The sequence below is a fragment of the Ambystoma mexicanum genome, chromosome 13 (assembly GCF_040938575.1).
Source record: "Ambystoma mexicanum isolate Mex_15411 chromosome 13, UKY_AmexF1_1, whole genome shotgun sequence".
NCBI classification, from domain to species: Eukaryota; Metazoa; Chordata; class Amphibia; order Caudata; family Ambystomatidae; genus Ambystoma; species Ambystoma mexicanum.
This window is the reverse complement of record NC_090938.1, coordinates 765,768,944-766,345,659: the sequence shown is the minus strand read 5'-3', so window position 1 is coordinate 766,345,659 and position 576,716 is coordinate 765,768,944. Positions and strand designations below refer to the sequence as shown.

The 576,716-nt window shown below is 47.7% G+C and overlaps 2 protein-coding genes and 1 long non-coding RNA gene across 4 annotated transcripts; 2 read left to right on the top strand and 1 right to left on the bottom strand.

Moving 5' to 3' along the window:
* The first annotated feature begins 71,251 nt into the window (after positions 1-71,251).
* On the top strand, positions 71,252-91,455 carry LOC138521924 (serine/arginine-rich splicing factor 2-like). 2 transcript variants are annotated; one of them, XR_011283175.1, is made up of 4 exons: positions 71,322-71,944; positions 75,859-76,142; positions 76,329-76,457; positions 91,066-91,455. XR_011283175.1 is itself a non-coding variant. In XM_069635101.1 (3 exons), the coding sequence occupies exons 1-2, from the start codon at positions 71,577-71,579 to the stop codon at positions 76,133-76,135; spliced, it is 645 nt and encodes a 214-aa protein (XP_069491202.1). In that variant the 5' UTR covers positions 71,252-71,576; the 3' UTR covers positions 76,136-76,142; positions 91,066-91,455. The 2 variants fall into 2 exon arrangements, 1 of the variants encoding a protein (XP_069491202.1); XM_069635101.1 differs by lacking the exon at positions 76,329-76,457 and having other exon boundaries at positions 71,252-71,944.
* Positions 91,456-138,497: 47,042 nt separating this feature from the next.
* On the bottom strand, positions 138,498-396,805 carry LOC138520541 (E3 ubiquitin-protein ligase TRIM39-like). Its single transcript, XM_069632885.1, has 10 exons — positions 396,635-396,805; positions 396,409-396,573; positions 388,004-388,099; positions 328,415-328,969; positions 273,849-273,871; positions 269,647-269,759; positions 267,043-267,063; positions 266,914-266,940; positions 250,217-250,847; positions 138,498-138,949 (listed from the first exon to the last, which is right to left on the bottom strand). Exons 1-10 carry the CDS (start codon positions 396,803-396,805, stop codon positions 138,925-138,927), a joined length of 1,827 nt encoding a protein of 608 aa, XP_069488986.1. The 3' UTR covers positions 138,498-138,924.
* Positions 396,806-461,252: 64,447 nt separating this feature from the next.
* Positions 461,253-462,992, top strand: LOC138520686 (uncharacterized). The gene is made up of 4 exons (XR_011282858.1): positions 461,253-461,386; positions 461,536-461,700; positions 461,804-461,962; positions 462,357-462,992. It is a non-coding gene; the product is annotated as an uncharacterized lncRNA (long non-coding RNA).
* The last annotated feature ends 113,724 nt before the right edge of the window (positions 462,993-576,716 follow it).

Sequence of the window (576,716 nt, the reverse complement as noted above, 5' to 3'; positions counted from 1 at the left end):
CGGCAGAGCGTCTGAAATTCCGGTCTGAAAACAGACTTGGGGTTACTTGTGTTTTAGGCTTTCCCCTTGGCGGCCAGGTAGGTGCACCCACACATGTGAGGTACTGTTTTCATTGGGACACCTGTGGGAACGTGGGACGGTAGGCCATGTGTTGTTGGGGGCATGTTTCGATGGGTGAGCCGAGCAAACTGTGTGAGGAATGTGTTTTTCCCCCACATTTCGGAATTTGCGGGGGTGTCTGGGTAATACATTCTGGGGCGATTTGCCCAAATCATACCTCTGCAGATTCCCACGGGTGTCCTCTTTTCGGAAATGCATGGGGTTCCCTGTTTTCCTTGGTGGCTTGGACACCCGACGCCCATATCTGTATGGTGTGCCGGTCGGCAGAGCGTCTGAAATTCCGGTCTGAAAACAGACTTGGGGTTACTTGTGTTTTAGGCTTTCCCCTTGGTGTCCAGGTAGGTCCACACATGTGAGGTACCATTTTCATCAGGACACCTGTGGGAACGCGGGACGGTAGGCCATGTGTTGTTGGGGGCGTGTTTCGATGGGTGAGCCGAGCGAAATGTGCGGAAAATGCGGGTTTTTTTCCACATTTCGGACTTTGCGGGGGTGTCTGGGTAATAAATTCTGGGGCGATTTGCCCAAATCATACCTCTGCTGATTCCCACAGGTGTCCTCTTTTTGGAAATGTATGGGGTTCCCTGTTTTCCTTGGTGGCTTGGACACCCGAGGCCCATATCTGTATGTTGTGCCGGTCGGCAGAGCGTCTGAAATTCCGGTGTGAAAACAGACTTGGGGTTACTTGTGTTTTAGGCTTTCCCCTTGACGGCCAGGTAGGTGCACCCACACATGTGAGGTACCGTTTTCATCGGGACACCTGTGGGAACGCGGGACGGTAGTCCATGTGTTTTGGGGGCGTGTTTCGATGGGTGAGCCAAGCAAAATGTGCGAAAAATGCATTTTTTTCCCCACATTTCGTACTTTGCGGGGGTGTATGGGTAATAAATTCTGGGGCGATTTGCCCAAATCATACCTCTGAGGATTCCCACGAGTGTCCTCTTTTCGGAAATGCGTGGGGTTCCCTGTTTTCTTTGGTGGCTTGGACACCTGAGGCCCATATCTGTATGTTGTGCCGGTCGGCAGAGCGTCTGAAATTCTGGTCTGAAAACAGACTTGGGGCTACGTGTGTTTTAGGCTTTCCCCTTGGCGACCAGGTAGGTGCACCCACACATGCAAGGTACTGTTTTCATCGGGACACCTGTAGGAACGCGGGATGGTAGGCCATGTGTTGTTGGGGGCGTGTTTCGATGGGTGAGCCGAGCGAAATGTGCGGAAAATGCGTTTATTTCCCACATTTCGGACTTTGCGGGGGTGTCTGGGTAATCAATTCTGGGGCGATTTGGCCAAATCATACCTCTGTGGGTTCCCACGGGTGTCCTCTTTTCTGAAATGCATGGGGTTCCCTGTTTTCCTTGGTGGCTTGGACACCCGAGGCCCATATCTGTATGTTGTGCCAGTCGGCAGAGCGTCTGAAATTCCGGTCTGAAAACAGACTTGGGGTTACTTGTGTTTTAGGCTTTCCCTTTGGCGGCCAGGTAGGTGCACCCACACATGTGAGGTACTGTTTTCATTGGGACACCTGTGGGAATGCGGGACGGTAGGCCATGTGTTGTTGGGGGCGGCTTTCGATGGGTGAGCCGAGCGAAATGTGCGGAAAATGCGTTTTTTTCCCCACATTTCGGACTTTGCGGGAGTGTCTGGGTAATACATTCTGGGGCGATTTGCCCAAATCATACCTCTGCAGATTCCCACGGGTGTCCTCTTTTCGGAAATGCATGGGGTTCCCTGTTTTCCTTGGTGGCTTGGACACCCGATGCCCATATCTGTATGGTGTGCCGGTCGGCAGAGCGTCTGAAATTCCGGTCTGAAAACAGACTTGGGGTTACTTGTGTTTTAGGCTTTTCCCTTGGTGTCCAGGTAGGTCCACACATGTGAGGTACCATTTTCATCAGGACACCTGTGGGAACGCGGGACGGTAGGCCATGTGTTGTTGGGGGCGTGTTTCGATGGGTGAGCCGAGCAAAATGTGCGGAAAATGTGTTTTTTTTCCACATTTCGTACTTTGCGGGGGTGTCTGGATAATAAATTCTGGGGCGATTTGCCCAAATCATACCTCTGTGGGTTCCCACGGGTGTCCTCTTTTTGGAAATGTATGGGGTTCCCTGTTTTCCTTGGTGACTTGGACACCCGAGGCCCATATCTGTATGTTGTGCCGGTCGGCAGAGCGTCTGAAATTCCGGTCTGAAAACAGACTTGGGGTTACTTGTGTTTTAGGCTTTCCCCTTGGCGGCCAGGTAGGTGAACCCACACATGTGAGGTACCGTTTTCATTGGGACACCTGTGGGAACGCGGGACGGTAGGCCATGTGTTGTTGGGGGTATGTTTCAATGGGTGAGCCGAGCAAACTGTGTGAAGAATGTGTTTTTTTCCCCCACATTTCGGTATTTGCCGGGGTGTCTGGGTAATAAATTCTGGGGCGATTTGCCCAAATCATATCTCTGCGGATTCCCACGGGTGTCCTCTTTTTGGAAATGCATGGGGTTCCCTGTTTTCCATGGTGGCTTGGACACCCGAGGACCATATCTGTATGGTGTGCCGGTCGGCAGAGAGTGTGAAATTCCGGTCTGAAAACAGACTTGGGGTTACTTGTATTTTAGGCTTTCCCCTTGGCGGCCAGGTAGGTGCACCCACACATGTGAGGTACCGTTTTCATCAGGACACCTGTGGGAACGTGGGACGGTAGGCCATGTGTTGTTGGGGGCGTGTTTCGATGGGTGAGCCGAGCGAAATGTGCGGAAAATGCGTTTTTTTCCCACATTTCGGACTTTGCGGGGGTGTCTGGGTAATAAATTCTGGGGCGATTTGCCCAAATCATACTTCTGTGCGTTCCCACGGGTGTCCTCTTTTCGGAAATGCATGGGGTTCCCCGTTTTCCTTGGTGGCTTGGACACCCGAGGCCCATATCTGTATGTTGTGCCAGTCGGCAGAGCGTCTGAAATTCCGGTCTGAAAACAGACTTGGGGTTACTTGTGTTTTAGGCTTTCCCCTTGGCGGCCAGGTAGGTGCACCCACACATGTGAGGTACCGTTTTCATTGGGACACCTGTGGGAACGTGGGACGGTAGGCCATGTGTTGTTGGGGGCATGTTTCGATGGGTGAGCCGAGCAAACTGTGTGAGGAATGTGTTTTTCCCCCACATTTCGGAATTTGCGGGGGTGTCTGGGTAATACATTCTGGGGCGATTTGCCCAAATCATACCTCTGCAGATTCCCACGGGTGTCCTCTTTTCGGAAATGCATGGGGTTCCCTGTTTTCCTTGGTGGCTTGGACACCCGACGCCCATATCTGTATGGTGTGCCGGTCGGCAGAGCGTCTGAAATTCCGGTCTGAAAACAGACTTGGGGTTACTTGTGTTTTAGGCTTTCCCCTTGGTGTCCAGGTAGGTCCACACATGTGAGGTACCATTTTCATCAGGACACCTGTGGGAACGCGGGACGGTAGGCCATGTGTTGTTGGGGGTGTGTTTCGATGGGTGAGCCGAGCGAAATGTGCGGAAAATGCGGTTTTTTTTCCACATTTCGGACTTTGCGGGGGTGTCTGGGTAGTAAATTCTGGGGCGATTTGCCCAAATCATACCTCTGCTGATTCCCACAGGTGTCCTCTTTTTGGAAATGTATGGGGTTCCCTGTTTTCCTTGGTGGCTTGGACACCCGAGGCCCATATCTGTATGTTGTGCCGGTCGGCAGAGCGTCTGAAATTCCGGTGTGAAAACAGACTTGGGGTTACTTGTGTTTTAGGCTTTCCCCTTGACGGCCAGGTAGGTGCACCCACACATGTGAGGTACCGTTTTCATTGGGACACCTGTGGGAACGCGGGACGGTAGTCCATGTGTTTTGGGGGCGTGTTTCGATGGGTGAGCCAAGCAAAATGTGCGAAAAATGCATTTTTTTCCCCACATTTCGTACTTTGCGGGGGTGTATGGGTAATAAATTCTGGGGCGATTTGCCCAAATCATACCTCTGAGGATTCCCACGAGTGTCCTCCTTTCGGAAATGCGTGGGGTTCCCTGTTTTCTTTGGTGGCTTGGACACCTGAGGCCCATATCTGTATGTTGTGCCGGTCGGCAGAGCGTCTGAAATTCTGGTCTGAAAACAGACTTGGGGCTACGTGTGTTTTAGGCTTTCCCCTTGGCGACCAGGTAGGTGCACCCACACATGCAAGGTACTGTTTTCATCGGGACACCTGTAGGAACGCGGGATGGTAGGCCATGTGTTGTTGGGGGCGTGTTTCGATGGGTGAGCCGAGCGAAATGTGCGGAAAATGCGTTTATTTCCCACATTTCGGACTTTGCGGGGGTGTCTGGGTAATCAATTCTGGGGCGATTTGGCCAAATCATACCTCTGTGGGTTCCCACGGGTGTCCTCTTTTCGGAAATGCATGGGGTTCCCTGTTTTCCTTGGTGGCTTGGACACCCGAGGCCCATATCTGTATGTTGTGCCAGTCGGCAGAGCGTCTGAAATTCCGGTCTGAAAACAGACTTGGGGTTACTTGTGTTTTAGGCTTTCCCTTTGGCGGCCAGGTAGGTGCACCCACACATGTGAGGTACTGTTTTCATTGGGACACCTGTGGGAATGCGGGACGGTAGGCCATGTGTTGTTGGGGGCGGCTTTCGATGGGTGAGCCGAGCGAAATGTGCGGAAAATGCGTTTTTTTCCCCACATTTCGGACTTTGCGGGAGTGTCTGGGTAATACATTCTGGGGCGATTTGCCCAAATCATACCTCTGCAGATTCCCACGGGTGTCCTCTTTTCGGAAATGCATGGGGTTCCCTGTTTTCCTTGGTGGCTTGGACACCCGATGCCCATATCTGTATGGTGTGTCGGTCGGCAGAGCGTCTGAAATTCCGGTCTGAAAACAGACTTTGGGTTACTTGTGTTTTAGGCTTTTCCCTTGGTGTCCAGGTAGGTCCACACATGTGAGGTACCATTTTCATCAGGACACCTGTGGGAACGCGGGACGGTAGGCCATGTGTTGTTGGGGGCGTGTTTCGATGGGTGAGCCGAGCGAAATGTGCGGAAAGTGCGTTTTTTTCCCACATTTCGGACTTTGCGGGGGTGTCTGGGTAATCAATTCTGGAGCGATTTGGCCAAATCATACCTCTGTGGGTTCCCACGGGTGTCCTCTTTTTGGAAATGCATGGGGTTCCCTGTTTTCCTTGGTGGCTTGGACACCCGAGGCCCATATCTGTATGTTGTGCCAGTCGGCAGAGCGTCTGAAATTCCGGTCTGAAAACAGACTTGGGGTTACTTGTGTTTTAGGCTTTCCCCTTGGCGGCCAGGTAGGTGCACCCACACATGTGAGGTACCGTTTTCATTGGGACACCTGTGGGAACGCGGGACGGTAGGCCATGTGTTGTTGGGGGCATGTTTCGATGGGTGAGCCGAGCAAACTGTGTGAAGAATGTGTTTTTTCCCCCACATTTCGGAATTTGCGGGGGTGTCTGGGTAAGAAATTCTGGGGCGATTTGCCCAAATCATACCTCTGAGGATTCCCACGGGTGTTCTCTTTTCGGAAATGCATGGGGTTCCCTGTTTTCCTTGGGGGCTTGGACACCCGAGGCCTATATCTTTATGTTGTGCCGGTCGGCAGAGCGTCTGAAATTCCGGTCTGAAAACAGACTTGGGGTTACTTGTGTTTTAGACTTTTCCCTTGGCGGCCAGGTAGGTGCACCCACACATGCTAGGTACCGTTTTCATCGGGATACCTGTGGGAATGCGGGACGGTAGGCCATGTGTTGTTGGGGGCGTGTTTCAATGGGTGAGCCGAGCGAAATGTGCGGAAAGTGCGTTTTTTTTCCCACATTTCGGACTTTGCGGGGGTGTCTGGGTAATCAATTCTGGGGCGATTTGGCCAAATCATACCTCTGTGGGTTCCCACGGGTGTCCTCTTTTCGGAAATGCATGGGGTTCCCTGTTTTCCTTGGTGGCTTGGACACCCGAGGCCCATATCTGTATGTTGTGCCAGTCGGCAGAGCGTCTGAAATTCCGGTCTGAAAACAGACTTGGGGTTACTTGTGTTTTAGGCTTTCCCCTTGGCGGCCAGGTAGGTGCACCCACACATGTGAGGTACCGTTTTCACTGGGACACCTGTGGGAACGTGGGACGGTAGGCCATGTGTTGTTGGGGGCATGTTTCGATGGGTGAGCCGAGCAAACTGTGTGAAGAATGTGTTTTTTCCCCCACATTTCGGAATTTGCGGGGGTGTCTGGGTAATACATTCTGGGGCGATTTGCCCAAATCATACCTCTGCAGATTCCCACGGGTGTCCTCTTTTCGGAAATGCATGGGGTTCCCTGTTTTCCTTGGTGGCTTGGACACCCGACGCCCATATCTGTATGGTGTGCCGGTCGGCAGAGCGTCTGAAATTCCGGTCTGAAAACAGACTTGGGGTTACTTGTGTTTTAGGCTTTCCCCTTGGTGTCCAGGTAGGTCCACACATGTGAGGTACCATTTTCATCAGGACACCTGTGGGAACGCGGGACGGTAGGCCATGTGTTGTTGGGGGCGTGTTTCGATGGGTGAGCCGAGCGAAATGTGCGGAAAATGCGTTTTTTTTCCCACATTTCGGACTTTGCGGGGGTGTCTGGGTAATCAATTCTGGGGCGATTTGGCCAAATCATACCTCTGTGGGTTCCCACGGGTGTCCTCTTTTCGGAAATGCATGGGGTTCCCTGTTTTCCTTGGTGGCTTGGACACCCGAGGCCCATATCTGTATGTTGTGCCAGTCGGCAGAGCGTCTGAAATTCCGGTCTGAAAACAGACTTGGGGTTACTTGTGTTTTAGGCTTTCCCCTTGGCGGCCAGGTAGGTGCACCCACACATGTGAGGTACCGTTTTCATTGGGACACCTGTGGGAACGCGGGACGGTAGGCCATGTGTTGTTGGGGGCATGTTTCGATGGGTGAGCCGAGCAAACTGTGTGAAGAATGTGTTTTTTCCCCCACATTTCGGAATTTGCGGGGACGTCTGGGTAAGAAATTCTGGGGCGATTTGCCCAAATCATACCTCTGAGGATTCCCACGGGTGTTCTCTTTTCGGAAATGCATGGGGTTCCCTGTTTTCCTTGGGGGCTTGGACACCCGAGGCCCATATCTTTATGTTGTGCCGGTCGGCAGAGCGTCTGAAATTCCGGTCTGAAAACAGACTTGGGGTTACTTGTGTTTTAGACTTTTCCCTTGGCGGCCAGGTAGGTGCACCCACACATGCTAGGTACCGTTTTCATCGGGACACCTGTGGGAATGCGGGACGGTAGGCCATGTGTTGTTGGGGGCGTGTTTCGATGGGTGAGCCGAGCGAAATGTGCGGAAAATGCATTTTTTTTCCCACATTTCGGACTTTGCGGGGGTGTCTGGGTAATACATTCTGGGGCGATTTGCCCAAATCATACCTCTGCAGATTCCCACGGGTGTCCTCTTTTCGGAAATGCATGGGGTTCCCTGTTTTCCTTGGTGGCTTGGACACCCGACGCCCATATCTGTATGGTGTGCCGGTCGGCAGAGCGTCTGAAATTCCGGTCTGAAAACAGACTTGGGGTTACTTGTGTTTTAGGCTTTCCCCTTGGTGTCCAGGTAGGTCCACACATGTGAGGTACCATTTTCATCAGGACACCTGTGGGAACGCGGGACGGTAGGCCATGTGTTGTTGGGGGCGTGTTTCGATGGGTGAGCCGAGCAAAATGTGCGGAAAATGTGTTTTTTTTCCACATTTCGGACTTTGCGGGGGTGTCTGGATAATAAATTCTGGGGCGATTTGCCCAAATCATACCTCTGTGGGTTCCCACGGGTGTCCTCTTTTTGGAAATGTATGGGGTTCCCTGTTTTCCTTGGTGACTTGGACACCCGAGGCCCATATCTGTATGTTGTGCCGGTCGGCAGAGCGTCTGAAATTCCGGTCTGAAAACAGACTTGGGGTTACTTGTGTTTTAGGCTTTCCCCTTGGCGGCCAGGTAGGTGAACCCACACATGTGAGGTACCGTTTTCATTGGGACACCTGTGGGAACGCGGGACGGTAGGCCATGTGTTGTTGGGGGTATGTTTCAATGGGTGAGCCGAGCAAACTGTGTGAAGAATGTGTTTTTTTCCCCCACATTTCGGTATTTGCGGGGGTGTCTGGGTAATAAATTCTGGGGCGATTTGCCCAAATCATATCTCTGCGGATTCCCACGGGTGTCCTCTTTTTGGAAATGCATGGGGTTCCCTGTTTTCCATGGTGGCTTGGACACCCGAGGACCATATCTGTATGGTGTGCCGGTCGGCAGAGAGTGTGAAATTCCGGTCTGAAAACAGACTTGGGGTTACTTGTATTTTAGGCTTTCCCCTTGGCGGCCAGGTAGGTGCACCCACACATGTGAGGTACCGTTTTCATCAGGACACCTGTGGGAACGTGGGACGGTAGGCCATGTGTTGTTGGGGGATTGTGTTTCGATGGGTGAGCCGAGCGAAATGTGCGGATAATGCGTTTATTTCCCACATTTCGGACTTTGCGGGGGTGTCTGGGTAATCAATTCTGGGGTGATTTGGCCAAATCATACTTCTGTGCGTTCCCACGGGTGTCCTCTTTTCGGAAATGCATGGGGTTCCCCGTTTTCCTTGGTGGCTTGGACACCCGAGGCCCATATCTGTATGTTGTGCCAGTCGGCAGAGCGTCTGAAATTCCGGTCTGAAAACAGACTTGGGGTTACTTGTGTTTTAGGCTTTCCCCTTGGCGGCCAGGTAGGTGCACCCACACATGTGAGGTACCGTTTTCATTGGGACACCTGTGGGAACGTGGGACGGTAGGCCATGTGTTGTTGGGGGCATGTTTCGATGGGTGAGCCGAGCAAACTGTGTGAGGAATGTGTTTTTCCCCCACATTTCGGAATTTGCGGGGGTGTCTGGGTAATACATTCTGGGGCGATTTGCCCAAATCATACCTCTGCAGATTCCCACGGGTGTCCTCTTTTCGGAAATGCATGGGGTTCCCTGTTTTCCTTGGTGGCTTGGACACCCGACGCCCATATCTGTATGGTGTGCCGGTCGGCAGAGCGTCTGAAATTCCGGTCTGAAAACAGACTTGGGGTTACTTGTGTTTTAGGCTTTCCCCTTGGTGTCCAGGTAGGTCCACACATGTGAGGTACCATTTTCATCAGGACACCTGTGGGAACGCGGGACGGTAGGCCATGTGTTGTTGGGGGCGTGTTTAGATGGGTGAGCCGAGCGAAATGTGCGGAAAATGCGGGTTTTTTTCCACATTTCGGACTTTGCGGGGGTGTCTGGGTAATAAATTCTGGGGCGATTTGCCCAAATCATACCTCTGCTGATTCCCACAGGTGTCCTCTTTTTGGAAATGTATGGGGTTCCCTGTTTTCCTTGGTGGCTTGGACACCCGAGGCCCATATCTGTATGTTGTGCCGGTCGGCAGAGCGTCTGAAATTCCGGTGTGAAAACAGACTTGGGGTTACTTGTGTTTTAGGCTTTCCCCTTGACGGCCAGGTAGGTGCACCCACACATGTGAGGTACCGTTTTCATCGGGACACCTGTGGGAACGCGGGACGGTAGTCCATGTGTTTTGGGGGCGTGTTTCGATGGGTGAGCCAAGCAAAATGTGCGAAAAATGCATTTTTTTCCCCACATTTCGTACTTTGCGGGGGTGTATGGGTAATAAATTCTGGGGCGATTTGCCCAAATCATACCTCTGAGGATTCCCACGAGTGTCCTCTTTTCGGAAATGCGTGGGGTTCCCTGTTTTCTTTGGTGGCTTGGACACCTGAGGCCCATATCTGTATGTTGTGCCGGTCGGCAGAGCGTCTGAAATTCTGGTCTGAAAACAGACTTGGGGCTACGTGTGTTTTAGGCTTTCCCCTTGGCGACCAGGTAGGTGCACCCACACATGCAAGGTACTGTTTTCATCGGGACACCTGTAGGAACGCGGGATGGTAGGCCATGTGTTGTTGGGGGTGTGTTTCGATGGGTGAGCCGAGCGAAATGTGCGGAAAATGCGTTTATTTCCCACATTTCGGACTTTGCGGGGGTGTCTGGGTAATCAATTCTGGGGCGATTTGGCCAAATCATACCTCTGTGGGTTCCCACGGGTGTCCTCTTTTCGGAAATGCATGGGGTTCCCTGTTTTCCTTGGTGGCTTGGACACCCGAGGCCCATATCTGTATGTTGTGCCAGTCGGCAGAGCGTCTGAAATTCCGGTCTGAAAACAGACTTGGGGTTACTTGTGTTTTAGGCTTTCCCTTTGGCGGCCAGGTAGGTGCACCCACACATGTGAGGTACTGTTTTCATTGGGACACCTGTGGGAATGCGGGACGGTAGGCCATGTGTTGTTGGGGGCGGCTTTCGATGGGTGAGCCGAGCGAAATGTGCGGAAAATGCGTTTTTTTCCCCACATTTCGGACTTTGCGGGAGTGTCTGGGTAATACATTCTGGGGCGATTTGCCCAAATCATACCTCTGCAGATTCCCACGGGTGTCCTCTTTTCGGAAATGCATGGGGTTCCCTGTTTTCCTTGGTGGCTTGGACACCCGATGCCCATAACTGTATGGTGTGCTGGTCGGCAGAGCGTCTGAAATTCCGGTCTGAAAACAGACTTGGGGTTACTTGTGTTTTAGGCTTTTCCCTTGGTGTCCAGGTAGGTCCACACATGTGAGGTACCATTTTCATCAGGACACCTGTGGGAACGCGGGACGGTAGGCCATGTGTTGTTGGGGGCGTGTTTCGATGGGTGAGCCGAGCAAAATGTGCGGAAAATGTGGTTTTTTTCCACATTTCGTACTTTGCGGGGGTGTCTGGATAATAAATTCTGGGGCGATTTGCCCAAATCATACCTCTGTGGGTTCCCACGGGTGTCCTCTTTTTGGAAATGTATGGGGTTCCCTGTTTTCCTTGGTGACTTGGACACCCGAGGCCCATATCTGTATGTTGTGCCGGTCGGCAAAGCGTCTGAAATTCCGGTCTGAAAACAGACTTGGGGTTACTTGTGTTTTAGGCTTTCCCCTTGGCGGCCAGGTAGGTGAACCCACACATGTGAGGTACCGTTTTCATTGGGACACCTGTGGGAACGCGGGTCGGTAGGCCATGTGTTGTTGGGGGTATGTTTCAATGGGTGAGCCGAGCAAACTGTGTGAAGAATGTGTTTTTTTCCCCCACATTTCGGTATTTGCCGGGGTGTCTGGGTAATAAATTCTGGGGCGATTTGCCCAAATCATATCTCTGCGGATTCCCACGGGTGTCCTCTTTTTGGAAATGCATGGGGTTCCCTGTTTTCCATGGTGGCTTGGACACCCGAGGACCATATCTGTATGGTGTGCCGGTCGGCAGAGAGTGTGAAATTCCGGTCTGAAAACAGACTTGGGGTTACTTGTATTTTAGGCTTTCCCCTTGGCGGCCAGGTAGGTGCACCCACACATGTGAGGTACCGTTTTCATCAGGACACCGGTGGGAACGTGGGACGCTAGGCCATGTGTTGTTGGGGGCGTGTTTCGATGGGTGAGCCGAGCGAAATGTGCGGAAAATGCGTTTTTTTCCCACATTTCGGACTTTGCGGGGGTGTCTGGGTAATAAATTCTGGGGCGATTTGCCCAAATCATACTTCTGTGCGTTCCCACGGGTGTCCTCTTTTCGGAAATGCATGGGGTTCCCCGTTTTCCTTGGTGGCTTGGACACCCGAGGCCCATATCTGTATGTTGTGCCAGTCGGCAGAGCGTCTGAAATTCCGGTCTGAAAACAGACTTGGGGTTACTTGTGTTTTAGGCTTTCCCCTTGGCGGCCAGGTAGGTGCACCCACACATGTGAGGTACCGTTTTCATTGGGACACCTGTGGGAACGTGGGACGGTAGGCCATGTGTTGTTGGGGGCATGTTTCGATGGGTGAGCCGAGCAAACTGTGTGAGGAATGTGTTTTTCCCCCACATTTCGGAATTTGCGGGGGTGTCTGGGTAATACATTCTGGGGCGATTTGCCCAAATCATACCTCTGCAGATTCCCACGGGTGTCCTCTTTTCGGAAATGCATGGGGTTCCCTGTTTTCCTTGGTGGCTTGGACACCCGACGCCCATATCTGTATGGTGTGCCGGTCGGCAGAGCGTCTGAAATTCCGGTCTGAAAACAGACTTGGGGTTACTTGTGTTTTAGGCTTTCCCCTTGGTGTCCAGGTAGGTCCACACATGTGAGGTACCATTTTCATCAGGACACCTGTGGGAACGCGGGACGGTAGGCCATGTGTTGTTGGGGGCGTGTTTCGATGGGTGAGCCGAGCGAAATGTGCGGAAAATGCGGTTTTTTTTCCACATTTCGGACTTTGCGGGGGTGTCTGGGTAGTAAATTCTGGGGCGATTTGCCCAAATCATACCTCTGCTGATTCCCACAGGTGTCCTCTTTTTGGAAATGTATGGGGTTCCCTGTTTTCCTTGGTGGCTTGGACACCCGAGGCCCATATCTGTATGTTGTGCCGGTCGGCAGAGCGTCTGAAATTCCGGTGTGAAAACAGACTTGGGGTTACTTGTGTTTTAGGCTTTCCCCTTGACGGCCAGGTAGGTGCACCCACACATGTGAGGTACCGTTTTCATCGGGACACCTGTGGGAACGCGGGACGGTAGTCCATGTGTTTTGGGGGCGTGTTTCGATGGGTGAGCCAAGCAAAATGTGCGAAAAATGCATTTTTTTCCCCACATTTCGTACTTTGCGGGGGTGTATGGGTAATAAATTCTGGGGCGATTTGCCCAAATCATACCTCTGAGGATTCCCACGAGTGTCCTCCTTTCGGAAATGCGTGGGGTTCCCTGTTTTCTTTGGTGGCTTGGACACCTGAGGCCCATATCTGTATGTTGTGCCGGTCGGCAGAGCGTCTGAAATTCTGGTCTGAAAACAGACTTGGGGCTACGTGTGTTTTAGGCTTTCCCCTTGGCGACCAGGTAGGTGCACCCACACATGCAAGGTACTGTTTTCATCGGGACACCTGTAGGAACGCGGGATGGTAGGCCATGTGTTGTTGGGGGCGTGTTTCGATGGGTGAGCCGAGCGAAATGTGCGGAAAATGCGTTTATTTCCCACATTTCGGACTTTGCGGGGGTGTCTGGGTAATCAATTCTGGGGCGATTTGGCCAAATCATACCTCTGTGGGTTCCCACGGGTGTCCTCTTTTCGGAAATGCATGGGGTTCCCTGTTTTCCTTGGTGGCTTGGACACCCGAGGCCCATATCTGTATGTTGTGCCAGTCGGCAGAGCGTCTGAAATTCCGGTCTGAAAACAGACTTGGGGTTACTTGTGTTTTAGGCTTTCCCTTTGGCGGCCAGGTAGGTGCACCCACACATGTGAGGTACTGTTTTCATTGGGACACCTGTGGGAATGCGGGACGGTAGGCCATGTGTTGTTGGGGGCGGCTTTCGATGGGTGAGCCGAGCGAAATGTGCGGAAAATGCGTTTTTTTCCCCACATTTCGGACTTTGCGGGAGTGTCTGGGTAATACATTCTGGGGCGATTTGCCCAAATCATACCTCTGCAGATTCCCACGGGTGTCCTCTTTTCGGAAATGCATGGGGTTCCCTGTTTTCCTTGGTGGCTTGGACACCCGATGCCCATATCTGTATGGTGTGTCGGTCGGCAGAGCGTCTGAAATTCCGGTCTGAAAACAGACTTTGGGTTACTTGTGTTTTAGGCTTTTCCCTTGGTGTCCAGGTAGGTCCACACATGTGAGGTACCATTTTCATCAGGACACCTGTGGGAACGCGGGACGGTAGGCCATGTGTTGTTGGGGGCGTGTTTCGATGGGTGAGCCGAGCGAAATGTGCGGAAAGTGCGTTTTTTTCCCACATTTCGGACTTTGCGGGGGTGTCTGGGTAATCAATTCTGGAGCGATTTGGCCAAATCATACCTCTGTGGGTTCCCACGGGTGTCCTCTTTTTGGAAATGCATGGGGTTCCCTGTTTTCCTTGGTGGCTTGGACACCCGAGGCCCATATCTGTATGTTGTGCCAGTCGGCAGAGCGTCTGAAATTCCGGTCTGAAAACAGACTTGGGGTTACTTGTGTTTTAGGCTTTCCCCTTGGCGGCCAGGTAGGTGCACCCACACATGTGAGGTACCGTTTTCATTGGGACACCTGTGGGAACGCGGGACGGTAGGCCATGTGTTGTTGGGGGCATGTTTCGATGGGTGAGCCGAGCAAACTGTGTGAAGAATGTGTTTTTTCCCCCACATTTCGGAATTTGCGGGGGTGTCTGGGTAAGAAATTCTGGGGCGATTTGCCCAAATCATACCTCTGAGGATTCCCACGGGTGTTCTCTTTTCGGAAATGCATGGGGTTCCCTGTTTTCCTTGGGGGCTTGGACACCCGAGGCCTATATCTTTATGTTGTGCCGGTCGGCAGAGCGTCTGAAATTCCGGTCTGAAAACAGACTTGGGGTTACTTGTGTTTTAGACTTTTCCCTTGGCGGCCAGGTAGGTGCACCCACACATGCTAGGTACCGTTTTCATCGGGATACCTGTGGGAATGCGGGACGGTAGGCCATGTGTTGTTGGGGGCGTGTTTCAATGGGTGAGCCGAGCGAAATGTGCGGAAAGTGCGTTTTTTTTCCCACATTTCGGACTTTGCGGGGGTGTCTGGGTAATCAATTCTGGGGCGATTTGGCCAAATCATACCTCTGTGGGTTCCCACGGGTGTCCTCTTTTCGGAAATGCATGGGGTTCCCTGTTTTCCTTGGTGGCTTGGACATCCGAGGCCCATATCTGTATGTTGTGCCAGTCGGCAGAGCGTCTGAAATTCCGGTCTGAAAACAGACTTGGGGTTACTTGTGTTTTAGGCTTTCCCCTTGGCGGCCAGGTAGGTGCACCCACACATGTGAGGTACCGTTTTCACTGGGACACCTGTGGGAACGTGGGACGGTAGGCCATGTGTTGTTGGGGGCATGTTTCGATGGGTGAGCCGAGCAAACTGTGTGAAGAATGTGTTTTTTCCCCCACATTTCGGAATTTGCGGGGGTGTCTGGGTAATACATTCTGGGGCGATTTGCCCAAATCATACCTCTGCAGATTCCCACGGGTGTCCTCTTTTCGGAAATGCATGGGGTTCCCTGTTTTCCTTGGTGGCTTGGACACCCGACGCCCATATCTGTATGGTGTGCCGGTCGGCAGAGCGTCTGAAATTCCGGTCTGAAAACAGACTTGGGGTTACTTGTGTTTTAGGCTTTCCCCTTGGTGTCCAGGTAGGTCCACACATGTGAGGTACCATTTTCATCAGGACACCTGTGGGAACGCGGGACGGTAGGCCATGTGTTGTTGGGGGCGTGTTTCGATGGGTGAGCCGAGCGAAATGTGCGGAAAATGCGTTTTTTTTCCCACATTTCGGACTTTGCGGGGGTGTCTGGGTAATCAATTCTGGGGCGATTTGGCCAAATCATACCTCTGTGGGTTCCCACGGGTGTCCTCTTTTCGGAAATGCATGGGGTTCCCTGTTTTCCTTGGTGGCTTAGACACCCGAGGCCCATATCTGTATGTTGTGCCAGTCGGCAGAGCGTCTGAAATTCCGGTCTGAAAACAGACTTGGGGTTACTTGTGTTTTAGGCTTTCCCCTTGGCGGCCAGGTAGGTGCACCCACACATGTGAGGTACCGTTTTCATTGGGACACCTGTGGGAACGCGGGACGGTAGGCCATGTGTTGTTGGGGGCATGTTTCGATGGGTGAGCCGAGCAAACTGTGTGAAGAATGTGTTTTTTCCCCCACATTTCGGAATTTGCGGGGACGTCTGGGTAAGAAATTCTGGGGCGATTTGCCCAAATCATACCTCTGAGGATTCCCACGGGTGTTCTCTTTTCGGAAATGCATGGGGTTCCCTGTTTTCCTTGGGGGCTTGGACACCCGAGGCCCATATCTTTATGTTGTGCCGGTCGGCAGAGCGTCTGAAATTCCGGTCTGAAAACAGACTTGGGGTTACTTGTGTTTTAGACTTTTCCCTTGGCGGCCAGGTAGGTGCACCCACACATGCTAGGTACCGTTTTCATCGGGACACCTGTGGGAATGCGGGACGGTAGGCCATGTGTTGTTGGGGGCGTGTTTCGATGGGTGAGCCGAGCGAAATGTGCGGAAAATGCATTTTTTTTCCCACATTTCGGACTTTGCGGGGGTGTCTGGGTAATACATTCTGGGGCGATTTGCCCAAATCATACCTCTGCAGATTCCCACGGGTGTCCTCTTTTCGGAAATGCATGGGGTTCCCTGTTTTCCTTGGTGGCTTGGACACCCGACGCCCATATCTGTATGGTGTGCCGGTCGGCAGAGCGTCTGAAATTCCGGTCTGAAAACAGACTTGGGGTTACTTGTGTTTTAGGCTTTCCCCTTGGTGTCCAGGTAGGTCCACACATGTGAGGTACCATTTTCATCAGGACACCTGTGGGAACGCGGGACGGTAGGCCATGTGTTGTTGGGGGCGTGTTTCGATGGGTGAGCCGAGCAAAATGTGCGGAAAATGTGTTTTTTTTCCACATTTCGGACTTTGCGGGGGTGTCTGGATAATAAATTCTGGGGCGATTTGCCCAAATCATACCTCTGTGGGTTCCCACGGGTGTCCTCTTTTTGGAAATGTATGGGGTTCCCTGTTTTCCTTGGTGACTTGGACACCCGAGGCCCATATCTGTATGTTGTGCCGGTCGGCAGAGCGTCTGAAATTCCGGTCTGAAAACAGACTTGGGGTTACTTGTGTTTTAGGCTTTCCCCTTGGCGGCCAGGTAGGTGAACCCACACATGTGAGGTACCGTTTTCATTGGGACACCTGTGGGAACGCGGGACGGTAGGCCATGTGTTGTTGGGGGTATGTTTCAATGGGTGAGCCGAGCAAACTGTGTGAAGAATGTGTTTTTTTCCCCCACATTTCGGTATTTGCGGGGGTGTCTGGGTAATAAATTCTGGGGCGATTTGCCCAAATCATATCTCTGCGGATTCCCACGGGTGTCCTCTTTTTGGAAATGCATGGGGTTCCCTGTTTTCCATGGTGGCTTGGACACCCGAGGACCATATCTGTATGGTGTGCCGGTCGGCAGAGAGTGTGAAATTCCGGTCTGAAAACAGACTTGGGGTTACTTGTATTTTAGGCTTTCCCCTTGGCGGCCAGGTAGGTGCACCCACACATGTGAGGTACCGTTTTCATCAGGACACCTGTGGGAACGTGGGACGGTAGGCCATGTGTTGTTGGGGGATTGTGTTTCGATGGGTGAGCCGAGCGAAATGTGCGGATAATGCGTTTATTTCCCACATTTCGGACTTTGCGGGGGTGTCTGGGTAATCAATTCTGGGGTGATTTGGCCAAATCATACTTCTGTGCGTTCCCACGGGTGTCCTCTTTTCGGAAATGCATGGGGTTCCCCGTTTTCCTTGGTGGCTTGGACACCCGAGGCCCATATCTGTATGTTGTGCCAGTCGGCAGAGCGTCTGAAATTCCGGTCTGAAAACAGACTTGGGGTTACTTGTGTTTTAGGCTTTCCCCTTGGCGGCCAGGTAGGGGCACCCACACATGTGAGGTACCGTTTTCATTGGGACACCTGTGGGAACGTGGGACGGTAGGCCATGTGTTGTTGGGGGCATGTTTCGATGGGTGAGCCGAGCAAACTGTGTGAGGAATGTGTTTTTCCCCCACATTTCGGAATTTGCGGGGGTGTCTGGGTAATACATTCTGGGGCGATTTGCCCAAATCATACCTCTGCAGATTCCCACGGGTGTCCTCTTTTCGGAAATGCATGGGGTTCCCTGTTTTCCTTGGTGGCTTGGACACCCGACGCCCATATCTGTATGGTGTGCCGGTCGGCAGAGCGTCTGAAATTCCGGTCTGAAAACAGACTTGGGGTTACTTGTGTTTTAGGCTTTCCCCTTGGTGTCCAGGTAGGTCCACACATGTGAGGTACCATTTTCATCAGGACACCTGTGGGAACGCGGGACGGTAGGCCATGTGTTGTTGGGGGCGTGTTTCGATGGGTGAGCCGAGCGAAATGTGCGGAAAATGCGGGTTTTTTTCCACATTTCGGACTTTGCGGGGGTGTCTGGGTAATAAATTCTGGGGCGATTTGCCCAAATCATACCTCTGCTGATTCCCACAGGTGTCCTCTTTTTGGAAATGTATGGGGTTCCCTGTTTTCCTTGGTGGCTTGGACACCCGAGGCCCATATCTGTATGTTGTGCCGGTCGGCAGAGCGTCTGAAATTCCGGTGTGAAAACAGACTTGGGGTTACTTGTGTTTTAGGCTTTCCCCTTGACGGCCAGGTAGGTGCACCCACACATGTGAGGTACCGTTTTCATCGGGACACCTGTGGGAACGCGGGACGGTAGTCCATGTGTTTTGGGGGCGTGTTTCGATGGGTGAGCCAAGCAAAATGTGCGAAAAATGCATTTTTTTCCCCACATTTCGTACTTTGCGGGGGTGTATGGGTAATAAATTCTGGGGCGATTTGCCCAAATCATACCTCTGAGGATTCCCACGAGTGTCCTCTTTTCGGAAATGCGTGGGGTTCCCTGTTTTCTTTGGTGGCTTGGACACCTGAGGCCCATATCTGTATGTTGTGCCGGTCGGCAGAGCGTCTGAAATTCTGGTCTGAAAACAGACTTGGGGCTACGTGTGTTTTAGGCTTTCCCCTTGGCGACCAGGTAGGTGCACCCACACATGCAAGGTACTGTTTTCATCGGGACACCTGTAGGAACGCGGGATGGTAGGCCATGTGTTGTTGGGGGCGTGTTTCGATGGGTGAGCCGAGCGAAATGTGCGGAAAATGCGTTTATTTCCCACATTTCGGACTTTGCGGGGGTGTCTGGGTAATCAATTCTGGGGCGATTTGGCCAAATCATACCTCTGTGGGTTCCCACGGGTGTCCTCTTTTCGGAAATGCATGGGGTTCCCTGTTTTCCTTGGTGGCTTGGACACCCGAGGCCCATATCTGTATGTTGTGCCAGTCGGCAGAGCGTCTGAAATTCCGGTCTGAAAACAGACTTGGGGTTACTTGTGTTTTAGGCTTTCCCTTTGGCGGCCAGGTAGGTGCACCCACACATGTGAGGTACTGTTTTCATTGGGACACCTGTGGGAATGCGGGACGGTAGGCCATGTGTTGTTGGGGGCGGCTTTCGATGGGTGAGCCGAGCGAAATGTGCGGAAAATGCGTTTTTTTCCCCACATTTCGGACTTTGCGGGAGTGTCTGGGTAATACATTCTGGGGCGATTTGCCCAAATCATACCTCTGCAGATTCCCACGGGTGTCCTCTTTTCGGAAATGCATGGGGTTCCCTGTTTTCCTTGGTGGCTTGGACACCCGATGCCCATATCTGTATGGTGTGCCGGTCGGCAGAGCGTCTGAAATTCCGGTCTGAAAACAGACTTGGGGTTACTTGTGTTTTAGGCTTTTCCCTTGGTGTCCAGGTAGGTCCACACATGTGAGGTACCATTTTCATCAGGACACCTGTGGGAACACGGGACGGTAGGCCATGTGTTGTTGGGGGCGTGTTTCGATGGGTGAGCCGAGCAAAATGTGCGGAAAATGTGTTTTTTTTCCACATTTCGTACTTTGCGGGGGTGTCTGGATAATAAATTCTGGGGCGATTTGCCCAAATCATACCTCTGTGGGTTCCCACGGGTGTCCTCTTTTTGGAAATGTATGGGGTTCCCTGTTTTCCTTGGTGACTTGGACACCCGAGGCCCATATCTGTATGTTGTGCCGGTCGGCAGAGCGTCTGAAATTCCGGTCTGAAAACAGACTTGGGGTTACTTGTGTTTTAGGCTTTCCCCTTGGCGGCCAGGTAGGTGAACCCACACATGTGAGGTACCGTTTTCATTGGGACACCTGTGGGAACGCGGGACGGTAGGCCATGTGTTGTTGGGGGTATGTTTCAATGGGTGAGCCGAGCAAACTGTGTGAAGAATGTGTTTTTTTCCCCCACATTTCGGTATTTGCGGGGGTGTCTGGGTAATAAATTCTGGGGCGATTTGCCCAAATCATATCTCTGCGGATTCCCACGGGTGTCCTCTTTTTGGAAATGCATGGGGTTCCCTGTTTTCCATGGTGGCTTGGACACCCGAGGACCATATCTGTATGGTGTGCCGGTCGGCAGAGAGTGTGAAATTCCGGTCTGAAAACAGACTTGGGGTTACTTGTATTTTAGGCTTTCCCCTTGGCGGCCAGGTAGGTGCACCCACACATGTGAGGTACCGTTTTCATCAGGACACCTGTGGGAACGTGGGACGGTAGGCCATGTGTTGTTGGGGGCGTGTTTCGATGGGTGAGCCGAGCGAAATGTGCGGAAAATGCGTTTTTTTCCCACATTTCGGACTTTGCGGGGGTGTCTGGGTAATAAATTCTGGGGCGATTTGCCCAAATCATACTTCTGTGCGTTCCCACGGGTGTCCTCTTTTCGGAAATGCATGGGGTTCCCCGTTTTCCTTGGTGGCTTGGACACCCGAGGCCCATATCTGTATGTTGTGCCAGTCGGCAGAGCGTCTGAAATTCCGGTCTGAAAACAGACTTGGGGTTACTTGTGTTTTAGGCTTTCCCCTTGGCGGCCAGGTAGGTGCACCCACACATGTGAGGTACCGTTTTCATTGGGACACCTGTGGGAACGTGGGACGGTAGGCCATGTGTTGTTGGGGGCATGTTTCGATGGGTGAGCCGAGCAAACTGTGTGAGGAATGTGTTTTTCCCCCACATTTCGGAATTTGCGGGGGTGTCTGGGTAATACATTCTGGGGCGATTTGCCCAAATCATACCTCTGCAGATTCCCACGGGTGTCCTCTTTTCGGAAATGCATGGGGTTCCCTGTTTTCCTTGGTGGCTTGGACACCCGACGCCCATATCTGTATGGTGTGCCGGTCGGCAGAGCGTCTGAAATTCCGGTCTGAAAACAGACTTGGGGTTACTTGTGTTTTAGGCTTTCCCCTTGGTGTCCAGGTAGGTCCACACATGTGAGGTACCATTTTCATCAGGACACCTGTGGGAACGCGGGACGGTAGGCCATGTGTTGTTGGGGGCGTGTTTCGATGGGTGAGCCGAGCGAAATGTGCGGAAAATGCGGTTTTTTTTCCACATTTCGGACTTTGCGGGGGTGTCTGGGTAATAAATTCTGGGGCGATTTGCCCAAATCATACCTCTGCTGATTCCCACAGGTGTCCTCTTTTTGGAAATGTATGGGGTTCCCTGTTTTCCTTGGTGGCTTGGACACCCGAGGCCCATATCTGTATGTTGTGCCGGTCGGCAGAGCGTCTGAAATTCCGGTGTGAAAACAGACTTGGGGTTACTTGTGTTTTAGGCTTTCCCCTTGACGGCCAGGTAGGTGCACCCACACATGTGAGGTACCGTTTTCATCGGGACACCTGTGGGAACGCGGGACGGTAGTCCATGTGTTTTGGGGGCGTGTTTCGATGGGTGAGCCAAGCAAAATGTGCGAAAAATGCATTTTTTTCCCCACATTTCGTACTTTGCGGGGGTGTATGGGTAATAAATTCTGGGGCGATTTGCCCAAATCATACCTCTGAGGATTCCCACGAGTGTCCTCCTTTCGGAAATGCGTGGGGTTCCCTGTTTTCTTTGGTGGCTTGGACACCTGAGGCCCATATCTGTATGTTGTGCCGGTCGGCAGAGCGTCTGAAATTCTGGTCTGAAAACAGACTTGGGGCTACGTGTGTTTTAGGCTTTCCCCTTGGCGACCAGGTAGGTGCACCCACACATGCAAGGTACGGTTTCATCGGGACACCTGTAGGAACGCAGGATGGTAGGCCATGTGTTGTTGGGGGCGTGTTTCGATGGGTGAGCCGAGCGAAATGTGCGGAAAATGCGTTTATTTCCCACATTTCGGACTTTGCGGGGGTGTCTGGGTAATCAATTCTGGGGCGATTTGGCCAAATCATACCTCTGTGGGTTCCCACGGGTGTCCTCTTTTCGGAAATGCATGGGGTTCCCTGTTTTCCTTGGTGGCTTGGACACCCGAGGCCCATATCTGTATGTTGTGCCAGTCGGCAGAGCGTCTGAAATTCCGGTCTGAAAACAGACTTGGGGTTACTTGTGTTTTAGGCTTTCCCTTTGGCGGCCAGGTAGGTGCACCCACACATGTGAGGTACTGTTTTCATTGGGACACCTGTGGGAATGCGGGACGGTAGGCCATGTGTTGTTGGGGGCGGCTTTCGATGGGTGAGCCGAGCGAAATGTGCGGAAAATGCGTTTTTTTCCCCACATTTCGGACTTTGCGGGAGTGTCTGGGTAATACATTCTGGGGCGATTTGCCCAAATCATACCTCTGCAGATTCCCACGGGTGTCCTCTTTTCGGAAATGCATGGGGTTCCCTGTTTTCCTTGGTGGCTTGGACACCCGATGCCCATATCTGTATGGTGTGCCGGTCGGCAGAGCGTCTGAAATTCCGGTCTGAAAACAGACTTGGGGTTACTTGTGTTTTAGGCTTTTCCCTTGGTGTCCAGGTAGGTCCACACATGTGAGGTACCATTTTCATCAGGACACCTGTGGGAACGCGGGACGGTAGGCCATGTGTTGTTGGGGGCGTGTTTCGATGGGTGAGCCGAGCAAAATGTGCGGAAAATGTGTTTTTTTTCCACATTTCGTACTTTGCGGGGGTGTCTGGATAATAAATTCTGGGGCGATTTGCCCAAATCATACCTCTGTGGGTTCCCACGGGTGTCCTCTTTTTGGAAATGTATGGGGTTCCCTGTTTTCCTTGGTGACTTGGACACCCGAGGCCCATATCTGTATGTTGTGCCGGTCGGCAGAGCGTCTGAAATTCCGGTCTGAAAACAGACTTGGGGTTACTTGTGTTTTAGGCTTTCCCCTTGGCGGCCAGGTAGGTGAACCCACACATGTGAGGTACCGTTTTCATTGGGACACCTGTGGGAACGCGGGACGGTAGGCCATGTGTTGTTGGGGGTATGTTTCAATGGGTGAGCCGAGCAAACTGTGTGAAGAATGTGTTTTTTTCCCCCACATTTCGGTATTTGCCGGGGTGTCTGGGTAATAAATTCTGGGGCGATTTGCCCAAATCATATCTCTGCGGATTCCCACGGGTGTCCTCTTTTTGGAAATGCATGGGGTTCCCTGTTTTCCATGGTGGCTTGGACACCCGAGGACCATATCTGTATGGTGTGCCGGTCGGCAGAGAGTGTGAAATTCCGGTCTGAAAACAGACTTGGGGTTACTTGTATTTTAGGCTTTCCCCTTGGCGGCCAGGTAGGTGCACCCACACATGTGAGGTACCGTTTTCATCAGGACACCTGTGGGAACGTGGGACGGTAGGCCATGTGTTGTTGGGGGCGTGTTTCGATGGGTGAGCCGAGCGAAATGTGCGGAAAATGCGTTTTTTTCCCACATTTCGGACTTTGCGGGGGTGTCTGGGTAATAAATTCTGGGGCGATTTGCCCAAATCATACTTCTGTGCGTTCCCACGGGTGTCCTCTTTTCGGAAATGCATGGGGTTCCCCGTTTTCCTTGGTGGCTTGGACACCCGAGGCCCATATCTGTATGTTGTGCCAGTCGGCAGAGCGTCTGAAATTCCGGTCTGAAAACAGACTTGGGGTTACTTGTGTTTTAGGCTTTCCCCTTGGCGGCCAGGTAGGTGCACCCACACATGTGAGGTACCGTTTTCATTGGGACACCTGTGGGAACGTGGGACGGTAGGCCATGTGTTGTTGGGGGCATGTTTCGATGGGTGAGCCGAGCAAACTGTGTGAGGAATGTGTTTTTCCCCCACATTTCGGAATTTGCGGGGGTGTCTGGGTAATACATTCTGGGGCGATTTGCCCAAATCATACCTCTGCAGATTCCCACGGGTGTCCTCTTTTCGGAAATGCATGGGGTTCCCTGTTTTCCTTGGTGGCTTGGACACCCGACGCCCATATCTGTATGGTGTGCCGGTCGGCAGAGCGTCTGAAATTCCGGTCTGAAAACAGACTTGGGGTTACTTGTGTTTTAGGCTTTCCCCTTGGTGTCCAGGTAGGTCCACACATGTGAGGTACCATTTTCATCAGGACACCTGTGGGAACGCGGGACGGTAGGCCATGTGTTGTTGGGGGCGTGTTTCGATGGGTGAGCCGAGCGAAATGTGCGGAAAATGCGGTTTTTTTTCCACATTTCGGACTTTGCGGGGGTGTCTGGGTAGTAAATTCTGGGGCGATTTGCCCAAATCATACCTCTGCTGATTCCCACAGGTGTCCTCTTTTTGGAAATGTATGGGGTTCCCTGTTTTCCTTGGTGGCTTGGACACCCGAGGCCCATATCTGTATGTTGTGCCGGTCGGCAGAGCGTCTGAAATTCCGGTGTGAAAACAGACTTGGGGTTACTTGTGTTTTAGGCTTTCCCCTTGACGGCCAGGTAGGTGCACCCACACATGTGAGGTACCGTTTTCATCGGGACACCTGTGGGAACGCGGGACGGTAGTCCATGTGTTTTGGGGGCGTGTTTCGATGGGTGAGCCAAGCAAAATGTGCGAAAAATGCATTTTTTTCCCCACATTTCGTACTTTGCGGGGGTGTATGGGTAATAAATTCTGGGGCGATTTGCCCAAATCATACCTCTGAGGATTCCCACGAGTGTCCTCCTTTCGGAAATGCGTGGGGTTCCCTGTTTTCTTTGGTGGCTTGGACACCTGAGGCCCATATCTGTATGTTGTGCCGGTCGGCAGAGCGTCTGAAATTCTGGTCTGAAAACAGACTTGGGGCTACGTGTGTTTTAGGCTTTCCCCTTGGCGACCAGGTAGGTGCACCCACACATGCAAGGTACTGTTTTCATCGGGACACCTGTAGGAACGCGGGATGGTAGGCCATGTGTTGTTGGGGGCGTGTTTCGATGGGTGAGCCGAGCGAAATGTGCGGAAAATGCGTTTATTTCCCACATTTCGGACTTTGCGGGGGTGTCTGGGTAATCAATTCTGGGGCGATTTGGCCAAATCATACCTCTGTGGGTTCCCACGGGTGTCCTCTTTTCGGAAATGCATGGGGTTCCCTGTTTTCCTTGGTGGCTTGGACACCCGAGGCCCATATCTGTATGTTGTGCCAGTCGGCAGAGCGTCTGAAATTCCGGTCTGAAAACAGACTTGGGGTTACTTGTGTTTTAGGCTTTCCCTTTGGCGGCCAGGTAGGTGCACCCACACATGTGAGGTACTGTTTTCATTGGGACACCTGTGGGAATGCGGGACGGTAGGCCATGTGTTGTTGGGGGCGGCTTTCGATGGGTGAGCCGAGCGAAATGTGCGGAAAATGCGTTTTTTTCCCCACATTTCGGACTTTGCGGGAGTGTCTGGGTAATACATTCTGGGGCGATTTGCCCAAATCATACCTCTGCAGATTCCCACGGGTGTCCTCTTTTCGGAAATGCATGGGGTTCCCTGTTTTCCTTGGTGGCTTGGACACCCGATGCCCATATCTGTATGGTGTGTCGGTCGGCAGAGCGTCTGAAATTCCGGTCTGAAAACAGACTTTGGGTTACTTGTGTTTTAGGCTTTTCCCTTGGTGTCCAGGTAGGTCCACACATGTGAGGTACCATTTTCATCAGGACACCTGTGGGAACGCGGGACGGTAGGCCATGTGTTGTTGGGGGCGTGTTTCGATGGGTGAGCCGAGCGAAATGTGCGGAAAGTGCGTTTTTTTCCCACATTTCGGACTTTGCGGGGGTGTCTGGGTAATCAATTCTGGAGCGATTTGGCCAAATCATACCTCTGTGGGTTCCCACGGGTGTCCTCTTTTTGGAAATGCATGGGGTTCCCTGTTTTCCTTGGTGGCTTGGACACCCGAGGCCCATATCTGTATGTTGTGCCAGTCGGCAGAGCGTCTGAAATTCCGGTCTGAAAACAGACTTGGGGTTACTTGTGTTTTAGGCTTTCCCCTTGGCGGCCAGGTAGGTGCACCCACACATGTGAGGTACCGTTTTCATTGGGACACCTGTGGGAACGCGGGACGGTAGGCCATGTGTTGTTGGGGGCATGTTTCGATGGGTGAGCCGAGCAAACTGTGTGAAGAATGTGTTTTTTCCCCCACATTTCGGAATTTGCGGGGGTGTCTGGGTAAGAAATTCTGGGGCGATTTGCCCAAATCATACCTCTGAGGATTCCCACGGGTGTTCTCTTTTCGGAAATGCATGGGGTTCCCTGTTTTCCTTGGGGGCTTGGACACCCGAGGCCTATATCTTTATGTTGTGCCGGTCGGCAGAGCGTCTGAAATTCCGGTCTGAAAACAGACTTGGGGTTACTTGTGTTTTAGACTTTTCCCTTGGCGGCCAGGTAGGTGCACCCACACATGCTAGGTACCGTTTTCATCGGGATACCTGTGGGAATGCGGGACGGTAGGCCATGTGTTGTTGGGGGCGTGTTTCAATGGGTGAGCCGAGCGAAATGTGCGGAAAGTGCGTTTTTTTTCCCACATTTCGGACTTTGCGGGGGTGTCTGGGTAATCAATTCTGGGGCGATTTGGCCAAATCATACCTCTGTGGGTTCCCACGGGTGTCCTCTTTTCGGAAATGCATGGGGTTCCCTGTTTTCCTTGGTGGCTTGGACACCCGAGGCCCATATCTGTATGTTGTGCCAGTCGGCAGAGCGTCTGAAATTCCGGTCTGAAAACAGACTTGGGGTTACTTGTGTTTTAGGCTTTCCCCTTGGCGGCCAGGTAGGTGCACCCACACATGTGAGGTACCGTTTTCACTGGGACACCTGTGGGAACGTGGGACGGTAGGCCATGTGTTGTTGGGGGCATGTTTCGATGGGTGAGCCGAGCAAACTGTGTGAAGAATGTGTTTTTTCCCCCACATTTCGGAATTTGCGGGGGTGTCTGGGTAATACATTCTGGGGCGATTTGCCCAAATCATACCTCTGCAGATTCCCACGGGTGTCCTCTTTTCGGAAATGCATGGGGTTCCCTGTTTTCCTTGGTGGCTTGGACACCCGACGCCCATATCTGTATGGTGTGCCGGTCGGCAGAGCGTCTGAAATTCCGGTCTGAAAACAGACTTGGGGTTACTTGTGTTTTAGGCTTTCCCCTTGGTGTCCAGGTAGGTCCACACATGTGAGGTACCATTTTCATCAGGACACCTGTGGGAACGCGGGACGGTAGGCCATGTGTTGTTGGGGGCGTGTTTCGATGGGTGAGCCGAGCGAAATGTGCGGAAAATGCGTTTTTTTTCCCACATTTCGGACTTTGCGGGGGTGTCTGGGTAATCAATTCTGGGGCGATTTGGCCAAATCATACCTCTGTGGGTTCCCACGGGTGTCCTCTTTTCGGAAATGCATGGGGTTCCCTGTTTTCCTTGGTGGCTTGGACACCCGAGGCCCATATCTGTATGTTGTGCCAGTCGGCAGAGCGTCTGAAATTCCGGTCTGAAAACAGACTTGGGGTTACTTGTGTTTTAGGCTTTCCCCTTGGCGGCCAGGTAGGTGCACCCACACATGTGAGGTACCGTTTTCATTGGGACACCTGTGGGAACGCGGGACGGTAGGCCATGTGTTGTTGGGGGCATGTTTCGATGGGTGAGCCGAGCAAACTGTGTGAAGAATGTGTTTTTTCCCCCACATTTCGGAATTTGCGGGGACGTCTGGGTAAGAAATTCTGGGGCGATTTGCCCAAATCATACCTCTGAGGATTCCCACGGGTGTTCTCTTTTCGGAAATGCATGGGGTTCCCTGTTTTCCTTGGGGGCTTGGACACCCGAGGCCCATATCTTTATGTTGTGCCGGTCGGCAGAGCGTCTGAAATTCCGGTCTGAAAACAGACTTGGGGTTACTTGTGTTTTAGACTTTTCCCTTGGCGGCCAGGTAGGTGCACCCACACATGCTAGGTACCGTTTTCATCGGGACACCTGTGGGAATGCGGGACGGTAGGCCATGTGTTGTTGGGGGCGTGTTTCGATGGGTGAGCCGAGCGAAATGTGCGGAAAATGCATTTTTTTTCCCACATTTCGGACTTTGCGGGGGTGTCTGGGTAATACATTCTGGGGCGATTTGCCCAAATCATACCTCTGCAGATTCCCACGGGTGTCCTCTTTTCGGAAATGCATGGGGTTCCCTGTTTTCCTTGGTGGCTTGGACACCCGACGCCCATATCTGTATGGTGTGCCGGTCGGCAGAGCGTCTGAAATTCCGGTCTGAAAACAGACTTGGGGTTACTTGTGTTTTAGGCTTTCCCCTTGGTGTCCAGGTAGGTCCACACATGTGAGGTACCATTTTCATCAGGACACCTGTGGGAACGCGGGACGGTAGGCCATGTGTTGTTGTGGGCGTGTTTCGATGGGTGAGCCGAGCAAAATGTGCGGAAAATGTGTTTTTTTTCCACATTTCGGACTTTGCGGGGGTGTCTGGATAATAAATTCTGGGGCGATTTGCCCAAATCATACCTCTGTGGGTTCCCACGGGTGTCCTCTTTTTGGAAATGTATGGGGTTCCCTGTTTTCCTTGGTGACTTGGACACCCGAGGCCCATATCTGTATGTTGTGCCGGTCGGCAGAGCGTCTGAAATTCGGGTCTGAAAACAGACTTGGGGTTACTTGTGTTTTAGGCTTTCCCCTTGGCGGCCAGGTAGGTGAACCCACACATGTGAGGTACCGTTTTCATTGGGACACCTGTGGGAACGCGGGACGGTAGGCCATGTGTTGTTGGGGGTATGTTTCAATGGGTGAGCCGAGCAAACTGTGTGAAGAATGTGTTTTTTTCCCCCACATTTCGGTATTTGCGGGGGTGTCTGGGTAATAAATTCTGGGGCGATTTGCCCAAATCATATCTCTGCGGATTCCCACGGGTGTCCTCTTTTTGGAAATGCATGGGGTTCCCTGTTTTCCATGGTGGCTTGGACACCCGAGGACCATATCTGTATGGTGTGCCGGTCGGCAGAGAGTGTGAAATTCCGGTCTGAAAACAGACTTGGGGTTACTTGTATTTTAGGCTTTCCCCTTGGCGGCCAGGTAGGTGCACCCACACATGTGAGGTACCGTTTTCATCAGGACACCTGTGGGAACGTGGGACGGTAGGCCATGTGTTGTTGGGGGATTGTGTTTCGATGGGTGAGCCGAGCGAAATGTGCGGATAATGCGTTTATTTCCCACATTTCGGACTTTGCGGGGGTGTCTGGGTAATCAATTCTGGGGTGATTTGGCCAAATCATACTTCTGTGCGTTCCCACGGGTGTCCTCTTTTCGGAAATGCATGGGGTTCCCCGTTTTCCTTGGTGGCTTGGACACCCGAGGCCCATATCTGTATGTTGTGCCAGTCGGCAGAGCGTCTGAAATTCCGGTCTGAAAACAGACTTGGGGTTACTTGTGTTTTAGGCTTTCCCCTTGGCGGCCAGGTAGGTGCACCCACACATGTGAGGTACCGTTTTCATTGGGACACCTGTGGGAACGTGGGACGGTAGGCCATGTGTTGTTGGGGGCATGTTTCGATGGGTGAGCCGAGCAAACTGTGTGAGGAATGTGTTTTTCCCCCACATTTCGGAATTTGCGGGGGTGTCTGGGTAATACATTCTGGGGCGATTTGCCCAAATCATACCTCTGCAGATTCCCACGGGTGTCCTCTTTTCGGAAATGCATGGGGTTCCCTGTTTTCCTTGGTGGCTTGGACACCCGACGCCCATATCTGTATGGTGTGCCTGTCGGCAGAGCGTCTGAAATTCCGGTCTGAAAACAGACTTGGGGTTACTTGTGTTTTAGGCTTTCCCCTTGGTGTCCAGGTAGGTCCACACATGTGAGGTACCATTTTCATCAGGACACCTGTGGGAACGCGGGACGGTAGGCCATGTGTTGTTGGGGGCGTGTTTCGATGGGTGAGCCGAGCGAAATGTGCGGAAAATGCGGGTTTTTTTCCACATTTCGGACTTTGCGGGGGTGTCTGGGTAATAAATTCTGGGGCGATTTGCCCAAATCATACCTCTGCTGATTCCCACAGGTGTCCTCTTTTTGGAAATGTATGGGGTTCCCTGTTTTCCTTGGTGGCTTGGACACCCGAGGCCCATATCTGTATGTTGTGCCGGTCGGCAGAGCGTCTGAAATTCCGGTGTGAAAACAGACTTGGGGTTACTTGTGTTTTAGGCTTTCCCCTTGACGGCCAGGTAGGTGCACCCACACATGTGAGGTACCGTTTTCATCGGGACACCTGTGGGAACGCGGGACGGTAGTCCATGTGTTTTGGGGGCGTGTTTCGATGGGTGAGCCAAGCAAAATGTGCGAAAAATGCATTTTTTTCCCCACATTTCGTACTTTGCGGGGGTGTATGGGTAATAAATTCTGGGGCGATTTGCCCAAATCATACCTCTGAGGATTCCCACGAGTGTCCTCTTTTCGGAAATGCGTGGGGTTCCCTGTTTTCTTTGGTGGCTTGGACACCTGAGGCCCATATCTGTATGTTGTGCCGGTCGGCAGAGCGTCTGAAATTCTGGTCTGAAAACAGACTTGGGGCTACGTGTGTTTTAGGCTTTCCCCTTGGCGACCAGGTAGGTGCACCCACACATGCAAGGTACTGTTTTCATCGGGACACCTGTAGGAACGCGGGATGGTAGGCCATGTGTTGTTGGGGGCGTGTTTCGATGGGTGAGCCGAGCGAAATGTGCGGAAAATGCGTTTATTTCCCACATTTCGGACTTTGCGGGGGTGTCTGGGTAATCAATTCTGGGGCGATTTGGCCAAATCATACCTCTGTGGGTTCCCACGGGTGTCCTCTTTTCGGAAATGCATGGGGTTCCCTGTTTTCCTTGGTGGCTTGGACACCCGAGGCCCATATCTGTATGTTGTGCCAGTCGGCAGAGCGTCTGAAATTCCGGTCTGAAAACAGACTTGGGGTTACTTGTGTTTTAGGCTTTCCTTTGGCGGCCAGGTAGGTGCACCCACACATGTGAGGTACTGTTTTCATTGGGACACCTGTGGGAATGCGGGACGGTAGGCCATGTGTTGTTGGGGGCGGCTTTCGATGGGTGAGCCGAGCGAAATGTGCGGAAAATGCGTTTTTTTCCCCACATTTCGGACTTTGCGGGAGTGTCTGGGTAATACATTCTGGGGCGATTTGCCCAAATCATACCTCTGCAGATTCCCACGGGTGTCCTCTTTTCGGAAATGCATGGGGTTCCCTGTTTTCCTTGGTGGCTTGGACACCCGATGCCCATATCTGTATGGTGTGCCGGTCGGCAGAGCGTCTGAAATTCCGGTCTGAAAACAGACTTGGGGTTACTTGTGTTTTAGGCTTTTCCCTTGGTGTCCAGGTAGGTCCACACATGTGAGGTACCATTTTCATCAGGACACCTGTGGGAACACGGGACGGTAGGCCATGTGTTGTTGGGGGCGTGTTTCGATGGGTGAGCCGAGCAAAATGTGCGGAAAATGTGTTTTTTTTCCACATTTCGTACTTTGCGGGGGTGTCTGGATAATAAATTCTGGGGCGATTTGCCCAAATCATACCTCTGTGGGTTCCCACGGGTGTCCTCTTTTTGGAAATGTATGGGGTTCCCTGTTTTCCTTGGTGACTTGGACACCCGAGGCCCATATCTGTATGTTGTGCCGGTCGGCAGAGCGTCTGAAATTCCGGTCTGAAAACAGACTTGGGGTTACTTGTGTTTTAGGCTTTCCCCTTGGCGGCCAGGTAGGTGAACCCACACATGTGAGGTACCGTTTTCATTGGGACACCTGTGGGAACGCGGGACGGTAGGCCATGTGTTGTTGGGGGTATGTTTCAATGGGTGAGCCGAGCAAACTGTGTGAAGAATGTGTTTTTTTCCCCCACATTTCGGTATTTGCGGGGGTGTCTGGGTAATAAATTCTGGGGCGATTTGCCCAAATCATATCTCTGCGGATTCCCACGGGTGTCCTCTTTTTGGAAATGCATGGGGTTCCCTGTTTTCCATGGTGGCTTGGACACCCGAGGACCATATCTGTATGGTGTGCCGGTCGGCAGAGAGTGTGAAATTCCGGTCTGAAAACAGACTTGGGGTTACTTGTATTTTAGGCTTTCCCCTTGGCGGCCAGGTAGGTGCACCCACACATGTGAGGTACCGTTTTCATCAGGACACCTGTGGGAACGTGGGACGGTAGGCCATGTGTTGTTGGGGGCGTGTTTCGATGGGTGAGCCGAGCGAAATGTGCGGAAAATGCGTTTTTTTCCCACATTTCGGACTTTGCGGGGGTGTCTGGGTAATAAATTCTGGGGCGATTTGCCCAAATCATACTTCTGTGCGTTCCCACGGGTGTCCTCTTTTCGGAAATGCATGGGGTTCCCCGTTTTCCTTGGTGGCTTGGACACCCGAGGCCCATATCTGTATGTTGTGCCAGTCGGCAGAGCGTCTGAAATTCCGGTCTGAAAACAGACTTGGGGTTACTTGTGTTTTAGGCTTTCCCCTTGGCGGCCAGGTAGGTGCACCCACACATGTGAGGTACCGTTTTCATTGGGACACCTGTGGGAACGTGGGACGGTAGGCCATGTGTTGTTGGGGGCATGTTTCGATGGGTGAGCCGAGCAAACTGTGTGAGGAATGTGTTTTTCCCCCACATTTCGGAATTTGCGGGGGTGTCTGGGTAATACATTCTGGGGCGATTTGCCCAAATCATACCTCTGCAGATTCCCACGGGTGTCCTCTTTTCGGAAATGCATGGGGTTCCCTGTTTTCCTTGGTGGCTTGGACACCCGACGCCCATATCTGTATGGTGTGCCGGTCGGCAGAGCGTCTGAAATTCCGGTCTGAAAACAGACTTGGGGTTACTTGTGTTTTAGGCTTTCCCCTTGGTGTCCAGGTAGGTCCACACATGTGAGGTACCATTTTCATCAGGACACCTGTGGGAACGCGGGACGGTAGGCCATGTGTTGTTGGGGGCGTGTTTCGATGGGTGAGCCGAGCGAAATGTGCGGAAAATGCGGTTTTTTTTCCACATTTCGGACTTTGCGGGGGTGTCTGGGTAATAAATTCTGGGGCGATTTTCGCAAATCATACCTCTGCTGATTCCCACAGGTGTCCTCTTTTTGGAAATGTATGGGGTTCCCTGTTTTCCTTGGTGGCTTGGACACCCGAGGCCCATATCTGTATGTTGTGCCGGTCGGCAGAGCGTCTGAAATTCCGGTGTGAAAACAGACTTGGGGTTACTTGTGTTTTAGGCTTTCCCCTTGACGGCCAGGTAGGTGCACCCACACATGTGAGGTACCGTTTTCATCGGGACACCTGTGGGAACGCGGGACGGTAGTCCATGTGTTTTGGGGGCGTGTTTCGATGGGTGAGCCAAGCAAAATGTGCGAAAAATGCATTTTTTTCCCCACATTTCGTACTTTGCGGGGGTGTATGGGTAATAAATTCTGGGGCGATTTGCCCAAATCATACCTCTGAGGATTCCCACGAGTGTCCTCCTTTCGGAAATGCGTGGGGTTCCCTGTTTTCTTTGGTGGCTTGGACACCTGAGGCCCATATCTGTATGTTGTGCCGGTCGGCAGAGCGTCTGAAATTCTGGTCTGAAAACAGACTTGGGGCTACGTGTGTTTTAGGCTTTCCCCTTGGCGACCAGGTAGGTGCACCCACACATGCAAGGTACTGTTTTCATCGGGACACCTGTAGGAACGCGGGATGGTAGGCCATGTGTTGTTGGGGGCGTGTTTCGATGGGTGAGCCGAGCGAAATGTGCGGAAAATGCGTTTATTTCCCACATTTCGGACTTTGCGGGGGTGTCTGGGTAATCAATTCTGGGGCGATTTGGCCAAATCATACCTCTGTGGGTTCCCACGGGTGTCCTCTTTTCGGAAATGCATGGGGTTCCCTGTTTTCCTTGGTGGCTTGGACACCCAAGGCCCATATCTGTATGTTGTGCCAGTCGGCAGAGCGTCTGAAATTCCGGTCTGAAAACAGACTTGGGGTTACTTGTGTTTTAGGCTTTCCCTTTGGCGGCCAGGTAGGTGCACCCACACATGTGAGGTACTGTTTTCATTGGGACACCTGTGGGAATGCGGGACGGTAGGCCATGTGTTGTTGGGGGCGGCTTTCGATGGGTGAGCCGAGCGAAATGTGCGGAAAATGCGTTTTTTTCCCCACATTTCGGACTTTGCGGGAGTGTCTGGGTAATACATTCTGGGGCGATTTGCCCAAATCATACCTCTGCAGATTCCCACGGGTGTCCTCTTTTCGGAAATGCATGGGGTTCCCTGTTTTCCTTGGTGGCTTGGACACCCGATGCCCATATCTGTATGGTGTGCCGGTCGGCAGAGCGTCTGAAATTCCGGTCTGAAAACAGACTTTGGGTTACTTGTGTTTTAGGCTTTTCCCTTGGTGTCCAGGTAGGTCCACACATGTGAGGTACCATTTTCATCAGGACACCTGTGGGAACGCGGGACGGTAGGCCATGTGTTGTTGGGGGCGTGTTTCGATGGGTGAGCCGAGCGAAATGTGCGGAAAGTGCGTTTTTTTCCCACATTTCGGACTTTGCGGGGGTGTCTGGGTAATCAATTCTGGAGCGATTTGGCCAAATCATACCTCTGTGGGTTCCCACGGGTGTCCTCTTTTCGGAAATGCATGGGGTTCCCTGTTTTCCTTGGTGGCTTGGACACCCGAGGCCCATATCTGTATGTTGTGCCAGTCGGCAGAGCGTCTGAAATTCCGGTCTGAAAACAGACTTGGGGTTACTTGTGTTTTAGGCTTTCCCCTTGGCGGCCAGGTAGGTGCACCCACACATGTGAGGTACCGTTTTCATTGGGACACCTGTGGGAACGCGGGACGGTAGGCCATGTGTTGTTGGGGGCATGTTTCGATGGGTGAGCCGAGCAAACTGTGTGAAGAATGTGTTTTTTCCCCCACATTTCGGAATTTGCGGGGGTGTCTGGGTAAGAAATTCTGGGGCGATTTGCCCAAATCATACCTCTGAGGATTCCCACGGGTGTTCTCTTTTCGGAAATGCATGGGGTTCCCTGTTTTCCTTGGGGGCTTGGACACCCGAGGCCTATATCTTTATGTTGTGCCGGTCGGCAGAGCGTCTGAAATTCCGGTCTGAAAACAGACTTGGGGTTACTTGTGTTTTAGACTTTTCCCTTGGCGGCCAGGTAGGTGCACCCACACATGCTAGGTACCGTTTTCATCGGGATACCTGTGGGAATGCGGGACGGTAGGCCATGTGTTGTTGGGGGCGTGTTTCAATGGGTGAGCCGAGCGAAATGTGCGGAAAGTGCGTTTTTTTTCCCACATTTCGGACTTTGCGGGGGTGTCTGGGTAATCAATTCTGGGGCGATTTGGCCAAATCATACCTCTGTGGGTTCCCACGGGTGTCCTCTTTTCGGAAATGCATGGGGTTCCCTGTTTTCCTTGGTGGCTTGGACACCCGAGGCCCATATCTGTATGTTGTGCCAGTCGGCAGAGCGTCTGAAATTCCGGTCTGAAAACAGACTTGGGGTTACTTGTGTTTTAGGCTTTCCCCTTGGCGGCCAGGTAGGTGCACCCACACATGTGAGGTACCGTTTTCATTGGGACACCTGTGGGAACGTGGGACGGTAGGCCATGTGTTGTTGGGGGCATGTTTCGATGGGTGAGCCGAGCAAACTGTGTGAAGAATGTGTTTTTTCCCCCACATTTCGGAATTTGCGGGGGTGTCTGGGTAATACATTCTGGGGCGATTTGCCCAAATCATACCTCTGCAGATTCCCACGGGTGTCCTCTTTTCGGAAATGCATGGGGTTCCCTGTTTTCCTTGGTGGCTTGGACACCCGACGCCCATATCTGTATGGTGTGCCGGTCGGCAGAGCGTCTGAAATTCCGGTCTGAAAACAGACTTGGGGTTACTTGTGTTTTAGGCTTTCCCCTTGGTGTCCAGGTAGGTCCACACATGTGAGGTACCATTTTCATCAGGACACCTGTGGGAACGCGGGACGGTAGGCCATGTGTTGTTGGGGGCGTGTTTCGATGGGTGAGCCGAGCGAAATGTGCGGAAAATGCGTTTTTTTTCCCACATTTCGGACTTTGCGGGGGTGTCTGGGTAATACATTCTGGGGCAATTTGCCCAAATCATACCTCTGCTGATTCCCACAGGTGTCCTCTTTTTGGAAATGTATGGGGTTCCCTGTTTTCCTTGGTGGCTTGGACACCCGAGGCCCATATCTGTATGTTGTGCCAGTCGGCAGAGCGTCTGAAATTCCGGTCTGAAAACAGACTTGGGGTTACTTGTGTTTTAGGCTTTCCCCTTGACGGCCAGGTAGATGCACCCACACATGTGAGGTACCGTTTTCATTGGGACACCTGTGGGAACGCGGGACGGTAGGCCATGTGTTGTTGGGGGCATGTTTCGATGGGTGAGCCGAGCAAACTGTGTGAAGAATGTGTTTTTTCCCCCACATTTCGGAATTTGCGGGGACGTCTGGGTAAGAAATTCTGGGGCGATTTGCCCAAATCATACCTCTGAGGATTCCCACGGGTGTTCTCTTTTCGGAAATGCATGGGGTTCCCTGTTTTCCTTGGGGGCTTGGACACCCGAGGCCCATATCTTTATGTTGTGCCGGTCGGCAGAGCGTCTGAAATTCCGGTCTGAAAACAGACTTGGGGTTACTTGTGTTTTAGACTTTTCCCTTGGCGGCCAGGTAGGTGCACCCACACATGCTAGGTACCGTTTTCATCGGGACACCTGTGGGAATGCGGGACGGTAGGCCATGTGTTGTTGGGGGCGTGTTTCGATGGGTGAGCCGAGCGAAATGTGCGGAAAATGCATTTTTTTTCCCACATTTCGGACTTTGCGGGGGTGTCTGGGTAATACATTCTGGGGCGATTTGCCCAAATCATACCTCTGCAGATTCCCACGGGTGTCCTCTTTTCGGAAATGCATGGGGTTCCCTGTTTTCCTTGGTGGCTTGGACACCCGACGCCCATATCTGTATGGTGTGCCGGTCGGCAGAGCGTCTGAAATTCCGGTCTGAAAACAGACTTGGGGTTACTTGTGTTTTAGGCTTTCCCCTTGGTGTCCAGGTAGGTCCATACATGTGAGGTACCATTTTCATCAGGACACCTGTGGGAACGCGGGACGGTAGGCCATGTGTTGTTGGGGGCGTGTTTCGATGGGTGAGCCGAGCAAAATGTGCGGAAAATGTGTTTTTTTTCCACATTTCGGACTTTGCGGGGGTGTCTGGATAATAAATTCTGGGGCGATTTGCCCAAATCATACCTCTGTGGGTTCCCACGGGTGTCCTCTTTTTGGAAATGTATGGGGTTCCCTGTTTTCCTTGGTGGCTTGGACACCCGAGGCCCATATCTGTATGTTGTGCCGGTCGGCAGAGCGTCTGAAATTCCGGTCTGAAAACAGACTTGGGGTTACTTGTGTTTTAGGCTTTCCCCTTGACGGCCAGGTAGGTGCACCCACACATGTGAGATACCGTTTTCATCGGGACACCTGTGGGAACGCGGGACGGTAGTCCATGTGTTTTGGGGGCGTGTTTCGATGGGTGAGCCAAGCAAAATGTGCGAAAAATGCATTTTTTTCCCCACATTTCGTACTTTGCGGGGGTGTATGGGTAATAAATTCTGGGGCGATTTGCCCAAATAATACCTCTGAGGATTCCCACGAGTGTCCTCTTTTCGGAAATGCGTGGGGTTCCCTGTTTTCCTTGGTGGCTTGGACACCTGAGGCCCATATCTGTATGTTGTGCCAGTCGGCAGAGCGTCTGAAATTCTGGTCTGAAAACAGACTTAGGGCTACGTGTGTTTTAGGCTTTCCCCTTGGCGACCAGGTAGGTGCACCCACACATGCAAGGTACCGTTTTCATCGGGACACCTGTGGGAACGCGGGATGGTAGGCCATGTGTTGTTGGGGGCGTGTTTCGATGGGTGAGCCGAGAGAAATGTGCGGAAAATGCGTTTATTTCCCACATTTCGGACTTTGCAGGGGTGTCTGGGTAATCAATTCTGGGGACGATTTGGCCAAAACATACCTCTGTGGGTTCCCACGGGTGTCCTCTTTTCGGAAATGCATGGGGTTCCCTGTTTTCCTTGGTGGCTTGGACACCCGAGGCCCATATCTGTATGTTGTGCCAGTCGGCAGAGCGTCTGAAATTCCGGTGTGAAAACAGACTTGGGGTTACTTGTGTTTTAGGCTTTCCCTTTGGCGGCCAGGTAGGTGCACCCACACATGTGAGGTACCGTTTTCATTGGGACACCTGTGGGAATGCGGGACGGTAGGCCATGTGTTGTTGGGGGCGGCTTTCGATGGGTGAGCCGAGCGAAATGTGCGGAAAATGCGTTTTTTTCCCCACATTTCGGACTTTGCGGGAGTGTCTGGGTAATACATTCTGGGGCGATTTGCCCAAATCATACCTCTGCAGATTCCCACGGGTGTCCTCTTTTCGGAAATGCATGGGGTTCCCTGTTTTCCTTGGTGGCTTGGACACCTGAGGCCCATATCTGTATGTTGTGCCAGTCGGCAGAGCGTCTGAAATTCCGGTCTGAAAACAGACTTGGGGTTACTTGTGTTTTAGGCTTTCCCCTTGGCGGCCAGGTAGGTGCACCCACACATGTGAGGTACCATTTTCATTGGGACACCTGTGGGAACGCGGGACGGTAGGCCATGTGTTGTTGGGGGCATGTTTCGATGGGTGAGCCGAGCAAACTGTGTGAAGAATGTGTTTTTCCCCCACATTTCGGAATTTGCGGGGGTGTCTGGGTAAGAAATTCTGGGGCGATTTGCCCAAATCATACCTCTGAGGATTCCCACGGGTGTTCTCTTTTCGGAAATGCATGGGGTTCCCTGTTTTCCTTGGGGGCTTGGACACCCGAGACCCATATCTTTATGTTGTGCCGGTCGGCAGAGCGTCTGAAATTCCGGTCTGAAAACAGACTTGGGGTTACTTGTGTTTTAGACTTTTCCCTTGGCGGCCAGGTAGGTGCACCCACACATGCTAGGTACTGTTTTCATCGGGACACCTGTGGGAATGCGGGACGGTAGGCCATGTGTTGTTGGGGGCGTGTTTCGATGGGTGAGCCGAGCGAAATGTGCGGAAAATGCGTATATTTCCCACATTTCGGACTTTGCGGGGGTGTCTGGGTAATCAATTCTGGGGACGATTTGGCCAAAACATACCTCTGTGGGTTCCCACGGGTGTCCTCTTTTCGGAAATGCATGGGGTTCCCTGTTTTCCTTGGTGGCTTGGACACCCGACGCCCATATCTGTATGGTGTGCCGGTCGGCAGAGCGTCTGAAATTCCGGTCTGAAAACAGACTTGGGGTTACTTGTGTTTTAGGCTTTCCCCTTGGTGTCCAGGTAGGTCCACACATGTGAGGTACCATTTTCATCAGGACACCTGTGGGAACGCGGGACGGTAGGCCATGTGTTGTTGGGGGCGTGTTTCGATGGGTGAGCCGAGCGAAATGTGCGGAAAATGCGTTTTTTTCCCCACATTTCGGACTTTGCGGGGGTGTCTGGGTAATCAATTCTGGGGCGATTTGGCCAAATCATACCTCTGTGGGTTCCCACGGGTGTCCTCTTTTCGGAAATGCATGGGGTTCCCTGTTTTCCTTGGTGGCTTGGACACCCGAGGCCCATATCTGTATGTTGTGCCAGTCGGCAGAGCGTCTGAAATTCCGGTCTGAAAACAGACTTGGGGTTACTTGTGTTTTAGGCTTTCCCCTTGGCGGCCAGGTAGGTGCACCCACACATGTGAGGTACCATTTTCATTGGGACACCTGTGGGAACGCGGGACGGTAGGCCATGTGTTGTTGGGGGCATGTTTCGATGGGTGAGCCGAGCAAACTGTGTGAAGAATGTGTTTTTCCCCCACATTTCGGAATTTGCGGGGGTGTCTGGGTAAGAAATTCTGGGGCGATTTGCCCAAATCATACCTCTGAGGATTCCCACGGGTGTTCTCTTTTCGGAAATGCATGGGGTTCCCTGTTTTCCTTGGGGGCTTGGACACCCGAGACCCATATCTTTATGTTGTGCCGGTCGGCAGAGCGTCTGAAATTCCGGTCTGAAAACAGACTTGGGGTTACTTGTGTTTTAGACTTTTCCCTTGGCGGCCAGGTAGGTGCACCCACACATGCTAGGTACTGTTTTCATCGGGACACCTGTGGGAATGCGGGACGGTAGGCCATGTGTTGTTGGGGGCGTGTTTCGATGGGTGAGCCGAGCGAAATGTGCGGAAAATGCATTTTTTTCCCCACATTTCGGACTTTGCGGGAGTGTCTGGGTAATACATTCTGGGGCGATTTGCCCAAATCATACCTCTGCAGATTCCCACGGGTGTCCTCTTTTCGGAAATGCATGGGGTTCCCTGTTTTCCTTGGTGGCTTGGACACCCGAGGCCCATATCTGTATGTTGTGCCAGTCGGCAGAGCGTCTGAAATTCCGGTCTGAAAACAGACTTGTGGTTACTTGTGTTTTAGGCTTTCCCCTTGGCGGCCAGGTAGGTGCACCCACACATGTGAGGTACCGTTTTCATTGGGACACCTGTGGGAACGCGGGACGGTAGGCCATGTGTTGTTGGGGGCATGTTTCGATGGGTGAGCCGAGCAAACTGTGTGAAGAATGTGTTTTTTCCCCCACATTTCGGAATTTGCGGGGGTGTCTGGGTAAGAAATTCTGGGGCGATTTGCCCAAATCATACCTCTGAGGATTCCCACGGGTGTTCTCTTTTCGGAAATGCATGGGGTTCCCTGTTTTCCTTGGGGGCTTGGACACCCGAGACCCATATCTTTATGTTGTGCCGTCGGCAGAGCGTCTGAAATTCCGGTCTGAAAACAGACTTGGGGTTACTTGTGTTTTAGACTTTTCCCTTGGCGGCCAGGTAGGTGCACCCACACATGCTAGGTACTGTTTTCATCGGGACACCTGTGGGAATGCGGGACGGTAGGCCATGTGTTGTTGGGGGCGTGTTTCGATGGGTGAGCCGAGCGAAATGTGCGGAAAATGCGTTTTTTTCCCCACATTTCGGACTTTGCGGGAGTGTCTGGGTAATACATTCTGGGGCGATTTGCCCAAATCATACCTCTGCTGATTCCCACAGGTGTCCTCTTTTTGGAAATGTATGGGGTTCCCTGTTTTCCTTGGTGGCTTGGACACCCGAGGCCCATATCTGTATGTTGTGCCGGTCGGCAGAGCGTCTGAAATTCCGGTCTGAAAACAGACTTGGGGTTACTTGTGTCTTAGGCTTTCCCCTTGACGGCCAGGTAGGTGCACCCACACATGTGAGGTACCGTTTTCATCGGGACACCTGTGGGAACGCGGGACGGTAGTCCATGTGTTTTGGGGGCGTGTTTCGATGGGTGAGCCAAGCAAAATGTGCGAAAAATGCATTTTTTTCCCCACATTTCGTACTTTGCGGGGGTGTATGGGTAATAAATTCTGGGGCGATTTGCCCAAATCATACCTCTGAGGATTCCCACGAGTGTCCTCTTTTCGGAAATGCGTGGGCTTCCCTGTTTTCCTTGGTGGCTTGGACACCTGAGGCCCATATCTGTATGTTGTGCCGGTCAGCAGAGCGTCTGAAATTCTGGTCTGAAAACAGACTTGGGGCTACGTGTGTTTTAGGCTTTCCCCTTGGCGACCAGGTAGGTGCACCCACACATGCGAGGTACCGTTTTCATCGGGACACCTGTGGGAACGCGGGATGGTAGGCCATGTGTTGTTGGGGGCGTGTTTCGATGGGTGAGCCGAGCGAAATGTGTGGAAAATGCGTTTATTTCCCACATTTCGGACTTTGCGGGAGTGTCTGGGTAATCAATTCTGGGGCGATTTGGCCAAATCATACCTCTGTGGGTTCCCACGGGTGTCCTCTTTTCAGAAATGCATGGGGTTCCCTGTTTTCCTTGGTGGCTTGGACACCCGAGGCCCATATCTGTATGTTGTGCCAGTCGGCAGAGCGTCTGAAATTCCGGTCTGAAAACAGACTTGGGGTTACTTGTGTTTTAGGCTTTCCCCTTGGCGGCCAGGTAGGTGCACCCACACATGTGAGGTACCGTTTTCATTGGGACACCTGTGGGAATGCGGGACGGTAGGCCATGTGTTGTTGGGGGCGGCTTTCGATGGGTGAGCCGAGCGAAATGTGCGGAAAATGCGTTTTTTCCCCACATTTCGGACTTTGCGGGAGTGTCTGGGTAAGACAATCTGGGGCGATTTGCCCAAATCATACCTCTGCAGATTCCCACGGGTGTCCTCTTTTCGGAAATGCATGGGGTTCCCTGTTTTCCTTGGTGGCTTGGACACCCGACGCCCATATCTGTATGGTATGCCGGTCGGCAGAGCGTCTGAAATTCCGGTCTGAAAACAGACTTGGGGTTACTTGTGTTTTAGGCTTTCCCCTTGGTGTCCAGGTAGGTCCACACATGTGAGGTACCATTTTCATCAGGACACCTGTGGGAACGCGGGACGGTAGGCCATGTGTTGTTGGGGGCGTGTTTCGATGGATGAGCTGAGCGAAATGTGCGGAAAATGCGTTTTTTTTCCCACATTTCGGACTTTGCGGGGGTGTCTGGGTAATAAATTCTGGGGCGATTTGCCCAAATCATACCTCTGCGGATTACCACGGGTGTCCTCTTTTTGGAAATGCATGGGGTTCCCTGTTTTCCATGGTAGCTTGGACACCCGAGGACCATATCTGTATGGTGTGCCGGTCGGCAGAGAGTGTGAAATTCCGGTCTGAAAACAGACTTGGGGTTACTTGTATTTTAGGCTTCCCCCTTGGCGGTCAGGTAGGTACACCCAGCCCTCCAGATAAGGGGCGTAATTGGCTTTTTACGCAAAGAAATCTTGTAAATTTGCCCAATTAATTATTTTCTTGCGTATTATTTACGCTGCCAGCACACAGCAGTTTCTTGTGTAGTTCCTCGTGTAGTCCTGCAGGTGGGACTGCAGTTCAGCAAGAAATGGGTGGATGGCTTGTTTGCATAAACCACACCGAAGTTGACTGAGGGGGGTGAGGGGTTGTTGCTGCAGGGAAGGGGGCAGTATGTGCTCTAGATAGTGCCAGAGCTCAGGGAGAGCGACCCCTGTGGCTCCCTTGAATCCTCCTGATGCACTCCCTTCCTGCACACCCGTTGATGCCCTTTCGTTCGGCTTTGCACATCAGCGATTATTAAACGCACAGCTCTAAAAGCTGCACGGCAAGCAGCAGATAATAATCATGCATGTGCTCCTGTACTGCAATTTGGAAAATATGCACATTGCTGTGTGAATACCAAAGGGTGAGCAAGATCAGGGGAGCCCCACACAGGCGGCGCACTTTAGTGTGCATGCAATCTGTGCATGTGTCGCAAATCCTGGAGGAGGAAACGTGCTTGAATGCTAGTACATACTTGGAATGCTCATTGCTTGAGATCAACATAGTGTTCAGGCCTAGTCGAGGAACATATGCAAGCCAAAGTAAGAGCACTACTTTCTTTACCTTCAGGAGAGGATGGCTAATTTGGTTTTTAAGTGTAATATGGAGATTGGATTTGTCGCAAAATTAATGATCCTGTGATTCCCAATTCTGTACTAGTGTGTACTAGCTCGTTGAGCTCTCTTGATAAGGTAAAGGAGGGTTCATGGCAGTTTCAATGGCTACGTTAAACAGATCATTGTGACACACATAACAGAGAGCCTGCAGTAGAAATCATACCTGAGCTAATTGCAAACCTATAATTAGAAATGTTTTCCCTACTCCAAGTCCCGATTTCAATTATGTTACAATAATTGTTTTCAGTGTTTTAAGCAATTTTCCATCGGGATGAATTTATAGGCCTTTTGAGACATATCGAAAAAAAGCCACCTATCAGTGCCATAGAGCTATGAGGAGACATGAATATTTTTGCACAAGATTTATTGGGAGATCAGTGCAAATACAGTTATTATAAAACGGTTAACCACTGTATTTTTTTGTTTGTTTATTTATTTATATTGCGCACCAGACCCGGGGGTATGCGGGCACGAAGGCAGTAAGAGGATTGTTAAGCTTAGGTTACATGTTGCAAATAAACACGGTTACAGCTATGGTTACAGTGCTGTAGACAAGTAGAGACAAAAGAACATCGGGTATGTACAGTAAATTTACAGTATGCAGATGTGACAAATATACAGAGCAGTTGAAAATACAGACAATGCATCCAATCTTAAATGAGGGTCGCGAGATGTTAGACATCATGAGCTTTCAACCATTGGATCAGGTAAGATCTGAATTTCTGGTAGGGAATGTCTTCTCTTAGATCGGTTGGTAGTGAGTTCCACAGTTGAGCTGCTTTAACAGCGAAACTACTCCCGCCAGATTTAGTGAGTTTAAATCTCGGTACTAGTAGGAGGTTAGAGTTGGCTTTTCGTAGGGGACGGGCAGCTGTTTGTCTAGTGAATCTGTCTATTAGGTATTGCGGGGCTGCATGATTAAGGCATTTGTGAGTGAGGGAGGCTGTTTTAAGTAGGATTTTATCTTTAGTAGAGAGCCAGTTGGTGGATCTCCTAAGGTCTGATATATGGGCATTTTCAGGGAAGTTGAGGGCGGCTCTCAGGGCATTATTTTGCAGTGTTTGAATTTTAGAGGTGATGTATTTGTTACTGCCTATGTAGAGGGTGTTGCAATAATCTAATTTCGATAAGATTAATGCTCGTGCTAGGATGACGCAGTTATTAGGTGATAGGAATGGCTTAGCTGCTCTGATTAGCTTACATGTATAAGAGGTAGCTGAGGCCATGGCATTCACTTGTTTGTCAAATGAGAGCGTGGAATCTATGTAAAAACCAAGGGTTTTAACTACTTTGGCTACAGCGATGGTGTTGTTGTCAATTATGAAGGAGTCATATTTGGTGCCCAGTTTTTTTATATTGGAGGCGGTGCCCAGGATGAGGAGTTCGGTTTTGTCATCATTCAGGCATAGACCGTGAGCGGCCATCCATGCCTGGATGATGAGGTAGACTCTGTTTACAAAGGCCAAATCCTTGTCATAATCTCTCGTCAACGGGATGATGATCTGTGTATCGTCTGCATAATTAGTGTAGGTGATACCAAGACCGTCTAGATCATCGAAAAGGGGCTTTGTGAAGATTGAAGGCAAGCGTCCCCAACCAGCACGATCCTCCCTGCAATGAGAGACAATGATGGACTCTCCCAGGATGGGAATAAGGCCAAGACAAGTGCGGGTGAGCGTAAATGGGAGTTTATCAATCAGAACAGGGCATGCAAAGAACTCTGCAAACTCCGAGAGTGCTCTGTCTGACAATAGCAAAGACAGGCGTATATATTTACAAAAAACGTCATCAGAACCTACATACTATAGGGGGCACAAGTTCAATGGGATTGGGTGGCGACGACTAGCTATAGGTGCTGCTGTGATGTGGTTGGCCTTGGCTGGAGGACGTCACTGGTCAGCCTCGTGGGTTGGGCTGGGCCTGGCAGGTCAGCTGGGTTCATCTGGGCAGTGTCGTTGTGCCACTGTGGCCTGTGTCAGAGATGAATGTCTTTTCCTGACTTCTTTGCCCTAGGCCATGCACACCGCAGTCATTCAGTCAGTTGCAATATTATCTTCTTTAGTAAATATTCCAATATGTTATTCTACAGGTTAATGCAACACAGGAGGAATGCACCTCGAGAGGGATTTGATGGCGATTCATCAGTACATGGTTACCAGTGTCCTGTTGACCGGGTACCATAGGTCGTGGGGCTGGTTCTCAGGGCATGGGACAGGCGGTACATGTCCTCCTGTCTTGTTAGAAGTCATTATGAATGTGTTGCTGTAATGTTGCCATAATATTGGGTGTCCTAATCTTACAGGGGCCATTAACCTAAGGTGATCCGGTGGGTCGTGGGGCTTAAGAGAGGGCGCCTCTGGATTTGTGTTTTCAGGCGAAGGTTTACTGCTGGGCTGTAAATAATACAGGTGGCGGGCCGTGGCCTTGGGTGCTGCAGAGGGAACTACAAATCTTTGAATCGGCTCCAGCCTAGTTGGGGGAGGTGGAGCGGCGCGGCGCGGGCCTCTGCTCTCTCGTCTGGCAGGCTTCGCTGGGAGGGAGGGGAATGGCCTTGCATATACTCACAAAGGTATCTTCCTCGTGTGTTGCCGATTTGAGGTAAAAGCATCATAAACATTCAAATAATATACAATACTAATTGAGTCATTCCAAAGCTCACATTTTAACATTGCTAATGCCTCGCGAATATAGCCAGTCCAAGCACATAATTTGTACACTATGTTCTAACAACTACAACATTTTGTTATATGCATATACATTTGCAGTAAGTGAGGTAGTAGTGAGGTTGGTGGAGCGCATAGAAACGACTCGCCACTGTACGCGACGGTAGTGGCACATAAGGGGCTTGGACATACACACATGAAGGGTGCATTTTCGTGCACCCTTTACATTATCCCTTAATATGGTTGCATTTGTCTTTCTTTGCACTCTAGCAGCATTAGTTTGGTTATGGCGCGGGACCGTGGGGTGTAAACTTTTCAATGATACGCATAACAAATAACCCCCCGGGACGCTTTTACTATTTGTACATAACTGCAGTGGTGTGGATGCTTCATTGCTAATGCCATATGAACATGCATTCTGCCATATCTATACATTTTACAGGTTTTCTAATCAAAGAGGTTTGTGGAGAAAATGCGCCCATCGCAGGTAGTTTTGGCATTAGTATTTGGGAACTTTTGCTTTTATCCGAGGGCCATTTTACAGTTCTCTTTCCACCCAGGCTCTGCTGGCCGGGTCATGCTGGGAGCAGCTATACACTGCGGAAGGTGAAATGTTACAATGTTGGTATCTTACACTAGCTCATGTCTGTCTTGTTCGTGGGAACGGGCTCACAGCGGATCTGCCAGGGAGCTGCGGCCACAGGGATAATTGAAACTCTCCAATGGTGGGGGCCGCGCTGCAGTGCGCCGAGCTCACACCATCTTTATTAGACAAAATGGTTTCTGAGGCCTAGCTAAATTCAATAGGTTTAGGCAATGTCTTCAGCAGGTGAGCCATCCACCACCTGGGCCCTGGTGGTAAGGAGGGGAGCCCTGACGAGCCATGGCCCTCACCGGGGGAGGGGATGTAGGCGAAGGGGGTCTTTTGGACCAATCCTCCCCTACATTTCCCCCCTTTCGTTACTTAAGTAACGAATTCTTTAAATCTTCCAATCTCCTGCACTCTTCCTCGTCAATTATTGCGTCATCCCATGCAGGTGTGCCTTTTATGGGCATCCATGCTCTGCACACCCCCCCTCAAGCTCTCACCTCTCCTAGCATATTCATCTGGGGTACAAGTCAGGTATATACATCCGCTCTCTGCTTCCAAGTCTACCCATACCTCCTCGTACCATTCTGGTATGCGGGGCTCTCTAATGGTAGTATGCCACAATTTGTCTACTATATCCTTGTCGTGATACCTAGGCACTAGCTGATATCTTGGTGTGTCATCTGTTCCTGTTTGTACATGCACTTCCTGCATAGCTTAGCACAACATCAAAGACCCAGCTGGCACAGGCAAAAAATAAAGAGGAGGAACACCACAGCCGGCATCAAAAATTTCACAGTCATTCCCAGCCATGATGGGACCCAGGAGAAGATATTGTCGAACCACGTGCTTTCTTCCGCTCCACCTTCCATTCTCATTCTTTCTCCTAGGTTATGTACTGCTTCGATCACATGGGACAGGGAGCCATTGTCTGCTTCTTCGGAAGGTACGAAAGTGCAGCAGGCACTTCCGATTTTTCGGCAAACACCTCCCTCCATCGCTGTCAACAGGTCCAAGACATACCTGTTTTGCATGGTCATCAGCCGTAATGCTCTTAATTCCACTTTTATTACGTTGAACCCTTCTTCAGTGTCATTTGCCAGCTGGATCAGCTCCCAACGTGTTATTTGGAGCCATTTTGCATTTGCTCGCGCCTGGATACTTGGGATGAGTGAGGCGAAGAATGTTTCTGCAGAGCTGAATAATCGATACCTGTCTGGGACCTGTGCCAACAATTCTGACGATGCCTTTGATATGTAGTTCGATGATCGTCTGTTTCGGGACAGCACCTCTTCCTTGTTCCCGGAAGACAGGACATAGACTTGTGACTCTCCAGTTGGCTGGGCCGCACTCTGTTGGGTGTTTTCTCGCGTCCTTTTGCTCCCATCAATGTGGCTTTCGGGGATTACCATTAGTGCTGAGTGCAGAGTGGCCATCGAGTGGCTGCCACTCGATGATTGTGGGAGGTGCAGGTATGCCTGGTTGCCACATACCCAATACGTGTCCATCAGGGCCGCTGTCCCTTTTCTTAAATCTGGGATGGTGAGGGTCTTGTTACATTTCTTGTTTGTCCCCATGGAGGCTTTCCCCTCTCCTTTAAAACACAGTTCATAGTCTATTTCCTTCTGCAGCTTGAAGGGTTTTTCAATGGCTGTTACCCAAGTTAGTTTTGAAATGTGTTCCTTCCATACTGGTGTGCACGTTTCTTCTATCCATTGCAATTTTTCTGGTGCCACACCCCTCAGCGCTTCAGCCTTACACATTACTTCTTCGTCCTTCCACTTGTTGTCTGAAAAAAGTGTCCCTTGTATTATAAAAAATGGTTCTTCCAGACATACCACTCCTACTGTCTTTGGATAGCAGGTTTTCTCGTTCTGCAGCATTCTAAAAGTAACTTCATGTGCCTGGAAGGTGTTCTTAATTCTGCACAACGTGAGATGAAGGAGACATTGGGCATCTACAATAGGCAACTCTTTGGGTAACAATACTTTGGGCGTGCCTGAAGCATGGGGAATGAGGGAGCAGACATAACAGCTCTCATTTGTTGTTTGTTTAGCTGTTGCACTCATATCCGCATACCATTTATTTGTCTGGTGGGGGTGTCGCAGGTCTTCCATTTTATCTAGTCCTAACCCATAATACTCATTATACTTCCTCCTCCCCGCCTCCCTTTTTCGTCTGTTATTTCTTTTCCTAATGTACTTCCCGCCTTCATGGGCGATGGACAAAGTGTGCCCCCCTTTCTCTTTCCCGCCCCCCTTTGCCCAATCATCATATAATATTTCATGTGTTGCTGTCATTTTTTCATTTTCTTCCTTTATGTTATCTAACAGTGTGTTCTTGGTTACGGGGGCAGGCTGGCTGGTGGGGGTGTTATACAACCAGGATATTGCGGAGGGGTTTCGATCATTTAGACTGCGGGCATTGTAATTAGATATTTTTGGCGGGGACGCTGTGTTGTTTTGCATTTTTTCCCGCAGACCTTCATTTTTCGAGACGACAGCATTGGATGGTGTCGTATAATATCCCCATACAAGTTTAGTTCCATCCCATACCAAAAAATCCCCTTCTTTAGTATTTACACTTGCTGTTGCATTAGTCACATTAGTGCTGTTAATCCCTCCCCCTTCGTTCATCTCGATAGAGATGAACGCTATGAACCAATACGTAACCAGGCAAAACATGATTGTAAAAAACAATGTAATGCACACAGATAATCCACACTCATACGAATATCTACATCTCTCAGCTAACAATTCTCTATATCTAATAAACCTATCCGTTGCAGGCTGCCCATTAGGTGCCATGGTAGCTCCTGTTTGAGATATAAAAGTGCATTAAGTGCATGAATGTAAACACTACCAGTGCCAAGATATATTGAAAGGGAATGAAAGTGGGTAGGGCAGTAGCGTTGGGGATGTACAGACAAGGGAGCAGACACTATACATTTTTATCACATTATTATTTACATATAAGTTCACACATTTTCTTTTTTTTTTTTTAAATACCCTTAAATGTAATTATACTTGTTAACAACTTTATCAATCAGGTGCATTTCCGCCACACACACAAGTTCATATTCACTCATTATTTTCATTTGCATTGTTTGCTGTTGTCTGTGCCCCCTCGTCCACCTCTTCCTGCACACTATTATATGCTCTTCGTACATCCGTTAGATGTATCCAATATTTTAGGCCCTTCACTTTTACAGCCGTAGGCGTGCAAAACACAACTTCGTATGGGCCATGGAACTGTGGTGCATTCCACCGGCACACAAAGCTCCGGACATAAATGAATTCACCCGCCATCAGCTGTATCTGTGTTTCAGGCTCCGTAACGGACCCTGTTGTGTTCCCCTCTTCTCTCGTGAATGGTGGAGAAAGCTGCTTTGATATTGCGCGCGCTGCCCTTGTTAATTTTTTCAAGTAGTCTGTGAACTCATCTCCCAATATCGCAGCGCTTCTGTGTGCATCTGAGTGTTCGCACAGTGGGGAGTGTGCTGTGTGCATTCGTCTCCCAGTCACGATTTCGTGCGGGGACAAATGGTGGTCCTTGCTTGGCTGATTTCTCAGCTCAAACAGCGCAAGGGGCAAACAGTAAATCCAGTTCTTTTTTAATGAGAAGCATAGTGTCGATAATCTTCCTTTTAACAGGCCGTTCATTTTTTCTACCACGCCATTACTTTGAGGATGATAAATCGAGCACAGTTTATGCTTTATTCCCAACAGTGTTGTTACTTCCTTGAAGAGTTCGTTCACAAAGTGAGTGCTGTTGTCTGAGCGAATCACGTCACAAATTCCCCAGTGCAGAAATACTTCTCTCACTAGGAACTTTGCAGCGCTTTTAGCATCAGGTCGTGCACATGGGCCTTTTTCCACCCATCTTGAAAATGGGCACACAACCACAATCATGTAACGTGCCCCATTACACCTTTCTCCCATGTCCGCGTAGTCTATGTGTAGTTCTCTGAATGGCCCAATCGGTTTTGGAATTGTTCCCCTGAGTGTACGTAATGTCATTCCTGAACTGTATATCTGGCATGTTGTGCACTCCAGTGTCAATCTAGATAAGTGCTCCTGAAGACAGGGCACGAACCACTCTTCCTGTATCTCCGCTGCAATGTGTTGTTTCGTGTTGTGTGCTGGGAAGTGTAGTTGTTGAAACGCTATTTCCAATAACTTTACTGGCATTACCACTTTTCCTGAGTTATTTTGTCGCCAGAGTAAGTCTGTTGCTGATTGGCTGCACCCTCGTTTCGCCCACATCACCTTTTCATCTGCACTTGCTCCTTCCTGTAACTCTAGTATTTGTGATATAGGCATTGTATTGTACCCTTCTGGAAGCTCCTCGTTTGTCTTGTCCTGCAGCATGTACTCACCTGCTTCATATTTCTCAAAGTATGAGGCTTCTTTGTCCGCCCCGTCCGCTGCTGCGTTTCCTAAAGACACAACGTCTGTGTTTGACGTATGAGCTTGGCATTTCACTATTGCTACCACTGTGGGATCTCGTAGGGCTTCAATTAACTCCTTCAGTAAGTCTGCATGTTGCACTGGAGTCCCATCTGCTCGTCGAAACCCCCCCACCACCATCTGGCCAGCCCTCCATTTACTGTTGTCGTCATATAAGCTGAATCTGTGTAAATTGTCACCGCGCACCCTTTAGCTGCATTTAATGCTTCTGTTAGGGCAATGAGTTCTGCTGCTTGTGCTGAGAAATGTGATGGAAGGCGGTACTGCACTAGTGTCTCATATTCACTGTCTTCTAATCTCACCGCTGCCATACCCACATGTTTTTCTCCTGTGTCCACGTCAATTGATGCTGACCCGTCTACAAAGTACACTTCCCCCTCGCTCAGGGCATTCTCGCACACCACTGTGTCCTCCCCTCTTTCTCCTGTGTAAGTTGCACAATCGTGTTCCTGCATGTCCTCTAGTGTGCACGCTTCTGTAATGAATGTTGCTGGATTCACTGTCCTGCATCGCACCACATGGATATTGGCGCTGGACAATATTATTTCATAGGCGGTTGCCCGCTGTGTGGTCAGTGTACTCTTTGACCTCTCGAGTATTGCAAATAATGAATGCTCCACAAACAATGTCACAGGGCATCCCATTACTATTGTGGCACTTTTCTCAATTGCGAACGCGGCTGCAGTGAGCGATTGCTTGCACGCGAAATGTCCTTGCATCACAGCATCCAAAGTGCCACTATAGTAAGCCAATGGTTTGTGTCCTAGGGAAGTCGTTTGTGTCAGTACAGCTGTCATGAGTGTCCCCTTGCAGTGTGAGAACAGGTAAAATTTGCGTTCATAATCAGGGTTAGCGAGTACTGGAGCACTCGAAATCAATTCTTTTAATGATTTGAATGAGGCGCTCATTTCTTCTGACCATTCTATTTTCTTGTTCTCTTGTTGGGCCTCTTTGAGCGCTTGCAGTAAGGGTCTGGTGTATGCTGCATAATCTAATATCCATGCTCGGCAATAGTTCCACATTCCCAAGAATTTCTGCATCTCCTTCACTGTTGTGGGTTCTCTTACTGATCTTATTGCTTCTACCCTGTCGGGGATTATTCTTTTTCCATCTTTTGATATTAGCTGTCCCAAGTATAGGACTTCTGTCAGACAATATTGTAGCTTTTCCTTGTCTACTTTGTACCCCTTATTAGCCAACAGGGTCAGGAGTGTTGTCGAATCTTTTCGGCATGTTTCTTCATCCTGTGCACAGACGAGTAAATCGTCTACGTACTGAATGATTGTGCTCTCGACTGATAGGTTTCCTAAGTCTTCATGTAGTATGCGGTTGGATATGCTTGGGCTCTCACAGTATCCCTGTGGTAATCTACAATGTTCATATCTCTTCCCCCCTAGTGTAAATGCTGTCAGGTATCTGCTCTCTTCAGCCAAGGGGATGGAGAAAAATGCGTTTTTCAAATCGACCACTGTGAAATGTGATGCCATTTTTGGGATGCTGCATAATATTGATGCAGGGTTCGGGACCAAAGGGAACTCTTTCTGTATTACATCATTTAGGGGGCATAAATCCTGGATCATCCTCCAAGACCCTCCCTTTGCTTTTTTAATCGGGTAAATGCATGTGTTACATGGAGAGTTTGAAGGCACTATTATCCCTTGTGTTAGTAGTGCATTTATTGTCTCTTTTATCCCTTCTTCAGCTTCACGGGACAATGGATATTGTTTCACTCGGGTAGAATCGCTCCTTGTTTGAGCTTTATTATCACTGGTTGTACTCCATGCAACAACCCTACGTCATGGGGGCCTGTTGTCCACAAATTATTTGGCACTAGCCTCATGTCATCATCGAAGAATGACGGTGGTGCTCCCACCACTGCCATCAGCTTGACAGGAATCTCCCTAGCCTGAATCAAAATGTCACAGGGCATTGCTATTTCCATTACTATTTCACCATCGCCTTCTAAATCTGAAAAGAGATCCTCATCAGTTAAGTCTCGCAGGGCAATATTGGCATTCGTACACAGTACTGTACGCCACTCACATCCTTCTATGTCCATTCCAATCACAGAGATCCTTTTTGCGGATACCTGTACAGCGTGCAAGTCTAATGATACCACTGATCCTGGTGCTATGTCAGGGTGCACTATTGGGCGGAAGAGGAACTCTGCCGGTATTCTCCAATCCATTCTTTTTAGCTCAGGAACTATGAGGGCCAGCGTCTTTAGTCCTTCAATAAACATTCTCTCGTCCACTGGCAAACCACGTATTTCTGGTGCGGTTGTGTGAGCCTGTACTACCAGCATCACACGTAATGGGCATATTCCTGGTGTTGAACACACTATACCTCTCTCAGTGAATGATATTGTCATGTTGAGTTTGCTAAGAAGATCCCTCCCTAGTAAGTTTATTGGCGAATGTTCATAATACAGTAAGGGTGTTTTTACAGTTTTACCCCCTACTGTCACATCCAATGCTTCTGTGTAAGGAACTTCGATTACAGCCCCAGAGAACCCCTGCGTCTCTAACTTCCGGTTAGATAACGGGAACCGGCCCTCCCTAATACATGATTTCTCCGCTCCCGAATCCACCATGAATATGAACTGCTTGTCTCCTATCTGCGCTCCTACCAATGGTTCCTCTGCTGCATCGTAGGTGGTAGATAGAACTGGACACGCAAGTGTTCTCTGTGGGCTGTCCCATGCGGGGTGACTCATCGCCCCCCCTTGGTTGAACACACTCCCTGAAACCACTGACACGCCACTATAGGGGGCTGGTGCTGGGGCTCCGTTTGCTGTTGTCGCGAAAGGGTTGCCTGGTGTGTAGTGCATAGTGTCATTGTTTTGTGGGTGATTCTGTGTTCTGTATTGGTGTCCCTGCTGTTGCTCATTGTACCCCTGCCCTGGGTTCCTTTGTTGTTGTCCCATTGGGAGACCATATGGGCTCCCCGGATGGGGATGGCCATAGTGTTCTACCTCTGGAAACCCACTGTTTGGTCTGCTTCTGCACTCCCTAGAGTAATGTCCCCACCTCCCGCAGTTCCAACAACTCCCTTGCGCACCTCTGGGACCCTGCCATCCATTTCCTCCCACTCCCCCGTACCCTTGTCCACCTCCTCTTCGGCCCCTGTACCCACCTCGTCCCCCTCGAGGGGCCCACTCTTGCCACTGTGGACCTCCGCCCTGCTCCTGCTCGTTCCACTGCCGCTGTCCTGCTCCTGCCCAATTAGTTGCCATCCTTCCTTGTATTGCTACCAGCCCCTCCTCTTCCTCATCTCCCTCCCTGCTGTGTGGGAGCGCGGCTACTGCTGCTGCGACCTTCACCAACTTTGTTTGTACTAGTTTTGCTTCGTCTGCCAATCTTCTCTGCGCCACCTCCTTCTCCCTCTCTTTTATTCGCTTACAGTGGTGCACTATTATGCTCTGAATCTCAGGCCATCCTTTCGCTTCAATGCCTGCAATCTTGTCGAGCGCCTTTTGCACCTCTTTTGGGAGCCCCCTCTTTATAATGAAGTAAAATAACGATGTCGATTGATACCAGGGCGTGCCCGTTTCTGCTCTCCACATCTCTTAGACCCGAAAAATGTAATCCATAGCATCTTCCCCGTCATTCATTGTACACTGCATTACTGACTGCAAGTCTGGGGTATCTGGAAATGTTTTCCGCAAAGCATCCAACACCCTTGCACGCACTGTGTTAAAGGAGGCACCATCATGGCGATCGCAGTCTAATGTTACTCCCGGGAAACCAGCCTTGACCCATACTCTGTCAGCCTGATCCCCGACTGCTGATACTAGCAAGCTCTTCACATCCCCTATTGCTAGGGGTACCCCGGCTGTGTGTTTCTCAAAGGCATATATCCACTTGCTCGCCCCTCCTGATAACGGGGGCAATAACTTTAGTAAGTTGGCCTTATCCATCTGAGCCCAGGGTATGTAATTCGGCCTCCCTCCTCCCCTATGTATTAGCGGGAGCTGCAACTTTCCCTTCGTCGTCGTATCTGTACTCACCTTCATTCCTGATTTTCCTAATGATGCCATTTTCCCCACCCGGTTCCTTAATCGCTCCGTCCACTCATCATCCAGTGTCCTCATTGAGCATGCACCATCCAACCCTTCGCTTCCCCCTCCCGTTGCCATACTTAGCCTTTCGCTTTCTTCCAAATCATCCCTTATATCACATGGTAGCTCCTCCCTGTCTCCTATAGGCCTCTCTTCATTGTCAGTACATCCCTCTCTTTCCTCTAGTTCAATTATTCGGGTTGGTTCTTCCTGTATTCTGAACAGTATCTCGCCTTTTTTCCACCCTTCTTCAAATGTTCTACTCTCGCTCTGTGCTCTAGACGCATGCTCTGATCTGGCTGCATTAAGTGCAGTCCGCTCACATATGCTTTTTATCCTTGAGAACTCATCTTTGGCTATTGAGAGCCTTGATTCTAGATCGTCTGTTAGTTTTTCTATGTCCACCCTTGGTGTGCTCACCTGAGCTCGCTCCCTATGACTCTCGTATGGAGGGGGTGCTGTTGGCCCTTGGGTTGTGATGGTTGTCGGTGGGGGCACATAAGTAGGGTCACTGTATCCCTCTGCGGGCACTGGCTTGTTTAGTATTGGGTACAACCTGGTTACTTCTATCGGTGGCTCTTCCTCTGGCAATACCTTATCATCTTTTTGTATCATTAGTGGATTATCAGTGGTAGATGGTAGATCAGGATCCAATTCCCTTGCCTTAGGCGGCGGTATCTCTTCAAACAGTCTCCAGAGAGGTCTAATATTTCTTTCCTATTATGCAACTGCTTCCCCTTGTATTTCAAACAAATGCATGTGGCTACCATATCTAGGACACTCTTGTCAAATGACCCGCCTTCGGGCCATATCTGAGGCAACCCCTCCCCCTTCAGCTCTGTGATCCATTGGTCATGATATTTCTTAATCCGCTCCGCGTACCCAGGTAGGTTCTTGCAAATATGCGATAAGGGTGTTTCTGCCCCCATACTTTGTGCCCACCTGGTACTTATGTATCTCTATGTATCTCGATATCTCAATATAAACGTATCACCATGTGAGTCTGCGTATTTTATGTCTTACTGAATCGTGGGGACCTTCGTGTTCCTCCCTTTGCCTGCACACCATAAGAATGGCTGCGCACAGCCTCTATTCTATCCTCTTTGGGGGCACGTACAAGAGCAAACCGTCAGTAATCTCAACAATGTTACCCCACAAATCAGAAAGGTACACACTCACTTCACCACATTACTCTTGTCTTTATGATACTTTGTCTGGTCACACTTACCATGACCACTCAATGGCTATACATTTCTGACCATTTTTACACAACCATTATACCAAATTATCTCCTGACACATACGATTTTCACACACCCCTATGTAGCACTCTATTCACAGTTCAGTTTGTCTTCCCTTTCCTCCCTAGCCGGCTGTCCCTGTCCGTCTTATTCAGATATATGTATATATGTATATGGGTTTGATCTTCAATTTTAGAGTAAACGTCTCTGTCTCTTTAGTTTATCTCTTTTGTTTTGTACTAACCCACTTTTATTTTTCCCGTAACCCTAAAGAAAAGAATAGAAAGAATAGCAGTCACTAATATATTCTCCGTGTCTCCCTTTGCCAGACACCTGTATCTTATTTTCCACTTCTTCATATGTTCCCAGTACTAGTCAAGATAGCACTATGCGGCACCGCCTTCCACCCCCTCTCGGAGCTAGGTTCCCGTCACTTTTATCTCTTATTCACCTCTTAATCCTAATGGCCATATGCAAAGAAAAAGCAAAGAAAGTTTAAGATGGTCCTTAGTAGACCCAACGTGCCCCTTTTTACCCCGCCTCGTTCCCTGTCCTAAATTTCCTCCTCTACTCCCTTTATGATCGCTCGCACTCAATACTCACGTGCCCGTCTTGAACTGAGAGTCTCCGAAACTGGGTCCGTCCAGGCAGTGCTGCCGTACGCTCAACAGTCAGCCCCGGCTCCGGCGAGCGGTACTCAAAGGGGATTTTTCAACCGGGATCCCGTACCCTCTCTCTGTTGAGTGCCCACTTCTGAGCGTACCGGTCGCTGTTGGCGGGCAGCCTTCTGGAGCCGGCGCACCATGCGTATCCCTTTTCGACCAGAGATTTTCGTGCCAAAGGGGACGGTAGGGATATGTTGGGAGAAAAATAATAATCACGCTTTCAGGGTCACCACTGACGGCAAGCGTCCCCAACCAGCACGATCCTCCCCGCAATGAGAGACAATGATGGACTCTCCCAGGATAGGAATAAGGCCAAGACAAGTGCGGGTGAGCGTAAATGGGAGTTTATCAATCAGAATAGGGCATGCAAAGAACTCTGCAAACTCCGAGAGCACTCTGTCTGACAATAGCAAAGACAGGCGTATATATTTACAAAAAACGTCATCAGAACCTACATACTATAGGGGGCACAAGTTCAATGGGATTGGGTGGCGACGACTAGCTATAGGTGCTGCTGTGATGTGGTTGGCCTTGGCTGGAGGACGTCACTGGTCAGCCTCGTGGGTTGGGCTGGGCCTGGCAGGTCAGCTGGGTTCATCCGGGCGGTGTCGTTGTGACACTGTGGCCTGTGTCAGAGATGAATGTCTTTTCCTGACTTCTTTGCCCTAGGCCATTCACACCTCAGTCATTCAGTCAGTTGCAATATTATCTTCTTTAGTAAATCTTCCAATAGCTTATTCTACAGGTTAATGCAACACAGGAGGAATGCACCTCGAGAGGGATTTGATGGCGATTCATCAGTACATGGTTACCAGTGTCCTGTTGACCGGGTACCATAGGTCGTGGGGCTGGGTCTCAGTGCATGGGACAGGCGGTACATGTCCTCCTGTCTTGTTAGAAGTCATTATGAATGTGTTGCTGTAATGTTGCCATAATATTGGGTGTCCTAATCTTACAGGGGCCATTAACCTAAGGTGATCCGGTGGGTCGTGGGGCTTAAGAGAGGGCGCCTCTGGATTTGTGTTTTCAGGCGGAGGTTTACTGCTGGGCTGTAAATAATACAGGTGGCGGGCCGTGGCCTTGGGTGCTGCAGAGGGAACTACAAATCTTTGAAGCGGTTCCAGCCTAGTTGGGGGAGGTGGAGCGGCGCGGCGCGGGCCTCTGCTCTCTCGTCTGGCAGGCTTCGCTGGGAGGGAGGGGGAATGGCTTTGCATATACTCACAATGATATCTTCCTCGTGTGTTGCCGATTTGAGGTAAAAGCATCATAAACATTCAAATAATATACAATACTAATTGAGTCATTCCAAAACTCACATTTTAACATTGCTAATGCCTCGCGAATATAGCCAGTCTGAGCACATTATTTGTACACTATGTTCTAACAACTACAACGTTTTGTTATATGCATATACATTTGCAGTAAGTGAGGTAGTAGTGAGGTTGGTGGAGCGCATAGAAACGACTCGCCACTGTACGCGACGATAGTGGCACATAAGGGGCTTGGACATACACACATGAAGGGTGCATTTTCGTGCACCCATTACATTATCCCTTAATATGGTTGCATTTGTCTTTCTTTGCACTCTAGCAGCATTAGTTCGGTTATGGCGTGGGACCGTGGGGTGTAAACTTTTCAATGATACGCATAACAAATAACCCCCCGGGACGCTTTTACTATTTGTACATAACTGCAGTGGTGTGGGTGCTTCATTGCTAATGCAATATGAACATGCATTCTGCCATATCTATACATTTTACAGGTTTTCTAATCAAAGAGGTTTGTGGAGAAAATGCGCCCATCGCAGGTAGTTTTGGCATTAGTATTTGGGAACTTTTGCTTTTATCCGAGGGCCATTTTACAGTTCTCTTTCCACCCAGGCTCTGCTGGCCGGGTCATACTGGGAGCAGCGATACACTGCGGAAGGTGAAATGTTACAGTGTTGGTATCTTACACTAGCTCATGTCCGTGTTGTTCGTGGGAACGGGCTCACAGCGGATCTGCCAGGGAGCTGCGGCCACAGGGATAATTGAAACTCTCCAATGTTGGGGGCCGCGCTGCAGTGCGCCGAGCTCACACCATCTTTATTAGAAAAAATGGTTTCTGAGGCCTAGCTAAATTCACTAGGTTTAGGTAATGTCTTCAGCAGGTGAGCCATCCACCACCTGGGCCCTGGTGGTAAGGAGGGGACGCCTGACGAGCCATGGCCCTCACCGGGAGAGGGGATGTAGGCGAGGGGGGTCTTTTGGAACAATCCTCCCATACAAGATGTTATAGAAAGTGGGCGATACGCAAGATCCTTGGGGCACTCCGCACGAGATGGGTGCGGGGTCCGCGGCTGCTAGGGGAGAGAATACTCCCATTGTCCTGTTGTCTAGGAATGAATGGATCCATGCAACTGCTTCCTGGGAGAAGCGGGCTGCCGAGACCAGGTGTTTGCAAAGTATTGTATGGTCTACCAGGTCGAAGGCGGCAGAAAGGTCAAGGAGTAGTAGGAGTGAGGTTGTGCTGTTATCTCTGAGTGTGTCTATTTGTGCCTTGAGGTCTAGGAGTGCAGTCTCAGTACTGTGTTGTGGTCTGAAGCCGGACTGTCAGACTCCTAGGAGGTTGTTTAGTTCCAGGTGGTGTTGAATTCGTTGGTAGGCAACTTTATCTAGTATTTTCAGCAGGAATGGCACAGTGGTTATCGGGCGATAATTAGTTGGGATAGAGAGGTCCAAAGTTTGCTTTTTGAGAAGGGGGAGGACCCAGGAGTTTTTTAGGTTGCTAGGTATGGTGCCTGATGTGAAAGAGGCATTTATGAGTTCAGTAATGAACGGAGAGAGATCACGGGCGGCATCTTTTATGATTTGGGCTGGGCATGGGTCGCCCTGGCAATTGGAAGGTTTGAGGGTGAGGATGACTTTCTCAACTTCTTTGGTGGATACTTTGCGAAAGTGGAAGGGGGTGTTGTCTAACGGTTTCAGAGTTGGTGAAGGGTTTATGGTTAGGTTTAGGTTAACTGCGTTTGGTGCAGTTATGGACACTTTTTTGTTATTGATCTTCACCTGAAGCATAGTTATCTTGTCGGCCAGGGCATTTTGGATACCTGTGCACCAGTTCTTGTCCTTGATACAAGAATCGGGGACTTGGGTGGGGGATTCGACTTCCTTAAGGATGGTGGATAATTCTTTTGTGTTAGATTTAGCTTGGGTGATACAGGTGTTATAAGAAGTCTGTTTTGCTAGGATAATTTATTTTTTGTAGAAGGTGGCTAGATTCTTTAAGATGTTTTTGTTGGTGTCTGATGGGTCAGATCTCCCGGTTTTTTCACTGAGGCGTTTCTTATGTCTGGTTTCTTTGAGCTGGGGTGTGAACCAGGTGTTAAGGTGTTGGCGGGGTTTATTCTTCCTAACTTTTAGTGGTGCAATAGTATCCAGAGAGGCGAGCATCACTTCGTTGTATATTTCTACCATTGCGGCTGGGTCGGTCTGATCTGGGATGGAGTTTAAGGTAGGGAAAATAAGGGGGATGAGATTCTCTGGGGTGATAAGTTTCTTATTTCTAGTAGGTGCAATGGGGGCTAAGGTATTATTGTTGGTAGGAATAGTAGCTTCTATGTTGAAAGATAGCATATAGTGGCCAGACCATAACTGGGGCATTAGAGATGTGATGTTGATAGGGCAGTTATGTTCGGCAATCCAATCGAGGGTCCTACCTTTGATGTGTGTTGGAACTGAGATCTTTTGGGAGAATCCTAACTCCTCAGGGTGTTATTGATTTGTAGGGCATTGGGGTCATGTGGGTCGTTAAATCCGATGTTGAAGTCGCCTAGGATGAGGCTTTGAGTAGAGTTCTTTAAGTTGTCAGATAGTAGATTCGTAAGGTCATCCTCAAAGGAGCTTATAGGGCCCGGTGGGCGATATATCAGGTGGATGGTAACGGTTTGATGGTTAGCAATGGTGAGTTTAGCTGTGAGGGATTCGCAGGAGTTAGTTTTGAGTGGTGAGGAGAGTCTAAGGGATAAGCTGTTTTTCACAATTATGGCTAGGCCACCGCCTCTAGATGTTGTGCGATCCGTGCAAATAATGGTGTAATTGTCGGGGGTGGCTAACATAACAGCTGGTCCTGCTGCAGGATGGAGCCAAGACTCTGTGATGGCCAAGAAGTCAAGGTTCTCATTTAGGATTGTATCTGCTATTTCGGTGGCGTGGGCTACCAAGGATCTGGCATTTAATAGGGCACCTTTTATTCCCGGTGTGGTGGGATGGTTGGAGGGCATAGGTGCCTTGAGTTGGCATTTAGTTGATGGGACATCTCTAAAGATTCAGCAGTTAAGTTGAAGTCGGTGTTGGCCAGTGTTGGCTGTATAGGATGGGATATTGGGGGCACACAAGGTGTGTTGTTGTTGTTAATTGGCAGTTGGAAGTTGGCTAAAGGGTCATAGATTCTTGGGAGTCTGGCGCGGAGTCTTAGGTTCCGCTGTTGGAGGTTGCATGGTTTAAGGGTCATGTTGGTTAGCTCCGGGGGTTCATTGCCATGAAGTGGCTGGATATGTGGCTGAGCTGTGAGAGGTAATTGAGTGGAGGATAGTTTTGAGTAGAACTGTGTATAATAGCGGCAAATACATAGTGATGGCTGGTATAGGTCGGGTGACCTAAACGCACATTGCTAAGGTAAGGTAGGCATGCTAGATGCAGGTTAGTATCTACACTGAGCTACTTGTACGAGCACGATGTTGTCTAAGTTCAGAGCTCTAGGTTGGGCTAGTGTGATTATACATAAATATATGTAAATGGTGTATACATATGTATACAAAATGGGAGTTGAGGTGGAGATGCGCTAAACACTATATAAATAAGGAACACTAGTAGTACAGTTGATGCTTTAATTATAGCAGGAACAGCCGACACGTGTTTCGACACGCAGGTCGTTTTCAAGGCACAGGCAAATGAAATATATAGAGAAAGTCAATGATGGGAAATCCCACAAAGAACAGGGCGTTGTAAGTATCACGCTGATGTCACATTCAGAAATTAAGTCCACGCCGTAATGGCCGTAACCAATATATAGCTCGCTAGATCGAGCATTCACAATTTGCTCGATCTAGCGAGCTATATATTAGTTACGGCCATTACGGCATGGACTTAATTTCTGATCTTTGTGGGATTTCCCATCATTGACTTTCTCTATATATTTCATTTGCCTGTGCCTTGAAAACGACCTGCGTGTCGAAACACATGTCGGCTGTTCCTGCTATAATTAAAGCATCAACTGTACTACTAGTGTTCCTTATTTATATAGTGTTTAGCGCATCTCCACCTCAACTCCCATTTTGTATACGATTTCCAGTACCAGCCAGGGTGGACTGGTTGGCGCAGGTGGTAATGCAGCTTACACATCCAATTTCTTAAGGTTAAGTGAACTATTAACATAATCAGTGAACACCAGCGCACAGACATTTACGCGTTAATCCACATCTTGTGTATACATATGTGTTTGTGTTAATAGAAAACACATGCATAAGTATAACAGGCATACGCATACACACATTTTATGACACGGTCAAATAATGCTGAATGTAACTGTAGCACGGATGCTAAATCAGTCAGCAAACATAAGATATACACAGGGTTTTCAATATGACGGACACCAGCAGCTGGCATCAAACTTTCAAGATTTTGCACTCTGTTGTTTAGCTGTTGCAAACACAAGTGTTCTCTACATACGGCCAGCTTTGTAGCAGTAGGTATAACTCCATGAAGATCGATACCATCCTTTAACAAGCCCCCACTACTATCCACCTTTCATTCTTCCTCCAAACACCTAACCTCATGCCCCAAGGTTCCCTGCTTTGGCTACAGCGTTTGCCTCCTTTTGGGCTTCTTCTATACTCTACCCTCCAAAAAAAGTACAGGACTTTTCAACTCATTCTACAACCTCCCATGCTCCTCACTCCTCCAACATCTCAACTTTGGATGATTCATAATACGACACTGAACCATTTTCAAATTGCTCAATCTTATATTCAAATCCTTTGATGGGCTGTCTCACCCTTAGCTGGCAATCTGTCTCCCCCTACCCCCCACCTTGTGTCCTGTAATTCCAAGTCCTACTCCATCTGTCAGTTCCCCAAACCCTTGCACGGTCTCCTGCTTCCGCTCCTTTACCCGCCTGCAACAGAATGCAATAGGATGGAAGCTTAAAAGCCAAGAATGATTGATTATTTCACATCTGGCCGGGGCTGCCTAGAGACGCTGCCCGACGGGTTGGGCTACATTACACCCTTAGACACTTCAGAAGAATCTGTGGGACAAAGACATCTTTCTAGTTGGACACGGACATGCAGCGTGTTATGCATTACATGCATGCATAAAATGTAATTCCCACAAAACGTTCAATATGGGTTTTGTGCATCAAACAAATGCACTCTCTTCAGCAGTCAGCAAGAGGTCTAAAGCCAGCTGTGCTGTGGTCAAAGGAGCAGGATGGGATCTGGGGCAATCAGCATGGCCCTTTCCTTCCTACCATATCCTGTCCATAACCCTAAGTTGAGTAGGGCGGTTTTTACAGCAGGGATAGAGATCAATGCTTCAGATACAGTAAATATTCCCCATATAATGAATGACAATGGGAAATATATGAACCTAAACTCACAAACCAAAAAAGGTTGACTTTAGATCATGCTCAAGCGCAGCAAAATTGAAAGTAGAAGTATTTCTACCCTCCAGCTTGGATCTAAACTGGCTGTGACATGACCAAGATGGAAAAACAAGGGAAAAGCAGCCGTCACCGACAAGGAAGTGCCTCACTGCTATAAACACATGCTTACAAAGTACATTTAAATATATAAGTATGTTACATACAGTTAAGGGTGTGTTCACATATTTATAAATGCATTAATTCTCTCGATACACCTGCATAGTATATGACTAAAATGCTTAAATGATTAATCTTTTAATTGCCATTATTTCAGACGAAAAGGGTCCTGTGAACCATTATCAGTGGTTTGCCGGATGGTGCAAACCTACTCCGATAATGAAATATGAGAGCCAGCCTTACAGATAAGATCAGCCACTTGTAATCCCTAAAAATTGGTAAATACTCCCGAAAATAAAAATGCTGAGTAAAATTACTCCCAACAAAAAATAGGAAACAGATACATCGGACTTTGTTCCTCTACATTCATCAACACAACTCCATTGATATGTTTGGACCAGTAGTGCACGTAGTATCGTTGGAAGAACCTTCTGTTCTTACTGCCTAATCTGAAGAGGTAAACCTGTATTTTCTAACGCACAAGAATAAGGTGGTGCAAACATGTTTTCACTAGCTTTTAAAATACGCCCATTGAGAATGGGACTTACTTTTTTACTCCTTAAAAAATCATTTTACTCCCAACTTCAAAAACTATGGAGTAAAATACTCCCACTTCCAAATCTTATCTGGAGCACTGCCTGGCAGCATTTCTCCTAGTGCAAGTGCATGACGTGTTCCAGTTGCGACCAAGCTAGGGAGGGCGGACAAAAAAAAGGGGGAAGACAGGACAGACGAACGTACTAGTCCTAGTACATTTAGGTCATGCATGCGTACAGATGGAGGTGCGAGGAAGGGGGGTGGAGGTGAACAAAGACGTCCAGTCCAGTAGGGCCCTGGATAAAGTGCAAAAAAGGTTGCCCCGCTCATGGAGCTTAAGCTGAAAGTGCAGTAATGCTGAACATAGTGCAGCGGCCTGGAGGCAAGTGCAAAACACTGGCGGGGGAGCCTGGGACCTGTAAGGCTATGGGGGTGAACCAAGCAACCAGTCAGCAAAAACTGAACAGGGTTAGGGAAGATAAGGAGGGTGGAGAGAAAAAGAACAATGGTTAGCAGGGGAGAAGAAGAGAGAAGGAGGAAGAGATGAGGAAGGTCTGGAGGAGTTTCCGGAACTTAAGGTGCTCCAGCCCAAGACAGAGAGAGGCAGGGGGGGTGTTCCAGAGGGAGGCACCTGCAGAGGATAAAGATCTACCCCAAATCTCTATTTGTGAAAGCAGCTCACCCGCAGGGAGTTGGAGGAGGACGAGCGGAGGACTCTAGAAGGAGAGTATTTAGGAAGAGAGCATTGTAGATAGTGCGGGCCGCGGTCCCAGAAAGCCTTGTGGATTATGTAGAGGGTCTTGAACTTGATCCTTGTAGCCACGGGGAGCCAGTGGAGGGATTTCAGCGCTGGATTTCTGTTCTGGATGAGTTGAAGAGGATGGAGAGTAGAAGTAAGAAGATTGAGAAAGAGGCTGTTGCAGTACTCCAGCCTAGAGAGATTTGGAAGTGGGAGTATTTTACTCCCAATTTTTTTAAAATTAGGAGTAAAATGATTTTTAGGGAGTAAAAATGTAAGTCCAATTCCCAATGAGAGTATTTTATAAGCAAGTAAAAATGTTTTAACTGAAAAAACAGAAATGTTTTTTGTAATATTTATTACTTTGCACCCAGTTATTCATGCACATTAAAAGATGCAGTTTTACTTCTTCAATCAGTAATTCCAACCATTCAGTTAAAATAGTAGTTTCTTCCTGTGGTACTACATGCACTACTGGTCCAAACATATCCATGAGGCTCTGATGGTGAAAGCAGCGTCACAAGATTCTACATGTCATTTTCCTATTTTTTGTTGGGTGTATTTTTACTCCCCATTATTATTTTTTTGGGAGTATTTGCCAAAATGTAGCAAAAGTGGCCAAAACACACCTTATCTGTAGAGCTGGTCTCTGCCATAGTGGGCAATATGTATTTAATGTATTTCCTAGTGCACTCCAAGAAAGGCACCAATGGTCCCCGACAAAGGTAGTATGCTAACACCACCAAAGATGCACTTGAACGACCAATCTATCACCTTGAGAGACCTAAGAAAATGACACTGAACGAAAATCTGTCCGAGACTGAGGTATGTATAACTCACACCACATCTGTGAACACACCTTGCAGGCATGGCTCCCCATCCATGCACTCTAGAATGCAGCTATGGCTATGCAAATACAGTTTAGCAGCTCGCATAGCAGTCCACCCCTGTCGTACCTCAACATCTCTGCAATTAGTATACAGCGCCAACCTACGAAAAAAACAGTGGTGTAGCTAGGCACACATCGAATCTCCTGCACTAGCACTCTATCCTAAGCCACCAACAACACCCACTCACATGCCTGACCTCAGGGCTGCTTACTAGGGTGGCCAACTCTCTGATAGCATTTTGCGGGACACTTGCCCACAAGGCGGTGATGACGTCACCACATCATTCAGGTTTGGCCCGCCCCCTTTTTTTTTGCATTTTTTTAATGGCTCCTTTAGAGCCTGCAGGTCGAGCTGTAACGCTCTGACGCCAGGCTTAATTGCAATGCAAATGGTTTGTTCTTGGGAAGTGATGGTCACGTTTTTTAACTGAAAACATGACCATCACGACCCAGGAACAAACCATTAGCATTTGAATGAAGCCAGGTGTTGAGCGTCACACCTCGACCTGCAGGCTCAAAAGGAGCCGGGGCTGCTGAGCAGCCCGGTGAATGAAAGCAGCAGGCGCAGCGCCTTGCTGTTTAACTGCACACTTCAATTCGCAGAATGGCTGCGATGGATGCAGGTTGTCCTGACGAAAGTCGGGACAACCTGCGTCCCGCACAGCCACTCTGCAAACGGCGGGACAGAGTCCCCAATTGCGGGACAATCCCGCTAAAAGCGGGACAGTTGGCCACCCTACTGCTTACTGGTGCCCAGCTGAGCCAACCCTAGTCCTAACCTGGCAGAATGCACACACTCATCTTAAACTCTTAGAATCTACCACACAAGGACTTCGGTCTACTAGGGTGTTTTAAACACAAGGCGCATTGAGGACATACAAATGGGGAAAGGGCGCTATATAAATGACATTACAATTCCAATAACAAATACTGGGACAAGGAAGAGAGACGTGGTGCTAAAGCATGGGTGCACAACATACGGCCCGCGGGCCAGTTGCGGCCCGCCATGCTCTTTTGTCCGGCCCGCGAGGCACAAGACTTTCCTAATGGAGGGCGGCCCGCGGCCGCCCTCCATTATGAAAGTCTTTGTTGTCTTCCGGGCCGGACAAAACACTGGCCCTCATTGGCTCAGCAAACACACGCATCACGTCGCTCCTACGAGCCACGTAATGCGTGTGTGCTGCACCAATGGAGGGCCAGCACTACGGCTGGCGTGGACCATAAGGCTTGATGCGGGAAGGCATTTCAGCCTTGGACCACGCCAGCCGTAGTACGAGTCCAGCGTTCCTGCTTACCTGCCGCTTACCTGCCTGCCTTCCAGCACGTCTCCGGTAAGTGGTCTGTTTGTGTTGCTTTGTTTGTGTGTGTATGTTGCGAGGGGGTGTCGGATGTGTGTCGGATGTGTGTCGGATGTTTGGATCTGAATGTATTTTGTGTGTATGTTGAGATGCGGGGGTGGGGGGGTGTCGGATGTATGTCGGATGTTTGGATCTGAATGTATTTTGTGTGTATGTTGAGATGTGGGGGTGGGGGGGTGTTGGATGTGTGTCGGATGTTTGGATCTGAATGTATTTTGTGTGTATGTTGAGATGTGGGGGTGGGGGGGTGTTGGATGTGTGTCGGATGTTTGGATTTAAATGTATTTTGTGTGTATGTTGAGATGCGGGGTGGGGGGGTGTTGGATGTGTGTCGGATGTTTGGATTTTAATGTTTTTTGTGTGTATGTTGGGCTGGGGGGGTGTTGGATGTGTGTCGGATGTTTGGATCTGAATGTATTTTATGTGTATGTTGAGATGCGGGGGTGGGGGGGTGTTGGGTGTGTGTTGGATGTTTGGATTTGAATGTATTTTGTGTGTATGTTGAGATGCGGGGGTGGGGGGGTGTTGGATGTGTGTGGGGGGTGGGGGTTTGGGTCTGTATGTTTGCATGTTTGAGAGTGTGCTGAGTTGGGGGGTGGGGGTTCGGGTCTGGTTGGGTGCTTGTGTGTGTGTGCTGATTTGGGGGGTGGGGGTTTGGAGTTGGGGGGGGTGGGGGGTTCGGGTCTGTATGGGTGCATGTTTGTGTGTGTGCTGAGTTGGGGGGGTGGGGGTTCGGGTCTGTGTGCTGAGTTGGGGGTGGGGGTTTGGGTCTGTATGTTTGCATGTTTGTGCTGAGTTGGGGGGTGGGAGTTCGGGTCTGGTTGAGTGCGTGTGTGTGTGCTGATTTGGGGGGTGGGGGTTTGGAGTTGGGGGGGTGGGGGGTTCGGGTCTGTATGGGTGCATGTTTGAGAGTGTGCTGAGTTGGGGGGTGGGGGTTCGGTTCTGGTTGGGTGCTTGTGTGTGTGTGTGCTCTGATTTGGGGGTGGGGGTTTGGAGTTGGGGGGGTGGGGGGTTCGGGTCTGTATGGGTGCCTGTTTGTGTGTGTGCTGATTTGGGGGGTGGGGGTTTGGAGTTGGGGGGGTGAGGGGTTCGGGTCTGTATGGGTGCATGTTTGAGAGTGTGCTGAGTTGGGGGGTGGGGGTTTGGAGTTGGGGGGTGGGGGTTCGGGTCTGTATGGGTGCATGTTTGAGAGTGTGCTGAGTTGGGGGGTGGGGGTTCGGGTCTGGTTGGGTGCTTGTGTGTGTGTGTGCTGATTTGGGGGGTGGGGGTTTGGAGTTGGGGGGGTGGGGGGTTCGGGTCTGTATGGGTGCATGTTTGAGAGTGTGCTGAGTTGGGGGTGAGGGTGCCATGGAGCATAGTGTTTGGTTGGGGGTGAGGGACATGGGGCATAATGTTTGGTTGGATGTGAGGGGGCGATGGGGCATAGTGTTTGGTTGGGGGTGAGGGACATGGGGCATAGTGTTTGGTTGGGGGTGAGGGACATGGGGCATAATGTTTGGTTGGATGTGAGGGGGCCATGGGGCATAGTGTTTGGTTGGGGGTGAGGGACATGGGGCATAGTGTTTGGTTGGGGGTGAGGGACATGGGGCATAATGTTTGGTTGGATGTGAGGGGGCGATGGGGCATAGTGTTTGGTTGGGGGTGAGGGACATGGGGCATAGTGTTTGGTTGGGGGTGAGGGTGCCATGGGGCATAATGTTTGGTTGGGGGTGAGGGGGCCATGGGTCATAATGTTTGGTTGGGGGTGAGGGACATGGGGCATAGTGTTTGGTTGGGGGTGAGGGGGCCATGGGGCATAGTGTTTGGTTGGGGGTGAGGGCCATGGAGCATAGTGTTTGGTTGGGGGTGAGGGACATGGGGCATAATGTTTGGTTGGATGTGAGGGGGCCATGGGGCATAGTGTTTGGTTGGGGGTGAGGGACATGGGGCATAATGTTTGGTTGGGAGTGAGGGGGCCATGGGGCATAGTGTTTGGTTGGGGGTGAGGGGGCCATGGGGCATAGTGTTTGGTTGGGGGTGAGGGGGCCATGGAGCATAGTGTTTGGTTGGGGGTGAGGGACATGGGGCATAGTGTTTGGTTGGGGGTGAGGGACATGGGGCATAGTGTTTGGTTGGGGGTGAGGGGGCCATGGGGCATAGTGTTTGGTTGGCGATGTGGGGGCCATGGGGCATAGTGTTTGGTTGGGGGTGAGGGCCATGGAGCATAGTGTTTGGTTGGGGGTGAGGGACATGGGGCATAATGTTTGGTTGGGGGTGAGGGGGCCATGGGGCAAAGTGTTTGTTGGGGGTGAGGGACATGGGGCATAGTGTTTGGTTGGGGGTGAGGGTGCCATGGGGCATAATGTTTGGTTGGGGGTGAGGGAGCCATGGGGCATAATGTTTGGTTGGGGGTGAGGGACATGGGGCATAGTGTTTGGTTGGGGGTGAGGGTGCCATGGGGCATAGTGTTTGGTTGGGGGTGAGGGGGCCATGGAGCATAGTGTTTGGTTGGGGGTGAGGGACATGGGGCATAATGTTTGGTTGGGGGTGAGGGGGCCATGGGGCATAGTGTTTGGTTGGGGGTGAGGGGGCCATGGGGCATAGTGTTTGGTTGGGGGTGAGGGGGCCATGGGGCATAATGTTTGGTTGGGGGTGAGGGGGCCATGGAGCATAGTGTTTGGTTGGGGGTGAGGGACATGGGGATTAATGTTTGGTTGGGGGTGAGGGGGCCAAGGGGCATAGTGTTTGTTTGGGGGTGAGGGACATGGGGCATAGTGTTGCACTCCAAGAGTGAACCCAATAATAACGCTAAAACAGGCACAGTTGGGAGGTGTTCATCTTTGGCTTTTTGAGGAAACCTGACTCAATGAAGGCCTTACTCCTCTTGGGCAACCCAAATAGCAAACTGTAGCAGTCCAAAATTATGGCATGTCCAATCTAGGGTCAATAAAATATATATAAGTTAACTAAACATGCGAGATACAATAACTAAATAAAAATAAATTATAACAATGGAAAATGTGTAGTACAAAATGTAAGTTTGAAATGCAAATAAAAATCGTTACCCCTCAAAAACATTATTTTTCCATGTGTTTAGTAGAAAGTGGGGGTTTAAAAAGCCTCCTGCCACGTCCCGCCTACAGCCCCGCCCACATTTACATTTCGGCCCACTATAGCCCTCATGTAAGGTACTTTCGGCCCTCTGTCAAAATCAGTTGTGCACCCCTGTGCTAAAGTCATACAACAGAGACCTACTCATCTGATAGAGAGAACGAAAAAACGGCAAATAAGGTGCTTAAATAAGCCTTTGTGACTGATTATCGCAATACTTATTTTACAATTAAATCGTTACGAATAAACTCCCGCTAAATACATAAAGGGGGTGGATCACTGCATTCCCGCGGGAGAGTAGGTCCAGCATTTGGTTCGGGTGCAGATGGAGGCGCGTGCACAAGCTACTGAGTCCTGTCGCCATTGAGCTATAGGCTTATTTTACCGGCCATCTTGGAAGGCTGGAAGTTCCAAATCCCGGTAAAGAAAATGTTCCGAAAAATCCCATGTTACTTACGTTTTGCTAACTATGTCACAGACCCGTACTGTTTATGGTTATTTTATTAAGCTTGTACATTGTTTGTGCGAACAGGTGTATTATTAGTTACAAATATATTTGCTTACAATAGCGATTTTCAACTCCGGCCAACAAAATGTATTATATATTATTACATTGTGGACATTTCTAACCTGGCTTGTATATATTTTCTTGCTCTTGTTTTTCAGTCTATACCACACAGAGGGTAGTTATCTGGAAGAACGCCTGTTGCTCTTCTCAGCCTGCTCATGGGGTCCTGCAATCGAGAGGCGTGGTTAGCCGCCATTTTGTATCCAGTGAAGTAATAGAAGCAGAGCGCGCGCGCTTTCTAACCGACCGTCGCCAGTAGAGCAGTCGGGGCTCCCCGAAAGTTGTAGCTTCGGCGCCCGTTTAAACGCTTGGACCGCCCCCGGGCGGCTCTCTGCTCAGCTAGACCGCTGTAAGAGCTTCTGGGTCTGGTCATCTAGTGTTATCATCATCACGCGCCCCTCAAGAGAGACGGCCTTAGCCCAGTCTGTCCCGCCTGATTCCCCTCAAGGGTTCCCCGGAGATGAGCTCCGGCCGGCCTCCGCCTGACGTGGAAGGCATGACGTCCCTGAAGGTGGACAATCTCACCTACAGGACGTCGCCCGAAACCCTCCGACGAGTCTTTGAGAAGTATGGCTGGGTAGGCGACGTTTACATCCCCAGCGACCGGTACACCAAGGAGAGTCGCGGCTTCGCCTTCGTGCGGTTCCACGACAAGCGTGACGCGGAGGATGCGATGGACGCCATGGACGGAGCTGTACTAGACGGACGGGAACTGCGCGTGCAGATGGCGCGCTATGGAAGACCCCCAGAGTCTCATCAGAGTCGCCGTGGCCCGCCGCCGCGAAGATACGGAGGCGGTGGAGGAAGCTACGGGCGGAGGAGTCGCAGGTGAATGGATATTTGAGTGTCGGAACAAAAGGCCCGTGAATGTGTTTTTAAGGTTTATAATTTAAATTTTATTCGGCCAATATACAAGTTGTGTTTGTGTCGTGTATTTTACAGTAAATATTTTCCTTGGATGGGCTAAAAAAGGACACTCAGAACAGGTGTCAAAAAAGATTAAAAGGAGAATGGAAACTGGACCGCATGCACTTTTCCACAGATGAATGAAGAAACCCACCAAGCTACGACATCGTCAACTTAATTGGGTCTCGCTTTTAAATGGGGCCTGCTAAATGGGGCCTGCAGAGCATCTCAAACCACCACAGTGATTCTTCTCCTTTAACACCTCCCTTTCCCATGGAAGGGCCTGGATGTAGGTTTGATGCATTTGAAAACAGTTTTAAGTCCTCCAACCACCTCAAAGACAAAATCGATACATAAATCTCCAACTTTATTCCTTACCCACCCGCCGTTTTACTTTAATCCTAAAAACAAGAGAACGCAGACATCCTTTCCAACAGTTGCAGGTCAAATTTGCATTCAGTCTCTTTTTCTGACACCAAAAGGTCAGAGGTGACCAGAGAAAGGATGCCCATGCCAGTTAGGGAAGAGGAACACAGTTCTCTTTGAGCTTAGATAATGATGCTGTAATGTCCTCGAGTGGCGTCTCACGTCTAGATTTCCTGGCAGGCATCGGGCACAATTCCTGAGCAGTCCTCATCCCACGTGTAGGCTAGGAGTTCAGGGAAAGGGACTGCACTCCTCTGCCAGGTGCAGCTGCTCCCTCTTTGTCTTTCGCTTTCTTTTTGGCTGCATCTTGCCTTTGTTTCCGTATAATGGCTAACCGCGCCAGATCTGCCTCTGCCTGGTCAGTCTTCCCCGCTAGATGCATGTTCATATACCACGCTTTAGCCTTCTGTTTTTCAATTTCTTCTTTCTCTGCTAGAAAGCTCCTTGGGGCCTTCCAAATGCAGCTGAGTACCCTTTTGGTTGTCGGAGCTACTCGATTGGGGTTCTCTGTTTATACCCTTCCATGCCTTTACGTTTTTGCTGGTAATCTTCGTCGTCTTCATCACTCTTGTCAGCATCTTTTCCTTCATTACAATACATAATTAATAATCAATGCATTCAGGCCCGTGAATGTATTGATTAGTGGTTGAGTGAAGAGTAGTCGCTGAGGGATATTTACGTATCCCTGTGCCCATGGTCACACTTGGCATGCATGTGCCTGCATGCACGCGCCGCACCCCGCAAGATGGCCGCCGGCCTTGAGGCAGCATTGGCGAGTAGTGTACGCGTGCTTGCCAAAATGGCCGCTGCAGCGACCCAGTCTTGCCAGGGTCGCTTATACGCGACTCCAGGCTTGTTTTTGTCCCAAGTCGCGTATAATATTGGCAGGTCGCAGTTTTTGGCCGCGTTTTTCCTTGTGTGCGTGTTTTTCTGCTTGTTTGCCAGTCCCTGCTCGACTTGGCCACAAAAATGCATATGCAACAAGGCGAACATGCCGTCCTCCCATAAGCAGTTCAGCACACGCTGTGAGGCTCGGGCCGATTTCCATTCTAGTCCTGGACGTGCTGTCTGCAGCCCCTTCATGACCTGCAAGCGCTCCCATTGCAGGTGTGTGCAGACCCTTCATGACCTGCAAGGACTCCCAGCGCTCCCATTGCAGGGTGTGTCTGCAGCCCCTTCATGACCTGCAAGGGCTCCCAACACGCTCCCATTGCAGGGTGTGTCTGCAGCCCCTTCATGGCCTGTAAGGACTCCAGCGCTCCCATTGCAGGGTGTGTCTGCAGCCCCTTCATGACCTGCAAGCACTCCGAGCACGCTCCCATTGCAGGGTGTGTCTGCAGCCTAGGAGTGTCACGGTATTAGTTTTATGACGGTACGATAACCTTCTTGTCAAATGACGGTATATCATGGTTATCACAGTATAGAAGGTGGAGTGAACTAATCTTAACAAATATTTTCTTAAAAGGTCATAAATTGTCAGATTTATCATCACAAACAAAACCAGGCACCGAGGGTCAGAATTGGGCTTTTCAACATACTTTCCACTGAAATGCCACCCCTTGCCTCCACCAAATACAAACGCATGTGTGGAGAACAGCTTTTCTTAAGTGGTCATTAAGGCTTTTAGCTTCCCCACTGGCTACTGGTGAAGATGAACATGTTGCCATATTGATAGCCTGCATGCCACAGATCAATGGAGGCTGATTGTAGTATACGCTTGTGCGCATACACACACGCGCACTCTTTACGTTACAGCCTTTCCAAATCAGATTGAAAAGCACACTTAACGGTATACCGGTATAAACAATGTGACGGTTATTATTGTTCAATTAAGTGGTTCACGGTATCTTTAACGGTATACCGTTATACCGTTACATCCCTACTGCAGCCGCTTCATGACCTGCAAGGACTCCCAGCGCTCCCATTGCAGGGTGTCTGTAGCCCCTTCATGACCTGCAAGGACTCCCATTGCAGGGTGTGTGTCTGCAAGCCCCTTAATGACCCGCAAGGACACTCCCAGCGCTCCCATTGGAGGTTGTGTGGGGGCATTTTGCATTGATGGGCTCTTTCAATATTAGAGACCCTTTGAAGACGCATTACCTAGCAAAGAGGTAAACAATTGCAGGGTATTTACTGCAAAACTTAGTTTAGTCATGATGGAAACAAGCATTGGCAATGCCAATAGTTTGGGTTTTTGTGTAGGCATGGGAAAGGCCTTTGGTAGGCCCTGCTGTCTTTAATGGTATGAACGGTAGCAGGTGCAAGTACCTGGGCAGCTAATGGCAGTGCCTGGCAAATGCCTGATACGTTGTTAAAAGCCCAAAACTGTTAACAGGTTTTCACTGAAGGGCACACACAGTGCTTATACCTTGATTGGCTGAAGGCAGACCAGGTTAAGACATTTTTATTACACCAGTTGCATTTACAGCTCAAATTAAGTCATTGTCTAGTGCAAAGTTTGATGTTAAGGCTTGATTAAAGAGAATTCAGAGTTCCCATGAGACAGTGTTTTGGGCACTACTGGTCATGTATGATGCTTATCTTCTCACTTGTGCTTTTGTTCATATAATATTTTTCCTGTGGGTTTAATTTTACCTTCTTGCGTAGTACATTGACAGGCCAACTCTAGCGTGAACCGGAAGACTGAGTCCGTTCACCAGTACTACCATAGCACCTGGCTAGTTCACTTGGGGAGTACAGGTCGATACTTTGTAAATGGCTATCCTTTTTCTTATTACCCCAAATACCAGAAAGAAAAGAAGGAAGATGGCAGGGGGGTGGGGGCTATGTTACGTGTGTTGCCATGAGCCAGTCCTGGATTTTCACTTTGCATACTGGTCCTTGTGGGCCTATACTTATAATGGGAAGAAGTACAATACCAGTCCTAGCATTTAACAGGAAATAACTGGACTCAGTGTCATGAAGGACATGGGGCTACTTGGCAGGTACCATCAATGGAGCCATGGACCAGAGGTGAGCGACGAATCAAGGACCAGAGCAGCCAAGGATCCCAAAAGCCAATGATGTGCTTTTATAAGTTGCACACATACAATAAATTAAAATGGACACCAATTGTTGGAAAATAACAATGTTAATGTTTTTTGTTAACATGTTTGTGCTCTGTATGGATTTGCTTTAGTTATTTTTCAACTTCTAAGACCTATCCAGTGCTTTAGAGGTGTGCTTTTTTTCAGCTTATTTGGTTGGGAGTGGGCTTGTTTTGAAGGGGCATTCAGCTTATTTTTCCTTCTGACCTGGCAACACTGCTGCAAGTCTTGTTAGGCGTAATACTCACTAGATGGTGGTTTATACGAGAGGGTGGCTGCACACATACAATGACTTGTTTCTTCTTAATTGGCAATGAAACTGCACAGCTTTTTTTTTTAACAAATAGTTTTTTTTTTCCCCAGCCCTAGGAGACGTCGACGCACCAGATCCCGCAGCAGAAGTCGCTCCAGGTCCCGCAGCAGACGCCGTTACAGCCGCTCCAAGTCAAGATCCCGTACACGTTCCAGATCCCGTTCCACCGCAAAGTCCCGGCCTGTCCGACGATCCAAGTCGAAGTCTTTGACGGTGTCGAGATCTCGCTCGCGATCCCGCTCCAGGGTCTCGCCCCCGCCGTGCAAGTCCAGATCGCCTTCCCCGAGCGCCCCAAAGTCGCCCGAAGAGGGAGCAGTTTCTTCATAGAAACATGGTAAGTAATCGACTGCGTGTGTTTTTTTTTTTTTGTTTTTTTTTTTTTTTCTCAGTCCATAATCGTTACATGCCCGCCAGCTTTCACTGCTGAATGTGTAAAATGTACACTTAACTTACATTTTAAAATCTTTTGCATACCTATTTGACTGTTTTTATCCACCATCTGCATTTTCCCCCTTTAAAGCTGCGGGTCTCCTGTTTGCGGGTCTCCTGTTTGCTAAAAGAATATTGGCAGTATTGCAGATTTGCAGATTTTGAACTGATCTGACCTGATCCTCCAGGGACCAGTTTCTGTGGGCGTATATTGGCGCAGGTTTGTCTTTACATGTTAAAGATGCACTATCCTTAATTTACCGGTTGTTGGGTGCTAGTAAGCAATGGCTTGAACTAACTTGATGTAAGTTATAGCAAAGAAAGCAACAGCAGTTATGCCCCTGCACTTTAAAGGCTGGGCGAAGGTTAATCTGAAAGTAGTGCCTTCCCGTATTCGGCCGTTACCAATTCTTCATTGGTCCGGAATCCAACGTAGTTGCGTTAATGCCTAGTGAAGACTGCGTTTCCAGTCGCACGTGTTTATGTATGCTTAAACCATGATATTGCTAGGTTGGATTAGGTACCAATGCAAGATTGGACACTATCGTGCCCCCAAACCTTTATGGCCTAAATTTACATAATGATCCACATACACGGTGTCCCTTGGGTACTTGGATAGGGAAAGGATGGTGCGTCTTTAAACACCTCCAACTGTTGGTATTCTGTACACAAGTTATTTGTCAGCCATAAGATTTACCTGACAACCAGTGCTTTAAGTGGGCCGGCCCCGGCAGTCTCCAAAAAGTGGGTTTGAGCCGGGGCCCCCTGGTCCTACCGCAACATTGGCGGGATGCATTATCCTGTCACAGCCGCTACGGGGGGTGCGCCTGCCATGAAGTCAGACGAGCTGACTGAAGTGCCAGCCAGCCACAGGGACGCTGTGGTTGGCTGCCACTTCCGTCATAGTAACTGCCCTTGGTGACCCCTCGTGCGAGAGGTCACCAGAGGCAGGTACTGTCCCTTTGATTCCCAAGGTCGCCGAGGCATGGCTACCTTATCGCCACGTGGGTGGTGGCCTAACCTCTCCATTGGTACAACCTCTGCGTAGCTTGGTATGGGCTGCATGTAACAACCCGGTTTCTATTAGTGTAACTAACTCGTGTTAGTTACAGTAATAGCACTGATAGAAATGTGTTCCAAGAGCTACAGTTGGGGACACAGACTGGGAGAACCTTACTGAAAGGATGTCACCTATTTTGCTCCCTGCCTTTCTAACTAGTCCTGTAACTAAGTAATACACTTACTACTTTTATATATACTGGTCTCCTGTGCCTTACCTGAATCCAGATGTCTTACCATCCCCGATACCACACGGTTCTGGTAACATTTTTACACGTTTAAAAAAAAAATGCGCCTCACGTGGCAGACGATGCTTTTCATGTGCCATTGTTGCTATTATTCCAATTTCTTGTAATTCAGTGAAGTGAAAGACTACAGATATCTCAATTGGCTTGGATATTTGAGGTAACATTCTAGTAGAATGGTTGGTGGAAAATGGACGTAAATTGAGCAGCCCAAATGTAATTGGCAGTTTCCCTTTTCCATATTTAAAAATTAAATTGGGTTTAGTTTCCAGCGGAATGAGCTCACTGTATAAAATGTGATTGTGGGCCATTGTCTAATCTCTTCTCTTGTGTATTTTTGCACAGTTGAGTAATGCTGGTTAGCTGTTAAGGTGGCATTTTGCAGTGCAGAGTGCTCGGCTGTTTCCGGTGTTCTCCTGGTTGCTCCTGTTAAAAGATGCATTGGCTTGCAGAAACAAAATGGCCATCCTGCTAATTTTTCCCTGACACCCCCCCCCCCCCACCTCAGGCCTCCAGATAAGTTGCGTATCATCCCTGTTTACGCATTTAATTATTGCAAATATGGAACATTTCTTGTTGCACTGCGTATTGTTTTACGTAGGGTTTTCACAGTATTTATTCATAAAGCTTCCCATTTCCTCCACTAGATGGAAATGCAGTCTGCATCATTAAACTCTACAAACTCTTAAACAGCACACCCGAGTTTCCTTTCGAGTTGGCTGGCATGGTAGGGGAAAGCAGTGTCTTTCATGGCCTTTACTAGGACGGTGGGGGGGATGGAGGGGACTGCCCTCGCCCTCAGGGGAGGCCTTGCAGCTGGGGTCAGATGCGCACTGTCAGCCTTGTTGCCGGTGTGTTTCCAGTCCACTGCTAGCCCGTCAGGCCGCACGAGTGGGACCCGACTGTGTGCAGTGCTTATTAGTATATAACACATGCACCCAGAGGGGTGACTGACAGCCCACATCATGTCACTTCGCTCGGTGCATGTATTATATACTATAAATCTATGATGCCTGCCCAGTGAGGGTCTGACAGTGTTTTGATATTTTTCAAACACTTACATTCATAGGTGAATGTGTAGTGACAGTTGCACCTCTTGCATCCAGGTGTAAAATGTGCGTTTTCCCCCTCCAAATGTACTTGGCAATGGTGAATGGTGTGCAATATTATACCTCCTAACACATCCTAGCAGTTCATGCACATCTGCATGAGTGAGGTAAAAATTTGGTGGTTTTCGGTCGTATTACTGCCAGCGCAATTACCGCCAGCGGTAATAGCGATCCAAAGCCCAATAAAGGATTTACTGCCCCCAGCAGCTCGTGATCTTGCGCCAATTGCGCCAGACCAACTTGCAGTAGCACTATTAGCGTTGGCCAGTATCCCAGCAGTATTACCGCAGAGATACCGCCCAACTTGTGATGAGGCCCTAAGTATTAAGCTTTTGCCAGGCACTGCTATTAGATGCCCAGGTACTCGGCCCATTTTGCACCTGCTTCTATCAACGGCCAGTTAATACCACTACGGCTGTGCCTGGCAAGTGCCTTTCCTGTGGATACATGCCTAACACTTGTTTACTCACACTTCCTCTGCAAGCAATACATTAGTCTTAATCTATAGTAATCTAGGCCCCAGAATTTTGAAAATGAAGCTGCGTATATAGCATGTTTACAAGTTACTTAATGGCAGAATATTTTCCACAAGTGTAACAAAATGACTAAAGGTAAGCCAGACAACTTTAATCTACAACTCTTCTGGTCTACGGGTCCGATTTTACGCCTGCCTTGGGTGTATGTGTTTGATATGTTTTACTCTCTTGTAGAGGAGAAAAATCATTTTTACTTTTGAAATTGCATTTACTCTCTTAATTTGAAAAATCATGCGTAAAATACTCCCACCTCAAAATCTTATCTGGAGCACTGCCTGTAGCGACCGGTCCTGGCGAAAACTCGCCCTGGCAAGATTTTGCGGATGGATGACTGCGCTTTTTCCAGTGCCGTGTAATCCCTACAAAACGAGACATTTCCTTAACAAACGCCTCTCCAAACAAAACACCTTTAGCCGCCTGTCCTGCTTCATAATTGGCGAGGCCCCCCAACTTGTTGTCGATCTTGATCAGCAAGCTCCTACGCCTCTCAGCTGATAAGGCACTGCTAGCATTTCCAAGAAAGCAGACCGCCCTCTGTGCCCAGCTGGCAAGCGTACCTGGAGCTACCAGAACGCCCGTATCCTGGCCCTCTCAGCCAGAGCCAAAATCTTGGCGAGGGGACCCGCCATATCCAAAACTTTGTCCTGGCAGGACTTCCAGGCTCGATCCACACCTCATCTAACACCCTTCGTGGCCTTAGTCACGAAGGTGACCATTTCAGCATCCAGCTCCGGTGTGTCCATGACTTTTATCCGGAAGCTCCGGCCTCGGGCACTCCGCTCTCATCTAGAACCGCTCCTCTCTTTCCAGAGGCTTGCGAATTCTTGCTGCCATATATTGCGCCACTCTGGGAGAAGGTATCCAGTCAGCGGACATCGGGTGCCTTATGCTTTCAGGGTCAAACATGTCATCCACGTCTCCCCTTCCTCTGTATCCTGATCCATTCTGTCCTCGCTGTCCACTGAGTCTTCCTCCTTGAGGTCCTCCCCGGCCTCCTCCTCTTCATCATGTGAGAATTCTCTGCCCTCTTAATCGTCCCCTGTGTTTCGGACCCCTGGGGTAGGGGGTCCGAGGTCTGGCACCGCCGATCTACCCAGAAAAGCCACTTTTAGCTTATTAAAAGGGTCGGCAACCTCTCGGGGCTTTGATTGCACCCCAACTATCTGACCCGGGGGAGAGGGGTGGAGTAGTAGAGTGGGGCCTTTCCCGGTCTTATCCACCCCCTTATTTATTAGCAGCTGCCCGCTTCTCCGGCGGACCTTGAGATGTGCCCTCGCCAGGGCTGAGCTCTAGCTTTTCGTTTAGGGACTGCAGTCGTGAGGAGGGATTCCAGTGCCTGCAGGCGATCCTGGATGGGTCTCACACCTTGAGAGACCGCTATCGCCAGCGAGGACCCAGAGATGGATCCTTATCTGCCTCCCACTCTTCCTCACTATAATCTGGAGTAGAACTAGTTTCCTCCATCAGAGCAAACCGATTCGCTGGCGATAGTTGTCTCTCAAATAATAACTTTGGCGACTCTTGTACATGGCCTTCAAATGATAAAATATTTGTTTTTAAACGACCATCGCATTACACATATTAGACCTAGAGAGTCTAACAAGGGTTTTATTGTGCACAGTGCATTGCATTACCACGTAGAAAACGCACAAAAAAAGCTTTGTTGTGAGCAAAGTGGCAAAGACAATACTGGGGAATGTCGGAATAAAACAAGTGGACCCCTCGTTCCCCACCTCAAACCCTTAAATAGGGATGTGTGGGTCGGTGGGTATAACATTTTATGAATTTGTGAAGCTTCATTTAACTGCAGCACATTTATAAATATTGTGTACTGTTATTTGTTATAATGGCGGAAGCCGAATAAAATAGTCGGGCCTATGGGGGATTTGAAACCACAAAGTGCAGGCTGACTCCATGTGAGGGGCCATTATTTAACAGCATAGCACAAAACCTTTGTCGTGGTAAGTAGGCTTGTAATTTTCATCCCAGGCAGCTGACATGCACGATAGTTTTATTAAATTTGTGCTGAGCAGCACACTATTCTCCTAATGTTCCAAAGGGCATATTGATACATTGATACTGTTGCCAACCGGAGCAATGGTTGACATTTTTCAAGCCCTAATAGTCCGTACATGTTTATAGGGGCTGAAATACTCTGAGGAAGGGGCTGCTGGTTGTGGAGATTGCAGATGAGGGGTTAACGGAGCAGGTTTAAGACTACCTTTCTACTCTACATTGCAGAGAGCGGACCAACATTGGGAGTAAACACATGCATCGTATGCTTTTATTTAGGCAGTGGGGTGGGCACCTCGGATTCCATCTCTAAGTATTGGTTGTGCAAGTGAATCTGCAGAGCAAACAAAGTAAAAGATTACATTGAGTCTTGTGAGGGCGCGGGGAAGGAAGGAACATGTAGGAGGGTTTTCATTTAAATAACGGGCTGGGGCTGTCGAGCGGGTCCAAGCACAGATTACATCTGCCCGGATGTAAAGGTAGCATTTAAAGGGAGTTTTTCAGCTTATTCATAAGCACAAGAGCCAACAAAAGAACACTATCAACGGCAGCTGCATCACACATGCAGATGTGCATGAACTGCTAGGATATGTTAGGAGGTATAATATTGCACAACGTTCACCATTGCCGAGTATATTTGGAGAGGGAAACGCACATTTTACACCTGGATGCAAGAGGTGCAACTGTCAATACAAATTCACCTATTAATGTGTTTGAAAAATATCAAAACACTGTCGGACCCTCACTGGGCAGGCATTATAGATTTATAGTATATACTACATGCACCGAGCGAAGTTGTGAAAACAGAGAAATAATATGAGGCCGGGAAGTCCAAAAAGAAACACACCAACCCAGGTTGCGAGTGCTTTATTTCAAGCTACAACAGTTACCAAGTCAATTGACAAACGGATAGCTATTCGGCTCTCAGAATAACATAACAAACTTCAACAAGGGTTCGATGGTGTTAGTGGGAGACCGCATATTGGAATACACAGGCCTCTAATACAATTTGTCCAGCCCATGGCAAACCCTCTTGCGGGTTAACCATTCTGCGAAATATTTAATCCTGGTCTTAGGGTTCCTTGCCAGGTCAATCCTTTAATATATGCATTTCGATTAGTTTCGCTGATCTAAGTAGTACATTTACATATAGGTCAACGGTAGGACAAGGTCTCTGTTCGCGACCCCGACAAGTGGCCTGCAGGCATATTAATTATTCAGTTGTACGGAGGTCACAACGGCCAGAATCTTACTCGGAATGTCATTTGGCCTCCATTTTGATGTTCAGGGTGACTTCTACATAACAAGAGAACCTAAAAAGGCGGCTCAATCCAAGATGGCGGCTTACATGTGTTTTATTCTTTCAGGTGTCAATCTTCTCCCCTCCTTTGACAGGAGATAGCCTAAATAGGCGACCTCCTGACAACAATATTGAAATTTCTTAAGCGAAGCTTTATGACCATGTTCAGCCAAATGAATAAGCAACAATAGTGCCTTCTTTACAAGCACTTTCAGAATCTGCAGCTAAAAGCAAGTCATCAACATACTGAAGCAGTGTACAAGTAGATGGCAATTCAAGGGTGTCAAGCTGCTCTTTCAAAGACCTACTATAAATGCTTGGACTTTCAGTATAACCTTGAGGTGCACGAGTAAATGTGAACTAACGTCCCCGCCAGGTGAACGCAAACAAATATCTACTATCCTTGTGTATAGGAATACTGAAGAAGGCATTCTTCAGATCCACAACACTAAAGTGAGTAGCTGTAGCAGGGATCATCATTAATATCGTTGTCACATCAGGCACAATTGGAAATTGTGGGGCGACAACTTTATTAATAGCGCGTAGATCAATTATGAAACGGAATGGGATTGCATTGTTGCCTTTCTTGTACACTGGTAAAATCGGGCTGTTACATAAACTACCTGCAATCTCTTCGATCTCCTCGATACACAAAATCGGAGACCATGCACTTCAAAGCATGCTCGCCCTCAACTGATATTTTATATTGCTGAATGCGTGGTAGTTTAACTCCATGTTTCAAAACTATTTTAACGGGTTCAACCTGTAGTACCACAACATCATTGTCGTCAACCGCCCACACACAAACATTCCGGGACAACGCTAAACTCGGGCGGCAATGGTCGAGTCAAAAACTGAGAACTGGGAAGTTGCTGTGGTGAAACAGTCAGTCACATTCTGTCAGAGGAACAATGAATTACTGCATTTAGTTTTTTCAACAGATTTAACCCCAGCAAATTCTCTCCACAGTTTGAAGTCAAGAGGAATGGACAGTGGTCCGTAAAGGGACCCAAAGAAACAGGCATTGGCGAAGAAACCGGACAAGCAACTGGTATGCCAGAAAACCCTACAGAAACATTAGATTGCCCTGACAGTGGAATGTTTGGAACCCGAGCACGATCAATGGAGCACTTCTGTGCTCCAGTGTCTATCAAAAACTGATGTTTCATATTCCCCACTAACAATTCAACGTAGGGACCTTTTTGACTAACAGGAATAGGTGAAGTTTCCAAGCCCTGCTTCGGGCAATCCTAACGAAATAAAATGTCGTCGGAAGGAAGCTCTTCAGAAAGGTAAGCAGCAGAAGGGTGATTTCTCGTGTCCACACTCGAAGTCTGATTATCCCGTGAAAAAGGTTGCTGAGGATCTTGTGAGAACTGACCTCTATCAGGGCCCCCCACTCCGGGGCGACGTCTAGGTAGTCTACCCATACTCCCAAATGTGGTGTTTGACCTCTGTCGAAGGACGGGGCACTGTGCACGCCAATGACCTTCCTGGCGGCAATAGGCACATTGATAAATATTCACAGGTCCCAAGGGGACGTTCCCTTTCGGAACACACTGACCTCTGGTCTATGAATTACCTCCTCTGGGATTTCTAACAATTTGCTGTAACAATACTTTAGTCTTCAAATCTCCTTTCCTCTTCTCTATTCTCTTTTTCATTATTAACACGGTTCTCATAATACTAAGCCATGTGCAAAACTTCAGATTGGGATTTCGCCTGCCAAGCGCTCTGAGGACATAATCTGTGACTGGATGTCGGGCAGCAATTCACGTACAAATTTGTCCACAAATAACCTTTTCCCAGACTCTGCCCAAGTCCTGTCCACTGAAGTCAGAATACCTGTTCGAATCGATTAAAGAATTCGGTGGCACCTTCAGATTTTCCTTCAACACAGGCCGTAAACTTGTCCCAAATAATTCTTTTCTCAGGAATTATGGTTTTCAATTTTGCGACAATTCTATCAGGCAACGTGAGTATTACCTGAGGTGGTTTCTCATCAGCTGGTCTTTCCCCATCAAACCTAGTTATGTTAACCCACGTATCTCCCAACCCTGGCACATCGTCTATTGTTCGAACATGCTTCCATAAATCTACGGGCAGGAGTACAGGGAATAGCAAGTCAATATCACTTAGGGTGAACACAGAGGATTGTACATGATGTCCACAGCGGGTGCACCTGTCCCAACGTTAGCGGAAATCTCAACCTTTGGGACAAATGTCAGAGGAACCTCTCTCATTGGCAATTGAGATATAGGTAATTCCGATCGCTTACTAAGCAACAGAGCCAGGTCGAGCGCTAAGGCAGCCGAGTGTCGGGCGAAAAAGCCCTCTTACAAATACCCAATAACTCTATAGGACAACTAACCACCTTCCTTACATATTCATCCTGCAGGTACTGTACCATTACCTGAATCACCTTCCTCTGCATTTCTACTGTATACTATACGTGTCGTCCGGCGGTATCGATGAATCCAAGATCCATCGAATTGCATCTTTGGTACAAATTCGTACTTCCTCAGATGCCGATTTACGACACGGAAGGAACCGTTTCTGTACATGCATACTGTCGTCTTCACCATCCTCATCCCGTAATCTTTCCAAGTTCCTCCTATACTCAACCTCTCAACATGACCATGTACTTTCTCCTCAGTGTCCCTCGAAAGCGCTAAAGTATTTAGATCCCTCAACCCTTCTGGGAGATCCGTATTATGTAATCTATCCCACATTACACATGAATGAGTCCCCAAACCTTCAATAAAAACATTTTTCTCGGGAAAATTGCCCATATTTGATGTAGAAAAAAAGTCAGCTTGATCACCTCTTTCCATACAATGCTTAGCCCATGCAAATAATTCCTGTTTCTTTTCTGCAGAGACAGTATTTCGAGTAACAATCTTTGACCCCGCACCCTGATCAACTTCAGTCAGTACAGAACCACTTGGGAGCGGAGGTGCGGGCAAATTCAATGGAGGTGCGACTATCGGCGGAAGGGGTGGTAGAGTAGGTGGAGGAACAGCAACTAGAGGAATAGGAACAATAGGTTGTACAGGGGGAACAGGACTAACAGCAGGAATGGGCAGAGCACCAGGGAGAGGATCATACGAAGGTGCCGCAGAGGCACCAGGCCTGCTGCGTTCGTTTAACAATTTATCAATAAATTCTTCGGAAACAATCTTTAGAGGGATAGATTTTCTGGATACCGAGTGAGAAAGCCCTATCCATATTCTTGATTGACTCTGAATGTTTTTCCTTATCATATAACAACGCCTTTTCGGCATTCGTTTTATGACGGCGTGCATGTTTATCCCTACTTTTAAGCTGCTGCAACGCTTCTTTTTTCCAATTCTGCAAAACATCAAATGCCACAGGTCTGGCCGCCTTCTTTAACAAGACCAATTCTAGGTATTCAATACGGGGGATCTCGAAATTACCATTGATTGGCCACTGAAATTCGGAGGCATGTCTGGTTTGTCTGTGCCAAATATCATTAAATACTATACTTCCAATGCCATGCTTACAGTACATAGTACACGCCGGCGATCGCTGCTGAACAGAGCCCTAAAGCAGCTAGACAATTTCCCAGGCATTTCACAAAAAATTGGTGTTACCTGGTCAATAATTGTGTCTGCAGATACAATACGCCAAATTCAAATTGTCAGGGTTAAATTAAGAGCTGGGCCACGACTACACCTGACCAAACTAAGGAGGACCGTACAGTTTACCAAAGAACTTACCTAACGAATTTTACCTTGTGTTTGGTGGTTTCGTCAAATCTCCCCGCCTCAAAAATGGACCCTCGTTAAGATGCCGTGTCAGACCACACGACTATCATCCAAGGATCGGATCGTGCAGCGCTGCCGAGGTATCGTGTCTCGTTTGGTCGGGCCCGCAGTATCACACCGTCCGATCCCGGTTCGATAGTCTGCGTCAATCCTTCAATGATCCGGCATCAATCTTGAGGGTCCCTATTCGGGCGCCAACTGTGAAAACAGAAATTATGAGGCCGGGAAGCCCGAAAAGAAACACCAACACAGGTTACAAAGAAACATACAAGTGCTTTATTACAAGCTACAACAGTTACCAAGTCAATTGGCAAATGGATAGCTATTCGGCTCTCAAAATAACATAACAAACTTCAACGAGGGTTCGATGTGTTAAATGAGAGACCGCATATTGGAATACCCGGGCCTTATACAATTTGTCCAGCCCTTGGCCGACCCTTATGCGGGTTAACCATTCTGCGAAATATTTAATCCTGGTCTTAAAGTTCCTTGCCAGGTCATCCTTTTAATATATGCATTTCGATTAGTTTCGCTGATATAAGTAGTACATTTACATGTAGGTCAACGGTAGGACAAGGTCTCTGTTCGCGACCCCGACAAGTGGCTTGCAGGCATATTAATTATTCAGTTGTACGGAGGTCACAACGGCCAGAATCTTACTCAGAATGTCACTTGGCCTCCATTTTGATGCTCAGGGTGACTTCTACATAACAAGAGAACCTAAAATGGCGGCTCAATCCAAGATGGCGACTTACATTGGTTTCTCTATGGTCAAGACCTTGCCATGGAGTTTGTTCGCACATGATGTTTAGACAACTTGGCGTAGGCCAATACACATACAATAGGAGGCATAATATTGTTTCTATTCCGACAAAGTGACATGATGTGGGCTGTCAGTCACTCCTCTGGGTGCATGTGTTATATACTAATAAGCACTGCACACAGTCGGGTCCCACTGGTGCGGCCTGACATACCAGCGGTGGACTGGAAACACACCAGCAACAAGGCTGACACAGTGGCATCTGACCCCAGCTGCAAGGCCTACCCTGTGGGCGAGGGCTGGGGCAGTACCCCTGCCCCCACCGTCCTAGTAAAGGCCATGAAAGACACTGCTTTCCCCTACCATGCCAGCCAACTCGAAAGGAAACTCGGGTGTGCTGTGAGTTTAATGATGCAGACTGTAGTGCCATCTAGTGGAGGAAATAGGAAGCTTTTTTTATGAATAAATACTGTGAAAACAATACGCAGTGCAACAAGAAATGTTCCGTATTTGCAATAATTAAATGCGTAAACGGTGATGATGGGCAATTTATCTGGAGGCCTGGCTACAGGGGTCAGGCGGCCAGTCGTTCCTTTTCAAGATGACCCCAAGGACCCAGGGGCCCCAGGTCTCAATATTGGGAGAGCAGACAGCCTGACGCTTTCTTTCCCAGCAGAGGGAGAAGTTCTCATGGGAGAAGAGGCAGAGGAAATTTACCCAGTTCTGCCGGAGGTAAGAGTTCAGAAGGTCTACCACAGAGTTGGGGGACGCACAGCTTTGCGTATAGACGTGGCGCGCGATATCAGGCTATGCTTGGGTCTTGCAAGCCGTAGTGGGGCTTGAGCTAGTGTTTGTGAGCATTCCGCATCAGGACAAATTGCGGTGCATAATGAGATTGGCCAAGGAGGTAGAGTAATTACTCGAGAGCTGTGTGCGCTAGTAGAGAAAGGGGCAATAGAAGAGTGTTCCAACGAGTTGGTCCGTTTTTACAGCAATATGTTCCTTGTCCACAGGAAAGGGAAATCCAGGCCTGTAATTTAAAGGAATTGAACGGGTGGTTGGTTTACAGGCATTTCAAGATGGAGGGAATTCACCGCTTAAGATTTGCTTTGCAAGGGAGACTGGTTAGCAAGGCTAGATTAGGACGCCTATCTCACCATTCCCATAGAGCAGAAGTTCAGGGATTAGCTCGGATTCTTTTGGAAGAAGCGGAGTTGGCGCTTCGCATATCTACCTTCGGTCTAGCCTCAGCGCCCTGGGCTTTCACCAAGGTGATGAGACCCATGGCGGTAGCTATCAGGAGCAGAGGAATAAGAATTGTGTATCTAGATTATATTTTGATTCTGGGCCAAAGCAAAGAAGTTTTGAAGGAGCAGGTCAGTTGGGTCTGCGATCTTCTGTCTTCTCTAGGTTTCTTGATCAATCAGGAAAAGTCAGAGCTTGATACGAGACAGAGGATGGAATTCCTAGGGTTTGTAGTAGATACCAGGAAGGCTACATTAGAGTTGCCCAAGCAGAAATTGAGAAGTATAAAGAGCTGAGATTAGCATTGGGAAAGGGAAGTCATTTCTTTGCGAAGTTTGGCGCGATTAGGTCTTTTGACGTCTTCTATTCAGGCAATATTTCCGGGGCCCTCTGCATTATCGAGTGCTCCAGAGGTTGAAGATCAGACACCTGCGAGGGGGTGTAAGATATCACCAGCTAGTTCCGTTGGACGAGGAAGGAAGAGTAGAGCTGAGATGGTGGCTTCAGAATATGGAAGCGTGGAATGGCGGGGCCATTTTCGGGGATGTGCTGGAGTTGATAGTCGGATGCAAGCAGAACCGGTTGGGGTGCCAGATGTGATCAGATGCAGACAGGGGGTCCATGGTCAGAGGAGGAACTGAGACTACATATAAATTGTCTGGAGTTATTAGCAGGTTCGTTCGCGGTGCGCATGTTAGCAAAGGACAGGGTGAATTGTTGAATTCTATTGAGAATGGACAATATATCAGCAGTCCGTTATATAAACAAGTTGGGAGGTACGAAATCGAAGATGTTAGTGGAGATGGCGAAGGATTTTTGGCATTATTGCCTACAAAGGAAGTTAGTGGTGACAGCGGAGTATCTCCCAGGAGTCCAGAATTCCATAGCGGACTGGAACTCCAGGTATCTAGCGGACTCCAGCGACTGGAGGTTACACAGGAGAGTGTTCGAGCAGTTGCAGGATCTATGGGGGCCGATGGAGATAGACCTTTTCGCCTCCAGACTGAACACGCAGCTACAGAAATTTTACAGCTGGAGGATAGACCCAGAAGCTTTAGGGACGGATGCGTTCTTACAGTTGGAAGGGTGCTCTGCATTGTGCATTTCCTACTTTAGTAATGATAATGAGGACCCTGGCAAAGGTACGTCGGGAGTGTGCGGAAGTAGTCATAGTGACGCCATGTTGGAGATCTCCAGCTTGGTTTCTGACTCTGATGGAACTTTCTTCGGATTTTCAGAGGTTGATTCCGTGGGAAGCGGACCTGCTTTGCAACCCGTCGGGTCAGACACATCCCTTAGTTCAGAAGGGGGAGTTGCTGTTGTTAGCTTGCAGGATTTCAGGAGAAGTTGGGAGCTGCCAGGCCTTTCAGAGAGGCTGCAGGTTGTATCAGATTCATGGGCTCCCTCTACCCTTAGGAGCTATCATTCCACTTGGGAGAAATGGGCAGGTTGGTGCAAGTTGCAATGTATTAATCCCATTTCGGCCCCGTTAGTGCAGGTGTGAAATTTTCTGGCAGAGATGGCGACAGTTGGTAAAGCGTTCAGAAACCTAGGGGTGTATAGATCAGCTATTTCAGCGGATCATGCAAGGTTTGAGGGTCGTCCTATAGGAGAACATCCTACAGTGGTGCGGCTTTTGAGAGGGGAGAAGTTAAGGAAACCACCAGTTCCTAGATACTCAAGTCATGTGGGAAATCGAGACAGTCTTCCGTCTATTCAAACAGTGGCCGGACAACAATTTAACGCCTAAGCATTTATCGTGAAAATTAGCGATGTTGTGTTTAGTGTCTTGTAGAAGGGTTTCTGATGTGAAAGCTTTAGCGATAGACAGAAATTTTCTATCCAGAAGGAGTAGCATTTCAGATGGCGCAGAGAACTAGAGCGCTTCTTCGATTATCATATCCTTCCTTTCCGGAGGAGCCCAAGCTGTGTGTAGCACGTTGTATTAAGGAGTATGAGAGTGACGGAAAGTGGTATCAGGTAATATTATCCCCATATATATGGTCGCCGTAAATAAAATCGCCGGGAAAAGGGCGATATTATTTGCGTGACAATATATATGGGGACAGGGGCAAAAAAAAATTGGGGGTTGCGGGGGTGTCCCCCCGCATGTTCCATGCAATAATGTTGCCACAAAAAACTGCCATTTTTCGGTGATTTTTTGCATGGCGAAATTTTTGTGGCGACATTATTACATGGAACCCGGAAAGTGTGAGACCTGTCGAGTACGTCAGTTGCTTATAGCTCGTAGGAAGCCCTTTCATGCCATAACGTCGGCCACCATTTCTAGGTGGGTTCGGGAAGTTATGTGCTGGGCTGGTGTTGACTTTCGCATGTTTGGAGCGCATTCAGTGAGGGGAGCGATGGCTTCCAGGGCCTTCGTAGCTGGAGTGTCTCTGCATGATATTTTGAAAGCAGCAGATTGGTCTTTAGAATCTACTTTTAGGCCTTTCAAACCAGTATTCTTTGGCCAAGATGGTGTTGGACAGCTTTGAACAAGCATAATGCTCGCCTCTGGTCTTGTCATAGAATGAAGATTACCAATGCGGCTAGCGCGGGTAGTCTTGATTCTATTAAAGACACGGAGGCGAGCATTATTCCCGCCCTGGTACGGGGGATGAGGAATGATTGTATAGATCATTTTGATTTTAATGTTGGTGATTTAAAGCAAGATGTGGAATATGTTATTATTAATCTTGTTATTGTGTTGAAGTCTTGTGACTGGAGATAGAGTACTCCTGCCCTAATAATGTACTTCTGATTTTGGTTTTAGGAGAAGAGAGCAAAAACAGTTGAGAAAGAAGGTATTTTGGAGGAGAGAAGAAACCATTGAGCATGAGAAGTTGTGTTAATGGTTCCAGTTATGTCGCAGAAGTTTGCAGTTTGGTTGAACCATCAAAGAAAGAGGAAGGAGTCTGGAGCGGGAAGTGAGATAAGGACAGATGCAACAACGGATTGGATCTAAGGAAGGGTTCAAAACTACAAGGACTTTGCAAGATTTTGGGGGTTGTAGTTTTTTTTTTTTGTCTGGGGATCTGGTTTTTTCTCCTATTTTGGGATTATGATGGTCAAAACAAAAAAAACATTTTTTTAAGTTCAGTTTTAAAGTTCAGTTTTAATAGCTGCTATTGGAAGTGGCAATAAAAGAGATGAGCAAATGGAATCAAGACTAGCCACATTGGTAATCTTCATTGTAGTTCTGGTATCCATCTGTGCTGGTTATCTTCTGAAGACTTAAAACTGACCTGGATTGTCTGAGTTTGCCTGGCTCTGAGTTACCTATTGAGTTAATTGGGGGAAGACTGAAATTCTCCCTGGTGAGGTCATAAAATCTGCCATTTATTCCATTCAGACCAATGTACTGGAAAATATATGAAGGGTAGTACATTTGGGGGCAGGGTAACAGTCTGCGATTGCATTGTGGACCTGTGTGTTCTTGTCTATGTTCACCCTGCAGTGCTACTATTAAAGACTTGACCAAACAACCTCACCAGAGATAGTCCCACATCGGTTTTCCGCAACAATTTTGGTGCCTTTAGTCTCATATTTCATTGGCTGATGGGGACCCCAGAGGAATCGCAGGTAAGCCCTTCCGTGAGAGAAGGCAATACGATTTGCCTTAATGGGCATCTCACAGAAGGGAACGTCCGTGGTTCAGGCAGCCTTTGGTCAATTGAAGAATGAGGCCGTTTTCTTCATAGGACGGTTCAGTAAATATACAAAATTGCAATGTTTGTCTTTATTTGCTTTGTCTGTCTCTGGGAATAGTTATTCTGGGTCTGTCTGGAAGAGTGCTCTTAAAACCCCACTTGGGCAGGGACAGTTGACTGTCAGTAGTATTAAGCACTTGCATCCATACACTATAGTCTAAAAGGGGTTTCCATAGTGTAGCAAGTCAGTATTCTTGCAAACATTTTTCCTAGTTAAATGTAAAAATAAAAAGAAGTCCTCAAATAATTCTGGACAGCCTCACACCTGTCCTGCAAGCCTCCCCAACAAAACTGTGAATAGGTTGTCTAATAGGGCAGGCAGCAGAGAATATCATACAGGTGCCAAAAGGTGACCAGTGTGAAAGTGCTTGCTCTCTGCACTTCCCAAACACAATTCATTTGTGCAGCCATAGTCTGGCTGCTTTGACATATGTGGCTTTGGTGAACACTTTATTTCTGTTTCTGCTGAGTAACCTCACTTTCAGTGTTCTCCGGTGAAGGCGCCAGTGTCGGGGACACTCAATTGAGTTGCCCCAGTTCCAGTGGCTTTTTGTAAAGGAGACCCTAGTGAAAGACACTTGTCCTTTCACTGTTTTTCTATTTCTGTTCTTTCTAGCCTAGCAAGGGGATTGGATCAGGCTCATCTATTGTTTGCCCTTATGTGAGTGTAACCCTTGTCTCCTTCCCAACATAGATCATGTTTTTAGACAATAGCATGGGGCATGGTACATGAGCAGTCGTCATGAGCTGGTGTCGGGTTAGGCAGCGTCCCGCCACTATAGCATGGGGCATTGCAAAGAGCGGCACAAACTTCCTCATGAGCCAGTCCTTGTCTTAAACTTGGGAGAATAAAAACAATCAGTTGAAGAAAGTGCCACTTCCTCCTAAAGGGAGTGCAGCTTATTTTATGTACAGAAGTTATTCACTCAAGATTTTTACTTTTCTGTATCAATTGCACTATTTTTCACGGTATTACAACACAATGCATTTCCCAGAAGAAGGTACATTCAATCTTGTTAAGATTGTCTATCTCAGGGGAGCGCTAGAGTCCCTGGGATTGAAGGTCCATCAAAGACAGTGGAATGTTGAGTGGCTACCAAAAGACCCCCGAATGAAAGATCAGAGGCGTGTAGGATGCCCATGGGACACTCCAAGAACCGCTGAAAGGGTTAAAAGCAAAACAAGAAAAATGTCAGTCCCTAAAAGTAGAAAAGACTCCAGTTGGCTTTATCTGCCACTCCAGGGGTATCTGTAATGAAAGGACTACTCCTCTACAAGAGTACAGTGGCTTAAACTCCAACTCAACCCACACTATTATTAAACCAACAGTGACACCAATGATAATGGTGAAAGAGGCACAGCCTGAGCGGTATACGTCCTTCTACTCTTTGGTAGTGTAGGCTGAAGACAAGGTATGACTTCAGGAGGGGTCTGGACTGATAGCAGTAGCAACCCAAACAGCTTTAGTGCAATAGTTCCAAAATAAAATAATGCCGGTTAAGACTGATTTTTCTATACTCTGGCCTGGTGGACAGATGTATAGAAGGCCAACCTATATTGTGACAGGGACAACTCTGGGAAGCTGTAGCCAAACCAGTTTAAGGTAGCAGTGACAGGCGGTCTAGGCTAAGTTCTTCAGAGGGGTGAGCGTGTAAAGGGTCCACAAAGAGGTCACACAATGGGAGTCACAAATTCCACTTAGACAGGATGTATAAAAAATAGTTATTTAATTATAGCCAAACACACTATAAGAAAAATGAATACAAGCAGGTACTTATCAACCAATACCATCAAACTAAAATACATATATACAGTCACAGGTTAAAGTGCATAATACAAATCAAAATACTCCTGTAAGGGAATGAATAGGTGAGTATCACACACAAAAAGGTCCACAGAGATGATCCCTAACTAATATTGTCCAACCCTAAATTGCCTGGGCCCTTGTGCCCTATTGTTCAGGATACAAAGACACAGAACTCAGGAGGCAGTAGAAAATGTAGGTAGGGTCTCTGGGGTCCAGTGATGCATTCATAGAGCCAGGGTTCAATATAGACAAGTGCCCAAAATTACCCCCAACAGTCAGAAGTCTTGTCAAGGCAGGTAATGGCAAACCCAATAGTGTTAGAATAAAGGTTATTATAAGTCCATTGACTTATAATGGGAGTGAAGGGGTATGTTAAAAGCTCAGTAACTTATTCCCCTCACTCCTAATCTTCCAAAGACTTTCCAGAACAAAGGAAGGGTGTCCTTGCTTGCTTTTTCCGCCAAATTCCGCAGTCCTCGATTTTCACGGGTTGCAGGTTCGAGTGATTCTCCAGTTAGGATATTTTGCTGGTGCAAGGACTCTTGTTAGGGAGAATTCTCTGTAAAGGCTAATTTCCCCAACCTAGTGAGTCCCCCTGCAGCTTTGCTGGATTTTTGGGGTTTATTTTTTTCTCCTGGTAAGAGCGAGACTCTTTTTACTCCCACTCTTAGACATGATTTGAGGTGTTCCTTTGACTTTGAATGTGTTTTATGGGCTATGGGGTCTTTTACTCCATAGGGCTTCATGTGTTTTTGGTATGTTACACCGCACTCTCAGTGCAGTAACACAGGGGTGTCATAGTGACCCCCAAACATAGACTCCATACCCTGGGACTGACTACTGTCTCCCAGGGCATGTAAAGTCACCATTGGCTTTACTAGTCCTAAATTGTGAACAGAACCAGTACAAACCATCATATTGTGGACGTACTGGTAGGGGGAATTTGATTGCCCCTGGGTCTGTTCGAGGGGGGGCACTGTCCAGTCCCCCCTGATCGAGTTTTGGCTGGTGGCAGTGGATACTACTTTTTATGTTCGACCGCAAATATATTCCTATGGGATTTTCCCATTGTTCGAGGCTACCACTTTTTTTACCATAGCCTCAAACATACCGCTGGTTTATTAAATTAATATTAATTCACCGGTTGGCATTTTTTTGCCAGAACTGTGTGCCAAAATGGCATCTGTGTTCGCTTCTGTAACTCCAAACCAGGTTGAGCCCTTTGTTCCACTTTTTTGGCGGTCTTCTCCACAGAAGCCCTCCAAGTGGTGCCACTCTGTCTGGGTTTCTTAGGAGGGATGGAAGGGGGTTTAGGCACCCTGGACTGTGTTGCCTTGGCAACCCAAGTCACACTCCACTCTGATTGGCCCAGTGGTGAGCTGCCCGGCTCACCACTTAGCATGACAGCTAGGCTGATGAATGGGGGTTTTTCTGCATAAAAGCAGGGCCTTCGGTACTGGAACTTCAAAAGTCGCCACAGGACCTAAAGAATCCGAAGAGGGAGAAGCTGAGCCGACCTGCGACCACACCACCGGTGGAGCCCTGCTGAACCAAACTCGCCACTTCCCGACGACAGAGGATTTTCCTCCAGGAGAGTCTTCTTCCTTTGAGCTGGTGGGGTTAACCAGTTCGCACTCTTTTCGCCTTCCTGGATCATCTCGTGGTCGAATCGCCTGTGCCAAGTACCCCGGTGGCTGGATAACCACGTTTGCACCACTGCCGCCAATAAAATGGTAGTACCTTTTAACCGGAGAACTCCGCAGCCGGTTTCTTCCCTGGCAGTGCAACGACCTTCATCTTTCCTCCTTGTCGAGATCATCCTTTCCTCTGGACAAAGCCGTGACTTGCACCCACTGCCAGGAACTACTGCCTCTGCTGGAACGTCCTCTCCACTTAAGGTACTGTGTCTGCCTGGCCGCCCTTTCAACGGTCTGTGTGAGGTGTCCCTTAAATCATTGCCAACTGGGTCGACCCTAGGCTGGCTAAAACTCACTCTTTTTTTGATCTATCTGCAAAGACTTTTAAAGTGTACTTCAACTGTGTGATCTTGGGCACATTCCGCCTTGCTCTCCAAGAGTGGGCCTGGCCTATGAACTTTTTGCTCTACAGTAGACCCTGCCTTTCCTGACTTGCTGTGGTTCTTTGTAAAGTGTTGGTATTGTGTGCTTTCCTAATTCTACCTTTTCCCTCCCTTTTTAACCAACTTATTGGAGTGCCATCTTGGGTTAAGCGCTCACCTGTTTGCAAATAAGTGGCGTTTGAAACTAAGACTTGTCCAATAAGTAACTAAGGATGTATATGTATTGATAGTGACTGTGTTTTGAACTTGCTTGCCATATTAGTGCTAGTGTATTTTTAAGTGTTTTATATACTTTCATACCAAAGCTCTGGTCAGTGTTTGCTTGTACTACTGTATTTTGGTACCTAATGTGTATGCCCTATATACTGCCTAACTTCTTGAGAGAAGTTTGACTGCTCAGCCACAGCTACCAGGTAAATCTGTGTGGTACAGACTGCTACCAAGTGGGTTTACTGCCAACACCTGTAGTCTTAATCTTTTTACAGTGCTCCCTAAGGGAACTGCACAGTATTCTGCCTAACAACTCTTGATGAAGAAATGCAGAAACAAATGATCCAGCACCCTTCTGTGGACTGGAGGTGGGTCAGAAAAGCAGGTTTCGGACCGTGCACGCCACGCACAGCGATGTAGCAGGACTCACTTGCTGCGGTCGGACTTTCCAGTCTTTCTCAGGTCCTCTTGGAGTTAGGATTCCGAAATTTTGCAGAGGGTGTTGTTGCAGTGGCAGATGAGGGTGTACCAGGCAGAAACTCAGAACGGCAACAAAGATAACCCGGTAGCCCAAAAACGAAGCTGGTCAGCCACAGGATGATTCCCTGGCACTTCCGAAGGCGGTTTTGTGCTGGGCACCGAGTAGGCTTCGGGAATGGATGGTCCCTGGGGTCGTAGCACCTTCGCAGGCCTACTGGAGATCACGAGACAGACAGGGCTCCACCAGGACTGCAGCAGAAGTTGGTTGCCAGGCCTCCTTCAGACAGGTTTCTTTGCAGGTCTTCTCAGCTGGACGGATTCTTGGCTCCTTCAGGTTCTTCCAAGATCTCTGAGAAATGCATGCAGGGGCCCTCTTCCTATCCTAAAAGCCAGGTAGGAGTCGAAACTCCCACGAGCCAATGGCAGAACTAGCCCACACACCCCCCCCACAGTGGTCCAATCAGGGCCACTGGCGGGAACACTCATGCTTACCACACAGACACACAGAAACCGGGATGTGTATTTGGGTCAGACTGACCCAGCCCACATCCTGCCTGCAAACACACAAAGCCCTCCAATAGCCCACCAAAAGCTGCTGCTTTCCCGAGCACTGGAGATCCTTATAAGGATCTTTCTGGCCTCTGAGGCTGAGAAGGCTAAACAACAAGATGCAAAAAGAATGGGCGAAATACCTCATGGCACAGCCATGTTTGACTAGTAGCCATACGTGGTAAACGCGGTTAAATTAAAGCGAAATTCCACAAAAAGTGGGGAAAAGTCACAGCTGCCACCAGCCCATCTTTTAAGCACCTCTAGAGTAACCAAAAAATCGAGTGTTAGTCTAGGGCAAAACAAAAATGAACCCCATTGCACTGCAGTGTAAGCTGCTGTGTGCAATGATAAAAAGGTACCACGTGTGATACAAAAGTAACCACAAGTAGCAACATAGTGACAAGACTACTGTTTCCCAGTACTGATAGCCTTAAGGACATATCAGTTTCCCCATACCATGTGAGCAAAGGCCAGTACAGTGAAGCTTGAGGCTTCACTGTATTGCAAAAAGTACAGGTCAGATTGAAAAATAAAAGCAAAAAGTTTGGGGGTTCCATAAAGATGGAAGGAAAGGTGCAGTAAAGAGAATCTTTCCTAACAATGTCCAATCAAGGTTCTAAAAAAATAAAAGGAACAATAAAATGCAAACCACCTAGTTTAAAAACAATAAAAATGCCCCATGAAAATAAAGAACAGAATGCAGAAATGAATGTGAAATTGACACCCTAAGTTGATAAGCAGGAGTGTTCAGGCAAGGATTTGTGTAAATGGTTTTTGAAGCAAAAGATAAAGGGTGGCGTAAAAGTCACCAAGGTCATTTAAGGTGCACTAGGGGAAAGGGCCTCTTCAAATACCTTTGTCTTCTGCCTTTGGGGGCTAAACAGTATTGGGCCGAGCTTCCTGATGTGACTATTCAGCATTGAGCTGGTCGACTTAGTCCAACATGTGGCACTCAAAGGGGCAACAGGCAGGTGGCACAAAGAAACTTGGGACAGGCAGACGATGTCAGTGTAGCCCACAAGTGGATAGAGGCGGGAACGAGGGCCCAGGGCTGTTCTGTGAATTCTGGGTTGCTGGGAGATTCAGTACAAGGTCTCCAGGGGCAAGGTGAAGCCTTTCTTCTGCCCTATCCAATGTAAGGAAGGCATGGTATCAACAGTAAGACAGGCACAAGTGACCACAGTTCAAGGGTGTTTATTGAACTTCAACAATGGTGTTGTTACGCTCACCTGGCTCGGGACTGGATAGCTGCAGTCTCCACCACCGTGACTCGTAATGCAGAGGACTGACTGGACTGACCTGCTCAATTTCGTCTGCTTGACCCGTAGGAGGATTCTCCGGAAAGTGGAGAAGGGAATTAACCACCTGTGGATTAAGTGAGCACACCCTCCCCTCTGTCGTCCCACTCACCACTTCTAATATTCCCTTTCACCAGCCTCACCTTATGGTTTTGGATGAGGAGCTGTCCATCCTGCGTGGAGTGCAGGGGCGCATAGATCACCAGTTACTTCACTGCTCCGAAGGAATTGGGTGAGTTCTAGACGGATATTGACTCTGAGGTAAGTGGCGAGGAGCCGTAAATATTAGGTTCTTAAGAGTTCAAAAATGTCTGTTCTTCACTCTTGCCCAATTCCCTTCTTTGTTTTGCAGCTTGATTCGGGAGGAGATTGTCCTGTAACAGCTGATTGCCTTTAGGTAAGAGTCTGTGTTATCCAACACTGTTCAGTAAAAATGCCACTGCTTAACCTGTTGCTGTCTCTCTCCTTACAGGTGTGGCATAAGAAGATGCGGTGAGCAGAATAATACTACCTCTGGCGGTAATTCGGTAAGTCTATGGTGATAGGCAGAATTGTCTTTTGTTGGTTCTCTCGGCTCACCTTATGTCTTTTTGTCCTCTTAGGTGCGGGGAGTCCGGCGAAGAACAATGGGGCCGCGCCGGCTTGTGGAGACGCTGTGAAGACCGGCAAGTATAGCGCAGCGCTGCAGCTGGCGGCACGGCACGCACAAAGTCTTTTTCCTTTTTTTCAGATGAGCGCAGGATGGGATGAAGAATGAAGGTAATGTTCGTGTTCTAAGCTTTCCTTCTTATTTCCCTTCTCTTCTAGGAGCTCCTGATTCCAGGCGGGTGTGGCAGAAGACTGGATGCTGAACTGACGGGCACGGTGAGCGTTACGCTGCAGGACGCAGAATAACGCGAAGCGTGTGTTTCCCATCGGGCGTGGTTTAAATGGCCTGCAAAGTAGTCCCACGTAAGAAGTTCCCCAACACCACACCGAGTAAAAAAAAATAGTCCCTGAAACAGTAGTTCCTTCCAGGTCTCACGTTAGCTTGGATCCTTTGCAGCATGGTCTGCATGAGGTAAGTTTATCCATATGAGACTGGCGCCTAAGGCGCCAGGACTGACCCCACATATGAGCCTGGCGCCTACGCTGCCAGGACTGAACCGAGATAGCCCCCAGCTGGGGTTGCCGGGTTTTCAAAATGTATCTGGATGCCTGCTCCTGGGGTTGATGGACTTGGTCTGGATGCCCGGGGGTAGGCATCATGACAGCACTCCCCCCTCATCCCCTGAACACCCCCTCCCCCCCAAGGCCCCTCCTAAGGTCGTTCTTCCCCTTGGTCCTGGTTTGTCTGGGAAATTCCGATGAAATCTTTTCACCAATCGAGGTGCATGAGCGTGGTCACTAGGCTCCCATGATCTTTCTTGCGGCCTGTAACCCTTCCAGTCAATTAAATAAAAAAAGTATTGATTTGACCATCTTGGAGTCTAGGATGTTTTTAACTTCAAATTCGGGTTCCCCGTCTATGGGGTTGGGTGGTTTGGTTAATCTGGTTCCGGGTTGTACTAGCTTCAGAAGTGAAACGTGAAAAACGGGATGTATTTGCATATTAGAAGGTAACTCCAATTTGACTGCCACCGGGTTGATGATGGCCTTAATAGTGTAAGGCCCCAAATATCTAGGGTTAAAGGTCCGAGTTCCTTTTAGAGGTAGGATTCTTGTAGCTAGCCAAACTTGGTTTCCAACTTGGTATTGTGGAGCTTCACTTCTATGTTGGTCGGCATTCTTGTATCTTTCTTTTGCTCGTTTCAAATGTTCCGTTGCCTCCTTAAAGGCTTGTGTAATAGTAGTGTGTAGATGGTTCACAGCGGGCATTTCCAAGTGTTGGGGGGAGCCGAGTTCTGAAGTCCGAGGATGATGCCCATATATGGTATAAAAGGGGCTGTCTGGTTCCTGAATGTACAGAGTTGTTTTATGCGTATTCGGAAATCCAAAAATATGCATTTTCTGTCCTTCCAATTGCCTTGGGTTTGGTGTAACATACAACTTAGGTACTGCTCAAGAGCCTGGTTGGTCCTCTCGGTCTCACCATCGGTCTGGGGATGGTGACTGGTTGATAACCTCACGTCGATTTGTGCCAATTGACAGCATTTCTTCCAAAACTGCGAAATAAACTGACTACCTCAGTCAGAGACCAACACGGAAGGAAATCCATGTATTCGAACAATGTTTTCAAGAAACTCTTTGGCCAATGTTGACGCTGAAGGCAATCCTTTTAAAGGAATAAAGTGGGCCATTTTGGAAAAAAGATCCACTATAACTAGAATGGTATTAAATCCACTACATGGGGGAAGGTCAGTAATAAAATCCAGGGACAAGGTGTGCCATGGTGTAGGTGGAATGTCCAAAGGTTGTAAAAGACCAGCCGGTTTCTTCTTCAGACTCTTGTTTTGGGCACAGATGCCACAAGATTGTACAAATAACTTTACTTCTTTTCGCCAGGTGGGCCACCAGAATTGCCTTTTAATTTTGGCCTCTGTCTTTGCAATTCCTGGGTGTCCTTCAATCAGAGCATCGTGGAAATTGGAGATAACTAGTTCCTGTAATTCCTTGAGTGGTAGGAATAGACGACCTTGGTAGTAGGGTAGATCATTGATGACTGAATAATCTTGGCCTTTCTTTAACCATTCCTGCAAGGCAGCTGGACCGAAAAGTTGTTGAATTTTTAAATTAATGTCTTCTAGAGTTTGTAAGGCAGTTATACCAAGGATTCTTTTCTCTGGAATTATAGGCACCGGTTCAGGGTTCGAATATGCTTCTCCCATTCCTATACGAGATAAGGCATCGGCCTTGCCATTTTTACAACCTGGTCGGTAAGTGATCACGAAATCGAATTCCGCGAAAAACAAGGCCCACCTGAGTTGATGTGATGATTGGGCCTTGGCTGTCTTCAAATATTGTACATTCCTATGGTCGGTGATTACGGTGATGGTATGTCTGGCACCGAGAAGATAATGCTGCCAAGCCTTGAATGCAGATTTGATGGCCAATAACTCCTTATCGATAACTGCATAGTTTAATTCGGGTGCTGAGAATTTTCTTGACCAGAATGCTACTGGATGGAGTTGGCCGGTTTCAGGATCCTTCTGGGAGAGTACAGCTCCCATGGCTAAACTGGATGCATCGGTTTCAACTATGTATGGAAGTTCGGGGCGTGGATGCTTTAAAATGGGTGCAGACATGAATTTCAATTTTAGTTCTTGGAAGGCCCTTTCAGCCTCTTCGGTCCATAAGAAGCGCTTAGTCTTTCGCAAGAGTGCTGTGATGGGGTGTACAATATGTGAGAATTCTGGAATGAATCTGTGGTAGGAATTAGCAAATCCAAGCATGCTTTGTACTCCTTTTACTGAACTAGGTGATGGCCAGTTGAGGATTGCGTCCACCTTTCGAGAGTCCATTCGAACTCCCTTTGGAGTCAGGATAAACACAAGGAATTCAACCTCTGTAGAGTGAAAAACGCATTTTTCCAATTTTGCATACAACTTATGCTGACATTGTTTTTCAAGAACGGCACGCACGTGCCTAACATGGTCTGATTCTGAGGAGGAGTACACAAGGATATTTTCTATGTATACAACCACACAGACGTCATTGAGCTCTCGAAGGACATTGTTCATAAAATACTGGAAGGCTGCTGGTGCGTTGCACAACCTGAAAGGCATCACCTGATATTCGAACAATCCATACCTGGTGCGAAAGGCCGTCTTCCATTCGTCGCCTTTCTTTACACTTACCAGATGGTATGCCCCTCAGAGATCTAACTTGGTGTAGATACAAGCATCCTTTACTTGGTCCAGTAATTCGGGGATCCGAGGCAATGGGTATTGGTTTTTTACCGTAATTTGGTTTAATGTGCGGTAATCTATGCACGTTCTACGGTCACCTTCCTTTTTGGGCAAGAAGAATAAAGCTGAGGCTGCGGGGGACTTGAATGGACGAATGAATCCGTTAGCAACGTATTGATCCAGGTATTGTCGTAGGTGACGGTTTTCGGGTTCCGTAAGAGCGTAGATCCCACTGCATGGAGGTTGTGCACCGGGTAAAAGATCGATCTGACAATCGTATGATCTGTGAGGTGGTAACGTGTTTGCCTGTTCTTTCTGGAAAACATCCTGGAATTCTTGATATTTCTGAGGTAACTGCACGACTGGAGTAGTGACTGTGGCCAAGCTTTTATTCAAGGTTGGTTTTGGGTAACGGGTGTGTGCACAATCCGGGAAGGTCATTCTCTTCTCTTCTCTCGCCAATCAATACAAGGATTATGTGTTTCCAACCACGGCATTCCCAGAATTACTTGGAACTGCGGGGCCTTGATTAAGTCAAACACAATGCTTTCTTGATGCCCATCTTGACCCAACAGCTTCACCTTTGTAGTAGAGTGAGTGGCTGGCCCAGAGGCAATTTCAGTCCCATCGACAGTGGTGATAACATCCGTTGTGGTCTTTTTGCAAAGAGGCAGGTTCATCCTTGTAGCCAATTCGTGGTCCATGTAGTTTCCAATGGCCCCGCTATCAATGTATGCTCTCACTGCGTGCATACGTGATGGCTGCCTTGGATCAATAAGGACCATTGGCACAATTAGGTGCGAGGTCTGAGTGTCCTTTTTTAAGCTCGGCAAGCGGACCTCTACGCTTGTCGGGCGTGGTCGTTTCCCGAATCGGGGTCTGTATGGCTTTTATCCGCAACTCGTACCATCTTCTTGGGTGGTTTAACCGGGCAGTCCCATAGAAAATGTCCCGAAGTTCCACAGTATAGACACAATTGCAGTTGTTGTCCTTTTTCTTTTTGAGTTAAGGGTCCTTTAACCCCCCCACCCCCCGATCTGCATGGGTTCTGATGCATGTTTCCTTGGGGGTAGCGTTGGGGTTTATTAAATCTCAATTCTCAAATTTAGCTCGATCAGCCGTTCTGTTCTGAAGTCTGTGTTCTAACTGGACCACCAAGTCTATGTTTTCAGCGCAGTCCTGAGGTGGATTCACTACCTGAGCCAACACATCCTTGAGTTCTCCTCAGAGTCCCCAATGAAATAATGTAATTCGTTTTGCTTCAGGCCATCATCCGGTTTCCACCACCAACCTATTAAAGTTTGCGATGTAAGTGAGCAGGTCCTGGTTATCCTGTCGTAGGGACAACAGTTCGTTATCCAGGGCCTGTCCTTGTAAAGGTCGGGCGAATAGTCTTTCCATACTTATTTGAAAGCCCTGAAAATCCCAAAGAAGAGGATCATCCTGGTTAACTAGTGGAATTGACCTATCAGCTGCGCTGCGCTGAGATACGATAGTACAAAGGCTACTTTGGCTTGGTCGTTTGGGAAGGCTCCTGGTCTCCATAAAAAGTGCAAGCGGCACTGGTTCACCAACACGGCGAACCTTTTTGGGTCTCCGGCAAAGCGTTCGGGTGGTGCCAAAGGAATATTTCCAGGTAAAACTATTTGCACAGGGTTGCTTGATGAAGCAGGGATTGGGTTCCCCCCGAGTCCAGGTAAGGGTGTTTGTCCAGCTTGGTTTTGCAGCTGTTGCCTAGCAAGATCATCAGTGCGTTCCTTAGACACAATCAGTTCTCTCCTGAGAGCATTAGTTTCTTGGCGTGCGGAATGTACTTCTGCCCTAAGCTTCCCTAATAATTGGGCCAGTTGGTCAGTTTCGGAGGTCTCCATGACACCCGGGTGGAATTTGTTGGTTGGCTTCGCGTTCTGTTACGCTCACCTGGCTCCCACAGGGGCGATGATCGGGACTGGATAGCTGCAGTCTCCACCAATGTGACTCGTAATTCAGAGAGGACTGACTGGACTGGCCTGCTCAATTTCGTCTGCTGGACCCGTAGGAGGATTCTCCTGAAAGTGGAGGAGGGAATTAACCACCCGTGGATTAAGTGAGCACACCGTCCCCTCTGTCGTCCCACTAACCACTTCTAATATTCCCTTTCGCCAGCCTCACCTTATGGTTTTGGATGAGGAGCTCTTCATCCTGCGTGGAGTGCAGGGGTGCGTAGATCACCAGGTACTTCACTGGTCCGAAGGACTTGGGTGAGTTCTAGACGGATATTGACTCTGAGGTAAGTGGCGAGGAGCCGTAAGTATTAGGTTCTTAAGAGTTCAAAAATGTCTGTTCTTCACTCTTGCCCAATTCCCTCCTTTGTTTTGCAGCTTGATTCGGGAGGAGATTGTCCCGTAACCGCTGATTGTCTTTAGGTAAGAGTCTGTGTTATCCAACACTGTTCAGTAAAAATGCCACTGCTTAACCTGTTGCTGTCTCTCTCCTTACAGGTGTGGCACAAGAAGATGCAGTGAGCAGAAGAATACTACCTCTGGCGGTAATTCGGTAAGTCTATGGTGATAGGCAGAATTGCCTTTTGTTGGTTCTCTCGGCTCACCTTATGTCTTTTTGTCCCCTTAGGTGCCGGGAGTCCGGCGAAGAACGATGGAGCCGCGCCGGCTCGTGGAGACGCTGTGAAGACGGACAAGTATAGCGCGGCACTGCAGCTGGCGGCGCGGCACGCACAAATAAAGTCTTTTTCCTTTTTTCAGATGAGCGCAGGATCCAGGATGGGATGAAGAATGAAGGTAATGTTCGTGTTCTAACCTTTCCTTCTTATTTCCCTTCTCTTCTAGGAGCTCTGGATTCCAGGTGGGCGTGGCAGAAGACTGGATGCTGAACTGACGGGCACGGTGAGCGTTACGCTGCAGGACGCAGAATAACGCGAAGCATGTGTTTCCCATCGGGCGTGGTTTAAATAGCCTGCAAAGTAGTCCCAGGTAAGAAGTTCCTCAACACCACACCCGAGTAAAAAATAGTCCCTGAAACAAAGTAGTTCCTTCCAGGTCTCACGTTAGCTTGGATCCTTTGCAGCATGGTCTGCATGAGGTAAGTTTATCCATATTAGGCGCCAGGCCTGACCCCACATATGAGCCTGGCGCCTATGGCACCAGGCCTGAACCCAGATAGCCCCCAGCTGGGGTTGCCGGGTTTTCAATATGTGTCTGGGTGCCTGCTCCCGGGGTTGATGGACTTGGTCTGGATGCCCGGGGGTTGGCATCATGACAGGTGTGATGAATGTCTATCTAACCCTAAATCTACAGATGGGAGCAAGCTACGACCATCAAAAAATAATAATGCAGTCCTAGTGGAGTCTCGTCAAAGTAAAAAGGCCTATATTTAAAAAAAACGATTGCCAATCCTTACCACTAAATACAAATAGTGTGGGGTAGTGTTCATGAAAAAGAAAGAAGTGTTCCCAAAATGATATGTCGGGATGTTCAGGCCATCACATTTTCAGCACCGGACAAGGCGGTTCACTCGAGCAAAGCCCACACTCTGGCTTCGGCACGAGGATACAGCTCACACCCCGCATCAGGACCTTCTGTACTCAAGTCTCTTTACTTCAAAGTCTCTTGATTCAGTGGGCCTGATTTACCAAAACAAAACACAAAGTTCCTTTCCTCTTATACGCACTCAATTCTTGGGAATCACCTTGGATCACACTCAGCCCGGCTCAGATCCCTTTTATATCACAATCGCTACTGTGGATCACCCTCACCCTCTTCCGGGCTCAGATCCCCTTTTCACAATGTTCAGCGAATACTCTTTCTTGGGTGACTCACGGTTCACCCCGGATCCCCCTCAGCCGGGCTCAAATCCTTCCTCTTACACAATTAGTCTCCCTCAGCCGAGCTCGGACCAATTTCAGTTCACAAACTATCGAAGACTTTCGAATGTGCACAGGATTTAGCTTGACCCATTGCAGGACCACTTCAATTTCCAGTTTCTCTTTTCACAGTTGCCAAACCATTGGATACCTAACAGAGACCTTTGAATGAGCACCCACATGGTGCCGGACCACTCTTGTCTATGGTATCTTTCTTGGTTTCCAAAAGGTTCAGTCACTCCTCTGGTTTTCAACTATATTTGTGTCGCTCGTTACATACTTTTCACACACAGTTCTGTTTAGATTTCTTCATACAATGTAGCCGCTTGCAACCTTGGTTCTAACACAGGCTGGTCTTGTATCAGTCTCTCCAAATAACCGGCTGTGCTGTCCTTTACTGGCGCTGCTTGGTTGTAGGAGCCAAGGACAGTACCATGGCAGCAACTGTTCCTCCCCGCTTTGGTTATCAATGCGGGAGAGCCGTGGGTATCTCCGACACACAATGCAGGTTTCTTCAGCTTTACTCCCCAGTCTTAGTTTTTTATTTTCCATGGTTCACGAAAGTAATGGTCTGAAAAGGTCACTGGCACTTCCCTCCCTGCAACCCTCTCTGGTCTCGCCATCTTTCTCCTTGTATGAAGCTGCCATTGGGAACCGCTGTTTCCTCGTGTCCTTTGCCTTGCTCAGAATGTGCTTTCGTGCTCCGCCTTTTATCCATGTGGAGAAGTGTGATGGAAGTCAGGTGTGTGTAATGATCAGTAATTGCCTGACCTTGCCTGACAATTGTATTGGGGCATGTCAGGTATACGGCTCTGGTGTTAGTCCGTTTTTGCTCATGGTGAGCTGTCCGTGAGAAAGTGTTTGTGTCGGGAAAGGGGGTAGTGGGGTTGTGTTCCCAAGTATCCTACCTGGTAGGATGGGGAAAAGGTGTTACAGGGACGGGGATACCGCGTCTCACTATCCGGTGTACCACTCCCTGAATATCCCTCATCCAGGTGATCCTCCTGCACTGGTCCACCCCAGGAACTGGATCCAAAAGCGATGGCCATGTCCTGGCCACCTGGATGACAGATCCCTGGGAACTAGCAGGTGAGACACCTTCAGGTTTCTCACAGCAACCATCAAGGTTTGTAGAGGTGACATTTGCAGGGGTGTGTCACGACCCCTATCCCAGACCCCCACTGGCAAGTCAACCTGCCAGGTAAGGCCAGGGGTCGGGGTTCTATTAGGGCCTCTGAGGCCTTACATCCTCTTCCAAGACTCTCTTGGAGTCAGTCCTGGCGCCAGGCTCATATTCAATATGAAGAACATCTTTGAATGGGAACTATTTTTCTTTCGGTCTGCAGTCAACATGCAGGCACTCACATAGCCCAGTTCCCAAGAACTGAGCTATGCGGTATAGTGTTTTGGGTGTGGTGGCCTGGGACTACCTTACCTGGACTACTTTACTGGGAGTCTATTTAAACCACACCCAAGCAACAGAGCACGCTTCGCGTTATTCTGCAGCCTGCAGGGTAACACTCACCGTGTCCAGTGTCCTGGATTCCAGCAATCCTTGGAGCAACGAGCCTGCAGAGGGGAAAAAGAACATCATTAATAGAGTCTTACCTGCAAACTCCATCCTGTCATCCGTCCGATGTTCATTCCTGATTCTGCTTACTTGCAGGCCGCTTATCCAGCGAACTACATCTTCAAGGCACTGCATGCTTACCGGAATATATATGTGAGAGTGAGAGTGAGAGAGAGAGAAAAAAAGAGAAAATCACGCCCGCCGGAAAACACATGTTAGCTTATACAAGGCGAAATAACGCTGTGCATAGAGTATTACTTACCGGATTGCAGCGCGCATCTCACGCAATCCATTACCGGCAGGTGCTCAATCCAACCAGCACGAAACGCTGAATCTCCCGCACACCTAGGGGGAAAGAAAAAGACAATAACCAAAAGGAAAAGAAGGCAAGAACTGTATAGGCAGCAAGACCTACCTGAAAGACCTACCTTAAAGACACTTGAACGGGCTTGCACCAGTGAAGTAACTCGGTCGCCCGCGCCCACTGGAGCCCCTACCAAAGAGGCCAGGATGGGGAGCACGCCTTATACCAAAACAAGGTGAGGAGAGGGCCTGAGGGCCAAATCCAAGGGAGGTGGGAGACCTTACCAGAGACGGCCAGTCTTGAACCCATCCCTTCTGCAATTGCAGGCTTGACTTCCATCGAAGACACCACCCGGCATCTGGTAGAGGGTTCCAGGCGCATATCATCCAACTAGGGCTGAGGGGCGTCCCCGTGGATACCAGGTGAGCGTAACAGAACACAAAGCCTACAATAACACAATCCACCTGGGCGCCATGGAGACTTCAGAAATCGATCATCAATTGGCTCAGTTATTGGGGCAGTTACGTGCCGAAGTACATTCAGCCAGACAAGAGACCAATGCTCTCCGGAGGGACCTAGTTGTAACCAAGGATCGTACCGAGGAAATCAGTAGGCAGTTACTACAATCACAGGCAGGACAGACTCCATTGCCTGGAAACAACCCGCCGGCACAAGCATCCACCTTATCAGCCGCTCCCGTACAAATAACTCTTCCTGGAGCAGTACCTTTAGCATCACCAGAACGATTCTCAGGCGACCCCAGGAAGTATGCTACGTTCATGAATCAATGTCGCCTTCATTTCCTTTGCAGACGTGGCGCATTCCCCAATGATGAAGCATGGGTAGCCTTTGTTTTGCCATGCCTGAGCGGTAGTGCGGCGGATTGGTGGGTGCCGCTTGTAAGCCATGATGATCCACTGTTAATTGACTTTGGGAGGCTCCAGGGGGAAATGGATAAGCTCTTTGCTTGTCATACCCAGGAACAAGCAGTAGACCAACTTTTGTCACTCCGGCAGGGGAATCAAGACTTATTAACGTATATTACAACCTTCAATAGATTAGTCGTTGAAGCTGTGTGGCCTGAAAGCAAAAGAACCATGTTGTTTCACCGAGGTGTACAAGGAGAACTGAAGGACATTCTAGCCCAAGTGGTAGAACCACCCAGAGATTGTACCGAATTCATTAATCTGGTTGTGCAACTAGACCACCGATTGCAGGATCGAAAGGCAGTTCGGTCTAGATCAGACGTTCGGGCTGTGTATGTTCGGCCAAGGGACAATGCCTCACGCATGTCAGAAAACACCATAGAACCCATGCAAATCGGAGGTGTACGACCCCCGTTAACAAAAACGGAAAGAGACAGAAGAAGGCAACAACAGCTATGTTTGTACTGTGGAAAACCAGGGCACTTCTTCAAGGACTGCCCAGTGAAACCCACAAAGAACATTGTAGGGGCCACAGAAAAGGACGATAGCAAGGAGTAGGAAAACTACCCAGCTCGACAAACGTAGAGGTCAGTTTGTCAAGTGAGAAGAAAGAGCCACCGACCTCACACTTTGCAATACGAGTGATCCTAATTAACCACAAACAACCGTCTCGGATGCACGCCGTTGAGGCGTACATAGACAACGGCGCAGTTGGGAATTATATAGATCAAGAACTGGCAACAGAGATGGGTCTTCCCTTATGTTCAAAGCCGACTACAGAAAAGGTAACCTCCGTGGATGGGACAGAAATTGCTTCCGGACCAGTAACCCAATCTACAGCAGGAGTAACCCTACTGTGCCAGGATGGACACCGGGAATCTATTTCCTTTGATCTCATCAAGGCACCTCAGTTCCGGCTAATATTAGGTATGCCATAGTTAGTTGCTCACAATCCTCAGATAGATTGGCGTGCAAGGAAGTTGACCTTTCCTGATGACTGACTGCGCTCCTACATGTTATTACCAAGAGGAGAAACCAGACTTCCGCACCCCTGAGACTCCCAGAACGGCGGCATTGACACTTGGTGTGGCTAGCAATTTACTGAGTGAATACCAAGATTTCCAGGACGAGTTCCAGAAAGAACAAGCTAACACACTACCGCCACACAGGCCCTATGACTGCCAGATTGACCTCATACCTGGTGCACAAATTCCTTGTGGCAGAATCTATACACTCACAGAACCAGAGATCCTCCATTTGAAGTCCTATCTAGACCAGTACCTGGCAAACGGGTTCATTCACCCGTCTAAATCACCGGCAGCCAGTCCTTTATTCTTCGTACCAAAGAAGGAAGGGGACTTGAGGACCTGCATCGACTACCGCGCATTAAACCAGATCACTGTAAAGAATTGCTATCCCCTGCAACTCATTCCCAAAATGTTAGACCAAGTCAAGGATGCTCAGATTTATACCAAATTGGACCTTAGTTGAGCGTACCACCTGGTCCGAGTAAAAAAAGGTGATGAATGTAAAACCGCCTTCCGTACCATATATGGCCTGTATGAGTACCAGGTAATGCCTTTTGGACTTTACAACACTCCCGCGGCATTCCATTACTTCATGAATGATGTCTTGCAGGAATTAATCGATGTTTGCTCCTTGGTCTACATAGATGACATTTTAGTGTACTCGGCCTCAGAACAAGACCATGTCAAGCACGTCCGCTCCGTTCTCACCAAGCTCCGCCAACATCGGCTGTATTTGAAGCTCAAAAATGCTTTTTTCATGTAACCGAAGTGGAATTCCTTGGTTTCATCCTCACTCCGAAAGGCATCAGAATGGATATGCACAAGGTAGACGCCATTCTTAAGTGGCCATCAACAACTTCGCTAAAGGGGATCCAGAGCATGCTGGGTTTTGCGAACTTCTACCGCTGATTCATCCCAGACTTCTCTCAAATTGTACATCCGATTATGCTACTACTGCGAAAAAACAATAAGAAGTTCGTTTGGACCGAAGAAGCAAAAAGGGCCTTCCAAGAATTTAAGAGAAAATTCACTTCCGCCCCAATCCTACGACACCCCCGTCCGGACCTCCCTTACATCGTGGAGACCTATCCGTCTAGCATGGCTATGGGGGCTGTCCTCTCACAAAGGGACTCTGAAACTGGCCAGTTCCATCCCGTGGCCTTCTGGTCACAAACATTTTCACGCCCAGAAATTAACTATGCTATCACCGACAAGGAACTCTCGCCCATTAAATCCGCTTTTAAAGCATGACGACATTATCTCCTAGGAGCCAGACATACCGTCACAGTAATCACGGATCATCAAAACCTGCAATACCTGAAAACAGCAAAGGCTCAATCCTCAGGTCAACTGTGCTGGAGTCTTTTCTTCGCCGAGTACGATTATGTAATCACTTATCGACCGGGAGTTCGGAATGGAAAGGCTGACGCGTTGTCCCGCATGGGCATTGATGAAAATGTATATACAACTCCGGATCTGGTAGCCATCATTCCTGAGGACAAACTCTTAGGTCTCACGACAGCCCTGACACAAACAGAACTCCAAAAAGAAATCCAGCTTGTGATGAATCCCAATACCTTGCTTGAATGGCGAACTCAAGGAGAACAATACACCATCAAGGACCAACTACCATATTTTAGGGAAAGTTTATATGTGCCCAAAAAGGAACTCCAACAGCAAATAATTTCAGATTACCACGATTCCCTGATGGAAGGTCACCCTGGAATCACTAAAATCCTCGCCATGGTGAACCGAAACTATTGGTGGCCTACTTGGCGTAAAGACATCATCCAGTCATGTGGTTTGTGTGCGCAAAACAAATTGCAAAAACAGAAGCCAGCTGGTCTTCTTCAACCATTGGAAATTCCTCCCGCACCATGGCACACACTTTCTCTCGACTTCATTACAGACTTACCTCCCGGTCGGGGATTCAACACTATTTTAGTTGTCGTAGACTTATTTTCGAAAATGGCACACTTTATCCCTTTTAAAGGTCTTCCAGGTGCATCCAGTTTAGCAAAAGTGTTCCTGGAAAACATTATCTGGTTACATGGCTTCCCATTGGTTTTGGTCTCTGATCGAGGTAGCCAGTTTGTGTCCAACTTCTGGAGAAAGTGTTGTTCAATGGCACAAATCAACATCCGATTATCCACCAGTCACCACCCCCAAACTGATGGCCAAACTGAAAGAACCAATCAAACCCTCGAGCAATACTTGCGGTGCATGCTGCACCAAGTGGTAGGGAACTGGAGAGACTTATTATGGATAGCAGAATATGCTTACAATAATTAATTGCACTCCAGCACGGGACAAACCTCTTTCTACATCCTATACGGCAGACACCCACGTACTTCTGAATTGGACCTTCAAACCACCTTGGAAATGCCAGCGGTGAAAACCCTTCATGCGACCATCTCCCAGGCCTTTAAAAAGGCAACGCAACATCTAATTCAAGCCAAGTGCAGACAAAAGAAATTTGCTGACCAACACCGAAGAAAGGCCCCCGACTATCAAGTAGGAGACAAGGTTTGGCTAGCGGCAAAGTACGTACCCATAAAAGGAACCCAGACCTTTCATGCTCTGTATCTGGGGCCTTACTCCATCAAATCTATCATCAACCCAGTAGCTGTCAAACTAGCATTACCACCCAACATGCAAATTTACCCAGTGTTCCATGTATCACTCCTGAAACCGGTACAACCCGGTACACGGGTTATGACACCACCAGAACCCGTGATAGTTGACGGAGAACCGGAGTTCGTAGTGAAGGGAATCCTGGACTCTAAATACACCAGGTCCAAGTTATATTACCTAGTCGGTTGGAAAGGATACGGACCTCAAGGCAGATCCTGGGAACCCAGCGAGAATATCCATGCACCTCGTCTGATTAAGGAATTCCATCAGAACTTTCCAACCAAGCCTGGACCGGGCAGAACAACCACCGTGAGAGGGGACTTGGGGGAGGGGGGAGGGAGTGCTGTCACGACCCCTATCCCAGACCCCCACTGGCAAGTCAACCTGCCAGGTAAGGCCAGGGGTCGGGGTTCTATTAGGGCCTCTGAGGCCTTACATCCTCTTCTAAGACTCTCTTGGAGTCAGTCCTGGTGCCTGTGGCGCCAGTCTCATATTCAATATGAAGAACATCTTTGAATGGGGACTATTTTTCTTTGGGTATGCAGTCAACATGGAGGCACTCACATAGCCCAGTTCCCAAGAACTGAGCTATGCGGTATAGTGTTTTGGGTGTGGTGGCCTGAGACTACTTTACCTGGATTAATTTACTGGGAGGCTATTTGAACCACACCCAAGCAACAGAACACGCTTCGTGTTATTCTGCAGCCTGCAGCATAACGCTCACCGTGTCCAGTGTCCTGGATTCCAGCAATCCTTTGAGCAACGAGCCTGCAGAGGGGAAAAAGAACATCAGTAGAATCTTACCTGCAAACTCCATCCTGTCATCCGTCCTACGTTCATTCCTGATTCTGCTTATTTGCGGGCCGCTTATCCAGCGAACTACATCTTCAAGGCACTGCATGCTTACCGGAACGAAGCAACCTGAAAAGGAGAGAGCGAGAGGGAGAGAGAGACAACATTAGTATACGCATATCCACAGCGTTCAAGCAACGGACATCACGAGAACCTCACCTGGCTGGTCGCATCTTGGCCGGTATCGTCCCAGAGCATCACGCCCGCTGGAGAAGAACACTGCGACCTGCAAAGGAAGAGGAAAACACATGTTAGCTTATACAAGGCGAAGCAACGCCGCGCATAGCGCATTACTTACCGGATTGCAGCGCGCATCTCACGCCATCCATTACCGGCAGGTGCTCAATCCAACCAGCAGGAAACGCCGAATCTCCCGCACACCTAGGGAGAAAGAAAAAGACATTAACCAAAAGGAAAAGAAGGCAATAACTGTATTGCATACAATAACTGCTAGGCAGCAAGACCTACCTTAAAGACACTTGAACGGGCTCGCAGCCGTGAAGTAACTCGTTCGCCCGCGCCCACTGGAGCCAACGTGCCCCTGCTAAAGAGGGCAGGACAGAGACCACGCCTTATACCAAAACAAGGTGAGGAGAGGGCCTGAGGGCCAAATACAAGGGAGGTGGGAGACCTTAGCAGAGACAGCCTGTCTTGAACCCAGCCCTTCTGTAATTTCAGGCTTCACTTCCATCGAAGACACCACCCGGTATCGGGGAGAGGGTTCCCGGCGCATATCATTGTTAGGCAGAATCCTGTTCGGTTCCCGTAGGGAGCACTACAGAAGATTAGGACTACAGGTGAGAGCAATATATCCCCTTTGGTATCAGTCTGTACCACAAAGATTTAGCTGGTAGCTGTGGCTGAGCAGTCAGAATTATCTCAAGAGGGAGATGAGCAGTATTCAGGGTTTACACAATAGGCCTACAATAATATGGTACAAGGAAACCCTGACCAAAGCTTTGTATCAAAAAGTATATATATATTTATTTTATACACTTCTAATAAACACATTTATCACAGTGATCAAGCAAGTTAAAGTAAGTGAAGGAAAAATATACACACTCCCTAATTAAATTCTAGACCAAGTGAACCAGAGTTAAAACTGAGCAAAATGGCACAGTGAAAACCACACACAAGGGATGCTCTAACAATTTCTCACAAGGGGGGGAAAAGCACAATTTATATAGAAATCACTTCTTACACACCCTAGCAACACTTCCCATAAGTTTGTGAACCAATTATAAGCAAGACAGTGCATCAGTATAGGAAATACTTAAATGAAAACTGAGCAAAATGGCATTTCACAAGCTTTAGAGAGGAAGAAAAGGGTAGTTATAAGAAGTAGATGCACCAACACAGTTCTATTTGAGAATCAATCTAAAGAAGGCAGTTCTAACAAATGTAGCCAGAGTCAGAAGACCTGTGCCAGAGTCAGTGGTACAGAGCAAGGGCCCAGGAGCAAAATGTTCTTGAAGCTGCAGTCAAGTCTTTGGTTAACGATTTTGAAAAGGTGGATGCAGAAGGTAGAAGACAATGTTAAGAGAGAGGGGCGGCCAACCCAACAGGTAGGTAAAGGATTTAAAACACCTTTAGTGCTACCACGAAGAAAGGGCAGCCTGGCAGAACAATGTACCTTTAAAATGAAGTGGCTCCTGCGGTGGCGTTTGTTCCTGGTAGTTCCTGCAATTCGGGGGATCCAGCAGAGGAAGAGAGGCTCTCGTCGTGGAGGAAGGTTCGAGTTACTGCACTACCCAGGGATGAAACCAGCCGCGGTGTTGCCCGACGAATAAAAGGTACGCGCCTTTAAATGGTGGTCCGGGTGGACTGGTGCCTGGCTATCCGGCCTCCCAGTACAGGGTACTGGTGATTCGATCAAGGCAGGTCCAGGAAGGCGATTGGCAAACTGGTTGGCCCCACCAGCTCAAGGGAAGAAGGCTCTTGCCGATGAAGATCTTCTCTCGTCGTGTGGAGAAATGTGGTGAGACACTGCAGCAGGGCTTCACCGGTGGTTCAGTCGTGTCAGATGTCTTTGGCTTCTCTTCTCTTTGGCTTCTTAGTTCCAGTGGGAACGTCTTGCTCTTCCAGTCCTCAGGACCCTGCTTTTATGCAAAAAGAGCCCCATTCATACAGCCTAGCTGTCACTCACACAGTGGAGTGGTTATCCTTGTGGGAGACCCTCCCGCCTATCAGGATAGAGTGCCACATGGGTTGCTGAGGCAACCCTGTCCAGGGGTCCTACTCCCCCTCCCACACAATGGACCCACCCCATACTCAGTGGCGCCGAAAGGAGGGCTTCTTGGCAGAAGCCCGCCAAAAGGACGAACAAAGGATCCCCGACCTGGGTTAGGAGTTTAGAGAAAGACACGAGAAAGAATTTATATTAAAGTTCTGGCAAATAAAACCTACCGGAGTAAAGTTAGTATCAAAATAAACCGGCGGTATGTTAGAGGCTGTCAGTAAAAGTAGTAGCCTCGAACAATGGGAAAATCCCATAGGAAAATATTTGCGGTCGAATATTTACGGTAGTAACCACTGCCACCAGCCAGAAACTTTATCGAGAGGGACTGTACGGTACCCTCTCAAAAATGAACATAAGGGAAAAACTATTAACCCTTTCCAGTACCTCCATAGTAAGATGGTTGTACTGGTTTAGTTCATAAAAAATGACTAGTAAAGTCAATTGGGACTTTACATGCCCCGGGAGACAGTAGTCAGTCCCAGGGTATGGAGTCTATGTTTGGGGGTCACTACGACACCCCTGTGTCACTGCACGGAGGGTGCTGTGTAACACATGTGAATAAAGATGGTTCCTATGGGAGTGAGAAAATCCCCATAGACATTAAACACAAAAATAGCCTAGAACACACATAGCAAAAACGTCTAAGAGTGGGAAAAGGAGTCTCCCTCTTAGCAGGAGAAAAAAACAAAACCTTCAAATCCAGCAAAGCTGCTGGGGGACTCTATAGGTAAGGGAAATTAGCCATAGAATGATAATTCTCCCTAACAATCATCCAACCAGGGCTGAGTGGCATCCCTGTGGATACCAGGTGAGCATAACAGGGTGCTGGGTAATAGTGCCACAGTTGCAGTAGGCCTTTCCCACACAGCAGTTAACCCATAATGTGCTTTTGGAATGGGTAAGAACAGCTTTCCTCTTCCTTGAACCATCCTGTCTTCAACTCTATGGTAGAGGACATTGGAAAAGACTGTATCCCCAACAGAGGCCAAGCTAAACCCTTCTTTCAGGGTCCAAATTTGAATCAAAGAATGAGGGGGTGTCCCTCTCCTTTTAAAAGGCAACATGTCACAGGGGATTGTCTAAAGCAAGCCTGCTGTAAGGTTCCCAATCCCTGTTGCAACACATGACACTTGCCTTCTGATATCATACCCACAGTGCCTTGCCTTCCAGACATTTGGAGGGGCAGTTGTAGAGGGCCCTAACAAATATCAAGACGGTGGATCCCCTCTCACAGCCACCTCTCCCTTCTGGCTACTCTAACTTCACTCCTTCACAGGTCTACTTATTTCAACGGCACTCAACACCCTGGTGGCAGTGTGGCTTTATGTCAGTGATGCATTTGAAGTAATGATTCCTAGGAGATCTCCTGGTGAGGATCCTTGAACACTGAGAGTAAGGTGATGCCCTTCCTGCAGGAGGATCAAAACGCACCATCCTGTCCATTGATCCACATGGCAGTCAGACCAGACACCAGTCTGTTCATAGACAAGTGTGATATAAAATTGCTATGGATGTATAATTCTGTGCTTTTAGTAGTCACCATGCCCTAACCAAGCATAGCTTATAATTAAAGATTCACATGCTACCGGACTGACTAAAGCATACAATAATGACGTTTAGAAAAATAGGTCCAGAAGATTAAAAAGCCACCTCTGCCTACAGGAACTTTGTGTTGCAGCACCTGTCGGGTATGCATATGTGTCATTTGATCCTGTCCTATGCCACGGCAGGCCTGGTGCTACTGGTGAGGGCGCAACGATGCTGTCTCAGCAAAGGCCTGTGTATGCAGTATAATTTTGGCATGAAGCATAACCTCCCTTTCAGAAACCGAATTACCTGCATAATGTTCTATAAATATCAAAAAGGCAAGTGCTTTCACACCCTTCCAGATGGCAATCCATCACAGAATCCCCACTGAAAGGATATCCTCAATCCGTACAATCCTGCTAGATTAGGAACCGAATCAGCCCCAAAAGGCAGCATCTGCTCCGTCATCGCCATCTGGTGAACAAAGAGCCCAGATGTATCTGTCAGTAAACCCCCCTGTATATAGTCAGTCCACCCCTATAAGAACAATGGAGGCTTGACTTTGCAGTTGTGTCCAGCTATTGATGTAATATGTGATGGGTGGTGGATATCTAACTTTTTTGTTGCCCCACCAATAGCAAGTTTAACAACCTCCGCATAGCCTGGGATCCATTGTCTACAGTGCCCTGCCATGCCCAGGGAAGCCTGCATCAGAGTAATCATCATAGGCTTGAGCCCTTTAAGAGTGGATTTTGTGCACGTTGGTGTTAACATTCAATACCCTATGATGTTGTGTCCTAAATAATGCACTTTCTCTACATAGCTGCAACTTCAGTTTGGATGCTTTTGACCCTAACTAGCTAATGTAGTAAACAATACTAAGGTATTTTGCTTAAAGGCGATGTAGGAGGGTGATGCTACAAGTAGTTCATCTACTTGCTGAACTAATAGAGTGCCCTGAGAATTTCTTAACACGGTCTTTCTTCAGCTGTTGAAAGAACAAGGTCAGAGATTCAGTGTTGCCTTAAGTAAGGCGGGTCCAAGTATACTGGATGGCATGATAACAAAAGGCAACCCTGGATCTACTCTCTGGGTGGATCGTTATGTAGGGGGGAAAATGCAGAGCAGAGATGTATAAATGTAAAGTGTGTCACAGACTGTGAGATACAGGACAACATAGTAGCTGAATTTCATTCTAGCAAAAATAGGGATAGCACTAGAGAGTTTACAGCACAGAAAGCAATAGGTGTCCTTTCCTGGCTCCCACACAGGGAGTATTGGATTGTTAGAAGGGCTCCTAGTCTGGATTATAATACCTCATTTCAGGAGTGGCTAACAGTGACAATCCCTGTTCCTGTTTTACGGCGCAACTGATATTGGTGAATTCTGGGCAGTAGTTTGGACTGGCCAACTCCGATTTAGATGGGCTCTGCATCCTGAATACATCCCACTTCGCTATTTTGCACTGACCATAAGCAGTAAGGGATCTGGGATAACGATTCTGTGAGATCGAGAGACATAACTTCCTTTGGGTCTGAAACTTAGGATGGTACCCTCTGAAGTGTACCTAACACAGCCTTGGTGATACTGTCAGGGAATACTCTGTCTGAAGTGTAATAGATGGCATATTTCAGTTTGCAAAGGAGATCGCTGCCTGAATGTTATGTAGTGACTGTTTGTGGATGCTGTGAGCCTGTGATGTCACATGGTGTTGCTGTGTGAATGTTATGTAGTGACTGTTTGTGGATGCTGTGAGCCTGTGATGTCACATGGTGTTGCTGTGTGAATGTTGGAATTTTGATCACAGGGTTCCACACTGAGGCAATTAGAGCTCCCCTGCCTGGGCGATGGGGCCAGTGCTGTGTTCTGTCCATACTCGTGTATATAACCTCATGTAACTGTGTCTTAAGTATCTGTAATAAAGCTAAGAAGTTACCCAAGAAAGCCTGGAAGTCACTTTATAACAATGGCAACAAGTTGGTATTAAAAAGGATAACCTGCACGCAAGAAACTGAAGAGAGCTGAAGAAGCCTGCTGCGGGGGGTGCAGGAAGGAGATGGACAAGAAGGACAACACTGCCCCCAAAAGACAAGTAAGACCCATCACCCAGGGCATAAAGGGGGAGGAAGAAAGCCCCTAAACAGGAGGGATCCGCTGTCCATGAGGTTGAGGGAGAGCTGGGTCCAGGGGCTGAAGTATGAAGGAGGGCCATTAAGGTAAGCTCAAGAAGTGAGCTAGGCCCTTAAGGTGAAGAAGTCTGCTTGAAGAGAGAAGTCAAGCTTGTTGAAGTAAAAAGGGAAGTTGTTTTTATTTTAAGTGAAGAAGAAGGGAAGGTGTCCCATAACAGCAGAAGGGAGGAGTGTTTCCATAAGGAAAGAAGGGGAAGCTGTGCCCACAAGATGAGAAGCTGATATTCCCATAGGTGCCCCACAGGGAGTGTGGATGGTTTACGTGCACCATGGGGGCTGTGCCAGGAGAGTGTCTCCATGGTGGAAGGGTTACAGTTGGAGTTGCGGATCTCCGTTCACCAAAGCTAGAGCTAGAGGGGGGAAGCACCTTATATGCTTGGTGAAGAGATGTAAATCCTAGGAGAAGAGCATGTTGTCCCTTTAAGCGATGGAAGGGACTGGGCACCGATGTTGAGTCTACCCCATTTTTTGGATATGCATGGAGATCGTATGACTGCATCCCATATGCAGTCAGATGCAGATGAGAAGTAACGATCTGACCGTGTGTGTGCGGCGGTTGAAATGAGAGAGCTCTGTGAGGTGCTGCGGCCAGAGAAAGATTGATGACGTCAGGACGGCCCACATGGGAGTTGGCCCAATGTTCCTTTATCCAACGTTCACTTTCTGACTGCGAACGCTAAGCGGTTGTAATATGCAGGAAGATTTCGGGTTTATGCTGTTGAGCTAATGCCGAGCAAAGGACCCTCTGTGCATCCGGAGATCTCAGGTAAGGAAGCGTGAGATAGGAGGAATAAACTGACACGGAACGAAAGCAACGGAAACGTGGCACAGTGCTGCCACTTAATGAGTGATGCCGTTCTGGGCCATAAGGACGGAAATGGTCTGGAGGGACCCGCGGATCGTGGCTGGAGGTGCAAAGAGTAGTGCTACATAAGCCTGTTGGTGCAAGGAGAGGTTGGTCTGTGCTACATAAGCCTTTTGGTGCAAGGAGAGGTTGGTCTGTGCTACATAAGCCTGTTGGTGCAAGGAGAGGTTGGTCTGTGCCGCAAGGTGGCTCCAATGGGGCGCAGTGCAGACAAGGTGCATTCCATATTGTTTGGGACTATGGAAAGAAGAAGAAAGGAAACACGAGTATCCTTTAAGTACTGAAGTCTGTTCCAGTGTATAGTTTAAGAATGAGACACTGACAAGAAGTAATGATTCGAACTGCTGCAGTGATGTATTGTATGAGCGTGAGTGATTGCAAAGATATTAAAAAGTTAAGGTTAGATTTAACCAAATTTGAGGTATTTGCAGGTTATGGGTGCGAGGCACCCATGGACTCGTAGCAGAAAGGGTTAAAATGTGGTGACAGTTTAACAGTCTGGAAGTGGAATGCATGAGTTTGGTTATGTTTGGAGTTAGCATAACCTTATTTGAGGAATTCCAGGTAAAGCCAAGGACGGGCTATGAACGTTGAGGTGCATTTAATTAAAAGCAACATGGACTTTCTAGGAATACGTAGGGTGTTAATGGACCTACTATAAGGACTGTTATTTCAGATGTAATAAGTTATGAATATAGGATGTTACAATGCATATGCATCTTAACTGAATCTGTTATAATGGTGTAGTGTAATGTTAGCATTGAAGTAAGGTGTGGGTCAGAGAAGTTGTGAGATGGGTAGCGCCCAAAGTCTGTGTGTGTAAAGGTAGTGCCTCTGAGGTTAGTGTGAAGTTTGGCATGCAGTGTATGAGGGTGAGTGCCTCGCTGCAATTGTTATAGGAAGGCAGTGCCTTCACTGGAAGTTGAAGTTGAAAAGGAGGAACCGCCTCGTCCAATGTGAAATGTAATAGGAGGTAGCGGCTCCAGGGTCAGAAGTGTGAAGTTTAATAGGAGATGGCGCCTCTGTCAGAAGCATGAGGTGAGTGCGGGTGAGTGCCACAAAGGTTATTAGGGGGTAGTGCCTCTGTCAGAAGTATGAAGTGAGTGTGGGTGAGTGCCACAAAGGTTATTAGGGGGTAGTGCCTCCGTCAGAAGTATGAGGTGAGTGTGGTTGAGTGCCACAAAGGTTATTAGGAGGTAGCGCCTCCGTCAGAAGTATGAAGTGAGTGTGGGTGAGTGCCACAAAGGTTATTAGGGGGTAGCGCCTCCAACAGTAGTATGAAAAAGTCAGGGTGGTAGCGTCTACAGGGTCAGTATGAGATTAAAATAGTTGCCTTGAGGGGGGGGGGGGTGTGTGTGTGTGTGAGTGTGTGTCTGTCTGTCTGTCTGTCTGTCTGTCTGTCTGTCTCAGTCTCAACGGGAAAACAATCGGATCATAAGGCAGACTTACTATCCTGGATCTACCACACATGAAATGGTTTGCCCGTCAATAGTACACTTTATATAGGGACTTTGCTGATCTACAGGTATCCATGGATTCATGATGAGTTTTTCTCTCAGGCTGTCCAGGTTCTGATCCTCATCTGGGGCCGCAGGCCATACATTGCTCGGGGTAAATCATGGCGCATCCGGGTTAGGGAATTGGGTGGATTTAGGAGTAGGGGTTGAAAAGTTCCTTTGTTTGGGGTCTGTTGGGACACTCCTTTTTTCCAGTGACCCTCCTGCTTACAATAATTACAGGCTGTGAGGCTCACAAATCCGCTACTCTGGGGATCCTGTCCAACACCTTGTCCTCTCCCTCTGATGCTTTTTCCCCACACCCTCTGGGCAAGACATTTCCAATGTTAGTGCCTGGAAAGGTATGGATCCCCTGCTCTACGCGCTCCCAGGTAAATGAGCAGCAGGTGCATCACAACTAGCTCACACCTTATCATCCAATCCTAACATGAACACTCCGTCCGCACCCTGCTCCCATGCACGTCCAACTCACAGAAGCTCAACCACAGCCCTCATCACCACCCACATCATCTCCAAAACACACATGCAACCTCATGCTCATCAATACGAAATTCTGTAGTACCAAATGCAGTAGACATTGCAGACCTCATCACCACCCAACTTAGATGCACAATTTATCACAGAGACATGGTTCACCCACACCTCCTCACACATCCTGGATGTACTACTCCCAACAGGTTACTGCATGCACCTCTAACAGTGCTACAACTGGTAACTAAAAGATTGGTGATGCGAGGGCAACGTGTAAAGTCAATTATAACAGTTATTGGAACGCAAAATACTATCTTGACTTGCAAGCGCGTTGCAACCCAGTATGATGTGCGAGATTGTGCATTCTTACCGGCTGGCAGCTACTGAAAACCTTCTTGATCTCTCCCAAAAACCAGGACGGAGTTTACAAATATAATGTAATCTCAGGATGGGGGCGGGGACAGAACACCCTATTCCGGGACAGTCCTGACAAAACCTGGGCATCTGGTCACCCTAAGTAAGAGTTATCTTGGGAGGTGGATGAGAGATACTCTAGGGGAGGGACCTCGCCTCAGGGGGCAGGCTCAAGAGGGAGAAGGTGAGGGAGGGAGCGTGAGACAGAGGGACAGTCTCAGAGAGAAACACAGAGATGGGGAGAGACAGAGCGGTAAAGAGACAAGTATATATGTATATGTATATATATATATATATATATATATATATATATATTACCCGCGTCCATGTAGTTATGGTTAAGTCGGTGTTTCCATAGGAAGAGCACTTTTTGGGTGGCTTATAACTTCGCTCCCTCTGGACGAATCCTCACCAAACTTTGCAAAAAAAGTATATGGCCCACTCTGAATTATTTTGCAATGTTTGGTGAGGATTCGTCCAGGGGGGAAAAGTTATAGGGGGGGGGTCCCAAAACTTTTGTTTTGTCCCATAGACTGAATGGGAAAAAACTTTGCGCACGCCTACAGCCCAAACCGCTGGACGGATTTACACCAAATTTGCGGCAGGAGCGGGGGTTTGGTCCCGAAAGCGTGCTTTTGTAAATTTGGTGTAAATCCATCCAGTAGTTCTTTTTAAAATTACCAAAATGTAAGGCAAAAAAATGTGTGATATCTCCGTTCGCTTCGCGGACAGCACCCTGATTGGCCGAGGGGCTTGTGTGATGGCCGCGGACATGCAACGTGTTCGCTGATTGGACGGCGTGGAGCGCGTCAGATTTTCGGTGGCACCCGACCTCTTGTTTTCGCTGACGACCGTGAACAGCGCGGTGAAGCTTGGTTTAAAATTTGTATTTAGTGGAGTGTGTTGGTGTGTAAGAGTGTTTGGGGAGGGTGGGGGAGTATGAGATAGGTTCAATGTTGTATTTTATTATGTGCTAGACGCTTTTGTTGTGTTCGATTTGTCTGCGGACAACACGGCTGTTCTGAAATGTTCGTAAATAAACAGAATGGATTAGGTGTCAAGTTGAAAGTGTTCTAAGAAGATGCGTGGGGTTCTGAAATGTTCGCAGGGGGTGTCCTGAAGACGTTGTCTGTATTGTTCGTTGTCAAGCTGAAAGTGTTCTAAGAACACTTGCAGTGTCCTGAAATGTTCGTACATAAAGAAAATGGGGGTGTCCTAAGGACGCTGTCCGTATCGTCCTCTGGCAAGTTGAATGTGTTCTAGGACCTTCCTTGTGTCCGCAGACATTAAAATGGTTGCAATGCTTGAATATATGGGTGTGATATGCTGCGGTGGTTGTGGCCAAGGTATAGAATTTTGGGTGCATGGCCATTAGGTCATGCACCCAAGACTCTATGCCCTGGCCACAACCACCGCAGCATATCACACTCATATGCCATGCACCCAAGAGTCTATGCCCTGGCCACAAGCACTGCAGTATATCACACTCATATTGGCTTATAACTTTGGGTCAAAAAGAAATTTATAAGGAACAATGTTATAAGCCAGTATGGGTGTGATATGCTGCGATGGTTGTATTTATCATGTTATACTTACTATTTGTTGTAGTAACGGGAGTCCATGTTTTTCTTGTTCATTTCTGTGACAAAAGAAAATGGCATGTTAGTATTTGTACAATATAATAAGTCTTTATATAATACTATCACAATTTTTTCTTTTTTTGAACCCTCATATTTAGTAGATGACAACCAGAGTACTGTGCAATTTGCTCAGTTTCTGTGTTTGTTGCTGAAATCATTGGGTCTGTGGGAGAAAAAAAATCCATGTTGGATTAAAAAAAACCCTTTTTCTGTTATGCTACAGTTTATTTGTTTGTTTGTTTTCAGTGTTTACTTGTTGTTTGTGGCTAATGCTTTATACATTGGATTGTTCCAGTTTTTGGGAGCAGTAAGATATTAAGTATTTGTTTGGATATTGTAAAGTTTTGGAGCAGTTAGATACCAGTAGGCGTATTCTAACTGTCTATTTTTTGCTTTATTTGAGTAGTCCTAATTTATCTGATTAGTTGTTGTAGCATCTTTGGGCAGTTAGATAGCTTTTGGAATATTGTGACAGTTTATATTTTTTTTACTACAAGTGTACTTAGTTTTCAAATTTTGGTTTTAAGAACATTAAATAAGCGTTTGTAAGATTTGCTGGTAATCTCTGCTTTAGAGTAATGGTACTATCATAACATTCAAACCATCCACATTTCTTTTTTATATATGCAGTGTAGTGTCCTGAGTTGGTTGTGGCTCCTGCATGGTAGATTATACCTATTGTTGTGAAGGTTTTTCTACCAAGTGATATTTGACCATGTGTGAATCCAGTCAGCTTGCAGTTGTTTTTGGTACCATCTGCATTGTAACGTAGAAGCATTAGTATTACGTATTTACTATGTGTTTGTATTACTAACGTGGAGCGATTATCTGAATTGCAGGTTGAACATAATCTACTGTGGTTTGCATTTTGTACAAGTTGCTGAAATGGAACGGATTCACAATTAGGTATTGATATATACACAAAGCGCTCATTGGGGATTTGTTCTTGTGTCACATTGTTGCAGAGAGTGCATGTATGTTTCCACATGTATGAAATCTGAAAGATTTCATTTATAGGTATGTTTTTGTTTTCCAGTACTAATAGTAAGTAGATTAGAAATTCTTGTGGATCTTCCTGTGAGTTTATAGTGAATTTCACCATTCCAGCACAGTAGTCCAATTCTTGTCTTATTCCATGAACAGTATACAGGGTGTCAGGATTGTTTTTTGCGTTTCTATGAAGTACTAACATTTGCATACACAATGGGTCTCTAAAGTGTAAGTAAATGTTGTCAACAATTGGTGGTAATTGAAATAGAATATTGATTGCTACATTTGCGTAGCAACTTACACCAATTTCATTTATAAGTTTAAATGGACTAGGTAGTTCTGTATCGGAGTGATTTTTTTTTAGTTTGTCTTCCTTCTTTGACGAAGTACTTGGTTTACTTTCCCTAATTGGTTCTTTTTTGATTGTGGTACTTGATGAAGTTTTAGTTTCTTTTACTCTCTTTGGAGGATTTGCAGTGACATCCTGTTGCATTTCTGTTTGATTTAGTTTTCTTTTAGAACATTTTCCTTTTTGTGGAACAGGATATGTTTCTAGATGGGGGGTGTATAGTGAACGAAGTTATTGTATTCTAAAATGCAAGGAATATCAGTGTTTACTTTACTTGCATCAAAGTTGATTAGAAATAGACCGTCAAGTGTATGTAAGCGTGATAGTGCTACGTAGCTCATGCCTTCTTTAAAGACTGTGTTACCAATGTCTATCATTGCTTTGTCTAGGGTAAGACCTTGTGATTTATGAATGGTGACTGCGTATGCAAGAGTTAGAGAAAATTGTTCTGTGCATACATACATACATGTCTTTGAAGAGAAGGAATCGAGCTGTTGAGCGTCCTATTCTTTTAACTTCTGAAAGTTTGTCAAAGAGAATATTGACAAACTGAATTTTGTTGTCACGTGGGTATTTTTGAAAGCCAACAACTGTACCCAATGCTCCATTGACTAGTCCTTGGTCCACGTCAAGGTTACGTTTCAGCATTACTCTGCAGTTTAAGGATAATTTCAATATCTTTTCCAAGCCTGCTGTGTTTGCGATTGATTTTTCTAAACTATTTAGTCTTGCTGTGGCTTGGTCACACACGGGTAGTGTCATGCCATGTACATCTAGTTTGTCTGTGGTGCTAATTTCCATTATTGGTTGCATTTCTTTACTTAACATGATTTCATTGAATTTGAAACAGCTTGCAATAGTTGGCATTAAGGACATACAATTGACATTGTTGTGGGCTAATTGTTCCATAACATCTTTAGCACATGTATTATCACCATAAAGTGCATGAATGTGCCGGGTTTTCAATATTGCTTCTGCTTCTTTAGAAAGTATACCAACTCTGTTACTTTAAGATGTTGGCATAAGTGAGATCTGAAGATTGGCGCATGTTTTCTGTTAATTCTCTGTATTGGAAATGTTGCCAAAGGTTGACATTTCCAATGCTGCCAACAGTTTTACGGCAGAGTTTGTGTCCTAATGTTTTAAAAATAGGCTCACCTTTTACTGGTGTCAATTGAAGAAGATCTCCGAAAACAATAATGTGTTTTCCTGCAAAGAGCTCTTCATAGTTTGTTTTGAGTACTTCCTGTAATCTGAGGTGAATCAAAGCCAACATTAGGTTGGACACCATGCTCACTTCATCTATTAGTAGCATTTTCATTTGTTTCAATACTCTGCGTAGTTCCATTGCAGATTCTGCAGAAAGTTTGTAATAATCTAATTTGTTTTGGTGTTCTACTGGCAGGAGTAGTAATCGGTGTAAAGTGACACCACCTATGTTGTAGGCAGCTAAACCTGTGGGGGCAGTGACAACAGCTGGCAGTTTGTTGTTTGTGAATTGTTGAAGGAACTTACTGATGATTTTGGTTAGGAATGTTTTGCCAGAACCAGCTTCACCACTGACGTACAATAGTATAGGTTTGTAATTTTGACAGGTGCATTCTTTGTTTTCATGTTGAACACCATGTGCAATTTCTTTTGTTACTTCTTGAAAAATGCTATGTTGCTCATTGTTTAGCTTTGATTCTAGTATAGTTAAGTCTTCTTTCTCTTCATACTGACACATGGTGTTTTCTACTTCTTTCATAGCTAATTCTGCCTCATTTGTTATTAGTGGGTCTCCCAGTGGTTCTTGGCTTCCTGTGACAGAAGGTTGACTACTGTCAGGAGTGTCCTTATCTAGTTGGGCCTGGAGTTCTTCTTCGTGTTGCTGTTCATTGTGCAACATTGTTTTGTACAGTGCAAAGTTTACATCAGTTATACTGCTTTCATTTGCTTTGAAAGCGTCTTCATATGAGTCATAGTTATCTATTATTTCTTCTTCTTTTCTCCATGGTTTAAAGAGTTGTAGCAGGGACATGTAATATACTTCTTTATGTTGAGGAGTCTTTAATGACAATTTGATATGATTAATTAAATTTGGTTTGGTGAGTTTTACTAAGCTGCCTTCACAGTTTGTCACTTTGTATTTACGGTTTTGTTCATCAGGTTTTATATTATTTTTGTATGTGTAGTTTTGGGCAATGTGGTAAAGACTCATGGTTTCCAAAGTGGTACTCCTGTTTGGGTAGTATGTGTCCAATAAATTGTTTTTTAAAATGTGTTGGCTGTTGGGATCATGTTTGGCTATTGTTTCTATATCTTCGTATGATTTTAGAACTCTTTTTCTAGATTTAGCTGGACCAAGACTTAGCCATACTATATTTGCAGATTTACCATACAATGCAGTACCAGTTAATCGATCAGCTGCTTCATAGGATCCACATTCTCTATGGGACAGCATTTTTATGCCCAAGCTGTATAATTTCCGAGACACTGTTTTATCTGATGACAGGTCATTCCAGAGGTCTTGGAGCTCTGTCTTTTCTGATTTAGTTAAGTATGCTGTGACATATCGTGCAATTGCAGTAGAATTGTCTGCAATGTACTGCACGTCTATGTTTGCATTCCATAAGTAGGCAATGATTGCATTGTAATCATTGATATATTTTTCTTCTTCTTTTCTTTTTATGCAATATGTATTTTTAGGTGACTTACCTTTAACACTATGTCTAACTGAAGGCATGAGGTTGTTCACTTGACCTGTATTTGTAACTGGTCTAGGGAAACCAAATCGGCATTTGGTGTAGTATTTCCCTTTGTTTTTGTATTTGCGACAACAATATTTGCCACATTTGTGTCTTTGAAATTGTAAAATGTTTGCATGAAGATCACTATTTGTGGATTCTGATGGAATTTCACAAGTGACATATTTTTCAATAAACTGTAAAACCATGGTATCACTGTCTTGACCAAATTTAGGAGCATCTTTAATCCATAAAAGCATGTGGATATGTGGTGCTCCTCTGGCTTGGTATTCTTTTCTCCAAAAGAAGTGTTGCACTTCTCCAAGGGGAGGAACAGTTTTGTTACAAATAACATGTAGCATAGCAATGAAGCGATGGTGATAATATCTTGAAACATTAACAGGATCCTGTGAACAAAGTTCTCCAGGTGTTAGTATATCTATGTTTGTTTTGTTTTTGTTTGATATGCGTAGGAAAGCATGTAAATCTTCCCATGCATATTCTGCGCAACTTAATGTAACAAACCAAGTGGGTGGGCCAAGGTTTCTGATCATACAGCGTACATCTCCATGACGTCGAAACCAGTACTCTTTAGTACCACGCATATTTGCTAATAGATTTGTAAGATTTGCTTGTAAAACCTCATCTTTTTGTTGAACTTTTGTAATAATTGTGTAGCTGGCATATTTTGAAAGTGTGATCCTGATTTTAATATGTGTGCTACTCCGTAACATAAAGTTGCTAGTTCACTTTCAAAGAGTAGGTGGAATATGTATTCCGCATTTTGTCGAAATCTGGGATCTTCAGAATACATTCGTAATGAGCGATATTCTGATGCTGATATTTGAATAGGTCTATCATCGTATCCTCTTCCTTTGCCAGCAGGAAAGAGTAGAGGAAAAGCACGTGCTTCTATACTTTTTTCCCATATGCTGATTGGTGATCCTTTTGTTTGACACATTTGGTACATTTCCAGTGCATCTTCTATGGTGTCATTAGAGTGCAATGGATGAATTGTATAATGGCCTAAAGTGTTTGATATTGTAGCAGGATCTAGGAGCTCAAATTGACCAGCTTCTTGTGTCTCTTGAATTATTTCAGTTGTATCTTTCAAGTTTTCTTCAATATTAACTTCTTTGTAATATTCATTATTTTCTTTAAGATATTGCAGGGCTTCTCCAACTTTATGTAAATCTACCAGTTGTTGCCAAATTTTTCTGTCTTTTGTAGGTACTCCATTTACCAAGATAATTAAAGATTGCTGCATTGGACGTTGCACTCCTAGAGTGTGCACATTTTGTTTTAGATCTAATGGTAAATACACTACTTTTCCACGAATACCTTTCACTAATTCAGAGGGAGGTAATTTTGCAGTTTTTGGTTTAAGACGTATTATTGCTTGAAATGGGTGCACTGTTTGAATTATGATGCTCTCATATAAATTAAGTTGTTGAAGAGGTTTTGGTAGTCGATATAATTCCAAGTTATTTGTGATAGCACGTGAAGGAGTTTGGTTGTTGTCAAGTTTTGTAGTGCAGTAACTGCAAAGTATTATGGGGTCAGTTATTTCGTATTTGTTTTCTGCTATAAGGTAGAGAGTTAATTCAAACCATTTAGAATCTTCATTGCCTTCTATTTTGTATGATAGGTCTTTAGTTTTTGTGTTACTTTTATAAAAAGTTCTGCGGCAACATACACACACGTGGTTTGGTACTTCAGCTGAAGTACTTTGAAATTTTAGTATTTCTTTTTTGGATGTGTGTAGTGAAAGGTTGCCATGTGCAGAATTGTTACGAAGTTGGTTTACAGCTAATTCATCTTGTAAGTGGGTTTCACTTCCAAAATATTTTGTCTGGATATAGTCGATTTCTTCTAGGACGTCTTTTGCTGTACCATGTAGAAGAATGTTATTTAAATTGGCTAGTGCTAAAGCAGGACTTTTAGCATAGTACAGTTTATAAACTAGATTTCTTATACTTGCATGATGTGTTGATATCCTTTTGATATCATGGAAGGGTGTTTTGCAAGTAGGTCCTGTAATGCAGGCCAATGAATGTCCTTGTAGTCCTGTGTATTTGCGTACTGGACAAGCATCCATATTTTGCAGTAGTTTAATTTTTATTTTGTCTTTGCTTTTCACATATTGATTGAGGAATTGGCATAAACACTTGAACATTTTTTTGTGAATGTTACACATTGACGTGCATGGCCATTTGTACACTAGATGTTCTGATTCAGTTGAATGGAGGGGTAAATCTACGTTTTCAGGGCATATTTTTGTAAGGAGTACTTCTTGTTCCATTATGGTATTAACTTTTTCATAACCTCGACCACTGCTATGTATGGCAATTGTATTTGTATGCTTTTGTTTGTAGGCTTCTTCATTAAAGTATGGTTCTGTGCTTGTAGTGTGACTCCATTACCTCCACAGATATTTAAGAAGTTATTTCTGTTGACATTTCGTTTATTGAGAAGTCTTTTTTGTAATTTAGTTATTAGTTTTGTTAGTGGTTTCATTCTGTTTAACACTAAAATAAATAACTTGTTTTGAGAAGAAGTGCACTGTCTATCAACGCTTCTAAGATTACTTTCCTACGATAGGTTTGAAGTCTTGAACCTGGTTTCTCTCCTGTTTTTATAAGATTTTGAAGGACTTTGTGACGGAACATTTTGGCTAAAATACTTTTCTTGGTATGCTTACTTTGTACTATATCAAGATTTATAGAAGCAGTTTTATTTGTAGTGATAGTTGATTTTCTGTTAATTGTTTTTTGGGTTGTTTTACTTTTTGATAGAGGAGGCAAAGTTTTTGTACTAGAAACTTCTTCTGTTTCACTACATGACGGTATTAGCTGTTGTGTTTCAACTTTTGTTTTACAAATTCTGCTATAGATGGATGTTTATGTTGGAGACTTTTCTTTTCATTTGCTCTACTCCTGCGTGCCTTTCTACGGAGTTGCTTTTTGGTAGGCATTCTTTAGGGTCTGTTGAAAAAAATACAGAAGGTATGGGTAGGGGTGTTCTGCAATGCATGTGTGTTGTGTGCATGAGTGTTTGAGTAAGATGATAAAGATGCATGTAATGGTGTGTGATTGTGCACTGGGAAGTACAACTACTAGGAATGGGTATTCTTCAATTAATGTGTTACTAAACTGGGGTTCAGATGACAGAAAAAAGTAAGCCAGTGGTGTGGAGAAGTATAAATAGTATATTTAAAGCTATACAATTAAAACAGTTGTTTCTTCTACAACATCTAAATTCTAGCGGCTGAGTTGGGTAATTTGTGTATCGAAAAATAGGAATTTGTGGGCCATTCTGCCAGTAAATCACTGTTTAAAACGGGGGGATTTTTGGTCAGAATGGTGCAGAATCTCTATTTTTAGGCACAGAAATAGCATGAATTAACCTTACAGAGTGTTTGAATAATAATTCAAATATTATGGTAACATTCTACTTACTTTTTTTCTAAAATGAGCAGTTTGCTTCTTAGTTGTTCATTGTACTTCAAATTCGGCTGGTTCTTTTCAGGAGAATGGTCTTCACTGCAATTGTAAAAGAAAGAAATTAGTAATTTGGTTTTTATATAGCACTGTTTTTAATTTAGACATAGATTTTTTAAATTGAAATGCTCAGCGCCTTCCTTAAAACCATTAAAACTATCTTATGACTAACTGTAGGAAAGGAAATATCTTTACTATGGCTTGTCAAATTCATAATGTACCACTGTATACCACTATTCCTGTAACTAAGCTATTCCACGTAATAGTGAGTCCAAGTGATAGCCTGTTTTTGCACGTAAGAGTGAGTGAATGTCATAGCCTGCTTGTCCTATAAAAATGTAAGTAATTATATAAACTAAAAAAATTAAAACCAAATATGTGTTTGTACAAATATTATTCTTTGAGATTTGATCATAGAGTGTGCATGTAATTTTGTTTGATTATATGTAGTCTATATATTTCATTTCAAAAAGGTTAGTTTAACATTATTTGCGTGTGTGTGTGTGTGTGTGTGTGTGTGTGTGTGTGTGTGTGTGTGTGTGTGTGTACGAAGAAATTAAACGGCATAAAGGTTTGTAAGTCACAGTTCATTTTAGGACAATGAAAAAATGATCCTAGATTCATTTTACAGATTATACAAGGTAAAAGTCGGTTTAGAAAATGTGTTCATGTACTGTATAGAAAATATGAATACCTGTAGTTTGTGTTCATACATATGGACATGGACGAAGCAGCAAGTCGAAATCTTGGAGACTTGTCTAGTATTTCTCGTAGATCGTGCTTGCCAATGATGATGCAGTTACATGTAGAGGTCTTGGATTTGATTGTTGGATGGTCATGTGATTTCTTAGCTACATCCAATGAGGGAATGGCACAGAGAGTGAAGTGGAAATGGTAGAAGGGATGTCAGTGTTACGATACGTTCGCGGACATGGCGGTAGTTCTAGGACACCGCGTATTACATCCGGGGAATTTGGGGTGGGGAGGCATGCAAATGAGATTGAATGTAGCAAGGGATTGGTCAGTAAAGTTTAGTGAGTGTGTTGTGCTAGGAGAGGTTTTCTCAGATATTCTTTTTGCTGAGAGAAGAACAGATAGCTATGGCTGAGTGTTTAAAAAAACAGATTGTGTGGATTTTGGGAGACTCGTGGATACATTGGTTGAAGGTGCATGCAGAAAGCTGTGGAGTATCTATAGATCTTGGATTCCAACATGTGGAAGTGCACTGGCATGGAGTGGGTGGAATGAAGTTGCTGGACTTGCTACCTCTCTGTGCAACTTTGAAGATAGAGGAACATCCAGACATAATTGTAATTCATTGTGGAGGGAACAGTTTAGGACATGTGTCTGGAATTTCTTTGCAATTTGCAATGAAAGAAGGACTTCAGAAGATCATGGATATGTTTCCAAACTCCAAAGTAATTTTTTCACGGATTGCACAAAGACAAATGTGGCTTCGTTCTTTCTCATGTGGTCCACAAATGGAGAAAGCAAGGCGTAATGTCAATAAGGCTGTTTGTGCTTTCCTAAGAGATTTTGGCATGTCCTCTTTTCACAATGAAAATATTATGTTTCGTAGTACATACATTTTTCGCAGAGATGGAGTCCATCTTACTTATGCTGGCAATCAGATTTTTCTGAGAAATGTACAAAATGCATTGCAACCTTTTTTAGAAATGTAGCATCCATTTTGAAGTAGGTGTTAAGTATTTATAATTTTTGACATACAAACACTTCCCAAAGGCTCTTTTCAGAGCCACCACTTCCTCCCAGAGAAAAATGCAATGGTTACAATAGGGCAGCACCCCAATTCTTTTTACTTTCGCGAACTGTCCGCGGACTTTCAAGAAATAGAAAGGGCCCTGCATTCTTTATCGTTACTTCTATTTTTTAACTTGTGAAAGGCGGCTCTGAAAAGAGCCTTTTTTTATTTTTTTTGATTTTTGTTATTTTGTATTTTTTTTGGTTTTTTACACACGACACACTAGGAGAGGAGGGGAGAGGAGGGGAAAGGAGGGTAAAGGGGGGGACACCAACCATAGGGATAAGAAAGGGCGAGCTGAGAGAGGAAGATGTAGATTGGGTTTTATCTGGGTAGTGAGCAGGTCTTCTCGTGCTCTGAGACGATAGTCTCAAAAGCACTTCGAAGTCGCTGCCCCCTGCAGAGTACTGTGTCACAGTACATACATACAACTGTGACCCTCGAAAGGTAAGGGTCATCAGAATTCTGTATGGCCTGTGAGGCAGCTTGAGGAAGACGCTGTCCCACAGAGGTGTTCCTTGTGGTGAGAGGATCAGCAACGGAGGATGAAGTAGAGGCAATCAACCTACTACGCTCTTCACAAGGTTCAACCTTGCGAATGGCCCCAGTGTGGAATGAGTTCAGGTGTCGCTTCATGGTCGTAGTCCCAAAGCTATACGAACCATGCCTCCCGTGACTGAGTACCATTTTGCACTCATTGCAGGTGACACGGTTCGCACGAGCCTTAGGACCATTCCCATGAATGGTAAACAACCGCCACACCCAAGAATCACGCCGCGGGTGGCTAGTAGGGATTTCCTCTACCTCATTCTCGTCATCCTCTTCTTCCTCTTCTGTATCCTCACTCTTGTTCCCCTCTTCAGGCCCTTGGGGAAATGGTGGTGGTGGAGGGGGAGGGGGTGGTGCTGAGGCAGATGTAGCACCAGGTGGCAATAGTGGAGCCATGGATGTCATCGGCTTGGAGATGGAAATCTCAAAATCTGCAAAGTATGGAGCAAAATGCAGTGTGCTCTGTGGAATAGGCAGAAACACAATGAGAATGAGCTCTAGGGCGTGGTCTTATATAGGGATGTTTGTGCGCGGTTCGCGGACATGCGCGCCATCCGCAAGACAGATCGAACACCAAAAAAGGTTCAAAAAGTCACAAAAACTATGTGGAAACTTAGGATTAGTATGTGGGATTTGTGGTATGGTGAGTTTTTAATGAGAAATATTGTGGATTACTTCGAAATGTACTTTTAAACTGTTCGGGGACACGAACATTGTCCGCATTCAGAACACACGATCAGCGTGGGCGCGGTCACATGATTGTTTCGTGAGCATGTTCGCTAAGGTAGCGGCCGTCCGCAGGACACCCAATGTATGGACATTGTTTTGCGCATGCATGTTGATGTTCTATGGACTGTGTTCGAGTCCTGAACTAATTAAAAGTGCGTCACACATAAAACGAACAGTTACGGACAGCCGTTTGTTCTTAGCACAGTTTAATTTATTTTCTAACAATACGGACAGACATAGCGTCTCAAGCACACCTCTGTTTTCGTTTATTTATGAACAATTCAGGACACCACGAGTATTCTTAGAACAGTTTCTACTTGCTAGCAAACACTACGAACAGGCATAGTGTTCTTAAGGACACCTCCATTTTCGTTTATTTACGAACATTTCAGGACACTATGAGTGTTCTTAAAACATTTTCAACTTGCATAAGGACATTACGGACATATGTAGTGTCCTCAGGACAGTTACATTTTTGTTTATTTACGAACATTTCCGAACAACCGCGCTGTCCGTGGACACCTAAATTGGTTTCATCACAAAGAACCGAAAGTAATTACAACACAATATAAAAAAGTAACTTTATTTGATATATATAAACAATTTATGACTGAGAAGGTGGGGCAGAAACGGAAACAAAAACAGGAGAATTAGGGATTTCTACATAAGTGGGATCAGGTGAAGAAGGGAAGGAAATGTCATCGAAACGCTTTGGTCCATAGAGAGGGTTTGGGGTTAACTGAGTGGGATATGGTGAGGGGGGACAAGTACAGGTGGGACAATGTTGTGCTGATGGTGGTTTCAGGTGATCTTCCACAAAGTTTTTTAAATCCGTAACATTTTTCATAAGTTGGTCAATTTTTTGGTTAATATTTTGTAGAGTGTTATCCACTGCTTCTTCTTCTGAGGTGCTTGCAATTTTTGTATGGTCCGTAAAAAATAAAATGTATATGTTAAATGTATACAAAATAATATTTATTAATTGGTTTATATAGTAAATTGTGTACCATTAGGTGGACTATCTTCTAACATTTCCTCTCGTGGGAAATGCTCCTCTAGCCAGTCGAGAGTACCACACATTTCTGTGAGAAAACAAAAAAGTAATATTTTTTTTTCTAATATAGAAAGTTTATAAATATATGAGTAAAAAGAAGTGCACTTACTATTTCTGGTGAGATATGTAATCAGTAGTCTATACGTCTGGTCTTGCTGTTGGTTGTAGAGTGTCTGTGAGGTAACTATGTTGGAAGCCACTTTATCTTCTTTTGGTATATTCCATTTTAAAACATATTGTATAACTGCCATGGGTTTTCCCCCCAGAGTGCCAAGGCCTTTTTGGTGATTTCGGTATTTCACCACTCAAAACCTTCTAACATTTTCTCCTTAATTAACCCCTTAAGTGCCAATGACGAGCTATCTCATCCTTGGCACTGTGGAGGTAATCCCAAGGACGAGATATCTTGGCACTTAAAAGGTTAAATGAATGGTTAGTGTGTTACATATATGGGTTACATTTCTTAAGTATTAGTACATATACTTTGTATGTGTGCTGCTTTGTGAATTTGTTAAATGTTCCTATGTTATGATATAACAATTACACATACCCCCCAGAGTTTTTAGGTGGTGGTACTGTTGTCCGAACATGTCCGCGGACCGTCAAATTCAGAAGAAAGGGTTCAGTATGTTACATATTATATGTACATAAAGTCAAAGTTTTTATTGTTAAGTTGCGCTACAAAAAACCTATGAAATTCAGTAAAAAAACTTTGTTAAAGGGACGTTATGGTTCAAAGTAAAACCGAAAAACCCCTGAAATTCGGCAGTTATGGTAAGATAAGCAACCATAACTCACACCACCGTGCAATGCTAACACTAACACCCAGGACATCAAAGATGACATCACAAACGTCATTGATGACATCACATGTGCATTTACTTTTCATGAAAACTCTGAACAAGGGATTCTTCTAATGTTGACCAAAAACTGTCAAGGATCATTGGGATAAATATCATGAGCTAAATAGTGCATTAAGCAATGCATTGATATAAATAGCATTCTATTATGAAGTTCTATGCAGTATACTAAGCTACTCATGCAGAAACATAGGCAGTGTGTGCAGCATAAATCTTGCCATGTTGAATAGTGAAATGACAACTGCTTTCTTATTAGAGTTTTGCGTACTGTGAAACATGTAATAAGTAGATAATAAAACCCACTTAATACATAATTGCATTATTACAGACAAAACACAAAGAGACAACAACATATAGAAATATGAGCATATACAGGGACAGTGAAGTGAACACAAAAGCAGAAGTAGTAGCAGAAAGAGTTCATAACCTAACTTATTATCTTTATGCCGAGAAATTATTGCTGTTCGAAAGCTGCTACTTACCATTTGTATGTGCATCACATGATGTGACTGCACCCTAAGGAAAGGAGAGTGAGTACAATGTATACAAATATGAGCATATACAGGTAAGGTAGAGTAATAAAAATAAAACTATGAGAAAGTGCTGATAACCATAATGATTATCTTCATGCACAGAAAGGATTGCTCTCTTTCAAGCCTGTATCTTCCGCTATGTATATGTTTCATATGATGTGACTTGACCCTAAGTCTACAAATATAGTACCTTTTCAATTTTTACTTTCCGACTGTTACTGAAGAAAACTATGTGGCCTAGATATGTCACTAAAGGGAAAAAAGGGAGAGTCAGACATGTGATGTCATCAATGACATTTGTGATGTCATCTTTGATGTCCTGGGTGTTAGTGTTAGTATTGCACGGTGCCGCGAGTTATGGTTGCTTATCTTACCATACTTCCGAATTTCAGGGGTTTTTCGGTTTTACTTTGAACCATAACGTCCCTTTAACAAAGTTTTTTTACTGAATTTCATAGGTTTTTCGTAGCGCAACTTAACCATAACGTCTCTTTAACAAAGTTTTTTTACTGAATTTCATAGGTTTTTCGTAGCGTAACTTAACCATAACGTCCCTTTAACAAAGTTTTTTTACTGAATATATATATATAAAAACGCACAAAAAGAGCGACACACACGTAGACAGAGACAGACATGGAGAGACGACAGGAACACACAAGCGCGTGCGCACACACACACTCTCACTCATAAAAAAAACAACGGTACAAAGCACTGGGGGCAGTTTGGTAACAAGAGAATTTCTTGCCATCAGAAGCTCAAGGGTCATGGGAAGTGCCTTATTTCTTGTTTTATTCCAGGGTAACATGATTCATTGTATACACTGCCCGGGATATACTCATACACACCAACAAACCCCTCCCACGCCCAAAAGGAGAATTCTGCCCCAACCGCCCCCCTCCTCTGTTGGCTTCACAAATAAAAAGACTGACAAAAAGGGGGCAGAAAAGAGAATTTTCCATATAGAAATGGCATCACAACTCAAGTGTAACAATGCAACATTGAGATGGCACTGCATTGACAATACTCACTGTATCAGCAGGCTCAGAAAGGTGTCGCCATTTTAGACATGGCTTCTTTTACCTCATTCAAAACATGTCCCTGTTGCCGCTTGTAGCTTTTAATACTGTACAAAATGAATGAAACCATGTGATCGCTTATTTCCAATCAAAAGAATATTTATTTATTGGCGGTTAATTGGTTTGTTTGAATTTCACATATTGGCATTAATCATCTAACAATACGAAAGCATGACAATATTAATCATTTTTAATAATTGTATATACCAGGATAGAATAATAAGTCAGAAGAGCCTGAAATCGTCATCACCAGCTTCTTGTATACTGCTCAGCAGACTTTTATCTCTCAATTATTTTGATCTTTTATTCATTTCTCACCAAATAATTCTCTATGAAACAGAAAATCTTGTCTCCCTTTGGAGGGAACAAGTGAAGTAAATGTCTTGGAAAATCAATTTGATCAGGATGCCATGTTTTCACTTTGATGGAGAACCTCCTCTCGCGGAATGGTAAGACATGTTCTCCTGGGATGGGACACCCACCTCTGTCACCACGGACACCAAGTTTACTCATAACGGACGTCTTGTTCTCTGCGGAGGAATATTAAAGACAAAATGCAGCCATTTTAGAATCAGTGAAGCAGTGGAAAGACAAATGTTGATACTTTCTTGCCTACTTTTAGAATAGTTCCATTCTAGTTATGCATGTTAAGAAGAGCATTGCCTTAAAATGTATAAATGTATGTTTCTTGTGAATGAGGATAGTCAGTGCTCTAATACTCTGCTTATGCCCACTATGGAATTGCGTTCCAACCCATTCCTGCAACATCAGTACATCCTAGATTGTACACAATACTTTGATAATCACATCTCATTGACCACCTAGATAAAGGAGATGACATCCCTAGCTTCTTTGGAACGATGAACATACAGATATCCAGAGCAAGAACTGCATTATGAAACAACATGTGGAATATTCTTCCAAGCCACTTCCCCTGATGATTCTGCATGATAAGTTGCATGGTTTTATAACATAATATGGGGTCTTCAGCTAACTGTCTATTGAGATAAAGGCATAAAAGATGTCAGAGAATATCCTGTGACCTCGTTTTCCTATCTGGAATCGAGCTTGCCTGCTCTAGTCTAGGGGCTCAGACATTGAAATTGCCACAGGGAAGTTTCATTTCATGAGCGTCACAGAAGTGCGCACGGTGGAACGATGGAAAGAGAAAGAGGTAAGTGGATTGACATGAGGAACAGTGATGCAGATATTGTTACTTGTAGCATGAGATGCAATTAGCACATTCACACGAGAATGGGGCGTTCACTCTGATGGTAGTCTTGTTCAGAGGACAATTCTATGACAAGACTGGAGGCGAGCATTATGCTTCATCTTCATTTATTCTACTCTTCAGCAGTTCAACAAAACACATATAAAAACATAAGTGTAACCAAAACTTTTCTCCTTTCCAAAACTACAACATCCATGAGTCGCTGTAGTCCATGCTCTATCCACCAGTCACATTCCACTTCCTGTGCTTGGACTCCCCCTCTTCTTTTACTGCTCTTCAAGCAGATAAGTACCATTTTCTCCCTCTCCGTATGTCAGTGGTAAAGTGACTGTGTGAGAGTGGAGAATTTCATTTTAGAGACTAGCAATAACCCTTAGGAGAATAGCACAGGGTGTTGTGCGTGAGAGAATGTTGTTTCAGCATTTATGAATAGTATAATTTACTTGTTTTATGGACGCGCGCTCGCGCGCAAGATTAGCTGTCTCCATCGTAACCAGCGACACGAGATAGTTGCATACTTCGTTACTTATTTGTTTCTCAGGAGAGATTGAGGGCCCTAGGCTGTCGGGGCCCCGTGCCGTATTCCCGGCACCCCGGGGGTTTCTCCCAGCCTCACAGGTTTCGGTCGCCCGGCACTCGCGGAGCCCGGCCCCCACCTTTGAGGAGGAGGAGCCGGCGCCCTCGAGTGCGCAGCGCGCCAAATTAAAACACAGATTCGCGCCGGCAGCCCCCACCCATGGGTGGGCGAAGCGAGCGCGCCCGAGACGCAGAGCGCTCCGCTCCAAGACCTAGCCCCCACCCGCGGGTGGGAGGGGTTTAGGCGCAACGAGTCGTGCTTGATAAGGCGAAGCGGCTCCAGGCTCATTTTCTACCCGCAGCGCTGGGATTCGCAAGTACGTGCGTCTCAGATACAGAGACCAGGAGATAATTGTTTCTTTATCTGAGATTCCAGTGATCATTTAGATCACGCGCCGTATTCAGTGAAAAGACACTCACTTAAAGCTCTATCAACCATCGTGCCCAGGTGCATTAAAGAGCAAGGGGCTGTGAACCCCCTATACTGCGAATAGCAGTAGATCGGCGCAATGACAGCGAGGATCCCTCGCAGGAGCCAGAAAGCAGACTAGTTACAGAGGTGCAGCCACAAAAAAAAAAAAAATATAGAATTAAGACAATAACATCAAGAGAGCAGTGGGCGTGCTAAGACACCTGATACAGGTATTTTAGGCACACAGCACAGCAGAGAGAATGTCAGAATTCGAGTGGAGCAAGGAGGAGCAGTCGCAGGACCTCGCTGCCAGCTTTAAGCAAGTGCTGGGTAGCTCTCTTATTGACGCAGTGGCAGAGGGGGTGAGACCCATCCAGGAGAGGCTGGAGACGTTGGAAGCCATGCTTTCGCAGCCAGAGAGTAGCACCAGACTCTGTAAGCGCACGTCCACAGAACCCTTGAAAGAGGGACATAAGGGGAGTAAGCTAGCCCTTAAGAGGAAGGCCTCTGATGACCCCCGGGGCTCATTGGAAGAGGCGGTAGAAAAGGCCTCAGAGGTGCCTGATGCTTTCGCGAAGCTTAAAGAAGCGTATCTGCAAAGGCAGGCAGTGCCAAACCTCATGACCCCCCACTCCAGGGGATGACAATATCGGAGAGGACCCAGGCTCGGAAGAAGAGCTGATAGATGACCAGGCCTCGCAAGAGGAAGAGGAGGCAGAGGATGTAGACTGAGCGGGACCCAGTGGGGGTAAGAGAGCACGGAAGGAAAAGCACCTCCTGGAAGTGCAGGACGATATGTTCGACCCGGACAGCATTCGCAATCCGAGGTCCACCGAGTGGCAACCATTCCCCCGGGTAGCTCAGTATATGGCAGCAAGATTGCGCAAGCCTCTAGACAAAGAGGTGAGGCAGCGTCTACGAGCGGAATGTCCGCGACCAGACCTACCGGGTAAAGTGGCGGAAGCCCCCAAGCTCGACCCGAAAATGCTGACCTTCGTATCAAAAACGAGCAAAGACCCACGCAAGGGCATTGATAGATCCTGGAAAAGTTGCCAGGAAAAGGTATTGGATTTGGCAAGTCCGCTCGCCAAGATTATGGACCTCGCAGAGAGGGCACAGGAGAAGAGGTTGACCCTGAGGCCCTCGCAGGGTGGGCTCAGAGAGCTGTCTGTCTTCTCGGAAACGCGAACTGTGCCATTGCGGTAGAAAGAAGGAAAAGGCTGTTGCTCAAGATAGATTCAAAGCTGAGCGATTTGTCATCATATGAAGCGGGGGAAGGAGCACAGGGCCTCCTGTTCGGAGAGACCTTTGGTAAGGTGATGGGCCGGTTGTTAGGCAGAAACCTGTGCAGTTCCCTCTGGGACCACTGCAAAAGATTCAAGACTACAGGTGGTTGGCAGTAAACCCAATTGGTAGCAGTCTGTACCACACAGATTTACCTGGTAGCTGTGGCTGAGCAGTCAGACTTCCCTCAAGAAGAGTTAGGCAGTATACAGAGTATTCACAATAGGTGAAAAGAACACAGTAGAACAAGCAAACACTGACCAGAGCTTGGTGTAAAAGAGATATAATTATTTATTTAAAACACATCTAGTTAAAACACACTGGCACCAATATCAAGCAGTTCAATGACATGGTCACTAAAAGATATACACTCCCTTCAACGATTAATACACAACTCTTAGGTAAAAGCAACACTTATTTTCAGACAGCGGTGAGCTCTTAACGAAGAGGACACTCTAATCAATCAGTTAAAAAGGGAGGGAACGGCAGAGCAAAGATAGTAACAGATCTCAACACATTTAGAAGAACAGTAGGGGAGGAAAAGGCAGGTTAAAACCGTAGAGTCAAAGTTCAAAAGGCCGGACCCACTTTAAGAGGCTCCGGTAGAAATGTGTCCAAGGTAACACGGTTGAACGTGCACAAAAAGTCTCGCACAAGGTTCGTAAAAGGGTTGGACCAAAGAAAGGGACCAGTTAGTTGGTCAAGGCGGCCATCCCAGTCCAGAAGGTTAAGGGATTATTATTACCTTGTAGCAATCTTTAGAAAGGGAGGCCTGGCGGACACGGTACCTTAAAATGATGAGAACGCTCCAGCGGGGGCAGTTGTTCCTGGCAGCGGGTGCAAGTCGGTGCTTCGTCCGGGGCAAGAGAGGATCTCGTCGTGGAGGAAAACAGGAGTCCGTTGCACTGCCAGGGAAGAAACCAGCCACGGAGTTCTCAATTAAAAGGAGCGGTCCTTTTATTCGCGGTGCAGGGTAAGTGGCTATCCGGCTGCCGGGGTGCTTGACATGGGCAATTCGACCACTAGACGTCCTGGGATGCGAGAAAGAAGGTAAACTGGTTGTGCCTGCCAGTCAAGGGAAGAAGACTCTCCAGCAGGGAGAACTCTTCTGTCGTTGGGAAGTGGTGAGTCGATTCATGAGGGCTCCACCGGTGGTGTCGTCGTAGCAGGTCGGCTCAGTTTCTCCCTCTTCGGATTTTCAGGTCCTGTGGCGACTTCTGAAGTTCCAGTCCCCAAAGCCCTGCTTTTATGCAAGAAACCCCCATTCATTCAGCCTAGCTGTCAATCAAACATGCTAAGTGGTGAGCGGGTTGGCTCACCACTTGGGCCAATCACACAAGAGTGTGACCTGAGTTGGCAAGGCAACCTGTTCCAAGGTGCCTAAACCCCCTCCCACACCCCCCCTGTGGTACCCACTTTGGAGGACTTCTGTGTAGAAGCCCGCCAAAAGTGGAACAAAGGGCTCGACCTTTGGTGTGGAGTTACAGAGGCGAACACAAACGCCATTTTAAAACCGAGTTTTGGCAGAAAATACCAACCAGTGAATTAATATTAAATAAATAAACCGGCGGTATGTTAGAGGCTATGTTAAAAAGTATTAGCCTCGAAAAATGGGAAAATCCCATAGAGATATATTCGCGGTTGAATATAAAAAGTAGTATCCACTGCCACCAGCCAAAACTCGACGAGGGGGGACGGGACAGTGCCCCTCGAACAACAGACCCAGGGGCAATCGAATTGCCCCTACCAGTACCTCCACAATATGATGGTTTGTACTGGTTCTGTTAGTAATTTGGGACTAGTAAAGCCAATGGTGACTTTACATGCCCTGGGAGACAGTAGTCAGTCCCAGGGCATGGAGTCTATGGTGGGGGTCACTTAGGACACCCCTGTGTTACTGCACGGAGGGTGCTGTGTAACACACATAGCAAAAACACATGAGAACCTATGGAGTAAAAATCCCCATAGCCCATAAAACACTTTAACATTCAAAGGAACACCACAAATCATGTCCAAGAGTGGGAGAAAAAGAGTCTCACTCTTGGCAGGAGGAAAAAACAAACTCCAGAAATCCAGCAAAGCTGCTGGGGGACTCACTAGGTTAGGAAATTCACCCTAAACAGAGAATTCTCCCTAACACCGGTTTGTCGGAACATACGCTTCATTGGAAAAAGCGCAAGCCTCAATCCGCAAAATATTCCCCAGTAGAGTTTTTGGAGGTACCGGCCGCTTCAGGGGTCGTGCAGCCGGTCGCAACCAAGGAGGCAGAAGACCCCAGAACCCCAGAGCGCAATACTGGGAGAACAAGAGCCAAGACACCTTCTTCCCATCCAGGGGAAGATTCCCGAGGGGCCGTAGGCCCAGAGGATCAGGACCGAGGGCAAGGATTTACACCAGGTGAGAGCGATTCAGTATCCTCCAATAGGGGGGAGAACGCGCATGTTTTTAGAGAATTGGCGCAAGCTTTCAAGCGATTCTTGGATATTGCAGACCATCAGAGGTTTACAATTAGATTTCATAGAAGCCCCGGCTCAGCGGAGCAGACCGCAGGAGCAGAAATGAGCGCAAGCTGAACAGGCATGTCTAGACAGCGAGATAGCGCAGCTAATCAGCAAGCGTGCAATAGAGAGATGCGAGACATCCCAGAGGTTTGTGAGCAATATGTTCCTGGTGCACAGGAAGTAGAAGGTACGCCCGGTTATAAATCTCAAAGAGCTGAACAGCTGGATTATATATCGGCACTTCAAGATGGAGGGCATCCATCAGCTCAGAGACTCCCTAAGAGAAGGAGACTGGCTGACGCGTCTAGATCTGAAAGACGCTTATCTTACAATACCGGTACTCAAGGAGTACAGACCATTCCTAGCTTTTCGTTGGCAAAAGCAATTCTGGCAATTCAAGACAATGCCATTCGGACTTGCTTCTGCACCCTGGGCATTCACGAAACTGATGAAGCCAATAACAGCGGCAATCAGGGAGAAGGGCGTCAGGCTGATCATTTACCTAGACGACCTCTTACTCATGGCAGAAGATCGGGAAGTCCTGGTGTACCAGACGAGATGGGTGCAGGGCCTGCTGACCTCACTAGGATTCCTAGTGAATACAGAAAAGTCAGATACCACACCGGCGCAAAGGTTAGACTTCCTGGGATTTGTCCTAGACACCAGGAAAGCGGCATTGGAACTTCCAGCTCGGAAGATGAGAGACATCAAGAGAGAAATCAGAGTATGCCTAGAATGGCAGCAAGTGTCTCTCAGAACTTTAGCGAGAATAGTGGGGCTATTAGCAGCTTCTATCCAGGCCATATTCCCTGGGCCCCTGCATTACCGAGCGCTGCAGCCATTGAAAATAAAGCATCTGCAGCAGGGTCTGAAGTACCATCAGTTAAAGAATATGGATGCCTGGAATGGGCAAGCCATATTCAGGGACATGCCGGATCTGATAATAGAATCAGATGCCAGCCGGAAAGGCTGGGGAGCCAGATTCGGGTCGCTACAGACCGGAGGCAAGCAGAGCGAAGAGGAGCTTCGTCTGCACATAAACTGCCTGGAGCTCCTAGCAGGATCGTTCGCGATCAAAGCTTTCACAAAAGAAAGAGTGAGATCTTGTGTCCTGCTGAAGATGGACAACATTTCAGCAGTACGGTACATCAACCACTTAGGCGGTACGAGGTCCAAGATGCTGGCAGAGCTAGCGAAAGACCTGTGGCATTTCTGCCTTCGATCAGGCACATCAGTGACAGCAGAGTACCTGCCAGGGACACTGAACGTAGTAGCGGATTGGAACTCTTGGTACCTAACGGACTCCAGTGATTGGAGACTGGATCCAGCAGTGTTTCAGAGGCTGAACACGAGATGGGGACCATTGCAGATGGACCTTTTCGCTTCCCGGCTCAATGCACAGAGAAGCCTCTATTACAGCTGGAGGCTGGATCCTTGAGCGCAAGGAACCAATGTGTTCCTTCAAGAGAGGACAGGAGGTCCACACTATGCTTTCCCTCCCTTTGTGATGTTGAGCAGAGTGCTGGCGAAATGTCGGAGGGAGAAAGCAGAATTGGTATTAATAGCGCCTTTATGGAGGTCACAAGTGTGGTTTCCCACTTTGATGGAGCTGGTAACGGACGTGCCCAGAGTTCTCCCCGAAGGAGAGCGACTCCTCACGGACCCAGTTGGGTCGTGTCATCCTTTGAGAGTGAGAGGGACACTCCCGCTAGTCGCGTGCTGGATATCAGGAAGCGTTGGGCGCTGCCAGGAATTTTGGCGCAGGCTGCCCAGCTCATCGCTGAATCCTGGGCTCCTTCCACTAGGAGGAGCTATGACACAGCTTGGGCAAAGTGGACAAGCTGGTGTAAGAACAGAAGTGTTCATCTCATTTCAGCACCTGTAGTGGAAATTCTGAACTTCCTAGCGAGCCTGTTGCAGAACGGGAGAGCCTTCCATACGATAGGAGTCTACAGGTCAGCAATTTCAGCTGGTCACATGCCGATAGAGGGCGTCCCAGCAGGGGAACATCCTGCAGTAGTGAGGCTCCTCAGAGGGGCAAGATTTAAGGTTCCCCCAGAGCCCAGGTATAGCACAACGTGGGACGTAGCGACAGTACTGCACTTATTAGCAAGTTGGCCGGCAGATAAGTACCTTTCGCTTAAGCAATTATCAGGCAAGCTGGCTATGCTATTATGCTTAATTTCCTGCAAACGGGTATCAGATGTAAGAGCACTAGAGGTGACCAGACGGTCCTTCGGACCGGAGGGAGTCACATTCTCTATTGCCAGAAGGACCAAGACAGGAACCTCCACGGTGCATTATCCGTATTTCCTGAACAATTCGAAATGGTGCGTAGTACGATGTATTAAGGAGTACGAGAATAGAACAGCAGAGTATAGGGCGGCGAATACTACTCAGTTATTAATAGCGCGCAGGAAGCCCTATCAGGCAGTTGCATCAGCTACCATCGCAAGATGGGTCAAGGAGGTCATGCATGCAGCAGGTGTTAATGTGAACACGTATGGAGCGCATTCTGTGATAGGGGCAATGGCCTCGTCGGCCGCGAGAGCAGGAGTACCCTTAAGTGAAATAATGCTGGCAGCAGACTGGTCAAGCGGTCGTACATTTAAAGAGTTTTACTTTAAGCCAGCTGAGTGTTTGGTTAGTACGGTGTTGGGGAAGCTTTAAACAAGCATAATGCTCGCCTCCAGTCTTGTCATAGAATGAAGATTACCCCTGCTATCTGTGCAGGGAGTATTAAGTCTATTAAAGACTAGGAGGCGAGCATTAAATTCCCAGCCGAGTATTGTACTGTGTATAAAATGTCAATGCATTATATGAGCGAGTACACTACGTACGCACCACCCTAAAATCTCCTATTGTTGTTTTTAATAGGGGAAGATCAGAAGAATAGCTGAAGGCAGTACCGTAACTGAAGAATGTCAAGAGACCGGGAGTATTCCGGCAGTTGAGTTTAAAGTTCAAGAGAGCCTTCGCACCATTGGCGAGGATGAGTTAAAGGCCAGGAGAGACTATCAGAGCGAGTAAAAGCAGAGGAGGAGTCCAAGCACAGGAAGTGGGTTGTGACTTGTGGATAGAGCATGGACTATAGAGACTCATGGATGTTGTAGTTTTGGAAAGGAGAAAAGTTTTGGTTACACTTTTCATGTTTTTATGTGTTTTGTTGAACTGCTGAAGAGAGAGTAGAATAAATGAAGATGAAGCATAATGCTCGCCTCCTAGTCTTTAATAGAATTAATACTCCCTGCGCAGATTGCAGGGGTAATCTTCATTGCCTAGCATTTCGGTGCTGTACTGCCCTTGTGAGTGGGATCAGGCTGATATACAAAGGGACATTTCTCCTCTGTGAAGAGTGCAGTGAGATAAAACGTGGTTGTAGACCCCCCTGAGTGGAATATTATTCACTACCTGCCTGCCTTCATAGAAAGTGTTTAGAATTTCTTTAAGAATAGGGTCTGGGGAAGAATCTATTTGAGTTTGTCCTTTATCCCAAAGGGACCTATTGTAACTGGAGAGCAGGGTTGTGTTGTTAGCAATTCACACCTGGTGTGCGGCAGACGTTGCTACCTTTTTCCCTAATGCCTAAAGCTTTTTGCTCTCTTTTTCTGGCGGAGCTTCAGCAGAAGCTAATGGTGTCCCTGCTCTTTTGCGGGTGGTGGTAACCACTAAGGAGTCAGGTTTGAGATGGCCCTTGGTGTACAAAGGCTCAGAAGGTGCAGGCTGAAAAGTGTTTTCAATTATGGGGTTAACAGCCCTGGTAAGAGATGGTGTAACTAGGGAGGGCTGTATCCTTTTATTTAGTGACTAGTAAAGGTATACATTGACCTACTGCAGACTTCTCTTCGAGCATCTCGTCTACGAAGTCTAAATCTAGGGGGGCTTCTTGTGTGTCTATCCTAAAGTAATCTACTGCCCTTTTGAGCAGATCATTGTACAAGACTTGACCATGCACAGGAGAATCAGGTACTGGCTGATCTGCATCTGGAAGGGAGGGGATTAAGCATTGGTCATCAGCAGCATAATCATCCTCATCACAATATTGATCATCATCAGAGTCATTATTTTCTTCATCTTCGTCAATGACTTCATCATGTGCAGAAGTAGTAACATGGGGCTGTAAAAGGGCATCCACCTGCCACCTGGAGGGCTCAGAGGGAGGCTCTCCTTGCATTCATTCTATGTGTACCTGGAGGACTCAGAGGGAGGCTCTCCTTGCATTAATTCTATTTGCACCTGGAGGACTCAGAGGGAGGCTCTCCTTGCATTCATTCTATGTGTACCTGGAGGACTCAGGGGGAGGCTCTCCTTGCAATCATTCTATGTGCACCTGGAGGACTCGAAGGGAGGCTCTCCTTGCATTCATTCTATTTGCACCCGGAGGACTCGGAGGGAGGCTCTCCTTGCATTCATTCTATTTGCACCTGGAGGACTCAGAGGGAGGCTCTCCTTGCATTCATTCTATTTGCACCTGGAGGACTCGGAGGGAGGCTCTCCTTGCATTCATTCTATTTGCACCTGGATGACTCGGAGGGAGGCTCCCCTTGCATTAATTCTATATGTACCTGGAGGACTCGGAGGGAGGCTCTCCTTGCATTCATTCTATTTGCACCGGGAGGACGGCTCTCCTTGCATTCATTCTATTTGCACCCGGAACACTCGGAGGGAGGCTCTCCTTGCATTCATTCTATTTGCACCGGGGGGACTCGGAGGGAGGCTCTCCTTGCATTCATTCTATTTGCACCGGGAGGACTCAGAGGGGGAGGCTCTTCTTGCATTCATTCCATTTGCACCCAGAGGACTCAGAGGGAGACTCTCCTTGCAGTCATTTTATTTGTTTCTCTATAAGTGGGTATTTTTCCATAAAAGATACAAAGGTAGAGACTATGTCCATAGTTTGTTGGAATTTTTCCCTTGTCCAAGAACCTGAAGTAGGTGTTTCTCCGAAAGGGAATGTAGCATCCTCAGGGTTATGATATGGGCTATAACCCAAAGCCTGGGACAAAGAAGAAGAGGCTTCAGTGTAATGTGATGTTTTCTGAGTCGCATGGGCTCGCACCAAAATCTGGGAATGCATGCGTTTTGAAGTACGCTCGGTGGTGTGAGCAGTACGTTCCGTGGTGTGAGCAGTAGTGGAAATGGGTGTCTGTTTCGGCGCATGTTTAGTTGAGTGCACAGTTGAAACTTGTGGCCCATGTTAATATGCACAGATGTTTTTTAGCTTGACATTTGTCTCTTTGGACTGTCATGGCATTCACAAGATGTGGGTGCAGAGGACTGCGTCGAGGCAGATTCGCCGGAGTAGTGTTTCTGTTCCGTATGGCCATGTTTCAACTAAATGTTTCGTCTAATGGCTTGGGGTTGTTTGTTTATCCCTCGAGTGAGCGTGAGTTTCTCCATGTTTTTTATGGCTATGTGTGCCACTGTCACCAGGTGTGGTCTCCATAGCGATGCCGCCGGCATGGCTTTCGGAGGGGGACTGGCACTTGGGAAGCAGCTGTCCCGTTTCCTCTTTGATCTTTCCACTATCTACTTTCAGTATCAGTACTCTCCTCCATTCCCCAGTGCTCCGTACTTCTCTCTCTTTCCCCCAAAAATGTTTCAGTGTGACCTACGCAGCTTTAACTCTACACTTTTCTTTGACAACTGTTCTGCTAGACTGCCTTCTCTCTCATCTTTTTCTACTCTCAATGCTGATGAGGCGGCTTCTGCCATTTCCTCATCTCTTTCTCTCTCCCTAGATCAACTCTATCCTTCATCTGCTTTCCAGCCTACTTGGAAACCCTCTCAACCTCTATGCGACGCTTTCTCCGCCAACTCGAAAGGCGGCAGCTCAAATCCAAATCTGGACCTGATCATTCCTCTTCTCCTATCACACTCCTTATGATGAATGACTACTCTCTGCTAAGCGTGGTTACTTTTCTGATCTTCTTCACACTCAATCTGCCCACCCTAGGCATCTTTTTCAAACCCTTGCATGCCCTCTCTCTCCTCCCACACCCGACCACTCTCTTAACTCCACTCTTTCCGCTCTTGACTTCACCCACTTCTTCTCATCGAAGGTTCTCTCTCTAGGTCAAAACATTGAAGCCTTCCTTCCTTTAGGCTCACCACCTCCCTCTTTTTCTACCCCTTCTGCCTCAATCTCTCACTTTGCTCCTATCTCCAACATTGATGTTCTTCTCTGTTCTCATACCTAAGGTCTATCGTCTTCTAATACCATATCTTGTCTCTTTCTTTAATGCCTGCCTCTCGACGTCTGTCTTTCCTGTCTCCTTTAAACATGCAGCTATCGTTCCCATTTTTAAAAAACCCATAGATAATCCCCTGATTGTCTCCAATTTCTCTGCCCTCTCACTCTGTCTCCAATGTTTTATTTATTTTGTATTTAATTTTATTGGTTTACAAATGCAAACATTTAAAATATCACAAACCTAAAAATTAAAAATTAAGGAAGTCCCTCCCGCCCTTCCAAAATTCTCTTTGACCATTTTGTCGACCAATCTCGCAAGGCTTTAAAGTTATTTCTCATTGTACACTACAGTCATTCAGAAAACCAACAGTTTTTCAATCTCATTTAGCAAGAACGTTAATGGAATTAGCAGTTTCATATCCATGCCATTTAACATTTCTTGCCACCATTCGTCAGCACTCAAAGAGGGAAGTTTTGAGATCAGAGGTCCCAAGTGTGTCGTTCTGACTGTCCGGAGTTCACAGCAAAACAGCAGCAGATGTTTAAGTGTTTTGTTTTTTTTTGCAAAAAACCTACATGATGGATTTAGGTTTGTGTTACTCGACCACACTCAAAGGCGTTCTTTTGTCTTAAAGGCATTCAGGCGAAAAAGCAAGAACAGTCTCCTTGCGTTTGTGTCCGGAAAAAGCTCTACATATCGTTGGAGTTTATTAAAGCCCATGGCCTTGACAGGTGCGTCCTCCATAAGCTTGTTTGCACCTCTCTGTTCACTAGTCAGTTCCCAGTCAGCCTGCCAAATTTTTTCTTTGCTCGGTCTGGGTTTTCATGTAACATTGATATCTTGATATCCAACTCTTCAAGAAGCCTTTCGCAAAGACCAATCCACTGAGACAATATGTCATTCTTATTCGAGGTTGCGCTGTGCAAAATTTCAAATTGTGGAATTTTCTCTAAAGATCTTATTTTCCGAAACAGTGACATGTTTCAACAAATCCTCGCATGCAATGAAATCAGCGATAGCTCGTATCGTATGCAGGCTGTCGATATGCCTTTAGGCAGCCCCAACACTTTAGTCCAAAAGATGTTTTCAAGAGTTGACCACAGCTCGAATGGACAACCAAATGCATTTTCTGCTCCATAAGATAAAACTGGAATTACTTTCTGTTGGTAAAAGTTCATCACTGGTTTCAGCGAGAACCTCCCACATTTGTTTTTCAGGACAAGCGCTTGGCTAGCAAGGTGTCTGCACTTCTCTTGGTGTCTAGGATCCATGGGCCGTCATAAATACTTGCGCTTATTAGCATACCAAGATATTTTGCGTTGTTTGATATTCTCAGTGTTTCCTGGCCCAATTGCCAAGAAGCCCTCTTGCAGATGGTATTCCTTGCAGTTTTGAGATTGTGGAGTAATAGGATCTCGCATTTTTTTGTGTTAATGTGTAGAAGATTTAATTTCACATAGGCTTCCACTGCATCTAATTTTCTCTGAAGACCTATTGGAGTTACATCCAACAAGATCAGGTCATCTGCATACAGAAGTCAACTGAGATGTGACCTATGTATTTTTGGAGGCAATGATTTCACAGCGTCTATGGCGGCTCCAATGTCAGAGAGAAACAGGCTAAATATCGCTGCAGCCAAGGGACAGCCTTGTTTTACTCCCCTAAAGGTTTCAATCTCCGCAGAGAGAATGGCAGTTTGATCTAGCCGGATACTGATGGTTGTCTCTGTGTGTACCTCTCTGATAGCTGCCAACAAGCCATCTGGACAACCCCAGGACTGCAATTTACTCCACAATAGTTCACGATCAATGCTATCAAAGGCATAAGAAAAGGTGATGAATGCGAGATAGACCCTCGTGTATGTTCTCAAGGCCTCCATCTTGACTAGATTTAACAACAGAAGGTTTTGCGCGCATCCAACATTCTTCACAAAGCCTGCTTGTGTCAAGTCCACATGCTTAGATTTTATTGCCCTGTCAACCAGCTTCCGTTGTAACAAGGTTGTGTAGATCTTTCCGACCACATCTAATAGAGCTACTGGGCGTTAAAGGCATGGTCTAGTAAAAAATGTTATTGTCCCTACGGGTCGGCCATGTTTTTTTAAGCCTAAGTGGCTCGATTTTAGAAAACTTTCCTATGGACCTTACCCGAGTTTTCGTCCATTAAACGCACGCGAAAACAAGCACCAGGGAGCCGCCATTTTCTGATAATCCTATCATTTCCCCCATCGCCCTGGCTGACCTGCTTTTGCGGCACTAAATCAAATCCCCCGCCCCTGAGCCTGTCATCAGCAGACTCGTACCGCCCATTTCCCAACGCCAAAGCACATCTTGTGTCAACATTCGCTGCGCTTCAGCTAATGACATGTCGCCATGGAAATGGCAGGACGCCTCTTTCTTCAATAAGTATAAACAGACCGTTTCACAACACACAGCAGCAGATTTTCGATTCCATTCCTCTCTCTGTTACTTTGAGTATTCTGTGACTCGTTTCAGTGCTCTGGTCAGCTACCTTCGCCGCTTGTAGCCCGTGTGAACAGATACCAGTACCACCGCTATAAATTATTTTAGTTTGTTTAACACACAATGGCTACAATAATGCCCTACATGTACGAGCCCGAGTATACCGAGGAGGAACTACTGGAAAGGGAAGCACGCGAAAACGATGGGGATTCGGACGGCAGTTGGCAGGACGAATCAACAGATGAAGAGCCTGGGCCTAGTCGCATGGACGGCGTCTCCACCTGGTGCATATGCAATCGGTGCGAGCTAATGCCAACTGAGGACGAGAACTGCTGCTGCCGAGAAAACTTGGGATGCCTGGCCTACATTTCGGAAGGCGAGCCACGACCGCAATGCATCACCGAGCTGCCAGACTTCAGGGCAGCCTGCCTCACACGGCCCGTGTTGAGAATAATGATGGTGCTTATGCACAAACTTCGCGCAACTGTTCGTCCTCGTAATCCGAGTAACGAGTAAGTATACTCTGCTTGTCATGCCACTCCTATTTCATGTTCTTCTACTATATCCAAAATTACATCTACATATCATTGTAACGCATGTAAGTCGTTCAATAGTGTGCCTTGTCTAGATAGCATTTGTCCGTGCAAAATGCCATTAGTTACAAGAATTGTCATTGACAACAAATGTTTATTAAACTTATCTTGGTAATTTAAAAACAGTTTGTTTCATTCCTTTTCACGGGTGGTACAGGCTGGTGGCCTATCGTTCCTTTACATGGTGGCTCCACGGGAGGCTTGGACACCGCGTTAGAAGAGTGATACCCGCCTGTGCCGTTCGTGCCATAAGAGAAACGTTCCCGAGTGACAGCGGTCAGTACAGGGGATTTTCTCTCGCTGTGCTGCAACCTGACCTGTATAATCTTTAAACTCTTGTATTTTTGTGTCATGAAAATAAGATACAAAATAAAACACCACATATATTTTAACAACTGTTGTTTCGATTTTTTTAAATGAATCAAGTGTGTCTCCATTCAAGGATGGACGTCAGACATCTGTGCTCCGAATGGGTGAAGGTCTGGTCGCTGAGAAGCAGGGTGGTCACTATCTATCTAAGCTAACATAACATATTCTCGATAATGCATGCACTAAATAACACTTGTTCAAAGTCTTTCAGTGGGTTATGTCTCTATAAAAGTCACACATGTCTATACTAACAATTACCATTGGATTATACAGGCCTTAGGGTCTTGACCACTATAATACACCAGTTGAAGTGTGGGTCTGTGCTCACAAGAATCTCCGGTATGTGGCATTTGTTATTGATAAGCAACGATATACTGATATAAAGGCGGTTCGCGCCAGTGGATGCGCGCTGGCATGGGGGGCTGTCGGGGGCGCGAAAGGCCAAGGTGCCAAACTACATGTACACTTCAAAAGGTGTCCCACGCCAAGGGGCCATCGGTCACATGGCCTCCTCAGACCCCGTGTCTCCAGCCAGGCCTCCCCTTGAAGCAGGCCGCCCCCCTGCAATCCACATAAGTGTGTCTCCATTCAGCAGTCTTCCTGTGCCTTATCTGCATGCCCCAGGCCCATCCATCCCACCCCCCTGTATCAAAGGCGGTTCGCGACGGTGGATGCGCGCTGGCATGGGGGGCTGTCGGGGGCGCGAAAGGCCAAGGTGCCAAACTACATGTACACTTCAAAAGGTGTCCCACGCCAAGGGGTCATCGGTCACATGGCCTCCTCGGACCCCGTGTCTCCAGCCAGGCCTCCCCTTGAAGCAGGCCGCCCCCCTAAGACCACGACATACATACGTCATTCATTCACAAACACACCCCTGTTTCTAATACTTTATTAACCACTTGATATGTCTCATGAGAACATCTTTGTGCTTTGCAAGTCAACTCCTGAACGTGTTACCTGGCAACCACTGAGATCTACGCTAATCTGCTCGTCGTCGTGCTATCCGTGAACTTCTGTGACCGCTTAGAGCAAACCCATCAGTGTGCTACCTGTGGCCACCCACCTATTCTCCTGCAACATACTGCTCTGCTTGCTGAATCCAACTGTTTGTTGGTCAAGGTAAGGCCATGTATCCTAGTCATATTTCGCAGATTTTTAAATTTCTATCTATTTGCGAGTTGAGTACACTATAGTGCTAGGTTCATTGGTCTCATTGCTATTGACTTGAGTTTCCATTGCTATGCTATCAATAGATCTATTTATTTTCATCTGTGTCTATTGTCATCGAATTGCACCCTTCGGGGGTCCAGTCTATAATGTAAGCATGTTTCCTTCTCGTGCAATACAGAACATCCAAGGGATGAGTCACATGTTCAGTTTTTAGTCACATCATTTATACATTTCTGCAACTTATGCAAATACTAAGCCGCACATAATGAACTGGTATAGTTCCTGCAACCAAAACAAACCTTGCATTGATCATTGTATGATTCATTTACTTTTGTATCAAATCTTTATTCTTGAAGATTGTATAATAATGTCGATATTTACTTTTCAGATTTATCAACAATGCCTGCCTGTTCGATTAGCGGTTGCCCTTCGAAGACCCATGCTAAATCTGAAGGCCCTACAATGCATGTATTCCCGAAAACTGTTGATCGAATAAGAGAATGGGTCAGACATTGCGGATATCCACTGGATGAGCTGGAAAGTAGAGTCCAACCAGTCTTACAGGACAAGAGGGGTGATCGATACCGCATCTGCAGCCGGCACTTTTCCTTGGACATGTACACAACATCTTGGGTAACAAAGAAGAATAAACGGCGAACGACACGGAAATTGCTTGAAAACGCTATTCCCACTCTATTCGTCCACATTCCGCCACCGGTGAGTCAAGTGTCCGGATTTAGCTTTAGGCCTTGCGGTAGTGTGTAGGTATCCGAACGGATTAATTGATATTGTAGGTGTTCTATCCCTTGTAATAATTTCGATATTGATATGAGTGTATAGTTTTTTGAATAATGACATTTACCAATATATTCTTTTTCGATTTCATAACCCACAAACGCAATGTATATATATATGGGAACAGGGAACTGTGCTGTATTGAGCATTTTACAAGTATTCTGTCGCCTTACATGGCTATTTTTAATATTGGCATTTCATTATCAATCATTAATTTACCTTTACAACTTCTTGACTATCCCTTGAATCTGAAGCAAGAACATTCTACATCCTTGACGTGGTCGCAGTTATCAACCACTTCTAGCGCGTATCAGGTAATCTTACTAGGCTAATCCGCTACAGACCGGTTTTATGTATGTCAAGTAATATTTTTATTTTATTGTGTAATCATTTTACCTAATGTTTGGTTAGTGCTTTCCAATTGATATACACCTTAGTTATCGTCCACTGGTGTTTGTTTTCAGTTATAATTGGTGTTATCCATACTAATGCAAGTACTGTCTTTCAGGGAGATGCTGAAGCGTCCGCCACATCTACAACATTTCTAGATGTTCAACAGCTGGAGGTAGGGATACAGACAGCTCCATCGAGCGTCATCATTAGAGCTGGAATTCTTGTCGTTTGATTGTTCTACACAATGTTTCATTCGTGGTTAGCCGTTGATATGTACCTGTGCTGTCGACCCCAGGTGTGTGTTATGTTTTCACTATTGTAATCCTCACTAATGCAAGTACTATGTTTCATGCAGTTGATGGAGCGTCAACCCCTGCACTTGATGCAGAGCCTGACATTCAAGTAATTCCAGGGGAAGTGGAAGCGGGACCATGCGTATACGAATCGGCGCAACAGCTTTCGGAAGTGCACACTACATTTGCAACATCCATAGATATTCTTCAGCAGCACGAGGTATGGATAATGACAGCTCCATCATGCGTGATCATATAACGTGATTCCATTTGCTATACTTTCTTCCCTATTAACGCAAGTGCTGTGTTTCAGGGAGATGACGAAGCTTCCACTACAATCACAACATCCAATTTAGATGATGCAGATGTAAATAAATCTGAGAAATAAGTCGATGAAATGTGATCATATTTAGATTTTCCTTGATTCTTTTGGACAATGCATCATTTGCGGTTATCTCTTTATATGTACCTGTGCGTTCGACCCCAAGTGTGTGTTATGTTTCCAATATTGAAAACCATACTAATCCAAGTACTGTGTTTCAGGGAGACGACGGAGCTTCCACCACAATCACAACATCTCATTTAGATGATGTGTAACGCTCACCTGACTCCCACGGAGGCGCTGGCCTGGTTCTCGCTGCTGTGACCTCTTCTAAGGTGATGCGCAGGGTACGGAAGACGGACTGGACCAGGCCCCCAAATCTGGCTTGTCTGGCTCACAGAAGTATCCTTCTGTAGGCGAAAATAGGGGATTAACTTAGGGTCTGGAAGGACAAGCTCTCCATCCTGCTTCTGATGCAGGGGCGCGTTGGTATCCAGTTACTTCACTGGATTTTCAGATTGGTGAGAACCGAACTTGCTTGGCTTCCAGGTAAGTTTTTTTGATAAGAGGTTCCCCTTGTGTCCATGCATTAATGTACTAATGCTAGTGTCTTTTTCCCCATAGGGGCCGGGGTACGGAATGCCGGGGAACAGGCACCGACCCGAGATGAGAGGTGAAATCCTTGTAGAAATCAGGTAAGTCTTTAATGAGCGTTTTTTGGTAATGTCTTTTCATTCGCTCATTAACGCTGATGTCTTTTTTTCCCCTTAGGGGCCGGGGTCCGGAAATGCCAGGATGCGGCGCGGACCCGAAATGAAGAGGGAATGAATCAACAGGTAAGTCTTAACATGGAGATTTAGCTTTCCTTATTCCCTTCTCTCTCTCTCACCTTTTGTTCTGGTTTTTTTCTCCCTAGGCGCTGGGGCGTGACTGCGAATCCGGATGATCGCTGCTGAACATGGAGGCGCCCTGTAAAGGTGAGTGGAATGCGGCGCTGCAGCGATCGACGCGATGAGCTTTTAAATAAGTCTTCCTTTTCAGGATTGTCGGCGAGATGTCTCCGGGATGCGGATTTAGCAGGTAAGGACTTTTCCTTCTTCTGTTCTCTTCTTCTCTTCCTTTGCAGGTGATCCAGGATGCTGGCAGGCGTGGCAGAAGTCAGGATGCAGGAGCAGACACGGTGAGTGTCCAGCTGCTAGATGCAGAACAACGCGAAGCACGTGTGGCTGTTCGGGTGGGGTTTAAATAGCTTTGGAAGAAGTTCCAGGTATGTATCCTTCCTCCAATCAGGTATGTATCCTTCCCCGGCCATGCCCGGATGGTAAATTAGTCCCACAGGTAAAGTAGTTCCTTTCAGGCCTCAAGGAGGCCGGGATCCTGCAGCATGGTCTGCATCAGGTAAGTGCACCCAAGCACTTCCATAATGAGCCTGGCGCCTATGGCGCCAGGACACTGTCCAAAGGGCCCCTATATGGGGTTGCTGGGTCCTTCCTTGGGGACTGGATGTCCGCTTTCGGGGACGCAGGGCTTGAACCGGCTCCCCGGGAGCGGGCATCATGACATGATGCAGATGTAAAGGAATCATTGAAATAAGTCGATGAAATGTGATCATATTTGGATTTTCCTTGATTCTTTTGGACAATGCATCATTTGTGGTTATCTCTTTGTATGTACCTGTGCCGTCGACCCCAAAGTGTGTGTTGTGTTTCCAATATTGAAAAGCATACTAATGCAAGTACTGTGTTTCAGGGAGATGCGGATTCCTCCCCTCGAATACAACCATTCATGGCAGTCCATGCAGAGCCAGAGGTATGGATACTGACAGTTCCATCGAAATAGATCATCACTGGTCGAATACTTGTCGTTTGATTGTTGCACACAATGTTTAAATCGTGTTTGGCTATTGAGATGTACCTGTGTGTTCGTCCTCACGTGTGTTTTATGCTAACAATATTTTGATACATAGTAATGAAAGTACTATGTTTCAGGGAGACGATGGAGCCTCATTCCGTGCTGTCTATGCGGATACAGAAAATATAGTCGTTGCAGCGCAAGAGGAAGGGAGGACATGCAGAAACGAATCAGAGCTACAGCGTGCAGATGTTGAAGGTCGAGTCAAAAAAGTTGCAAAGAAAAAAAACAAAAAAAGGTTAGTTACAAACAGTTCATAACTTTAAAAAAATGTTTGTGCTGGGGACTATTTTATGTTTTTTTCCAGTCAATTCTACTACACTCCACCTTGTGTTTAAACTGAACATCCCTTTTCCAATCTCTCCTCCAGTTACCCGTGGGTGTCAGAACTATACACACACAGACAGTGAAGCGAATGAGAGATGTGGCTTGCCAGACCGTGTACACTATGGAGGAACTATTAATTGAGGCGAGGCGTGTTCAGGCTCGAGATGCTCATGTCCAATGGCCAGAACATGAATTAACTGTGTTTGGAGACTACAGCAAAGTTGCATTGGACCATAGCTACAGTGCGACCGCACCACCACAAGAAGATGTTATTGAATTTATTGAAGATAGCTCTGAATTAGTTGCAGATCAATTTACACAATCTACACCCGCCAAAAATTTGCCACCAAAAAACCTGTCGACATTGTTGTGTTCTCCCATCAATGTTGAAGTAATAGATGTCGAAATGACAGAGAATGAACCAGCCACAGCATCCATAGACGCATCAGAACTTGATATCAGCGATATTACTTTCCAATGTGTTGAAATCTCCACAACGTCACAGGCCGAAACAACGTTGACGCAGGATGACAGTCTAATGAAAGAGAGCAAATACATTGTATTCGACAGTTGTTTGATGGAAATTATAAGTATGCTGAAATGTGTGCATTCCATTAGAGGGAAAGTATGTGGGAAGCCATTGATTAATGTGACTCGTCAAATAAAAGGCAGTAACGTCAAAATAAATGCCGCCTGTAGATTAAATCATAGGTTCTCATGGTCTGCACAACCGATGCTGGGGAAACTGCCAGCAGGCAATCTACTGTGTGCAGCTGCATCACTTTTTAGTGGCTCCAGTTTTAGAATGTTAGAGGCTTTCTTTCAGTTTGTGGGACTCCATTTCATTTCTAAAGCGCTGTACTACATATACCAACGTCATTATCTGTTTCCGGCCATTAGTGATGCTTGGAAAATTGAACAATTGTCTCTAGCAAGTACCTTCGAAGGCAAACGATTCAGACTAGCCGGCGATGGACAGTGCGACAGCCCTGGATTTTCTGCCAAGTACTGCACCTACCACTTTCAGGACATGAATAGTAAGAAAATTGTGAGTTCGGTGGTCGTGCAGGTAACACATGTACATCGCCAGTGGCCATGGAGAAACTAGGATTTATAAAATCAGTGGAATATCTACAATCAAGGGGAATGCACGTCGACCTCATAGCCACGGATAGACACGTTTCAATTGCCAAGACAATGAGAGAGAGCAGTTCCCACATATTAAACATCAATTTGACGTATGGCATCTTGCTAAATCAATCAATAAGAAAATCTCGGCTGCAGGGAAAAAAAAAGGTTTTGAAAGTATTTTGCAGTGGTCACATTCTATCACCAACCATCTTTGGTGGAGCTCAAAAACTTGTGAGGGGTCAGTGGAAATACTACTTGAAAAATGGCGGTCACTGATGCACCACTGTACCAACGTTCGCCGCTGGACAGCAAATGGACATTTCCACCAATGTGAACATGGCCCTTTGTCCCCAGAGGAGGCACGGAAGAAGAAGTGGTTGATTCCATCTTCACCGACACACAAAGCCATTGAGAAGATTGTTATCGACAAAACTCTTATCAAGAGATTCGAGAGGACTGACAGAATTCTGTCACACAGGAGATTTGGAGGTGTTCCACAATATGTGCCTAAAGTACAGGCCAAAGCGCTTGCATTTTAGCTTTCGGGGCATGAAACATCGCACTCTACTAGCGGTCTTGGCCCATAACAGCAATGTCGGACGTGAACAATCTAGGACTAGGGGTAAAGTAAGGATGCCTCTCTACACTAAGGTGTTTTCAAAACGAAGTTAGCAATGGGTGATCAAACCAGTCTATGATGAAATGCAGTTCGACTTTGTGAAAGGCCTTATTGTTGCTGTGTTAGAGAAGCACAGATATGGAATTTTGGACGTTTCTGTGCAGAGCAGTGATCCATTGCCACTGAACATTGCGACTGTGCCATGCCCACCCGAAGCACAGCTGAATGTGAAGTACAAATCCCGGTTTAAATAATTGCAATACGATTGTCTTTTTGTAAATAAATATTATTGTACAGTGTACCTGTAAACCTAACCCCTACCTTCACCATCATAGGTGGCGAACAAGCTGGGTGTCATCTTTGAATTCTCTCTATTCACCTCACATATGTGTATGTATATATTTTTCTCATGTCTCATCTCATGTAAATGTAAATGCTGCGCGCTGTTAACGGAGGGGAGGCTTGCGTATTGCAAATAATAAAACAAACAAACATTAAATCTCACTTTTAACTCAACTCCTGTGGTACTTTATACTTTCCCTGACCTTCCGCAAAAAAATAAATGTCTCAATTTGTGCTGCAAAGCTCGCAGACAACGGGGACAAAATTGGGGCACTGGGAACGCGCCAGCCAAGCGGGCCGTGGTATTTGGGAGAGAAGCCAGTTCGCATTTGCACATTGAGGCGCACTACATAGACGGATTCTAAACTTCAAGTTCTCACAGATGCCTATACTACGTGATGTTGCAAATAAAGAATGCGAAGGACAGCGCCCAGATGAGGCCCACAAATCGCACTGGAAGTATAAGGGTCTATTGTTTTTTGACCTTGAGACAGGGACCATGCCGAAAGAACTACATTTGAAGGGAGTGCGCAATAACGTAAGAGACGATAAGGCAGAAAATTCAGAAACTAGACCGAGTTTCATTTTAGTTCAGTATACGAAAAATCGTTGTCAAGAGCACGGTCCGTTTTACAGACTGCATTACGAAGAGACACAATGGAAATTTCAAATATAATGTAAGTAAATCTTTACACGCTTTTATACTGGAATGAAGATTTAATGAATGGATGCATGAATAAATGAATGAATGAAGAGCTAGGAAAAGCAAGTAAAACGTGTTCGTAGTGGGCACATGGGCATGCAGGTCCACTGGTCTCACCGATCTCGGTCCTTGGCCCAGCCACTTTTCCCTGCACTGCCTACCTGCACTACGGGACTGTCTCTGTATCCTTCAGCCCCTTCTCCCGGCATTTACCTTGCACTTGCCACCTGCTGGCCCTATTATTTAATTTGTATTCAACTAACCATGTACAGCCCTTCCCCATGCGCGATCAGAAAGACACCTGGCCTAGTAGGATCGTTGTCTGTCTGCCCTTGTTCCCCACCTGCCTCGTCACGCCTAGAAACACTTGAGTATAGGCACGTTACAAATGCCATGCCATATCATATATCATATCATTCCTCATGCATGTAGACTAACTGTCGTTTATCATTGTGTGTTGGCCTCGATTTATCTCGTTACTTTTCGCATTGATTTTAGAGACGAACATACTCCATTGAACTATCCTTGCAAGCAAATAGTTTCTGATCGGCTGTAATAAATAAAATGAGTAATATTAATAAGTTCGGCTAGCGAGACTAATTATAATTGTTTTGTTTTCATAACAGGTATTTGATCCCATTCTGCCACTGCCATCTGTTTGAGACACCGGCGGATGGATTCTTCTGCAGACACCTGCAGCTTCGTGTCAACAACTAGAGCACGATCACCATATTATGGGACGATCGCCAAGGGCCCACATGCCCTTACGCTGTACTAGTGGCTAGAAGCAACATATCAACCTTTAGGCTGGACTAGTGCCTAGTTGATGGAACAGCCTTGCGGTTCACCGTGCTTCCAAAGTGATTCTTTTTACGAAAATGAACACCCTGTGTACCATAAAGGAACAGCACGTGACTCAAGGTGAAACGGAACAGTTATTGCGGATACAGATAAAAGAAAATAAATGGCTTTCGGAGTTCATATGGCAATTGCTGAATATTCTCTAAACATTTAATGTCAAATAAAGGTTCTTTACCAAATGTACCGTGTTGCTGTTTCATTTTAAAGTACAGTTTCATATTCCGAATTGTGGCGCGCTGTGTTGTGAGTTGATCTGTGTTGGTTTCCGGGTTCTGTGTGGAGTCGCGCAGAAGACGACTGGGCGCGTTTGCCTACGCAGCACAGAAACGTCACGGAGAGAGGCGGGGAATATGAATGTTTTGATAATGTCAGGCTCAGGGGCGGGGGAATTGATTTAGTGCCGCAAAAGCAGGTCAGCCAGGGCGATCGGGGAAAACATAGGATTATCAGAAAATGGCGGCTCCCTGGTGCTTGTTTTCGTGTGCGTTTAATGGACGAAAACTCGGGTAAGGTCCATAGGAAAGTTTTCTAAAATCGAGCCACTTAGGCTTAAAAAAACATGACCGACCCGTAGGGACAATAACATTTTTTACTAGACCATGCCTTTAATATTTTGGACAAGCTCGGTTCCCTTTTTTAAATATTGGAACGATTATCACGGTTTTCCAGGAACTAGGCGTACAACATTGCATGTTGATCCTTTCAAACAATGCCAAGCAGAAGTCTGCCCAAATTTCAGGATGTTGTTTTATAGTGAAATTTGTTAACCCATCAGGACCAGGGGCTCTAGATCCTTTTGCCTTCGTGATTACGCTCACAATGTCCTCTCTTAAAAAGGTTAGCACCCAACCCGTTTGGCTGGCTGCAGGTACTGTGTCCGTGGATTCACCTTTTCTGTATAACTCACTAAAGTGTGAGATCCACTCAGTCTCGGTCACCAAGATGGTTTGAAGCGCCTTTTGTGGTGCCTGTGTGTTATTAGTCTCCAAAAGTCCCCAGGGTTTTTATTTCATAAGCTTTCCAGCATCGTTTTGCAGCATTAGATTTTTATGCAATTTTAACCCATTTTTATATTTTTGTGTCGCAGCGCGTTTTTTAGATTTCCGTGCTTGTACATCTAGGCCTTGAATCTTGCGAATCTCACAGCACATCTGGCTCTTCCTTTTCAGTATTTCGAGGTCAAAGCAGTGTTTGCGAACAAAGTTCGGGTGTCTTGAACCTACTTTTTTTGTCTTAAACTGCATTAACAGGTGACCATATTCCACAGCTGAGCTCTCCATGCAAAACTTATTTGAGATATAAGAGACATCAGATTTGTCTAATCTCAGTCTTACCCCATTAGATTCCACTGAGACTTTATGGTTCCATCTGGTTCTTATCGAGTCCCTGTAAGTCATTAGTTCCATTTGCAGCATGTCATGGTCACTATTGACCATTTGTATCACCTTCATGCTTTTCACTCTAGAGTGGAGGTCATCCGAGACAAACATGTAATCGATGGTTGATTTATGGTCTGCTCGCTGCCACGTTGGTGCAGGTGGTATGTGTCCAGGAGTGCATCCATTTAGCATGTGCAGCTTTCTTAAGTCCATCTCTGAGTGCCATTCATTTGCCAATTTCATGTTTCGGGTCCAGAATTCTTAAAATAATCTAAGTTTAGATCTCCACAAATGATTAGACTGGCACATTTCGTGACTTCTAATAGGGAATCCAGAATTGTCAATATTTGATCTAAAAAGGGGTACTTGCCTGCTCTAATGTGATTCCAATACAGATTTACTAACGTGAGTTAATCAGTGAAGTTATTAAGTGAGTCAAGCTTTCCTATAACAGTCACTTGGATGAAAGGCGAATGGTTTATGGTTTCTATAATACGATAGCCAGATTTTCTGTTGACTAAGGTTACTAAACCGGCCATTGGACGCCCTTTATCAGTCTTTATGGCCGGGTTGAACGCAAGTTCATAACCTTCCACGGTCGGCAGTTGGCATAGCTAAGTTTCCTGAAAACAAGCCATTTCCAAACCCTCAAGCCAGTTTAAGTTGAACAAATGCATGAATCCCCTTGTATTCCAAGAACCGACCAGACTCACATGTGTGGTACTCTCCTTCTGGCATTACTCTCGAGCTTTTGTGTTCAGACAGTGCGCCAGCCATTGCCACTCGGAGTTGCATTCTGGTTGGTTTAGGAATTTGGGATCCTTTTCCTTGGCTTCATCAATATAGTTTAGCCCTTCTAAGGTTATTCTGATTTGGTCTTTTACGCACTCTTTAGGCTTTGATTGTTCAACGGCAAACTTGACTTTATGCGTATCGGCAATCCTCTTTTCACACACCTCGCAGTGTTGAGTTTCCAGTCTTTTCGTCTCTCGCAACAGACTCACAGATTGGCGCAAGCAGTTTTTAGAGTATGTTGCTTGGTTCCGCAGATCCGCATTCGGTGGCAACAAAGTCACAGTGCCTGCCTGACCAGCAGATTGTGCCTTAAAGGATGAATCCACTTGTTTGTACACATCGAAGCCCAAGGATAGCAGGACAGCACTTGCTTCTAAAATAGTGTCTACAATAATAGGTGACACTAAATGCAACACCACTTTATTGTTTTGATCTTCATCTGGAAATTCTACTATTTTCATGTCATCAGAACCAATAGCTCATAAACTTGCAACATAGTGAAGTCATTTTATCACATTGCTACAGTTTAAGATCAACTTGTCACTAGAGTACACTCGTTCTATCATAATCTTACAGAGTAGCTCTTATCACATCTTCTGTGCTCGTTCACTTCACCCATAATGAGACGGCTGTTTATACTGTTCTTCGATGTTTTGTTTTGCCCCAAAACCAATTCTCCTCCAACCTTGTCCTGATGGATATTATGTTTGCCAACATCAGCGGGTGATCAAGCTCCACCCTTTTACCATTTGGGCTGGTATCTTTTTCATGTTGTGTTTCCATTCTACAGTAGGGAACGCAGGGCTCGAGGGGGCTATTTCTTTGGGTGACAAAACCTCTGTAGCTGGTATAATGTTACACAATCTTCCAGCGTTAGGTGGAGCCACAATGCTTGGCCTTCCTGCAGCACTTTTGCTTGGAACCCCCTGTGCCTCCGGTATATTTTGAACATCTTTGCCCTCGTTTTCCGCAGTTGGTTTGACAGTAACCTGGGACTCTTCAATTGCCCCATCATCATATGTTGACATATTTAATAGGTCGACTGAAAGATCGTCAATGCACATCAGCTCGCTTTCCTGATCCTTTTTTGATTTTTCTTCAGCACTTTTCATTTTCAAGACTTTCGTTTGGCATGAGTGGGTATTCTTGATTTTGTCTTTTGCCAAATACTTTTGCCAAATACATGGACGACTTTTATGTTGCTTTTATGTTGCGCAAGAATTTTCTCGCGCTAGTCGCGCAAGTGCTTTTTTCCCTGTTTGATTTTTGGATTTCTTGGGAAGAGGCCGGACCGGTGGTTTAACTTTCAGGCCCTTCAGGGGGACTTGGATGCAGTAAAAAATTGGAAAAAACCCAGAGGCATTTGACTTTGGATCTTCGGGAATTGGGACAATGGTGTTTGCTCCGAGGCCTGAGTTTTGGTCACCTGAGAATCTAAGTACTTGAGCATTAGAGTGTGCCAAGTTATCTTGGCTTCTAGCCTGTTCAAAAGCAGTGTTAAAAGAAATTTCAGCAATGTTAGACACTGGTGAATTACAAGACAGGTTCACGTCGTTTGTATTCATCACCAGACCTTCTGTGCGTCCCCCTTCCAGTTCTGAGTTAGTGATGGAACTGGATTCCAGATTCATGGTGTGAGCTTCATAAAGGCTTGGTCCCAAGTCAACAACATTCCCAGCCATGTTTGGATCTAGGACTTTCGCTCTAGGTGCCTCAAAGCGGGGTTTGTTGGCTAAAATGTTACCCTGCGACCCATGAGTGTCCACTGTATCCTTGTTTTGCACGCTCCTACATGCCGCTGGTTCATAGTTTAGTCTCTTTCTTGAGTCTGAGTTTTCATGTTTAAATAGAGACAAGGCCTCTTTGGCCACTTCCGCTAACAGCTTTTTGTCCATGATGTCATTTCGTTTTTGTTCAGTTAAAGATTTCAAGGATACCTCTAGCCTTTTGATACACATTTTGTTCATTGCTGGTCCGGCTAAATAAGTCCAAGTTGTAGGAGCTTTGAGTTCATTAGTGCCACCAAGGTCATGAAGTCTTACCTGTTATCGTTGATGTTTTGTATTGTATTGTATTGTGGTATTTGTAACGCGCACCTAACGAACTCAATCGTAACTGGGCGCAGATGTATCAATTGACATTTATCTGTGAATGGTCCACTGGATCTTATGAGAATTACTTAGCAAATATACTCTATCAGAAGCCTAATAGAACAAATAGGTCTTTACAGCCCTCCGGAAAACCGAAAGGGTTTTAATGTCGTGGATTTCTCTGGGTAGTTTGTTCCACGCTCTGGGCCCGTAGACTGAGAATCTGCGGTTCCCTTTGTTCACACATTTAGTGCCTGGTATGCAGAGCAGATTTTGATCTGCGGAGCGCAGTTGTCGGGTAGGAATGTACCTCCTGATTTTATCTGATAGATATGTTGGTCCTATCTTATTCATGCCCTTATAGACCAAACAGAGGACCTTAAACTCTATTCTCTCTTTTACAGGCAACCAGTGCAGGGCTTTTCTCAGGATAGAGATTGAGGCTCATTTTTTTGACCTGTACACCAGTCTGACTGCTGCATTTTGGGCCAACTGCAGTCTACGCACTTGGTAAGCTGGAATACCCGACAGCAATGCGTTACCATAATCTAGCTTTGAATTAACCAGAGTACCGATAACTATCGCTCTATCCTCATTCGCAATAAAAGGTCAAATGTGTCTCAGTATACGCAATGAGTGGTATGCTGCCTGCACCTTCACACTCACCTGAGCTCCACTTTCGATATTGTCCTCCCAGATACAACCTAAATTCTTAATTTTTTGGGAGAAATTCAACTGCGTCCCCGATAAACAAGGGTGATGCAATTTCTCCTTCTGTAGATGGTGTTTTAAGGCGAATACGGATACTTTCAGTTTTGCTGGCATTCAGCAATAACTGATTTGCACACATCCAACCATGTATCACTTGTAGACATCGTTCCACTATCTCATATGTTTCCTCTTGGTTCTGTATCCCCAGGAACACCCGAGTATCATCCGCGTATGAATGAAACTGTATACCATGCTTTGTCAAAATATCCATAAGCAGTTTTACATACAAATTAAAAAGCAGTGGGGAAAGGGAGGATCCCTGAGGAACTCCACAGCTTTGTAATACTGAGAACGACAGGAAATCTCCCAGTCAAGCCCATTGTTCTCTGCTGCAAAGAAAGGATCGAAACCATTGCAGGGCCTTTACCCCCACCCCTCCTACTTCCATCAGACGTCTCAACAGAGTCCCATGGTCCACCGTATCAAAAGCGGCGGACAGGTCGAGCATAACCAACAGGGACTTGCCCCCCTGATCCGCTATTTCTAACAAATCATCCCACACCGTTAATAGTGCCGTCTCTGTCCCAAATCCTGGGTGAAAAACAGACTGTAATGGGTCTAACAGATTCTCCTGGTCAACATGGTTCTGCAATTGAGTGGTCACAACTTTTTCCAAAATCTTGGAAGGCCATGGTAATCCTGCTACTGGCCTATAGTTCTGAACATTTTTAGGGACTAGGTTCGCTTGTTTTAGCAGCGGTGTCACCACCGATTTTTTTAAAAATTGATGGTACTACCCCTGATGTAAGTGATTTATTAACAAATTTTGTAATAAATGGGGTAATATCTGGGGCTATTCGTTTCGCTACTGAAGATGGAATGGCAAAGAGCGTATCATTGGTTGGCTTCAAAGCGGAAAAAAAATCCTTTCCTGGTAAACTTCCTCGAATGTAAATGCATTTTTGCACAATCTCATCGTGTGCTATATGTTCTAAACTAGTCACATCAATTATTTCCAGATCCTCTTGGGGATCTAGTAATTTAATACCTCGAATTGTGTCTCTTGTATTTACTCTATTTTATTCACAAAATAGTTATTAAATGCATCCGCCTGTACTTGTGAGGCTTCTGGCGCCACTGATGCACACCCAGGGTTCGCTAACTGGGAGATTACTGCATACAATTCACGTGGTCTATTCATAACCTTATCAATTTTTTTGGTTATAAATTCAGCTTTCTCCAGCATGGGGTCTGGCATGGATTCACATGCTCATGAATATTCCCTGTCGTCAGGCCGGGAATCCTCGGTACAGACAAAATCAGTATCAGTTTCGTTTCTGATCTGTCTTTCTTAGTAGTAACCAATCACTGATCTCTGGGTCATACTGCCCCCAGCCAATGACTGCCCTCTCCCTAATCCCCGCAAATACAAAGAGGTGATGGCTGGAAGGTTTAGAATGAACCTTAACCACTGGCTTTGCTCTGGGCAACCCTCCAGACCACCGTTCTTCGCCTGCCAAGCCATTACAGAAGGGGAAAGACCATATGCAAATCAGGCTCGGCCCCACCCCAAAAGGGGCAGTCCAGCCCGAACTGCTAGGCCACATCCCTTCTGCACGAGACCACAAGCATCCCCAAACATGTTTCGCTCTTGTTGGGGCTCATCAGTGAGGAGTAGCTTGGGTCTCGAGGCCCAGCAGGCACGGGACCCACGTCTGGGCATACCCGTCCCACTCGGGGTGACAAAGCAAAAACAAAGAGGTGATGGCTGGAAGGTTTAGACTGAATCTTAACCACTGGCTTTGCTCTGGGCAACCCTCCAGACCACCGTTCTTCGCCTGCCAGTCCCTCTCTCCCTAAGCCCCGCCTCTGGCAGCCATCCTCAGATTTTTACCGCACGTTCAAGTGTTGGGAGTCCTCGTGCTATAGCTCTCGAGCTTTTGCTGCGTTTTCGCGCCTTTTTCAAAGAGTCTTTCTAATTTTTCGGTTAAATAGAGCCTCAAGATCCACCGTTTCTACATCCGATCAACGGGGATCCGTTTCGGAGTTTTCTATGCCCCTCAAGGGTGAAGATTTGGTCGAGTTACGCTTTTGGAGGATTCCAGAAGTTTCTAAGGCCTACATGGCCCAGGAGAAAGGAAGCTCAAGGCCCGGGAAGCTGTTCAGGGCTTGCCCTGGATGCCAGCTGCAGAATGTGTTCAAGGAGGACGAGCATTCTTTATGCCTCTACTGTCTCCATGAGGACAAGACGCACGTGGAGAAGGACTGTGCGTTTTGTGGGAACATGTCGGAGCGGACCATGAAGGATCGCCATCTTCGTCTCGCCAACTGGCTGGAGGGAAAGAGCCCGTCAGGTGAGAAGAAAAAGAAGAAGTCCGAGCGGTCTTCTAAGTCCTGTGAGGGCGCCCTGGGGATGGGGGCCCAACAGAAGGCTAAGCACTGCGAGTCCGCGGGCACCGGGAGCACCGAACGCTCGGGCTCCTCGGCTGCCAGGCAGGGCGCATCCTCCCCGGCGCCATCTTCCACGAGCCAACGCTCTGGCTCGGGTAAGAGGAAATCCGAGAACCCGGCTAAGCTTCTGGAGAGGCCCTGGTCCATCTCGAAGGATCCGGCAGAGGGGGAGCGAGGCTGTGACCCTCCCCCCAAGGTGAAGGCCTCAGGCGCGCAGAAGGTGGCAAAGGCTTTAATTCACCCAGCTAAGACCTCGATTGAGAAAGTCGCGGCGGCCCTGGCGCAGCCTGTGGAGGCTACACCAGTGGAGGCGACCTCGGGGTCCAGAGTTTCCCTGCCACCATGGAGGTAGTCCTCTTTCAAGCCCATCAAGAAGAACCCCGCAAAGTCCCCGGCGGAAAAAGAGGGGGGGGCGGTGGCCATCGTGGATACGGACACAGCCTCCGAGGAGGAGCTGATGGAAGTCTTGGAGGAAGCCCAGTCCATAGGGAGGGATCCCGACGAGGGCGATGATGAGAGCGACAGCGGCGCCGATGAGGTTCCTACAGCCCTCGCGCCCATCGCTTCCGGTGCCGCAGGACAACTCGGTGGCCATTTTGATGGCAATACAATCCTTATGTTCGGAGATAAGGACAAGATTGCCCCTACCCCCGACAGAGGAACCGGAGCCAGACCCGACGGGGGAACCGGAGCCGGGTCCGTCGGGAAGTCCACCATATAAGAAGAGGAGGACGCATCCTCCACCGCCTCTTGAACCATCGCGGCCTGCTCAACCTTTGCCCCTGTCCATGGCCCACGGGGATGACACGGGCACGGACACGGCCACAACGGGTACGGATGACGACAGCGGTGATGACGGGACGGACCTCCCGTCGCCCCCTGTTCGGGCCTCCCCGCCCGACGAGATTGGATCCTTCCAGTCGATGATTGCCAGGGCTTCCGAGCTTTTCCAGCTCTCCCCCGAAGAAAAGAAGAAGGAAGGGTTTCTTTACCAACGGTGCGAGGCCAAAAGGAAGACGGTCCTCGCTGTACCCCTTCTGGATGACATCTGGGATGAGGGGCTGTCCCTCCTCAAGAATCCTGCCACGACGCCTGCGAAGAGGGACCGGTACGAGAAGAAGTACCGGGTCCCCGATGCAGCCCCCTTGTGACTTCAGGCGCAACCGACCCCGGATTGGGTCGTCTCGGCGGTGGCCAAGAATAAAGCGGGGCAGAAACAACCTGTTTGGCAAGGCAGTTGACGAGTCCCTTCAAGCCATCAAGACAGACACGGAGACTGCCCGGGCCCTGGGAGTGCTCCAGCAACGACGACCGTCCTTTCAGAACGCCGGAGGCAGACAAGGTGCCTCCAAGGGATCCGGCAGTGGCTCCTCTACGTACCGTAAAGCGGCCCGCTCCTCGTCGCAGGAATCTTACAGGGGACGCTGTAAGTCGGGTGGTTCCTGTCGTCGTCGCCAAGGAGGCAAGGCGGCCTCCAAACAAGATTGAACCGACCGTGGTGTCGAGCCCCCACTGAAGCACCCCGGTGGGAGGCCAGCTGGCGAGGTTCATCAGCGTGTGGGAGTCCATCTCCACAGACCGTTGGGTGCTGGACACCCTGGCCCAAGAGCACACCCTCGAGTTCCAGAAGAAGTGCCCCCGCATTCCACCTGTGGCCAGGAAGGAAAACCACGTCCCTCAACTGCTGTTGGAGGTAAAGGCGATGCTCAAGAAGGGTGCCATCGAGCTCGTTCCAAAGAGGCTCTGGGGCTCCAGAGTGTACTCAAGGTACTTCCTGGTAAAAAAAGAAGACAGGAGGATGGCGCCCCATCCTGGACCTACGACGACTGAACAAGAACATCAAGGCACAGAGGTTCTGGATGGTCACCCTCCAGCACGTGCTGGGACGCTGGAGGAGGGCGATTTCCTGTCGTTGGATTTGAAGGATGCATACTTCCGCATCCCCATTCTAAAAGGACACCGAAAGTTCCTCAGGTTCGTGGTCCAAGGACGGCACTACCAGTTCAAGGCCCTCCTGTTCGGATTGAAGTCAGCGCCCAGGGTGTTCACCAAGTGCCTTGCACCGGTGGCGGCGCGGCTGCGCCTGCAGGGGATCCACGTCTACCACTACTTGGACGACTGGCTCATCCGAGCAACTACAAGGGAGCTCGCCGTAGAACACACAGCGAAGACCGTCCAGCTGCTCACGGACCTGGGATTCTCCATCAACTTTCCCAAATCCCACCTGGTCCCGTCGCAAGTCGCCCTGTTTCTGGGAGCCAAGCTCGACACAGTGGCACGGCTGGCCTCGCCGTCGGAGGAGAGGACGAAGGCCATCCTGGGCAAGGTGCAGCGTCTGCTGGCCACGGACGTGGCCAGGGTAAGATCCATCAAGTCCCTCCTCGGGATGATGTCCTCCTGCATATATCTTGTGCGCCTTTGCAGACTTCGGATGCGCCCTCTGCAAGAGTTCCTCGACGCCCGCTGGATCCAAGCGACGGGCAGCTTCGAGGACAGGATCCCGCTCAACAAGACTTTCCGTCAAGCGATCCGGTGGTGGGGCACCCGTACTCATCTGACGGCGGGCACGGACTTCCAGACCCCAGCTCACCAGGTAACGGTGGCGACGGATGCCTCCCTGGAAGGGTGGGGAGCGCACACCGGAGATCTTCACGCGAGAGGCCTTTGGCTCCCTGAGGAGATGCCGCTCCACATCAACATCTTGGAGCTCTGCGCAGTGTTCTGGGCCCTCAAGTCTTTTCTTCCATCCCTCAAGGGCCAAGGTGGTGAGGATCTTCACCGACAACACCACCACGATGTTCTACATCTGGAAGCAGGGCAGAACAGATCCCCAGCCCTGTCCAAGGAAGCCCAGGATCTGTGGCATTGGGCTGTCGCCCAAGGGATGTTTCTGGTGCCTTTTCAACTGGCACGGATAAAAAACACCATCGCCGACTCACTCAGCAGGGAGCTGCGCTCGTGCCACGAGTGGGAGCTACGCCAGGATCAAGTGGATCGACTCTTCCAGCGATGGGGCAAACCACAGATCGATCTTTTCACGACGGCGACGAACTCCAAGTGCCAGAGGTTCGCCAGCAGGTTTCCCCAGCCGAGGAGCATGGGCGATGCTTTCTCGTTCCCCTGGGACTGCCTTTTCCTTTATGCGTTCCCTCCGTTGCCGTTGCTACTCCGGCTCATCAACCAGCTCAAGAGGTCCCGGTGCAGGATGATTCTCGTCACACCGGCGTGGCCGAGACAGGTCTGGTTCCCGGACCTTCTGGACTTGTCAGCGTTCCCACCAGTCAAGCTGCCGGCAGACGTGGATCTTCTCTCCAGAGAAGGAGGCGCCATTCTTCATCACGACCCGGAGTCGCTAAACTTGCAGGCCTGGCTCCTGCAGCACTAGAGTTTAGAGGGTACGATATCCCGGCTGACTGCAGAGAGGTTGTTGCAAAGACCAGGGCGTCCTCAACTCTCAAGTGTTACGGACATAAGTGGAAGAGGTTCTCTGTCTGGTGCTGTGCACAGAAGATTAACCCTCTGCGGATTATGGCCCCTCAGGTACTGCCGTACCTACTGTCGCTGGCCAAAGCTGGACTAGCTCACGCCTCCATCAAAAACATCTGGCTGCGATCTCCCGATACACCAGAACCTTGGGACGGGCGTCCTTGTGGTTTAATCGCCTGGTGAAGGAATTTATGAAGGGACTGTTCCGATCGTTCCCGCCGGTGAAGGCCCCTGCCCCGGCGTGGGAGCTCAACGTGGTGCTGACCAGGCTCATGGGGGCCCCATTCGAGCCTATGCATTCGGCGCCGTTGAAGTTCCTGTCGTGGAAGACAGCATTTCTCGTGGCCATCACCTCTACACGACGAGTGGGAGAGATCCAGGCCCTATCTTGCAAGCCTCCATACTTGACTTTTCACGACACAAGGGTGGTACTGAGGACGCACCCCTCCTTTATGCCCAAGGTGCTGTTGGACTTCCACCTCAACGAGCCCTTGGTGTTGCCAGTTTTCTTCCCGTCGCCTTTGTCGCCGGCCGAGAGGACTTTGCACTCGCTGGATGTAGCTACAGCGCTGAAGTTCTACGTGGACTGCACGAAGAGTTTTCGGAAGACATCACAGCTGTTTGTGAACTTTGGACCTGTGAACCAAGGGAAGGCTCTCTCGAAGGCTTCCATTTCCAGGTGGCTCTCCGGCTGTATCATGCACTGTCACCGGTTGGCAAACCGACCGTTGCCCGGCCGTCCGAGAGCCCATTCAACCAGAGCGATCGCTGCTACCACGGCGTTCCTGTCTAGTGTGCCCCTGCTGGACATCTGCAGGGCTGCTACGTGTTGTCGACCTACACCTTCACGAGATTCTACTGCGTCGATCGGGACTCCAGGGAGGAGTCCAGGGTCGGCCAAGCAGTGCTGCGCAACCTGTTCGCCTGAAGGTGGGCCTGGTGAGGAGGTGAGAGTTGCTTAATGTTGAGTTTATGTATTGCTTAATGGTGAGCCTTTTGCCACCTCCCGTGGTTGTGCATGTGTGTACTGCTATGTATTCTTATATTCATAAGTATGTGAATCCATGCCAGACCCCATGCTGGAGAAGGAACAAGTTACTTACCTGGAACTGTTGTTCTCCAGCATGGGTCTGGCATGGATTCACATGCGAACCCTCCCGCCTACCCCTCTGCGGCTCTTCACTTGGTCATACTGCCACTTTACGTGCTACCAAATCTGAGGATGGCTGCCAGAGGCGGGGCTTAGGGAGAGGGCAGTCATTGGCTGGGGGCAGTATGACCCAGAGATCAGTGATTGGTTACTACTAAGAAAGACAGATCAGAAACAAAACTGATACTGATTTTTTCTGTACCGAGGATTCCCGGCCTGACGACGGGGAATATTCATGAGCATGTGAATCCATGCCAGACCCATGCTGGAGAACAACAGTTACAGGTAAGTCACTTGTTCCTTAGCTTCAAAGATTGCTCTCCTATTGGTTCTTCTATGTCCCTTAACATGTTCCAAATGATACTCTGTGCAATTTTGTTTTCCATTTTTTCTCTAAGGATCTCACCTGTCCCCTTACCTTAATCAAATCAGGTGAGAACCAGGGGTTAGTGGGTTTCCTAGGCTTTTCTTGTTGGAAAGGGGCCTGTTCATTACATATCCTTGTCATAATTTCCGTTCCTCTATTGAAGAACTCCTCACATGGGAGAGTATCCTCAATCTGTGCTAGCGCATGTTTCCGTATTTCCCCTGAGATTTTCAGTAGGTCTTTTGGTTTATGAAACTGCTTCCTCCGACTTTCCATGTGCAAATCCGAAGATTTTCTATACACTTATTTCAAATACTGTGGCATAGTGTTCTGTCCAGGATATTGGAATTGTCTCTATATATTGAATTATTTTTCCTCGATATAATAGGACGTCAAGGCAATGACCCTGGTAATGTGACGGGGATGATGCCAGGAGTTCCAAAGTATGTGCTTCCAGGATCTCCCTTAAATTTCTCCCATCTCCCGTAGTCCTGTCTTCTGCCCATATGTTAAAATCTCCCAAACATAATAACTCCTCATGCTTGCTCCCCATGTCTGCCAGAAATAATTCTAGTTTTTCCAAAAAGGCCTGTGCTGGTCCAGGAGTTGGTACCCAAAAAGGACTTTTATAGTTTTATTTGGGGAACACTGAATACAGGCATGCCCCATCTTGGAGTCTTCATCCCAAATTAGAGGTTGCAGGTGTGACAGTTTCAGAGGCGCCCTAATAATAACTGCAATCCCACCTCCCCTCTTTCCTGCTCTATTGATATGTTGTATCAAATAGCCTTGGGCAGCCAGGAGGTGGCACAGCTTGCGAGGTGTCATTAAACCATGTTTCTGTTATAAATAGGCAATCCAACTTTTGTGCCAAAATCAGCTCATAGATCTCTATTGCATGTTTAACAGCTGATCTAACATTAAGTAACATGGCTCTGAAAACTTGTATCCCGTTATGATCGTTAATAAGTGTGGATTCCGTTTCCCTGACCCTTATAATCCCCAGTTTCCTAATTTTATCTAGTGTTCGTAGTGATATGGACCCACCTTCCTCCCCCATTTCCATCAATTCTGAACTTGAATACCTAATCATGCTGTAGTTGAGTGGCACGTCTCACCAGACTAAATGCTTAATATATTCTTACCAAATGGGCTACAAAACGGGCATAGATTGCCGCCACTCGCCACCAACAGTCCACTAACAGGCCTATAACAGGCTTCGGGCCGGTTATAGCCTGAGTCGCGTTTTCCTGCGCGTCAGAACATGTGCGCGGCTTCGGGCAGGCTGGGAAATGTAGTCTTACTCACCCGTCCCCTTTAGAATGCCGGCAGTAGCTCCGTGCACAGATCAACCAAAATTCTTTGCAAATCCCGAACTGAACTGGCAGTAAAAAGCTAATACCTACAAGGACTGCACTTTCACATTAAAAATTAGTCACAAACGGGTACAATTCTATAAATTCATTTAAATTCAATAAAAGACTAACTACTATCAAAATACTCTTAAAATTACTAATTAGCTAATTTAATTTAATGAGAGTGTCCAAACACTCATCTCGTGGCCTAACTCAAAGCTCCTACAACTTGAGGACTTATTTAGCCGGACCAGCAATGAACACAATGAGTGTATCAAAAGGCTAGATGTATCCTTGATCTTTAACTGAACATCATGGACAAAAAGCTGTTAGCGGAAGTGGCCAAGAGTGCCTTGTCAGACCCACGCCTGGTTGCGCATGATCATGTACCCCTAAACGAGTTACAATCTGTATTGATTTCCTGAATGGCAATCTCACTTGTGCCATTCACCAAATTATACAACACTGAACAAACACAGGTTCCAAAGAAGCAGAGACTAAGGAGTCAGCGCCCACCCCCTAGGAGGGTGAGACCTCAGCTGTTGTTAAAGGTGCAGGCAACGTGATCTCACTTCCTACTGTGGTGCTGTTTGCCTCCTTTGAAGCAATAGTATTACACGGCACCACCGGAGTCACTTCCGATGACTCTGAAGTACATGAAAAGTATCTACTTACTTGTGATTGTCGGGTCCGATGTCCTAAGTCCGGTTCTTCCATTGGCAAGTCTCGCATTCTCTGCGCTCTTGTGCTTAAAGGGGTGGGTGCCACGTCCTGTCCTTCACGTTGCATCCCTGGCATAACTCGCCCGACAAGTTGGAGAGTATGATGTTTATCTCAGGAAAGCTCTGCTCTCTGTGCTGTAGTACGCAAACTCAGCTCTTTGCGTCGCTCAGGGTACCGCCACCGTTGAACAGCAGAATGTGAAAAGTGAGTTGGTGCCGACTCGCCAAACAGCCAAACAGATGAGCCTCACCCTGCCGTCTCAGGGTTTATGCTGAAAGGGCGATGGAGGAATTGCTTTATGGTCAGCTGACCTGAACACTCTGATGCAGCAGTCTTTCAGCCTTCAGTTTTTAAAGGCACAGGTTCTCTCCTTCTGTCGGGAGGACAATAATCAAAGTTCCATCACGGCAGCGTCGCTGCAATGTTTTCTCCAACACTCGCCACAGCCAAACAGATGAGCCTCTCCCTTTCATCTCAGGGCTTACCTCCAATTTCTCCGCCCTATCTCTCTTTTACCCTATCTCTCTAAGCTCCTTGAGCGTCTTGTGTATTCTCAGATCTCATCTTTTGTCACTGATCTCTCTCTTCTTCCTCGATTTCGAGAATTCTCAGAAATGTGCTAATTCCCTCCACCTTAGAGACCCCCAGCAACTTTGCTGGATTTTGAGGACTTGATTTTTTTTAACCTGGAGAGAGTTTGACCCTTTTTCCCACTCTCTCATGTATTTTATTGCGATTTTGAACACTGTGTTTCTTTTAGTTGTGGAGTCTGACAAACTCCATAGGCATCATCTTTACATTTTGTCACACAGCACCTTCAGTGCAGTGGCACAGGGAAGTCTTTCATATTTCCCAAAGGTTTAAATACCTTCTCTTGGATATACTACTGTTTCCAAGAGCAGTAAAGTGAAATTGACTTTCCTTACCATTGTAACTTTCTAAACCCAGCACACACTATCTTATAATAGGGTGCTGGAGGGGTTACCCAGTATTCCCTTTGTCCAGTTTCTCATGTCACATTTTTCATGTTACCCTTTTCGCACTGAACGGCTGGTGGCAGTGGTTTCGTTTGAACTACCATGGTGTGCCTTTACCGCGAGCTGCGTTCGCAGCTACAGTAAAGCACCTTCTTGAGGTCCTTTTTGAGATTTACTCTTCGCACCAAACCATGTTTGGTCTCTGTTCATTTTGCCTTTGGCAGGATTCATGAGTGAAGCCCGCCTCTGGCTCCATGGTGTCTGGGGTAGGCAGGAAGTGAGGGAGGTGCCCGAAACTCCCTGTGCTTAGTCTCCTAGGAGACCCAAATGCACTCTGAGATGATTGGCTGGCTGACCATCCAGCAAGGACAGCCACCATGCTGGGTGACTGACAGCTAGGCTGGAATGAATGGGAGAGAACTGAAAAAAAGGCGAGTCTTTTGGCTTGGAAGGCAGAGTCGACCACTGGACGAAGGAACCGAAGAGGAAATTGAAGAGGACACCTGCTGCAACTCCAGGACCGTTGGTTTGCCCGGTGAAGCCCTGCTGCAGTGCCAAAACACCAAGTTTGCATCGTCAGTGAAGCCCCTGCACGGACGACTTCTCCCCTTCAGTTGGTTCGACCAATCAACTCCAAAGTAAGCCACCTGGACATCCATCTCGGAGCTGGTTGAATTTCTACAGAGTTGCTGTTGGAAACTGTATAGCCAGGGAGAGGAACACCAGATTGTGTGCATTGCTTTTAAGATGGCCTAGAGCTTCAGGAAGATCCTCCAGACTCTCGGGAAGCAGGACTGACAGAGCCTGAGCCCCACAGAGCGCGGGACCCCAGATGCAAGGAAAGTCCATCTCGACAGCCAGGAACCTCTGTGTTGCTATTTGCGGTAGACGCAAGGAGCTGAAACACTGAACAGCCACTGAAAGTAAAGTTTGCCGGTTGCAAGTTTTGACCGTCCCAGTGCATTGCAGGAGTCCTCTGATGTCCTCCCTCTTGTCCCCACGACTGAGGCCCATGAACAATGAGACCTGCAGAGCTGCACAGGAACAGAAGTAATCAGCTGCATCTTTTCTTCATTTCTAAGGTACTATAAAGAGTCTGAGAGAACTTACTTCTTACTATAGAGTGCTTGCCACTTCTGCAACTCACAAGTCTAATCAGCTTGTGGCTCTACATTTGATTCTTCTTTTCATCAAAGACTCCTAAGAACTTGTGCAACGCCTTTTCCATTTACTTACCAGACGTGCTTCATCCTATACAAGACTTTTGCCCATTGACTTTGGCTTAGCCTATTGAACTGAATGACTCTTCTAGGAAAATCTAATCTCTTGTGGTTCTATTAATCTTTGCCTTTTACCAACCTTTAAGAGTATTCTAAATGCCAACAGTAAGATATTAATGTCCCCAGCACCCTAGTTATTGAAGTCACCTGTCGGTGTAGGTTGCGTCTGTGGGCAATCCCAAAAGGGTCTTTACTGATTTAGAAACTAAGAGCGTACAGTATTGAAGTGTATTTGTGTGTTACTATTCTATGGCACCCTTCTAAAGAAGGCTTATTCTATCTGACTGCTAAATAAATTAATAATTGTTTATGCAAGAAACCTTGAGTGAAAGAGTTTATTTGAATACCTGTAATTGTGAATCTCTGTGTAACTCCACTACAGCTCACATTTCCACTCTTGAGATAAGCCTGGCTGCTCAACACGCTACCAAAACTGTGTAGTACAAGCTTATACCAAAGGTTGGGTTTCCTATAACTGTAGTCAGACTGGTGTGTAGTGGTCCCAGAGGGTACTGCATATAAACATTGCCTAACACTGGTGGCAGGCGGTGTCATGGTGTGTGCTCCGAAACCCCTGGAACTGTTGGGCCCACCCCAGTCATTGACACACAAAAGGGCTTATCAAGCCCCAAAGGAGTTCCCCAAAACTTCTTGGACTCAGTCCTGGCGCTGGTGGCGCCGGGCTCATAAGTTGGGTTGAACTGCATGGGACTATTTAATCAGCCTAGTGAGGCTGAGCCTTTCTGCATACCCAGGGTGTGGCTGAGGGACTACTTAACTGAAAGGCAGGGAGTGGCAAAGGGACTACTTTACCTGGAACTACTTGCAAGGCTATTAAAGCCACACCCTGCAGGCAGAACACGCTTCGCGTTATTCTGCACTCCTGCAGCGTAACGCTCACCGTGTCTGCTCTGTCCTCGAACCTCTACAGCCATGCCCGTTCTGGGATTTCCATCCATCGGTACCTGAAAGGAGAAAGAGAAGAGAACAGGAGTTATTACAGCAACGAAGGCCTTATCTCCAGTTCTCATCCATCGGTCGTGCCTTCAGCTGGTCTTCGGATCGCCATCCTTGCAGGAAAGAAGGCATCTGCGCAGGCATCCAATACTCAACCTGGGGTCTGCATTCCTCCGAAATACTGTGGAGCGGTTCTTCCATTCGCTGTGTTTGGAGCCGTGCCGCGCCTGCACAGAAAGAAAGGAAACAGCAGGTTAGTCGCGTACGAAAACGAACAGTTATTCAGACGTGCAGCGCCACTCATTCGCATTAACACTCACCTGAAGGGAACCTGCTCTGCATCCAAGGAAGAGCCAATTCTTCATCCAACCTCCGCACGAAACCGCGATTGAAAGAAAAGACAAAACATGTTTAAACCTTGACAATAAAGACTTTGAGCATCTATACCAAGCATCCAATTGGCATAGAGACTTACCTGCTAAATCCAGATATTCCAGACTCTGCAAGAGCCACACTGGACCAGTGAAGTAACTGGGTCCGTGGAAAGACTGTGCTTACTGCGCCCCTGCTAAGAGACAAGCAGGACGGAGAGCCAACCTCACAGAACTCCAAGGCAGACGCCTCCTGGGGTGATAACAAGGGAGAGGACATCATTCAAGCAGTGCTACGCCAGTGCAGACATTATTTGTTCGGCTACATGCTACGCCCCCGTGGAGACCAGGTGAGCGTGACAACGCAAAGCCTTCTACAAATTCTCTACCTGGGCGTAATGGAAACCTCTGAGACTGACCAGCTAGCCCAGCTTTTTGGGGAACTCAGGGCCGAGGTACACTCAGCCCGGCAGGAAACCAATGCTTTGAGGAGAGAACTGATCGTGGCCAAGGATCGTACTGATGAGCTTGCCAGACAATTGCTTCAATCACAGGCAGGGCAAACACCGTTACCAGATTAGGGGTCAACGGTACCGACTACACCAAGCAATCCAGTCCAAGTGGTCCTTCCAGAAGCCGTACCTTTGGCACCTTCTGAACGTTTTGCAGGAGACCCAAAAAGGTATGCCGTTTTTATAATTCAGTGCCGACTACATTTCCTATGTAGATCAGGAGCTTTTCCAAATGACCAATCTAAGGTAGCCTTTGTGCTGTCGTATCTCAGTGGCAGTGCTGCGGTCTGGTTGGTACCTCTAGTCAATCGGGACGACCCCGTCTTGCGAGACTTCCAGAGGTTTCAATTGGACAAGGAGAAGTTGTTTGCCCGCCACTCTCAGGGTCAGGCATTGGATACTGAACTCTTGTCTCTGCGCCAAGGCAATCAAGATCTGTTGACGTACATCACAACCTTTAATAGACTGATAGTGGAAACCTATTGGTCGGACGACAAAAGAACAACCCTGTTTTACCGAGGTTTGAGAGGGGAGTTAAAGGATGTTTTAGCTCAAGTGGTCAACCCTCCCAGTGATTGTGCGGAATACATAGATTTGGTGGTTCAGCTTGATCATAGACTACAGAACCGTAAGGCAGATCGAGCTAGAATGGACACTCAGGTATTTGTGCGCCCAAAGGACAATGCATCCAAAACCACAGTTTTGGCCGAGCCCATGCAGACCGGAGGAGTGCGAGGGCCGTTATCCAAGGCTGAAAGAGATAGGAGAAGGCAACAACAGTTGTGTTTGTATTGCGGCTCAGCCGGTCATTTCCTCGGAGAGTGCCCCGTAAAACCACCCAAGAAAGCAGTTGGGGTTGCCAGCAAAGTTGAAGCGGAGCCAGAGTCGGAAAACTTCCTCGCCCGACAAGCGTAGAGGTCCGCTTGCCGAGCAAAAAGGACTCCCAGACCTCGCACCTAGCCTTGCCAATGATCCTCATAAGTCGCCAACAGCCATCCCGAATGCATGCAGTCAGAGCATATATCGATAGCGGAGCCATTGGAAATTGTATGGATCAAGAATTGGCTTCAAGGATAAATCTTCCTCTTTGCGAAAAGGCAACAGCAGACTTAGTCACCACTGTCGATGGAACTGAGATTGCTTCGGGTCCAGTAACGCACTCAACGACGGAGATGACACTTTTGTGCCAGGACGGACATCGGGAACCCATTGTGTTCGATATAATCAAGGCTCCACAATTTCAAATAATTCTGGGAATGCCATGGCTAGAATCACACAATCCTTGCATAGACTGGCGTGCTAAGAGGCTGACCTTCTCAGCTGACTGCTCGTACTTGTTATCAGACAAAGGAACCTTTGGTCAAGGAAGTGACAACAATCATGAGTCTGACTAATCCGCTACCTCCGGTATACCAAGACTATCAGGATGTTTTCCAGAAGGATCAAGCTAATACTCTTCCTCCCCATAGATCGTACGACTGTCAGATCGACCTTATACCTGGCGCACAGATTCCATGCGGTCGAATCTATGCGCTCACTCAACCTGAAAATTTGCATTTAAAAAAGTATCTAGACCAGTACCTAGCTAATGGCTTTATCCGCCCGTCCAAGTCCCCAGCAGCCTCACCCTTATTCTTCGTGCCTGAGAAGGAAGGAGACCTTAGGACTTGCATCGATTACCACGCATTGAACCAAGTCACAGTTAAAAACCGTTACCCCCTTGCCGCTAATTCCTGAACTATTGGATCAAGTTAAAGATGCCTGAATCTATACCAAGCTAGATCTCTGAGGGGCATACCACCTGGTACGAATTAAGAAAGGGGACGAATGGAAGACCGCCTTTCGCACCAAATACGGGCTATTTGAATACCAAGTAATGCCCTTTGGCCTTTGTAACGCCCCAGCGGCGTTCCAGTATTTCATGAATGGGGTCCTACAAGAATTAATTGATGTGTGTGTCGTAGTATACATAGAAGACATTCCGGTGTATTCCCCATCTGAACAAGAACATGTGAAACAAGTCCGTGCGGTTCTAGGCAAACTTCGGCAACACAGACTATTTGCAAAACTGGAAAAATGCTTCTCCCCTGTTACTGAGGTCGAGTTCCTTGGATTTGTTTTAACCCCTCATGGTGTACGCATGTATTCGTGGAAGGTTGATGCCATCCTCAACTGGCCTTCTCCAACCTCAATCAAAGGAGTTCAGAGCATGCTCGGATTTGCGAACTTCTATCGTCGCTTCATTCCAGGCTTCTCACAGCTAGTACATCCCATCACCGCTCTACTGAAAAAGAACAAACATTGTCAATGCTCTGAGGAGGCAGAGAAAGCCTTTCAGGATTTAAAACAAAAATTCACCTCAGCTCCAATCCTGAAACACCCGCATCCAGACCTACCGTACGTGGTTGAGACTGACGCTTCCAGTTCGGCAATGGGAGCGGTCCTCTCGCGAAAGGATCCTAAAACAGGTCAACTTCACCCAGTGGCATTATGGTCACGGAAATTCACGGCACCAGAACTGAATTATGCCATTATGGACAAGGAACTTTTGGCCATCAAGGCGGCCTTCAAGGCTTGGCGGCATTACCTTCTAGGAGCAAGGCATACAATTACAGTAATCACTGATCACCGCAATCTATAGTAACTTAAGGTGGCGAAGGCTCAATCATCTCACCAACTCCGTTGGGCATTATTTTTTGCTGAATTCGACTTTGTGATCACTTACCGACCCGGTTGTCGAAATGGCAAGGCAGATGCCCTATCTCATATAGGAGTAGAAGAGGAATCTACCAACCCCGACCCGGTGCCCATCATTCCCAGAGAGAACATCTTAGGAATTACAACATCTCTAACCTTAGATGACATCCACGAGAAAATCACTCATCTCATGGATACTAACACTCTGAAAGATTGGCCCACCAAAAGTGTTCACCATACAGTTTCAAACCACTTACCATATTTTCAGGGACGTCTCTTTCTACCCAGCAAGGAACTCTATACCAGATAAGAATGCTACAAGGACAGTGTACTTGTAAATGGTCAGGTGACCCCTGTCAAGGATGGCACTCTGTCAAGAGTGGCACAGGGCCCCCAGGTAGGGTTTGGGTGGCTGTGCTGATGTAAGGTGACAGATAAGTACAAACACAGCAGGAAACTCATCAAGAAAGAAAAATAGGAAACTGTAGTTGTGAACAGAAAGGGGCAGGAAATACAAAGGTATAAACAAACTGGATTCCCTCTTGGGGTGTATGCAGATATGGAAAAAGAGTGTTCCACGGACCTTTGGAAACTCCAGCCTTCTGCACGGATTACTATTACAGAGGCCCACTCTGTCTGCTCATGGCTGGGAACAACAGCTGTAGGTGTCCGTTAAACAGAAAACGCGACAAGGGAAGGGGCAGAGGTTGCCTGCCGGAAACCAACAGTCAAGCTCTGTACAAAGGATCAACATAAGACACAAGAGAGACAAGAACAGAAATAACCAAGGACAAGGAAGTCTAAGAGAAATCTAGCTGAAGGGAATGAAGGAAGAAACAGTACAATAGAAATGGGTAAACTAAAGGGGAGGACAGAGGAGACAAGGAAGAGAAGGACAGGGATCAAGAACAAGGGGTTGCAAACAAGGAAGAGAGCAAGGGAGCAGCAGCCAGGAAAGAGGGGGGCTGCAAAAAGGAAGCAGGGCTGCAGTACCAAATGGTACAAGGTACAGAAAAACTGTAGTGGATTGCAGAGGACTGTAGTAGGCTGCTAGGCAGAGAGTCCAGAGGAGCAGGACTGAGAGCTGTAGTAGGCAGCAGACGGAGAGCCCAGAGGAGTAGGGCAGCAAGGAGCGAACCCAAAGGAACAGGGCATAGAGACAGAGAGACCCGAGGGTCAGGGTTGAAAGCAGAAGAGAGTAGCAGGCTGCAAGGCAAGGAGCCCAACAGAGCAGAGCAGCAAGGAGCGAGCTCAGAGGAGCAGAGCAGCGAGGCAGGGAGCCCGGAAGGCTATGGCTGTAGGCAGCGGAGTGTAACAGGCTGCAAGGCAGGAAGCCCAGGGCTGTGAGGCAGGGAGCCCAAAAGGCTAGGGCTGTAGCAGGCTGCAAGGCAGGAAGCCCAGAGGAGCAGGGTTGTGAGGCAGGGAGCCCAAAAGGCTAGGGCTGTAGGCAGCAGGGTGTAGCAGGCTGCAAGGCAGGAAGCCCAGAAGCCCAGAGGAGCAGGGCTTTGAGGCAGGGAGCCCAAAAGGCTAGGGCTGTAGGCAGCAGGGTGTAGCAGGCTGCAAGGCAGGAAGCCCAGAAAGAGCACTGGAACAAAAGCAGGAAAATGCAGCAGCAGGAACAGCATACAAATGCGAGACCAAAGGCAAAAAGGGGCTGGGAGGACTCTTGATGCAAGAGACTGAGCTCCTGCAGGCAGCTGCTTAAATACCAGCCTGCCATGTACTGAGGCAGGCTAATTGTCAGCACCTGGAGCAGCACACCTGAATACAATCTGCCTCCTCCCTCTCTGGTCCTGAGATGGTGGAAGCAGCACTGATCCCTAGGGCTTCTGGGGATTGTGGTTCCAATGCTGACGAATGGGAATGGCCAGGAATTGATAGCTGTAGCAAGGTGCATTGTGGTACATGTAGTTAGTTGAGTTATATAAGAAGGCACCAAAGTCACGCAAAAGGGAGGGAATTAAGTACCAAAGTGTGAATAGGGGTTATTCCAAGAGTATTCTGAAGATAAATGAATAACAAATAGTCCATGATGGTTGCCAATGTGTGCGCCCATGGCGCAGGCATGACAGTATGCCCCTCTCCAGGCCCCCTAAAGACTGACCCCCAAGAAGAGCAAGACCAAGACCTGCCACACCGTGAAAAAGTCTTATACCAAAAAGGCACATCATGAAGCTCCAAAAACTGTTTAAAGCTGCAAGGTGAGAGTCTTGAAGGGAGGAGAAAATACCAATGTTCCGAACCTTTAAGGTAGAAGTCAGAAAGGACAAAGTCTTAAGGGCCCAAAACCCAACGGTGCGTTCATGAACTGAGAGACTGTGAAGATCTGCTGCAGGCTCCATGGCATATATTTCTTTGAAAGTAGTGTTTTTCCTTAGGGCTGGCAACGGTACAGTGCTGAAAGGTGGAACCAGAGATACAGCTGAATAGGTTGCTCTAGGAGGGTCTTCCAAATATTCAGAAGCAGCAATAGCAACATTAAGATTTGCAGCAGGGACTTCAGGAGTCACAAATGTTGCAGGGACACCCTGAGTAGCAGGGAGTTCAGAAGCCACAGCAGCCGGGAGATCATGAATAGCAGTCGGAAGTTCAGGTGCTGTAGCAGCTAGGAGTATAGGTGCCACAGGAGTACCAGCGGGCAGGGACGCAACTGAGGCTGAAGGAGTACAGTCTGGTAGTTTAGGTGCTGCAGAGGCACCAGCAGGAACAACCAGAGCTGTAGCCTTAATAGGAGAGCTGTTAACTGGCCTTGCAACAGGTACTGTTCTTGCAGGCAGAGAGGAAGGGGGTGCTTCAACTGCAGTAAGAGTGATTTGAGATGCTGCTTCAGTAGCAGATTTAGGAGTACTAGCAGGAGGAGCAGCAGAGATTGGGCTTGCAGATTCTGTAACAGGTAGCATGGCTGACGGAGGATCAGGGAAGGGTAGGCTTTCTGATGGCTGGCCTTCAAACTCTTGTGTGCTCCGGTGGATAGATGGGTCTGGGGTATTGACTGTTGGCAAAGCTGGATTCCAGACAGGTACTGGGTATAGTTCAGGATCTGACACATGGTCTGGTGCACAAAAGTCCATAGAAGCAGAGTACCTCTCTGACTTGGTCTCCTCTTTAGAGGCTGTAATTGTGAGTAAAGGACCGCCATCAAGGGTAAGAACGGGACAATCCTTTGACTTAGCAGGATCTCCAGCCAGATGATTACACTTGATTTGTGGTGTAAAGGCAGTGTGAGTGATTTGGCCCACCGAAGGAGTTAATTCTTCACTATCTGAGCAACAGCCTGAGTTACTGTGGCTAGTAAGTGAATGAGCTAAGTCAAACTTTAGAAGGTATGCATATGCCAAGTTCAGGTCTTCCATCTGCTCTGTATAAGTCTGTATCCTTTTCTGTATTACCCTTCCAGGCCTTATCATACCAATCTCTAAAGACAGAATGTCGGGTGTTGGGCATAGTGCCAGATGGTCTGGTAAATTGTGTCCCTTTGCTAGATTCTTACTTTGCAAATAGACAAATTCATCATAGAGGTCTTTGGTTTGTCTTTTAAGGCTTAAGAGTTGTTCTTGTAACAGGTATGTTCCATTAGCCTGTTCTACAGCTTCAGAATCTGGTGTAGCAGAAAATTCGGGTGTTGCAATAGGAAGACTGACCTTAGAGGTATCATGGTTAGTAGTTACTGGGGAACCATTAAGACAACCGATGGTCAATATTGGTCTTTTGAAACCAGGACCAGCTGCACTAACCTCAGGATACTGAATGCCTTGTCCTGTTAAATGAGTGTTTCCAGCAGTCTGGGGAGGTTGTGTAGCTTGCCAAGTTGATCTTGAGCATATCAATTTGGCAACAGCGTACTCTGGTTGAGAGTCTGCCACAATGAGTGCAATATCCTTGGCTCTAGCAGTGTTACGACATTGGTCCTGAGACAGGGTAGCCTGGGACAAAGGAATACAAGGTTCGCGTACCGGCTGAATGTCGAATGCAGTGTCAGAAGAAATGCCAGAAAATGCATGAGTGTTTTCCACTGGTTGGGCTAACAAAATCTGCAGGAATTCATTTTCTTGCTGTAGTTCTTTTACAGATAGAGACTGCGGATCATAGTTGCAAATGTCATAGTAGTTACACATAGAAGGGCCAGCGAGCCAGTGAGTGTAGTACTTTGCTTGTAAACCTTTGTTTACTAGGGCGAGTCGGTCTTTTAAACTAGGGTTTTTGTTTGCAGTCCTTAAGAAAGCTTTAGATTTTTGCAGAGGTTTCTTGAATCGAAAGGAAAGCATCCTTGGTCTGTGTGTGCCTTTCCTGCCTATGGAACAAGAATTTTGTAGCTCTTGCATTCTGTCAAGGATGGCACTCTGTCAAGAGTGGCACACGGCCCCCAGGTAGGGTTTGGGTGGCTGTGCTGATGTAAGGTGACAGATAAGTACACACACAGCAGGAAACTCATCAAGAAAGAAAAATAGGCAACTGTAGTTGTGAACATAAAGGGGCAGGAAATACACAGATATAAACAAACTGGATTCCCTCTTGGGGTGTATGCAGATATGGAAAAAGAGTGTTCCACGGACCTTTGGAAACTCCAGCCTTCTGCACGGATTACTATTACAGAGGCCCACTCTGTCTGCTCATGGCTGGGAACAACACCTGTGGGTGTCTGTTAAACAGAAAACCTGACAAGGGAAGGGGCAGAGGTTGCCTGCCGGAAACCAACAGTCAAGCTCTGTACAAAGGATCAACATAAGACACAAGAGAGACAAGAACAGAAATAACCAAGGACAAGGAAGTCTAAGAGAAATCTAGCTGAAGGGAATGAAGGAAGAAACAGTACAATAGAAATGGGTAAACTAAAGGGGAGACAGAGGAGACAAGGAAGAGAAGGACAGGGATCAAGAACAAGGGGTTGCAAACAAGGAAGAGAGCAAGGGAGCAGCAGCCAGGAAAGAGGCGGGCTGCAAACAAGGAAGCAGGGCTGCAGTACCAAATGGTACAAGGTACAGAAAAACTGTAGTGGATTGCAGAGGACTGTAGTAGGCTGCTAGGCAGAGAGTCCAGAGGAGCAGGACTGAGAGCTGTAGTAGGCGGCAGACGGAGAGCCCAGAGGAGTAGGGCAGCAAGGAGCGAACCCAAAAGAACAGGGCATAGAGACAGAGAGACCCGAGGGTCAGGGTTGAAAGCAGAAGAGAGTAGCAGGCTGCAAGGAGCGAGCTCAGAGGAGCAGAGCAGCGAGGCAGGGAGCCCGGAAGGCTATGGCTGTAGGCAGCGGAGTGTAACAGGCTGCACGGCAGGAAGCCCAGAGGAGCAGGGCTGTGAGGCAGGGAGCCCAAAAGGCTAGGGCTGTAGGCAGCAGGGTGTAGCAGGCTGCAAGGCAGGAAGCCCAGAGGAGCAGGGCTTTGAGGCAGGGAGCCCAAAAGGCTAGGGCTGTATGCAGTAGGGTGTAGCAGGCTGCAAGGCAGGAAGCCCAGAAAGAACACTGAAACAAAAGCAGGAAAATGCAGCAGCAGGAACAGCATACAAATTCGAGACCAAAGGCAAAAAGGGGCCGGGAGGACTCTTAATGCAAGAGACTGAGCTCCTGCAGGCAGCTGCTTAAATACCAGCCTGCCCTGTACTGAGGCAGGCTAATTGTCAGCACCTGGAGCAGCGCACCTGAATACAATCTGCCTCCTCCCTCTCTGGTCCTGAGATGGTGGAAGCAGCACTGATCCCTAGGGCTTCTGGGGATTGTGGTTCCAATGCTGACGAATGGGAATGGCCAGGAATTGATAGCTGTAGCAAGGTGCATTGTGGTACATGTTGTTAGTTGAGTTATATAAGAAGGCACCAAAGTCACGCAAAAGGGAACTAAGTACCAAAGTGTGAATAGGGGTTGTTCCAAGAGTATTCTGAAGATAAATGAATAACAAATAGTCCATGATGGTTGCCAATGTGTGCGCCCATGGCGCAGGCATGACAACCCCTGCCATTAGAGACACTGGGGCCAGCATCACAGTGGTGGATGAAACCACTTTTCAAACCTGAGGATGCTGCTAAGGCACCCAAAGGCCCCAATAAGCTTGCTGTAGGCCCTATCCAGATGGTTCCAATACTACCAGCTCTCATCCAGTGCAACAATATGAGTGTAAGAACACCTGTCAGTGTACAAAGTGAGGTGCCTGGGAGAGTCCTGCTGGGGAATGACTTAAAAACTCTTGGAGTTGTATCAAGCACCCCCAGGCCACCCAGTAAAAGGAAGCAGGAGCAGACTAGGAAGGCCAGAGAGCTCACCTTAAATCACTCTCAGTGGGTTGTTAGAGAAGGACCTATAACACCAGTCCACAGGAAGAGCCAACTTCTATTTCCAGGAAGAAAGAGACAAAGGGGAAACCCAGGAAACAAGAAAGATAGCACTCCTGTGCATCAAACCAGGCCATCACCGAGAGGACAGTCCAAAGTCACAACAGTGACTACTCAACCAGCTGAGGCTGAGTGTGAGATCCAACCAGAATAGGTTGAGTCAGCTACTGATGAGACAGAGCTCGAAGACCTCCCCCTATTGGAAATCTGGATCCTAAAGACCATCCTGAGCTGCTGTCATTACTGGCAGAAGGTGGCCCCTGTAGGGCAGACATCAGCAGAGATCAAAGAGAGTGTCCTACTCTTGAAGGACTTCGCCAACAAGCAGCTTCCTAGCTGGACAGGCAAGAGCCAGGGAAGCACAGGTTGTACTCGGAGGATGGCCTCCTCTACAGTGAACCTATTGATTCTACCCCAGGAGACTACAGAAGACATGTAGTGCCCCAGGAAGTGAGACCTCAGTTTCCACAGTTAGCCCATGAGATTCCTTTGGCTGGTCACTTATGTTTTAAGAAGACCAAGGAATGGCTCTCTTTATTTCTACTGGCCTAAGATGGGGTCTGATGTAGATAAATTCTGTAGAAGCTGCCACACTTGTCAGACATCTGGCAAGAGTGGAGCCAAGAATGTTGCACCTTTGGTGCCTCTCCCAGTGGTGGGAGTTCCTTTTGAGAGGGTAGGAATAGACATTGTTGGTCCCTTAAACCCTCCCACATCTTCAGGCAACCGATTTATATTGGTTGTGGTAGACCATGCTACCAAGTATCCTGAAGCAATACCTATGAGGACTCACAGGTCAGGCCGTGGCTAAGGCCCTACTTGGTATTTTTACCAGAGTAGGTTTTCCTAAGGAGGTTATTTCTGACGGGATCAAACTTTATGTCCCACTACATGCAGGCCATGTGGAAAAATGGTGGAGTGATCTACAAGTTCTCAACAGCCCACCCTCCCCAGACCAATGGGTTGGTACAGAGGTGTAATAGAACTATGAAGAGCATGATAGGTGCTTTAGAAGAACCCCTTAGAAGAAAGTGGGACCTTCTACTGCCATGCCTTCTCTTTGCTTATAGAGAAGTCCCTCAGGAAGGGGTTGGATTCAGTCCCTTTGAGCTTCTCTATGGTCATCCGGTTAGACGTCCATTGGCCATAATCAAGGAGGGGTTGGAGAGTGCTCCTTCCTACAAGCCAGTGAGAGTAACTGACTATGTGTTAGGTCTCCAAAGGAGAATGACACACATGATGACAGAAGCTTCAGATAACTTGAAAGCAGGTCAGGCTCTGGTGAAGCATTGGCATGACCAGAAGGCCAACATGGTTGAGGTTACTCAAGACCAGCTAGTTCTAGTTATGGTACCTACAAGGCAGAGGGCATCACAGGACAAATGGATTGGACCCTCCCTTCAAGGTTGTGGGAAAGCTTGGAGAGGTCAATTATTTGGTGGATTTAGGCAATCCTAAGGAGGCCCCCAGGGTCTTCTGCACCAACCGCCTAAAGGCCTATGTCTCTAGACCAGACCTAGGAGCTTTGCTGCTAGCCTCTGATCAGGAGGAGGAGGAGGAGAGTGAGCCTCTTCCTGACCTCCTCAGGGGACAACCTTTAGATGGAAAGATAGAAGGAGTTAATCTCAATTCTAATCTGACACTGGAACAACAGGAGTGCAAAGCTCTGTTAAATCAGTTTGTCCCTCTGTTTTCACTATCATCAGGCCTGACCCCTTGGGGCCAGCATGAGATTCTCACTGGTGACTGTTAACCTGTTAAAAGCAGAGGTTACATAATGTCAAACCATGTAAGAACCCACATAAAGGAAGAGGTCAACAAGATGCTTGATCTCGGGGTAATAGTCATTTACAAGTCCATGATCTAGTCGAGTTGTACTAGTACCAAAAGCAGGATCCAAGGAGTTGAGATTCTGTGTGGACTATAGCGCCCTTAATGCAGTCACCATGTTTGATGCCCATCCTTTACCTAGGACAGATGAGCTGGTGGACAAACCTGGTTCAGCCAAGTACCTCAGTACATTTGACCTAACCTCAGGCTATTGGCAAATAGCTCTGACAGACCATGCCAAGGAGAAAACTGCATTTTCAACCCCAGGAGGCCTCTACCAGTTTAAGGTGATGCCTTTTAGACTAAAGAATGCACCTGCTACATTCCAAAGGATGGTGAATCATGTTCTGAATGGGATGGAGGACTTCTGCATGGCATACTTGGATGACATTGCAGTGTTCAGCCCTACTTGGAAAGAGCATATTGACCACCTAGGATATGTATTGCAGGCTCTTGAGCAGGCCAATCCGAACACAAAGGCAAGCAAATCTGAAATTGGTCAGAGTAAAGTGGTCTACCTTGGATATGAGTTAGGAGGAGGTGAAATCAGGCCATTGCCTAGCAAAGTACAAGCTGTACAAAACTGGGCCACCCCTACTACTCAAACCCAAGTGAGAGCCTTTCTAGGTCTCACAGGTTACTATAGGAACTTTATTGAGAACTATGGGTCCATAGCTTCTCCCTTGAATGTGATCTCCTCACCCAAATTCCCCAAGAAGATCAGGTGGAATGAGGAGTCCACTAAGGCAATTGAAGGACTTAATCAAGCCCTTTGTCAAGCTCCAGTCTTAAGAGCTCCTGACTACAGCCAATCCTTTATTGTACAGACAGATGCTTCCAATACAGTTATAGGTGCAGTTCTGAGTCAGCTGGATGAGAAAGGCAGGGAACACCCAATCTGCTTCATCAGTAGGAAACTGAAGGAATCTGAGACAAGGTGGGCAACCATAGAACGTGAGTGTTTTGCCATTGTGTGGTCTTTGAAGAAGTTTAGACCATACTTGTATGGATCTACTTTTGTGATTCAAACAGACCACCAACCCTTGAGATGGTTAATGCAGATGAAGGGGGAGAATCCTAAATTGTTAAGATGGTCAATCAGTCTACAGGGGTTTGATTTTGCCATAGTACACAGGTCAGGGTGTAATCACCAAAATGCTGATTGTCTCTCCAGAAAGTATGACCGACTGGAGTAAGGAGATTCATCCCTGGGTGGATTAAATCATCCTGTCCCTTAGTCTGGGGTAGGGGGTGAGAGTGTTACAGAGAATTCTCAGAAATGTGCCAATTCCCTCCACCTCAGAGACCCCCAGCAACTTTGCTGGATTTTGAGGACTTGATTTTTTTTTTTACCTGTAGAGAGTGTGACCCTTTTTCCCACTCTCTCGTGTATTTTATTGTGATTTTGAACACTGCGTTTCTTTTAGTTGTGGAGTCCGACAAACTCCATAGGCATCATCTTTACATTTTGTCACACAGCACCTACAGTGCAGTGGCACAGGGAAGTCTTTCATATTTCCCAAAGGTTTAAATACCTTCTCTTGGATGAACTACTGTTTCCAAGAGCAGTAAAGTGAAATTGACTTTACTTACCATTGTAACTTTATAGACCCAGCACACACTCTCTTACAATAGAGTGCTGGAGGGGCTACATAGTATCCCCTTTGTCTAGTTTCTCATGTGACATTTCTTATGTTACCCTTTTCTCACTGAATGGCTGGTAGCAGTGGTTTTGTTTGAACTACCATGGTGTGCCTTTACCGCGGACTGTGTTCGCAGCTACAGTAAAGCACCCACGGGAGCCATGTTTGTCAAAATGGCCCCCGGTCTTCTTTTTTCGCCATTTCTTTGTGGATTTTGTCACCATTTCTTTGTGGAAACGTCCTTCTTGAAATTTACTCTGCGCGCCAAACTATGTTTGGTCTCTTTGTTCATTTTGTCTTTGGCGGGATTCACGAGTGAAGCCTGCCTCTGGCTCCAGGGTGTCTGGGGTAGGCGGGAAGTGAGGGAGGTGCCCGAAACTCCCTGTGCTTAGTCTCCTAGGAGACCCAAATGCACTCTGAGATAATTGGCTGGCTGACTGTCCACCAAGGACAGCCACCCTGCTTGGTGACTGACAGCTAGGCTGGAATGAATTGGAGAGAACTGAAAAAAAGGCGAGTCTTTTGGCTTGGAAGGCAGAGTCGACCACTGGACGAAGGAACCGAAGAAGAACTTGAAGATGATGCCTGCTGCAACTCCTGGATAGTTGGTTTGCACGGTGAAGCCCCTGCACGGACGACTTCTCCCCTTGAGTTGGTGGGACCAATCGCCTCCAAAGTAAGCCACCTGGACATCCATCTCGGAGCTGGTTGAATTTCCACAGAGTTGCTGTGGGAAACAGTATAGCCAGGGAGAGGGACACCAGATTGTGTGTGTTGCTTTTAAGCTGGCCTAGAGCTTCAGGAAGATCCTCCGGACTCCCAGGAAGCAGGACTGACTGAGCCTGACCCCCCTCAACAGAGTGCGGGACCCCAGAAGCAAGGAAAGTCCATCTCGACAGCCAGGAACCGCGGTGTTGCTATTTGCGGTAGACATGAGGAGCTGAAACACTGAACAGCCACTGAAAGTGAAGTTTGCCGGTTGCAAGTTTTGACCGTCCCAGTGCATTGCAGGAGTCCCCCAACGTCCTCCCTCTTGTCCCCACGACTGAGGGCCAGGAACAGTGAGATCTGCAGAGCTGCACAGGAACAGAAGTCATCAGCTGCATCTTTTCTTCATTTCTAAGGTACTGTAAAGAGTCTGAGAGAACTTACCTCTTACTGTAGATCGCTGGCCACTTCTGCAACTCACAAGTCTAATCAGCTTGTGGCCTTACATTTCATTCTTCTTTTCATCAAAGACTCCTAAGAACTTGTGCAAAGCCTTTTCCATTTACTTACCAGAAGTGCTTCATCCTATACAAGACTTTTGCCCATTGACTTTGGCTTAGCCTATTGAACTGAATGACTCTTCTAGGAAAATCTAAAAGTATTTGCCTGCTTAAGACTATTTGTGGTCTCTTGAGGTTCTATTAACCTTTGCCTTTTACCAACTTTTAAGAGTATTCTAAATGCCAACAGTAAGATATCAATGTCCCCAGCACCCTAGTTATTGAAGTTACCTGTGGATGTAGGTTGTGTCTGTGGGCCATCCCAAAAGGGTCTTTACTGATTTAGAAAATAAGAGTGTACCGTATTGAAGTGTATTTGTGTGCTCCTTTCTGGAGAAGGCTTATTAATTTATTTATCAGTCAGTTAGAATAATTGTTTATGCAAGAAACCTTGAGTGTAAGAATATATTTGAATACCTGTAACTGAATCTCTGTGTAACTCCACTACAGCTCACATTGACCCCTCTTGAGATAAGCCTGGCTGCTCAACACGCTACCAAAACTGTGTAATACAATCTTATACAGTGGTGTGTAGTGGTCCCAGAGGGTACTGCATACAAACTTTGCCTAACACCCTTCCACTCACACTTCGATCTATCACTGTTACTCTATCTTTCGTGCTTCCTTGAAAACCCATCTTCTTCAACATCCCTGATTGATTGCCATCTGCATTTTATTGTTTTACTGTCTAACCATCTTTTATAGTACCATACCTCTGTTTTAAAATGTTCAGCTCTTTTGGATTAAGGGGTTTTATAAAACACAGATAAAATACAAAAGTAAACAAATAGATGTCACTTTGTGCGCTGAATTCCTCCTCTGACTCTTGTGTGCCTGCTGGCGCCTCTATGGAAGCCTCGACCTGCATGGCGCGGGCCACCCAACGTTTAGTACACCGGTCCTTTAGAGTCTTAGGTCGAAAGGTCTGGCAGGCAGCACAGAGATATTCGGAGTGATCTCGTGGAAGGCACCAATTGCACACCTTATGGGTGTCCTTCCAGGGATCCATATCATGACAGGAGGGGCAGAATTTAAAAGGAGTGTTCTCCATGATAAAGGATACTTGTAAAAAGTGTAGGTAGAAAAGAGGGGAATAAAAGGTAGGCATTCTCTAAGAGATATGTGGAATGTGACAACACCCCTCTCCCTACTGTGTAGGACAAAGGCCTGAAGTAGGCTGAAGCGTGACATCAGCCCACCAGGAGGCTCATCTGTCAAAAGCTCCGTCAAGGACAAATAACTGCAGTCATCGACCGGCATATTAAATTTAAGTATCAACAATATAAGTAATAAAGGCTACATGACACAAGCAACAAACTGAGGGACTTCGACCATGGGAACGTCACACTAGGGATAGTATTACAGACACGACCACGCGACGTCCCTTTTCGACTTTGGAAAACAAGACATGCAATACTATGCACGTACCACTAGATGACGGCTTATCTCGGTGGGACCTGCTTTTTTGTGAACAGAGGATAGCACAGGGGCAACGCGCTGGTCTTGGAAGCAAGACCACACAGAGCAACTGAGGTTCAAATCCCAGATCCACGATTAGAAACCGAACCTTAGATACAGTATTAGGTGCGTTATAACAAAAACAATTAAATAAAGCATGTGATTCTAAGCAGATCCATGAGCATCAGAAATGTGGGATACATTACTCACCGTAATCGTATTTCTGATGCTTGTATCTGCTTAGATTCATATGCTATGCATAGGCCGACATCTAGTGGTAGTGGAAACTCGAAAAGGGACGTCGACAGGGCGTGCCAGTAATACTATCCCTAGTGTGACATCTACTGTACCCATGGTCCTTCACGCATCGAGGTCCCTCAGATTGTTTTGTTTCTGACTTGAGGTTGCATGAAGTGTGGCGTGAGAACAGGTGTAGTAAAGCAGATTTATAGCAGATGAAGCTCAAAAAACATCTATGCACCTTCTACTCCACAGGGGAGGAAGGGTGGGCGCATGTGAATCTAAGCAGATACAAGCATCAGAAATATGATTACGGTGAGTAATGTATTCCTTCTGAGGCTTGTGGAATCTGCTTAGATCACATGCTAGGCATAGATTAGCGAGCAGTGTCTGGAGAAGGTGGTGGAATGTGAGAAGGTACAGCAGCAAATTGATGTTTTAGCACCGCTTGTGCCACCTGTGAATCTGCTTCAGAATGTGTGTCAATGCAATAGTGCTGAGTAAATGTATGGATAGAGCTCCATGTAGCTGCTTTGCAAATGGCGTCCAGCGGGACGTTTATGATAAAGGCCAAGGTAGCTCCTGTACCACTGGCAGAGTGAGCCCTTGGTGTGAAAGGCTGAGTTTTATTTGATAGAGAGTAGCAGAGCTGGATGTATCCGACTATCCATCTGGCGATAGTGTTTTTGGAAACATGGTCTCCTTCCCTGCTAGGTGCTATGGTGACAAACAGTTTGTCTGTTTTTCTAAGCAGTCTGGTCTTGTTTACGTAGTAAAGGAACGCCCTCCTTACATCTAGTGTATGGAGTTTCTTCTCAGCTGAGCTTGACGGATTTTGAAAGAAAGCTAGTAGTTCGATAGACTGATTGACATGGAAATTAGAAATGAACTTCGGTGAAAATACCAAAGGGATAACAAAGAAAGGGTTTTGCACTGACAACGCTTGTAGTTCACTGACTCTCCTTATGGAGGTGATAGCCCCCAGAAAAGCCGTTTTATATGAGAGGTGTTTAAGGCTAGACTTGTGCGTATGAGCTTTGCAAGTACCACATTTAGGTCCTACAATGGGGGTGGGTTTGAAATGGGAGGGTGGAGTCTTTTTACTCCCTCCATGAATGCCTGGATGACGGGGGATCTTCCACTAGGACACCTTACTCCTAGAAGTGGTGTATGCGGATAGAGCCGCTAGGTGAACCTTGATTGAGTTAAATACTAGCCCCGAGTATAGTAAGGGGAGCATGTAATGTAGAATATGTGATGGAGTACATTCTATCGGGTTTATTTGTTTTCACTGGCACCAGATTACAAATATTTTCCACTTGTTAAAGTAACAGTGTCTAGTGTTTGGTTTACGTGAGGATTTCCATACACCTTTGAGGTAGATTTAAATGGCCAAACTCTATGACTTCAGGAGCCAAGCTGCCAAGTTCATAGACCGACGTTGAGGGTGTAATGTTTTCCACCGTGCTGTGTGAGCACGTTGAAGGGGCACAAGAGTTTGATTGGATCGCACATCGCCAATTTGCACAGATGTGGAAACCAAGGTTGTCTCGCCCACATAGGAGCAACTTGGATTAGTGTCACTTGTTCCTTGTGCAACTTGTTTATCACCTTGCTCAGTAGTGGAGTTGGGGGAAAAGCGTAGGCAAATCTCCTTGACCAGCTCATCCACAGGGCGTTCCCCTTGGACCCATGTTGGGGAAACCTGGATACGAGGTCTGGGCATCATGTGTTTTGGCTTGTGGTGAACAAGTCTAGAGGGGGGTAACCCCATAGTGCGATGATATCGTTTACAATATTCCTGCCGAGCTGCCACTCGAGCTCTTCGGGTAGAGGATCTATGCTTAATGAGTCTGCCAGAGAAGTGAGTTCCCCTGGAACAGGTTGCGATGTTAGAAACATGTCCCGCTTGAGTGCCCACTTCCACATTTTTTCTGCTAACCTGGGCAGACTTGGAGAGTGTGTGCCCCCCTGCTTGTTTATGTAAAACATGGCAGTGGTGCTGTCCATGAGGACTTGTACTGTCTGACCAGACAGGTGCACTTGGAAAGCTTGCAGTGCTTTGAGCAATGCCAGCAGTTTTATGTGATTCTTGGCTGTGATGTGTGGCCACAGGCCATGCACTGTGTGATGGCGGTAATGGGCTCCCCAATGGGTAATGGGCGAGTGATGTGTCTGCTGTGACAACTGGCTGCGCTGTAGAGTTGTGAAAGAGTTTTCATTTTAACAGGTTCTCCTTTGTCCACCAGCGTAGAGCTTGTACTAGGGTTAGCAAAACCACCACTAGATCGTCCCACTGACCACTTGCCTGAGACCACTGTTTTTCTAACCACTCTTGCATTGGATGCATACGCAGCCGTGCGTGTGGGACCAGGTAAATGCATGATGCCATCATCCCGAGCAAGCGCATTGCTTTGTGTACAGTTATTTAGCGACCGACTAGATACTGAGGTATTTGCAGCAGTATGTTTTGGACTCTTTCGTCTGACAGAAGAACCAGACCCTCTTCTGTTTTTATGACAGCTCCCAAGAACTGTTTGGTCTTGTTTGGAACAAGACTTGATTTTTTCTTGTTGATTGAGAAACCCAATTCGAACAGGAGATTGATTGTTCTCTGGGTAGTTTGCTTGCATATTTGGGGGACTCCCCTGTTATCAGCCAGTCATCCAGATAAGGGTACACAGGGATTGAATCTCTGTGTAGATGCGCTGCCACTACCGCTAGTACCTTGGTAAATACCCTTGGAGCGGAGGCTATGCCGAAGGGTAGTACCTTGAATTGGTAGTGTTGGTTCGCTATTTTGAAGTGCAGGAATCTTCTGTGCGCTTGGAACATTGAAATATGAAAGTATGCATCTTTCATATCCAAGGTTGCCACGTAGTCCCCTTGCTTCAGCAGTGGGATTACTTCCTAAGCGCTGTCATGCAGAATTTTTGTGGCTTGACATAGGTGTTCGCTGGGTGCAGGTCTATGACAGGATGCATTGCTAAGCCTTTTTTTGGCACAAGGAAGTACATTGATAAATACCCTTGTTTAACTGGTTTGCCGGGATGATTTCTATGGTGTCCTTTAGAAGTTGCGCCTTCACGGGATACGTTGTTCTTCCTGGGAGGTGTGTCTTTGTCTTGGTAGGTGGTTGGCTGGTGTTTGGATCAGCTCTATGCAATACCTCCCTGCCACGGAGTAAAGTACCCACTTGTCCGAAGTGATCCCCTCGCATGCGTGGGTAAAGTGTGAAATACGACCTCCTCTGGAGTGGCATGGTAGGAAACCTGTAGTGGGTGGTCATTGCTTAGGGAGGGTTGAGCCCCCTCTTGAAGAGGAGGATCTGCCCCTACTTCGAGACCTTTTTTGGCCTTTTTGAAACCCCATGTTGTGAGGACTGCCCCTGTGACGAACCCCAGGATGAACCTTGGCCACCTTGATTGTAATTTGAATCCCGTTGGGAGTTTTGTTCTCTGAAACAGTGAGAGTTTGAGCCTCCTCTTTGCCCAAAGGGTTTGTTGGTGAGCTGCCCTAGTGAGGGTGTCATATTCCTATTTTGCGCTTTTGAGAGCATCTTCCACTGCTTTGCCGAACAAAGCAATGGGTTCAATGGGTATGTTAAGGAGGGTTGCCTGGGTTTCAAGTTTGAAGCCTGATTGCCATAGCCACGCATAGCGTTTAAATCAGTGTGCCTTCTGCCACGATTCTCCCCGCATTGTCCGCTGCGTCCAAGTTGTTTTTGAGGATACAGTTGGCTACATGTTACCCCTCTGCGATGGTGACTGAGAGCAGTGTTTTTAGGGGCTCTGGGACAGAGTCGATCTGTTGGGTGATTTCATCCCACTTATGACAATTGTAACTGGCTAATATGACAGTTTGATATGATATGATAGTTTATTTATATATTGCCTATACGCAATGTGTTTCAAAGCTCTTCACGATAAGGGAGGGAACAAGGGAACAATACAGAGACATTCAATATGACCATGAACAACAAGAATGTGAAAATAACTATCGTACTCGGCCTGGCGACATTTCAGATTGTGCAAGAGCTAAAATACAGATAAGGAAGGAAGAGGGTGGAGGGGGGGGGGAAGGAAACAGACAGGCCACTACCGTACTAGGCTTGACGACATTTCTGGTAGAGCTGGAAATTATACGAAGGGAGGGGGGTGGGGGGAATAAGGAGGGAGAGGAACAAAACAAGTGACTATCGTACTGGGCCTGACGACATTTCAGATAGTGCTGGAGGGGGGACAGGGAGGAGACAGACGATAGTTGTTATCATACTAGCTCCAGGGACAATTCTGATAGAGTAAGTGCACAAAAATAAGAGGGGGGGCAGAGAATAAAAAACAGTGAGAGGGGCAGACAGAGGGGAGAGAGAAAACTGTTGCAGAGGTCAGAAACACAATGTTGCAGAGAAAAGAAATGTAAGCAAGGATTCAAGATGGCGATGAGTGCAACATGAAACTGGGCCACAATGTGTACGAGTTGAGAATGTGAAGCACAAGAGTCAAGTGACCGGAGGCCAAAGAAGCAAGGTCCACATGCGTACGAGTTGAGAAGGTGAGGCACAAAGTGTCCAGAGTCAAATCCAAGCATTTGCAACAGGTAGGTGAAGGAGAAACAAACAGTGAATCAAGACAACTTCTGCAGTGATGAGGTGAAAAGGGGGGGAAGTGGGGGGGGTTGAGAAGGAAGAAGAGAACAGGACGCAGGCAGAAAGGGGGGGGGCAAGACAACACAAGGTCCCAGGGCAGGAGGGGGGCACAAGGAAAACAGGGGACTGGGTGGTTGTGGGGGAGCACAGTAGACAACAAGGGGGGAAGGGGGGCTCAGAAGACATCACAGGGGACCAGGTGGGCAACAAAGGACATCAAGGGGGACAAGGGGGGCTCACAGACATCACAGGGGACAAGGGAAATAGATGGGTGGGGAGAGAATGGGTGTGGCAGCAATGTTTTCTGCATTAGAGAAGGGACCTTAAGGGGTGTGGGTAGCTAAATGGTGTCTTGCTGTGGCAGGAAAGCCAAGCCCTGGAACAGGGGCATCAGCAAACACAGCCTGCGACAAGGCATGAAGAAACCCCTGTATCAGGGTATTATTAGCAATTCTTAGCAATTAGTGTTGTGTTATTAGCAATTCTTGTTGGGTAAGCTGCCGAAGAGGTCACCTTCCTGCCAAAGGTGTAGATTCTCTTACTCTGCTTGTCAGGAGGGGCCTCGGCAGATGCCAGAGGGGTTCCCACCACTTTTCGTGTAGTAGTAACTACCAAAGAGTCAGGTTTTAACTGCCCCCTAATGTATGAGGGATCTGAGGGGGCTGCTATGAACATCTTCTCGATGCACAGGTTGACTGCCCGTGTTAAATTGGGTTTGAGCAGAGAGGGTTGCATGCGTCTCTGCACTGATTGCAACAGGGGGATAAATTGGGTTGCTGACCTTTAATCCCTGAGAATGTCTTCCACAAAGTCTTTGTCGACTTGGGCTTCTTGTGTGTCTATCTTGAAGTGCTCTGCAGCCTTCAGGAGCCGGTCATTATATTGTAATTAGTTATCTACCGGTGAGCCTGCCACCGGTGGGTCGGTGTGATCTGGTGACAGGATAACGTAAACGTCCTCATCATAATATTGGTCTAGGTTCAGTGAGTCCCCTTGGTCGTCTGGGTCTGTATAAGTGCCAGGTTCCTGGGAATCTTGGATGGTATAATAGTAAGTATCCTGCCCCAAGTCTTGATGCAAGGTGAAAGCCTACGTGGGGTCTAGGCGGGCTCTTTTGACGGTTGGCTGAGTGACAGCTGCCCTGCTTTGAGTAGCTGCTGCCCCACCCTGTGTTGTTCCCTGAAGATTTGGGAGGACCTTGGGGTGGTCAGCAAAGAAATTAACAACACAGGACATCCTCCTCATAACTTTATCGAATCGTTCTGTTGTCCATAGTGAGGAGCTTGGTATAACAGAGAGAGCAGGAGTAGGAGTAGTGGGTTTAGGAGGTGGCTCTGGGACAGGGGTTTTCTTATGGTGAATAGACCCCGAAAGAGTGCCTTCTGTTGTAGTGAAATCCCTGCTTTTAGAAGCTTTGGCTTTTTTCCCTTGGGACGCCGAGGACTTCTGGTTTTTCTATGTATGGCCCTTTAACAGGGTACTGGGAATGTGTTTTTTGATTAACTTCGAGCTGTTTGTGCCTTTCTTGGAGGCCGTCTTTGCGTCTTTCGATGCCCGGTCGTCGGTGCCCGAGGACTTTGAAGGTTTAGACATGGTGTTGGAAACAGACTTTACCGCCTGTTTCGGGGGCCTGTCTTGTGGTGATCGCGATGGCCCAGAGGACAGGGAAATTTCAGACCTCCCCCTCAATGCCGCATGTGGCCTATCTGTCAGCGGCGTGGTCGACTTTCGGCCGTCAGAGGTGTGCTTTGTGTGGTGAGACTTGGTTGTGCTTGAGCCGCTGGTTCTCGTCTCCGTAGCAGAGCCGCCGGCCTGCATGTTGGGGTCTCACACGTGGGATGCCGATGGATCCCGATCGACCTCGGCGTAACTGAATAGGTCGATGCTGCCATCGCTGGAGGCTCCCTCGACATCCATGGCAGCCTTGGCCTGCATGGCGTGGTGGGTCCAGCGTTTGGTTTTACGATCCTTGAATGTTTTAGGCCTGAACAGTTTGCACGACTTGCACTGTCCATCGGCGTGATCCCTGGGAAGACAAAGATTGCACACCCGGTGCAAGTCTTTCCAGGGAAATGTTCTATTACAGGAAGGGCAGAACTTAAAAGGTGCGTTTTCCATAATGTATGGGGATGGCAGGGGAATATACATTCTCTTAATGAGACTAGGATATGAACCTCCCCACGCTCTCCCTACTGTGCAGGGCCGAGGCCTGTTGGGGCCTTCCGAGGCCATAGACAAAGGATCGTCGAGACTGGTGTTGTGGTCGTCGACGATGGAAACAACTTGTCCTTGAAGCCATTGCCGAAGATCTCGCGGTAAACGGATATCGAAAGGACAGGAAGAAATACCAGAGTTAAAACCTTTTCTAAATAATGGCGTCAGCCAAGATGGAACTTTGCGATGTGTGTCCGACTATGATGGCGGAAAAAAACAATCTGAGGGACCTTGATGCATGAAGGACCATGGGTACAGTAGACGAAACACTAAGGATAGTATTACTGGCACGCCCTGTCGACGTCCCTTTTCGAGTTTTGAAAACAAAAACTGTAATACTCGCACCTACCACTAGATGTCGGCCTATGCATAGCATGTGATCTAAGTAGATTTCACAAGCCTCAGAAATATATATATACATAGATACTGTGACGAGTCACTAGGTGTCATCACTTCTTCCCCACGGGGGGAGACCTTTCCCATGAGGTTAGGGATGTGCGGTCACCACCCAATATTCCCCGTAGGGGTGGTTTAATACAGGAGCATCTCATGGGGAGTGTAAGGAAGGCATGGTATCAAACAGTGAAGACAGACACAAGTGATCACAGTTCAAGGATGTCTACTGAACTTCAATGGGTTGGTTAAACGCCCATCTAACCCTAAACCTAAAGATGGGAGCAAGCTATGACCATCAAGTAATAATAACGCAGTCCTAGTGGAATCTTTGTCAAAATAAAAGGGCCTATACTAATAAACCTTATGCGAATCCTTACTTCTAAATATAAATAGTGTGGGACAACAATGTATGCAAAAGAAAAAGTGTTCAGGAAAGAATATGTCAGGATAGTTGAGCAGTTGGCTTCCCTTCCCCACGTTTTAAGCATGGGAAAAGGCGGCACGTTCGAGCTTCGTACACACTCTGGCTTCCCTGCCACGAGGATGCAGTTAGAAGCATAGATATCAAGGCCTTCTGTGCCAAAGTCTCTTTACCATTCAAAATCTGTTATTGCAGAGGGCCTGACGTATCAACAAGATTTAAAGTTCCTTTCTTCTCAGGTTTTTCACATTCACAAGTTCTCAGGATCACTATTCACCATTGGTCTCTCTCCTTCAGGTTCGGACCCCCTTTCAGCACAATATTCACAATTGGTCTCCTTCATTCAGACTCAGAACCCTTAACAGAGTTTTCTCAAATGGTCTCCCTCGTTTGGGCTCGGACATGTCAAAAATCAAAGACTTTGGATTGTGCAATGGATTTTGCTTAAACCGTCGCAGGACCACTTCGATTCACTTCATTTCTTACTCATCTTTTACTTTTTATTACTTTTAGCTGGACACCTTACAGAGACCTTCAATTGAGTACACTTGTGGTGCCGGACCACTCTGTCACAGGTGTTGTATCTTTCTTTTCTTAGTTCAAACATCCATCAGCAATTCAGCTTTCCTCGCGTCATCATACGCGCTACAAATCTTCCATCTTGTACTCTTTATATAATGTTGCCGCTTGCAACCTTGACTTCAACACAGATCGGCCTTGCATCTGTCTCCCCAACTCATTGGCTGTGTTAATCTTACTGGCAATGCTTTAACCTCTAAGCCAAGGACGGTATCACTGCAGCTGCCGCTCCTCCCCGACTCGATCAGCCATGCAGGAGGGCCCCGGGTATCTCTGACACACAATGCAGGACTGTTCAGTCTTGTTTCCTGGCCTTACGCCTTTCAACCCCAAGGACTTTCGAAAGTAACGGTATCTCCCTCCTGGTGCACCCTTATTGGTTTGCCGTCTATCTCCCCTCGTTTAGCTGCCGCCTCAAAAACACTGTTCCTTTTTTGTGCTTTGCCTCGCTCAGAGAGTGTTCCCGTGCTCCGCCTTTTATCCAAGTGGGGAAGCTTAATGGAAGTCAGGTGTGAGTGGTTAGCATTATTGCCTGACCATAGTAGTGGGACATATCAGGTACAATGCCCGGGTGCGGGTCTGTTTTCTCCCAAAGCGGGCTGTCCGTGTGAAAGTGTTCATGTAGGAAAAAGGGGGGTAGAGTTCCTAAATATCTTATCGGGTAGGATGGGGCAAAGGTGTTACAGGGAAAGGGATATTGCATCTCGCCATCAGGTGTCCCCACTCCCACAAGACCCCTCACCCAGGTGACCCTCGCACACTGGTCCACCCCCAGGAACTGGATCCAAAAGCGATGGCCGTGCCCTGGCCAACTGGATGACAGATCCCCGGGGACTAGCGGGTGAAACATCTTCTTGTTTCTCACAGGAGGGACTCCGACCTGGGGATAAGGGCGACCAGCTGGGTGATAGTGGGCACAGCGCCACTACTCAAACCTTCCCAAGACCTCTAGCACCTTCCCTCACGCCTCCATGGGTTATTGTAATACTATAACCATTACACCTACTGAAACAAAGAAGATTTGTAGCAACACAAAGATCACGCCTGACCCAAGTACTGGCACGAAGAAGATGAGCGGAAGCATTGAGAGTGAGTCATGGAAAATAACAAAGGTCTTTAATAGGACCTCAAAGATACCAACGGGTATAAAAACTGAGAAGGGACTTGGTGGTCAACCCAGCCCCGGAGCAGCAGCAGGGGAGGAAGCTGTGGAGCGCGGAAGCAGAGAAGCAGCGAAGACCAGGAAGCAGCGGAAGCCGGCGGAAAGCAGAACGTACCTCCCTGGGACCCGACGTCGACAGATCCAGACAGAAATCGGCGAGGCGGTGGTACAACCTACAGCAGGCGGTGGAACATGCAGTCCCCTAACTGTACAGACACTGCAATGAGCCACAAGACGCAAAGCCGCAGAGAGAAGAAATAGACTGTTACGGAAGGCAAAATGAAGACCGGCTCCAGTCCTGGGAAGAGCCACGGCCATACGACAAAGCCCTAGAAGGTAACAGGCGATATGGGCTGGCCAGCAGGGACATGGGGAGCTTAAGGGGGTCTCTGAGAAGCACCCAAAACACAGTGAGGCCTAGTGAGGGGCCAAGAAGGGTCGGGACCCTACAGCATATGAAGAGTGCATCAGAGGAGGACTTCCTCATCCGAGTGGCATACCGAAGACCACCGACCTACAGAAAAGGGTCTGGGGCCCTACGAGTACATCGGATGCGTGCATCCTCATCCCAGTGGTGTCTAGTGGTCTCTAGAGGCGTCTAGTGGTCCATTGAGACACAAAGAAGGGTCTTGACCCTGTTCAGTGTGAAACAAACCTGGAAGGTGAACCAGGGGAAGGGAGCCCTTCCCCCTGCTATAGAAGTTACCAGAAGAGGGTCTGGAACTCTCTACAAAATAAAGTACAACATTGGCAAGAGTCAAGAGCCACACAGGTGATGTATCAGAAACCAGGGGAACCAAGTCATTCCCCCTCGTTTGGAATTGATGAATATTCTGAACAGTACATACCGGCCAGGTGAAGGGAGTCATTCTCCTGGTAGTTGATTTACTGATGGCATGCCAAAAAGGACGCCAGGGGAATGGAGCCAAAAGTGAATATTAACATTCAAGCCAGTCATGAAAAGGGAGCCATTCTCCTTGTCCACAAGAGTGCAACACTTTGCCTGTGGAAAAACCAAACAGGCAGGGGAAGGTAGTCTTTCCACCTGGCCCAAACCTTTCGTTTAATAGACTTTCTTTCCGAGGAAGTTTTGATACCATATTTTCAAAGAAACCATTATATCCTCTTTTCTTCACAAGTCCCTCCAACATTCGCCAGCGGAAGGGAGTCATTCTCCTGGAGTGAGAACTGTACTATGTTTATTAGAACTCTTTGGATGTGGTGTAAGGGACAGAGACAGATTCTTGACACAGGACGGTGAACTTTCAGCTGACGGACATTCTGACTTTCCTTTAGATTTAGGTTGAGGCAGGGAAACTCCTCAGAGATAGCGATAGATAGGTTTTTGCAAAGCTCAATAAAAGTGTATAGCCCAAAATATGGCACATCCTGGTCAGTCTCCGTCTTCAGATCCCTTACAATACACACACACGTGTAGATAAATAAATCCCAATAAGGGTGGGGTAAGTCCTGTGCCCACCACCTAACATCACTGCATCCAACTCAGACAGCCAAAGACAGTTTTTTTGTCTTGGTACCCCTGGAGATGGGAGGAGGCGGTTGGTAGAACTGAAAGGTTTTAACAAGTCTAAGCAAATGATGATCCCAGAAATGAGCCAGGAAGTCTACGGGCCAACATCCTGCACTCACAGCAGAGTCCTGCAAACAGGGAACTACTTCCCCTAATTTGGAATCTCATAAATAGTCCAGCAGTGAACAATGAATTATGATGTAAATTCCACCAACAACACAGAATGGAATGACCAGAAGTGGAGGCTGACACTGAAGAACAGAAGCCACCCGAGGACACCGTCTCTCCCTCCTAATCCTACAGTTCTGGGCAGCTGGATTAACCACCCCTGCTCCTCCTTTTAACCAGCTTGACTCAGACCCCATAGTGGTCTATATCATACCTGGGGCACGTACTAAACCTGGAGAGAGAGCCTTGTGTCCTTGATCCAATGAGGTGTGCCTGTTTCTGATGAGTGGAACTTTAATGAATCCCCTAATGAGATAGCCTGCACTTTAACAAAAACATATAGGATGGCATTCTCCCAGCTGCCACCAGGGGGCACTTTAACAAATGAGGTGAGCTGTCTGAACTCCCCATCCTTATATGTGCAGAAACGCGTCACCAAGGACTGGGCTGACCTGGCTGCTGCCTAATGTGCCCCCAGAGGGTTAATGAGGAGGGGTCCTGCCAGCTCGCTGCCTGCCCAGAGGTGCAGATATACAACATCAGGGGTTACATTGTGGGATGTAGGCCCGCTGAACTACAAGTACCAAAAAGCCTTGCAATGAGCGCCCACAGCCCGGGGACTGAAACGACAGCCATGTCATTGAGAAAAGCATGGGTTCTGCGAACCTGTGGTGTTCGGGAGGGATGGAGAACAGTTTATGAACCTTACCTAAATGAGAGTGAGCCTGGGGAGCCATGCATACTCTGTGCTCCAGCACTCACCCAGGGAAGGCATGGATACTCTGTGCTCCAGCACGCACCCAGGGAAGGCATGGATACTCTGTGCTCCAGCACGCACCCAGGGAGGGCATGCATACTCTGTGCTCCAGCACGCACCCAGGGAGGGCATGGATACTCTGTGCTCCAGCACGCACCCAGGGAGGGCATGCATACTCTGTGCTCCAGCACGCACCCAGGGAAGGCATGCATGCTCTGTGCTCCAGCACTCACCCAGGGAAGGCATGGATGCTCTGTGCTCCAGCACTCACCCAGGGAAGGCATGGATGCTCTGTGCTCCAGCACTCACCCAGGGAAGGCATGGATGCTCTGTGCTCCAGCACTCACCCAGGGAACTCACCCAGGGAAGGCATGCATGCTCTGTGCTCCAGCACTCACCCAGGGAAGGCATGGATGCTCTGTGCTCCTGCACTCACCCAGGGAAGGCATGGATGCTCTGTGCTACAACACTCACCCAGGGAAGGCATGGATGCTCTGTGCTCCAGCACTCATCCAGGGAAGGCATGCATGCTGTGTGCTCCAGCACTCACCCAGGGAAGGCATGCATGCTCTGTGCTCCAGCACTCACCCAGGGAAGGCATGGATACTCTGTGCTCCAGCACTCACCCAGGGAAGGCATTCATACTCTGTGCTCCAGAACTCACCCAGGGAAGGCATGGATGCTCCTCACCCAGGGAAGGCATGGATGCTCCTCACCCAGGGAAGGCATGGATGCTCCTCACCCAGGGAAGGCATGGATGCTCCTCACCCAGGGAAGGCATGGATGCTCCTCACCCAGGGAAGGCATGGATGCTCCTCACCCAGGGAAGGCATGGATGCTCCTCACCCAGGGAAGGCATGGATGCTCTGTGCTCCAGCACTCACCCAGGGAAGGCATGGATGCTCTGTGCACCAGCACTCACCCAGGCAAGGCATGCATGCTCTGTGCTCCAGCACTCACCCAGGGAAGGCATGCATGCTCTGTGCTCCAGCACTCACCCAGGGAAGGCATGCATACTCTGTTCTCCGGAACTCACCCAGGGAAGGCATGGATGCTCTTTGCTCCAGCACTCACCCAGGGAAGGCATGGATGCTCTTTGCTCCAGCACTCACCCAGGGAAGGCATGGATGCTCTGTGCTCCAGCACTCACCCATGGAAGGCATGGATGCTCTGTGCTCCAGCACTCACCCAGGGAAGGCATGCATGCTCTGTGCTCCAGCACTCACCCAGGGGAGGCATGGATGCTCCTCACCCAGGGAAGGCATGGATGCTCTGTGCTCCAGCACTCACCCAGGGAAGGCATGGATATTCTTTGCTCCAGGGAAGGCATGCATGCTCTGTGCTCCAGCACTCACCCAGGGAAGGCATGCATGCTGTGTGCTCCAGCACTCACCCAGGGAAGGCATGGATGCTCTGTGCTCCAGCACTCACCCAGGGAAGGCATGCATGCTCTGTGCTCCAGCACTCACCCAGGGAAGGCATGGATGCTCTGTGCTCCAGCACTCACCCAGGGAAGGCATGGATGCTCTGTGCTCCAGCACTCACCCAGGGAAGGCATGGATGCTCTGTGCTCCAGCACTCACCCAGGGAAGGCATGGATGCTCTGTGCTCCAGCACTCACCCAGGGAAGGCATGCATGCTCTGTGCTCCAGCACTCACCCAGGGAAGGCATGGATGCTCTGTGCTCCTGCACTCACCTAGGGAAGGCATGGATGCTCTGTGCTCCTGCACTCACCCAGGGAAGGCATGGATGCTCTGTGCTACAACACTCACCCAGGGAAGGCATGGATGCTCTGTGCTCCAGCACTCATCCAGGGAAGGCATGCATGCTGTGTGCTCCAGCACTCACCCAGGGAAGGCATGCATGCTCTGTGCTCCAGCACTCACCCAGGGAAGGCATTCATACTCTGTGCTCCAGAACTCACCCAGGGAGGGCATGGATACTCTGTGCTCCAGCACGCACCCAGGGAGGGCATGGATACTCTGTGCTCCAGCACGCACCCAGGGAGGGCATGGATACTCTGTGCTCCAGCACGCACCCAAGGAGTGCTTGGATACTCTGTGCTCCAGCACTCACCCAGGGAGGGCATGCATACTCTGTGCTCCAGCACGCACCCAGGGAGGGCATGCATACTCTGTGCTCCAGCACGCACCCAGGGAGGGCATGCATACTCTGTGCTCCAGCACGCACCCAGGGAGGGCATGGATGCTCTGTGCTCCAGCACGCACCCAGAGAGGGCATGGATGCTCTGTGCTCCAGCACGCACCCAGAGAGGGCATGGATGCTCTGTGCTCCAGCACGAACCCAGGGAAGGCATGGATGCTCTTTGCTCCAGCACTCACCCAGGGAAGGCATGGATGCTCTGTGCTCCAGCACTCACCCAGGGAAGACATGCATGCTCTGTGCTCCAGCACTCACCCAGGGAAGGCATGGATGCTCCTCACCCAGGGAAGGCATGGATGCTCCTCACCCAGGGAAGGCATGGATGCTCCTCACCCAGGGAAGGCATGGATGCTCTGTGCTCCAGCACTCACCCAGGGAAGGCATGGATGCTCTGTGCACCAGCACTCACCCAGGCAAGGCATGCATGCTCTGTGCTCCAGCACTCACCCAGGGAAGGCATGCATGCTCTGTGCTCCAGCACTCACCCAGGGAAGGCATGCATACTCTGTTCTCCGGAATTCACCCAGGGAAGGCATGGATGCTCTTTGCTCCAGCACTCACCCAGGGAAGGCATGGATGCTCTGTGCTCCAGCACTCACCCATGGAAGGCATGGATGCTCTGTGCTCCAGCACTCACCCAGGGAAGGCATGCATGCTCTGTGCTCCAGCACTCACCCAGGGGAGGCATGGATGCTCCTCACCCAGGGAAGGCATGGATGCTCTGTGCTCCAGCACTCACCCAGGGAAGGCATGGATATTCTTTGCTCCAGGGAAGGCATGCATGCTCTGTGCTCCAGCACTCACCCAGGGAAGGCATGCATGCTGTGTGCTCCAGCACTCACCCAGGGAAGGCATGGATGCTCTGTGCTCCAGCACTCACCCAGGGAAGGCATGCATGCTCTGTGCTCCAGCACTCACCCAGGGAAGGCATGGATGCTCTGTGCTCCAGCACTCACCCAGGGAAGGCATGGATGCTCTGTGCCCCTGCACGCACCCAGCGAAGGCATGGATACTCTGTGCTCCAGCACTCACCCAGGGAAGGCATGCATACTCTGTGCTCCAGCACTCCCAGTGCTGCCTCATCCTCGGTAGAGTGGAGGAACCATTCACCATGCAGACAGGGATTCCAAGATGGCACCAGAAACACCTTGAAAACCTCGCCAGCCATTATTTAACAACAATAAAAACTATCAGATAATAATACAAAAGCTCCACCAGTCATATAATGAAGGAGGCTAATGAGGGAATAACCAATCAGATTTGAGATTTCAAACAAGCAAAGATGAGGAATAAACGGTATACAGTCTTTTCACTGAAACATTTTTCCTCGAAAGATGTTTCACCGAAAAATGATCACTGAAAGAAAATCTTTCACTGAATTCTTTTATCAAAAATATATGTCTATATATTTGGATGGGGTAAAGGGTTACATTTTGAAAACAGGGGATTGGGGGGGTCCCCCAATTAAAAAAATTAAAATAATCTGTCAATTCGGTATACAGGTTTTCGGGGAATAGTGTCATTAATATACATTAGGTGAACAAGTTTTCATTGAGGTGAACATTTTTCGGTGAAACATCTTTCGAGGAATAATGCTTCAGTGAAAGGACATGTAACCAAATAAACTAGCAGGAACAGCATTGGATGCCAAGCCCCAGTCAAGAGAATATAAAAGGGACTGGGAAAGTTCCACGAAGGAGAGAATGTCAGATGAGGCAGACATGCCGACTTGCACTCCCTCGAAACAAGGAGACCCCCGGGAGCAAGGAACCAGGAAAAGAGACCCCCCTGGAGAAAGGAGGCCCCTGGGAGCAAGGAACCAGGAAAAGAGACCCCCCTGGAGCAAGGAGACCCCTTGGGAGCAAGGAACCAGGAGAAGAGACCCCCCTGGAGCAAGGAACCAGGAAAAGAGTACTACCTAAAGGAAGGCTGTGATAATCTGGAAGAAACTCAGAAGCCAGGCTGGAAGCTACCCAGGAAGCCCTGGACAGAGAGGCTGGCCTGGATGTGGAAAAAAATATCTTCCAAAGCTTAAGGGAATTGACAGGCTGAGGCTGTCTACCAGCGATCCTTGGATAAAAGGGCGAAAGACCTGAGCCATGGCAGGAGGGTGACATTATTGGCTGCCTGACAAGGCCCCTACTTGGGGAGAGGGGGCTGGAGGGGGAAATGGCACCCATTACTGCTGCTATGAATGCAGAAAGAAAACTCAAGGTCTGGGAGAGATTGTTGTGAATCCTGACAAACCCAAAGACTGGGAGGGATGTACTGTAAATCCTGAGTAACAAGGGCTGGGAGAAGTCTACAAGTGGCTGTTGCAAGGCAGAGCAACTGCCTGAAGGAGAGAGAACCATGAAGCTTCAAACCTGGAAGAGTTGTTGAGCCCAGAGTGAGTAACTACTACAAGACCATTCTCAGAGGAAAACTTCTAGACAACAGAGTTGAACTTTGAAGACCAGGTTTGTGAAGCCTTTACATTGGGCCAAAACCTTGGAACATTTGTGCTGCTAGTTCAGGGGACCTAGGGGGTTAAAAGACTTGTTAGGTGCTGGAACCTTTCTTTGGCCGACTATTTTGAGACTTGGCATAGTAGGTTAGGGCGTCTCAAGTAAAGACAAGAACTTGTAAGAATAAGTTAAGAACTTTATGATTTGAACCAAAACCAACTAAACTGTTGGACACCTGGACGAAAACCCACACTTTGTGTAGGTACACCCTGTGTGCCGTTTGCTTTAGGACAATCACCATTTGTAGTTCATCCCCTATACCTATAGGTGTTTAAATACAAAAACGAACCATCAAATGTCCACTAATAACCAGCAAGTGGCGTGTGTCCTTGCTCGGCCTTACCACACAAAACACACTGCACGTTGGACTCCACTGTTGTCCAGATATAGCCCCTCCTGATTTAAAGGGTTTAGGGATGTTCAGAGGAGTTTAGCGCAATGTCTGGAGCTGGTTCTTTCTGGCTCAACCGCTCTGTGAGTAGCTCTGCTCTAATAGGGCCATTTCTCTTGCTTGATGGGGTTCAATCACTGGCTCCTGGGGTCTTGCCTGTGGTGGTGGAGGGCATTAATTGGGTTGAGCTGTCTAGGCTGTGTCTGCATTGGCTCAGGTGCATGTTCATAGCGTTGCAATGAAGCCAGTTCAACGTATGGGGCACAATAGATTGACCTTGCCCCAAAACATGATCACAGAGACTGAATGATGCTGGACATTGCACCATAAAATGATCACAGAGACTGAATGATGCTGGACCTTGCACCATTACATGATCACAGAGACTGAATGATGCTGGACATTGCACCATAACATGATCACGGAGACTGAATGAGATCATGGAGACTATATGATGCTGAACCTTGCACCATAACATGATCACGGAGATTGTATGATGCTGGACCTTTGCGCCATAACATGATCACAGAGACTGTATGATGCTGGACCTTGCACCATAACATGATCACAGAGATTGTATGATGCTGGACCTTGCACCATAACATGATCACGGAGACTGACTGTATGATGCTGGACCTTGCGCCATAACATGATCACAGAGACTGTATGATGCTGGACCTTGCACCATAACATGATCACGGAGACTGTATGATGCTGGACCTTGCACCATAAGATGCACACAGAGACTGTATGATGCTGGACCTTGCACCATAACATGCACACAGAGACTGTATGATGCTGGACCTTGCACCATAACATGCACACAGAGACTGTATGATGCTGGACCTTGCACCATAACATGATCACAGAGACTGTATGATGCTGCACAGGTTTGTATGCAGTACCCTTCGGGACCACTACACACAACAAGGACTACAGGTGTAAGCAAAACCAACCTTTGGTGTAAGTCTGTACTACACAGTTTTGTGGTAGCGTTGCTAAGCAGCCAGGCTTATCTCAAGAGGGGAATGTGAGCTGTAAGGATGTTACACAGAGTTCTACAATCACAAGTATTCAAATAAACTTTTACACTTGTTTCCTGGTAAAAACACTTATTAATTTATTTCACAGTCAGTTATAAAACATTCACTAGAAGGAGGCAATCTATGTCACACAAAAATATACTTCAATACTTCACACTGTCAGGTTCTGATGCATTTGAACTACTTTGAAGGAGGAGCAAAATGGCATTCAGAGCATTTGAAGTAGGAGCAAAAATGCATAGGTTAATAAAAAGAAGATTACAGTTACTCTTAGACAGTGCAAATAGTTTGAGTTCGCCAGAGGAGTCAATTTAATGCAATAGGTTAGGCCAAAGTCAATGGGCTAATGTCTTGTATAGGATAGGCAGTTCTGGTAGTTAAACGTAAAAGTCTTTGCAAAAGTTCTCAGAAGTAGTTTGTACAAGAAAGATTTGTATGTTGGGTCACAAGCTGACTAGGCCTGCACGTTGCCAAAGATTCAAGCAGTTTCGCAGTGAGAGGTAAGTTCTCTCGGTCAGGTTTTCACAGTACCTTAAAATGAAGAAAACGATGCAACTGAAGACTTCTGTTCCTGGCAGTTCCTGCAGATCTCGCTGTTCCTGATCCTCAGTAGTGCGGACAAGAGGGAGGACGTCAGGGGACTCCTACACTGCACTGGGACTGGTCAAAAAGCTGGCAAAGACTAATCTTCAATTCCAGTAGCTGTAGTCAAGCACACAAACTGGTGTCCCTCTCCCTGGTTATTCGGTTTCCTGCAGCACTCTGAGGAAAATACAACCAGCTCCGAGAATGGTATCCAGGTGGCTTACGGCTCGAGTTGATTGGTCCCACCAACTCAAAGGGAGAATTTGTCCTTGAAGGGCTTCTCTGGCGAGATGAACTTGGTGATTCGATCCTGCAGCAGGGCTTCACCGGGCAAACTAAAGGTCCAGGAGTTGCAGCAGCCGTCCCCTTCCAGCTTGTCTTCAGTTCTTTCGTTCCAGTGGTCGACTCTGCCTTCCAAGCCAAGAGATTCGCCTTTTATCCAGTTTCAGCCTAGCTGCCACTCACCCAGGAGGGTGGCTGTCCTTGCCGGACAGTCAGCCAGCCAGCCAATCATGCCAGAGTGCATTTGGGTCTCCTAGGAGACTAAGCACAGGGAGTTTCGGGCACCTCCCTCACTTCCTGCCCACCCCAGACACTCAGGCACCAGAGGCGGTCTTCAGTCCTGAAGCCCGCCAAAGGAGTAGGAACAAAGGGACCAAACCTGGTTTGGCACGCAGAGACAAACTCTAGAAGGACCTTTCCAAAAATAAATGGTGAAAAAAGAATACTGGGACCTGTTTAAACAAAGGGGGCTCAGACACCATCTTGAAAAACATGGCTCCTGCGATTTAACGCTAACAGTGTTTGCAGTCGGGAAAATTCATGGTAGTTAGTTGTAAAACTACTGCCACCAGCCATTTCGAGAGTAAAGGGTAGCATTTGACTGCTACATGAGTTTCTAGACATAGGGAATACTAAGTAACCCCTACAGCACTCTATTGTAAGATAGGGTGTGCTCGGTCTAGGAATTTGAAAAGACTAGTAAAGTCAATTTCACTTTACTTTCTCTGGGAAACAGTAGTTTATCCCAGAGAAGGTATTTAAACCTTGGGACAGCCTAAAAGGCTTCCCCTGTGTCACTGTACTGAGGGTGCTATGTGACACACATGAAAAGATGATGCCTATGCCATTACTCCCTTCCTGGGCAAGCTCCTGGAGAAACTGGCCATCTCCCAGCTTAACCTCCATGCTGAATATGTTGGTAATCTTCATGACCATCAATCCGGCTTCAGAGCGGCCAGAAGCACGGAAACTGCTCTCCTGAACATCCGTGAGGACCTGCTCCTGAACCTTGATTCCAACACTCCCTGTGTTCTCATTCTGCTCGATCTCTCCTCTGCCTTTGACACTGTCAACCATGCCATCCTGCTCAACCGTCTCCGTGATAACCTGGGTATCACTGGTCAGGCTCTGGCATGGCTGACCTCTTTCCTTTCCGGTCGACCCTCCCAGGTCCAAATGGGCTCCTTCCTCTCTGACATCTTTTTCTCCACCTGTGGTGTCCCCCAGGGATCCAACCTCTCTCCCTGGCTTTTCAACCAGTATCTGGCACTCCTTGCCCACCACATCGCCGCTCTCTGCCCCCACTTTCAGTGCTATGCGGACGATACCCAGCTCATTTTCAGGCTACCCTCGGCCTCCTCCTCTCCTTCCCTCATCTCCGACTGTCTGTCTGCTATCCAGGAATGGTGTGCCGCCAATGACCTCTGCCTTAACGCCAGTAAGACTGAGATTCTACTCATCGGCACACCCACTCCCTCCTTTCCTGCAGCTCTCTGGCCGGCCTCCCTTGGCCCCCTTCCTGCCCCTACCTGCAAAGCTAAAAACCTCGGGGTCATCTTCGACTCCACACTCTCCTTCTCTCCTCATATATCTGACGTCTCTAAGAAGTCACACTACCAGCTGCACCTCCTCAGAGGTATTCTTCCCTTCCTCTCCTTCCCCCAGAAGCTCACTGTCTCCCGAGCCCTGGTTCTCTCAAGGCTGGACTACTGTAACAGCCTCTATCTTAATCTGCCTGCCTCCACTCTCCGCCCTCTGCAACTTATCCAGAACAGAACTGCGAGACTTGTCCTTGGCCTCAAGCCCAGGGACCGTATCTCTCCAGGACTGAAATCTCTTCACTGGCTCCCAGTGGCTGCGAGGATTAAGTTCAAAACCCTCTGCATTGTCCACAAGGCCTTCTGGGGCCTGGGGCCTAAATACCTTCAACTCTCTCTTCCTAAATATCTGCCTTCACGAGCCCTTCGCTCATCCGTCTCCAACTCCCTCATGGTCAGCCGCTTCTCGAAGCAACGAGCTGGGGGTAGATCTCTCTCCGCAGCAGGGGCCTCCCTCTGGAACAGCCTTCCTGCCTCCCTGAAACTTGAGGAGAACCATCTCCGGTTCCGGAAGCACCTCAAAACCTTCCTCTTCGCTTCTGCCTTCTCTCTCCCTCTCCCTTGCTAAACCTGCTAAACTCCCCACTGAAGTCTGCACTAAACCTGCATCTGGGCCACTCTGTGACCTCGGTCCAGGGCCCAGCCACTCTCCACTTGCACTGCCTCCCTGGCTCCCCCTGCACTGTGGGACTGTCACTGCATCCCTACAGCCCCCTTCCCAGCATTTGCTCTGCACTTACCTCGCACTTGCCACCAGCTGGCCCTTTTATTTATTATTTATTATTTTATTACGCTACTTACCTTTACTGCACTTTCCCCCCCACCTCCTCCCCCTGCACTTTCACCTTTTCCCCTTACCTCTGCACTTGCACGATCTGAATGACACCTGGCCTAGTAGGATAGTTTGTCTGTCTTCCCCTTGTTTCCCTCCCTCCCTGCCTCGTCGCGCCTTGAAACACTTGTGTATAGGCGCGTTACAAATACCATATCATATCATATCATATCATATGGAGTTGTCTAAAACACCATAATCAAAGAACACAAGAGTAAAACCAATTCAAAATACATGAGAGAGTGGGGAAAAAGGCTCACACTCTCTCTAGGTAAAAAAATCAAGTCCTCAAAATCCAGCAAAGTTGCTGGGGGTCTCTAAGGTGAAGGGAATTAGCACATTTATGAGAATTATCCCTAACACTACCTTGCACCATAACATGATCACGGAGACTGTATGATGCTGGACCTTGCACCATAACATGATCAGGGAGACTGTATGATGCTGGACCTTGCACCATAACGTGATCACTGAGACTGTATGATGCTGGACCTTACACCATAACGTGATCACAGAGACTGTATGATGCTGGACCTTGCACCATAACGTGATCACGGAGACTGTATGATGCTGGACCTTGCACCATAACGTGATCACGGAGACTGAATGATGCTGGACCTTGCACCATAACATGATCACGGAGACTGTATGATGCTGGACCTTGCACCATAACGTGATCACGGAGACTGTATGATGCTGGACCTTGCACCATAACATGATCACTGAGATCGTATGATGCTGGACCTTGCACCATAACATGATCATGGAGACTGTATGATGATGGACTTTGGACTCAATGGCTGGGTGTATTAAATTCCACTATCTTTCCAATACATTCATCACATATTGCTGAACACAGGAACAGGGCAGGAACTGTTTGCAACAGTGACTCAGCAAACATGCTCTGCTGGATCACCATTCTGTAGTGAGAGAAACAATGCCTGTGACCCCTGTGCCACTGCAAGACCAAGACACTGAACAGTGACTCAGCAAATATGCTCTGCTGGATCACCATTCTGTAGTGAGAGAAACAATGCAAGTGACCCCTGAGCCGCTGCAAGACCAAGACACTGAACAGTGACTCAGTAAACATGCTCTGCTGGATCACCATTCTGTAGTGAGAGAAACAATGCATGTGACCCCTGTGCCACTGCAAGACCAAGACACTGAACAGTGGCTCAGCAAACATGCTCCGCTGGATCACCATTCTCTAATGAGAGAAACAATGCATTTGACTCCTGTGCCGCTGCAAGACCAAGACACTGAACAGTGACTCAGCAAACATGCTCCGCTGGATCACCATTCTCTAGTGAGAGAAACAATGCATGTGACCCCCGTGCCACTGCAAGACCAAGACACTGAACAGTGACTCATCAAACATGCTCCGCTTGATCACCATTCTCTAGTGAGAGAAACAATGCATGTGACCCCCGTGCCACTGCAAGACCAAGACACTGAACAGTGACTCAGCAAACATGCTGCGCTGGATCACCATTCTGTAGTGAGAGAAACAATGCATGTGACCCCTGTGCCACTGCAAGACCAAGACACTGAACAGTGACTCAGCAAATATGCTCTACTGGATCACCATTCTGTAGTGAGAGAAACAATGCAAGTGACCCCTGAGCCGCTGCAAGACCAAGACACTGAACAGTGACTCAGCAAACATGCTCTGCTGGATCACCATTCTGTAGTGAGAGAAACAATGCATGTGATCCCTGTGCCGCTGCAAGACCAAGACACTGAACAGTGACTCAGTAAACATACTCCGCTGGATCACCATTCTGTAGTGAGAGAAACAATGCATGTGACCCCCGTGCCGCTGCAAGACCAAGACACTGAACAGTGACTCAGCAAACATGCTCCGCTGGATCCCCATTCTGTAGTGAGAGAAACAATGCATGTGACCCCTGCACCGCTGCAAAACCAAGACACTGAACAGTGACTCAGCAAACATTCTCTGCTGGGTCACCATTCTGTAGTGAGAGAAACAATGCATGTGACCCCTGTGCCACTGCAAGACCAAGACACTGAACAGTGACTCATCAAACATGCTCCGCTGGATCACCATTCTCTAGTGAGAGAAACAATGCATTTGATTCCTGTGCCGCTCCAAGACGTAGACATTAAACACTGACTCATCAAACAAGCTAAGTTGGATCACCATTCTGTAGTGAGAAAAACAATGCATGTGACCCCTGCACCGCTGCAAAACCAAGACACTGAACAGTGACTCAGCAAACATTCTCTGCTGGGTCACCTTTCTTTAGTGAGAGAAACAATGCATGTGACCCCTGTGCCACTGCAAGACCAAGACACTGACCACTGACCTGGCAAACATGCCCGCTGGATCACCATTCTATAGTGAGAGAAACAATGCATGTGACCCCTGTGCCACTGCAAGACCAATACACTGAACAGTGACTCAGCAAACATGCTCTGCTGGATCACCATTCTGTAGTGAGAGAAACAATGCATTTGACCCTTGTGCCACTGCAAGACCAAGACACTGAACAGTGACTCAGCAAACATGCTCCGCTGGATCACCATTCTGTAGTGAGAGAACAATGCATTTGACCCCTGTGCCGCTGCAAGACCAAGACATTGAACAGTGTGAAGGAAACACTGCTGTCCATGGCACAGAGATAGACTGGGAACTGGTGTCTCAAGCTCAGAGCAGAGACCATGAGCATTGCAGGAAAGACTGCTGTGGCAAGCACAGAGCGAGCGAGAGACTGGGCATTGCTGTCTCAAGCTTAGAGCAGAGACCATGAAGGGAATTAGCACATTTATGAGAATTCTCCCTAACACTACCTTGCACCATAACATGATCACAGAGACTGTATGATGCTGGACCTTGCACCATAACATGATCACAGAGACTGTATGATGCTGGACCTTGCACTATAACATGATCACGGAGACTGAATGATGCTGGAGATGCTGGACCTTGCACCATAACATGATCACGGAGCCTGTATGATGCTGGTCCTTGCACCATAACATGATCACGGAGACTGTATGATGCTGGACCTTGCACCATAACATGATCACGGAGACTGTATGATGCTGGACCTTGACCCATAACATGATCACGGAGACTGTATGATGCTGGACCTTGCCCCATAACATGATCACGGAGACTGTATGATGCTGGACCTTGCACCATAACATGATCACGGAGACTGTATGATGCTGGACCTTGCACCATAACATGATCACGGAGACTGTATGATGCTGGACCTTGCACCATAACATGATCACGGAGACTGTATGATGATGGACCTTGCACCATAACATGATCACGGAGACTGCATGATGCTGGACCTTGCACCATAACATGATCACGGAGACTGCATGATGCTGGACCATGCACCATAACATGATCACGGAGACTGGATGATGCTGGACCTTGCACCATAACATGATCACGGAGACTGCATGATGCTGGACCTTGCACCATAACATGATCACGGAGACTGCATGATGCTGGACCTTGTACCATAACATGATCACGGAGACTGTATGATGCTGGACCTTGCACCATAACATGATCACAGAGACTGTATGATGCTGGACCTTGTACCATAACATGATCACAGAGACTGTATGATGCTGGACCATACACCATAACATGATCACGGAGATTGTATGATGCTGGACCTTGCACCATAACATGATCACGGAGACTGTATGATGCTGGACCTTGCACCATAACATTATCAGGGAGATTGCATGATGCTGGACAGAACTACCGATTTTAAAAAGACTCAATGGCTGGGTGTATTAAATTCCACTATCTTTCCAATACATTCCTCGCATATTGCTGAGCAGAGGAACAGGGCAGGAACTGTTTGCAACAGTGACTCAGCAAACATGCTCTGCCGGATCCCCATTCTGTAGTGAGAGAAACAATGCATGTGACCCCTGTGCCACTGCAAGACCTAGACACTGAACAGTGACTCAGCAAACATGCTCCGCTGGATCACCAATCTCTAGTGAGAGAAACAATGCATTTGACTCCTGTGCCTCTCCAAGACGTAGGCATTAAACACTGACTCAGCAAACATGCTCCGCTGCATCCCCATTCTGTAGTGAGAGAAACAATGCATTTGAACCTTGTGCCGCTGCATGACCAAGACAATGAACAGTGATTTAGCAAATATGCTAAGTTGGATCACCATTCTGTAGTGAAAAAACAATGCATGTGACCCCTGTGCCACTGCAAGACCAAGACACTGACCAGTGACTCAGCAAATATGCCAACTGGATCACCATTCTATAGTGAGAGAAACAATGCATGTGACCCCTGTGCCACTGCAAGACCAATACACTGAACAGTGACTCAGCAAACATGCTCCGCTGGATCCCCATTCTGTAGTGAGAGAAACAATGCATGTGACCCCTGTGCCACTGCAAGACCTAGACATTGAACAGTGACTCAGCAAACATGCTCCGCTGGATCACCATTCTGTGGTGAGAGAAACAATGCATTTGACCCCTGTGCCGCTGCAAGACCAAGACACTGAATAGTGTGAAGGAAACACTGCTGTCCAAGGCACAGAGATAGACTGGGCCCTTCTGTCTCAAGCTCAGCAGAGACCGTGAGCATTGCAGGAAAGACTGCTGTGGCAAGCACAGAGCGAGCGAGAGACTGGGCACTGCTGTCTCAATCCCAGAGCAGAGACCATGAGCATTGCAGGAAAGACTGCTGTGGCAAGCACAGAGCGAGCGAGAGACTGGGCACTGTCTCAATCCCAGAGCAGAGACCACGAGCATTGCAGGAAAGACTGCTGTGGCAAGCACAGAGCGAGCGAGAGACTGGGCACTGCTGTCTCAATCCCAGAGCAGAGAGACAGGGGGCACCCTGTAATTACGTTCGATGTGTCGTGCTTGAATGCACAGTTGCACGTTTTTCATCTTTTCCCTTGTAGCCGCCCAGGCACCAGCAACCAACAGCAGTTTCGATTTCAGATTGAAAGTGAGCAGTAGTATAGACGGCCTTGCTAACAACTAAGCAGTCTCTGAAAGAACGTACTACCGGGGTGCGCTCTTAAGCAGTAAGTGATTTGAATCAGCGTTTTGGGTAACAAAGAAATCCACACAAATGGTGCATCATTTCACTGGACTCAGTGAAATCGTATCGAGGTCTCTACTTTTGTGATGTGCAAAACTGACTGCAGAGAAGAAGCACGTTTGTAAAGCAATACATGTTTATCTGAGAGGAAAAAGAAAAGAGCAAAAACAGTGAAATGTGCTAAATATGCCTATCTAAAGATGAAGTAAGTTTAGAATCCTCTAAATTAATAAGGCACCGCTATCACTCAGCTTGTACTTATATATTGATCTGTAGTAACAACAGTTTTTCTTATGTTGCCCAGGGTTGCATTGTTTTTCGAAGTGAAGTGTGTTTTGACGATTCATTTATTTCACTCCTGGTATTGTATAGGTCTGAAATACACACCTAATCTTGTGTGTGTGCTGTCTGTTTCACTCTGAACCCATTATAATAATTATGATTGGATTTACACGTTGTATATGTTTTTATATGTTTCTGTAGAAACAACCACGCTGAACAACATGTGGGGTATAGAGTCATTCTTTGACCTTTGCGGAAGAAATCTTGTCCTGAAGATGGCCCAAAAGAAAGAACGAAAGACACTAGAGATAGAGTCTCAAATATAAAATGGCCGAAACATGTCGACATTTATCTGAGATAGCCTTGTAAAGTGTTGGTGGGATTTCCATGCAAACAAAGTGGTTATAAATGCTGATATCTTGTGTTGCTCGCACCCCTTTTACTATGTGTCCCTTATGCGCATCTCCGGCCTGTAAAAAAGTTTTTAATAAGACTTTCTTATAACAATGAAATTGTTTTGTGTTTGTGGCATTTTGTGTCTTTTTTAGCCTATACAACATGCAATAAATTTAGTTTTCTGATTAGCTTTTTTTGTGTTTGGGTTCATGATGTTTTATAGACAGAATATCAAACTGTATTTCTTTAGTTTGTAATTTTCCTTCATTCAAATCACCTGGGCATTGGAAAGAGGGGTAATCAGACTCACTTCCGATGTTTCTCTTATAGGTGAAAGGCAGCGGCCAGGTTACAGCTGGGCGGGCCAGGGTGGGAGCTGCGGAGCGCAGTGGCGGGCAGAGGATGACCCTTGGTAAGGCTGGAATGGGCAATTGTGGGATAGTGGAATGGGGGAGGGGGGCATACCTGCCTAACCTCTGGATTTTTCCCGGAGACTCTGGAATTTTACCCATTTCTCCGGGTCTCTAAGACAGACCCTGGAATCTCAGGAATTTTGGTGGGGGACAGCTTTCACTGAGTGCTTTTTTTTTGTTATGCTTGCAGGACTGCGCCGCCTCGGACTCCCTGCCTGAGTGTGGCTTTGTCTCTGCAGCAATGACTGTAACGCTTCCAGCACATTGGCAAAAAGAATGCAGGTTTCGGGCGGGGTGTGCGGCGAGTGTGTGGGTCGCTGGGGGTTTTCTCGGGTGGTTTCTTGAAGCCGCATGCCTTGGGGGTCCCGCTCTGTGTGCTTCGGTTGACCCGTGTTGACTTCCCTGCTTCTGCGTGTGATTTCTTTACACGATAGCAGTGGCGAGTCGCTGGGGGCAGTGCGGCTCCCTTAAAGGGACCGCCTTGTTTTTCTGTGTCTCTGGGAAGTGCTGCTTGTGCGCAGCACAGGGGTCAGTGTGCACGGCCGTTTTCCCTGGTGCTAATTGGGGCTTTGGGCGTCTGATATTGGGGTTGTTATTTGTGGGGTGTATTCCTGGGCATATGAGAGAAGTTTTGGACGGGGCAAGGGTATTTCAAAGGGTTTAAAAAAAAATATATATATATACATATATAATAATAATAATAATAATAATAATAAGAATAGTATCAAACCGTAAACATACAATTGTAACGCTGGGTTATTATTTTATATTCAAATGAGGTTTTAATTAACTCTTTCAAGGTTAATTTGTTTTTCTTAGCCCAGTTCCCCTTGCTGGGTTTTCATTTATTCTGGGTATTCTGTCCAAGGGTATGTGCTGGCTCGGGAGTTTTAGTGTCACTAGGTGATAGATTAAAGGGCATATTGAGTGCACAGTCATATTATCTGGCACTATGGTGGGCCAGGGAGCTGGTATGAAGGGTTTGGTGGATGCCAGGGCGCTGAGGGAGGCCCTGGAAATCATTAGCAGGGCATCTAAGGCCCAATTGGAAGGGGCGGTGGGGGACGTAACGGGGGCAGGGGAGGTAAAGGGTGGTAGGTCGCAGCGTAGAGCGGCGGCAGATGGGGCTCTCGCAGCAGTGGTGGCTTGCACCCCCGCGGTGGGGAGAGGGGAAGTTTGGGAATCCAGGGGCAGGAAGATGAGGAGGGAGGTAGATAGGAGAGCGTCCAGGGGAGAAATGATTTCGGGTGGGGAGCCAGAGAGGGATGGAGTTAATGATAGCCGTGGGGAGGTTAGAAGAGCTCAAAAAGGGGTGGGTCAAGGGAACCACGGTGGGAGCGGTGAGGGGGCACAGAAGGGGGCGACAGGGCAGAGGGGAAAAGGGGGTAAATACCTGAGGAAGAGTGTAGGTGGGAGAAGGAGAGAGAGGTCCCCATCAATTGAGGAGTTTAGGGAGGGGCGAGGAACAGCCCCCCAGGTTAAGAGGAGTGAGGGAGGAGGGCGCTGCGCAGCCCCCGCTGTTCACGTGGAGGGAGAGGGTTTAAGAACGGCCCCTCCTCGGTCAGCGCAAGGAGAGCCTAGAGGGTGCAGCACGGCCCCTAGCGAGGAGGATTACAGGGTGGAGGACTACACGCCTCGCTCGAGAGAAGAGGACCAGGCAGGGGTCTCTGCGGCCCCGCCGAGAAGACGTCAAAGGAGTGGCGGGACGGACGCCCCAGGCTCGCAGGAAGAAGATCGACTCAACTCGAGCATGAGCTTGCATCCACAATGGTATTTAAGGGGTGATGAAGTTGGATTGGAGGATTATGTGGGGCAGTGGGAGGAAAAAGGTTATAGGGCTGTAAGGGAAAGGGGGGAGGAGAGAAGAAGTTTGAGGGGGAGTGGGAAAGACAGGTGCAGGGCGGTCGAAGGGCAAGAGGTCGGTGGAGCAATTGGCTGGGTGAGTCTGCTGACATGTTTTGTCCCCGCAGTAGGAGCCTCTTAAGAAAAGAGATGAGGAGCATCGGTGTGGACGCCAGACCACAGACGGGCTGTGTGGAAAGAAGTGAGCAGGAAAGGGAATGGTCATCTGCATGGCAGAGAGGGGACACGAGAATGGGGACGGGTGATGAAGGGTCTGGCCGGCAAGGGGTAAGGAAAGAAGTTGGTGTACCGGCCATTGGAGCCTTGGGGGATGAGAAGGGCATTTGCTCAGTGGAGGTTCAAACGGACAAGGTGGTGGAGCCATTGGTGCTCGAGGTGCAAGTTGCAAAAGAAAAGGAGGTTGAAGTGAAATGCAAGGAGAAAAAACTGCCGTACATGGGTATCACAAAACCTTTGGGGGCGCACTTGATGGCAGCGACCAGGGAGAAGATTCAGGCGGGGGAATTTGTAGATGTTTTTAAGCTGCTCCATAGGGAAGTGAGAGCAAAGGAGGGGTCTAAGGAAGAAGAGAGGGAACTGGCGTCGCGCCCAAGGATCCCAGTGACTATTGAGAATTGGACGTCGGCATTTATCATTTATGCCAGCGTATATGGTTAGAAATTCCCGGAACGATGCGTGGCTCTGCTCAAATATATGGACGTAATTAGGAAGGCTTTCACGAGTTTTGGGGGTTTTGCCTGGGTACGCTATGATGAGGAATTCAGAGCAAGAATGGCGGAGGACAGTCAGGCTGTATGGGGGGAAATAGACATGGATCTTTGGCTGCAATGGATGGCTCCAACGTGGCCTGCCACGACATTGCACACAGCAAGTGGTCTGCCTGTGCCTTACCGGCCCTTTCTTGGTCGCCCCGCCCATGAGGGGGTGGGGGGAGGAGGCAGCGGACAGCCCTCAGCAGCATGTTAGGCGATCAATAAAGAAGGCTGCACGAGGGGGATGTGCAAATGTAAACACGAGTGCAGCAGGTGTGCGGGTCGGCATCCGGTTACAGATTGTTTTCAGGCAGGGGACAGTGGGTCAGGGCGAGAAGCGGCGCAAGGAGGTAGGGGGGAAGGACCGCATGCCAGGTAAATTGGGGTGTCTGGTAGGCCGGGCTCAGTTTATTGGAAAAGGAGGGGGGGGCACAAGGTTTGATGAGAGGTTTTGGGGACGATCCAAAGGGGGTAGGAGAGGGGGAGGAGGAAGACGCAGGGGGGGGGCACAGGAGGGATGTAAATGTGGAAATTGTTAAGGGGTGGTGGCCATCGTTTGGAGGGCAGGGACGACGGTGGCGAAGCCCTCACGCTTGCCGCACGACAAGGTGAGTAAGCTTTAGGCTGCATGGACGGAGGTGCGGGAGCGCCTCTGGTGCAGCAGGGGGAAGTGATGAGATGGGTCTGCATGGATGGTGGTGCACTAGGGTCCCTGGTGCAGCTGGGGGGAAAAAGTGGAGCAACAAAGCAAGGTGCCGGAAGAGGAATTTATATGGAATGGACTGCATGGACGGGGGCGCAGGTTTGGCCCCTGGTGCAGCGGTGGAGAGGAGTAAGGCAGAAAAGGGGCCTGCATGGACGGGGGTGTGCACTGGGGCCCCTGGTGCAGGTGGGGAAACAGGTGGTAATGGACTTGAAGATTAGTTATATGGAATGGACTGCATGGACGGGGGTGCAGGTTTGGCCCCTGGTGCAGTGGCGAAGAGGAGTAATAAAGAAAAGGGCCTGCATGGACGGGGGTGTGCACTGGGGCCCCTGGTGCAGGTGGGGAAACAGGTGGTAATGGACTTGAAGATTAGTTATATGGAATGGACTGCATGGACGGAGGTGCAGGTTTGGCCCCTGGTGCAGTGGCGAAGAGGAGTAATGAAGAAAAGGGCCTGCATGGACGGGTGCACGTGGGCCCCCGGTGCCGGGTGGGCAATGCAGGGCCATACTAGTAAGGTGAGGGAAGGTGGGGGGCAAGGGTGAGTAGGTGGGTAATAGGTTAGAGGAGAAAGGGCGTCTAAGTGGGATTAGGTGTATTGTTTAAAGGTTAGGTGAAAGGTGCGAAATATAGGGGGGCAGCTAGGAGAGGACCGGGGGTGTTTCCAGAGAGGGATAAGGGGATGGACAGGAAGGATAGGGTACTGGAGGAAGGTGTTACGAGTGGTGTGGGAAAGGTTAGGAGGTTGGAACTCATTCATTTAGGAGGGGTGCAGCATCTGAAGGTAGCAGGCTGGGCTATTCAGAGGAGTAGGTGAAAAGGTTGGGACGCGGGAAGTAAGGGAGATACAAAGGGTATGTCAGGGACCGGGGCAAACGGGATGTCTTTAAAGAATTTTTCAGTAGGTAGCAGGAGTGTTGCGTTTATTAGGATGGTGTTGATTTGTAAGTGATTTTGTAATTTCTTTTTCAGATGCTGCTAGGAGGTCGGGTCAGATGTCAAAAATCTGGTTTGTGGGACATTCTAGGGTTAAGTGGGCGGGGAAAGAAGCTGAGAAAAGGGTTGCTGGCAGGCAACTGGGTTGCAACTATGAAGATGTTGTGGTAAGATGGTCTGGGTTTGGGGGGCTGCGCTGGGATCAGTTGCTTCCTATGTTGGCTGGGTTGAGGGAAAGCTAGGGGCCTCCAGATGGGGGGATTATTCATGGTGGGGAAAATTATCTGATAAGGGATATGGGTGTGGCTCTTCTTAAGAAAATAAAAAGGGATTTTGTTACGGGTCCGACAAGTGTGGCCTCAAGCATCTGTAGTGGGGACTAAGTGGTTGCCGCGAGAGTTTGGGGGGGAGCGAGAAATGAGGGAGCGATAGAGCGGGCAAGGAAGGGGATAAACAGAGAGAGGGTAGAAGTTTGTGCATCGGTGGCGGTACAGGTTTTGGACCATAAGGAGATAGTTTAGGAAGGATTCAGGAGATTTAGAGAGGATGGTGTACACTTGTCGGTTTTTGGGAATAATCATTATCTGGCGGACTTGAGCTCTTGGCTGGGAGATTGGTTAAGGAGTTGGAGGTAAGGAGAACTGGTGTGGGGCAGAAAGAACACCTCGGTGGAGGGTTTTTCTGGTGCCGGGGGCATGGCCCCTTTAGATGTGGGGGGAGGGAAGCACAATGGGGGAATGGCAGGGGAAAGGATGGGGTGGTGCGGTTTGCACAAGCGGGCCACCCCGGGGGAACAGGTATTGAGCATGGAGGGGCATGGCCCCGGGAAGAAAGCGGGACGCCTGGAGAAGGGGTAAGGAGACGGTAGGGTCCAAGGGATAGTTAGGGAGGAAGTGGTTTTATGTAATTATTTAATTGTTGGGGGGAAATGAAAATGTTTAATTATTTAATGGGTTGTTTAAAATATTTCTTTAGTCTGTAAGGCCATGGAGCCAGGTAAGCGTTCAATTGTAAGCTTTGGCCTGTCACGTTAAAGCGACCTTTTCCACTTTTAAATGAGTCTGGGTTTTTGTGCAGTATAAGCCAAAAAGGCGGTGCCAGCGGCTACACGAAGCTAACAGCGGGCTCTGGCAGGGGTGCGGGGGACACTGCACAATGGGAAGCTTCAATTTAGTATGGCATTCACTTCGATATTGGGGTGACTGGGGGCTGACATAGGGGTTTAACGCGACACGGGCCACATTATGTTACGGCCGTGGAAGGTGGCATCTTTGGGTACGACGGTCACAAGGCAGTGGGGGTTTTCAGAGGGGCCGGGCTGCAAATTGTCGGGGGAATTTTATTGCTGCGGCTCCAGATTGGGCAGCCGCCGGGCTCTTCTGGTCCTGCTTAACACAGGTTTATTGGCTGCTTTGTTGCGGACAAAGGCCCGCCGCTGCAGTCAATTTGGGAAATAGTGGGTCATGGCCGCTGCGCAGGGCGTTCTGTTTGGGGCTTCTTTGGTTCTTTGTTGCCATGTACATTGGGGCGATTGGTTACCGGTTCTACCCGGAAGACTACATGTCCCAGAAGACAGTGGGGCAATTGTCGCAGGCATATTTACTAATGCGGCGGTCACGTTCCATGGCACAAAGGTGATGCCCATTGGTCTCCAAATGGAAGGCAGATTATTGGGGGGTGCATGTGGCACCCACCAGGCAGCACAATCAAGGGAAAGGTGTACGAGGGGCCTTGCGGCGTGGAGGCATAGGAGTAGGCGGGGGGGGATTGGTAGGGTGCGGGCGGCCTTTGGGGGGATATTCAGTTTAGGCGTGCACGCTGGGGCACGTATGGGCGGTGTTTCTGGATGGAGCGCGCTAAATGGGCTAAGGGCATCGTAACATACACGCGGGCCCACCCGGATGGGAGGCCCGGGGCCGTAAGCTGGGAGGTGGGGGGTTTGTGCTAACTCCGGTGGGGCAGTGCCTTTTGGCGCTGCCCCACTTAGCATGCACATGTGCTTTCCTAGGAGAGCAGGCTGCAAGCTCCCCAGCCCCTCCTGCACCTCTCATCGAAGTGGAATTTGTAAAGAAACCAACGCTGAGCTACACTGTTGCACTCAGGCGAATTGCTTCAAGGAAAGAGCCCAGCTACAGCCAGGTGATTGTTTCAACTGGGGGGGCTGCTGCCAGTGTTTTTGCGAGGAATCAACGCTGCTCATACATAGGACAAGGTACAGCTGGACAATTGCTGTATGAGACCTGTCCTAATCTGACATTGTGTCACGACGGCGAAGATAAATTAAAAATACCTTCTGGGGGATACAGCGGGGGGGGCTGTGGGCTGACACTGACAGGCCACAGCATTCCAAACCTGACCGAGTCAAAGGTCACAAGCAACGTGCAGCTAAGGAGCAGAGCAGAATTTGCGGCGGCCGTGCTTTTCTGTGTCTTCAGCCTGGGAAGCAGGACTACACAGAGCACCGGCTTTAACAGCTGGACAGGGGACAGCCGGAATTCCCAGGCACACATTTCGGCAGACCTGCATTGGAAGGAGGCAGACACAGAGCCCCAGCATTTTACTTTACCTGGGAACTACAAGAGGGGGGGGAAGAGGACCCTGACCCACACAGCAGGTTGGGAAACACAAAGACAACCCAGTACGAACCAGCACGCAGAGACCCAAACAGGCAAGAGATGGCCAACGCCTTATCCCTGAAAGAAACATTACTCCTGGAATGGGCCAAAGCAGCGGAAGCCGTCCATGGCATGGACGTGGTGCAGGAAAGAACGGCAGAGCTCGCATCCACCGGCCTCAACGAGGATGACGCAGGCGCCCTGGAAGAGGAGGTCGACGGCGATGAGGAGCCAGCAGAAAGGGAGCAACCAGCTAGGAAGAAGCAGCGCCTTGACGTCCGCAGCATGCCCGCCTCTTCAGACACCCACCCAGGCACCAAAAGGAAAGCAAAATCAGGTACTGTGAAAAGCAATGATTTGGGGCCTATGCTTGAACAATTTTTAAAATGGCATAAGGGTGCGGGTGCTGGGAAAAAGAGGAGGCACAGGGATGACTCGAGCAGCTCCAGCAGCGAGAGTGACAGCACAGACACAGAGTCGGAATCTGGGGGCGAGGATGACCAGGGCCACCTTAAAGCATGGGTTGGGCCTAGCAATGATGTACCGTCTCCAACCCCTCATATGACTAAATATGGGAGGCGCACTGCCGGCAAAAGTGTAAATAGAAGCCTAAAAAAGACCATTGCATGGCACATTGAACGGAAAATTAAGAGAAAGATCTGGAAAAAGCAATTTATTGACATTTTCTGCCTATTGGAATATGAAGAATTAGGTTTTGGCATTTCAAAAAGGGATAAGAAAGAGGAAGAAAAAGAGAGAGCAAAGAGGCCCACACTGGAGAAGAATATTCAGAACTGGGAGGCCTCTTTTCAAATCCTATCCACAATAATTCTAGAAAAATTCCCAGAAGAGGGCACTGCACTGATTGCCTACCACCACAGAATTTTGGAGATTCACAATACCTTTGGGGGGGGGGGAGTCTTGGCTGAACTATGATAGAGAGTTCAGGAAGGAGATGCAGAAATTCCCTGACCTGAGCTGGGAGGAGGAAGACCCTAAATTGTATCTTTTTCATGTATTAAAAGAAAACTCAGCTAGGAGCGCCCAAAGCAGCAAGGACTATGAGCATCAGTATAATAGAAGAATGCCCCCAGGTGGGCAAAAATCAGGGCATAATCAGGGGCAGTCTGGCAACCGCAGCAACGGGGGGGCCAAAGGAAGCACTCCGGGGTCCTGCTGGTACTTCAACAGAGGGTCATGTAACAAGGGCACCGAGTGCAGATACAAGCACCAATGCAGCACATGCAGTGGTGGCCACAGCAGCAACAATTGCACAAAAGCCTCTCCTTCCAGGCCCAGCCCAAAAGTCACTGAGGGCAAAAACATGTACTAGTTATAAGATGGGGGCCTCACCAATAAAAATTGACCAACTAATAAAAATGTTAGAGAACTACCCTGACCCTGCAGCTAGATAATTCTTGGGTCAGGGCTTCAAAGATGGGTTTCAGATCCCAATCAAGGGCCAGGGATCTCCCACCATACCCAAAAACCTAAAAATCTGCCTCTTCCCTAGCCAGCATAATAAGAGAATAAATTGGTAAAGAGCTAAACCTAGGGAGGATTGAGGGTCCCTCTCCAACACCCTCCCTTCATTGAGTTTTTTATGCTTCTCCTGGCCATTGTGCCCAAAAAAAAAAAAAAAAAAAAAAAAAAAAACAGCAGGGGGAGTTTAGGATGATCCACCATTTATCGCACTCACCCGGAAGCTCTTTCAATGTTGGCATCCGTGCCACTGTGGCTGCTGTCTCTTATAGCTGCGTGCAGGATGCGGTTGACCTAGTAAACCTGTCAGGTAGACACGCCCTCATGGCGAAAGCCGGCATTAAGTCAGCATTCAGGCTGCTGCCTGTGCACAAGAACACTCACCAGTGGCTGTGTTTCCATTTTGACAACAAATTCTATTTGTGATAAACGCCCCCCCCCCCCATGGGCTGTGCCATCGCGTGTGCCTACTTTGAACTGTTCAGTTCTTTCCTACAAAGGGTACTCCAACAGGCCATGCCTAGAGCCAGAATGGTACACTATCTGGATGATTTTTTCTTCACTGGCCCAGCAGGGTCTCCCCTAAGCAGCTCATCCATAAAGTTATTCAGTGAAACCATGCAGGCATTAGGGGTTTCCACAGGTGCCTGAGAAGACAGTAGGACCCACCACCACTCTGTCATTCCTAGGCATAGAGATTGACTCTTCCAAGAGGGAATGCTGCCTACCCATAGACAAAATAGAGGACCTTCTAAAGACAATAAGGTTGATGACAGGCAGGGACAAGGCGACGGGGCGGGAAATACAGTCCCTTGCTGGGAAACTCAATTTTGCTACCAGAATCATGTTCCAAGGCCGGATCTTTAACAGGAGCCTGGAACTAAAAATGAGGGGGGTTACTAAGCCACACTACCACATCAGATTGAGCAAGGAAATAACACAAGACCTGGACATATGGGAATCATTTCTTAACAATTTCAATGGCCAGGTGATATGGCGCAAAACCATGAATGGCGCAGACAAAAGGTCCTTGTTCACAGATGCGGCTGGCAGCAAAGGATTTGGGGTATGTTTTGGTAACAAGTGGAGCGCAGAGCACTGGCCTCCCTGCTGACAGAGGAGGGGCTGGTCCAGGAACATCACACCGCTAGAGATATTCCCCATATGGATGGCACTCTATTTATGGGGGGACTTGTTGGCCAGCACAGAACTGGTCACACGGTCAGACAACATGGCGGTTGTACACATTTTAAACAAGGGTGCTGCCTCCTGCCCTCTGGTGCTAAAAGTGTTGAGAGAAATGACAAAAGTCACCCTGGAAAATAACATGGTAATAATTGGGCGGCACATTGCAGGCAAAGATAATAAGGCCTCTGACGCTCTGTCCCGTTTTCAGTTCTCCACTTTCAAGGCACTAAACCCACAGGCAGAAGCCAGGAGGACAGCAGTTCCAGAAGAGGTTTGGGCCACCATGGACACATCCAAGGCAGCCCCCGCCAGCCAGCCGGTCACAGCTCTCCCATCTGGCAGCAGTTTCATATTCCACTAGATTAGCGGTGGCACCCGACCCCACCCACGGCGCACTAACCAGATATGCTCTCAACGGTTGGACCAAAATGGAAGGGGTCAAGACAGACACCAGGCGCCCCCTCAATTTTGCTAAATTAAAAAGTTCTGCTAGACACCCTCCCTGCAGTATGCAACAATGCCTATGATACCTCACTATTTAGAGCTGCCTTCACATTCAACTACTCTGGGGCGTTCAGGATCAGCGAGATAGCCTCCAAAAACACAGGATCAGAGGTAGGGCTGTGAAACTGTGTAGGTCCAAAACTGACCAATTAGGAAAAAGGAGGATCATCAACCTGTACTGCATTGAGGAAACAGAATATTGCCCCATCTGCATCACCAGGGCCTTCACGAACAAGCGCCCCAGCCGGGGGGGGGGGGGGGGCAATTATTCACACACAAAATTGGGTCTGCCCTCAGTTGATTCCAGGTGAGGTCTGTCCTCAGGAAGACTAATAGCTATAGGATGGAATCCTACTGAGTTTGGATCCCACGCCTTCAGGATAGGAGCAGCCACTTAAGCCTGGATGGGGGGGTTGCAAGAGAAAGCCATAAAAGGGATTGGGGGTTGGAAATCGGGGGCTTACAAAAGATACATCAGGAAAGACTTGATCTAATAGTATCTTCCTCCCCCTCCCCTCCCCCCGATTATCTCCTCATCATCCACCCATCTCGGGGGCAATGACTTGCCTCAGCTGGGCAGGAGGTTTTTCTGGCTTGAATCGGCACCTCCCTCAGATCCCTGGCACGCATACTAAGACTTCGAACAGAAGTGATGATATCAGAAATCATCCCTCGCCAACAGTGGCATGGGGCAGAGTGCAGCAAAGCCATGGAGATTTCTAGGCGCAAACTGAACAAAGCCGTGGCCGATTTCTGCCTTTCATCAGGCCTCAAATTTATTAAACATGGGATCTCGGTACACAACCAGGCCATGTTCTGCAAGGACAGGGTTCACCTGTCCATTGAAGGTATGGACATTTCACCAGGAATATTTTCGGGACCCTGGCAGCCAGAGGCTGTACTTAATTCATAATCTCTTATTTTGGGGGGACCTGGGAGATGCCGGTCAGCATCCCCTCAGGGTGGCGGCGGGGATCAGCCTCGAGCGGGCCCCTAATTGGGATTAGGGCCCCCCGCTCACCTGTTCCCTCTGTCCCCAAAATATAGTATTGTTATCCTTATGTGATGTTATAGCTGGTTTTTCTTTTGCACCATGGCTGGTACTAAAATAAAGCTTGTGGCCAAAGTTTTTTCCACCTCACATCCTGGTCGTCAGTCTCCTCATTCCTGCAACTGTCATTCTGTATTGCCGGTCTTGTCACACTTGTCATCCATCCGTGTCACCCGCATGCCACTCCCCAGCACAAAAACACTTCCAGGCTTATACACCCGGGCCCACCCGGATGGGAGGCCCGGGGCCGTAAGCTGGGAGGTGGGGGGTTTGTGCTAACTCCGGTGGGGCAGTGCCTTTTGGCGCTGCCCCACTTAGCATGCACATGGTGGGGTCGGGCTGCTGGGTCCCTTAACAATGGGAACCCAGACAGCGCGTCTCCAAGACAGGAGGGTGAGGTGAGAGGGGCAGGTGACAATCGGAAGTCGCTGCCCCCTGTCACCTTGCCCTCCATACTTCAAAAGGCCCCCTTCCCATCCTGCGGATGCTGAGCGGGGGCCTTTTGAAGTTCAAAGAAAGGGCCGCCTTGTCCCCAGGCCGAATTTTGCCTTTATCTGGCGGGGGCAAGGTGGCCCTTCTCATGCTTCCTCCCCGTCAGCCACGAACAGCAGCAGGACGGCTGCAGGTCTAAAAAACCATCCCTCCCACCCTGCAAATAACTAAGGTAAAGCTATAGCGAGGGCCAGGTAGAAGATGGAACACAATCATATCATTAGGGGAGGCTAAAACGCCTCACTTCAAAAAATAAACATAAAAATTCAACTCCAAGAAGGGCCTTCTTAAAATACCGGGGGGTCTTTTTGTCTATTAGTTAATATTCCAGGAAAATACGGTTATAGAAGACCCAGGCGCTCAGAATCCACCAGAAAACATCAATACAGGTGGGAGCCCTAGGGGAATAACAAAAGTGAAAAGGAGAGAGGAACTTGAGCAGAAACATGTACTAGTAAGCCTCAAGTATCCACCTCCATGCATGCAGGAGGGGGGGGGTCTCACAACAAGTGGATCAGGAGCAGGGTAAGTTCCTAGTAAGGCTCTGGAACCCACCCCCTCACAATTTTGTTTATGCAAGATAAGCGCACTGGGGTACGCAAGTGGATCGTGGGCGGGGGAAGTTCCCAGCTAAGCCCTTAGAACCCACCCCAGCAGCAAAATAGTACAACACAAGCACTGAAGGGGTTCACAACACAAGTGGATCGGGAGCAGGGAACATTCTAGTAAGGCTCTCTTTTTGAACCCATTCCAGCTGTAAAAACAGGCAGCCTTAAGCGCTGAGGGGGTCTCACAACGCAAGTGGATCGGGAGCAGGGTAAAAACCTAGTAAGGCTCTTTTGAACCCACCCCGGCTGTAAAAACAAGCAGCTTCAAGCACTGAGAGGGTTTCATAATGCAAGTGGATCGGGAGCTGGGTAAAAACCTAGTAAGGCTCTTTGAACCCACCCCGGCTGTAAAAACAAGCAGCGCTAAGCGCTGAGGGGGTCTCACAAGGCAAGTGGACCGGGAGCAGGGTAAAAACCTAGTAAGGCTCTTTGAACCCACCCGGGCTGTAAAAACAAACAGCGTTAAGCACTGAGGGGGTTTCACAATGCAAGTGGATCGGGAGCTGGGTAAAAACCCAGTAAGGCTCTTTGAACCCACCCCGCTGTAAAAACAAGTAGCTTTAAGCGCTGAGGGGTCTCACAATGCAAGTGGATCGGGAGCAGGGTAAAAACCCAGTAAGGCTCTTTGAAACCACCCCGGCTGTAAAAACAAGCAGCCTAATGCGCAGAAGGGGTCTCGTAGCACAAGTGGATCTGGATCAGGGAAGACCCTAGTAAGGCTCCTAGAATCCACCCCGAGGAAACAACTAGCCCGCGAACGGAGCATGGGGGCTTCAAAAACTCAAGTGGATCATGTGTGGAGAAAGTGCCAAATTCATCTCCAAAGAGTGGACCAAGAGGCTAAAACGCCTCCATCCGTGGAAAAGTACAAAACACATGACCAAAAAGTCAAAATGGCTCTAAGAACACATCCCGCGGAGGATCAAGTGAAAGGCTTCACAACGCGGGGTTTTGTTCTATCAAGAAATACGGATCAAGAGCCATAACTTCAGCGAAAATCACCCTGTGAGCAAGAGAGGGCGCAAGTGCTAAACCTGGTCAGATTGGACAGCAATGAAAGGCACACAAGCGCACACCTCCCCACCTCACTTGGAAAGGACAAGAGAAAGCAGGATGAACCTGCTCCAAAGACAAGCAATTATGAACATGTCACAGCTCACACGCTGGGGCCAAACAATTGTCACAAGCTTTCATTTGAATGGCGGTGGGGATCAGCCTCGAGCGGGCCCCTAATTGGGATTAGGGCCCCCCGCTCACCTGTTCCCTCTGTCCCCAAAATATAGTATTGTTATCCTTATGTGATGTTATGGCTGGTTTTTCTTTTGCACCATGGCTGGTACTAAAATAAAGCTTGTGGCCAAAGTTTTTTCTACCTCACATCCTGGTCGTCAGTCTCCTCATTCCTGCAACTGTCATTCTGTATTGCCTGTCTTGTCACACTTGTCATCCATCCGTGTCACCCGCATGCCACTCCCCAGCACAAAAACACTTCCAGGCTTATCGTTCAGGCTGCAGTGCGCTCTGGGCATCGTAGTCGGGTGGGGGGAACTAGCAGTGGTTACTAGCTTGGCGCGGCCGGCGGGAAGCAGGCGATAGGTGCTATTGGGCACAGGCCGCCCTGCTACTAGGAAGGGGGCGGGGTGCAAAGGCAGGATAATGTGTTGCCACACATGTGAACATGTGAATGCACTAATGGTCACTAAGGACGCCATTCATTGCGCCCACAGTGTGTTGTGCATGGGCGGCGGCTGAACCGCCGCACTGCTGACTGCATCTTGGGGCAAAAGCAAAGCGTGTGCTTCTGGGCTGACAACAAGTTGTCAATGGACAGGACTGTAAGGGCTGCGAAGGGGCAGGGCGGGAAGGTGGTCACTGGAGCGGGTTAGCGGAAGGGCTGGGCATGCTAGAAATAATAGAATAATAATGGCGGAAGGGGGGATTGCTATAAGCAGCACGGATCCAGGAAAAGGAGGAGCATTTGGTCACCTCTCTTACTTTAAAATTAAAGGGGGCAAAGTGGCAACCAGACTCTCGGTTGCGAAGATGGCTCAGTAGGTTGTGTGCACGCGCATGACATGCATGGGTTGGCATTTAAGGAGTTGGCGTTCGAGGGTGGCACGAGTTGATGTTGGTTGACAGTCGCACGAGTGAAACGAGCGCAGTGTTCACCAAAGCACTGATGTAGGAACATCCGGATTTTGACAATGAGGTTTGGAAGGGGAGGGGGCAGTGATGGTCAGCTACTGGCGGTTTAGGAAGGCATGCACCAGGGGAGGGGGCCGGCGGGGATTCCAATGCAGTGAGACCCTGGTTTCGGGGAGGGAAGGCGAAGGCGGGAAAGCAACTGCAATAATTAGCTCCATAGGAGGGGAGGGGGCAGCTTGTGGGACTCGGGCGTCTTACAAGCATGATTGCCAATTTTCGAATGCTATTACTGGGGGGAAAGGGAAGAGGTTTTGGTCACCTCGCTTTACGATTAATGGAAGGCGGGCAACGGATGAGGATGGCCCAAGTGGTTTGTGCACGTGCCCATAATACATGTGTGCACCGAGGGGGCATAGCAGCAAGGATAGGCCTAGGATAGGGCAATCCCAGAACGCAGTAGCGCCATTAGGTAAACCAGGACCAGCCGTGGGCGATCCTTCAGTTAGGGGGCCGGTTGTGGCGTTTGCCGCACGCATACTGTGCAAAGGAAGGGCGGTGGAAGGGATGTGAGTGGCGTCACGGGTTGGCCTCCTTTTGGCACAGTGGAAAAACAAGTCAAAAAGGCTGACATGGACAATGACAATTCAATTCATAACTTGTTAAATTTTAATGAGTTTGGGTGCTCCCTGTATACGACTTGGGTCTGCAGGCGCATGAGGTGGGAAGGGACGCCCTACTTGTGGCATGTTCGGGGAAGGAAGCAGTCCGTTGCGAGGTGTTCCTGCAGTAGTTCCAGTGAAGGAGGTGGTCAGTTCCAATGAGAAGGGCTTGTAACTTGCGGAGCACATCAAGGAATGAGTTTGTTTGTTTGTTTATTGAATTTATAAAGGGCACCAGACCCAGAGGTAACGGGGCGAAGCAAAGGTTATGCAAGGCTTACAAGGTTACATAGTGTACAAAATACAATATACAAGTAGTCAAATTTCACAAAGGACGGAATTATTTACATTATAGTGTACAAGCGTATGCAAAAATTTACAATCTTAAGAGGCAGACAATGCTAGAGTGCAATAGTTTCAGTGGAAACTCGTTCTCGGTCGAATTGAGGTGGGTAATGAGTTTCTTTCTGAAGTGAGGGTAAGGTAGGTCAGCTCTCAGCTCATGTGTCAGGGAGTTCCAGAGTTTAGCGGCCTTCACAGGGAAACTGTTGCCGCCGATCTTGGAGGATTTGAATCTAGGTACTAGCAGGCAGTTAGTATTGACGGTTCTGTAGGTCTACTGGAAGTTCTTCTAGACAATTTGTCAATTAGGTATCTAGGTGCAGCATTGTGCAATGCTTTGTGTGTCAGGGAGGCGATTTTTAGTTGTATTTTGTTATAGGTGGATAACCATTTGTATTGGCGTCTGATTGCAGTCATGTGCACTCTTTTGTTGATGCCCAGTGCAGCTCTGAGGGCGTTGTTTTGTAATATTTTGAGTTTTTGAATACTGGCTTTATTGGCACTGCTGTAGAGAGCATTGCAGTAGTTTAATCTGGAGAGAATTAATGCTTTGGCCAGAATGATGCAGCTGTCGTTGGAAAGGAAGGGCCTACCTGCTCTAATAAGCTTACACGCGTAGGCTGTGGTGGAAGCCAGAGATTTCAGTTGTTTATTGAAGGACATCGTCGCATCCAGGTAGAAACCAAGGGTTTTTACCTCCTTTGAGACTATGGTATTGTTGCCATCAATGATGAAAGAAGCGTATTCATGACCTAATTTAGAGATATTAGAGGGGGTGCCGAGGATTATCAACTCTGTCCTGTCATCATTCAGGCATAAACCGTGGGTGGCCATCCATGCCTGAATGATGAGGTAGATCCTATTCACCAATTCCAAGTCCCTGCCATGAACCCCAGAAAGTGGGAGGAGAATCTGAGTGTCGTCTGCGTAATTAGTGCAGGTGACACGCAGAAGGTCCAAATCATCGAACAATGGTTTGGTGACTATGTTGTACAGCGTTGGAGACATGCAGGAGCCCTTGGGGACCCCGCACACGATTGGGGTAGGATCAGCAGCTGCTGAGGGGGAGAATACTCTGATGGTTCTGTCGCTCAGGAATGATTCTATCTATGGAAAAATGGGCTGCTGTGTCAAGGTGCCTACAGAGGACCTTGTGGTCCACCAGATCGAATGCAGCTGAGAGATCAAGTTGCAGCAGTAGAGCTGTCTTCCCTTTGTCTCTCAGCTCATCGATTTGAGTCTTCCGTACCATGTAGTGGTCGGAAACCTGATTGTCTGACCCTTAGGAGTTTGTGCAGTTCGAGGTATTTTTGGATCTGGAGGTATGCAACTTTATCCAGAATTTTGAGTAAAAATGGAACCGTTGTAATGGGGCGGTAGTTGGTGGCGATAAGTGGGTCTAAAGTTTGCTTCTTCAGAAGAGGGAGAACCCAGGATTGTTTGAGATTGACTGGGACAGTGCCAGAGGCAAATGAGACGTTGATCAGTTTGAAGATGAAAGGGGAGAGGTCTCTTGCGGCCTCTTTTATGATGTGTGCTGGGCAGACATCTCCTTTACAGTTGGGCGGTTTGAGTGAGAAGATGGTTTTTTCCACTTCAAGGATGGAGGTTTTAGTGAAACAGAATCTATTATTTTGAACAGAGATGTTTTTATTCGGTGGGGGAGAGTTAGTTGGTTGAGGTAAGTTCAGGGTATCTTTCTTATTTTGGTTTGTAGAGTATTTATTTTATTAGTTAGGGCTTGTTGCATCTCTGAACACCAGGTCTGGTTTTTGATACAGATATCAGGTGTGGAGATAGGGGACTCTAGTTCTCTTAGTATTGTGAATAATTCTTTCATACTAGAGTTAGAATTGGCAATTCGTTCATTATAGGAGTTTTGTTTAGCCTGGCAAATGTCTTTGTTATCATTGGAGGGGCAGAGCCGCCAGTCGGTTTCACATTTTCTTTTTAATAGTCGCAAGTCCTTTAATTGTGGAGTGAACCACTTATTAAGGTGTGCTTTGGCTTTACTGGGTCTCAGTTTGAGAGGGGTGACTTTGTCCAGAGTAGAGAGCATGATCTTATTATATTCCTGCACCAAGGTACTTGGGTCGAGGTTGTCTGGCAGAGAATTTAGGGATCACACTGTCCGCTGTAATCTTCTTTTTCAATCTGGTTAGACAGGGTGGCGCTACTTGAGGAGCTAAGATTATAGGTCTGGTGGTGGATAGCGTCAAGGACACGAGGGAGTGGTCGGTCCAGGATAGGGGAGAAATAGAGGTAATAGTAGCTGTGCAGTTGTAATCGGCTACCCAGTCCAAGGTTCTGCCCTTGATATGGGTGGGAGCGTTTACTTTCTGTATCAATCCTAATGCATTGAGGGAATTTACTATTTGTAGGGCCTGTTTATCTGAGAGATCATTAAGGCCTAAGTTAAAGTCGCCAAGCAGCAGTACTTGGGAGGTGGGTTTGAGATTCTTGGCAAGTATATTATGCAGGTCCTCCTCAAATGTGCTGATGGGCCCAGGAGGTCTGTATATTACATGCATGGTAAGTGATTGGGAGTTCTTTAACGGTAGTTTGATAGAGAGGGATTCATAAGATTGCAGGTCTTTGGGAACAACTATTCTCATAGATAGGCTTTCTCTGGATATGATGGCTATTCCACCGCCTCGGGATCCATCTCCGTCTTGTCTAAAGATAGTATATCCTTCTGGGACGGCTAGCGTGAGTGCAGGTCCTGCAGCATTATGTAGCCAGGATTCAGTTATGGCTAGGAAGTCTAACCTGTCTTGTGTAATTAGGTCGGTTATGTCGATGGCATGAGCCACCAGAGACCTTGCATCAAGGAGAGATCCTTTGAGGGGTTGATTGTCTACTTTGACTGCGGTTAGGCAAGAGGTAGGGTTGTTAAGAACAGGAGCCTTGGAGAGGTGTGTAGTAGTCTGAGTGTCAGAGGCACAGAAGATGGATGGGGAGGTGGGCCATTTGGCAGTGGTGGGTGTCATAGTACGGTAGCAATTAGTTTTCTTATTAGTAGGTAATAAAGATCTGGTCAAAGGCTTATATATTTTAAGAAGTCTGGCGCGTAATTTAAGATTTCTATTGGACGTCGTGCAAGGGACCATAGTGTAGTCTCCTGAGAACTTGCCAGTGTGGTGGCTGGAAAGGGCAAGGCTACTGGGATTGGGCGCCATGATTAGAAGGTTGAGTGGGTAGGATCTATTCTCATCTGGGAAGGTTCCGTTAGGGTGGACTACTGGGCTGATGAAAAGTTGTAGGGTGATTGGTAGCAGGAAGATGTACAAGATGCTATCGCCTGGCATATTGAGTAGTGAGACGTAGGTCACAATAGGCAGATTCGACTTGTGGCTAAGTGGGCCTAAAAGCACAGTGTACAAGGTGAGCAGGATGCTCTAAAACACGGGCAATCACAATAAGCAGATTCGACTTGTGGCTAAGTGGGCCTAAAAGCACAGTGTACAAGGTGAGCATAGTGCTCTAAAACACGGGCAATTACAATAGGGAAAAACGATTTTAACTGGGTGTGCCTAGAGCACAGTGAGTGTGAGTGAGTGAAGTGCCATGAGGCATCGCAAATTACACTACGTGGAGACGAATTTTGCTATAGATTGTATCGCATATCACTTAGACTCGGGCAATTGTGGCAATAAGAATTTATAACAGGCTACTATGAGGACAATGCGTAAGGAGGTATGGCCATCGAGCATTCAGTCTGGAATAGGGACAATCTTTACAGACCCTTATACTAACTGTGAAATAAGGACTGTGCAGCCATAATAGGCCGTTATGATCGTGTCAATACTTCCCATAGTAATAGCTTGCAGCTTCCTTAGAACAGTAGGAATCCGGATGCAGTAATAGTGCGTACCGATGCATTATGCTGGGACAGGATCCATACCTCAAGTGTATTAAGTTCGAAATAGAGTGCTTCCTCCCGCTTCATGGCGCGAACAGGGGGCAAACAGGAGCCTTAGTTACAGCCTTGTTTGCAGGCCGCCGGCGCTTCCGCCTGCCAGCGGATGTCGAGTGAACAAAAGGGTATCAGTTGCTGGGCAACGAGGCTCCAGCCTCGCTGTGGCGCCGCGTTGCTTCCGGCATTGGCAGGTCAGGCAAATGTAGCTGGGACAAAGTCAGGCGGATGCAGTGTGGCGCTCGATGCAGAAATGCACAGGAGTAAAGCTAACTAGCTACGCAACACTTTGCAGGGTTTTTCAGTGAAACAGATGTTGAAATAAGGCAGAGGGGGGGGGCTCCTGCCCTCTCCCTAGGACGTGGGTGCCGGATTGAGGGGGATCTAACGGATTTAGCACAGGCACACTGCAGCTTTGGAGTTTCGGGCTAAGATAACTGCGCAGAGAGTGTGGAGGCAGCAGACAGTGTCACAGTGTCACAGGTTTTTCACAGTAATAGGGCGCTCGACAGGCATTGGATTATCGTCAATACATGCGGTCAGTACTGCTTTAATGGCAATGGCGGCTTGGAAGGGGTCACTAAGGGCGCCACGATGGTCAAAACACTGGTCAGAGCTTCAGCCGCACAGCAAAGTAACGCATAATCACGGCCCACACTAGCCAGAAACCTGTGGCACAGTGACTCTCAATACAAATCACATAATCACTCAAATGGACAATACACCTGCGGACTTACAAATTCAATTTGAATTTAATTCAGAACAGAATTGGTCTGGACAAGATACAGGTAAAGTAGGGTGCGCAGGCTAGATCCCCCTCCCTTTTTCAGGGACGGGGTGCTCCGGCTGGCGTAACAAGGCGGGGCAAAGGGTGGGTATTCAACGATGAGTGCCTTTGGGCGGGAAAGGAGAGTGTTCATGGGAAGAGGAGGGGACGGGGGGGGGAACCTTTGCAAACGGAATGAGGGGCTCATTGTCTATTGGGACAAACTTAATGTGCAAGTGGGAGGTGTAGGTCACCGGGATGGGGGCTCCTATCAGAGTATGAATATTATGAGGCAGCCACGATACGTTGCAGTAGTTGGGGACCTGCACGCAAAGGTTGATTTTCAGTCTTTAGCACAGTTTTGTTGTTGCTCCCCCGCGATAACTACTCGAGACTACAAGTACCAGAATGCAATTTATTTGTTTGCCCCGTTTAATGCACAATGCGGGTTCCCATGTATCTACCACGCTTGGTGTAATTGGCTCTTGCAAAAGGCAGGGCATATGCACACCACTGCCTTGAACCACATGATTAGCATAAGGAAGTGTCTCAATTGGGCACGTGTTTTAAGCGGCACTAAGCTCCCAATGTCGGCGGCAGCATAAAAGTAGAGTTCAGACTGTCCTTGGCAGGTTGGCTTGTGTTTTGTAAGCGCCTCGAGCACCACAAACACATAATGTACCCATTTCACCTCATGCAAATATTATATGTTTAAAGCGCCTTGAGCACGAGCAAACAAGAAATGTGACCCTCCACCTCAGACCGAACAGTTAGTGTGGGCAGAAGGAACCCTGCAGGGCATCATGGGTAACGCAGTTCAATCTTGGACATGGCGGGAACAGATAGAGTGTAGAGGTTTGAGTATTGAGCCCAACATTACACTACACGCCTAAACACAGCCAAATACCAATTGGCGAATCACAATACCCAGCATGCCCCCCCCCCAGATCGCACCCCACACACCCCCCTGGAACACCCGCAAAACTCAACCCCTACCCCTTATAAATGGGGCTGACCCGGTTTTGGAGCAATATGGCAAGGCGAGCGCCCAAGGATAAACAACCCTTTTAAAATTTTAGACCGCTCCTGGCCCCTTCCTTTTGGGACTCAGGAAACCCCAAAACGTCCAGCCCTGCTTTACAAACCTGCAGGGTTACAACTATTGGAACGCAAACCCACACATACAGTGTATTACAGTAACTATAGTGCATGCACCCTCTTTGATTGCCCCAATGAGCTGGCCCACCCCCGGCCCCTAACTGTGATTTTATTTGTGGAGCAGTGAAAGTTTTCCTCCTCTCCACTTGGTGGACGAACTAACCTGGCCCAGGATCACAATCTGGCTGGCAACACTCATTAACCAACTGAGTATTTCCCAGCTCAACTTTGAAGGGCACCCATCCCTTTACTTTCCCTCGCTGCTATAGCATGTCGCAATACTAGACCAACCATAGGAATTATTTTCAGATAAAGTTATCATTCCAAGATGGACAGTCTGGTACACTCCTACTGTACTCTTTCAAAATGCCTCTGACAGTGGGAAAGGTGTCAAATGGCACCAGTGAGGTTTCCTGGATGTTTAGCTCAAAATCACAGAGCATTTCAGGATTATGAGTTCTGGGGCAACATGCCCGCCTTGGAAGCATAACGACACGGAGCAACACAAGTGCGATCCGCGGTCCGACCTTGGAAACTTCTGGGTACTAGCGTGCCTTTAGCGCACTGAAGCAGATACAGCAGCAAGTAGGTCTGCTAAATCAGGCAACGCCAAAACGGAATTGGGCTGGCCAAGCTATGGTTAAGGTAGGGAGCGCAGGCTGGATCCCCCTCTTTCAGTGGAGGGGTGCTCACGCCAGCCAAAAGGGGGCTTCAAGGAAGGGGCAGGAAACAGCGCAGAGTGTCAGTGGGCTGGAAGACAGTGGTTGAGGGGAAGAGCGAACAAATGGGGTGGGGGGGACATTGAAGGAAGCGGGCTTCCCAGCGAGATTAGGAAAAAATAAAGAGGTTAAAAGGATATCAAGGGGAATATAAACTACAATGGAAGGAAAACAAACCTAAGGGTAATGAAGTAAAGGCAGGGTTAAGGGACTTCAAGGGTGGCAATTGGCATGTGAGGACAGAGGTTCAAATGGTAGGGAACCAAAGCTGCAACAGGAAGAAAGGACTTACTGGCCAAGGAGGGGCTCGCCGACCCAGGTGGGATGGGGGTCCAGGGGCACCGAGTTACTTTGGTCTGAACTACACAAAGATGATGGGGGTGGGGTGGTTTAGGGCACAAGGGGATGTAGTGCAGGGGAAAACTGAGGGAAGAAGGGAAAAGAAGGTTTAAATAAATAAAATAAAAGAAGCCACTGCTTAAATAAATAAAATAAAAGAAGTAAGCCATTGCTTACAAGCTAGGGCTCTCTTGGAAGGGATCACGATGGCCGAGCAAGGCCCAACACACCCCCCTGTCGGAGGGGGGCCTCCTACAAAGGAACCACATGGTCAAGGGAAGACCTTTTTCCAACACGCTGCTGTCGGGACAGTTGGCCCTCCTGCAATGGAGTACAAACTAGTGGAGAGGCAACCTGCAAGGAACGCCGTCAGGCAAGGGTGACGGCCGGGGACAGCGATCCCCAGCACGAATCATCACGCCACCGATGGAGTCCGGAGGGCCAGCGTGTCTGTTGCGAATGGAATGAATGAGGTTAGAAGAACAGTGTTTGGTCTATAGCGGGGGTTTTGGGCAGCACAGGCGACCAGGTGCCTGAGGGGGAACTCGCTGCTGCCGGTTGCCCGCAGTGAGTCATGGCGGAGGCACCGGTCGCGGTAATAGGTGTCTGTTAGACACGCCGAGCGGATGTTACACGGTGTTCCCTTTAGAAAGTACTGGCGGATACCACAAGGGGAACTGCACAGCCATCTGCTTAGAATGAATGGCGCCCAGGAGTATTAGACTCAGGGGAGGCCCAGGGGTCTTGGAAGACCTTCCAACTCCAAACATGGGTGGGGGAAAATGGGAAGTGCATCGATGGGAAAAGGAAAAAGAAGAGTAACAATGAATACAACAAGGGGAGGGGAAGGAATGAAAGAATTTTGTTTAAACAGGGTCTGGCAAGGAGGATGGAAAAGTTGGGGGGGGAGATTATGAGGAGGGGAACCTGGGACGATGGGTCAGCTAGTGGGGGGTAGGAGGAGAACTGGGCCAGTTACAAGGGACCGCTTAGGGAGAACACTGGGGAATGCCTGGGAGGGGGGGTACTTGGCAGCCAGTGGGTAGTGGCCTAAGAGGAGCAGGGGGGATAGCTGGGGAGGACCTTTTAAGTGATGGATAGCGGAGTAGGATGGGGAAGGAATTACTTTGGGCTCCGGGGGGTAGGTAGCTATGGGTGGGGGGGGGGCTCGTGAGAACAGGAGGGCGAAAAGGGGGATTGAGGGGGGTGGGACAGCTAAGGCGGTTGGAGTTAGGGCAGCCCTGGGTTTCGATGAAAAGGGGGGGGATTTACGACAGGCTAAAGGTAAACACGTAGGGGGAGCTAAAGAGGTAGGATAAGAGAGACCACCAAGGGAAAAGGGGAAGAGAGGGAATTTAGGGGAAAAAGGGAATCATGATGAGGGCAAAGGATAAGTGGATGGATCCTAAGAAAGGAGAACAAGCAAATAAGTGAAAACGAAATGTAAATGAAAAATGCACTTAAATAGAAAGGGGAAAAGAAAATGAAAAATTCAAATGGCCAAAGGGTAGAGAGGGAAGGATAAGGAGGGACGGGGCCCTTGACAGGTTCGCAAGGACCGGAAGGGGCGGGGGTTAGGATGCTATTCCTCAGCGCAGAATCCTGAGGGTAGCAGCGAAACGAACACCTGTAAGTTACCTCCTAACTTTATGCATGATAACAAAGTCTGCTTCCACTCAGACCACTGGTCATGCCTCTCATGTTAGGCTGCAGGTGGGGGGGGCTTGCAGGGAGGAGGGTAGCGGGCAGGAAATAGGGGGGAGCAGGGTGTGTGTGTGTGTGTGTGTGTGTGTGTGTGAGCAGCTTGTGCAGCCGTGCCCCCACTGAGAGTGACGGCGCTATGCACAACGCACAAGATGTGGTGTTGAAGGCCATAGAATAAGGAGGGACGTCATAGGGGGCCGCCATAATATTGGACCAGGTGGGATTTAATGCAGAAATCACAACGTGTTGTAATTTACCATCAATACGCACAGGGCATTTCTCGCATGTATATGGTATATGTGTTTGCATGTGTGTGTGACGTGCTATGTAGAGATTGTAGAATAGCTTTCATAAAGTAAACAAGACTGTTTAAGCAAAGGAAGGAACATGTCCTGCTGGTGACCTTAAACTAAAGCAGAGCTTTCTTGACATTTCATAGGAGTGGGTTTCCCATTATTCCTTGTGAGGAAGCACTCTGATAATGAACGCCTCCTGACAGCGCTTTGGGACACTTGGGCCTGACGTGCAAGGAGTTTTCCAGTGGGAGTGAACCGTGTAAATCAGGCCCAGCCTCCCCAAATAATGCAAGTCATATTATCAGCAGAAACGTGCCTATCTCTGCCAGTCCTATTTCTAGGCACTTGGAGCCGCCTCTTTAAAAACAAAAAAACAGCATACATGCCCGGCTCAACTGCTTCTAAGCACTGTAACAATAGTGCCAACATCGCTAAATAATTGGACCTTAGAGGGATAAAGGAGCGAGTACTCCCTACATTGCAGGTTTCACGCCATTGATAAGCTCGCTGAGCTATCTCACAATAAACATGTTCACTCGCCGATCTATCAATAGACATGCATGCAAGGAATTATGATTTCGAATTTGGCGGGAGGGAGTTTAGACGTGGCTGCAATGTCAGCCATGCCCAAACGTCCGTCGCGCCAAATCGGCGGCGCCAGAAAGGCTCCCGTGCCAAAATGGATGCGCCAAATCGACCGCTGCGCCTAAGTGGCTGCGCCGAAGCGGTACCAAAAGAGGGTGCCCCGGTACCGAGAAAGCCACAGTAGCGAGAAAGATGGTGATTCAGAACCAAGTAAAGCGGCTTTCCTGCCAAAAATCGATGAGTCGTAAAATATAAGTGAAACCCCAAAGCACAGGAAATATCACTAAAGAAATGACTCCACACCAAGCGCCTATAGCAGGACAGTATATAATAAATATTGCACATAAAACGGATATTGAAAAGCCCTTCTGGGGCGGACGCGGGTGACGTGTGAGCAAAGTTGCTACAGTTTAGCAATGTAAATTTAGGGGGGGCGGCACGATAGAATTCTAAAACAATGCATTAACAAAAGACCCCACAGTGCCCCCCCTCTCCTCCCTTGTAGACCCCAAATGAGATCTACAAACTGCAAAACCACAGGAGCTGCTCGAACGAGGCACCCGCCCAATATATATATATATATATATATATATATATATATATATATATATATATATATATATATATATATATATATATATCCTCCAGCAAAATAGCAGTGCCCCTCCCTTTTCAGATACAGGACAGTCCCCCCCTACCCCCCCAACAAAGAGGAGCCACTGCCCCCACATATTCCTCTTACCTTTATACACCGCTAGTCAGGGCGCCCAATCCCATCGTCACCCAACAGACACAGCCCCCCTCATAGACCTAGACCACCACACAGACACAGCCCCACCTTACCTGCAGCCCCCTTACCTGCAGCCCCCCACAGACACAGCCCCCCTTACCTGCAGCCCCCCAGACACAACGCACCCTTTGACCTGCAGCCCCTCCCCGCCCCCTTCGCTGCCCTCTCGACACAGCCCCCCCTCTTACCTGCTGCCGGGCTCCGCTGCTCTCAGTCCCCTCCTGCCCCCGGGAGGATCCGCACCCCCCCCCTCGGGGCTCCGTGTTCTGAAGTAGGGCCGCAGGGTGCGGGGGAAGGGGGCCCCGGGGAAGGTGAAGAGCAGAGCCCGGTCCTGAGCATCGTAGACCGAGACCCTGCCCGCCTCATAGTCCAGGAAGAGGCCCAGGACCCTGGGGGGAGCGCGGGGGGTCAGGGGGGTGCGAGGGGAGGTGAGAGCCCAGTATTCACCATCCCGGAGCTGCACTGTCCAGAATCCTCCCTCAGGTGATAGTGTGAGCCCCCCCTTCCTGGACACAGACTCATCACACACCCCCAGGGTCCAGCACGTGCTGCCCCCCACCTCCACCTCCCAGTAATGCTCCCCGGAGCTCAGCCCCTCCCTCCCCAGGACGATGTAGTATCCAGTGAATCTCTGGGGGGTGTCGGGCAGGTCCTGGACTCGGGGTCCGCATCTCACGCTTCTCCCGTCCGCGGACACGATGAGCCGGGGATGAGCGGTGCCAGAATCCAGAGTCACCTCACCTGCAAGAGAGAAGCCCGGCTCAGAAACCAGCCAATCACAGGGCGCCAACAGCCTGTCAATCACAGCAACAGCGAGAGCTCAGCCAATCACAGCCTCCTGTCACCAGTCACCTGCAGACCCCGCCCACAGCCCAGGGGGATGCGGCTGTTCCTCGATTCTTAAATGAAACCCCAAGTGACCCCCAAATTGATGAGATAACGGGGAGAGCTCTCCCCCATCCCCAGAGACGAGACAGAAGAGAAGCTGAGAGGAGGGTGGGAGAGAGGAGTGAGGCGGGTACAATAGATCTGCAGAGAAGAGAGGGGGAGACGAGACAGCAGAGAAGAGAAGCTGACAGAACGGAGAGACAGACAGTAGAGAGACTCAGAAAGGTAGACTGAAAAACATGCAGAGGGGAGACCGACTGTGAATGTCGGATAGGAATAGAGACATATTGCAGATTAAAGACAGAAAAGAGAGAGAAATAACGACAGAGTGAGAGACACGAGAGGGAACCGCCGGAGATGCAGAGAGAGCAGGACATGGAGGAAAGGATGAGTGGGAGAGAGACACGTGAAGAGGGAGAGAGCAACATGGCCATGATGAGAAGCAGAGAGAGGAAGAGAGGAGAGACGGTGAATGGAAGACAGAGGTGGAACACAGAGAGACACTTATAATCCCTCTCATATTATTCGGAGCCCCCCTGTCCCTCCCCCCCATCCGTCCTCCCCCCAGGCAGCCTCGTGAACAGAGTGAACTCCTGGAAAAAACCCCCTTCCCCCAACCCCCTTCTCTTCCGACATCTTTACACACCTCACTCCCGGCCAGAGAGTGCCCTGCAGCTCTGCCCAGCAATGGAAGGGAAGGGGTGAAGAGACAGCACAGGGACAGCAAAGAAACAGACATGTAGTGACGGGAGATCAGAGACAGCGAGAGGTAGAGACTGGGAGAAAAAGACAGAGTGGGACAGGCTGAGATGAAAGAAAGACAGATCGGAAGGTAGGGGAGAGAGATGCGAGAGAGAGAAACAACAGGAAAGATAGACAGACTAACAAAGAGAAATAACAAAGAAAGAGACAAACTAAAAGAGAGAAACAACAGGAAAGATGGAGACAGACTAACACAGAGAAACAACAGGAAAGACGGAGACAGACTAACCCAGAATAACAACAGGAAAGAGAGACAGACTGACAGAGAAACAGCAGGAAAGAGAGAGACAGACTAACACGGAAACAAGAGGAAAGAGACAGACTAACAGAGAAACAACAGGAAAGATAAAGACTAGAGGAGAGAGAGTGAGGGCGATAAGCAGAGTGGAGAGGACGACGAGGCACAGTAGAGCGAGGGGACAAGAGACATAGAAAGAAGAGAAGCCAAGCAAGAAAGACAGAGAGACAAACTAATACAAAGAGGAGAAACAGGAAAAAGAAAGAAATAGCAAAGAAAGAGACATGTAGTGAAGAGACCAAGAGAAAAAGGGCGGGAAACTAACAGAGGAGGCCAGAGAAATACAGGCGAAGAGAAAGAGGCGACAAGAAGACAGCGACAGAGAGAGACCGGGTGAGTGACATAGGAGCATAGCCAGAAACTTAACCAGGAAGAGACACAAATGGAAAGACAGAGACAGGCATACAGGAGAGAGAGAGAAAGAAAGAGGGAGAGAGAGAGAGAGAGAGACATACTGTGACAGAGGAGAGAATACAGGCCTGCAAAGGGGAGAGACACTAGGAAGAGACAGAGGAGGGCGGAAGAACAGAGAACATGGACTCAAGAGAAGCAGAGACAGAAGAGATGGAGAGAAGGTGAGTGGGAGGGGAAGATAGAGGGGGCAGAGAGTGGGTAGAATGAAAGGGAGATAGAGACGGATAATAGGAAAAGGCAGAGAAAAGGACATGCAGAGAGGAAATAGAGGAGCTGGTGATCAATAGGCAGACAGCAAGGGAGATAGAAATCCCAGCAGACTGAGAGAGGCAGGGAGGAGAGAGAGAAGGAGATAGAAAACTAAAGAGGAGGGAGAGAAATGAAGAAATAAAGGTAGGACTGTCGCCTTGGCCCCACGCCCCTTTAAGGGATTGGGGCAGAGAGAGAAACACAGCAAGAAAGAAAGATTAGCAGGCAGAGAAACACAGCAAGAGAGAAAGACAGGCAGAGAGAAACAGCAGGAAACAGAGACATGCAGAGAGAAACACAGCAAGAAAGAAAGACTGGCAGAGAGAAACAAAGCAAGAAAGAAGCAGGCAGAGACAAACAAAGCGAGAAAGAGGCAGGTGGAGAGAAACACAGCAAGAAAGAGGCAGGCAGAGAGAAACACAGCAAGAAAGAGGCAGGCAGAGAGAAAAAGCAAGAAAGAGGCAGACAGAGAAACACAGCAAGAAAGAGGCAGACAGAGAGAAACACAGCAAGCAAGAGGCAGGCAGAGAGAAACAAAGCAAGAAAGAGGCAGGCAGAGATAAACAAAGCAATAGGGCCCAGTAACGAGTCTAATGTTCCTCATGGACTGTCAGTGGTTGGCGAGTTGTCACATATCAGGGGGCAAAGCCCAGGGGGTCGCCCACCGCCTACACTTGAATTGACACAAGGGGGGCTAAAAGCAAGGATAGCTGCACCCACATGGCCCTTAGGGTCCGGAGTGTGTTCTGTGGCCAGGACACTTTAGTTTTGAATCGTGCCCCGGGGTCAAGTTCTAAAAATTAAAGTGGGGGGACTCATCAACAAACGCAATGGGATGTGACTTTGCCAGACATTAGCATATCAAGCTGAAATATGCACACTTCATTAAATTGGCTTTGCATAACCACCCAAATTGCACAGGACGAATGGCATTTGCCTTTCAAAAAATCAACACACACACAAAACCAAGACAGGATATTTTCTACTAATAGTGTTTTTGAAAATGTTAAAAGGTGTTCATGTTCTGAACTCGAAGAACCAATACAAATGTTTTCCCTGGCACTTGCAGTACCGAAATGGGATATTTCACCTTTAGTTCTTTGTTATTTTGCATCAGGTTATATAGTGCAGTGGTGAAGTGTCCAGGCTACAAACCTGACAACTGCTGTTTGATCGCGGAGGTTGGCTTTAATTCATAAATTCAAAGAGGGCATCCATGTTTCTCTTTTAGCCGGTCTCCCCGCGTGTACCCTCGACTTGAGCCCTGATCATGCCCATATACTGGACTTGTTCCCCGCTATTATCCCTCTACGATGTTTATTGAGCAGCGATATAAAAACAGTCAATATATGTGAGAAAGTTACCAAACCTACTTCGATTGTCTTTTTCCATTCAGACAGTATATTGTCATATGCATTGGAGCAGGAAAGTCCGATTGAATGTATGGGATATGAGTGTGTGCTGGTGGAAACGGAGTATGGCACGAGATATCATTTGGACCTATGGGATATGACCGTGTGCTGGTAGAAGCGGTGTATGGCACGAGATATCATTTGGGGGTATGGGATATGAGCGTGTGCTGGTGGAAGCGGAGTATCGCACGAGATATCATTTGGACCTAGATATCATTTGGACCTATGGGATATGACCGTGTGCTGGTAGAAGCGGTGTATGGCACGAGATATCATTTGGCGGTATGGGATATGAGCGTGTGCTGGTGGAAGCGGAGTATGGCACGAGATATCATTTGGACCTATGGGATATGACCGTGTGCTGATAGAAGCGGAGTATGGCACGAGATATCATTTGGAGGTATGGGATATGAGCGTGTGCTGGTGGAAGCAGAGTATGGCACGAGATATCATTTGGACCTATGGGATATGAGCGTGTGCTGGTAGAAGCGGAGTATGGCACGAGATATCATTTGGAGGTATGGGATATGAGCGTGTGCTGGTGGAAGCGGAGTATGGCACAAGATATCATTTGGACCTATGGGATATGAGCTTGTGCTGGTGGAAGCGGAGTATGGCACGAGATATAATTTGGAGGTATGGGATATGAGCGTGTGCTGGTGGAAGCGGAGTATGGCACGAGATATCATTTGGACGTATGGGAAATGATCGTGTGCTGGTGGAAGCGGAGTATGGCACGAGATATCATTTGGACCTATGGGATATGAGCATGGGCTGGTGGAAGCGGAGTATGGCACGAGATATCATTTGGACATATGGGATATGAGTGTGCTGGTGGAAGTGGATTATGGCACGAGATATCATTGGACGTATGAGATATGAGTGTGTGCTGGTGGAAGTGGTGTATGGCACAAGATATCAATTGGACGTATGGGATATGAGTGTGTGATTGTGGAAGCGGAGTGTGGCATGAGATATCATTTGGAGGTATGGGATATGAGTGTGTGCTGATGGGAACAGAGTAGGGCACAAGATATTATTTGGACGTGTGGGAGATAAGCGTGTGCTGGTGGAAACGGAGTAGGGCACAAGATATGACAACGGGTTACCCGGCATTAACGAATTAAACTTAAATAAAATCCCTGTTGCCCCCGAAATTAATTATGAGGCTGGATTTCCAGCCCTTTCTGAGGGGGGAAAATCTCATTGGACTTGGCTGGCAAAATTGGTGGCTCTACACGGGGGACAAGGCCCTTACCACATGTCCCTGACCAAATGGCGAGTCTGCTCAGTTGGAACACACACAGACATCCCCATTTATTGGAGGGGGATGGCTTGATGGAAGAAAATGATGACTACTCCTTGGTGGCTCTCCAAGAGACTTGACTTACTGAAGAATTTGTCATTGATGGTTGGCAATCTTGCCATAAACTGGCGGCCAAGGGTCTACGGGGTTGTCCTGAGGGAGGCCTACTGCTCACAGTTAAGAACCCCCTTATTGTGCTGCAGATTGTTACTACTTCTCCCAGTTTGTCATTTGGTAAGATTACCTTTCCAATTAGTTGACTCTGTGGGGTGACCAGTGAACCTATTGTTGTGAACGTCTATGATCCACCCTAAAGATGGTGATGTCCGACTTTGACTTATTCCTCCAGTGTAAGCTTGGTTGTACCCCATATATAATCTGTGGGGACTTTAATTCTAGGATACTGAGGGAATTGTCCCGCCCGGACTGTGAAGCCACCTCTGAGATCATTGTGGCAGATGAGGATCTGCTCTCATGTTGCTGTAAGAGAGGCTTGGAGTTGGCAAGCATCTTGTACTCGTGTGGGTTTAAGATGCTAAATGGATCTGTGCCGTCCGACTGCCCACCACAATACACTCGCACGGGACAAACATCGAGTAGTATATTGGATTACGTCTTTGTTGCAAATTCCTGCTCATTGATACTTGACATGAGTGTGATCTTCAGATTGGAGAGCGATCACTTTCCGCTTCGAGTGAGTTTGAACTGCCGTGAAGCACCTCAGACTGTTAGCCGACGGGGTGCTTAGAGTCAATGCCGCCTTGAAGCGTGTCTCATGGAACGCACAAAATCTTTCTTCAATCGAGGCCCCTATGCAGTCGGCTCTCCTTGGATACATAGAGGATTGCGAGGTAACTTCCCTCAAACGCTCTAAAACCTGCACCATTAATGCAGTTATGGATTTTGGTGTCCTGGTCCAGTCGGTTATTAATAATTTCCTCATTGAAAGGTACTCTAAGGCTCGTGTGACTACTGCTGGGTCCCACAAACACTTGTTTGATAAGCAAACCACCATGAGGAGAAAGGAACTGTAATGCTCACCTGACTCCCACGGAGGCGCTGGCCTGGTTCGCGGAGGCGCTGGCCTGGTTCACGCTGCTGTGACCTCTTCTAAGGTGATGCGCAGGGTTCGGAAGATGGACTGGACCGGGCCCCCAAATCTGGCTTGTCTGGCTTGCAGAAGTATCCTTCTGTAGGCGAAAATAGGGGATTAACTGTCTGCGGGGTAATGCAATCAGCCTCCCACTTTCACCTCTCACCCTCCTCGAAACCCTTCTGTGATTCCTCGTAGCGTCTCACCTTAGGGTCTGGAAGGACGAGCTCTCCATCCTGCTTCTGATGCAGGGGCGCGTTGGTATCCAGTTACTTCACTGGATTTTCGGATTGGTGAGAACCAAACTTGTTTGGCTTCCAGGTAAGTTTTTTGATAAGAGGTTCCCCTTGTGTCCATGCATTAATGTACTAATGCTAATGTCTTTTTCCCCATAGGGGCCGGGGTACGTAATGCCGGGGAACAGGCACCGACCCGAGATGAGAGGTGAAATCCTTGTAGAAATCAGTTAAGTCTTTAATGAGCGTTTTTTGGTAATGTCTTTTCATTCGCTCATTAGCGCTGATGTCTCTTTTTCCCCTTAGGGGCCGGGGTCCGGAAATGCCAGGATGCGGCGCGGACCCGAAATGAAGAGGGAATGAATCAACAGGTAAGTCTTAACATGGAGATTTAGCTTTCCTTATCCCTTCTCTCTCTCACCTTTTGTTCTGGTCTTTTTCTCCCTAGGCGCTGGGGCGTGACTGCGAATCCGGATGATCGCTGCTGAACATGGAGGCGCCCAGTAAAGGTGAGTGGAATGCGGCGCTGCAGCGATCGACGCGATGAGCTTTTAAATAAAAGTCTTCCTTTTCAGGATTGTCGGCGAGATGTCTCCGGGATGCGGATTTAGCAGGTAAGGACTTTTCCTTCTTCTGTTCTCTTCTTCTCTTCCTTTGCAGGTGATCCAGGATGCTGGCAGGCGTGGCAGAAGTCAGGATGCAGGAGCAGACACGGTGAGCGTCCAGCTGCTAGATGCAGAACAACGCGAAGCACGTGTGGCTGTTCGGGTGGGGTTTAAATAGCCTTGGAAGAAGTTCCAGGTATGTATCCTTCCTCCAATCAGGTATGTATCCTTCCCCGACCACGCCCGGATGGTAAATTAGTCCCACAGGTAAAGTAGTTCCTTTCAGGCCTCAAGGAGGCCGGGATCTTGCAGCATGGTCGGCATCAGATAAGTGCACCCAAGCACATCCATAATGAGCCTGGAGCCTATGGCGCCAGGACTGATGTCTTTTATGAGCCTGGCGCGATAGGCGCCAGGACACTGTCCAAAGGGCCCCTATATGGGGTTGCTGGGTCCTTCCTTGGGGACTGGATGTCTGCTTTCGGGGACGCAGGGCTTGAACCGGCTCCCCGGGAGCGGGCATCATGACAGCACACCCCCCCCCCCAAGGCCCCTCCCAAGGTTGTTCCCTCTGGGGATTTTGGTTTGTCTGGGAAGAGTCGGTGGAATTTCCTGACTAATCGAGGTGCATGCACATGGTCGCTGGGTTCCCACGACCTCTCCTGAGGTCCGTACCCCTTCCAATCAATTAGGTAGAACAGTTTTGACCTAAACATTTTTGAGTCTAAAATGTTCTTCACTTCAAATTCGGGCTCCCCATCTATTAGAATAGGTTCTGGAGGTTTGAGTAGTCGGGTTCCGGGTACCACTGGTTTCAGAAGTGACACATGAAAAACAGGGTGAATTCACATACTAGCTGGTAAATCAAGTTTAACAGCCACTGGGATAATTATTGCCGTAATAGAATAAGGTCCCAGATATTTTGGGTTAAAAGTTCGAGGCCCTTTGAGTGGTAAATGTCTGGTAGCTAACCACACTTGATCCCCAATCTGATACGGAGGTGCTTCACTCCGATGTAGATCAGCATTCTCCTTGTATTTTCTCTTGGCTTGTTGTAAATGCGTAGTTGCCTCTTTGAAGGCTTGGGTAATTGTAGAATGCAGATGTTCTACTGCAGGCATTCCGAGGTTCTGAGATGAGTCAAGGTTTGAGGTTCGAGGGTGATGCCCAAACAAAGTATAAAAAGGACTGTGGCCAGTTCCAGAGTGTACCGAACTATTATATGCATATTCGGCTATCCAAAGAATGTCTTTCCAGTTGTTTTCAGATTGCTGTAACATACACCATAAGTATTGCTCAAGGGTCTGATTTGTCCTCTCGGTCTGACCATCGGTCTGAGGGTGGTGACTGGTCGATAATCTTACGTCGATCTGCGCCATTTGACAACATTTGCGCCAGAAGTGGGAAATGAATTGGCTTCCCCGATCAGAGATTAGTATAGATGGGAATCCATGTAGCCGGACAATATTTTCGAGGAATTCTTTGGCTAGGACAGAAGCTGAAGGTAAACCTTTCAAAGGAATAAAGTGGGCCATTTTGGAAAACAAATCCACAATTACCAGAATTGTATTGTACCCCGAACAAGGAGGCAGGTCCGTAATAAAATCCATTGATAGGGTGTGCCAGGGTGCTGGCGGTATGTTTAGAGGTTGAAGGAGACCGGCTGGTCTTTTCTTTTGACTTTTATTTTGGGCACAAACACCACAGGACATCACAAAAGATTTAACATCTTTTCGCCAAGAGGGCCACCAAAATTGTCGTTTCACCTTTTCCTCTGTCTTGGCAATGCCGGGGTGTCCCTCTATTAATGCATCATGATAACCGGAAATAACTAGTTCGTGTAATTCCTTATGTGGCAGGAATAAGCGTCCTTGGAAATAAGGTAAACCATTATCTATGGTAAAGTCTGATCCCTTTTGTATCCAATCCTGTAAGGTTGTAGGGTCCAGGAGTTGTTTCACTCTGGCTTGAATGTCTTCAAGCGTCTGTAACGAAGTCATGCCTAGAATCCTCTGTTCGGGAATTATTGGTACTGGTTCTGAGTTTGTATCAGATTCTCCCATTCCAAATCGGGATAAGGCGTCTGCTTTGCCATTCTTGCAGCCAGGTCGATAGGTAATCACGAAATCAAATTCAGCGAAAAACAAAGCCCAACGGAGCTGCCATGATGACTGGGCCTTGGCGGTTTTCAAATACTGTAAATTCCGGAGATCAGTGATCACTGTGATGGTATGTCGAGCGCCAAGCAGATAATGCCGCCAGGCTTTAAAAGCGGACTTAATGGCTAACAGTTCTTTGTCCGTGATTGCATAATTAACCTCGGGTGCCGAGAATTTTCTGGACCAAAATTCTACGGGATGCAGTTGGTTGGTTTAGGGATCTCTTTGGGACAGGACAGCACCCATGGCTAGGCTGGATGCGTCAGTCTCGACGACATAAGGGAGATCTGGACGCGGGTGTTTCAATATAAGTGCAGAGGTACACTTAGCTTTTAAATCCTGAAAGGCCTGCTCGGCTTCTTCAGACCATTCAAAATTTTTATTTTTCCTCAAGAGTGCAGTAATGGGTTGTACCATGCGTGAAAATTCCGGGATAAACCTGCGATAGAAATTGGCAAAGCCGAGCATGCTTTGAACCCCTTTTACAGAGCTAGGTGATGGCCATTTGTGGATGGCATCCACTTTTCTTGAGTCCATTCGGACTCCTTTGGGTGTCAAGATGAAACCTAGAAACTCGACTTCTGTGGTATGCAAAACACATTTCTCCAAATTAGCAAATAGTTTGTGTTGTCGCAGTTTTTCAAGTACATCCCTGAAGTGATTTCGGTGATCAGATTCCGAAAGGAGTACACCAGAATGTCATCGATATATATGACAACACAAACATCGATGAGTTCCTGAAGGACTTCATTCATGAAGTATTGGAAGGCAGCCGGCGCGTTACACAATCCGAAAGGCATCACCTGGTACTCGAATAATCCATATTTAGTACGGAAGGCAGTTTTCCATTCGTCGCCTTCTTTAACTCGTACCAGATGATAAGCCCCCCGGAGATCTAACTTGGTGTATATGCAAGCGTCCTTCACCTGGTCAAGGAGTTCAGGGATCAGAGGCAGAGGATAACGGTTTTTAACCGTTATCTGGTTCAATGCGCGGTAATCTATACAAGTTCTAAGGTCGCCTTCTTTTTTGGGCACGAAGAACAAAGCCGAGGATGCCGGGGACTTTGACGGGCGAATAAAACCATTAGCTAGGTATTGATCCAAATATTGTCTCAAATGCAGACTCTCAGGTTCGGTAAGGGCATAAATCCTGCTACAAGGGGGTTGTGCACCGGGCACCAGATCGATTTGGCAATCGTACGATCTGTGAGGAGGTAACGTGTTGGCCTGTTCCTTTTGGAAGACGTCCTGAAAGTCTTGGTATTCCGGAGGTAGTTGCATGGAGGCAGAGGTTACAGATGCTAGATTAATCTTCAGGTTTTCTGGGTAGCAGGTTTGTGTACAATCCGGGAAGGTTATTCTCTTAGCTCGCCAATCAATTCAAGGATTATGTGTCTCTAACCAAGGGATTCCAAGAATAACCTGAAACTGTGGAGCCTTGATTACATCAAACAAAACACCCTCCCGATGGCCGTCGGGACAAATAAGAGTCACCTCAGTAGTGGAATGTGTTACTGGTCCAGAGGCAATTTCAGTTCCATCGACTGTGGTGATGACATCTTTGCTGGTTTTAGGACGGAGAGGGAGGTTAATCCTAGAGACCAATTCATGATCCACATAGTTTCCAATAGCCCCACTATCGATGTATGCCTTTATTGCATGCAACCGCTTAGGCTGTTCTGGATCTACGAGAACCATTGGCACAATGAAATGGGAGGTCTGAGAGTTAGTTTTCAAGCTCCGCAAGCAGACCCCTACACTTGTCGGGCGGAGTCGTTTCCCGAAACAGAGTCTTCATGGTTTTTATCAGCAGCTCCTACCGCCTTTCGGGGCGGTTTTGCCGGGCAATCTCGTAGAAAGTGTCCAGAATTCCCACAATAAAGACATAATTTTAACTGCAGCCTCCTTTCACGTTCCTTTTCAGTTAAGGGTCCTTTAACCCCTCCAATTTGCATAGGCTCAGAGACATCAACTCCCTTGGGATTAGCATGGGTCTTGACCAACACCCGGGTCTCAAACCTGGACCGATCTGCTTTTCTGTTTTGAAGTCTGTGATCCAATTGGACCACTAAGTCTATATACTCTGTGCATTCTTGGGGCGGATTTACAACTTGGGCCAAGACATCTTTAAGTTCTCCGCCTAGGCCTCGATAAAACAACGTGACTCTTTTATCCTCTGGCCATCCCGTTTCCACAATTAGTCTATTAAAGGTTGCAATATAGGATAGGAGGTCCTGATTGCCCTGTGGCAGGGATAGAAGTTCGTCATCCAGAGCCTGCCCCTGAGAGTGTTGAGCAAATAACCTTTCCATGCTTGCTTGAAACCTTTGAAAATCACGGAGAATCGGGTTATCTTGAGTAACCAGTGGAACTGACCAATCGGCAGCGCAGCCGCTGAGATATGACAATACAAAGGCTACCTTGGTCTGATCATTAGGGAAGGCACCAGGTCTGCACAGGAAGTGCAAACGACACTGATTCATGAATACGGCGAATCGTTTGGGGTCCCCAGCAAAGCGTTCGGGTGGGGCCAGCGGCATGTTTCCAGGTAGATTAATCTGCACAGGGTTACTGGAAACCACAGGAGCAGGGTTCCCTCCGGAACCGGGTAGAGGAGTTTGTCCAGCTTGACCTTGCAAAAGCTGTCTGGCCAGGTCATCAGTTCTTTCCTTTGATATTATTAATTCCCTCCTGAAGGCATTAGTCTCTTGACGAGCGGCATGTACTTCGGCCCGTAATTCCCCCAGTAATTGGCCCAACTGATCAGTCTCAGAACTTTCCATAGCGCCTGGGTGGGAATTTGTAGGAAGGCTTCGCGTTCTGTAACGCTCACCTGACTCCCACGGAGGCGCTGGCCTGGTTCGCGGAGGCGCTGGCCTGGTTCGCGCTGCTGTGACCTCTTCTAAGGTGATGCGCAGGGTTCGGAAGACGGACTGGACCGGGCCCCCAAATCTGGCTTGTCTGGCTCGCAGAAGTATCCTTCTGTAGGCGAAAATAGGGGATTAACTGTCTGCGGGGTAATGCAATCAGCCTCCCACTTTCCCCTCTCACCCTCCTCGAAACCCTTCTGTGATTCCTCGTAGCGTCTCACCTTAGGGTCTGGAAGGACGAGCTCTCCATCCTGCTTCTGATGCAGGGGCGCGTTGGTATCCAGTTACTTCACTGGATTTTCGGATTGGTGAGAACCAAACTTGCTTGGCTTCCAGGTAAGTTTTTTGATAAGAGGTTCCCCTTGTGTCCATGCATTAATGTACTAATGCTAATGTCTTTTTCCCCATAGGGGCCGGGGTACGGAATGCCGGGGAACAGGCACCGACCCGAGATGAGAGGTGAAATCCTTGCAGAAATCAGGTAAGTCTTTAATGAGCGTTTTTTGGTAATGTCTTTTCATTCGCTCATTAACGCTGATGTCTCTTTTTCCCCTTAGGGGCCGGGGTCCGGAAATGCCAGGATGCGGCGCGGACCCGAAATGAAGAGGGAATGAATCAACAGGTAAGTCTTAACATGGAGATTTAGCTTTCTTTATTCCCTTCTCTCTCTCTCACCTTTTGTTCTGGTCTTTTTCTCCCTAGGCGCTGGGGCGTGACTGCGAATCCGGATGATCGCTGCTGAACATGGAGGCGCCCAGTAAAGGTGAGTGGAATGCGGCACTGCAGCGATCGACGCGATGAGCTTTTAAATAAAAGTCTTCCTTTTCAGGATTGTCGGTGAGATGTCTCCGGGATGCGGATTTAGCAGGTAAGGACTTTTCCTTCTTCTGTTCTCTTCTTCTCTTCTTTTGCAGGTGATCCAGGATGCTGGCAGGCGTGGCAGAAGTCAGGATGCAGGAGCAGACACGGTGAGCGTCCAGCTGCTAGATGCAGAACAACGCGAAGCACGTGTGGCTGTTCGGGTGGGGTTTAAATAGCCTTGGAAGAAGTTCCAGGTATGTATCCTTCCTCCAATCAGGTATGTATCCTTCCCGGCCACGCCCGGATGGTAAATTAGTCCCACAGGTAAAGTAGTTCCTTTCAGGCCTCAAGGAGGTCGGGATCCTGCAGGATGGTCTGCATCAGGTAAGTGCACCCAAGCACATCCATAATGAGCATGGCGCCATAGGCGCCAGGACACTGTCCAAAGGGCCCCTATATGGGGTTGCTGGGTCCTTCCTTGGGGACTGGATGTCCGCTTTCGGAGACGCAGGGCTTGAACCCGCTCCCCGGGAGCGGGCATCATGACAGGAACTCTGTTTTCCTTAGAGAACTAGCTTGTTAGGAGATGACTGCTACGGAACATGCCTCTGGGGTCAAAGAGGCCAAAAACTCTTATTGTAAATGGTTGAGGTTCTGTGGATATGAACTGGAATGCCTTCGTTGGCGTCTATTGGTGGATTGCGCTAGATCTAATGACACTCTGCAGTTTTGGAAGATCGTTGCGGGTGATTCCCACGTGAAACGTGATTTAGTCAGCGTTTCGTAAACAGCTTGGGTTGATTTCATTGGGAACACCTTGGGGCGAGTTGCCACAGTGGATATAGTTGGGAGTGGTGCGACGGTGGACACCCTCACAAACTTATCCGAAAATAAGTGGACTTACTTCAAGGGTCCGGCTGATGTTCTTAGGCTAATCGGGAGAAATAAAACCTCCAGAGCACCCGGGCCGGATGGTATTTGTAGTACCCTGATCAAAGCCGATGCTACCCATTGGGCTAATGCCCTTCACTGGTTATTTTGCTGGATCACAGAAGTGCCATTGATTCCGCGATCCTGGCGGGACAGTGCCATTGTGCCTATTTGGAAGAAGGGTAATAGGATTGATCTGAGCAATTACCGGCTGCTGGCCATGCTAGATGTCCCATTAAAAAACTTCACTTGTCTCTTTATTGGAGGAATTGTGGAATTGGGCAGTCAGCTTGAACATAATACCGTTCAACCAAACTGGCTTTCATAAGGGCCTGAGTACATCCACCAATTGCCTCGCGCTGTTAACGGTGATCCAACAAGCCTGGAGTATTTGTCGGAGAACAGTGTATGTGGCATTAATAGACTACAGTGCTGCCTTCGACTCTGTTGATAGGCGTAGGCTTTGGAATAAGCTGGCGAGTTGGAATACTCCAGCAGGTCTCCTCTCTACGATAGTCACACTTCACGATGGGACTAGAGTCAGAGTACCCCTGGACAAAGCAGGTAGGACATCGCAGTGGATTTCAACCTACCAGGGTTCAAAGCAAGGATGCATACTAGTGCCCCTGCTCTACAATCTCTACAAGGCCTACCTCTGTCCCGCCTAAATTGGGGAATTTTTCTCTACAATGGATGGGTTATGCGGATCTCTGTCTTTCACCCTTCTGAGGTCGATACTTTCAGGCCGCTTTTCCTTGTGTGATAATAACAGCAATTGTCTAGTGGGCGTGCGAGGTTGGGCACGAACCCTCGCACTTGGGAACAGTCGCAGTCCCCACAGACAAATCTGCAGCTATAGGTTACCCTGAGGGAAGGCTGAGCATGGCCGCGCGCCCAGTGAAATGGCCTTAGAAAAGAGCCCATTAAACGAACCGCTGCAGATCATGGAATTAAATAATTCACGCCCAGGGATTCTACATTTATACAAAATAAATCGACCTTAATTATAAATTCCTCTCAGCCTCATGGAGCCTCACCATTACGGAACCCAGGGTCTTTAGGTCCTTTAATCACTGCTTACTCAGTAGAAGTTCTGTCCCATTCAGCCGCAGCACATCCAGAATGCTGCCAAAACACACTTGCCTACACCAGCCTATGCCAGCTCCCAAAGATTGTGGGCACACAGCTGAGAAACAGATGTTGCAGCTGCCAATGCTCTATTGGTGTAATCAAAATGTCGGAACAGGGTCTCCTTTCAACCACTCGATTTATAAGCACTATCTGTGTCCTTCACTGAAGTCCTGGTAAAAACAAACATTGGCAAAGCCAGCAGTTTTGGCTTGTGTACAAGTATTAGGCATTTGCCAAGCACTGCTGTTAGACGCTCAGGTACTCACACCACAAGTGACTTTGCTGACTCAAAACCCAAACTGTTGGCATTGCCAATGCTTGTTCTTTTTCAAATCAATTAGGATAAAATCAATGGAAGAAGATATTGTGCCGCTGTTTCCGGACCGGTAAACTATGAGTCCTGCAGGTGGGTGGTGTTACTCCCGCCAGGTGTTGTCTGGCGGGAGTAACGCCACCCGCCTGCAGACGGAAATGGAAACACTGGCACCGTTAATTACGGTGCCAGTGTTTCCACACTCCCCATTCCCATGGAGTCCTATGGGAATCCATGGGAATGGGGAGTAACGGAATGGCGGCTCCGGAATTACCGGACTGCCGGGGCTGTAATGCCCCGGTAAATCCGGCAAGTCTGGAGCCGGTAATTCATTCCAGGTCCGGCGGCAACCTGCCGGTTTTTCCAGCACGGTTACCGCCGGACTTGGAATGAGGCCCATTGTGTGAGTACATGTACTCTATTGGTGAAAGTAAGATGCAAGCACTTAGACGTGGGACTTCAAAAATAAGTTATTGACAGTAGAATAAACATCTGCAAAAAAATCCTTATAATAAAAGAGGCTTTATATATTGTGGGATAGGGGGTGCAGTTATAGGGGAACCTGAGGCTGAACAGGGCAGTTCCTGTATATGGGGAGCCCTCGCAGCCCTACTTTACGTGACACTAATGCAGGTTTTGGCTAATGGGTGGGCTGATATTCTGCTCACGTGTGCGGGCAACAAGAGGCCTGGAGTGTAGGAAAATGCATTATCCTGGACCATGTGCTTTGGTTGGATTGAGTCCGCTAGCCCAGGAGCCGAGATTGAAACCAGCTCCGGTGGTTCAACCGCGGCAGTTTGGTGGTGCTCAGGCACCTCAAACAGGAAGGTGACTCTGTGACTCATGTTCCTTTCCTATGACCGAGTGTCACTGCAGGAGCCTCATGCCGCCTCACCTACTGGTGACTCTCTGTGACTCATGTTCCTTTCCTATGACCGAGTGTCACTGCAGGGGACTCAAGCTGCCTCACCTACTGGTGACTCTCTGTGACTCATGTTCCGTTCCTATGACCGAGTGTCACTGCAGGGGACTCATGCCACCTCACCTACTGGTGACTCTATGTGACTCATGTTCCTTTCCTATGACAGTGTCACTGCAGGGGACTCATGCCGCCTCACCTACTGGTGACTCTCTGTGACTCATGTTCCTTTCCTATGACCGAGTGTCACTGCAGGGGACTCAAGCTGCCTCACCTACTGGTGACTCTCTGTGACTCATGTTGCTTTCCTATGACCGAGTGTCACTGCAGGGGACTCAAGCTGCCTCACCTACTGGTGACTCTCTGTGACTCATGTTGCTTTCCTATGACCGAGTGTCACTGCAGGGGACTCAAGCTGCCTCACCTGACAGTGACTCCTGAGATCCAGGAGGACTCATGGAGGGTTAGTTTGGGATTTGTAAATCACAAGTACTCACGTTCACAGGATTTCACGTATCTCCAATCTGAAAGTAAGAAGAACATTAAGGGTTTGTGAAATCAGACAAACCAGCGAGACATTGAAGTATGTTAAATATAATATATTTATTACCATTAATGGAACTTACCCATTTCTGCAGGAAATGTTTCTGTAGTAAAAGAAAAACAAGTGATGTATTAGATCACAAACTTTTTTTACTGTAAAACATAACCCAGCACTCCCTGCCCTTAACCCAATTCCTCCCCACCTCCCACCACTGCAAAGCCCCCCACCTTGGGTGTCAATTGTCATGTTTTGGCTTTTCCCCCCCGGCACCCCATAGGGCAGGTCACACACCCACAGATCTCACTCTTTCAGAGCTTAACATTCTCAGGAGACAGTAAAGGACCAGGGAAAAGGGCATTAAGATCACAGGTAATGCAGCCTCTTTATTGGATCAGGCAGATCATGCCACTATATCTGATAAAGGACCTCCTTTTCTGAACCCAATACTGGCTCAGTGTCCTTGCAAGCAATACTTCAGGGGGATTTAAAAGTGACCCCCGAGGTATGGCATTACCCCCTACCTGTGCATCTCTCAAATCCCAATGATTGCAATTGACTGCATTGGGAGAGTAACTTTGTGCATTAGAACAAACGTACCCTATTACCCCAACACCACAAGCCCTAAAGGCGTCAATGCTAAGTTTCAGGCTCTAGCCGAGCGGGAAGCTAAATTATTGTCTGAGCCGGTCCAAGTCCAGAAGTCTGGGAGGCCGATATGCCTGAGACATTGTTGGCCAGACTGTTGTGTCACGAGTACAGTATGACCTACTATTCAGAGGCCAAGGGGTCCCTGATGCAGCGCTCTCAGGATATAAATAATGTCTTTATTGGCCTTTTGGGGTTCTCTAATCAGGAAACATGGTCTACTGAGGCTGTCTACTGAGGTGGTAAAGATGGATCTTCAGACTCAGCCCTATGGATAGATTCTGAGAGGCCCCCCTACTCTGGTGACCAGGACGACACTAATGTCTAGCCAAACTCTATCAAGGTAGTGTGACTGGGCAGTAAGGCCTAGACTTGGGAGAGTGTGGGTGGTGATGGGTTCAATTAAGCACACACAGAGCACTCTAATAACTCAAGTGAGGCAGAATGTATACAAATGCACTGCTATTTATTAGGCCTTCAACCAACTCTTATCAATGAAAATCACAGGTAAGCAAAAGTACTAAACGTACACTATCAACATATGTACATCCGTCATTACGACCTCCAACACATGGTATAGGACGGCAACAGCCCTTGCAGCCGTTCCTGCAGAACCGTTCAGTTTCCACTGCAGGAAGGGGAGGGTCCAAGCCACACATATTCTACCGGATCTGTCTTTTCACCACAATACTTCTGACCGAAATAAAATCTCTTTTCATTTTTGCAACACATTTTTCTTAATGAAAAAGGTATTTGGCACGTCTCCTTTTAATATCAATAACCTTTTTTTCTGCAATATAATTTATTTTAAAGGTGTATTCCGCCCTTCTCTTAAAGTAAAATGGTAAAAGACTGGTTAGCCTTTTATTGTCCCCTTCTAACTTCTCCCCCTCCCCTTCTTTAATGATTTGTGTCAGTCCTTCCGTTTATCCCTTTTTAGGGATTATTTTGACTTACTAAATTAAATATTTACAGTTTAATTTTGCAATTCATCTTTTTTCACACCTCTATATATTTTGCTAGATTTTATGAGTTTTATGTACAACTCAACAAGTGCATTATATGTACATGCATTTAGTTTTTTCATTCAGTCATGGAAGACCGGTTCATTTCTTATAAATCGACCCCACAAAAAACATGGTTTTACTTCTCGGGAACCCCACCAATCAAATACTCATCCAATCAAACACTCATCCAATCAATCACTCATCCAATCAAACACTCATCCAATCATGGCTAACTGGCATGGACCTCAAAGAGTTAATGCCGAAGCTATCCCCAAGTGACAAAAATGCCCCGACGGCTTGGTAGCAACTAACAGGACTGCACACTATCAGATCTTTCTGGCCAGCCTCGGGTTTCAGGCCTGCAGTAGTCCGCAGTTCTAGGCCACCTGGAAGTGGAAACGTACTCCTCTCTGACCGTCCCCCTCAACCCTCGCACCACACATATCATCGGCATCAAACAGTTTGACCACATTGCCCCCAACCTTTCTAACGGCCCAAAACATCTTTAAAATAGCCTACATTACATACAAGGCTGTGGTAACCCAGCCACAGCTGTACCTAGCCAAGGAACTGGTCAAATTAGGAAGCCAGTGCAATTCCAGATGCCACATCTTTGCAAGACTGGAAATAAATAAATGCCCAAAAGCAAAAAACACAGGAAGAGAAAGATCTCCCATTATGCGCCAGCACTGTGGCACACGACCCTAACCCACCTCCGCACAGCACCATTATGCCTGCAGTTTACAAAAAAACAGAAGACCTTGCTATATAAGGAATTCCTCTAAACACTCGGTGCAGCAGGTAATAGCATTCAGGGTATGCGGCTCTCATTCTCACCTGGACTCAGCCATTGTGACGCTCTCCATTGCTTGCTATCTACCTGTGCCCGATACAAGTACAAGAATGCCGACATATTGGTTTTTCATTGAGCTGTGCATATTTACATGTATTTCAATTAAATAAGTGCGTTGAGATGGTTGGAAAAGCCTTCCCTATCAACATTACCTCTCGGGTGGGCCTGGACTCATATCTACCTTTTAATTCCGTGAGCTTTTCCTGCAGGTGGGCATTTCGCGTGGTGCTCAGCAGCGTCGTCTCCATTCCAGGGGCATCTTCCTGGGGCTTCAGAGCCTTCACTTCACTGCACCTGAGAATTATAGAAAGATGCTGTATATAACCCTCAGCCTCCAGTGACAAGTAAGAGTAAAGGGGGTCTAAACAGTGAGATAAGGGGGAGGAAAAAGAGACCCCATTCCTAAAGATGGGAAGGGAAGGCTCTGAATCAACATGCAGGAAAGGGAGGGGAGGCACATCCCCCGTAAAACAGAGGGGTAGACAGGACCACACGTGTGATAAATGAGAAACAAGAGACCGGCAGGCGAGTGAGGAAGGGCAAAGGAGCCACTACTGGGAGGCACATTCTGAATGAGAGACCCCCGGGGAGGCGAGGGTGGGCTCGGGAATCTCTACATTCTGATACATTTTCAATGAGAGACCCCTGGGGAGGAGAGGGTGGGTCCGTGAATCTCTACATTCTGAATGAGAGACCCCCGGGGAGGAGAGGGTGGTGTGAGGCGTCAGGAATAAGAGTTGGATACAAGTCAGCTATGTGTTGGATTAAAGACTTATTGAAAATAAAAGGGTTGGGAAAAGGCCTCTCTGACCCTGCAATAAGAGGAATTTCCCGACCTAAAACCAAAACTAAGAATCTGTCTCTGTCAGGATGTCAAAACAAAACTGTCCAGTGTCCAAATCTCTTCTGACCCTCACACTAAAACTAAACTCTAAGGTGAAAAAGGGAATTGTCTTTAACCTCAAGTGATTTGAAAACGTGTTCATAAAGTAAGAGGACTTCAATAAAAAGTTCCTTCAGGGATGACGTTCTTGACTCCAGAGGGTGATTCCCTTCCCCTGGATTCTTCTTTACTCCTTGAGGGTGTTTCACACACAACTGTTCTTTGGGTCTCTCATGGCCACGTATAACTTGCACAAAAACAGTTTGGTTTCAAAATCTTGGTTTCTTTCAAAAACAGTTCTTTGGGCCTCTTCTGGCCAAGCACAATATTTGCACAATATCTGTCTGACTTCACACTTGTACTTTCTCTCCAGAACAACTGTTTGGGCCTTTTTTTGGCCCAGGGCAGCACTTGCACACTGTACTTGTTTTACTTAACAACAGTTCCTTGGGCTTCTTTTGGCCAAGTACAATGCTTGCACACCAATTTTGTTTTACACACTTCAATTTGCCTGGCATACTCCCCTGCCAGGACCTCTGCTTTATACACTTGAGATTGCCTGATTCCTGCCAGGACTTCTACTTAATCGGGTCTTCCGCCCATTCCAAAGGCTGCTTGTATATGATATTGGATAATGTATCTTCTTGATAGAACATCTTCGTTCTGCTCTTTTCATATTGACACTGTGTACATTTACACGTTAGAAATGGGTTTATTTTCGATTTAAATGCCCTTTCCTCAACAAGTCCATCTCTCTGCTTTCTCTCATGTATTGAACCTTCAATTGTTCGCTTTCGGCGCTCTCGCGATACGCCTCTGTGTCCCCATTGCTCTCAGGAGGACTCACTGGTCTCTGTAGGCGTTGGTTTCTTCTCTTGCGGGCAGCCAGTGAAGGAATCCCTACAGACCCCCTCTCATGTTCTGCTTTCCTTCACTCGGCGGTCCTCCGTGGCTTCCACTCGACACACCTGCTGTGTTCTCGGCTCTGGTAAGCAGAATACTGCTGTTCACCTTCTGAGAACGGCCAGGTAATCTTCACCGGCTCCAAGCATTCTCACAGCATCCCACGGCTTAGCAGTTCCTTCTTCCCCTGGTGGTGCACAGCCTGGCTCCACCATACCGGTTCTGGCTTCTCGACACGCAGCCTCGTGCAGAGAGGTGCAACGCTCTCTCGCCAGTCGCCACAGCAGCTGCCTTCCATTCTCAGTTTGGGCTGCTTGAATTTCCCGGGCACAGGTGTGTGTCCGGAAACACTTGAGCACTCACTATGTTCGCAGTCTTTCCTATTACACATTGCTCAATTTCTCCTCTTCTTCGTCCCAGTACTTTGTGAACTGTGGGAATAGAAGTCCAATGATTGATTTATGGATTTTGGATGAGCATTAAAAGGTTTTGATGGTAAGTCACTACTGATGGTCTTATAAGTGGAAATGAAAAAAGTAATTCCATCAGATTGACAAGGTTGGTTCACATATCTGATCAAAGGGGTTTCCCTGCTCTTTTGGTAAATTAAGTGTAAGTATATGAGGTCAAGATTTAGGTAGCTAATCATTTCAATACGACTTTTAGGACAGGGGAGAGTTTAGTAGGTGATTAAAAGACAAATCACTTTTTGCCATATATTTTTCATTGTATTTGTTTAGTGGCAATTTTTCACTGAGGTGGGGGTTGGCAGGGGAGGGGGTGGCGGGCTGGGGGAACAGGGATATTAATGGGCCTCCACCCATGCTTTACAGTCAAAATCAAATTAGTGATGAAAAATGGTAAAAACACATAGAACCCACAGGGGTGGAATTTAAGTTCACAATTCCTGGGATGAGAGCGGTGCCTTTAAAGATCTCTATCTCTCTTCCAAGTCATTCCCCGGAAAAAACTGCCAGGGAACTTTTCATGGACACTAAGGGAGAGCTAACTTCCAATTAACTATCTGAAGGGAAATGTTAGCGACAGGGAAAGTCTTAAGGGGGCACTAGATAACTTAGTGGCCTGCAGAGGACTATTCGTTAGAACCTTTGGCCCAAAGAAAGTGCTGGCAATAACAGTGGTACAGGAAGTAGTGTCTCCGATTCCTGTGGTCGGGTGGCTGTGCACTTTAATGGAATGGACATACTGCTAAGTACTGGAGGGAAATACCCCTCTTCCTGTCCCCTTTCTGGGACTTGACCCTCCCACATTAAGCAAAGCTGAAGACATCTCTGGGATGTCTGCACAAGGGCAGGTCTCCCGGTGACCAGAGGCCATGTTTTAGGCACTCTGCTCAGCAGTCTTTTTAGGACAGCTAAGGGGACCTCTTGGATGGTTTGTTTTTCCACAGTCCCAGCAGGTGCTGGGGACTCTGGGAATTACTGAGGAACCACCACTCACCTTTGGGTTACTGGCGCAATCCTTCTTTTTGGAACCACCCACAAGGGGTTTACCCACTTCTACTTTGAGGCGCTGTAAGAAGGAAGAATTTTGGCCTGCCTTACCTGTCCCCTGAACACTGTGGTTAACCCTGTGAGAGACCCACAAGTCAGCCATCTTTGCTAGTTCCCTTGGATCACTGATGATGGAATTAGCTAAGTGCGAATGCAAGTCAGGGAAGCAAGCAAGCATACAGGGGGATATATAGGGTTATACAGAAGGCAGGCCCTGCACTGTGAGCTTAGAGAGAGAGAGAAGTGCAAGGGTTTAATAGTACAGAGTCTATATGGGGTATATAGGGTTGGACTGAAGGAAGGGCCCTGCACTGTGAGCTTAGGGAGAAGACTGAAAGGCTTGCAAGGGGTAATAGCACAGAGTCTATATGGGGTATATAGGGTTAGACTGAAGGAAGGGTCCTGCATTGTGAGCTTAGAGAGAGGAGTGAGAGGCTTGCAAAGGGTAATAGTAGAAAGTCTATATGGGGTATATAGGGTTAGACTGAAGGAAGGGCCCTGCACTGCGAGCTTAGAGAGAGGAGTGAGAGGCTTGCAAGGGGTAACAGTACAGGGTCTATATGGGGTATATAGGGTTAGACTGAAGGAGGGCCCCTGCATTGTGAGCTTAGAGAGAAGAGTGAGAGGCTTGCAAAGGGTAATAGAAGAGAGTCTATATGTGGTATATAGGGTTAGACTAAAGGAGGGGCCCTGCACTGTGAGCTTATAGAGAGGGTGAGAGGCTTGCAATGGGTAATAGTACGGAGTTTATATGGGGTATATAGGGTTATACAGAAGGCAGGGCCATACACTGTGAGTTTGAGAGAGGCGGGAGAGGCTTGCAACGGGTTAATAGCACAGAGTCTATAGGGTTATACAGAAGGACGGGCCCCGCACTGAGTTTGAGAGAGGGGGGGAGAGGCTTGCAAGGGATAATGTAAAACCAGTCTCTATTTTTAAATCACACATAGAAATGCTAAATCTCCCAGGAGTTAAGATGGAGCCGGGGTCTGACATGTGTAATAAATGTGAGCAACAGAGGACATCCATGGGGATAAAACGTGAGTCCACATTGAGGGCACATCAAGGCAAGAGGATACTTACCTGCCCAAGACACGCTTCACATCCTAGAGAGAGAAAGAGAAAAGACAAGATAAATAGGTATCCCACATTGCTCTAAACATTGATTTCCATTTTACAGCGACTGAGCTGTTATTGAAGGAAAGAGTTAGATTGCTGCATTATCTCGTCTATGAAAGCAAAACGTCACCCAAAACCTTCAAGCTGACCTACAGTCTAAGCTTTAAAGCCATATCCTGGGGTTTCTTAACAGTTTCTTCTGAGCTGCTGGTTTTGCTGACACACTCTGCCAGCTTGGACACGGTTGCCTGGGTATTAGCATGATTGACCTAAAACATTTGATCAAATTGTTTTGACCTTTTTTTGGTCAAATTTAATTAAATATATATATGGGGTTGGGTAAGGGTATAGATTAGGTCAAGGGAATAGGGGATGGGGGTTGCGTGGGGTCTCCCCCCACATTTTAAACTGAAAAAAAGGTCAAATAATTTTGATCAAATGTGATTAGGTCAAATGTTTTAGGTCAAATAGACCCAAAACTGTTGTCTGTACTCAGTGCAGTGTGCTTTGCAGGTTCACAAGTGTGCATGTGTAGGAAGGTAGATGCTCAATGCGTGTGTGTGCATGTTTGTGTGTGTGTTTGCATGTGCGTGTGTGTGTTTGCGCGTGCGTGCGTGCGTGCGTGTGTGTGTGTGTTTGCGCGTGCGTGCGTGCGTGTGTGTGTGTTTGCGCGTGCATGTGTGTGTGTGTGTGTGCGTGCGCGTTCGCGTGTGCTTGTGTGCGTGTGCGTGTGTGTGTGTGCGCGTAGGTCATAGAGATGCACAAGAAGTCATGCTGTTTGTCCTGGTTTCTAATGGTTGCTGAAGTTCTAGAGAAGACACAAGGCTTCATCTTGCCACATATCACATTGATGTCGCCAACATGGTGTCTGGGAAGCAGAGTAGTAGCCTGCAGCAAAAGCGCGGGTCATCCATAACTGGCGATCAAATGGTTGGTGCCAGAGCCATAGCTGCATTGTTTGTGCTGGGAACTAGAGCCACTGTGAACAAAGGTGGGAGAGGGGGTAACATCTGGCTCGGACAAACGGCCCAGAGCCTGACATTACTGGGGTATCTGAGGTTGCACTTACATGTAGTGACTTTGTCATACATACAAGACATTAACTACGATTAGATGGCATTACTGAGAGGTGGTGTAGAGGAGGTCCCAAATAAACCCTGCATTCCAGTCATCCATTTTGAAGTAGCAGGAACGTTCACACCAAAATATGTGACGTATGATAAGCAAATAAACCAGCAGAGAGCCGCAGTAGGACTCTGCCCCAGTGCCTATCAGAAGAGCAACCCCTATTGAAGTGCCAATATCCAGAAAACCATGGACAGTAAGGTATCCATTAAGGAAACCCTCCCAGCAAATGAAACGAAATGAAGATTGCCTAAGTACAGTCCAGGAAGAAACCAAAAAGGTCTTAATGGAAGACGAATGGTGGCATCACGAGGACCCGCACAGACTAACAGATAGAAGAAATGATGACCCGAGAATGCCGCAAAGAGATGAAACGCCATGAGTAAGGATATCGTGAACCTAAACGAAAGAATGATGTCCAAATGTACGAGAATTAAGCTGTAAGCAAAATGAAGACAGTCGACCAGTTTACACCTGTAAATATGCTTGGAACTGCAAGAAAGCTAAGAAAACAGTGCAGCTTGCTATGCTAAGTAGAAGAATAGTGCGGCAAGCACCATTATACATACATCTACCGCAAATGAAGTACTTTAGTATAAATATATTCCACTTTGCAAACAAAGCAGAATCAACACAGGTTATTAAAGGCCAAATGAACAGAGATCCATATTTAACAGAAACAAGAAGAGACGGCTGAAACGAAACTCGGCAGAGGCAACTCGTGCCAGGGAAGCTAAGGTCAAACTCATAAAAGAAGCGAACAGCAGCTACATATAATTGGAACTATGAACAGAATACCCTGTCTCTGAAAAGTCAAGATAAGGAGGCAAAGCCAGATGGCAGGGGAATAAGAATCAAATACACAAATTGAGTGGAAAGAAAGAAATTCACGGTGTAGGAATCACGTGTCCAGCCGTGCACGAAGAAGCGAGGGTTCTCGCCTACGCTTGGCACTCAACCAAGCAGAGATATCAGAACTTTTTCCAGACAGAAGATGCAGTTTCGAGGTCAACCACAGTGAAATAATTGACACATAGTTGCTAAAGCGATGATTGATTGTAACCATAATTGGAGAAAGGCCGGGTAACTAAGGGGCACCCCGCACCTGGCCGACCATTCTGCGTGCTGCTAAGCGAAGTGGAAGAATATGCATGGGGTTGGTGACAACCCAATCACAATGGACCAAATAATCTAGGGTCCTATAGTTAGTAGACCCAATGAGACGTTGTACTTTTAGTGACGTCTACAGTAGTCATTTTGAAGGCAGGGCTTAGACGCCCACCTGACAGTGTTTACCCAATCCCCTCACTCTGTTACCATATACAGATATAGCACATATAGTAAAGTTACCTTTTCCTAACCAATAGAATTGCATATTAACTTTTGAGTGTTACACGTCAATTATTATGAGTTTTGATTATAAATGTTACAGTTTGTATGAAGTTCGTCGGAGTTGAAGCGAGAAGAACAATCTCATCACTGCTGATATCCATGACTCCCTTTTTTCTGTACTTGTCATTAAACGGACTCCCTTTGCCAAACCATTGAGTTGTCCTTATTGATTGGTGTTGGAGTAATAAATCTGCACCCCCATCCATCTCAAGGGTGCAGCTATCTCGTCTTAAAGTACTTCTGAACAAACCTCGGCTCTATGGGCCGGCCGGGGGTCACGGAGTACACTTGGTAGCAGAGATTTGATGGTTATCGATTATCGATTATTGATTAGACTAAGACACCCATTGACCGTCGACATAAAGTAACTGTAGGTCTTCGGCAATATCACGAGTCCTTTGCCATTTGGCCGAGTAGACCGTGAAGCTCCCAGTAGACAGTGGTAGTTTAAAGAAAACACAAACTGCAGTACGAGGGTTGAAGGGACCCGTGTTCCCCACGCTATCCCTTCCCATTTCTACGGGCAGCTGAGCGGGAGAAAAGCCGGAGGAGGCGGTAACAAAGGCGGTGATCCCGAGGGTCCAGAGAGGAAATATGAGAACGGTAAGCGAAAAAGATTGAGTGTTGTGGCAAAAGTGCATGCTTTAGAACAAGTAAAGGGAAAAGGTAACGGAGGGAGGTGGGAAAACAAAATATAGCTAGAAGTAGAGAAGAATGTATATATCTAAGGGGAAGGGAATAATGACTCCAGAGTAATTAAGCAAATAGAGAAGATACCGGGGAGGACACCCGAGAAGAGAGAGGTTACCGGGGAAGACACCTGAGAAGTGAGAGGATTCGCCTTATTCCTATGCTTTTAATATAAGCGGCTAGAAGAAACGTGTATCCAGAGTCCCAGCTAAAGGGGGAACGATTAGACTACCACGGCGATTAAAGACACTGTGAAAGGGATAAGTTTAAACTCCATGAAGAGGTAATGATTAGAGGCAGAGATATATGTGACCAACTGGTGTTTGTCTAGTCTGTTAAACGTCTGTCTTACATGTTTTTTGTTGTGATGTCACATATCGAAAAAAAAATCTTTGAGAAAACTGATTTTAATTTTACGTGATTAAATAGCTGAGATAATATCGCATACGAATTGATGTTCTTGAGTAAAATAGAAGATATAACATTTTTGTGAAAAAAATCGGGATTGGAGCTTGCAGTGTTTGGTGCTCGCTCATATTGTTGGAACTGTTTAAGACACGCGAAAGTGTTGACAAGTGTTATATAAGAGGAAAGGGAACAGATTTAAGCATGGACGACATAACTCCATTAACACACTTATGCAAACAATTGCCGAAACACGCACCCAAACTGAAGAACTATAGTACAGAGTGGGTTAAAGGTACTGCCCACAAAATGTTTATGCCATGGCCACAGGGCGGGTCCTTATCTAAAGCCGTCTTGCAACACATGATGACATATTTGCATGCCACATACACGGGCAAAAAGCTAGAAAAACGGCTAGCTATTCTTCAGCTTTGGAAGATGTATGAACAAAAGAAGGGAGAGGAGCCGCCAATAGATTGGATACTTAATATATGCACAGAGGGGGGTGAGACGCCTATCGCGCCACCCGCCCCATTCGAAATGAAGGTTGAAGAAAGTGAAGATGATGGATTATACCCGCTGAGAGAACTTAAAGCAGCCACGGGGTACAGCAACCCGGCATATGAGTCACCTACGCATAGTAGTGACGAAAATCAAGGGAAAGATAAGGATAAGGATATCACCTCCACGGTCCCAAGGGACAAAGAGAGACAAGATGACGAAAGAAGGGATCAGTCACAGACAAGTGCATCTCTCGACAAGGAGAGAGAAGGGAAAAGATGGAAGGGAAACGAAGATAGAAGTGATGAGATAGCATTAGCAAAAAACAAATAGATGGGAGGGCACATTTTATTGAAACTTGATGGCAAAGGCATTGATGACACGAAACAAAAGGAGAGGTTAGAAGATGTACAGAGAAAGGGGAAAGAAAAGGAATTGAGAGGCGAAAGAATAAGAAAGACAGACAAAGGTGAGAACAGCTATATCGCGAAGAGCAAGAAAGACAGCTCGATCGCAAACCAAGAGCAGCCAATGATCACGACAGACAGAAGCAGCAAAGGTCAGAGGAAGAGCAACGAATACGAGAGAAGAGAATAAAGAGACGAAGAGATGAGGAAATTCGAAGGGCAGATGAACGTAGGAATGAAAAGAAAAAGGAAGAAGATAGGGTCAGAGAGGAGGCGAGGAAGCGCAAAGAATTCAATGACGATATAGAATGCAAACGGAGGCAGAGAGCATGTGATCTTGAATATCTGGAGAAAGAAGTTAGAAAACCCGCTCCAGTAGTAGATTGGGATGACATAGAAGAATTATTTCTTGCATACGATTCAGTACCAGGCACGTCTAGGGCAAATATGGAAGATGACTTCGACACCAGAAGCATCGGAGAAACGATCGATAAAATATATGATGAAATGGGGCTAGAACAAACACCTCAAGGGGATGGGGAAGACGAGCGCCTGGAGAGCACTCAGCTTTATGGCACTGAGGATGTCTCCTGAAGTAGTGGGAATAGGGAACTGTCCCTGGACAGATTAGAAATAAGTAGGAATCACAGACACATGAAGTTGCACAAATTGGGGACAGACAATGTCTGACACAGAGAGGGAGGAGAACGAGGAAAATGAGGAAGAGAGACGGAGCGAAAGACGGCTCCCAAGGGAAAAAGGAATTTGATGGTCAGAAACTAGTGAGTCTGCACCAAGAGCATCAGAATCAGCCACACGGTCAGACCGACATGGAGAAGTATCTCACGGTCAGAGGGGGGTGTCTCCACCGCCCTATGTGGGCAGACTTAGGTCACTGCCAGGCAGGCGGCGCTGCGGGAACATTATCCCTGCCATAGATAGAAGAACCATGAGGGAAGAGAAAGAGAACTTTGCATCCCAATTTCCGTCACTCGAGAAAGGGGGAGTAAGACCACAATATATTCCATGGCCACACATGGATCGAGAGAATTTGAAAAACAAGCTTCCAATGCTGACATCGGGAGCCAGAAAGTGGATACACGAGTTAGAAAAAATGACAGGAGGAAACACGCTAGCTATAGGGGACATCAAGGGTCTCCTAATCGCCATACTTGGTGAGAGAGCAGGCGATGTGTAGACACGGGCAGGTTACCCAGGTGTGACCACAATAAACACTGCACATGACAGAGCTCCATTTAACAACTGCAGAGCCGCAGTATGGAAAGCGCTACAAGTGCTTTATCCAGACAATTCCAATATGGGAGCTATAATGACACGAAAAATGAAGGAGTCTGAGGATCCGTTGCTTTATATACAGAATTTTCAAGACGCGTAGGTGCTCGAAAATCATGAATCTTGGGGGAAATCTATACCTGTATTCTACCATATATTGTGCCAAGGGCTGCCAGAGCCAGTACAGGAACAGCTCAAGAAATTGGTAGGAATCGAGGCTAAACCTTTTCATCAGAAATACAGCTGACCATCGCACACTATTGCAGACTGCTGCAAGAAAAGAATTGCAAAAAGGAAGCTGCACGAAAGGGTGAAAAAGTGAAATTGGTGCAGAAAAAATTGTCAAAATATGCTTGAGGGAGCTATGATAATGAGCACAGCTGAATCGAGCATGCAACAGGTGACTTATACACAGCAGAATAATCAGGGCAATACCGGGTTTTACCCCAGGGGAAGAGGATTTAGAGGAAGAGGATGTCAGAGCAATGGAGGTTTCCAAAATAATCAAGGAGGTTTTCAAAATATGCAACATGGTAATCAAGATATGTCAAACGGGCAAATGATCTGACCACCGCCAGTATGTTGGTTGTGTGGAATGACAGGGCATTTAGCGTGCACATGCAGAAACCAAGGCATGGTGCAGCACGGCCAAGGGACAGGAGCAGGTACAGTGAATCCACCTGCGTTCATACAACAGGGTGTTGCACAGAATCACACGGTGCAACAACAAGTGCCAGGAACGCAACAAGGCGTGCAACCTCAGAATATGGGGAATTTTCCACAAGGACAATCCCAACAGGCACTGATGCAACTGTCACAGACAGTGAGCACAGGACAGACCACGAACCCTGGAATGGGAAATAACAATGGGAATAGGGGAAATCCACCAGCTCACAGTGGGCCAAATTTGTATATGGACTAGGACAGCTCACTGGGAACCCTGATGTGTTCTATCCTATCAGTGACACCAGACCCTCACCGGGAACCTAGGGTGGATGTTGTTATAGGGGATAAAGAATATTCCTTCTTAGTTGACATGGGTGCAACACACTTGTGCATACGTGAAGGCAAGTTTTCCTTGTCCGGCGAGGCCATAAATACAGGAGTTGCAAGTCGTGTTCCCTTCACAGATGCACTTCCAGTCTCTATAGGAGTGTGTGAAATGAATGTGCCTTTATTATATTCTCGACAAACCCCAGTAAACATTTTGGGTAGAGACTTAATGACAAAGTTAAACATGACAATCTCGTTCACGGAGGAGGGCATAGTATGTTCAACTCCAGGAATGCACTATTCAAATGTATGCAAAATGATCAGAGCATACTCAGGACACACAGCCATGAGGGCTATACCATTAGAGCCAGAAATATTCGCATATGGTGTGCGTGTGCTAATGGTAGGCCTGTCAGGCCTTGCAGACAGAATTATGAGAACCCCAGACGAGTTCTTGTTTAGACCAAGAATACCGATGCACAAGGAAAAGGGACAAGTATTTCTCTTGATGATACACACAGCTGCAATACGAGGGAAAATGGCCTTGATTGATGGCTATGACGATGAAGGCTGACAATGGTGCGCAGTAATCGCCATTGAAGAAGGCTATTGATTGACTGACGTCACTGATGACGATCTATTTGAAGAACAAGCAGATATGGGAGAGACAATGGTGGAGGTGAGTCTCACCTTTTGGGTAATAATTATCAAAAGAGAAGTGACTCAGAGAATGATGATGGCACGAAACCGTCCTGAATATTTTGATGACGACATGGCCCAGGTGCCTGTCTCAGTATGGACTACAGGGCCTTATGACGTAGGTCTCTTGAGAGGGGTTGGAGAAGTGAAAATTAAACTGAAACCAGGAGCAATTCTACCAAAAGCCCAACAATATCCCATGTCCAGAGAGGCAGATGAGGGTATTCTTAAGACAATTTCAGCCATGATGGAGCAGGGCATCTTAGTGACGTCAGAGTCGTCATGCAATACCGTGGTTTATCCGATAAAAAAATCAAAGGGAGGGTCATGGCGTTTAATCCAAGATCTGATTTATTTATTTATTTATTTATTGCATTTATTACTCGCCCAAACCCTTGGGTACCACGGCGATGTTACAGACAGCTTGGTTAAAACATTTCTTGGACTTTGCCAATCGGGCGCAGTGCATGTGAATACAAAATAATCATACACGAAGACATTAAATGCAGGGTTTCAGTACAATGATATTTCCTGAAGCATGGAGGGGGATTTTTTAGTCTTGGTTAAATAGCCACGTTTTCAGGGATTTCTTGAAACCTGAGAATGTTTGCTCATTTTTGATGGGGAGGGGAAGAGTGTTCCAATATGTGGGTGCGAGGTATTGGAAACTACTGCCTCCTGCCTTGGTTGTCTTGTAGCGGGGGATGGCTAGGAGTAATTGACTGTTAGATCTGAGGGGCCTCTTAGATACTTTTCTGGTGATGGCGTGGTTGAGGTAGATGGGGACACATGAGTGGATGCATTTGAATGTGACGCACAGAGCTTTGAATGTGACCCTGGCTTTGATGGGGAGCCAGTGATGGTTTCTTCTAATATTTGAGATATGATCTGACTTCCTTATTCCAAGGGCCGCCCGAAGGGCTTTATTTTGGATGAGCTGTAGTTTGTTTAGGTTGGCTTTTGAGGTACCCAGGTAGAGTACGTTGCAGTAGTCGAGCCTGGATAAGATTAAAGCTCTTGCCAGCGTGATACAATTGGTGGGTGTCAAGAATTGGCGACTGAGAGCAATAAGTTTTGCGGTGTAGGATGTAGAGGAAGAGAGGGCGTTGATGTGCTTGGTCATGGTGAGGTTGGCATCAAGGTAGACACCTAGTGTTTTCACTTGTTTGAGTACTGATATGTTTGTGCCATCAATGTTGATGGATGAGTAATCAGGATGTAATGCTTCTATTTTGGATTGGGAGCCCACAATGAGAACCTCAGTCTTCTCATCATTGAGACAGAGGCTATTTAGTGCCATCCAATTTTGGATTATGGCATATATTTTGTTGATAGTGTCAGTGTCTTGAGTGTAGTCTCCAGATAAAGGGATGAGGATCTGGGTGTCATCTGCAAAGTTGGTGTAGATGACACCCATGTCGTCTAGCACTGAGAAGAGGAGTTTAGTGTATGCATTGTATAATGTTGGTGAGAGACAGGAACCTTGGGGGACACCAATGGGTACTATGATGGGGTTGGCGGCTTGTTTACCTATGGCGACCCTGGAGGTGCGGTCAGCAAGAAAGGATTTGATCCAGGTAGTAGCTTCGGTGGAGAAGTTGAAGTCTTTCGCTAGTGTGGCGCACAGTTTATTATGGTCTACTAAATCAAACGCTGTGGAGAGATCGAGTAGGAGGAGGATGCAGAGTTTCCCTGAGTCTCTGATGGTATCCATCTGGATTTTTAAGTCAAGGAGCGCCGTTTCTGTGCTATGGTTGGGGCGGAAGCCTGATTGCCTCGTGCCAAGGAGGTGGTTTTGTTCGAGGTGAGTTTGGACTTGGTTGTATGCTAATTTATCCAATATTTTGAGGAGAAATGGGACAGTTGTTATTGGCCTGTAATTAGTGGGCACAGTGGGGTCTAGGGTAGGTTTTTTCAGGAGAGGGGTGACCCAGGCTTCTTTAATGCTAGCTGGTACTAGGTTAGTATTGAAGGAAGCGTTGACGAAGTTGGTGATAATGGGGGTGAGGGTGTGAGCGCAGGATTTGACTACTGATGCGGGGACAGAATCGCCTTTGCAGTTGGAGGCTTTAAGTTTGGCGATGATGTCAAACACTACATTTTGGGATACTGGTGTGAAATGGAATGGGGTGCTGGTGAATTCCTGATGTGGTCGATTTAGGTTAAGGAGGGCAGGTTTGTTGGCTAGTGATTGTTTTTTGGATGTGATTTTTATTTGGAGTAGTTCAATTTTGGCTGTTAGTGCGTCTTGTATAGTGGTGCACCATTCCTTGCTGGGGATGGTTGGGTTTATGGCTGGAGTGGGGTTTTCCAATTCTTTTAGAATGGCAAATAATTCCTTGCTATCTGAAGTAGCATTGCTGATCCTATTATTATACGCATTAGATTTGTAGGTAATAGTAGCTGTTTTATAGGTTTTGTTTATTTCTTGGTAGGCTTTTTCTGCCTCTGCAGTAGGATGCTTTCTGTAGGCATGTTCACACGCGCGTTTGGTTCTTCTGAGGGCGATAAGATCATCATTGAACCAGAAGCTAGATCGCTTGTCTGAGCGTTTTGCCTTGGTGGTGAGCGGTGCTATAGCATTAATGGTTGCAGTGAGGCAGTTGTGATATATGTCTGCTAGGAGACAGGGGTTGTCACTGGTGATCGAGGTAGAAGCTAGGATTTTTGAAAGAGGAGGCGTGAAGTTTTCTGGCGTGAGTTTGCGGGCGTTTCTAGTTTCATAGGTAATCATAGTTTTAGGTTTCTTTTGTGTGGGTTCGGAGGGATTGATTGTAAATACAATGTTATGGTGATCGGTCCAAGTAAGAGGGGAGATGACCTCAATGGTTACGGGGGTATTAAGGGAGAGGATCCAATCAAGAGTCCTGCCTTTGATATGTGTGGGTGCATTAACTAGTTGGCTGAAACCCATGTCCTTCAGGGCGGAGTGCAGTGATTCTGCTTTGGCATCTTGGCTGTCATTGAAACCTAGGTTAAGGTCACCCAGGATGATGTATTTCGAGCTAGGTTTTATTAGTGGAGCTAATAGCAACGGAATTTCAGTCTCTGGGTGGTTGTTGGGGCTAGGTGCTCTATAAATTACTATTAAATTAATAGTAGTTTTGGCATTTATGGGAAATTTTACGAGTAATGTTTCATACCCTTCAATACTTTCAATGGGACAAGATCTAAGCTGTAATTTAGTCTTGGCTATAATAGCAACACCGCCTCCTTGTGAGTGGGTCCTATCTGTTCTGAATATGGTGTAGTCGGATGGGATTGCCAGAGTTAGTAGTGGACCTGATGCTTGATGGAGCCAGGACTCTGTGACTACTAGTATGTCGAGCTGTGATTCCATAATGAGGTCGTGAACTTCTATAGCATGCGCCCCTAAGGAGCGGGCATTGATAAGCGCTACTTTAAAGGTGGATAGTAATTTATTGGGGGTGTCCGGAGCTGGTTTGGAAGTAGTGTTGGGTTTCTGGCTAGGAGTATGGTTTTGATGAGGGGGAGGTACTCTGGGCCTAATTTGTTTGGGAGGTGTGTGTTCATATTTGACTGGGTTGGGGTGGTTGAAGGTACGAGACCTTAATCGGAAGTGTCTTCCTACACCTGTCACGGGGTTAGAGAATTTTTCGGTATGGTTGTGGTGAGGTGACTCTGCTGTGGGCAATACATGTGAGATTGGATCAGGGCTGATAGCATGATGCTTGATGGTATTCAGATAGGTCCTAGGAGTAAGACTTGCGCTGTTTGGGAATGGGGGAGTAGAGGGAAGGAACGGTGTAGGACATGGGATAGGGTGATGCCGGGGGCATGCCGGCTTGCTGAGACCGTTATTATGGGGCCAGTAGTAGTGGGCCAAGCAGGGTGTGTGGTTGGGGAGAATGCAGAACGGGAACATGATGAGGGGCAACCAAGTTTGCATATTGGATTAGTGTCAGGGCAAGCTGCGACCATAAGGCACAGCGCTAATTCCTCAAAGTGGTCTGTATGCGACCAAAGGGCACAATACGGCAGTCTAATGTAGTCTGTAGGTGATCCTGGGCACAATACAGCAGTCTAATGTGGTCTGTAGGCGACCAAAGGGCACAATACAGCAGTCTAATGTGGTCTGTAGGCGACCAAAGGGCACAATACAGCAGTCTAATGTGGTCTGTAGGCGACCAAAGGGCACAATACAGCAGTCTAATGTGATCTGTAGGCGACCAAAGCGCACAATACGGCAGTCTAATGTGGTCTGTAGGCGACCAAAGGGCACAATACGGCAGTCTAGTGTGGTCTGTAGGCGACCAAAGGGCACAATACGGCAGTCTAATGTGGTCTGTAGGCGACCAAAGGGCACAATACGGCAGTCTAATGTGGTCTGTATGGGACCAAAGGGCACAGTACGGCAGTCTAATGTGGTCTGTAGGCGACCAAAGGGCACAATACGGCAGTCTAATGTGGTCTGTAGGCGACCAAAGGGCACAATACGGCAGTCTAATGTGGTCTGTAGGCGACCAAAGGGCACAATACGGCAGTCTAATGTGGTCTGTAGGCGACCAAAGGGCACAATACGGCAGTCTAATGTGGTCTGTAGGCGACCAAAGGGCACAATACGGCAGTCTAATGTGGTCTGTAGGCGACCAAAGGGCACAATACGGCAGTCTAATGTGGTCTGTAGGCGACCAAAGGGCACAATACGGCAGTCTAATGTGGTCTGTAGGCGACCAAAGGGCACAATACGGCAGTCTAATGTGGTCTGTAGGCGACCAAAGGGCACAATACGGCAGTCTAATGTGGTCTGTAGGCGACCAAAGGGCACAATACGGCAGTCTAATGTGGTCTGTAGGCGACCAAAGGGCACAATATGGCAGTCTAATGTGGTCTGTAGGCGACCAAAGGGCACAATACAGCAGTCTAATGTGGTCTGTAGGCGACCAAAGGGCACAATACAGCAGTCTAATGTGGTCTGTAGGCGACCAGTATTAGAGACCGTGAGCACATTTCAGTAGAAGGGGTTAAAATTACAAACATACAGTAGTTTCTCCAGTGCTGGCATGTACTTACAGTACGTTTTCATTGTCCGAGTGGTAGTCTATCGGTTGGAGAATAGTAAAAATGTGCAGGGGGGGTGGCCACGCCACCCTTCCATGCGCGTAACAGGCGCAGGAACAGGCCTTTGTATGGCCTTCGGACTGGCCGCCGGCGAATCCACCTGCCGGCGGATCCAGCTGATGTAATCGAGGCTCAGCCTCGGTTTCGCGCCGCGCCGCGCCCGGCATGGGCGAGTCAGGCGCCGTATGGGGACAGGGTCAGGCAGGACCTGTCCGTGTTGCTCGCTAGGAGCCTGGATCCTCTGCTGGGCTCGGGGGGGCTCCTGCCCTCACCCCTCGACGAAGAAAGATGGAATGGGGGGATCTGGGGCGCAGGAACAGGCCTTTGTATGGCCTTTGGACTGGCCGCCGGCGAATCCGCCTGCCGGCGGATCCAGCTGATATAATCGAGGCTCAGCCTCGGTTTCGCGCCGCGCCGGGCATGGGCGAGTCAGGCGCCGTATGGGGACAGGGTCAGGCAGGCCCTGTCCGTGTTGCTCGCTAGGAGCCTGGATCCTCTGCTGGGCTGGGGGGGCTCCTGCCCTCACCCCTCGACGAACAAAGATGGAATGGGGGGGTCTGGGGCGCAGGAACAGGCCTTTGTATGGCCTTCGGACTGGCCGCCGGCGAATCCGCCTGCCGGCGGATCCAGCTGATGTAATCGAGGCTCAGCCTCGGTTTCGCGCCGCGCCCGGCATGGGCGAGTCAGGCGCCGTATGGGGACAGGGTCAGGCAGGCCCTCTCCGTGTTGCTCGCTAGGAGCCTGGATCCTCTGCTGGGCTGGGGGGGCTCCTGCCCTCACCCCTCGACGAAGAAAGATGGAATGGGGCTGATAAACGATATTGTTGAGGCCGAGTTCCCTGTAGTCCCTAACCCGGCTACAATCCTATGTAATATACCTGTTAAGGCGAAATATTTCACAGTGATTGACTTGAAAATTGCATTTTTCTCAATCCCGTTGCACCGTGACTCACAAGATCTGACATCCTTCACATTCAGGCAGATGCGTCTGAAAACCACGAGGCTACCCCAGGTGTATTGTGAGTCTCCATCTATTTTTAACAGAGTCCTACAGATGGACCTAAGCAATATTGCATTAAAAAGTGTTGTCCTGCAATATGTGGATGACATCTTAATTTGCAGCACGACAGAAGAGCAATGTAGGCACGATTCTGTTCAGCTATTGACTATACTGGCTGAGAAAGGATATAAGGTTGACAAGGAAAAGCTACAATATTGTCAACAAGAAGTGCTGTACATAGGCCAGCTGATCTCACATGAGGGAAAAAGAGTAACCCCAGAAAGGGCTGAAGCCATACTGAACATGACTAAGCCACACACGATAAAACAGATGCAGAGCTTTTTAGGCCTATGCAACTATGTCAGGGCATGGGTCTTCGACTATAGCTCCTACACTAAGCCTTTATTTCAGGCCCTAAAGAAGGCCCAAGTGACGAAAGAAAAGATCGAATGGTCTGAGACCATGGAAAAAGGATTTGCTGAACTAAAAAAAAAGCTATTTGCACAGCACCAGTTCTATGGATTTTACCTGTTTTCACACACGAATGGCAGCGTTATGACGGCAGTACGCCAGTACTCACACTGATAACCACGTTGGGGTACAAGCCAATGGCATACTACAGTGGGAATCTGGACCCAGTAATGAGAGGTCATTTTCCTTGCGAACAAAGTTTAGCTGCCTCAGCGTTCGCCATAGAGAAGGCTACAACCATTGTGATGGGTTGCTCAATGACGTTGTACGTCGAGCACTCACTTTTTGCCATTCTAGAGAAACCAAAGGTCACATTGACATCTCAGAGAGCTTCTGCTTATAAAGTTATCATATTGAATCCATCGATTAAGCTAATCCGATGTAAAATAGTGAACCCAGCTACGTTTATAGCAGAGCCAGTCACTGAAGGAGAGCCAATACATGACTGTGCGAACTATGAAGAATTTTATGACGAAAATCCCAGGGTAAAAGAAAATGTCTTGGCAGTAGGAGAAAGTGTCTTTATTGACAGTTCTTCGAGAATCGATCAAAATGACGGACAGAGATATACAGGCGTTACTGTGATGAAGCACACAGCTAATGGAGAATTTTGAGTACTTATTAGTGCGCGAATACCATCTCACTACTCAGCACAGGCTGCAGAATTATTGGCGTTGATACTCGCCATTGAGAATCACGCAGAACAGGAGGCAACGGTGTACAGTGACTCTGCCTATGTGACGTCAACAGTGCACTCAGGCTTAGTGCGCTGGAAAAGGAGGGGCTACTTCCGAGCAGACGGCACGCCAGTCAGCACGCAGCCTTATTGGACAGGTTGATTAAAGAACTACAGCTCCCAGTGGGCATAGCGGTCGTGAAATGCACTGCTCACACAAAAGGGACAGATTTTATCTGACGCTGAAATCAAGCAGCAGACACGAAGCCAAGCGTATGGCATCCAAAAGTGAAACGATCATGGACGTGAAAATTATCCATGCCAATGAGCGAATAATGGTTGCACGTACTACACCTGAAAGCTATAACAATCTTGGGCAAACACAGTTGATGGAACTCCAAGGGGAGGCACCACAGGAAGAAAATAATCTTTGGAAGCGGCAAGGGTGTTCTTTAAACCCCTCTGACAGCTTGTGGCGACAAGACAGCACTGGTAAACCAGTAATTCCTGTAGCCCTATTAAAAATAGCGCTGGAGCAATTGCATTATCCGGCACACATGACGAAAGAGAATCTAGCAGCAACACTCGCGGAAGACTGGTTCATACCAAATTTAGCCGAGCACTTTGCATTCTTTATAGTGAACTGTATAAGCTGCCAACAATTCACAGCTGGGACAGCACAGCACATTTGGGAAACAACATTTGGTACCAGCACATGAAGGAAGTTGGAAGACGACATTCAGAAGGGGAATGCTTTGTTTGTGCACTCCTACCATACAGCATGGGGAAGTCCAAGATCTTTGTAGTGTAGTAATATATAGAGCTTCATAATATTTGTAGCGCCTTGGAGTGTGTAGCGCTTCACTGAATGTGATGGCAAATTTTTTGGTTGCCAGCAATAATGTGGCACACACATATAGTCCTTTTATGTTGTCAGTATAACATGTGAATATGTGGCTGGAGGCATGCAAGGTATGGAATTCATAATGCAGCCAAAGCCCAGTGTAAAACTGCAGAGAGTAAAAGTGCATCATTTTCTTTTATTTCTCTGGATTACCTCATGGATAGAGGACTACATTATTGAACATTATTTATATAACTGACTGATTTAATTAAAAATTACTAATCACTAATGCTAACTCATTAACATTATAATGTAGTCCCATGTACAAAGTGAGGTGAAAATACATATTTTGAATTTCGTTTTTTAAACGTGCAATGAATATTTTTTTTTTCTCATCTTTTCTCTTCTGTATTCAGTTTGCAGAAAGCAGAGAGCCTGCATACCAGGAAAGGATATTAGATACAGTTGCTCCTTGGGTAAAGAGTCTATTGTGTAAAAGTGAAGGCTGATGCTGCCTTTCAACCTGATTGGAGCAAAGTATCTTCAGATTTATTACGTAGGCAAAGGGGGTAGGTGCAGAACTCTGCTGAGGGGAAGACTGTCAGAGAGAAGGAGTTCGGGATGACTGGGCTCTGAGACAGATGTGCCTGGTCTCACTCAGCGCTGGCTGGAGAGCCCTCTGTTCTCGCTGCGCATTCCAAACATCCAAGATTAACAGGAGCAGTTAGTGTTGGCTGGGCTCTGGAGATAGACGATCTTGGTGTCACTGGCACTGGCTTGGAAGTTTCGCTGTGCGTTCCAGACACCAAGATTACAGAGGCCATTCATGCTGACTGGGCCCGTTCCTCGAAGGCGAGCGAAGGAAGGTTGTGTGGGAAAGAGATACAAATACTTCTGGTAAGCAGACACATTACTGTGTGCTGTGGTGTGATGTGATGAATGACCGATCTAAAAATATCAGGTAGTCAGAGTAGCAAGGGAAACCCTCTGCAAATGTATTCGTCATGTCTATAATGCTGAAAAGTGATGCCTATTTTTAAAAAGGGCTTATTTGCAATGTATCTGTTGTTTGTTTTTCTCCTTATTTTATTACAGGCAATGCTGAAATGTACATGGTAAGATTTGTATAGTGAATTGTAATTTGTTTGCAATATAACTAATATTTAAAAACAGATGGTTTAGAGTTTGTATTGCTTTGGGGATTGCATATGTGGACACGGGGAAGATTCATTTTTCTTTGGTAATACATTTGCCAATTTGCCCATGCAGATGGAACAAAATAAGCAGTGATAAATAGGTGTATGCGGGTGTTTCCCTTGCATGTTGTTTGGGGATTCTAATATATATATTACACAGCCACGGTAGTGGCTGTGTAGTTATGGTTAAGTTGCTCTTTCCATAGGAAGAGCACTTTTTGGGCGGCTTATAACTTTGCTCCCCCTGGACGAATCGTCACCAAACTTTGCAAAAAAAGTATATGGCCCACTCTGAATTCGTTTGTAAAGTTTGGTGAGGATTCGTCCAGGGGGGGAAAGGTTATAGGGGGGGGTCCCAAAACTTTTTTTTTCCCCATAGACTGAATGGGAAAAAACTTTGCGCACGGCTACAGCCCGAACCGCTGGACGGATTTACACCAAATTTGCGGCAGAAGCGGCGGCCTGGTCCCGAAAGCGTGCTTTTGCAAATTTGGTGTACATCCGTCCAGTAGTTTTTTTTTTAAAAATGACCAAAATGTAAGGCAAAAAAATTAGTGATATCTGTGTTCGCTTCGCGGACGGACTTCCCTGTTCGCTCCGCGGACAGCACCCCGATTGGCCCATGGCCTTGCGACATGTCCGCGGACATGCGAGGCTTTCGCTGATTGGACGGCGAGGGGCGTGGAGCACGTCAGATTTTCTGTGGCGCCCGCCATCTTGTATTTGCTGTCGACCGCGTACAGCGCAATGAAACGTGGATAAAAAATTGTATTTAGTGCAATGTGTTGGTGTGTAAGAGTGTTTGGGTAGGGTGGGGGAGTACGAGATAGGTTCAATGTTTTGTTTTTTTATGTGCTAGACGTTTTTGTTGCGTTCGATTTGTCCGCGGAGGACACGGCTGTTCTGACATTTTGTAAATAAACTAAATGGTGGGGTGTTTAGAGGACAGAGTATGTGTCATTTTTGTTGTTCGTAAGGAAGGTAAAAATGAGCTATGAACACTCGCAGTGTACTTAATTGTTTGTAAATACACAAACTGGGGGTGTCCTCAGGACGCTGTCCGTATTGTAATCTGTCTAGTTGAATGTGTTCTAAGAACACTCGCGGTGTCCCGAAATGTTTGCAATTACACAAAATGGAGGTGTTCTGAGAATGTTGTTTGTATTGTTCGTTGTCAGGGTGAAAGTGTTTTAAGACCACTCCTTTTGTCCGCTAATAGTACAATTTCCTATGGGCGTCAACCGACTTTTTGTCCACTAAAGAAACGATAAATCTGGCTGGTGTGCGCCGACATTATGTGATAATCCTATGACTGGCGCTATTGACCTGGCTGACTTGCTTTTGCGACACTAAATCATATCTCCCGCCCCTAACCCTGATATTATCAAAGCATTCATATTCCCCGCCTCTCTCCGTGACGTTACAGGGTGAGTCATCAAACGTGCCCAGTTCTCTGCAGTCCTAAGAGACTTTACACAGAACCCGGAAGACAACACATATTATGTCACAACATAGCGTGCCACAATTCGGAATATGAAACAGTGATTTAAAAGCAAACAGCAAGATTGTAAATTTTGTAAAGTACATTTATTTGACATCAAATGTTTAGAGAATATTCAGCAATTTGCATTTGTCTTTGTTGTCGATCCGCAAAAGTTCATGTTGAGGCACGCGATGTTCCTTTGCGGTACAGAGGGTGTTAGATCAGCTTACAACTCAGTGAGCCACAATTCGGAATATGAAACTGTGGTTTAAAAGTAAACAGCAGGATTGTACATTTGGTAAAGTACATTTATTTCACATGAAATGTTTCGTGAATATTCAGCGATTTGCTATTGTCTCTGCTGTCGATCAGCAAAAGTTTATTTGGAGCCACGCGTTGTTCCTTTGCGGTAGATAGGCTGTTGGTTTATGATAAAAGCAGTAAAAGGTCACTCTGATAATCGGAAGGTTGCTCCAACAACGCGCCATTAGGCCACCCTATTGGTTGGTATGTTGTTTGTAGCCGCTAGTACTGCGTAAGGGGTCCTTGGCGATTGTCCCATAAAATGGTAAGGGTCATGAAGTTGCATATTTGGACCTGCACCTGGCAGTTGAAGACCCCATCCGCTGGAGTCTGTAAATCGTGACATAGGCAAAATGGGGCCACATACCTGATTTAAAAAACATAAATTAGTCTCACCAGCCGATCTTCATTAAAAATCATCATTTTATTTATTAGGGCGTGAAACTATTTGCCATCGAAGATAGTGCAATGGAGTATGTTAATAATAAAATAATAATAATTTCCCATTCATATAGCGCTAAGAACCGTGAGGTATCTAAGCGGTGCTTATTATTAACCACGGTGTGTGGTGCTCATTTATCGACCACGGAAGGATGAAAGGCTGAGTTTGGCCTTGCCGGGGTTCGAACTTGCGTTAGCAAGCTGTGCACGGATGTCAAAGCGAGCGTTGTACTCGCTGTGCCACTTGACAGGCTACAGTGAAGTGGCACAGCGAGTAGAGCGCTTGACCGCCTACAGACCGGTTAAATTATTTCTATTAACCCACCCTGTGTCGTCTGCCTTTTTCAGAGCCCTCTAAACGACAGGGGATCAATTTGGCGGTGATAGTGCGCGGTATAAAACATTATGCCACTTTCAACGAACAAGTTCAACTTGAGCGGTCTTTAATGCTACGCTATTGTAATTATATTTGGTATAAAATAATCTAAAGGGTTACCTACAGTACAATTGAAATTTCCATTGTCTACGAGTGGTGCAGTCCCAAAATACGACTCTGCGTGTGCGAACGATCTTTCGCATAGTGATATAATATATAAAAGTGGTTTTGTTTCAGAAATTCATCTTTATCTTCGCTTACGTTTTAGCAACACTCCTTCAACAGAAGTCTTTCATCACAATCTCTGTCTGTCAAGGTAAAAACACACTACAACGTTATAGTCCGCTTCGTGAGCCTCTCCGGGGCCCGAGAAAAAAATGGAAGCAGCTGACCTTCACTGTGAACGAGCATAAATTCTTACTTTGCAACATTCTGTGTAAAGCCATCTGTAGAAGTTGGTTTTTGCACGCCATGTTTGTATATTGTTTGCGTGATATTAAAAAAAGTTTGTTTAAGGGACGTTATGGTTCTAAGTACAGCCGAAAGACCCCTGAAAATCGCAAGTTATGGTAAGCTATGAAAAATAACTCGCGCCACCACCGTGCACTGCTAAGACTAACACCCAGGACATCAAAGAGTGAAATCACTGATGACATCACATGTGTATGTACTTTTCATGGAATTTGTGTACTAGGGATTTTTATTATAATGTTGCGAAAAAAGTGTCAAGGATATTGCAATAAATATCATACCGTTATTAGTGCTTTGAACGATGCATTGATATAAATAGCATTGTATTATGGGATTCTATCTAGTATACTGAGCTACTAATGGAGAAACATAGCATTGTGTGCAGAGTACAAGATGAAAGTATAATATTTGTAATGTTAATATGTTGAATAATGAAATGATAATTGTCCTGAAATGTTCGAAAATTCACAAAATAGGGGTGTTCTGAGGACGTTATTCATATTGTGTGATTGCTTAGCTGTATGCAATGAGGGAATGGCACAGAGAGTAAAGTGGACGCCGTCCGTGGACACCGCGGCTGTTCGTTGACAGGGCGTGCTACATCCGGGTTTTTCCAGGAAATCCAACATGGAAAGAAGACTGTACGGATCAGCCAATCAGATGTCGAGGTTGTGGATTTGTGTTGAAAGAGACTGTGTGTAGTGAAGATGGCAGAAGTGGAAAAAGTCAGGGTGTTGGTGCTCGGAGATATGTTTGTACATGGTTTACAACAGTACGCTGAATGCAGGCATGTTGCAAAGAAATTTGATGTGAAAGGAGTGGAGGTGGTGTGGAGCACTGTGCCCGATTGCAATGTACAGGGAATTGTACAAGTTTGTGAGGATATGGCCACGATGAACAGTCCGCATGTGGTAGTTTTGCACTATGGTGCTTTCCATTTGGGCAACGTCAGTGCCCCTACTTTGTTGGCTGATTTGGAATGCTTGGTTCAAGCCGTAATGAAGATCCTTCCAAATGCGAAAGTAATTTTTTCTGGATTACTACCTAGGGCAATATGGGACAATAGTTCAGTTTTTTGTCCTCAGCAAAACATTGCTAGGTGTGTCATCAACCGAGGCATGTGTGCCTTCATGCTTAGAGCTGGTATGTTCTTCTGTAACAATGAGAATATTGATACCAGTAATGCTGTTAATTTTAAAGAAGATGGCATTTCTTTATCTTTTACGGGAAATGCCTTTCTATTTTGGAATGTAAGGGTTGCTTTGGAGAAGGTTATGTGAAGATTTTAGGAGGAAAGTAAGAAAAAAAGCAAGAAAAAAAATACAAAATAACAGGTGTCTGTCAAGCATCTGCAAAAAAAACAAAAAAAAACGGCTCTTTTCAGAGCCAACTTCAAAGGGGAAATGGGGCACACTATTTAAATTTACATTCACCACGCTCAGATTTTCGATATGTCCGCGGACATGGCGGTAGTCCGCGGACATGAAAATCACTACGAGGGGGTTAGTATGTTCTATGTTACATGTATATGAAGTCAGGGATATTATGGTTAAGTTGTGCTACTAAAAACCTATGAAATTCAGTAAAAAAACTTTTTTAAAGGGACGTTACGGTTAAGTTGCGCTTCTAAAAACCTATGAAATTCAGTGAAAAAACTTTTTTAAAGGGATATTATGGTTCAAAGTAAAACCGAAAAACCCCTGAAATTAGGCAGTTATGGTAACATAAGCAACCATAACTCGCGCCACCGTGCACTGCTAACACTAACACCCAGGACATCAAAGATGACATCACAAATGTCATTGATGACATCACTGATGACATCACATGTGCATTTACTTTTCATAAAAACTCTGTACAAGGGATTCTTATTGTAATGTTGATAAAAAAGTGTCAAGGATTATTAGAATAAATGTCATGAGGTACGTAGTGCATTAAGCAATGCATTGATATAAATAGCATTCTATTATGAAGTTCTTTCCAGTATACTTAGCTACTCATGTAGAACCATAGGCATTGTGTGCAGCATACATGATGGAGGTGCAATATTAATAATCTTGCCATGTGGAATAGTGAAATGATAAACACTTTCTTATTAGAGTTTAGCGTACTGTGACACATTTAATAAGTACCTAATAAAACCCACTTACTACATAATTGCATTATTTCAAACAAAACACAAACAGACAACACATACAAATATGAGCCTATACAGGGAGAATGAAGTAAACAAAAAAACTGCAGTATTACCAGACAATCTTCATAACCTAACTGATTAGCTTCATGCACAGAAATGATTGCTCTGCTTCAAAACTACTACTTCCCTATATATAACTATCACATACTGCGAGTAGACCCTAAGGAAAGTAGTGTGAGTACAATGTATACAAGTATGAGCATAGCCAGGGAAAGTACAGTAATAAAAAAACAGCAGAACTATAAAAAAAAATACTGTTGATACCCTTACCAATCATCCTCATACATAGAAAGCATTGCTGTCTTCCAAGTCTGTGCTTTCCCCTATGTATATGTTTCATATGCTGTGAGTGAACCCCAAGTGAATTACTGTAAGAACTTATTTGGAGTATAAGTCTACAAATGTAGTACTTTTTGAATTTTTAGTTCCTGACTGTTACTGGCCTACATGTGTCAGTAAAGGAAAAAAGAGGGAGCCAGACATGTGATGTCATCAGTGATGTCCTGGGTGTTAGTCCTAGCAGTGCACGGTGGTAGCGCGAGTTATGGTTGCTTAGCTTACCATAACTGGCAAATTTCAGGGGTTTTTCGGTTTTACTTTGAGCCATAACGTCCGTTTAACAAAGTTTTTTCACTGGTGTAGATAAGCCTGTGATACCAGCCACAGATGGCATATGACACTCTATGTAAAAGTTTTGGGTTTTCCTGGATGTATGTCCAGAGCTCTCTATAGATCACCAAGAGTATTATAGTAGTAAGGAAGGTTTTGTTTATGATGGGGTTATAAAGTAGGGAAGGAAAACTATGCTCACCACTAAATAACATATTACCACAAAATACCGCCAGTACTAGTATTACTAGATTCTCCAATATAATGCAACAAAGTATGGTCACTAGAATGATATGAGGCCAAACCTAATCTAAACACAAAGATAAGTATTACCAAACAACCGCTCATCTTTTACCAGTAAGAAAATACTGCCAAACCCAAATTTACACAAAATATCCAACATATATGGTGCGGCGTTGGCCGGGAAAGTGGCTATAGAGCTTCTACTGGGCGTGGCAAGTGTGTCTCACACTACCATATGTGCATTAGAGGGAACCCATTTCATGATAGCAGTGTGAAACTAAGAGTGAATTTTAGAATGTCTCAAATGGAGGCCACATTCACAGACCTAGTGCAATATCTGGAGGCAAAGCTATATGCACATGGGACATGGTCATCAAATAATGCCACAGAATGTCATGACCGCATCTATGGTGAAGTACAGAAAGAACCGTTAGACAGCATTTTTGCAGAAGGCAGCATAATTCAGGTCTGCCTTTTGAGACTACTGAATGCAGCTGACAAACATGCAGAGAAAGACTGTTTGATACCGCTATGTGCCAAGACATGGTTTTCCCTGCGAATGCAAGAAAATGACACCAAGTTGATTAACAGGTTAAACGCTATTCTGGATGGAACAAGTGAAAAAGAGGAAAAGTTAAGAACAGAATTGGAGGTATGCCAAAAGGACATGCAGTCAAAATATAGAGATCTCAACACTCAATTGTCTCAGAGCAAGAAACAGTTTGAGGATAGTGAGCAAGAATTAAAACACTTGAAAGCGTTGATAGATCATATCAGACAAGATAAAGATGAAGTTGTTTTGGAAATGCAGGTTTTACAAAAAGAACATGTTGAGAAAGAAAGAGATCTTCAAAATGACGAACAATAAATAGTTAAAATGTTTCAAGAAAGAGACAAGAGAGACAAAGAATTCAATGAATACCAAATGCAAATGTGCAATATGCAAGAGGTAATTAATAAGATGAGTGATGAAAACAACTATTTGCATAAGGAGGCAGATAGGCTCCTTAAAAAATGTAAGGATTTGGAACAGCAAATATGCGTTTCCTGGTCCCAGGACAGACGACAGGGCACCACATTCAATGGAGTTGAGGTGAATTATATTTCTGCAAAGAGAACTAGTGCTCCAGTGACTGGGCCAGTGAATGAACTTGGTTGCAGCGCCCTTGGGGGATTTGACAAACCCATTGGGGGCCGCCACCAATCCCATACACCTGAAATCAGGATTGAATCACAGAATAGTGCAATTCCATGCATGACAACGAGTAGTCCCATTAAAATAATGAAATCAATCAAGGCTTTGATCAAACCATTTAAAAAAGGAGGGGAGTGCTGTATAGAGGACCACTTAGAAGCGGTGCATGATATATTTAAAGCCCTCCAGATACCTAAGGAACAATACAGGCAATACTTTCACTTAACTCTAGATGCTCCCACAGCTAGTATTATTAGAGGGTTAAATGAACAGCAGAACAAGACATGGGCAGAGTTTGAAAAAGAGATTGGAGGTAATTTTTCTCCTTTCCAATCATTGCAAGAGGCAAAAAAGGTTGCATACACGATTATGGCTGGGCTTAACACGTCACCTCGCCAATTTTTGCAAGACTTAAAAAGAGCTTTTTCTCACTTTGATGTATCTTTTGACCCCAATTCCAATGAGTTTAAAACTGCATACTTCTATGGGCTACAGAAAGACATCATATCACAGTTAGTTCGTGAATTTGACCGTGTCAAGTCCCTTGAATGGATTTTACACCAAAGTACAAAACTATATGAAGTACTCTATTGTCAGGGTAGAGAGAGTGATCAAACGAAAGACACTAGACCAAAATCTAAAGAACCCTCAGCAACAGTGATGGAGGTCAGGTCATCCAAAATGTCCCTTGTATCTGCTCAAAGTCCAGGTAAAAACAATGTGGCACCTGAACAAAGGGGTAATCAACAGAGATTGTCACTCCCTGCACCAATGTGTCAATCATATGATCCTGGTAATAGGGAGAATTACATTAGCCCTAGGTACTTTGGAGACAGGCCCTGAGCAGGATATCGGCCTAATGGGTCAGGTATGAACAATAATCAAAGACAAAGTCAGGATCAAAGAAATAATGGTCCCTACCAGACATTGGGGACACAAAGTAGACTTGATCCTAATACCATGATATATGGTAATCAGGATAGACCCCGATACGTGGATCGATTTACTGAAAGTGGGAATCAGCAGAGGGGACAATACTCACAAAATGAGAGACAGGACATGAGGCAGAATATGAATTATGCACCACGTCAATACAATGAATCGCCACCACCAGGGGACTACAATCAAAGAATGGGTGCACCTCGCTTCCCTCCACATATGAATCAAGAGTTCAGGAACAATGGCAATAGAAATCACTCTCCTGAGAGGTATCAGAATAGATTCAATCCAATATCGACCTAGGCCACAGAGAGAAGATTCTAGGGAGATGGAAAGATTCCAGTGTCTCGAGGCCCAAGTGAAAATGTTGGCTGAGCAAATAGGAAAACTCTGTACAGTACAAAAACAGTCATCAAATGAGGGGGCAGAAGGCCATAGCAATGACCGGGTAGTTTCCGACAATAAGTGACTAAAAATTAATGATACCTGCACTGCCGAAAAGACAGATTGCCCCGATTTAGTTTTGCATAATGACTCCGAGGTGCTTAATGAATTAAAAAGGAAAATGCCAACAAATTAACATGTGACAGAAATTGCAAATACATCTAAGATATAAGTTCGATTTAACCTAGAGTTAAATCAAACATTGGAGATTTGCACAAATGAAAAAGGAACACATGAGGTTCCAAAAGAACAAAGGGACAGGTTTAAGAAAGACAACTCATGCATGGGGAATACAAGTGAGCAGGGAGTAAATGGGGATGCTAGAACCCCTTCCCTGGACAATCAAAACACTAACCAAACACAGGCAGAAAAAATAAATACTTCAAAGGAGGATACAGATCAATCACCGGAAGAGTTCTTTGAGCCACAGATTTTTGAAGAAATTAAAAAGACTGGTACCATACCAAATAGCCACGATTGCACAGAATTAGAAAATGGCAAAGTGATATTTTTACACATGTTCATTTGGAGGATTGTAGTGTGACCTCTGATGACTCCCGGATAGATGGGCGAACAGTGGCCACACTCCAAAAGACCTCTGAATATGGGGAAATGAATAAAGTCTCTCACACAGAAATGGACAGAAAGGAGGGAAAAATGTCTTTCCATTTGCCAATGTGCTTTGCCAAAAGTGAAAAAGGCCTAAGAAAGGTGAGTCCTGAAATCAGTAAGAATTCACACTTTTTATGTGTATTAGAGGAAGTTGAAGACAGGTATTATGCTCCCATCACTGTGGAAGAGAACTGCAATACATTTGCGATGATTGACACCGGCGCACAGGCCACAATTATGTCCAAAGAATTGGTAAAAAGTATCAATGAAGGGAGAATCCCACAGAATCAGATCACAATGAGGCAAAGTGAGGGTCCAGTGCATGATTTTAATGGTAAGGAGATGCCTATTATAGGTGTTGCCGAAGTTGACATAAAGATAGGAAAACACAGAATGTAACAGGAGGTATTGATCACATCTATTTGTGAAATTCCATTTCTGATGGGGACAGATTGCCTGAAAAGATTGTCTCCTCTCATAGATGGGGTGAATGGAGTACTGTGGTCCTTAACAGAAAACCATTGAGACCCAAGAAAATAAAATCACAAAATAGCAATATAAATGAATGCCACACCGTTGCCAAAACAAATGATGCAGTGGAGGTATACCTCCAGAATAGCTGTATACCTAGCATTACTGTCATTTTGATATGTCAAGATAAAATGCAAAGTGGGAAGGAAAGACAATCTGTGCATATTTATTTAGACCCTGGGAGAAAATGGCAAACTGAAATAGATGAGCACACATTGTGCTTCTATTTAAAAAAAAAAATAAAACAGAATACTACTCCTAAAACAGACACAGAAAAATATATTAACACTCTGCTGAAATACACATGGAAGATGAGCAACAATGGGTTCACATTGGTATAAATGACCATCCTAAAGTGATAAAGGCCACCTTAGCGCTTGAACAGGAAAGGAGCTTTATTAATGAGAAATTACTGCAGAAAATAATGGAGAGGGAGGAGATCCCAAAATTTAGAATTAAAAACCAGTATGTCTCTGGTTTGGACAGTCCAGACTTTGAAAACCGAATTGCAGGCAGATGCATGCTGAAAATTAGTATTGGGCAGAAGACGATTTATCATAATGTGTGGATAGTAAGTGGAACACGAAATGACTTTTACATGGGCAATGATATCATGCACAGAATGTGTATGGTGTTAGATTTCCTTAACCAAAAGATATGGTCCCGGCTAGGTGGGCCTGCACCTGAATTTGAAGACAAAAGAAAGGCTTATCATTGCGCACAACTGGTCCCATATGCAATTGAATTACAGGTGAGGAAGGATACTATTATTCCTGCATTCACCAAGCAGGTTGCAATAATGCTAAAGTGCAAAAATGGACAGCAAATGAAAGACCCAGATGCATTTGTGTGTTTAAATGAGTCCATGAAACAGAAATGCTTGGATTATGAATACATCCCATTGATAGATGTTGGCGAAGGGTCTGTAAAGATTATGGTGAATAATAAAGGGTGTCAGGATATTCATTTAGAGGAAAATTCATCCTTAGGTATGGCCATACAAAAATCACATTATACTGCAGATTTCAATAACATGGCAATTGGAAATATCCCTGAAAGGTATGTAGATGCAGGGGGTGTGTTGCCAGAATATCTGGATTCTCAGCCCAAAGGGATCTTTAAAATTCAATATGTGTACCCTTATGATTCAAATGAGACAGTGTGCTGTCACCAAGAGAATTATTTAGTATTTGACTTAAATGAAAATGAAACAGAAAATCAGCACATTGAAGTGGAGGCTAATATGCCAAAATATTTAAAAGTGGCAGCTTTACAGAGAGACACAGCCACACAATTAGAGGAAAGCACAGAGATTCCTTTACTGGAAGATTTCCCAGAATTTTCAAAAATGGTAGAGGAGCAGATCTTGTTAGCAGATGCATGTGATAGCAATGAAGATAAAAAGGAATTGAGAAAAATATTTATGGAATTTAAAGATGTTTTTGCTAAAGATGCATATGATTGTGGCCTAACTAATTTACATGTTGCCACATTACCAGAATGGTGTAGTAGAAATGCAGTATTTGTGCGCCAATATAGATTACCACTGGCGTGTTTAGACTCACTGGCAGAAATAATTAAAAACTTAAGAGTCTCAGGGAATTATCAGGCCCATTCATAGCACATCCAACACTCCTATTTTGGGTGTGTTAAAGCCAAATGGTCAATGGCGTCTGTGTGCAGATTTGAGAGAATTAAATAAAAGAGTGCCAGTGTCCAGATGGCCACTGCCATTCATTGATCAAGGCCTTGCTCAAGTGCATGTTTCAAAGGTGTTTACTACATTAGATCTCACATCTGGATATTGGTGTGTGCCACTGGCAGAGGATATTCAAAATTTGTTTTCATTTTCATGAAGTTTATTGAAAATGATGCTGAAATTACTCAACCATTAACTAAACTAATGAAGCTGAATACACCCTGGAAATGGGAAAAAAGGCAGTGGCTAAATTAAAGGAATGTCTTATAAAGGCACCATGTTTAGCATACCCCATAAAAAACAGGGATTTCTTTATAGAAATAGGTTTCTCTGAACATTGTATGTCAGCAGTGTTATCTCAAAAACATGATTTGAATCACAAAACCATTGCCTATGCAAGTAAGGCATTTTCCCAAGTTGAAATTAAATTCAGTGAATGTGAAAAGGCTCTTTTGACCACTGTGTGGGCATTACAGCATTTCCGCCCCATTGTTGAAGGAGAAAAGGTAATCATTGAGACAAATCATCAACCATTGCAGTTCTTAGAGAGTAAAAGGATTAGGTCAGGCAACCTAGCACAGTGCCAAATTACTTCATGGACATTGGCATTGCGAGGCTTTCCTGTAGAAGTGAGGTATGGCCAAAATAAAAAGAGCCCAGTTGCCCAAGGATTGGCAGATCTACATGATTGTGCAGCTGAACATGTATCAAATGAAGTAGAAGTAGAATCTAATTTACAGGAGTTTGAACAATCACCACACAAAGCTTTTGATGAAAAGATATGCAAGGATTTACCAACTGTATATGTTGATGGTTGTGCTTTTCACATTGAAAATGACAGTAATAAGCAATTGGTGTCAGGAATAGGAAATGTCTGGTTAAAATGTGAAGGCGTCCCCAGTATAGGGATGAGGATTGGAGGTAGGCGCAGTCAAGTAGCAGAATTGGCAGCCATTTATAAAGCAATTACTACTGCAGTTGAGAATAAATTTAGTGAAATTGTTCTGGTGACTGATTCTGATTATGCACGAAACAGCTTTGTGGAATATTTGCCTGGCTGGAAAACAAGGGGCATGATTACATACAATAAAAAAGCCACTTAAACATTGAAAAATGATACAACCCATAGACAAATTGGTGTCAGAGAATCATTCAACAATATACTGGAGGAAAATTTGTGGACATTTAAAAACCCCAGGAGAGGATAAAGAGGGAAGTGATAAGGCAGATCATTTGGCCAAAATTGGGGCTGTGATGGGAGAGTTACTACCTATTGAACATATACTTGGTGAAATACAGATTGATACAGTTACACGCTCTCAGGCTCCAAAAGAGGTAGATCAACCAGTAGTGCAATGGAGTTATGATACACCAGATCAAGATCTGATTAAGGCACAAAAAGATGATCCAATTTTGGGAATCTATTATAATCATTTGATAGACCCTGAACAAAACCCTTTAACAGAAAATGATTGTGTGGGAAAAGAAGAGTTGAGGGTGCTATTAAAGAATAAAAACGAATTAGACTACAGGATGGACTCATGATTAGGGAATCGATAACAGGACAAATACAGTGGGTGGTACCCCTTTCATTCAGAGGGTTAATGCTACACCATGCACATGATGCAATAACTGCAGGACACAGAGGTTCACAAAAAACATTAGAGATACTGAAAGATTATGCTTACTGGCCACATATGTCCCAAGATGTGGAATTATATACTAGGAGATGTCTAGTATGTGCCCAATTCAAACCTGCTTCACCACTGCATAGAGCCCCACTGATGAAAAGAGGCTTAACCCTTCCATGGTCAGATTTGCAAATAGACTATGTAGGGCCTGTAAAAAGGTCGAGCAGGGGGAACCGTTATATTTTGAGTGCGGTTTGTTTGATGTCAAAATGGATAGAGTGTATTCCTGCACTATATTGTAGTGCGCAAACAGCAGCCACATTACTGGTAAATCATATATTTTCAAGGTTTGGGTTACCACAGAGAATAGAATCAGATAGAGGAAGTCATTTTACAAGCGCTTTAATGAGTAAGGTGTGGCAGATACTGGGCGTGAAAAGAAAACTGCACATTGCATATAGACTCGCTTCTTCTGGGGGTGTTGAATGTTGCAACAGGTCTGTTGTGGATGTATTAAAGAAGTTTGTAGCAGAGGCAGGTTCCAGCTGGGATTTACGTTTACCTCTGGTTTTGATGGCAATCAGATCAACTCCTGCCAAAGCAACAGGTATCAGCCCTCATGAGGTATTGACAGGTAGGAAAATGGTGCTGCCACAACACCTGCTATACAGGACACATGAACAAACACTTGTAAGCGCATCTACAGTTCATGAATATATGGAAGAACTGAGGAAGCATTTACAACATGCATTTGCTTTTGTGCAGCGGAATTTGGAAAGGGCTGCTGAAAGTGCAAAGTCATATTATGATAAAAAGATATCTGTGAAAGAGTATAGTGTAGGGGATCAGGTATATAAATTTCATTTTGGAAAAGGTAAACAGAAAAATTCTAAATTTTTGGCGGCCTGGCAGGGGCCATTTCAAATCATAGATAAGGTGTCTCCAGTGGTATGTAAAATATTAAGGACAGAGGGTGAAACGGTAACAGAGCAATTTGTTCATGTTCACCAAATTAAGCCCTGTCATCCCAAACATGAAGTCAGGAGACTTGAGCAAGTGGAAACAGCTTAAGTGCCCTGAATACATGTTACATGAAAGAAAAACACATAGGGCCTCATTACGACCCAGGCGGTAAGTTACCGCCTGGGCCGTGACTTTACCACCATGGCGTAAACTATGTTTACGCCATGGTGGTTGGCGGACTTACCGCCCCATTCCGACCTTGGCGGGGCGTTAAGTCCCCAATACCCATTTACCCTTCCCCATTCCCATTTTTGCCCCATAGGGCATAATGGGAGTGGGGAAGGCGTTAATTACGCCACCGTAAATTACGGTGGCGTAATTAACTCCATGGTCCCTTAGCGCTATGGATTTTAACATCTGCTAAAAGCAGGTGTTAAGTCCGCCATGGCGCTAAGGGACCTCGTACTCAGGCGGTAAGGGTCGGCGCTGTTTACGCCGCCGTAAAACCCTTACCGCCTGAGTCGTAATGAGGCCCAGTTCTTTGTATAGTGCCCAAATACCAGAGAAATAAAATAAATGTGATTTTTAGTGTGAAATAGATGTAAATAGAATACCATAGGTGATAAACGCTAACAAAAGGGGGCTGAAGCAGATGGTGATATTTTAATACAATGTTGAAATATATTTATGTATAATGATGTTTTGTATATGTTGTTTTTTCTCTAACATGTGTTTAATTTCAGCGGAAGAGAGCGAAATCTTTTCAATTTTTATTTTTGGTAAAAAGGGTGAAATTGGTATTATGCTATGTACGTAATCTGTCTCTATTCTATTTAATTTAGAACAATTAACAAATATTTTCGGTCAGAGATCAGAGGTCACAGGACCGGAGGACACGGAAGATGATGGAGTGATGGAGTACCACGTGATGAAGATCAAGTAATGCCTCCGGACCGAAGTATGGAGGTGAAGACAAAATAACTGGGACGCCAAAAGAGATGATTCCTATGGAAAAGCATCCAAGAGTGCCAGGATGAAAGAATTCACCAGATGAACCAGATGATGTGAAGTTGATGGTCGGGACGTCTCAGAGGTGGACATCATTAATGGATGTTAATTCTTTGTTTTAATTATTTATGTTATTTTATTATTTTGTTATTGAACTTAAATGTTTGTTTCACAAGTAAACAAAAACATTGGACATTGGACTATGGACACTTCAGTTGGGAAGAAATGTGTACAATATTTTATAAGAACTGATGGACTCATTTGAGATGAATTTTGATTTTGTGGTGGTTAAGCAGTGATTTATTGTGAAAATTTGGAATGTTTATTTTATCGAGTTGCTATGATGGAAAGAAAAGGTAGAGCAATTTGGATTTCCTCCAATTGTGGCTTGGAACATTGCCAAATGGTCAGAAAAAGGAGGGTATGTAGTAATATATAGAGCTTTATAATATTTGTAGCGCCTTGGAGTATGTAGCACTTCACTGAATGTGATGGCAAATTTTTTGGTTGCCAGCAATAATGTGGCACACACATATAGTCCTTTTATGTTGTCAGTATAACATGTGAATATGTGGCTGGAGGCATGCAAGGTATGGAATTCATAATGCAGCCAAAGCCCAGTGTAAAACTGCAGAGAGTAAAAGTGCATCATTTTCTTTTATTTCTCTGGATTACCTCATGGATAGAGGACTACATTATTGAACATTATTTATATAACTGACTGATTTAATTAACAATTACTAATCACTAATGCTAACTCATTAACATTATAATGTAGTCCCATGTACAAAGTGAGGTGAAAATACATATTTTGAATTTCGTTTTTTAAACGTGCAATGGATATTTTTTTTTCTCTTCTGTGTTCAGTTTGCAGAAAACAGAGAGCCTGCATACCAGGAAATGATATTAGATACAGTTGCTCCTTGGGTAAAGAGTCTACTGTGTAAAAGTGAAGGCTGATGCTGCCTTTCAACCTGATTGGAGCAAAGTATCTTCAGATTTATTACGTAGGAAAAGGGGTGTCACGGCTATTCGCTTTACCCACAGTGCGATGCCTGACTTCAACATGGCGGGTTGCACTGACATGCCTGATTCCAACATGGCGGGCCTCGCGGACCGCTACAGTGTGTGTAGCGGTCTAGTCGTTGCGCCCCATCATGCTTTGCGATGTTTCCGGGATGGAACACCGACGGCTTATCAACCTGCACATCCCGGACAAGGACGCGTTGCTACTCTCCAAGGAGCTGGCGAACGCTACGTGAGTTCGTGTTAGGGAATCTCTTACTCCCTCTCTTCAGACTTGTCTTTGTTAATGTCTAGTAATTACGACTGTGCTCCTTTGATCCTTACAGACTTTTGTTGTTGATGTGTGTTTGTTGTTTAGGTGCCTCTCAGTCTCTTGGGTTCTCTGAGCTTTTCTAAGGTACTCGCCTTTGAAGAATTTGTTTCTTGCCACCGTCTCCTACCGGCTTGGTTCCCTAGTGATCCTCCACCCTTTGACTTCATTCCTTCTGGACATCTGTTACCCCTAAATATTGAGAGGGTTTCTGGTCATTCTCGGTAAGATTGCCTTCAGGTCTTCTCCTTGATTATAGGTGGCTCCTAGTTTTCATTTCATTTGTTTGTTTACCATTCTTGTGCCTTGCTCTGCTTTGTCTAGCGTGCCCAGTCTCTTAGGCCATCCCCGGTCTTCTACTCTTCTCATTTCAAGGCCGTGTTACCAACTTATCCTTTGGTAAGATTCCTGCTTCAGGGGTAATCTATCTGACTTCTAGGCAGCATTAAGACTAATCACTCTGTCTCTCTATCTTTCATCAGCCGGCCTGGCATTACTGCTCTGGCCCCGATCTTCTAAAGACACGACCAGTCATCTCCAAAACTCCCGGGATAGCGTAACCTACATCCACGGGACTTCTCAAGGAGTCTACGTTCCCTAGCAGCTCCACAGGGTTTTATTCCCCAAGAGGGTTTCCCTGGGAACCTTCCTCTGCCCTGGCCTTTGTGCCGGTTCACTGGGAGTTTCTCGGGGGGAATTCTAATTGTCATCGGAAGATCGAAAAAGACATCAATCTCCACCTGGATATTCGTTGTCTTCTAATCCTCATCAATCCTTGTTCCGTTTCCCAGGTGAGAGACCTTTTTGTTTCTATGTAATCCTCACACGGGGTCTCTCTGAATGAGATACAGTGAAGTTTTGTTTAAAGTCATAACAAGGGGGTAGGTGCAGAACTCTGCTGAGTGGAAGACTGTCAGAGAGAAGGAGTTCGGGATGACTGGGCTCTGAGACAGATGTGCCTGGTCTCACTCAGCGCTGGCTGGAGAGCCCTCTGTTCTCGCTGCGCATTCCAAACATCCAAGATTAACAGGAGCAGTTAGTGTTGGCTGGGCTCTGGAGATAGACGATCTTGGTGTCACTGGCACTGGCTTGGAAGTTTCGCTGTGCGTTCCAGACACCAAGATTACAGAGGCCATTCATGCTGACTGGGCCCGTTCCTCGAAGGCAAGCGAAGGAAGCTCATGTGGGAAAGAGATACAAATACTTCTGGTAAGCAGACACATTACTGTGTGCTGTGGTGTGATGAATGACCGATCTAAAAATATCAGGTAGTAAGAGTAGCAAGGGAAACCCTCTGCAAATGTATCCGTCATGTCTATAATGCTGAAAAGTGATTCCAATTTTTAAAAAGGAAACAGTTGTTATTCTACCATATAGATGCGCTGCTAGCTAACACAATAGTGAAAATCCTAAATAGTAAAGTTCAATGTCACCAGTAATATGCGTCTTAAAAAGTGCTGCTCAAAAAAGTCTCAAATATGTAATTCACTATTTAATTATGTCCATATTCAAAAATTGGCAGAGTAGTATGCCAACACGTGTTTTGACATCCACAGGTCTTTTTCAAGGCAAAGCTCTACTCAAATGAATGATAACGAAAACATGTAGAAGCATAATGTTACAGCACAAAACATATTGGGAACCCAACAGAGGACAAAAGGAATAAGTAACAGAGCACAGCAAAAACAAATGAAAGCAAGATTAAATCCAACACATGGGGTATACATTACCAAAACACATTGTAGAATAAAGTAAACAGGAACATGTCATCAACAGCACATGAAAAGAAAAAATGATAAAGGAGAACTTATGCACAATGGACCTTTAGGACAAAAAATGTATGACTTGCAATATATATGTCATCTGGATGGTGTTGAAGTTAAACCCAAACAGTAAAAGTACATGAATCACCAGTAGGAGCCCAGTGTCTCCAAACGTGATACCTGCCACTGCAGCTGCCGACCAAATTAAACAATGTATTCAAAAGTGCATACTGTGAATAGTAACCTAGTTGTCACCGGTCGCATACGCCTACATCAAGTGTCACGCCCCAAACAAATAGCATGCAGAATAGCATGCAGCCATCTGACTGATGACTCTCCAGAACAGATATGTCCTTGACATGATCACAGCTATGGATGGAGGAGTTTGTGCAAAAATTGGAGAATAATGTTGCACATTCATACCTTCTCACGATGAAGAAAATGGAACTTTAACTGAAGCAATAGGTATGCTGACAAACCTGCAGAACCAGATGATCAATGAAACTGACGAAGTTGATGATGATAGCTGGTTTGGATCACTGTTTTCATGGGTCCCACAATGGATGGCAGACACATTCAAGTTCTTGGGAGCCCTGCTAGTGATGATATTACTAGGATTTTGTGTTATCAAGATAATCGTTTCTCAGTGCCAGAAGACTGCGGAAAAAGCCATAGGGATGAAGATCATGATTGATGTCAAGCCAGGATGGAAGCCCAAAGACCTGACTGATGAAGAAATAAGAGACTTTGTAAAGACCAGCATTCACGCACCCGAAGGAACAAAGTTTCTCTATCCCAGGAAGCACAGAAATTATGTGGGAAGATGGGTTTACTGTAGCCCAAATGGACAATGTCAACTAATGACATGGAACAAAGACGAACATGTAAGGACAGCAGGAAGCCTGAAAGGAGTAATACAAATCTGGACTCCAAAGAGACACTTCTTCAAACCATCATGTACAGATCTGGACAACGAAGAAGGAATGAACCCAGACGATGGAGTGAGGAAAAATACAGAAGAACCAAGTAAGATGAATCCAAAGACAGAGGTGAAAGTGGTCGATGAATCGCCCAGAGGGGGGAGTGTAGAGGAGGTCCCAAATAAACCCTGCACTCCAGTCGTCCATTTTGAACTACCAGGAACGTTCACACCAAAATATGTGACGTATGATGAGCAAATAAACCAGCATTGAGCCGCAGTAGGGCAGAAGAGCAACACCTATTGAAGTGCCAATACCCAGAAAACCATGGACAGTAAGGTATCCATTAAGGAAACCCTACCAGCAAATGAAACGAAATGATGATTGCCTAAGTACAGTCCCAGAAGAAATCAAAAAGGTCTTAATGGAAGACGAATAGTGACGTCACAAGGACCCTGACAGACTCACAGATAGAAGAAATGACGACCCGAGAATGACACAAAGAGACGAAACGCCATGAGTAAGGATATTATGAACCTAAATGAAAGAATGATGTCCAAATTTACGAGAATTAAGCTGTAAGCAAAATGAAGACAGTCGACCAGTTTACACCTGTAAATATGCTTGGAACTGCAAGAAAGCTAAGAAAACAGTGCGGCTTGCTATGCTAAGTAGAAGAATAGTGTGGCAAGCGCCATTATACATACATCTACCTCAAATGAAGTACTTTAGTATAAATATATTCCACTTTGCAAACGAAGCAGAATCCACCCAGGTTACTAAAGGCCAAATGAACAGAGATCCATATTTAACAGAAACGAGAAGAGACGGCTGAAACGAAACTCGGCAGAGGCAACTCGTGCCAGGGAAGCCAAGGTCAGACTCATAAAAGAAGCGAACAGTAGTGTATGGGAGGAAAGGTCTTTAGGACCCCCTCCCCTTCATTTATGAAGGCCTATGACTCGCCCAGCAGCCACCTATGCACCTGGGCCCGGGATGCGGGATGGCTGCGGGTCGATGCATAGGGCTGCGCGGCTCACCATGTAGCCAGATGCCGACTCCATTTTGTGTTACTCATAGACTCCATTTTAGAATAACCAATTTAGGCCTCACTGGGACATGCAGCCTGCAGGGCTGCAGCTCTCCCCACTTTCTGATCGTGCACAGCGAGCCCAGCGCCTCCCTCACCCTCCTCCCCTCGGCAGCCCAGCTGAGGGTCCGTTCTCAGGGGAGACTAGGCGCGAAGAAGCTACATTACAAAAATGGTATCTCCCACCTTCCGCAGTACATCATTGACCTACCCATGAGCAGAGCAAAGGCTAGGATTGGAGAAAAAACAACTCTGTCTTCATGAAGCATGTCCTGTCCCCTCACCGACCCCTGCATCTATAATATATGTTGTGCGGTACCCCTAACCCCGTAATCCACTTTGAAGTGCCAGATAAGAATGCCACACCTGTGTGCCACCCCGATTCACCCCTGTAGTTCAGCTATCTGAAAAGACGATAAATTCGTCCTTAGGCTAAGAGATTGATTGCACATGTTCAAACGAGATGATATGCCCCCACCCAGAGTGTACATGGACCTACACGTTGTATGTTTGAATCTTATCATTATTGGTCAATGGTTACTGTTATTTCACAACACACGAAACAATGTATACAGTCAATATGTATTTACCAAAGCATCCACCCTGAATATAATAGGTGCCCACTGTATAATAGACTATCCCTATAAGTAGCCACTTGATCCCTGAGCATTGAATTATGTACTGCAGAGCATAAGCAAAGCATTGTCAACTACCTGTACATACGCATTAACCAATTCCTACCTCATTTAGATAATGTACGTTTTATCAGTTGTGTCCCATGTTCCAATGTGGAGCCTCAGTTATGTGATGTTAAACAAGACCTCTTGGTCATAAATGTTGTACTGAAAACCTGGTACCTATGATAACCAATAAATGTGAATTACATATAAGTGTTACTACTTCTACATACTTTTTTGATGCATGTGTACCTGTGCTGGTTCGTTCCTACCCCTCGTTCATATGATATGCATGCCACCCCATAATGCAGACGAAGCAGAAGCGCCAGGGTCCTCTTTCCCCCTTCCCTGCTGGATTGAATATTCAGCCCCTACCCTCTCCCCTTCACAGGCTGGGCTAACAACTAAAGGCCCCTGCTTATAAACATTGGAACAATACAGATAAAACTCCTTGCCTTCTTGCCATGCCTACACTGAAGTGTTTCATTTCCCCTCCCCGCCCTCTGTTATACGATGCTCCCATAAAACTGCTTTGGATACTGAATTACGGGTAATGAGCCCCTCACATCCTGTCTCCTTTTTGATGTACCAGCTATGTGCTCCATGACCTAGTCTACCCCAACCCGACTGACCATGCTGGTCATATATTTACTCGTGTACTAACAAACTATAAATATGCCCCTTTTAGATCTAACAGAGTTGATTGTTGGATGCATCCCAGACATGTGGCCCCTGACCGAGCACCTGAGCTCCTAAGCAGCCTCTTTATCATACCATGTTGTTACAATGATGTATTATGAGCATTTAGAGTCATATGCTATTTTTTGTGTGATATTAGATTAACGACTTTTACAATTTACAGGGGGAAATAACTTAGAATGATTAGTGAATGAGTATGTGTGGCCACAAGGGCAAAAGTGCAGAAGTTAGAATAGTTCGATATGTATCAACTTGGACATCTCATGACCAGACTCTCCACCCCGATGAGCCCAGCTGACCCACACGCCTCTTCTCGACACCAAGTGACGTCTCGCCAATCAGCACGCATCGGCATTATAGTTTCTATATGTGCCATCGTCTCTGCCCAATCCTCACGATTCATGTAATCCCTAGCTCCCACGTCATAGGCGACGTGGTTTTGTAATATAATGTAGACATTTTGTAATTGTTGCCAGAGCGCTCTCGGAGCTATGCAGAGTTCTTTGCTTGCCCTATTTTGGTTGAGATAAAGACTTTTTTACTTTCACCCGCACTTGGTCTTGGTCTCATTCCCTCCAGGGGTGTGTCCATTATTGACTCTTGTTGGGGAGTGCTAAATGCCTTTTTGGGGGACACTCACTTTCAGTAGCTACATATAATTGGAACTAAGAACAGAATATCCTGTCTCTGAAAAGTCAAGATAAGGAGGCAAAGCCAGATGCCAAGGGAAATAAGATTCAAATACACAAATTGAGTGGAAAGAAATAAATTAGCGGTGTAGGAATCAAGTGTCCAGCCGTGCACGAAGAAGCAAGGGTTCACACCTACGCTTGGCACTCAGAGTTATCAGAACTTTTTCCAGACACAAGATGCAGTTTCGAGGCCAACCACAGTGAAATACTTGACACATAGTTCCTGAAGTGATGATTGATTGTAACAATAATTGGAGAAAGGCCGGGTAACTAAGGGGCACCCCGTACCTGGCCGACCATTCTGCGTGCTACTAAGCGAAGTGGAAGAATATGCCTGGGGTTGGTGCCAACCCAATCACAATGGACCAAATAATCTAGGGTCCTATAATTAGTAGAACCAATGAGACGTCATACTTTTAGTGACGTCTACAGTAGTCATTTTGAAGGAAGGGCTTAGACGCCCACCTGACAGTGTTTACCCAATCCCCTCACTCCGTTACCATATACAGATATAGCACATATAGTAAAGTTACCTTTCCGTAACCAATAGAATTGCATATTAACTTTTGAATGTTACACGTCAATTATGACGAGTTTTGATTATAAATGTTACAGTTTGTATGAAGTTCGTCGGAGTTGAAGCGAGAAAGACGATCGCATCACTGCTGATTTCCATGACTCCCCGTTTTTTGTACTTGTCATTAAACTGACTCCCTTTGCCAAACCATTGAGTTGTCCTTATTGATTGGTGTTGGAGTAATAAATCTGCACCCCCATCCATCTCAAGGGTACAACTATCTCGTCTTAAAGTACTTCTGAGCAAACCTCGGCTCTATGGGCCGGCCGGGGGTCTCGGAATACAGTGGCGAGGTCGCACTTTGCATCTGCAGCACCTACACAAATGGGAATGTACATGACATACAGTGACTTTACAGGCATGCCAGGCACTAACTGGCATTAGAGGAGTTTGAAGCTGCACTTTGCATATGATGGCAACAACTGCACAAATGTGAGACTGCACATACTGCACTCAGCATTAGAGGGCATTACTGGGGCATTTGGACTAGACTAGCTGTCACAGTGCAGCATTCGCTGACCTAGCGCTCTCAATCTGTGTGCTGTCTCGCTGACGATTTCTCCCTAGATCTTTGGTATGGTGCAGGCTTTCTCCCTCTCTCCATCAGTGCCATCTGTTTTTCTCTCACGCCATTCCCCATCGCTCTCCCTCGCTCTGTGTGTCTCTCTCTGCCTCCTCCTATCATTCCCTCTCTCTTTCTCTCCTGGCTCTATCGCCGTATCTTGCTCTCTGTCCTTTGCTCTGTGGGTGTGCCGCTCTCTCTTTCTCTCTCTCTCTCTGTCCAGCTCTATGGGTGTGCCGCTCTCTCTCTTTCTCTCTGCTTCTCTCTTCCTGTCCAGCTCTGTGGGTGTGCCTGTCTCTATCTCTCTCTCTCTCTCTCTCTCCCTCTCTCTCTCTCTCTCTCCCTTCCTCCCTCCCTCGATCCCTTTCTCCCTCCCTCCATCTCCCTCTCTCGCTCTCTCTCTCTCCCCCCACCCCCTGTCCAGCTCTGTGGTTGTGCCACTCTCTGCAGGGTGGTGTGTTAGTGGGTGAGAGTGGTCTTTCATACTGTCCCTCTCTCTCGGAGGTGTATTGTGAAGTGCACTCTCTTGGTTCTCTCTGTCTGGACAGTGTGGTGTGCTCACTCTGGTTCTCTCTGTCAGTGTGGTTTATCCCTCGGTTAGCGAACAGAACCTGCAAGATCACACGAGTGTAGTCTGGTGTGCACTCTCTGTGTGTCAGTGCCGTCGAGTTCTCTCTCTCTCCTTCTGCCTCTGTGTCCCTCCATTCCTCTGCTTCCCTGTCCCTTCCACCCCCTGCATCCTTCCCTACCAGTCCATTTCTGTCCCTCTCTAACACTCCCTCCATCCCCCTTCACCTCCATCTTTCCCCATCTGTCCTCGTCCCCCTCTCCCTCTATTCCCCCTTTCTCTCTGCCCCCCTCTCTTTCCCTTGTCCCTCTTTCTCTCTGCCCCTTCTCTCTTTCCCTTGTCCCTCTTTCTCTCTGCCCCCTCTCTCTTTCCCTTGTCCCTCTTTCTCTCTGCCCCCTCTCTCTTTCCCTTGTCCATCCTTCTCTCCCCCTCTCTTTTTCTTGATAGTTTATGTTATGTGTGTGATTTGTAGAGCGCTAACGGCCACACTCGGGCATCAAAGCTTTTGCTAACCTGACCCCCGGTTTGTGGAGTAGAGAATGTTCCCTGTTTATCGGGGAAGGCCAACAGCAAGCTTGCTGTCCTTATTCTAGAAGCAGAGAGTTCACAGCCTGGCCACCTGTACTTGGTAGGAGCTGCCCATAGCATTTATTCCATTTAAAAGACAGAGTTGCAGCCAGATATTTGTCAATTGAGAGAAGGCGTCATGGTATTTCACCCCATTCTGCCCTGCGGGGTAGGAGCAACCGGTGAGACACCATCTCATTTCAGAATATTCCTTCATAATAGTAGAACAATCATTTGTTTTAAAAGTGCAAGTAAAATATAGTGCCTTGTAGGGGATAAACAAGTGATGTTCCCTTATTGTATCCTGTGAGGATTTGACATACATTACTTACCGTAATCGTATTTCTGATGCTTGTACCTGCTTAGATTCACCTGCTATGCATAGTCCGACATCTAGTGGTAGTCGCGGAGAATTGCAGGACTTCTTTTCAAAATTCAAAACGGGACGTCGACTGGGCGTGTTTGTAATAATATTGTTGTAAAAACAATGCCACTTTACAAAATCAGAAGTGAAAACCAACAACTTACTTTCCCTACTATAACAGGTATTTCCCAGCCTAAATAAACCAAGGAAAACACTCTAGTATAACATTTCTGGCCCTCAGACTTATACATAAACATAAACAAGAAAACATATGGCAATACATGTATTAGCAACACATTCAAGTCTTTGATTGCAACCTGAGCGAATTCCCCTTCCCCAGGTTTTAAGTCAAGGTTAGTTCCGTTGAATAACACAAAACAACAAGAAACTCCAGGGTTGTAACAAAGTTCCAACACCATTTCTGGTCAAGTCAGTTTGTTAAGAAAAACTTCCAACACTCCACAGTTCAACTGAAAAAAGATCATTTTCCTCCAGGAAATGCACAAGTCAAAGCTCCTTAAACAGAACCAATGGGATTCTAGGTTAGGATGTTTTCCGTCACACCTTAGTTGATTCACAAAACACAGTTTAGTTATAATCTCATCACAGTGCTTCTCTCTCAGCACCATGAAACACAAACACTTCTTTGTCAGGAAAAGGCCACAGTGTTTCTCTCCTAACACCGTGAGCAACACCTGCTTCCTTCACAGTACATTCAACTTCTGCCGGGTCACTTTATACCAGGACTTCCACTTCCACTTCCAGTTCTGCCTGGGTTACTTTATACCAGGACTTCCACTTTCACTTCTGCCTGGGTCACTTTATACCAGGACTTCCATTTCTGTCTGGGTCACTTTATACCAGGACTTCCACTTCCTCTTCTGTCTGAGTCGCTTTATACCAGGACTTCCAATTCCACTTCTGCCTGGGTTACTTTATACCAGGACTTCCACTTCCTCTTCTGCCTGGGTCACTTTATACCAGGACTTCCACTTCCACTTTTGTCTGGGTCACTTTATACCAGGACTTCCACTTCTGCCTGGGTCACTTTATATCAGGACTCCCACTTCTGCCTGGGTTACTTTATACCAGGACTTCCACTTCCTCTTCTGCCTGGGTCACCTTATACCAGGACTTCCACTTCTGCCTGGGTCACTTTATACCAGAACTTCCACATCTGCCTGGGTCACTTTATACCAGGACTTCCACTTCCACCTCTGTCTGGGTCACTTTATATCAGGACTCCCACTTCTGCCTGTGTCAATTTATACCAGGACTTCCACTTCCACTTCTGCCTGGGTCACTTTATACCAGGACCTCCACTTCCTCTTCTGCCTGGGTCACTTTATACCAGGACTTCCACTTCAACTTCTGCCTGGGTCACTTTATACCAGGACTTCCACTTCTGTCTGGGTTACTTTATACCAGGACTTCCACTTCCACTTCTGCCTGGGTCACTTTATGTCAGGACATCCACTTCTACTTCTGCCTGGGTCACTTCATACCAGGACTTCCACTCCCACCTCTGCCTGGGTCACTTTATACCAGGACTTCCACTTCCACTTCTGCCTGGGTCACTTTATACCAGGACTTCCACTTCCACTTCTGCCTGGGTCACTTTATACCAGGACTTCCACTTCTGCCTGGGTCACTTTATACCAGGACTTCCACTTCTGCCTGGGTCACTTTATACCAGGACTTCCACTTCTGCCTGGGTCACTTTATACCAGGACTTCCACTTCTGCCTGGGTCACTTTATGTCTGGATATCCACTTCTACTTCTGCCTGGGTCACTTTATGTCAGGACATCCACTTCTACTTCTGCCTGGGTCACTTCATACCAGGACTTCCACTCCAACCTCTGCCTGGGTCACTTTATACCAGGACTTCCACTTCTGCCATGGGTCACTTTATACCAGGACCTCTACTTACACTTCTGTCTGGGTCACTTTATACCAGGACTTCCACTTCCACATCTGCCTGGGTCACTTTATACCAGGACTTCCACTTCCTCTTCTGCCTGGGTCCCTTTATACCAGGACGTCCACTTTCACTTCTGCCTGGGTCACTTTATACCAGGACTTCCACTTCCACCTCTGTCTGGGTCACTGTATATCAGGATTCCCACTTCTGCCTGGGTCACTTTATACCAGGACTTCCACATCCACTTCTGACTGGGTCACTTTATACCAGGACTTCCACTTCCACTTCTGCCTGGGTCACTTTATACCAGGACTTCCACATCCACTTCTGCCTGGGTCACTTTATACCAGGACTTCCACTTCCTCTTCTGCCTGGGTCACTTTATACCAGGACTTCCACTTCCACTTCTGCCTGGGTCACTTTATAACAGGACTTCCACTTCCTCTTCTGCCTGGGTCCCTTTATACCAGGACTTCCACTTCAACTTCTGCCTGGGTCACTTTATAACAGGATGTCCACTTCTGTCTGGGTTACTTTATACCAGGACTTCCTCTTCCACTTCTGCCTGGGTCACTTCATACCAGGACTTCCACTCCCACCTCTGCCTGGGTCACTTTATACCAGGACCTCCACTTACACTTCTGTCTGGTTCAATTTATACCAGGACTTCCACTTCTGCCTGGGTCACTTTATACCAGGACTCCCACTTCCACTTCCACTTCTGCCTGGGTCACTTTAAACCAGGACTTCCACTTCCACTTCTGTCTGGGTCACTTTATACCAGGACTTCCACTTCCACTTCTGTCTGGGTCACTTTATACCAGGACTTCCACTTCTGTCTGGGTCACTTTATACCAGGACTTCCATTTCCTCTTCTGTCTGGTTCAATTTATACCAGGACTTCCACTTCTGCCTGGGTCACTTTATACCAGGACTCCCACTTCCACTTCTGTCTGGGTCACTTTATACCAGGACTTCCATTTCCTCTTCTGTCTGGGTCACTTTATACCAGGACTTCCATTTCCTCTTCTGTCTGGTTCAATTTATACCAGGACTTCCACTTCTGCCTGGGTCACTTTATACCAGGACTCCCACTTCCACTTCTGCCATGGGTCACTTTATACCAGGACCTCCACTTACACTTCTGTCTGGTTCAATTTATACCAGGACTTCCACTTCTGCCTGGGTCACTTTATACCAGGACTCCCACTTCCACTTCCACTTCTGCCTGGGTCACTTTATACCAGGACTTCCACTTCTGCCTGGGTCACTTTATACCAGGACTTCCACTTCCACTTCTGCCTGGGACACTTTATACCAGGACTTCCACTTCCACTTCTGCCTGGGTCACTTTATACCAGGACTTCCACTTCCACTTCTGTCTGGGTCACTTTATACCAGGACTTCCACTTCCACTTCTGCCTGGGTCGCTTTATACCAGGACTTCCACTTCCACTTCTGCCTGGGTCACTTTATACCAGGACTTCCACTTCCACTTCTGCCATGGGTCACTTTATACCAGGACCTCCACTTACACTTCTGTCTGGTTCAATTTATACCAGGACTTCCACTTCTGCCTGGGTCACTTTATACCAGGACTCCCACTTCCACTTCCACTTCTGCCTGGGTCACTTTATACCAGGACTTCCACTTCCACTTCTGCCTGGGACACTTTATACCAGGACTTCCACTTCCACTTCTGCCTGGGTCACTTTATACCAGGACCTCCACTTCCACTTCTGTCTGGGTCACTTTATACCAGGACTTCCACTTCCACTTCTGCCTGGGTCACTTTATACCAGGACCTCCACTTCCACTTCTGCCTGGGTCACTTTATACCAGGACTTCCACTTCCACGGCTGCCTGGGTCACTTTATACCAGGACTTCCACTTCCACGTCTGCCTGGGTCACTTTATACCAGGACTTCCACTTCTGCCTGGGTCACTTTATACCAGGACTTCCACTTCCACTTCTGTCTGGGTCACTTTATACCAGGACTTCCACTTCCACTTCTGTCTGGGTCACTTTATACCAGGACTTCCACTTCCACGGCTGCCTGGGTCACTTTATACCAGGACTTCCACTTCCACGTCTGCCTGGGTCACTTTATACCAGGACTTCCACTTCCACTTCTGTCTGGGTCACTTTATACCAGGACTTCCACTTCCACCTCTGTCTGGGTCACTGTATATCAGGACTCCCACTTCTGCCTGGGTCACTTTATACCAGGACTTCCACTTCTGCCTGGGTCACTTTATACCAGGACTTCCACTTCCACTTCTGTCTGGGTCACTTTATACCAGGACTTCCACTTCTGCCTGGGTCACTTTATACCAGGACTTCCACTTCCACCTCTGTCTGGGTCACTGTATATCAGGACTCCCACTTCTGCCTGGGTCACTTTATACCAGGACTTCCACATCCACTTCTGCCTGGGTCACTTTATACCAGAACTTCACTTTCACTTCTGCCTGGGTCACTTTATACCAGGACTTCCACTTTCATTTCTGCCTGGGTCACGTTATACCAGGACATCCACTTCCACTTCTGCCTGGGTCACTTTATACCAGGACTTCCACTTCCACTTCTGCCTGGGTCACTTTATAACAGGACTTCCACTTCCACTTCTGCCTGGGTCACTTTATACCAGGACTTCCACTTCCACTTCTGCCTGGGTCACTTTATAACAGGACTTCCACTTCCTCTTCTGCCTGGGTCACTTTATACCAGGACTTCCACTTCAACTTCTGCCTGGGTCACTTTATAACAGGACGTCCACTTCTGCCTGGGTCACTTCATACCAGGACTTCCACTCCCACCTCTGCCTGGGTCACTTTATACCAGGACTTCCACTTCTGCCATGGGTCACTTTATACCAGGACCTCCACTTACACTTCTGTCTGGTTCAATTTATACCAGGACTTCCACTTCTGCCTGGGTCACTTTATACCAGGACTCCCACTTCCACTTCTGTCTGGGTCACTTTATACCAGGACTTCCATTTCCTCTTCTGTCTGGGTCACTTTATACCAGGACTTCCATTTCCTCTTCTTTCTGGTTCAATTTATACCAGGACTTCCACTTCTGCCTGGGTCACTTTATACCAGGACCTCCACTTACACTTCTGTCTGGGTCACTTTATACCAGGACTTCCACTTCCTCTTCTGCCTGGGTCACTTTATACCAGGACTTCCACTTCCACTTCAGTCTGGGTCACTTCATACCAGGACTTCCACTTCCTCTTCTGTCTGGATCCCTTTATTTATTTATTTATTTGCATTTATCAAGCGTGCTTGCAGCCCATAAGGCATCGAGGCGCTGTTACAGATGATAAGCAGACTTGAGTTACAGGCGGGTGCCCAATGGGCTCATGGTTACACAGTAACGAACAAATATGCAGGGAAATTGTTCAAACCAACTCGTGATAGATATTCTGTTAAGACAAAGAGTCTAGTTTTAATAGCCTTGCGGAAGGCTAGGTCTTACCAGGACTTCCACTTCCTCTTCTGTCTGGGTCACTTTATACCAGGGCCTCCACTTCCACATCTGTCTGGGTCACTTTATACCAGGACTTCCACTTCTGCCTGGGTCACTTTATACCAGGGCCTCCACTTCCACATCTGTCTGGGTCACTTTATACCAGGACTCACACTTCCACGTCTGTCTAGGTCACTTTATACCAGGAATTCCACTTGCTCTTCTGCCTGGGTCACTTTATACCAACACTTCCACTTCCACTTCTGCCTGGGTCCCTTCCTACCAGGACTTCCACTTCCACTTCCACTTCCACTTCTGCCTGGGTCACTTTATACCAGGACTTCCACTTCTGCCTGGGTCACTTTATACCAGGACATCCACTTCCACTTCCGCCTGGGTCACTTTATACCAGGGTCTCCACTTCCTCTTCTGCCTGGGTCACTTTATACCAGCACTTCCACTTCCTCTTCTGCCTGGGTCACCTTATACCAGGATTTCCACTTCCACTTCCGCCTGGGTCACTTTATACCAGGACTTCCACTTCCGCCTGGGTCACTTTATACCAGGATTTCCAGTTCCACTTCTGCCTGGGTCACTTTATACCAGGACTTCCACTTCCACTTCCGCCTGGGTCACATTATAACAAGACTTCCACTTCTGCCTGGGTCACGTTATACCAGGGCCTCCACTTCCTCTTCTGCCTGGGTCACTTTATACCAGGACTTCCACTTCCACTTCTGCCTGGGTCACGTTATACCAGGGCCTCCACTTCCTCTCCTGCCTGGGTCACTTTATACCAGGACTTCCACTTCCTCTTCTGCCTGGGTCCCTTTATACCAGGACTTCCACTTCCACCTCTGTCTGGGTCACTGTATATCAGGACTCCCACTTCTGCCTGGGTCACTTTATACCAGGACTTCCACATCCACTTCTGCCTGGGTCACTTTATACCAGGACTTCACTTTCACTTCTGCCTGGGTCACTTTATACCAGGACTTCCACTTCCACTTCTGCCTGGGTCACTTTATACCAGGGCCTCCACTTCCACATCTGTCTGGGTCACTTTATACCAGGACTCACACTTCCACATCTGTCTGGGTCACTTTATACCAGGACTTACACTTCCTCTTCTGTCTGGGTCACGTTATACCAGGACCTCCACTTCCACGTCTATCTGGGTCACTTTATACCAGGAATTCCACTTGCTCTTCTGCCTGGGTCACTTTATACCAGGACTTCACTTTCACTTCTGCCTGGGTCACTTTATACCAGGATTTACACTTCCTCTTCTGTCTGGGTCACTTTATACCAGGACCTCCACTTCCACGTCTGTCTGGGTCACTTTATACCAGGAATTCCACTTGCTCTTCTGCCTGGGTCACTTTATACCAACACTTCCACTTCCACTTCCACTTCTGCCTGGGTCACTTTATACCAGGACTTCCACTTCTGCCTGGGTCCCTTTATACCAGGACTTCCATTTCCACTTCTGCCTGGGTCACTTTATACCAGGACTTCTACTTCCTCTTCTGCCTGGGTCACTTTATACCAGGACTTCCACTTCCTCTTCTGCCTGGGTCACTTTATACCAGGACTTCCACTTCCACTTCTGTCTGGGTCACTTTATACCAGGACTTCTTCTTCTGCCTGGTTCACTTTATACCAGGACTTCCACTTCCACTTCTGCCTGGGTCACTTTATACCAGGACTTCCATTTCCTCTTCTGCCTGGGTCACTTTATACCAGGACTTCCACTTCCTCTTCTGCCTGGGTGACTTTATACCAGGACTTCCACTTCTGCCTGGGTCACTTTATACCAGGACTTCCACTTCCTCTTCTGCGTGGCTCACTTTATACCAGGACTTCCACTTCCACTTCTGCCTGGGTCACTTTATACCAGCACTTCCACTTCCGCCTGGGTCACTTTATACCAGGACTTCCACTTCCGCCTGGGTCACTTTATACCATGACTTCCATTTCCACTTCTGCCTGTGTCACGTTATACCAGGACTTCCAATTCCACTTCCGCCTGGGTCACTTTATACCAGGACTTCCACTTCCACTTCTGCCTGGGTCACGTTATACCAGGACTTCCACTTCCACTTCTGCCTGGGTCACTTTATACCAGCAGTTCCACTTCCGCCTGGGTCACTTTATAACAGGACTTCCACTTCCACCTGGGTCACTTTATACCAGGACTTCCACTTCCACTTCTGCCTGGGTCACTTTATACCAGGGCCTCCACTTCCACTTCTGCCTGGGTCACTTTATACCAGGACTTCTACTTCCAACCCATCCTATGTTTTAGGATGCTCTGAGGTCCCAACCCGCCTTCCCCCTTTTTACAAAAACACTGTGCTGAGGGTGGCTGACAGTAACAACATCCACTTACACACACTGGACATGTCCCGCTAATAGGGTCAGGCAAAGTCAGGTACTCAATGCTAAATGCATACACCTGATACCGATTAGCTCTCCTCATACAAATAAAAGGCAGCACCCAGAGACACACTCTGAGCAAGGCGGAACACGAGTACGAGCAGGACTTCTGGGAAGAAGGTAAGCCTACTGGAGCAGAACGACGGACCGAGGGACGGAAGCAGCGAATGGAAACCCCAAGAGTTCCTTACCAGAGGTCGTTGCCTCCAACAGGCCGCGGATGACACGTGGAGAAGGCCAGATTCCACAATGAAGATTGCATTGTGTTCCGAGGCCACCAGAGACCATCCTGGGTGAACGGACGAGTTGGGGAGGCGAGGTCAAGCCTGTAGTACCAACCTGGACTCATGAACTGAAAATTGTAAAAATCCAGAACAGAAACACACAGCCGGTGTGTTAGGAAAGCGATCTGAAAGACTGGTGTGTGTTAAGAGGTTTTTGAAGTAGCAACATTTATCGCAAGTGGAGGCTGCATGCGTGTGAATGAAACGCGAGGAAAGGCAGACCTCTGAATGAACTTTAAAGTGAACAAGTAGCTGCGAAGACAACGATACTAAGAAACGTAGTAGTCCGGTGAAAGGAAATAGCCCACTCAAAAGTCTCTGTTACAAGTGAACTGTTTGAAACATAAGCGTATGATCAGCAAAAGTGAAATAAAGAAGAGAACTCCCAGAGAAAGGGGGGAAGTGAAAGTTGAACGGTGAACATTTAGTCAAAGTGTTCCTGCGAAGGTCACAGTTAAATCCATCGCACAATCGAAAGTTTTCGAATTGCTTGAACTGAAGAGACATTCTGGAAAGGGGTCTGAGCCCAACAGAGGGAGACCCCAAGTGAGACAAGCTTGCGGAAGGGAGCCTCCTTGCTTGCTTGTGTTGAATTACATATGTTGAGGGCTCCGAGCCCATTGGAGGGAGACCCAAAGTGAGACAAGCTTGGGGAAAGGAGCCCCTTACTTCTTTGCATTGAACTTTATTTTTTGAGAGGTCTGAGCCTGGCAGAGGGGGACCTTTGTGAACTGTCTTTGATGAAACTATGTTTTGAAGCCAAAGAAAAGAGACTTAAACGTGGAAGGCCAGGCAGGCCTTGATCCACGTGGTGAACTGTTTATTGTGATAGAAGCTGAGCCAGAGTGTGTCATACTGCCTACAGGGACAGCCTTACTCCATGAGGTTTAACATGGGAGGAGAGCTCGTTCAACCACACTTACTTATGTTAACATTGATTTTCCTTTCGCATACATTTCTCCTTTTTACACTTTTGTACAAAGAATAGGGAAGGCATTAGGTCTTGTTAACATGGGCCATTTTGATTTGACAGACTCCACTAGGACTCTGTTATTTATTATTTGATGGTCGAGACTACGCCCATCTTTGTTATAGGGCAGACTAGGACTTTCTCCAACCCCAACCATTTCAATAAAGATTTTACAAATTGTACGCATTGTGTCATCGTCATACTTGTGATACCATGCCTCCCCTACAGCAAGCAATGTCTCTTTATCTCCCGAACATCAACTTTCTTATAGGGCCACTTTTCAACCACTCTTGTCTTTTGGTTAAGCCACAAACCAAGTACTTTCAATGCAACCTCTATTGGCTTTGACAATGTAAGTTCATGACTAGTTGCTGTTCCTTTCACACCATAGTCATTAATTTACAAGCTCCTCCTTTAAAGATGTTATATTAGCCTCTTTTCCTCTTCTAGCAACAGTTATTCTCAAAGAAACCTTTACTTTAGCTTATTTTGGCTGAGGGCAATATGCGTGTCCAACTCGTGGCTTAATGTAATGCTTGTTTGTTTTCTTTGGGTCACACAGATACAATGTTATTGTGGCTTTACTCAGGCTTGGTCTTCGTGTTAAAATCACTTTTAGGCACACGCAACCATCATTAACTTTGTGAAAGCTGTTTTTTATAATGTAATGTTCAAAACCTCCTTCCACAGCGTATTCGTCTATACACGAGTGCTACAATTGTTGCACTCCATTGTCTGACACACTCTGGTCAGCTTCAGTCAATTTCACTCCCTCGCGAGTGAAAGCAACTGGTTACAGTTGCCTGCCTGACAATGCCTGAAGGCTTGAGAATGCGCAGAAACACTCACAGGCTTCTCGGGATCCTGACACAGGCTGCTGGACTCCTACTACAGTGGTTTTCCCGACCGGGCATACTTCCCTCAGCAAGCTGCCTTCGGTCCCACCCCAGAGGCATGGAGTTCAGCTCACCATGACCCCCTGGAGCATGCCAGCCTCCAGGCATGGTGTGCTGGATGCTTCTTGCTGTGAAATCTCTAAAATAAGGTTCACATGGGGTAAAGCTTTCAAATCTTAAGCTTCCCGCTGCGCAACCTCTGCAATCCAGGTTTTGGGGGAAAAGGACCAACTCACGACTAGTAACTGGAATAATCCTTGTGTCCTTTCTTTCCTCCCACCTCTGTGGATTCTGCCAGCAACGTGCTTTCCTCTGCCACTTTCTCCTGCCCCAGCTGCTTCTGCTGCTGCTACAACTGCTACTGCCCCTCCAGCCACAACCACAACTAATGGCCTACACAAGAAGAAGCTTTTTAAGCCTCTCAGCCTCCCTCGGGTATGCTGTTAAGCCTAATTGCCTGACCTTCAGGTCTGCATTGCTCTTCCGCCATCTTCTTCATCCCAGTACTCTTGGGATTATGGGACTTGGAGTCCCAAACAGCAAAGTTAGTTCTAAATGGTAATTTACTATTTTTGACTTTAGAACTATTTTGCTTATACATTTTTACAAATGCTTCATCCTGTTTGTGAGAAACCGGAAGGTGTCTCACCTGCTGGTCCCCAGAGCTCTGTCATCCAGGTGGCCAGGACACTGCCACTGCTATTGGACCCAGTTGCTGGGGGTGGACCAGCAGGGGGAGGATCACCTGAATGAGGGTGTTCGGAGAGTGGAAGTGGGACACCGACGGTTGAGACATGGTACCCCCTTCCTTGTAACACCTTTGCCACATCCTACCCTGCAGAATACTTAGCTCTACATCCCTTTCTTCGACACAAACATTTTCTTACACCGTAATAGACAACGGACTAACACCAGAGCTGTTTACCTGACATGTCCCAACACACGAGTCAGGCAATTGACAATAATCACGCACACCTGACGGCCGGTTTATAGTGAAAGGGTTGAATACATTGTTTCGAAATGCAATAGTTTAGAAACAAAAGGACCAAAAAAAAATTCAAATGCACGTTTTTTTTGTTGTTTTTTTTGAAGGGTTCCCCCCCTAACCCCTGTTTTTTGGGGAAAAAACAGTATTTTTTCCTATATGAAAGCCAAAAATAAAATACATTTAAAAAAAGGCATTCAAATTTATTTTTTTTTCGATCCTTTTGTTTCAAAACTATTGCATTTCGAAACAATGTATTCAAAACTTTGACTGGACACCCTGACGGCCCTTTACCTTCCCCACAGGGATAAAAGGCGGAGCACGAGAGCGCACGACGAGCAAAGCCAACTGCACGAGGAAGCAGCTAATCCAAGACGTCAGTTGAAACAGAAAATAAAGGCAGACAGACCTGAAAGGACAAGGAGGGAGATGCCCTTGCTCGTTTCAACCCAGATCCGAGAAGCCTCTGCAAGAGAAAACCTAAGACGGGGACACCTAGCTGACGTGTGGAACAGCAGATGTCGGCGGTGCACGGGGGCCTCCCACATTGATGGCCCAGGCATGGAGGCATGCTGGCTACCGTGACACTAACCTTGACTCCAGAGGCGAGACCGGCCAACGGGTTCCGTACAGCCGGTGAGTCCCGAATAGTTGATGGCGAAACAAACGGTATTAAGCCCAAGGTTGCAAGTGGCAACATATGTGAATGCAAGGAACAAAGGACTTGTGTGTATATTAACCTTAAGGAAAGCCCAGTGAAGGTCCAGGTGCAGAGGGATAAGCTAAGAAGAGTGAATCCTGCATTGTGTTAAAACTAAAGTGAACTGTGAAATTGTCAATTGTTAACCCGGCGGAGGGATGCCGGAGGGATGCCTGTGAGTTGGGGTGAAAACGAATACACTGTGAACATTGTGTCGACAAGAGTTAACCTGTCCGAGGGCTGTCCACAGTAGGAAGGTGTTTAGTAAGACATCTGACTAGTGCAAGGTGCACTCGAAAGGCCATAGTGAACCCGAAGGAGAGAGGCCCAAAGCAAGAAGGATCTGAACCTGGCCGAGGGAAATCCAAGGGGCGAAGACCAGTCACACGAGGTGCAAGATCACCAAAGGAACTCTTTGTTTGTTTGTTGTTTTGGCGCAGCAGGCCTTTTAAGGCAAGAGACTTTGTAGGAAAGAGACTTGCCCCCAGAAGGTCCTGATATTGCTGAATGGAACTGTTACCTCGTGCTAGCGAGGCCCAGGAGTGTGCTGTGCTCAGAAGTCCTGCCTTGTCCCAGCCATACCATCCTGACTTATCATTTTGTGAATACTTCTTTCTTTTCTGCTGAACAATATCCCACACTCAGTGGATTGCTGCTCCTGCAGGTCCATAGATCCCTGATCCCGTCTCACCCGCTGTAGCTCCCTGTCCTGCTGCTGATACCTCTGTTCTATCTCTGGGATCAGGCCCCTGTGGGTGGACTGCTGCTCTAGTTCAATAAGTTTCTGATCCCCTCTCACCTTCAGTAGCTCCTGTCCTGCTGCTGATCCCTCTGTTCTATCTCTGGGATCAGGCCCCTGTGGGTGGATTGCTGCTCTAGATCTATAGGTTTCTAATCCTGTCTCACCTTCAGTAGCTCCCTGTCCTGCTGCTGGCACCTCTGTTCTATCTCTGGGATCAGGCCCCTGTGGGTGGATTGCTGCTCTAGTTTTATAGGTTTCTGATCCCCCCTCACCTTCAGTAGATCCACGTCCTGCTACTGGCACTTCCTCTCCAGCTCTGTGATCAGGTCCCTGTGGGTGGATTGCTGCTCTAGTTCTATGGGTTTCTGATCACCTCTCACCTTCAGTAGATCCACGCCCTGTTGCTGGCACTTCCTCTCCAGCTCTGTGATCAGGCCCCTGTGGGTGGATTGCTGCTCTAGATCTATAGGTTTCTGATCCTGTCTCACCTTCAGTAGCTCCCTGTCCTGCTGCTGGCACCTCTGTTCTATCTCTGGGATCATGCCCCTGTGGGTGGATTGCTGCTCTAGTTCTATAGGTTTCTGATCCCTTCTCACCTTCAGTAGATCCATATCCTGTTGCTGGCACTTCCTCTCTAGCTCTGTGATCAGGTCCCTGGCAGTGGATTGATGCTCTAGTTCTATAGATTTCTGATCCCCTCTCACCTTCAGTAGATCCACGTCCTGCTGCTGGCACTTGCTCTCCAGCTCTGTGATCAGGTCCCTGTGGGTGCTTTGCTGCTCCTCCAGTCGGGTCAGTTTCTCCTGAATCTTCTTCATCTTCTCCTCTTGCTCCTTCTCCAGTCTGCTGAGCAGCTGCTGTTTCTCCTTCTCCAGAAACTGCTTCAGATGCTCAAATGTACTAAGGATGTTCTCTCTCTGCTTCATAATGTTTCCCTTAAAAATAGATTTGAACAAACAATAGACACATTATATTTCTGATTATTATATTAACTATCATACAATATCTTACATATAACACCTGTAGTGGTTCCCTCTCAATAACTCTTAAAATCATAAACCCAACACACGTGAATTACCGATTGGCAATTTGTGGGATGTTTTTACCCATGCATCCAAGTCCTACCATAAAACTGTGCGTTACTGGCATTGAAAATATCATGATGGACAGAACTCCCCAGAGAGTGCACAGGGAAAACATGAAGAATAGGCTGCCACCCATTTTTGCCTATGTTGTGAGCACTGGAGGGCACTGCCTAAAACCACCATTGGGCCACACACGCAGTAGCCTGAAACCATTGGGAATGGCAATGCTGACTGCCAAAAGCAACCCAGAACTGTGGGGAATTCATTTTCTTAATGTCAAAAATGGATGCAATACCGGTGCTCACCACTATCAGAAAGCCAGCGTTTTAAAACCACCAGACTTTGGTGTAAAACTGAACAAATGAACCCAAACCAGGCCAAGGAAAGACTTGCTAAGAGGTGGATACAATGTAAAACTATATTCTGAAATGACTTGAAGGAAATAATTATTTAATGTATATATAAAACATACCTGCATGCAAGTTGGATTTGAATGTAGAAAAATGGGAACTAAAGTGACATTTGGCTGAATTCTGCCTGACAACTACCCCCAACAGGAGTTGAACTGGCTTAACAACTCTTCCCAGGCCTGGCTGCATCCTGCTGCCCCTGTCAAAAGGAGATGACACCTCTCTGATTGAATTAGGGGAGTAGCACCTGGGGACTGCAGGAAGCTGAACAAAGCTCTGTCCTGGAATCAGGTAAATGTTATATTGGTGGGGTCGTAAAATGGCTTCCTCTTGGGAGAAACTGGGAGGGGCAGTGCCTGTGAGGGCAAGCTGAGCTTGGGGGAAGTAGAAAAACCAGAAACTCCACCATGTGCTTGGGGGAAACCACACCCCTTTGGGCCAGAGCATAATTAAAAAAAAAGATGGATAATTCCTAGTACGGACTTGTCAGAATTATATAAGTAATATCAGTATTCTTGTGATTTTTTGTGCACGTTTTAAGAGGTGTTAGGACCCTGTGGTGTATTCTGGGGGGTTGCTAGCGGAAAATAGGGTCTTACTCCAAACGTCTGCATGCTAAAAATCTGACACTTCATCAATTAATGTCCATACTCCTTGCGCACATTTGTGTAATTTTTGGTAAATGTCTGATATTAGTAAACCGACCAAAAAGCACAAAATGTTGTCATTTCTGAATCCCAGCTCGCAGGAACATGGGGCTTGAACAGAGACCTGTCTTAATTCATCTGTAATACGTACATGTAATGTCAACCACTTGTGTATCTGGGAAATATTTATTTGAATCAAATATAGATTTGTGGGCAAATTGACCAGGGGAGGATCCTCTGACCCATAAACAGGCCTCATCATGATGAGTAGAGAGGGGCAGGCTCAGTTATACCACACACACACCCACTTTCTAAACACATAAAAGCAGACAGTGCAGGACAGGTGGAAACATTCACTTTCCACTTTCTTGCGGGACGCTTTGCCGGGAGACTTCAGACTTCACATCCAGAGATCCAGACTTCAAATCCATCAATCTCCAGAACCTGTAGCAGAAATTAACTCCAGAATTTGTAGCAGAGTGGCCTGAATCCACAAGCTGAATCCTCTTCAGCAGGCCTCAAAACCAACCAAACTATTCAACAGCCGGGCGAGCTGTTTGAATTTTTTGCCAAGAACTTTTGCAAGAACCTGTAGCAGTATCCAGAAATGTTACGAAGTTCGTTGGTCGTGTAGAGTACGAACAACCCCTCTGTCCCCAAGAAACACCCTGACAACACCAGAAATACTGTCAGCGTGATTATTAAGGCCACAGGTGGAAGTCCCCAAGCCAGGACGCGGGACAGCCGGAAGAACCCCTTGAGCGCTGTAAGGCAAGGTACAATGGTTATGAAAGAAGGAAAGCAGGACATAATCTTCCCAAATGCAAATACCAAAACAATGGAATACCTGTGAGGACTTGTGTCTTTCCCAAGGCTGAAAGAGGCGTGAACCTCCAGACTGTGGCTGGACAAGGCTGTAATGTAGAGCAGGTAACCACCTATTGTAGGACCGAGGTCCTAATGAAACACGTGATCCGTAGAGAACTCCAGGCAGTCCGAGGTCAGAAAACAGATGATTCAATGTTCCAGAGCCAATGAAGGGTTAAGCAAGGACAATCCGTGTAACAAGCGTAAGTCGGCAATAGGCAATCCAAGTTCCAGAGTCAGTGAAGGGTTAAGCAAAAACGATCTGTGGAGCAAGCGTAAGTCGGAAATAGGCAATCCAAAGTTCCAGAGTCAGTGAAGGGTTAAGCAAAGACGATCCGTGGAGCAAGCGTAGGTCAGAATAGAACAGGTCCTTGAACGAAGAGAGAGCGTCACGTGATCCTAGTTGAAACAGCTGTGAAGCAACGCCTTCGGTTTTCGAACTCCTTTTATCCCTGGAAGGGACGCACGTGACAGTATCACGTGAGAAGTGAACCAAAAGCGTTGTAGCGTTGCTAGGCAACTAAGAGTCACGTGATCCGTGACGCGCCGGGCAGCGCCGGTCTCCGCGAAGGATGTGAGTTCCTGGAGTGTAGGAGTCTCCACTTGGTTTGCCACAGCCGTGAAGGGCGATAAACGCCAGCTCCGCCAAACATGCCATGCCGTGCCCTGTTGTGTGAACCGTGAGTGGGAAACGAAGTACATGAATCTGAGCGTGTGTGCCGGGGAGCGCGGATAGAGGTAGACGCGGAGGGGCGTGTCCTTGACTTAGTAGGAAGCGGTGTGACAGAATCCCCCCTCAAAGGCCCATGACCACGTGGGCTAGCAGGGTTGTCCCTATGAAACTGCGACACCAGAAGTGGAGCCCGGACATCCCGGGAGGGAACCCAGGAACGATCCTCGGGACCATAGCCCAGCCAGTCCACCAGATATTGAAGGCGACCCCGATGGTAACGGGAACCAAGGATAGCGCTAACCTCAAAAACATCCTGGGAAGACAAAGAGACAGGGGCAGGGGCAGGCGGGACAAGGACACGAGTGGGAGCAAGGTACGGTTTGAGGAGAGAGGTATGGAACACCGGGTGGATCCGCCAGGAAAGGGGAACAGAGAGTTTGAGAGCCACGGGATTCAAGACCTTGGTAATCCGGTAAGGGCCCACAAAACAGGGCAACAGTTTGCGACAACCAGGGATCCGCAAATGTCTGGTCGACAGCCACACCCGGTCGCCCAGCTGATACTCCGGAGCCTTCGCCCGCTTGCGGTCAGCCTTAGTCTTCATCACCGCTTGGGCTTCACGGAGATGGACCAGTGTCTGGGTATGCACACCGGCCAGATCGCGCGCACACAGGCATTAGCAGCAGGAGTGGCAGAGGGGAAATCAGGGAGCGGCAGGGTGCACGGATGTTGTCCATACAGAGCATAAAAGGGGGAGAAACCAGTGGTCGAATGACGGGTTTTGTTATACGCAAATTCAGCGAGGTATAACAGTTTGGACCAGGAGTCTTGGTACTGAAAGGACAGGCACCTCAAGTACTGCTCTAGAGCCTGATTCACCCTCTCGGTCTGCCCGTCGCTTTCAGGGTGATAAGCCGAAGAGAAGCGAGCATCTATACCCAGGAGTTTGGTGAGAGCGCGCCAGAAACAGGACGTGAACTGCGATCCACGGTCTGAGATGATGACCTGTGGTAAACCAAAGAGACAGACGATAGTTCTAAAGAACAAGCGAGCCAGGGTTGGGGCAGACGGTATGCCTGTGCAGGGGATAAAGCGGGCCATTTTGGTGTAAGAATCGACGATAACCCATATGGTATCGTAGCCTTGTCTACGGGGCAGGTCGGTGATGAGATCCATAGAGATGGTGTGCCAAGGCCTGGGAGGTACCGGTAACGGTAAGAGTAGCCCTAAAGGCCGTCCCCTGCGTGGTTTACATTGAGCACATATGGAGCACGTGTTAACATAATGTTCAATGTCTTTCCTCATGGAGGGCCACCAGCACCAACGTTGTAACAAGTCTAAAGTGCGTTGCTGCCCTGGATGGCCGTTTATAGCAGCATCATGTGACCAGGCTAGTGCCTGGTTGCGTACATCGCATGTAGGGAGGAACAATTTGCCTTGGATGAATGGTAACCCCTCGTGAAGGGCAACGTCCCATTCGGTGAGTGCATGAGGATTTTGGGAAACCCATTGTCTAATGTCGGTAAGCATGGTGGGAGATGGCGTACACATACCGATAATATGGCCTTTTCCTAGTAGTGTGTCGGGGAACAGAGACAATGACTCCCCGCCAGGAGAACGGGATAAAGCATCAGCCTTGCCATGGATGCGACCTGGTCTGTGTTTGACTACAAAATCAAAGGCGGCAAAGAACAAATGCCAACGCACCTGCCTGCTGTTTGCACATTTCAGGGAGGCCAGGTCTTGTAAGTTTTTGTGGTCTGTATATACCACCGTCTGATACTTTGCCCCCAGGAGATGATGTTGCCACGCTTGTAGAGCGTCCTTGATGGCCAATAACTCTTTCTCGGTTACAGTATAGTGTGATTCGGCTGCCGAGAATTTTCGTGAGTGATAGGCTACCGGATGCAAACAACCCGTGGCTGGGCAAGGCTGAGACAGTACCGCACCTAGAGCAAACGAGGAGGCATCTGCCTCCAGAATGTAGGGGAGGTCGGGATCGGGGTGTTGCAAAACAGGGGCAGAAACGAACCTGGCCTTGAGTGCCTCGAAAGCCTTCTGATGTGTAGGGGTCCAATAGAACGGGACAAGAGGGCTGGTCAAAGCGGTCAGAGGAGAAACGATAGAAGAGAAGCCGACGATGAATCGCCGGTAAAAATTAGCGAAGCCGAGAAAGGACTGGAGTTGTTTGATGTTAACGGGAGTTGGCCATTCAGTGACAGCACGAACCTTAGACAGGTTCATGGACAAGCCCCCAGGGGAGATGTGAAAACCCAGGAACTCCACTTCCTTTGAATGGAATAAACATTTTTCAGGTTTGGCGAACAAGGCGTTTGCCTTGAGGCGAGAGAGTACCTCTCTAACATGACCAACGTGTTCCTCCAGGGAGGATGAGTAGATCAAAATATCATCCAGATATACCACCACGAACGTATCCAGGATGTCCGAGAATACGTCGTTGATGAATCGTTGGAACATTGCGGGAGCATTACAAAGCCCAAAGGGCATTACCGTATATTCGAATAAACCCTGTCGGGAGCAGAACGCCGTCTTCCACTCATCCCCAAGCCGCATACGAATCAGGTTGTACGCTCCTCTTAGGTCCAGCTTGGTGAAGACAGAAGCCTTAGTCAACCTGTCCAGCAGCGTGGATATGAGCAGAAGCGGGTACCTGTTTTTTACGGTGATGGAATTTAACCGTCTGTAGTCCACACATGGACGAAGATCGCCCTCCTTCTTTGGTACAAAGAAGATCGGACTGGCAGCTGGAGAACAAGAAGGCCGTATGTGACCCATCTTCAAAGCCCGATGTATGTATTCCTTAAGGGCTTGCTCCTCTGACTGTGACAACGAATAGACCCTACCCCTGGGAATGGGAGCCTCCGGAACCAGGTCGATCGGACAATTGTATGGTCTATGTGGGGGTAGACCCTCAGCAGTGGCTTTATCAAAAACCATATGGAAATCGTGGTAGGCAACGAGTATGTTAGCTGTAACGGCCCCCACGGCGTGCGAAAGAACTGGGTCTGGAACAATGTCATCGATATGGGTGGCAGCCATGGCACCAAGGATCGTGGCAGGAGTGGACAGCGGGTCTGCTTCGATGAGACAAAACTGTTGACACACCTCGAATTCAAACGTGACTTGTCCGTTTCCCCAATTGATCAACGGGTTATGTTGCCGTAACCAGGGTATTCCCAATATGATGCCGAACTGTGGTGTATTGATAAGATCAAACGACATGGTTTCCCTATGGATGTTTTGTATCACCAGTTCCATCGGAGCAGTCTGGAACCTGATTGGGCCGGAAGACAGGGAAGTGCCGTCCACGGCGTGTACAGGTTCCGGGTGTTCTTTCCTGACCAGGGGCAGATTGAGACGATGGGCCAAGGGAATATCGATGAAACAACCAGTGGCCCCAGAATCAACTACAATATGAACTATGTGTGCGATCTCCCTAGTGGGCTTCAGTAGGGCATGAACTACCACTGGTCTGACAGGCCCGAAGGTGGGTTCAGAGGGGGTCATAGACAGGCTCGCCGGTGCCCCCTGTATCATGGGCGAGCCTTCTGAAAACCCGAGGTTTTGTTCTTGGGGCGTCGGGGGCATTCCCTTACAAAGTGTCCGTTTAACCCGCAATAAAAACAGGCATTATCGTTTCTCCGACGTTCTCGTTCAGATGGTGTTATCGGACTAAGGATACCGCCTACTTGCATGGGTTCAGCAGGGGTGGTAGAAACGGAATGTCCAGATTGACTGGATCTCCTTGCGTCAACTTGTAAAGCAAGATCCACCAGATCCGAAAATACCGAGGGAAGGGCAGGAACCACTGAGAGTGCATCCTTCATGGCGTTGCATAGGCCACGATAGAATACGATTGCCTTTTTCTCCTCTGGCCAGGATGTTTCAGCAGCGAGTTGGTTATACCTAGTAATGTATTCTATCAATGATTGTTTACCTTGTGTTAAATCCAGGAGTTCGAGATCCCTTGATTGGGCCTTATAGCGTGTATCGAAGACTTTGGCCATCTCTGATACAAGAAGATCAAAATCATATAGAGCGGGATGATCGTTCTCCAGCATTGGGTTCGTCCAGGTGGCCGCCACCCCAGACAAATGGGACAGAAGAAATGCGGCCTTTGTAACAGAATCGGGAAACGCTAAGGGCCTGCACAAGAAATGTAATTTGCATTGATTAACGAAAGTACGATACTTCCGAGGGTCCCCCTGGTAGCGTTCTGGCGCAGCAAGAGGGACAGGTGTAGGAAGCAATACAGGAGTGGGTGCAGGGGCCGTGAAAGGTGCTGGTTGGGCTGGGGGAACTGTGTCCCCGAAATTGGCATCCGTGGGTAATGGGAAACGTGTGCTTTGTAGGGCGTCCAGACAGTGATGTATGGCTGTTGTGGCGGTAGCCATGTCGGTCCTGAGGGCCGCCACTGCCTGCAACAAAGCGGTCACTGGATCCCCGGCGGAGGGATTCATACTCTGGACGACCAAAAAGGCTTCACAGTCTGTTACGAAGTTTGTTGATCGTGTAGAGTACGAACAACCCCTCTGTCCCCAAGAAACACCCTGACAACACCAGAAATACTGTCAGCGTGATTATTAAGGCCACAGGTGGAAGTCCCCAAGCCAGGACGCGGGACAGCCGGAAGAACCCCTTGAGCGCTGTAAGGCAAGGTACAATGGTTATGTAAGTAGGAAAGCAGGACACAATCTTCCCAAATGCAAATACCAAAACAATGGAATACCTGTGAGGACTTGTGTCTTTCCCAAGGCTGAAAGAGGCGTGAACCTCCAGACTGTGGCTGGACAAGGCTGTAAAGTAGAGCAGGTAACCACCTATTGTAGGACCGAGGTCCTAATGAAACACGTGATCCGTAGAGAACTCCAGGCAGTCCGAGGTCAGAAAACAGATGATTCAATGTTCCAGAGCCAATGAAGGGTTAAGCAAGGACAATCCGTGTAACAAGCGTAAGTCGGCAATAGGCAATCCAAGTTCCAGAGTCAGTGAAGGGTTAAGCAAAAACGATCCGTGGAGCAAGCGTAAGTCGGCAATAGGCAATCCTAAGTTCCAGAGTCAGTGAAGGGTTAAGCAAAGACGATCCGTGGAGCAAGCGTAGGTCAGAATAGAACAGGTCCTTGAACGAAGAGAGAGCGTCACGTGATCCTAGTTGAAACAGCTGTGAAACAACGCCTTCGGTTTTCGAACTCCTTTTATCCCTGGAAGGGACGCACGTGACAGTATCACGTGAGAAGTGAACCGAAAGCGTTGTAGCGTTGCTAGGTAACTAAGAGTCACGTGATCCGTGACGCTGCGGGCAGCGCCGGTCTCCGCGAAGGATGCGAGTTCCTGGAGTGAAGGAGTCTCCACTTGGTTTGCCACAGCCGTGAAGGGCGATAAACGCCAGCTCCGCCAAACATGCCATGCCGTGCCCTGTTGTGTGAAACGTGAGTGGGAAACGAAGTACATGAATCTGAGCGTGTGTGCCGGGGAGCGCGGATAGAGGTAGACGCGGAGGGGCGTGTCCTTGACTTAGTAGGAAGCGGTGTGACAAGAAAGCAGTGCTGTATCCGGAACCAGAGAGAACCACAAACCAGACCGTTGTGAGCAGAACCGGTGCTTGACAGACCCAGAGAGCAGAGCTGACCCAGATAGCCGGGACTTCAGAACCACCCGCCGGAAGTCCCGTCCAACCTGACCAGACCTTGACGGCTTATTTCAAAAATATAGTGTGAGTACTCACTGTGCCAAAACCAATTTCTTAGTTTAAAATAATCTAATCCAAACTATTTTAGCCTATTAGAACTGCCTCCTAGAATCGTGTCATTCTGTCATCTTTAAAACTGAAAAATGTCATCTGCCATTCTGAGCTTTAAAATTTAAAATCCGAAAAACTATCTTGACTAAATCGGCCATATCTCCGGAACTGTTTGTGCTAGGAGCGAGTTTTAATTGCCATCTTAAAGCTAAGATCCTAGGCTTTCCATCGAACCTAGAACCGACTTGCTACTCCTTATAGGGCCTCTGTAAGTATGCTCGACGCATGCAATTAAATTTGCAGCGATTTGACATTTTGCACAATTTCAGCCACATGTAAAAATCAGCAGCTCCTTGCTTTCCTTTGCTAAAATTCGTTTTAACCTGCTAGTTACTCATAGAGCATTGCTAAAGTGAGCCTTAGCTAATATAAACTAGATATCACCCACCCTGAACCCCCTATAGGGAATTAAAAGCCTTTTTAGCATATTTTTCCACTTAATTGCAACCACATCAAAGTATCTTGCCTGTGTTTCAAACTTCTACCTGTTTTCCTCTAAGCTTGCTGGGGGGGAACTGAATTTCGTATTGTATTTGATTGCATTCCTGAGAACTGTGTGCTCTTCTTTCCATCTCCTTATATTGCATAAAGGGGGGGGGAGTGAATTGTCAAGGAAAAGTGCATTGTCTTTTTTTGAAGCCATATCAAGTTATTTTCTGTACTGCATTTCATTCATCATTGCGTTTCCTTGAACCATATAAAGCATTCTTTCCCACCTTATTCTTCTGTTCCTATTCATAAGTAACCAAGAACTGTGCTACTGTAGGATTACATCTTGCTGATTACTGCTCAGATTCACAAGTGTACTATCCATTATCAATTTATTTATAGAAGTGTGATATATATATATTGTTTAATTTTTCAAATAAACCTTTTAAATTTGCAAAACAAGCCTACTTCTTGGCTCAGTGGGGTCAAGGGGGATTCTAAGAGAGGGGTGTTATACAAGGGTTCATCATCCAGATTATAACTTGCCATAACAATACATAAATAAGGGCTTCCCTTGGGCATCCCAGACAAGGCACTGACTTAGTGGGATTGCTTGATTGGAGTCACTTACAGAGTGGGGGCTCGTCCGGGATATTCTGGGTTAGATTTACCACTTGTGCAGCTTAATACAGTGTGCCAACTGACCAGATACACATATCCGGTTAGATCACCACGCTGTGTTACACTGTGAAAGCACCCCTCAAAGGAACGCTCTAAGGAAACGGTCTGTTTTGCAAAATAAAATACAAACTTCTGTAAGTCAGGAAGGAACTCAAATTCCAGAATGACGACACTGGTAGACATCAAAATAGCCAGAGAGCACTTCTTACATAAGCTATTTGTGAGAGGTGAATGGATTGAGCAGGGCCAGGATGCGTGGTTGCAGGCAATCACGCAACAGGTCACTGCAACTGGGTTAGATATCTGAAGAGATCAGGGTCCCTTACATGTGGCCCTGAGTGAACTATACATGGCTCCTAAAGCTAAAAATGAGCACGACAAGATGGTTAGGATAGCGGCATATTTGTATCTATATATGGGAGCCATGCAGGACAAATGTGCTGAAGGCCAAGATCTGGAAAATAGGCAACAGATCGCGTTAGAGAAGGCCCAATCTGACCGGGTCTCTTCTGAGCAGAGGATGCACAGAAGCCAGGAGTCAGAAAATGAGAGCAGACAGTATCTCATTAAAATCAAAGAGGACATGTGTATCTTGCAACAGGAAAAGTCTGACCAGGATACCAGATTTCTGGTCTTGCAAAAGGAGTACCAAGAAGGTTTGGACTCCCTACTGCAGAGCCAGAAAAAGCTGGAGCAACAATTAGATTTCAATAGGCCATGTGCTGAGCAGGTAGTCACCCTGCAAAGCCACCTAGATAGGGAAAAGGCAGAGAGCAATAAACTGATCCTGAAAGACCTGGATACCCAGGCAGAGTTTGATCAGGAGTGCCAGAAAGCTTGTGCCCTTCAAAGGCAAAGGGACGACCTGGCGGCACAGATGCAGACTCTTAGTCAGGAAAGGGACACCTTAGGCCAGGAAGTCTGCCATTTAAAAAGAAAAACTGAAGAAAATCACTTGGCCCTCCAGGGGCTGGGTGACCTCGAAAAAGAGCATCAGAACCTGTTAGAGCACACCAAGAGGGTGGAAGAGGCTCTGGCAAGAAAGGAGCAGGCCAGTAGGGATGGACGCAGGAGGTAACCCTCCTGCAGCAAAGACTGGCCCAGTACTCCAGGACCAATCACGAGGCACAGAGAGAGAATGAGGCTCTCTGCCAGCACAATGATAGGCTCCAGCAACAGACAGCCATGCAGGAGAGATTGATAGAGTCGAGTAAGGCCTTGGTTGAGGAGCTGAAAGCCCAGGCTCTTGTATTGCAAAAGGGAGCAGGGGCTGATAGAGATGAAGTTTGCTGGGAAAGGGAAACGCCTGAGCATAACCTCAGGAGCCCTAGTACCAGAGGCCTTCATCTCTACCAGTTCCTGGACTCTGCCACCCCCATGTTCCCTGGCGCACATGAGCACGGGGCCACAGGGATGGCAGATTACTATCCAGCTAAAAGTATGGGGCTCATAGGCCAGTACCACCCAGGAATGGAGGGGCGGGCATCCGGGTATGGGCACCCAAGCACAGTGCAATTTAGTGGGGAACCCCAGGAGAGTAGGTCCACTAAGGGCATCCTGAAAATCTCTGCCCAGTTAGGTCAGTGGGGGGGTACCCATCAAATCCTGGCAGCAAGGAGGGATCTGAAGACTCCTCTGAGCGTCACAGGACACAGGAGACCAGGCTCCCACATTCTGCCAGCCATTCCCAGGCTTGCAGAATCCGGGAAAACCTGGAAGATCAGACGGGCACCTCTGGGAGCAGTGCTTCTTAGTCGGAGGATGAATGGACCAGGGTTACCCGAACCAAAAAGGCCAATAAGGCAAAAAGTGCCTTGCTTAAGGACCCATTGAAACAAATAAAGGCAATAAGGAGTGTCATCACGCCTTATCATAAGAACGCCAAGTATTCTGTTTGGGAACACTTGGAGCTCTATGAGCAAATGATGGAGACTTTCCATTTGAAGGACAGCAGTAGCTGCATCCAGTACGTCAAATGGACATTCTCCCCAGAATACTCCAGTTTCTTTGCAGGGCTGGAGGACCAAAACCATTCAAGATGGTCCACATATAGGGCGGCCATCTTGAAACATTTTTCTGTTCATAGAAATCCCCAAGAGGCTCGCAAGGCAGCCTACAATTTGCAATGTGGGGAGGATCAGGCCCCACAAGAATTCGTGCAAGAATTGAAGCGTGCCTTTGCGCAGACCACCAAAAGGGTGCGCACAGACAGCAAAGAGTTTGTCAATACTTTTTTCCATGCCTTGCCCAAATACATCATGACCCAGCTAGTGAGAGATTTTCACGAGAAGAGGTCACTAGACTGGGTCATTGAACAGGCTACCCGGATCTATGAGGTGCAGAAGCCCATAGAAAATAAAAATAATGCGCAGAAAAACCCCAAAACCAACAGCACCCCTGCTGCTGCCAAGGTGGCAGAGGTAAAGGTTTCCCCCGTTTTAGATTTGGAGATGGGGGGGGCCTAAAAACCTGCCTGCACCAAATAACTCTAACACCAGAAGGCCCTCGGGCCAGTCACAGATAGGGAGTCAAGGAGGTAGTCCCACAAATGGGGTCCCTCGCTCCCCCGATTATGTAAGTCCCCGCTACAAGGGAAACCGACCCATCCTGGGTTATGTGTGGACTCCTCCAGTCCAAGGGCGGAGGATCCGGCCAAGCACCTAACCCAGGGAATTTCCCTCCTAACTTCCCCCAGGAGGGCAGAAATTCACCAAACCCTGGGCAGAATTTTTTCCCCAGGTATCCACCCAAGTTCCAGCCCCAAAATCATCCATCCTTCTTTCCCCAATTCCCTGAGCCCAGACAACCTAATCCGGGAGAGGGGAGGCCAAGGGTGGAGGGGTACCCAAATTTTCCCAATCCGGGGTATTACCAGAGAAGGGATAGCTACCCTTCCTGGGATCAGCCCAGGGGAGAAAATAGAGCCCCGTATCAGCCTGAGCGGGTTTCCCAGTTAGAGCGCCAGGTTCAGAACATGGCACAGGATTTTGGCCGCATGCTGAGGGCCCAACAGAACCCTCAGATGGGCATGCGGGCACAGAATGCCCCAAACTCTGGGCCTGGTGCTCCAGAACAATGACGGGGGCAGCACCCCGATAACCCACCGGTTCCCAGGGAGGAGGCACAAGGTGAAGGGGGGTGTAAAGCCTTGGAGGAAGCTTCCTTCCCACTTGTAAACAGCCCCTGGAAAACCAGGAACCGGAAACAAAATCTCCTACCCCTGAAAGTCTGCCACCCAAGGAGCAGAGAGGAGGTAGGAGAAACAAAGGACCCAAACAGACCCACTTTGTGTAGGAGGTACAGGTCTTCCAATTTGAGGGAGAGGGATCCTCAGAGGATCCTGGGAAAAGGATCTTCTCCTTCAGAGATGGGGGAACTCCTCCCAAGGAAAAATGGGTCCCAAGAGATTCCAATCCAGACTGGGTGGATGTGGGGATTGAGCTGTCGCTGCCCATCATCCTATCCCAGAACCAACAATACCAAAAACCCCTGGTTCAAACCCATCCTGGTGACTGCCTCCAAAAAGGCTGGGGCGGCCCAGAACCGGAACCAGGGGAACCTAAAACCGAATCAATAGACTGGGGAGATATGGAGACTGAGCTACCGCCGCCCATCATCTCATCCCAGAACCCACAATACCGAAATCCCCTGGTCCAAACCCATCCTGGTGACTGCCTCCAAAAAGGGGGTAGGGGGCGGCCCAGAACCGGAACCAGGGGAACCCACAATGGCTCTGATCTCCAGTTGCCAACTTTTTCTTTTAGATTCCCAAGGCTCTCCACAGAATTCTGGCCAAATCTCTTCTCTTGCAATGTCCAAAACCAGAAAATTGGCCCACCAGTTGTCCAAAAATGTGCATTATCTGTGCCCCCTTGAGGAGAAGGAGGGAAGATATTATGTCCCGGTACAAGTACAGGGGCAGGGTAAAATTTCAGCGCTGGTGGACACTGGATCTCAAGCTACCCTTCTGTCCAGAAGGGCCTTTGATGAACTGAATTTAGGAAGGGGAGAGAATTATCGTATTCCTCTCACCTCTCTTCCTGGACAACTGCAGAACTTTGACGGGAAGGAAATTCCCGTCGAGGGGACTGCAGATTTGGACATTAAAATTGGGCGTCACAGGTTGAAACACCGGTCATAGTAGTGACTCCAGAGGGCACCCCTTGTTCACTAGGGAACAACCTCCTGAGAAGGTTATCACCCCTAATAGATTGTGTAAACAAGGTCCTCTGGACCCAGACTAGCCGACCAATAAAATTAAAACAGAGTGTCAACCATGTTATTTTAAATGGCACCTGCCACATGGTTGAACAAAAATCTGACCAAGTAGAATTTCACTTACAGAACAACCAAATTCCAGACGTGACAGTAATAGCAGTAGGACAACAGACTGGTGGTGGGGGGGTCCTCTCTATTTCTGAAAATCAACCTTCCTTCCAGTTTAAGGTGGTATTCCACACTGGAAGGAAACACTCTGAAATTCTTTACCAATCCACAATCAGACACTCCCACTCCTAAGGTCCAGAAAGATGTGAAATCAGCTCAGAGCCTGGCTGATATTCAGCAAATTGGAGATCAGTTGTTCATCCCTGTTCAGTTAAATGATGGGAAGGACTCTGTTCTCGCTCGCGTGTGTGTGAACAACGGTAAGAGCTTCATCAGCGAAGCCATGTTCCGCCAGCTCCCAAAAGATCCAGCCATTCCCACATTCAAACTGACAGACAAATGGGAAATGGACCTGGAAGCACCCAATTCCAAACATTTCCTGCCAAGCAGGTGTATGCTCAAAATCTCCATTGGCAACAAGAGCATAGTCCATAATTGTTGGGTCGTGCGAGACGTCACTGCCGCCTTTTACTTAGGCAGTGACATTCTCAATCGCTTTGCCATTAGTTTGGACCTAATAAACTTCAAAGCTTGGTCCCGATTAGCAGATAATCCCATGGGCTTTGATGATCAAGAAAAAGCATTTAGGTCAGCTCAATTGCTACCTTATGCAGTTGAAATTCAGCTTAAAGAGGAAGTCACCATCCCAGAAAGGACCCGACAATTCTCTATGGAAGTGAAAGTCAAAAATGTACAAACATTGAAAAACCCTGATGCTTATATTCATCTAAATGCTTCTCTCCAACAACAAGGGTCAGGGGTAAACCCAACACCATTAGTCAACACAGAACATGACACCATTCCAATAGAGGTGGATAACAGCGACTTAAAGAGTATTACTCTAGCCGCAGGCACCATTATTGGAATGGCGGTTGATGACCGACATTTTTCCATTGATTTAGGAAATGAACTGTTAGGACCAATCCCCAAGGACTGTTTTGACAGTGACAGTGATGACAATACAACACCAGACAGGATTTTCACCCGGCATGGGGGGAACTTCCTGGTGTACACTTCTTGCCTTTATGGTAAGGAAGATGTGACTTGTGACTTCAGGAGGGATGAGGTGATTTTCCAGGTCCATGAGGGCTGCCTTTCCCACCTGAAGCCTCCAGTCCAAATCAGCACTCTGACCAGGGACTTCTCCACCCAGCTGGAGGAGGCCGCTGAGATAGCCAAACCAGAAGTCTTTCCAGGCTTCAGGCAGATGGTGGAAGAAAGAGTCAACCTAGCTGATGCCTGCGTGACTCTGGAACAGAAGCAAAAGTTGAAACAAGTTTTCTTGGATTTCCAAGATCTCTTTGCGGTAGACTCATATGACTGTGGTCGCACCGACATCCACACCACAACAATTCCCACGGACCCTGGAATGACTCCAGTGTTTGTGAAGCAATATCGTTTGCCTCTCGCATCCATGGAGTCCCTTACTGAAATAATTAAGAACCTTGAGTCCCGGGGAATAATCCGTCCAGTACACAGCACCTTCAATAATCCAGTGCTGGGAATATTGAAGCCAAACGGAGACTCTGCGCCGACCTTAGGGAGCTCAACAAACGGGTCCATACTTCCCGATGGCCTCTGCCCTACATTGACCAAGGGCTGGCCCAGATTCAGGAGTCAGAGGTATTCACAGCAATAGACCTGACCAATGGATACTGGACCGTGCCTGTCAGTAGGGAGGACCAATATAAATTGGCTTTTACCTTTGGGGGCCAGCAGTACACATGGACCTGGACTCCCTTCGGATACCTCAACTCCGGCAATGAATTCAACATTTTCCTACATAAGGCCATGCCCGATCTGGGTGCGAGGGGTAACCTGGCTTATGTAGATGATGTCCTCATCAAAAGTTCATCTGTGGAGGAACACATAGCGGAGATCCGTTATGTTCTGACACAGTTGAGGGCCGCCGGAGCAAAACTTTCCTTTAAGAAAGCACAGTGGTGTAGAACCCGTGTTAATTTCTTGGGGCATGAGATTACTCCGATGCAGTAAGAAAACTCAAGAGAAGCCTCTCACAAGCGCCTTGCCTAGCTTAGCCTGTCAGGAACAAGGAGTTCTTCCTGGAGACAGGGTTTTCTAATACGTGCTTGACGGCAGTATTATACCAAAAGCATGACAAGGTCAATAAAGTAATCTCCTATGCGAGCAAAACTTTATCCTCTGTGGAGGAAAAATTCAACGATTGTGAGAAGGCACTTCTGGCAACGGTGTGGGCATTGAAGAATTACCGCCCGTTTATCCAGGGGGAACACATCATAGTGGAGACTCCACACCAGTCTCTGCAATATCTCCAAAGTGACAGAATCCGGGCCGGAAATGTGAGTAATTCCCGAATTACTTCCTGGATTCTGTCAATGCAAGGCTTTCCTGTGGAGGTCAGATATGGCCAAAACAAGAAGAGTCCCCTCGCGCAAGGTCTGGCTGACTTGCATGATTGTGCCAGAGAAAACCGTCTCGAGGACGAAAGTCTAAAAATCAAGGACAACATGGAGGCATACCTTAATTCCCCACACAAAGTCTTTGAAGAAGACAAGTGTGAGGCAATGCCCACTGTCTATGTGGATGGATGCTCTTACCATGTTGACAACAACGGGGAAAAAGAACTTGTGGCCGGTGTAGGGAACGCATGGGTGAATGAGTCCCCAGAACCCTCCGCTGGATACAAAATTGGCCCTCGAAGTAGTCAGGTGGCAGAGTTGATGGCTGTGCATCAGGCCATCCTCACTGCTGTCCAACATCAACTCCACGAACTAGTCATAATCACAGATTCGGATTATGTACGGAACAGGTTCGTGGAGCACCTGGTTAATTGGAAAACCAGAGGCATGTTATGTGCTAATAACAATCCCCTGAAACATGGGAAGTTAATCCAAAATATTGATGATCTGGTCACATCGAATGGGATGACCATCTACTGGAAAAACATCAAGGGTCATTCCAAAGTAGAGGGACCAGACAAAACTGGAAATGACTTAGCTGATCAGCTGGCCAAAACCGGGGTCATCCAAGGGGATCTAATAGAAATAGAGTCCCTGTTGGGGGAAATCCAGGTCACTGCTATCACTAGGTCCTAGACAAATGCTCACAATGATCGTTCAACTGCACAATGGAGTAAGGAGACCCCTGATGCTGATTTAATTACGGCTCAAAAGGGGGATCCAATAATTGGTAAGTTTTACCAACACATTGAGGACCCTGAGAACTTTCCCCTGACGGATACTGATTACATTGGGAAGGAGGACCTTAGAGTGTTGATGAGATGTCCAAAGGTGTTCCGAATCCAAGACGGTTTGTTGGTAAGGAAATCCCAAGCTGGCCATGATCAGTGGGTGGTCCCTACCTCATTCCGAAGCCTGATGTTAAGTCACGCCCATGATGCGGCCACTGCCGGTCATAGGGGGTTTCACACAACACTGGAAATCTTAAGAGAGGTTGCATACTGGCCACACATGGGGCAGGACCTCGACCAATACTTGAAGGGGTGTCTTGTGTGTGCACAATTTCAGCCAACATCCCTCACACACCGGGCGCCTCTCCAAAAGAGGGGGATGACACTGCCATGGTCAGATTTGCAAATCGACTTCGTAGGCCCTGTAATTCGCTCGTCTAGAGGAAACAAGTACATGTTGACCGTCACATGCTTGTTTACCAAGTGGGTGGAATGTCTCCCGGCCCCAAATTGCAAGGCAGAAACAGCAGCTGCCCTGATGATTAACCACATCTTTTTCCGTTTTGGTCTACCTCAAAGGATTGAGTCAGACAGAGGTAGCCACTTCACGAGCGAGGTAATGACAAAGATGTGGGAGATACTGGGGGTCAAAAAGAAGCTACATATTGCTTACAGGCCAGCTACTTCGGGGGCAGTAGAACGCTACAACCGGACAATTGTGAGCATATTAAAAAAGTTTGTGGCAATTTCTGGGCCAAGTTGGGATATTCGATTACCTCTGGTCCTAATGGCCATCAGATCTACCCCTTCATCTGCAACTAAAATGTCACCATTTGAGTTGATGACTGGACGCAAGATGGTGCTTCCTCAGCATTTGCTCTACAGGACCCAAGAGCAGACACTGATAAATGCCTCCACAACTCATGAGTAGGGGGAGAATTTAAGGAAACACCTCCAACATGCTTTTGCCTATGCTCAGCGGAATCTAGAAATATCACTGAGAGTATGAAAACGCACTATGATTTGAAAACCACCAGGAAGGAATATGATGTGGGAGACCGGGTCTATCTATACCATTTCCAAAGGAACAAGGCCAAACAGCGAACATTTTTGCCTACATGGAAGGGACCCTTTGAAATTATAGACAAGATCTCCCCTGTTGCCTACAAAATCTGCATCCCCAAAGGTAATTTGGCGGAAGGGGAAGATAAGTACATATAAATCAGCTAAAGTGTTGCCATCCCAGGCACACTCTGCAGCAACTGGAGGAGTCCTCTGCAATACCAGAGGGGGCCGCTCCAGATTAATTCAGTTCCCATCCTAAAATATCCCACATATAGCCTCTAAAATATTATGATTGGAAAAAAAATGTTTCATGTTATATCTTGTTTTAAAATCAGACTGCAAAATGTATTCGGATGTATAAAATGTATATGGTCACCACACCATTAATAGTGGTGGAAAAAGGTCTAGGAATGTGTATTGCCGCTTTGCTTTGTCGTCCTAGGAGAAAGAAAACCCAGAGACTGACCACGGGAGGTGACCTGGGAACCGGGAGCGAAGATCCGAGGGGCCCGGGGTACCGCCCAATCCTCCCATCAGGACCAGCAAGGAGAACTGATTGATCGACTGGAGGGGAAAAGATGCTGAACTGTGCCATCTACGGAATTGGAAGAAGATGAGGCGAACATCCCAGATCTTGCGAGTTTCATCAGTGAAAGATCAGAATGGCCATCGCAAGAGGGGGGGGGGCTTGTGGGATGTTTTTACCCCTGCATCCAAGCCCTACCATAAAACTGTGCGTTACTGGCATTGAACACATCATGATGGCCAGAACTCCCCAGAAAGTGCACAGGGAAAACATGCAGAATAGGCTGCCACCCATTTTTGCCTATGTTGTGAGCACAGGAGGGCACTGCCTAAAACCACCATACCGCTGCTCACCACTATCAGAAAGCCAGTGTTTTAAAACCACCAGACTTTGGTGTAAAACTGAACAAATGAACCCAAACCAGGCCAAGCAAAGACTTGCTAAGAGGTGGATACAATGTAAAACTATCTTCTGAAATGACTTGAAGGAAGTAATTATTTAATGTATATATAAAACATAGCTGCATGTAAGTTGGATTTGAATGTAGAAAATGGGAACTAAAGTGACATTTAGCTGAATTCTGCCTGACAACTACCCCCGACAGGAGTTGAACTGGCTCAACAACTCTTCCCAGGCCTGGCTGCATCCTGCTGCCCCTGCCAAAAGGAGATGACATCTCTCTGATTGAATTAGGGGAGTAGCACCTGGGGACTGCAGGAAGTTGAACAAAGCCCTGTCCTGAACTCAGGCAAATGTTATATTGGGGGGGGGGGTCGTAAAATGGCTTCCTCTTGGGAGAAACTGGGAGGGGCAGTGCCTGCGAGGGCAAGCTGAGCTTGGGGGAAGTGGACAAACCAGAAACTCCACCATGTGCTTGGTTCGAAACCACACCCCTTTGGGCCAGAGCATAATTTTTAAAAAAGATGGATAATTCCTAGTACGGACTTGTCAGAATTATATAAGTAATATCAGTATTCTTGTGATTATTCTGTGCACGTTTTAAGAGGTGTTAGGACCCTGTGGTGTATTCTGGGGGGTTGCTAGCAGAAAATAGGGTCTTACTCCAAATGTCTGCATGCTATAAATCTGACACTTCATCAATTAATGTCCATACTCCTTGCGCACATTTGTGTAATTTTTGGTAAATGTCCGATATTGGTAAACCGAACAAAAAGCGAAAAATGTTGTCATTTCTGAATCCCAGCTCGCAGGAACATGGGGCTTGAACAGAGACCTGTCTTAATTCATCTGTAATATGCACATGTAATGTCAACCACTTGTGTATCTGGGAAATATGTATTTGAATCAAATATAGATTTGTGGGCAAATTGACCAGGGGAGGATCCTCTGACCCATAAACAGACCTCATCATGATGACAATCCATTTCCTTCCCCCCAATCATGGGAGACGGGAGAATTGGGCCAATGACAAGTAGAGAGGGGCAGGCTCAGTTATGCCACGCACACACCCACCCACTTTCTAAACACATAAAAGCAGACAGTGCAGGACAAGTGGAAACATTCACTTTCCACTTTCTTGCGGGACGCTTTGCCGGGAGACTTCAGACTTCACATCCAGAGATCCAGACTTCAAATCCATCAATCTCCAGAACCTGTAGCAGAAATTAGCTCCAGAATTTGTAGCAGAGAGGCCTGAATCCACAAACTGAATCCTCTTCAGCAGGCCTCAAAACCAACCAAACTATTCAACAGCCGGGCGAGCTGTTTGAATTTTTTGCAAAGACATTTTGCAAGAACCTGTAGCAGTATCCAGAAAGCAGTGCTGTATCCAGAACCAGAGAGAACCACAAACCAGACCGTTGTGAGCAGAACCGGTGCTTGACAGACCCAGAGAGCAGAGCTGACCCAGATAGCCGGGACTTCAGAACCACCCGTCGGAAGTCCCGTCCAACCTGACCAGACCTTGTGTTAGGGAGAATTCTCCGTTTAGGCTGAATTTCCTAACCTAGTGAGTCCCCCAGCAGCTTTGCTGGATTTTTGGGGTTTATTTTTTTCTCCTGCCAAGAGTGAGACTCTTTTACCCTCACTCTTGGACATGATTTGAGTGTGTTTCTTTGAATCTAGATGTGTCTAATGGGCTATGGGGACTTTTACTCCATAGGTTTTCATGTGTTTTTGGAATGTGTGTTACACAGCACCCTCCGTGCAGTAACACAAGGGTGTCATAGTGACCCCCCAGTATAGACTCCATACCCTGGGACTGACTACTGTCTCCCAGGGCATGTAAAGTCACCATTGACTTTACTAGTCTTAATTTCTGAACAGAACCAATACAAACCATCATATTGTGGACGTACTGGCTGGGGCAATTCGATTGCCCCAGGGTCTGTTAGTCGAGGGGGCACGTCTCCGTCCCCCCTGATCGAGTTTTGGCTGGTGGCAGTGGATACAACTTTTTATATTCAACCGCAAATATTTTCCTATGGGATTTCCCATTGTTTTAGGCTACTATCTTTATTTAATTATTTAAGGTAGCCTCGAACATACCGCCGGTTTATTTAATTAATATTAATTCTCTGGTTGGTATTTTTTGCCAAAACTTGATTCTAAAATGGCGTTTGTGTTCTCTTCTGTGACTCCAACCCAAGTCGAGCCCTTTGTTCCACTTTTTGGTGGGCTTCTCCACAGAAGCCCTCCAAAGTGGTGCCACTATGTCTGGGGTACTTAGGCGGGGTGGAGGGGAATTTAGGCACCATGGACTGAGTTGCCGTGGCAACCCAAGTCGCACTCCGTCCTGATTGGCCCAAGTGGTGAGCCGGCTGGCTCACCACTTAGCATGTGTGAGTGACAGCTAGGCTGAGTGAATGGGGGTTTGCTGCATAAAAGCAGGGCTTTGGGGACTGGAACTTCAGAAGTCGCCACAGGACCTAAGAATCCGACGAGGGAGAAGCTGAGCCGACCTGCCACGACACCACGACCGGTGGAGCCCTGCTAGACCGTCTCACCACTTTTCCCGACGACAGAGGAGATCTCCCGCCGGAGAGTCTTCTTCCTTTAACTGGTGGGGATAACCAGTTTCACCGTCTTTTCGCTTTCCCGACGTATCTCGTGGCCGCCTTGCCCGTGCTAAGCACTCCGGCAACCGGGATACCACGTTCTACCACGACCGCGAGATAAAGGTACCACCTTTTACCGGAAAACTCCGCGGCTGGTTTCTGCCCTGGTAGTGCAACGACCTGCATCTTTCCTCCACGTCGAGAACTTCTCTTCCCCTGGACGATGCCGCAACTTGCAACCACTACCAGGAACAACTGCCACAGCTGGAGGATCCTTCCCACTTAAGGTACCGTGTCCTGCCCGGCTTCCCTTGCAACCGACTGTACGGGATAGATTTAGCCCGGGCTTTCGAACCTGGGTTAGCCTGGGACACACTGGCTAAACTTTTCTAAAGCCTCTCTAAACTCTTTTCTGAACCCTCTGCAAGACTTTCTAAGCCTAGTGTAACTGTGTGATCTTGGGCGCATTTGTGCTCTGCTCTCTCTAAGAGTGGGCCCAGCGTTGGACTTTGGCTCACCAGTGACTTTTTGCTCTCTGTCTTGCTAATAGTGTTCCTGAATCGTAGAGTGGTGTAATCCTGCATATTCTGTCTTTTCCCCTCCCTTTTCCACAACCTTAGTAGAGTGCAATCTAGTTAAGCGCTCACCTCTGTATGAAAATAAGTGGTGTTTACTGTGATTTTCTAATAAGGGGAAAAGGGGTGTATATATCATAATAGTAACTGTGTTTAGAATATTTTACAATAAGAGTGCTGGAGTATTTCACTGTGTGTTTATAAATAAATAATTATATACTTTGATACCATAGCTCTGGTCAGTGTTTGCTTATATTATTGTATCTAAGTGCCTATTGAGTATACTTTGCATACTGCCTAACTCTCTTGAGGGAAGTCTGACTGCTCAGCCACAGCTACCAGCTAAACCTGGGTGGTACAGACTGCTACCAATTGGGTTTACTGCCAACACCTGTAGTCTTAAATCTTTTGCAGTGGTCCCTAAGGGAACTGCACAGGTTTCTGCCTAACACTGGTGTACAGCGGTGGGATTTGTATTGAGTATACACTTTAGAGTGCTTGAGGATACCTTAGTACAACTAACCACAAAGCTTAGCACTGAAAAAGTAATCTTTCTAACATATCAACTATGGAAACTTATAGTCAAGAGTCCCTTGCTACAAAAACTGCTGATTGTTTAAGAGTATTGTGTAAGCATAAGAACCTCCTGACTAAAGGCAAGAAAATGGAGTTAATAGAAAGGTTGTTAGCTAACCAAAATCTGGATGATGGGCCTGAGGAACCTACCATGCCAGAAAATGTAGATAACAGTATAGAAATTGATATTGATCCAAATGTTGATAATCTTGAGGAAGAGTCAGAAGAGGAGGGTGAGGCTGCTGTGACTGTCCCCCCTAGGCCTCTGTCTGCCCTACCTGCTGTACCTACTGGGCCTTTACCAAGTCCCACACTAAGTCGTCAACATCTCGAATTAGAGAAAATGAAACTTGAACTAGAGTTCAAGAGACTGAATACTCTGGCTGAACAGAGACATCAGGAAATGAATCAAGAACTAAGGCTAAGGGAAATGGAGCTCAAGCATGAGATAGAAATGAAGAAATTGTCGAAAATGCTTCTTTCTCTGGCTCCTCTAGAAGTTCCAGTCCTAAAAGACCCCGGATGCCTAAGGAATTGGTTGGTATGTATGAGCCTAAGTTGGATGTGTTGGATTGGTTGTCTCATGATATAATCATGGGCTCCAGAACATCACAGGAAATGACTTACTCACCTGGTTGTTCTCTAGGCTTCCCCCTGTTGCAACTGATGTGGTAATGGAGTTGGACGAGGAGGATAGGAAAGAGTATGAATGTGTGAAACTAGCTTTGATAGCTAGGTTTGGGAAGACCCCTTCCCAGTATCTTAAGAGGTTTAGAACCCTCAAAAAGCATGATGGTACCCCTTGGGCTACCTGGGTGAGTGAAGGGTTGAAAAACCTAGAGGGATGGATTAAGGGTTACAAAGTGAACACTTATGAAGGTATGAAGAATCTTGTTATGTTGGAGTCAATTTATGATGCCTGCTCTCCTGAGCTCAGACAGCACTTGGCTGATTCAAAGGAATTAGATTCCCGAAAACTAGCTAAGGCTGCTGAGTTGTGGGTTGCCAACAGGGCCACTCACAAGGATGCTGGGGTAACTCAGAAAAAGGATGAGGGGAAACAACCTAAAAAGGACTCCAAAGAGAATTCTAATACTGCAAATTCCAAAGAGGGCCCCAAACAAAACCAGAAGGGTAAGCCACCAGGGAAACCACAGCAGAATAGTGTCTCCTCTGGTGCTAAACCAGAGGGAGGTCAGAACAAGCCTCCATTCCAGAAGGCATTTGATAAATGCTTTGTTTGTGGCTCTACTGACCATGTGAAAGGAGATCCCAGATGCAAGGGTAAACCTTCAGGGATCCAACTTGCCTCCTTAGCCTTCGCTCCAGACGAGGAAATCCCAATGGCAAGTGGGAACTTTCTACTGCTGGCTGATGAACCCATTGGAGTCTCAGCCAGTGTTTCTTTAGTCTCTCTGGGGTTGTGGGAACAACAGAATTTAGATGTGTATAATTCTATCCCAGATAATACTAAAGAGTATTATAAAGACAGTGTCCAGGTAAATGGTCAGGAGACTCCTGCCATTAGAGACACTGGGGCCAGCATAACTGTGGTGGATGAATCTTTTTTCAAGGCAGAGGATGTTGCTAAGGCACCCAAATGCCTCACCAAGTTAGCTGGAGGGCCTGTGCAGATGTGTCCCCAGTTACCAGTTCTCATCCAGTGTAATGACATGGCTGTAAAAATACCTGTCAGTGTACAATGTGAAGTGCCAGGTAGGGTTCTGTTGGGTAATGACCTGAAAGCTCTTGGAGTTGTGTCACATACCCCCAGACCACCTAGTAAGCGGTTACAGGACCTCACAAAACCTGCCAGAGAGAAAACCCTGAGAGGGTTATCTCAGGAGATGATGACAGAGATCACTCCTTTGCCACTGGAGCAACTCACTGCAGTAACTACCAGATCAGGAGCAAAGGGGCAACCCAAGACTATTAGGAAAAAGTCAGCAGCAAGCACTCCAGTGCTTCCAACAGTTACACCTGTAACCCCCCCTCCAGCTGAGGCTGAGAGGGAGGTACAATCCTGTATGGTGGAACTAGACTCTGAAGAAGAGCTAGTGGGAGGCCCAGAACTTATTGGAGATCTAGACCCTGAGGACCATCCTGAGCTGCAATCTTTACTGGCAGAAGGTGGGCCCAGCAGGGCAGCTTTCCGTAAGGGACAAAGAGAATGTCCAACTCTGGAGGGTCTCCGCCAACAGGCAGCTGCTCAGGCTGATGAGCAAGAGCCTGGGAAGTATAGGTTGCACTGGGAAGATGGCCTCTTCTACAGTGAACCAACTGAGTCTGAACCTGGAGACTACAAACGCCTTGTAGTACCTCAAGAAAACAGACAACAGTTCTTGCACTTAGCCCACGAGATTCCTTTTGCTGGTCACTTGAGTTTCAAGAAGACCAAGGAAAGGCTCTCACTCTACTTCTACTGGCCAAACATGGGGGGCCGAAGTAGATAAGTTTTGCAAGAGCTGCCATACCTGCCAAACCTCTGCTAAGGTTGGCGCCAAGAATGTGGCACCATTAGTGCCTCTCCCAGTTGTGGGAGTCCCATTTGAGAGGGTAGGGATTGACAGTGTTGGTCCCCTTGATCCCCCTACATCCTCAGGCAACAGGTTTATCCTTGTTGTAGTAGACCATGCTACTAGATATCCTGAGGCAATACCTATGAGAACTGTTACAGCCCCGGCTGTGGCTAAGGCCCTCCTTGGTATTTTTACCAGGGTTGGGTTTCCTAAGGAAGTAATCTCTGACAGGGGATCAAACTTTATGTCCCACTACATGAAAGCCATGTGGGAAACCTGTGGAGTTACTTACAAGTTCTCAACCGCCTACCACCCCCAAACCAATGGACTGGTAGAAAGATTTAACAGAACCATGAAGAGCATGATAGGTGCTTTAGAAGAACCCCTGAAAAGAAAGTGGGACCTTCTACTGCCATGCCTTCTCTTTGCTTATAGAGAAGTCCCTCAGGAGGGAGTAGGTTATTCTCCCTTTGAACCTCTCTATGGCCATCCGGTCAGGGGTCCATTGGCCCTGATTAAGGAGGGGTTGGAAGGCGCTCCCCCCCTCAAGCCAGTCAGAGTGACTGACTATGTGATAGGTCTCTGAAGGAGAATGTCACACATGATGGCAGAAGCTAGTGATAACCTGAAAGCTGGACAAGCTTTGGTCAAGCATTGGCATGATCAAAAGGCTAACATGGTTGAGTTCACTCAAGACCAGCTAGTTCTCGTTATGCTCCCCACAAGGCAGAGGGCCTTTCAGGACAAATGGATGGGACCCTTCAAAGTTGTGGGAAAACTTGGAGAGGTCAACTATCTGGTGGATCTGGGCAGACCCAGGGAAGCTCCTAGAGTCTTCCACACCAACCGACTGAAGGCGTACATCTCCAGACCTGAAGTAGGAGCCTTGCTTCTAGCTTCAGCAGCAGAGGAAGAAGAGAGTGAGTCTCTCCCTGATCTCCTCAGAGGTGTACCTTTGGATGAAAAAATTGAAGGAGTCAATCTCTCTTCAGATCTGACACCTGAGCAACAAGAGGAGTGCACATCTATGTTAAATCAGTTTGCCTCCCTGTTCTCACTCTCACCAGGCTTGACCCCTTGGGGACAGCACGAGATACTCACTGGTGACTGTCTGCAAGTCAAAAGCAGAGGATACCGAATGTCAGAAAATGTGAGAACCCATATCAAGGGGGAGGTCAAGAAGATGCTTGATCTCGGGGTAATAGAACCCTCTACTAGTTCATGGTCTAGCCCAGTTGTGTTAGTACCAAAGGCAGGATCCAAAGACTTGAGATTCTGTGTGGACTATAGAGCTCTTAATGCAGTCACCAAGACTGATGCCCACCCTTTACCAAGGACAGATGAGTTGGTGGATAAACTTGGTGCCGCCAAGTACCTCAGCACATTTGACCTTATGTCAGGCTTTTGGCAAATAGCCTTGACAGACCATGCCAAGGAGAAAACTGCATTTCCCACCCCAGTTGGCTTGTACCAGTTTAAGGTCATGCCTTTTGGATTAAAAAATGCACCTGCTACATTCCAAAGGATGGTAAACCAAGTTCTAGCTGGGATGGAGGACTTCTGCATGGCATACTTGGATGACATTGAAGTCTTCAGCCACTCCTGGGAGGATCATGTGAACCACCTAGGACATGTTTTGCAGGCTCTTGGACAGGCCAATTTGACTATCAAGGCAAGTAAATGCCAGATAGGTCAAAGTAAGGTGGTCTACCTTGGACATGAGCTAGGAGGTGGAGAAATAAGGCCTTTACTCAGCAAGATTGAAGCTGTGCAAAATTGGACAACACCTACTACTCAAACCCAAGTGAGAGCCTTCCTAGGCCTCACTGGGTACTACAGGAATTTCATTGAGAACTATGGGACCATAGCTTCTCCACTGAATGTAATCTCCTCTCCAAAATTCCCTAAAAAGGTCAAATGGAATGAGGAATGCAATCAGGCCTTTGAAAAACTGAAGAAAGCTCTTTGCCAAGCTCCAGTATTGAGAGCTCCTGACTACCACCAAACTTTCATTGTACAAACTGATGCTTCCAATGTAGGTATAGGTGCAGTCCTCAGCCAACTGGATGAGAAGGGTAGGGAGCACCCCATTTGCTTCATCAGCCGTAAGCTGAAGGATCCTGTGACAAGGTGGGCAACAATAGAAAGAATGCTTTGCTATTGTGTGGGCACTGAAGAAGTTTAGGCCATACTTGTATGGTTCTACTTTTGTCATTCAGACTGACTACCAACCCTTGAGATGGTTAATGCAAATGAAGGGAGAAAATCCAAAACTATTGAGATGGTCAATCTGCCTGCAAGGGTTTGATTTCACCATTGAGCACAGGTCAGGGTGTCACCATCAAAATGCTGATGGACTCTCTAGGATGTATGTCATCGACTAGAGGTATGAGGTTCATCCAGGAGTGGATTAAATCCTCCTGTCCCTTAGTCTGGGGGGGGGGGGGCGAGTGTTAGGGAGAATTCTCTGTTTAGGCTGAATTTCCTAACCTAGTGAGTCCCCCAGCAGCTTTGCTGGATTTTTGGGGTTTATTTTTTTCTCCTGCCAAGAGTGAGACTCTTTTACCCTCACTCTTGGACATGATTTGAGTGTGTTTCTTTGAATCTAGATGTGTCTAATGGGCTATGGGGTCTTTTACTCCATAAGGTTTCATGTGTTTTTGCGATGTGTGTTACACAGCACCCTCCGTGCAGTAACACAGGGGTGTCATAGCCCAGTATAGACTCCATACCCTGGGACTGACTACTGTCTCCCAGGGCATGTAAAGTCACCATTGACTTTACTAGTCTTAAATTCTGAACAGAACCAGTACAAACCATCATATTGTGGACGTACTGGCTGGGGCAATTCGATTGCCCCAGGGTCTGTTAGTCGAGGGGGCACGTCTCCGTCCCCCCTGATAGAGTTTTGGCTGGTGGCAGTGGATACTACTTTTTATATTCAACCGCGAATATTTTCCTATGGGATTTCCCATTGTTTTAGGCTACTATCTTTATTTAATTATTTAAGGTAGCCTCGAACATACTGCCGGTTTATTTAATTAATATTAATTCTCCGGTTGGTATTTTTTGCCAAAACTTGATTCTAAAATGGCGTTTGTGTTCTCTTCTGTGACTCCAACCCAAGTCGAGCCCTTTGTTCCACTTTTTGGCGGGCTTCTCCACAAAAGCCCTCCAAAGTGGTGCCACTGTGTCTGGGGTACTTAGGCGGGGTGGAGGGGAATTTAGGCACCCTGGACTGAGTTGCCGAGGCAACCCAAGTCGCACTCCGTCCTGATTGGCCCAAGTGGTGAGCCGGCCGGCTCACCACTTAGCATATGTGAGTGACAGCTAGGCTGAGTGAATGGGGGTTTGCTGCATAAAAGCAGGGCTTTGGGGACTGGAACTTCAGAATTCGCCACAGGACCTAAGAATCCGACGAGGGAGAAGCTGAGCCGACCTGCCACGACACCACGACCGGTGAAGCCCTGCTAGACCGTCTCACCACTTTTCCCGACGACAGAGGAGATCTCCCGCCGGAGAGTCTTCTTCCTTTAACTGGTGGGGATAACCAGTTTCACCGTCTTTTCGCTTTCCAGACGTATCTCGTGGCCGCCTTGCCCGTGCTAAGCACTCCAGCAACCGGGATACCACGTTTTACCACGACCGCGAGATAAAGGTACCACCTTTTACCGGAAAACTCCACGGCTGGTTTCTGCCCTGGTAGTGCAATGATCTGCATCTTTCCTCCACGTCGAGATCTTCTCTTCCCCTGGACGACACTGCAACTTGCAACCACTACCAGGAACAACTGCCACCACTGGAGGATCCTTCCCACTTAAGGTACCGTGTCCTGCCCGGCTTCCCTTGCAACCGACTGTATGGGGTAGATTTAGCCCCCGGCTTTCGAACCTGGGTTAGCCTGGGACAACCTGGCTAAACTTTTCTGAAGCCTCTCTAAACTCTTTTCTGAACCCTCTGCAAGACTTTCTAAGCCTAGTGTAACTGTGTGATCTTGGGCGCATTTGTGCTCTGCTCTCTCTAAGAGTGGGCCCAGCCGTTGGACTTTGGCTCACCAGTGACTTTTCGCTCTCTGCCTTGCTAAAAGGGTTCCTGAATCGTAGAGTGGTGTAATCCTGCATATTCTTTTTCCCTCCCTTTTCCACAACCTTAGTAGAGTGCAATCTAGTCAAGCGCTCACCTCTGTATGAAAATAAGTGGTGTTTACTGTGATTTTCTAATAAGGGGAAAAGGGGTGTATATATCATAATAGTAATTGTGTTTAGAATATTTTACAATAAGAGTGCTGGAGTGTTTCACTGTGTGTTTATAAATAAATAATTATATACTTTGATACCAAAGCTCTGGTCAGTGTTTGCTTATATTATTGTATCTAAGTGCCTATTGAGTATACTTTGCATGCTGCCTAACTCTCTTGAGGGAAGTCTGACTGCTCAGCCACAGCTACCAGGTAAACCTGGGTGGTACAGACTGCTACCAAGTGGGTTTACTGCCAACACCTGTAGTCTTAAATCTTTTGCAGTGGTCCCTAAGGGAACTGCACAGGTTTCTGCCTAACACCTTGACGGCTTATTTAAAAAATATATTGTGAGTACTCACTGTGCCAAAACCAATTTCTTAGTTTAAAATAATCTAATCCAAACTATTTTAGCCTATTAGAACTGCCTCCTAGAATCGTGTCATTCTGTCATCTTTAAAACTGAAAACTGTCATCTGTCATTCTGAGCTTTAAAATTTAAAATCCGAAAAACTACCTTGACTAAATCGACTATATCTCCGAGACCGTTTGTGCTAGGAGGGAGTTTTAACTGCCATCTTAAAGCTAATATTCTAGGCTTTCCAACGAACCTAGAACCGACTTGCTACTCCTTATAGGGCCTCCGTAATTATGCTCGACGCATGCAATTAAATTTGCCGCGATTTGACATTTTGCACAATTTCAGCCACATGTAAAAATCAGCAGCTCCTTGCTTTCCTTTGCTAAAATTCGTTTTAACCTGCTAGTTACTCATAGAGCATTGCTAAAGTGAGCCTTAACTAATATAAACTAGATATCACCCACCCTGAACCCCCTATAGGGAATTAAAAGCCTTTTTAGCATATTTTTCCACTTAATTGCAACCACATCAAAGTATCTTGCCTGTGTTTCAAACTTCTACCTGTTTTCCTCTAAGCTTGCTGGGGGGGAACTGAATTTCGTATTGTATTTGATTGCATTCCTGAGAACTGTGTGCTCTTCTTTCCATCTCCTTATATTGCATAAAGGGGGGGGGTGAATTGTCAAGGAAAAGTGCATTGTCTTTTGTTGAAGCCATATCAAGTTATTTTCTGTACTGCATTTCATTCATCATTGCGTTTCCTTGAACCATATAAAGCATTCTTTCCCACCTTATTCTTCTGTTCCTATTCATAAGTAACCAAGAACTGTGCTACTGTAGGATTACCTCTTGCTGATTACTGCTCAGATTCACAAGTGTACTATCCATTATCAATTTATTTATAGAAGTGTGATATATATATATATTGTTTAATTTTTCAAATAAACCTTTTAAATTTGCAAAACAAGCCTACTTCTTGGCTCAGTGGGGTCAAGGGGGATTCTAAGAGAGGGGTGTTATACAAGGGTTCATCATCCAGATTATAACTTGCCATAAAAATACATAAATAAGGGCTTCCCTTGGGCATCCCAGACAAGGCACTGACTTAGTGGGATTGCTTGTTGGAGTCACTTACAAATTATATTTTTCTTATAAACCAGTTTTTATTACGTTTTTTTCCATATTCCAACATTATGCATCATATCATTGTTCAAATACACATTTTTGTTAGTGTTGACCATTTGTCCTGTCCCATTCCTCCTTCCTCTCGCTCATTCTAACTCCTTCCTTCCCTTGCCCTCGATCCCCTGCCTCCCCTCCTGTAGTATCTCGTACCGATGTGCCCCTTCTCTCAGGCATCTATGTCCCATTTCCCCCATGTCGTCTGATACTTCCTCATGGACCCCCCTCCTTATTCCTGTACATGGTCTCCTCCATTCTGCTGCAATGGTCCATTCCAATCTCTCAGCTTCCCATAGTGGGCATTTCCTAGGTCTTCCATTTTGCCACTAGGTCCCTTTTTACCTCCATCGATGGTATGTGTATCAGTGTCTCTTCCCCTCTACTTCCTTCACACTTCCCTCTTATATGCAGTAACATCATCTTAGGAATGTTCCCACTTCCCTTCCACATTTGAGACACCGGCCATGCGTTACTCTACCCCTGTTATGCAGTCTATCTCTGGAATGGTGTACTCTGTGCAGAACGTTGTATTGTATGAGCCTCATCCTGGATCATACATTGGGCCTCATTACAAGTGTAGCGGTCCAGAAATAAGGGTGCCGGTAGCAATGTACCAGCACCCTTTCCTGAATGCCACGCTACAAGTCTGCCTACAGGGGCCGAAGCGCCCGGCAGGTCTGACGTGCCGGGCGCATCCGCCCCTGCAGGCAGAGTTGTCACAGAAGCACCAGCACCATTAACAACGGTGTCAGTGCTTCTGTAAAACCATTCCATGGGGTCCTATGGGACTCCGCAGGAATGGGGACTTACCGAATCTGCCGCCTGACTTCCCTGTCCTGGTCGCACCAGGAAGTCAGGTGGTGGATTCAGGCCCATTAATCTCTCTTGAAGCCACTAGCGCTTCTATCAATTTTTCCTCCTCTTTTGTTCATGGGTCTCTTTCCCATCTCCTCTTCAGGTGTTCCATGGGGGCAGGGGTATGTGTTTTATTTATGACTTGATATAGTGTTGTTATCCCTTTCCCCTTTTCTCTCTGAATAGATCAATCCCCGGGGGACGGGGGTGTGTTCAGGGAAGTCCAATTCCCCTTCAAAGTGAGCTTCTACTGTGTGTTTTAGTCTCATGTATGTGAAGAATTATTCGTGGCCCAGTCCATATTTTTCCTGCATTGTTGGAATGAGTTATCTGTTTATTATTCACTATATCTCCCAGTCTGCATACTTCCTTTTCCACCTTATGTGGCTGCCTCCCTAGCTTTTATATCTCTTTAATATTGGGATTTTCCCACAGTGGGGACTGTCTGGTAGATTTCCCCTTCCATCCCATTGCGTGTGTGACTTCCTTCCTGATCTGCACCAATCTCGGTCCTGCTGGGGGGAGAGAACCCTTCCCCGGGCTTACGTGCAGTATCTGTTAGAGGGTTCGGCCTTCCATTTGCGACAGTTCCAGTCTTATGTGAGCTTGATTTCCCCCTCCAAATACCCACTCATTTGCTACCAGCAGATGGGCCGCCCAGTAGTATTTCCATATATCCGGCAGTCCTACCCCTCCTTTACATACCGCTTTTGAGAGCATTCGCAGGGCTATGCGTGGATTCTTGTCACTCCATAATAGTCCTCTAATTATAGCTTTGATCCTTGTAAACTATATCTTAATAATAACAATAATATTAATAATAATAATAATAATAATTTGGAATTTATATAGCGCTACGAACCCTCTGGTATCTGAGCGCTGCTTATTATTACCCACGGTGTGTGGTGCTCATTTATCAACCTCGGAAGGATGAAAGGCTGAGTTTGGCCCCGCCGGGATTCGAACCTGCGTTAGCAAGCTCTGCACAGATGTCAAAGCGAGCGCTCTACTCGCTGTGCCACTTGACCGCCGTTGGTTGTTTTCACCAAAGTGTTCTGCAAGACATATAGCAGTCTGGGTAGTGCCATCGTTTTTAATAAATTGACCCCTCTGAGAATTGTTATAGGTAGGTTAGCCCAATGTTTAGCGTCTTCTTGTAGTCTGCGATTTATTGGTTTTAGATTATTTTTATGAAACACATGTTCTACCTTTTCCACTATCACACCCAAATACTTAAATCCCCCTTGCTGCAACCAGAGGGGCCTTCCTCAGGGACTGCATTTCCCCCCCCCTGTACTGGTATTGTGACTGATTTCTTCCAGTTAACTCTCGAGACCACAGTAAATTCCGAACTCCTGTATGGTATCCATTACCCTTGGTCCCGTTCTTCTGGGATCCCCTCGATATATCAGAAGATCGGCTGCATATAGAGAGATTTTATCTTCCCAGTTCCTGGGCCATCGGAACCCTTGAATTGTAGGATACACTCTGATGTGCTTGGCTAGTGTTTCGATTGCTATGAGGAATAGCAGCTGTGACAGTGGACATCCTTGTCTTGTTCCCCTCTGGAGCGGGAAGATATGGGATGTGTGCCCATTCACTCTAACTTTCACGAGTGGTTGTGCATTTAGTCGTTTCTTCTATCCTATCCCCGGCCTGCCTTTTCCATTGCTGCACACAGGAATTCCCATTGCGCCGAATCAAAGGCCTTCTCTAGTGCCATTATTGCGTGGGGACCCTCCAATGAGTCGGATAATACTAAAGTGTTATGTACACGTCTCAGGTTCATCCTTGTTGCTCTTCCTGGAACAAAACCACATTGACCAGAGTTCATTCGCTTGCTTATTACCCCTACTAGCCTTGTTGCTAGTATCTTGGCTAGGACCTTTGCCTCTCCATTCAGCAAAGATATGGGACAGTACGGGGCACATTTATCAGTGGGTTTACCTTTTTGTAGCTGTTCTCGCGTCTCGTGGGAGTGTGCCTTGTGCACAACTTTCCATGAACATGTCCCACATTGACTTGACCACCTTGTCTCCCATGTATTTCCAAAATGCAGTCGTGATTCCATTCGGTCCCAGGGTTTTCCCACAATGTAAGCTCTTAATTGCCTCTTGTACTTCCTCCATCATCATCTCTTTATCCATTACTTGTTGAGTTTGTTCATCAACCTGTGGCAGGTTTACCCCATCTAAGTATCTCCCAATTTCAATCTCTGTAGGCCCTGGCACCGCACTGTATAGCCTCTGGTAAAAATGTGCAAAGTTGTCTATTTTATCCCCTTCCGTGTAGATTGTTCCCTCCTCATTACTGATGCCCCTAACCCATCTGGACTCCTCCTCCCTTTTCGCCAAGCATCCTTCCACTGTGAGAAACCAGAAGGTGTCTCACCCCCTAGTCCTGAGGATCTGTAATCCCGGTAGCCAGGACACGGCCATCACTTTTGGATCCAGTTCCTGGGGGTGGACCAGTGCGGGAGGATCACTAGGGTGAGGGTTCTTCGGGGAGTGGGACACTGGATGATGAGATGCGGTATCCCCTTCCCTGTAAACAACTTTACCACATCCTACCAGGTAGGATGTTTAGGAACTCAACCAAACCCCCACCCTCCTTTCACAACACAAACACTTTCACACAGACAGCCCGCTATGGGAGAAAACAGACTAACACCCGAGCAGTATATCTGACGTGCCCCAATACAATGGTAAGGCAATTATGGACGATCACACACACCCGACTCCCATTAAGCTTCCCCACACAGATAAAAGGCAGAGCATGAGAGCTCAGTCTGAGTGAGTCTGAGTGAGGCAAAGCACATGAGGAAACAGCAGTTCCAAGATGGCAGCTTAATGAGAGACGAAAGACGCAAAACAGAAGGAGATCACAAGAAGGGAAATTCCATTGACCTTTTCGACAAGGAACCGTTACTTTCTAGAGACCTCGAGAATAGAAATTGTAAGACCAGGAAACCAAGCTGAAGAATCCCGCATTGTCGGTATCAGGTAATATTATCCCCACCAATAATATCGCCATATATATGGTTGTCGGGAACGGCCATAGGCGATATTATTAGTGGGGTTCATTTTTGGGGTAAATGTGAGTGGGGTTGCAGGGGTGTCCCCGCTCCCTTTAAATAATATGGGGCTTGTGGGGGTGTACCCTGCAGGTTCAATGGGTTAATATCAAAGCAGAAATACGGCGCCATTCTTGTATGGCAATATTTCTGCGGGGATATTAACACATGGAACCCAATAATCAAGGCGGGGAGAATAACCAACTGCCGTGGTTCCAACATTGGATTCAAGAACAAAGCCGCTTCAGTAAAAACAACACAGCTGGTGAGTTGGGGAGACCAATACAAGACCGGTCTGTGTTGAAGCCAAGGTTGCAAGCAGCAAAATTGTATGGCACGCGCTGGAACGAACATTGTCAAAACGCGTGTGATAAGAGGCGCAAGTGAAGTTGAACTGCTGATGAGTGATTGAACTTTAAGCAAGCTACAATACCTTTGACAGATTGGTTCGGCACTGCGTGGGTGCTCAATCGAAGGTCTCTGTAAGGTACCCAGCCGAGAAGTGACAAAAGTAGATACATTTGATCCGAGCCCAGGGTAGGGAGATCAATTGAAAGAGAATTGATGAATTAAATCGAAGTGGTCCTGTGACAGGTCAAGCAAATTCCAGCGCACAGTCAAAAGTCTTCGATTTTGAGGAAGTAGACAAAGTCTGGAAAAGTGCATGAATTCGGTCCGAGCCCGGCAGAGGGAGACCAATTGAAGGTTTTGTGTTAAAGTGGGTCGGAACCTGGCAGAGGGAGACCCGAGGTGAATAGTGAATCACCTGAGAAATTGTGTACATGTGAAATCCTAAGAAGAAAGGAAATGTATTGTTTGTTTGTAGCATCAGGCCCTTTGAAAGAAAAGACTTTGAATGACAAAGAGACTTGGGCACAGAAGTCCCTGATGCAGAGTTTTTGAACTGCATCCTCATGCTAGAGAAGCCAGAGAGTGTACTAACCTCGAGTGTGCCGCCTTGTCCCATGCTGAAAACATGGGGAAGGGGAGCCAACGGCTCAGATGTCCTGACATACCATTTCTTGAACACTTTTCTTCTGCAGAACCTTGTTTCCCACACTATTTGCATTTAGAGGTAAGGATTGGCAATAGGTTTATTAGTATAGGACCTTTTATTTTGACAAATCACCACTAGGACTGCGTTATTATTATTTGATGGTCTTAGCTTACTCCCATCTTTAGATTTAGGATTAGATCAGTGTTTTTCAATCCCAATTGAAGTTCAATAAACACCCTCTTGAACTGTGGTCACTTGTGTCTGTCTTCCTGTTTGATACCATGCCTCCCTACACCAACTTTGGACCAGAGTTCATACACTCTGGGTTTCGTGGCCCAGCTTGTCTTTTGCCTCATCCGTCACCGTTACTTTGTATTGCCCTGTGACTTTTAGCATCTCTATTTTAGATTATTTTATTTGTTCATCTACGTGCCTCTTTTCTGTCCTAGCCACCTCTTCTTCTAGTGTCTCCAGCGTTTCCCTTCTTTCTTTCCAATATCACCTTAGTGCCGCCTTTGCCCTTTCCCTAACTACTGCTTTATAATTCCCAAAGTGTGCAACCTTTATTCAGTGTGCCCTCATTCAATTCAAAGTATTTAATCTCATCCTGTATTGTCTCGTATCCCTAGGTGGTATGTGTTCAGTCTCCACTCCCCTTAGCCATTCAGTCCCTCCCTTCTTATCGTAATATACAGGGGGCATAATCCAATATCCCTCTTGTCAGGTGTCCCATTTCCAATACCCTTCCGGTGATGGTACATTGAAACAAAAAGTAGTCTCAGCGAGACATTGGCCCTCATTCCGAGTTTGGAGGTAGCCATGGCGCTATCTGCGCCATGGCTGCCTCCAAAACCGGGTCCGGCACTGGTCTGGTACAATGGGGACTTACCGGGTCATTCCGACCCTGGAGGACCCGGTAAGTCCCCATTGAACCAGCCATTCCCCTTTCCCATTTGAGCCCCCATAGGGCTCAATGGGAATGGGGAGGGCGCAAATAACGGGCTCGCGAATAGCAGGCCCGTTATTAGCGCCCTGGTCCCTTAGCGGGACCTGTAAAGGACGTGTGGTCAGACCACATGTCCTTTACGGTTCCCGCTAAGGGACCTCGGAATTGGGCGGCAAGTGATTACCGGCACCGGTCTCCTTACCCGTACTCGGTATCCCTTACCGCCCAACTTGTAATGACCCCCATTGAGTCGTGTGCTCAGGAATAGTACAAGAACTGTCTTTTACCGGGGTGTAACCCTCTCCAGATATCCCGTTATCCTGTTGCCTCCAAAAAGGTCACCAGATTGGTGCGTGTCTCCCTCTGGGATATTACCCCATCTGAGGACATCTATTTGTCGGTGAAGGACGTCATTAAAGTCGCATCCCACTATGGTTAATTTTGTACTGTGTGTTGCCAGTATTGACTGTATCTTGTTAAGTAGGTCCGGTTGTGTGAAGAATCTGAGGGTATTTCACTGCCCAGAACCTTAGGGAATGACGAGGAAACATCCAGTGGGAAGATACAGTATTCCCCCCTCCTCTGCTCTACCTTATCAGCATAGGCTGGTCCTGCGTACAGCTGACATCTGCAGCATGACACTGGGGCTATTGTCCGCGGTCGTAGATTCTCCTCGATGAAGGTTCCGCGGGCCTGGGACAAAAAGGGCAAGGTCACTTCTCTCGTCGTCACCCTCTCACTTCCCGCCGCCATTCTCCTTCTCTTGAACTGCTGTGTCGAATTAGCCTTTTCCTTGTGCTGTCTGCCGTATTCGCCTTTCTCGCCTCGCTAGCCTTGCTCATACTGTGCTCCCTGGCTCCACCCTTTATACCTGTGGGGAACGGAAAGGGCCGTCAGGGGTGTGTGATTTTGATCAATTGCATGACCTTGCCTGGCCCTTGCATTGGGACATGTCAGGGAAACGGCTTGAGTATTAGTCTGTTGTCTTTGTTGTTGTGCGGTGTGAAAGTGTTAGAGGTAGAAAGGTGGGGGTAGTGGTGTGGAATGTCCTACTTGAGAGGATGGGGAAAAGGTGTTAAAGGAATGGGGATACCTAGTCTCACCCGTCGGCGTCCCACTCCCCGGGGACCCCCATCCAGGTGATCCTCCCTCACTGGTCCACCCCCAGGAACTGATCCAATAGCGATGGCCATATCCTGGCCACCTGGATGACAGATCCTCGAGGTTTAGGCAGGGAGATACCTTCAGGTTTCTCACAATAGGCATGTCAATATTACAGTAGGTTGACCGCTTTTAGGTAGTTTCCGGGGAAGTATTATGACTAGTATAAATGCTAGCCTCACAAAACGATTTCATAATGGCGTCAACGCCATTTTAAGCGATGACATCACTGCGTCTTCACATTATTACTACAAAAGAACAGTCATTTTGTATTTCCACGTTTACAGTGGCGTTTCAGATTGCATTCGGTTATCTATCAGCCTTGATCTAACGTTGGACATTGTGAGTTTCCCCTCTGCTTTGGGCATTTAGGATACAGTATATTTTCTTGATTTTTAGATACTGTTGGCTACATCAGTCTTTATGCTTTTATTATAGGGTTGAGACATATATTCACCTTTTATTTGAGTGAACCCCTCCCCTTGGTCCTCAAGGTATATGGAATTCAATTGGGGTCTTTGTATACCACTGGACTCTACTAGACTAGGTGTACTTATATATTGTTTCATTTTAATTGTGGAACACTGCACGATTATCCCAGTTTCTTCTGGTGTACAAGCCGATGCTTGCAGAGCTAGAAGGTATGACACTAAACAGATTCATCTATCCAATTATAGTTAATGGGACTTTAGTAGCCTCATTAGGTTTTATTTATCCTCTATACAGCACTTTATTTATTTTTACATTTGTATAGCGCACATACAGCGCAAAGGCATTATGGCACTGTTACTTGTGACATACTTAGTTTCATAAAGGTTACATACAAGTAGTGTAAACAGGTTACAGATAATGCAATAGCGGGTACATACTGTTACATGTAAGTGGCATACTTGGTTTCATATAGGTTGCATACAGATAATCCGATAGCGGGTACCTAGATTAGTAAACAGTCGTGGGTAAGGTTTAATTGAAGAGTATGGTTTTAATCGCTTTGCGGAATGCTAGGTGCGAGACTTCAGCTCGCAGCGGTGGGGGTAAGGCATTCCATTGTAGTGCAGCTAGGTATGGGAAGCTTGCCCCACCTGCTCTGGCTCTCTTGACTCTAGGGGTAGTGAGCAGGTTTGTGTAGGGAGTTCTGGTAGGCCTGGTGGATCTCGTGGGGTGCATCCTATCGGAGAGATAAGGTGGGGCGGTGAGATGGATGCATTTGTGTGTGATGGCAAATGTCTTGAATAGAATTCTTTCTCTTACTGGGAGCCAATGTGCCTGTTTTCTAGCCTCTGTGATGTGCTCTTTCTTGGGTATTCCTGTGGCTGCTCTAAGAGCGCTGTTTTGTATTGTTTGAAGTTTAGATAAGTTCTTGGCGGAAGTGCCCAGGAAGAGAGCATTACAATAGTCAAGTCTTGACCCTGTTATGGCTCTGGCGATTGTGATGCAGTTATCCTTTGATAGAAAGGGTCTGGCTGCTGTGAGCAGTTTAGCATGATAGGCTGCTGATGAGGCAATGGCGCTAACTTGTCTAGTCATTGTTAGATTTGAGTCTAGATAGACACCTAGTGTCTTTACTGCGTTTGCAACTGGTATTTTTATGCTTTCAATGGTGGAATGCGTGAATTGGGAGTCAAGGTTCTTGAGTGTCTCTTTAGAGCCCACTATGAGAAGTTGAGTTTTGTCTGAGTTAAGGCATAAGCCGTTTGCTGCCATCCAGGCTTGAATTGTGTTGTATATGTAGTCAAGGGTCATTGTGTCAGTGTCATAGTCTCCTGTTAGGGTGATGAGGATCTGGGTATCGTCAGCGTAATTTGTGTATGAGATACCCAGAGAGTCGAGGATGAGGAATAGGGGTCGAGTGAAGATGTTGTAGAGGGTGGGCGAGATGCATGATCCTTGCGGAACATCGCATAGGATAATAGTGGGTGAGGCTGATGCCAGGTCTGAGAAGACTTGCATGGTCCTCCCTTGTAGGAATGAAGCGATCCATGCTGTGGCATTAATGGAGAAGTTGGCTGTAGTGGAGAGGTGGGTGGCATAGGACTTGTTGGTCGACGAGGTCGAAGGCTGCTGATAAATCTAAGAAGAGGAGGAGAGCAGGTTTCCCCTTGTCCCTTGCGTCGTCCATTTGGTTTTTGAGGTCAAGTTACGCCGACTCAGTCCCGTGACCTGGGTGGAAACCTGATTGGCGTAGTCCAAGGAGTCTATTTTCCTCAATGAATTGTTGTACTTGTATGTATGCCGCCTTGTCTAATATTTTAAGGAGGAAAGGGACCGTGGTGATGGGTCGGTAGTTGTTAGGTATGCTTGGGTCGAGGGAAGGCTTCTTTATGAGAGGGCAGACCCAGGCTTCCTTCAGACATGGTGGGACTTTGTTTGTGGCAAAAGAGGCATTTACAAAGGCTGTGAGGAAGGAGGCGAGATGGCTGGTGCATTCTTTGATGAGTGTGGCTGGGCATGTGTCTCCTTTGCAGTTAGATGGTTTGATGGTTTTCATAAAGCTGATTAGATCTGATTCTGTGATTTCCTTAAAGGAGAAGGAGTTAGGTGCCGTAGGTGAGGGTGGCGGTATGATGTTGGAGGTCGGGATGTTGAGTGTTTGCCTGGTTGTTTTAATTTTGGCTTGGAGGGTGTTGAGCTTGCCGTTCATAGCTAATTGGATTTCATCGCACCAGGTCTCATCTTTGGTGAAGTTCTGTGGTGTTGGTGTGGGGGTCTCAAGGTCTCTGAAGATCGAGAAGATTTCTTTAGTATTAGATTGTGCCTCTAGAATTCCAGCTTCGAAGGAAGTGGCTTTGGCCCTGATTATAGCTTTTTTATACTCTTTTGATTTGGATTTGAAGTTGAGTTTTGCTTCCTCTGTGCGCATGGTCTGCCAGTGGGTCAATGCTGCACGCTTCTCCGAGCGGAGTACCAGAAGGTCTGGGGTAAACCAAGCGTTGGTGTGGCTTGTGGGTTTCGCCTTGCATGGTTTAAGTGGTGCAATGGCTTTGACAGCTGCCTTAATGGCTGTGTTGTAGGACCTCGGGATCAGCTGAGAAAGGGGGTCTGAATGCCGGTCCGGCTAGGAATGGGATAAGGTTGTCCTTGGTGAGCTGCCTGGAGCTTCTGGTTAGTGCTTTAGGCAGAGGTGGCTCATGCGTTTTGTTATTCCTGGTAGTGGCGATGTTAAAGTGGATGGCAAGGTGGTCTGACCAAGGGATGGGTGTGTTAGCGGTGATGGAGATAGGACAGTTGTGCTGAGCTATCCAGTCTAGGGAGCGACCTTGTATGTGCGTGGGTGTGGTGATGGTGTTTGTAAACCCGAGAGTTTCGAGTGCTGTGTCAAGTGCTTTGGCTGAGTGGTCGTTGGCATCATAGAGACCTAGGTTAAGGTCACCTAGTAGTATGGCTTTGGTGGTGTGTTTCAGGTTATCGGAGAGGAGGTCAGTGAGAGTGGTCTGGAAATCACCTATGGGACCCGGTGGTCGGTAGACGAGGTGCAATGTGATAGTGCAGTGGTCTGATATTTTGATTTTGGTAAGCAGGTAGTCACTGTTTTTGATGTTACCTTTGTCTATCTTCCTGATTGCAAGGGTATTTTTGGCTATAATGGCTACTCCACGCCTAGGGTGGTGCGATCTTGCCTGATAATGGTGTAACCTGGTGGTAGGGCTAGAGATAATGCAGGGCCTGAGGCTTCATGAAGCCAGGATTCAGTTATCATGAGAATGTCAAGGTCTTGTGTAGATATGAGGTCGTGGATGTCTAGATCATGAGCATTGATGGAGCGTGCGTTAATGAGTGAGCATTTAAGATGGCTAGGTTGCTGGCAGTGGTACAATTATCAACATTGAGGTAGGATGCGGCGGTATCAACAGTGCCTACAGCAGTACTAGGTTTGCTGGCAGTGGTACAATTATCAACATTGAGGTAGGATGCGGCGGTATTAACAGTGCCTACAGCAGTACTAGGTTTGCTGGCAGTGGTACAATTATCAACATTGAGGTAGGATGCGGCGGTATCAACAGTGCCTACAGCAGTACTAGGTTTGCTGGCAGTGGTACAATTATCAACATTGAGGTAGGATGCGGCGGTATCAACAGTGCCTACAGCAGTACTAGGTTTGCTGGCAGTGGTACAGTTATCAACATTAAGGTAGGATGTGGTAGTAAAAACATTTCCTATAGTCATATCGGGTGGCAATGCATAGTGGGCAGGAGTAGATAGGTCATAGGATTGGCTCACTTTCGTGGGGCCGCTTTTTCGAGGTAATGTTCAACAGTAGCGGGGCTCTAACACTTCCCGCTTGATGCCATCGAGATCCTTCCCATTTACAATTGGCTGGCCCAGAATTCTTTATAGAGGATCTCTCACTTAGAATGAGGTAAATGACCAAGTCTTTTTCTTCATTGATATATCATTACTTTCAGTTTTATGAGTATACCACTGATGGTTTTTCACTTTTGTTAATTCTACAGATTAATTGTCATTTGCTCCTGAAGAAGGGAGCTATGTCCCTAAAAGGGATGAGCTGGATTTCTTACAATAACACTGTTTTGGAAGAAGAATCAAAGGCCTTGCCTATTATCTTTCCGATACCCTAAACATTGGATGAGTATTTTCCATGAATGTTTGGCTGTTTATGCCCTATATAGAGTGCAGGGGACGGGTGGGGGGTCCCTACCATTGGGATCCGGATTCTAGTATTGTGTTGCAATCTATGTGCCAGGATTGTTGCTTTCTCCCTGCACTTGAAGTGTTATACTGACTCTTTTTCTACTGACTAGTCACCCTTTATTTAACTTGGACCAATTTAGGAGTGTAGTGTGACATTTACTTTTTTGCTTTTTCTCAAAGTGTAAGTGGGCCTGGAGGCTGGGACAGCTTGGCATGTATCCTTTGGCAGTGGGAGCTGGTGGGGACAATGCAGTAGGCTTGGAATTTGGGGTAGCTTAGCGTGTATCCTTTGGCAGAGGGAGCTTTGGGAGGGGCAGGACACAGGGCATAGAGGCTTAGGTAGCTTGGCATGTATCCTTTGGTAGTGGGAGCTGGAGGTGCAGGGCAGTAGGCCTGGAGGTCGAGATAGCTTGGCGTGTATCCTTTGGCAGAGGGAGCTTGGGGTTTGGGGGGTGCAGGGTAATTTCCCCGGAGGGTGAGGTTTGTTGGCATTTATCCGTTGGCAGAGGGAGCTTTGGAGAGGGGGGCAGGGCAGTGGGCCTGGAGGCTGAGGTAGCTTGGCGTGTATCCCTTGGCAGTGGGAGCTGGGGGGCGCAGGGCAGTGGGCCTGGAGGCTGAGGTAGCTTGGCGTGTATCCTTTGGCAGAGGGAGCTGGTGGGGCAGGGCAGTGGTCCTGGTGGTTGAGGTAGCTTGCCGTGTATCTGCTGGTAGGGGGAGCTTTGGTAGGGGGTAGGACAGAGAGGGCCTGGAGGTTAGGGTAGCTTGGTGTGTATCCTTTGCCAGAGGGAGCTGGGGTGGGTGGGGCATGGTAGTGGGCTTGGTGGTTGAGGTAGCTTGCCCTGTATTCTTTGGCAGAGGGAGCTTTGGGACAGGGTAGGACAGCGGGCCTGGAGGTTGAGGTAGCTTGGTGTGTATCCTTTGACAGAGGGAGCTTGGAGAGGGGAGCAGGGTAGTGGGCCAGGAGGGTGAGGTAGCTTGGCATGTATCCATTGAAAGAGGGGGCTTGGGGAGGGAGGGGGGGCAGGGCAATAGGTCTGGAGGTTGAGGTAACTGGGCGTGTATCCTTTGGCAGTGGGAGCTGGGGGGCAGGGCAGTGGGTCTGGAGGCTGAGGTAGTTTGGTGTGTCCCCTTTGGCAGAGGGGGTGGGGAGGGGGAGCAGGGCAGGGGACCTGGAGGTTTAAGTGGCTTGGGGTGTATCCTTTGGCAGAGGGGGAAGGCAGAACGGCAGGACAGTGGAGGTTGAGAGGGCTGGGCATGTATTTTTTTTATATTATTGGACATTTGTATGGCACCTATACTGAAGTGTTTCCAAACGCCACAAGACAAGATTGGGGATGGGACATAGGAAAGAAAAACTACAAAGCAACAATAACGGTTATATTGGCCTCGTGACAATCCTACTGTGCAAGTGCAAGATACAGGTGGTAAGTGCGGGGGGGGGGAGAGGGAGAAGTGCAGGAGTAGGGTGCCCAAGGGGGGGTAAGCAAGTGTGGGGGGCCAAGGCGGCAAGTGCAAGGGGAGAGAGAGCATGAGTGCGATGGCAGGGTGGACCAGGTTGTGCTAGTCCAGGGAAAGGGTGCCCGGGGGCAAGTGCTGGCGAGGGATGCTGGGAGGACTGTTAGGGGGGTGGTCTGGCCCCTGTATGACTCAGAAGGGACCAGGCTGCAGTCACAGTGACAGAGGGACATTAGCACGGGAGGGGGAGAGGGAAGGAAGAGGAGAAAAGGAAAGTCTTGAGAAGTTTCCGGAACTTAAGAAGATCCGGCTCAAGTCCGAGAGGGGTTCAGAGACTGTTCCAGAGGGAGGAACATGCCGAGGAAAGGGATCTACCTCCCACTCTCTGCTTGGAGAAGCATTTGACCTGCAGAGAGTTTGAGCCACAGGACCGAAGAACTCTAGCAGGGAGGTATTTAGAGAGGAAAAGCTGGGTGTAGAGAGGTCCCAGGCCCCAGAGTGCCTTGTGGATGATGCAACAGGTCTTGAATTTGATCCTTGCGGTCACCGGGAGGCAGTGGAGAGATTTTAGGGCTGGAGAGATGCGGTCCCTGGGCTTGAGGCCAAGGATAAGTCTTGCAGTCCCATTCTGGATTAGTTGAAGGGGGCGAAGGGAGGAAAGAGGCAGATTGAGGAAGAGGCTGTTGCAGTAGTCCAGCCTAGAGAGAACCAGAGCTCTGGAGACATTGAGCGTCTGGGGGAAGGTGAGGAAAGGTAGAACGACTCTGAGGAGGTGGAGCTGAAAGTTGGTCTTCTTGGCAAGCTCTGCGATGTGTAAAGAGAAAGAGAGAGGAGTCAAAGATAACCCCAAGATTTTTTGCCTCACCGGTGGGTGAGAGGGCCCAAAGAGGGAGGCAAGACAGTGGGGGGAAAACAAGGAGCAGGCATCCCAATGAGAAGGATCTCTGTCTTACTGGCATTAAGGCAGAGATTATTGGCAGAGCACCATGCCTGAATAGCAGTCAGGCAATCAGGTATGCAAGAGGAAGGAGAGCTGTGTGTCGTCTGCATAAAAATGGAAATGAGGGAAGAAGGTGGAGATCAAGTGGGCCAGAGGGGCTAGGTAGATGTTGAAGAGCCTTGGCCATAGAACATAGCCCTGAGGGACGCCACAGGTAGGGAGAGAGGTGCCGGAGAGGAAAGGACCCATTTGCACTTGGGAGGGTCTGTTTGAAAGGAAGGAGGTCATCCATGCCAATGGGTATCATGCCTAGGGTAAAACAAAAGAGTTGATGGCTGGAAGGTTTAGAATTAATCTTGACCTCTGGCATTGCTCTGGGCAACCCTCCAGACCATCGTTCTTCGCCTGCCAAGCCATTACAAAAGGGGAAAAACCATATGCAAATCAGGCTTGATCCCACCCCCAAAGGGGTAGTCCAGCCCGAACTGCTAGGTCACATCCCTTTTGCACGAGACCACAAGCATCCCCAGACATGTTTCAGCCTTGTTGGGCGTCATCAGTGAGGAGTAGCTTGGGTCTCTAGGCCCAGCAGGCAAGGGACCCACGTCTGGGCATACCCTTCCCACTCGGGGTGACAATAGCAAAACAAAAGAGTTGATGGCTGGAAGGTTTAGAATTAATCTTGACCTCTGGCATTGCTCTGGGCAACCCTCCAGACCATCGTTCTTCGCCTGCCAAGCCATTACAAAAGGGGAAAAACCATATGCAAATCAGGCTTGGTCCCACCCCCAAAGGGGTAGTCCAGCCCGAACTGCTAGGTCACATCCCTTTTGCTTCTCGTGCAGAAGGGATGTGGCCTAGCAGTTCGGGCTGGACTGCCCCTTTTGGGGTGGGGCCAAGCCTGATTTGCATATGGTCTTTCCCTTCTGTAATGGCTTGGCAGGCGAAGAACGGTGGTCTGGAGGGTTGCCCAGAGCATTGCCAGTGGTTAAGATTAAGTCTAAACCTTCCAGCCATCACCTCTTTGTTTTTGCTATATCATGCCTAGGGTATCATGGAAACGGTTTATGAGGATGCAGTGGTTGACTGTGTCAAAGGCAGAAGAAAGATCGAGGAGGATCAAAACAGAGGGAGTGTTTGAGTACAGGTTTGAGAGCAGGTCTTCACGGGTGTTAAGGAGAGCAGTTTCCGTGTCTCTGGATGCACTAAAACCGGACTGGTGGTCATGGAGGCAAGCAGCCATTTCGGTGTGGAGGGTCAGTTGGGAGATGCCCAGCTTCTCCATGAGTGTCTGAGAAAAGGGGTGATCGGGATAAGGCGATAGCTGGGCAAGAAGGGTCAGCAGATGCTTTTTTAGGAGAGGATGCACAAGAGAGTGTTTGAGGGGTTGTGGGGAGGAGCCAGTGGTGAAGGAATGATTGAAGAGGTCAGCCAAGGCTGAGGCGAGAGAGGCGATGTTGTCCATGATGGTGCAGGAAGAGCAGGGGAGCACATGTTTGGAAGAGACTTTCATAGAGGGGACAACTCTAGAGACTGTGTCTGGTGCGATGGGAGAGAAGGAGGCGAGTAAGGTGGAGGAGAGGGGGGCCAAGGGAGGCAAGAGGAGAGTGGGGGGAGCAGATGTCCAGAGTTTTGGAGGAGAAGTGGGTGGGCAGTGCAGAAGGCCTGGGAGGGAGGAGGAGAGGAGGAGACTGCAATAGGATTGGCAAGATCCTTGCAGATTTTAAAAAGTTCTGCCGTGTTGTTGGTGGCCCCAGTGATGCTGGATCCCAGGAAAGTAGTGCCGGTGGAGGCACAGAAGCACGGAGCAGAAACCTGGTGCAGGGAGCAGTAGAGTTCAAGGGAGCTGAGTAGACAGTATAATTGAGTAGCTCAGGAAGCACAGAAGGTGGGGTGGTGAACGCTCCATGGAGAAACAGTGAAAGTGCAGGCAAAAGGCTCCTGCGAAGGAAGGAGACGCCACATTAAGGGGTGGTTCACGTGGGAAATAGTGAGTAGAGGACTTACCAGCTGAGAGGCGCTGGGGATTCTGGTGTAGCGGCACAATGGGGACCCCTCTGAGCCCCCCAGGCTCAGACAGGGAGAGAACCTGACCCTTAGAAGAGGCTCTTTGAGGTGGCCAGCGTTCGCCTGTCTTCTTCTTCTTAATTATCGGAGGCGTGGGCGGACCCACGCAGGCGCTTCCCCATCCTATAGGATGATGTGCACCGTACCCACTAATTATTATTTAGCTCCATTTAAGCTCACAACTCCTCCCACCTCCCCGTCTGCCTCACAAAATCCAACATCACACTACTCCTCCTCCTGCCTCTCTCTCCATCACCTCTCAGTAAAGTCCTCCCACTCAGCTCAGCCACACCCAACGCAGTCAACCAAACCCTCATCAATTCTCTCTCTGCAACATGTCTCTCACACCTAATCAAAAAATGTCCCACCGTTTCAGGCACCCCACATACCGCACAGTCCCTTGATTCACGCTTCCCTATTCGAAATAGACAGTCATTCAGCCCCACATGACCTATCCTCAACCGATTCAGCATCACCTCCTCCCCCCTCCTCCATTCTGAACTCCCTGCATCCACCTTCACCGACACTTTCCCACAAACATCGAACATCCACCTGCCCTTCACCCCACTCACCCACCTCTCCTGCCACTCATCCTGGACCCGTCTCACCATCACAGCCTTCACCTCATCCACACTCAAAGGCAACCTCACATCAATCGCTCCCCTCCTCATACCCTCACCCGCCGCCAGATCCACCAACTCATTTCCCAAAATGCCACTGTGACTGGGAACCCACGCCAACTCCAAATCCATACCCCCGCGCACACACCGATCAATCTTCATCCTAATGTCCAAAATCACATCCTTCCTATCACCATCCCCTGCCACAATCGCCTGTAACCCACTCAATGAATCTGAGAACACCACCACTTTCTCATACCCCAACTCACACACCCTATCAATCACCAATGCAATCGCCACCAACTCAGCCGTACAAATAGACACATCATTCGTCAGTCGTCCTATTTTATACCCCCCAATGCTTTTTAGATAATACGCCATTCCCACTCTCCCAGACACAGGATCCTTTGAACCATCTGTAAACACCTTGTATCCTTCCTTTCCTGCCACATACTCCTGACCCAAAGCTTTGATCTCACCCCGCATACCTCTCTTCTTCGATACCACATTCGCCAACTCCAAACACACCTTTGGAGATCTCATCATCCACCTCGGCCTTCTCTCCAAATCCGTATCTGCCACAATCATCAAATCACCTACACCCCACTACACTCCCTTCTCCCACATGTGAAACCCAAAAGTGCCCCCCTTCCTTCTCCACCGATCCCTGTAATAGTCAAACCTCCAATTATACTTCAAACATTCACGCACCGGATGAGCCACACTCTTCGCACTGCACTTCACCCACCATCTCATATTTAACGCATCTCTCCTCAACCCCAATGTTATCTCTCCCACAAGCACCTGAACCGCATTCACTGGAGAGGACCTCATCACACCCGAACACACTCTCAATGCCCTCGCCTGTACCCTATCTAACCGCAACTTCTGACTTGACGTATAACCCACTGACACCTGACACCCAAAATCCATCACACTCAAAATCAACCCCTTATACAACATTCGTAAACACTTCTGTTGCGCACCCCATTCTTTCGCAGTCACCGTTCGCAACAAATTCAGCCTGCGTTTACACTTATCCACCACACCATCCACTTGCACATTCCAATTCAACTTTCTATCCAGAATCACCCCCAAGTACAGAAACTCTTCCACGCTCTTCACCCTCACACCTTTCAAAACCAGATTCAACTCCTGCTGCACTCTTTTCCTTGAGAACACCATACTCACACTCTTATCCACAGACACCGAGAAACCCCATTTCCCACACCACTCTTCCATGCGTACTATCGCAGCTTGCAACCGTCTCTGTACCAACAACAAACACCGCCCTCTTACCCAGACCACACCATAATCTGCGAAAAAATCCACCCGACACCCAATTCCCGCCAAAGCCCGAATCAACCCATCCACCATCGCATTAAACAGCATCGCACTAATCACACTCCCCTGCGGCGTCCCATTCTCCATCTTCCAAACTTCAGACAGCACCCCCCTCACTCTCACCTGAAAGGTCCTATCTGCCAAAATTGCCTTGATCCACCGAAACATTCTTCCCTTCACACCCATCTCCAACAGTCTCACTAACAACCCTCCGTTCCACACCATATCATACGCCTTCTCCAAATCCAAAAAGAACGCTCCCACCAACTCTCCATCACATAATGCCTCTTCCACCCCAGTCACTAATCTCACTAATGGATCAGCCACTGACCGATTCCTCCTGAACGCACTCTGAAAGTCACTCAAACATCCATTCGACTCCAAATAAAACCCCAATCGCTCAACCACCATCCGTTCCATAACCTTACACAGCACAACAGTCAACGCAATCGGTCTATATGACTTACACTCTGTAGGAACCTTGCCACCCTTCAAAATCGCCACTACAATCGCTCTTTTCCACAACTTCGGCAAAACTCCATTCTTCCAGATCTCATTGAACAGTGCCAATACCTCCAACTTACATTCCTCAGGCAACTTCTCCAAAAATACATATATAACTCCATCCACCCCAGGGCTAGACCACTTCCCCTTCCGAATCGCTCCATTCAACTCCACCATCGAAAATGAAACCTCATATTGCTCCTCCCAAGGCCCAACATTCGCCACCACCTCTCGCGTCTCCTCCTCTACCACACCCATTAGTATCCTCACCTCTTCTGGGAAGTTCCTCGAACTGTGAACCCCCGCAAAATACTCCCCCAACAAATTTGCCTTATCCCCATCCTCACTAATCACCTCTTCTCCTTTCAACAACACAGACTTACCACCCTGTGACCTCATTAATCCGGACATCCGCTTGAACTGTTTCCAAACCTCACTCACACCAGAATCACTCCCCAGGGACCCACAATAGCCCCTCCAATATCCTCGCTTTCTTTCCCTAATCATCCTCTGCGCCACCGCCTTAGCCTTCTTATATGCCACCAGATCCACCAACATTCCCGTTCTCACCGCTCTTGCTCTAGCCTTCTTTCGTGCCGCCACTGCTCTTGAACATTCCACCGACCACCAAGGAACCTCGATCTTCCCACCCTTCCCCTTCTCAACCTCCGGAATTGCTGCCACAGACGCTGCTCTCATTCCCTGCACCAGATGCTCATTCCATTCATCCACACCCCCAATCCCTTCCCCATGGAACAATCCAATCCCGACACACTCCCTTATACACCTCCCAATCAGCCTTCCTAAAATTCAACCGACTCCCAGTAATACGTGACCTGATCCCTACCTCACCCCTCACAGTCACCAAAATAGCAGAATGATCGCTCCCCAAGTCTCCATCCTCACGCACCTCCCAATCACATTCACCCGCAATTGCAGCAGTCACCCAGGTAAAATCCAAGCACGACAGCTTCCCAGTCCTCACATCCAACCTCGTACCCGACCCATCATTCAGCAATACCAGACTCAACTCATCCGCCATGTCTTCCAACAGTTCTCCATTCGTATCAGTCCTATCACTACCCCACAATGTGTTGGCACTGTTAAAATCGCCACACAAAACACACGGTCCGACATGTCCTCTTATCACTCCAGTCAACACACCCACTTCCACCACCTCACACGGATTATAATAATTCAGCACCAATACTTCCGATCCTCCTACCCGAATCCCTGCCCCAATCGCCTCTACTGCTCCATCCACCACAATCTCCCTTGCAATCAACCCCTTTCGAACTGCTAAAGCCACACCCCCCTCTTCCCTCCAACCTATCCTTACGAAACAACTCAAAACCTGGTATCACAAATCTCAAATCACCCCTCAACCACGTCTCCTGAATACAAACCACGTCAACATTCAATTCCTCACACAACACCGCTTTCAACTCTTGTCCATTCCTCAACAAACTCCTCGCGTTCCACTGCAAAATCCTCATGCCGGCACCCCACTCAGCTTTCGCACTTTAGCAACCTTCTTAAACACATCTTCTTCTGATACATCTACAACATTCAAAAACCTCCTCCCAGCTTGCACCACTCCTTTCGTAAGATCTGATGAACTGATAGACGTATTCCCCTGAACCAGATCCAGCACATTCACCATAAAGCACAAAAACTCAGTTTTCGGGACAACCACCATTTCTACACCTTTCACTTCACCCACCACTTTCTTTCTTCCCACAACCTCATCCACCACCAACTTTTTCTCACTCACCTCACCCACTACCCGTACTGGTTTCACCTTTGCAACAGCCTGCGCATAAGACAGACCTTCCGCCGCCCTCACCTGCACCACTTCTCTCGCTACCCTGTAACTCTCACACCCCCTAAACGCGGAAGAATGCTCCCCCCCACAATTAACACATTTCTCCGGAGTCTCCACCATGCATTCCTTTATGTCATGATCTCCACCACACCTCCCACAGTGTCTCTCATTCCTGCATGCTCTCGCCACATATCCAAATCGTTGACACTTATAACACCTTAATGGCATTGCCACATATGCTTTCACACGATACCTCTGATAAGCCATCTCCACCACCTCCGGACACTCCGTTTTCTCAAATCTCACTGCCACAGTTGTAGACACCACATCCCCATGTGCATCCCTCCTCCCCAACCTCCACGCCTCCACCACCCCCACTCCCGCCAGTTGTTCCTCCACCTCAGACATGCTCATAACCACTGGCACTCCATACAGCACCCCCTTACAAGACACTCCACTTTGGTCAAACACTCTTACCGCATGTCTACCCAGACAATGCACCTCCAGAATCTTTGCTTTGCTATCAGCATCCGACCCCTCCACCAACAACCGACCCCCTGCCACCACTTGTACCCGGGAAACATCTCCCACTGCTGCCTTCAACCATCTAGCAATCTCCGTCGGATTCACCCCCAGAAACGTCTTGTCACGATTTTCAGGTTTCAACACTACCTTCCACACACTATCAGACTGCATCTTCTCCCCAGACATACCTCTCACTGAGGCTTCCAGCCCCACCAAAGCGCACTTTTCTGGAGTCCCCGACCCTGAGATGTCCCGGACCAGCCCCCCTTCATCATCCCTCTGCGGGGATCTGCTGCGATCCCTCATTTCCCCCTTGCCTCCCTCCACAGGTGTAGATTTCACAGATGATGTCTTCCCCCTCTTTGCCTCCTCCTCCTCCACCCCCCTTTCTTTCCAACCTTCCCTTTCCCCTTACCCATTCTTACCACCTCCTCTGAGCACTCTCACTCCTTGCATCCGTCTCCAGAGACCGCTCCTCCTCCTCGAACCCAGCACCCTCCAACCCAGTCACTGCTCCGCCCTGCCTGGGTCCGCCGTCTCTGAGAGTCTCCTCTCCTCTGCCAACACACTATTCCAGAAGACATGCGCAGTGAGACCATCTCCCGTTCGCCTGTCAGCTCTGGGGAGAGGGGGGGCTGGTGCAGCGTAATGTAGGCCCAGCCAATCACGTCGCGCGGTCGGTTTAGCAGTTTTTCCAATCCCGCAGGGCGGCCATGATGAGAGGCCTTCGATTCTCCGGTGATCTGTGTAGAAGGAGGGCAAGGGCCTCCCAAGTGGTAAACACCAGACAACCCTGGAACAAGAGTGAACGAGGCAGAGGAGTGGGGAGGGGATGCAGGGCAGTGGGCCTGTTTGTGTAGCGTAGGCCGCATGAAGATGGGGTGTGTGCTCTACTCTCTTAGTGGTGAGCGGGCACAGACAGGTATGTGTGTGTGTGTGTGCTTTTTAGCTATACTCTTTTGGTGAGGGCAGGAAGCAATATCAGGAAGCAGTATTTTTTTGGGCTCTGTCTCTGTGTTGCTTGAAACGCCACCTCTTACTGGCTCTCTTGAAGGTGAAAACATTGCTCCACATTTCTCTCAGTCATGCTCTGAGAGGTGAAAGTGTAGCCTCAAATGTCTCCTCTCATGTGCCTTCCTGGCGGTGTGGTGTTGCTTTGATGCCATCTGGTGGAAGAAAGTGTGAATTAATGTTGCACAGACCTGCTAACCATTATATACAGGATAAGATGTCTCCTTTGGCCCCCAGTTCTCCAGTTCTCTAAATGACAACACACCACCTCTTTCATCCAATACTCTCTATCACTGCTTCCCAGGGAACTGGCCTTTATAAGGGTCTGAGCTGAGTAGCTTCTTCCTGAGTGGCTGGAAATGTCAGCTGCTCTGTCTGAGCAAGCTCACTGCCATGAATGCTGTGTAGTCCTGGGTTTGTGATAGAAGTCTTGAACTACGTAAGCTGCTATTTTGGATTTCTTTTGTGGGATGCTGCCTCGACTCTACCCCTCTGGTTGCAGGACTGCCCCTTCTTGGAGTCCAGTCTACTCAGCGGGTTAGTTTGTGTGCTATAGAGTTCCTTTGTTGAACTGGGAGTTTTAAAGAAATTTCTCCTGGATTCTGTGTTATGTGGGTGTTTCTTCCATTGCTTTCAATGGGCGTGTTGGTTGCAGTAAACAGTCTTTCTACCAGGGTTGAAGGTGTAGGAAAAACATGTGTTTCCCATTCTTGAAGTTTTCCTGTAGGGGGGCTGGGAGCAGTGAAGCCCTTGCTGTGTGACTGATTCTTGCACAGGGAAGAGTTGTGCTTCTCCCAGTCACCCTTGCTGTTAACTGAGAACGAGGTGTGTCTACCATAACAGTTCTCTTGAGGGCTGGGGAGCTACTTCTGTGAGATGATTGGGGTCTACCCATAGTCTTCTTTCCCTTGTACCTGTAGTTGTTTTTCATGGATCTGCTCCAGGTTTCCCCTTTGTGAGAGGGAATTCTGGGAGATGTACTCCTTATGTGTTTGGTCATTGAAAATGGTCTGGGAAGCTTGTCCTTGGGATATGTTCTTGAGAGTTCTTCCTGGTACTGTTGGCTTCAAGGACGTGGTATGGTCATTGCCTGATCCTTGTGACGATGACCGGGGGCCACTTCATCCCATGGCTCACCTCTACCACTCACTGCACACTATTAGAGGGCTTTTATACACCCACTAATTACTATGGAATGGTATCCACAGCAAGTCTCTGTGCTACTGTTCCATCATCTGTAACTTCCGGGGGATCCTTAGGTCTCTGCTAGGGAGAATTCTCATAAATGTGCCAATTCCTCCCACCTTAGAGCGCTCCGGCTCTTTTGCTAAACTTTGGGACTTTGAACGTTTTAATTCTGTTTGTTTTCTGTGTTTATTTCTTTTTGATATGGAGTCTAACCAACTCCATAGGCGTCATCTTGTTTATTTGTGTCACACAGCACCCTCAGTGCAGTGACACAGGGATGCCTTTTAGGATGTCCCAAGGTTTAAATACCTTCTCTGGGATAAACTACTGTTTCCCAGAGAACGTAAAGTGAAATTGACTTTACTCGTTTTTTCAAATTCCTAGACCCAGCACACCCTATCTTACAATAGAGTGCTGGAGGGGTTACCTAGTATCCCCTATGTCTAGATACTCATGTAGCAGTCAAATGCTACCCTTTCCTCTCGAAATGGCTGGTGGCAGTGGTTTTACAACGAACTACCATGATTTTTCCCGACCGCGAACACCGGTAACGTTAAATCGTGGGAGCCATGTTTTTCAAGATGGCGTCTGAGCCCTTTTGTTTAAACAGGTCCCGGTCTTCTTTTTTTGCCATTTTCTTTTGGAAAGGTCCTTCTAGAGTTTGTCTCTGCACGCCAAACCAGGTTTGGTCCCTTTGTTCCATCGCCTTCGGCGGGCTTCAGGACTGAAGACCGCCTCTGGCGCCCAAATGTCTGGGGTGGGCAGGAGGTGAGGAGGTGCCAGAAAGTCCCTATGCTTAGTCTCCTAGGAGACCCAAATGCACTCTGGTGTGATTGGCTGGCTGACTGTCCGGCAAGGACAGCGACCCTGCTGGGTGAGCGGCACCTAGGCTGGAATGAATGGGAGGGAACTGGACAAAAGGCAAGTCTCTTGGCTTGGAAGGCAGAGTCGACCACTGGAGCGAAAGAACCGAAGACGAGCTGGGAGAGGACGGCTGCTGCAACTCCTGGACCGTTGGTTTGCCCGGTGAAGCCCTGCTGCAGGTCCGAATCGCCAAGTTCATCTCGACAGAGAAGCCCTTCAAGGATGACTTCTCCCTTTGAGTTGGTGGGACCAATCAACTCGAACCGTAAGCCACCTGGATACCATTCTCGGAGCTGGTTGTATTTTCCTCAGAGTGCTGCAGGAAACCGAATAACCAGGGAGAGGGACACCAGTTTGTGTGCTTGACTACAGCTACTGGAATTGAAGAATTGCCATTTGCCAGCTTTTTGACTAGTCCCAATGCAGTGCAGGAGTCCCCCGACGTCCTCCCTCTTGTCCCCACGACTGAGGCTCAGGAACAGAGAGATCTGCAGGAACTGCCAGGAACAGACGTCTTCAGCTGCATCTTTTTCTTCATTGTACAGTACTGTGAAACTCCGACCAAGAGAACTTACCTCTCACCTAACCTATTGCATTGAATTGACTCCTCAGGTGAACTCAAACTATTTGCACTGTCTAAGAATAACTGTAATCTTCTTTTTATTAACCTATGCCTTTTTTCTCCTACTTCAAAGTACTCTCAATGCCATTTTGCTCCTCCTTCAAAGTAATTTAAATGCCTCAGACCTGTACCGTGTAAAGTACTGAAGTACATTGTTGTGTGATATAGATTGCCTCCTTCTAGTGAATGTTTTATAACTGACTGTAAAGTAAATTAATAAGTGTTTTACCAAGAAACCTAGAGTGTAAGAGTGTATTTGAATACTTGTGGTTGTAGACCTCTGTGTAACATTATTACAGCTCACATTCCCCCCTTGAGATAAGCCTGGCTGCTCAGCAACGCTACCAAAACTGTGTAGTATGGATGTATACCAAAGGTTGGTTTTGCTTACACCTGTAGTCCTAGTTGTGTGTAGTGGTCCCCAAAGGCACTGCATACAAACTTTGTCTAACAGTCTCTGACCCCCCATTCAGGCTTTTTATTACTTTCCTAGGACCCCCATGTCGGATTTCCATCTCATCCACCTGGCTGTGGATGTCTAATCTCTCCCGCCTCCAGCTCTTCTCCATGTACTCTCAAGGGATGTCTCATATCTCGCCCATCCAGCTCTGGTCCCTGTGCTCTCAGGGTATGCCTCGTATCTCTCCCCACCAACTCTGCTCTCTGTACTCTCAGGGGATGTCTCATATCCCTCCCCTCCAGCTCTGCTCCCTGTACTCTCAGTGGATGTCTCCAATCCCTCCCATCCAGCTCTGCTCCCTGTACTCTCAGGGGATGTCTCGTATCCCTCCCACCCAGCTCTGCTCTCTGTACTCTCACGGGATGTCTCGTATATCTCCCATCCAGCTCTGCTCCCTGTACTCTCAGGGGATGTCTTGTATGTCTCCTCGCCAGCTCTGCTCCCTGTACTCTCAGGGGATGTTTTGTATGTCTCCCCTCGAGCTCTGCTCCCTGTACTCACATGATGTCTCGTATCTCTCCCCTCCAGCTCTGCCCCCTATACTCTCAGGGTATGTCTCGTATCTCTCCCCACCAGCTCTGCTCTCTGTACTCTCAGGGGATGTCTCGTATCTCTGTCCTCCACCTCTGCTCCCTGTACTCTCACGGGATGTCCGTATCTCTCCCATCCAGCTCTGCTCTCTGTACTCTCAGGGGATGTCTTGTATCTCTACCCTCTAGCTTTGCTCCCTGTACTCTCAGGGGATGTCTCGTATATATCCCATCCAGCTCTGCTCCCTGTACTCTCAGGGGATGTCTCGTATCTCTCCCCTACAGCTCTTCTCTCTGTACTCACAGGGGATGTCTCGTATCTCTCCCCTCCAGCTCTTCTCCCTGTACTCTCAGGGGATGTCTCGTATCTCTCCCCTCCAGTTCTGCTCCCTGTACTAGCGGGATGTCTTGTATCTCTCCCCTCCAGCTCTGCTCCCTGTACTCTCAGGGGATGTCTTGTATCTCTACCCTCTAGCTTTGCTCCCTGTACTCTCAGGGGATGTCTTGTATCTCTCCCATCCAGCTCTGCTCTCTGTACTCTCAGGGGATGTCTCGTATCCCTCCCATCTAGCTCTGCTCTCTGTACTCTCATGGGATGTCTCGTATCTCTCCCCTCCAGCTCTTTTCTCTGTACTCCCGGGGGATGTCTCGTATCCCTCCCCACCAGCTCTGTTCTCTGTACTCTCAGGATGTCTCCTATCTCACTCATCCAGCTCTGCATACTCTCAGGGGATGTCTTGTATTTCTCCCATCCAGCTCTGCGCCCTGTACTCTCAGGGCAGGGGATGTCTCGTATAGCTCCCATCCAGCTCTGCGCCCTGTACTCTCAGGGCAGGGGATGTGTCGTATAGCTCCCATCCAGCTCTGCGCCCTGTACTCTCAGGGCAGGGGATCTCGTATCTCTCCCCTCCAGCTCTGCTCTCTGTACTCTCAGGGGATGTCTCGTGTCTCTCCCCTCCAGCTTTGCTCCCTGTACTCCCAGGGGATGTCTTGTATCTCTCCCCACCAGCTCTGCTCTCTGTACTCTCAGGATGTCTCCTATCTCACTCATACAGTTCTGCATACTCTCAGGGGATGTCTCGTATCCCTCCCATCCAGCTCTGCTCTCTGTACTCTCACGGGATGTCTCGTATATATCTCCCATCCAGCTCTGCGCCCTGTACTCTCAGGGGATGTCTTGTATGTCTTCCCTCGAGCTCTGCTCTCTGTACACTCAGGGGATGTCTCGTATCTCTCCCCTCCAGATCTTCTCCCGGTACTCTCAGGGGATGTCTTGTATCTCTCCCCTCCAGCTCTTTTCCCTGTACTCTCAGCGGATGTCTCGCATCTCAGCCATCCAGCTCTTCTGCCTGTACTCTCAGGGGAGGTCTCGTGTCTCGTGTGATGGCCATATAAAAAAAGAAAGTTTAAAGACACTAGGCATAGTGTCTGGAATAAATTAAAGGCCGTAACATGTCGACAGCGATCTAGAATACCCATGTTAATTAACTGTGGGATTGTGTTTTATATGAACAAAGTGGTCAGAATAACATGAAACCTTGTTATATAATTTTTGTGTATCCCTTTCTTTGACGTTCGATTGTTGCGCAACGCATTTTTGTTTGAGATTTACAGTTTTTTAATCCAATGGCAAAGTGCTTAAAATGTGTAATACCATGTATTTGGCACTTTGTGCCTTTTTTAATGTTATACAACATGTGAAAACAATAAATTTCAAAATATTTTTGTAAATAAAGTATACGTATTGGGTTCATGACTTTAGACAGTAGCTTATGTGAGAGGCATCTGTGTATGGTGTAATTGTGGCTTCATTTTAGAACACTGGGGAATGGAAAGAGGGGTATCAGACTCACTTTCATGTTTCATAGTGTGCTCGCCTTAGAGCTAGTTCCCTTTGAGTCTTGATCCCCCGATAAAAAAGTTGGGAACCTTACCCGTTTTTGGTAATACTAATCGTGTCTCTCCCCTCCAGCTCTGCTGCCTGTAGTCTATGGGGATGTCTCGCATCTCAGCCATCCAGCGCTATTCCATGGACTCTCTGAGGCACCCTCGCGCCTCTATGCCCTGTGCATCTCTACACATATATGAAGCCATTGCTCTCACCTGGAGCTCGGATGCTTTCCTGCTTTCTTCCTCTCCCCACTCCTGCAGGTCCTTCAGCTCTTTTTGCAGATGCTTCATGTGGCTGTAAAGTTTATCCTAAAAGAATAAAACCAGTTTGTTAGTCAAAAGATATCCTGCAAATACATAATCTACACAGAACAAGGCAGAAGGGTCCCAGGACAGCCTCGCTGGTCACCTATGCTTGTATATAGTCCATAAAGAATATGTTCTTAAGATCACTTACAGTCTACAATATATGCTCCCTCAGACTCCCAGCTGCTCCCATAGGCTAATGGACAGTCTATAATATATGCTCCCTCAGACTCCCAGCTGCTCCCATAGGCTAATGGACAGTCTATAATATATGCTCCCTCAGACTCCCAGCTGCTCCCATAGGCTAATGGACAGTCTATAATATATGCTCCCTCAGACTCCCAGCTGCTCCCATAGGCTAATGGACAGTCTATAATATATGCTCCCTCAGACTCCCAGCTGCTCCCATAGGCTAACAGACAGTCTAGAGTGTATGCTCCCTCAGACTCTCAGCTGCTCCCATAGGCTAATGGACAGTCTATAATGTATGCTCCCTCCGAATCCAAGCTAATCCCATAAGCTAATGGACGGTCTATAAAGAATGCTCCCTCACAATACAAGCTGATCCCATAGGCTAATGGACAGTGTATAATGTATGCTCCATTAGACTCCCGGCTGCTCCCATAGGCTAATGTACAGTCTATAGAGAATGCTCCATCAGACTCCCATAGGCTAATGTACAGTCTATAAAGAATGCTCCCTCAGACTCCCGGCTGCTCCCATAGGCTAATGTACAGTGTATGAAGAATGCTCCCTCAGACTCCTAGCTGCCCCCATAAGCTAATATTCAGCCTATACCGAATGCTCCCCCAGACTCCCAGCTGCTCCCATAGGCTAATGTACAGTGTATAGTGTATGCTCCCTCAGACTCCCAGCTGCTCCCATAAGCTAATGGACATTCTATAATGCATGTTCCTTGAAACACTTGTGTATAGGCGTGTTATAAATGCCATATCATATCATATCATATCATGCTCCCTTAGACTCCCAGCTGCTGTCATAGGCTAATCGACAGTGTATAACGAATGCTCCCTTAGTCTTCTAGATGCTCCCATAGGCTAATGTACATTCTATAGAGAACACTCCCTTAGACTCAGCTGCTCCCCATAGGCTAATGTACAGTCTATATAGAATGCTCCTTCAGACTCCTAGGTGCTCCCCATAGGCTAATGTACAGTCTATAGAGAATGCCCCCTCAGGCTCCCAGCTGCTCCCATAGGCTAATGTACATTCTATAGAGAACGCTCCCTTAGACTCAGCTGCTCCCATAGGCTAATGTACAGTCTATAGAGAATGCTCCCTCAGAATCCTAGCTGCTCCCCATAGGCTAATGTACAGTCTATAGAGAATGCTCCCTCAGAATCCTAGCTGCTCCCCATAGGCTAATGTACAGTCTATAGCGAATGCTCCCTCAGTCTCTCAGCTGCTCCCATAGGCTAATGGACAGTCTATAATGTATGCTCCCTCCGAATCCAAGCTAATCCCATAGGCTAATGGACAGTCTATAAAGAATGCTCCCTCAGAATCCAAGCTGATCCCATAGGCTAATGGACAGTGTATAATGTATGCTCCATTAGACTCCTGGCTGCTCCCATAGGCTAATGTACAGTCTATAGAGAATGCTCCCTCAGACTCCCAGCTGCTCCCATAGGCTAATGTACAGTCTATGAAGAATGCTCCCTCAGACTCCCGGCTGCTCCCATAGGCTAATGTACAGTGTATGAAGAATGCTCCCTCAGACTCCCGGCTGCTCCCATAGGCTAATGTACAGTCTATAGAGAATGCTCCATCAGACTCCCAGCTGCTCCCATAGGCTAATGTACAGTGTATGAAGAATGCTCCCTCAGACTCCTAGCTGCCCCCATAAGCTAATATTCAGCCTATACCGAATGCTCCCCCAGACTCCCAGCTGCTCCCATAGGCTAATGTACAGTGTATATTGTATGCTCCCTCAGACTCCCAGCTGCTCCCATAAGCTAATGGACATTCTATAATGCATGTGCCTTGAAACACTTGTACAGGTGAGTCATTAGCATTGTGGTTCTGTGTGTGATAAGTTTCCCACTGCCGGTACATTCCCTTCCTGTACGCGTGGGGTAGTTTGGTTATCTTTTGCCATGGGTTTCCCACGTTGTGTAGGATGGACAGCATGGAAGTTTTTTCTGCATTCTATATATTGTACGGGCACTTAGTCTTAATCACGAGGGTGAAATAAAAGCACTCCCATCGGTACATGTTGAAGGGTGATGCCAGACATATGGTGTTCATTGCCATGCATCCATTGTTTTCCAGATTGATACTTTACGGCTTGACTGTGTGGATTTCTCCTTTGCAAACACGTTGATTGCTGCTTTGCTTGTTACAGTCTTGATCCCTACATCTGTGAAGGTAATTTATTTTATGATATTTGGAGCCCTGTTTTCATGTGTAATTGCATTTTGAAGCCCCTTTCTGGATATAACAGAGCATGTGGTCTCTGTGTATTGGTTCTGTCTCATTTAGGTGTGGCGATACTTTAGCGGACTATGACGCTTTTGTGAAGTAGTGGTCTCTCATTTGGCGAGAAACCAGCGAATTTGTCATCCTGTGACGCGCTTTGAAGTTTCACCATTTAAAGGTAAATTTGTGGGTGCCCTGTTGGGACCCGTGTGAGTGTGGCATAACCTCTATGCCATGTTCTTTTTCTACATTTTGTAGTACTTCCTTTCCCTCTTTTTGGAACTCATTAGTTTTTCCTTTTACTCTTACAGGCTCGGAGGTTCTTTCCTTCCTTTGCCTGTATAGAAGTTTGAATCTACCCTTTCAGCACGGTGTTGAAGAGATTAGTGGATGCTTTTTTTAAAAAAATTTCCCCTGAAGAATGTTCACCCGAACTGGGCAGTGAAGAACAGAAACATGTTGGGATGGTTGTTGTTTTAGAGACACATTGAGATTTTTTTGTGTTATGTTATGTGATATCTTTTGTGTCATGCAAATAAGTGAACTTTGTATTTCATGTTTTAGTAACTGTTTTTTAGTGTTTAGTACACTGTGTTAGGTGAGGGTAGTGTTTTATGTTTAAATTCAGTTCGAATTATTTGAATAAAAATTTGTTATACACATTTTTTAATCAATCATAGCAGACGGTCCATTTTTTCAGGACTAGTGATGCCGGAAAACCTTATAGAGTTCCTGTGTAAAGGGGGTTGGATGTAAGTAAAACAAGACGTGTTATCTTACTCTTTATTGTATTATACCCATAGGCTAATGTACATTCTATAGAGAACACTCCCTTAGACTCAGCTGCTCCCCATAGGCTAATGTACAGTCTATAGAGATAGCTCCCTCTGACTCCCGGCTGCTCCCATAGGCTAATGTACAGTCTATAGAGAATCCTCCCTCAGACTCCCAGCTGCTCCCATAGGCTAATGTACAGTCTATGAAGAATGCTCCCTCAGACTCCCGGCTGCTCCCATAGGCTAATGTACAGTGTATGAAGAATGCTCCCTCAGACTCCTAGCTGCCCCCATAGGCTAATATTCAGCCTATACTGAATGCTCCCCCAGACTCCCAGCTGCTCCCATAGGCTAATGTACAGTGTATAATGTATGCTCCCTCAGACTCCCAGCTGCTCCCATAAGCTAATGGACATTCTATAATGCATGCGCCTTGAAACACTTGTGTATAGGCGTGTTATAAATGCCATATCATATCATATCATGCTCTCTTAGACTCCCAGCTGCTGTCATAGGCTAATCGACAGTGTATAACGAATGCTCCCTTAGTCTTCTAGCTGCTCCCATAGGCTAATGTACATTCTATAGAGAACGCTCCCTTAGACTCAGCTGCTCCCCATAGGCTAATGTACAGTCTATAGAGAATGCTCCCTCAGACTCCCAGCTGCTCCCCATAGGCTAATGCACAGTCTATAGAGAATGCCCCCTCAGGCTCCCAGTTGCTCCCATAGGCTAATGTACATTCTATAGAGAACGCTCCCGTAGACTCAGCTGCTCCCATAGGCTAATGTACAGTCTATAGAGAATGCTCTCTCAGAATCCTAGCTGCTCCCCATAGGCTAATGTACAGTCTATAGCGAATGCTCCCTCAGTCTCCCAGCTGCTCCCCATAGGCTAATGTACAGTCTATAGAGAATTCTCCTTCAGACTCCTAGGTGCTCCCATAGGCTAATGGACAGTCTATAGAGAATGCCCCCTCAGGCTCCCAGCTGCTCCCATAGGCTAATGTACATTCTATAGAGAACACTCCCTTAGACTCAGCTGCTCCCATAGGCTAATGTACAGTCTATAGAGAATGCTCTCTCAGAATCCTAGCTGCTCCCCATAGGCTAATGTACAGTCTATAGAGAATGCTCCCTCAGAATCCTAGCTGCTCCCCATAGGCTAATGTACAGTCTATAGCGAATGCTCCCTCAGTCTCTCAGCTGCTCCCATAGGCTAATGGACAGTCTATAGTGTATGCTCCCTCCGAATCCAAGCTAATCCCATAGGCTAATGGACAGTGTATAATGTATGCTCCATTAGACTCCTGGCTGCTCCCATAGGCTAATGTACAGTCTATAGAGAATGCTCCCTCAGACTCCCAGCTGCTCCCATAGGCTAATGTACAGTCTATGAAGAATGCTCCCTCAGACTCCCGGCTGCTCCCATAGGCTAATGTACAGTGTATGAAGAATGTTCCCTCAGACTCCTAGCTGCCCCCATAGGCTAATATTCAGCCTATACTGAATGCTCCCCCAGACTCCCAGCTGCTCCCATAGGCTAATGTACAGTGTATAATGTATGCTCCCTCAGACTCCCAGCTGCTCCCATAAGCTAATGGACATTCTATAATGCATGCGCCTTGAAACACTTGTGTATAGGCGTGTTATAAATGCCATATCATATCATGCTCCCTTAGACTCCCAGCTGCTGTCATAGGCTAATCGACAGTGTATAACGAATGCTCCCTTAGTCTTCTAGCTGCTCCCATAGGCTAATGTACATTCTATAGAGAACGCTCCCTTAGACTCAGCTGCTCCCCATAGGCTAATGTACAGTCTATAGAGAATGCTCCCTCAGACTCCCAGCTGCTCCCCACAGGCTAATGCACAGTCTATAGAGAATGCCCCCTCAGGCTCCCAGCTGCTTCCATAGGCTAATGTACATTCTATATAGAACGCTCCCGTAGACTCAGCTGCTCCCATAGGCTAATGTACAGTCTATAGAGAATGCTCCCTCAGAATCCTAGCTGCTCCCCATAGGCTAATGTACAGTCTATAGCGAATGCTCCCTCAGTCTCCCAGCTGCTCCCCATAGGCTAATGTACAGTCTATAGCGAATGCTCCCTCAGTCTCCCAGCTGCTCCCCATAGGCTAATGTACAGTCTATAGAGAATGCTCCTTCAGACTCCTAGGTGCTCCCATAGGCTAATGGACAGTCTATAGAGAATGCTCCCTCAGACGCCTGGCTGCTCCCCATAGGCTAATGCACAGTCTATAGAGAATGCCCCCTCAGGCTCCCAGCTGCTCCCATAGGCTAATGTACAGTCTATAGAGAATGCTCCCTCAGACTCCAAGCTGCTCCCATAGGCTAATGTACAGTCTATAGAGAATGCTCCCTCAGAATCCTAGCTGCTCCCCATAGGCTAATGTACAGTCTATAGCGAATGCTCCCTCAGTCTCCCAGCTGCTCCCCATAGGCTAATGTACAGTCTATAGCGAATGCTCCCTCAGTCTCCCAGCTGCTCCCCATAGGCTAATGTACAGTCTATAGAGAATGCTCCTTCAGACTCCTAGGTGCTCCCATAGGCTAATGGACAGTCTATAGAGAATGCTCCCTCAGACGCCTGGCTGCTCCCCATAGGCTAATGCACAGTCTATAGAGAATGCCCCCTCAGGCTCCCAGCTGCTCCCATAGGCTAATGTACAGTCTATAGAGAATGCTCCCTCAGACTCCAAGCTGCTCCCATAGGCTAATGTACAGTCTATAGAGAATGCTCCCTCAGAATCCTAGCTGCTCCCGATAGGCTAATGTACAGTCTATAGCGAATGCTCCCTCAGGCTCCAAGCTGCTCCCATAGGCTAATGGACAGTCTGCAAAGAATGCTTCCTCAGACTCATAGCTGCTCCTCAGAGGCTAATGTACAGTCTATAGAGAATGCTCCCTCAGACTCCTGACTGCTCCGATAGGCTAATATAAGTCTATAAAGAATGCTCCCTCCAACTCCTAGCTGCTCCCATAGGCTAATGTACAGTCTATAGAGAATGCTCCCTCAGTCTTCTAGCTGCTCCCATAGGCTGGTTTACAATCCATAGCTCATACATCTTGGATGACACTCTGTTCATAGAGGTCCTAAGGTCATCAATCCTCATATCCTTTCCCCCATTAAATATGAATGGTGACACCACCCCAGACACAAATGTAACCTGATCTGAGATCCTTGACCTGCCACAAACACACCTAGTTCTCCTCAGCAGACCCTCCTACAGTGGGAGACGTATGGTCCCGGAACGTGCACCTTCAGCAGGAGCACCCAAAGGGGGGCTTGGGATATCCACACATGGCACACACAAGGTCATGTGTGAGGTCACATGTCACCTTACGTGCATTGCACTGACCAGAGAGTAAAGGTTAATCAGAAACCTTAACATAACTATGATTTACTGTGAAAAGGCAACCCTGGGGGGGGGGTCATTAACATCCATTATCAGCCGACACCCTAGTTATAGGTCAGAAGTGAAGCCACGGGCGTTGCATCTGGTACTGACACTAATGTGCAGTAGACTCCCAGCACCACCTCCTTGGTAAGAACCCACACCTAAAATCTGCTGCTTTGATATGGAGTTAATATTGACATGTAAAGTTGCAGCCACTGTCCATGCAGAATTACTGCATGTCCTGTGGGATTCCATAATGGGGAATAGCAGCAGCTGTGCAGTGCATTACTGACCAAGACATGCCACACACACACCCTGTACTCTGTGGCAGCCTCCACACAGTATGAGATGCAAGGTCCCAAACATGCCAGACACACCATTGTACTGTTGGGCAGCCTCAAACTCGGTAAGAGATTTAGGGCCCCAAGACATACTACACATGCCCCATGTACTCTTGGGCAGTCTCCATTCATGAGCTTTAGGATCCCAAGACATGCAACATTCATCACGTGTACTCTTGGGCAGTCTCCACCCAGCACCTGATTCTGAAACCAAGGCATATCATGTACATAGGTTCTATCCATGGCATGTGTGCTCTCTGGGGGCGAGGGCATCGTGGGATATGTGGTTCCTGTCTGGTCACATATGCATCTTGTACATTTGGTCAGCCTTATTCTGTGGCAACCCTTTGGTCCCAAGCTTGTCATATGAACATCGTGTGGTCTTGGGCATCTTACTATAGACGACACCGTGACCTTTGTGAGCTCAGACCCTTCACATAATATGCATTGTGTGCCCTTAGTCAGCCTCCTATACGGCGTGCACCCTAAGGTCCCAGACCCGTCTAATGCACACTGTGGTACTTTGGACAGACTCTTTGATTCCTGCTCTTTAACATACTCTACTTGTGCTCCTGGGCGTCACCCTTCTGAGGGTGCCTTTTGCCACCAGTCAAGTCACACACAGTGTGCTCTTGGGCCCTTCTTTATAGGACACACTGTGTGAGCTCTATGCTGCAGAGATACCTGCCACACACTCAGGTGTGTGATTCTCTTCACTGTGCAGCTGCACGTGCTGGACCTCCACCTTTAGGGGTTCACTGTGGCTATAATGAGTGCCATCATATCCACAACGTTACCCATCTTCCCCGGGAGACTGCCCCCCACGAGTCTCCTCGACCTACATACAGCACACATACTGTGTAATCCTGGACACTAGTGTCTGGAATGGGAAGCATTATGCACAGCCTCCTTTCGCCCCAGAGCCATAGTGCAAAAGAGCTATAGTGCAAACTACAGATTCCTGGACAGCCTCAGAAATGAAGAGTCTGTGAGAAACCACATATGTCCCAGACCTACAGCACACATACCTTGTCCTCCTGGGCAGCCTCAGAAATGAAGAGCACTGCGTGGGAACCCCTCATGTCCCAGGCCTACAGCACACTTACCTTGTACTCCTGGGCAGCCTCTGGAATGGGGAGGACTGTAAGAACTCATCCGCCTCCATGTCCCTATAGCACACATACCTTGTACTCCTGGGCAGCTTCAGAAATGAAGAGCACTGCGTGGGAACCCCTCATGTCCCATACCTACAGCACAACTACCTTGTACTCCTGGGCAGCCTCTGGAATGGGGAACACTCTATGGCGAATTCACCTATGTGCCTATAGCACACATACCTTGTACTCTTGGGCTGCTTCTTGGATTAGGAGCACTTTATGGGACTTGTGATCACGTGACATGCCGCACAACACACAGATGGGTCTCTGGTCATCCTCGCAAAAGAGATTCAGTTTCTCTTCGTGTTTTTTGCACAGATTGGAAAGGTGAAACTGTTTGGTTGGCTATTTCCACCATGTTTGCCAGCTGCCTATTGGGTAGGAGAGTTTTGCTCTGGAAAGTTACCCTGCACTGAGGGCAGGGGAAGTTCGCCTCCAGTCCCTCCCAGCACTGAGTGATGCAGGACAGGCAGAAGGCATGTCCACACTCCACAGACACCGGCTCTGTGAAGTATTCCAGGCATATGGAGCAGGTGGCCTCCTCCTTCAGGCCCTGGAGATGGGCGGCAGCGGCCATGTTCCTGCTCAGCTGCGAAAAACTAAATGTTACTTTCGGTTTCCTTTATCAGAGCCCCTGAAGGGGGCGTGTCAGTCCGTTCTCCTTCCTTGTACACCCTGCAGGAGCGTGAGGTCTTTACTGGCTGTGGGACATGCCAATCAAGCTGGTTGGGTGTGTCCTCAGTAGAGCAGGGACTGGTGTGCAAATGACTTGCACCACAGCTCCTCCTGGCACTCGTTGCCATAGCAGCATTGCAAGCAGCCACTCGTTGCCATAGCAGCGGTGCAAGCAGCCACGGGCTAGTGCGAAGTGTATGCGTCTTTGCTAGCAGATTATGGTGGGGAACGTGCTTGAGTGATTTTAGGCGCTTTACCTGCCGATGTGTTTTTCGAGCTAGACCTGGAATCCAGCAGGCGGGGTGTGTCGCGTGCCAGTGCCATGACCCCGTGCTGTATGATGTTCTGCATTCCCCAGGACAGCACTAATCTTCAAGGAGTCAATATGAAGCAGAGCGACACCCCCGGGCGGCTGATTAACAACCAGTTTTGAAAATGTAACATCCCGGCAACTGTTTCTCAACCTGCTGAGCTACCCTTAGCCTTCTACTGTAGAACGTGTCAGTACTAAAAATGACTTCATTACCCACAGTATTTTGGGTGCACCACTGCCATGGAAGTGATTTAAAGTGGACTTGATGTACAGTGTGGAGTTTGCAAAGAAGCAGCATCAAAGAAACTGCACCATTTAAAAAATATTATTTTGAGCATTTCCTTTGAGCTGAGTCCATCTGCTAGCCCCGCCTCCTCGGAACTCCACCCCCTCAGAACTCCACTCCTAGCCCTTGTGGGATCCCCCTTTACATGTTTTCCATTTCCACTCTTGGAAGTGTTAAATCACAAATCCTTTTCAGGGCAGGAGTTGCAAGCTACTTTCCTTTGCAACATAATGTACCCTGGCATAGCATGTGTCTATAATACGTTCTACAGTGTATGTGCCCCCTTACTTTCCTGCCCCCTGGCATAGCATGTGTCTATAATACGTTCTACAGGGTATGTGCCCCCCTACTTTCCTGCCCCCTGGCATAGCATGTGTCTATAATACATTCTACAGGGTATGTGCCCCCCGACTTTCCTACCCCCTGGCATAGCATGTGCGTGTGTCTCTATAACACGTTCTACAGGGTATGTGTCCCCCTGGCTTAACATGTGCGTGTCTTTAATACGTTCTACAGGGTATGTGCCCCCTACTTTCCTACCCCCTGCCATAGCATGTATCTATAATACGTTCTACAGGGTATGTGCCCCCCTACTTTCCTGCCCCCTGGCATAACATGTGCAAGTGTCTATAATACGTTATACAGTGTATGTGCCCCCCTACTCTCCTGCCCCCTGGCATAGCATGTGCGTGTCTATAATACATTCTACAGTGTATGTGCCCCCCTACTTTCCTGCCCCCTGGCATAGCATGTGTCTATAATACGTTCTACAGGGTATGTGCCCCCCTACTTTCCTGCCCCCTGGCATAACATGTGCAAGTGTCTATAATACGTTCTACAGTGTATGTGCCCCCATACTCTCCTGCCCCCTGGCATAGCATGTGCGTGTCTATAATACAGTCTACAGTGTATGTGCCCCCCTACTTTCCTGCACCCTGGCATAGCATGTGTCTATAATACGTTCTACAGTGTATGTGCCCCCCTACTTTCCTGCCCCCTGGCATATCATGTGCGTGTCTCTATAATACGTTCTACAGTGTATGTGCCCCCCTACTTTCCTGCCCCCTGGCATAGCATGTGTCTATAATACGTTCTACAGGGTATGTGCCCTCCTACTTTCCTGACCCCTGGCATAGCATGTGCGTGTGTCTATAATATGTTCTACAGGGTATGTGCCCCCCTACTTTCCTACCCTCTGGCATAGCATGTGCGTGTATCTGTAATTCATTCTACAGTGTATGTGCCCAGGCCTGTTTCTTGGCCCGGGCGAGTCGGGCCGCAATAGCCCTGGGGGGCGCAATTGCCCCGTCCCTGGAGACTCTGGAGGGGATGAAATTCCCCAGTTTGTGGAGCGCATTGATGTGGGGAAAGTTCCACGGGTCAGGTGCTGGCACTGCCCCCTTCCGACTGTAATGTCACGTGGTACACAAGTACTACGTGACATTACAGAAGTCAGAGGCTCCCTCGCACCACTTTCGTGCCACTTGGGTGGGGTGGGGTCGGGGTAGGGGCATAAGCATAACAATTAAAACACTTCAGGTCCCCCTGCAGCTAAGACCAGCCCCTCCCATCACAATGCCGGCAGGAAACTGATAATGGTGGGCCATTAGTCACTGAAAGGTTTCGTGCTGGCATTGTGAATGGAGGGGAGGTGCAGTGGGGTGTGGGGAGTGGGCGTGCATTGTAGGCAGCTTTGCCTCTCACAAAATAATAGTTTAAAGCGGCGCTATTTCTTTCATGCGGCTTCTTTTCCAAACTATATATCAATTCCACTTTAAACCACTTGCATGGCGCTGGTGATGAGTTACTTCATTATGCTGATAATAGTTTTGACCAGTGTTGATGAGTAAATATTCTTTAAGCCACGACTCGGTTTATTTATTTATTCATGCAATGTTTTCGGGTACATGGACACGGATAATTTATTTATTTATGCAATGTTTGTCGGATACCTGTATTCGACAAACATTGCATAAATAAATAAATACAGGTACCTGACAAACATTGCATGAATAAATAAATCCTTATAACAAGTCAACAGTCAGACTTTACTGTATCAAAGCATACACTTGATTCCCATTCAAAGAATTTTAAAGAGATTGTTTATTGGGTTCAGGTGTCTCCTTGTCATTGCCCTTTTGGCTTAGGTTGCCTCCAAACCCCCTTCAGCATCTTGTGTTCTTTGTTGGTTGTATATACTGCATCCTGTGCCATATTCATGGTCTCTTGGTGTGCCCAGTCCTCATTATCTGCAGCCTAAGTGGGACTGGGGCATACAATTGTCTTGGGCACCAATGAAAAAGTGACCCACCGTTGCGAATGGCAATTCATTCCTTGTGTGACGGACCGTTTGACTTTGGGTAGGAGTCCCTTAACGGTGTAGATTGTGAGCGGCGCGCGGGGTGCGGTGGAGATGGCGCGCGAGATGCGGTGGGAGTGGCACGCGGGATGCAGTGGGAGTGGCACGCGGGATGCAGTGGGAGTGGCACGCGGGATGCAGTGGGAGTGGCACGCGGGATGCAGTGGGAGTGGCGTGTGGGATGCAGTGGGAGTGGCGTGTGGGATGCAGTGGGAGTGGCGCGCGGGGTGCCGTGGGAGTGGCACGCGGGATGGGGTGTGTGGGGGCATTACTAGTGTTTCGCCCTGGGCACCAAATGGACTAGAAACTGCCCTGTATGGGCGCCCCTACTTTTCTGCCCCATATTAACGGAACAGGTGCAGTTCATTGAAGGGGAAAATCGTGATGGAGTTTATTGCCAGGGAGTACTCGTGAGGCCAGGGAATACTTGCGAGGCAGGGAATACTCGCGAGGCCCGGGAATACTCGCGATGCAGGGAATACTCGCGAGGCCAGGGAATATTCGATGCATTGGGAAAAGCCAGGAAACACCCGGAAGCTCCTGAGAAAGTCAACAGGTGGGGCGTGGCTGGAGATATTACTCCAAGAACCTCCCCTTCTCCAGTGTCCGGATGTTGTCAGAGGTTAATGTTGGCCTGACCGTATCACCCTTTTGAAGACTTCCGGACACCACCTCCATCATACAGCAACGTGGATGCAGAATATCATACAAGACCCCCCAGTGGCAGAACCCTGATGACTGCAGCTATGTACCAGGTAATACTGCATTTGCATGGGCTGTTCAGATCGAAGGCAGGGTATTCATCATTAAGAAGAGCGTGTACCCACCCCCACCAGGGCAGTTCCTAGCCAACTCGGTGCCCAGGGCAGAACTTCCCTGACTGGTACACGCCACTCCCAAAGTACACCTCTGTGTCACGCAACAAAACCCTCCTCAATATCTTTTATTTCTTTTATTTTTTTTATTTATAGTGTATTTAGGTTAATAAAAACCTTAAACACTTTGAAAATAATACATTATATAACATAACATCATACATAAGTTTCTAATAAAACATTAAAATACAGATTATTTAAAATCATTCCTTCTAATGCAATCTAAAATTCATCTAACTTCACATATATACTATTTTTATACTATACAAGTTTAAAAAGGAAAAAGGACTGCATATTAAAAGATATAATCAGCACAGTTCATCACAAAACTCCCAGTTTATCCCACTCTGATATAATTCGCTTCCATATATAGAAGGCAGCCCCTATATACACCAATGGATCTGCCATAAAGATACAAGACCAGAACCGGTCTGATTCAACCATTATATTATCCCCTACTAGATCTGTATACCCCGCTTCATACCAGCCCCTCAAAGTATAACAGGCCGTGAGTACATGTCTTGTAGTTTCCTATGATCCCCTACTAGATCTTTATACCCCGCTTCATACCAGCCCCTCAAAGTATAACAGGCCGTGAGTACATGCCTTGTAGTTTCCTATGATCCCCTACTAGATATTTATACCCCGTTTCATACCAGCCCCTCAAAGTATAACAGGCCGTGAGTACATGTCTTGTAGTTTCCTATGATCCCCTACTAGACCTTTATAGCCCGCTTCATACCTGCCCCTCAAAGTATAACAGGCCGTGAGTACATGCCTTGTAGTTTCCTATGATCCCCTAATAGATCTTTATACCCCGCTTCATACCAGCCCCTCAAAGTATAACAGGCCGTGAGTGCATGTCTTGTAGTTTCCTATGATCCCCTACTAGATATTTATACCCCGCTTCATACCAGCCCCTCAAAGTATAACAGGCCGTGAGTACATGTCTTGTAGTTTCCTATGATCCCCTACTAGATCTTTATACCCCGCTTCATACCAGCCCCTCAAAGTATAACAGGCCGTGAGTACATGTCTTGTTGTTTCCTATGATCCCCTACTAGATCTTTATACCCCGCTTCATACCTGCCCCTCAAAGTATAACAGGCCGTGAGTACATGCCTTGTAGTTTCCTATTATCCCCTACTAGATCTTTATACCCCGCTTCATACCAGCCCCTCAAAGTATAACAGGCCGTGAGTACATGTCTTGTAGTTTCCTGTGATCCCCTACTAGATCTTTATACCCCGCTTCATACCAGCCCCTCAAAGTATAACAGGCCGTGAGTACATGTCTTGTAGTTTCCTATGATCCCCTACTAGATCTTTATACCCCGCTTCATACCAGCCCCTCAAAGTATAACAGGCCGTGAGTACATGCCTTGTAGTTTCCTATGATCCCCTACTAGATATTTATACCCCGTTTCATACCAGCCCCTCAAAGTATAACAGGCCGTGAGTACATGTCTTGTAGTTTCCTATGATCCCCTACTAGATCTTTATACCCCGCTTCATACCTGCCCCTCAAAGTATAACAGGCCGTGAGTACATGCCTTGTAGTTTCCTATGATCCCCTACTAGATCTTTATACCCCGCTTCATACCAGCCCCTCAAAGTATAACAGGCCGTTAGTACATGTCTTGTAGTTTCCTATGATCCCCTAATAGATATTTATACCCCGCTTCATACCAGCCCCTCAAAGTATAACAGGCCGTGAGTACATGCCTTGTAGTTTCCTATGATCCCCTGCTAGATATTTATACCCCGCTTCATACCAGCCCCTCAAAGTATAACAGGCCGTGAGTACATGTCTTGTAGTTTCCTATGATCCCCTACTAGATCTTTATACCCCGCTTCATACCAGCCCCTCAAAGTATAACAGGCCGTGAGTACATGTCTTGTAGTTTCCTATGATCCCCTACTAGATCTTTATACCCCGCTTCATACCAGCCCCTCAAAGTATAACAGGCCGTGAGTACATGTCTTGTAGTTTCCTATGATCCCCTACTAGATCTTTATACCCCGCTTCATACCAGCCCCTCAAAGTATAACAGGCCGTGAGTACATGCCTTGTAGTTTCCTATGATCCCCTACTAGATATTTATACCCCGTTTCATACCAGCCCCTCAAAGTATAACAGGCCGTGAGTACATGTCTTGTAGTTTCCTATGATCCCCTACTAGATCTTTATACCCCGCTTCATACCTGCCCCTCAAAGTATAACAGGCCGTGAGTACATGCCTTGTAGTTTCCTATGATCCCCTACTAGATCTTTATACCCCGCTTCATACCAGCCCCTCAAAGTATAACAGGCCGTTAGTACATGTCTTGTAGTTTCCTATGATCCCCTAATAGATATTTATACCCCGCTTCATACCAGCCCCTCAAAGTATAACAGGCCGTGAGTACATGCCTTGTAGTTTCCTATGATCCCCTGCTAGATATTTATACCCCGCTTCATACCAGCCCCTCAAAGTATAACAGGCCGTGAGTACATGTCTTGTAGTTTCCTATGATCCCCTACTAGATCTTTATACCCCGCTTCATACCAGCCCCTCAAAGTATAACAGGCCGTGAGTACATGTCTTGTAGTTTCCTATGATCCCCTACTAGATCTTTATACCCCGCTTCATACCAGCCCCTCAAAGTATAACAGGCCGTGAGTACATGCCTTGTAGTTTCCTATGATCCCCTACTAGATATTTATACCCCGTATCATACCAGTCCCTCAAAGTATAACAGGCCGTGAGTACATGTCTTGTAGTTTCCTATGATCCCCTACTAGATCTTTATACCCCGCTTCATACCTGCCCCTCAAAGTATAACAGGCCGTGAGTACATGCCTTGTAGTTTCCTATGATCCCCTACTAGATCTTTATACCCCGCTTCATACCAGCCCCTCAAAGTATAACAGGCCGTTAGTACATGTCTTGTAGTTTCCTATGATCCCCTAATAGATATTTATACCCCGCTTCATACCAGCCCCTCAAAGTATAACAGGCCGTGAGTACATGCCTTGTAGTTTCCTATGATCCCCTACTAGATATTTATACCCCGCTTCATACCAGCCCCTCAAAGTATAACAGGCCGTGAGTACATGTCTTGTAGTTTCCTATGATCCCCTACTAGATCTTTATACCCCGCTTCATACCAGCCCCTCAAAGTATAACACGTCGTGAGTACATGTCTTGTAGTTTCCTATGATCCCCTACTAGATCTTTATACCCCGCTTCATACCTGCACCTCAAAGTATAACAGGCCGTGAGTACATGCCTTGTAGTTTCCTATTATCCCCTACTAGATCTTTATACCCCGCTTCATACCAGCCCCTCAAAGTATAACAGGCCGTGAGTACATGTCTTGTAGTTTCCTGTGATCCCTTACTAGATCTTTATACCCCGCTTCATACCAGCCCCTCAAAGTATAACAGGCCGTGAGTACATGTCTTGTAGTTTCCTGTGATCCCTTACTAGATCTTTATACCCCGCTTCATACCAGCCCCTCAAAGTATAACAGGCCGTGAGTACATGTCTTGTAGTTTCCTATGATCCCCTACTAGATCTTTATACCCCGCTTCATACCAGCCCCTCAAAGTATAACAGGCCGTGAGTACATGCCTTGTAGTTTCCTATGATCCCCTACTAGATATTTATACCCCGTTTCATACCAGCCCCTCAAAGTATAACAGGCCGTGAGTACATGTCTTGTAGTTTCCTATGATCCCCTACTAGATCTTTATACCCCGCTTCATACCTGCCCCTCAAAGTATAACAGGCCGTGAGTACATGCCTTGTAGTTTCCTATGATCCCCTACTAGATCTTTATACCCCGCTTCATACCAGCCCCTCAAAGTATAACAGGCCGTTAGTACATGTCTTGTAGTTTCCTATGATCCCCTAATAGATATTTATACCCCGCTTCATACCAGCCCCTCAAAGTATAATAGGCCGTGAGTACATGCCTTGTAGTTTCCTATGATCCCCTGCTAGATATTTATACCCCGCTTCATACCAGCCCCTCAAAGTATAACAGGCCGTGAGTACATGTCTTGTAGTTTCCTATGATCCCCTACTAGATCTTTATACCCCGCTTCATACCAGCCCCTCAAAGTATAACAGGCCGTGAGTACATGTCTTGTAGTTTCCTATGATCCCCTACTAGATCTTTATACCCCGATTCATACCTGCCCCTCAAGTATAACAGGCCGTGAGTACATGCCTTGTAGTTTCCTATGATCCCCTACTAGATATTTATACCCCGTTTCATACCAGCCCCTCAAAGTATAACAGGTCGTGAGTACATGTCTTGTAGTTTCCTATGATCCCCTACTAGATCTTTATACCCCGCTTCATACCAGCCCCTCAAAGTATAACAGGCCGTGAGTACATGCCTTGTAGTTTCCTATGATCCCCTAGTAGATCTTTATACCCCGCTTCATACCAGCCCCTCAAAGTATAACAGGCCGTGAGTACATGTCTTGTAGTTTCCTATGATCCCCTACTAGATCTTTATACCCCGCTTCATACCAGCCCCTCAAAGTATAACAGGCTGTGAGTACATGTCTTGTAGTTTCCTATGATCCCCTACTAGATCTTTATACCCCGCTTCATACCAGCCCCTCAAAGTATAACAGGACGTGAGTACATGCCTTGTAGTTTCCTATGATCCCCTACTAGATATTTATACCCCCTTTCATACCAGCCCCTCAAAGTATAACAGGCCGTGAGTACATGTCTTGTAGTTTCCTATGATCCCCTACTAGATCTTTATACCCCGCTTCATACCAGCCCCTCAAAGTATAACAGGCCGTGAGTACAAGCCTTGTAGTTTCCTATGATCCCCTACTAGATCTTTATACCCCGCTTCATACCAGCCCCTCAAAGTATAACAGGCCGTGAGTACATGTCTTGTAGTTTCCTATGATCCCCTACTAGATCTTCAGACCCCGCTTCATACCAGCCCCTCAAAGTATAACAGGCCGTGAGTACATGTCTTGTAGTTTCCTATGATCCCCTACTAGATCTTTATACCCCGCTTCATACCAGCCCCTCAAAGTATAACAGGCCGTGAGTACATGCCTTGTAGTTTCCTATGATCCCCTACTAGATATTTATACCCCGCTTCATACCAGCCCCTCAAAGTATAACAGGCCGTGAGTACATGCCTTGTAGTTTCCTATGATCCCCTACTAGATATTTATACCCCGCTTCATACCAGCCCCTCAAAGTATAACAGGCCGTGAGTACATGTCTTGTAGTTTCCTATGATCCCCTACTAGATCTTTATACCCCGCTTCATACCAGCCCCTCAAAGTATAACAGGCCGTGAGTACATGCCTTGTAGTTTCCTATGATCCCCTACTAGATCTTTATAACCCGCTTCATACCAGCCCCTCAAAGTATAACAGGCCGTGAGTACATGTCTTGTAGTTTCCTATGATCCCCTACTAGATATTTATACCCCGCTTCATACCAGCCCCTCAAAGTATAACAGGCCGTGAGTACATGTCTTGTAGTTTCCTATGATCCCCTACTAGATCTTTATACCCCGCTTCATACCAGCCCCTCAAAGTATAACAGGCCGTGAGTACATGTCTTGTAGTTTCCTATGATCCCCTACTCGATCTTTATACCCCGCTTCATACCAGCCCCTCAAAGTATAACAGGCCGTGAGTACATGTCTTGCAGTTTCCACCTCCACTTTACAGAATCTGCATAATCTTTTTTCTCTGAGTATTCTTTTCCAGGAACCAACATATTCTAGACGAGGTAGCATATTGAAGCTCAGCAACATAACACATCTACTGAACTCCCTCTTGCCCACCATTAATGCATATTTGCAAGGCTTATTGACAATCATCCCTTCGAGACTGTACGCGCAGAATCTGCTCTTTTCTCACACTCTATCCAAGTTCTTAATTGAATCCCATTGGATAGCTTTCTTACTGAGTTTACTATAGCAAGGCTTTAAATTATTACTTTCCATCGGTAATTTCAAATTGATCTCTTTCAGAAAGGTTAACACCGTCTTAGTTAGATCCTTTAGAACGTCATTATTCTGGACATCCTTTATCATTTCATTCCCCAGATTATTCATCAGCGCAGAGGTAGCGCACACGAGCAGCACAGAGAGGGAGCGTGCGCCTGCGTGCACCAGCCGTGTGCGCTAAACAGCATTCTGGCGCACCACGTATTCATGGAATTACCAAGCCATTTTGATCGCCGGCGCAGTGAATATCCCGCAGCGCCAGTTACGCCCCCAAGAACGCCTCTTGTGCAAGGAAAAGCCATTGAAATGGCCAATGCAGCGCAAAGGGCTGCGCTAACCCTGGACCAGCTTACAGGGCCGCTACACTGTAATTGCGTGAAAATACTATGCGAACCCCGCTCTGGGCAGCCAAAATGTGTGAAAATGTACTTGCGCACCCCTCGGAATACGCGCACCCCGGTCGCGGCAGGTAAATTGCGTACAAAAAGTAGCCCCTGTCGTGTTGGCTGCCTGTGGGGCATGGCCAGGGTGGATGGGCTGCCTGCGGGGCATGGGGAGGGTGAGTGGGCTGCCTGTGGGGCATGGCCAGGGTCTATGGGGTGGCTGCGTGAATTACTGGGATACGCGGGGAGTATCACACGCGATAGGCCTTGTGCGAGAGGGGTTCGTGTTTCACTGGGGTACGCGGGGAGTTTCACATGCGATGGGCCTTGTGCGAGCGGTGTACGTGTTTCACTGGGGCACGCGGGGAGTTTCACACACAATAGGCCTTGTGGGAGCAGGGTACATGTATTTGGGGGTGCGCGTGGAGTTTTACACGCGATTGGCCTGGGTACGTGTATTACGGGGGTGTGCGGGGAGTTTCATACGCGATAGGCCTTGGGCGAGCAGGGTACGTGTATTTTGGGGGTGTGTGGGGAGTTACACACGCGATAGGCCTTGTGCGAGCGGGGTACTTGTTTCACTGGGGTACGCGGGGAGTTTCACACGTGATAGGCCTTGGGCGAGCGGGGTACGTGTATTTTGGGGGTGTGCGGGGAGTTTCACACATGATAGGCCTTGTGGGAGCAGTGTACGTGTATTTGGGGGTGCGCGTGGAGTTTCACACACAATAGGCTTGGGTACCTGTATTTCGGGGGTGTGCATGGAGTTTCACACGCGATAGGCCTTGGGCGAGCGGGATACGTGTATTTTGGGGGTGTGTGGGGAGTTACACACGCGATAGGCCTTATGGGAGTAGGTTACGTGTATTTTGGGGGTGTGCGGGGAGTTTCACACACGATAGGCCTTGTGGGAGCAGGGTACGTGTATTTGGGGGGTACGCGTGGAGTTTCACACGTGAAAGGCCTTATGGGAGCAGGTTACGTGTATTTGGGGGGTATGCAGGGAGTTTCACACGTAATTTTGCATTGTGGGGCCTCCCGGGTGTGGCCTTCCCCCCCCTCCCCATGCCCTGCAGGCAGCCCACACCACAGGGGACTACCCCATGGCCTGCAGGCAGGACACACCACAGGGGAGTAGCCCACAATCTCCCCATGCCCTGCAGGCAGGCCACATGCCACCATGCACATCTGAGCACACCTGTGAGCCCCGACTCATGTCCCCATGTCTCCCCACCCACTCACCCATCCAGCAGTGAGGGGCACCTGCCAGCAGACCCCGACTCATGTCCCCCCACCCACTCACCCACCCAGCAGTAATGGGCACCTGCCAGCAGGCCCCGGCTCATGTCCCCCCACCCACTCATCCACCCAGCGGTGAGGGGCACCTGCCAGCAGGCCCCAACTCATGTCCCCCCACCCACTCACCCACCCAGCAGTAAGTGGCACCTGCCAGCAGGCCCCGGCTCATGTCCCCCCACCCACTCACCCACCCAGCAGTGAGGGGCACCTGCCAGCAGGCCCCGACTCATGTCCCCCCACCCACTCACCCACCTAGCAGTGATGGGCACCTGCCAGCAGGCCCCGGCTCATGTCCCCCCACCCACTCACCCACCCAGCAGTGATGGGCACCTGCCAGCAGGCCCCGACTCATGTCCCCCCAACACATCATCATGATCCACACTCATGGCCCTCATGCCCACCCAAAACCCACCCCACGCCACCCCAGACCAAACACCCAAACAAGTATTCCATCCACTCCACATTGAAATCACCATGTCATGACAGATCCCAAATAAGAAGTATGGCGTTTCAAGACTGGGAGCCGGAGCGTTTTCTTCAGCTGCTGCATCACTCGTGGATTTGCCCTGCTTTCATACGGGGGACGTCCTTCTTTGTAACACCCGACCTGCCTGGTCCAAAGGAAAGCAACAGAGGACTGTGACGCCCTTGACCACACCCCCCGCCAAGCCCGCTCTGCTTGGCCCTTATTAGCCCACGTCACAGCGCACCCGCGCGCGCACTCGGCAAGTACTATAAGTACTGTTTGCTGTGCCGATCCTCTGCGCGTTTCAAGACTGGGAGCCGGAGCGTTTTCTTCAGCTGCTGCATCACTCGTGGATTTGCCCTGCTTTCATACGGAGGACGTCCTTCTTTGTAACACCCGACCTGCCTGGTCCAAAGAGGTGACTGTGCGTGAAGCACGTTGTGCACTTCTACTCAGCATCCACGTTGTGCACTTTGTGTTTGTGTGTCACTTTTAACCGCTTTTGCTGGCCCCTAATATAGCTCTCCGTTTTCTTTCCTTTTTTTTTTCTCTCTCTTTTCTTCTATTGTATTTCTTTACAGGACTGTGACGCCCTTGACCACGCCCCCCGCCAAGCCCGCTCTGCTTGGCCCTTATTAGCCCACGTCACAGCGCACCCGCGCGCGCACTCGGCAAGTACTATAAGTACTGTTTGCTGTTCGTGGGTCGCGAGGTCCTGGTCCAAGGTATTATTTTTCCTTCTTCTTTTTTATTTTTCTTGCTACTTTTTGTTTATTTATATATTTTTCTTCTTCATCTCCTAACTGTGTGGCCAATTGCATGATTCCCTACACATTAACCACCAGCATGCCGCCCATTCTAGAGACTCGGACAAAACTGATGGAATTTGGGCGTGCAAGTGCTACGAAAAAAATTCTTCTCCAACCCCGACTCACAAGCCTATTACCATGTGTGGGATGTGTTACAACTCAACTTTCACACTCAGTTTCTGATAACATGCATCTATGTCCAACTGAGGGGTTCATGTCTGAGGTAGAGGGTCAGCTTGGCCTCCAGCCTCCAAAAACTCAATCTGTTCTTATGGGGTCCAACGCCCGAGATCAACCCTCTAGCCCCAGTTCTCCTGACCCCATGCTTACAACTGCTACTGACATGCCACCTCGAGAAACCAGCTTATATAATGCCCCCACTGATAACACAATAATAGCAGCCTGTGTTGCAGGCGATTTACGAACAACTCCAGCTCTCTTTCTGGGGGACACTATGCCCCAACCTGTTCAGTGCTCAGTGTTGGCCCAACACAAACTGAGACAAGCTTACACTCATATGACTGTGATTGGGGAAATAGAGGAGGAGGATATTAATTTCATGAACCTCTCCAATCGGACTGAGGAGCGCTCTGAAGAAGTTTTTTATGTGTGCTCAAATACCGGTGATTTAATCCAGCTAGAGCGAGATATTATTAACCATTTTGGTGAAAATGGTGAGAATCCATCTCCCGTGTTGCCTCATGATAACACGGCAGTGGTTGAACTGACGGTTTCGCCTGTTACACACCCGTCTCGTCCCCCTGAACCAATAGAGGAAGCTGATTCCTATATAGCACCCACCCCGAGGCAACCACGTTTTGATCAGGTTCCCAGAGTCTCTGATTTCTTTCTCAACCCCAATCTTAGAGAGAGATACTCCTTTCCAGAGGCTCCGGCCCTAAACAACACATTGTCAGCAATGAATACAGCCCTGTTAGCTGTTGCAAAACTGTACGAAGGTTTGGATGCAAAAGTTTCAAAACAGACTTCCTGTTTTAAGCAGTTACTTTCCCTGTACTCAAAAATCATACCACAAATTAATCCATCAAGTCAGACTCATGAGCTCTTGAGCTCAAAAGTCACCTATGCAGTTTGTACACAGACACATGATACTAATTTGCCTTTACAAACAGAAGGGGCTCCAATCCAACCTAAATTATCTACGATGCCGATCACAGACCTATCTCCTATTATAATCGAAGATATCAATTCTCTTGACAGTACCACTAAGATAACGGCAGGTTCTGCCATGATACCACCAACTGGTAATACGAATGCTCCCACGCCCGTGCTTACCTCTATACCAGAGCCAAATGTTTATGCGGACGTTCCTGCACCTGCCGTAAGCTTAAAGACAAACCAACTCACCTGTCCACTAAAGCAAAAGAATATGTTAGAGGTATTTGGCATAACCTCTGCCAAACCCACTACATTACGGTCCATCAAAAGAAGGAAAGTTCAATTCGTCAAGCCCAAGACTCCTGCCACAAAATCAACAGTGGGCAAAAAACGCAAAAATCAGGAGGATTCACCAATTGATCAGTCGACCGTCTCTATTTCTGATCTTGGCATCACAAACCCGGAGGTGACTCCTATAGTTGTGCAGGTTGTTCCGCATAAACCATTGGACGATCTGGTGCAGATGGTCGATGCAATAGCAAACAGCAAGACCCTCAGCTAAAAAGCCCTGATAGAATTCCCCTTGTCTCATCAATTGCTGCTGTAACAGCCCCAGTGGAGTCTGTGTCCCAATCGCCTGATCTCCAGAGTGCTCCCATGTTGGGGGAGATTCAGTTGCAAGTACAGAAATCCATTGACTTATACTTGAAGTCTCTGTCAAAAAAGGCCTCTCAGTTCATAACTCAGGAGTCCTGTGACGCCGTGCCCCTCATATCTGTGGATGACCAGACTAAGATTGACCCCTTACAATCTGACAACAGACGAGCTCCACAGTCCTATGGCCAACCGGAACAGAGCCCAGATGCCCACAATGCCCTGCCAAGAGAAGATAGCTTCCCGAAAAACACGGAGGATCAAATCAGAGCCTCTGTGGAAGCATACTTGAAGCGTAATGCCAGTCTCAATCCTCAGATAAACGTATTACATCAGCCTCAAGCTTCTATTTTCACCCCTGTCCCCATCTCTAATCAAACTTCAGTTTCTCGACAAGAGCTACGAGATGAGATCAAAGCCTCTATTGAAGCCTATATCCACCAATCAAATGAGATGAATCCATCTAAACTGGCAGAAAAAGGGGTTTCCTTCGCTCAAACCCCTTATACAGGGACCAAAGGCGTTTGTTCCCATTGACCAAGATAGAAGAGCCCGTTCTCCAGGCAGGCCACCAATACTGTCGAGAGATCGACCTGCGCAGACCAAACCGAAACAAGGCCCATTTCATCATCGCTTTGTAATAAAATGTCGAGACGCCCCATTTAAATCGTATGATCTGAATCGGTCAAGTATCCTCAACATCTGTGCAGAAGTTCTGGCCCTCTCAGCTATTTCATCACTGGATATTGAACAGATCGAGTTTATAAACCATGCGGACCTGTCTGTTGTCCGCTTATACATTCGATCTTTATTGATAGCTGAGACCTTGTGGCAGGCCAGAATGGCATTATTTGACCTGGGGTTCATTTTATCACAAGAAACAATACCTGGTCCTACAACACTACAGGGCCACATGTCACATATATTCACATCATCCTCCAATGGCTCTTCGCAACAAGAAGTGACGACCCGAACAAGACAAGCATAACTATGCCATGATACGAAGATTCTAACTTTGATCTCGTGGAATACACGAGGTCACAGCCATTTGAATTCTATACCAAGCAAGGACTTAAGTGACAGTGACATTGTTGCCCTTCAGGAAACATGGCTTGTCCGGCCACCGATTTGGGACTCCCATACTATCCATTTTACCCCCGCAGAAAAAGGCGCCCATGGTAGACCTAAAGGAGGGCTTATACTAGCAGTAAAAAAGACCTGTGGACTAGAGGCAACCATGTGCAAAGTTCCTTCTGGCTCATTCCAGGTAGTAAAGCTATCTAATACTCACCATAGAATAGCAATTGTTAATATCTATTGGTGTAGTAACACACTAGCCTCCGAAGAATTTTTTCAGCAACTTGTAGAAATTTTAGATGGATTGGCCATCGAAATAGCCTTAACACATATTCTGATACTAGGCGATCTCAATTTACATCTTATCTCAGAAGGGCCCTTGCCGGAAGATGAAATTAAATGGTCATCTATCATGGCTGAGCGCAACTTCTTGAGGCTAAATGGAAATGTGAGGGGCGACTGCCCCGCTCAGCCAACCTGGCAAAGAGGTGCCCAATACGCTATAATTGATTACATTTATATTAATGCTAAAAATTTTAACTCAGTCCAAAAACTGGAAGTTCTTAACACAAATTTAAGTGATCATCATAAACTTAAACTGTCATTACAGATTGGCTATGCACAAATAACACAATGGTTTAACACATATGTAATTGGGGCTGTCGTGAATAATGGGAGAAATAGATTGTCTTGGGACAAAGAAAAATTGAGAATTCTCAATTGCAACCTTGAGACCATGTATCGGAGTAATCTTGTAGTTAAAGATTATACAGCTGCCATGCATATATTTACTCGAATTATTCCAAGCCATGGGCAGAATATACAGCGGCACACTCATGCCCATGATTTGGAAATACGTTATCGAAAATCTGACCTAAAACGGGAAATTCAATATTTGCGGAACTTACAAAAAATAAATATGGCTGAAGAAATAAGAACATCCAAACGAAAGTATAAAAAATGGCTCAAAGTAAAAAGAGCCAAGTTATACGAACTGGAGGGGAAAACAATGCTCAAACAATTAGTTACAAAATCCACAGCTGGTATTTGGGCCCTACTCAATCGTACATCTGACATTTCTCAACATGTAGCCCAAATAAACTCTATTTCCTCTGAGACATGGCAGTCGTATTTTCAGAAACTTTATCTCTCTCCCTTTCCTGACATGCAACTAAATCTCTGTTTGTCAATGGCATCAAAAGAACTCACGTTTGATATTGACGACATCAAATTATGCATCTTGAAATTGAGCTCGTCCCGGGCAGTAGGCCCAGATGGGCTGCATAACGCCATGTTAAAAAAGTACATTGACGAATGGGCAGGTATCCTTTATCGTATTTTCAATCATGTGTCGAATTCTGGTGTCATTCCTGAGACCTGGAAAAAATCCATCATTCTCCCGATTTACAAAAAGGGTAATCACGAGAATCCCAAATCATATAGGCCAATTGCATTACTAGATTGTCCTGGCAAATTATTTGCCAGATTACTCTTGAAACAATTTACCATATGGCTAGAGAATAGCAATTTACGAGATCCATTTCAAACGGGTTTTTTGCAAGGGATAGGCACTGGCATAAACATCATCACCTTATCAAGTCTTATCCAACGAGCCTATCAAAGAAAACAGCCTCTGTATCTTGCCTTTATCGACTTTCAAATGGCATTTGATGCGGTGCCAAGAGAGCTCTTGTGCAAAGAATTGATTGATGTTAACTGTCCATGGTACATTCTGAAATGGATAATCCAACTATATACCAACACTACAATTCAAGTAAAACTCACCAATGACGGCCTATTAACTTCTCCAATTGTCACAGCTAGAGGCCTGAAGCAGGGCTGTTTACTAGCTTCAGCCCTGTTTAACTTCTTTGTCTCCGACATTCACCAACACTTTAGCAAAGTGATATCTGATTCTCCTAGAATCATGGGAGTTCAGATTCAATGGCTACTCTATGCTGATGATATGGTCCTAATGTCACACACTCCCAAAGGCTTACGTCAACTATTAGGTGCCCTCAACGTCTATACAAAAGCAAATGGCATAACAATTAACATTGCTAAGACAAATGTCATTCAATTTGGCACTAAGAGGCAAAGCATATCTCAGCTTTACTGGCCTCTTCAAAACAGCAAGAACATTGTTACTAATGTCTATGTGTATTTAGGTATGGTCATCTCCAATCTGTGTGCCCCTGATCAGTATAACAAAAAAGGGCTTCATAAACTGCAAATGTGCATCTCACAAGCTAAAGTCATTAAAGCGAGATACTATAAATTCTCTCTTTTACCGATCCTCACATACTTTAAACAAAAGGTGAGTCCAGTCATTTTATATGGTGCCGAGACCCGCTGCATCATGTCATACACCTACTGGGCCACCAGGGAAGGTCGGTTTTGGAGACAAATTTTACAGTTACCAACCTCACAACCATTGCCACTTGTAAGATATGAGTTGGGGCTAATCTCACTATATGCAATCTACAAGTGGAATTTATGTGCCTTATATCGCAAATGCCTCTTAAATCAAGCCACAACAGGGATTACCAATATCATATCCATCTACCTACTAAGATCTATGGACACCTTTCCGAAAGCATGGCGGCAAAAAATCCAATCTATTCTAGGAAAAGCACAGATAGATCCAGCCTTATTACTAGAGAATCCAGATAAAGCGAGATCAAAAATCTGGGAGGCTGACTGGATTCATACACGCCTAGCCTGTGCTAACTATAAAAACTTTGAGGTTTTTCCATTCGAACTTAAATGTTATAACACAGTGGCTGACTACTTGGTGAGGTCTCCTAATTCAAGTCACCGTAATGGTTTCTTGAGATTCAGGCTAAATTTATGGTTGACCAACGATGTGTTGAATCGCAGGGACAGTGTCAACAGCTATTTGCCCTGCCGATTCTGTGAACAGCATCCAGAAACGCTTCAGCATCTATGCACTGAGTGTGATAGACTAGTATCAACCCGCTGTACTCATTTTAAACCCTTATTTTTGGCCCAAGAGATTCTGACCTCAAAACATTTATGGGTCCTATTACTCCACACCAACAGAAAGGCCGTAAGATATGCTGTGGTTAATTACCTGCATCAGCTCAAAATACCAATGTATGCAAAGCCAAAACTTCATTGTAATGTTTAAGCATATTGTATAACATTCTTGATTTTTTCTTCCTTTTTTGTATATACTACATTTATGTAAATTGTTGTGAATTTGTACATATATGATGAATCACTTGTTTTCAAAGTTGAAAGGTCTCGATTGATCGCGACCAAATCAACTATTAATTAAAAAAAAAAACAAAAAACAAAATAAGAAGTATGCACATCAATACATGTCCGTCAGACACACACAATGGGGGCAAGTGAATGAGAAAATCCACATCAGGACATGCACAAAACAAATGAGAGAATAACACACAAATGAAGTATCAAATCAAAATCTATTAAATACAAAATAAACGCAATGAAAGAAAATCACACAAGCAAAAAAAAATCAAACAAAAGGCTGGATGTCCAAAATGATAAAAAAAAATATGAATGTAGAATCCAAATAAATCCAAATGAAAATAGCTCCAAAGGCTACGTCCATCAAACAAAATCCAAAGGTAAAGAAAACATAAAAAACCATTGCTCCATGGGAAAAAAAATTAGCAAGAAGTGAAATCCATTCCAGAACTATGTACAATTTAAAAATCCAGGGTCCATGAGCCCAACAATCCAAATGAAACCTACAAAAATCCCTACCTAATAAATAGCTATATACAAAAATGTGGGGCATAGTCCAATGGCCCCAAATGAAAGAAAAATATAAAGGAAACTTAACACTAATGAACTATATACAATGGCGGCGGACAAGTCCAACGGCTCACTAGTTGATGTACCGGGCCAGGACATCATCGAACTCCTGTTCAACGTCCTGGAGGCGGGCCTGTTCACTGGCCCCGAGGTCTCGCAGGGACAATGCCATGTTCACCTCCAAATCCCTGCGAATTCCCTCGAGGCACTCAGCCCGCCTCAGCGCATGGAGTTCTCCACCCTGACCATAGTGAGCCGTGCCTCTTCCGCCCGCCGCCGCTCCACATCTATTGCCTGGCCCAACCGCTGCCACACGGAAGACACTGCCAATCCAGGGTCCTCCTGCCCTTGGGCCGATGCCTGCCCCTCTGATGTTGATGGCCCCGAGCCATCATGGCTCCCACCTTGAGCCTGCTGCTGCCGTGCATGTGCCCTGCCTTGTGATGCCTGCACGTCCTCCTCCTGCTGGGGTCCAGTTGTTGGGGTGGCCACCCCTGTTGGACCTCCGACCCCCGACTGTGGCAGGGATGTGTCCTCCACCAGCCTGGCCGCTGGGTCAGGGGCAGCTCCACAGGGTGGCCAGGTGATACTTGGGCAGGAAGATGGCACAGAGGACGACTGGCGCATAGGGGGTTCAGTTGAGGAGGGGGTCGGCTCAAGACCCAGCAGACGGAGGAACTCAGTGCTGGTGACCTGTCCTAGTAGGTTGACGTGGTCAAAGAGATATGAGAAATGACTTGCATTCTCCTCATGAGAAGTCTGCAAGTCATCCCGCATGTCACGTTGACGCAACGCCACCCTAGCTAGGACAGGCTCAACCCGGTTACGGATTGCCACGTCCACAGGGAGAGGAAGGCCAGTTGTTGTGAGCGGATCCCCTCCCTGAGAACGGGTCTGGATGTAGGCATCCCTGGTGGTGCCGGATGATGCAGTCACAGGATCGGTGACAGGATTACACACAGGCACCTTCGCGGTGGCCTGTGCTGCCTCCTGTCCCTGGCCCTGGACTGCACCACTAGCACCACTGGATTCCCCACCTCCAGGCCCCGTGCGTGGGCCTTCCACAGCCTCCTCCTCAACCAAACCCTCCACCAACCTGGATGACTCTGTGCCATCTACCTCCATAGCCCCCTCTGGGGGCTCAGCTGCCCCTTCTGCTGCCGAGGAGTCCACCTCTGACCTCCCCCTCTTGGACCTGCCCTCGGCAGCTGCGGCCGCGGACGTGGCACCAGACTCCTCACTCCCCGAAGAGATGGTAACCTGGGAGGGGAGCTGGGCCTTGCGTTTCCGGCTGGCGGTGGGATCCCTGCTACTTTGCTCCACAGCACTGTCTCCGCCCTCTTCATCAGTTGACGCTGCAGACAGGGAGAGACAGAACACAGGCATTAGGGCACTGTACAATGGTCTGATACACACATGACAGTTGCACATGAGGGCAGTCTGAAACTTCACACATGGCATCACAACACCCAACACACCTATCATCAGAACCCACACACATGCGTAAATTAACAGGACTGTTGCATCTGGCAGCAGCATCCATACACTTACAACAGCATGAGCATCCGACGGTTAACCTGACGTCACATGCAACACAGGGAGTGTCCCACACATGCACACACGCCACCAGACATACATGCATCTGTACATCGCCACCACCTGTCGCGGTGAAATCATCGCCATCCATGTCACATCTGCCAATCAGCCTCCTACATGTCGGTGTCACATGCATCCATGGTGTATCACAGTGGCAAACATGTCAAATACACACACACGCACATGTACATTGTGCACATACATGACGGTGGAACCAGCATCCATGTGTCACACCACAACCATGCCACAGTACATACACATAATTCCAAACATGTATGTGCTGACACATGTATTTGGCCACCATGCATTGTTACACATACACCATTGATGTGCCTCACACATGACTGGACTCACATGTGGCAGGCACATGTCCCTGTACATACACATCCATACATGGGCCTTCCAAGACATATGTCCAACCTGCACACTCCTGCCACACCTCAACATGCACAGCGTCCAATCAGTACGCATGTTCACTTATCGCTTGACTCCGGAAGGGTCTGCCTCTTAAGGATCTGGACGTGGAGCGCTGGGTGTATGCGTTCCAGGATCCTCGTCTGGATGTTGGTCAGGCGGACCCGGCACCCCTCTGCATCCTCTGCCTTCAAGAGGCGCCGGGCTGAGGGTCCTGGACCTGAAGTCCTCCCAGCGCTTCCGGACGTGTTGCATGTCGCGGGTTGCCACCCCCTCCACGTTGATGGCAGCCACAATGTCCTTCCAGATCCCCTTCTGTCCTTCATTGTCGGCGCGTGAACTTCCATAGAGGGCATTATAATGTCCCAGGACTTGCTCCACCAGGATGCCAACTTCATTGGCACTGAAGCTGGCAGCCCTCTGCCTCTCTGCTGGGGGGTTGCTACTGGTGCCAGATGGTGTTGTGTCGGACATGGCAACCCCCGAGGCAGGTGTGGGTGGGAAACTGGGTCCTGGGGCTGGGCTTTGGAGCGATGGAATACCAGTCGGGAGTCTTCTGTTCCAGCAGGGGTGGTCACAGCAACTGGACCCCTGCAGATGGCTGACGTGCAGACACCAAAGAGCAGGGCAGGTGTGTTGCAGGCAGGCAGCAGCAGATGTCAGGTGGGAGCGTGCTCGGGGCTCTGGGGGGCAGGAAAATGGCCTTCAGGGTAGGAGCGTGGTCTTCTGTGTGTTGTCGCATGGCCAGCTTGATACGGAGTGACTTGGCACGTGAAAAAAGTGCACATCAGCGTGTAATTCGAGGAAAGGCTCTTAGCGCGTAAGCGCAGCTGTGACGTTACGTGCGTGGGCGTTTCCCTTGTGACAGGTGCATAGTGAATCAGCACGTGAAGACACAGCAAGTACGTGTATTAATGCGTGTTATTGGAGGAAAGGCCCTTAGCGCGTACGTGACGTTGCACGTGTGGGCCGGTTTAAAAGGTACGCGTAGGACGCCATTTTCTTGTAAGTGCTTTTCGTGGAGAGCGAGTGGGTGAATTTTGTACTTCTTGTCGGTTCACACGTGATTACTTCACAATGGTTCCAGTTCGTACTCCTTGTATACTCAGACAGAGTTCTATTCTTCTTTTGGCGGGGGTGTTGCCAACGCGCACACGCGTGTCTTTTTCACGTTCATTTCCCAGGCAGACGGTGAGTCGCGCTCGTATTATCCAACTGTGGTTGCCACCGTGTGTCGCATACCCATTCAGAGGTCATTGTAGCCTGCGTGTAACACGCGTACGCTCCTTTTTGTGTTTCTGGGTGCCACAGCGTAGTGCAGGTTATTTTTTCCACGCACGTGGTCTACCAGGGGTCGCGTGCACGTTAAATTTTGTTTTCGGGGTGCTTGAGCGTTGCGTGACCCGTCATCTTCCTCAGGGGTCACAGACAGCCTTGCTAGAGCACTAGGGTACGTATTCCATCTAGTACCCTACCCCTTTCACCCCAATTGCTCAGGACAATTGTTTACTGCACCTCCCATTCGCACAAGAACATCAGTGCCATGGTTGGGAGGCGACCAAGCAGTAAGGGAGGTAAAGGTGGCCTACCTCCAAGAGGTGCGCACGGTAGGGGACATGGCCAGGATGTGCAGGGTGGCCCAAGAGGCCAGTGTGTGGAGGACCAATCAGGGACACCTATGCCCCGCCCCCCCCAATGGGTCAGGGAGATGCAGCTGACACCATCCCAGCTCAGCCCTTGTTACTCCCACCCATATTGTCAACTGAACCGGTACAGGATGACTCCCAGGCTGACTTCCGTGTCACCAAGTGAAAGCCACGTGTGGGGGTGAAAGTTGCTGTCACCAGGCCCCGTGGATCTGGGGCAGCAATGTCATCTGCTGCCCCAAGTAGCCAGGGTGAGGAGGCGGCAGGGGCAGCTGCACCTCAATCAACCCCAGCTCCGAGTCACCCAGCCAGGACAGTGTTGGTCCAAGTCCATCACACAGAGGTTGGTCCTGCCGACATCACCCAGCAGCCAATGCCTGCAGTGAGACCCTTGGCCATCGTGCCTTTGGATACTTCTAGTGCCCAGTCCACCTGCGCTCCTGCCCCTACCAACCAGAGCGGCGTGAGCCACTCAGGGTCCGCACAACCTCTCAAGAGGAAGAAGGGTGCTCTTGCGGTACAGGCTGGGACCCCAGCCATGGCTACCCACTCCAGCACATCAAGGAAGCCTAGTTTCAATGATGCAGAACTAGACGCACTTGTGGGCTACGTGACGGCCCATGGCCGCGAAATGGTGGTGACTGCAGGGTGCAAGACGACGCCTGCTCAACGTAGGGCCCACTGGCAGACCATCGCGGACCACATAAGTTCCCTTGGATTTGTGAGGCGCATAGCTGATGATTGCTCTAAGCGGTGGAATGACCTGAAACGCAGAGCAAAGAACAAGCTGGCTTCAATCATGCCTCTACTCTGGTGACTGGCGGTGGGTCTCCACCAGAGGACGAACAACACACTGAACATGAGTCTGTCACTGGAGCCTTCATCACAGAGGATCAGATCCAAGGCGTGGGAGACCTACCAGATCTTGAAGCAATGTCCGGTGAGTGCCCATGCATGTGTGTGCAATACGTGTGTATGTTGCTTGGGTGATGTGTTCTGATTGAGTACCAGGTGAGGCTGTGTAGTCATGGCTGCTATGGGTCACCCATGTGGTCCCTCCATACCATTCCCCGCCCTTGGGTTTGGGTTGCACAGTATCTATTCTGACCGCAGTTGCCAATTTGCACCTGATTACTGCACTTGCCCTTCAATTGGCATCATGCCACAACATTGTTCATACTGTTTTCCTGTTCATTCTGCCTGATTGATTGAATTCTTCGCATTTTTACCACACATTTTCGTGCCATACTGCCACTAATGTAACATACTTCAGTCTTAGATTACACCCCACAATGGCCCACATTTATTACCTTGCTATGGGAATGATTTCACCATTCAGGCTGATTGAGTAATGTGCACCTACACATGGCCTGCACACAATCATTTTGGGGCCCTGTTTGGATGTGGAACATGACTATTGTCTTCTGTCATGTTGAAGTGACCAACCATTGATGTATCCATGTGGCTGCCATCACTGCATCAGTGAACACTGGCTTTGTTGCAGCGTGTGGCACATGCATGTTTTGTCACACTATTTAGCATGTTTTATTTCATGATGTCCATCTCACATGGATGGGTGACAGTACTGATTTCCTACCATTTGGTTGTACTTGTCAAATGTACCATGGGTATGCTACGTGCCATCTGTGTGCTGGCATGTGTCATGTATGTGGATTGTCCATGCCACTCACAGGCTAATGTGTGATGCCAGTGCTATCCAGCATGCAGCACATGTGTTGCTTTTCCATCTTGTAGTCCTCAGTGTCTGCTTTTTCCCTCCCCTTCCAACTCATTAACAGTGCATGCATGCCAGAGTTAGTGTCATGTGTGACATGTGTCATTTATGTACTGGATGTCTGCCTCCTCATGCCTATGCGTGTGGCCTATGGTGCTCATGCCTGTTTTCATTACTTTTCTTTTATGTTTTTGCAGGTGATGAGGCCCTTGATGCTGTTGAGGAGGAGGAGATGGTGCAGAGCCAGCAGTACTCACAGCCACGACCGGGCACCAGTGGAGGACGTGGGGTGGTGGTGGGTGAAAACCCATTACTCCTACAGACCATACTGTCCACGGGTGTCTCTGGGTACACCTCCGGAGACCTCTATGAATCAGGTGCTGAATCGGACATTGAGACATATGTCCCGTCGCAGGTGAGTGTTTCTGGCAGGGATGCTGTTCTGTCCAACCCACCTGCACTGGGGGTAGACCCCTCTATGGGGCATTCAGTGTTGGAAAGTCCGCCTGTGGCGGTTACGGATGCAGGGTCACACTCCACAATATTTGCTCCTGTTCCTGGGCCAGCAGATCAAAGGAGGAATGCAGTCCTGCAGCCTCAGGCAGTGCCAGCACCAGTTGTCCTGTCTTTGGGTTAGATACTTGGGTTCCTGACACACACACGCCTCCTGCTTCCCCTTTCAGTCTGCAGTCCAAACTGGGTATACATCCCTAGTGGTGATTGTTGTTGATTTGTCCACTGCATGGTGGATTTATATATGGTTCTGACTCCATGACTGTTTCCTTATGTACATGTACCTTCTTCATGTCTTAACAAGCCTGTCTCCTTTTCAGATGTAGTTCATGTTGTATGCAGTTCACTGACACATTTGCCTACCAGCCACACTCTGCAGTTGGAAGGGGTCGATGTGCTGCCTTAGTCGGGTTGTGACACTTGCACTACTTTAATTTGTTACTGTCATATGTTGCCACTGTTTGATCCTGTACTGATGTTTTCTCATGCTAGTAAGTATTTGCTGATGTGTCTTGTTTTTCATTCATTACTGAGAGGCAATTTTCTGTGGCCTGTTTCCATTAGGGACAGTGCACTTTCTGACACTTGTGTAATGTGTTGTGCATTAATTTGGTTGCTTTCACATTGCATACCATGCCATGGTGTGTTGGGTAGGTGAGTTGGGGAGGGTGACATGCCTCTATTTTGATGTGGTATTTTGCAAGGGGGTAGTCGTTCATGCTGCATGAAGGGGTGGCTTTTTCTGACACAGCATTGGGTATGTTTGAGTAGCTAGGGATGCACACACTGTAGCACTTCCAGGTGAACAATCTCAGGGTGGTATGGTTGTGACACTTGACTGTCCCTTTTGTCATCATCATTGATTGTCACCTGGTATGTACCAGGCCTGTATGCACTCCGCAGGGGTGGGATTTTAGGTGAAGTAATTTGCCACAAGCTGGGTACGGGCTGCCTCACCACGTGCCCTTTCACCTCCAATGCGCAGCGGCCGTGCATGTGGTTGGGGATGTGGGGGCACCACCATGTCCAGCGGCACGACCCACCGGGTTGCAACGTTGTGCAGGACACATGCTGCCACTATGATCCTGCACACTACTGGGGGCGCGTATAGCAGCTGCCTACCAGAGCGGTCAAGGGAGCGAAAGCGTAACTTCAGCACTCCGAATTTGCGCTCCACTATGCCCCGGGTTTCAATATGGGCTGTGTTGTATCTTACCGGGGGTGGTATGGTGGGTTTGTGTATTGGCGTCATCATATATGTGCTCAGAGGGTAGGCACTGTCCCTTGGGGAGGTGATAATGGTTGTCATTAGTTGGGTTTCCCATTTCTCAGTGTCTGACATGCATGCATGTGCAGAGGCATTTGTACTCACAAATTAGCCATGTGTCGCCATGCCTCCCAGCTTCCAGGTCCCGGTTTAGGGGTGACATTCTGAAAATGAAACTGTCGTGGGTGGACCCTGGATAGTTGGCATATACTGAGGTGATGATTCCCTTGGCATCACATACAACCTGCACGTTGATGGAATGCCAGTGCTTGCAGTTTCGATAGATGTGCTCAGTGGCCCTGGGAGGACGTAGAGCCACATGGGTGCTATCAATGGCACCAAGCACTTTGGGGAAGTGTGCCACCCCGTAAAAGTCCTGGACCACGGCCTGCCTTTCTGCAGGTGTTCTGGGCAGGTATATGTGCCTGCGGACTGATGGGCGTGCAGTCATGATGGCCAACACCTGGTGTAGGCAGCGTGACTGCGTGGCCTGTGAGACACCACCAACTATGGCAGTTGTCTGCTGAAATGACCCAGTAGCCAAGCAGTGCAGTACATTGAGCAACTTTTCCAAGGGGCTCAGTGCTTGGGAGCACAGGGTGGGTGATGCGAGGTCATCCTCCCACTCAGCAACCAGTTTTAGAATGATATGGGGTGGAAAACTGTACCTCCCATAGACATAGTCATCAGGCATCCCAAAAAGGATGGCCCTGGGTAAAAAAATGCCGGGCCTGGCTATCCTCCTCCTGCAGTGTCCCACGACCACTGCTGCGAGGAACGGTAGATTCATCGTAGCGCATGAGCTTGTTTGTTGTTTGCGCGCACTTTTATGCTGCGCGGGGCCGCTTACGCCTGCTTCCTGCTGGCGTACGTGTTTCCGGATTAGCACGTCTTTTTGGGCGCACGGCTTTCCCCTGTTCGATTCCATGAAAACGTGTTGTTAGCGCGCGTGTGGGCGTTGCGAGCATTTTCCTCCCGTACTTCCCCCGTTACGCCCACATTTTCACGCGTTGTTCCCCATTCCGTGTGTTACACCCCGTGTTCCACCCACTTTTCTTGTGTGCGCTACACGATGTGCGCTTTCCCGGTGCGCGTCGCGCACAGCCTTTCCTGACCTGTGCGCCCGTGTGCCCCACCCACGTATTTGGCGCACATCCCAATTGTTTCCCGCACAGTGCATTCCATGAATCGACGAACGGCTGCGTGCGTGGCTTTAGCACGCGTGCCCTGCGATTTTCACGCTTGCGCTCCCCTTTTCGGCGCACATTTATTCCAGGAATTACACTGTTTGTGTCTAATGTCATTTTTACAAACAGCTTGCAACACCTTATCTTACAAAACGTGGACCATGATATCAATCCCAGTTCTCGGCGTATAGCCTCTTCTGGAGTGGATCTGGCCAGTCTTAATGCTGGCCTCCATAGTTCGGCCTCCATTTTATCTATAGTTCTCATGTATTTGGTTGCAACTGCCTCTAAAGCATACATAGCACTAGGTATAATACATGTCTTATAGATTTCTAATAAGCCTTCAATTGAATATCCTCCCTTCTCAGCTATATAAGCTGGCATAATATTCCATTTCTTTGTGATCTTCTTTTCTACAATGTCCATATAATAATCTGCTGGAGGAGAATTTCTTATTGACAGACCTTGATAAGGGTACATTTCCACAACTTCAATATTCCTATTGTCAATTTTCCATATGTATTCTTCCTTTTTTCTATTCGTACCTTTGTTCCCAGATATTAAAATCTTGGTTTTATTCACATTGATGCTTAGGTTATTTTCATTTGTGTACAAATGGAGTACATTTAATAACCTTTGTAAACCAATAGGGGTTTTGTCTATCAGAATCGAATCATCTGCGTAACATAACCAGCAAATAGCCAAATTCCTAATTTCATCAAATCTTTCCCCCATATCGGAAACCTATAAATTATACAGAGTGGGAGAAGTGACACACACTTGTTTCAAACCCAAATTGGTATTAATAGGACTAGTTCTTTCCTTACCCTTATTCAGGTACATTACCACTGTGGTGTCCTTATGCATCTCCTTTAGAAAGTGGAGGACTATCGGGCAGATTTTCCATCTCTCTAATTTGCCCCATAGTCTTCCCATATCAATAAACTGTTGCTAAACAAATTAAGCTGGTTTCATTACATTGTAATTCAAGTACTTCACAGAAGAAATTGGTATTAATAGGACCAGTTCTTTCCTTACCCTTGTTCAGGTACATCGTGTTAGGAAAGATTTCATATTTGTATGTCATTTTCCCTCCATGTGTCAACCCCGAAACTTTTTGCTGCTGTTTTACACCCTGATCTAACCTTTGCCAGAGAAGCGCAGCCCTCAGCCGCACTCCTCTGGGCTTTCGCTCACTTTTTATGGGGAAACTGACATGCCCTTAAGACAGTCAGTACTGGGAGACTTTGTTTCCCTTAGTCCTTTCCTCATGTTGCAGCTTTTGTGCAACATGTAACAAGTGTGCAATGTATCTTACCATACAGCACACTTGGGTCTATAGTCACTTCCAAAGGCCCTAGATACTCTCGCTAGACTTTTTATGAACTGTGCGGATGTGTCATGGACAGGACTGGTGGCAGCTATCGTTTTCTCTTATTTTTAACCCTTTCTTGCCATGTTAACCGCGTTAACCGCATTTGGCACGAATAGGTGGCCTGGCTCCAAAATGGCCATGCCAGGAGGTTCTTTGTCCTGCCCTTTGGCCATCTTGCCCCTCCACCTTCTTCAGGTCGAGCCGACCCGGGTCAGTCCTTATTTGGTCATGCACTTTCCCGCGAAACCCAATGCTTTCGCGGGCTTCTGCATGCCTTGTGTGTGTGCCTCCAGGATGTGGGCTGGGATGTCTGTTCCCAATACACATCCTGGGTGCCAGAGAGTCTGGAGTGTCCTGAATGCCTGGGACCACCGTGGCCCATGATTGGTCCACGTATGGAGTGAGTGTTTGTGAGCAGATCTCCCATTGGGTCCTCTCCGTTTTGGCGCGAAGGGAACTTTGGATAAGAGGAGGCTGGAAACACCACTACCGTGTCGATCTCCTGAGTTCACATGAACAAAGGATAAGGAGCCAAGTATCCTGCAACAAGAAGCCGAGTCGAGGAACCGCTGGTGACCCGCTGGAAGGTTTGGCACCCTGAGCCCGCTGTCGTCCCGTGGGACCCCTCTGCATCTGATCATCCTAGAAGGTCTACGAAGACGCTTTGACCCATTGGATAGTGGGATCAACTATTCTCGGCATCTTCAACAAACCCTACAAGTAAGCCTCTTCGGAAATGTCCCTGGGCCAACCAGTGGGCTGACCAGCTTACATGGGACGTTTGCTCTGATACTGCCGTCGTTTCGAGGAGGCCCTCGAAACTTGGTATACTGCTTGCTCTATGTCCACGGCACCCTCACCCCGAATTTTGTACACTCGGCATTCCCAGGTCTGAAGTGAGACTAGTGCGCCTGGACCAGAGTAAACGCGGTTACCGTGTTGCCCTGCTGTGGCAACAACCTGTGCAAGTTCCTTGCATTTGTGACGCCCTTACCCCTGAAGCCTGCTGCAGTGGAATTTGGCCGATTCCTCCTCCCGGAGCGGAGAAATCGCCACTGTCCTGTTTGGGAATCCTCGCTGTATCTCAGAGTCTACACGGTGTCGAGACGTCCTGTTTGTCGCATTCGAACCTGCCAGCGAAGTGGACTGTACTGGCGAAGTTTGGGTCTGCCTGCGCCAGGGACCGGTGAGTAGTAATTACACCAACCAGTGGCCCCTAGCGCAGGAGCCCATTTTTACGCACAAAGGGGCCCCAGAGGGCCCCTTTCCATTCCACAGCTATTGGGAAATAGCGACTCCATCCCGCACTCTCAAACTGCCTCTGCCCTCAAGTGGAGGTCCTGCTTGAATAGTGGGAACTTGTTCTTCATCGCCTCATCCACCTTCCTGAGCTGATAGAGACCCTTGAAGAGACTCAATTTTGTACATTGGCACAAGTGCGTGCATGTACTATTGAGCATAAGGCTCCTCTCTTTGTAGGGCTTGGTCCGCCTCTTAGTTAGGTGTATTCTTGATGTTGAACTGGGTCTAAAGATTACCTGCACTGCCTGTTTTCCTCCCCATCTAGGTGGTCTACATATTTCGTGCTTATAATCCCTTAGACCCCGATGATCTTGTATACATATTGTGTTGGTTGTGATGTATTGGTTTACTTTAGCATTACTGTGATTCTTTGCTATGGTCTATGTTACAAAGGCCTTGTAATAAATGTGTCTATATTTTTAATATAACATCTGTCTGGAGTAATTTGTAAGTGTCCTTGCTTTGTGAGCTCATTGAGGTCTTTCAGTCACCCTCACCCCCTCACCCCTCTTGAGACTTAGTCTTGACTGCCTGCCTTAGCTACCCTTATTGGTCTGGCTTGTCTGGAGGTTACCCTGTTCCAAGAAACTAGGTTGGCCTTCTGAACCTCTGCCCCTCCTGGTCAGAGTTCAGAAATCCTTCTTAACACATGACCACTGTGGTGTCCTTATAAATCTCCTTTAGAAAGTGGAGGACTATCGGGCAGATTTTCCATCTCTCTAATTTGCGCCATAGTCTTCCCATATCAATAAACTGTTGCTAAACAAATGAAGCTGGTTTCATTACATTGTAATTCAAGTACCCAATGATAAACAGTACTCCCCAACAGGAACATTGCAACTGTCACCCCAGGCCCAAGCACTGTGGCACCTGACCCGGCAAAGAGTGAACACAGCAAAAGCATGTGTAGGAAGTTGTTTTGTTGATGGTTGTTTGTTGTTATTGTTTAAACACAGGCACATGATACACAAATGAAATGCATGATTGTAATTACATAAATGCCAATAAAAACATTTCAAAATAAATTGTAATTCAAGTACTTTACAGAAGAAATCTAATGTGAAAACACAGCTGTTGCTGCTCAAGTAAATGGTTCTTCGTTCACCTGCTCTTAACGAAGGCCCGTACTTGCACACTATGGTGTGACCAGCCTGCTACGGTCTGAGGGCCCACTGACCACTGGCCCTGTGTTGCAGGCATTCTGTTCAAACCAACTCACTTGTATTTCGCAAGGGTTAACACTAGACTAACCATATTAATTATTTTCTGATAGATGGTTATCATTCCAAGGTGGCCTGTCCGGTACACTCCTGTTGTACTCTCTCAAAATACCCCTATGAGAGATGGAAAGGAAACAAATAGCACCAATGAGTGTTCCTGTCTGCTTTGCATTAAATCACCGTGCATTTCGCAGGGATTGTACTAAAATGTCGGCCTCATTTGTGCGCCCCTGCAGTCACTACGCCTTTGGGGGCACACAAAATACTGACTCCCATTACTGCACCCAAGCAGAGCGGGGGTTGTGGGGTGTCCCCCACTCTCCTTTGGCGCAGTAACGTGAGAAGGGGTTGTGAGGGTGTCCCCCGCTTACCATTGTAGTAAGCGGGTGACAAGAAAGAAAAAGAAAAAAAGAAATAAAAGCACCCTGCAGTGTCAGCTCCGACCCAAGGCCTCAAGGGTTATGTCTGCAAAAATGCAGTCCCATGTTTATTTAACAGCTGGCATTAGCATCTCTTATTAGTGCTGGCCTGCAGCTAGTGAACATCATGGTGTGGCAGTGTAGAAAGGGTGTTTTGCCTAGAAGATGTAAATTTGAGACAGCTTCTTTGATTACTTTGTGTTTAAGTGTGGGTGGACTGTGTGATGAATCAACTTCCGGGGGGGCACCCGTGGTCCAGGGATGAATATCGGTTTCTAAACCATCAATCAGCCCCACACCTCTAGTACACCAGAAGGGATCCAAACAGATGGGAAACACAAGCAAATTATAAACCTCCTTGTCCAATTTTGGTAACGTGGACGGAACGGCAGGATTATCTCTGCTAGGTCGTGGATCGTTGGTTAGTTTCAACTCAGCGAAAATACAATTATTACCCACTGATAAAAGAAACTGTCAAGTCAAGGTTGTATACAAATATCTACTTTATTATTATTACAACAGACTAGCACACTACAAAATACAACCCACACTGTAAAGGAACACAGAGGACAGACAATTTCACGAGGGAAAGGGATGCCCTCTGGATACTGACAGGAGGGTAGTTGGTAAAGCAATCAGTCTTAACTGTTCAAGGTTATTTGGTTTCAGCACCAAGAGAGGAAGGGGTCGTAAATGTCACTAGGGGCCTTCAGAGAAGGACCAGGGGGACAGAACCACAATGTACCTGGTGCTTGAGATGATCTTGATACTCCACAGCATAGAGTCGGGTCCAAGACGCTTTGCAGCTCCTGCGACAGAGTTCAAGATGGGAGACAGCTGCGGGTATCAGGCGGCAGGCAGTTTGGCAAGCAAGGATGGACGGATGGCTGCAGGCTGGCCTACACGCGGCTCAGGGTCAAGAATCATCTCTGTGCTGGTTGGTGGATCAGGAACGCTGGTCGAGGCGTCTCGGATGGCTTTAGTTACTGCAGCATGACAATAGTCAGTGGTGCAGCCGGTTGCAGTTCGAGGGCTCGACTGTCTCGAAAACATCCTTAAAAGATGGACGCTGATAGATGCTTGTTGTGGCACCCCTCCTAGCTTCTCTGCAGGGCTCATGTTGTCCTTTAAGGCGGACGGCCCAAAGCTGAGGAGAGTGTTTGCAGGCAATGGCCTTGTCCTTTTTTCAGAGACTCTCTGGCACTTCCCACCTAGGAAGGATGTTACAGAGCCTAGCAGGGCACGCTGTGTGCTAGCTGGGACTGTCCTGGTGCTGCTGGAATGTCCTCTGGATTCAGTATCTGCCTATGTTCCCTGGGAGATGTTTAGGGGAGGGTTCTTGCTTCCCTCTTGGAAATCCTGGCCTTCCTTCACTGGTGGAAGCTTTAAGGCAGCCTGTACCTTCAGCCAGGGTCCAATTCAGAGTTCTTCTTTCCTGCTTCTGGTGAAGCCTTCAGATGATCTGCTAAGTGAGGGGCACAGCCCTCTTTTAAAGCCAATTGGGCCCCAGTGATTTGTGCAGTCTTAGCCTACCTTAATGAACCAATCCTGGATCACCACCAACAATCTTCTGTTATGCGTGAGGTCATAACCAGAGTGCTTTGCAACAGGAAAGGTAAGGGGTGACAACATGTACTACTAAGTCCCACCCATCTTCCGGTCTGTTGTGGATCAAAGTGTCCCTCTGATTGAGCTCTCTTTGACTCCTGATCAAAGCGCAGGTCTCCCTTGAAGTTTGTGGCGAGAACAGACTGTTTCCCTCAATTCACATACCCCTCTGAAAGGGGGTCTCCCTTCAGGGGTTGCCTACTGTAAACAGTTGTCCCAGACATGCCATTCACTGTCCTTCATACAGAGGGGTGGGAGCTAGCTTCAAGTTGATGCTCCTTGTAAATTATTTGCTCGTCTGATTCTTGGGGATTTCAGAACTTGCAGGACCCCTTTGCAACAGGCTTTATCTCTAGACGAGGAACATCTATTCATCGCATAGCTACAAGTGCAATAAGGATGTACTGTCTCCAAAGAAATCAGCCAATTTACATGGCTTCTGTTGATTTCAAATCTGCGTTTGATTCGACATCCAGGGAATTATTAATTAGCAAACTATCAGAAGCAGCCTGTGCGGACTCTATCTGAGCACTTCTGTCTCAACTACACACTGACACAACGGTGCAAATCTGTTTGACATTGGATGGCAAGTTGTCTCACCCCATTCATACTTTCCGAGGACTGAAACAAGGATCTATTTTAGCTTCTGCCTTATTAATTGTTTATATCAGATATGGGACTCAAATTTAGCAAAGTCGTATCTGATCCCCCTAAACTAGGCCGATACCCAGTTCCCTGGCTATTTTACGCGGACGATTTGGTCCTTTTATCTAAGACCCCAAGAGGCCTATAGAATGTTTTAACTGTGTTGGAGAGCTATACCAATGACAATTTGCTATCAATAAACACAGAAAAAACAAAAATCATGCAATGCGGTGCCAAACGAAAAACCCAGAAACGCCATCATGACTGGTCTCTGCACGGAACTCAACTAGAGGTGATTAATGCATATCAGTATTTAGGTCTAAACATTAACAACCACATCTCCGACCTTCCGTATTATACGGAAACTAAAAGAAAGATGATGACAGCGATTTCCCAGGCTCGCATAATTCATAATAAGTATGGGAAATGTTCTTGCTCGGCTTTAATTACCTTCTACAATCAGAAAGTTGCACCGACAGTTTTGTATGGTGCAGAGACCTCTTTACTAGGAAGGCCTGTTTTGGAAACGTGTTTTAATGTTGCCTTAATCACAATCAATGTGCATTAGCAGACATGAGTTGGGCCTAGTTTCCTTGCATGGCATGGATGCCTGGAAATTATGCTCCCTCTACAGGAAATGCTTATAAGACTGGAAATCAGGATCACTATTGCAAATGCTGTCTTCCTATCTGGAAAGCTCAGAACATCAGTTTGCAGTGGGATGGAAACAACTAACCACTGGCATCGTGGCCGCAGCGGATATCTTGCCTGATTTACTAGTGAACAACCTTACACGTGTGAAAGGAAAACTCTGGCAAAATGTCTGGACAACCACTCGTGAATCATGTCTGAGCTATGCTACATTTAATGCGAACGCCTACGGACTGAAGAAGCTCAGAGTCCCGCAGTCCTATCTGGTTAAATTTCCTTCGCCAAAATACAGGAGAGTGTTTCTACTAATTCGACTAAATCAATGCCAGACAAAAAGGCTTATTGTCAAAACGAAAAAGGATACCGAAATGTGAAAATGTCTGCAGGTTCTGCAAAGTCATTGGTCATCCCGAAACTGTTAAGCATCTACCGACATTATGGGCCTCATTAGGACCCTGGCAGTATGAGTTAGCTCTAGCGGCGCCGTTAACCCTCTAACGCCTCATTACGAGGTCTGCTCGCAGGTCCAGCTAAGGACGCCTGGTAAAACCAGGCATCCTTAGTGGGACCCGCTAGCAGACCAGGATGCTAACAACGGGCCTGTCATTAACGGGCCTGTTGTTAGCATCCTCCCCATTCCCATTGAGCCCTATGGAGGCTCAAATGGGAATGGGGATGTACCGGGACCGGGTCCCGGGAAAGGGAATTACCGGGCCCTGCAAGGTCAGAATGGCCCGGTAATTCCTCATTCCTGGAACCTGGACCCGGTACCCGGTATGGGGGTAGCCAGAAAAGCAGCATGGCTACCTCCATACACGTAATTAGGCCCTATGTCCTGAATTAGCAAGCGAAAAAACTCTCCACTCTAAGTTGCATTTCAAAGAACTAAGAATTGTAACTCATGATATCCTGTGGAATGAAATGTTTTGCACGTATCGCAGTGCTCTAAGATTTGCAATTGTGAAATATTCGGCTCTGTTAAATCTGGTTTGATCTATGTTGGATCTGCTGAGGCTAACCATTGTATGGACACTGCAACAATGCCCCCGTTGTATTGCCTAGGTAACAACGCTCCCCCTGTACAAACCTGGGTAATGCAGAATCTAGGTGAGAAAAGTGTTTTGCTCGAAATCTGGAATCGGTAGTATTATTCTTCAACTAACATGTGATTGATGGAAATCTGAATTATTTATGTTTTTTGATTTATTATTCCTAGCATCCTTGTATTTCGTCCTTTTAAATATTAATGTATTCTCTTTTCCTTTTCTTTTCTCCACTCCTTCTCTTTGTTGGTCATTATGTATTGAAAGGTTGATAATTACTTGTTTGTATTCAACCAAGTCAATAAAATAAAAAAGTTGACACATTGCATATCAAAGAGGTGTTGGGGTTCCGGGCCACTTTTGTCAGTTTTGTGAACAAGCCCCTTCTCATGCTTGCTTCAATTAACTCTCATCAGTATGCGCTGCCACCAGCAGGACTTAGACAATAGAGAGGGCAGATCCATGGGGCTGTTGATATTTTAATTAGGCTGGCTATGGCCGGAGGAAGGTGTTGCCTTCCCCCTTCTTGAGATGCTTTGATGTACTGTGGCTGTCACATTCCAGCTGAACATGACAGGGAGGACTGCGACTGTAAGCTGTGTCCCCCCCGGAGTACACTTGTTTGTTGTACAGTGAGCAGTAGAAAATGTGTGCGGATTAGCCCCAAATATTTTCTGAGGTTGATCTCCCATCATTAATTTTTATTACAAAACTTCAGAAAAGCAGTGGCGAGCGTACACTCCCCGTGCAGATGGTTGAATTCCTCAGAGACAGTATGGCACACTCGTTAGAGCTACATACACAAACAATTCCAGTGTGGTATTGTATGGACATGGGACACATCTGACAAAAACAGTCATATGTGATGTTACATAGAGGAGCAGCACATAGACACCTTAACAAACAGGGTGGTAACTTGGGCAGCAAACACATCATGGCCTTCAAAATGAAAATACCCCATGTTCAGTTCTTATCACTGTGGTGTAAAAACAATGGGGCATTTCCGAGTCAGGTGGTCCAGTAATAAAGTCCTGTTATCCAAGGATACCGTCACTTTACCGGACCGCCTGACTACGGGAGTGCCGATGGGGCACCATGGTCACCTCCAGCTAAATGCTGGAAGTAAGGCAGGCGCCCCATCGGCCAAAAAAGCCCTTGTTACCACCACCAGCAAATCCCCTCATGGGACACCATGAATGGGGATCAACACTGCACCGCTGGTGCCCGCAATGCCGACAGACCGGGTGCAGGTAAGGTAAGTACCAGATGCCGGTATCCTGGCAGCTCTACCGGTATCCTGGCGTCTCTACTGCCATGATACTGGCATACTCAGAATGAGCCCCAATGACTTGTTAAATGAGCCATCACTTATACATTTCCCCCACTTTAATGGCTCTGTCAACACAAAGCTGGAGAGGGTGGACGGAGGGTGTGTCTCCAAAGCATCTCAGAGGCTGCGTTCTGAATATGCATTCATTATTTCAAACACCAGAATGCTTATCTACTACCAACGTGTGCTCAGAGGTGGTAGCCTGGCTGGGCCTGTTCTTACACCCCGCGCTGCTTAATCTCTGCCCCCCCTGTGGAAACAGAAAAATAATATGAGGCCGGGAAGCCCAGAAAGAAACACACCAACACAGGTTACAAAGAACATACAAGTGCTTTATTTAAAAGCTACAACAGTTACCAAGTCAATTGACAAACGGATAGCTATTCGGCTCTCAGCGTAACATAAAGAACTTCAACGAGGGTTCGATGTGTTAGTGAGAGACCGTACATTGGAATACCTGGGCCTTTTATACAGTTTATCCAGCCCTTGGCCAACCCTCTCGCGGGTTAACCATTCTATGAGCCGGGCCTATGGGTTCCTTGCCAGGTCAATCCTGTAATATATGCATTTCGATTAGTTTCACTGATATAGTTGTACATTTACATATAGGTCAACGGTAGGACAAGGTCTCAGTTCGCGACCCCGACAAGTGGCCTGCAGGCATATTAATTATTCATGTGTACGGAGGTCACAACGGCCATAATCTTACTCAGAATGTCATTCGGCCTCCATTTTGATATTCAGGGTGACTTCCATATAACAAGAGAACCTAAAATGGCGGCTTAATCCAAGATGGTGACTTACATTGCTTTCTCTAAGGTCAAGACCTTGCCGTGGAGTTTGTTCGCATATGATGTTTAGACAACTTGGCGTAGGCCAATACATATACAATTGTTACGATAGGAGGCATAATATTGTTTCAATTCCGACAAACCCTCCTTTGTGCTAATATCATTTCTAATATCTTTGTAAATAACTCCATGCATTGTCGTCCATACATCCTGAATCATTATCTGTAATATCTATAGCCATTAGGTCGTTCATCAGAACCTCTTGTAACACAAACTCTTTAGATGCTGCATCTGGGGCATACATTTTGTGCCCCATTGTGCTCACTGCCTGAGCACAACATCCCCCTAGCATTGCACATATACTAGGTAGACATTGGAAACAGCAACAAAGGAATAGCAGGATTCCCAAAATAACCAGTATACCAGAAAGCACCTTCCAACCCCAGGATCGTAGAGAATCCCAGAACCAAGCACTAATACTCCAATCTCCCACAGGAACATGCACTTCTGAACTAAGGATGTGCAAGTTCTGTATTGCTTTGAAAATTGTCGGTGTGGAATCTGGTACGAAAACACAGCAAGCGGACCCCACTAATTTCCATACTCCACCACGTTCTGCCAGGATGACATCTAATGCCATCCGATTTTGGAGTGCTACCAATCTTATTGCTTTCTGTTCTAGTGTCATATTGTAGAGTATATCCGTGGTCCGATTGATGGTTCTCTCCAGTACCCTCGCTAGCCTCCTAATATTTTCAGAATTTGCTATCTGTCCCCAAAATGGCACAACTGATTTTGCTATATCTCCCAATACTTGCCCAGGGGTATCTCCGTTCTCGCCCCGCCGTGGGCGAGCCTTAGAAACTTCCAATGTACTAGCTATAAATACCCCAGGTAACAGGATTCCTAAATAACAGGTTCCCTGCCAATCCTTGGGCAACCAGGGAAATGCTGAACTACCGCAAATGAAATAGACAGGCCCCCCTACATACAGAGGTCTGTTCTCCCCGGTCAAATTTACACCGTTCACACAACCTTCAAAGTTTCCCATTGACTGAGTGCCATTTCTTTGTACACAAAAGGGGACTGAATCGGGGCTATGATTAATAGAGTAGGAAGGAGGCACAGCGTCCTTATTGCCTATCGGAGCCATTTTAAAGGAAATTAGAGTTTGGAAAGGAAGAGATAGTTTATCAGATGGCCTAATAGAAGCAACATTAGGTTTACTTCTATTTGCAAAAAGCGAGCATCCCAGGGGGGTCAATTCACGTTTCTCAAAATCATTTAAATTAGTTCCATCAAAGTTCCCTGAGATGCTATCATTCCAACGGCCATAGAATAGTGCTCTAAGAGAGGCATAGCAAGCAGTCGTTAAAGGTAAAGGGTGAATATACCATCCTAGCCCCTTGTTCCCATGTTGCGGTAAATGGGTGCAAATCCAGCAATTACTCTTATTAAAAATGGCATGCGTTGAATTCATTATTATCATTAAAGTATTATTATGGTACTTTCGTCTATGCTGGGAGTCTCTAGGTGACAAAGCATGAAGGTGTACAGAGGGAGTAAAAGCAGTAGGTACAATCTCAATTGGCAGTAGAGGTTTTAGAGGGGAAAATGTCTTCGAAGTACCAAAGTCCCACAGCAGTAACTATACAAATTCCAATTATTATTAACACAACACAGCAATACGTTTTCGGGGCCCAGGCACATTGTTCGTTGTCCGAGTTGGTCACCCCCTTATTTACAAGTCCAATGCGAGCAGCAGGGGTGTAGGTGGCAGGCATCGTAGTTTCTCAATCGACGACACCAATGTTCGTTGCTGGCGACACTACGGTCGCGCGACTTCTTAGTCCTTCCCCAACCCTAGCCAGCAGAATCCCTTTTTTCCTTTTTTTCAAAAAAACTTCCTTTTGCAAGAGAAAAACTCTCAATAACTTTTTCTTTCCAGGTGCACAGGCAAAACCCGTGCCGTAGTTCTATTTTCTTCGTCGAAGGTCGTACCTGGTGGTACCCAGTACTGTTTGATCCGGAAATAGGGTAACGTCACTTCCTGAGGGAAGCAATGTATCAGAGGCGACGGAAGTCGCAGAACTTGAAACAGTGTTTTCCCGGAAGTGACCTTTTCAAAGAGTGCGGAGACGAAATGGACTGTTCCCCAAGCTCCACGGGCTCAGGGAAATTCTCCGACACACTCACAGCGCTGTTTGCTACTCCAGGATCAGAGATTGTAGCATCAGCGAGGGGTTCTGCTTCTTCTGTAACGTGTGGCGTCGGGTGAGGAAGTTTCTTGACATGCGTCGCGTGGAGCCAATGCGTCTTTCCAGCCACCCGCACTGCTGTCTGGGTGACCAACAGCACCTGGTAGGGTCCCCGCCAGCGAGGCGTGAGACAGGAAGACCTTTCGTAGGCCTTCACTAGGACCCAACTTCCAGGCTGAATGTTGTGTCCTGGGCCCGTAAACCGTACAGGTAAAGCTGATTGTACCTGATGGTAAATGAGATACAGATTTTTAGTCAACTGGTTACAGTAGTCTACAAGCAATACATTTTTGACCTCCCTCAGGGTTTTGGGCTTCGGAAGGCCCCAAATGTTAGCAGGTCTCCCCATCACTATCTCAAATGGAGAGAGCCCAGTCTTAGTTTGAGGTGTGGTACGCATGGCTAACAATACAATAGGTAAGGCATCTGGCCATTTCAGTTTGGTGCCGGCACATGTTTTTGCAAGCTTATTCTTTAGGATACCGTTATGTCTCTCTACCAACCCAGCACTTTGAGGATGTCTAGCCGAGTGAAATCGCTTTTCAATGTGTAACGCTGTGCATATCTGCAAAATTACTGCTGCAACGAAATGGAGACCGTTGTCCGACCAAATTACCCTAGGTAACTCAAATCATGCAAAGAATTCCTTTACCATAGTCTTTGCAGTGGTCATGGCAGTAGCATCCTTAACGGGAAAAGCCTCAACCCATTTACTAAAGGCATAAATAATCACAAGAACATATTTTAGATTGTTACACCGTTCCATCTCAATAAAATCAAAGTGGATGACCTTGAAGGGAACAGAGGGGGGCCCAAAGCTACCCCTTGGAGTTACTGTCCCCTTCCCCACATTGTGCTGTAAGCAAATCATACAATTCTGAACATATTGCTGTGCAATCTTCAAAATTTTATCATTCACCCAGACTTGTTCTAACATTTTCGTGATCTGTTGAGCACACACATGCGTAGGACCGTGTGCCATCGTAACCATTGCCAGCACATATGAATCAGGGAGCAACCATTTCCCTTCAGATGTATCCACCCAACACCCATCGTCATCTAGTTTCCCTATCCCTTCGGCCCACCTTTTAGATTCTTCTATTGTGGCATCAGTTTGGATATCTCGCACAGACCCAATACCCTCATCCATTACATAGGCATCTTTTGTTTCCCTTAGAGCATACATGTCTGCGCTAAGGTCTGTGGCTGTTTGCCTGGCTATCTGGTCAGCAAAAGCGTTCCCTTTTCCCACATCATCTATGACCTTACGATGTGCTGTACATTTCATGATCACTAACTGCCTAGGGAGTGAGAGTGCCGAGAGCAATTGCACTATCAGGGGCCATGCTGAATCTTGGTCCCATGTGAGGTTAGGAACCCTCTTTCCGACCAGAGCCTTCCAAAGTTGTGAGCCACCCCAAAGGCGTACTGGCTATCAGTATATATGTTTACTGTATGCCCTTCGGAGAGTTCACAAGCTCGGGTCAACGCTATAATCTCTGCGGCCTGCGCTGAGTTATGCGGAATTCTCTTAGTTTCAACAACCGTACTCAACGTAGTAACTGCGTAGGCAGCTATAGATGTACCATCTGGGAGTTTGAAGCAGGAGCCATCACAAAACAGCTCCCCTTCCGCATTGCCCAAAGGAGTATCTATTAGGTCTATCCAGCCCTTTGTTTCCTGTTCAGTATTATACAGGCAGTCATGTAATTCTTCGTCACCACAAACAGTATTTTGCGGCAGTGGTAGGAGTTCAGCCGGATTAAGAACACAACACCTCTTAATTTGAATGTGTGGGCAAACAGAATTAATTCATACCTTGTCAGCCGTGCAGAGGTGAGGTGTTGCGTTTGGGTTTTATTCAATAGGACATCCACAGAGGGAGGTACCATCAAAATTAAATCATGGCCTAGGACCATTCCCTCACTCTGTTTTACAGACGCGGCAGCAGCAGCGACAGCTCGCAAACATCTTGGCAAAGCGCATGCGACAGGATCAAGGGCAGAAGAGTAGTAGCCGCACAGCCTATTCTTCCCTCCGTGTTCCTGTGTTAACACAGTCAAAGCACATCAATCACATTCATGCACAAACAACACAAAGGCCTTGTCATAATTTGGAGTACCCAGAACCGGTGCAGAGCATAACGCAGTTTTGAGAAGCTCAAATGATCGTTGATGTTCCGATTTCCATGGCAGCGGCAAAGAAATGCCCTTCTTTGTCAAAGCCAACATCGGTTTTATCACTAGTGAGAAGTTCAGGATCCACAACCTACAGTAAGAAGCCACACCTATTAAGGCTCTGACTTCCTTCTGTGTATTTGGAACAGACATGCCAGAAATGTGTTTTATTCTTTCAGGTGTCAATCTTCTCCCCTCCTTTGACAGGAGGTAGCCTAAATAGGCGACCTCCTGACAACAATATTAAACATTTTTGAGCGAAGCTTTATGACCGTTTTCAGCCAGATGAATAAGCAACAATACAGTGCCTTCTTTACAAGCACTTTCAGAATCTGCAGCTGAAAGGAAGTCATCGACATACTGAAACAATGTACAAGTAGGTGTCAATTCAAGGGTATCAAGCTGCTCTTTCAAAGCCCTATTATAAATGCTTGGACTTTCAGTATACCCTTGAGGTGCACGAGTAAATGTGAACGAACGTCCCCCCAAGGTGAACGCGAACAAATATCTACTCTCCTTGTGTATAGGAATACTAAAGAAAGCATTCTTTAGATCCACAACACTAAAGTGCGTAGCTGTAGCAGGGATCATTGTTAGTATCGTTGTTACATCAGGCACAATTGGAAATTGTGGGGCGACAACTTTGTTAATAGCACGTAGATCAATTATGAAACGGTATGGGATTGCATTGTCGCCTTTCTTGTATACAGGCAAAATCGGGCTGTTACATAAACTACCTGCAATCTCTTCAATCACTCCTCGATGCACAAAATCGGAGACAATGCACTTCAAAGCACGCTCGCCCTCAACTGATATTTTATATTGCAGAATGCGTGGTAGTTTAACTCCATGTTTCAAAACTATTTTAACGGGCTCAATCTGTAGCACCCCGACATCATTGTCGTCAACCGCCCACAAACATTCCGGAACAACACTAAACTCAGGAGGCAATGGTCGAGTCAAAAACTGAGAATTGGGAAGTTGCTGTGGTGAAACCGTCAGTCGCACTCCGTCAGAGGAACAATGAATTACTGCATTCAGTTTCTTCAACGAATTTAACCCCAGCAAATTCTCTCCACAGTTCGAAGTCAGGAGGAAGGGACAATGGTCCGTGAAGGGACCCAAAGAAACAGACACCGGCGAAGAAACCGGGCAAGCAATTGGTATGCCAGAAAACCCTACAGAAACATTTGTTTGCCCTGACAGTGGAATGTTTGGAACCCGGGAATGATAAATGGAGCACTTTTGTGCTCCAGTGTCTATCAAAAACTGATATTTCCTATTCCCCGCTAACAATTCAACGTAGGGACCTTTCTGATTAACGGGAATAGGTAAAGGTTCCAAACCCTGCTTCGGGCAGTCCTAACGAAATAAAATGTCGTCGGAAGGAAGCTCTTCAGAAAGGTAGGCAGCAGAAGGGTGATCAAATATGTTTCTTGTGTCCACACTCGAAGTCTGATTTTCCCGTGAAAAAGGTTGCTGAGGACCTTGCGAGAACTGACCTCTATCAGGGCCCCCTGATCCTCTGGTCTGTGAAGTACCTCCTCTGGGATTTCTAACAATTTGTTGTAACAATACTTTAGTCTTCAAATCTCCTTTCCTCTTCTCTATTTTCTCTTTTTCATTATTAACACGGTTCTCATAATACTGATCCATGTGCAAAACTTCAGACTGGGATTTCGCCTTCCAAGCGCTCTCAGAGGACATAATCTGGGACTGGATGTCGGGCAACAATCCACGTACAAATTTGTCCACAAACAACCTTTTCCCAGACTCTGTGCCCAAGTCCTGTCCACTGAAGTCAGAGAATACCTGTTCGAATCTATTAAAGAACTCGGTGGCACCTTCAGTTTTTCCTTGAACACAGGCCGTAAGCTTGTCCCAAATAACTCTTTTCTCAGGAATTATGGTTTTCAATTTTGCGACAATTCTATCAGGCAAAGTAAGTATTACCTGAGGTGGTTTCTCACCAGCTGGTCTTTCCCCATCAAACCTAGTCATGTTAGCCCACGTATCTCCCAACCCTGGCACATCGTCTATTGTTCGAACCTGCTTCCATAAATCTACGGGCAGGAGTACAGGGAATAGCAAGTCAATATCACTTAAGGTGAACACAGAGAACTGCAAAACGGACTCTATCTCTTTGTAGAATCCTATCGGTTTTTCCTAATATCGGGAATTGATTGTCTAATAGTGTTCACTTCCTGTCGTGAAAACGGGACGTGAACAAATTGCGATACATAATGTGCAGGGATGTCCACAGCGGGTGCACCAGTCCCAGCGTTAGCGGGAATCTCAACCTTTGGGACAAATGTCGGAGGAACCTCTCTCATAGGCAACTGAGATATAGGTAACTCTGACCGCTTACTAAGCAACAGAGCCAGGTCGAGCGCTAAGGCAGCTGAAGAAGTGTCGGGCGAAAAAGCCCTCTTACAATACCCAATAACTCTATAGGACAACTAACCTTCTTCCTTACACATTCATCCTGCAGGTACTGTACCATTACCTGAATCACCTTCCTCTGCATTTCTACTGTATACTGACTATACGTGTCATACTTCATCCGGCGATATCGATGAATCCGAGATCCATCGAATCGCATCTTTGGTACAAATTCGTACTTCCTCAGATGCCGATCTACGATACAGAAGGAACCGTTTCTGCACATACATACTGTCGTCTTCACCATCCTCATCCCGTAATTTTTCAAAGTCCCTCCTATACTCAAACAATCTCTCAACATGACCATGTACTTTCTCCTCTGTGTCCCTCGAAAGCGCTAAAGTATTTAGATCCCTCACCCCTTGTGGGAGATCTGTATTATGTAATCTACCCCACATTACACATAAATGAGTCCCCAAACCTTCGATAAAAACATTTTTCTAGGGAAAATTGCCCATATTTGATAATGTGGAAAAAACGTTAACTTGATCACCTCTCTCCATACAGTGCTTAGCCCATGCAAATAATTCCTGTTTCTTGTCTGCAGAAACAGTATTTCGAGTGACAATCTTTGACCCCGCACCCCGATCAACTTCAGTCAATACAGAACCACTCGGGAGCGGAGGTGTGGGCAAATTCAATGAGGGTGCAACTATCGGCGCAAGAGGAAGGGGTTGTAGGATAGGTGGAGGAACAACTGGAGAAATAGGAACAGTAGGTTGTGCAGGGGGAACAGGAATAACAGCAGGAATAACAACAGGAATGGGCAGAGCACCAGGGAGAGGATCATACGGAGGTGGCGCAGAGGCACCAGGCCGGCGTTCGTTTAACAATTTTTCAATAAATTCTTCAGAAGCATGGAAATCTTTAGAGGGATACATTTTCTGGATACCGAGTGAGAAAGCCCTATCCATATTTTTGACTAACTCCGAATGTTTTTCCTTATCATATAACAACGCCTTTTTGGCATTTGTTTTATGACGGCGTGCATGTTTATCCCTACTTTTAAGCTGCTGCAACGCTTCTTTTTTCCAATTCTGCAAAACATCAAATGCTGTAGGTCTGACCTTCTTTTTTAGCAAGACCGATTCTAGGTATTCAATACGGGGGATCTCGAAACTACCATTGATTGGCCACTGAAATTCGGAGGCATGTCTGGTTTGTCTGTGCCAAATATCATTAAATACTGTACTTCCAATGCCATACTTACATTACATAGTCATGCCGGCGACCCCTCCTGTGGTGCCGGGTGGCTAAATTCCAAAGATTGTCGATCGCTGCGGAACAGAGCCCTAAAGCAGCTAGACGATTTCCCAGGCATTTCACAAAGAATTGGTGTTACGTGGTCAATGATTGTGTCTGCAGATACAATACGCCAAATTCAAATTGTCAGGGTTAAATTAAGAGTCGGGTCACGACTGCACCTGACCAAACCCAAGGAGGACCGTACGGTTTACCAAAGAACTTACCTAACGAATTTTACCTTGTGTTTGGTGGTTTCGACAAATCTGCCCGCCTCAAAAATGGACCCTCGTCAAGATGCCGTGTCAGACCACACGACTATCGTCCAAGGATCGGATTGTGCAGCGCTGCCAAGGTATCGCGTCTCGTTCGGTCGGGCCCGCAGTATCACACCGTCCGATCCCGGTTCGATAGTCTGCGTCAACCTTTAATGATCCGGCATCAATCTTGAGGGTCCCTGTTCGGGTGCCAACTGTGGAAACAGAAAAATAATATGAGGCCGGGAAGCCCAGAAAGAAACACACCAACACAGGTTACAAAGAACATACAAGTGCTTTATTTAAAAGCTACAACAGTTACCAAGTCAATTGACAAACGGATAGCTATTCGGCTCTCAGAGTAACATAAAGAATTTCAACGAGGGTTCGATGTGTTAGTGAGAGACCGTACATTGGAATACCTGGGCCTTTTATACAGTTTATCCAGCCCTTGGCCAACCCTCTCGCGGGTTAACCATTCTATGAGCCGGGCCTATGGGTTCCTTGCCAGGTCAATCCTGTAATATATGCATTTCGATTAGTTTCACTGATATAGTTGTACATTTACATATAGGTCAACGGTAGGACAAGGTCTCAGTTCGCGACCCCGACAAGTGGCCTGCAGGCATATATATTAATTATTCATGTGTACGGAGGTCACAACGGCCAGAATCTTACTCAGAATGTCATTCGGCCTCCATTTTGATATTCAGGGTGACTTCCATATAACAAGAGAACCTAAAATGGCGGCTTAATCCAAGATGGCGACTTAAATTGTTTTCTCTAAGGTCAAGACCTTGCCGTGGAGTTTGTTCGCATATGATGTTTAGACAACTTGGCGTAGGCCAATACACATACAATTGTTACGTTAGGAGGCATAATATTGTTTCAATTCCGACACCCCGGCGACGCCCCCTCCTCCGCCTGGCACAAGAAACGGGGCTTTGTTACTGCGTGAGCGGTCAGCTCAATGATCATGGCAGCGATCATTTGGGAGATCTGAAGGCCTCCTCAGACTGCCCCACAGGCTTCTGTGATCTTCAGCAGAACCGACGCGGCGGACAATGGCACGCCACCCTTCTGTGATCGCCATACCAACCAGCAATTTAGGGCACAACTGCGTACAAATGCCATATCAGAGTTAAATGCATTCTTGGTTCCCACGTCTACTTTTACTTCATGGTTTAATTTTGTATTTATTTGATCTTTAATGTATCTAGTTCAATAGAACCTTTAACATTCAAATCAATCAATAAAACATTATGCAGTCAAGTAAGATCTTAGAATGAATATCAACCTTAAAAATAAAAAAAAAAAATATATATATATATATATATATATATATGAATCAACTATTCTTAAAATACCTAATATTTGATAAAACACAGATTAAAATAGATTTACAAAATGTCATATGTATATCTGAGAACTTAAACAGTATTTGAATTTAACAATATAAAAGCCTGTGGCAATACATGACACAGTGCAATATACAAAGTAGTGAGCCCAGAATGTAGGCAATACTTCCAGAACTCTGGGCTCTTTATCGAATCATAGTCATTGACAAAAGAACCCACATTGCACATATGGCGGCTTCCCAGAGGGCTGCGTTCAGTAAGAACGTGTTTAGCTGATTCGCGTATGTGGCAGTATCTATTGTTCAATGGAAGCTTCAGCCTGGGGCCAGTTACAGACGAGACAGGGAGTTGATTAATTCGCAGCATTAAAATCAATTTGCTAACAGCTGGATCTGGGCACTGCAGCAGATATGGCTGCATGCTCTTGCATTGATGAACCTGATGAAATCTGCAAGGAGCTGGCCAATCCTGCTGCAGTCTCTAACTCTCCTGTCCCCTCCCAGGCCCTAGCTTCTCTTTTAATCTCTAAAACCAAGGACATCCTGTCCACCCTCTCGTCCTCTCCTCCTCCTCCATCTACTCTCTCCTCTACCTCCGGCCCCCTTGTGGCCACCTCTCCTCCCCCTTTCTCTTCCTTCCCTCTATTCTTCCCTGATGAGGTTTCTAGACAAGTCCAATTCATGAAAGTCTTGTCAAAACAAGTTCTTCCCTGTTCTACCAGAACCATCAAGGACCACATTGATACCCTTGCTTCTGCCCTGGCTGACTTCTGCAACCACTGCTTCACCACTGGAGCTTTCCCTTCCCCCTGAAGCACTCTCTTGTGCACCCTCTTCTCAAGAAACCCTCAGCCGACCCCTCCTGCCGGGCTAACTATCGGCTAATCTCCATCACTCCTTTGCTGGGCAAACTCCGGGAAAAGCTGGCCCTCTCCCAGCTTAATCTTCACACTGAATATGTTGGTTGTCTCCATGACCATCAGTCTGGCTTCAGAACAGCCAGAAGCACGGAAACTGCTCTCCTGAACATCTGTGAAGACCTGCTCTCTAACCTTGATTCTAATATCCCTCTGTCCACATCTTTCTCGATCTCTCTTCTGCCTTTGACACAGTCAACCATGCCATACTGCTCAATTGTCTCCGTGATAACCTGTGCCTCAACGATCAGGCCCTGGCCTGGTTGACCTTGTTCCTCTCGGATTAACCCTCCCAGGTCCAACTTTGGTCTAACCTCTCTCCCTGGCTGTTCAACCAATACCTGACACTTCTCTTCCACCGCATTGCCGCACTCTGCTCCAACTTTCAGCGCTATGCAGATGACTCCGCTTGTTTTCAGGCTCCCCTCTGCCACCTCTTCTCTTTCTCTCATCTCTGACTGACTGTCTGCTATCCAGGAATCGTGTGCCGCCAACGATCTCTGCCTTAAGGCCAGTAAGACAGAGATTCTCCTCATCGGCACACCTGCACCCTCCTTCCCTGTCGCTCTGAGGCTGGCCTCCCTTGGCCCTCTTCCTGCTCCCACCTGTGCGGATAAGAACCTCTGGGTCATCTTCGACTCCACACTCTCCTTTTCTCCTCACATCTCTGACATCTCTAAAAAGTCAAACTACCAACTGCACCTCCTCAGAGGTTTCTTCATTTCCTCTCCTTCCCCCAGAAGCTTTCTGTCTCTGGAGCTCTGGTTCTCTCTAGGCTGGACTACTGCAACAGCCTCTTTTTAAATCTGCCTGCTTCTACTCTCTGCTCTCTGCAACTCAACCACAACAGGGCTGCAAGACTTGTTCTTGGCCTCAAGCCCAGGGATCGTATCTCTCCAGCACTGACATCCCTGCATTGGCTCCCAGTGGCTGCAAGGAGTAAGTTCAAGACCCTCTGCCTTGTCCCCAAGCCCTTCTGGGGCCTGGGTCCTCAATACCACCAACTCTCTCTTTGTAAATACCTTCCTACTCGAGCTCTTCACTCCTGCACCTCCAACTCTCTCAGGGACAGTCACTTCACCAAGCAACGAGTTGGTGTTAGATCTCTCTCCGCGGCAGAGGCCTCCCTCTGGGACAGCCTCCCTGCCTCCCCGAAACTCGAGGAGAACCATCTGCAGCTCCAGAAGCACCTCAAGACCTTTTCTCTTTGCTTCTGCCTTCTCTCTTCCTCTCCAATGCTGACTTCCCCGCTGAAACTGCACTGGTCACCTGGCTACCCTCTGATTTCGGACACAGGTCCCTGCCCGCCCAGTTGCACACCCGCACTGCCTCCCAACAACCCTTGCACTTGGGTCTGTATCTGTAACCCAACAGTCCCCCTACCTGCACTTTTGAACACCTGCTGTCTGCACTTACCCTTGCACCTGCCACCTGCTGGCCGCACTTCTTGTTATTGTTTTGATCCCATGTACAGCACTGCCCCCTCCCCTTTCCCCTGGCACTTTTCCCCTCCCCCTCCACTGCACCTGCGTGATCTCAATGTCCCTCTGTTCCCCCTTCCTTGCCTCGTCGCGCCTTGAAACACTTGCGTATAGGCCCGTTACAAATGCCATATCATAACCACCTGCGAAATATCCTGATAAGTCTTCAATTTAGATAGATAGGAATAATTCTGATTCCAATCCCATATGTCTACTTTCTTATTGAAAAGAACTTTAAGCCGATAGTAGTCATTGCCACTGTGAGCGTCTGGCATCCACCCAGTTTGCACAACCAACCATTTATTTCAATTTCTCAAAATGAATAGACCTATTAATGGCCTCAGTACCAAAATCCTCCCCTATCTTTTAGTCAATAAAGGACACCTGAGAGAGTGTGTTGCCTTTAAATACAATTCACTTCTCCTTCTCAAGGCCAGTGCCCAAGGGATATCAGTCCCAGTTCAAGTCTGAAAATTCCACGGGGACCGTTTGACGGAAATTCAAGATTTTTCTCCAGAATTGTCCTTCCAGAATATTTAACCAGCTCAGGTCCCTCAGTGTCCAAGCTTCCAGACTGTAAAGGATTGCGGGACAAAAGCTTTTTTGGTAAAGTACCAGCATCCCTTTAAGGTAATAGCCAGCAGTTTGTTTTGCAAAATTATTAAACAACTCACCAAGCTGTGCCGCTTTTCTGCAGTTTATCCGTACCGTTTCAGTATAGCATAAATTGCTGTTATTGCATTTCTCATTTATGTCCCCACCCACCAGAATCATATCATCTTTGATCCCACAGCACCAAGTTGCCATTATCGAGTTTATGCACTTGAAAATTGAATCTGTTTGATTTGCACCCGGGGGATCATAAACGTGTATAATTAATAAAAGTTTAATCAGGGTTTCAGATACCTGAACCCCGACAGCCAGTTCAGTATCCACACCATTTCATCGATCATCCTCTCTAGATTTGGGATTATTTTTAACCCCAGTTATTAAGCCTCAATGGGCCGTTCTTGGCATATATCTGGAAGACTTGAAAGCCATCAATATATAGAGGTAACTACAGCCAAGTCTCCCGCAGGACAAAGATATCATTTCGCCTACTGTGTCATTATTACTCAGAAAATGTCCAGGGCCCCGTGTATCCATGACATCACTTTACAAATTCACTCTCCGGCATTTGCTCTTGCAGGCAGGAACCCCGTAAGCTGCTCCCTCCTGCGCACATGTTCCTTCCTATCAGGAGCGCTGCTGACTGCACCTCCACCCCTTACAGAATTGGGCAGGAACCCCATAAGCCGCTCCCACCTGAGCACATGTTCCTTCCTATCAGGAGCGCTGCTGACTGCACCTCCACCCCTTACAGAATTGGCCAGGAACCCCATAAGCTGCTCCCTCCCTGGAACATGTTCCTTCCTATCAGGAGCACTGCTGACTGCACCTCCACCCCTCACAGAATTGGCCAGGAACCCCATAAGCTGCTCCCTCCCTGAAACATGTTCCTTCCTATCAGGAGCGCTGCTGACTGCACCTCCACCCCTTACAGAATTGGCCAGGAACCCCATAAGCTGCTCCCTCCCTGGAACATGTTCCTTCCTATCAGGAGCGCTGCTGACTACACCTCCACCCCTTACAGAATTGGGAAGGAACCCCATAAGCCGCTCCCACCTGAGCACATGTTCCTTCCTATCAGGAGCGCTGCTGACTGCACCTCCACCCCTTACAGAATTGGCCAGGAACCCCATAAGCTGCTCCCTCCCTGGAACATGTTCCTTCCTATCAGGAGCACTGCTGACTGCACCTCCACCCCTTACAGAATTGGGCAGGAACCCCATAAGCCGCTCCCTCCCTGGAACATGTTCCTTCCTATCAGGAGCACTGCTGACTGCACCTCCACCCCTTACAGAATTGGGCAGGAACCCCATAAGCCGCTCCCTCCCTGGAACATGTTCCTTCCTATCAGGAGCGCTGCTGACTGCACCTCCACCCCTTACAGAATTGGGCAGGAACCCCATAAGCTGCTCCCTCCTGCGCACATGTTCCTTCCTATCAGGAGCGCTGCTGACTGCACCTCCACCCCTTACAGAATTGGGCAGGAACCCCATAAGCCGCTCCCACCTGAGCACATGTTCCTTCCTATCAGGAGCGCTGCTGACTGCACCTCCACCCCTTACAGAATTGGGCAGGAACCCCATAAGCCGCTCCCTCCCTGGAACATGGTCATTCCTATCAGGGGCGCTGCTGACTACACCTCCACCCCTTACAGAATTGGCCAGGAACCCCATAAGACGCTCCCTCCCTGGAACATGGTCATTACTATCAGGAGCGCTGCTGACTGCACCTCCACCCCTTACAGAATTGGCCAGGAACCCCATAAGCCGCTCCCTCCCTGGAACATGGTCATTACTATCAGGAGCTCTGCTGACTACACCTCCACCCCTTACAGAATTGGCCAGGAACCCCATAAGCCGCTCCCTCCCTGGAACATGTTCCTTCCTATCAGGAGCACTGCTGACTGCACCTCCACCCCTCACAGAATTGGGCAGGAACCCCATAAGCCGCTCCCTCCCTGGAACATGTTCCTTCCTATCAGGAGCACTGCTGACTCCCCCTCCACCCCTTTACTGAATTGGCCAGGAACCCCATAAACCGCTCTCACCCTGGAACATGGTCATTCCTATCAGGGGCGCTGCTGACTACACCTCCACCCCTAACAGAATTGGCCAGGAACCCCATAAACCGCTCTCACCCTGGAACATGGTCATTCCTATCAGGAGCGCTGCTGACTACACCTCCACCCCTTACAGAATTGGCCAGGAACCCCATAAGCCTCTCCCTCCCTGGAACATGGTCATTACTATCAGGAGCGCTGCTGACTACACCTCCACCCCTTACAGAATTGGGCAGGAACCCCATAAGCCTCTCCCTCCCTGGAACATGGTCATTCCTATCAGGGGCGCTGCTGACTACACCTCCACCCCTAACAGAATTGGCCAGGAACCCCATAAGCCGCTCCCTCCCTGGAACATGTTCCTTCCTATCAGGAGCGCTGCTGACTACACCTCCACCCCTTACAGAATTGGCCAGGAACCCCATAAGCCGCTCCCTCCCTGGAACATGTTCATTCCTATTTGGAGCACTGCTGACTCCCCCTCCACCCCTTACAGAATTGGCCAGGAACCCCGTACGCTGCTCCCTCCCTGGAACATGTTCCTTCCTATCAGGAGCGCTGCTGACTACACCTCCACCCCTTACAGAATTGGCCAGGAACCCCATAAGCCGCTCCCTCCCTGGAACATGTTCATTCCTATTTGGAGCGATGCTGACTACACCTCCACCCCTTACAGAATTGGCCAGGAACCCCATAAACCGCTCTCACCCTGGAACATGGTCATTCCTATCAGGGGCGCTGCTGACTACACCTCCACCCCTTACAGAATTGGCCAGGAACCCCATAAACCGCTCTCACCCTGGAACATGGTCATTCCTATCAGGGGCGCTGCTGACTACACCTCCACCCCTAACAGAATTGGCCAGGAACCCCATAAGCCGCTCCCTCCCTGGAACATGTTCCTTCCTATCAGGAGCGCTGCTGACTACACCTCCACCCCTTACAGAATTGGCCAGGAACCCCATAAGCCGCTCCCTCCCTGGAACATGTTCATTCCTATTTGGAGCGATGCTGACTACACCTCCACCCCTTACAGAATTGGCCAGGAACCCCATAAACTGCTCCCTCCCTGGAACATGTTCCTTCCTATCAGGAGCGCTGCTGACTACACCTCCACCCCTAACAGAATTGGGCAGGAACCCCATAAGCCGCTCCCACCTGAGCACATGTTCCTTCCTATCAGGAGCGCTGCTGACTACACCTCCACCCCTTACAGAATTGGCCAGGAACCCCATAAGCCGCTCCCTCCCTGGAACATGTTCATTCCTATTTGGAGCGATGCTGACTACACCTCCACCCCTTACAGAATTGGCCAGGAACCCCATAAACTGCTCCCTCCCTGGAACATGTTCCTTCCTATCAGGAGCGCTGCTGACTACACCTCCACCCCTAACAGAATTGGGCAGGAACCCCATAAGCCGCTCCCACCTGAGCACATGTTCCTTCCTATCAGGAGCGCTGCTGACTACACCTCCACCCCTTACAGAATTGGCCAGGAACCCCATAAGCCGCTCCCTCCCTGGAACATGTTCATTCCTATTTGGAGCGATGCTGACTACACCTCCACCCCTTACAGAATTGGCCAGGAACCCCATAAACTGCTCCCTCCCTGGAACATGTTCCTTCCTATCAGGAGCGATGCTGACTACACCTCCACCCCTTACAGAATTGCTTTTAGGAGCCCCTTCACATTTATCACCACAGGATTTGAGAGCAATGTCACATTTAACATCTAAATCATATCTGATTTTCAGAAAATCTCCCAAATGGAACCGAATACGTGTTGCAGTGTCTGCCATGCAGCAGTTTATTGAAACACTTGTGTATCGCGCCCCTTGAAACACTTGTGTATAGGTGCATTATAAATGCCATATCCTATCATATCATGACCTCCATCACCCTGGTCAAGAGGCTCTAGAAATTCAGTCTTGTGTGGTCACAACGATGGTGTATGTGGGGGAAGTTGGAATGAGTCAGAGCAATGTATTCTCTTCTTCTGTGGATTTGAAAGGATGCAGGATATAGTGAAGGCCTTTTCATCCAGACCTGGCTCTTTGCTTCTCTTTATTGCTTAGAGGAGTTCCTTGCCGCTATATGCGTAACCTTCCCTTGCGTCTCACCATCGCAGCTCTCCATCTCACTTATAATTTAGTCCTCGAGACTGACTTTCGTCATTTCCGGGTCCTTCCTTTTCCTTAATTAGCAACTCGTCAAGGTGCCTCTATTCTTGGGGAGTCTTTTCTTGCATCTATTCTCTTTCTTACTCAGTTTCTTGGTCTCTTTTCTTTTGATGCAGATCTAATGGTGGAATTCAATGGATCGGCCATTTCTGCTGGCTTTTGACGTTTGGCCTTTGCGCACCCTCTGTCGCCGTAAAAACCGCCGCTGCTTGCATGTTTGGTATGTTTCAGAGGGGCCCTTTGAGACTTGGACCTCGTTGCTTATACTGCAGGCCTCCAGGGCACTGGCTAGAGGTTCCTTACCAACTGAGGAAGTGCCTAACGGCACAGCAGCCACTCGAGGAATGGTAGCAGTTGTGCTAGCCAGACTCGCTGACTTCTCACCTATAAGTCTCTCAAGTCGCATCACGACCCACCACACAGCTTCAGATCCCCATGAATTCTACTGCAAATTGAAGCATAGCCATGCTTGAGGCAGCGCCTGAGGACTCGTCGCTATCCACACTCCAACTTTCCGCATCCTCGGAATCTGCGTATAGCTCCGGGTGATAGATAAGCGTTGGGCAGTGTTCTGACAGGTTACTGTCAGTATCACCACTTCCGGGGTCGGTACGATGGTAATCACGGCTCAAGCAGCATCAGTAGCAATGGCTGCTGCACTTTTTTGCATAGAATAGCAAAGCTCGAATAGCAAGGTGTTACCTATAACAGAGCCATTATAGCTGTTCTGAACGTATGATGCTGCGACAGTTATATTATGTTATGTTATCTGCACTTATAGAGCGCACGGTCGCCCAGGGGCATCATGGCGCTAAAGAGGAAGACTGCTCAGGTAGGAGAGGAAGCCAAGAAGTGAGCAACTAGAAAAGAACGGTCTTCAGTGCTCTCCTAAAACCAAGGTGATTGGAGATTGTCCTCAATACAGGAGGAAGGTTGTTCCAAAGTTTAGCTGCCGCTATGGAGAAAGCCCTACCACTGACCCTCACACGAGTGAATCTTGGAACAGCAAGAAGATTTGCGGTGGAAGAGCATAAATCGCGTTCAGGGAGATAGCGGGAGAATTTAGTCTGCAGGAACTCGGCCCCTTGACCATGAATAGCCCGATGGACAATAAACAGGGACTTGAAATTAACATGTTGGCCAACCGGGAGCCAATGAAGTTGGCGAAGCACCAGGGAGATGGAGCTCCATACGCGGTGCCCGTGGCTAACCTGGCCGCCAGATTCTGTGTGCGCTGAAGTTGCTGTATTGAGCCAATCGGCTGCGACAGGTACAGAGAGTTACAATAGTCCAATCGGGAGAGAACTAACGCTGCGACTACCGGAGGGCGCATGGGTTCAGGTATCATGGGTAGAACCTTCTTTAGGACCCTGATCTGGTAATGAGCTGCTTGACACACAGCCGTCACTTGGTTGGACATGGAAAGAGAAGCAGAGAGAATGACACCCAGGTTTTTTACTTTGATTACTGGGCTGGGAAGAGGACCCAGGGAAGTGGGCCAAAAAGCAGCAGTCCAGAGTGAGGGATCCGGGGGACAACCCACCACCAGTACCTCGGTCTTGTCACCATTGAGCTTGAGCCAGTTCTGATCCATCCAATCGCCCATGGCCCTCAGACAGTCGCGAAGACACGACAACACCTCAACTCGATCTTGATCTAATCGGATCAACGTTTGAGTGTCGTCGGCATAAGAGTAACAGTTGAGGCCGTGGGCACGGATGAGGCAGACCAGCGCCCAGATGTAGATGTTAAACAGGATTGGGGAAAGTGAGGAACTCTGCGGGACACCACAGGTGAGAGGACAGGACGAAGAAAGGAAAGGGAGCATGGCGAGAGTTTGTTTGCGGTCTGAAAGGAAAGAAGTGAACCAAGCAAGGACTTGGCTGGATATTCCGATCTGAGCAAGGCGTGACAGCAGGATGGGGTGGTCGACCGTATCAAATGCGGCCGACAGATCTAACAGGATCAAGGCACCAACCCCACCCGAGTCAACTAGCCTGGACATGTCGTGCTGCACGGAAACCAGCACACTTTCAGTACCTCTCCCTGGTCTAAAGCCTGCCTGTGCAGGATTAAAGATCTTTGAAGATTCCAGGAAGGAGGATAGGAGGGGTGTGATGAGAGATTCCAGGAGTTTGGACATAAAAGGGAGCAGAGAGATAGGGCGAAAATTAGCCGGGACCATGGGGTCAAGTGAGGGCTTCTTAAGAAGAGGAATAACCCTTGTGGATTTCAACTCCAAGGGGACCAGACCTGATTGGCAAGAATTATTTATTGCCGATGTGATTTCCACCAGTAAATCTGGGGCGATCTTCTTCATGCTAGAGACTTGAATGGCATCTTCGGGGGAGGATGATTTGATTCTTTGAATAGCAGCTAGAACCTCCGTCTCGGTAAAGAGAGGGAAGGTCGACCAGTTGGCAGTGGGTTCAGAGAGAGGAGCAGGTGATGGCTTGATAACATCCGGAGTCAGTATAGCTGGAGATTGGACAATATTTGTGCGGATAGCTTACATTTTATTAATAAAAAAAGAAGAAAGATCATTGTACAACTTTTGGGAGGGTTTAACCCTAGAAGTAAGAGTCTCAAAAGAGGCTAGTGGCTTCACGATAGAGAAGAGGGTTTTAGGCTGACAGTGAGGTGTTACCTATAACAGAGCCATTACAGCTGTTCTGAACGTCTGATGTTGAGACAGTGAGGTGTTACCTATAACAGAGCCATTACAGCTGTTCTGAACGTCTGATGTTTAGACAGTGAGGTGTTACCTATAACAGGGCCATTACAGCTGTTCTGAACGTCTGATGTTTAGACAGTGAGGTGTTACCTATAACAGAGCCATTACAGCTGTTCTGAACGTCTGATGTTTAGACAGTGAGGTGTTACCTATAACAGGGCCATTACAGCTGTTCTGAACATCTGATGTTTAGACAGTGAGGTGTTACCTATAACAGGGCCATTACAGCTGTTCTGAACATCTGATGTTTAGACAGTGAGGTGTTACCTATAATAGAGCTGTTCCGAACGTCTGATGTTTAGACAGAGGTGTTACCTATAACAGAGCAATTGCGGCTGTTCTGAATTTAGGATGTTTCCACAGTGGTGGTCTCAGCCACTTCCTGCGCTCCCCTCAAAATCTCTGGAGCTGGATTACCAACTTCAGGCTGGAAAAAAGAAGTTATTTTCCTCCTGATCACCTCGGTTATTACCGGCTGATTGCCAGTCACCTCACTGGTGGGAGTTATTTTCTGCCCTCCCAGTTCTTCAATATTGATTCTAGGGGGTTTCCCAACCTTGCAGGATGGTTTATTCTTCCTTAGGTTGTATGACTTAGTTTTCGCAGTAGCCTTACCTTATATATTGCGCACCACAGATTCTCCGGGTATTTCAAAACCTTTTAGTCAATAGCCAGTTAACCATGTCTTTCCTTGGGTGAAGAGAAACGGAACACAGTCACTGCCTCCGTGGAACCAGAAATCACCCAGAAGTAGAGTGCACACTCAAATGACAAGAAACTACAAGCATCTCTTCCACAGCACAGACACAAAGTGAAATGCAAGGTTGCAGCGTGTTCTTTGCCCCCATCATTTCTAACAATCCAACTATACACTTAAATTGCTTATTAAAGCCTTGTATAAGTCCAAGTAAAAAGTGCCACAGCAATGGTCACTGCCAGTTACCTATTCCCCTCACTAATCACTTCCTGTTGTAAATGGTTTGTGTGACGAATCAAATTCTGGGGGTACCAGTAGTCGAGGGGTGAATATCGGTTTCTAAACCATCAATGTTTGTTTGTTTGTTTATTTTATTTCTATAGCGCTCCGGACCCGGGAGTAAAAGGGCACTTAGTACAGGTTACAAGGCACAGTACATGGTAATAAGCAGTGATACTTTAGCAAATGTTATATACAGAATATACAATCAGTGGAGTTGATAGCAACCAATAAAGACAAAAATGAGACATGTGCAATATGTACAGTTTATAGCTAAGTCTAACTTCAAGGTTGACTTTTGTCAGAAGCCAGCCAATGGCAAGTTTCCTGAACGACTGGAAGGATTTGGAAGACTTAATATTCAGTGGCAGGGCGTTCCAGAGTTGGGAGGCGAGGACCGTGAAGCTCGAGCCTCCGGCTCTTTTAGAGGTAAATCTAGGTACTGTAAGACATAAGGTATTGGAACATCTCGTGGTTCTGATGGAAGATTTCATGGTGAATTTGTTAGTAAGGTAGGGGGGGGCTAGATGGTTGAGAGCTTTGTAAGTGAGGCAGAGGGTTTTTAGATCGATTTTATGTTGGATGGTGAGCCATTTGCATGTAGTTCTAGTGGCAGAGATGTGCTCACGCCTGGGAATGTTTAGCGCTGCCCGTAGAGCATTATTTTGAAGGACTTGGAGTTTACTAATTATCGCTTGGTTGGCCCCTAAATAGAGGCTGTTGCAGTAGTCTAACTTAGATTGTATAAGAGCTCTAGCTAGCGTGAGGCAACTGTTAGAGGAAAGAAATGGTCTACAGGCTCTAATTAGTTTACTGGTATAGGCAGTGGCTGAAGCGGTCGAGTTGACTTGCTTAGTGAGGTTAATATTGGCATCGAGATAGAAGCCAAGTGTTTTCACGTTTTTGGCGACCGGGATGGTATTGCCATCAATTATGATGTTGGAGTAGTTGGGACTTCGTTTTTGTAAGTTGTTCGGTGAACAAACAATGAGCAGTTCAGTCTTCTCGTCATTCAGTCAGAGGCCATGTGTGGCCATCCATGCCTGAATGACAGAGAAGATTTCATTGATCCTGGCTACATCAGTATTGTAATTGCCCAAGATGGTGAGGAGTATCTGGGAGTCATCCACATAGTTTGTGTAGGTGACACCCAGACGGTCCAGTTTATCAAAGAGGGGCTTTGTAAAGATATTGTATATGGTGGGTGAAACACATGAGCCTTGTGGGACACCACAAGTGATAGGGATAGGGTCTGCTGCTGCCACCGGAGAGAAGACTCTCATGGTTCTGTTGGCCAGAAAGGACTGTATCCACGTGACAGCAGAGGGGGAAAAGTGGGCGGCAGAGGAGAGGTGGTTGCAGAGTATTTTATGGTCGACCAGGTTGAAGGCTGCTGAGAAATCTAAGAGGAGTAGGATGGCAGCCTTGTCCTTATCTTTAATTTCATCAATCTGACTTTTAAGATCAACAAGGGCAGTTTCTGTTCCATGTTGAGGCCGGAAGCCAGACTGACGCAATCCGAGTAATTGGTTGGACTCTAGGTAATGCTGAATTTGCAAGTAAGCAACTCTGTCAAGGATTTTTAACAGGAAGGAAACGGTTGTGATAGGCCTGTAATTTGTGGGGATGGCTGGGTCCAAGGGCTGTTTTTTTAGTAGCGGGAGGACCCATGATTGTTTCAAATTATTGGGTATCGAATTGGTGGAGAATGACACGTTTATGAGCTTAGAAATGAAGGGGGCGAGGTCTCTTACTGCATCTTTTATAATCTGTGCGGGGCAACTGTCCTCTTTGCAGTTTGACGTTCTGAGGGAGGTTATGATTTTTTGCACTTCTAGTACGGTTACTTTTTTGAAGGTGAAGCCATGGTTAGTGTTAGGGGTGGTGGGTGGGCTAGGGATAGGAGGGCTAGGGGTGGGGCTACTATTGGAGCGTTATAGTCTTTTATTTTCTATTTTTGTTTGTAGGCCAGTGATTTTGTTCGCAAGGGCATCTTGGATACTAGTGCACCAGAGTTGGTCCTTCACGGACATGTCAGTAGGTGGATTGGGGTTTTCTAACTCCTTCAGGAGGGTGAATAGTTCTTTAGTGCTGGAACTTGCATTACTTATTCTTATATTGTAGGCTTCCTTTTTAGTGCGAGTTATTTCTTTTTTACAATGGGAGGATGCATTTGTGAGATTGATTTTGTGTTCCTCTGATGGGTTCATTTTCCAAAGGGTTTCCAATTTGGACTTTTTATTTCTTAGTATTTTAAGTTCTGGTGTGTACCAGGAGTTAAGGTGTGCTTAGGGTTTACCTTTACGTAGTTTTAGAGGGGCAACAAGGTTGATAGCTTTGGTCAATAAGCTGCACACCTCTAATACACCAGAATGGATCCAACCAGATTGGATTAAACAAGCATACAATTAAAATTATAAAGCTCTGTGTCCAATTTTGGTAACATGGACACAATGACATTCTTATCTCCTCTAAAGGTATTGGATCATTGGTTAGTTGAAACACAGCGAAAATACAATTATTACCCAATGATAAAAGTAGTGTCCAGTCAAGGTCGTATAAAGATGTCTACTTTACTATTACACATCAGACAATCTAAGAACACTACAAAATACAACTCACCCTGGAAAGGAATGCAGAGGACAGACAGTTCTAGGAAGGGAAAGGGATGCCATCTGGATACTGACAGGAGGGTAGTTGGTATGGTTTATAACCACAATATTTGACAAGAGTTTCTTGGCTTCAGCAAAAGGGGAACATGGTCTTAAAATCTCTCGAGGGACCTTCTGGGAAGTATCAGGGGGACAGAACCACAATGTATCTTTTGCGGTTGGTGCTCAGCAGGGTTGAGTCGGCTTCAGGGTGATTTGCAGGCTTCTCTGACAGAGTTCAAGACGGGACTGAGCTGTGGGTATCAGGCGGCAAGACAGTATGGCGAGCTGAGCTGGCCAAACGGCTGTAGGCTGGCCTACATGGCGACTCAGGGTCAGGAATCGTTGTCAGTGCTATTTGGCAGTTCTGAAGTACTGGTCGAGATGTTGTGGATGTCTTTATGCGACTGCGGCTTGACAGCGGTCAGCGCTGCAGTCGTTTGCAGATCGAGGAACTTGACTGGCTCAAAAATGTCCTTTAAGGCAGACTGCGCTAGATGCTAGTCGAGGCACTTCTCCCAGTTTCTTCAATGGGTCGTGTCATCCTTTAAGGCGGATGGCCCACAGCTGTGAGTGTGTTGCAGGCAGCTGCCTTGTCCTTGGTTGTAGGTTCTGAGACCTTCGCGCACTCCCTCTCCAGGAAGCTTGCTGCAGAGCCTAGCAGGGCACGCTGTGTACTGACTTTGTACCAGTTCTGGAGCGGCTTGATGGTCCTCAGAGTTCTTTTATCCCTCTGTTCCCTGGGAGAAGTTTAGGGGAGGGATCTTGCTTCCCTCTTTGGATATCCTGGTCTTCCTTCACTGGCGGAAGATGTAAGGCAGACTGTACCTTCAGCCAGGGTCCAAGGATGACTTCGTCTTTCTTACCTCTTGTGAAGTCTTCAGATGATCTGCCAAAATAGAAGCTCAGCCCTCTGTTAAAGCCATGTGGGCCACAGTGATTGGTGTAGGCTAAGCCTACCTTGGTGAACCAATCCTGGGGTCTCTGCCAACAATCATCTGTATGCGTGAGGTCATAACGAGAGTGCTTTGCAACAGGAAAAGTAAAGGGGTGAAAACCGGAACAAGGTGGGCCCCAGAACTAAAACAGTTGAACCCTTCTCTCAACAGAAAGAGCTCTGGGCTCACTCCCTTGTGCTACTAATTCGCACCCATCTTCCTGTCTGTTGTGTTCAAAGAGTCTCTTTGGTTAATGGTCCTCCCTGTGTGGTCTCTGTTTAAGCAGCAGGTCTCCCTTGAAGCTGCGGCGAGACCAGACTCTGGCTCCTGCAAACCACATTCTCATACCTTTTGAATGGGGACCCCCCTAGTGGAGTGGCCTACTGTAAACAACAGACCCAGACATGACCTGTCATTGATACTGAGGCCGGGAGCTGGCTTCAGGTTGACACAGTTACATATGAAAGGTTGTTTGGTTTCCTGTCTCCTTTGTTAACCCCTGCAGCCAGGCCCCATGTGGGCCTGTTCAAAGTACCCTTTATTGGTAGGTTAATCGCTGTCACCAGCTACAGGGCCTAACAAAAGAGCAGGGTGGTTCCATGGAGCCATGGCAGGGGACAGGTTGGCGGTACGCCTTCCTGGAGATGACATTGTGTACTCCTGGCTGTCACATTCCAATTAATTATGACAGGAGCGGGCTGCACCTGTATGCTGTGTCCATGTCAGAGTACACAGGTCTTTGCTTTTGTCGTGGTGTGAGCATAGGAAAAAGTGTGTGGATTATTCCCCCACATTTTCCTGAGACTGGTCTACAATCATTCCATTTAATTAAACATTTCAAAAATGCCCAGGCGAGCGCACGCCCCCCATGCGAATGGTCGAATTCCTCATGATGAGACATGATAAAAAGATAGGGTCTCACAGGAAGACCATGTGCACGCCTGGTTGTTTGGCTTTCATGTGAGAGAGGCAGAGCAAGGGACGCCTGTGGGCATTTGTCCCTTGTCCGACTGTTAAATCCACCTCTGGCACAGAGATAGTTTCGTCCAATTTATGCAGGAGGGTTTTAATTTTTCTATGCTATGCACCTTTTGCCACCTTACAACAGAATTCCATGTTTTAATCAACTACTTTAAATGTCTTAACTTTTTGTTGCAAATCTTGATACTTTTACGGAATTGGGGTAAAGGAGATAGTATTTGCAAAATAAAAAATTCTCACCCGTGCTGAAATCCAAAAGTCGGCACCCATTCCTCTACCCAAAACAGCCTAACCCGCAGTCACCTGCACATCAGCCATGGGTAGGGGTTGTCGCTGCGGATCCAGAGCGCTTATTTACTTTAATGAAATGCAATTTATTTTTTTATGAAACACAGACACTAATTTACCGACAGAGTGCACAGACAGAGGAGCTGGGGGGCAGCAAACCTAAGACTATGTAGAATCTAACCATGGCCCCTTTGCATGGGTACACGCAGCCCTGACATGATTAAGACATTCTTCTCTGATCCCAGATGGTGCCTCTCCGCGTTTCTTTTCCTTTTTCTTTCTCTTTCTCTCTTTCCACAATGGGACGCTTTTGGCGACCCCCAGGCACGTTTGGACCTTCCCACCAGGGCCTTGATTCTGCTCTCATTAGACAGCGAGCAGGCGGCACCCGAGGCAGAGGATCGATCACCCGTGTCCTGGGCGGCTTACTATCTTCTAGGTTCGGCTCCACCACGGGTCCGTTGCCTCCCCCTCGCCTTCGGCACCATTGGTTGGCCGCTGTGCACACCCACCCGTCAATCTTACATGTGGCGAGTCCGCATTGGTCTCCTCTATTACCGCAGGCACCTCCCTACGCGTTTCTGCTGCACGCGCAACACGGTTGCCCTGACAACTGGTTTCCTTTTCGTCCCCTTCTTTTCGCTTATTTGCTTCAGCCCGCATTCACACGGCAGGCTCGAGCGAGGGATACACGCAGCGGACACTCCGCTCTCCCTCTCCCCCAGCCACGAGCGTGGAGCAGTTTTTCACACAAATACAGGTAATTTCTCTCCAGCCCATTTCTTTCATATGGCTGCTATCGTAGATCCACCACCAACTTCAGATACGGGCATACACCTTTGCCCTACTTTTATTTCCCATTCCTTATTTTCAACAATCTTCCTCACTTCTCTTCCACTCTCTTGCTAGTTTCCCTTGCAGCATCTCGCACCGGGATTCCCGTGACGAGACCAACCAACATTTGTGGTCACCGTTCATTACTTCCACTACGGGGACACAGAAGCCCTTCTATACACAGGAATTGGTTTTCTCTTCCATCTTCTCTCTACTTCCCCATGAGAAGACACCTTTCAGGTAAACCACTTTTTTCAGGCAACCATTCAGAATTAGAAGCCAGACCTTTCTCAAATGGCGTTCCCACCAACCCCATGCACACATGGCTACTTCTCTTTTTCAGGTCCCTGGTTTTCTGTCGGCCCCATGATGATGACATCTCGATACCCCTGAGTCTCCAGAGCTCTTCACTGCCCCTCCATTTCGGACATGAGTGTTTACTCCACACACCATTACAAACCACTAAGCCATGAATGGCTTGCAATTCGATTACCCACTTTAGGTAAGTGATTCCCTATCCGCTTAACCTGTCCTGCCTCTCTCACCTGTACCTTGGCTTCTGGACCGGCGGGTTGCTTATGGGGACTCATGCACTACTCTCCCAAAGGGGACCCAATGCCATTATCTTTCTTTTAGACCACTGAGGCCCATCGGTATTTGACCAGAGGACTCCCCTTTCTGTATGGACATATTTGTATTTGGCTATGAGACACATTGCAGACAAGACTAGGGTCGGGGTCTTGCATCTAGACTATTTTCATATTTTCTTGCATGCAGATTTCACTGTATAGATTAATCTTCACTCCTGGTTGATTTTACATTCTGATCTCTTTTTTGATCACTTACCCTTTTCCCTGATCATTTCTTTCCTTTCTCCCCTTTTTTTACCAATACAGGGTCCTGCTAAATTATCGCCCTGATGAAGGCAGAGTACTTTCCTTCAAGACGGAGAGCATTTTTTCACTGATTTTGTTCCGCCGAAACGCATTTTCATTCAGAGAGGATACGAGGTCCTTTACAGAACATTTCTGCTAAATAGGACTCTCTTTCTTGTGTGGCACCGTCCACCGGTGGGCCAGGATACTTCTCCCTTTCTTGTTTGGAAGCTCCTTGAACCCCACTGTTTGTTTTGTTCCCCCTGATGCGTTGGCAGACCCAATCCCGATACACAATAATTTTGGTCTTGGGAATTTATTATAATTACAAAACAACATTGATTACTTGCTTAACTGTTTGAATTTACAGCAAGAACACTGTCAGCATTATTGAAATAGACTTTCAGTTTAACCTTATTTCTTGCTTTTTGTTTTAAATCAAGCATCAAAGTGACAAACAACTGATTGTTTGTTAATATTCAGACTTGGTTTATGTTTTTCTTTTATGTATTGTTTCTTATTTTGATTGTTTGAAGAATTCTATATTCAATCTTCGAATGTGTAAATTATGTTATTGACTGTATATATTCTTATATGTTGGATTTTATCACATGCATCACCTTTTTGATATAAAAGTGTTATTATCAAACTTCATAATTTCTTATGTTTCTTGTCTAAGAGTGTCTTAATACACACAATTGCATGCAACGTTCATAACCAGTGTGGTTATATGGGTTTTGACCAGGTGAATGTTTCAAATTCATTTATACTTCACATAGGCAAACCCTGGACATAGCAGTACCTCCACTTTGTTGTGATTACTGACATGATTAAGAGGCTGCCGGGAGAGGGGCTGGGAGGGGGGATTATGTCCTCATTTTTGTAACTATGGGGGAATTAAAGTGGAACCTTGTGGCGGGGTATATTTGGCCAACGTTTGCTTGTTTCTTAGCGGTACTGCACATGGTTCTGAGCTCCTGTGTCAGATTGCCAGAGAGCCCCACAGATGTATGGGTTCCACTCCTCTGTACTGCAAGCATGTGCCCCTTGGCTCTTGTAATGAGCACCCCACCAGATCCGACATTCCGATTGGCATGGGAATCCCACCCATCCTCCTCTTTGGGGACTCCAGTTTGTTTCACTAGAGGATCAGTGTCAGATCTAAGGTACAGGCCCCATGGGAAAGACTGACAGGACCCTGGGGAGTGTGACGGGTCAGAAATGTGAAGCTGACAACTTTGCAAAGAGTTTTCAACTTAAACCATTTCATTAAATGAACAGGTTGGATAACGCCTCACAATCCCTACCTTGACGAGGATTTCCCTGCCTAAAATAAACTAAAGGAAACACTAACAAAGGGATATCTGTCCCTCACACTTGCACAACATATAAAGCAAAAAGGAAATATATGGCAATTCAATTCCAATGTATAACACAATCTAATTCACAATGTGCTCAATGTCTCGTCTCATAACCTGGGCGAGTTTCCATTCCCCAGATCTGAACGAGTACGGTTTGTTATATTGGTATTGCTGATTGGCAATACACTCTTGGCTTGGGTATTGCTTGTAAGCTTTTGGACTGTTCACAGCTTTCAAATGAGGCTTTTGGGCTTTCCACACACCTGCGCTTATCTATACAGTCACTTCGTTTCAACAGGCACCACTTTTGTTGGTTTCGTATAGTTCGGTGTTCAAAGTTACTGTTACTGCAGCTTTCACTCACTCGCGAGTGAAGCGTCCTTCCATGAACACGCGGACAGCGTTGGTGCACTCCAGAGTCACTTGCAAGATGTGAACTCACTGAGTAAGTCGCTCGATTGCGGGTCGCTCTGTGTTCGCAGGTCTTCGGTCCTAGTGGCTCCTTGTGGTTGGCTGGACCGCCTCCTCTGATCCTCCTCCGTTCACATCACTGAGGAATGGAGCCTCCTCTGCTTCTGAGAGGGCAATAGGGAAACCCAGCCACTTGGAACCTCCAAAGAGGGAACACTTGCATCGTTACTGCTGCTTCCCGCTGCACACACTCTGCACAATGAAATGTTACTGGGCAAGCGACCTCTGCAACAGGGAGAGTTAACGGCAAAGACTCTCTCAGGACCCGCCACAGCTTCTGGCATTACAGTGGTCCCAGCCTCTTCTCTCGCCAGAGACTTCCCTTTCAGCTGCAACCACGGCCCACAATGCTTCTTCCTCTTCCACTGCTTTGCTTCTCTCTCAAATGCCTGCAACTGCGGGGGCTTTTTAAGCCTCTGAGTCCCCTTCAGGTGTAGGTCATTTACACCAATCAGGAGATCACTCCCACAGTAGTGTTCCTCTGCATCCCTCTTACTCGTCCCATTACTGAGGGAATTATGGGACTTGAAGTCCATGGCAACAAAGTTAATTTTTCTAGCTCTTTATGCTTTGCTGATTTGCCTTCTGTTTTCTACAACATTGTTGAAGGACTTTCATACAATTCAGTGATCATTCTTGTTTGAAAAGAGGAATAAAGGCTTCTAGGCTCTTTGTGATTATTATTCACAGACATCTTTCCAATCCCCCTTTTTGAGTAAGGGAAGCATTGAGCTATGGGGGCTTTAGAATGAGTATTATTCACTTTTATACCACAGGAGCGTTGGCTGATTTTACCTAAATGTATGTGTTCAACAAGTGGAACCATTAGATTATTGTGGCAACAAGCGATTAGGTATTTTGGCATTTGAACACCTCTTCCTTAGCGGAAGATAAATACTGTGTCTCGCCCCATTGGTTCCTCTCACCTCTGTGAGTATTTTCTCCTCCCAGGTGATACTCCCGCAGAGCACCACCCCACGGTCAGGATCAGGAGGGGTCTGCCTTTCCCTGGCCAGCTGGGTGGGGAGACTTTAGGCAGGGATCTGGTGAGGGATCCGTAGGATTCATCACAGGAGGCAGGGAATGGGGTGGCGTTTAGGGTGGGAGGCGTCCATGACTGCTCCCCGCTTTCACTCCTGTATTTAAGTCAGCGTGTGCACCCTGCATGGCGGCTGCATTATTGCCTGTATGTGCTCATGATTCCCATATTCCACCAGCATCATATTGTCAATGTTTTCTGTTAGATAATGGATCCCCAAAAAATAAAAGAAATCATTAATTACAAGTCAAATAAGAGATATCCATCATGTGCCGCAAATCCAGAGAGCTCACAATTCCAAGCAGAGCCTCACATTTGAATTATCAGGTTACATCTTTTTTCCATATTTCTATTTGAAGCTGCTCTTTCATATTTATTTGAATTCCAGTGAAACGGAGGCTGGAAACATGGAGCTATCACCAGTCCAATCACCCGCAGAACGCGTCAGCAACAGTGACTTTTGCCATTTATGACACATGAATCATGAAATATTTCACAATACAACTCTGACATGTAATTCACAATCATGTTACTCAGTAGCTTTCATTGAACCATTTGTGACATGTCACAAAACATCCTTGTTTGCATTGAAATATATGCATGTGCAAATACACAATCATTTTTAAAATATGCGGATTGTGTGTGCACTTTCGTAATGATCAATTATTTCTCAAATGTATACTGAATAAAACCAATAGATGCACAAACATAACAAAAAGAAAGATTATTCTTAAAATCAATTCTGTGACTGTAAATGGTGAAGCAGCCGCCTACATGGCTGTTTATATAAATAATCTATCCTGCACGTACACAATACCTTCCTCATCCTCATCTGTGTTACCATTATTCCTCTCTACAGGTGGAGCTTTGTGTCACGTTACTGTTAAAAAGGATGGCACGACAACTTCAGAAAAAGTGGTGTCTAGCGCTGAAAGGGCACAAGAAATAATTAAACATTTGCATGGCTGTGGAATAAGTGCCCACTGTGGCATTAATAAGTCTTGTGATGCAATTGCCCAGCGCTGCTACTGGCCAAACATGTTTCCAGGCGCTAGGAACTGGATAACTATAAGTTGGCTATTTTGCTTAAGTCGTCTCTAGAAGCAACTGTAATACGCCCATTAGCGTTTATTTAATTTCACGCATCTTATGTTTTGCATAGCTTCTTGCATGCCGTTAATGTATGCTTTTTCTTGCATACCGTTTTATGAGTCCAGTTATTGGCCGACTGTTGTATTAAATCATTTTGTATAATTTGTTTTTTTTAATTGTGTTTAGCCCTCAAAAGTAAGCTATTCACAAGAGTAAAAACATAATACACAAGAAAAGACCAGACAAGAAAGTAAAAGAAAAAACATTGGTACAAAAAAGAAAAACAAATAATAACATTTCATCAAATATTACTGACTTGTCCCACTTTGACCTCCTTTCCAAGGTCGAACATTGGTTCAAGTGAAAGCTCAAATATATGCCCAGAATCTTTGGGCAAGGCAATAAGGACATATACACCAGGCACTCCCATCGCTTGCTTCTAGAATTGGAAGAACTTGACCTTGATGTCCTCGATCTTACCGAGACATGGTTCACAGCCAGCTCTGCCACAAGCTTTGACACTCTCCTCCCTGATGGCTACAAGATTCTGTCTACACCCATCCCGGAGGGGGTGTAGCAGTAATCTTTCCTGAGTGGATTCCTGCCTCTATCATCCCCACTCAGACTTACTCCTCTTTCGAATGCCTTGTCTGCAGGCTCTCTCTCTCTCCTAGCCAATCTCTTACTATTGCTACTTTCTACCGGCCCCCTGGTCAAATCACCTAATTTCTCTCTGAGTAGCTAGACCTCTCATCTTCCCTCCTGGCCTCAACCACTGAACTCCTCCTCTTTGGTGACCTCAACATCCGTCTCGATTCTCCCTGTTCCTCATCTGTGCTCTTTCGCGACCTCTGCGATTCCCTCTCCCTCTCTACCCTCCCCTCTGGCCCAACTCACTCTGCAGGACACACACTTGATGTCTTGATCTCATCTGGGCTCCCCTTCTCTATTCCTCTGACCACTCCTCTCTGCTTGAGTGATCACTGCCTCCTCTCCTCTCATCTCTCCCTCTTTTCCCTCCAAGATTGCCACCTACCTTCTCGGACATCTGGCCCATGAAGCGCGTGTCAGTTGAGGCGTTTGCTGCCACCTACTCTCCCCCCCTCCTCCCCTGGCTGACTCACACCCTGACGCAGCCCTGTCCCTGCTCTACTCTTCTTTTTCCGCTACTCTTGATGCTCTTGCCCCTGTCATGAGGATCCGTCTGAAGTCCAAAGCCAAGTGCAATTCCTGGAATGACTCTGACCTAGCTACACTTAAACGCAAGTGTAGGGCGGCTGAGAGGAAATGGAGGGCTTCTTGTTCATCCTCTGACAAGCTGGCCTGTCACCTACTCCAAAGGCAATATCGACTCTCTGGCAACACTAAGATGAGAGTCCACATCCAAGTCTGTGTCTCTGTGGCAGCTAACAACTCGGCAGAACTCTTTAAAATCTGCGAGGAACTGGCCAATCCTGCTGCAGTCTCTACCCCTCCTCTTGCCTCCCAGACTCTTTGCAATGCCCTTGCCTCTCACTTGATCTCTAAAACCCAGGACATCCTATCTACCCTCTCCTTCCCCTTCCCCTCCTCTCTGTCTGCGCTTGCTGACCCTCCTTCAGCCACGCCCCCACCCTCTTTCTCATCCTTTCCCCTTTTCTCCCCTGATGAGGTCGCTAGACAAGTCTGTTCTACGAAAGCCTTGTCAAAACAGGTTCATCCCTGTTCCCCTAAAACCATCAAGGACCACCTTGATACCCTTGCTCTGGCCTTTGCCGATTTTTGCAACCTCTCCTTTGCCTCGGGATCCTTCCCTTCCCCTCTGAAGCACTCACTTGTGCATCCTCTTCTCAAGAAATCCACAGCTGACCCTTCTTGTATGGCTAACTATCGCCCAATTTCCATTACTCCCTTTTGGGGTAAACTCTTGGGAAAGCTGGCCATCTCACAGCTTAACAATCATTCCGATTCTGTTGGCTCTCTCCATGACCACCAGTCTGGCTTCAGAGCTGCCAGAATCACAGAAAGTGCTCTCCTGAACATTCGTGAAGATCTGCTCTCCAACCTTGACTCTAACATTCCCTCTGTCCTCATCCTACTCAATCTCTCTTCTGCCTTTGACACGGTCAACCATATCACCCTGCTCAGCCATCTCCATGATAACCTGGGTATCACCGATCAGGCTCTTGCCTGGCTGACCCCTTTCCTCTCTGATCGACTCTCCGAGGTCCAACTTGGGTCCTTCCTATCATTTGTATTTTCTATCTCCCTCGTGTAGAGGAGGTCCCAAGTACAGCCTGCACTCCAACCGTCTTTTTTGAAGCACCAGGAACGTTCACGCCAAAGTACGTGACATATGACGAGCAAATAAACCAGCAAATGTGGGGCTCTGTCCAGTGCCCATCAGAAGAACAACGCCTATTGAAGTACAGATACCAAGGAAACCATGGACAGTAAGGTACCCATTGAGAAAACCATATCAACAAATGAAACGAAATGAAGATCGTCTAAGTACAGTCTCTGAAGAAGCCAAAAAGGTCTTAATGGAAGACGAATGGTGATGTCACAAGAACCCGGACTGACTCACATGCAGAAGGTATGACGGCCAGAGAATGACGTAAAGGGACGAAATGCCATGGGCACGGGACATCGTGAACCTAAGGTGAAAGGACGATGCCAAATGTAAGAAACTCATGCCATGAGCATGATGAAGATATTCGACCAGTTTACGCATGTACATATGCTTGGAACCGCAAGAAAGCTAAGAAAATCATGCGGCTTGCTATGCTTAGTAGAAAGATAGAGTGCGGCAAGCGCCACCTATACATATCTACCTCAAAAGAAGCACGTTATATAAGTATACTTCCACTATGCATAAGAAGCAGAATCAACACAAAGGTCACTAAAGGCCACATGAGGAGAGCTTCATATTTAGCAAAATCAAGAGTAAAAGGCAGAAACGAAACTCAGCAGAGGCAAATTGTGCCAAAAAAGCCAAGGGTGTATCAATTAAAATGGACGAACAGTAGCTACAATTAATTGAAGCAAACAGAATATCATGCTCAGAACGGTCAAGATAAGAAACTGAATGCAGGTGGTGGGTGAAATGAAAATCAAATACACAAATTACATGAAGAAGAGGCAAATTCACGGCATCTGAATCACGTGACCAGCCGAGCGAGAAGAAGTGAGACTTTCACACCTACGCTTGGCAGTGGGCCAGGCGAAGATATCAGAACTTTTCCAGACAGGAGATGCAGTCTCGAGGCCAACCACAGTGAAATAATTGACACATGGCCACTAAAGTGATGATTGATTGTAACAATAATTCGAGGAAGGCCAGGGGAACGGGGGGGGGGGTGCCCTGCACCTGGCCGACCATTCTGCGTGCTGCTAAGCAAAGTGGAAAAGTATGAGTGGGGTTGGTGCCAACCCAATCATAATGGACCAAGTAATCTAGGGTCCTATAGTTAGTAGAACCAATGGGACGTCGTACTTTTAGTGACCGTCTACAGTAGCCATTTTGAAGGTAGGGCTTCGATGTCCTACCTGACAGTGTTTACCCAATCCCCTTACTCTGTTACCATATACAGATATAGTACCTATATTAAAGTTACCTTTCTAGAACCAATAGAATTGCATGCCAACTTTTAAGCTTTAAACGTCAGTGATGATGAGTTTTTAGTATAAATTATGTATTTTTTATGAAGTTCGTGGGAGTTGTGAAGCAAGAGAGAAGATCACGCATCCGTTGATATTCATGAGACTCCCCATTTTTTGTACTTGTCATTAAACAGACTCCCTTTGTCAAACCGTTGAGTTGTCATTATTGATTTGGTGTTGGAGTATTAATCTGCACCCCCATCCATCTCACGGGTGCTGCTATCTTATCTTAAAGTGCTATTGGGCTAACCCCAACTCTATGGGCCGGTTGGGGATCCCGGTGTACACTTGGTAGCAGAGATCGGATGGTTTATCGATTAGATAAGATACCCATTGACCGTCGCCATAAAGTAACTCTAGGTCCTCGGCAATATCACAAGTCCTTTGCCATCCGGCTGAGTAGACCGTGAACCTCCCCGTAGACAGTGGTTAGAGTAAAAAGTAGAACCTTCAGGCAGAGGTCTGAAGGGACCTGTGTTTCCCCATGTAACCCCTTCGCACTCCTACGGGCAGCTGAGCGGGCGAACAGCAGGAGAGGCGGTGATGAAGGCAGCGATCCCAAGCATCCAGAGAGGAAACATGCGAACGGGGAGTGAAAAAGACTAAATGCTTTGGCAAAAAGTACATGCCTTAGAACAAGTAATGGAAAGGTAATGGAGGGAGGCGGGAAACAAAATATAGTCAGAAGTAGAGTAGACTGTATGTATATGTGTCTGTATATGTATGGAAGGAAATAGTGACTTAGTGACTCAAAGTGTGACTAAGTAGCAAAAGAGGATACCGGGGAGGACACCCGAGAAGAGAGAGGATACCGGGGAGGACACCCGAGAAGAGAGAGGATACGCCTAAATTCCTACGCTTTAACGCTTTAATATAGTGTCTAGAAGAAACTTGCATCCATAGTCCTGAATAAAATAGGAACAAATAGGTCACCACAGCGGTTAAAGACGCTTGTGACAGGGATGAGTTTACACCCCATGTCGGGGTAGCATTAGGGGCAGAGGTCTGTGTAGCCAGCTGGAGTTCGTCTAGTCTGTTAACGTCTGTCTTATGTGTTGTTTGTTGTGACGTCGTAGGATTACATTTTTTCCTTCAAGGAACTAGCATAAAAACTACGCGCTTAAGTAACTAAGATATTGTAGAGCACGAATTGATAGTTTGTTGATTAAAAAAGGAGATATGAAATGTTTGCGGAAAAATGGGATTGAAGCTTGCGACGATTAGGGCTCGCTCATATTGTTGAAGTTGTTTGAAGAAACGAAAGACATTAACAAGTGTTATATAAAGAGAAAGTGAACAGATTTAAATATGGAAGACATGACTCCACTAGTACATCTGTGCAAACAGTTTCCAAAACATGCACCTAAACTGGAAAAGTACAGTGCACAATGGGTTAAAGGAACCGCAAACAAAAGGTTTATGCCGTGGCCCCAGGGTGGATCGTTATCTAAAGCAGTCCTACAGCATATGATGACATATTCGCATCCCACATACACGGGCAAAAAGTTAGACAAACACCTAGCTAGTCTAGAGCTTTGGAAGATGTATCAACAGGATAAGGAGGAGGAGCCACCATTAGACTGGATACTTAACGTATGCACAGAGGGGGGTGAGTCGCCTTCAGCACCACCCACCCCATCTGAAACGAAAACTGAGGGCACTATGGACGAAGGGTTATACCCGCAAAGAGAACTTAAAGCAGCTACAGGGTATAGCAATCCAGCATACGAGTCACCTACGCAAAGTAGTGACGAAAACCTAGACAAGGATGGAGATATCACCTCCAAAGTCCCGAGGGACAAGGAGAGATGCGTGAAAGAGAGAAAAGACCAGGCACAAGCAAGTACATCTCTCGACACAGAGAGAGAGAAGGCAAAAGGTGGAAAGGAAGTGAGGATAGAACTGATGAGATAGCATTCACACAGAACGAATGGATGGCAGGGCAGATTTTATTGAAACTCGATGGTAAAGGCATAGATGACGTGAAACAAAAAGAGAAGCTAGATGATTTAGAGAGAAAAGAGAAGGAAAAAGAAAAAGGATCAAGAGACAAAAGAATAAGGAAAAAAGATAGGCAGAGATGAGAACAGTTACATCGCGAAGAGCAAGAAAGGCAACGCAATCATGAACAGAGAGCAGCCAATGATCAGGACAGACAGGAGCAGCGAAGGATAGAAGAAGAACAAAGGATACGGGCGAAAAGAATAAAGAGACGAAGGGATGAGGAAATCCAAAGGGCAAATGAACGTAGAGACGGAAAGAAAGAGGAAGAAGACCAGGTCAGAGAAAAGCGAGGAAACGTAGAGAATTCAATGACGATGTAGAACGTAAGCAAAGACAAAGAGTACTCAATCTTGAATATCTGGAAAGGGAGGTTAGAAAACCCGATCCAGTAGTAGATTAGGAAGATCTAGAATAATTCTTTCCTGAGTACGATTCAGTACCAGACATGTCTAGGGCAAATATTGAGGATGACTTCGACACCAGAAGCATCGGAGAGATGATCGTCAGACTAGATGATGAAATGGGGCTGGAACAAATACCTCAAGGGGAGGGGGAAGATGAGCGCCTGGAGAGAACTCAGCTTTACGACACGGAGAAGTAGTAGGAATAGAGAGTTGTCCCTAGATAGGTTAGAAATCAGTAGGAACAAAGAGGATGCAAGAAGTTGCACGAGTTGGGCACAGACAATGTCAGACACCGAAAGAGAGGAGCATGAGGAAAAAGAGGAAGAGAGGAGACGCAAAAAACAGCTCTCAGGAGGAAAAGAGATAAGATGGTCAGATTCTAGTGGGTCTGCACCGAGGGCATCAGAATCAGCCACACAGTCAGACCGACACGAAGAAGTGTCTCACGGTCAGAGGGGGGTATCTCCACCACCCTATGTGAGCCAGCTAAGGACATTGCCAGGTAGGCGGCGATGCAGGAATATTACTCCTGCAATAGACAGAAGTACAACGAGAGAAGAGAGAAGGCTATGCTTCCCAATTTCCGTTGCTCGAGAAAGGTGGAGTGAGACCACAGTATATACCATGGCCACACATGGATCGGGAAAACCTGAAAAATAATCATCCAATGTTGACATCGGGAGCTGGAAAATGGATACACGAGCTAGAAAAATGACAGGAGGGAGCACGGTAGCTACGGGGGAAATCAAAGGTCTCTTAATCACCATACTCGGTGATAGAGAAGACGATGTGTGGACACGGGCAGGTTACCCTGGTGTGACCACAGTTAATACTGTGCATGACGGAGCTCCCTTTAATAATTGCAGAACCACGGTATGGAAAGCATTACTATTGCTATATCCGGATACTTCCGACATGGGAGCAATAATGACACGTAAGATGAAGTCATCAGAGGACCCTTTGCATTACATCCAGAATTTCCAAGACGCCTGGGTACTCGAGACTCGTGAATCTTGGGGGAAATCTATACCCGTGTTTTACCATATATTATGCCAAGGGCTGCCAGAGCAGGTACAGAAACAGCTTAAGAAATTGGTAGGAATCGAGGCCAAACCGTGGTCTGAAATACAGTTGACCATAGCACACTATTGCAGGTTGCTGCAAGAAAATAATTGCAAAAAAGAGGCTGCACGAAAGGGTGAAGGGGCAAAATGAGTGCAGAAGAAATTGTCAAAATATGCCATTGAAGGGGCAATGATAACTAGCACAGACGGGTCGAGCATGCAGCACGTCAATAAGCCACAACAGAATAATCAGGGAAATACTGTGTTTTATCCCAGGGGAGGATGATTCAGAGGAGGAGGGTGGCAGAGTAATCAGGGAGGTTTTCAGAGTAATCAAGGAGGCTTTCAAAACATGCAAGATGGCAATCAAGCTATGTTAAATGGGCAACTAATTAGACCACCGCCAATATGTTGGTTGTGTGGGATGACAGGACATCTAGCACGCACATACATAAGTCAAGGCATGATGCAAAACAACCAAGGAACAAGAGCAAGTATGGTGAATCCACCTGTGTTTTTACAACAGGGAGGAAATAGAGTTGCACAGAATCACACGGTGCAACAACAAACGCCAGGAGCACAGCAAAGCTTGCAACCTCAGAATTCAATGAGTTTTCTACAAGGACAGTCTCAACAGTCACTGATGCAACTGTCACAGACAGTAAGTACAGGTCAGGCTGTGAACCCTGGAATGAGGAGTAAAACTGGTGATGGGGGAAGTCCATTCACACAAGGTGGGACAAAATTATATATGGGCTAGGACAGCTCACTGGGAACCCTGATGGGTGCTATCCTATCAGTGACACCAGACCTTCACCAGGAACCAAGGGTGGATGTTGTTATAGGGGATAAAGAATATTCCTTCTTAGTTGACACAGGTGCAACACGTTTGTGTATACGTGAAGGCAAGTTTTCCTTGTCCGGCAATGCTATAAATACTCAGAGTTTCACAGGAGCTACAAGTCATGTTCCTTTTACAGACGCACTTACAGTCTCTATAGGAGAATGTGATATGAATGTGCCGCTATTATATTCACGACAAACCCCAGTAAACATCTTGGGTCGAGATCTAATGACGAAGTTAAACATGACAATCTCGTTCACGGAGGAGGGCATAGTATGTTCGACTCCAGGAATGCATTATTTGAACGTATGTGAAATGATTAGAGCATATGCGGGACAAACAGCTATGAGGGCTGTACCACTAGAGCCAGAAATATTTGCGTATGGAATACGCGTGCTAATGGCAGGGCTGCCAGGCCTTGCAGACAAAACCATGAGGAACCCAGATGAATTTCTATTTAGGCCAAGAATACCTATGCACGAGGAAAAGGGATAAGTATTTCCCTTGGTGATCCACACAGCCGCAATACGAGGGAAAACGGCTCTGATCAATGGTTGCGATGATGAAGGCCGACAATGGTGCACAGTAATCGCCATTGAAGAAGGGTACAGATTGACTGATAACTGATGATGACCTGTTTGACGAGCAAGCAGATAGGGGAGAAACAGCAGTTGAGGTAAACCTCACTTTTTGGGCGAAAATGATCAAAAAAGAAGTGCCTCAGAGAATGATGTTGGCACAGAACCGTCCTTAATATTTCAAGGATGGCATGGCCCATGTGCCTGTCTCAGTATGGACCACAGGCCCCTATGACGTAAGCTTATTGAAAGGAGTCGGAGAAGTAAAAATTAAACTGAAGCCAGGAGCAATTCTCCCAAAAGCACGACAATATCCCATGTCCAGGGAAGCAGATTAAGGGATTTTCAAGACAATTTCAGCTATGATGGAGCAGGGCATCTTAGTGACGTCAGAATCGCCATGCAACACTGCGGTTTACCCGATTAAAAAATCAAAGGGAGGGTCTTTGCGTTTAATTCAGGATTTACACCCAATAAATTATATTGTTGAGGCCAAGTTCCCTTTAGTCCCTAACCCGGTTACAATCCTATGTAATATACCTGCTGAGGCAAAATATTTCACGGTGATGGACTTTAAATACATTTTTCTCCATCCTTTGCATCGAGACTCACAAGATCTGACATCATTTACGTTCAGTAAAATGCATCTGAAAAGCATGAGGCTACCCCACGGGTCCTGTGAGTCTCCTATTTTCAACAGAGACCTGCAGATGGCCCTAAGAAATATTGCATTAGAAAGTGTTGTCTTACAATATGTGAATGACATCTTATTTGCAGCAGTACAGAGGAAAGATGCCGACACGATTCTATTCAGCTATTGACCATATTGGCTCAGAAAGGATATAACGTTCACAAAGAAAAGTTATAATATTGTCAACAAGAAGTACTATACATGGGTCAGCTGATCTAACATGAAGGGAAAAGGGTTACCCCAGAAAGGGCTGAAGCCATACTGAACACGACTAAGCCACACACGATAAAACAGATGCAGAGCTTTTTATGTCTTTGCAATTATGTCAGGGCATGGGTCTTTGACTACAGCTCATATACCAAGCCCTTGCTACAGGCCCTAAAGAAGGCACAGGTGATGGAAGAAAAGATTGAATGGTCCGAGACCATGGAGGAAAGGTTTGCTGAACTCAAGAGAGCCATTTGCACGGCACCAGTTTTAGGCATTCCCAATTATGCAGAGGAATTCTAACTGTTTTCACACATGAATGGCAGCGTTATGACGGCAGTACTCACACAGAGAACCACATTGGGGTACAAGCCCCTGGCATATTATAGTGGAAATTTGGACCCATTGATGAGAGGTCATTTCCCTTGCGAACAAAGTTTAGCTGCCGCAGTGTTCGCCATAGAGAAGGCTACAACCATTGTGATGGGATGCTCAATGACGTTGTACGTCGAGCACTCGCTATTTTCTATTATAGAGAAACCGGAGGGCACATTGACATCTCAGAGAGCTTCTGCTTATAAATTAATCATATTGAATCCATCGATTAAGGTAGTCTGATGCAAGATAGTGAACCCAGCCATGTTCATAGCAGAACCAGTCACTGAAGGAGAGCCAATACATGACTGTGCAAATTATGTAGAATTCTATAATGAAATTCCACAATAAAAGAAAATGCATTGGCAGAAGGAGAAATTGTCTTCATTGATGGTTCCTCGAGAATCGATCAAAACGATGGACAAAGATATACAGGCGCTGCTGTAATGAAGCACGCAGCAAATGGAGAGTTTTGAGTGCTTCTTAGTGCACGATTACCATCTCATTATTCAGCACAGGCTGCAGAATTATTGGCATTGAAACTCACGATTGAGAATCACGCAGACCAGGAAGTAATGGTGTACAGTGACTCCGCCTATGTGACATCAACAGTGCGAGCATGCTTAGCTCGCTCGAAAAGGAGGGGCTACCTCTGAGCGGATGGCATGCCAGTGCAGCACGCAGCCCTATTGGATAGGCTGATTAAGGCACTACAGGTCCCAGTGGGCATAGCAGTCGTGAAATGCGTCGCCCACACAAAGGGGGCAGATTTTATCTCACGTGGAAATCAAGCAGCAGACACAGAAGCCAAGCGTATGACATCCAAGAGCGAGATGATCATGGATGTGGAAGTCACTAATGTAAATGAAAAAATGATTGTCGCACGGAGTGAACCTGAAAGCTACAATAACATGCGACAAACACAGTTAATGGAACTCCAAGGGGAGGCGCCACAGGAGGAGAAAAATCTTTGGAAGCGATGAGGGTGTTCTTTAAACCCCTCCGAAAGCTTGTGGCGGAAAGACAGCACTGGTGAACCAGTAATGTCTATAGCCCTGTTAAAAATAGCATTGGAACAGTTACACTATCCAGCGCACATGACAAAAGAGAATCTCTCAGCAACACTCGCTGAAGACTGGTTCATACCAAATTTAGCAGAGCACGTTGCATTTTTCAGTTCACGGCTGGGCACACACTAAAAGTAATTAGAGGAGTCATCCCAAGGCCAAATGGACTTTTTCAGCACTTGAATGTCAATTACGTCGCTATGATTCAAGTATGTAACATAATTTTTGTGGTGTGTCCATTCTCTAGATGGATAGAAGCAGGTCCATGTACACACCCAGACTCTACCTGTGCGGCCACATTTTTTGTGAGAGAGGTATTTCCCAGGTGGGGGAGTATGTGAAGTCATGAGATCAGATAATGGCACTCACTTTGTCAATGAAGTTTTTGAACAGATTAGCTTGTTGCTTGGTATAAAGCACAAGTTCTCATCGCATATCACCCGCAAGGTAACAGGATATGTGAGAAGCACAACGGCTTGTTAAAGAAAAGGATAGCCAAGTTGAAGCTTACTCTAAGAAAGGGATGGTTACACTGCCTTCTTTTGGCACTGTATGCACTCAGAAACCAGCCTGGTTCTGACCACCATCTTACGCCGCACGAAATAGCAACAGGAATAAGAATGCGCACTCCCCTTACGCCCCGAGACAGAGCTAGGTGTGATGCCCAGCCGATCATAGGGTCTGAAATGCAAAATTACTTGAATTGCATGACATCTTTTCTTACTGTAATTTCAAGTCAGCTGCAGCGACGACGAAAAGGGTGCAGGGCAGCATGGAACACAGAAGGAGATACTACTGCAGGCACAGCTCAAAGCCTATGTATTCCATCAATATTCCCTGGAGACACCGTCCTGCTAAAAAAAACACATGAGAAAGAAGTGGGACGAGCCAAGGTTTAATGGTCCCTTTATAGTGGAAGACTGCACTCCCTCTCCAGTGAAGCTGCAAGGAAGAAGAGTCTGGATCTTTTTCGGTGACATCAAGCCATACATCAGAGAAGGCCCCCTGCCTGCACTCCACCGCAAAGAGACTACGGACGACGGGGAAGAACCACAGCACATGCAGACGCGATCCATGCCGAGGAAGAAGGACGCATTAACAGCAGCAAAGCAAAGAAGTTTTGTGCAAAGTTGTGGCATCCTTTGAGACATTCCTCTGAGCAAAAGGAGGTTAAGGACATAAATACGGGCACTCTGTGCATCCTAATTGCAGGGTGAAGAAGAAAAGTGCACTTATAAGCCACAACATAGTCTGTCGACTCTGAACTTTGGATTGAGGCACACTGAAGCCTTGATTAGAAAAGAATATGCCACATTTTGATCGAGGACACAAAAATTGGAAGGAAATACAGTATCCTGATTCTTTCAACACAGAGACTTTGTTTGGTATCACTTATGGTGTCCCACAGTAGCAACATCACCAAGGACGTATTAATATATTTCAAACTAGTACTGAGATCATACCCGTCATTGGTGGGGAGGCTCACCAGTATCACTGACTTTCTTCAAGATCCTGACAACGAAAAAACTATAAGGAGGCTGCCCAATGTAATTGCCGAGAAATGCCTCCTACTTCCGGAATACAGCGAGGAAAAACCAAATGTCCCAAGTGGAGGAAGAAGCAGATAGGCTTATTAACTTACTGTTCTTTCACCTAATTGACGTCTGTCCAGATCTCGTCGGAAGAACCATGGACGTATTGACATTTCTTCAAGATCCAGCAAACACAGAACATTTAAGTATAATTCCGAACAGAATTATTATTCAAGTTGCGCTCCACGCACACCGAAATTGTAGAAACTGTTCACAGTGAGAGAGGGCCAAACAGGTCCAAACTTCAACAAGGGCAGAATAAATGTCCCTGTCACCAGAAGATAGCAGACTGGCAAGCAATGTCTTTTTTCGCCTAATCGAAGATTTCCCGTATCTTGTGGGAAGACCCGCCAGTGTTGATGTCCTCACATTCATCAGAAACCCAGCTAATTCTACGCAGATGAGCATGCTCTTGCATGGTATCGTGATGCAAGTTGAACTTTCTAACCATCAGCAGAACTATCTGAGAAGATTTTAAACTTTCCGCTGAGGGACAGATCAAGAAAGTAGTGCAAGAGACTTCAATTTTTGTTGCACTGGCAAGGACACAATGGCCCTCATTACGACCCTGGCGGAAAGCAACTGACCTGACCGCCATAGCGTAAATAGCGGTTCCGCCATTGCACGACGGAGTAAAGTGCGGCTAATTCTGACCCATCGGGCACGAGCACTACGCCTTGGCGGAAGTGCAAAGTCCGCGATGGCGGAAATGTCCCCAAAACGCCCCTCACCGCCGTCGTACGGCGACCTAGGTGCAATTCCGCCACCGGACATAGCGGTCACCGTAATGAGCGGCAATCAGAAAATACGGTGACCATAAATATACGGAAACGGAAGCAAAAACATGGTCCCGGAACGGGAAACAGCACGCCGTACACCTATAAAATCAGAATTATCACACAACCATTAAAAATACTACCCTGAGAGACATCCCAACCCGTCATCCACCCTAGTGAAACCAAAACAATGGGAAAAGTAGCGAAAAAAGCGTGCGACCGCAAGCGGCAGGTCCACTTCTCACGTGAGGAACTCACGGTGCTCACAGAGACCCTCCAGGAGAATGCTGCCGTCGTCTTCTCGACGCAAATGACCAGGACGGCACTTGCGAACAAGAAGGCCATATGGGCCCTGGTGGCACAGCGGGTAAGTGCGGTGGGGACCGCACCCCGCAACCCACAGCAATGCAGAAAGCGATGGGACGACTTGCGGATACGCGTACGGAGCATACTATCCGCCAACCGTAACATTGCCACAGCTACCGGGGGAGGATCGGAATCACCCATCAAGTTGACTCCCTGGGAAGAAATCTGTGCCTCCACCATTGGAATGGAGACCATAGAGGGAGTCGGAGGGATGGAGAAAGGAGTGCAGACATCCGAAGAATCAGGTAGGTGTCCCAAATAAAACTATGCTAAAACCACAATGTCCAATCATGTGAAGTACCATGTGTCCACATAGTGCAACAGAAACACATGTCCAGGAGAACGTCCACTTACATTGGCCTGATAGCGCACATTAAAAGTCAAATTAAATAAATAAATAATTAAAATTCCTAAAAACACCCTCTACACGTGCAGCAGGCACCCCCTAACTGCAGGCTGCAATACAACTGCACACTCAATCCACACAAAAATGAAACCACCTCCAAGGCCCTGACCCAAATCACCCTCAGGTACCACCCCAATGCATGTGATACATTGCCATTCCAATTTCCACAGACCCATAAATAACGCTCGCCCTCCTTTACTCCACCACAGGGTCCGATTCAAACGACGAGCTCCAGGACACCCCTACCAGCACACCTGCAAAGAGGGCCAAGACCAACGGCCAAAGACCCTCCACCTCAGCTGCACGGATCAAGACACGGCAGCAGCACACATCAAGTGGCAGCACACAGGAGGGGACTTCAACAGGCACCCCAGCAGCCAGCATGGCCACAACACCACCACCACCACAGGCCCCCCCAATGGATGCCACAGAAGGCACTGCTTCTGGTGGCAGCAGCACCATAGGTGACACTGCATTAATGGCAGCATGCTCCGACACAGAAAACGGTGATGTCGATGTACGATCCATCCATGACCTGTCTCAATCCCCCTGTTTGTTTCATCCCGTACACCATGAGGATACCACGCAGGGGCACTCACAAGACGACGACTGGCCATCCCCCACAAGCCCTGTGTCAAGGCAACATGAGGTGATCAGCCCCTCTGTGACACCACCGCAAATGGCCATGGCCCAGCAGAGGCAACAGTCCCTCGACCAGGTGATCGTGCAACAGCAGCAACTGGCCACGCTCCTCAAGGACCATGCTGATGAATGTGGGGGTACCAAGGCAGCCATAGAAACATGTACAGAGACACTAAGGGCAGAAATGGAGAGAAGCACCGAGAGCCTGAGAGTACAAATGGAGAGAAGCACCGAGAGCCTGAGGGGGGAACTGCATGCGATGTCCAAAGACGTATGTGCTGAACTTGCCGCTGTGCGCCGTGTGCTCACTGAGCTCTCACAAACCCTTAGGGACATGCATGGACGTGAGCAGGCAGAGACATCATCCGTTGCAAGTTCCGTCCAGGGCAGCCCCCAACGTAGATCTGGGAGGAACCTGCGCTCCACAGGCAGGGGTGCCCCTGATACCCGGAGAGGGGGCTTGCAATAGTGTCCGCCCACTGACAATGAGCATCCTTGGACACTGGTGTTCGGGGGGGAGGTAGGAGGGTGGAGGGGGTGTGTTGGGCTTACTTGGGTGGCGGGTCGATGGGGTGTGTAACACAATTTCACATATGCTATAAACATTTCACAATCATCCAATGAGATGTGTGGACATTGATCTTTGTGTACGAGGCCATTATAGGCGTACAGTCCATATTGTGCATGTTCCAGACACACACAGTGCCACATGTCCCGTGTCCATGAATCAGCCACCAGGCGTGAGTGCTAGAAGCATGAATCTATGATAATCTGATGAATTTCACGGCCCTCCTGTGCCTCGCGGACTCCTTGAGGTGCTGCCACATCCCCACCCACATCATGACCATATTCAGGTGCTTGCAGTTCTGCGTCAGGGGGCATGGGCACATTTCTACGTATGCACATGTTGTGTAGCATGACACATGCCATGACCATCTTTGCAACCTTCTCATGGCGGTACAGGAGTGCCCCGCCAGACCTGCTGAGGCAGCGGAAACGACCCTTCAGTAGGCCGAATGCCTGTTCTATGACTACACGGGTACGTGAGTGGGCATGGTTGTAGTCCTCCTCATGCTGGTTCTGTGGGTTCCGGAGTGGTGTAAGGAGCCATCTCTTCAGTGGATACCCGGCATCACCTGTATGTGGACAATAAAGGATGTTTGAGGAATGACATTGCTACGTAAGCACCACCCCCCCTTCCTGCCAGGTCATTGCCGCATCACATACCCCACATTATCATGCATGAAATGAGACTCACCGAGTAGCCAGGATCTGTTCCCTGCATGTCGCTCCATGTAGCATGGTATTGTAGAGTTCCGTAAGACCATGGAATCATGGGTTGATCCAGGAAATCGGGCACAACAATGTGTAATGATCCTGTTTGAGTCACACACCATTTGTACATTAAGAGAATGATATTGTTTTCGGTTGCGGTACTGGGTCTCCATGGCATGTGGGACAACCAATTCCACATGGGTGCAGTCGATGGCACCAATGCAACCCGGTATGCCGGCAAGTGCATGGAATCCCACTTTTGTGTTCGTAATTTCCTGCTCAGAGCGTGGTAGAGAGATGTAGTCGTCTGCGTGCTTCAGGAGGGCATCGAGCACTTGCAATAGTGTCCGTGAGAACAGTGGCTGTGATATGCCATGCAACTGTCCGACTGTGTGCTGGTAGGTGCCTGTGGCCAGGAAGTGGAGTACAGACACCACCTTCAGTAGGGGTGGGATGGCGGTTGGGCTATCTATCATGCTGACAAGGTCAGTGTGTGTCATGTCCACAATGGCGGTTATGGTGTCCCGGTCCAAACGGTAGAGGGTGTGGATCTGCTCATCAGTGAGGTTGAACGGATGTGCTCGGAGGCGTGGGATTGCGGGCTGCCTGCGTGGTGGTAGTGGCTGTGCTGGTGGGCCTTGCTGGCCCTGCCTTGCCCTCCTCCTCCTCCTGCGTCTCCTCTGTGTGGCCGGTTGTTGTAGTAGTTGGTGTTCGTCTTCTTCTTGAAGTTGGAGTACTTGCAGTGCTATCAGGTCCCCCATGGCCAACATCGCTAGTCCTGCCGGTAGCATTTGGGAGTGGGTGTGGTTGTGGGAGGGGGTTGGGTGTGCAATTTATGTGTTTTCAAGCTGTATAGCCTCCACCTGTGGTGATTCATTCCACCTGTGCAAGCTGCAATCCCCTTTGGGCGAGCACGTCCCGCACACAACGCTGCAAATCGACGCATGGCATCTTGCTATTACAATCATGTATTTCATCCCGATGGCTTTGAGATATTGCTTCATATGTTAATTCTGCTATGGTCCCATTGTTTCACATACTATCTTTGCAGTCGGGAACAAACTTGTGAAGGGTCAGTGGAATGTAGTACTCGATTAACGGTGGACCCTCATGCAGCGCTGTACCGCGGTTCACCGACGGGCGGGGCGTCCCATTTGTGAGTGAAGCCAGTTGCCATTTTCACACACTGCCGCACTAAATGGATGGATTTGTGATTTCAAGCGGTCACAGATGCCTTTTCGACGTGATGTTGCAAATGAGGAATTCGAAGGACAGCGCCTTCGGTTTCCAGCTAGCGGCGAGGAGACGCCCACAGGTCTGACTGCAGATAGAAAGTTCTATTGTTTAATGTCCTTTGGACAGGGGCCATGCCGAGAATGCAATGATTGATATGAATAGTATGGGATGCGCAATAGCGTAGTGGAGGATAAGGCAGGACGTTCCCAAATACATGTTACTTCACAACACTAGAATTCCGGCCTGGAGCACAGTGGATTTTGCAGACTGCATTAAGCACAGACTCAATGGAAATTTCAAATGTTATGTGAGTAAATAATCAGGCGTTTTTATACCGGGATGAGGGAATGATGTATGGATGCATGGACAGATGATTTAATAGAGAGTCTGCCATGTACATGGCTTTTTGGAATCTGTCAACTTCCTCTGCGCTATGTGATGCAGGGCTGCCATAGTAGGACCATCGGCTATCTGCCCTTGTTGAACCCTCCCTGTCTCGACGCGCCTTCAAACACTTGTGTCTATGCACGTTACTAATCCCATCTAATGGATTCTGTTTTAACAGACGCATGCACACAAACACTCGTTTGTAATAGTGTTTTCACCTCGATTTATATAGTTATGATTCGCAAGTGATTTTTGGGTGCGAATAATCCTTTTGAGTGGGCTAGCATGCATATGGCTGTGGATTTAGTGTGATCTTTGAAGTGAGTAATTCAAATGGAGTTCAGATGCCCATACTATTCTTTTTCGTTTCATTTGGGTGACAGGTATCTCCTCCCCTTTTGCCGCTGCCATCTGTATGCCACTCCTGCAGATGGCTTTTACTCCCGACACCTGCTGCTTCGTGTTAATCAGTGGAGCACCATTACGATCTTATGGGACGATCGCCAATGGCCCACATGCCCTTACGCAGTACTAGTGGCTAGGAGCAACATTTTGAGTTTTCAACTGGACTAGTGCCTACCTAATGGGACGGCCCTGCGGTTCTAGGCGCTTCCATGTTGCCTTTTTGAACGTGAATGTGGCCCCTGTGTACCATGGAGGAACAGGGCGTCACACAAGAAGAAGCTGGTCATTTATTGCGGATGCAGCCCACAATTATGAGATATGATTTGGAGTTCATGACCTAATAGCTGTATGGGCCGGGAGATTTTGTTGTGCATTAAATTTTGATTATGATATTGACCGTGTAGCGTTATTCTTTGCAAGTAATGTAGCATATCCCTATTTGTGGAGCGATGTATTGTGAGGAGATCTGCTTTGGGTTCGGCCTTCTGAGTATAGTTGTGTGGTACTGTACTGGGCGCGTTTGCCTACGAAGGCCAGTAAGGTCAGGGATAGGGGCTGCAATTATGTCTGTTTTGATGATGTCATGCTCATGGGAGGGGGATTAGCTTTTGTGTAACAGATGCCGGTCAGCCAGGTGGATTGGTGGAATGATGTGATTTTCAGAATATGGCTGGTCACAGGTGCCTGTGTTTGCGTGCGTTTCTTGGAGGGAGACTGAGGTCATGTCCATTGGAATAGCTTCTGTATTCGTGCCATCTGTGCCCTGCTGCTCCCATTGGCCCCTCTTGAGATGTGCCAGGCTGCTCAGTCACTCTGCCAACTTGTGTGGTACATGCTTATGCTGATTGTTGGTTGTTGGTTTGTTTACTGGCAGGAGTACAGGGCTGGTGCAGTCTCACTCAGGATACTGCTTTGTATGTTGCCTTACACTGGTGTCAAGCAATGGGGGGCCTGTTTTTGTTTGTCTCAGTTTTCAGTTCATGTTGCTGTACTTGAAGCTTCACATGCCTGTGCTGCATCAGTACGGCAATGGTGCCATGGCTAATATGGATGGCCACTCACAAGGCACTTGGAGCCCCTACATTCATTTGTTCGTTGGCATGCATGGATGACTTGTACATTTCACTGGTTGCATTGTGTGACTTCATTGCACCTACGAGGAGTTGTGCAATGTGGCCAGGGAGTGGTGTACAAGCACTCAGTAGGGCCTTTTACGGTTGGTTTGCGATGCCGTACTTCTCACCATGGCGGAATGGTACTTTCCGCCATGCTTGATGGCGTTAGGTACATGTCCGCTAGGGTCAGAATTCCTGTACCGTTGCGCCATGGTGGTAATTACGGTTTTGCAGTGCGCGCGTGCGCGTACTTGGTGCAGTTAGCGTTGGCGTTCACTACGGTGTCGCGAATGGCATCGTACTTTACGGTGACGGGTCATAATCGCACCGAGCGGTATTCGATGGCAGTATTGCATTTCCGCCATCGTTTTTCGATTTCCGCCAGGGTCGTAATGAGGGCCAATGTCTTTGCTAATGAAGCAAATCAGAGGCACAGATTGGGAATTCATATTTTGAACATGCACAGTAAAGAGACTTGCTGAATTATTGCCTGATTTTGACACTTCCCATAGCCATAGCCTAGCAAGAGAACTGTATCCAGAAATTATTAGACAATCCATTGTTCAGACAAAGAGGGACAATTGTTTTAGTACCTGCAACACACAAACAGAACAAGCAGAATCCAGAAATAATATTGTTTAACAGTGTGTTAAAAGTTAGCATCTTTCAACGGATGATCGAGATGGGGATTCAAAGCAGCAACCTCGTCCTCCCTCAGGAGGAAAGACGCTCGTACTTTTCTGGAAGTAAGTGCTGTAGATTGACCTATAGGGGGTATTATGCATTATATTCATCATTGTTTTACTGTCGCTGACCATTAGAAATTGGTGCACAAAGCGTTACAATTCCAGTGCACCCACATAATGATGCACGCATGAAGCCGACGAAGGCAATCAGACCTTACATAGTCATTCCAGTCCCTAGGAGGTCTGATGGTGGAATGAATGAATGAACTTGAGATGGATGTGATTAACAATGACACACACATACTTATGTTAACAAGCAAATTGAAAAGCCAGAGACAGGGTCGGCAGAGTATGAATGTAAAAGGGGTACTGACAACCACACGCATGCAAACACGGAATGCACACACACATCAGTCCTAGTGTCAATAACTACAGAAACACAGGTCAAAGAAGAGGGGAAGGTTGGCGTACCAACACTGAGAAGCTCCACGAGTAGGGAACGAGTCACATGAAGGAAGCTGAGCTCCTGAAGAGACAAGAGGAGTTGGAGAATAAACCAACAGAGACAACATTGACAGGGACACATGATCCAATGAAGGGGACAAGTACAAGTTCTACACTACTGCCATATACTGGAACAATGGCAGAGTGGATATGGACATTTATAATCAAAAGAAAAAGAATGCAAGAGGAGAAGGAAAGAATTGCCAGACTTTCCTCCACTCAACTGGCACAGATGAACATTCCTGCATCATGGATCAGGATACCTGATAATCCTCCAGCAAGAAGAAGCCATACAGATGCATTCAGAGATATAGTTATAGCAAACTACATGAAAACCTTAAGAATCAAGAGAAGCATACAAGGAGACAACACTGAACTAAACGATTACTTGGACAGTACAGCACATTTGGGAAACAACATCTGGTACCAGTACATGAAAGAAGTTGGAAGACGCAGTTCAGAGGGGGAATGCTTTGTTTGTGCACTCCTACCTTATAGCATGGGGAAGTCAAAGATCTTCGTAGCTGTAGAAATTGATGTCCAGGCAGCACACTGTCGCATGTGGCACTGTGCAAAACCAGAGGCCAGTTCATGGGAAGTGATGCCTCACTGAAATGGGCAACTGAAGCAACCGACCCAAATGAAGATGATTATGTCCAGGACATATAGACAAGAAACAATGGAATGACGAAACACATTGTGATCAGATATGAGAAGCCTGGAGTTAAAGGAGCAGAAATCAGAAGAGAAGCAAACCAGAAGCTAAATGTCCAAGGGAAAACTCCAGAAGAGGCTTGAAGTTGGAAGAACAGAGGCCAAATGCAGATTTGGGGAACAGTGCTTTCACCAGACGAATGGGAAAAAGGAGTAGTGATTTGCAGAGCATGGATGGTCATTGGAGCCGGCAAAGAAACAATTGAAAATGCACAAAGGATATGCAAGCCATTGTGGCCAAGGCTTGCAAAGCTGCTGACATGGGTCGAAGATAGAGGAGGACCCCTACAGATAGTACCACTGGAAAGTTCAAAATTGTGCTTCAGGAATAATGGCACAAAGAAGATGGGAGAGAATCAGAACTGTGGACGAATCTTTGATGCTCCAGGGATGGTACACGGAACTGCAGTAATTATGGATCATTACTGGGCACGTGGATCCAAAGCATACATCAGACTGCCAAAAACCTGGGGAGGTGTATGCACATTAGTGAATGTTCACGTTCCAGCGTTGGTGATCCCGAAAAGTGACTTGAACATTGACAGTTTCCCGAAAGCAGATGCTCACCAGAGGAAGAAGAGATCTGTGGAACTGCTGAATCGAATGAAGACAGAGAATTACTTTTCTGCCAAATCAGAAGAAGCTTTTCATGCAATCCCATATGAACACAGGCTATACAACCTCACTTCATCAGTGTTCACGACAATCTTCATGCCAATAATTCAGGTTGGAGCAAATACTAAATGGTTGCAGATAACCAGATGGAAGTTACTACAAACCATAAAGGGATTCAACGCAATTAAAGAAGAGTTAAGGGCAATCCGACTGATGACTCTCCAGAACATATATGTACTTGACATGATCACAGCTATGGATGGAGGTGTTTGTGCAAAAATTGAAGACTCATGTTGCACATTTATACCATCAAACGATGAAGAATATTGAACTTTAACAGAGGCCATAGGTATGCCGACAAAACTACAGAATCAAATGATTGATGAAACTGACGAAGTAGACAACGACAGTTGGTTTGGATCACTATATTCATGGGTTTAACAATGGATGGCAGATGCATTCAAACTCCTGGGAGCCCTACTAGTGATGATATTGCTCAGATTTTGTGTCATCAAGATAATAAACTCTCTGTCAGAAAACTGCGAAAAAAGCCATAGGGATGAAAATCATGATTGATGTCGAGCCAGGATGGAAGCCCAAAGACCTGACTGTCGAAGAAATAAGAAACTTTGTGAAGGCCAGCATTCATGTACCAGAAGGAACAAAGTTGCGATATCCCAGGAAGCATAGAAATTAAGTGGGAAGATGGGTTTACTGCAGCCCAAATGGAAAGTGTCAACTAATGACATGGAACAAGGATGAAGACATGAGAACAGCAGGAAGTTTAAAAGAAGTCATAAAGATATGGACCCCAAAGAGACATTTCTTCAGACCATCATGTATAGACCCAGAAGATGAAGAAAGAATGGACCCAGGTGGTGAAGTGAAGGTGAATACAGAGCAACCAAAGAGGATAGATCCAAAGGAAGAGATGAAAGTGGTCGCTGAATCGCCCAGAGGGGGAGGAAATCGGAGTGTAAAGGAGGTCCCAAGTTAAGCCCGCACTTCAACCAGACTTTTTGAAGTACCAGGAACGTTCACGCCAAAGTATGTGACGTATGACGAGAAAATAAACCAGCAAAGGTGGGGCTCTGTCCAGTACCCATCAGATGAACAACACCTATTGAAGTACCAATACCAAGGAAACCATGGACAGTAAGGTACCCATTGAGAAAACCATATCAACAAATGAAACAAAATGAAGATTGTCTAAGTACAGTCCCTGAAGAAGCCAAAAAGGTCTTAATGGTAGACGAATGGTGACGTCACAAGAACCCGGACTGACTCACATGTAGAAGGTATGACGACCAGAGAATGACGTAAAGGGACGAAATGCCATGGGCAAGGGACATCGTGAACCTAAGGTGAAAGGACGATGCCAAATGTAAGAAACTCATGCCATGAGCATGATGAAGATATTCGACCAGTTTACGCATGTACATATGCTTGAAACCGCAAGAAAGCTAAGAAAATTGTGCCGCTTGCTATGCTTAGTAGAAAGATAGAGTGCGGCAAGCGCCACCTATACATATCTACCTCAAATGAAGCATGTTATATAAGTATACTTCCACTATGCATAAGAAGCAGAATCAACCCAAAGATTACTAAAGGCCACACGAGGATAGCTTCATATTTAGCAAAATCAAGAATAAAAAGGCAGAAACGAAACTCAGCAGAGGCAAATCGTGCCAAAAAAGCCAAGGTCGTATCAGTTAAAATGGACGAACAGTAGCTACAATTAATTGAAGCAAAGAACAGAATATCCTGCTCAGAAAGGTCAAGATAAGAAACTGAAGGCAGGTGGTGGGTGAAAAGAAAATTAAATACATGAATAAGAGGCAAATTGACGGCGTCTGAATCACGTGACCAGCCGAGTGAGAAGAAGTGAGACTTTCATACCTACGCATGGCAGTGGGCCAGGCGAAGATATCAGAACTTTTCCAGACAGGAGATGCAGTCTTGAGGCCAACCACAGTGAAATAATTGACACATGGCCACTAAAGTGATGATTGATTTTAACAATAATTGGAGGAAGGCCGGGGGAACTGGGGGGCACCCTGCACCTGGCCGACCATTCTGCGTGCTGCTAAGCAAAGTGGAAAAGTATGAGTGGGGTTGGTGCCAACCCAATCATAATGGACCAAGTAATCTAGGGTCCTATAGTTAGTAGAACCAATGGACGTCGTACTTTTAGTGACATCTACAGTAGCCATTTTGAAGGTAGGGCTTAGATGTCCCACCTGACAGTGTTTACCCAATCCCGTTACCATATACAGATATAGTACCTATATTAAAGTTACCTTTCTAAAACCAATAGAATTGCATGCCAACTTTTAAGCTTTAAACGTCAGTGATGACGAGTTTTTAGTATAAATTATGTGTTTTATATGAAGTTTGTGGAAGTTGTGAAGCGAGAGAGAAGATCACACATCGGCTGATATTCATGAGACTCCCCATTTTTTGTTCTTGCCATTAAACGGACTCCCTTTGCCCAAACCGTTGAGTTGTCATTATTGATTTGGTGTGGAGTATTAATCTGCACCCCCATCCATCTCACAGGTGCTGCTTTCTTATCTTAAAGCGCTATTGGGCTAACCCCAACTCTATGGGCCAGTTGGGGGTCCCGGTATTGTAGTGATACACAAAACTGCAAATTTGCCAATCAGGGCTTTAGATGACAGCATTAGCCGCTGAAAGCCAATAGTTTCTTCAAAGTATGTGCCAAAAAATGCTGACAGTAGTCTGTTGTAGCACCTCCGTTACGCAGTAGTGAGCTACAAGGAATATGCAGGCCTAGTAGGAGTGGTAGGTCACATTATGCATTGTAGATAGACAGGCAGGGTGAAGGCCCCAGTTCTGTAGCCAATAGACATTATTGGAGTGTTTGGAACATTATGGCACCTATATAGCGCTTAGATAGCCAATCTTAAGCGCTACGAATACTAAGCTATGAGTGCATGCCTTTTAGAGCTTGCTCATATAGGCTTAATTCATCTCGACTTCTCTTAGAATATTCTGCCTTTCTAACTGTAGCCCTGCATGGTTTCGTAAACAAATCCTCTTTTCTCTGGGAAGGCACGGATAAGACATTCCTGAGTTTTCGCGCAGATGGGCTCCAAGCAGGGAGGGGCACAGAAAGGAGCACGGTGGAAATTCACAGAGTTGGGTTTTTCCATGAGCAAGCCTATATTTTGCACAAGGAAGGCTCTGGAACTGTGCGTCATGGACTGACAGCACGAGATTATAAAAATGCATGCCCACATGACTCGGGTGGGAGATCGATCTGTGGACTTGGTTCGAGCAAAATCGAGTGTCCGGAACCTGCTGCTCTGTCGGCACCCTGCAGCGCTGTCCTCTGAGCGGGGCTTGCGACAGCTAGCTTATGAGGGCCAGGGTCTCCCAGTGCTGTTTGAAGGGGCGTAAGACTGTGTTTCTCTATGTTTCTCAAAGTTCTATGTTTCTCTATATTTCGCATTTCTCTACATTTTGTGTTTTGTAATCTTCTCTAACTTGAATCCCAAGATGTTTCTGAAATTCACTGTTTAGAATAAATGCTAAAACTTTTTGAGGTTATCATTTGTCACTAGCATGAGTTCACTGCTCGGCACAATAGAACCTGTATTTTGGGCTGAATTGGGTAATTTTTGCTTTTAAGGGCTGGTCCCGAGGAAGATTTTCCCCCATTTCAAGACAGGCATACACTCGTGAGCTCTGCTGTTCTCCAGGCTTCTAACCTGTCACCCTGGCGTTTCAACCAATACCTGGCAACTCTTGCTCACTGCATTGCCATTTTCTGCTCAAATGTCCAGTGCTATGCTGATGACAATCATTTTCAGGCCACCTGCTCTCCTTCTCTCATCTCCGATTGCCTAACTGCCATTCAAGGTTGGTGTGCCGCCAACGATCTTTGTCTAAATGCCAACAAGACCGAGATCCTCCTCATCAGTACACCTTCACCATCCTTCCCCCTCACTCTCGGGCTGGCCTCCCTTGGCCCTCCTCCTACCCCTACCTGCGAGGCTAAGAACCTTGGGGTCATCTTTGACTCCACACTTTCCTTCTCCGCCCACATCTCTTGCATCTCTAAAAAGTCAAACTTCCGACTGCAACTATTCAGAGGTACTCTGCCTTTCCTCTCCTTCCCCCAGACGCTCATTGTCTCCCAAGCTCTGGTTCTCTCCAGGTTGGACTACTGTAACAGCCTCTTTCTAAATCTACCTGCCTCCACTATCCACCCTTTGCAACTAATCCAGAACAGGACTGCGAGACTTGTCCTTGGCCTCAAGCCCTGAGATCCTATCTCTCCAGGTCGGAAATCCCTTAATTGGTTCCCAGTGGATGCAAGGATTACATTTAAAACCCTCTGCATTGGCCGCAAGGCTTTCTGGGGCCTGGGTCCAAAATACCTTCAACTATCCCTCCGTAAATACCTCCCCTCACAATCTCTTCGCTTTCTACCTCTAACTCCCTCGGGGTCAGTCGTTTTTACAAGAAACAAGCTGGGGGTAGAACTCTGTCTTTGGCTAGGGCCTCCCATTGGAACGTTCTCCCTGCCACTCTGAAACTTGGAGAACCATCTCCAGTTCCGGAAGCACCTCAAAACATTCCTCTTTGCTTCTGCCTTAGCCCCCCTTCTCCCCTGCTGATTTGTTTCTCTTGGCACCATGCACCTGGCCACTCTCTGTTCCTCGGGGCCCAGGTACCTGCTCACCCTGCCACCTTCCTGCACTGCCTCAGGGCCACCCCTTTGACTGGGGTCTGTATCTGTACCCATACAGTCCCCCACCCCATTTTCTTCTGCACTTATCAGACATACCCGGTCTGCTTAACCCAGCACTTGCTGGCTGCACTACCACTGTTTATTGCCTTATTCATCTTATTTATTATTATTCATCCGTTTTCACCTCCGCACTTTCCACTTCTCTCCCCTTCCATGCACATTTCCCCTTTTCTCATACCCATGCACTTGCGCATTCTCAATGTCAATGGGCCTAGTAAGATCATTGTTTTTGTTCTCCCCTGTTCCCCTCCCTTGCCTTGTTGCGCTCTGAAACACTTGTGTACGTGCACGATATAAATAAAATATCAATTCAATATTCCCCATAAAGGGAAACATTTCCCAGTAGGTCAGACGTTTCAGCCCAGTCAGCTGTAAATAGTTTTCGCTTTACAACCCCAAGAACCACTCTTAACGCCTCAGGAGAGGACCCAATCTGATTATGTATCTCACACATAGTAATCTTAAACTGAGTCAGGGTAGAGGCCGATTTTATTGATGACGGCTCACCCAAGGGTGGGTACAAGGGATTCAGGGGATTTAACATTTTGGCATTGTCGGGGGGAAATTCTGCCGGGGTCGGCTGGGCCGTCCGCGGACCTCCGGGCAGGGAGGCCCCAACTCCTCCCGTATATCCCAAAAACCACAGAGTATGAGACACACGCAAGAAGCAAGGTGGTTCTGCTGTTTATTATACAAACGGCAGGGATGGGTCAAGGATCGTACGCGTCCGTCCTGACACACACACAATCGTGGGGCTCGCAGGCCCTTTTTACCTTAGTATGACGCGCTACTTGCGTCACCTCGAAAAGTTAACAAAAAACCTATCTCCACTCTGGATTGGTTACTTGAGTGGTAGGGTTAGTATAGCATACGTATAGAGAACGGTGTTAGTGGTTAAGAGTCAGTCAGGTGATATACCTGGGTTGTCCCTACAATTAGATACATGAGAATTGTTACATGAAGACCCCTGAGGATTGGTTAATGTTAATGGCGTCAGTGATAAGAGCCCCATGTTCTGATTGGTGCGCTCGCGAGCCTCCCAGTCTGGGACCATCGCCGTTCCCAGCTCGCGGTGCACCTGTCATTTGCAACAATGTTTCACTATGGGTACGTGCAGACAATGTGAGGGTTTATTCATAAGCTGGAAGGCCGACTACTCCCACTGTCGCAGATGTCCATTGAGTCTTTTAATTGTATCTGCCTGTGTCTTGTAACGAGGGATCCAGGCGCCTCCGTTCTCCTGGCCTTGGCATCCTTTCAGGTTTGGCTTGGTCACGTGAGGTGGGACCGTGTTTGAGGCAGAATTCTGCACAATTAATATTGTTTTTCCCGTTGTGTGCCTGGTTTAATTTGCAGGTGTGACTTGGACGTCGGCTTGCGGCATGTGAGATTGCAACATTGTGCCCTTGGTTGTCTGCTTTTAGAAGGCGAGTTCTGCAGGGTCAACAACTGAGATTTTGTTCATTTTAATGTTCATGGAAGCTCTTGCTTGCGGCCTACTTGGATCAGGTGCATAGATGGAGCCGTTGAGTGCACAGGCGCTTTAGGTTATAGGTTTTTAGGAGAAGCGTAAGCAAGCCATTTAGATAAGTTCATTGTGCGTCTTGCGTTTCTGCATCTTAAAAAGCCTATGTGAAAAATAATAAAGATGCACGTCCGTGGGTGTGTTCGTCACCTACGTTATAGCGCTGAGTATATTCTTCGTGTAGGTTGGTGTGGGAGTGTCCAGTGTTCATGTTTGCACAGGTGTGCTGACCGTTGGCTAGGTCGTCATGGCATCTCTAACGATGTAATGGTTTAGTCAAGTTCATCCATGCCGCAGGTGTCGGCATGGGCAGGGCGGGCTGCTGGGCAGGTGAGTGGGCACATCCGTATGTTCCTGTACCAGGGTATTTGGTCATCTGGTAGATGGGCAAACTCTTCTCGTGGCGGGTGCCTAGCCCGTGATCCTCTAGGCCAAGCGCGAGAGGGGATTGGCGGGAGCCTGTTGTTCCATTCTCCCACTTCAGTCCCCCCTCTGGTCGACTTGTCGACCACAAACATATCCTTTTCTTTATCTCCTCTCACTCTCCATATTTTAGTTATTCCTCCCAAATGTCCATAGTGGTTAACATGGTCTTCAAATGACCAATACATGTATTCACAGGTTCCTCCAGGAGTGCAGTATACCCAGTTCCCTATGTAGCTCCTTGGGTTTCTTGGGTTTTCGAGCTTCACAGATGGAGGGTCCAGGTGGTTGGTGGTGATCTGATTGCGCAACTTCTCTCTCTCTTGTATGATTGTGCCTGTGTGTTGGCCGTCATCTGCTGGCATCAAGGGGTGCATACCGGCCATTTCGATCATTTCGTCTGTGGTGCGTGCCTTCCGGGCCTTCCAAAATCTTATTATGATCAGTGTAGCTCCAGCCAAAATAGTACATCCAACTATAATCTTCAGTCCATCTGACAGCCAAGATGGCATCCATGACCATAATATTGAAAACCAGCTCTCATCCTTTTTTACACCTTTACTTTCATCCATCATTTTGGAGTGCATCTGGGCCAATTGTGAAACTGCTTCTGTCAGTGTACCGTTGTCAGCATCGTTGGCAGGGATGAATGTACAGCATGATTGTCCTATCTTTGCGCAAACTCCTCCTTCCATTGCTGTGAGGAGGTCCAGTACATATCTGTTCTGAAGTGCTACCATCCTCACTGCGCGCAGTTCCTCTTTTATTGCATTGAATCCATTTACTGTAGAATTGATGGTCATCATTAGTTCCCATCTAGTTATCTGGAGCCATTTTGCATTTGCGTAAGCCTGTAATCCAGGATGTATTATTGAGTAGAAGAACATTGCTGCTCTGCTAAATAGTCTGTGTTCTGGCGGAATTGAGGTGAGTGCTGTTTCCGATCTACCCCATAGGTAATTTCCTGTCAGAGGTTCTCCTTGTCTTTTCTTTCTATTCAGGACAGTATTATTGCTGTTGATTTTGTTCTCTGGCCCCTTCTGAGGTTGTACAGATCTCTTCTTCCTCTCGTTCCCTTCATCCATTTTGGGGAAGTTGGCCATATTCACATGTTTCTGGGGTACCACTAGTGATGGTACATTAACGTGCACCATTGTGCATATACCATTCCACAGAGGGGGCAGTGTGTGGTATGCCTTTTCTCCGCAGGCCCAGTAGTGGTCCATTACCACTGCTGTTCCTGCTCCCCCCTCAGGTAACTCCATCACGCTTGCACAGTTGGTGTTATATCCTACGTCCACCTCTCCTTTATGTTGGTAGCATACCTTAGGCGCAGTTAGCGGCAGTATTGTTATTGGGTCTTCATCCTTCTCTATCCACGTGAGCATGGGTACGTACTTGACCCAAGTTATCCAACATCTATGGTTGTGTTCGTCAATAGTTGAAATAGTTTCTCTTGTTACCATGTTGCTGCCAACCACTCCTGTGTCCCATCTGTTGTTCATGTACACCTTCCCTGTTATTGTCACAAGTGGCCTTTCCCAACATCCTTGTTTACCGGGAACTTCAGTGGCGTACCAATCGCATGGTAGGTACTGTAGTGTTACTTTCTTTGTTTCTCCTTTTTCAGGACCACTTGTCATGTATCTGAAGGCTTCAGCATGTAAACTGCTCTTGTGGTAACTCAAATAAGTCTTGAGGAAGTTGTTTTCATATGGATATGCGTCTCGTGTTTTCCACACCAGTTGCACCACTGTCCCTTGAAATCTTCCTTTCGTTTGGAACAGTGCCAGGTATATTATACATCGTGCTGTCTTTTCATCTATTTCTGTGGCAACGAATGTTCGAGAAGCGCTCATGGCGTATGGGATTAATGAGCAAACGTAGCAGCTGTCTTCTGTTGTCTGCTTACCTATGTGGGTCATGTGTTGGTACCACATGTTGTTTGAAATGTGTGCTGAATCTTGTATGTAGTTGTCAATACCTTTATTATCTGAGTATGTGCTGCGTTTAACTCTATTTTCCTTGTGTAGGATTTTACTAGTACCACCTGACGTAACACCTGTTGCAGCTGAGGGTGGGGGTGTGTTAGGTTTGGGTACAGCAATAATATTGATAGCATAGCTGTTCTGCCATACAGAGGCAGCCAAGAACCCGGTGATCATCAAAATCCCTATCAATTTTATTACAGATGCTAATTTCACCGGCATTTTGCTCTTACCTTGCTGCAGTCCGGCAGCTTATTCTTGCGACGTTAAAGTTGCCCGCCTGAAAATTCTCAATATGCTTGTTATTAGTGTTAGTTGTTGTTTTTAAGCTCTCCCTATCAAATAGTCATTCAGTGCCCAGGCGAAGAGCTGTTCCCACGCCACTCTAAGCGATCTATCTCTTAGGGCAGGCAAGTATGGTTGGAGGTGGGGCATTGAATGTTCTATGGCCAAGAGGAATGCTGTGTAGTAGACACGTACCCTCCTTCTTTTCAGGTACGTTGGCCTTTTTACTTCATATACAAATTGGTGTGACAATTCTTCTGGGTAGTTATCATCTGAGGGTACCATCTACTCCTAGGCAGTGAATTTGTTAGTTATCTACTTTCTTAGCAGTACAATAATACGCCGTACCTGCATGTGCGAGAGAAAAGAAAAAAGAGAACATTCAAGTGTTTACGTGTGTGTATATGTGCAAGACAATATCCTTCAGTTTAGTTATTACTTCAGCGGGTAAGGGGTTGATGGGCAGAGGGTTTGGGGCTCAACTGGTAGAAGTCTCTTTACTCTTTGATCATGTGACCATGGGGTGGGCGGTATGGGGATCACCCCTTTCTTTTTCAGTAGTTGTCTCTGGGGAATCTGGGGGGTGACAGGGTATCGAAACACTTAGGCCGTTAGCTGTGGTAGAAGTCTCTTCCTCCGTTGGTGACGCAGTTGTTGTTCTTCCAGTTGCCCTGTGGGTGGCGCTGGGGTGGGTCTGGAGTTTGTAGATCTTTACGTCATGTAGGTGATTCCAGGCATGTTTGTCCTGTAGCTTTACTGCTCTCGTTGATACCTCCTCTACCAGATGGGGGCCAGTGAAGCGTGGGCTGTTCCACTTCCTGTTGAAATTGCGGAGTAGTACGTGGTCACCTTTAGCAACTTTGCAGTCTTTCCTTTTCCGGTTCTTTGTCCGCGTCTCCTTGTTGATCACTGTTAGACCCGCCCCGTGTGCGCTCGAGCTGTTGAGACACAAACACTACACTAGTAATCAAAGAAGACACATATTGGTACATTTCATCACCAAGAACAGTGGCAGTACTTTCGTGGTCTGTGAATGCTCTTGATGTTGGTGTCAGAGGAAGGCGCATTTGACGTCCGGTAACCACCTCGTGAGGGGTGAGGTTGTGGTCGGAACCTGGTCTATTCCTTAGCTCAAATAGGGCTAGCGGAAGGCAATACAACCAACTCTTCTTTGTTGTTTGCTGTATTTTTGCAATTGCCTCCTTTAGTAGGCCATTCAGGCGTTCGCATATACCGTTGGCCTGCGGGTGGTATGCGCATGCAAATTTATGCTTGATGTTCAGTAAGGATGTGATGTGCTGGAACATTTCGTTTGCGAAATGCGGCCCATTATCTGACCGCAGTACCTCGCACACCCCCCACCTGGGGAAGACCTCCCTCACTAGGAATTTAGCTGCTCTGAATGCATCTGGGTGTGAACAGGGCCCTGCTTCAATCCACCTCGAGAATGGGCATACTACTACAATCATATACCTATTTCCTTGACATACGTTGATCATATCAACATAGTCAATATGGAGATGTCGGAAGGGTCCCTCTGGCCGGGGTATAGTACCTTTTATCACCTTCAGAGTGTGACCGGCCGTAAACTGTTGACATGTGAGACAATTGCTGATAAAATTTGACACATGAGAATTTAACTCGGGGCAGAACCAGTCTTCCCTAATTCGTGCTGCAATCACTTCCTTGCCTGTGTGGGCTGGGTGGTGTAGTTGGCTCAGGGCGGTATTCAATAGTGCCAGTGGTATTACAATCTTTCCAGTGTTACCCTGGCGCCATAGTGCGTCAGTTGGTGACATTGTGCATCCTCTTTTTACCCATATTTCTTTTTCTGCCATTGGTGCAGCCGCTTGTAGCTCCATTATCTGTGTGGCTGGGAGATGGGTGTACCCTTTTCGTATCAACATCTCCTTAGCCATTCCCCTCCCTCTCCCTCTGTCTGACTCTGGGGGGTTCCATATCTCACCAAAGTATGCAGCATACTTCGCATGTGCGTCTGCCGCTGCATTCCCTCTTGAGACATGATCTTCTCCATTGGTGTGTGCGGTACATTTGACCAAAGCTAATTCTTGGGGGTTGTTTATTACTTCAATTAGTTCAGCCAATAAGAGAGCATGTTGCACTGGAGTGCCGTCAGCTCTCCTAAACCCTCTTCTTCTCCATTTTGACAGCCCTGAGTGGACAGTGGACGTAACATATGCGCTGTCAGAATATATGGTCACTCGTTTATTAAAGCTTTCCTTCAACGCCAAGATCAGTGCAACGAGTTCTGCCGCTTAAGCAGAGTAATGCTGTGGTAGTTGTACACATTTCATCGCCACACACACCGGTACCTCCATCATTTTCACCACCGCTGCCCCAGTCCTTCTTATCCCATCCTTTTGGTCAATTGTTGATGACCCATCAATGAACAGGAGCTCACCTCCCTCTAGTGCGTTCTCTTCAACCTTTCTAGCACATGAGTACATTTCAGTGGTTTGCGTACAATCGTGTGCATAATCTCCTTCCTCAATTACTTCTGCTAAAAACCTTGCAGGGTTGACCGTGCTACATCTAACAATTGATAGTTCAGCTCTAGATAAGATGATCTCATAACCTGATGCCCTCTGCGTGGTTAGGGTGGACTTAGGTTTATTCAATATTGCAAATAGGCCATGTTCCACAAATAGTGTGGTTGGGCACCCCATGGTGATTGCTGACGCTTTTTCTACCGCAAATCAGCTGCGGCGAGACCTTGTTCGCAAGGGAAATGACCTAACATTACAGGATCTAAGTGGCCGCTGTAAAATGCTACTGGTTTGTAGCCCATGCTTGTTTTTTGAGCCAACACTGCTTTCATTACTGCTGAGTCGCAATGTGAAAATATGAAAAATTGTTGCTCATAATCTGGGGTGGCCAGTACTGGAGCAGTTGATATCGCATCTTTCAATTCATCAAAAGCCTCTTTCATTTCCATTGTCCACCCCAACTTTTTCTCCCCTTTGTTAGCTTCTTTTAACCCCTCAAGCAGGGGTCCTATGTATGAGCTGTAATCAAATACCCATGCTCTACAGTAGTTGCACAGACCTAGGAACTGCTGCAGTTCCCTCACTGTTTGTGGCAATGGCGTTTTTGAAATGGCCTGTGCTCTTTGTGGTGCAATCTTTCTTCCATGTTGGGATATGAGCTGACCAATGTAAAGTACCTGTTCCTGACAGTACTGTAACTTTTCCATGTCTACCTTGTAACCTTTTTCAGCCAATATTGTCAGCATCTTTAATGAGTCCTCTCTGCATCTTTTTTCGTTTGTGCTGCAAATTATTATGTCGTCGACATACTGCAACACTGTGCTTTCTACTTCAATGTTACCCAAATCCATCTGTATTACTCTGTTGAAGATTGAGGGTGACTCGCAGTACCCTTGTGGCAATCTGGTGTGTTTCCACTTTGTGTTTCTGTACGTGAAGCTTGTCAAATCTTGTGAGTCTGGGTGCAATGGTATTGAGAAAAAGGCATTTTTAAGGTCGATCACTGTAAATCATGATGCCTCTGCTGGAATGCCACACAATATTGTGGCCGGGTTTGCTGCTATGGGGTACTCTGCTTCCACTATGTTGTTCAAGGGCCTGAGGTCCTGTATGAAGCGCCAAGACCCCCCTTTAGCCTTGCGCACTGGGTATACAGCTGTGTTACATGGTGATTCTGATGGGACCAATATGCCATTATTTATGAGGGCGGTTAGGGTTTCATATATGCCCTCATCTGCCTCTTTCGATAGTGGGTACTGTTTCACTCTGGGGAGTATTGCACCTTTTTTCAATTTTATCCTTACTCCCCCTATACTTTTTATACACCCCACGTCATAGGGGCTAGTAGTCCATAGTGATGTGGGTACCTTTGTCATATCCTCCTCAAAGAAGGGAACTGGGGTGGATGCGGGTGCCTCAAGTGCCATTGCAATTTTTTGTGCCACTTGTTTATACGCCACTCTTAGCCATATCTCCACACTCATCATAAACACCATTTCACCTTCCTCTTTTTCTTCTGAGAAGAGCTCCTCATCTGACACCTGGGTGAGTCTACATCCCTCTGCTAGTGCTATTACTGCCCTCAATGCTCTTCCTTCTCTGTCTTGGGCATGCACTGCAATGTAATCAGCTGTTGCTATTATGCTCTCTATGTTCACTGAAATCACCTTTCCTTCTGGTTCATTGGCTGGTGTTTCTGGTCTGAACAAATAGGCTGCTGGCCTCCTCCAGATCTTTCCTTCTATCCCTGGCATCCATGCAAATGCCATGTCTGCCCCGTACTGGAATAGTTCACCATCTACTGGCTCAGCCCTAATCGCTGTCTGTCCGCAGTATGCCCGCATGATTTGTCGTGCTGTGAGCATGTTAATTCCTGGAGTAGAGCAAATTATGCCGTCCTCTGTAAAGGAGATCATCATATTCAACCTGTTCATGATGTCTCTCCCCAGTATATTTACTGGTGAGGCCCTAGAATATAAAAGTGGGACTGACATGTCATAATCCCGTATTGATAAGGGAACGTTATCAGTAAAGGGAACCAACCCCCTAGCCCCAGAGAATCCTTGGGTGTTCATGGCTTCGCCTGACATCTTAAATTTACCTTCCCTTATGCAAGACCGGGTCGCCCCGGTGTCAACAAGGAATGATAATTTTTTGTCACCTATCGTTACCTCTATGCGTGGTTCCTCCGCACTATTAGGGGTTACTGACAGGATGGGACACACCAAGGCCGTCTGTGGGCTGTCCTATTGAGGGTACAACGATTGACCGTTTCCTGTGTAAGGGTTGTGTCCTAGTACTGTCACCCTACCCAGTTGTGTTTGTTGTGCTTGAGGTTGTTGTGTTATCGCTACCTGTTGTTGTGGCAGTGAATATGCCTGTGGCTGTTGTTGTGTTACTAGTTGTTGCTGTTGATTTACCTGTTGCAACGTCTGCTGTTGCTGTATGCCCTGCTGTTCCTGTGTGGGCCTTTGTTGTCCCTGTTCACTCCATGATGGTGTGCCTGGTCTTACTCTACACGTGCGTGACATGTGTCCTACTAATCCACAAATCCAACACACCGGTGGTTCTCTGTTCTGCCATGGGAAGTTTCCTGTGTTGTCCTGGTATACTGGTTGACCGGTGGGGTAGGAATTTCTAAATCCCCCACCTGCTGTTGTGTGTTATATCCATATCCTCTCCCTCTCATTATTCCTCCTCTTCCCCTGTTGTAATTATAATACCCAGCTTCTGGCGTGAGTATCCTCCTCCCATGTTAGTCGTATATGGCTGGAGTGGCAGCATCTGTTGTGTCATAGTCTGGGAGGGTTGTATTTGGGAATGATCTTGTGCAGCCACTACTTGTGTGGGGCTTTGGGTCATTGTTGCAGGTGTAGTTATTAATGCCCCTTCCATTGTGTATTTAGTAAGTTTTTCCTGTACTAGTTTAGCCTCTTCCGTTTTCCTGTCCTCTTCCTTTTGTTTCATTTTACCTTGCCATGTCCTTCAATGATGTACTATTGTCAGTTGTATTTCTGGCCATGCTTTTGCTTCCATTCCCACCACTTTCTTCAGTTGTTTCTGAACTCCTTCTGGGAGCCCTTGTACCAGTATATGATAGAATATTGCTGGTGTTTTGTCCCATTGTTCTCTAGTTTCCATGCGCCACTTCTCTTGAATTTCCTGGATATAATCAACAGGATCTTCGTTCTCACGCATCTTGCGCGAGGTAATCTCTCCTATGTCTGATGTGTCTGGATACTGTATCCTCAGTGCCTGCCATAATGCATGTCTGCAGTTTGCGAATGGTGCCCCATCGTGCGATGTGTTGGTTATTGTTACCCAAGTGAATCCCGCTCTTTTCCAAATGTCATCCGCTGCATCCCCTAATATAGATATTAGAAGGCCCTTTACATCCCCCACTGCCAGTTTCTGTCCTGCGGTGTGTTTTTCCATTTCATATATCCATTTACCTGCACCTCCACTTAATGATGGGAGCCTGCACTTTATATTTTCTTTGTCTACATGCTTCCAAGGGACGTATTGTGGTCTAACCCCTCCCCTCTCCAGAAGTGGCATTAAGTTGTGTCTCGTTATATCTCTTGGGTTCCATAAAATTGAGTCCCCACACCCCTCCTCTTCTTCCGTCTCTCTTACATCGTCAATTTCGTCCATAGTTCCCCTGCTCGTAACTCTTTCTTCTCCATCTTTTCCCCTTCTTTCATCATTTCCTGTATTTAATGTGGGCGTGTGTATTCGTTCTCCCTGCCTGCGTCTAGGGAGGTCTCTAAGCCTACCTACATAGGGTGTCATTTCGTTTGTGAAAGGCGCGAGTTTGGTTGTACGTAGTGAGCGTGAGGTGGTTGACCATGTAGGGTGGGATGGTGACGGTGTGGCTTCATGTGTCTGTCTTTCCGCTATTCCTCGCTCTTCCTCCTCACTTTTCTCCAGTTCATCCTTTCTCATACAGATCCATGGTGAGTCTGTATTGGTCCGAGTGGTGTATAGTTTATCTAGGCTTTCCCTGTCACTATTTCTTCCTTCCTTCTCCATTCCTTCTTCTTCCTCACTACAAAAGTCATCTGTATGTGGCGGCCCCCACTCTGTCTTTTTCCCCTTGATCGTTACTGTTTTTAAGTCTATTAGGTCGTGTCTCCCCTTTCTCCTTTACCAACCGCTCCCCTTTGTGCTGATGTTGTGGCTACTTCTGTATCTCTATATACATACCTCCTTACTTCACTCTCCCCTCTCCTATCTTCTCTTTCCCCTTCATTTCTCTCCTCCATCTCTCTACCAATTTCCTCCCTTTTCCTTTTTAATTCCTCCATTACTTCACTACTCATCTTTTCCAATATCCTTTCATCCTCTTTCTTCCTTTCCCATCTCACCCTCTCCCGTTCTAATATACTCTCTATCACCCTCCCTTCTTCGTATTTCCTGGTCGTTTCTGATAGTAATCTCTTCTTCCACATTGCCATTTCCTTTTCTTTCTCTTCTTCTTCCTTTTTCCTCTCTCGTAGTACTGCTCTTGATACCCTTTCTGCTGCTGCTTTTACCCTTTCGGCTTCTCTCCTTTGCTCCTCAGTTCGTTCCCTTATTCTTTCCAACTCATTCTTACCTTCTTTCCTTTCCCTCGCTCTCTCTCTTTCCTCCCTCTCGAGCTGTTTGATTAGTTCATTCTGCTCATCCCTTAGCTCTGCTAGTCGTTCCTCCAAAATCTCTTCCTGTTTGTTGTAACAGCTCTTCCCCTCTCATTTCACTCTCCCTGGTATTATCCTCGTCCATTTTCCTCACTACCTCCTTCTCTTCTCCTGTTAATGTACCTCGTAATTTTAATAGTATCTGCGCAGCTACCCACTCATCATGTCCTATTTCCTCAGTTTGCTCTTCTCCAGTCCTCCCCTCTCCCTCTGGCATCTTCCTATAGGCTGATCCCGTCGTACTAGTCCGCTCCCCTCCCTTGTGCACACCTGTCACTGCATATGGTGGCGGGCTGTATGTCGGGTTCGAGTACCCCTCAGCCGCCCTTAGTTGTTCTCTTCCTATTTCTCCTAGTTCTCTTAAAGGGTACAACCCCCCTCCCTCTGTTTCCACTACCTTTGCTAGGGGTATATCGTCGCTCTGTTCCTTTTTTATTTCATTTTCTTTTGAGTTGTTATTCTTTTCTCCTCCCTCTTGTCCGTTCCCCGTGTTCTTTGGGCCTTCACTCTCCTTCTCCCCATTCTCTCCTTCCTCCTTAATCTCTTTTTCTTCCGGTGTTTCCCCTACAGTGAACATTCCATTTGGTCCTGGTCGGGACCCCTGGAACATCCTCCATAAGTTAAACACCTCCACGTGGTGTGTCAACTTCTTCCCCTTGTATGTATTATGCAGATGGTTTAATAGTGAATGTTGGGTATATGGATCGAAGCTACCATTAGGCGGCCATGGTGTTATCATTTTGTTGTCCGTCCCCTGTGTCCATTCTATGCTATACTTGATCAGTTTCTCCCTATGGGGTGACAGTGTTTTGCATATGTGTTGTAGTGGGGTAGTGAGGGTGTTCCCCCACCCTCCCGATCCTGCCCCGTATGACATAGTAGCGCTCCACTTGCTATCCTTCCCCTATTTGGTAGCTGTTATTTTACTAACACCTACAATACACAGCCTTATACCTTTACCTGGCCCCGTGAGTTTGGGGACTTGCGATAGTCAGCTAAGGAAAATTATTAAAATATAGTATTTACATTTGTATATTCTTTTCTTTCTTGTCTTCCTTTACAGAACACCCTTACGGCCCCCTGCGGCCGAGGCGCACGTAGCCCCCTACGGCTGCGTACCCCTTGTGACGTTCTTATACAGTCGTCCTATTTTCATTTGCTCCTCCTCCCTCTTCTACACTTGCCGTTGCCGGCGTTCTCCGTGCGCAGCCAAGTCCCCCGTTTCGCCTGTTCCCCGATCAACTCATTATCGTTTATCTCCGCTTCCACTCCCTTGCCACAACTCTCTTCCCCACCACCCTCCGAAAGAGAGATGCCTTGTGCTCGGGATATCCTATGAAAGCCCTACTGGTGACGTCACCGATCTCTTCAAACTACTAGTAAGTTCTTAATACACTTGCACTCTACCCCCGTTAACCCCACAGCTGTCTTCCTGTTACGCCTGGAACAAGGTAATCAACAATATATAATCGGACTGCGCACGCTGCGTCGCCTCGCGTGTGATACGCCCCTCGACAGGAGGGCTTAACCAGCCAATTATCTTCCGTATTGGGCAACCAACTAGCTACCGCCTACAGGGAAACGTCATCTACCTATCGAGTTTCTTGCTCAATCAATAGGGATCCTCATCTACTCATTGATCAATAATTACCAAATCGTAGGAAACCGCGCACACACACACCCTTACACGTAATCGCGACCTAGGCCAATCAGTGTCTACGAGCGGCCGCACGTGATGTTTTCGAGCTCCGCCCCCCTCTTTCGCGTAGCGTAGCCGACTGCTCTCGCACTCGTTCGGCTACCATTCATTTCATAGCCAACACTAAATTGTCAAACCTTCGCCGCGCACCTGTGCAACACCTCCCACCTCCCTTATTTAATTCCTCCCCCCTCCCTCACAATTTCACATTGCTTGTTGGGTGTGGCATACTCACCAAGTTCTCTTGATGCGGGGCCGCTCGACTGCGTGCACCCCTCCAAGCGGCTCGCCACCTCCCCTCTTCTGGACCACGTCTGGACACTCGCCAACCGCGGGCGGGATACTTCTCAACCGGCTCCCGAAGGCCAATATCCGGATTGCGCTGTCCGGTCTTCTCGCAGTTCTGCGATGGTCCTGTAGTCCTCAGAAGGGGGCAGCGGCAGAGGGGGCCGCGCCGCCGGGCCTCCTCGCAGTGGGAGTACTCGGAAAAATAAAAATAAAAGCCGATCTTAAACAGATCTCAGCAGTGCCTCCAACTTGTCGGAGGGAAATTCTGCCGGGGTCGGCTGGGCCGTCCGCGGACCTCCGGGCAGGGAGGCCCCAACTCCTCCCGTATATCCCAAAAACCACAGAGTATGAGACACACGCAAGAAGCAAGGTGGTTCTGCTGTTTATTATACAAACGGCAGGGATGGGTCAAGGATCGTACGCGTCCGTCCTGACACACACACAATCGTGGGGCTCGCAGGCCCTTTTTACCTTAGTATGACGCGCTACTTGCGTCACCTCGAAAAGTTAACAAAAAACCTATCTCCACTCTGGATTGGTTACTTGAGTGGTAGGGTTAGTATAGCATACGTATAGAGAACAGTGTTAGTGGTTAAGAGTCAGTCAGGTGATATACCTGGGTTGTCCCTACAATTAGATACATGAGAATTGTTACATGAAGACCCCTGAGGATTGGTTAATGTTAAGGGCGTCAGTGATAAGAGCCCCATGTTCCGATTGGTGCGCTCGCGAGCCTCCCAGTCTGGGACCATCGCCGTTCCCAGCTCGCGGTGCACCTGTCATTTGCAACAATGTTTCACTATGGGTACGTGCAGACAATGTGAGGGTTTATTCATAAGCTGGAAGGCCGACTACTCCCACTGTCGCAGATGTCCATTGAGTCTTTTAATTGTATCTGCCTGTGTCTTGTAACGAGGGATCCAGGCGCCTCTGTTCTCCTGGCCTTGGCATCCTTTCAGGTTTGGCTTGGTCACGTGAGGTGGGACCGTGTTTGAGGCCGAATTCTGCACAATTAATATTGTTTTTCCCGTTGTGTGCCTGGTTTAATTTGCAGGTGTGACTTGGACGTCTGCTTGCGGCATGCGAGATTGCAACATTGTGCCCTTGGTTGTCTGCTTTTAGAAGGCGAGTTCTGCAGGGTCAGCAACTGAGCTTTTGTTCATTTTAATGTTCATGGAAGCTCTTGCTTGCGGCCTACTTGGATCAGGTGCATAGATGGAGCCGTTAAGTGCACAGGCGTTTTAGGTTATAGGTTTTTAGGAGAAGCGTAAGCAAGCCATTTAGATAAGTTCATTGTGCGTCTTGCGTTTCTGCATCTTAAAAAGCCTATGTGAAAAATAATAAAGATGCACGTCCGTGGGTGTGTTCGTCACCTACGTTATAGCGCTGAGTATATTCTTCGTGTAGGTTGGTGTGGGAGTGTCCAGTGTTCATGTTTGCACAGGTGTGCTGACCGTTGGCTAGGTCGTCATGGCATCTCTAACGATGTAATGGTTTAGTCAAGTTCATCCATGCCGCAGGTGTCGGCATGGGCAGGGCGGGCTGCTGGGCAGGTGAGTGGGCACATCCGTATGTTCCTGTACCAGGGTATTTGGTCGTCTGGTAAATGGGCAAACTCTTCTTGTGGCGGGTGCCTAGGCCGTGATCCTCTAGGCCAAGCGCGAGAGGGGATTGGCGGGAGCCTGTTCCATTCTCCCACTTCAGCATATTTGGCTAACTTCCTCCACAAGGCTTTGGCCGCCAAATAAATGAGTCCCAGCTCATGTCTGACGACAGCATTGGGCACAGAGTTCAGGCCTAGAGTTCTCTTCCAGAGAAGCCCCTAGAGTGTGTTGAGTGATGCCCCCAGGTTGAAGGGGACTATACCAAGGCCATATAAAACTACGGGCTCAATGTTCTGGAGGTAGAACCTGATCAAGGGTACCAAGGAGTAGCAACATAGTTGTGAGCATATTCACTTCATTTTAACCAATAAGGTAGTAAATCCCCCTCTGAAAGGATAGTCCAAGCCCCCCTAGAGAGGCCATTAGCGAGGTGGAATCCCAGGTACCTCATTGATGACACCCTTTCCAAAGGTTGGTCTCCCACCTTCCGGCTAAAGGTTTTGGGATTTTTTTTTGTGGAAAAAATGACGACCTTGGACTTTTGCCCATTCATTTTCAAATTCTTTTGTACAGCATAATGATGGCATAAGGTCAATTTCCTGTGGAGGCCAATTGGGGTCTTAACAAAAAGAATGATGTCATTGGCAAAGGCCAATCCGTTCAGAATTAGTTTGCCCATCTTTACCGGATTTGTAGTTCCCGCCTCCCGCAAGGCTGCTATGTCCAAGACGTAAAGGTTGAAGAGGGTTGGAGCAACCACACAGCCACTGCAAGAGTTTGCTCCAGAGGGTCCCCTGACTTACCGTGTCAAAGGCATTGGACAGGTCTATGGAGGCCATGTAGACAGGGCCCACCACACCCTTTTTTTACAGCTGCAGCGAGATGTGAAAGAAATGGTGCTGTTTAGAGAGGTCCCCATACCAGATCCAAATCCTACCTGGTGTTTAGAGAGAAGGTTGAGTTCCTTTACGTGTTGGGAGAGTCTTTAAGCAGAAGCGAAGCAAAGAATTTGCTGGATGCATCTAGAAGGGCGATAGGTCTGAAGTTCTTCGGCGCAGACACATCGCCCTGTTTGTAGATGGGGATAATGATGGATTGTCGCCAAGTGTTTGGAATAGGAACCTCCCAATAGATACTCAAGAAAAGACCCACCCAAAGGGCTGGTTCCTGCTTAAAGAGCATTGCCGGGATACTGTTGGGTCTGGGGCTGCAGACAGTCTTGCCTTCCCAATAGCCAATTGTACGTCCCCCTCATCCCAGGGACAAGCCCCCCCAGTCTTTCTGGCCCATGTTAAGGGACAAACACTCGCCCTCATCACTAGGACAAGAAAATGTGTTCTGTAGATAGCCAAACCAAATATGCTCTGGTATATCACACCCCTTGTCAATGACCGAACGATTTGAGGTTTGCCTTATAATTAACCAAAAATGTCCCCGATTGTTTCCTACCAGTGTTTTTAATATCGCCTGGTTGGCTGCTATATGGGCTTGTCTTCTACATTGGGTGATCGAGATGCTGTGGCGGGCTTGGATTTGTTTTTTAGCAGCCACATATTGTGATGTCGAGAGAGGGGCCGATCGAAGGAGCCACAAATCCTTCCCTTTAAGGTTCTTCGCCCGAGAGATGAGCCATCATATTGGTGAGCATGTTCTTTATCAGAATTAAATGTACCCTTAGCTGCCAAATGGGCCAGACACATGTATAGTTTAGAATTGGAGGGCTCCACTCCAAAGGTGCTCCTCAAACACCCCCCTGATTTTATAGTTTGATTAAAGATGTTGAGGAATTTCCTACAGTTTGAGACATTCCATCTGTCAGGCCACCTCTGGGTGGTAAAGAGGCAAATGATCTCTGCCCGACGGCAAGCCCCTCGCAAGCGGTTCACCACAGGCTAGCAAGGAGGAGACAAAGAAGTGGTCAATCCACACTTTTCTAGTACCCCTGGACCAAGTAGGTCATAGAGCTCCAGTAGAGGACTATAGGACCACCTTTCTAGTCTACGATCCTCCACACAGCGGGCATGAAGATCCCCCAAAATGATCATAGTACCTTTGGCCTTCGCCAACCACCTCTCCAAAAGCCCATCCAGGCCTTCTAAAAAAAAGACTAGGGCACACTTTGCAGGGTTCCAGTATGCATTAACCAGTAGAAAGTCATCAGGGCTATCCTTGAATGTAACGTTCACTGCCAAAAGACCTTCCAGGGGAGTAGGTACCTCGTAGTGACAGCACTTCATCCCCAAATCAATGGCATTGGCAAGCCCCCTGCATGGGCAGCCTCTAGACCCCCTAGTTGCCTTCTTGCATTATGTGTGAAAGCCCTGGAACACAGAATAATTCATGGCCATCGTTTCTTGGAGAAACAAAACATTAGTCTCCCCCACCCATGTTTGAAGCCCCCAGGTTAAAATGGAAAAAAACACAAACGTTTCATGACACAAATTTGCACTCCCCATCATAGAACACATTTTTTGACTGTCTGACCTTGGAAAACATCTGTACCTCGACCTCCAAACATGACCAGTCCTCCAAGGCCATGGTCGCACTGGACAATACACTTTTGCCCCGAGTATTGGTGGTCAAATCAGAGGAAATGAATTGGGGAGTCACAAAGTCAGCTAATGTTTGGTCATGGAGATCAAAAAGGTCGCAGCCTACCACCTTCAACATTTCTCGATCCTACCACACTATTTGCGCTATCAGGTTCGACTTGAAATAACAACAGCTCTGTTAGTTCCCGATTTGGGGAAAATCATGCACGTTATGTTGTCAGAACGCAATGCACGCAAGGACAGGATTTCCTAGAAGCCCCTAAGCATCTGTGATCAGTTCATGGATTGTTGGACGTTAGACTGTGAAACAAAGACCCACCCCATAACGATCCCCTGAAAAGTATCAGCCCTAGTTGTATCTAATGGGCCAATATGCTTAGATTGCGTCAGCACAGGCTCTTTCGGTATCGAGGTGGACTCCTCACTGGAATTCTGCACCCGAGGAGTCAGAGCCGTGATTTCCAGGGCACCTTGCTGAATGGCCAGCAAATTTGTAGCCATGGGAATCACGTTACTTGTCTGCTCCTGGGCTAAGTTAGATGGAATAGAATTGCCAAGGAACGATGTCATCTTGCTTTGTTTAGTGGTTTTCTTCCTCGTGGGATTCCGTGGTTGGGATGCGGCATCCTCAGGTGTGCCCTAAGCCATGAGGGAAGGTGTCGCAGATTCAAGAGCCAGGTCCTGGACTGTGTCCTCTCCCGAGAGTGAACTTAATTGTGAAACCTTTTCCACTTGTTCAAATTAGTAGCCGGAAGGTTTTTCGTCTTTTTCCTCTGTTGCTCTCTTTTTTGTTGTGTTGCTTCCTTGTCTTTTGTTGTTGGGGGCCCTCATGGGAGTTGGAAAAAGACAGGTCTGCAGCATCCTGTTGCTCCACCTCGATTAGTGCCGCTTGAATATCACCTGCAACCTGTGCTAAGGCCTCCTCCCGTTGACGGAAGCCCACGAGCACCATCGGGGTGTCTGGTGTGGCGCTGTGTTCCAAGTTGGAAGATCATCTTTTTCTGAAGCAAGCGGTTCAGGGACTTCCCAGACATCCTCATCAATGCCTACACACTCAGGAGCTATAGGCCCCGTTTGATGGTGTTGATAGGAGGAGGCGCGACACAGAAGTTTAGAACTTGCCAGTAGCAGGGCAACGTTATCAAGTTTACCCAGCTTCCTTGCGTTGTCCTGAGTAATATCCTTGATGTTATCATATAGCCTGAGCATGGATTCAAGCACCAAGTGAAGTGCTGAAATCGATGCTGTGCTGGCCCCAACGAGTCAATCTGTGGCAATACCATAGAATTCCTCGTTGTTTCCATATTTCTGGGCGTGAAGAAGTTGCCTGTAAGGGGCTGTGTAAGGAAGGATTTCGGATGGAATTTGCCATATTTGGTAAAGTCGGTGAACTTAAGAGGTCTTCAGATGAGCAGTTGTCTAGACCCCAAGGAGCGGGACCTATAGTCTGTTAGATATCCCCTCTATGTTTTCACAGAGTCTTTCATAAAAGTCATCCAATATCATGGAGTGGTTCAAAGAAGTCAAGGAAGAGGCCTGTGGCCCGGAATGTTCCAAAGGCTCCCCTGCCCAGAGTAAGCCGGCCCCAGGCCTCCCCCCTCTCCGATAGTCCTTGATCCAAGCGCAGGTGCGTGGAGTTCCACCAAAAGAGTAGTGCAGTGATTTGGCCAATTAGAAGTCAAATTAGTGAAGTGCAGAATCGTTGCCTCCTTTGGGAGTTGTGTAACAGGCAGATCAAGGGACCCAGTACTTGGAGCAGGTATGGCCACTACTTAGGGGGGTGGGGGATAGGGGGATGAATACATTTGGTAGCAATTGAAGGTGTGCATACCCTCAGTCTCCCTCTAGAAGTGCGTGGGATAGCACCCTGCTGGGCAGTGAGCTGCCCTCAAGCAGATAGAGCCCTCCCCATCTCCCTTTCTTTGAGGGCCGCTAAGCCCTTCTCAGTGATTAACAGCCTCCCAGTCCACACCTTTGGGATGTGCATGGTTGAAAAACCTCTACCAGTGACTTCACACAAAAGGCACACAGCACCGTGCTTACCATGATGCTGAAATTGAGCAGGCGCGGCACGCCTCACTCGCCCCCAAGACCAAAAGACCACTTGTGCTCCAATAATTCAATTGCATGCATACCACACCTTACTTCAAACAAAATCCAATTATTAACTCATGACCCTGGTATTTTACAACATATTTTCTTTTCTCATAACATTACAACTCTGGTGTCCCTCAGGTATTCTTGCTCTGTTATTTGTACCAGTTTTGCATGTTCCTCAGCTGCCTTCTTCTCGCTTGACACTTAATTTAGCATACTGCCAACCATTGCATGTCGAGGGCATATAGGGATTTCCACGATAGTCTTGCCTCAAGGATCTGTACTGCGCACAAAGCGCGACATGCAGCGGAAACAATGGAGACGGCGGTGTGAGGAGCCAGGAATGAGACTCAGACACAAGGGGCTCACAGTTTTGCTTAAAGACATTTATTCAGACAGAAGGGGGTGGGGAAATGCTGCTCTGTCCCTGCACTAGAGGGATTTCCCTACCTAAAACCAAAACTAAGGGCCTGTCAGAGTTAAACCGTCCCGTGTTCACAGTACTATTCTGGCCCTCACACTCCCAAAAAAATAAACTCTAAGCTGAAAAGGGTAATGGCTTTGGCTTTAAGTGGTTTATAAATGTTAAAAAAAGAATGCGTAACTCCAACACAAAGGTTCCAGAGGGACAGATTTCCTTCTTCCAGAGAGTAGTTCCCTTACCCGGGATTTCTCTTCCTTCTGTTGTATGCTCAGCGATATCAGTTTCTGGAATTTCTCTGAATTCACAAAAATATTGTTCTTCATCCTCATCTTATTAGAATCCCTGGCGTACTCTCCTGCCAGGTTTTCACTTCTTGTTTCCTTTGTTTCACACATCTTTTGGCTGGTCCCAATATATCCTTCTCAGGACCCCTTTTTTGGATAGAGTTCTTGTATATTTTTCAACTTGTCTTCACCTGTTTTATTCCCCTACCAAGACTTTCCCATATGCACTTGCCTGGTATACTCTCCTGCCAGGGCTTTCTTTAACACTTACAATTGCCTGAGGTACTGTCTTGTCAGGGCTTGCTATACACTCTTGCAATTGTCTGGTATACTTTCATGTCAGGGCTTTTCTTCCTGTGTGCTCTGCGCACACCTTTCAATGTAATATTCTCTTGAGCCTACTTTATCTAACACAGCTCCTGCCTGGTACACTATCCGGTCAGGGCTTTTCTTCACTATGTATTGCATACACTTGCAAAGAATGTCTTACTTCTTGAACACTTACCTTTTTTGTAAAGGGTTCAGCATTTCCTTCTCTGTCTTCCATTCACCAGTTTTCTATTAATTTATTTTAGACATATCTGCTCGTACACTCTGGTGTCCCTGCTCCCCTTTCTTGCTGGCACTCCCTTCTCTTCCCACAGTCAGCCGTAGACAGTCGTGGCTTCTCTCTCTGCTTCGCCGCCTTCGTTCCTTGGCCAATACACTTCACGCGGCTCCTGCTGGGCTTGTGCTTCAAGCAAAGCAAACTCTGCCACTCCGCACAAGCAAATGCCCAGGAGCCCTGTGCTGGCTTCTAGCATTCTCACAGCAGGTCTCCTCTCGCAGTCCACTTCTGTCTTTCTGAGCCAGATGGCTCCACGAAGGCCTCTGCAGCTCCAGTCTCTCGGTGCGTCCAGAGAAGCAGCTTTCTCCTTTCAGCAACGCTTCCCGCTCAGCTGTGGCTGCAGTTTAAATCTTCCAGCTACAGGACGGGGCTCCCAACAACTACAGCGCAGCCTGTACTCTTGGTCTTTTCTGCTCCGCATTACGCTCTTGCTCTTCAGTATTCTTGCGGTTATGGGAGTGGAAGTCCATTCTTGATGTTACGTAGGTGGAATTTGTGTAAGTGTTTAAAAGCAGGTTAACTCTTGATAACTTAGTTTGGGGGTAAGTCAAGTCTTGATGGTTCACACAGCCCTTGCCGGATGGTTTCCCATACCCTTCCTAGGTGACTGAGGGGTATGTGTAACAATATGCTATCAAGGCATCGGTCATGGATGGGGTGTTCTCAGAAGAAAACGAGGAACACCAGGTCTCATCCAATAGTGCTCCGCCACACTCCCGGAGGCTGTCTCCCCCATGTGGCCCTCCCTCATAGCCACAATCAGGTAGCGGCTGCCGTCCCCTGGCGAGAGGTCACTGCTGGGAAAGGAGTGATGACACATTGGATTCATCACAGCGGACAGGCAAGAGAAGTCACTAGAAGGTGGACAGGGGGCAAGGCTGGACGAATAGTGCCAGAGGTAAGAAGTACGGCCGTGGCAAAGGCAAGTAGTACCAGGCAGTGCAACTAGAGGTGAGTGCAGAGTGGGGGTGAAGTGGGTGAAGACACTGCGTTCAAATGAGCAAGTGGGAGATAGGATTGGGGAGGACAAGGGCGCAAGCTGGAGAGCGGCAAGGGGGGGGCGTCCTTTAAATGTAGCATCAAATACTTGTGCGCTCCAAATCTAGGTACTGTCCTAATACTCGTTTTCCAAATGTAGGTGGTGTCAAATGCCTGTGTTAAAAACCTAGGTATTGTTCCAATAATGGTGCAGGCCAAATCAAGACTATTTTAAAACGTGAGCATCCCAAATCTAGTTGTTTTTCACAATACCTGTGCATTCGAAATGTAGGTGTTTTTCACAATACCTGTGCGTTCCAAATCTGGGTGGCTTTTTTTTTACAATACATGTGCATCCCAAATCTAGGTTTATTTCAAAACATGTGTTGCAAAACCTAGGTGCTGTTACGAAACTTGTATGTTCCAAACATAGGTGTTTTCAAATACTTGTTTCAAAACCTAGGTGCTGTTCTGAAACTGGAGTTTCAAATCTAGGTGGTTTTCTAGAACCTATGCGCACAAAACCTAGGCGCTTGAAATACTTGTGCAATCCAAACCTAGGCTTTTGTCCCATTACCACTGTTAGTTTCCACGTTTCTAGGGGTTCCTTCAAATACTGGTGTGCTTCAAAGCTAGGGATCTGTCCCATTACCCTTTCCAACACCCTCTTTCTCACCCCCTCTGTCACCTGGGCCTTCCACCTCCCCCTTTCAACACGACTCTCCCCCCGCCATCTCCAATCACCCAACATACACCACCTCACCCACCCTCTGGACACCAAACCCAATCAGCACCTAGCCCACCACCTCTGTATGCCCCCAACCTCCATGCCATTCACTCACAACCCAAATTCCCACCCAACACCCCTTTAGAAGGCTTATGACCACCTGCTCCCGCTTCCTGCGCTCAATCCACCACGCACACTCCGCTCCACGCAGAATCCCACCCTCTGACCTACACCATCCCTCCAGTCAGACAGACCCAGTCCAACCAATCACAACACCCTTCCCAGTGACGAATACCTACCCACCTGCCACACTGACCACCCCAGTCCTGCCAGCCAGGGACACCCGGGGGAAGCACCGCCCCTTCCCACATAATCACCTGCCCTCTTATCAAAGCCCACTCTGTGGCCTAAAACAGACACTGCATCTATGACCTCCTAGCCTCCGAAAACCCAGAGTTCATTCCTCACTGAAACTTGGAGGATTTCTAACGGATCGCAAACAAAGCAATCCCACCTGACAATTAATCCACAACAGACCCTCTAGAGGAGGCGGAGTAGCCATCCTCCACAAACCACACATCCAACACGTTCAGCGAAACAGCCTTGCACAGCTAACTGCAAATCCTTACTAGCCAATCTCTCTCCTGCCCACTCTCTCCCAGTTTCCTACTCATCTACAGCCCCCCGGATAAGACAGACACTTAAACACCCCCCTATGCGACTCAGCCACCCAGCACTCACCCTACTGGGGGATTTCAATATCTGGTTTTGATGTGACCAGCAACCCCTGGTCAACACAGGACCAACCCACACTGTATTTAAATAAAAAGTAATGGAAATGTGCACGGAAATGTCAAACCCTACTTTATCCACCATTCTTTACTTCCTACACATTTTATGATCAATAACCAGAACAGTTATAAATATAATGCTGTGCAATTTTGATTTTCCTGCAGGCTTAAAAGACTAGCAGTAGGATTTCAAGATTGGTACTAATACACATGGAAATTTAAGATTTCATCCACACTTTTGGTTTAAAATTAGCACAGGGTGATTTAGCAGTTTGTTTTTCAGACCCCCCCTTACTTGGTCTGTGTTGGGGACGTCGGGCAGAAAATTGGGGCATTTTGGATTTCAGACCCAGACCTCCACTGAAAGGCCTGCTGTTAGGGGAAAGTTGGACAAAAAGATAATACATCCCTCTTCTTGAAGTCAGTGTGAACAGGACAAAAAGGATTGCCCAATTATATTATAGGCTAAAGTTTCAGCGCAAAATGAACTTTGTTAAATTCGAATTTTATCAAAAGTCACCCTGTAGCACCAAATTGGGAATTAAATTCATCTTTTTAGTAAAGCAAGCTAAGGATCTACACAGTGCCCCCCCCCCCCAACCCACTATATACTATTTAAGGCAAGCAAAACAACCCCATTTTCCCAGGGCTAAGTTCTACCTACAAAGAAAGCCGGTTTAAAGTTCAGGACAGCCAGCTGCATGTCAGGACCCTCTGGAAAGATAAGGCAGAGGTCTGGTCACTCCACTCGCACCTTGAAGCACTTGTGTATAGGCACATTATAAATGCCATATATCACTCTCAAGGATGGCCTCCCACTCTCTGCCATTGGACCCAGTCAGCGTTTAGGCCTTCCTTGCAAGCTCCACCAAGATTCATTCTGCAATCTCCTCTGGTGTTCCTTTGTAGCGGTCACATTGTAAGTTGCAGCAACACTCTTTTGATGGCAAATTTCACCAGCTCGGTCACTTCCTCCTAGTGCAGTCCCCCTTATATAGCAGCAATGGCACCACCAATTTTACAATCTTGGGAGAGTACCCTGCAAGAGGTCACACAAATAGGATGGACAGTTACCCTTCTCTCCTCCCCACTCCAGCCTCTCTACGGATTGGTTTTAAGAGTCTGGAGCAGACATATGGCAGCTTAATTTACAAGCCCCATTTTTCTCATGTTAAATGTTTGGCAAAACCGAGTTGTGGTAACTTCATAGTTTTACTAATAACTGCCATAATATACTTTTCTGATTCAGCTAATCAAGGGACATAATGACAGCCAGGTCCACACCATTTTGCACAGCAGTTGGCTATTTTCCACTGTTCACAGTAAACAGTTATGAACATGTAAATTTCTACCCATATTCCCAATTTAACACTTCCGACATTTTCATATCAGCCAGAAACCTAGTTTGCCATTACAGTTCTCCAACTCATAGGTGCATGAATTTGAACTCCAAAATCGCATGGAAGTTACCTAAAGAAATGGTACATGAATGAAGAAAATCCACCTTATCGTCGCTGGGAGAAAGGCCCAAGTTGTTAGAATAGTGCTTTTAAATGAATTGTAAATCTGTAGGTCAGCAAATAGGAGCTCTGCTTCCTCCAGCCATCTATCTCCCTGGGCCAATCTGTGAATAGAGATTGGCTGAAGTGTGTTATCTGTTTGAAGTTGGAGTTTCAGGGTCCCTTAATTGAATGGTCTTCAGAGCGCCCCTCTTCACACCTGCTGTCTACATTGTGGTCATGCATCAACCAGGCAAAATGGTCCTGCAGAGACAGCCAGTCTAAAGAACACCGTTTTCCACACCTTCCAGAGAAAGCCACATTTTATTGCAGTTGTAACAACTAGGATGCCAGCCTTTCAGTGTTGAAGTTGCTTGTGACATGTGTCCAAGGATCAGCAAAGGGGTTTGCCTCTGGCCTACAGAACTTTGCCCATGGAAAACAAAGTGGCTTTTCAAATGTCACTGTTATTTTGGATGCGAAACATAAAATACAGTACTTTGTCAACATGCCCCATGTCTCCCCCCCTCACATGTTGCCTGTTAGCAGTGGTACAGTTCAAATTTAAACTGCAAATACACATAAAGCCATTTTTTGAGGTCAGTATTGCAATCTCCTGTCTTTCATGAGAAAGGGACCTGCAGTTTGGGGCCTTTGAATGCACCCCACAGAGCGGTCCCACTGCCAAGTCAATGTCCCAATGAGCTCAGGGCAGCAGAGGGGCTCTCACGCTGTGTCCGAGCATTACAATGTGAGCCATTAGGCACTAATGGGAGGGAGGGGGACTATTAGGGACTTTTGTCCCCTTTGGAAATATGTGAATGGAGGGAGTGAGTGATCAGAAGTGATAAGGGTGCATATTGTTACATGCTTTATGAAATAATGACTATGGGCCTCATTCCAAGGTTGGTGTTAGTCATGGCGCTATTAGCGCCATGACTAGCACCAATACCGGTACCGTGTCCGCCCTCGTTCAATGGGGACTTACCGGTCTAGTCTGATCTTTGCGGGACCGGTAAAACCCCATTGAAAAAGCCAATCCCCATTCCCATTTCAGCCCCCATAGGTCTCAATGGGAAGGTGCTAATAACGGTACTGCAAATTGCGGTACCGTTATTAGCTCTGAAGTCCCTTTGCGGGTCCCGTCCATAACGCCTGGTAGAACCAGGCATTAAGGACGGGGCCACCTCAGAATAGGGCGCAAAGGGATTACCGGCAACGGGGTCCTTGCCGGTAATCCCTTTGTGCCCACCTCGGAATGAGGCCCTATGCCTTTCCAACCCAAGGGGGATTGGTTAGGCTCACATTAATCTGCATGATGCTATTGTTTGCATGCAGGGTGGGGAGAATAAAAGTAAAGCCATAGTCTTATTGGTCAACATATTTCAATGACAATGTGAACTAGTTTACTAAGTCTAGTTATCATGTATTGTGCTTTGCTTCCAAGGCATTGCTATGAATACAGCATTATTTAATCACATGAAATTCAAATACCTATATTAACTAAACCTGGGAAGATGTATGCAGTCACTTAAATTGTCCACATCCCTGTTTCACCAGTTAACCAAACTGTGTGATCCTGGGCAAATCATGTAATCGCACTGTTTTATGTGCAGCAATGATTCACTGCATAGCATAGGTTAATATATCATGCAATTACAAAAAAAAATCCTAATGACTAAAGTGGCTCCATATATAGTGCAATTTAGGTATTTTGCACCACAAAGTTATTTGCCACTCGGCTCATTTATGGCAACTTATTCTAAAGTCGCTTCCATGGCACCTGATGCTCCCCGCGATGTCCTTTTCTGTGCAGTCCCTTCTGTTGGTGCAATCCATATGCAAATTAGGAGGTTTGCATGTATTTTGCCCTGGACAGAGCTCTAATAGTTGCCTGCATCTGCAATGATCATGGGTTAAAATGCCATCTGCCACTAATGCTGCCATAAAAGTAGATTGGGCTGAGGTGGCGTTTGGGGGTGGGGGGTGAATGAGCGTATGGAATTCTGTGCACTGCAGTTGGCGGGGGGGGGGGGGGGGGAGTAGCAGGACTTTTTCATGGCTTGCCCCCCACTCTTGCAATACTGGATACTCCCCTGCCTGGGCACTTGCTGAACCCATGTCTACAAAGCACAGGGACACAGCATGGCCTGCGCTACACATAATGTATAGGCGAGTCCAAGAAACAGTTAAGGCCATGAGGGATTTTTCACCTTTAGTGAGAATGGTGTGCACACTGGATACACAGTTTGCCAAGGTCTTGGCAGTATTCATTACCAGGCACCCCTGAAAGTGTGTTTAACAAGACTTTGTATTTTAGACCAGGGGGAGCCAGGAAATGCATAGTATAGTTGCACATCACCACTTGCATCCTGGCAATGCACTGGACAACAATGGCCACAGTAATGGTCTTAAGCATCTCAGAAGCTCGTGAATCACAGTGTAAATAACTTGCATCCAGTCCCTGAAGGCCATAGCGGGGGAAGGGGGGGGGGGGAGGGTAGTACACGTTGGCATATGCCTGAGGTAAAATGTCTTAACTAACGATCCATAATTGGATGAATAAGCTTATTTTACATTACAAGGCTTAGATTTGTCAGTACTCTGCGCCAGGCCCTGAAACTCTGCATCTGTTTGGGTTAAAGGGCAATTGGTGTCAGAGCACCTGAGGAGGCATTAAGTCTTCCAGTGAGAACTGCCACTATTTGCAGTCTAGACCACCCCCCACCCTTGATGGCTTAGCAAGTAACATGTCATAGGCAGAGTTTCTGGGTAACTTGGCTTCTGGCACATTCACAAGTGCTCACATAAAACGTTTCATTAGGACCAAAGGTTTGGGGTTCACAGCCTAGTGTAGGGTGCACCAAAGCCCTCCGGTGTGCTGCTGAAACCACTGGAGTACTTCCGGGTGGGAGTAGGGTCGGGCTGGGGCTTAAAGTCTCGGGCACCAGTGAAACACTGGCCCCAGAATTGCAAACGGCAATTCGCCCCCTTTGTGACACTGTTTCAGTAGTACCCAAGGGGGAGGTTGCAAATTGTCCAATTTAAAGAATATTTATTCAGTAACAATGGTCAGAACTACTACCCGCATAGTGAAGTAACTCAAACTGACTCACTCTAGCAGCTTGCTTTTTTTGTTTAGGGCATTGCCCTGTTGCCCTGCAGGCGAGCCCGAGCCTGGTGGTGCACGGGCATACAAAGCACACCACCACCCAGGGAATTGTGGCTGCAATGCCCCCAGACAAGTCCAAGCGCAAGAGGAGCACCAACATCCCAACCAGTGGCCAAGAGACCATGAAACAGCCATGAACAGACGTACTTCACTAGGCTCTAGAACCTTTCTAGATCACTAGGCTCTAGAACCTTTCTAGATCACTAGGCTCTAGAACCTTTCTAGATCACTAGGCTCTAGAACCTTTCCAGATCGGTCCTAGAAGAGGAACCTTATGCTAAACGCAAGACTCGCCACATTTGAGGGCTTTTGGGGTGCTGATGGTCACGTTTTTTATAAAGAAATGTTTCCCCCTGTCCGTTCGAAATTAAACCCCTTAAACAAAGTATGTAGATACAATGACTAAACAGAATGGACTAGTTTCATGCCCCCCCCAACCCCCTTCTTTGCAGAGGGGGCTGCCATCGCCAGCAGAGTGCTCAACTGCTCCCACCACACAAAGTCTTCCGTAGCGAGCTTCACTTCTTCGAACACACAATAAACTGTACACCCCCCCCCCCCCGCCTCCATCCAGTGCACCCAACATGTTCTCAGCAAGGAACGACATGGAGCCATCCCCACAACCCTTGCGCAGAGGTCGTCGCCCCCCCCACCCCCACCAAGCTAAATTAAGAAATAATGACGGCCTCAAGTGAAACATTTTATTTCGGTGAAAAGCAAGAACGACTGGTCATGGTACAGATATATGAACACCCATTTAAACAGTCGGCCCCCCCAAACGCCCGCCCGCCCCCTCACAGATGCAGGACTTTCCTCTCCCAGCACAGCCAGGCCACTGGGCAGTCCTCAGGGCGCCAGTCCTACGATGCCCTCAGCACCCAACTGCGCCAATCACAGAGTGGCCATCAGGTGAGGCCTGGCAGCAGCTCGGAGGGGGGGGGGGGACTGCATTGTAATTTAACAAGACATAACATTGGTTTAAAAAAATATTTACAAGTCATTTGCCAGGGCCATAAAGCCCCCCCCCCCCCCCCCCCACAATCTGTTAATGTGGAACCAGCAAAAAACCCCAACAACCATGGCTGGCCCTGCAGTGAGCGAGCACACACCAGGCGAGGAGTGCACAAGTCACTCAGCACGCTCCAGTACGGGCCCCTCGAATAGTGGCCCCTTCATGAGCAGAGACTCCCCCCCCCCCCAGCCCCCCTCTGGAACATTGCAGATGGGGAACCATGTGATTGCATGCAGGTGCATGGCGCACTTACCTACCCTTCCATACTAGGCCTATATTCGGTGGACTAGCCTGGGACCATTCCCAGACAGGCCTGCGCCTTTGAAAGACCTAGAGGCCTGGGGCCAGTTCCTCCCCTCCCCCCCACCCCCAGCTGGTAAGAGACATTCACACTATTCCTGTGCCCAGTCAAAAGATGCCCCCTAACGCTCCATCCCCACCCACCCTCCCCATCCAGGCAGCCGGTTTAGATGGAGAAGCACAGCACGGCCACAGCAGACAGGCCGGCCAGCAAGGAGAGCCGGGCGGAGGTCGCGGAGCCGGGCTCGCACAGGTCCGTGTCGCAGCAGGCGTACTTCACTTTGTAGTCGATAAAGGCCACGGTTTTGTTGTGCTGGGTGTTGCACATCGTTTTGTTCAGACACATCTGGCCAGAGGGAATCCCTGTAGAAAAGGAACGAGAAGGAAAGGGTTAACAGCAGATTAGGAACAAGCATTGGCGAGGCTTGCACCCACTTCCGCCTCCAGTCCATCCCCTGAACCCTCCACCAGCTACACGACCAGATGTGGTCACGCCACCAGTCAGCCCAAACCACACAGCTACCCCATCACTCTATATCTGCGGCAGCCAAAGTGCCTTTCCCAGGTCATCGTTCCATGCCCACCCCCGCCCCTCACCTCACATTCCTTTCCTCCAATCCCTGGTCCCATTCCTCCCAACTAGGGCCTGGAAATTCCTGGCAGAGGGCACAATACACCACTTTTCAGACAAGCCTTGGTGCTCGGCAACTACTATGGTCGCGAGTTGGTCAAGTGGGGAACTACACTAACAATAGAACTACACTAGAAACGGCAAAACTACGCCAGAAACACTAGGCAAGTAATTGCTGGGCACAACAGCCGGCAGAAACCCTACATCCAAGCCCTGTCCATGTCAAACCCCTGCTCAAACTAAAACTCAGAAAAAGTTGTTTTTAAAGCTCATTTTCTTCCGGTTAGACTCAGGGATCCAATAATCTGTAAAATAGCCACTAGATGGCAGCTCTGCGCCACAAAGGACGATTCAGTTTTGTCGAAAGTGCCCTTCCAATGTCTGCTGAGCAGGGGAGCAAATGTTACTCAAAGCAAAACCGGTCACAACTCCCACCTCCCCCCTCACTGCCCCCATACAATGATACCGGTGGCCCGTGGCCTGAAGAGGCCCAGAGTACCTCAGCCCTCCATCATCAGAGCTTACACCCTCTCTCCACAAAGTCCTTAGGATTCTGGATCCCACATTATCTTAGTGCAGTGGTCTTCAAACTAAGGGGGGGGGGGGACTCCCCCCCCCCCCTGGAGGATGTTATTGGGGGCCCAAACTTAATTAAGACATCCTTGCCCCCCCCCTCCTAGTAGGCCAACCCCTGGGTGGGGGGGCGGGGAAAAGCAACTGTTTTTAGTCAGGGGGGGGGGGTCGGTATGACAATGTTTGAAGACCTGTGTCCTAGTGCAAGCGGTGCAGCAGTGTGAATGGGGCGTTTTGTTGACCCAGGCCCGAACCCATGGCAGGTGGCCTATGTCCTGCACCCCTCCCACCCTCAATTTATGCAAAGTAGCAAGGAGTCCTGCAACTCCAGCAGGCAATGCATGGCCTTACCGCCAGCCAGCTGGGTAATGTGGGGGAGGTGTAATTTTATGATTCTCTGACATGCACATGATAGAGGGTTGCGCCTGTGTCAATTACAGATTTAGCCTGATCTACTACCAAGGTGGTGTTGTCGGCTCGGCCCTTATGCTGGGTGGCCTCTGGAAGGCGAGGCCGAGGGAGACCTTCCTGTGTCTCACGAGATCTCATTGTGCACCTGCAACTCTTCTTAACCCAGCGTTGCATAGGCCAGGATCTTGTTTGGTGGTCGTGAAGCTGTATCCTGTGGCTGTAACAACTGCCAGGTGGTTTTCGCAGCCACACTTGGTGCAGGTGTGTCGAAATGCGGGACACTTCACCCCTTGATGAGGAAATGGGAGGCCGCGTTGATGGATCTCCCAGATGAAGGCAGGCCCCCTTGACTGTTACTTGCAAGACTTGTCTATCTGTTCTCTTGCAGGGGCCTTGATGGTTTCAATTTGCTAGGCCTGTGTCTGCTCTTGATTCCGTCCTGACCATGTGTAATATGGTCGCGAATAGAAAGATGGGGCCTAGGGCTACAAGACTTCAATTTCACCATCATTCACAAACCAGGGAAAGAGTACAACCCGGCTGATATTCATGTTCGACACCTGCTGCCGGACCGGTCCACTGACGCCTTGATGTCAGAAGAGTAGGTCAGTTTCCTCACTCATCATGGTCCCCCAAGGGCAATCATGACAAAAGTAGTACTGGATCACACGAAACAAGACATGTTAAGTGCGTGACCTGAACAATTTCAGAAGATGGAGAGACAGGTGTCGCAAGCAGTCAAGACGGAATCAGCTCCACTGCAGAACTGAATGCATACCGGAATGTACGAGAGGAGTTGTCAATATCTGCAGAAGGGACTAATGCAAGGACACCGAATCGTGATTCCCATGGACTTGCTACAACAGGTCGTAAATCTAGCACATGAAGGTCACCAGGAAATGGTGGCCACAAAGACCGATCAGGGAGACCATGGGGTTCCCAGGAAGAGACCAGATGGTGGAACACACAGTCGATGCGTCACTTTTGCCAGAGTACCTTGAGGCACAGCCATCCAGAAGCCCTAAAGATGTCTCGACATGCCAGAGCTCCAATGGACCAACCTGGCCATTGACTTTAGGGCCCTTTGGAGACACCAAACATTGGCTGGTCATTATGGAAGCGTTTGATTTCCTCTTCTACATCTGAGATGATCCACCACATTTAGCTGTCATACCAGCGTTGGACAACATCTTCTCTGCACGGGGCATTCCTGAAGTCGGACAATGGTCCACCCTTCAGCAGCCTGGAGTTTGCAAAATTCAAGCAATAAATGGGCATCCACCATAGGAAGGTCACCCGACTATGGACTCAGGCAAACGGCATGGTGGAAAGATTCATGCAAGTCCTTCAGCGAAATGAACCACGATCTACGTCACTAAAGCAAGCCATGTGCAACCTGCTCCGGGATTATAGAAACCTCATGGCACGACCGGGAAATGTCCTTCAGAACTATTGTTAAGGCTTCCCCACCTAGCAAGTGACCTCAGTGAAGACAAAACTTAAAGAAATTGATGCTGACAAAACAGGAAATGGAATATGCAGACAGGAAAAGACAGGCTAAGAGTTCCAACCTACATGTGGGAGACAAAGTGCTCAAAAGCAGACAGCCGGCCAAGAAGTCGGAGTCGGGACTGGACCCTAATCATCTGATAAAGCACGTGAAAAGAACATAGATAAATCGGCTCGTGTCCCCAAGCGAGTACTCACTTGAAATGCATCTCACGGACGTTATGAGGAATATAACACGGCAGCAACACATGAGAGATTGAGGGACAACGCTGAAGAAGCACCTGCAGTGCATCCGGAGAGGCCTACAAGATGCATCAGAAGACCACTGCGTCCGATGTAAGCAATATAGAACACTGAACTGGGAGTGACTTGTTTTGCCCAAAAGGGGGAGTTGTCCTGGCAGGGACATGGTTAAGGGAAGCTGTGTGGCTCCGTCACAGAGCACGTCTCACCAATGGGGGATGCTCGCGCATGCTTATGGGAATCACCTCGCGCTCTGCAGGCTGCTGGTGCCAAGAATAGAGGCAGTTCACTCCTCAGTAGGCTCCATGCATCCTCAGCTGCAGCGTGTCGTTGCTCCATGCATCCTCAGCTGCAGCGTGTCGTTGCTCCATGCATCCTCAGCTGCAGCGTGTCGTTGCTCCATGCATCCTCAGCTGCAGCGTGTCCTTGCATGTGTCTGCATGCATTGCTTCGCCTCAGCTGTGTACTAGATGCTGGAACACCTTTCAACCAAACACTCACCCAGGCAGAAACAAGGCATACTAGTCAAAGCACGGGACTGCTTAGATAGAACCTGTGTTGCTCTGTGCTGTCTTCCTTCCGAGCCATCCCCCAGTCCTCATTTGACTGCAATCCCTGTCTTGTAGCAGACCCTGGCCTTCTTCTGGCACAAAGGCAGTGCCAGACAAGCTCCTCTACGATGGTACTCCTATGGCCCGATACCAGCCCAGCATTACCAATGGCACAGAATTACAGTACATAAACTCCAGGTGCTGCCAATCACTCTGGATTACAGCTAGACCCCCTGCAAACAAATCCACAAAGACACCAGCAGGCCTTCCTGCTCAAACTAATCTCCAAGAATACCTCTGAGCGTTTTCAGACACTTGCCTTACCCAGGGACCAGGCCCTCAAAGCAACCTGCCAAGTTCTACCTGCAGCCTGGCTGCACAAAGCAAGCACCATATGCCCCTGCTCACTGCCCCCGACCTTTATGAGCAGCCTGTCCGGGTTACTCGCAGCCCCTGACCCAGTAGGGCACGGCTAGTGACTGCTGCATGGGTTGTCGCTCAAGTGGTGGATGGCATTTTAGCATTTTAACATTTGTGCGTTAGAATTACTGGGTGCGCTCTAGTCTATTTTGGACTAAACCATGCAGCCTGCCACAAGACCTGGTCTATTTTGGACTAAACCATGCAGCCCGCCACAAGACCTGGTCTATTTTGGACTAAACCATCCTGCCCACCATGGGGCTACACGGAATGAAGTAAAGCAAGTGAACAGCACACTTGCGAACCATCTCCAGAAGAAGCACCTCAAAACCTCTTTGCTTCCGCTTTTTCTTATCCACTCCCCTGCTGACTTTCTGGCCGAAACTGAACTGCACTGGTTACCTGGCCACCCCCTGATCTCGGCACCAGGTCCCCTGCCCTGCCAGTCGCACACCTGCACTGCCTTCCTGGCAACCCCTGCACTTGGGGACTGTTTCTGTATCCCTACGGTCCCACTACCAGCACTTGACACCTCTGCACTTACCCTTGCACTTGCCACCTGCTGGCCGTACTTTTACACTGTCATTTATTATATTATGTACTGCACTGGCCCCTCCCCATGCACTTGCACGATCTGAATGACACGGGCCTAGTAGGATCGTTGTCCGTCTTCCCTTTGTTCCCCTCCCTTGCCTCGTCGCGCCTTGAAACACTTGTAGGCGCGTTACAAATGCCATATCATATCCCCCCCACCCCCAATGTGACACAAACAAGAGGAAGGAGGCTATAGTAAGGGTCTCTGGGGAAAGGAAAAGAGGGGCCGTGATAGTCACTGGGCTGCCTGCAGACGTACAGTCAGGGAAAGAAAAGGGAGCGCAGTGCGCAGTCACCACCGGTTCAGGAGATCAAAAACCCTTGTCGGGAGGTTCCAAGTTATAGACGCCATCTTAGGAAAGCAGGAGTGAATGCCAATTGGGAAGCACAAAGTGAAGGTGGGGGGCCGCCGAAATGAGGTCTGTCCGATATGGTTTGGCAATGGTGCCAGTTCTATCCATGGCACCCGATAAGGACATGGGCATGGCTCAGAGGCGGGTCCTCATTTTTGCTTGGTGTTAATTCCAGGCACACACATCGTCTACTGGATCCACTGGAAGTCAGTGGACCTTTAGGTCCATTTCTTTCCAAACTACCACGGAGACAGCTTTGCAAGGGTTAATAGACTGACATTAACTAGTAGCCTTCCCCGAACCCATTAGACGTGGGCTCCTCCAACAAGTCGCTCAAGAGCTCTGGCCTGCGGGTGGGCACCGCAGCCAAGTGCAAGAGATCAGTGGCCCTCACACCCAGATCCCAGATTCCCTCCTACCGCCCGACCCCCCCCCCCCAACACACACACACACACACACACACACACACTGTATTCCGATTAGGCAGTACCTGCAGTGATCTCCTTGCCACAGAGCTCGTTGGCGCCACAGGTCACGTTCTTCTTGTTTAAGATGGTACAGATGTCACACGTGTGGCACTGCAGCCCTTCACCTGGGAGGAGAACACAACAAGGACAACATGCATTAAACACAAGGCGTGTGGCACTGCAGCCCTTCACCTGGGAGGAGAACACAACAAGGACAACATGCATTAAACACAAGGCGTGTGGCACTGCAGCCCTTCACCTGGGAGGAGAACACAACAAGGACAACATGCATTAAACACAAGGCGTGTGGCACTGCAGCCCTTGGGAGGAGAACACAACAAGGACAACATGCATTAAACACAAGGCGTGTGGCACTGCAGCCCTTGGGAGGAGAACACAACAAGGACAACATGCATTAAACACAAGGCGTGTGGCACTGCAGCCCTTCACCTGGGAAGAGAACACAACAAGGACAACATGCATTAAACACAAGGCGCGTGATCAAAAGTGAAATACACACACACACGTGCTGAAAATCAGCTCCACCAATGCACTCACGAGTCACCCACCTGTGCCCCACTGCCCTCAGTTTCACGAGTCCAACATCTGCCAAGTGCCTCAGCCTGAACTCTTGCAAATCACACCCACTGAACCCCTTGCTATATTCCCCCCCCCCCCGCCACATCGGGGTGGGGGCCTCCATCAAGGGCCCCTAGACCATATATACCCAGAGCCCTCCACTGGGGAGGGCATGCAGAGGTCCACAGTGGCAGACTCAAAGCACAGCATGCACACCGCGATGCAGTGGCTAATGTCAGTGCATGTGCCGGCAAGTCCAATGTGCATGCTTGAGTGGCATCATCGTGGGTGGCATCTTATACCTTTAGACACCAGTTCACAACGCAAATCAGCCCCCACCCCTAAAATGAAGCTTCTCGTGGACTGAGAGGGAGGGGCAGGGGGGTGAGGGGGAGCCTCTCTGCAGCAATTTTTGCAAGTAAAAGTATAGCGGAAGCCAGGCATTGTCCAGCGAAGACCACTTCCTGTCTGCATCTGACAGAGGGCACGTGCATCAGTGCCCCACTGTAGGGGACATCACTGAAATTGACTAGGTCACCCTGGAGTTGAGGGTGCTAGGAGTGGACTCCCACCCTGCAACAACGCGGAATGTCCGGGAATCGATCCACCTGCAAGTGCCCAAGGAAGCCGGCTGGCGATGCCAACCCGACACAAGGATGATCCCCGTCTGGCCCTGGCATGCTCAGGCAGCCATGGCAGTTGGCACCGCCCGTTGGATTCCGCCATTGCCAACCGACGCTCCACGTACACGACTTGTGCCGCAAAGAGGCCCACAAACAAACCAGATGCCTCACATTGTGGATTACTTTATTTATTGTGTTACAGTTTATAAATAAACTTTTCACCCGATTACATATTATATATGCATAGTCCTACAACAAGGAATACTCCTGGCAAAATAAAGCTAAACCGCCTCGACCAATCTGTATCATGAATCCATTGTACTTGCCCCCCTGCACCCTCACCATATGCCATGTTCATACCCACGCCTGATCCCAACCCATTCCTCCAGCAGCCGATCCATGTAACCTCCACTCCTTGCACCGATCAGAGCTGCCAAGCTCCCTGGCATCAGGCCCACCCCGAGTGACTCCGCGGCACGATGCCCGCTTAACCCAGCACACCACATCATGTACAGAGGTACTACTGGCTGACTCCACACTGCCTCTGCGCCTCCGGGCCCAGGCGTGCGCTGGACCCGCCCTCCACGCAGAACTCCACTAGCCCCACCCAGCACCCTCCACGCAGAACTCCACTAGCCCACCCCGCACCCTCCACTGGCATCGGCAAGAGACTCCTCCACCGTTCTACAGCAGTACTCACCCAAGCACACTGCCCTACAAGGAATCCACACAAACCATCCAAGTGAAACGGGTAAACCCCTCTTCCCGCCCACAAACCCACCAGTCACTATATCCTGCCCAGCCACCAGTGACGCACATCAGAAACTCTCCCCAGGCTACGTTTACTGAAAACAGGGCTCCCCACTTACAGCCCACTGCCTACCTCCAGACGCCCACAGCAGTTCCAACAACCAGAGCTCTAGGTCATGCCCACAGCCTGCCTCCATCAGGAGCAAACGCCCGAGTGCACGCCGCATCACCTACTACCCTAGGCCCAAACTTAAAGGATCACCACAAAGCCCTCGCCAGCTCTACGCACGCTTCCACCTCAGTGCCCACAAGTCACTCATTGACCTGCCTCACATCACAAATGTGAAGCTCACACTGGCAACACCATAGACCCACCCCATCCTAATAACCCCCTCTCCCCAAACTCAGCCTTTCTAATGTGCCCTGATCAATGCTAGACCCATCTCTGCCCATGCCTTGGACATAAACAACCGGATCCCCTCCCTAAACCTAGACATTATGGTCGCCACTGAAACCTGGCTACAGCCAGCCTCTGGCCCAGCGCCCTCACTAGCCATCCCACAGGGATTCACCAACCTGGCCAGAGCCAGCCTCTGGCCCGGCGCTCTCAATAGCTATCCCACAGGGATTCACCAACCTGGCCACAGCCAGCCTCTGGCCCGGTGCCCTCACTAGCCACCCCACAGGATCAACCTGGCTACAGCCAGCCTCTGGCCCGGCGCCCTCACTAGCCATCCCACAGGGATTCACCAACCTGGCCACAGCCAGCCTCTGGCCCGGGGCTCTCAATAGCTATCCCACAGGGATTCACCAACCTGGCCACAGCCAGCCTCTGGCCCGGTGCCCTCACTAGCCATCCCACAGGATCAACCTGGCTATAGCCAGCCTCTGGCCCGGCGCCCTCACTAACCATCCCACAGGGATTCACCAACCTGGCCAGAGCCAGCCTCTGGCCCGGCGCCCTCACTAGCTATCCCACAGGGATTCACCAACCTGGCCAGAGCCAGCCTCTGGCCCGGCGCTCTCAATAGCTATCCCACAGGGATTCACCAACCTGGCCACAGCCAGCCTCTGGCCCGGTGCCCTCACTAGCCATCCCACAGGATCAACCTGGCTACAGCCAGCCTCTGGCCCGGCGCCCTCACTAGCCATCCCACAGGATCATCCTGGCTACAGCCAGCCTCTGGCCCGGCGCCCTCACTAGCCATCCCACAGGGATTCACCAACCTGGCCAGAGCCAGCCTCTGGCCCGGCGCTCTCAATAGCTATCCCACAGGGATTCACCAACCTGGCCATAGCCAGCCTCTGGCCCGGTGCCCTCACTAACCATCCCACAGGATCAACCTGGCTACAGCCAGCCTCTGGCCCGGCGCCCTCACTAGCCATCCCACAGGGATTCACCAACCTGGCCAGAGCCAGCCTCTGGCCCAGCGCTCTCAATAGCTATCCCACAGGGATTCACCAACCTGGCCACAGCCAGCCTCTGGCCCGGTGCCCTCACTAGCCATCCCACAGGATCAACCTGGCTACAGCCAGCCTCTGGCCCGGCGCCCTCACTAGCCATCCCACAGATCATCCTGGCTACAGCCAGCCTCTGGCCCGGCGCTCTCACTAGCCATCCCACAGGGATTCACCCTCAATCACTATCCCACAGGGATTCACCAACCTGGCCAGAGCCAGCCTCTGGCCCGGTGCCCTCACTAGCCATCCCACAGGGATTCACCCTCAATCACTATCCCACAGGGATTCACCCTCAATAGCTATCCCACAGGGATTCACCCTCAATAGCTATCCCACAGGGATTCACCCTCAATAGCTATCCCACAGGGATTCACCAACCTGGCCACAGCCAGCCTCTAGCCCGGAGCTCTCACTAGCCATTCCACAGGGATTCACCAACCTGGCCACAGCCAGCCTCTGGCCCGGCGCCCTCACTAGCCATCCCACAGGATCATCCTGGCCACAGCCATCCTCTGGCCCGGCGCCCTCACTAGCCATTCCACAGGGATTCACCATCTTCCACTGCGACAGACCCGGCACAAGGGGCGGAGTCGCCGCGCAAATATCAGAAATGTCAGCACATCCCTTATCAATAACTGAGACCTGACTGTCATTCTGATACTGACACCATAACTATGCACATTATCTATCGCCCCCAGGCCCAGCACCTACCTTTGAAGAAGAACACAGCCCACATCAAGCCTACTCCTTGGAGACTTGAACCTAGGACATATCTATCCCACAGACTCCATTACCACTCGGTACCCAAAGCACTCACTATGCTCTTCAACTCACTCAAGGCTGCACGTTGGCCTGGACTGCAGACCTCCAAAGGAGGTCTCCAGTAACAACCTGTGCCCCTGGTCTGATCACAATGTGATACATTGTTCCCTTTCAGACACTCCCCACCCACTATCCCCGCTGCCTCCCACTCTGGCCCGCAGCTCGACCCACGGACCTCCTTGCCCCAGTACTTTCCAGGATCCTGCCTCAATCGCCCCTCCCCACTGTCCCCCCAACCGGTTAGCAGATCTGTACACCACAGCCATCACCATTGCACCTTTTCCACCTCGCAAGTCCAAACCTTCGGACCAGAGGAACTCCTAGTTCACCCAGGACCTCTGCAAACTCTGCTCCTGCAAATGGCTAGCAGAGAAAGTCACCCACCAAGCTAGCAAACTGGAGTTCACATGCTGAAAAATACTACCAGTCAGCCATCTTACAGGCAAATGCCTTATTGTACAACACCCGCATCACCAATGCCAAATCAGAGACCAGCTTGAAACTCCCATTAACCCCCACCATCTCCAAAAAGACTCCTGGTGTACGACCAATTCCAAAACGCCATGATGGCAACACCCTCCAAAACAAAATCACAATCTCTGCTACCACCCCCTCGATGCCAGCACCCCTTCCCAATTTGCTTGACACTCCCATGTCGGTTTAGCCAGGTATCTCACTAGTCAAAACAATCCTAAAAGGCCTCAAAGATGCAAGGGAGAGACGTGCCCAGTAGCCTTAGTGAAGGACTGCGCCGAGGACTTGGCACCTCACCTCCAACACATCCTTCGCTGCTAGCACAGTCCCGTCCTGCCACAATAAAGCCTGGGTTCTCCCCCTCATCAAAAGCCCACACTAGATCCCTTGAACCCCTCCAACTACCACTCATCATGACAGTTCCATTCCTCCTTAAAATCCTAGATGGAGCAGCCTACCCCAGCATTACTCGGAGACCAATCACATCTTTAGGAATACGCCAATTAGGGTTCCTGCCAAAGCACTGAATCTGCCCTCCTCGACCTTAAGAAGCAGCTGGATGACATAAGAGGAGAGCAAACTTGCCCGACTCTGACCCATCTGCAGCGTTGGACTTGGTGGACCACAAGATCCTGTCAGCACTGCCTGGATCACCTCCTTCCTCGGCGAGAGCTCCATCAGAGTATTCGCTGAGAACGCCAATGCCTTGCCGGGACCCCTCTTGTGGCATCCCACAGGGCTCCTGCATCTCCATTATACAATCTTACTACACCCATTTTCGTCCTGGACTCCATATCCCAACTATGCAGACAACACGCAAATCCTGCTCCCTCTCACGGGCAACTACATAGCCGAGTCTGCCGTCTACTCAAGCATGATGGCCACACGCCGACTACCTGAACAATGAAAAGACAGCTCCTCTGGTGGCCTCCCCTGCAGCGATGACTCCCAGTACTCCGCCTTTCATCAAGGGTATCCAGATCAGTTTCCTCAACGGTGAAGACTCTAGGGGTGTACCTGGATGGGACACTCCCGTTACACGCCAAGTAAGCGCCATCGTCTCATCCGCAGATTTTTAGAAGGATCGATACATCACACTGCGCAAAGACCAAAAATGTTCCATGCGCGACTGCATTTGGTTCGTTGAACGGAAGATCAGCCTGACACGTGTTTCGAGCCACTGCTGCTCTTCTGTTCATCGATGCATCAATTGGCGTTGGCCGTTATGGGGGTAATGCTCGCGTATCTGGCCTTTCGGCAAGCTTTGATACCTGTACTCCGGCCCTCTAACTGAAGAGACTTTAGTTCCATGAGCTCGATAATGAAGCACAGCCACCCGCCCCCCCCCCCCCACCCCCCTCTGTTGGGTCATTTCCTGCACCATATCTATGCCGTGCCAACTATTGCTGTGGCGCATCACTACCACTTCTGTATGGGCAGGAAACGGAATGTGCACGAGACCAGAACTGTCCCACCTGGGACACCGTCCAAACACAACCCTACTTGCGCACCCGAACCCCTTTTTGGCAACACTATACTGGGGCGTTCCGGGTAATTCATTTTATTTTCTAATCACCCGCTTTGCTTTTGGGTGTGGACCTTGCAGAAGGTGTTCTGCGCTGCGCATTTAATTGGGAGACGCAGGGCCTGGCACCCGAACAGCGGGCCCCACCTTACAAGACATGTTCCCAGGGTGTTGCCTGGGAAGGCTTGGTGGGAGAGGGTGCTTAGACGAGCAGGTTGGTAACCCGTCTCAATGATGTGTCTTCAAGTTGAGAAATCAGACATTGAGCCGCCCCAGATGCCAAGGGCGGCTTGCATCACTTGCAAGCTGGTACCTGCCATCCGTGCTGCAGGAAACTGGCATCACAGGCACACAAGGCTCCCATCTGGGCTCCAATGCCTCTAGGCGCTCGATGCCAGGGCCTTTCAAATAAGAGGCCTTGAGCTTGGGAGGGGGGGCAGCAACCACCCCATGTGGCCAGCAAGCATTAAAACATTGCAAAAATATTTCTTTGGGGTGCAGGCTTTAAAGGCGCGTTTTGCAGTGCTCCCCCATTTGCTGCAGCCCTTCCAGTCATCACTTCCATCGGGGTATATAGAAGTGCCATCAACTCCCCACCAGCCCCAAGGAATGCTTTGCAGCTCGTCAGTGGCCATTTAGTGTTTCAGGCTCCCGGCTTGCCGTCTCCTGATAATCGGTAGCTACTAGCGACATCGTTGTCGCCATTGTAATGTACGCACCCCACGGGTGCCTCAGACTTAGCTCAAAGCAAGCGCCTCCACCCACCACCATGTTGAAATCCCCCCCCCCCCCCCCAGTGGTTGAAGTGAGCAGGAACAGTGTTACTGTTAACAGCTCCAATACCTTTTGCAACCATTTTGACCATTATTCTGGAGCTGTTCTTTGTGAAGTTAAAGCACACTTCTCCATTTAACCACGCAATAGCAGTTATATTCAATATTAAATCTGCTTCAACGCAAGTGGCTGTCAACAAGTAGGACTGCAACCCGAAAAGTGTTGCACGTTGCCCCCGTCCTTCCTACTCTGTCCCCCGCCGGAGTCACAGTTCCACTACATCCAGAAACGGGCTGGCACGCAGTACTAGAGCGCTCCGAAGCCAACGCAGCAAATACTGCATTCCCTCTACCGCCACCCCCCCCCCCCCCACAGCCTGACCCCCCCACCCCCTCCATTCAGATCCGTGGAGACAATGCAACAGTCAGTGCGCTGTCTGTACAAAGCCCAGTAACTGGAGAGTTCGGGTTCCATGTGTTAATAGCCATCGCCATATTTGTGGCAATATTAAGGCATGGAACCTGAGGGGGGACACCCCCGCAACCCCGCTCCTAATATCCCCACCAAAAAAATCACCCATGGCCGTTCCAGCCCATATATACGGCGATATTTTTGATGGAGATAATCTTACCAGATAGGTAAGAACAGAGAACCCCCCCCAGCGGTCATGCACACCAGTTCTGCGGGATACAGTCTTTGACCTCAGGCGTGATGCGCTCCAAGGAATGGAAGGGCAATCTAGTGTCCAGACCACTAGAGAGTGGCAGAAACTAACAGGCCATAACACGGAACTACTGCACACTAGCAAAGGATTCAGTTCCCCTGGCAAACTTCGTGCTTCTTAAAACCATATTGGGTCGAAATGACGAGTGGTTCAATAAACTGACCCACAAAACTGTCCTACACTGCATGGGGCGCCAGATCCTTGGGCAGCGCCCCATCAGCCAAGTCCAGCGTGTCTGCGGAAGACCAGCTCGGGTGCAGGCCCGTGTGCCCACCACCAGTGCAACCGAGGCACGACATTCACAGGGTGCCCAGTTCCAGCCAAGCAGCACCCAGCCTACCTGTGACTGGTCACTCAACCCTGTGCCTCAAGGCCTTCAATGCGCCACCCAGGCCAGGTGCACCCGGGTCACTCAGTCCCGCTATATGATATGGCACAGACGTGACAGGACAAGGGGTGGGGAAACGATCTTACTAGACCCTGTGTCATTCAGATCGTGCAAGCGCAGGGAGTGGGTGGGCGAAAGTGCAGTGGAGAAGCAGGGGGTGTGGAGAAGTGCAGCCAACGGGTGCTTCTTAAGTGCATAGAAAGGGGACTGGTGGGTTACAGGTACAGACCACAAGTGCTGTGGGAGCCAAGAGGCAGTGCAAGGTGCAACTGGACAGGCAGGGACCTGGGCCCAGGTTCAGAGTGTGGCCAGGTGACCAGTGCATGGATCAGTCAGGTCATCAGCATGGGCGAGGAAGCAGAGGTGGAGAGGAAGGTCTTGAGTTGCTTGCAGAACTGTAGGTGGTTCTGCTCAAGTTGAGAGGCAGGGAGGCTGTTCCAGATGGAGGCCTCAGCCGAAGAAAGATCTGCCTCCCACTCTGCTTGGAAAAATGACCGACCATCAGAGAGTTGGAGGTGGGTGAGTGGAGGGAGGTGTTCAGCGCGGTCCCAGGCCCCAGAAAGCCTTGCGGACGATGCAGAGGGTCTTGTGTCACTGAAGAGATTTCAGTGCTTGAGAGATACAATGCCTGGGCTTGAAGCCAAGGACAAGTCCTGCAGTCCTGTTCTGGGTAAATTGTAGAGGACTGAGTACAGGCAGGAAGATTTAGAAAGAGGCTGTTGCAGTAGTCCAGCCGAGAGGACCAGAGCTCTGGAGACAGTGAGCTTCTGGGGACGTAAGGTAAGGAAGAATACCTCTGAGGAAGCGCAGCTAACAGTTGACTAGAGATGTCACATGTGACGACAAAGGGAGAGGGTGGAGTTGAAGATAACCCCAAGGTTCTTAGCCTCACAGGTGGGAGAAGTAAGAGAGTCCAGAGTGGGCAGCCAGAGAGGAAAGAAGGGAGATCCAGTCTTACTGGCATTAACGCAGACATCGGCGGCACACCACTCCTGAATTGCAGAAAGACAGTCAGGAACGAACGAAGGAGTAGAAGTGGCTGAGGGGAGACTGAAAGAGCGGAGCGTCATCCGCATAGCACTGAAAATTGGAACAGAGGGCAGCTATGCAGTGGGCAAGAGGTGCCAGGTATTGGGTGAATAGCTAGGGAGAAATGTTGGACCCCTGGAGAATGCCACAGGTAGAGATATAGGGGAGAAGAGAAAGGACCCAAGTTGGACCTAGGAGGGTCAGTGTGGAAAGAAGTCAGCCAGGCCAGTGCCTGATCAGTGATAACCAGGTTATCACAGAGGCGATAGCATGGTTGACCGTGGAGGAGAATGAGGACAGAAGGAAGGTTTGAACAAAGAGCAAAGCAGGAGAGCAGGTGCTGTGCTTCTGGCTGCTCTGAAGCCAGACTGGTGGTCATGGAGACAACCAGATTCATTGTGAAGCTTAAGTTGGGAAATGGACAGCTTTTCCAAGAGTTTTCCCAGGAACGAAGTGAGAGATCAGGTGATAGATAGCCGGGCAGGAGGGGAGGGGGGGAGTTGGCAGAGTGCTTCTTAAGGATGGGTGCTCAAGGGAATGCTTAAGGGGGAAGGGAAGGTTCCAGTGGCAGGAGTCGGCCAGGGCCGGAGCAAGGGTGTCGGTGTGGTTTTGACGGTTGAACAGGCAAGAATCTGTTTTGACAAGACCTTCATAAATTGGACTTCCAGAAAGGTCGTTGGGGTGAACAAGCGAAAGGAAGAGCAGTGAGGAGAAGGTGGCCACAGGAGGCTATGAGTGGAGGAAGAGGGGGTGGAAAGGATGTCCTGAATTTTTGTGATGAAATGAGAAGCCAAGACCATACAGAGGACCTGGGAGGGACCAGAAGAGGTAAAGACTGCAGCAGGACTGGCCAGCTCCTTGCAGATTTTGAAGAGTATAGCCAAGTTGTTAGATGCCACAGATGTGGGCTTGGATGTAGGCTCTTCTTGGCGAAGACAGTCTGTACTGCCGTTGAGCAGTTTGTCAGAGGGTGCACCTGTAGCCCTCCACTTCCTCTCAGCCACCCTGCAATTGCGTTTGAGCGCAACGAGGTTGGAGTCATAAAAAGAGTTGCACTTGGCTTTGGGCTTCAAGCAGATCCTCCTGATGGGGCAAGTAAATCAAGAGTGCCAGAGATAGAAAGATGAGGTTGGAGTCAGCCAAAGGTGCAGAAGGAGGAGAAAAGTAGCAGCCAAAGCCTCAACTGACAACACGCTTCATGAGTCGGATGACGGTAGAGAGAGATGGGAGGAGAGGACAAAGTGATCACTCCAGGAGAGAGGAGTGCATACCATCCGGGGTGTGACCCGCAGAGTGAGTCAGAGTCCTGCAGAAAGACATGAATCAGCCAAGTGGATGTTAAGGCCTCCAAGGAGATGAGAAGTAGAGGGGAGGAGAGGTCCAGCCACTCAGAGGAAGGATACCTGGCCAGGCAGTCGGTAGATAGTGGCCACAGTAAGAGTCCAGGATAGATAGAGCCTGCAAACCAGGCATTCAAAAGAGTAGTCCTCCATAGGAATGATAGAATCAGGGATCAACTCTACCCCCTGCCGGGATGGTTGGTTCTGGGCGCGGAGAGGATCTTGTAGCCAGCAGGAAGGAGAGTGTCAAAGCTTGTGACAGAGCTGGCCGTCAAACACATATCGGTCGGACCGAGGACATCTAGGTAGAGTTCTTCCGGGAGACGGCAGAGGTCAGAGGAGTGTTTGACAGCAGCACAGGTTGCCCCCTTTGAAAGACTTCCGTGGAGGGGTACAGGTCAGAGGAATGCCCTGCAGAAATACAGGTCAGAGGAATGCCCTGCAGAAATGTATGCACCCGAGGAAGGGCAGAGGAGGAAGGAGTCGAGGGCAAGGTAGCCAAGGAAGAGGAGGGTGCCAAAGGTGTGGAGGAGGAATGAGGCAACAGGGTGGCTGGAGAAGCAGCAGAGAGCCATAGAGGTGAGCTATAGAGGTGGCTGAGGATGGAGGAGGCAGAGAAACCAGAGAGGGAAGAGAGCGGACAGCAGGAGAAGAAAGGAAATTCAAAGGCGCATAAGCGTCTACCAAAAAGGAGGAGGTTGGCGGGACCAAGACCATGCCATTTAGGTAAACATTAAGATGGTCTTGGAGGAGTCGGAGGGGCCAGGAGGGCCTCCCAATGGGTGCCACACTCATGGGAGAAGAGGAAAAAGCAGAGCAGTTACCATATGGGGGTCCATAGGGTCCATAGATATGGAGAGGATGTCAGAAAGGGTCTGTCTGGAGGAAGCGCTGGTGTAGGCATCAGCGATCGGGAGGCCTGGGTTGGAGACCAGGATATCCCTTTTGAACTTCTTCCTGCCAGACTTAGTGAGAAGGATAGAATGGTCAATAGAAAAGCAGTTAGAGAGGATGGGAGAGAGAGCAACATAGAGGGTGCAGAAGGGAGGATGGGGGGGGTCGTTAGTGGAGGGGGGAAACTGGGGAAGAGGGCAGGAGGGGGGCACACAGGACAGAACAATGACAGAAAATCAATGCAGTATATAAAAAGTCAGTAGCCAACGGAACCTACAAGTAAGAATGGGCACAGCAGGGTTGCAGGCAATGCAATCTGAGAAGAAAACCGTGGATAACAAGAATGCCAAGCAACAGAATAAAGCAGGAAACAGCAAAAGAACAGCAGGGATGCAGGCAATGCAATCTGAGAAGACGACCGTGGATAACAAGAATGCCAAGCAACAGAATAAAGCAGGAAACAGCAAAAGAACAGCAGGGATGCAGGCAATGCAATCTGAGAAGACGACCGTGGATAACAAGAATGCCAAGCAACAGAATAAAGCAGGAAACAGGAAAAGAACAGCAGGGATGCAGGCAATATAACCATGAGTAACAAAAAAACGCCAACAGACAGACCAACCAGGGAACCTAGGGGAAAAAAAACAATGAGCACAGCAAGGATGCAGGCAAGGCAATAGCCAACCACCGTGTAGAACAAAATCTCAGCCCGGTACACAGTAGGTCAAGGAAGTGGCTAGGAAGGGGAAGGAGGGCCTGCTGGGATTGTGGGGGATGCGCCGCCAAGTGGAGAGACCTGCCTGGAGTTTCAAGGTGGCACACACAATCTAGGACTGCAAGCGGCCTAGGATGCGAGGGTGCCAAGCAGCCTAAATGCGAGAGAACGCACGCAGTCATGGGGTGATTTTTGGGCATCCCAGGTGCGAAGAGCAGACCCAGAGGGAGAACCCTGCCCAAGATTGGGAGCACTGCGAAGTGTTCATGGGCAGAGCGCATGAACTTGCAGTAGGTGGGACAAACAGATGGGCTGCAGTCCTCCACCCCTTCCCCAATTTACTCTTTCCAAAAACATTGAAAGGACGACACAACCGAGGAAAGAAGGTCCAACAAGAGCAAAGTGGATAATGCTCCAGCAGTGACTTCAGGGAGGGCATCATACCCCCTGCTATTCTACAGCCATAGGCTCTCCAGTGGCCAATGCTGGCTAGGGACCATGCTGGCTAGGGACCATGCTGGCTAGGGACCATGCTGGCTAGCTGGCTAGGGACCATGCTGGCTAGGGACCATGCTGGCTAGGGACCATGCTGGCTAGGGACCATGCTGGCTAGCTGGCTAGGGACCATGCTGGCTAGGGACCATGCTGGCTAGGGACCATGCTGGCTAGCTGGCTAGGGACCATGCTGGCTAGGGACCATGCTGGCTAGGGACCATGCTGGCTAGGGACCATGCTGGCTAGCTGGCTAGGGACCATGCTGGCTAGCTGGCTAGGGACCATGCTGGCTAGGGACCATGCTGGCTAGGGACCATGCTGGCTAGGGACAATGGGAGTGGAGTGCCAAATGTCTGAAGAGCAAACGGTTGCATAGCCCATTGCTTCACTGTCTCAGGAGGATAGCTCAGGGGCAACGTGCTCGCAAGATGACACGAAGAAACCGGTTTGATCCCCGGGTCCGCACTTAGAAACCTCTGGGTATTAAGCACGTTATAAATAACCAAATACAATACAATTACTGCGTGACAGGAGCCAAGTAAAGAGATTAGCTACCAAGAGCCTACCCAGTGGTGAGGGGGTGCTTTTACTGAAAAAGTAGCTCTGGTAAGGGGATCATGGTTCTAAAAATCAGTTGCCTGTACACAAGAAATTGAGATGGGCACTCTGTTCCTGCTCACTTAAACCTCAGGGGGAAGCCAGCCCCTAACAACCCAATTGGGAGAATAAAGCCCTGGGAATGCACTGGAGGAAAGGGGGTGGGGGGGAGAAGAGGCACCAACCAAACTAGTGTCAAAATAGCAAGGAAGGGAGGTTCCCCGCTGCACCAAGGAGACGGTCCAGCACTTCAGAGTATTCTTAGAGTACAGTCAACCAGCAGACTGGTCACCATGGCATATTGTGTGCAGCAACAGAACAGTGCCCAATCCAGGTGTGGGCACATGCCACCAAAGCCTGGAGGACCACGATACCTTCAGATAGTCGCAAGATGAGTAGAGGGGAGAGACCCCCTGTGCTGGTATGAGAGTCCTGTACACAGTGAGGCAGGCTTCGAGCGCCGGCTCCGGGGCCTCTTTTCCGCGGGGCGATGGGGACACCTTATTCAGTGTCCGCATGAAGCAATAGGCCGCCGCGTTGGCGCCAGGGCAGCAAGGTGTTGTGCCTGCGAGTAAAGCCTTTGAAGTCCTGAAAGGGTGGTCCGTTGTCTGGCCAGATCATGCCAAGGCTAGCTAGCCGTGCCACCTTTGCCAACGTGGATGAAACCCTTTGGCGATGGGACCAAAAAGTGCCCAGAAATCGATACTCAATAATGGCTAGGGTATTGGGCTCCCCTTGGGTGGGGGGGTGGGGGATCTGCGATGGGGGGCGCTGGGCAGCAGAAGGAGTCCTCTCACTCCCCTTGATGGCCAGCACGAGTGTAGTGCATTAGGTTGAGAAGGATGACTAGGGAACCCCCGAGCCACTGGTGCTCACGCTTGCAGGACTTTCCTCGGCAAGGAGCTTCCGCCACTGACCTGCAACACCTTTCATGCATTCATGAAAGGCAGGGGCTCACCAGTAGTTTTGGGGTTGGACTCCCTTTATGCATGTCCCCCACTCCCTCCAGGACAGTCAGGATTCCAGCCCTTGAGGCCTGGAGTTGGTCAACCATGTTCTAAATGAACCGGGAGTCTTAGTTCAGACTCTTGCATTATGGGTAAAAGCCACTTGCACTCTGTTACCACCATAATCGGGTGACAAATGGTTGCGCCACAGCACCAATGGTTCCCACACAAATTTGCAAAGATCACAGCTTGACTGGCATAGGCCATGTGTCTCCTTGTGCCAACCTGATCAAGCGTAACCAGCATTGCACCATGGCCAAGCAGGCCGGCATCCTCCATGTTCTTGGACTCCGAGGCCAAAATAATGTTCTGGTTACCAGGGCTTTCTTGGTGGTTGTCCTGTGGCCACAGAAATAACTACGTGGCGGGAGCTCCGTACTGCAGATGGGGACAGAAATTGGAGCTGCCAAAAACTGGAGCTGCCAAGGTGAGGTCTCACTTTCCTGGGATCCGGTGAGGCACACCCACTTATCAGGTTGTTAGTATTTCTGGGCCACCACTATTGGGGTGAGCCGTATGAAGGGCAATTCGCTCTTGCAATGATTTCCTGGTCTTCTAGCTGCAGTTTCCACTTTCTCCCAAAAAAAAATAAATAAATAATATAGGATTAGTCTATGCTTGTGCGCAATGGTGCTTTTAGAAATTCTTGGTTCTCGACAGGGTCGAGTTGGTTTCAGGGCGCTCTGCAGCTTCTGCAACAGAGTTGAAGACAGGAGACGGCAGCAGCTATCAGGTGGCAGGCAGTTCGGCGAGCGAGGCTGGATGGGCGGCTGCAGCCCACCTACATGGCAGCTCAGGAATGGTGGTCTGATGCGTGGCCCTGAAGCACTGGTCAAGGCGTCCAATGGCTTTAGCGACTGCGGCAGAGACTCTAGCACTTCCCAGCTGGGAAGCTTGCTTGCAGAGCCTAGCAGGGCAGGCTTTGTGCTGGCTGGGTACTGGTCCTGGAGCTGCTGGAGTGTCCTCTGGATTCGGCATTTCCCCTCTGTTCCCTGGGAGAGGTCTTGCTTCCCTCTTGGAGGTCCTTGCCTTCCTTCACAGGTGGAAGTTCCAATGCAGAGTTCTTCTTGCTACTCCTTGCAAAGTCTTCAGATTGACCAAAAGAGGGGCTCAGCCCGCTTAAAGCCAAATGCGCACCGGTGAGTGGTCTGGGCTAAGACTACCTTAATGAACCAATCCTGGGTCCCCACAATGTCCTGTATGCATGAGGTCATAACCAGAGTGCTAAAGAAAACATGTAATCCTAAGTCACACCCATCTTCCTGTCTGTTGTGGATCAAAGGGTCTCTCTGGTCAATGAGCCCTCTGTGGTTCCCGATTAAAGCATCAGGTCTCCCTTGAAGCTGTGGTGATAACAGACAGTCTCCATCAATCAACATACGCTCTGAATGGGGCCTCCTACGGGGATAACCACTGTAAGCATGCACTCCCACACATTTCCCAGTCAACTGATACTGCAGGCAGGAGCTGGCATCAGGTTGACACAATGCATATGAAAAGGTTCTGGGTTTCCGATCTCCCCACTGCAGCCAGTCCCCTTGTGCCCATTTGAATTATACTTAAGCTGCCACCAGCAACAGACGTAAACAAAAGGACAGCAGATCCATATTAGTTATTTTGCTCATTTTGCTTTTGCTGCAAAGGTTTTGCACTCCCCTCCAAGAGGACATGGGTACTCTTGGCGGTCATATCCCAACTAAATATAACAGGGAGTCTGCACCTGTAGGCTGTGTCCACCCAGAGTACACAGGTCTAAGTGTATGTTGCGCGGTGAGCATAGGAAAACGTGTGCCGATTAGCCCCACACATCTGAGGTTGATCTACCATCTTTCGATTTCATTTAAAATGTCTAAGTCCAGTACAGCGCACACCCAGCATGTGGATGGTCGAATCCACTCCTGAGGCGGGCTCTTGGATCACAGTGTGGGCACCGAGACAGTCAGTGACCCAAGTCCTATGCCCCCAATATGGAGGCCACCCGGTGCGATGCCCCAAATCTGGGAAGGAGACTACATGCCACAGTCCAGGACCCCATTTTCTCCCCATACAGGAGGGTGGTAGGCATTAAAGCCCTGGTAATCAGGGCAGCCCCCTGCATGGCAGGCCTGGTTTCTACTATTCGGCACCAGGGTCACCAACACCAACGCTTGGGACCCTGGTGCTCGAGTCCCCCCACACGAGTCGCACTGGCAAGCCACTGCGCGCTTCGTCTACGCCTATTTTGTTCCGCTTGAGAATGACACTAGATGGAGGTGGGGGCAGGGGGTCTGCATGCTTCGTATATTGGGAACCCAGCAGCCTCGAGGCGGTGGCGAGCCCCACGTGATCTGCAAGGAGGTAGCGAGCCAATTCCGGGAATTGGACGAGGTAGTGCTTCGAGGCAGGGCGTGTGCAGCTCAAAGCATGCAAACAGTAAGGAGGCGCGCCGCCAGCAGAGAAGTGGTGTGGCAGCCAGTGCTGGGGTGGCGGGAATCAAACCTAGGAAAGAGGTCCCAGCTACATGAGGGGGGTGTTTAACACAAAAAAAGAGATTCCATCAACATCAAGTTTAATATGGCAGGAACAGGTGTGCATGGAAGAGGGCATGTCCCCCCCCCCCCCCCCCCCAACACCCGCAACCTCTCCGGGTCAGATCCTTGGGCGATACAAGGTTCACGTATGCCAACACCCACATCGTGGCAATGGGAACTCCCAGGAAACCAGTACCCCCATCGTCAGGGGAGTCTTCATTGGCCGGAAGAGCTGCCTCCCACAAAGCGGAAACCAGACATGACCTGTGCTGCAGATATCTGCACCCCCAAGCCATCCCCACAAGTCTTGACTCGTCCCCCAAATACAACGAAGCACGTTATCGTGGAGGGAGGGGCACTGATTTTTCGCTCCCCAGAGTAATTGGTTTAAGTGCTGGAATGGTCAGCTTCACATTCTGGGGCAGACTACTTCCTGCACAGAGTACTGGGGGGTGGGACGTGGGAGGGCAAGGGCCCAATATAAAGCCAGAAAATAACCTTAAGAAATGCAGTCTAGAGCGTCCACGTCGTCCAGTCCCACCAACAGACTAGGCCTCAAACATGGCGGCAGACCCATGAACGGCGACCTGTACAGAACCACGTGTGTTTGCAAAAGCCTCTGGAAACCAACTGGCCCACGACCTTGTCATTTAGGCAAGACTTGACCAGGGGAAATCAGTCCCGACTGGTCATGGGTCTGCAACCAGCGGCTTGACAGTTGGGGCTACAACTCCCATGATCCTTCTCCATTGGCTATGCTGATGGGAGCCCAAAACACCAGGAGCGCCAAAGACCAACATAGGCGTCTACATCTCAGGCTGTTGAATACAAAATGTAGGGAGGGAAATATGGGTGTGATTGGGATGCTGGCAGGAGTGGGCATGGTGCATCTCCAGCAACTGTAGAGGGAGCAGTTGATGAAGGCCGGGACAGCTCAAGGTAGGTAGCAGTGCAGCATTGTTCAATTTAAGGCAGCGTCAAGTCAGTAGATATTCAAGAGGGTTTTCGGTGTGGCCATAAAGGGAGCAGTCAGGCTCTTATCAAAAGGAGAGGGGAGCAAGGAGAGAGCCTTGAGGGACGCCACAGCATGGCGGTTAGACCACAGCTCCCATCAAAGGAGAGGGGAGCAAAGAGCCTTGAGGGATGCCACAGCATGGCGGTTAGACCACAGCTCCCATCAAAGGAGAGGGGAGCAAGGAGAGGGCCTTGAGGGACGCCACAGCATGGTGGCTAGACCACAGCTCCCATCAAAGGAGAGGGGAGCAAAGAGCCTTGAGGGATGCCACAGCATGGCGGTTAGACCACAGCTCCCATCAAAGGAGAGGGGAGCAAGGAGAGAGCCTTGAGGGACGCCACAGCATGGCGGTTTGACCACAGCTCAGACCAGGCGATCAAGGGAAGATGCAAGGTTCCCTTGCATCCACACATGCAAAGGATTCTGGTCCAGCCCAAGGTTCTACCGATCCCCCATAAAGATGCATCAGCGAGTTCTGACCCCACTTGGACCTGAACTTTCTGTAGGGAGCCATTTGGGCAAAGAAGCTTCCTCCTGGGGCCTATTCTGGGTTCAGTCTGGAATCCAGAAAAAGCAGGTTCCATAGTAATGGCACCAAGAAGCCCATCAAAATGGCAGACGTCATGCTTTACATGACATGCCCAATGATGTAGGGCAGGTGGCAGGAGCCCAGGTTCACTAAGAGGCAGAAGATGGTACCTTAGCTTCCAGTGACCTTCTCTAGAACGTGCACAGATTGCCAGGCCAACCTGAGGGCTTTCCACTTGCACGTCCTCAAACTCAAGTTAATCGCGATTAACAGCTGTAGCCGAGAGAGATTCTACCGCTGGGCTAATACTCAGGAGGACCACGTCAGAATGCGGTCTCCAGGGTCAGCATCACCACGCAATTCTCCCACACCACCATCTGCTGTAGGACCAGCCTGGTGCCAGGCAGAAACCTAATCCTACTCCGCCAGGCCTTGCTGCCACAAGTACAGGTGGCTCGGAGAAAATTAGGGGGTGTAGCTGAGCAAGAGGGGAAATCTGGTTTGGCTTGTCACATGCCAGTCACCCCCCCGCCTCCCCAGGCCATGTGCCGCCTTATTTGTACAATGAGGCATGTAGCAACCACCAGGAACCGCCCACTGCTGCAGATGTGGTGCAGAACGGAGGTGTTGCTAGGGGGGGCTGAGGGGGCTATAGCCCTGGGTCTTTTGGTTGTAGCCCTGGATAGATGCTCAGGGGGCTAACTAGCCTTGAGTCTTGCCAGTCCCGACATCAGCATAGCCCCTGATCTTTTCCAGACCTAGCAATACCCCTGACGCAGAACCACCCACTGCTGCAGATGAATGGGCGCAGAACCAAGGTGTTGCTGGGGTGGGGGCCTGAGGGGGCTTTAACCCTGGATCTTTTGGTTGTAGTACTGGATAGAAGCTCAGGTGCTACAACCAAAATGCTACCTAGCCCTGAGAACGTCCAGTCCCGACATTAGCGTAGCCCCAGATCTTTTCCAGACCTAGCAACACCCCTGGCGCAGAACCGCCCCCTGCTGCACTGCTGCAGATGAATGGGCACAGAACCGCCCCCTGCTGCACTGCTGCGGATGAATGGGCGCAGAACCGCCCCCTGCTGCGGATGAATGGGCGCAGAACCGCCCCCTGCTGCACTGCTGCGGATGAATGGGCGCAGAACCGCCCCCTGCTGCAGATGAATGGGCGCAGAACCGCCCCCTGCTGCAGATGAATGGGGTGGGTGCAGATGAATGGGCGCGCGCACCATTCCACCTCTTCCATGATGGTCATAAAGGGGAATTGGGGTGGAGTGGATGGCTGCAGGCAGTTCTAGGAAGGGTCACTAATCAGCCATGTTGCTTTAATTAACATGTGGATGAAGACCATGCTTGGTACCTCCTTTCACTTCGGCACGCATGCCATAACCAGGCCTGTGACTTGGGGTTTCACCAAGAGTACCACACCACACCTCCAGAGACTGGTGGGTCGGTATACCGTCATTTCATCGCAGTGTTTTTTGCCGCAAATTTTTTTAAAAAAAAAAAAAAACTCGAATTATTTTTTGGGGGGGGGGGTAACCACCCAAATCACCCTTTTTGGGGGGGGGGAGCACTACACCTCCAGAGACTGGCATGCAGATCCCCAGGGAGAAGCACCACACCTCCAGAGACTGGTGGGCAGACCCCCGGGAGAAGCACTCAGACCCTCGGGGGAAGCAGCACACCTCCAGAGACTGGCAGGCAGATCCCCAGGGAGAAGCACCACACCTCCAGAGACTGGTGGGCAGACCCCCGGGAGAAGCACTCAGACCCTCGGGGGAAGCAGCACACCTCCAGAGACTGGCAGGCAGATCCCCAGGGAGAAGCAGCACACCTCCAGAGACTGGCAGGCAGATCCCCAGGGAGAAGCACCACACCTCCAGAGACTGGTGGGCAGACCCTCGGGGGAAGCACCACACCTCCAGAGACTGGCATGCAGATCCCCAGGGAGAAGCAGCACACCTCCAGAGACTGGCAGGCAGACCCGCTGGTCTCCATTGGGGCACAGAATGCATGGCCAGTCTTGAATTGCATGAATCAGAGACAGGTGGTGGCAGGATAGTGAGTCATCTTGCTGGCCAGGAAGTCGGTGTGCAGAGCACAAACATTACTAATACTCTGTGACCGAAGTGGCAGTGTTTGCTGGAGTACAAAAGGATTGCAAATGCTGCAAGAGATGCAGGCAAGCCATCTTGCCAGGGCAGTGGGGTGTGGCCCCTCACGTGGGAGGAGGCCCAATGCAACGTGTGCAGCCCAGCACATCTCTGGCAGCACCCCACCACAGGTCTAATGTATACTTCAGTTAAGGTACCCCCAATATTTCTTAAAGTCGATTCAAGAAGAACTTCCCCACTCAAGCCATTAAGGTTTGGGGAAAAGGAAGATGGGGTCCTGTTTTAAGTGCATGCATGCACTAGTCTGCAAAGCAGGGCCTCTGGCACCTGCAATGGTTACCATTACATTGCATTCAAAGGACTAAACCCCCCCACAGTCTTAATTGACTGCCCGCCCTTTCCCAGCAGGGAACAAAACCTTTAACAAAGCGTCCCAGTGTAGACTTTGACAGCGTGGACCCTGCCCGGCAAACCACAGGATATCCGGGTTCCCTGGGATACCAGGCGCTACTTGAAGAGCCGGCCCTTCTGGAGTTCTTTCCTAAACTGAAGGAGACTTGAGCAGTCTGGTTTGCCACCGGGGTGGGGCTCCAAGACTGGAGCGTTGCATGAGAAGGACCGTTCCGACTGTTCGCCTCGTGAGACAGTCCATTTTCCAGTCCGGAGGTTATGCAACTGGAAAACACCCAGTATCTTACGGTTGGCCACCAGACCAGCGCACAAGGGCATTCATTGCAAGGGAGACACCGTTATAAACGAGTTTTGAGCTGAAATGAGGAGCCAGAGAATTGGCAAAGGCGGGGTGACGTTTTGAGAGGTAGGTGGGCAGGTAGGAGCGTGTTCCCGCATCCATATGAAAGATCAGGGGGGCCCTGCTCCGCCCCGCCCTTTATTAGTCCTGGGGCGGGAGGAAGCGCTTTATGTGATCGGATATCACGCCAGCTGAGCCTTTGCAAGGATCGATGGCTAGCCACAATGAAGCATTGGGCTATTGCTTAAAAGGTGAAAGGGGGGCGGTGCTAGGGCCCATCTAAGCTCATTTCATCCTGCACCTTTGAGTGGGCACCTGGTGGGAGGGGTGGCCCAGGGGTATATATGCAGTCTTGCAGGGGTGAAGCCTTTGTCATGCACTAGGGAGAAGAATATCTTGTGGACCTTTGACCTTCCCTCGTGACCACTTGCTGGAACAGGGAGAACTACCATGAATCTGGACCATTACTCTCAAAATACATAAAGCTGCATACCTGGACCAGAGAATGACAGCAAGCAGGTGCCGATAATATAAAGCCGCATGCCTGTGCAGAGCAATGACACCAAGCAGGTGCTGATATTACACAGCATAACGCTGCATGCCTGTACAGAACCAAGCAGGTGCCGATAATATAAAGCCTCACAGAACAATGACAGCAAGCAGGTGCCGATAATATAAAGCTGCATGCCTGTGCAGTACAATGACAACAAGCAGGTGCTGATATTACACAGCATAACGCTGCATACCTGGACCAGAGAATGACAGCAAGCAGGTGCCGATAATATAAAGCCTCACAGAACAATGACACCAAGCAGGTGCTGATATTACACAGCATAACGCTGCAAGCAGGTGCCAATAATATAAAGCTGCATGACTGCGCAGAGCAATGACACCAAGCAGGTGCCGATAATATAAAGCCGCATGCCTGCGCAGTACAATGACACAAAGCAGGTGCTGATATTACACAGCATAACGCTGCATGCTTGTACAGAACCAAGCAGGTGCTGATAATATAAAGCTGCATGACTGCGCAGAGCAATGACACCAAGCAGGTGCCGATAATATAAAGCCTCACAGAACAATGACACCAAGCAGGTGCCGATAATATAAAGCCTCACAGAACAAGGACACCAAGCAGGTGCAGATAATATAAAGCCTCACAGAATAAGGACACCAAGCAGGTGCCGATAATATAAAGCCGCATGCCTGTGCGCAGTACAATGACACAAAGCATGTGCTGATATTACACAGCATAACGCTGCATGCCTGCACAGAGGTGCTGATATTACATAGCATAAAGCTGCATACCTGCACAAAACAATGAAACCAAGCAGGTGCTTATATTACTTTTTTGGAGCCACACCTGAATGAGATTTCACAAAAATCTAGTCATCCCTCGGGGGTTAGTTGCCAGTCCTGAATTTTCAAGTCACTGCCCTTTGCATTCTGGTACTCGTAGGAAAACATTTTTTTTTTTTAAAAAGAGAGTGCAAGTGCATTACAGGAATGTAAGAAGCACAGGACACTGATCACGCTTCCTGCATAGGTTTTAAAGTAAATGCAACCAGTGGCTTTAGGAGAAAAGTGGGCACGGGTTGGACATTGCAAGGCCGACTGGAAGCTAAGGCCTCGGCAGTTCGTGCAAGCCATTGCCTTAATGCAGACCCCCGCCCCAATCTACAACAAGGTGCTGGAATCAAACAGTACCAGCCCCCACCCCCCCTCTCACGGTCTTCTCTTGCCCCCTTCCTACCAGGCAGTTAGGACCCACTGGGGTGGGCCAGGCAGTTAGTGCACCCACTACTTGAGCAATGCAACTAACTATTACCCAGAAACGGTGCCAGTTAATACTACAAATACCTTTGGGTAACACTCCAATTCCGTAAACCAGCAAACGAGCCCGTTTGTACCCCATGCCTCCCCTCCCCCCAGCGACGCTCCTCACCCAGGCAGGCACAGAGAGCCCCCACGGCCAGCGCCAGGAAGATCCACCGAGCCATGGTCCGTTATCCGCTTCGAGTCTGGACCGGTGCACGCCGGGGTCAGAGGCCGCTTACAGGCCGGCGATGTCCCTGTCCTGCTCTGGGGTGGCCTTAGTGCACAAGACGCAGCAGCACACTCAAACACCTGCACACAGCACTTCTCTCGAGGCCCACCCCCTTCCTGCTGCCTTTATAGGCCCCCGCCCCCACCCCCACCCAAGCGGGAGCAGAGGGAGGGGCCGCCACCGAAACCTGCTGTTTGGGCGTGTGCGGAGGACCGGGATGGGACGGGAACACTCAGGCCCCCGGGGGATGCATGAGGCAGGGAGTCTGTCATTAGAGACATCCCTGGCGTGCCCAAGGAAGGTACTTTACTGGCGTGTGCGGGCGGGGCAGAGAGGAGAAGGGTGGCAAGGGGAAGAAGAGGGAAGTAGCAAGGCTTCTCTCATGCCATCTGGGAACTTTGAAGGGCCTTGCTGTGCCGTCCTCTCACTGCTCATGGGAGTGTGTGTTACTCATATATTACAGGGCCTGTAGTAGGCAGTTACGGTTAAGTTGCTCAATCCATAGAAAGAGCACTTTTTGGGCAGTTTATGTCTTTGCCCCTCCTGGACGAATCCTCACCAAATTTAGCAAAATAAGTGTATGCCCCCCTCGTAGTGATTCTGGGAAGTTTGGTGAGGTTTCGTCCAGGAGGAGGCAAAGTTATAGGGTGTCCCAAAATGTGTGGTTTTCCTCATAGACGCAACAGAATAAAAAATGTTGCTCACGCCTACAGCCGAAACCGCTGGATGGATTTTCGTCAAATTTGCGCGCGCTTTTTAAAATTTGGTGTAAATCCATCCAGTAGTTTTTTTTTAAAACAGCCAAAAAGTAGATCCAAAAAATATTGGGAAAACTGGGTCCGGTCCGCAGACTCACTTCCCTATTCAGTCCGCGGACACCCCTTTGGACCAATCAGGGCCCGGCGTGATGTCCACGGACATCGGACGTGCCCGCTGATTGGATGGTGAAAAACGTGAGCTGCGTCAGATATTTTGAAACGGTTGCCCTGTTGGATTCGCAGACAGCCGCCGTTGTCTGCGGACATTACAGTAAAAACAAATGAAAAAACACAACATTTCACTTGTCAAACTAATGAAACAATCTCTGGGGAGGTGAAGGGGGATGAGAAGGGGAGGGGATAGTGGCATAAAAATCCAAAAAACAGGTTTTTTTCCATCTACGAAATCTACGAACATCTCAAATGTTCGGGACATTCATCCCTATTTCTGCATTACAGGGTTGGTGAAAAGCAGTTTTTGGATGGCTTATAACTTTGGCGCCGTTCAATGAAACGGCATGAAATTATGGAATGTCATTCTAGACCTGACCCTGAATGGTTCTGCAAAGTTTGGTGCTGTTCTGATGTGGTGCCGTTTGACGAATCTGCACAAAAGTTTGCAAAAACATTTCAGACCCAGATTTGATGGGATTTTGTCAAGAGGGGGCAAATTAGAGTTGGGGTTTCAACATTTTTAGATGGCTCATAACTTTGTTGCCGTTTGACGAATGTGCACACACGTTTTCAGAAAGATTATAGACCCAACCTTGAATTTCTCGGCAAAGTCTGAATGGATTTTGTGAAGTGGGGGCTAAGTTACACGGCTATTTTATGTATGTACATTTTGACACGTTTCAAAAAATAAACCATGGACGGATTTGCAGCAACCTGTGCAAGGAGCATTGGCAAGGACCTGAAAGCCTGGTTCTGCAAATGTGTCAGTGTTTTATTTTTTTTGAAACGTGTCATGATGTAGGTACAACAAATAGTGATATACCTTTGGTGACTGAGGTATAGCCGGTGGCCATGGGCAGTGGCCAGATTGTCTGGGCCATGGCCAAAGGGTCAGGCAATCTGGCTACTGGCCATGACCACGAGGGACCAGAAATGGGGTTAAAGTGGGCATGGCCACCAGGGACCGGCTATTTGGTAATGTTTTTGGAAATCGGGATAGGTTTGAATGGGAACAAAAATCCTGCTCGTTGCTACAGCCCAAAGTGCTGGACAGGATTGCAGCAAACATTCGCGAGGAGCATTGGCAAGGACCTCAAAGCATGTTTTTTGCAAATCTGTCCTATGTTTTATTTTTTCTAAAGTGTCCAAATGTAAGTACATTGTACGGTAATTTTACGAATGACAATTGTTCGAATAGCAATTGACCTTCTGCACAATTGACCGAATTGAAACAGTCAATTAGGATATATATGCGGGCGGAACCCCCCCGCAACCCCCCACCCAATCCAACTCCCACCCCAACTCCCCTCCCAATCCCCATATATTGTTCTTACTCCAACCCATTATATATATAAAAATGACCATACGCTCAATTGTGCAGAAGGTCAATTCGGACCCCTGTTATTCAAACAATTGTGTTGTTCGAACAATTGTAAACAAACAATTTGGGAAATAGCTTACCCAACACCCCTGCGGTCAACAGATCAAATTTAACTCGGGCTAAAACAAAAAACATAAAGGACATTTGCGATTACTTAGCAAAAAACACTGACCCCATGGCCCACAAGATGGGTCAATTTCACCTCAGAAAAACTATGAGGCTCCCAACAACTTGCCAAGTGGTCTAGACGAATCTTTAATATATGAATGACCGGAACAGCTTTTTCACGAGGATATCCGAGAACTGCTGAAGCAACAAAATGTAAGCTGCACGGTAGACCCCAAAATAAGAGATACTGTCAGCATTAATCGGTCTAGTTAGCCATGTGAAGCTGAGGTTAATGCTTGAAACCCAAATGAAAGCTATGATAAGGTGGACACGATAAAGGCATAGCCATGAACGTACAGAGTTTATTCCTTTCCAGTACCAACCACTGTCGAAAGAGAAAGTATATTGTGTCTCCTATTGTAATAAATATATTAATATTGGCCTACGCCAAGCTGCTCGAAAGTCGCTTGCGAAAGAAATCCGTATTGCAAGGTCCTGACCTTAAATCCATGTAAGCCGCCATTTTAAGTCAAACCGCCATTTTAGGATTTGTTGTGTAAAAGTCACCCTGTGAGTTAAAATGGTGGACAATGTCATTCCAAAATACAACATGGCCGTCTTGACCTCTGTACATAGCTAATGTGTAACTTGCCTGCAGGCCACTTGTTGAGGTCGTGAACTGAGACCTTGTCCTTTGTTGACCTATGTGTAGAAGGATTACTCGTGCAATGAAACTAATCCACGAGCATATGTTGAGACAATGTATTCAAATACTGAACGAAGAACATCTGTTTAACTACATTGTATTAATGTTTAAGAAGGCCTGCATGGAAAATCTTAGAATACACAGTTATTGCATAGGCTTGTTGATACATGTATTAAAGGCAAACCAGTTATATGCGGTTGTTTGAGACTTGGCACGAACCTTAGATCAGTGATGTATTAAAAGGAATATTAACCCGAAGTGGGGCTGGACATCGCGCCCACCAAATGTATATAAAGTGAATGCATTCTATTGTACAACGTCTCTCACTGAACACATTGAACCACGGTGGAGTTCGTTGTGCTGTACTGAGGGCCGATAGCTATCTGATTTTGCTCAGTTTTTGTAACTGGATTCAGTATAAAATAAAGTACTTTGTATGTTCCTTTGTAACCTGTGTTCGGTGTATTTCCTTTTGGGTTACTCAGCCTCGATATTTTGATTCTGTTTTCACAGTTGTCGTGTGCGAATAGGGACCCGCAAGATTGATGCCGGATTGTTGAAGGTTGATGCACGTTATCGGACCGGGATCGGACGGTATGACATAAGGAGCCCCCTGAACGAGACGTGACACCTCAGCAGCGTTGCACGACCCGATCCTTGGACGATAAGCGTGTGGTCCGAAACTGCATCTTGACGAGGGTCCACTTATCGAGGCGGGCAGATTTGCCGAAATCACCATATACGAGGTAAGATTAGTTAGGTAAGATTCTTAGAAATCCGATCGGACCTCCTTAGTTTTGGTCAGGTGAGTCATGATCCGATTCTTAATTTAACCCTGACAATTTGAATTTTGGTGCATTGTATCTGCAGACACAACTATTGACCAGGTAACACCAAGAATTTGAGATATGCCTGGGAATATCTACCTGCTTTAGGGCATTATTCCGCAGTGATAGACAATCTTTGGAATTTAGCCGTCCCGCACCACAGGAGGGGTCGCCGGCATGTTCTATGTACTGTAAGCATGGCATTGGAAGTATAGTATTTAATGACATTTGGCACAGACAAACCAGAAATGCCTCCGAACTTCAGTGGCCAATCAATGGTAATTTTGAAATCCCTCGTATTGAGTATTTAGAGTCAATTCTATTAAAGAAAAAGGCTAGACCTGCAGCATTTGATGTTTTGCAGAATTGGAAAAAAGAAGCGTTGCAACAACTTAAAAGTAGAGAGAAACATGCACGCCGTCATAAAACGAACGCTGAAAAAGCGTCGTTATATGATCAGGACAAACAGTCTGAGGCGACAAAAAATATGGATAGGGCTTTTTCACTCGGTATTCAGAAAATCTATCCTTCTAAAGATCTGCATATTTCTGATGAGTTTATTGACAAAATATTAAATGAACGAAGGCCTGGTGCCTCTGAGCCACCTCCGTATGTTCCTCTTCCTGCTGTTTTGCCTCTTCCTCCTGTTATTCCTGCCTCACCTGTTGTTGTTCCCGTTGTTCTTGCTCTGCCTAATGTTCCCCTTCCTCCAGCTCCCCCACCTCTTTTTATCGCACCGGTTATAGTACCTCCATCAAATATGCCTGCTCCCTCTCTTCCAAGTGGTCCTGAGCCGCTTGTAATCGATCGAGGTACAGGAACAAAGGTTGTCACTCGCAATACCGTACCACCGGAGAAGAAACGTGAGTTAATTGCATTGGGCTAAGCATTGTATGGAGAAGGATGTTCAAGCTAGCGTTTTTGCCACACTTTGTAATAATTTTCCTGAGAAAAATCTTTTTATTGAAGTTTTAGGGATTCAGTTATGTATAATGTGGGGAAGATTAAATAATGCGGATTTTCCGCAAGGGTTAAGGGATCTAAATACTCTAGCGCTTTCTAGAGACACTGTGGAGAAGGTAAATGAGCATTGTATTGTATTGTATTGTATTTGGTTTTTGTATAGCGCCGGTAGCCCGAGGGCATCAGGGTGCTTGTACATAAAACACCGGTACTACAAGACGAACAAAACATATGAGACAGACGATGGGAACAAGTACTATTGCATTACAAGGTCTCTAAGAAAGTCCTACGTCCAAGATCTCATATAAAAAGGTGTGTCTTCAACATCTTCCTAAAAGCAAAGTGATTAACTTCGGACCTAAGGGGTTCGGGGACGCTGTTCCACAGTGTAGGAGCTAGCACAAGAAAGGATCTGCCCAGCCCTGTTTTTAGCTTGAACCTGGGCACATGCAGGAGGCATTTACCGCCCGAGCATAGGTTTCTGCTGGGGTTGTAGGGCACTATGTGTGTTTTCAAGTAAGCAGCCGCTGTGCCATAAAGGCACTTATGTACCAGGCAGAGAGTTTTGAACTTGATACGTTCTTCTACTCTAAGCCAGTGCAGAGCACGCCTCTCTTCAGTAACATGGTCTTTTCTTTTCAGATTTTTTACTAATCTGACCGCGTTGTTCTGGATCACTTGACAACTGGATAGATCCCTAGATGCGGCCCCCAGCAACAGGGCGTTACCATAGTTGAGCCATGAAAGAATGATGGCTCTGGCTATCGTTGCCCTGTTTACTTCATTAAGTAGTGGTATGATTGCTTTCATAAGCCTGAGATATTAAGCTGAGTTTTTTTGGAGGAAGTTAGTCTGGGCGTGAGAGTCAACAACTGAATGGACCATCATACCCAGAGTCTTCACCTTGGGAACCACCTGGATAGTGGCGTTTTTTATTTGAAAAGAGCTGTACTCTGCCCCTAGATTTTCCAACTGACGACTGGAGCCAAACAACATAAATTCAGTTTTCGAGTCGTTCAAAACATCCAGTTTGCCTGCATCCAGTCGTTTATTAACTTGTAAACGATGGAGAGTACGTCACTATCCGTGGCATGATCCCTACCCCCCAACTCCAATATGAGTTGGGTGTCATCTGCATAATTAGTAAATGACACTCCGGCTTTCACCAGAAGGCTGCACAAAGTGCGCATATAAATATTGAAAAGCATTGGGGATAAGCTGGCCCCTTGAGGCACTCCGAATATGATGTCACATGGGACGGAGAAACTGCTACCCCAATGTACTCTTGCTTGACGGTTGGAGAGAAAGGATAGGAGCCAGTCGATGGCTCTCTCCGAGCAGCCAACATTCTCCCCTAGCGCCTTGATGAGAAGGTGGTGATCCACCAAGTCAAATGCTGCACTAAGGTCTAAAAGCATAAGCATCCCCAATTTGTTATCGTCCAGCATAGTCAGCATCTGATTCTGCAAGTCTAGCATAGCGGTTTCAGTGCTGTGGGATGCTCTAAAGCCGGATTGTTGCTGGTGCAGAAGCCCCTGGTTCTTAACAAAGTGTTGGAGTTGCTGTGTGGCTACCTTGTCCAACAATTTGAGAACAAAATTCGAGTTAGTTATGGGACGAAGGTTAGCGGAATCCTTGGGATCTAGTCCCGCTTTTTTAACAAGTGGGGTGATGGTGACTCTCTTCAGGTCTTTAGGCACCGTGCCCTCGTGAAATGAGGCGTTCACTATTCTCCGGAGGATGGGGGCAAATATATCCTTGTGTTTAAGAATGATGCCAGGGGGCATAATATTTTCTGCGCAAGTAGAGGGTTTCATATTGTTCATCACCTCTAGCATATCTGCTTCGGAAATAGGGTCAAATTTAAAGAGTTGTTCTCTGACAGGTGCGTTTCCTTCGGTGGGGCAGATCTCCTGATTAGAGGAAGTTCTAGCCTTGATAATATTTTGTCTCGCCTTTTCCGTTTTGGCTTGGAATGCGTTGAGCACCATATTACAGTCCTCCTCAGATGGCGTAAACGGGGGAGTTAGAGATGTAGGTTTTTCTATACTCTTCAAAATGTTGAAGAGTTTGCTTGTATTGTTATCGGCATGCTCAATTTCCTTGTTGAAGAAATTAGCCTTGGCTGACTTAATTTTCTCTTTATATACCCTATCCTTCCTTTTCCAACTCTCTTTACTATCCGCCGATTTATCTATAATCCATTTTCTTTCCAGATTCCGTTTTTCCTTCTTCAATAGAAGAAGCTCTGATGTGTACCATTTTTGGTTGTTACTAATCCTTCTAGTTAGTTTGGTGGTGAGCGGCGCCACGGTTTCAACTAACTCGTGTAAGTGTCTGTTGTATTTGTCAAGAAATTCGGCACATGAATCCTGATCCTGAAAGGAGCACAGAATTTTCTCCAAGCAAGGCTTTAGATGGAGTTCATTTAGATTTTTAAAATTTCTGATTTCTGTCTTAATGTGAGGGTTTTGTTTGTGTGCATAGCATGGCAACTTTAGGTTGGCCGATATCAGATGATGATCACTCCAAATACAGGGAGTGGTGCTACAGTTTTGTAAACAAATGTTGTGACCACACAGCCAGTCCAACTGGTTGCCCTGGGGGGTAGTGGGATCATTGTTAAGAACTTCATGTCGAGAGGTTATTTGGGTATAGAAAGGAGTTAGAAAAGTTACAGAATGAGGATGACGAAGAGGAAAATATGTATGTACAGAAACGGTTCCTTCCGTGTCGTAAACCGATATCGGAGGAAATGTGAATTTGTAAGAAAGACGCGATTAGATGGATTTCAGACATATCGATAACTCCAGTTGAGGTATATGACACATATAGTCAATATACGCGAGAAATGCAGAGGAAAGTGATACAGGTAATGGTAGAGTACCTGCAGGATGAGTGTGTAAAAAGGAAGATTAGTTATCCCACAGAGATATTGAGCATTTATAAGAGAGCTTTTTCACTTGACACTTCTTCGACTGCTTTGGCGCTCGACTTGGCTCTGTTGCTTAGTAAGTGTTGAGAGTCACCTACTTCTCAGTTGCCTATGAGAGAGGTTCCTCCCACATTTGTCCTGAAAGTTGAGGTTGCGGCCGATGCTGCACAGGGTATAGTCGCTGTGAACATTCCCGCACATTATGTATCACAGTTTGTTCACGTCCCATTCTCAAGACAGGAAGTGAATACTATTAGGCAATCTATTCCTGATATTAGGAAAAATCAGACAGGGTTCTATAAAGAGATAGAATCCGTTTTGCAGTCCTCAGTGTTCACCTTAGGTCACATTGATTTGTTGTTTCCTGTACTCCTGCCCGTAGATTTATGGAAACAAGTCAGAACTATTGACGACGTACACGGGTTGGGAGATACATGGGTGACTATAACTAGACTCAATGGGGAAAGGCCAGCTGGCGAAAGACCACCTCAGGATATATTAACTCTGCCTGATAGAATCGTTGCTAAATTAAAAACCATAATTCCCGAATAGAGAATTATTTGGGACAAGCTTACGGCCTGTGTCCAAGGAAAGTCTGAGGGTGCTACCGAGTTCTTTAATTACTTCGAACAGGTATTCTCGGATTTCAGTGGACAAGACCTAGGCACAGAGTCTGGGAAAAGATTATTTGTGGACAAATGTGTACGTGGATTGCTGCCTGACATCCAGTCACAAATGATGTCTTCTGAGAGCGCTTGGCAGGCGAAATCACAATCAGAAGTACTGCACATGGCTCAGTACTACGAGAACCGTGTCAATAATGAAAAAGATAGGATTGAAAAACAGAAAGGCGATTTAAAAACTAAAGTGTTATTGCAGCAAATTGTTAGGGGCCCCAGAGGGGGTAGTTCTCAGGTTAGAGGTCAGTATGTCCCGCAGGGGAATGTGCCCTTGGGTCGTGTGAACATTAACCAGTGCGCTTATTGTCGTTGAGAGGGTCATTGGTGAGCACAATGCCCCGTCCTTCAACAAAGGTCGAATAATACATTTGGTAATATGGGTAGGTGATCCAGAGGTCGCCCGGGCATAGGGGGCCCTGGTAGAGGTCAGTTTACACAAGACCCTCAGCAACCTTTTTCGCAGGACAATCAGACTCTGAGTGTGGACACCAGCAACATATTTGATCATCCTTCCGCTGCATATTTATCTGAAGAACTTCCTTTTGAAGATATTTTGTTTCGTTAGGATTGCCCGAAGCAGGGTTTGGAACCTACACCTATTCCCATCAATCAGAAAGGTCCCTACATTGAAATGGTGGTTGGAAATAGGAAATATCAGTTTTTGATAGACACTGGAGCGCAGAAGTGTTCCATTGATCATTCGCGGGTTCCAAACATTCCACTGTCAGGGCAAACCAATGTTTCTGTAGGGTTTTCTGGTACACCAGTTGTTTGTCCGGTTTCTATGCCGATACCTACTTCTTTGGGTCACTTTACAGACCATTGTCCATTTCTGTTGACTTCGGATTGTGGAGAGAACTTGCTGGGGTTGAATCTGTTAAAAGAATTACATGCAGTAATTTATTGTTCTTCTGATGGAGTGCGCTTGACGATTTCACCACAGCAATTTTCTGCCTCGCAATTCTTGACTAGACCTTTGCCTCCAGAATTCATTGATGTACCAGAGAGCTTGTGGGCTGTCGACGACAATGATGTCTGTGTTTTACAGATTGAGCCTGTCAAAATAGTCTTGAAACATGGAATTGAGCTGCCACGCATTCCCCAGTATAAGATTTCGGTTGAGGGCGAGCAAGCTTTGAAATGTATTGTTTCCGATTTTGTGCATCGCGGGGTGATTGAAGAAATTTCAGGAAGTTTGTGTAACAGTCCGATTTTACCCGTGTACAAGAAAGGCGATAATGTAATTCCATTCTGTTTCATAATTGATTTACGTGCCATTAACAAAGTTGTGGCACCACAATTTCCAATTGTGCCTGATGTAACGACAATCCTAACCATGATTCCAGCTACAGCAGCTTACTTTAGTGTCGTGGACTTAAAGAATGTGTTCTTTAGTATTCCTATACACAAGGATAGTAGATATTTGTTCACGTTCACCTTAGGGGGACACTCGTTTACATTTACTCGTGCACCTCAAGGGTACACAGAGAGTCCTAGCATTTATAGTAGGGCTTTGTAAGAACAACTTGATACCCTTGAATTGCCCTCTACCTGTACTTTGCTTCAGTACATTGATGATTTGCTTCTAGCTGCTGACTCTGAGAGTGCCTGTAAGGAGGGCAGTGTGTTATTACTTATCCATTTAGCTAAGCATGTTCACAAAGCTTCGCTTAAAAAATGTCAATATTGTTGTCAGGAGGTCGCCTATTTAGGCTATCTCCTGTCAAAGGAGGGAAGAAGATTGACACCTGAAAGAATAAAACACATTTCCGGTATGTCTGTCCCAAATACACAGAAGGAAGTTAGAACCTTGATAGGTATGGCTTCTTACTGTAGGTTGTGGATCCCGAATTTCTCACTAGTGATCAAACCGATGTTGGCTTTGACGAAGAAGGGCATTTCTTCGCCATTACCATGGAACGCGATACACCAGCAGTCGTTTGACTTGCTTAAGACTGCATTATGCTATGCACCAGTTTTGGGCACACCAAACTATGAAAAGGCCTTTGTGTTGTTTGTGCATGAATGTGATGAATGTACTTTGGCTGTATTAACGCAGGAACATGGGGGGAAGAATAGGCCGTCCGGTTACTTTTCTTCTGCCCTTGATCCTGTAGCATGCGCTTTGCCAAGATGTTTGCGCGCTGTCGCTCCTGCTGCCGCACCTGTAAAACAGAGTGAGGGAATGGTTCTAGGCCATGATCTAACCCTGATGGTGCCTCACTCTGTAGATGTTCTACTGAACTGAACTCAAACGCGACACCTCACTTCTGCACGGTTGACAAGATATGAATTGATCTTGTTTGCTCCTCACATTCAAATTAAGAGGTGTTCTTAATCCGGCTGAACTCCTACCTTTCCCGCAAGATGCTACTTGCGGCGATGAAGTGCCACACGACTGTTTGTATACGACCGAACAAGAGACAAAGGGTAGAATTGATTTGAAAGATACTCCCTTGGATAATCCGCAAGGAGAGCTGTTTTGTGACGGCTCCTGCTTCAAACTTCCGGATGGTACATCCACAGCTGCTTATGCGATCACTACATTAAGCACGGTTGTGGAAACTAAGAGAATCACGCATAATTCTGCGCAGGCCGCAGAGATTATAGCATTGACCCGAGCTTGTGAACTTTCCGAAGGGCTTGCAGCAAATATATATACTGATAGTCAGTATGCCTTTGGGGTGGTCCACAACTTTGGGAGACTTTGGTCAGAGAGAGGGTTCCTAACTTCGCATGGCACCAAAATTCAACATGGCTCCCTAATAGTACACCTACTCTCAGCGCTTGCGCTCCCTACTCAGTTAGCAGTTATGAAATGTGTAGCACATTGAAAGATTGCAGATGATATAGGGAAAGGGAATGCTTTCGCTGATCAGATAGCTAGGCAAACTGCTACCGATCTCCTTACGGAGATGTATGTTTCAAGGGAATCCGTAGATGCTTATACAATAGATGAGGGTGTTGGGTCTGTACGGGATATCCAAGCTGATGCCACGTTAGAAGAATCCAAAAGGTGGGCTGAAGGCTTGGGGAAACTTGACAATGACGGGTGTTGGGTGGATATAGTAGAAGGGAAATGCTACTCCCTGACACGTATGTCATGATGATGGTCATCATGGCCCATGGTCCTACGCATGTATGTGCCCAGAAAATGACAAAAATGTTAGAGAAGGTTTGGGTAAATTACAAAATTTTAAAAAATTGCCCACCGCTATGTCCGGGAGTGCATGATTTGCCTGCAACACAATTTGGGAAAGGGGACAGTAACTCCAAGGGGTAGTTTTGGGCCACCCTCTGTCCCCTTTGAAGTGATCCACTTTGATTTCATTGAAATGGAACGATGCGATAATAAGAAGTATGTACCGGTGGTTATCTGTGCTTTTAGTAAATGAGTTGAGGCTTTCCCTGTTAAAGATGCAACAGCTATGACTACTGCAAAAATCATGTTAAAAGAATACTTTCCACGGTTCGGTTTGCCAAGAGTTATCTGGTCGGACAATGGTCCACATTTTGTCGCCGCTGTAATTCTACAGATATGTACAGCATTACGAATTGACAAACGGTTCCATTCGGCCAGACATGCTCAGAGCCCCGGACTAGTGGAAAGACACAACGGTATCATAAAGAACAAGCTCGCTAAGACGTGTGCCGGCACCAAACTAAAATGGCCGGACGCCCTACCGATCGTGTTGTTATCTATGCGCACAACTCCTCGAACTAAGACTGGGCTCTCTCCATTTGAGGTGGTAATGGGGAGACCTGCCAATATTTGGAACCTTCCTAAATGTAACTCATTAAGAAATGTTGAAAATGTACTACTTTCAGATTATTGTAGCCAATTGACTAAAAACCTGTATTTGATTTATCACCAGGTACGAGAAGCTTTACCTGTGCGATACGAGCTCCCGGGCCACGGCATACGGCCTGGGAGTTGGGTGCTCGTCAAATCGTTTGAGCACACCTCCTGCCTCGCGCCTCGCTGACATGGCCCATTCCAAGTCCTGTTGGTCACCCAGACAGCAGTGCGGGTCGCTGGGCAAAAGAACTGGATCCACGCGTCCCACATCAAGAAGCTTCCTCACCCTGTGCCGCACGTTAAGAACCCCTTGCTGACGCTGCAACCAATGATCCCAAAGCAGTAAGCAGCACTGAGAGTGTGTCGGAGAATCTCTCTGAGCCCGGGACGCTTGGGGAAGCTGCCAATTTGTCTCCGCACTCTCCACAAATTTTGCACCCGGGAATGGCTGTTTCGAAATCAGCCCCTTCACTTGCCTCCGACACGTTGCTTCCAGCAGGAAGTGACGACATATTGTTTCCGGATCAATCAGTACCAGGAAAAGTACGATATAATCTACGACCACGAAGATAGACTTACGGCACGGTTTTGCTGTGCATTTGATAGACTTACGGCACGGTTTTGCTGTGCATTCAGAGAAGGAAAAGAGTCATCGAGGGCTCGCTTTTTGCCCAAATTTGAGAAAGGGGATTCTGTTGGCTAGGGTTGTGGAAGGCCTAAGAAGTCGCCCGACCAGGAGGTCGCCAGCAACAGACTTTGGAGTGTCCGTTATAAGACTACAATGCCCGCCACCGCTACCGCTCGTATGGGACTTGTAAATAAGGGGGTGACCAACCGGGACAATGGACAAAATGCCTGGGCCCCGGAAATGTATTGCTGTGTTCTTATAATGATATTTGTTTTTTTAATAGTCGCTGCCTTAGGATTGTGGTACCTCGAGGAAACTCACTCTTTAGAACTTTTGTTGCCTACTGAAAGTGCACCCATTGTTCCTACTCCCTTTGTACATTTGCATACTTTATCCCCTTGGGATTCCCAGCACAGACAATGGTACCACAATAACACTTTACTGCTTATCATGAATGCTACAAATGGCATTTTTAATAAATCTAATTGTTGGTTCTGCTCACATTTACTGCAGCACGGGGATAAGGGGCTAGGTTGGTATATTCATCCTTTACCGTTGACAACTGCTTGCTATGCTTCTATTAGAGCACTGTCTTTTGGCCGATGGAATGATAGCATCTCACGGAACTTTGATGGCACCAATTTGAATAGTTTTGAGAAACGTGTTTTGACTCCCCTGGGATGCTCGCTTTTTGCAAATAGGAGTAAACCGAATGTTGCTTCTATTTGGCCTTCTGATAAACTGTTGCGTACTTTCCAATCTTTGATTCCCTTTAAAATGGCTCCAATAGGCAATAAGGACGCCATGCCTCCTTCTCAAACTGTTAACCATAGCCCCGATTCAGTTTCTTTTTGCATAGAGAGGAATGGAACTCAGTCAATGGGAAATATTCCAGGTTTTGCCAATGTTGCAAATTTGACTGGGGAGAACAGACCTTTGTATGTAGGCGAACCTGTCTACTTTGTCTGCGGTAATGTAGCATTCCCATGGTTGCCCAGGGATTGGCAGGGAACCTGTTATTTAGGGATCCTGTTACCTGGGGTGTTTATAGCTAGTACAAAAGAAGTTTCGAAGGCTCATCCACGGTGGGATGAGAATGGTGACACCCCAGCACAAATCTTGGGAGATATAGCTAAATCAGTTGTGCCATTTTGGGGGCAGATAGCGAATTCAGAAGATATCAGAAAACTAGCGAGAGTACTGGAGATAACCATCAACCGGACCACGGACATACTCTATAATATGACATTAGAACAAAAGGCGATAAGATTAGTAGCACTTCAAAACCGAATGGCATTAGATGTCATTTTAGCTGAGTGTGGTGGAGTGTGCAAATTAGTGGGGTCCGCTTGCTGTGTTTTCGTACCAGATTCCTCCCCAACTATCTTAAAGGCAATACAGAATCTGCACGTCCTTAGTTCCGAAGTGCATGTTCCAGAGGGAAACTGGGATCTAAGCGCTTGGTTCTGGGACTTCTTGCGATCTTGGGGTTGGAAGGTACTTTCGGTCTGTTATGCTTGAGCTGAAACATGGCGCTGATGCGCAGTGCATTCTGGGAGCGCTCGGAGCCATGATGGATATTTACTTCATGCCGCAGTGAAAAGCTGCACTCATTTTGCTGAGAGCTAGATTCACGATGCTGAAGAAAACATGCTTTCCAAACCTGGTATGCAGTCAAGGACATTTCTGCTGGGAAAGCTAACTTTGTTATGTCTTGTTATGAGCTATGGGACTGTTTTCCGTGGTGCTTGTTTTTAGAGGAGGGAGGCACTTTGCTCCTTGAGGGTACTGTCGGTTGACCCAGCTGGCAACCAACGGCTGCTCATCAATGTGCAAGTGCGTTGCCAGAAGGTTTGAGAAATTGCCACCTCTTTTGAAGGGTGCATATATGCGGAACCCCTAAGCGGTCAGGTGAGACTTCAGCCGGAGGGGGACGCTTCTGTCCGGCATACCTGTGGGCTGTTGTGCTCTCGGCCTGGCTGTTATCGGGATCTTCCAGCCGCTTTTGGCGAGATGAGGAATCCAGTTACGCTCACAGTGATGTATTTTCTTTTGAATTCTCTGTTTCTTCTGTGATTTATTTCTATGTTATCACTGGCTGATTCTAAGCTTTGAATAAATAGCCTTATAAGTGCTCATTATTTTCTAAGAGTGTGTGGTTGCAAGTTATTGCGTCTTCCTGCGTTCAAAGTATTGGCTCCGTAATTGTACTGGTGATTTATGACTGTCCGTGCACTTTGGGAGAGCAATACATTTGATGGCGTCACAAACAGGATATTTGTGATGAATTGTTCCAAATATTCAAGAATCTGTTTGAACGTTGATAGGCTTCGGTTACCTTGCAAGCAAAAGCAATTGGGCAGTGAGTGTTGAACTGTGTTAAGCTGTTTTTTTTCCTTTACCCGTGTGTGCGTGCTTGTGGGAGTGATTGCAGTGGGGAAAGAAAAAAAATATAAATATAAAGAGATTTTGTTTTGTTTGCAGCAATGAGCAGTTTGTTCAGGAAAAAGAGTGTTACGGCTGGCGTTGAATGTTCTGATATTATCATTTCAGGCTGGACTAAGAGTCCATATGATAAATTGGCCCAGGCGTGGGCATGCGGCGCAGGGCTAAGTGAAACATGGGATCAGGGATTGGGAGATGCTGATCCGTCTGATGTAATGGTGTGCTTGCAACAAGTTCCAGTGGAACGTGGCAGAGAATGCGCTGCATTAGGTAGGAGTGGTTGGGTTCTTTTGCATGCTTATAGGAAAATACATCAAAAGAATTTGGAAATGAAAAATGAGGTTTTGTGATTAGAAAGAGAGCTGTCTGTAGAAAGGCAGACTGCGTTAATGCAGCAGATTCAAATGAAACATTTTAAAGATAAGGCTGACACATATCAGGCTGTGGCCGAGAGGGCAGCTGTCAGAGTAGCCCGGTATAACTATAGGAAAATACGGGGAGGGGTCAACAAAAGAAAGGTGGCAGCTGTAATCGCTACCGCCGGTGTGGACTGGGACCCGGATATGTGGGATGGTGATGTTTTTGACTCCACCAGTCTAGAGAGTAGTTCCGCAAATGAGTCTGACCCCATGATGGAAATTAAGCAGAAAACAGTGGCGGCTAAGCCCGTTAGAAGACGGCGAGCCGGACCCCACCCGCAGAATCCTGCAGGCGGAGTGGTGGAGGTTGGGGAAATTATTACTCGTTTGAGGCAAAAATCAGGGGAACCTTTATTGACATGGATGGTGAGATTGCTAGATGGGGGCGCTGCAGGGTTGTTGGTAGATTCCACGGACTCACCACGTTTTTCTACCCTTGTCAACTGACACCAATGTACAGGAGGTTTTAAGGGCAGGGCCGCCCCCTGATGACAATGGTCAAGATGCACCTAGCAGCCCAAGCATGTAACCGTAAATACCCCATTACCACAGATTGGCCTAGTGAGGAAGCAAAGTGGTATACTTTGAGTGAGGCAATTCAAAAAGTCAGAGAGCATGCTATGAAAGAGGCAATTCACGTAGATGCTCCAGGACACATGGGGGCCGTGCCGCTCTCAGTTTCAACTCAAAACATGGTGATTAGAACTGCACCACCTGCATACAAAAGTGTCATTATGACTTTGCTCGTAGGTATGACGGGCAAACCCACTGATGAGGTAGTGGATGCCAATCGGCAACTGGCAGATTTAGGGGAGTGGGACAAGAGTGATGACAAGCCACGGAAGAGAGATGGGCGTAGTGAGAGAAAAACCGTAGGCAGGAGGCAAGATAGTAGAGACTCCCGAGTGTCCTGAAAGGACATGTTTCTGGCTTTGTTAAAAGATGGTGTGCCACGAGAAGAAATTGATGGCATTGAAACTAGGGTAATGTATGAATTATACAAAAAAAGAGGACTTGCTGCCAAAGAGCGCTATAAACAGGTTAAGAAACAGGTAGTAAGCACACCACAGGGGGATGCCTCACCTTCTGCTCCTCCTGCGGAAGAACAAGAAGAAGGGTCTATGGGGACACCTTCCCCGTACCAGCCAACACACGCTGATTTGAGGAAGGTGGTGAGTGCAATGTTAGAGGCGGAGTCAAGTCACACTCATTCGAAATTTGACTAGGGCTACGGCCAAGCTCCGGCAGCGTCTGCTCGCATATAAGTTGATAGGGTGCCCCATGTTGATGTTAAGATTTTTTGGGGACCAGGAAATACGCAAGGGGTGCGAGCATTGATAGACACCGGGGCGGAGGCCTCTCTGATTCATGGAAATCCAGCATGATTTAAAGGCAAACAATTTACTATTACAGGCCTCGGGGGAAAGGAGACCCCTGCAGTACAAACGAAAGTGGAGATGAAAATAGGCTGTTGGTCTGTGGCGGGAAAAGGTTCCTTATTAACCCGAACAAACCCGCGGAGCGGGGAGCGGAGTTCGGGAGCCGAGTTTGTGGAGCAGTCTGCAGCAGTCACTGCCTTTCGACGTCCTTTTGCGGAAGCAGATCCTTATTAACCCGAACAAACCCGCGGAGCGGGGAGCGGAGTTCGGGAGCCGAGTTTGTGGAGCAGTCTGCAGCAGTCACTGCCTTTCGACGTCCTTTTGCGGAAGCAGATCCTTATTAACCCGAACAAACCCGCGGAGCGGGGAGCGGAGTTCGGGAGCCGAGTTTGTGGAGCAGTCTGCAGCAGTCCGCTGCAGACCCGGAGCAGGACCGGCATGGAACCCGAGGTCCGGCCAGGGAAGAAATCAGGCAGAGCTTCGAACATGTTAGCCCACTAACACCGTAAGAGGTAACAAAATAACCAAAATAACCATCGAGGAGGAGCTGCACGTCGAGCCTGAATGCCTACGTATGGAGGAGAAAGTGCAGGAGATGAATTTGGTTATGGTAAACAAAACACAGCAAAACAGTTTGAAGCCGGGGGTAATCCCACCCCGCAAGCAAAAGGGTGAAACAGGTCCAAACAAAGCAAACCTTATCGAAACCAGTGCGGCCCAGAAGGACAACACTCTCCCCATGGACCCTGCAAAATTACCCGGTGAGAGGGAGCAAGCACCTACTAGCTCCCAGACCCCGCCTCAGACGCCTAGGGGAGACAGAGCCAGAGAGGCGAGGCCCGCCGAGACCGATGATGACGCTGACGACGTATTTGCAGAGATTCGAGGCTGCCTGCCCGTAGCCAGCAGAGATCTGTGTACCACCCTAGAGGCGAGTGCCCGAGCGTGGGAGCGGTCGGAGGACGGCCCACGCTCGAGGCTATCCAGAGCGTCGCAGGCGGGGCGGGCGACCTCCCAGCCATGGACCGGGAAAGTCCGGAGCCGGCTAAAACCATCACAGAAGCCGGTGTCGAACAGGACTCTCAAGAGATAACGCCTGGGATAATCATTATACAAGAAAGCGGAGTAAAACCCAGTAAAAAGCCAAGTCCGCAGAGTCCCGAAGATTTAGGGCTCACGGAGAAGCTAAACGAAAAAAGAAACGACTCAGCGCCGAGACCAACGGGCACAGACCAGTCCAGAAAGGGACATTTAACAATAGCACAATGCCATGGGCTGGACATAGGCAACCCCAGGCTACCTATAACACTGGAAAACCAAGTGCTCAACACAAAGACGACCCCCTCGAAAACGGCAAAAAAGCAGACATCAAAATCAACAAATAACTGCGCAGTTTCGCAAAGCGAGGCGGAAGAAATCGCCACAGAGGATCAGGAGAAAAACGAACCAGTTCCGGCAAGAAACTCTGGGGAAAAACTTCAAGTAGCAGCTCGAAAAACCACACAAACAAAGCGCACAAAACTAAACAAAAAACAGCCGAGAAAAAAAACCATACCAACAAGGAAAGAAGCCAAAAAAGGTCCAGAAACCATAGGGGAGGAACAGAAACTCCCCCCAAATGAGCATGAAATTGTAAAGATCATTAAAAGAAGTAGAAAATAAAGGAAAACTTACCAAATCCGCTCTTCTCACGTCCACTGCAGTCTTTCTTCACTAAACAATACAAAAGAAAGTTAACTGCTGAATTAGAAGTCTCCGACGCCGAAATGTTGGAACTAACTCTTGAACAAACAAAGAGCTCCGAACAGAAACACACAGAATCAATTTGGACGTACAATCACCTACAAGCTAGTGTACCCTCGACCGTAAGGGGAAGCGAGGGCGAAACCACGAACAACGATAAACCGCCAAGCCTACCAACTCAAAATATGCCAGGGCAAGACAAACTAATGGGGTCAGCGCAAGCAGGAAACAGGACCATGACACCGAAGAGCCCTACAACCGAGCAACCAGCAAACGGGCAAACAGGCCCAATAGAACAACGATACGCATGGACCTTACCGCATCTACCAACAACGTCTCCAATAAACCCCTCAGAAACAACTAGGGAAACAGAGTCCTTACAACCGAGCCGGGCAGGTGAAAAACAAAAGTCGACAAAGAAACAAAACAGAGTCGAACAAGATCAAAACAGATCCATTGATCTTGGAAACCGTGACCATGAGATCCTACAAAAAAGGACGGGGAACACTCCCTTTACGCCAAAAAAGCGCCACCTCAGCGACATCGCAGCAGGTTTGCAAAAAGCTACCACAAATGACAAACCTGATATGATCACATTCATGTCGGCAATTTCAGTGGTCTTAGCTCCTTTCTGCAAGCTATACGAGGCAATGAAAGAAGATATCAGAGACAACACAGCGGTTCTGATGAATACAATCACAAAGATCACACACGTGGAGAGTTACATAACGGCAATCGAAGACCAGGAAAAATGTGTAAAACATCTCAGGACTAAGAAAATCGAAGAGCTGGAAAGAAAGATCGTTAACCTAGAAGGACGCATAGTCGACCAGAGGAGGTTGGGAGACGAGGCAACAAGATCACAGCCGGTGGGAGAAAAAAGGGAAGAAAAAAGGCCGTCAGCGCTTACAAACCATGGGACAAAACAACTCCAAGTAAGCACTTGCCCTGGCTCGAGCATGGCGTCAGGCAGAGTCAGAGAGGAAGTCGTTCATCTTAGGCACACTAGCATAGAACAAACAGTACAGCAGAAAGAAACACAGAAAGCGGACCGGATTACTATAAGCTCACCACGAACAATAGAAGACTTCCTGCTAGATAACGTCCTAATGAATATGTCTCAACATGCGAACATTTCAATTAGCTCAGACGAGGACAACTCCCCCCTAAACACGGGAAAATCATCACCAAATAGAGCAAGCCATTACAAAATAACACAAGGGACTGAACAGGTTAAATCAAATGGAGCAAAAATGAAAGAACAGTTAGGAGCAACATCGCCTAGAGAGCCAAGACCAGTCCCAGGGAGTTCCCAAGAAAAACCAAGGACGAAATGGAGAAGTAAGGCGACCTCTCAGATTCAACATGATAAGAATAAAATACGCCTTTTCAAATTGGAGCAAAAAGAAGAGGGAAAAAATCACCTGATCCTAAACCGTTCGACGGTAATGTACCTGATGAAGAAAACGAAATCTCTGAGGAACATGGTAACAGAGGACATAAAGCGGGTGGAACCCTATCACAGAAAAAAGTTAGCTAAAGCATATTTACATGTCAAAAGCGAAGCAGTGGAAAAACTTGACGGTACAGCCTTTGAAGAAATGGAGAAAATGGGTTTTAAACTAATAGAAGTGGCAACCGTGGAAAAAAAAGAAGAAACTGAAGGCAATGACCCAAGACAAGGAGAGAAAGCAAGATTGAAAAATACATCAACGAAAATACAGACTCCTTACCTACAGAACCACACAGAAGACACTGACGGGAATAAGCCTTACAAAATGGTGAAGGAGCGCTACCAAGCACCTGGCCATGGAGCCAGAGAGGGAAAAGCAGAGAAAGACATAACAAAAAAGAAATCGGTAGATCAAGCCGACGAAGTCCTGGCAAAAACCAAATGGTATGGCCTATTCAAGCTGGAACGATGCAACGCAGCGAAGGAGAGAGCACCGTTAAACCGTCCAAAGATACTTCAGATAATGAACAGTGCAAAGGAGTTGAGACACCTGATGACGGAAGACATCAAATTAGTCGATTCCTACCACAGGCAAGACAGACCGAAAGCATACATACACATTGAAGCAGATAGCAAGAAAAAAATAGGATTAAAAGCCTATTAAGAACTGAAAGAGATGGGCTTTCTGCTAACAGATCTAAATAACCAGAAAACGAAAAATGAAGGAAATCAGCAGATACTATCTAACAGACAAAAACAAAATCCAAACAAGAAAAATCATATAAAAGAAAATAGCCAGAACCATCAGGACCTATGCCTACAAGGGAATAAAGACGTGGCAGAACATCCAGAAGTAAGGAAACAGAGAGAATCAACGCCGCCAGTGAGCAAACTACAAGGTCCATGGAACTGGTTACGCTCAACGATAAACGCAAACAATACCAAATAGCAACGACAAGGGCCAATCCTCCAAAACAGCCAGAGCCCAGTGGGAAAAGAGGAACGGCCCGCAAACGAGATTTACAGCCTGGGGTCATGGAACACCCGAGGACATAACCATCTTACGCAGACAAGCGACGTAAATCTGGGTCGTTATGACATATTATGCCTACAGGAAACCTGGCTATCAGCCAAACCAACACTTGATGGCTTCACGGTTCAGATTTCTCCGGCGGTCAAAGGCCTTCTGGGAAGACCCTCAGCGGGCCTTTTGACAGCAGTTAAAACAGGCCAGGGCATGGATGAGCCAAAGAAATGGAAGGAAGCATACGAGATGCTGGTATCGCTGACCACTTGGCCCGCTCAAAACAACAAACAAAGAGGAAAGTGCAAAAAAAAAACTTGCCATTATCAATTGCTATTGGAATCCCCAGCGGATGTCAACCGAAACCTTCTGTCTAAATATGGGGAGCACGATAGATCAGTTATATGAAGCATTCAAGGACATCAATATCATCATATGCGGTGACCTAAACGTGAACTGCAGCGAGACAAACAGCACAACCCCGAAACGTTCAGACCACTCTCACAACCGAGGGAAAGCGTGGAACGAACTGATTTCTGGAAGAGACATCCAAAATATCGCAACGCTATTCCCAAACCAAATCAATATTCCGACCTGGGAATGTGGAGAGTCAAAAGCCTCAATAGACCATATTTGCATGTCAGCAGGCATGATTGACTCGATGACGAGTTTCAGAGTTGAAAAAACTAGCAAGAGTGATCACAACCTGGTCACCTGCTCGTGGAAAGGTACGAAAACAACAAAACTAAGATACCCTCTAGAAACAGAAGCCAATAACCAGAGCACCAGACTAAAGCTCACAGAAAAGGATATAAAGAAATTTAGGCTTGCATGGGGAAACAAACTTAAGTCAAACAAAAAGGAAGATATAAAAGAAAGACCGGACTACACACCTTTCCTAGTACTCTACAGAAAACAAATGGGAAAATCCAATCAGGTTTTCAACCACCAACATGCTTTCAACATTGAACTGGTGAACCAAAGAAAACTGAGCCGTACTCTAAGGAGAAGAGCCAAAAAATCAAATGCTGAGTCAGACTGGCACCTTTGGCATAAAGAGAGGAAGAAATATGCAAACTGGCTAAAACAACATAAGGCACTTCAATACCAGATAGATGCAGAGGCGATGATGAAAATTTTGGAGTAAAAAAACTCAAGCGCATTTTGGTCCCTTCTTAACAAATCGACCATTGCGAAATCTGCACCTCTGTGTAATGCAGTATCGGAGGAGAAATGGATAACCCATATCTCATCAGAATTCGAAGAGGCTGAAAATCCAACATCGCTCGTACCAGAAAACATCTGCACAAACTGGATAAATGAAACAAGTCAGGAAGATATAAAAGCAAAGATCATGAAGCTAAAGGCCTCCAGAGCCCCGGGACCGGACGGGCTCAGCAATGTAATGCTAAAACAATTTCCCATACAATGGTCAGAGGTAATAAGCGAAATTTTTGAAGAGTGTGAACATACTAGGAAAATCCCAGAATCATGGCTCAAAGCGGTTATAGTCCCGATCCACAAAAAGGGCGCCCGCGAAGACCCGGCAAACTACAGACCAATCGCCCTTTTAGACGTCATCGGCAAAATATATGCATCTCTCCTGCTAGACAGCTTCAGGGACTGGGAAAAAAAACGCCAATTTCAAAGACAACCTACAAGTGGGCTTTCAAAAAAACGCATCCACTGGAATAAACTTCATGATTATCAACATCCTAACGGCCAAGATAAAAGAAGGGGCCCCAAAGCGCTATTTAGCTTTTATCGACCTATCTAAGGCTTTCGACAAAATAGATAGAAACCTTCTGTGGGCAAAACTCCAGAGCTGGAACTGTCCATCGTCAGTCCTGGAACCTATAAAAGCGCTGCACACAGACAACACTGTCAGAATCAAACTCAGCCAGGAAGGAATTCTGTCAGAAGAAATCAAGATAACACGTGGGGTTAAACAGGGTTGCCCCCTAGCTCCAACCCTCTTCATTTCATTTCTGAGCGATTTCTAACACGCCGAAAAAGAAATCAGGTGTTTTCCACCAAAAATAGGCAACACCACGGTACCAAGATTACTATACGCTGACGATATTATCCTGATAGACCAGACAAAAAAAGGTCTCCAGCGGAAACTAGATAACCTGGCGAAGTACATCAACCAAAACCGCCTGATCATTAATAAGAACAAAACAAAAGTGTTGGTTCTCGAAAAAACACAGAGTTCCAAATCCAAACAACGAATACTCTACTTTGAAAAAGAAAAGCTAGAAACAGTTAAATCGATCAAATACTTGGGAGTCGACCTGGACAGCACCAAAACAGCTCAAACAATGCAGCGGACTCTATGGGATAAAGCAAAGCGGCTAGCATCACAGACCCGACTGGTCGATAAGAAGTTTGGGAAATTCTCCCTGACACCTGCAATTAACTTCTATAAAGGAAAAGTGATCCCCGCTCTGACTTATGGAATGGAAGTATCACTCTCAATGCCAACAAACATCTGGACAAAACTGGAAGGCCTAATATGGAAATCAGTTTTGGGAGTCCCAAATTCTACCTCAATGGCAGTGATAAGAAGGGAGCTGGGTTTGGTATCACTCGAATCCATGGTGGATCAAGCAGCAGTGAACTTTTTCAGGAAAATCATCCTGGAGGAGCGCTCTCCAGTCATCGCTATGATCAAAGAGGAGATGGATTTAGCCAAATGTGCAGCCTTGGAAGTATGGAAGGAAAGAAGAAGAGCAAAATTACTAGAAATTGCGCGCTCAGAGAAAGAACTGAAAGAAAACCCCGACAGAATAAAGAAAAAAGTAGTCATGATGGACTGGATCAGAACGCTAGATCTCGCAACAAAAAATAAACTTCTCACCCATCTCCCCCCAACTTTCAATAAAGTAAAATCGACAATCAAATACTGCAAAAAATTTCCAGATAAAAGGAAACGAAACCTGCTCATAAAAGCAAGATTAAACCTGCTACCTACCAAAGAAATACTTTCGATTAGATCGACTTCAGAGGAGGCAAACTGTTGATTATGCAACAAACCAGATACAAAAGAAACCTTAAAGGACCTGATACTCACCTGTGAAAATAACAAACAGAACAGAAATACGTACCTACTTCCCTTGGCAGAAAATCCATGGATATTTGAAGAAATAGAGACATGGAATAGACTGATTTCGGGAGAATCTACAAGGTGGTCGATGGGCATAGCGAACTTAATTGAGGCAACTTTTAAGCAGCTAAGAGAAAGCCCTGCAACAGTGACTCCAAGTGTAGTAGAAGATTCGGGCACAGATGATAGGGAAACTCCGGTCCCAAGGATCAACAAACAAACAACCAACAAACAATATCTAACAACTTTGAGCACGCACACTGTGAACAGGGCCACATAGCCAGGGTCCTTATATCCGAGGCGAGATATAGAGACAAAGAAAGAACGACAGAAGGAAACAAAGGGAAAGATAAAGAAGAAGTGTCAAACTGTTCGATACATTTTTCAGATTTTCTTTTCTGAACAAAATAAATCGAAAAAAAAAAAAATAGGCAATTTGAATAGGCAGAAATACCAAGTGTTGATTGTCCCGATACCTGAATATATAATTGGCTTTGACATTCTGGAAGGGTTGACTTTGGGACTTGGAGGTAAAACTTACCAGTTTGGGGTGAGTGCATTGATCTGTACACCCATTACAGTAGGCAAATTGAAGATGCCCCCAGTGCAAGTGCCTGTGGCAACCTAGAGGGTAGCAATGAAGCAATACCGCATTCCTGGGGGGTACAAGGAAATTTCAGACACCATCAAAGAGTATGTGGAGGCGGGTGTGTTAAGCCCTATCACCACCGCATGGAACAATCCTCTCTGGCCTATTAAAAAGGGGGATGGGTCGTGGAGGATGACGGTGGATTACCGTGAGTTGAATAAACACACTCCTCCCTTAATGCCCGCAGTCCCAGATGCCATTACCTTGATTGAGAATGTCCAAAAGTTTGAGGGGACTTGGTATGCAGTGATCGATTTAGTCAATGCATTTTTCTCTGTGCCAATTGCTGAAGAGTGTCAAGAGCAGTTTGCATTTTCTTGGAGCGGGCATCAGTACACCTTTACAAGGTTACCTATAGGGTACATACATAGCCCGGCTATCTGTCACCGGCTGGTGGCAGAGCACTTAGACAAGATACCGTGTAATCCTGACATACAAATCTCTCACTACATTGATGATATTTTGATTCAGGGCAAGGATGAGCACAGTGTGCAAAGTCAGTTAAATG

Bases quoted from the DNA above. Each gene is read 5' to 3' on its own strand.
- LOC138521924 (XM_069635101.1), top strand. From the start codon at position 71,577: ATGAGCTCCGGCCGGCCTCCGCCTGACGTGGAAGGCATGACGTCCCTG. The intron at 71,945-75,858 runs GTGAATGGATAT...TTTTTTCCCCAG, and splicing joins TACGGGCGGAGGAGTCGCAG to CCCTAGGAGACGTCGACGCA.
- LOC138520541 (XM_069632885.1), bottom strand. From the start codon at position 396,805: ATGGCCGCTGCCGCCCATCTCCAGGGCCTGAAGGAGGAGGCCACCTGC. The intron at 273,872-328,414 runs GTGAGAGGTGAT...TTCTCTCTCTAG, and splicing joins AGGGCGTGGATCTACTGAAG to GATGTGAAGCGTGTCTTGGG. The intron at 266,941-267,042 runs GTAAGTTCCATT...TCTTACTTTCAG, and splicing joins AACATTTCCTGCAGAAATGG to ATTGGAGATACGTGAAATCC.